Source organism: Pieris napi, chromosome 3, assembly GCF_905475465.1.
Source record: "Pieris napi chromosome 3, ilPieNapi1.2, whole genome shotgun sequence".
NCBI classification, from domain to species: domain Eukaryota; kingdom Metazoa; phylum Arthropoda; class Insecta; order Lepidoptera; family Pieridae; genus Pieris; species Pieris napi.
In genome coordinates this window covers 12013154-12463575 of record NC_062236.1, presented here as the reverse complement: position 1 = coordinate 12463575, position 450422 = coordinate 12013154, and the positions used below count along the sequence as shown (strand labels likewise).

The following is a 450422-nucleotide window of genomic DNA, read 5'->3' as shown; positions in this document are numbered from 1 at the left end:
GAAACAGATTGCCCGCGTCAGATGCTTGGTTGCTGACGAATTTAGACAATTATCTCTAAATAAATTCAAAGCTCTTGTTAAACGTTAATCAATAAAGATTTTAATAAATTTGACGCATATTTAAATGATCATAATCCTTGGGATTGATTTGCTCCAGTTCAAACAATTTGTATACTTAGCGATTACAAAGAGTGGCGGAGAGTTTCTTACTAGTTCTTGCCCGCTTTACGCCCTTGACTTGCCTGGTAGTAAATGTAAAGTAGAATTAATTTAACTTCTTTTCTGACGTTCATGAGTTTTACCGGGACGCTCAGACCGGCCGATTAAAGCGAGAGATTCTTCATTAACAAAGTGTTGCCTATCATTAATTAATTAAAAAAACAATTGATATTGACAATAAACTTTGTTGAAACTGGCCACTTACGCAGCCCAGACGCTGACAGACCTTGATGCGACTAAACTTGATACGAACTGAGCGCTAGCGTAAAACGTAATGGTTGGTGGTCTTTTGTTTTACCTTTAACCCCTTAAGTCTGTTGAATCCTTTTATAAAACACTGGATGAAACGTGTGACAGCGTTTTGTTGACAGTTTTGTACAAGTATTCATATTCTAACTGACTTAAATATCCTGTGCTAACATATTAATTACTATTACGAGCACGTTCTGGAATAAATTAATTATCACGTTTATGGAGAACAAACAGCTACTAATTGAAACACCTACCCTTTGCCTGATAACCAATATTGATGGACTTTCAATTAACTATCAGGAAAATAGGTCTACTATCCAATAGAATATCGTAAGGGGTGGCTTTGTGTTATTTAATATTTAAAATGAATTAAATAGGTTTCATAACACAAGCGAACGTATTTTTTGTATCTAAGCAACGAGTGTTTTATTAGGGTTTATTAAATGCTTAAACAATAATTTGACTTGTGCTTGTGTGCTTAAAGAAGAGAAGAATCCTTACACTGCCTTCTTCTATATTGTAAGGCATAGAAGGCTAATCAGCTAAGATAGACACAGATGTAGAAATCTGCAGCTATAATTAAGACTTACAGATTTCACTCCAGACTTCACTGGCTCACAAGAGTATTTTTTAATATGTTGTTCAGATTTCATTTCACCAACTGCTGACTGCGTGAGCCGTTCGTGGTTGCTCTCTAGTTTAATAGCTGACGCGCGATACATAGAGAGTTGTTTTATTTATTTATTAACACTTCGTTGAATAATTAAATGAATTGGGATGGCAACTGGCGGCATTATTGCTTTCGAGCGAGAAAAAAAATTGATAAGGTAAGCTAAAAGTGCAAAAATACATGAGACATATAGTTATTTAGACAAATGGAACAAAACATATGTAAACAGTGATCAGGACAATATTTAAAAAAAGAAAGAAAGGAGCACATGAATCACGATAATTTTAGACCAGTTTCACATCAGTTAGTACTAAAGTAAGGGATGCGATGTGGACAGGTAATGTTTGTACAGTAGACTTAAAGGAAGATAGAGAAGGAGCTAAGCGAATACAATAGAAAGAATATGTATGTGTATGTAGTATTTAAGGTGTTTGCACTATAAATCAGATTTGAATATTCCTTATTCATTTCTCGCTTCCTCTCAAAGTGGCAAAACTCCAAACCCATAATTATCATGCTGATACCCGACAGCTCTGAGAAAATCCCTCCTCGAACCTTTGACCCTACTTGTAGGGCTCCGTCTGTTATGTTACAGATATGTTATATCCTATTGAAGGTGGTGATGCACTTTAAAGTCAACTGTGTGGAAAGGTCAATGGGGAAGATGGAGAAGAAATAGAAGCGTTAGCAGGAATCGAATGCAGAAACCATGGACGAAGATATTTGGGAAAAGCTGGAGGAGGCCTTTGGAAGGTGACCGGGACCCGTGAAGCGATTCCGATCCACGGTACTGAAGGAAAGCTAGGATATAAGATAACAAGAAAAATGTATATATAATAAATCTAAGCTGTAAATTCTACTTTTGTAATGATTGGAAATGAAACAGGCTTTTATTGTTATTATTAATGTTCAACATTTTGCAGTATTTTCACTTATAATACCACAAGAGCTTCAAAATTATCGGGCATTTCCCTCAAGGTTCCCTGCAAACAAATATAGTCGTCATGACGACTATAAGTCGTCATGACGACTATATTAATTGTTTGCAACGAACCTATCGGGAAATACCCGATAATTTTGAAGCTCGTGTGGTATTCGGGGGATTATTTTTCCGACCCAAATGTCGGCCAATAGAATTGCACCATGACACGAAATGTACAGTTAACAAATAAGAATTTCATAATGAATAAAACAACTACTTAATACTTTTCTTGAAGCAACGACCAGAGAAAATTTTCACAAAAAATTATCAGTATAATACCATGTAGGTTGTACCACGTGACGTCGAATGGTGCAATTCTATTGGCCGATATTTGGGTCGGAAAAATAATCATTCAAATGTAACAATTTAAATCAAATCAATCATAAGCCTGAACCAAAACTCGGTGACGAAAAATCCTTATAAATGGATCTTTTATGATTAATTTGGGTTTAATGGATTTTAAACGACGTATTCCCTTCGTTTTGTAGACAGGAATTTGAAAAGGAATTTTTTATTTAATTGATTGATAAAAATACAAGAGTATCTTTAATTCATTCAGAACTTTCAATTTGATTTAAATACTTGTTTTGCATATCAGCCAATAAATATTTTTTAGTAAATTTTGTCTTGTCACCCTATTTAAAAAAGTCGGTTGCGCTACAAACTTTTCAGGTCTGGGCCTCAGATTTTTGTCTCTGTTTTAGTGATCATTTGTGAATCTAATAGGTAAGTAGGTGATCAGTTTAAATGCGTATATGTCTAGGTCTACACTGCTCATCACCCTATGTTTAACCCTCTTCAACAAAAGTCGGCATTTTTTGAATATGATCATTGATCATTACAAAACTATACCATTGGTCTGAGTATTGATGGAAACACAAAAAAACTTTATAAAATGGATATTTAGTAAAAAGAACGCACTAGGGACAGACTATGGGACAGATTCTACGTTTTCTTAAATTATTCAGTAAACGATTGGCCGTAAAAAAAATTGGCAAATGAAATCCAGGTCATCCGGTATATACGCTTTTCGCTAAATTTTGATTTTGTGACTAAATGTTACAGAAAGTAAAAGCGAAGGGAATAAACTACAGGGAATATAAAAGCTAATTTCATTTCTGCAAATAACGTGTTTTCTTGAGAATTTTCCGTTACGGTAAAATAATATTCACATACATTCCAGTTTTCCTCTTATATGAGAATGTATTCAGTGTTATAAAGGTCATACCAGAGGAATTTAGAAAGATATACTATTATTATTTGATGAATTATTTATTTACAATTAAATAATGTAAAAACCAGGTTACAAAAGGCAACGGCCTTATTTGTAACAAGCAATTTCCGCCAGGCAACCCTAGTATGGAAGAAAAACACACACGTACTGAGGGTAAAATACAAGTGCGTAAATAATTAACATAAAATTGCATGTAATTCTAGAAATCTAACTAAAACTAAACTAAACTGAAATCTAAAAAAAATATTTATTAAAATGCAAAAGCAAATCATAGAATTATATTAAATGAATGAAGATGAAGCAACCTCTCCTTTAGCAATGAATAAGTCACCCATGTAGTCCTGTAAAGAGTGGCTTCCCGACCAGCAGAAATATTTGGAGCGGTGAGGTCGCTCCGTAAAGCCTACGAAGTGCCCAGGAGACTTCTGAGCTTCTGGAACTCTTAAGCTGTCTTTAGCCAGCAATTAAAATTAAATTCGTTGGTGATTAAATTTTTAAAGATAAGGTGCCTTTAAAGCGTGGGCGAGTATTTAGATCATAAGTTTTATAACAATTATAAATAACTTAACTTATTATTAGGGAGAGTTCAAGTATTTAATGACACCCCCCCATGTTACGCGCCGTAACGTTTTTCTGTTCCCAATAGTAAAACGTTTCGTGTCCACCCAGTGATCTTTATATACCTAAAAGTTACCATTATATGCTGTAAAGTACCGGAAAGTCGAAAATAATATTAACTATAACGCGTAATTCAATCCCCACCCCGCATCGTAACGTTTTAGGCGATGTTCAGATGGCAAAAACTTGACGCGCGTTTTCAAATCGCGCGACTAGACATTGTGGTATTTTCATACAGCTGTTCAGAGAAAAAGTCTCTAGACGCAGGTGATCGCGCGTTGACGCGCGCTTTGATATTACTGTAATGTCCGTAACGGACAGTCCGTTTGCTGTTCAGATGAGCGCGCGCTTTCATCGCGATCGCATGTAATTTTGTTAATTTTCGTAATTATATTTTGTTCTCGCATTTAAAATGAGTGAAATTGAAGATATTGACATCGACTTACTAATCGATGAAGTAGAAAAAAGGCCAGCAAGTTGGAATATAGCAAATTTGTATAAAAATATAATATAATTTGTATTTTTTTTCAAAATTGGATGAACCCAATGTGTACGTTTTCTTTTTCTATATTTTTCTTTATAATATAACCACAAAATAATAGCCTCTTCCACGTCCATTTTCTACGTTCTACCGAACTAGACTGACGAGTACTCTCGCAACGCGCGTTAGCGCTCATCATCTGAACGCTCTTCAAATTTGATCGCGCGTTGACGCGCGTTAACGCGCGTTACATGTGAACATAGCCTTACAACGAACCAATTTAGCGTAAGTAGGTATATACAGAAACAGTCCACACAGATCAATAAAAATAGTTTGTCCCATTTTAATTGAAAATTTATAAATTTTTGTAATATGTTAGTACTTTAGTATCATTTTTTTAAAACTCCTTAACAAAATAATTAAACTCTTTATTTCCGCAGAACACACAACAGGTAGGGCCTACCAGCTTCTACACACCCTGGGCATGATTGTATTTAATTAGTGGCAACCACCATACTTCCTGTTTTTCGTACAATCCAGAATTTGAATCCAAGACTTACAGTTGATCAACCTTATACTTCCAATGAGGCAGTAATCGAATGTCATTACTAAGATACCTCTCATATTGTCATTAGGATAAAAAAAAAAAATTCCCATTCTGAAATACAGTTTATAAAACAATGAGACATTTAATTAAAACTACTGCTACTAATGAAAGCCTACTTTAAAACCCCTTTGACCTCACAGTGAGACAAAGGCGTCACTTATTTTCATTGCGCATAATTTCCCCGCCGTAATTCAGCTAAGCGCCAATTAAGCTCATTAGAGGCGACCGCTCATTAGCGCATGTAACGATTTTCACAGGTAGAATTTTGAAATTAGAACGTTGCAATATAAGAGAACTTGTCAAGCATGGTTACTGCTTCTTGGAAATATATCAAGATCTATGGCTAGTAGGCTTGAGCCTAGAACAGTAACGGGGTGTCATATTTGGCTCACATATTGTTTGCCTTGCCAAAGTTAAAAAAAAAAACTTATTACACGAAGACAAGAAGCCTTATTCTTAAGCCTTAGAAATTAACATAATGACAATGTTAAGTTCTATGAAACATACAGAATACTCCAGCATCTGTAAATGAAAAAGTATCTAGTGTTTGTACAGTTTAATTTAGTAATTTTGACAAAAATTACTACTATGATATTTTTTGAATAAATCAAGATCCCAGTGTTTTATATACATTATGTATATGTAATATGCATATAAATATAGCAAAAAACATCGTATTAGAACGAAGGAAATATATATAAACAAATATACAAACCTAGGACTTCAGGCACCTCTCATTCGAATTCTTCGCGAATATAACAGATTAAACAGTACTCGTCCAGCTGGATATATTCTGTAGTGGGATGATCAATTTAAAAAAAGCATTGTTAATTGCCTATCTCATACCTAATCCGCTGTTTTACTCATAAAGATAGCTTGTAACATATACTGTAGAAATAGCATTATGTATGATGTGGCGACCTTAAATAAATATATAAACAATAGATATTCTAAATAATGTTATGTTTTTCGATTCCACTTGTTAACTATGGCATAGTAGGCGGATATCCAAAATTGAATTGTGAAACAATAACGATAAACGCAAAAAACGTACTTATACATTTTTCTCGCTGATAAAGCTGTAATAACAATAATAATAATTAGTTCGCGTTTATATCCGTTAACCTTCAAGCGGGCGCGCGTAGTCGAATCGACCGCGCTTAGTACATTTTCGTTGATATTATTATTATTACCTATCACATTTATTTCTCATTTATAGTAGCCTGTCGCTATATCATTGGGAATGAAATAAAGAATAAACCGTTGCTCGGGGCTCTCCCCCTACTCCATAGATCGCAATTGTTTTCGTCCCAGTGCAGTCGTCGAAAAGACTACACGCGCCTGTCGTCGAAAAGGTTACGCGCGACGCTCAACGACACATACCCTCGTTCACGCTCGTAATAGTTTTTTGTCCATTATTCAATAATATCGAATAAAGCTTGGATTTTTTTATATAAAATGATTCAGACGGTTACCACAAAGTGCAATACTCGAGGAATTACTAAGAGAAGACGAAGAAGAAAGTAAATAAGAGCTCAGCGACCAAGGCTCTGAAACTTCCGACCACATCGTTGCAGAGGAACCTCGATCTGCTGAGGAATCAAACCGCTCGGACTCAGAAGAGGATGATTTGCCAATTACAGAAATAAGTTAAGCTGTTTTACAAGGCGCGATAAAGTAACGAAGTAGAAAAAATCTAACAATAACAGAGTGAGACGTCAAGTTCAAAATATTCTCGCAGAAGATGCGGGCCCTCGAAGGAATGGTGTGAGGGTGACAGAACATACGCAAGCCTGGAGTTTATTCATTTCAGAGAATATTATTGAAAAAGTTGTTGCAAAAAAAACACCATCGTATAACAGAATACGTGACTACAAACTAACAGATGCGGTGAAAATTCGAGCACTTTCTGAATTGTTGTAGTGGGATCCTTGAAGACATCACACGTCAATTTAGAAGATTTTATACTTTGACCTATTTTTCCTACTACTATGTCAGTGCAAAGAATATAATTTCTACTGAAGTCATTGCGGTTTGATGATGCTACTACGCGACAAGTTCGTTGTACTGTCGACAAAGCTGCGCCAATATGAGAAATTTTAGATATGTTTCCACAAAACTGTCTATTGCCATATTCAGTGGCAGAGAACTTTGTAATTTATAAGATGATGGTTGGCTTTCGAGGAAAATGACCTTTCCGATAGGTACTTGAAATATTTGTTTCTTTTTCATACTTTTAATTACTTTTTTTGACAAATTAGAGTTTGAAGACAATGATAATATATCTAAGGACAAATAAATAAATAAATATTGAGTAATTAGTGCTTTCTTTCTCTTATTCATCCCATGGGTCTTTTCGGTTACGCGCGCCCGCTCCCGTTACAAATGACCGCGCGCCCGCTTGAAGGTTAAAAAAGGTTGTATTTATGTTAATTGAAGGTACAAATCATTTATAGACCCTTTAGACTATCTCGTTCTATTTCACACGACGTTATAACTTTTGAAATACTATTGACCTATTTCCTTTGAGGTTTAGTGCCTGTACGCATTTTCCGCGCAATTTACCTCCACGACTGCTGACTTCAATTTTCCACGTAATTCAAACCTATTTTCAAACTTCTATCATAAAATAGTTAATTATAAAAAGTTTTTATGATAGTTTAAAAGTAGGGTCCGGCTAGACGGCTGATAGTTAAGTCTGAAAAGATCTCAACTGATGTATTATATAAAATTTATAGATAGGGCAAATTGGGGAAATTTGGGGAAAAGCTCGTTCAGTTGTTTTTAAAATATAATCTCACGCCTTGTAAGTGTCCAGAAAAGCTTTCTATACCAAACAGTATGGACATTCGCGACGGATGAATATCTTACAGCCATGAGTAAGGTATTAATTCCTTAATACATACTTGACTTGATTTATGTATTAAATTACTTAAATTAGTTATCTAAAAGCTAGTTTACTTCAATTGAACATATATTATTAATGAAGTTAAAAGTAGTATCCTATAATTGCCTCTTTAAATAATTGTCAATTAAATAATTGTCTGAAACACTTTCACGTTTTGTTAACTTTTTTCTAAATTTTTTTATTATAAATTATTTATTGTTCGTTTTTAAAAATTGTATTAGCAATGTCAACTATGTCCAAGAGGGACTTGTAATAACAGGTTTTCCCAACCTTTTTCAAGCACCAGTCTCTCACAATAATAGATAGCATTAAGTTTATTGTCAAAAAAGAAAGATGGTGTATAATAAACTCGTACAATGCAATATTAGATCCAAAAAAAAACCTTATTATTATTAAAACATTTAAAACACTTTAATAACATAATATCTCGCTAAAGTAACCTTGCTCAACTATGTTTAGTTGCGACATACAAAAGCGAAGTCATTTCCCAATCGTAGTTTCCCAATTAACAACATCCATCAAAACTTCAAAAAGACCTCACTGCAAATCAATATCTTTGGAACATCACATGGAATCCGTATCTAGTAACGCAAAGAGCAACTAAAAAATTAATAAGGTTTACTAGAATTCGATGGTGTGTCAATAAATGAACTGTCCCCTTATTTAACTGCAGCCCGGGGGCCTTGCCGTCCTCTGGCGCCTGGACATAAAGATTTTGTTCTGGAATTGGAATCTTGGGCTCAGGCTATTTTAGCGAGGGTGGCCTGCCGGAATGGGCTTCATCCGCTACGAGCGTAAGGGCGTCTTCTGCGAGACTTGGACCTCGGCTTGGGCCGTCGCGGGGTGGTCAATCGCCTGAAGGTCAGGACGGAAGCTCTCTGGAGTGAGTGAAAAAGTCAGGAAGCAGAAAATCATTATATATATATATATATATATTGATTTTCTGATATGTCGCAGCCTTTAGCTTAATTAGCCGTTCAATTAACAGTCTAGCCCTTTAACTAAAAGGCACCGTTTAACTAGCGGCCTGAAAGATGTTCAGCCAGTTGATCAAACACCTAGGCAGATGACTTGGATCGATGACGTTTCATTACTTGCCTACCCTGTTGACTGTTAATTTCAGTTTAATTCCACTTTCTGCCACTCTCAAACTCGAAACGAAACTCTTCAATTGAACGACTAATTAAGCTAGTTGGCTGCGACATACTATATACATAGTTTAACAAGATTGAATTTGAAACCTAACTTACATTATTCACCGATAGAGGCGCTGGTGCAGCTTTTACGCATAATATCGAAACAGAATGGTACACACATCGATTGATCGGTTTGGTTCTTATATTGGCAAAAGGTTTCCGAATTGTAATAATAACATAATATGTATCAGAGCTCATGCAACGAAAACCAATATTAGAAAGTAGCTCTTTGGCTAGGACGCTTTATCGACTCCGTGTGGGTGTACTGTGATCGTATCAAATGCAACTTACGTCTCGATATTACCAATAACGGGGGATAAATCCAGTTTTACTATCAGATATAGGTTTATTGATACTTAAACTTACAAAGTTGGAAATATGCGACTACTTGCGTGTGCTGCAATTCTCCTAGCTAAAGGTATTAAGCGACATTTAAAGGTAATTTAAATGTCGCTAGTAATTAGTAGTGTTGGCCTAGTGGCTTCAGCGTGCGACTCTCATCCTCAGGTCTTCGGTTGTGCACCAATGGACTTTCTTTCTATGTGCGCATTTAACATGAACGGTGAAGGAAAACCAATAAAACGTGCTATTATTATTATAACAAATATTAAATGTAAAATAAACAATGCGACTCGGTTAGCATGAAACTTAATTAGACATAAAATAAGCGAAATGAGTACGCAAAAACAAAGTAGGAGATTAAAAATAAAACTGAAATGCAATAAAGGCACAAAGCCTTTGTTCCTAGATTCAAGAACGTCGTGAACAAGCTGATATAACCAGAGAGCGGAATTACCTGGTATTTTCATCTTCAAACAATATATATATATATATATATATATGGAGTATTTAGACCATATCTTTGACAACAATTACGAGTATAAATAATTTTACTCATTAGTATGACTATATATCCCATTTAAATTATTATTATTATGTATGTTAAAAATATTGTATATACTGTATATGTGTGTTTTCGATATTGTAAATAACCTTAATTTGAGTCTTAAATAATAATTTCTATTATTAATATTGTAAAAATGTATCAGTTAATTAATTTGGCTAATATCAACTTGGAATGTAATTAATACAAACACTACCTTATATTGTACTCGTATATAATTTCTTTGATTATTAATAACACATTTCAGTATAACTACAAATTTTGAATTTTTAAAAACGGGAGATATTCTTATGTAAAGTGTTTATTATAAGTTCCATTCGATTTCGAACTCACTACCTCAATGATAAGAATCATATGCTTATCAACTCAGAGATGTTATAATAAACTTAAAGTTTTTTGGTCCAGGATATTCCATTTAAATAAATACAAGACCTCATTAGAGACAATAGTATCTCTTGTTGCGGATTCATTTAAACATTTTCAGTGCAAATGTGGGTTTTATGAATTTCATTGTTGCGTTAATAATCCGAGAATTTTTATTCACAAAAAGATGAACAAATGAAATTTTTCATGTTTGTAGAACAATGTGAGTAAACAAATGTTTAAGAGAAATATTGTAATTAACGTATTTTCTCGATAAAATCTCAGTTAACTCAAGATCAGTTCAGAGGAGTTCGGGTTATCTGCAGCTGTCAAGGCAGAATCCAAAATTCCACCCGTATCACCTCGACGTTTCTTAAGGCAGTTTTTGCCGCACACCATCAATATGTGGAACCAGCTGCTCACTGAAGTATTTACGAACTAATTCGACTTAGGGTCATTCAAGAAAATCGGCAACGTACTTGCGAACCTTCTGGTAATGTGAGTGTCCATTGGCGGCGGTATCACTTATCATCAGGTGAGCCCGTTTACCCCGTCACATTAAAAAATCTATATTTGTATTACACAAATGAACAACAGGTCTATATGTCTTATAAAGTTTTGCACTTCATGCTTCTATTAGTAGTATCTAGTTTCATTTTTTTCTCTCAGGGGTTGACTGGAAGAGATCGCACGAAAGCGATAAGTCCGCTATTAGCCGTCCTCTATTTGTATTACGCAACGAAGTGTTAGTAAATAAATACATATTTTTTAACTATAGAATAATTTATGAAGAGGCTTGCAATATTTTCTGAGAGTATCATCAGCAATTTGCTAGAATGTAATACAATCAGAATGTTGTTAGATAATTGAATAAAACTGCTGGTAGATAATTGTATTACTTTTATACGTAGGCTATCCCTGTACCTAATTGTAACTTGTTTGTAATATAATTTTCTCGATTTCTACTATTTCCTACGTATGTTTGTAGCATCGGGAATGGGGCAGACTATGAGTTGTGCTTGAGCTAGTATCAAATTGCTATTGCTATCGTCAGCCTCTGAAGCCTACCAAACCGAAATACTCATAGTTTTCGCCCCAGAGTTTCGTAGGTTTCATCACATTGACGCAATAGGGTGTGGTGCGAAACATATTTAGTCCCGGTGTTAACTGTATAATAAAACTGATTTAAATAACTAACTCGTGATCTACAAATTAGGTAAAGATTCTGATTATTTATTAATGTGTTAAGAGAAGATGCAGAGAAGGCCCAGCCCTGCTATTCTGTAACTCACTTCACGAACTCACTCAGCGGTTTTCGCATCGGCGGTCGCTCACAAATCAGTCGTGAAGCAGTCATTTTATGATTTGGCATTCTGAAAAGGTGGGAGCTTGTACTTTATTGTTTATCAGAATGCCAAATCATAAAATGACTGCTTCACGACTGATTTGAGAGAGACCGCCGATGCGAAAACCGCTGTGTGAGTTCGTGAAGTGAGTTACAGAATCGCAGGGCTGGACAGAATTCAGAAGAACAAAGTGCTTATGAAGGTAAAGAAAAGGAAACTTGAGCATTTCGGACACGTTTTACGTAACTGCAAAAAATACGAGCTCAACTAATCATACAAGGCAAAGTGGCAGGTAGGAGGAGACCTGGCCGCAGACGCACGTCCTGGTTGAAAAACTTAAGACAATGGTTTGGTCAAAGCACCAAGAAGCGCGGCATCCAAAAAAAACTAGCCATGATGATCGCCAACCTTCGAGATGACACTATAAGAAGAAGAAGAGAAGGTCCAAAAAGGATTAAAGCGCCAACGGATGTGTTAATAAAAAACGTTTTTAAATTCAGATTTATTAATCACACAGACCAACACGTGTTAAAGAAAAAAGGTTTGTAATCATACATGACGGGATATTCAACTTCTGGGAAATAAATTATGGGTTCCTTGCATTTGCAGGAGTCACATACGCCACAATCGCACTGGCTTTTCTGGACTTCACATTGGCAGATTTGGGTCTTGCAGGATTGGCAAGCTGGTACATTATATTGGATATTTGATGGGCATTCGATCAGGCTTACAGTTTTAGGGTTACATTGTAGAGTACAAGCTTCACGTCGAGGGCAGAACGCATTGATGTTCTGAAAGAAATAGTCTGGGGTTAGTCGGAGTTTGGTGTTGGGCTTCAACTAGTGAAACCATTGCCTCGGATGGACTAGTAAGTCGGTTATCATCAATTATAAAGTTATTTTATCCATGCCTCACACACGCCAAAGATTTAGTTTTAAAGTTTTTTTTTATATAGAACATTTGACGTTAAGTGATACCGCTATTGACACTCAATGACAGCCCAATGAGGGCTCGCGAGTGCATTGCCGGCCTTTTAAGAATTGTTAGACTCTTTTCTTCAAGGACCCTAAGAATCATCGGCAGCTGGTTCCACACATTGGTGTTTAGATTTTATAAGATTAGAATTAGAGACAAAATCACTGGTTTAAGGTTCGAAGGCAGGATCTTTCAGAATTTTATTTTGTTTGAAACAATATTCATGAAAAAGTATTAATCCCACTTATCAAAAAAAAAAACACCGAACAGTTGTTTCTTTTGAATACACGAAACTTTATGTATTCACTCCTTCCTCGTCTAAAATTCGAACTAGAATATTGTAACACAAAAATTTGAAATTCGAAGCCGCAAAAACCGCAAAGGTTTTAAAACAAGAGTGCTTTCAAAGTACTTACGTTGCACAAATATAAAATGAGAACAAACACAGCCTTCTTCATTTTTGCGCAATTATGAAAACAACGCGTTTGACCTATTTTTATTCATTTATATAGTTAATAGGTCTATTATTATCAGCCATTGAGAAATACTGTTTCGAAATGATTTAATTCTATTTGTGTAACAAATTTTAATACAATTAATTTATGCAGTCGTAGAAAATTAAGTATATATATATAATTATAATTATATATATGTTATTACGATAAAGGTCTGTACGACTTCAAGTCTTCGGCAAACGCGCTCTTCGCCGTATTCTTGGCATCTACTGCCCCGAGAAGATCTTAAACGAACAACTTGGGGAGCGCTGCCGAGATACCCCGATTAGCCAGCAGATGGACGCAAGTGGAAATGGATAGGCCATACACTCCGGGGAGAGTCCAATCATATCCCCAAGTAGGCGCTTGATTAGGTTCCAAGGAAAGCGTAAGCGTGGCCGCCCCAAGCAAACCTGGCGTCGTACAGTTGCAGATGAGGCGAAGAGTCAGTAGACACCCTCTGCCCCATCTAGGGGTTTTAGGACATTAAGTCAAGACACAGTATCGTTAAACAACCCGATAGATTACGATACTTCCTAGTCCGTCAATTGTATTAAAAATCATTGTGTTTCAACACAATCAGATATCGACGATAAAGCCAAATTCTACGCGACTACAAAAAATTAAATATGTGACATAAATATCGCTAACGAAGCGCGGAGACAGGGCGAGCCACTTGTTAAAAAATACCGTCGAAATATCACGTACTTTCATTGATAAACGCCTTATAAATTGTTATTGAAATAATTCGTCTTGCGAAACTTCTGCCACAATAGCGAATCGTTTGGAATTTTCGCTATTTGGAACTTTAAGATATTCAATAGATTGTAAGGTAATTGGTCCAGATGCTACCTGAGCCTTTATTGTAAGAATTGAGATATTTTATTATAAATTGTTAAATCGCTTTAGAAATACTTTATAGAGCGGTTTTAGTACGAATTAATGGTCCTACAACTTGCTTTCTAGAATACTGGAATTAACTTTTGACTCTGTACTAATCAGTGGCGCTACTAGCCTTTGTCTTGATTTCCATATTTTTATTTAATAAAATAAAATATGTTTATTGTGGAACATAAGATACAGGTGTGTGTGGTAAATGGTGTTATTTCACGTCATTAAATCATTAATCCCTACAAACCGGCAAAGAAGACCGAGAGTGTAGGCCGAGAGAAAAAGCCAGCGTAAAAAACTCTCGGTACTCTTTTAAAATAGCAAATCATCAAACAACACTTAATTTAAAACAAATATCGCAAATTAATTAGAAGTAGCCTGTCTAGCACTAGTCCCAGGCCCTTTTATAAATTAGATAATCGTTAATTTTATAGTAAGCCTTTTTAAGCTGTGTGTTCTTTAATAAATTTATTAAATTTATATTCTATTTACCCTCATGCGCCAGGTATTCTTATAGCATTATAATTTTGTAGCATATTTGTGGTGGCACCTTATCACGTTATAGAGAAAAATATCAATCAAAATCTCCAAAGAAACTGAAGCAGGTATGTTGCTTTGGGCTACGCAGCCGGTTTCTCGTGATCTTCAATATTAAGCCGTAAATGTTTACGTAGGCGCCATATAAAAATCCATAAAACGTGCGATATGTGAAGAAATATTTACTTTACTCATAAATAAATGTTATGGCACACAGTTTATAAAAACAATTCCACGTAAATATGATACACAGTTTTGAAAGGCGCTTTTAATGAAAAACAAATAATTTTAAATATATTTATTCAGCAATCTACATTTGAACATTTTTAAGCTGCGTGATATTTACAAATTGACTTAAATCGTAAGCTTTTGGTAAGCAATTAACAGTGTACAATTATTAATGAAGTATAAACTGTCCTAATAGTACTGAGATCGAAATTTTCCAATTTCTACAAATATTGGTGCTAATCCTGACTTAATAAAGTATTAATTAACAATCAAAATCAACAAATTAAAATGTTTAATGAATTTCAATCAAATTAGCACCATTCAATTTGTCTAGAAAGAGATAGCTATACTTTACACAATCGCCGTCTCTCTTATACTTAATGTTCGAAGTCCATGTTCAAGAATTTTGATAAAGCAAAATTCGTGAACATGTTTATCGCTAAAGAATTGGTGTTGATAATTTCACAATTTCTTATAAATAAAAGCAATGTTATTTAAATAAGAAATTTTCAACTTTTAGCTATACACAGTTTTTAACACACATATTTACAAGAAAAATAGTTTTTGAACAAAAGTTTTTGCCTTGGCACATTTTATCATTTATTGCTACTTTAGGGATGTAGCTTCGGTTGTTGGTTCAGAATTACTTGGTCGATGTTTAAAATAAAACTCCCTAATTACTTGTAGAGAAGAGGTGAAGATGGAATAGTGAATGATGAATGATATTTATTTACAAAACTGTGTACAATTATACTTAAAAATTATCCTACACTTACAACTAATATTGACATGTGGTGCCAAGATGCGGAGCGTTGATTGGTTGCGCAGGTACCAGAGTAGGCGATAAAAATGCGGCGCGGCAAAAAGTTGGCCTTTTTCTGCACGCAGCCGCCGAAGCGTACGAACGTGTTCATCTCAGAACACTTCGGTATCGTAGCCTTACGATAACGCTAAAAACTGTCCTTTTCAGGACAAATTACGTTTCTCGACTAAACGTCTAACAACTGTCCTTTTCAGGACAAATTATTCTTGTTTCACGACGAAAACGTTTGAAAACTGCCCTTGTCAGGGCATATTACCGTGTCTTACGACACGATGAAACTGTTCTTTTCAGAACACACGACCGTAACTATTCTGATATGTTCTTGTCTGAACACATCACTGTTTCAATACGACACGTTAATCAATCACCTACAGGATTCCCCCTCTAGCGAAGCGTACCGGCAGGCGTATAACGCGGCCTCGGCGAGTTGTCCTTGTAGGTATTGAGTTGTTCCCAATGTCTTGTTGTTTCAGGTCGTTGTCATTTTGATGTTTCAGGTTGTTATCGTTTTGATGTTTCAGGTTGTTGTCGTTTTGATGTTTCAGGCTGTTATCGTTTTGATGTTTCAGGCTATTTGATGGTTTATGTAGTTCGCTCGCACTTGATGTGATTTGCTTGTTGCAGGTACTCGGTATTGTATCAGTGGGCACATCTGGCTCGGCAATTGTGTAGGCGGGTTTGAGTCTGTCAATAGAGATGTTTGTTTCACGGTTAGGTAACTGCAGCGTGAATATCTTGCTGTCTCGTTTTAGCACGCGATAGGGTCCGTCGTAGGGTGCTTGTAATGGCTTCTTTACGGCGTCTATGCGTACGAATACGTATTCACATGTCTGCAGGTCGCGGTGTACGAATATATGTTTTGTGTTGCTGTGTGGTTGGTTAGGCATTGGTTGCAAGTTACGAATTGCGTCGCGCAGCTGATCGATGTAGGCAGAGTCCATAATGACGTTATCGCGGGTCGTTGATAAGAAATCACCGGGTAAGCGTATGTTGCATCCGTAGGTAAGTTGGGCGGCGCTTACGCCGGTGTCACTTCGCATAGCAGCGCGTAATCCGAGTAGGACGGTTGGTAGCTCGTTAATCCAGCTTCTTGCGGTCTGTAATCTTGCCTTCAATGCGGCCTTAAGGACACGGTGCCATCGTTCGATGATACCGTTACATTGTGCGTGGTATGATGTTGTACGCGTTTTTTCAATTCCGAGTAAGCGAGAAAGAGATGCAAATACTCTGCTTTCGAATTGTCGTCCTTGGTCCGTTGTTATTGTAGCAGGGCAACCGAAACGGGAAATCCAACCTTCGTATAATGCTTTGGCGACGTCTTCAGCTGTTATTTCGCATAATGGGTATGCTTCGGGCCATCTCGTCGCTCTGTCGATCATTGTCACTAGGTATCGATGACCGGTGGCCGCTGTAGGTAGCGGACCAACGATATCGATGTGCACGTGTTCGAATCGTTCGGTTGGTGAAAATATTGATAATGGACTTGTTGTATGGCGTTGTATTTTAGCGCGCTGACACTGTAGGCATACTTTTGCCCACTTGCCGACATCTGCGTTCATTGAGGGCCAAAAGTAGCGTTGCGTAATTAATTTCCTCGTGGTCTTTATTCCAGGGTGGCTAACGTTATGTACTGCGTCGAATGCGGTACGTCGGTATTCTTCAGGTAGGTACGGACGTATGTATGAGGTTGAAGTTTCGCAGAGTAATTTAATGTTTGACGCGGGCAGGTTTACTTCTTTGAAAGATAAGTTGTTCTGTAAACCGAGTGCTTTAATGTTATCGCTGTCGCGCTCTTGAGCTTTTGCAAGTAAATTGTAGTCGATCGGCGATGGACATGTGATTGCGTCGATGCGTGATAATGCGTCTGCGGCTGCATTTTGAGACCCACTGACGTGTCGTATATCAGTGGTAAATTCGCTTATATAAAGTAACTGTCGGGTGCGTCTCGGTGATTCGCTGTTTGTATTTGATTTGGTAGGCGCGGTTGAGGTCAAGTGTGGAGAAAATTTTCTTCCCTGCGAGTTGGTAAGTGAAATCACGTATGCGTGGTATGGGATACCGATCGGGCTTGGTTATGGCGTTGAGCCTTCGGTAATCGCCACACACGCGTAACTCTCCACTCTTCTTAGGCACGACGTGAAGAGGTGATGCCCAAGGGCTTTTGCTTGGTCTGCATAACCCTTGATTTATCATGTTCTGAAATTCTTTCCTGACCATTTCGTAGCGATGCGGCGCAATGGGGCGTGGCCTGCAGTGAAGAGGCGGTCCATTTGTTTCAATGAAGTGTTCGACGGAATGTTTAGGACTAAGCTTCATTGAAGTGAGTCTAGTTGTGCCTGGGAAATCTGCTAGTATGCTGTGGTAATTTTGCCTAATGTCTATACTGCGAACTGTAGGTATGCCCGCAGTACTGAGTTGAGCGTTAGTTACCAGCTGTGTCTTCCCGTCGATCAATCGTCGGTTTTTTACGTCGACAATGAGGTGGTGGTACTGTAAGAAATCTGCTCCCAGGATTGGCTTTGACACATCGGCTACGACGAATTTCCATGTGTATGGTCTTCGGAGGTTAAGATCGAGTGTGAGTGACTTCTCTCCGTATGTAGGAATTACAGTGTTGTTGGCGGCGTACAGTTGAAACGGCAGTGGTTTTTCGCGTGAGCCTTTTTTCTTTGGTAGCACGGAGATATTGGCTCCTGTGTCGACCAAAAAGGTAAGTTTCGTTACCCTGTCGGTAACGAAAAGGCGGTGTGATGATTCGGTAACGCCAGTTCCCGCCGCGGCCAGCGTTACTTTTAGTTTTCCGACTGGTTAATAGGCTTGACACTGCATGGTGGTGCGCATTTCTTCGCGTCCATACCGTAGCGTTGATGGTAGTAGCAGTACGGCATCGGAGATTTTTGTCGGCTTCGGTCTTCCATCTGCGACTCTCGTCGGTTTTCCTTGTAATGTGGAGATGCGTTCCGCGAGCGTGATAGGAAACGGTGGCGAGGGCGACGGTTGCGGTAGTTGTCGCAAGGTTGTGCTCGTAGCTCAGCAACTTCCGAAGACAATCTTCTTATTTCACCGATGAGTGTGTCGATGGTAGATTGTTGCGGATGAGGTGGTGGCACGCGGAGCGACAGTGAAATACCGGAGACTTCTTGGCTCGACGGTGTTGATGAAGTTAGACGCTCGGCACCGGAATTTTCTGTTGTCGACATCTTCAATTTTCTTGGTGTTCTTCTCGGGTTTGTTCTTCTCGGGGTTGTTCTTCTCGGGTTGTTCTTCTCGGGTTGTTCTTCTCGGGGTCACCACTTTAGGGATGTAGCTTCGGTTGTTGGTTCAGAATTACTTGGTCGATGTTTAAAATAAAACTCCCTAATTACTTGTAGAGAAGAGGTGAAGATGGAATAGTGAATGATGAATGATATTTATTTACAAAACTGTGTACAATTATACTTAAAAATTATCCTACACTTACAACTAATATTGACATGTGGTGCCAAGATGCGGAGCGTTGATTGGTTGCGCAGGTACCAGAGTAGGCGATAAAAATGCGGCGCGGCAAAAAGTTGGCCTTTTTCTGCACGCAGCCGCCGAAGCGTACGAACGTGTTCATCTCAGAACACTTCGGTATCGTAGCCTTACGATAACGCTAAAAACTGTCCTTTTCAGGACAAATTACGTTTCTCGACTAAACGTCTAACAACTGTCCTTTTCAGGACAAATTATTCTTGTTTCACGACGAAAACGTTTGAAAACTGCCCTTGTCAGGGCATATTACCGTGTCTTACGACACGATGAAACTGTTCTTTTCAGAACACACGACCGTAACTATTCTGATATGTTCTTGTCTGAACACATCACTGTTTCAATACGACACGTTAATCAATCACCTACACTACTATTAAGATTGGTAGCGACACTAGGTGAGCCATAAATACTATGTTTTATTAAAGTTCCTGGTTTTGATTAAGTAAATATTTCAGAAGGCTTCAGAGTGGAGACTTAACTAAGTATGACTTATAAATGTATTGAATTTGACGAACGGAAATCACGACTACATTTTTTTTTGTAAGATGCAATATTTGTATAATTGGCACAAATGAATAATATTTTTAAATAAAATTTTAATCACAGGAAACTGTTCAATTCCATCATTATATAATCAAAATAGCTTAATTTATAATACTATAATTCTCAAATCTAAGTTTATAAATGAAAGTTGTGATGTTTTTATTTTCTCATAATTTTAAATTTTATAAAAAATATAATTTATCGCCAGTACGGCAGTCTTTAGAGAAAAGTTTTTCTTGAAAGATTTATGTACTACGCCTTAGTTAAGTGGCTTCCATTACAAACAAGTAACTTTGACAAATTCAGCAAAGTTGACAGCTCGGATAAATTCGGAAGATTATTTCTAATTAATCAGCTTACACATTTGCGGGTACAACAATAATTTCTCAGTTCTACCGACATATATATTAGACTATGGATATTAATCTGATAAATCTTTGAGGATCGTATAAAATAAAGTTACCAAAATACATTCTTCAAACGTGAATTTAAATAGATCAGTCGTGCGAGAAATGCCCAATCTCAATATTAAGTTATTTTACAGTAGTAATAACATAGAAACTAACAGAGTGTCAAGAATAGCATTTGTAAATATGTATTTATAGTTTAGACAAGCTCATATCCAAATAACTATTAAAAGAATCTATAAGCAATAATCAAATTAGGAGATTTATTCTAACTCAATGTAAATGCGTCTAGGACAAGCGGACAACAGACTTCCTTTTAACATAATCAGCGAATGGGCGTACAACGAGATTCTTCAAGATTCACTATAGTCTGCAATCCGTGCACAATAGCCTTTATACCAAGCCTAATAAGGAACTTTATTCAAGCATAACTTTGAGCATGCTCCAGTGGAATATTCGACAATTTACTCCCCTTGTCCACCCAATTCTTTAACCTCCCCCTCAACTCTTCTAAGCTCTTTGATTTTGCCTTATTTATCCTCTTGTATTTCACATCTTTCGGTTTCGTTACATTCCTATGATTGGACATTACTCTGTTGTACGTAACTACATGCGTTGACTTAGGCTCTGGGTCTTCTTCGTCGGTTTCAGCATTGGAGACTTCTTCATCCGATTCATTTGCAGGCATCATCCTCTTTGGCACATAAGTGTAGGCCCAGGAATCCGAAGGCTTAGGTTTCTCCTTATCACTATCTATACTTTTAACCTCAGCAGTAAGAACTATACTTCTCATGCGGAAATTATCACGTCGTTGTGCAAGAAGACTGCCTTCTTTCGTCTTCTCTTCATCAGTTTTGTTCGCGTCTTTTAAATCTTTTTCTGTGCTGTTTTGAGCACTTAGAGCCTTTGTGGATTCGTTGTCTGCTTCTTCCTCAACACTGTAGACGGTTTCCAGAATTTCTGGCCGACGCAAAAAGCCGTTGGAACGCCTGGCGTTGTATTTTAGGTTTGGATCTATGGCATCTGAGATCGATCGAACGACGGTAACGCTGTCTGGGTTCATGGAACGGAACCTTGGAAGGTTTGAAATATTACAACAATCGGAATCAACGTCTTCCATTATTACAGCGGAATCGGAATCGTTTAGGGAGTCAAAGTCTCCTGTGTTCGAATCAAGAAGCATGTCCCTAAAATCCGGAATGGGTTGCATGGTATCAATACCATTATCAAGAAGTTTAGCTTGAAGGGATTCGATGACTTTCTGCTGTTTCATGATGATGGTTTCACGAACAGCAAGCATATTGGTTATCTCTTTCTGCTTACGAACCAGACGAGATTCGAAGAGAAGAAGTTGGCCGGATAGCATTTTTAACTGCTCGGCTTTCTCTATTTGCAGACGATTGACTAGTTCCTCTTGAGTACGATGCGCTCGACGCCATGTTAATAGCTGATGCGCCTGCGCACGGTATTTCATACGAAGATCTCTGAAAAAAAAAAACATTGGTTTCAGTCTCGCTAAATCAAAATTTAAACTAAATATATATGAAGTATCTTAAGCAATATTAACATTACTTAATTATAAACGCGATACAAAAAATACATAATTCTTCAAGTAATTTATATTTCATTGCAAGTCCTGTTTTCTTTCACCTTTTGTGAGCAAAGTGAGTGAGCTAGTCGATGTTTGAAAAGTACGTATCCATACGTGGGAAAATGGAGGGAAAACATTACGCTACTATTCATGCTACACCTGAATAGAACCTAGGAAGAAAGGGCTTTTATATTAAATACAATCCACTTATATACAACGAATTATAAATACACTATTTTAATACAGTAACAATTTGATTTAAAAAAAAAAAGTTGTTGTTGGAAAATATATTATTAATAGAGACTGTAAGTTTTGGACACTTTCATTTGATTAGACTTAAATTACTTATTAGTAGATATTAATATTAGTATATTAATTAAATAATTGCTACTTTACAATAGAAAGATGGCTTCTGTAGTTGGAATTGAAAAAATAAATAGTAAATTTATAGCACAACAATACACAATTGTTTCAAAAAGGTTTAAAAACCGATGTATTTTAAGGATTGTTTTATTATTGTGGTTTAAAAAATAACGATGATACAACCATACCTGATGGTTCTCCTAGCTTCATCAAGGGTGTGGGCTTCCAACGGATCCGTTATGGAAGCCGCTAACGAAACATCCGGTTCCGTAGGACTGTTCAACGCCGACTCACTTCGGCTGAGGGCAAAAGAAAAATAACTGTTAAAAAAGAAACTAAATTTAAAAGACGTTCTATATTATGAACATTTTCGAATTAGTTTTAATTTATATAATTTGGCTCCACATTGATTTGACATGATAAGTAGCTGTCTCCAAGGCTACAAATTCAAATTCATTTATTCATTTAGGTAAGACAATGTACACTTATAAACGTTACTAAAGAAATTCATATTAAATGCTAAATGCTTCTAATTTTACAATTACTGCCAGTTCTCAACCAGGGCGTAGAACGAGAAGAACTGGCAATAAACTCTCCGCCACTCTTTTTAATCGCCAAGTGGTTTTCACACAATCTTTGTAGTAGACAGGATCACCTACACGTCTTAACATGAAACGCCTAACCACTTGACTTCAAGCGCCTTTTAACGAAAAGCAATGTTTACGTTAATTAGTAGAAACCCGGTTTAGTTAATTAGTACACGGCTGGCAAGTGATGGGGGTGATAAGGGATATCAAGCTCTGTAAAGTAAAGTAATTTACAATCTTAATTAGTGAACTAACTCAGAGTCGTTCTTTAAATTATATCTAATGCTAGATTAAAAATTATAATCGTTAAGGTGATACTCAGCTACGTAAATTAATTCTAAATGAATTTATGCTGAATTTTAATGCCTTCTTCAAAAACAATTTTAACAGATAAGAACCGGTCGTAAATGTTACGAGTCGTACTGTTGACTGCCTGCTATTATTAAGCATATTAATAACAATACTACAAATAATATAATTTGCTAACAAAATACACTTATTTTGAGTTAAAAAATATATATTTTCTTTAACGCAAGGCGTTACAGATTTGGTTTCAATGGAGTGTTTGTCACGCACTACGCCTATTTTATTACTATAAAAAGCCCAAAGCAAAAATTTATATAGAATACTAAAATTTTATAGCTGCGAACTTCGTTTCGCTTTAATATGTTTTTTTTTACTTAGCCCACCTTTTAGTAGCTACATACTAAAATAACAGAACATTTTTCTATGCCCCATAGAGATGGTTGTCACAAAAACCGAAGTACAAAATAAAACTAAATTTTTCATTTTTATTTTCAATTTATATCCTCAGAGTTTAAGTAATAAATAATAAAAAATACTCGCGGTCCAGTCGAGGTGTGCAATTAGTAACATTTTATTTACAAATAAAAAATAAGGGTTGATCGTAAAGGGGTGAAAATGTACGGTTGTATGTCTTTTTTAATGCCATATTATAAAAAAATGTATCAAAAAAATTGTTTTGGGGTGGGCACCTCATCACTTAGGGGGTTGAAAAATAGATAGTCGCCGATCCTCAGACTTACTGAATACGCATAAAAAATTTCATTAGAATCGGTCGAGCCGTTTCGTAGGAGTATGGGAACGAACATTGTGACACGAGAATTTTATATATTAGATATATATAAACATAACTACATAGCATTTTATAATAAATCAAAGCATTTCCATAGAATCGTATACGAAGACTGCTACCAAGAAAGCGCAATTTCTCCCGTCGTCTATTGTTTCTGACATTCAAATGAGGTCTGTCGGAAATTGAACCCACTTCGGAGAGTTATTGTTCATAGCATTCAAACTATTGTCTTATTTTTCATTTGCACGATGCTTTTAATTATTATTGCTTTCTTTTTTATACTTCATTGTTTATTAGTTATCAAAACAATAAAATATACAGTATTTACAAGTTTATTAACCTACATTGTAATAATAAAAATAATTAAAAATTAATAATACGAAAATTAAAACAAATTTACAAGTTTGGTCCCTGTGGCAGTGTACCTTTAAGGCTGGCAGTATGGGGTCACCGGTAGGATCTACCAGGCGCCAACTTAATCTTTAATTAGCGCCTGTGCATTTGAATCCCACGGGCCAAGAGTCCCTACTCAAATGGGAACAAAATCGATGGAGGAAAGACTCTTATATTTGAGCCGTTTATACTTTCCGCCTGCTCTGAGGCCGCCCCAGCTTTTTGCTTGTCTGAGGGAGGTGAGACGTGACGAACGTGTCCACATAAGTAGCATTCCATACCAAAGCCCACCCCATCTTCCAAAGGATCAACCCCATCCCATGTGGAACTCGGAAGAGGTCTTGTTTTGAGGATCATGACAGATACAGAAACGTAAGAAACACAAAGAAAGCTGTCGAGGTGGTTGTTGGTTCTCGTAAACCATTGTAAGACCCTGATTTTGATGAGGATGAATCAGAGATATCGGTGCAATCCAGTGGCGAGAACATAAAGGAATAGGCACTTAAATAATCTGAGAATTGATGCAGTTGCTTTAGAAATCAGGTAATACCAAATAATGCAAAGGAGCTGAGAGCTGCAGGTGAGGGACACAAAGCAGCTAGACGAGTTTCTTTTTCTACAAAATTACATAGAAGAAATTCTTCGCCTACAGTCTAAGTAGGTTCGTATGAAGGCGGGCTTGGAGAAATCTAACAAAGAAATAAAGGATATTATTATTCTGTGCGGAACCTCATTCCCCACGTAAATAAAGGTTAAGAAACAAAGTTTTCCTGAAGGACTGTACAGTAATCCCACTAGAACGCGGTAGACCCAGACCGCGTAGTAGGAGTATTCGCGTAAAACTGTTTTTTTGAACAATTCTAAAACTAGGAACAAATTAATTAAGTCATTTACTTTAATTTTATAACACAATCATTATAATCTTCCTACTACAGAAATATAACTTGAGAAATCTTCGCGGTATGTGAGGGACGGAAAGCACGTTTAATTGGAAGAAACAAAAAAAGACACCTCGAATATACTAAAAACATACAAGTCGTATAAAAGTAAAATTATTGGAGTTAGTCAAAAGCGAAAAGGAATCATATTCGCTCTTCTTAGGGCTATAATCCTTTGTACATGAATGCCTGGATTCTCTATGAACATGAAACACGGAACAATATTGTATGTAATATTCATAAAGGCAACGCTAAGTTGCCAGATATCTACAGCTTTTGATTGATCCAAGTCACGAGAGCAATTTCAATATAAAAGCATTTTTCTTTCACTATTGTAACTAAAACCATTTGTCTCTTTCTTTCAGACGTGTTTTCGTTGTTAAAAAAACCCATGCAGTACAACTTAGAAGAAAAGTTTGTTTCTTGTCTTAGAGAGTCTTAGAGAAACCTTAAAGTTGGATAAAAAAGGTTTTAGGATATTCTAAGGAGGTAAATGGTATCGACAATTCATATACAGTAAAATTGTTACAATTTTCCCTGAACGATAAATTCAAAAGTGTGGGTGACTTGTGTACCTACTTGATATTTTATTGTATATAATTTTTAGGCTTTAATTTTATTTATTAACACTACGCTGCAAGTAATACAGTACAGTTAAAATAATTTAATAAATAAGAGGGCAAGGGCTAGTAGCTGTCGAGCGATCTTTTCCAGGCAACCACTGTGAGAAAAAAAAACTGGAATTAGGTAAGGTGAGCGCAATAAGTGCAAAACTACATAAGACCTAGTTATATCCACAAAACTAATGGAACAAAGCAAAGCAATTTAAACATATGTTGGCATTAAAAGAAGAATATAAAACAGAACACATGAATCACGATAATTTCGTGATGGTTTGTACAGTAGTAGACAGCAGTAGACTTAAAGGAAGATAGAGAAAGAGCTAAGCGGATAGGAACGTGAACTAAATTCCATAGCGTCACTTCTGATACCTTAAAGGATTCGCCAAGTTTTAGGCTCTTAATAATTTGAAAACGTTTTGAGGTGAGAAGAAGTTTTAGGATTGAAAAGGATGGATTATAAGAGATGGAGAACGCGAGCATCACATCGCTGACAAATGGGTAACCAGCCTACAAAACGTAGAGATGTGGTCCAACTTTTTTCGACCGAATATTAAACGGATACAGGAATTTCGGAAACCATCCAGCTTGCTTCTTTTAAGCTTTTGTATTAAAAAAGTTAAGTTATTGTATTTTTCCTAGAGACAGATTCAAATTACCCGCCGATTTCTTATGACTTAAGTTAAAGCCCGTTATTCTGTGGAGCCATAACTCACCAACATCGTGCTCGGTGTGAAATAATAACTGTCTTATGTCTTATATAAATGCTCTTAGAATCTTAAGCCCGTATTACAAAAGGTGACTTAAGTAAATCTAAGTTTAATATTGGTTTCAGAAACTTTGAAGCAGTGTTGGCCTAGTGCCTTCAGCGTGCGACACTCATCCCGTAGGTTCGATCCCCGTGCACCAATGGACTTTCTTTCTATGGGCGTATTTAACATTCGCGCGAACGCTGAAGGGAAACATCGTGAGGAAACCTACATGTCTCAGGCACTGGAGGCTGATCACCTACTTGCCTATTAGATTGAAAAATGATCATTAAACGGATTCAGAAATCTGAGGCCCAAACCTAAGGAGATTGTAGCGCCACTGATTTTATTTATTTTTTCAGAAACGTTTAAAAAGTAAACATAAAAATAAATCAGTGGCGTCATTTTATGCCTAGGCCTGTTCTGTATCTAAGACAAGCCAATTCTCCACGATGTTCTCCTTCCTTCGAATGTTAACACACACAGAAAGACAGTCCATTGGTGCATAGCCGGGGATGGAGCTTACGACCTCAGGGATGAGAGTCGCACGCTGAAGCCACTAGGCCAACATTGCTCTTCAAAACGTAGACATTCTTTATGAAAATAATAATATCGATTCCGCACCGAAACAGACGACGTCGAATTTGTTTATAAGGTACCAACCGCTGTTTTATTTATTGTATAGGCAATATTATTAATTTTCCATCAAGAAAATTGTAGTCCGGCAACACACTTGCGTCTATAAATGAGTTTCCATGTACATTGAACATCAGATGAGCCTCCTGCCCGTTTGCCCCCTGTTCTATACAAAAAGCAAGAAGGTGATAAGCCTGTGGCTGACAAATAATTTTTGTTATCTAAACATGCCGGTTTTCTCACTATGGTTCTGTAGACACCTTTGATTTACGGCTTCAAAATGAACCTGAAACGCGCTAATGTTATTCCGGCTACCAAGGATATCCGATTTAACCACTAATAGGGCCTGGCAGTGGTTATACCTTTAGAAGAAAAGAGCACAACATAATTGCACCACATTTTAAGAAAAATCAGCTGGAGTCACCACGCCATGCTTTCTTCAATGTTGCTCTGAAAGCTGAAGTAATCAATAGGCTAACCCACGGCTATTATTACAGACTGAATAATTAAAAAATCGATCCCTTAACGGTTTGAGAACTGATGCAACTGACTTTAAACATCAGTTTGATTGTTGGATAAATGATTTCCAGCGCGTGTGTGTGTATGTTGATCCACAAATTTTGAGTTCAAAGTTTTGAGAGATGCATGCTCCCAAGAAGAGTGGTTTCTGAAACTAGGAGTGTAGAAGACAAGGTCATCTTGACGTATGCCAAGGCCTAAGCAACCTTCGCACAACTTAGGCCTGTATCGCAGTGACGGAAGGTATCAACCTCAAATCTATGCTAGTATATGCAGATCAAGCAACACAAGTGGAACTGTATAGGCAATACTGTCCGAAGAGATTTCAATCATATTCCGAAGCATCTTCATTGGAACCCGCAAACCTGGCAACGTACAGATGCAGATGCGGCAAAGAGAGCCGGAAAGACTTGGAGCGAGGAGGAGGCTCAATGCAGACGTTCTCTGCCCCATCTAGGGGTCATTGGACATTAAGCTATGCTTAAAGGAGAATTAAGAATATCCATAGCTCTAAATCACCTGCATCATGAGCACAAACCACACACACATTCACGTAAATACCGTCACTTTTACACCATCACACTACACAGCCAAAATAGTTTTTTATATATACTATGTATTCCATCTTCGGCTATAATATGTTTAGTTTAATTGTTTTTTGTTGTATATATAATTTATGTTACGTATTTTATTTGTATTATTTAAGTAGTCATTTATTTAATACATTATAAACGGATCAAACATATATTCTTACCGTTTCTTCCGGTTTTCACTGATAAAAGTCACAAGCGAACCCATCGATACACATATTAAATTAAACTGAAACAAAACCTCTTTCAACAACAATAAACGACTATGTGAGGGGACCCTCTTTTAAATTTTTAAGCCAGGAAGTGTTGTTGTCCTGCTCTAGCACGTACAATTAGATAGGGGCAGTGGTATGGAGGTTTAGTACAGCTAGCTGCAAAACTTACGGGGGCATTTTTAATGACATTAACTTTACCCAGAGACGATTAAAAGGGTTTTATTTCAGTCTTTTAAATACGTAAATTATAATTTAATAATGCCCATTTTTCTTTAAATCAACGCTGAACGTAACGTTATTTACGTCCAAATCCAAAATATTTGAGAAACAAAAAAGCATTTTTAAATATTCTATTTGAGTTTTATAGACATAATATGGAATAACCATACTATAATATGGCGCCGTAGAACAAGGTGGATAGACATAGATAGTTACAGGAAATTTGAAATATTTGCTGACTGTACACGACAGTTCCGGTCGAAGTAACACCGTCGCGACTAAGAACAGGTGGTGATCGAGTTCCGTTAACACATGGTAACAACTGTACGTTTAACCGACGTTAAAAAAAGTGGAATCAGAATTGGCTAAGTTTTCAATTTCAACCGATCGAACTATCCATATGCAGGATTAATGCTTGTACGGTAAAGAAAAAACATCGAGATAAAAGCTGCAAATTTCTCGTCTATAACGAAATATTACCACAAAAAAGAACTTGCAATAGCGACGAACAATAGGGGCGATCGGGCAGGAGGCCTGATGTTAGGATAGAATAGAATATACTCTCAATGGCAGAGGGCTAGCAAGTGCGTAGCCTGTTAAAAATTGGTATTCTATTTTGATGGAACTAAGTCGAATTGGTTCGGAAATACTTCAGTGGACAGCTGGTTTCACATAGTGCTGTGTTGTGTTGGTGCCCAGCAAAAACTGTCAAAAAAAATCTCAGTGGAACGACGGATGTCGAGGTGATATGGAATTTTGAATTCTGCCTCAACGTTCGATGAAACTGTTTTGTGTGTTATGTCATACAGTCCAAAATGTCAACATTAGAATTCGATCACAATCGAATTAGGTCTTCCAGAAAACAGCGTAGCATTGCATAAAAGGTCGGCAACACACCCCCTAGCCTCCAGTATTGCAGGTGTTGTCAGACGGGTGCCACTTAAGGACCTATCAGGTGGCCAAACTCCAAAAAAGTACATTGTTTCTTTCCATTTTTCGTCATCGTTTCTTGAAAAAATATATGGTGGAGTTGAGTAGTTAATGTATCCATTTGGAAAGATCGATACACGATTTAAATAACTTCGTTCGATATGATTTTGAAATTTACACGATATATTTTATCGCAAGCCAAGTAATCCATTTCAGAAAAGAATTGATAAAATTATATTTATGTGATGTTTTACATAACTAATTGTTATCACGGGCCGTCGCGCCTCAGTGCTCCAGCTCTCCACAGCGTACCGCAGTCCATCCCGAGACACTGACACAGCAATTTGTCCTGGGATAGGGCCTTAATTCAAAGTGACCTTGTTTACCTCCTGCCTATCATCGCTATCACTATTTAGAAGTTACGTACATCTTTTATTACATTTACCACTTCCACACTCATCTTCGAACACTTAAATCGGCAATAAGGATATCAAGCAATCTCTTCCAGGCAAACAAATATATAAAAATAAATAACTAAATCAGAAATAAATAAATCAGTGCAGATTTACGAATATGTTTCATGATAAACTGTTATAATATTGTCGACTTTTTGGGTCCAAGGCAAGCCGGTTTTCTCGCGATGTTTTCCTTCACCGTTCGAGCGAATATTAATTGCGCACATAGATAGAAAGTACAGTGGTGCACAGCCAGGGATCGAACCTACGACCACAGGAATGATTCGTGCGACTGCACACTGAAGCCACTAGGCCAACACAGCAAGGAAAAGTTTCTCGGTTAGGAAATGTCAATTAAAAAACGAATTCTAGAAGTATGGAATGTATTTAACTTCCCCCGGAAGCTGGGAAGAGTGTATTAGAAGCCTTAATACTGTATTCCGGTTCTATAATTTAAACCGGAAATTCACCTGCATGAAACTGTTTCAAGTTTAAGCCAGCATTGGTCGCGTTGAAATACGATTAGTTTTTTTTTTTACTTACTTCGTTATACTACAGCTAACATAAAACTATATATAACAAAAAACTATTATAGTAAAGATATAGCTGTTAACGTAAAATTGTAAACACCGTTAGATTGTACTACACTAACTTAGTTATCATTCAAACTTCTTTGGTCAATTACAGATTAATTTTATTTTCCAACAATTTCATATAACTACCGAATAATAATACGTTAAATTGTAAGCAGTTCGTTGAGGTTCACAATCTTTCGACAGTTTATAATCTCGCGAGATAGATTACAATCTAACGGTGTTTACAATTTTACGGTGACATAGCCAAAGATGGAATACATGATAAAAAAAGTTCAAATAAAGGAAAAGGCTGTCTTGTCTGAGGGTGTGAAAGTGAGAGTACGTAAGTGGGGTGAGCTCATGATGCAGGTGTTTTAGCGTTATGGACATTCTTAATACTCCTTTTAAATGCCGCGATAGCTTAAACAAGTCAAGGCTAAAATATTGTATGTCCGGGCTGCGCGATACAAAGCTAAGTATTTCGCAAGTGAATGTGTGCATTACACGAGTACTTCACATTGATATAAAATTTAATGAGTTTTTGTAATTCAATAGCGTTGTTCCATAGTGACCGTAATTTTTTGATGCCAGTTCCATATAGTTCTCTCCGTAATGCTGATGTCGCAACCTTGGAAACGAGTATCAAACTGCACATTATAGTACTGAGATATTGATCAGATTGAAAATTCTTCAGCCGCGCTCCCCACTTTTGAAGGTCGTGATAGTGACGCCGCACAACATCATCCACTCCTCCCTCTCTCGGCAAGCCTCTACGGCTGGGTCTAAGACCTGTTAGAGCCTTTACTTGATTGGTCCAGCAAGTAGGGGATTGGCTTCGAGGTCTGGTGCCCTCCACTCAGCCAAGAAAACTTATATTATTTAGTAAGTAAATTTGAAGGAAATATTTGTTGTATAGGAACACCACTAGCTCTAACTTCACCTGCTCTATATTCACACTTCAATACAACTTTTGGGAAGCTTAAAATTTCATTCCCTCAAGCCTTTTCTGTAGGGTTACCATTATTTAAGATTTTTTTATAGCCTGTTCTATTCTTCTGTTGGGCAAACGGGCAGGAGGCTCACCTGATCTTAAGTAATACCCATGGACACTCTCAATGCTAGAGGGATCGCGAGTGCGTTGCCGGCCTTCGAAGGGTAAACAACGAGCATATTAGCCTTGTTTACTCTATTCTCTGCCAGAATAATACCGGCTATAGTTTTGTTTCTGTGTTAGCACATAGTCGTATGCACGAAAACGGCAAATCCCAACGAAAATTATCTAATTTCAACAAAGATAACATACTAGCCTATAAAAAACAAAAAAAATAGCTTAAAACAAAGGGTTGTAGCGCCCACTATTAAAAGCTTAACATATACTTTTACAAATATCATACGATAATGTTCCTCACATCAAAACCAACTATGCAAAATCTCAGTTTTATATCGCGCAGCCCGGAAATACAACATTTAAGCGTTACTTCTTTAAGCTATCGCGGAATATGCCAACCAATAGGACAACCGAATTAGATATTACGTACTTAATAATTTTTATTTATGTTTATTTTAACCTTGTTGTATATATTATGTATTTCATTTATGGCTATATCTTAATTATAATTGTTATATATAATTTATGTTAGCTGTAGGTTTACAAAATAAACAAATACTAGAATGTTAGTAAATTATGGTCACCCAGCGAAATAAATTATGTAGCGTCTGCAAAGCTGCGGATAAGCGGGGACACCTTTTTGCCGCAAGGACGTTTGTTAAAGCAAAAACTATTTCAGGGCTGACACGAAAAAGCTATTGTCAAGACAGTTTTTGAAACTAGCTGTCTTTCTAGGTAATATAATTTATATTGCAAATCCTTACTACTTCAATAGAAGAGCGTACTCATGCAGGCATGCCTTTCGGTCCCATAGAAAACCCATCTGGGTGATACGCGTAAAAGAAGGTTGGAGACTGATTTTGTAACCCTCCTGGTGTTGAAGGTGTTCCGATAGCCGGCAAAGCAGCAGGCGGGCCTCCTGTCCCATTAAAAACTGATCTGGGTCATTAAGTCAAAAACAAAAGTGCGTGCGTACAAAGTACACATGTCAGAAGTGAAACTTCTTTGTAAATTAATTATTGAGTAATTAAGCTGCCCAAATCCCATTATTTAATTTTGCCAGTCTGTCTTTATTAATTATTGATACTAAGGCTAATTAAAAACCAGAACTGAAATAAGTTTCTATGTATTTCTATGTATATAGAAATACCACCATTAATACGGTTACAATTACCAAATACAAAACAAATTCATTATTTTCATAATTGCTAACTTATGTCCACATTTTCTAAAATAGCCAACTTGATCTTAGCAAAAAAGATCTTGGTTCTGTGCATTACAAAAATACAAAACCAACAAAAAAATGGTAATTTAGTTACTTAATAAAATAATATTGATATGTATTTCGATCTACCTTTTCTTCGACAAAATCGCTGCACATCTTCGTGACGTTCCGTAAAATGTTTACCCCCATGCGCCTAAAGTTTCACTTCAAAATTTGCACACAAAATCTCTCCATCCTAATAGCCCAACCTAATTGACTTGATTGAAGTGCTAGTTCAATAGAGAATATAATCTCCATTACCTAATTGCTTACATAAGGAATGCCGTGTATTATGTATACGTAGCACGAGTCAGTCAGCTCCGAGTTCCGTCACTGGGGGCTTCGAGATTTATGTTACGATCGAATTGCTGAATAAGTAATGCAGTTTATCTAAAATAAAATAAAACGTATGTAATTGCCAATTCTACCTAGCTATTGATGTGGAGCTGCTGGTGGAATAGGATTTAAGAAGCCAGGTATTTTAAATCAGAATTTAAAACATATCTATTATGAACGTTAATATTTAAAACAACAAAGTTCTAAATTTCCATTTAATACTATAAGTACTTGTTCACGTTAACTCGCGGGCGCGGTGGCAGGCGAAATATCAAACATAAGGCGCTACTTAGACCGCACGTGCGTTTCGTATGTGAACACTTGGATATTACGCCATATGTTTGATATTTCGTGACCGCGCTCGCCACCGCGCCCGCGAGTCAACGTGAACAAGCACTAAGAGCTGGAAAGAAGCTCTCTGCCATTCTTCTTAATCGTCAAGTTCTGTATAGATTTGTCAGGTTATCTTTGCCTTACTCTATCCTAACACCATAAAATAAAAATAAATCAATGGCGCTACAATCTTTTTAGGTCTAGGCCTCAGACTTCTGTATCTTTTTCATGATCATTTGATAAGGTGAACAGCCTTCTGTCAGGCGCACACGCCGTCAACTTTTTGTGTCTAAGGCAAGCGGGTTTTTTACCAATGTCTTCCTTCACCGTTCGAGCAAATTTTAAATGCGTACAAAAAATGAAATTCCAATGGAAATCCGGGAATCGAACCTACGTCCTCAAGGATTGTCGCACGCAGAAGCCACTAGGCCAACACTGCTACTACTTCAAAATAAAAATAAACTTACATATAAAAATGGTGGTACTGTGTTTAATTAAAATTTACGCAACCAGCTTGCTTCTCTAGTAGAGTAGTAATCGATATTATGCATAGTTATATAATATTATCTATTGTAACATCAGTTATTAACTGTTCGTTAACGTCATTAATTATCATGACTATTTTGGTCAACCAATATTGCTCCATAGCACAATAGTTAATCAGTGGTACGTGGGATGTAGTTTCAAAATAAGAAAAGTTTCGTTTTTCTTATTCATTGTTTTCAACGTAACGGCTTTTGTGCGTCAGGAACAAGAAGCTAATCACCTATTAGATTGACAAATAATCATGAAACAGACACAGAAATCTGAGGCCCAGTCCTAACAAGATAAAAACAATGTGTGAAATGTAAAAAATCTAAGCTGTATATAATTTTCTTTACCATGACTGCCCTGCGATTCTGTAACTCACACAGCGGTTTTCGCATCGGCGGTCGCTCTCAAATCAGTCGTGAAGCAGTCATTTTATGATTTGGCATTCTGATAAACAAACTACAAGCTCCCACCTTTTCAGAATGCCAAAGTGAGTTACAGAATCGCAGGGCTGGTTACATGAATCGGGGTTTTTTTACTAATTATTATTATTTTATAACAATACACAAATCCCCATTCATATATTCAATAGGTTTTGGAATTCAATTCGTGTATTTTCCACTTAATCGCATTAGGCGCCCGAGCTCTGGTTCACAATACACTTTGAAACTTTTAATTTCAACCTAAAATAACATAAATTTATTATTTAAATAATATAGATGTGGACAAGGTTAATAAAGAATTTAATAAACTAAAACACATTTAAATACAACTGAAAATATAAGAGCCCAAGATGAAATTTAAAAATCTCTGACAAACAGCGGAGGAGCATCACGACGCTAGCAAACGATCAGAAAGAAATGACATTTAGCCCCATAACAAGCCACATAACATATACTATTTTACATATAAACTTACTTACTATGATATGACAATTTAAACAAAAATACCATCAGAAGTAATATATATAACTTCGGTGATCGACATTCGACATTTGCCAAAAATATTATTGAAGTGAACTTTTCGAGTTTAACGAGAATAGTAATAGTAAAAACGATTGCCGTTAAACACTCGATACGTTAATGTAAATAATGTAAAAAATCTGTTTATATCTGTAAAATCTATTAATCTATCACGAACTTAATTAAAATGATTAATTATGACAATTGAAAGTTACAAACGCCACAGTGATATATGTGTTAAGATTGTGGCGCTACAACCCCCGGTGTTGATCTCAGATTTCTGTTCTGTGTCTATAATTCTACCTTTACAAGGCTAATTAATATATAGAATAAACTTGCTCTCTTGAAACGCATAGACACCGGAATGCCGGTAGTCTACGCGCGCGAATGTCAATACAGAGAAAGTGATATCACAGAACTGTTACTGAAGTTACGCAAACAGTAAGATACAACAAACAGATAATTTATTGTTACCGTTTAATTATTCTGGTGCAATACTGTATCAATTAAATAAATTGGTTACATCAAGATAAGAGAAATTATTTCTTTAGGAGTAAATAAGTAACATTTATTCCTAAAGATATGTTGTCAGGACTAAGAGGGCAGCAAGATTCTCATTTCATAGGATAAGACACTTTTTGGGTCGCACAGCCAGCGAAGTGTATAAACAAATGTGCCAACATACGATTCTTTAGATTGAACGCGATGATGGATCACTGTGGACACCATCTTCCCCAATGAGAGGTTATCTTTATATACGTATATAGGTATATCAAAATTAAATCAATCCCGAATAATCCAATACATAACTCGGTTGTTTTTTATTTTATATTTATTAGATAAGGAATTATAAAGACATTGCTTAAAAGCACTCGAAGAAAGAAATACAACATACTTTCTGATACTTTGCTATTCAGAAGGCGTACACTTGATTTGCTTCAGTTTCTACTTTGCATAATGGAAGCGATAGCAGAAAAGTCAAAATTCTATTTTATTATATATGTGACCAGAGAGAAATAAATACAGCGAGGCAACGCTGCCAGCATTAAAGGTTCCACTGCCACAGGGACCACTTTTCAAATTTGTTTTAATTTACTATTTATCAATTTTTTATTATTATTATTATTACTATATAGGCTAAGAATATTGTAAATACTGTACATTTGTGTGTTGGAAATAAATCACTCACTCACCAGAGACCAGATCAGCTAAATACCCAATATAGTTAATAGCAAATATACCTTCTATTTTTATAGAACAGGGGCATATGGGCAAAAGGCTCACCTGATGTTAGGTGATACCGCCGCTCATAGAACCGCACATTGCCAGAGGCCTTTTAAGATTTTTTTATTTGCCCATGGATACTTAAATTGCTAGAGTGCTCGCAAGAGCGTTGCCGGCCTTTATAAGAATTGGTACGCTCTTTTCTTGAAGAAAAGTTTAATTGGTTCGGAAATACATCGGTGGGCAGCTGGTTCCACGTAATGGTGCGCGACTCTTTTCTTGGAGGACCCTAAGTAAGTTACTCTAATTAATATCCTTCTACCTACAAAAAAGTAGTTTTAATTAAAGTTTAATTAAGGTTCGTCTGACGCTACGTATCAAAAGTAAACGATCAAAATCACTTGTTTACCTACTATGCGAAATTACGAATAGAGAGAATTCTAGAAAATTAATTTTGCTTTAAAATGCATTTGAAATGGAATGGAAACTTCATTAGAAGTTGGAAACGTGTGTTCGGAAATTGGGAGTTTCAGTGGTTCCAGTTCTAAACTATGTACTATCAGCAATATCAATCAAAACATCCTAAATTAAAAAAAAATGAGAATAAATACACGCCAATACTTTGTAGTTAATTTAAAACGACTGTTAAACCAGCAGCCTTGCGATTCTGTAACTCACTTTTCGCCGCTGTGAAAACCGCTGTTCGGTCGCGCTCAAATCAGTCGTAAACCAGTCATTTTACGATTTGGCATTCTGATAAACAATAAACTACAAGCTCCCTCCTTATCAGAATGCCCCCGATCCTTGGCTGTGCACCAATGGACTTTCTTTCTATGTGCGCATTTAACATTCGCTCGAACTGTGAAGGAAAACAGTGCGGAAACCGGCTAGCCTTAGACCTAAAAAGTCGATTGACAAATGATCTTGAAACAAAAACAGAAATCTGAGGCCCCGACCTAAAAATGTTGTAGCGCCACTGATTTTTTTTGTTAACGCTTACAGTGGGGACACTTATACGATATTCTCGTGGAAATGTTATTAGGGTTCAGACGAGAGATGTTTTATATGAAAATCTTTTAGATATATAACGCGAATTAAATCGCAGATAAAATCTTAATCTAAACGCAAAATCTATTTAATATAGCTTTATATGGTACTCGAATAAAGGCTATTTATATTTCACAAAGCATTCCTTAAAAAAACAATCGTCAAGAAAGAATCGTCTCCAATAATAAAAACAATATTACTAACGATATTTAATAAATTTCGGGAGAATCTTTGCATTTGGTGTAATCGGCCCTGGTGTACCACAGCGCTGGTCATTCTGCCAGAGACCACAACAGTAAGATTCCACCTCAGATGCAAAAAAGTAATAATAGTAAAAATTAACAGTGTAAGTAAAGTAGTCTTGTAAGATTTGTGTGTAAAAGTATATAGTAATTGAAAAAAATAAGAATAATAATTGTTACTAAAACTATAAGAACTAAATTTTTATACACATCGAATTATAAAACTTCTTCAGTTTTCTTTAAATGTGGTTAAAAATACCATTTTCAGATTAGACAGAATACCAGATCCAGGCTTTTTAAATGATTTTGCTGACCATACATAGGTACTTAGATCCTTTGACTACCGTGGCAAAATAGAATACGTATGTGACCAACTGAAGTACCTTAAAGGGAAGCACACTAAAATGTGTGTATTTCAAAAGTAATAACTAGTAGGTATACACACACAATAATTTTAAATGAATAGATAGTTGATGTGTAATTAATAAATTAAAATCTTTATTATATAGAACAAAGTAAACAAGTCTGAGGTCTGAAATTACCTTATAAACTATTTTTTACCCCTTAATGATAAAGCCCATACAAATATTGCAACTTTTACATTATTTTCTAATCCTTCCTGGCTGTCCCTTTTATTCCGTCTCAATTATCATACTTATATATATACGAATATACTATTAAAATGTAAATTACCCGTTAGTATATGTCACCGTAAAATTGTAAACACCGTTAGATTGTAATCTATCTCGCGAGATTATAAACTGTCGAAAGATTGTGAACCTCAACGAACTGCTTACAATTTAACGTATTATTATTCGGTAGTTATATGAAATTGTTGGAAAGTAAAATTAATCTGTAATTGACCAAAGAAGTTTGAATGATAACTAAGTTAGTGTAGTACAATCTACCGAATAATAATACGTTGAATTGTAAGCAGTAAGCTGAGGTTCACAATCTTTCGACAGTTTATAATCTCGCGAGATAGATTACAATCTAACGGTGTTTACAATTTTACGTTAACATATATAAAGTATATAAAATGTACCTGTATCACAAATTATATTGTTATGTATATAATATACTTAATAATATATTTTTGATTTTTATACAAAGTCCTACAATAGTAGGTCAAGGTGGACCGTACGTCTGAGAATTGTCATTCGACCATGCATTGTTACGTTTCCAATTCAATGAATGGGAATATTAGATTAGTTTTTTGATAAATAGCTTCCTAATTAATAATACATAAATTTTGTAAAGCATATAAAATCTTATTTATTTAATTCACTGCCACAGGGACCAAAATTGTTAAATTTGTTTTATTTTTTTTAATAATTTTTATTATTTTGTAGGTTAAGAAAATTGTCAGCATATAATATAAATCAGTGGCACCTTTTTAGGTCTGGGCCTCAGATTTTTGAAATTGTTTCATGATCATTTTTCAATCTAATAGGCAGGTAGATGATCAGCCCCCAGTAACACACGCCGTCGACTTTTTGGGTCTAAGACATGTCGGTTTCCTCACGATGTTTTCAATCACCGTTCGAGCAAATGTTAAATGCGCACATAGAAAGAAAGCCCATAGGTGCACAGCCGGGGATCGAACCTACGACCTCAGGGATGAGAGTCGCACGCTGAAGCCACTAGGCCAACCCTGCTCCAAGCATATAATATATTACAACATATATGAAAGACTGTTAATGTTTTAAGCGCAATCCCAAGATCTATCTACGTATAGATCAGTGTTAGCCTAGTGGCTTAAGCGTGCGACTCTCTTCCCTGAGGTCGTAGGTTCGATTCCAGGTTGTGAGTCTATGGACTTAATTTCCACATAGAAACACGCACATGCGCATTTAGTATTCGCTCGAACGGTGAAGGAAAACATCGTGAGGAAACCGGCTTGCCTGACAAAAAGTCGACGGCGTGTGTCAGGCACTGGAGGCTGATCACCTACTTGCCTATTAGACTGAAAAATGATCGTGAAACAATTTCAAAAATCTGAGGCCCAGACCTAAAAAGGTGCTAATGATTTATATTATATGCTTACATAACAGTCTACGCAGGAGAATGTAAGTCAGTAAGATGTTTTATTTGACACAACAAAATTTAATGGAACTGAAATCATATTTCGTTTATAATGAAATTTAAAAAAAAATAACACTTAAAAACATACAGACATTTCCGAAACCTTCGGTTACATTAAGATAATCAAGGCTTTTATATAAGCCTTAATTAAAGGCTTTTTATTCTTTAATCTCGCCAATTCCGGACATAATTTGTAGCGTGGGAAAGTAAACAAGGTAAACTTCACGATTTCCTACCTCTCTGAATCCATTTTGTTGAATCCAGCTTTGCGCTCCGTCCTGAAAAAGAAATTTTCTTTAAAATCTCTAAATTAATAATAAATAACCTATGTTCTATAGACTACTAGCTGCCCCCGCGAATATTTCGCCTTAATATGTTTTTTTATACTTAGCCTACCATTTTAGTGGCTACATACATAGACATATCATTTATTACAAACAAAATCACACACACATAAACACACAAAATAACAATAATCGAAGAAAAAATGTATAACAAATATAATGAGAGATACTTAAAGACTTATTTTTTTTCACTGCCAGAGGTTTCGCAGTTGCGTTGCCAGCCTATTAACTTATGAAATTTGTTATTGACAACGCACAAGACAAGTTGATTTTGTATAGGAATTTCTTGCTAATCGTTTAATTTAAACAAACTTAGAACTGGAGATGAGAAAACGTAGAAAGGTCGCGAGTTCTATTAACTGCATAAGCAAGACTGAGGAAGAGCACTAATGCATTTATATTTAATTTTCCAGCTTGTTAAAATAAAGTATACATCATTAAGAAGAATAACTATGGTAGCAGATGTCACATGGTACGAGGAACAGAAAAGTACAAAGTACTTAACTGGCGCCTAAAGTACAATAAGCGCAACAGAGGAAGACAATTTAGATGGTGGATAGACCAGATTAACAGCAGGTACATGCCAGAGAGTTGCAAAAAGCTGACAGAAATGGTGGGATTTGGAGGAAGCCTCTGCCTCTGAAAAAAGGCACTTATGAATGAATACCATAGAAATATAAATGTATTTAAATGTAATGTATCTGACATAAAAGGCTTTTATTATTATTGAATCTATTTTGGCCTTTTACATCCGTTATGGAATTGGCTTCGATCTTGTATTTAACAAATTTTAAACAAAATTATAGGATTACTTATAGAAGCACTGATTGATGAATAAAATATAGCTATATTAAATTATGTATGGTATTAATTATTTAAGTATTAGATTTGATTGGGAGATTGAATTAATTTGAAACTGAAAATGGTTGGGGTGATTTCCTAACGTTTTCTTATTGTGTCCCGAGTGCAGCTAACGAGTTCCCACAAAGCAGAATAAACGTTATTTCCTAAGTAGCAATTCCTGAGAAAATGTGTTTGGAGGACAAATTTATGTTGTGGAAACACAAGTTGTATGCGGTCGCGATTTTTGTTTGATTATATAAATAACTAGCGGACCCGACAGATGTTGGCCTTTACACACATCCTTAATACAAAATTTTAAACTTAAAAAAACATACAAAAATATCTAATTGTAAATAATCTGAACTATTCTTGTATTTTGATATCTCTTTCTATCGAGGTATTACGCTGTGATGTAAAGTAACCTATTTAGGTCTGGGTCACAGACCGAGCAGATCGAACCTATGGCCACTAGGCTAACACTTCTCAAATAGATGAAAATAAATAGAAGAGCGTAAATTTAGAACTAATATGTGTTGAATAAAGTTTCCGACTTAGGGTCCTTCAAGAAAAGAGCGTACCAATTCTTAAAGGCCGGCAACGCACTCGCGAGCCCTCTGGCATTGAGAGGGTCCATGGGTGGATACATGTTCTATCACTTGACATCAGATGAGCCTGCCCGTTTGCCTCCTATTACATAAAAAAAGTTATTTTACGAAATTAACTATATAAAACTGTTCCGCAGCTAGTTGATAGCAAAAATCATATACATATTATATATTATACAAATACATAATGCAATTAAAGATTTCGTTTATAATTTCAATGTCACTTCAACGTTTTATGAAACAATAATAAACTACGATAGTGTAAAGTGGAGCAATTGCAATCAATATTGTTATAAATTATTCACGCATTTATCACCCTTTCTCCATTGTATTAAAGCATAAAATGTAATACAAACACCCATGGGAACCGTAACAGGCTATAAAAGTACGGCGCCAATCGAAGGAAAAACTTCGAATTCGCACAGAGCATTCAATCATGTTCTTGCTCCATAGATAGCGATAAATTTATGGCCTGGTCTTGAGCAGAACAAAACGGTACTATGCTAAGTTGGTAAAGTAAAAGTGCCATTGTGACTTACCGCATTATTTTTGAAGGGAAAACTTTAGCGGCGTTGTACACTTTTTTTGGAATGGGTAAAAAATGTTAAATTCGCGTCAGGACACGTGACCTGATCGAAAATTCGTAAGACGGATGGAGAGTAGACAGCTGGCGCGGCGTATTTAATGTAATATAAATTGTCATGTTTGTGTACGATAGCGCAATAAATAAATATTGTATTCTACCACATAAATGATAGTACTTTTATACTGAAAATTTAAGCAATCCGTGCAAAATGATTCCCTAACCGTTCCAAAATATCAAAAATGCACAACGTTAGCGCCTATTTTATTTTAGCATAGTAGTATTTTTTGTTCTAGGTACCTGGTCTTTACATATAATTATCTTCAACGTATACAAAATATTGTAAAATCTGTTTTGAATAAGTAAGTATGGAGTTTCTTGCCCATTCTTCTCCATAAATATATACGCAACTAAAGTAATTCTTTTAAAGATTTTTAACTTGTAATTATGACTCTAAAAAGTGCCTTTTTCAAATGCCCTAATTTAAATGATTTGACATTTGCATTGTACTTTAATTTATTTCCTAATCCTACAGCTAACTGTAGTAACAGTAACTGTTGTATGTAATTTATTACATACAACAAAAAACAATACACTTAACATATAGCCAAAGATTTAATACGTAATAAATACAAATAGGTTCAATCCTCTACGAAAGGATTACATTACTTCACTTATTTAATTCACTTTAAGCATAATACTGTTTACCCAGGTAATTTCTTTTGCCAGTATAAATATACATTTAAAAGCTCCCGTGGGATAAATCTAGAGGTCCAAGTCATTAGAATATTCCCGGCCGAGAGCAAAGTGCACGGTGCAATGCACCTCATTACTGTCTGTTTATCTCCAACGTTAGCCTTAAAGGAAATGCGGAAATCGAAAATAATATTCCAGTCAATTTCTTTAACGTTTCATACATTGGAAAAGGAAGTTTTATTTTTATTTAATTACTGGTTGCGGTTGTGAATTATTTGTTTAAAATCAAAAGAAAACATTTGTAAGGGTTGGAAATAAACGGGATTTATTATTATTATTACCTCTAAGCTAATGAATATGCTGTTGTGGTGTTATTAAAATAAAATATAACAAAGAGAATATAATAAATATACATAGTATATATTTTATTTTTCATTTCGACATTATAGCATTGAACAATTCCGTGTGGTTACTTAAGAAATGTTAATGACACCTATATTTATTTATACATAGTTAGTACCTTACACAAAAACGTACATAAAAAAAAGTTAAATTAGAAGTAATAAGGCAACGGGTGGCCAAAAAAGATAATTTTTTTGCCAAAAATAACCAAAGAAAGGTTTACAATTCGTGTAATAACATTCCTTTCTGTTTATCATTCTACTTATTTTATAACAACGCCATTTCCGTGGAAGGCTCAGTCAGAAATAGGCTCGGTATGGGCGTGTCTGTTTGTTCTGGTTATTCTTGTATAGCCGACACCAAAATGCACTATAACTATGAAATCAATATTTATTTGTATTGATTGAACTTAAGAATATTAAATGTATGTATTTGTTGTTCCTAATGGTTATCCAGGAAGTTTTATTATTTAAAGAGATGATTATTGATGGTTGGAACGCCACTTATTACTATTATTCTATCGAACCTATATGTTTGTACACTGGCTGAGTTCACAAGAGCTGTTTGTTATGTTATAAGATCCAGGTTTATATATATATTTTTAATTGTAGATATATCGTACTATTGTGTAGTTCTATCGTATTAGTAGTAACTTTTAACATATAATAATTATGTGGAAAATAAATAAATAATAATTTTTATACTAATAAATTTTTAATAGACATAATTCTTGGCAGTTCTGCTTATGTTATACTTGGAGGTTATTATAGACTTCATATCCCTTATATAAATTCTGCAAATCCGAATATGTCACTTCGATCATCAAGGTAGATCCACGGAAGGTAAGAAAAAAATTACGTACCTCTGAAGTTACGAATAAAAGAATTCGACTAATAGACTAGTGCAGATAGCCTTTAAAATAAATAAAAAGTGAAAAAAATTACAGTAGGATAAAACCCATTAGAAAAGCAGAGGAATATGATCAAAATGAAAGGAAAAATAAATTACGGTCGATCTGAGGTCGGGAAGGGGTCGGGGGGGGAGTTTTAAGGGTAAAAAACGGTTTATCTCGATTTCCGGCAAAACTAAAAGTCCTATCGAAGAAAGTTAAATGGCAAAGTTGTAGGTAATAAAAAGATCTAAAACTTTTGTATTCACACATTTTTCACATAACCTCAAAATTTATGTGAAAAATTCAAAAAACCAAGTTTTTGGTTTTTAATTTTTATCTTTTACAAAAATATTTTTTTTTTACGAAATTTGGTGAAAACTTACCTTTCTATGTCCCAAATACGCTGTAATTTATTTGATTAAAAATATTTATTTGTTCACCTTATTTTGAATTAATATCGAAAAAACACCCTAATTTTCAATCGAAAATTCTGACGTCAAAATTTCAGCTTTTTTCAAAAAGTTGCTGTGCTTTCAGTTCGTTGAAATCTCTACTTTCCTATCGTAAAAAAATATATATATATTACCATAGTAAATCTTCTCAGAAAACGCAAAAAATCGTATGCAGTAACGCCCAGACCTGTCATCCCCTTTGAGGTTTTATATTGTTTAAACCATAGATAAATAGAGCAATTGTGGAGAACTGTGGTCTTTTTCAATTGCTCTTGGTTTCACGTTTGTTTCAGAGTCTTTTAAAGATACAAACGTTCGTGGGTTTTATGGTTATATGTTTTAGTTTTTAAATGGGTGTCGTTGGTTAAATAATTTCCAAGTTACCTGCGCTTTTCAGAGAAACTCACTACAATTCGAAACTAAACAAAACATTGACGTCTAACTATGACTCTTTTTTAAAAGAAGTTTCCCCCCTGGCAAACGGGCAGATTGCTCGGCTGCTGTTAAGTGATACGCTCATGGAGACTCAATGCGAGAGGGCTCGCAAGTGCGTTGCCGGCTTTTTAAGAATTGGTACGCTCGTTTATTGAAGGACCTTAATTGGTTCGGAAATACTTGATTTGGCATATACATAAGTATAAATAATACCTTACTCGTGGGATCAAGAATTACAATCTCGCAATAATATATTTAAATAATGTGATGATTTAGTGATAAAATAATAAAAGAATTGACTTTAATGATATGATAATGGTAGATTTAGATCGATTAACTATAAAACTCCGCACAATCAGCCATATAAAAATAGCAATGCAAATGTCATATTAATTATCATAATGTCATATAATAAGAACATTAACATAAGTTAAGTTATTTATAATTGTCATCAAAGTAATTTAAAGAAAAAATATTTATTATAACTGTCCCGAAACATATTTATTAGTTTTAAGATAAGCCTTCGTAGTGGTTAATAAGAGTTATTTGCAGAATTACTTCTATACTTCGGAGTGATTTTGGTAATCTTTCAAAAAGCAAGAGTTTCAAGCGTTGTCTGATAATAATAAAAAAAAATAATGGCTGGACCGATTTCGCTAATTCATTTTTGTTGTGTTTTTTATTGTCTGGAGAAGGTTCTTATGAAAGAAAAAATTAAGGAAATTGAGCGGAAAATTAGAAAATTTAAGAATATTTAACCACCATACAATTCATCCCATTTTTGATGTAACCTCATGGCGTTTGACAGAATGCGTGCTGCAAATATCGTCAAAGAGGATGTAAGAAAAATGAATATATCGTTTAAAACAAATGCTTCGATCAGAGTTATTATATTGATAAAATACATATAAAATAATGATTAAAAAATTTATAACAACTTCATATATATATATATATAATTCTGCTGAATGAATGAATCACACGTGTATGTCACTGAACTCTTCTTAAACGGCTGGACCGATTTGAATGATTTTTTTTGCCCAGCAGATGGCGCTGCAGTCGGTAGGTACTACTATGATAATATGCTAATCGCTTGATATATCATGCAGGGCAACGTCTGTCGTGTACAGTATAAATCTGTTAATGAAGCTAGTAAAGTTTAGTGGCAGTTGATGGAGAGATGTTCAAATAAATGAACCTATTTGAAGCTAAGTGTCAACTGTCTTTAATCGTTTATAACATAAATTAAAGGTAGTGGGGTTGCGACGTTGGACTAACAAAAACTGTACCTTATTTATGGGTTCTTAAAACTAAGTGACACTTATGTTACCTATAAAGAAAATAAGTGTTGTCGACCTAACGGACACAAGAATGTTTTATTACAATTTATGTATGAAAAACTAAAAGGCTCATTTATACTATTTGCTCTTATAATTATTAACTAAAATTACAAAAAAAAATATGTTTAGTATGGAGTATAAGATATATTTATCACTTATTCCACGTCATTAAATTTGAACCGGTAGACTTCTCTTCTCATCGGCAAAGAAGACAGAGGGAGTAGAGGGTGTGGAGGGCCGAGAGAAAACGTTCTGCACCGATCGAGCTGAAATTTTAGTATGATATATAATCCTCATCAAGGATGGTTTTTCTGTCAATTTTTTTTAAGTTTTTTTATTTTTTTCCACAAGTTTTGCAAAACTAAACTTATATGAAATGTACTCTTTGTTTTGTTTCGTATTTCTCAACCATTCAATCACAATGTGCCACAGAGAAATGTGGCTGAGTTCAGCTAGTATTGACATGTTTTAAAGACTATTAATACAGCACTTCCAACTTCAAAAGCGCCATCTAGAATTGCCCGAGGCGGTGTGAAAAGCGTAAAAGTTGGTCACTCGGATGACATTATAACCTTGACTTGCACATTCTCATTTACCGGTTTTTAAAACCGAACAAACTTAAGTATTACACCATCAACACACGCTTGTTCAAAATTGGTTTGTAACATATTTAAAAAAGTTAAACTACATTAATAAACAATTCTTAAAATTGTATTTTTAGTAAAGAAGTTTATTCCCATTATATTAACATAAATGTCACTTAAAAAAAGTGTGCGTGTAGTTATGTACGCGCGTAAGAAGTTATACTTCTTTGGCATTATTAAAAATAGTTTTTGATTGCATGTAAATAATTAATTACAATTAAATAATCAAAGACTGGAAAAGGAGTCATTATAGTCATTAAAGTTCAGTTTACATTTAAAAAATTAAACAAATAAATATTTATTATTATTCTCTTACATTAAGTGTAACATCAATTCTATTATTATTCGAATGTTGTTTTTAAATTATGTCCAATGCCGTACCAATCTTCTGTGGGCAACTTCATTCTGTTAATTTTGTGTCACGGTGCGCGCGCATCGTAAAATTTCACTCATAAATTTTTCATAACGCGCCTATAGAAATATAACTTTGTGGCAGTACAACCTTTTTGGGTCTGGGCCTCAGATTTCTGTATCTGTTTCAAGATCATTTGTCAAACGAGTTTTTGGGTCTAGCAAGCCGGTTTCCTTACGATGTTTTCGAACCTATGACCTCAGGGATGAGAGTCGCACGCTAAAGCCACTAGGCCAACACTGCAAATAAATGTCAGCTACATAAAAATCAACGAAACGTGCTACTACTTCCCGTATCAGGAGGCAAACTGTTATAATGACTCGCCCCGAAATAATTTTAGGTAAATGTATGATTAATGATTATTACTCATATTACACTTTTTTTGGCGTGTTAGGGAAAAATACAAAAGTAAATTTTACTGTCGCCGCACACGGGCCACACGCCACAGCCACAAACGCCGCCACGAGAAGCTAGAAGCGGCTACAAAGGTAGCTGAAGCGCGCGACAGCCACTTGCGGCCGGTGGTCGACACTTGCGGTCGGTGGCTGCTACTTTTTTTAACCCTTGCCTGCAGTATCATAATGGACTCTGACGAAGAAGGTTTAATTGCGCTACTTTTGATATAAAGACGTCGTCGTAGAAGACGAAACCATAGTTATTTGATACACAGAAAGACATTAAATATCCCCTCACCACGACAGGTCGGTAATCGACAACCATTGAACTATACATAATGAAGCATTTGGCCTCAGTGAAAATATGATGAGGCCATATTCTGGAAAATATTTGGACTTAGACAAAAAAGTTTTCAATTAGAGGTTAAGCCGTGCCAGACGTTGCATTGAGTGTACCTTCGGCGTACTAGCAAACAAATGGAGAATATTACATCGCCCATTAAACACTTCTGTTCATTTCTCAGAAGACATTGTGAAATCTTGTTGCATTTTGCATAACTTTATTCGCAAAAGGGATGGTTTCAATTTTCGTCACTTCACGTCACTTTGAAAATAGTGGGACTCGAAAATATACAAAATACAGGCTGGACGAGATTTCTTCCCAGGCCTTCACTTTTTCTCCTCTATTACTAAAACTATCACTTTTTGAATCCCAAATCGCAGGACGGGATTGTATCTCTGATATAAATAATTCTATATCCATATTTATCTACCTATATGAAACACAGACTACGTGCGTGCGTTACCGTCGACTTCAGGTTAACTGAGGTAAGGGAGAGAGGGGCGCGGAATCGCGCGAGTGGCGTGTGGCGGCTTTTTGTGTCGGCGTTTAGTGGCCGGTGCGAGCAACAAGAAGCAAGCTGCGACGATTTGTAGCGTGTGGCCGCCACCGGCGCCAACCGTGTGCGGCGAGTCCATAAAATGTATGAAAATTACAGGAAATATGCCAGTGGCGGCGTTTTGTGGTTGTGGCCGGTGGCCCATGTGCGGGGACCCTACGCGCGCTCACCGTCAAAAAACCGACACCCTGAAGTTAGCTTTAGTCAACACTTTAGTTTCAGAAAGATATTTATTAAAAGATTTTTATCTTTTTACGCCAAAGAAGTATAACTTCTAACGCGTCTACGAGGCGTGCCTTTTAAGTTCTGTCGTTTCGATATTTCCCGGCAATTTTGAATTTGGAACTGTTCTATATTCGAAAGTGTTTAAATTTTGAATCTCAAAACAGTTGAAAGTGTTAGAATTAATGCTATTGTTTAGTCACAGCGTCGATTGGAATCTGTCAGGTTACGTACGAAAATGAACCTTCCTTAGGAAAATGTTCGTGCAATAATTTTCTACAACTTTAGAAGAGGCCTGACACGGCTTCAGTGTTTTGAAGAGCTAATATCTGTGTTCAGTGATGAAGCCCCATGTCTGCGGACTGTCGAACGCTGGTATTTAGAATTCCAGCGTGGACATACTGGTGTTAGTGACAAATCTCGCGAAGGATGCCCAAAATCCGCCTTCACTGAAGAAAACATCATTGCTGTGAGACAACTAATTCTCGAAGATCGTCATGTGACGTATCAAGAGATAGAGGCTCTATTAGGCATCTCAGGGACAACCATTCAGAAGATCTTGCATGAAGCGCTTGGTGTGAGAAAGCTAGTTTGCCGTTGGATACCGCATCTGCTTTCCGACGATCACAAGGCGCCCCGCGTCAAATGGTGTAAGAAAACTCAGCAAAGGTTCAACCGAAGAGAGTCAAATCACGTCTACGACATCATCAGTGGTGATGAATCTTGGATCTATGCCTACGACCCTGTTTCCAAACAACAATCTACAATCTGGGTCTTTCAAGACGAGCCAAAGCCGACTAAAGTCGTTCGTTCTCGAAGCACTTCAAAGAAGATGATGGCCACGTTCGTTGGAAAAACCAGCCATGTTGCGACTATTGCACTTGAAGATCGTAGAACGGTTAACGCAGAGTGGTATACCACAGTTTGTTTACCACAAGTCATCGCCAAACTTCGAAAATCTAACTCAAAGCGACGCATCATCCTGCACCACGACAACGCAAGCTCACACAGCGCTCGTCAAACGATTCAGTATTTGAAGCAGGAAAAAGTAGAAATTCTTGACCATCCTCCATACAGTCCTGACCTAAGCCCTAACGATTTATTTACATTTCCAAAAATTAAGAAAAGTCTTCGTGGTCAAAGGTTCCAGTCCGGTGAAGAAGCAGTCGACGCTTTCAAGTCAGCCATTTTGAACACCTCCACTTTAGAGTGGAATAAATGTTATAAGAACTGGATTTAGCGAATGGAAAAGTGTATTAAGCTACGTGGTGAATACTTTGAAAAACAATAAAATGTACTATAAGGTTCTAGTTGTGTTTTTTTCTGCAAACGACAAAACTTAAAAGGCATGCCTCGTATATAAGTATACACACGTGTTTTTTGCGTGGCGATTGTGTTTTGGATAAACTTGAAAGTAAACAATTATGTTACACGGAAGGATAAATATGCAGGTGTGTATTTGGTTATGTAATTTTTTTTAAACTAAAATGCATGTTGTGTAATTATATAGCTTAATGTTCGTTCATGCGCGCAGAGGCGTTGAGAACCAGGAGCTGATCGTGGTTGGTAACACAGAAGGCAAAAGACTTGGCCGTTCACCAACCAGATGGACCGATCAAGTGAAAGACTCATCAGACATCATCATCAGTCCTCAAAACTTTACACTGTCATAAGAGAAGCTGGACAGAAACCGGTGGAAACAGATAGTCCGCTGCAGATTCCTTGCTTACCGCGACTCAGACATGAGCTGATGATGATAGTCACACAGTTGCTGTGGTCTTAAAACCAAAATTTATTTTAAAATCTTAAAATTGCAAAAACTAAAGGCTCTATAGAAAAGCTCAAACGATACCAGTTGCTTTATAAAATAATTTCGTTTTCTTTACATCAAAGTAGACACAAGAGAACACTTGCGCGCTACACAATAAAAGTAAGTACACTTGAAGCTCAAACGACCAAATAAATTGGATTAACGAAATAATTTATAAACAAGGGTACTCCGAGTTAGAATGATTGAATTGTTTGGGAATTTTATGACACAAAAAAGTTGACTCGTGGTTTGTCTATGACCTAATTTGGTCTGTGATGTGCTATTACTTGTAAATATTAAGTTAATGGCTCGAATTATTTATTTATAAGTAATCTTACAGCTACACATAATATTATAATAGAAAACAATTCGACAATATACAAAGTCAAAACAGATTACATTGATAAACAAAATATACGAAACAGAAACCATAAGTCAAGTAACATTGATAGATTTAAAAACACTTAAATAAAGAGAGAGAGTGTTCAAAGGAGTTGTTCGAATCAATACCTGCAGCTGAGTTTCATCATCGGACTTCAAGGTAGAATACAAAATACCATCCGTATCACCTTGACGTCCGTGGTTCTACAACTGAGCGTTTTTAAGACAGTTTTTGCCGCGCACCACCACTATGTGGTACCAGCTGCCCATTGAAGTATTTCCGAACCAAATCCACTCAAGAAAAGAGCGTACCAATTCTTAAAAGGCCGGCAACTCACTTTAAAGGCAAAGGTAAGGCAAAAGTCACAAAATTATTATAATAGAAAAATATGTAAAAACGCAAACCGAATAGAAATCGGCTTTTCATACAAAATATGCTTCATAAATTCTCTATGGATAGAGTTGCGGCTCATTGCGCGGCATTTGTTCGAATAATTAAATCAGCTCACTCTGTGGACCGTTTCAAGTGACGCAATTACGACTTTTTGAATATTTCACCCGCGTTTTACTCGTACTTGTCAAATATTTATTTTGTCTCGTACTGTTTTATGTTTTTGTATTAAATTGCGTTTATTTAATGGCTTCACAAACACTTAACTAACCCAGTTATATTATTAATTTCAGCGAAAATGCATTATACAGTACAAATTTTAAACTTTTATTTATTTATTTCCCACTGTGAAAGTTAGTACTAATACGCTCTAGCGTATTAGTGCTGCGTGCTTCTAGCACGCACTTACATTCTACAATTAAAATACATTATAAAAATATAAATTATTTAATTGTGTTAATTCAAATCATAAACTAATAAAACAAAATAAAATTAAGAACATTATATTTCCATTAAAAGTCTGTAAGAAATAATGTAATTTTCTCTTATTCCCGTCCATTTTATATGAGTAAATCATAGCCAAAAACACAATTCCATTCACTTTCGTTCGCCACAAACGAGCAAGAAATATACCACGTGACTTATGTGGTCTTTGTAAGAATAACAGCGGTAATGAGCGGTTTCTTTTGGGTATAATAAAATAACGAACTGATGTATGAAAATAACTTTATTAAAGGTAGAACTGTTTTTATGTAGAAGCTAATAATATTTAGATACATATAAACCTATGATTGACTTCCAAAGTAAAGGCATAGTGTACAAAATTATAAACTAAAGGACAAGTAAGAAGTATAGAAATAACACAGAAAACAAAAATTATTGATACACTATCCAATTGCAAAAAAAGAGAGTTTATTGTCGGTGCTGAAGATTGGCAGAATAATGCTCAAGATATAGAGAGATGAAGGCTGAAGATTAGAGGTCTATACTTTTTAGGAGGTCTTTGAAAAACGTCTTTTTGCTTAACATTTGAAGTGTGTGTCTCTTTTTTAAATATTAATTTAGAAAAGAATATTATAACCACGGCACAAACGCATTACACACTTGAAACATACCGAAAGGATGAACAATTAAAAATCTAGGAAACCCAATTTGAAGCAGGTGCAAAGGTACGCAAAACTATGAACTTGACAAATCATGATAAATTTTACACAACAGAAATATAACTTTTAGGGGGAAAATACAGAGTTATATGGGAGGGGGGAAATCGCGGTATAATAATTACTGTACATACAGTTTATTTTCGAAGAAAATATATATATTATCATGCACCTATTACATGTACGTATACAAACAAGGAATTGATAAAAAATTATGAAAGGCTCACTTGAGTTAGTTAAAATTATTGACAACTTCAAAATAACAATTTAAACTCAAGTCAAACAAATTTTTCTTCAAATAAACTATTACAAAACACTATTGAATCGTAATTTTTTGTTGAAACTGGATTCTAGCGAGAGGCGGCTACTCTAAAGAAATAATATCACAAAGAAATGAGATCTGATACTCTAAGTTTAATACACCTGAATTTCTTAAAGCCAGATAGATTTTAATGTTTCATGAAATTCTACCTCAGGGAGTCCTTTCTTACTTCAGTCAGAAGCTATTACAAGGCGGGTTATTGTGGCAAAATTTGGTTTTTATGGTAATGTACGCGGATTTCATTTTCAAGGCATTATTAAGAGGTTAAGGCATTTTTATATCCGAGGAAATGCCTTTTCACATCCCCACTCGAAGAAGTATGGTATGTGGGACCTATCTAACTCCAAAGAATCTGCAACTCGGTTTTCTTTCTGTTTAGATAAGATGGTTGTCTTGAAGAGGTCGTTGGCGATAACGACTGCCATAATTTAATGTTTTCTTGCTGTGGTAATGGAAATAGCCGACACTACAATATTGCTTCTTTCTTTTCTCTTAGATAAAATAAATTAGTGTTATTTCAGTGTTTTGCTCAAAAATAACGAATTCGAGTAGGTACTACCAATCACCACAAGTAGCACCCGTTCACGATTATGTCGCCCGAAATATACCCCATAATATATTATATATGACGAATAATAAATAAATATATGATGAAATATACCCCATATTTTAACAAACCACGATTTTTCTGTGTTACATTGTGCCATATTTCCCTGGGGATTACCTGGACTTCTGATCGGTTTAGAAAATTATAATTCCGTATAAAACTTCCGGAATTTAAAATTTTCTATTCCCCTTCACAATTTTAATTCCTTCATTCTATGAATTTGAATTACACGAGAACGCAATTTCAATTTTAAATTAAAAGTTTTCCGCGTGAAGAAAATTCATTTCCTATTTAAGGGATAGTGGAAATAAAATTTAATTAATGGTCTATTGATAATTGACAAGCTTTAAAGCTAAAATTTATAACATATTTTATTGATCCAACACTGTTAGAATGAGACTTTGTTAGTGTCATTAAGGATTATAAATCGGTTATTAATATATAATATAATATATACTACTAGGCCGACAGTACTGTATATAAGAGCAGTGTTGGCCTAGTTGCTTCAATGTGCGAATCTCATCCCTGAGGTCGTGGGTTTGATCTCCGGCTGTGCACCAATGGACTTTCTTTCAAAAAAAAATTTTTTCGCTGGAATACGAAACCCTACGACATATGCCTCGCTAGCATTATAGCTAGTATTCGTCATAATATATAAAAATGAATTGCTTTTCGTTTGACTCGCTAAAACTCGAGAATGACTGATTTGGCTAATAATGATATCGAAATATTTGAGTAAGTTCAGGGAAGGTTTAAGCGGTGGGAAACATAAATAATAAGCAAACGACTGAATTTTCCAATAAAAACCGTATTTGATATTTTATTTCTTTTTAGAAAAAAAAATGATGTCGATTGTCATATATTTATAGATGCCTTCAGAAACAAAGTTCACAATTTCATATAGTTTTTAATAAATTGTCTTGTTCTTCTCTCACAAAGATCTTAATAATTTGAACGATGACAATTTCATTTGATGTAACTAAATTAAGAACAAAGGTATTAATACCTCTCGAGTGCTCTAGCAAAGAGGGTTAAATTGACCTTTTTAACGAAATTTATAGTTCCGGGGCGACGAAATATGGCGCCATATTGGAAATATATTATTGAGATAGGGACGCAACAATATTTGCGTTTCAATATTTTGTGTGAAACTCTAGTAATTCATTGAGATTGATTGAAATCTCTTTTATTTACATTTTATAATGAACAATCCATCTTAAAAATTGTTTTTGTATTAGGAGATATTAATTGTTAAATGTGTTTTGTGTTTATGTTTGTTTTTATTCCGTTTTAGGCTTTTGTGTATAATGTCATAATTGCAAAATAATTTTTAAAGTCCACGCAAAGTCGCGGGATATAGTAATCGTAGAACGCTCGTCGCTTTATTGAAGCCAGCACAAAGTATTAGATCGTAAATTGCTTGTGCAGTACACAATAGATTGTGGTGAATGGCGACCGAAATGAACGAATGAACTATATGAGAACGAATGAATGGTGACATAATAACTGTCAGTATTTTTTAGTAAATGTACCATTGCTGATTACTAGGAGAATTTGTATTATTAATACACATATATAATACAAAAAACAGTGACGAACCCCTACGGCCTAACGACCTAAGATTTCTGTATTTTCATAAGTTTTTCACGACGTTTCTGCGGTATTGAAGAAAATCCGTTGGTGCACAGCCAAGATTCGAAAGCGCAACCTCAGGGTTAATGTGCTCCGAGTCACTTAATCCACAACTCCAATAACATAATTTAACTTAACTATTAACTAATCCAGTTAGCATTTAATCTTAATTAAACATTTCGTTACTAAACTTTTTTTAGTTTACACCAATTCTTATATATTACTGATTCTGTTATTACAATATTTAAAAATACTCGTAAATATTTTCTTAGGAAAATATGGTTAGTCTTTTGCAAGATTTTTAAGGTTATTAAATTTCTTTAATGTTGTTAGGTGGGGGAGATCCTCAGCCCCATCCAGGGTAGGTATAGGACATTAAGTCAAGTTAGTCACAGGTGACCTACTGATGACTACGTACCTACTTGATTCATAATAAAAATGAGAAAAGGTGATTGGTATGACAAACACTGTCGACTTTGGTTTTTTTTATTAAAACAATACTTTTTGACATGATTTCTAATAAATCGAAGAACGCTGGCTGCACGCACGAAAAAGCAGTCCCGTTACGCTCACTGTCCCGTTACGCTTGTTGTCCCGTGACGCTTATTGTACTCTGCACCGCATCTATCTCTCTTCCACTCGAAGACTTAAGTATGCAATCATTTCATCAATGTTTTGTTATGATGTAGTCACGTTAAAATATCGTCCGTAAACCGACTTTACAGAAAACCTTTTTTATTTATAAATTGTCTCTGACACAATTCATCATTACGATCTAGCCTAACAAAAGACTAATAAGTAATTTTAAACTATCGTACTTTACTATTTAACATAAGAAAGTGTCCAATATCCACTCTGTTCTTGTGCACATTTTTTTAACCATTTACCACTGTTTAGCACTTAAGACTACTAACACTTATTAACGAGTACTTATACTTATTCGCTAATTCGAATGGTTATTTTCTCTTCAATCTTCTCTCTAAGCCCGTGTTGTCAAGAAGTTAAATTGCCAAGACATTCACGTGTTAGAAACAATACATAGGTCGCCTATATAATAATAATAACAAATTAAAAGCTATTTCTTATGTAACTTGAAGAGAAAAGAATTACAATTTTAATTGTATCACATAAGGGCTCCCCCATCTTTTCCCATGCCTTCTTTCACCAACTGTCTACTGTGTTTCAGCTGACTGTTTTAGTGGCCTACGTAACCGAAAGGCAATTTAGCTGAAATATATAGCTGTTTAACTTGGCAGGCTACTGTCATTATGTACCGAAACGCGAAAGGTGCAAAATTAATGCCACTAATAAATTAATCCACGAGAAATAAAGTGGATACTGAAACACGAGAAAATGTAGTTTGTTTCTTTACTTATGTACGATTAAACATTGCTTTTGTTAAGTAAATTTCGGACCAGTTGAACCTTTGGTTCGGATTAATACCTGCAGCTGAGTTTCATCATCGGACGTGGAGGCAGAATACGAGAAATACGAGCGATTTTAAGGCAGTTTTTGCCGCGCACCACCTGTGTGGAACCGCCATCTCAAGTATTTTCGAACCTGATAAATTAACTGTCCAAGATAAGGGATATTGGATAAGCGGTTTATTTCAGTCCGAATTGAGTTTGTTAATTTTAATATCAAGACGAGACCTAACTAATTTGAAAAACTGGTATTCTTTCCTACTTAGATTTCATAAGAATACGTATTTTAATTCAGACAGGAGGCAAAAAAGCTATTTTCTATTCTTTTATAAAGAATTTGTTCCCTTTGGAGTAGACTCTTGGGTCATGGGGTTCAAGTGCACATCTAATTAAAGATTCAAGTTGACGCCTGGTAGATAGTACCGGTGACCCAAGAGCTGGTGCTTTCCTTATTCAACGAATAACTATCGCAATGCTGCGAGGAATTGCTGCCACAAATTAGACAAAATTGTTGCCCAAGTTTCCTCGACATCAAACGATATAAATAACATACAGTAAACGCTAATTAATGCGCAATATAATTCACCCGTATCAATAATTAATAAAGCTTTTAGCTTCGACAGCACGGGCCCAACGCTTAAATATTTGCTTTTACGATATTGGCTCTCATGGCCGTTGGAGGCTTTCACGGATTTTCATTTTATTTCAATTGGACGCGTGAGTGATTCGAACCTCATATTTAAACACTCTAATGTTAATTAAAAAATTACCATACCTTACATATTTATTTTTAAAAAACATAGTTCATATTGAGTTTGAGTATTTACAATTTTCTTAACCTACAGAGTAATAATAAAAATTATTGAAAAGAAAATTAAAAACTAATTTAAAAAGTTGAGTCCCTATATTATTTTTTCTACTAAGTGTTATTATTATTATATTATTTTTCTTTTGCGACTGAGGCGCAAACTAGCTGCTGTGGTCTCTGGCAGAATTACCAGTGTGGAACAGTCTGGTACTCAGCATAATGCTGATCCAGGGCCAATTACAACCACAGCACACACGCATTACACACATAAACGGTACCTTGTTCTTTAAAAGAAAAAAATAAATATCTTACATTATTTTTTATATCTTTTTGTTATTGTTTTTTGTGTGTTTTGTTAGTAATAAATGTTATGTCTATGTAGCAGTGTACCTTTAACTGTGGCATTTCCTCGCTGTATTATACGGTTATAAACTAATAAGACTTTGATGTCGTTAATTAAGAGCATAATCACAATGGCAGCAGATACCAGCGCCATTGTTAAGAAAATTATAAAATAAAATAAATAATATCACCCATCATACTATTAATCTATTTCCTAATTTATATCTATATGCAACAGTATATAAGGTATCTTAATGCGACGTTCGCCAATTGTTATACAGAGTGTATCGATTCGTGGGCTTGCTTTGTTCCAGATAATACCTTGCTTCATGTACCCATGTATACGAATATCTAAATATATAAAACAAAGTCGTGTTAGTTACATCACTTATAACTCAAGATCGGCTGGACCGATGTTAGTTTTCTCTTTTTGGTGGATTCTTCTCCGCTCCGAATAGCGGAATAAATAATAAAATATCGGATAAGTTATCGAATTAATTTAATTAATTAATTTTACGAATGTAAACAGCATGTGGTGCCATGCCATCGGTTGACAAAATTACGCATCATTTTACATCGAATTCGTGTCAGTTCAAGAAATTCCGATCTTGAGGTGAATACCTCATCAAAAAATGTTGTATATATCAGAAAGTGCTTTAACATGCAGTATCGCAATATTGGCCCTAGTGAGAAGAGACCTAATTTGTAAAACTGCCATTCTTCTTTCGCAAGCAATAAAACATTTCTGTATTTGCAAAAAAAAGTTGTTTCATGTTAACCATGAAATCCTAAAATAAGTTTAACTAAAGTTCGATATTATTAGACTGTAAGGTGGAATGAAGTTCGCCGGGTCACCAACTATACATCCCATCCTGTTCAATCCTCAAACTCTTTATCTAAAAACTATTTCAAATGTTTGGGAGTCCCGTCTCATAACTCTTCCTTTCTTGGCGAATCCTTTAAGTTATCTGCAGTGTGGCTATGGAATTAGCTTCCTGTCTCTATCCACTTAGCTTCACCGTCCTCCTTCGAATTTCTAACTTTCGTACTAACTGATCTGAAATTATCGTTAAATATGTGTTCTTTTTTATTATTGTCCCTATTACATATGTTTTAATTGCTTTGCTTTGTTCCATTAGTTATGTCTAATGTAGTTTTCCACTCACCTTATCTTACGTATTTTCCTAACAGTCGATGCCTGGAAGAGATAATATAGCGATATGGCCGCCAATTGCCCACCTTTTGATGTAATTATTTGAATTGTACTACATTTATTTATTACTACAACGAAGTGTAAATACATACATAAAATAAATTTTAAAATTGTTTTTTTTTTAATTTAATTTAATTTTTTGTTGCTTGTAAATAAAATAGGTTTTTTAATAAAAATTGTGTAAATAATAATATAAAGACTTATAAATCAAATATCATGAGTAACGAATGGCAAAACTAAGACGTCTGACCGTGAATTATTTGCTAAGAGATATATCATTCCAGAATTTATGGTTCGTCTTATCTCATAACAAATGTGTGGACTTTGCGACAAATCGTAGTTTTGAAGACATATGAAATAAAAATTCTATTATTTTTTACAAGAGTAGTTCAAATTATTCTATCATTTCAATCATAGTATCTTTGAAAAGGTTGATCATTATTTTGAAAAACATTTTTTTTTATTTTACTTATAAAGATATAAGCTTTTAATAATAATATGCTTTGGAAAATTTTTAGTTTAGTTTAATTTCAGTTAGTAGGTATATTGTGTAATTTTGTTAATTATTTATGCACTTCTTGTACATTACCTTGAATATGTATTTCCTTTTTTTATTTTTCCATACTATCAAAGGAAGAAGTCGCTTGTATAGGACGCCCGTTGCCTAACTTATGTAACCTGTTTTTATAAAAACGTGCGTTATAACGCAACCACTGCCCATGGGCCGCGATAACAGCCTTTTTGGGCGTCCCCTATCCAATAAAAAAAAACGATTCATTATATAATATATTTAAGGTTTTAGATCGCTTTGTTGAGGGTATTGATAACTAGACGAAAACACAATAAGCCCGAAGCCGATTCAAGTTACAAATTGTATTTGTATGTAAAATCGATGATTTCGCTGTCATAAACAGCGCGGTATAACGTAACTACATTGTATTATTGTACAATTCCTGCCAACGTTAATATACAGTAGATATACATAGTATTTTTTGACACATGGAAGTCATACTTAGCGCTAAGTATTGCTATGTGACAACTGTATTTTTTGACATATGGAAGTTATACTTAGCGCTAAGTATTGCTATGTGACATCTGTATTTTTTGACATATGGAAGTTATACTTAGCGCTAAGTATTGCTATGTGACAACTGTATTTTTTGACATATGGAAGTTATACTTAGCGCTAAGTATTGCTATGTGACAACTGTATTTTTTGACATATGGAAGTTATACTTAGCGCTAAGTATTGCTATGTGACATCTGTATTTTTTGACATATGGAAGTTATACTTAGCGCTAAGTATTGCTATGTGACAACTGTATTTTTTGACATATGGAAGTTATACTTAGCGCTAAGTATTGCTATGTGACATCTGTATTTTTTGACATATGGAAGTTATACTTAGCGCTAAGTATTGCTATGTGACAACTGTATTTTTTGACATATGGAAGTTATACTTAGCGCTAAGTATTGCTATGTGACAACTGTATTTTTTGACATATGGAAGTCATATCTTCCTCCTCTTCCTCTTCTAGTTCTTGTTTCATATCCTTTCCTTCACTACTTCTTCTTACACATTCTACGCCTCAGTAAATGATGTCCAATTACTTGCCAATTCTCCAATCATAAATACCTGTAACAATTAACGGAAATATAAATGTTAAAGTTTGAGAACAATACGACATAAACATACATGTTTATATGGACATAATTACGAATTTTATCGTACAAGATAAATATATTCACATTTTAATTTCCCAACTCTGATATTAATACCTGATAGTAGAAACCTTCTCTTGCATGGCTTTGACGATGGATACATTGGATTAAAACGCCAACTCTTTCTGACTTTTTTTTTGTTTTTTATTCTGTTACAGGAGGCAAACGGGCAGGAGGCTCATCTGATGTTAAGTGATAGCTCATGGACATTCTCAATGCCAGAGAATTTAAGAATTGTTACGCTCTTGAAGGACCCTAAGTCGAATTGGTTCGGAATTACTTCATGAGCTGTTTCCACATAGTGGTGCTGCTGGTCTTAAGAAACGCTCAGTTGTGGAACGACGGACGTCGAGGTGACATCGTATTGTACCTCGACGATGGTGAAAATCGCGAATTTTCTACTTCACTTCTATATACCTTAATAAACAGAGGTCATGATGAACTAACAATACAGTAATTAGTTTCGTTTGTTCATTACTGCCCTGCGGCGTACAGTAATTGCGATGTTACATACATAATTAATATACCAATTATCATGAACTTTATTAATGACGCATTGTGTAATTTGTATTTATTATTCAATAAGACATTTTGTACACCATTACGACTTAAACAAATAGTCTTTGCCTCTCACGAGACATCTATACATACCATCGCAAACTTCACTACACTCTTCATCTCTGAGGTCGTAGATTCAATTCCCAGCTGTCGGTGAACATTCTATGTGACCATTTAACATTCACTCGAATGGTGAAGGAAAACATCGTGAGGAAACCGGCTTGTCTTAGACACAGGAGACTAATTACTTATTAAATTGACATATAATGAAACAGATACAGAAATCTGAGGCCCAGACCTAAAAAAGTTGTAGCGCCACCGATTTATTTTAATATGGTTAAGAGTCTTAAACTATTTATACCCTTAATCCAGATCAAGGAAAAATCGACACTTTCAAACCAGTTCGCCACTCGGCTCAATATCATACTGGTTTGTGAACAAAAACTCACTAACGGTTATTGAATTTTTCATAATACATTGGTTTCGCATTGAGTAGCTTTAATACGGCTTTATAGTGGAAAATGTTAAGTTAAAAATAACGCTATATTTTTAACTTTAAAAAAGATCGAATCAATGTATTAGAAATATATATAACTCAAACTCAAAATAACTTTGTTCATATATAAACAAGTACACTTATGAACGTCAACAGAAAAGATGTTAAATCGATTCTAAATTTACATTTACTACCAGTTCGCAAGTCAAGGGCGTAGCGCTCTACGCAAGAAGAACTGTCAAGAAACACTCCGCCACTCTTTTAAATCGCCAAGTTTTGAGTCATACAAATTGTTTGAACTGGACCAAATCAATCCCAAGGATTAGGATCATTTAAATAGAGAATTCCACCTGTATCACCTCGACGTCCGCCAACAACTGAGCGTTTTTTAAGGCAGTTTCTGCCGCGCACCAGCTGCATACTGAAGTATTTTCAAGAAAAAAGCGCACCAATTCTACGAGCGTACTAATCATACCATTTTTAATATTAGAAGTGGAAATGCATTCATCTTGAATATCGTAGCGATTTATTTATATATTTGCTTATCTGAATTCCTACACCTACTTATTAACATTATCTAAACAATTATATTACACCAAAGTCAAAAACGGAATACACAAAACACAATTTACAACTTATGCAAAAAATTCATAAATTATAAGATGCATTGATATAATATGTTAAATGTTAAGCTATGAAGCTTATATTCCAGTGTAAGCAAACAAGCTACATCAGCATCAAAGCTAAATCCTTCAAAGTACATAAACGCTGAAAATGCAACGTTACATGATTTGCTCAAACGGAAACCTTTGAAAGCGGTTGCAAACTCGACTTCGAAACCATATATACGTCACTTTAATTCTAGCTGCGTTTAATTTTCATGAAGGTAATATTTAATTAAAGATATTTAGAGGAAAAGGCGGGACACTTAGACGTGCTAACGTTTCGGATTTTAACTATTTTTGTTGACATTTTCCACCTAGGATTTTTTTTTAAATATTAAGATGTAGTTTCTTTAATGTTAAATTTTTAATATCTATTAATACTTAATCAACGTATGTTTTCTGTTTCGTATATTGTCTAAATATATTCTTTTATAATATGTATATGTTATTACTTATAAATAAATAAATAACCACCGCCCGTAGACACCTGTATTTTAGATTACAAATGCATTTTATAAAGCGTTTCCTACACTATCTATTTTGTAATTATAAAATCGACACTTCAGTACACAGAAAATTCTAAATGTTAGATCCTAATTAGTGCAATACCTGTGCGTCCTATTCTTATTTATTCATACACATACACTATCCTTGTACTACACTTTAATCGGTTGCATTCTCAAAACGGCCAACGTCGCTCAATAATTAGCTTCGTACCTCATCAGGGATTTGTGAAGCGAAACCAGAGTTTACTTATCGTATTCAAACACGCTCATCAAGCTGCGCTGTCAAACATTCGGGTTAATTTGCTTGTGTTATATACTTAATTACTTGATTGCGCTTAGTTATGTAACTACAGATGAATAATTTATCCATCTATCGATACTTAATCGTCTTCAATACTGAATTTCAGGAGGCAAGAGGCTTTTCTTGATGTTACGAACCATCAAGAAAAGCCTCTTGCTTGCCTCATACTTCAGTGGGCAGCTGTTTCCACATACTTAGTGGTGGTTAGTTAATTGAGCGTGTCCAACGCGCCAATAAGAAATCCTACTGGAAAGCTTTTCGTTACTCAACTTCAAAATTGTACAATGAAACAAAACTTTTATGGTTAGACAACTATATAGCAATATGCAGACATTTTTGGAAACAATGATCGACATACATCGATCGAAAACTACATATAAGCGACCCAAAAAAGCTCTTTCTTCAAAATAACTAAGAATCTTACACAACATCTAAACCTGGTCTATTCTGAAACAGAAAATATTCTTATTGTACAAAGATCTAATAGTTTAATTATAAAATGTAAGTGTTATGTAGAAATTATTGTCAAATACCATTAACATATCAAAAGGAAGAGACTAGCTTCCCACGACACCGGGAATCCTAGTGGATGCTATTGCAAATTAAGTCACTAAATTATTTTCTGTTAGGAAGCTGCCCTAAGATTAAATTTAAAAGCACACAGCGCTCCCGTCTGATAGTAGGCTGTTCCTAAAAAGAAATAGGGATGTTGTCGTCAGTCAGACCGTAAGGACTGACTTCGCCAGCAATATTCAGGCAGGCTATACAGCCTATATAGATACCTATAAGATTAAATAGGCTGCTTAATATCTACCCGCTCACCGTCTACAATCTAAAAATACGACTAAAGGACTAGCTTATGAACACACCTTACGCAGTGTTGGAGATGCTCCTGAGACCTAATATGTAGTTAAACATTTCATTCACTTACTCACATGCACCCACACTCACTCATGCTCTCAGGCGTGTTGAAAACAGTTGGTAAAAAATAAATTAAAAAAGATGTCATTAAATTATATCTTTGAAATAAATTTATAATTAAGTTTGTTTAGAAAGAGCTGGGAACCCTGACACAGGTATTTCTTTACTTAAAAGGTTATCAAATCTTAGACATTATAATGAATTGTTGTCAAATGAATAAACATGTTTTTTTAAATATGCTTGTTTGCTTCGTCTTTCTTATTATAATATTAATAAATAAAATAAATCAGTGGCGCTACAACCTCTTTAAGGCTTGGCCTGAGATTCTGAATCTGTTTCATAATCATTTTTTCAAATTAATAGGCAAGTAGGTAGCATCCAGTGCCTGACACACGCCGTCGACTTTTTGGGTCTAAGACATGTCGGTTTCCTCACGATGTTTTCTTCAACGTTCGAGCAAATGTTAAATCTTCTTCTTCTTCTTTTAGTGCCTCTCCATTACTGGAGGTTGGCCGTCAGTATCTTGAAACGTGTCTTGTCCTGTGCCAGATGCAGCAACTCTTCTGCAGTTGCAATACCGGTCCATTCTCTAACGTTGCGGAGCCATGATTTCTTCCTTCTACCAACACGCCGTTTACCCTGGATTTTACCCATTATAATTAATTGAAGGAGGTGGTAGCGGTCATGGCGCAACACGTGGCCCAGGTACGCAACTTTCCGTTGTTTAATGTTCTGCAAAAGTTTTTTCGACATTCCAACTCGTTTCAGAACCTTCTCGTTAGAGACCTTCTGGATCCAGCTTATTCGAAGCATGCGACGATAGCACCACATCTCAAATGCTTCTAAGCGCCGGCGGGTATCTTCTTTAATTGTCCAAGCTTCACAGCCGTACAGAACAATTGGCCATATGTAACAAAGGAGAAGTCGGACTCGGAGTTTAATGGTCATGTGACGGCAGCACAAAACTTTCTTCATTTTGTTGAAAGATCCTCGGGCAATTTCGATTCGAGACCTAATTTCCTGATCAGGATTCCACTCGTTTGTAACCCAAGTTCCCAAATACTTGTATTGCCGCACTTGTTCCAACGTTCTACCAGCTACGGATAAATTAGGAACTAAAGTATCGTTTCGGGAAATGACCATCACCTTCGTCTTTACTGCATTAATAGTCAGACCGTCTCTTTCGCTAGTTTCATGAACTTTATTAACAAGCATTTGTAAATCATCCATTGACGAGGCTATTAAAACAGTGTCGTCTGCATAGCGAATGTTGTTGATTATCTTTCCGTTAACTTTCACACCAACCTCTAACCCCTCAATGGCCTCTGATATAGTTGCTTCGGAATATACATTGAATAGCAACGGAGACAATATACAACCTTGACGAACACCACGGTAAATGCCAATCTCATCCGTTTCCTCGTGATGCACTTTCACGGTTGCTTTTTGGTCTTTGTACAGGTTTCTGATTACTCTTAGATCCTTTTCATCGAGACCGGTGTCAATTAAACGATTTATGAGAACGTCATGCTTTACCTTGTCAAAAGCTTTTTCATAGTCTATAAAGCATAGGAAGACGTCATTCTGCATATCTTGACACTTCTGTACAAGGACATTCAGAGCAAAAAGAGCCTCACGTGTGCCTACACCAGAGCGAAAGCCAAACTGGTTATCTCCCAATTGTTCGTCACACTTGCTTCTTATCCTGTTATGTATGACGGTCAAAAATAACTTTAGCACGTGGCTCATAAGACTAATTGTACGATATTCCTCGCATTTTCTAGCGTTTTTCTTTTTCGGGAGGGTAATAAACGTAGATCTTAGCCACTCGGTTGGGAGGTCACCTGTGTCATAAATGTGATTGAATAATCGTTTGAGCAAGTTTATGTTCTCCTCTTCCAAGAGTTTAACGACCTCTACTGGGATGCCATCTGGACCTGGGGTTCTGCCCAATTTAGCCAATTTTAACGCATATAAAATTTCTGCTTTTATTATGGGTGGGCCAGTATCATTACCAGTTAAGGACATTGCGAGGTGTCTTGTTGGGTCTTCAAACATTTTTGATATGTATTCCAACCATCTATCCTTCTTGGCCTCAATACTAAAAAGTAGCTGCCCGTTTGTATCGGCTAAGCTAGTTAAATTGCTGCACTTAAGTCCCAACATTTCTTTAATATTTTTGTGCACATTGAAGCTATCGTGTTTGTTGTGCAGGTCTTCCATGATTTCACACTTATTTTTGAAATGCGTCTCACGAGCCTTCTTAATTTCTTTTCTGATAATATTATCGAGCTCCTTATAGCGCAGAGGATCAATATTCTTGCACAATCTCCGATCTTCCATTAGCTGTATAATGAAATCACTCATCCATTCCTGCTTCTTCGTTGTTGTCGATGGTCGAAGGAACTTAGTACAGGTATTATGTATAGCTTGCTTGAGGCAGGTCCATATTTCAGGACTTGTTATTGAAGGAGATAATTTACTCAATTGATCATTCAGATCGTTCGAGACTTCGAGTTTGGTGTTCGGATCCGTAAGCTTTTTTAGATTAAATTTCACTTGCTGGCTCTTTGATTTAACTTTTTTGGGTTTGCAATGAATGCGAATAACCACTGGATTGTGGTCAGACCCAATATCTGCCCCCGGATAGGTTTTCGCGCTCTTGACACAATTTCTAAATCTTTTGTTTACCAATACATAATCAATTTGATTTCGCACAATATGTTGAGATGTATGCATTGGAGAAGTCCAAGTATACAGACGGCGTGGTGGCAACTGAAAAAATGTATTGGCAATTATCAGGTCTTTTTCTTGACAGAATTGTATCAAGGTGTCGCCCCTACCATTTCGGTTCCCTAAGCCATAGGCACCAGTTACCTCAGGAACTAACTTTGAGCCAACTTTGGCATTCATATCTCCCATAACGATGTTTATATCATGTTTATTTGTGTGGTTAATAAGCGTTTCTATGTCTGCATATAGATCTTCTATCTCGCTCTCTGGTTTTTGCTCGGTTGGTGCATAAATTTGAATAACATTAATGTTGAAAGGCCAGGCGTTCATCTTTATCATCATAGCTCGATTAGATAATGGTATAAAATCTGTCACCGTCCTCGAAACTTCCTTTGTTACAAGAATTCCAACGCCATATGGTTCCGTAAGTTCTTCGTTTCCCGAATAATAGAGAACCATGTCGTCAGAAGTTGAAAATGTTAAATGCGCACTTAGAAATAAAGTCCATTGGTGCACAGCAGGGTATCGAACCAAGACCTCAGCTATGAGTGTCGCACGCTGAAGCCACTAGGCCAACACTGCTCGTCTATGTCTATATACCGTAAACTACCACACAAACAATTCATGATTCGCCGTACCCAAGACCACCTTGCCTTAAGCACGAAGGCTGTGTTGCGGAATATAAAAAACAGTATGAACACCTTTTTTTAAAACTTAATGAGTTAATAAACAATGAGGTGGTTGTGGTTTCCGCCCGTATGGTATCACTATCAAGGTGAAAGCGACATCTGATAGCCAAGTATTCTTGGACCTTAGCAAATTTAATAATAGATTAAATAAGAATAATAATTGCATATAGTATAAACAATAGTTATGCACTTGATATTTTTTAATATTATTATTACATTCCTTTTCTTTTTCGCCTGAGGTGCAGGCGCAGGTGATGTGGTCTCTGGCAGAAAGACCAGCGCTGTGGAACACGTCTGCTCCACAGCATAATGCTGAGCCAGGGCCAGTTACAACCACAACACACACACACATAAAATGTACCTTATTCCATTTTTTATTATTATTATTGTGTGTTTCTGTGTGTGTTTCGTCTGTAATAAATGTTATGTACTCAATAGTATATCTTTCTTTCGACATGCAATAAACACTTGCTCGTGAAGATAAATATAAGGAAATGCACAGGTCACACAAAAGTGAGAATAGGCATAGCAGAGTACCCTAATGACCTAGCATATAAAAAAATAGCAAGAATACAGAATCATATTAAATAAAAACAAATTGTTAGACTACAATTCTATTTCAGTTAATTTGAACCACGTGCCTATTTCACCATGCTTCCTGCTGATAGAGGACAAATCTTTGTTTTTAATTTATTTTATTATTTTAATTACTTAAGATGTCATGTGAAACATGGTGTAATGGTTGCAGCTCCTTACAAACGTTGTGTAAAACAAAAAAACTTAGCCATTAAAAAGAGTGGCGGATAGATTATTACCAGTTCTTCTCTTCCGTTCTACGCCCTTGATTCGAGAACTGGCAGTAAATGTAAAATTAGAAGCATTTCATATGTATAGTTATATTTTGATGTTCATAAGTGTAAATTTGGTTACCTATATAAATATATTATTATCATTTATTATATATTTTATTAGAACAAGCAAAACAGCCAGAAACTTACCTAATCGATACCTTTTATGAATTGGTACGCTCTTTCCATTTCCCTAGGTCGAATTAGTTCGGAAATACTTCAGTGGAGGTTTTCATATCATAAACAACGAATTTTCCATGCAAAACCAGCTGTCTAAACATTTTAATTGAATCATAATGAGAACGAATATTATAGTAGCTTTATTAATTTTTAATAACGTGAACGTGCAATTAAAGTTAGCAACTTCTAGTCAAACTCGAGCCCTCTGGCATTGAGTGTCCATGGGCGGCGGTATCACTTAACATCAGGTGAGCCTCCTGCCCGTTTGCCCCCCGTTCTATAAAAAAAAAAAAAAAACTCAGCGCAGTGTTCCTCTTATAACTTTGCTAATATCTGCTTTAAGTTAATTTTACTGTATAACACACGGGCTTACACAGATACCGAGAACTAGATAAGACCTAATGGTTTAATAATAAAGAGGAGATTTAAACAATTCTCTCTTCTCTTCTTTTTTAAACATGTTTGTGCGTGTGACATTAAATTGTAACTTTACAAAGCATTTATTCTAGTGAATTAATCTTAAGTGCTTAAAACAGTGTTAAGTGAAAAAATAGAACACAAGAAAAGAGAGTCTTACTTAATAGAGACTGTAAGTAGTGTTAGAGTGAAAAGAGTGGCGGAGAGTTTATTGCCAGTTCTTCTCTTCCGTTGTACGCCCTAGTCTCAATGGCAGTAAATGTAAAATTAGAAGCATATAATGTATATTTATTTTTTGACGTTCATAAGTGCACATTGTGTTACCTGTATGAATAAATGATTTTTGACTTTGACTTTGTTATTGGACATTTTCTTATGTTGAATATCCTTTTTGTTAAATAGGTTTCACTTAAATTACTTATTAGTCTTAAGTTAGGCTAAGTAATGTTAATTTATGTCGTAGTGCAGAGACAATTTATCTAAAAAAAATCATTCATACACCTATACATTTTCACAGGTGACATAGTTAACATATCTATGTATATATATTGACAAATTGCTTTGTTATCTTATATTCAACCTTCACAGAACATTTAAAAAGGTTGCCCAGAGGGAGTTCCCTTATCACTGTCAAGCCACTTGTCACTTCACTTCTAAGAGCATCTTTATTTACATAAATACATATTATATAAAAATAACTAATACATAAGTAATTTAATAGTTGTTCATCAGGACTATATACATAGAAAACAAAGATAAATAAAAATGGTAGTTGGAAAGTGAGAAAACGTCGATCATAGATTTTGTGCTCTGTCGGGGGAACCCGACCATCAAGGAAACTTGATTTACGGCCAATATCCTATGGGCCAATGCAGGATCTGGTGGGGTCCGGAAGAGCAGAGCGCGCAAGGGATCGGTCACCAATTCGTCGTACGTACTTGGTCGTACTTGAATTCGTGTTTGCGGTGATGTGAGTTTATTCCACTATGTATTTGCGTGCTGTTCCCACAAGAATGTGCGTGCTCCTATTTCACCATGCCTCCTTCTGATAGAGGACAAATCTTTGTTTTTAATTTATTTTATTATTATTTATTACTTAAGATGTCATGTGGAAAATGGTGTAATGGTTGCAGCTCCTTAAAACGTTGTGTCAAACAAAAACTTGGAGATAAGAAAAGAGTGGCGGAGAGTTTATTGCCAGTTTTTCTCTTTCGTTCTATGCCCTTGATGATGAGATGAGAACTGGCAGTAAATGTTAAATTAGAAGTATTTCTTTTTTGACGTTCATAAGTGTACATTGTGTTACCTACGAATAAATGATTTTGACTTTTAAAATCTGCCTGGTTACAGATCTGCTTACATACATTAAATTATCTGAGAGAAATTCAAAAGTCCATCACGTAATAACGAAAAAGCTTTGTTCATAAGTAATTTGTGAAAAGCTCAGTTCTCCTTTGTCTATTTGCCGAGTAATAAGCACCGTCAGTATATAGGTTAATAAGATTACTCACAAAGCGAAGCATAAAATGTTGCGTGATATACCTTGACTGTAAAGGTATTTTAGAATTACAATTTATATTTTAACAGAGAAGTTTATATTGCTTCCTGTGCTTCCTAGTGTATTGTCGTTTATTATTAAGAGCGCGCATTAGGCTAGCAATATTTAATAAAATCGCTAGTAACAGCTCTCGGCCATACTAATGTGCTGTAAATCAATTATTTTTGGCTCCATAAAGCGGGCGTTAGACGGACCGCATGTTGCAGCCGATACCGACTGCTCTAAGCGGTCGCCGCACGGCGATCTGCAGTTTCCATACTAAATTCATATTCGCAATACACGGACCGCTCGAGCAGTTCCTGGGCAAACCGTATATTGCAGTCGGTCTTGACTGCAACATGCGGTCCGTCTATGGCCCGCTTAATACTCGCCATGATTGAATAAAAACGAATTTTGGGTTTAGTTTTGTATTGAGGAATTGTATTGTGTTTTAATTAGAGTCAGCAATTGAAATTGTAGTGAAGGATCAATAATTTTTTATTTTTTTTATTCCAAGCATCACATACTTAGATAAAATCAAATCTACGATTAGTGATTTTGGTTATTTCCCTCTCTCAAAGCATTAAAACTTTATGCCATATTTCAACAGCCATTTCGGACAGGGAAGGGAAAACCACTGCTTTGATAGGGAGTCGTTCGGTAAAGGAGTAGTACTAACGTTATTGCTGCAAGATGTTTTTAGTGTAATGTTTTCGGCGGCAGGAGAAGAAAGATCCGAGTGTGGTATAAACCTGCTAAATCGGAAAAACTTTGTGGCTATCTTTTCTCAGTCTACATTGCTGAAGGTCGCGTCACTGTAAGGTGGTCTATAGCTTCCCTTCACGCAGCTGTTATGGGGAGAACTGGGAGAACTGTGGCTCGGTCACATCAGCGGTCTTTTGCCTTCCACCTTTCCAGCTACAACTAGCTTGTCCAGGTTATCTGATTCCCAACGGGGGATAAGATCAAAGTATTTGGCTGCTATACGGCAGACTCAATCACTGATGTTAAATTGTTATCTGTCAATTTGATTCGCTAATTTAATTAATAATTGAAGTGTCAATATCTGTACATTTTACTAAAGGTTTTCATTAGTATTTCAGTTAAAATAATGACACAAAAATTCAACGTTGTCCAAATAAGATTTTACATTATTTACGCTGTCGTTATTGCCTGTCGGCTTACTGTTAATTTAGAAAATGTTTTAAGAAATTTTAACAACCCCGAACTCATATTTTTTACGTTTTTATCGCCACTCGCTTTCAACAAAATAAGCCAGATGAAAGATCTTGGTCCATTACGGAATGAAAATCATAAAAGCTAATAAGAAGTCTGAATTTTTAAGTAAAGTTTACCATCTGGATATTGTATAGTAATGCAATCCTAAATATTGGGTATTGTGTTTACATTTATGAAAATTTCGTTCATGCTTTTCCTTTATTGACAGAATACTTTCCAAGTTCCCTCAGGAGTCGGTGAGAAGAGATAAATTATAAAATTCGATAACTCATGAAACTATTTTCTTTTTTTTTTAAATTGAATCTCACTGTTGGTCTTAAGAGCCTTAACAACTTATCTCGGGCTATTTTGGCGGCCGGAATGGGAGTTCTCCCGCAACTAACGCAATTAAGGGCCATCGTGGGCTGATCAATCGAAAGGCAGGACGGGTACGAAGTGAAGGTCCACGCCATCCCCGGTGAAGGCGATTGAAATGCGATATTTGCCATCTAGTAATCGGCTTGAAAATTAACTATTTTATTAAACGTTCATAGACAAGAAGGTGATCGGGAGCCTTCGATGCAAAACCAGTATTTTTTGTCAAAGTCAAGTCAAAAATCATTTAGGTATTCATATGTACACTACATTGTGTTACCTAATATTTTATAGTTCTCAAATCAAGGGCGTAGAACGGAAGAGGAAGAGAAGAACTTGCAATAAACTCTCCGCCACTCGTTTTAATCGCCATTTTTTTTACACAACGTTTGTAAGGAGCTGCAACCATTACATCATGTTCCACATGACATGTTAAGTATTTAATAATAATAACATAAATTAAAAAGAAAGATTTGTCCCCTATCAGCAGGAGGCATGGTGAAATAGGAGCACACTCTTACATTCTCGTGGGAACAACACGCAAATACATAGACTTCTCGACTTCAAATCCTATACTAAGACATGCCTTCTTCAAGATGTTTCCTTTAGAGAGTCTAGCTATAGGGTGCGACTACATGAACTGTTAGTTAAAAACCACCAACACCTTAACCCACTCTTAACCACTACGCTAATGCGTTCTAGATCATATAATCGTTTATCGTTATTTTTTCTTTTCCCATATTTAAAAAATCAGTGACGCTACAACCTTTTCAGGTCTGGGACTCAGATTTCTGTATCTGTTTCATGATAAATGTAATAGGCAAGTAGATGGTAAGCCTCCTGTGCCTAAGACGCCGTCGACTTTTTGGGTCTAAGGCAAGCCGGTTTCCTCACAATGTTTTCCTTTCCATTCGGGCGATTGTTAAATGCGCATATAGAAAGTTCATCGGTGCACAGCCGGGTTTCCAACCTATGACATCAGGAATGAGCGTCGTACGCTGAAGCCAGACCAAATGCATCCCCATATTTATCACATTAAAAAAAATTATATTTGTAAGTAACGGTGTCAATTTGTATGAAACAGTTTTTTTTATAAATATTTGCAAAATTATGACTGCTTGTTCGTGAAATGTTTAATAAGTGTTGTGAAGGAAGACAGCGTATTATGTAACGAATGTAAATAATTCAGTGCCACGGGCGCGACTCTCTTGGTTATAGTTAAGGAGGTCTGTACAACAGAAGCTGTAATATGCGACACTGATGTTTTTGTTTGGATAACTATTTAGTAGCTATAAATTAATTTCACAATCTCACAAACAGATACCGGCAAACATCTTGAACAAATGTCCTTGCCTGTGCGTTTCAAGTATCACTGGGATGGGGGCGGCGGGCGGTGTTGCGCGGCGGCGGGAGAGTGACGCGTTGATCGCGTGATTGGTAAATCAGTTGACGTTTGTGTCCCGCGCTACGCAAACTTTTCCCCACTCCCTTATTTAATTTTCAAGATGTGTGCCGGTATCTGTACCTGTTCATCACATTTTCAGTCCATAGTAGCTTCAAAACCCCTAAATATTTTGGATCGAGCGTCGACAGCTTTGAAAGAAATATGCTTTATATCCTTTTCGTATGGCTATGTGTTAGACTTTTAGTTCAGTTCATATATTAAGTGTAATTTACTGCATTACACACACATTGACTTTGCAAAGATTACTGTGATCACGTATAGAGCGTACGACCAACCAGGCTCCAGAAGATAAACCACTCCTTATATGGAAATTGTATTCGTTTTACAACAAACTCCCAAGCGAAATTAGAGAATTATTACTAAATAAATTCAAAGCTCTCGTTAAACGTAAATTAATTAATAAAGCTTTTTATAAATTTGACGAATATTTAAATTATCGTAATCAAGGATTGATTTGCTCCAGTTCAAACAATTTGTATGACTCAAAACAAGGCGATTAAAAAGAGTGGCGGAGAGTTTCTTGCCCCTCTTGTTTGAGTTATATATTAATCCATTCATAAATGGAAACAAAAGAAGCGAAAAGGTTTAATTTAATGAACTTTTAATTGCGAAGAACCGTTAATTTTGCATTCAAACTTCGCAAAACAATTTACAAAGTTATTCCAAGCGAAAGGTTACAATACAATAAACCTATTGTTCCTTAACGAGCGAACTTCGTAGGTGTAAAATTATAATTACGCCCAAATTCCCTAACTCCGTTTAATAAATACGACCCCTTTTGTTCCGTTCTATAAAGTAATCTAATCAAAATTCAGAAATTTAAATTTACAATTTGGATACTAAGAAAATGAAATTCATATGAAAAATTAATCTAATTATTTTATTTACGAAAGTTTTATTAATGGAATAGGAGACATACGGCGGCTAATCTGATGTTAAGTGACACCGCCGCCCATGGACACTCACATTTCCAGAAGGCTTGCAAGTGCGTTGCCGGCCTATATTCGAAATATATAATGGAGTATATGCTTTCGTAAGCCAAGTAATTTTTCTATTTAGCACAGTAATTTTCAATTTTTTATTTACATTACCTCATTCACTGGTCAACATAATATCTTAATGAAAGTAAAATTATCGCGTGTGACATGACAGAGACAATGAATTTAACGATTCTTGTAAATAGTTTTAACACGGAACAATATGAAACATGATTTTTTTGATAGAAGTCGACTGCATTCAATAGTGTTTTTAACTTGGCTTTCGGGAGACATAATTTATATAAAAGCTTGCCAAAGCTTGGCACACTGATACATTGGTACAAGAAAAATAAAATACAATATTTAATGTGACGAGCATTTATAGACAAATAAAAAAGAAATTATAAAAATGAATGGAAAATCGATTTCAAAGTGTGAGGGGAGCAACTATGGATATCCAGACCTAGCTCGTTTATCAGAATGCTCAAACTGGATATCGGTGAGTTTTGGCCAAAACGCGTTCTTCTGAAAGGAGGGACAAATGTGATGATGAAAAATAGATATAGATAAGTATAAAAAGACCTGAAACAGCTAGAATAATTCAAACTATAGTAAATTTTGAAGTTATACTTCTTTTGCCGCGTTAGGGAATAATTATGAGTGTAAATTTTTACGATGCGCGCGCACCGTCACAAAACACCGACATCCTGAAGTTAGCTATAGTCAACATTTTAGTTTTTTCTATTTTTTTTTTGTTAAAACTTGATTCTACAAACGTAGAATAAATTTTTTGAAAAGATTTTTATCTTGTTACGCCAAAGAAGTATAACTTCTTATGGCGTGTACATGTAAATTTTAACTTGTTTGTCGTTTATTTTTAGTTTTGGCTTTCAAAAGTGCCTTTTTAATAGGCTTAATTGAAATAAATGATTTTTCCTTTTTTACAATGTGTATGGAAAAAATTGCTTCTACTCTTTTCTTTTTCTTTAAATAATAAAAAAACAGTAGCGTAGCGTAGCATAGCGTAGCGTACTGTAGCTGTCCTGGGCCTTTTTCCTTAAATTTTTTTGCAAAGCAAGACGACATTTTGCTAACTTGAGTTCATAACATTTATAAAGTTTTGAATAATTCAATACTAATGCTTTGTCTAAGGTGAAAGTTCACGAATAGAAGGGCATCTATTATTCCGTTCCAAATATAATTTGAAACTAGGCGATGCTGACATCGTCTTAGGCCATTAATGCAACCAAAATGGCTGTAATGTGCTGGTGAGTTTTCTGATCTATTCAAATTTCATGTATTTTATCTAATTTTTTATTCTCAATTATAAAAAAAATGAAACGAGTAGCGCCACCTTTGTAGGTCTGAGCTTCTTTAGGCAAGTAGATGATCAGCCTCATGTGCCTGACACGCCGTCGATATTTTGGGTCTAAGGCAAGCTGGTTTCCTCACGATGTTTTCCTAAAGGAAAGGTAAACCGTTCGAGCGAATGTTAAAGCCACAGAATTTCAATCGGTGCACAACCGGGGATCGAACCTACGATAAGCTACTCTCAATCATTTACTTTTATTATATTATATTACAAGTATTAAAAATATTTTTTAATTATTTTATTGCTAGAGACGTGTCCGAACACAATGTTCTTATAACTGCTGAGCATCTAGGACAACATTGACAGTTGAATCACGAAGTCACGAACTAATTGAAACGATGGGAGTTCGATACCATCGCTAAATAACAAACTATTCCCGTGACTTCAGTTATATTTAACTAGAAACTATTTCTACTGAATTTTATTTCAATTAGACTACTCTAAAAATAACATGTACAAACCAATTATATCTGCAAAATGGCAGTTTGATTAAGGAATAAATTAAGTTCTGTAGTTCAATTTACACCGTAATAAAAAAACACGAATTTGAGTCAACGCAAGAATGCCTATCGAAATAACCCATTAGACAAAAACCTCACAAAATTCTCTTCTTAAATTGGTAATACAATACAATTTTCCCTTTGCACCTCATGTTTCATTAAAAAAGTTAATTTAGCTTGTAAAAAGCTTCGTTTAAAACAAAAAGTGATAATTAACACTCCACGATGTTGTACTTGTATCAGTTCTCAACGACCGCACTGTGCATTTTTAAAACATATTTACGGTACAGTATTCTGTAAACCGAGTTCACCTAAGAACTCATCTATGCGATAGGCCGAACACGCGATAGACTAACTCAGCTAGCTTATAGCTTCTATATTAATAGCTTCCGTGACAAAGTTTTAAATAAATACATTATTTTATTGTCTGATACAACTCTGGACGTTGTAACACTTTAAATTTCAGTTAAATTGTCCTAGGCGCGACAGACAGTCTCTTGTCTAGAGGCTGTTTCAGCGCAGACGAATCAATCACTAACATAGTCCTGGAATTCGTGGCTGTGGCATCCCAATGAACAGAATTCCTCGGAGCAGTCAGGTCGCCTACAGATGAAGCCTTCGAAGTGTCCAACGTCTGAGCTTCTGGAAGGAGGCTGGCTTAATTAGCCAGGACTTTATGCACACCACACCAAATGAGTGTCGAAGTGCAGAGTCCAGAGTAAATACATATTAACGTTTAAAAACCTTGACTATAGTGGGTTTGAATGCGATTGGTCAAACGTTTTTCCTGATTAGTCCAAAAAGATGACTAATGACAATCAAACGTAACACGCCATCGTTTCAGTCGTTTTACATTAACCGGCCAATCAGAACTAACGATTTTATAAATCTTTCATAAAGATAGATACATATATGTAGACCATGTGAATGATCTATGGAACGATGTATGATAGGAAAGAAAATAATAGAAGATCTAAGGCAGCAGATGTCACTGAGAGAATAAATAAACTTAAGTAGCGTTGGTGGGGCACATGGAAAGAGGAACAGAAAAGTGGAGCAAGAAATATTAAACTGGTGAACAAGATGATTAAGAAAACAGCAGGTGGCAAAGAGTGGCATAGTGCAGAAATAGCGGGATTTGGAGGAGTCTTTTGACAAAATAGGGCAGGACATACCTAGGAATTTATGAGATAAAAGAAATATAAATGTATCTGAAATAAAAGGCTTTTATTATTATTATGTTTCGTAACTTTAGATCAGGATTGAATGAATCAATCCTGCTATCTGTTGCTCATGGGCCTAAGCCAAGTAAACACGGTTTTTTAATAGGTTAATTATCTTATAGAAATTTGCGGGTTATTCTTGCCGTATTTGATATTTGAAGGATGATATAAATGAATTTCGGGAGGTCAAACAATTTGATAGATTCGTGTAACTGTTTTGGGATTATTCCGGTGGGAGACAAAATTATTGGGACTATTGATTCTTTGTTAAGGGTATATATAATGTTATCCAGGTCTTCATTATTATTATTATGTATAAGATTTTATTAAATACCTTAAGTAAATATTAATAACCGGTTTTACATAAAACATTTATACATACAGTAATCCCCCCTATAACGCGTTTTCGTATAACGAACGCACCTTTTAATTTCATTTTTAAGATCTGTATATTTCGAGATTTTATGAGCTACTGTGATGGTGTTATTATTATTATTATATGTACCGCACAGTGTGTAAAGCAAGTTAATATGAAGTTTCGTAATTGCCCATATTGTTTGCTCACACGCAGTATGAAAGCATTTCTTTGTTACGAAACAGTCGAAAGTTAAAACCTCAATCAGGCATGTAATTGCATTGTTTTAGAGAATCTGAAATGCCAAACAGACAATTTAGATCCAAAGGTCAAATGATATAAGTGCAAATGAAAAATGCATGCTAACTTTCTCAACACATTTTTCGATTTCAATGTGGATTATTGTCTAGTCACTAGACTCTAGTGACTTCAACGTGCGACTGTCATCCCTGAGATAGTAGGTTTTCTTCCCGGCTGTGCACCAATGGTATTTCTTTCTATGTATGCATTTTTTAGCTGGAACGGTGAAGGAAAGCATCGTGAGGAAACCGGCTTGCCTTAGACCCAAAATGAGGGCGTGTGTCATGTGTGGACTGATCTACTTGCCTATTAGATTGACAAATCATCAAATAGTCAATTTAGACATTGCAGGTGCATAAAATCCCAACAAGCCGAAAATCAGTAAAATTCTTCAGAACATAATTATAAATAATATTTAAATGTTCCCCATAATTCCCGTGTATGGAATTTTTTTTTATTTAAGGTCAAAGGTAAAAAAATGAGTTTTTCGCGATTTTAAGCAATACGGTAAGTTTTATCATAAAAGTACCTTTGACTAAAAGTACCTTTGACAAAAAGTGTAGATCCTTAACTATAAAAAATGTTTCAATACTTTTTTCCTACGAGTCACCGTTTCTGAGATATAACGATTCAAAAAGTTATAAAAGTTGTTACCGTCATAATATGTATCAATACGCCACGTATATCTCTAAGAGTAGTTATATATCAATCAGATTCATCAAAAAGTTTATTTACTTATGTCATTTTTTGGTCTTAATTGACCGGACTAAAACAGATGCAGAAACTGAGGGCCTCAGAAATACAAGTACATATTTTTTAAATATAAAGCTGAATGATTAAAAGGGTTTCTTAACATAGATATCTTATTGAGTGTATTTATTCCCAAATCCGGTACCAAATTCTATTGAACCACTTTCTAAGGATAAGCCGACGGACAGGTCCGAGGGAGAAAGTAACAAAACAATAGTTCACTTTCACGCGGTAATATTAATTGTTCTATCGATAAGCGGATTAACCATTACTATAATCTGTGCTGCTTTTTAAACTATATTAATGTATATATGTCATTATAAGTAGTTTACAATAGAAAAAACTAAACCTAACCTCGTAAACTAAATTTTGTAGAAAATCGTATGGACGTATACTTTTTTTATATAATAAAAATAGCATTTTAATTCAGATACTTTTACTTAAACACGTATTTCAACCTTCTTTTAGGTATCTGTGTGCCCTTTTTTGGCAAATCCAGCCATTTCTGTCTGCACTGTGCAGTGCCATGTACCTGCTGTTTATTTAATTTGGTCTTTCAACCTTCTAAGTTGTCTTTCTCTTATTCCTACCTTGACCACCAGTTTAGTACTTTTTTGATCCACTTTTCTGTTCCTCTTGCCTTGTGCCCTGGCCATTGCCACTTAGTTTATTTATTTATATTGTACCATCTATTACCTTAGTATTTTTTTTATATAAAGGGGGCAAATGGGCAGGAAGCGCTCCTCATATAAAGTGATACCGTATTGCTATAGGCTACTTGACTTTGGTGAAGTTGGTGCCGAGGTGTTACTGGTTTTACGTGTGCAACAAACTTTAATGTACTGTTAAGTCCAGACCTAAAGACAGAATGTGTAAACAGACTATTAGTTTTTAAAGAACAGGCGGCAGGAGGCTCATCTGTTACTAAGTGATACCGTCCATGGACACTCTTAATGGCAAGGCTTGCAAGTGCCTTTTAAAAATTTGTACGCTCTTTTGAAGGACCCTAAATCGATTTCGGTTAGGTTAGGTCAGTTCAAAAATCGGTGGTATCATATTGTTACGAAGACGGGTCGACTGCAATGTTTTTAGATTTTTCCACTACTTAGAGAACTTTTCAGCAGGCTGAAATGTGATTTCAGACCGTTTCAGGAGAGGGTCGATCACATATTAGAAAATCGTAATTTACATAATGTTACCCTAGTTTTCAGGAGCCTGAAACATTTTTTCAGGCCATTTCAGAACACGTGTAGTCGAATGGTACACTTTTCAGGAAACCCGTTTTCAGGCGTTTTCAGGCCAGGCCCCTTTGATGAAGGAATGTTCTAGAACGAATTTTCTAGGTGTGGGACAAGGACGGAATGATACGCGAGAGAGAGGGAAGATCGGAACCTTCTCGAAACTAGCCCTAGCACTCTAGAACGCCGTACGACAAGGACGGAGCATTGTGAGAAAGAGATAGCTGCTAGTACGCACGTTCTAGAATTGTGCGATCGCTACTCAGTTGCGCTGCCGCCTAGAGAGTTCTCGAACATCGATCCCAGGGATATATAAGCGAGCCGAAACGCGACCAGTTAGTTCAGTTTTGAATGCGATACCAAGCGATAAACACCGGAGTGACAAAGTGCGAATATAGTGAAGAAAAGTGAATACAAGTACTGTGTGAAGTGCGTGTTATTAGAGTAATTAGCGACAGTATTTTGTGTGTGTATTTAGTGAATTTTTGTGCGTAATTTCCAGTTTTTAGTGTTAACAAATTCCTCGTAGATTTAATTGAAAATAAACCCTTGAAGAAATCTACGGCGTTTCTATCCGATCCCCTAGCTCGTAACATTTTGGTGTCAGAAGTGGGATAGAAAAATGCCAATTACTCCAAGGGACAATTGTGAGGAGTTTGTGGCAGAGTCTCCAGCTGCGGAGGGAGTGCAGACAAGGGCGCAATCAGCACGCGACGCCGCCCGACGACAAAGTTTTGATGCCAACCGCGGGATTAGCGAAAGCAACGATGGCAACATCCTCCTTGCTCTGCGCCAAATGATGGAAGAACAGGCACGCCTAATGATGGAAGAACAGGCTCAGACACGTCGTATGATGGAGGAACAGGCACGGCGTCAAGAGGAGCAGGCTCATCAGATGATGGAGGAACAGGCCCGCCGTATCGGAGAAAAACTTGGTGACCTGAAAATACAGGTAGAGAAAAAGATCGAGAACTTGGAATCTGATATGGACTGTAAATTTTCGAAACAGGACAAACGTATTCTCGGATTAGAACAAGAGATGCAGTGCCTGAAGACCAAAGGTGTCGTAACGACTGTAGCACCATCCGGAAATGTGAAAGTACCTCCCTTTGACGGTACATCTTCCTGGGGCGCGTACAAAATACAGTTTGAGACTATGGCAGAGTCAAACGGGTGGAATGACGATCAGGCTGTCACCGCCCTTATTATGGGACTGCGAGATGAAGCCCTCACCATATTAGAAACCAAGACAGGTAAAGTGACGTTGAAGCAACTGCTGGATGCCCTGGAATCACGGTACGGAGACGCACATTTAGAGCACGTCTATAGGGCTCAATTAAAGGATAGAATTCAGCAGACAAATGAAAGTTTGCAAAAATGGGGATTTGAAATAGAGAAGCTGGTTAGGAAAGCCTACGCATCCTCACCAGACGTTGCTGACAAGATGTTGGTTCAAGCCTTCGTTGACGGTATCCGAGACCGTGAAATTCGAATGGCTGTAAACCTAAGTCACCATAAGGACCTCCAGAATGCTCTTGCTCATGCGTTGGAAGTGGAAGCATTTTGCAAGGATTCTCGACCTAACCGCATTAGGGCTGTCTCGGAAAAACGTAGTTCCCAACGTGGACCCACCTGTTACCTCTGCGGGGAAGTAGGGCATATGAGGTTTTCGTGCCCTAAGAGAGATCCCCGAGGCGAAATGAAGACAAGACGTGGGGAGCCCGATGACGTGGATGTGACTGCCGCTGAACAGCGGCAGGGAAACGAATAGAAGCCAGGACCACGGGGCGGGTGCTGGCCGGTTCTGTAAGGAAGGCCCCAAAAGTTATGATCTCTCAAACTCAGGATGGGAATACCATTGTCATCGACGGAGAAGTTAACGGCACTAGGTGTGAGTTAACCCTTGATACTGGAGCTTCCCGGACTACTGTCCGGGAAGATCTGATTACTATCAGATACCAACTTCTGAAGTCATTTTACAAGAGCCTTTCTGGTGGAAATGTACAGCTCCTTACAGCTACTGGTCAGCACATAACCGTTCGAGGAGAAGGTATCGCTACCTTCAAGATTGGTGGAAGAACATACAGACATAAGGTGGTTATTGCTGACATCGTGGATGACTGTATTATCGGTTTAGACTTCATGAAGCATTACAACTGTAAGATTGACCTGAAGAACGGCATATTCAAGTGTAGAGATGAAGTAGTTTCAATAAAAGATAACACATTGAAGAACGGGTACGACGTGTATAGAGCTATCATTGAAGATGGTACAATTAGTAAACAAAGAGATATAGTTCAAGCAATACTGGAGGACTGTAAGGAAACCTTGACGAGGGAAGAAATGTCGAAAGCAAAGGGACTATTAAAAACATTTTCTGACATGTTTGCTACACACGATGGAGATCTAGGAAGGACAGGTGTAGTTAAACATCGAATTGAGACTGGAACCGAAGCACCTATACGTTTAAGACCGCGACGAGTACCTGTCGCATATGAAAAGAATATAGACAAGATGATTGCAGAAATGTCAAACCATAATGTTATTGAAGCATCTTCCAGCCCTTGGTGCTCTCCAGTAGTTTTAGTCAAGAAAAAGGATAACAGTTTAAGGTTCTGCGTCGACTACCGTCGTCTTAACGATATCACGAAGAAGGACAGTTATCCGTTACCTAGAATAGATGACACATTGGATACCTTAAGTGGGGCAAAATGGTTCACAACTTTAGACTTGAAAAGTGGGTACTGGCAAGTGGAAATAGACCCAAGTCATAAAGAGAAAACAGCGTTCTCAACTGGTAAAGGACTATGGCAGTTTAAAGTAATGCCGTTTGGGCTTTGCAATGCACCTGCCACCTTTGAAAGACTAATGGAAAAAGTACTGTCAGGACTGATAGGAGAAGCCTGCTTAGTGTACTTAGATGATGTAGTCATCATTGGGAAGGATTTTGATGATCACATACGAAATCTGCAACAGGTGCTCTCCAGACTGCATAAAGCCAACCTGAAACTAAGTGCAAAGAAATGTTTATTTTTCAAGAGAGCAGTGAGCTACTTGGGGCACATTATATCAGAGGACGGAGTTCGAACAGACCCTGAGAAGATAGTTGCGGTGAAGGATTGGCCAGTACCTAAAGATAAAACAGAAGTCCGCGCTTTCTTAGGCTTATGTTCTTACTACCGAAGATTTGTGAAAAATTTCGCGGATATTGCAAAACCACTTCACAGACTCACCGAACAGAAGAGGAAATTCACATGGGATGGAGAGTGTGAAGATGCGTTTAATGAGCTCAAGAACCGACTGTGTGAGACTCCAATACTAGGCTACCCCGATCAAGATGGTGAATATGTGGTAGATACAGATGCCAGTGGAATTGGCATTGGAGGTGTACTATCACAAGTAAAAGGTGAGCACGAGCAAGTAATAGCCTACTTCAGCAAGTCATTGTCGAAACCAGAACGTAACTACTGTGTCACTCGGAGGGAACTACTGGCTGTTGTGAAGACACTGCAGCACTTCAGTAAATACTTGCTAGGTCGCAAGTTCCGTCTTAGGACAGATCATGCTGCATTAAAATGGCTACTTCAGTTCAGGAATCCGGAAGGACAAGTGGCTCGATGGATCGAACAACTGCAAGAGTATGACTTTGTTACTGAACATCGCAAGGGCAGAGCCCACGGGAACGCAGATGCATTGTCTCGAAGGCCATGTGAGGAGGATTGCAAACATTGTACAAGACACGAAGGTAGAGAGGTAGCCCATGTGAGGATACTAAGGACAGACACCATTAGTCCAGATTGGTGTGGGAAATTAATTCAGGAAGAGCAACAACAAGATTCTGACATTAAACCAATTCTGGACTGGATGAAATCTTCAGCTGTCAAGCCGCGGTGGAATGATGTTGCATCTACTAGCACCACGACCAAGAGTTACTGGGCTCAATGGGATAGCTTAGTTCTTCATAATGGAGTGTTATGTCGCAAATGGGAAAACACTCGAGGGGATGCATCTCATCTACAGTTAGTTGTGCCAAGATCTAAGGTTCGCAACATCTTGGAAATGTTTCATGATGGCTCATCGGGCGGACACTTAGGAGTAAAAAGGACTCTTCTGAAAATTAAAGAGAGATTTTATTGGATACATTGCCGTGAAGATGTGGAAGACTGGATTCGGAAATGTAAGGCTTGTGCAGCAGTCAAAGGCCCACAGACGAGAACTAGAGCTGGTATGAAGCAATACAATGTCGGAGCTCCATGGGAGAGGATAGCCGTTGACATAGCTGGACCATTTCCGTTAACAGAAAAAGGAAATAAGTACATCATGGTTGTTATGGATTACTTTACGAAGTGGCCCGAAGTGTTCGCTATTCCTAATCAAGAGGCAGTTACAGTAGCTGAGATACTTGTAAATGACGTATTCTCTAGATTCGGAGTACCCTTGGAGATTCACAGTGATCAGGGAAGAAATTTTGAGTCTTTATTGTTTCAAGAAGTATGCCGACTAATGGGAATTCATAAGACGCGGACTACTCCATATCACCCACAGTCAGATGGAATGGTGGAACGCTTTAATCAAACCTTGGAAAGGCACTTGGCAAAACTGGTGGACAGCCATCAAAAAGACTGGGACAAGTATATTCCATTATTTTTAATGTCATACCGGTCTGCGGTTCATGAAACCACGAATGTTACACCTGCTTTAGCCATGTTTGGAAGACAACTTAGATTACCAGCAGACATTGTAACGGGACGACCACCTGACACCCCGGAGAGTGTTACAGAATATGCTGCGGATTTGCGTAATAAACTGCATGAAATCCATGAACACGTACGAGCATCACAAAGCAAAATAAGTGAGACTACGAAGATTAGGTATGACAGAAAGACGAATCACATAGAATTTAAAGAAGGCTCGCAAGTATGGCTCCATAACCCAACAAAACGCAAAGGCAAATCACCAAAGCTTCAAGCTGACTGGGATGGTCCATACACGATAATCACGAAGATTAATGACGTTACTTACCGGATAAAGAAAATGAGTGGTTTAAGAAGCAAACCGAAAGTCGTTCACATAAATCGATTGGCTCCCTATAAAGGAAGTAATGATGCTCGGGACGAGCATGTCTAAGGAGGGGGTAGTGTTACGAAGACGGGTCGACTGCAATGTTTTTAGATTTTTCCACTACTTAGAGAACTTTTCAGCAGGCTGAAATGTGATTTCAGACCGTTTCAGGAGAGGGTCGATCACATATTAGAAAATCGTAATTTACATAATGTTACCCTAGTTTTCAGGAGCCTGAAACATTTTTTCAGGCCATTTCAGAACACGTGTAGTCGAATGGTACACTTTTCAGGAAACCCGTTTTCAGGCGTTTTCAGGCCAGGCCCCTTTGATGAAGGAATGTTCTAGAACGAATTTTCTAGGTGTGGGACAAGGACGGAATGATACGCGAGAGAGAGGGAAGATCGGAACCTTCTCGAAACTAGCCCTAGCACTCTAGAACGCCGTACGACAAGGACGGAGCATTGTGAGAAAGAGATAGCTGCTAGTACGCACGTTCTAGAATTGTGCGATCGCTACTCAGTTGCGCTGCCGCCTAGAGAGTTCTCGAACATCGATCCCAGGGATATATAAGCGAGCCGAAACGCGACCAGTTAGTTCAGTTTTGAATGCGATACCAAGCGATAAACACCGGAGTGACAAAGTGCGAATATAGTGAAGAAAAGTGAATACAAGTACTGTGTGAAGTGCGTGTTATTAGAGTAATTAGCGACAGTATTTTGTGTGTGTATTTAGTGAATTTTTGTGCGTAATTTCCAGTTTTTAGTGTTAACAAATTCCTCGTAGATTTAATTGAAAATAAACCCTTGAAGAAATCTACGGCGTTTCTATCCGATCCCCTAGCTCGTAACAATATTATACGTCGACGTCCGATAAAACTCAACAATCTGAAAGAGGTCTTGAAAGAAATGTTAAGAAATAAAAGAAACAAAGGCGTTGGAAAGTAAAAATCTGTGAAAAACCACACCTTGATCTATTTACTAAGCGATCACTCGCTTCTATGTTTGCTCGTATTGTTCCGTTTCAATGGGTTTTTCAATATATAGGCCGCCTTTATCTGACTCGTACAGTCACTTGTTAGCATTTCTGATTGATTGACATATGATAACATATTATAGTAGATATAAAAGAAACAGAAACTGAATACCTTAATAAAATTAGAAATGATGTGGATGTTTCGAGCCACTTGTGTTCTACGCCTTTGGTTTGAGACTACAGTGAATATAAATTTAGGGACATTTGATTAAGTTTTTTCATCAGGTAGGAGACCTGGCTATAAACTCACGTTTTGTTTGGAGAATCTTAGACAGTAGTTTAAAGCACCAAGTAATTGTTCAGAAGCGGGGCGTCCAAAAAGTAGCCATTATGATCGCCAACATTCGAAAGGAGATAATATAAGATTTCAATTTGAGGGGAATTTGTTGGAAATCGAGGAGCTGCTCCATTAGGAGCACTGCAAGCTACTAGACCTAGTAACTTGAACGTGCGCCTCTGAACTCAGATGTCGCGAGTTCGAATAACAGCTATAAACCTTTCTGTGTGTACGATTAACACTCGCTTGAAGGAAAATATCGTGAGGAACTTGTATGACTTAGATTTAAAATTCGACGTAGTGTGTCACAAAAGGCTCACCTACTTGCCTATTACGTAACATTTATAGATGTATTAATTGTTTTTCAATCTCACTCTCCTTTCAACTTTTGTGAGCCAAAGAGTTTATATAAGAAAATTTTCATCCCAGTTAAAAAAAAAAGAAATTGGCCACAAAGCAAAACTGAATTTACAAGTTGTTATTTTAAAGTTTATATTGTAAGCCATTTGTAACTTTACGGAGGCGGGAAGCCTTTGAAAACTTGTTTCTTTCTTTACCTTCAAAAGAACAATTTTCTATGACAAAAGATATCGAACATATATAAGATAACCCACGCCTTACAGCTGAAATGGGCAGATCATATTGCAGGGTATACAGATAAAAGGACCGCAGAAGCTGGAGGAACAGGAAAATAAAACGTGACAAAAAAGCGATAGTCTGACGACGTAGTTAAGGTTTCTGGGAAGAAATGGATAGGAAACTAATAGATCCAAATGGAAAGTTCAGGAGGAGGCCCTTACCCAAAGGGGGTACACTCTGCAGAACATCATAACGGAAATAACAGAAACTAACGCAGAAGAGTATATATGACGAATAATTAAAATTGTTATTTTACTTGAAAACAATCACTTTGATCCTATTTCATTTATAATTCAAAACGGTCACACAAAAACTTGGAATTAAAATTTAAATGACAAGCCAAAACTAGCGTCTTTTTCACAGACTAACAACACAAACTGAAATGTCAGTTAACACATACTAGATAAGTATAATCTAAAGAATCAAGTATAATAACAAAAGTTTCCAAGTATAAAAACATCCTGCAATGTTGCGAACGCTCTGCCATTGAGAGTGATATGGGTGGTAACATCAAATGAGCCTCCTGTATATGGAAAATACTAAAGTACTAGTTAAAACACATTTTTATCCTATATTTTTAATTTACATTTTAACTCAAAAGTTTATTTCTAGCAACAAGTAGGTAACTTCCGTCGCAATGCGGTGTAGTTACACGAGAAGATACAAATATAGACTAAGAGATGCTGGCTAACTTAGTAAAATACTATACGTCGTTATATTTTAAACCGACTTAAAAAACTGAAGGAGGAGGTTATCAGTTGGACGGGTAGTATATTTTATATGAATGTTCGAGCATAACTTTACTAAACTTGATTAAAGTCCTATGTATGTCCCAAGTGGGGCAAGTGGGGCATCCAGCTAGTAGGTTTACTACTAATTACTTAGGTTTAGGTATCACCTCGACGTCCGCCGTTCCACAACTGAGCGTTTTTCAAGGCAGTTTTTGCCGCGCACCACCACTCTGTGGAACCAGCTGCCCATTGAGGTATTTCCGAACCAATTCGACTTAGGGTCCTTCAAGAAAAGAGCGTACCGATTCCTGAAAGGCCGGCAACGCACTCGCGAGCCCTCTGGCATTGAGAGTGTCCATGGGCGGCGGTATCACTTAACATCAGGTGAGCCTCCTGCCCGTTTGCCCCCTGTTTTATAAAAAAAAAAAAAAAGGTTTACTGTAGGCTGGTTAGCGTGATCGGTCCTGGGCTCTCTTAATTTCCCTCCACGTCATTTCAGCTGCCCTCGCCTCTGCAATGATGCTTCGTTGCCAGGTCTATGTAGGGCGGAAACGTTTCCTTGAGGCTCCTGTCGAAGGCTTGCTTGGTAATGTGACTTTGAACCTATGGTGGTATATATATGTAAAATGGTTACTTTCGGTGTTTTATAGACCTGTCAATTGGCACCTAATTGCAAAGCTCCTATTGCTGATGTAAAGTCTCTCTCAGACCAGAATATTTCAAGCATTTGACGAAGGCGTACAGGAACTTTACCAATAGGTTTCCTAAAATTAGGGTTAAAGGATCTTCTCCCGTAGAATTATAATAAATTAAATTCATTGAAGTTAATTTATTTATTATTTAAAACATTTTATTCTTTTGGTAATACAAGATCAATCAATAGCACAACTAACACAATAAGTAATAATAATATTTTTTGTCTTAATTGTAGGATACCAATGAAGGTCTCATATAAGTGAGTGATATTTTTTTGATATTTTCACTGATTATATTTATTAACAATGAAACATAATATGCTCAGCGCTTATATTTTACGTAAAAAATTTCATACAATCCAACTCTTGGACTAGAAATTAGTCTTACTTGTTATTTAGTTCGTCTCTCGAAAGTTGACGCAACTTGCGAACTGAAGTTTGCTTATCGTAAGTTTTTACTTCATATACTGCAGTACATACAGTTATATCAGGAAAATGTTTAATACGTAATACGAGGTAGAGTTTAAAATGTAAAAAAACATATAGAAACATATCGTCACTGTAGAATGATAACCTCGTATGTCAAAAAACCATTCATATTTTATTCTTAGACTCTTATGTCATTTAACTGGTATTATCTAATGAAGAAAGGACTTATTCATGTTATTAATAAATAAGTCCTTTTTACCATCCAAAACTATGCACAAAAGCACATAATAATATTTTATCGAACATTGACGAAATTAAAAAAAAATCGTTTCCTTTAATGTTTGGTTCTCTGGACATACGAGGTTATCATTCTACAGCGACGATATAGAAGAAATATTTATATATGTAACGAATAAACTCAAAAACTACTGGATTAATAAAAATCTTCCACTAGTATATTGTTACATTGACCCTAATTAACATAACTAAATAAATAAATGTCCAGCCAGAGGCTTGAGACAAAATCACCTTCCGACAGGCGTGACCCACTAACGTATTTAAATGGTCACGTGACAAGGCGTAAGCTAATGTCAATTCCACTGACTTCGTCCCAAGCCCCAGGTTAAGGTAGGTCAGTTAGATAGATAATTTTAGATAGATAAATACGGAAATGGTATTCGTTTTTATAACAAACTCCCAAGCGAAATAAGAGAATTATCACTGAATAAATTAAAAACTCTCGTTAAACGTAAATTAAACAATAAAGTTATTATATTAGACGATTATTAAAATGATCCAAATCCTTGGGATTGATTTTCTGCAGTTCAAACAATTTGTATGACTAAAAACTTGGCGATTAAAAAGAGTGGCGGAGAATTTCTTGCCAGTTCTTCTTGTCCGCTCTACGCCCTTGGCTTGCGAACTGGTGGGAAATGTAAATTTAGAATAGATTTAACATCTTTTCTGTTGACGTTCATAAGTGTACTTGGATACATATATGAATAAAGTTATTTTGAATCACAGACAACAATAATAAAAACTATTGTCTCTTTGTCTGTTTACATATTATATGTTTTAATTGCTTTGCTAAAGTAATTTTTTGTCTTATGTAGTTTTGTACTTGCGCTCACCTTATCTTTTTTCTCACAATGGTTGCCTGGAAGAGTTCGCTTGAAAGCAATAGAAAGAAAGAAAGAAAGAACTTTATTATTCACAATATACAAGATATTTAGATAAAGTAAAGTGTACTGGCCCCCACACTAGGATTCCCTGTGTTGTGGGCAGCCAGTCTCTTCCTTTTGACACGTAAACAGTATTTAAAAAATTATATTAATTATTTCTACACATTTATATTAAAACTATTTTTGCACAATAAGAATATTTAATAAATACCTATTAATAAAGCCGCCAGTTGCCCTACTTTTTATTTTATTTTAATTGTACTGTATTTTTGTATAGTTCCGACGTAGTGGTAATTAATAAAAAAAATAAAGCTTGTCGCTTGTAAAAACTACTTAGCGAACTATACTAAAAGTATTAAATCAACTTAAACTTCAGATTGTTCTTTAACTTTTCTTAATTAATGAAGATTGATAGTTACGTCGACTTGACAAAGTTTTTGTTTTACTATACAGATCTACGGACTGTATTAATTAGCTTGTAGCGACAATGACTGCGATGACGTCATATCCTGAAACGCGCTAACGAAGATACTCCGGATAAGGATATATCTTATATATAAAACCTGACCGTAGCTACTAAAGCCTTTGGGCCTGTCAGTGGTGGGACTGGTCGAGGATCCTTCCTCCACAAGCTTTTTAGAAACTGCCGGATGGAGAGAATTGCATATAATTACATCGCAATTTACGTATAAACATATCTTATTAATCATGTTTATTTTACACTGGAAACGGGCAGAATTCTCACCTGATGTTAAGTGATCCCGCCAAGTGGACACTCAATACCAGAGGCTCGCGAGTGCGTTGCCGTCCTAATAAGAATAGGTACGCGATATTGTTGAAGGACAATAAGTCGAATTGGTTCGACGTGGTGCGCTGCAGAAACTGCCTGAAAAACGCTCAGTTTTGCAACCACGGACATCGAGGTGATACGGTTAGAAAATCACATTAAGGAGAAACGAAGTTTGCGGGGGAAGCTAGTATGTATATAAAATATATTTTCTTAGAGCAAATTCCATTGTGGCAACTAGTTGAATCTAACCGTGATTGATCGACGATCTATCGATCAAAAGCACAAAGCTAGTCCATCATAAATTAATTTTCCTTTCAATACACGTCAGGAGGCTAGAATTATAACTATGAATTTGTGTTTTGTTAAATTGTATACTATATACTTTCTATATTCTATATTCATGACTTCTAAATTATAAAAACATCTTAATTTCCATATTCAATAACAAGTTACATTGTTTTAGCAAGTACTAGAGCCCCTGAACTTAGTTTAGGGAGACCAGTATATCAGGGTACTCTGCTCCAATAGTTTAGTGGTTGTAAGTGGTGTAACTACCTATCGTTACTCAAATATTATATAAAGAAAATAGAAAACTGAGACATTTATTACTAAGATACAGGTTTTGCTAGGTAAATAGTGAATGACTGAAATAATAATTGGGAAGGGATGGATGGGATGGTAGGTGGAGAGTGCTAGTGAAAAGGAGAGAAAGTGTATTGTTCAGTTTTTTAATAGTGCACAAAGCCTTATTAATTATAGTTTTAAATTTGTTAAATAATTTAGGGTGAATTTTAACGATCCAATTAATGTATAGCTGACTTGAGAGATAGGGAAATTGTCGGTGCAAGAATTTATTTTTTATTGAAGTATAATAGGTCCTTCCTACGCCTTTCCAGATGTCTTATTACTGTATGTATGTATTTTTATTCATTAACACAAGGTTACAAGTATACTGAAATGAAATAAAATAAACATGATTCAATAAAAAGCATTATCGCATAAGAAATAAATTGACTTAGACAAAGCGAATAGAACAAAGCAAAACAATTAAAACATTTTGTAAACAGTGAAATTACAATAATAAAAAAAGGACTGAAGAAAAAGTGTAAATGACAGTTCCTTAAAGGTCAAGCCACTTAGCTATCCGTGCTAATTGTCAACGGTTAGCACTTAACGCCAGCCAGCTTTGACAGTCTGTCAAAATGTATTGTCATTGAAGTGAAACTTCTTTAGGCGCATGAGGGTAAAAATTTTTACGGATACGTCACGAAGATGTGCAGCGTTTCTATCGAAGAAAAGGGAGAGAGTGATTGATAGATTTTAATTTCGTAAAGAAAATTTATGAAATATTCGTATAGTATTGTCTTTAATCCGGTCAAAAAGTTTTTTCTTTAAATATTCGTATTTTATATTTTATTGAAATCTCAAATGACGAATTATGTTTTTATTATCGAAGAAATAAATTTAAAAAAATTAATTTATTCTTTGTATTAGTTTTCAACGCTTTTAATACTTTAATGACAATTAAATTCATTAAATTCCTAACATATCTTCTTTTTTGTCTCGGAAATCTAGTTTTAGATTTGTAAAAATATGAACAAGACTTCGACCTCTAGACGGGCGGATTGTAAGTAGACTATTTACTATAGTAAAAGTAATATATTACTTTAACATAAATAGACAATTGTTTGACACAATCGCTCCTGAGTTTAATATTAAATTTACATATTTAAATAACTTTTGACATCTACTCTGTTTACGACTTTAATAAAACGATTCGAATTTCAAATTTCCAACCACTTAAAAACATCAGTGGCGCTACAACCTTACAAGCTTTTTTAGGTCTGGGCCTCAGATTTCAGTATCTGTTTCATGAACATTTGTCAATCTAATAGGCAAGTAGACAGCCTTCAGTGCCTAACACATACCATCGACTTTTTGGGTCTAAAGCAAGCCGGTTTCCTCTCGATGTATTCCTTCACCGTTCGAGCGAATGTGAAATGCGCACATAGAAAGTCAATTGGTGCACAGCCGGGGCTCGCACTTATGGACGACTCATTGGTCTAGTGGTTAGTACCCCTGACTGCAAATTCATGGGTCCCGGGTTCGATCCCCGGCTGAGACGAACATCGATGTGATGAGCATTTGGTGTTGTGCTTAGGTCTTGGGTGTTTCAATATGTCTATCTATCTATAATATGTATGTCTATCTATCTATAATATGTATGTATATCCGTTGCCTAGTACCCATAACACAAGCTTCACCAGCTTAGCATGGGACTAGGTCAATTAGTGTGAATTGTCTTTAAAAAAAAAAAAACCTCAAACCGTTGTATATATTTAAAGTGTATGTATACCCCTGATATTGGGTGCTATTTGACCCGAATCGACAGTTTTCCGGGACATTATGGCTTCCCCATACACACCTAATGACGTGTTCGTAACCGGAAGTCGCACCAACTTTGTATCAACCTGTCCCTTGCGTAATGAATATCTATTTGATATACAATGTCGTGTAGAAATGGTCCTTTGATATAAATTATTGTGTCATTGTGTTAAGGCGTCTTAGATCGAGGCAACCTACACTAGAATAATATTCATACCAGAATTGTATATTACAAGGACTATGTCGATTTAGTTATCATAGATATAATATACAAGTATATTATATATCTATATATAATATACTTGTATATATATTATAAATCTGCCTTCATTGTTCGGCAACACATTCGGCAGTGTTGGCCAAGTGGCTTCAACGTGCGACTCTAATCCCGGAGGTCGTAGGTTCGATCCATGGCATGTGCCTGACATTTAATATAAAGTGAAGGAAAACATCGATAGAAAAGCGGCTTTCCTTAGACCTAAATAATTGACAGCGTGTGTCAGACACGGAAGCCTGATCACCTACTTGTCAGGTGATCATCACCTACATTCAAAAATTGTAGACTAAGTGTGACGCAGTTCATAAAACAGGTATATGATTACTTTAGATTCTCTGTGGACTTCAGTGACAAGTACTGGATCCCTCATATGCTATGTAAAATATCTGTGGAGTCTTTGAGATTATGGGCGAATAAAAAAATACCCCATTGTAAGTACCAAACACTAATGATGTATCGAGAACTTTGTAATAGTGAAATAATAATTATTAATAGTGTAATTCGTATTGGCAAAAAGAACTCTATAACACGAACTAAAGAACAATTTGTCTCTTTCTAGCATAACACGCACAAAAATCAATAAATCTATAGACAAAGTAACAATAGAGCACAGCCGTGATTCGCATATTAGATTATTTTAATTACAAAATAGCAACACTGCGTTATTAATATCAGATAACCATAAAAATATTTCTTGTGTAAGCTATATTCGGAAGTCGATGCCAAGTCAATAATAGTCTAAATATTTATTGATTTCATATACAATCAAAACCGTTTCCGACGACATCATTTGACCATCAAAGGTCCCGGCTGAATTCTATTGTATAAGGTTCTTAAATAACAACGTCATCGGCTGTTACGACTATCGGTTTTTACGACCAAATATGAGTAGTCTCTTCGATGTCGTTATAACAGATTTTGACTGTATCTTCTCAAATTTCATCAAAGATTAGAATCACAATTCAGGTTAATCTACGGATGAAGGAACTTTTTTTATAGCACAGCGGTAGAAGATGCAGTGACACTTCACTACGCAACGCCTGGGGATCAAGCCGCTCGAAAAGTGACTGTCGTCGACAACTCTAATTCTAGGTTGAATACGGTCATGTGGTAGGTACTGGTACTAGGGAGCTCCCCAGATGTGAGAACAGTACATGTGGGGACGAATTCGGGCTTTATAAATTTGCAATCCTGCAGTGAAGAAGCGTCTCACCTTCATGAGCATCACGCTTTTTGTAGCTTTTTTGGCTTTTCCAAATGAACGCGAAGCAGAATTTTTTTTTTTTTTTTTGCAGATATTGGAGCCCCTGAACTAAGTCTAGGGAGACCTGCACGTCAGGGTACTCCGCACTTCCAACGGTTTAGTGAAATAAAGTCTTTCGATATGTCAACCAGTACTTCAACCTATTTTAAAACCATCCCACGTCGAATTGATTACCTCCTCCTTCGGTTAGTCGGTTAAAATACGCAAAACACTTGCGCATAAGCAGTAGTCCTTGACAGCTCGACCTTTACACAGTTTAATGTCAAATTCGATAGAATTATGCGACCTTTGAAAGTTATCTGTGCCAACCGGTGCGACAAGGTGGACTTTTTCAGCTTTGAGTTTTTAGTAGATAAAATCGTTCTCTTACTTTGATGGCCATCAACACTTCACCCGTGACATTACCTGAAATTATAAAATATATTTTAAATTTATTTACACTTACAATTAACTAATAGGAGGGCAACGGGCGGCCTTATCACATCTGAGCGATCTCTTATTTATGTATTCAAAAAGTCAAATCATTTATTCCAATTAGACCACCTAAAATGGCACTTTTGAACGTTAAATAAAATATAAAGATGATCCTAGTTGCCCCTAAAAGGTAGTTTCGTGTGGAGAAGATTGGGCAAGAAACTCCACACTTACGCTTTTAAAATAGGTTTATCAATATTTTGTATACATTACTTAATCCTACAATAAAACTACTATACTAAAATAGGCACAAAGTTACTTACAAATTAATTAAAGTTTATCACATCATACACAATACTTAATCTTCGGCATATGTTACAAACTGTTTTATCTAAAATGTATGACAATTTAGGTAAACAAAAATGTTACCAAAAAATCTCGTATCAGGTGCCATTTTCATTAAAATGTATTAATATCATGACAGTCAAATTAGTTCAAAACCGTGATATGGATTATTTTATTTACCAATATTAATAGTTCTACAAATTAACGACTATTAGATAGTCTCTAGTAATTTAATAGTTGTGATGAACTTCAACTTATGTTGAAGCATTGGTGTTAGTGTCAGCTGACATTGTTCCGACCAGAAATTTTTACTAAGCAGAAAAAAAAAAGTTACCAGCAAAAAAGCGGATTATCGAGATAGGCACTTAACAATGCTTTCTTTAAAACCGATCAGCCCACTACCGAATATATCCAGCTCCGCATAAGTACTGTTTAATGCGTTAAAATCGCGAAGAATTCGAAAGAGATCTCACGGTGATCTCAAGGGCACATGAATCACGATAATTTCAGATCAGTTAGTACGAAAGTTAGGGATACGATGTGGATTGGTAATGCTTGTACAGTAGAGATTTAAAGGAAGATAGAGTAGTAGCTAAGCGAATAGGGGCAGGAATTGAAAACCATGGCACTTTTAAAAGCAAAGAAAGGAACTGTGATGGGATTTTGTTTCTTAATAATAACAAAAGACACAAAAAGTATTATCTATGTCAAAATAGTAGTTTATGCAACTGCCATATAATAGAGGGTATTAAAACATTTCTTAAAGAAGTATGTAAATAAACTATGCCAATAAAAGTCTGTGTTTCATTTCATAATTAGAATATTATCGAATGAGAATTATAAATAATTTAAAAGCCTTTTATTAATGTAATATCGTCACGATAAAAAACTATGTAGGTATATCTATGTCAATTTAATAAATGTTAATAGCTTTTATTAGTTCCTTGTTCTCCATATTTGGTTGACAATCTTATTGAAAACAATAGACACTTGGACGCATCTATATTCAAATACTATTGACCAATAGTTCCTGAAATTAGGGCGTTCAAACTTTAGTTTAAAACCTTGGAATTGCGCGGTACATACTCAATATTAAATACAAAATAACTGTGCTGGAGCAAAATTAAAAGAACATTCCGACATCATCAGGTACTATAAATCCTTTTATTTATGAAATAGGTGCAAACGGTTAGGAGGCACATCTTAGAGAGGGCCGATGGCTCGCCATGCGTCATACTCGTGAACTGGTGCTACTTGTAGAATACTGGTGATTGGTAGTAATAGTATGCGGTGATGTTAGTTATTTCGACGATGTATTTGCGTGTTGTTCCCACGAGAATGTAAGGGCGTGCTCCTATTTCACCATGACTCCTGCTGATAGAGGACGAATCTTTGTTTTTAATTGATTTTATTGTTATTTTTTACTTAAGATGTCATGTGGAACAAGGTGTAATGGTTGCAGCTCCTTAAAAATGTTGTGTAAAACAATTTTTTGTTTTGGCGATTAAAAAGAGTGGCGGAGAGTTTATAGCCAGTTCTTCTCTTCCGTTCTAGGCTCTTGATTTGAGAACTGGCAGTAAATGTAAAATTAGAAGCATTTCATATTTATATTTTTTTTGACGTTCATAAGTGTACGTTGTGTTACCTATATGAATAAATGATTTTGACTTTTATGTTAAATGATAGACACTGACATTGCCAAAAGGCCAGCGAGTGCGTTGCCGGCGTTTTAAAAATTGGTACGCTCTTTTTTTGAAGGACCCTAAGTCGAATTGGTTCGGAAATACTTCAGTGGGCAGGTAGTTCCTTAGTTTTCTGAGTATTGTGAGTGTTTCATGCAATTACGACCGCAGTGAAAGTGTTAATGTGCAATTTGTACTATTACACATCATCACCTATGACATAAGCCACGAACTCTAGCACTTGGTTCGGCTTTGTAGGATTATTTTACGACTATCGTGGCTGGGGTGATAAACCCGTATTCAGAATATACTTGAAAAATATTAACAAAAGTGAACGGATATATGTATGTGTGTCACTGTAGCAAGGTCTACTCTCTGTCTACCCTTTTAGGAAATAGGCGCGACATTTATAAATAAATAAAATATTCTTTTGCATGAATATCTGAAAGGCCTATGTGAGTGATTTTTATATTATTGTATTCTTTCAACGGTTGTCTTTATATAGTAATTTCCTTATTATATTTACAATTACGTAAATGAAATCCTTATATATATCAATAACTGTGTATATAGATTAATTAGGGGTTTTTTAACAAAACGTTGCGCTTCCTAGCAACAAAAAATGCATGTTTATACCTAATTAGACCTAGCAATTAATCAAATATGTCTACACTACTATACTATACTATCGTGTAGAAAATCGATTGTTCACTTACAAAATTAATAAACCTAGCTCGCGCAGAGAACTAAAGTTAGCTAAATGGCATTATGCTAGTTTCAAAACAAATGGATTCTATTTCGATACCGCAACAAATTGAACGTTATCTTAATAACCGTAGCAGTTAAAGTTAGAAAATAACGTTTCAGAATAGAATTACAAAAGCTTGAAGCACTAACACAACCAGCAATACGGTCTTACGATATTAATATTGCTTTATTGAATTACTTTTTTTTATATATAGAACAGGGGGCAAACTGGCAGTAGGCTCACCTGATGTTAAGTGATACCGCCGCCCATGGACACAATGCCAGAGGAATCGGGAGTGCGTTGCCGGCCTTTCTAAAATTACCAATAAATTTACAAAAAATTAATAAACAATTATGTAATTTTTCCCTGACATCATGTTCAAAGTAATATTAAAAATGACCGAGATCATTTAAACCTGAAGTAGACAAGATATAAACATATATTATATATACAATCATAACATGAGAATTTACGAAAATAAATATGCTAAATTTGTATACTTGACCGAGATAAGTCTAGACTTTGGCAAACAGATTTTTTAAATAGGTCAAAATATTCAGCAACCGCTTATAAATGAATTATGCAATTCTTGTTTATTAATATGAACGGATTACGATATGTAAGCAATACATAAGTTAATTGGTTACGCCTTCACATTCGAACCACTGAATCGATTGTGATGTAATTTGATTTTTTATTAAATTTTATATATATATATATATAAAAAAATTATATATATAAAAAAAAATTATATATATAACATGGGGAAAATGGGCAGAAGGCTCATCTGATGTCTTAACATCTTGGCTTGTCATCTCGGCGTCTTAACGCCCATGAACACTTTCAATGCCAGAGGGCTCGGGAGTGCGTTGCCGGCCTTTTAATAATTGCTACGCTCTTTTATGAAGGCCCCTAAGTCGAATTAATTACTATTAAGTTTGGTCTCTGCGGCTGTGTACCTTTATGGCAGCATTTCCTCGCAGCATTGCGATAGTTATTCTTTGAATAAGGAAAGCACCAGCTCTGGGGTCACCGGTACCATCTACCAGGCGTCAACTTGAATCTTTAATTAGATGTGCACTTGAACCCCATGACCTACTCCAAAGGGAACAAATTCAAAATAGCTTGTTTGCCTCCTATCTTAATTAAAATACGTATTTTAATGAAACCCAAGTAGGAAAGAATACCAGTTTTTCAAATTAGTTAAGGTCCGGTCTTGATATTCAAATTAACAAACTCAATTCGGACTAAAATGAACCGCTCATCCAATTTCCCTTATCTATGGTTCATTTATCAGCGAAATTATCTATTGTAAATGTTTTTAATTGGCCTTTTAACCAAATTCCAAACGTATTCTAATATCTTATTATCTTAATATCTTTAATAATTAATACATTATGTTAAAGAGACATTTATTTATTGGTTGCTGATTATTAAAATGACTTTTCTGTGCTCATACGTGCCGTGACAATTGTGTCGACCAAACTTTTTAAATTCGTTTTAATTTTCTATTTTTACATAAGTTAAAATACAAACATATACGTATATTTCAGTAAATTTACATAAAATCATAATATTATAACAATAATTATTATTAATAAATAAATAACTAACCTTAACATAAACTAAATATATTATTAAAGTCCCTTTAGGCAAGGTTCCGAAGATACTGGCAGCGTTCTCCCTTTGAATCGCTAGACTAAAGGCGGAAACATACTACTAAAACGCGACGCGACGTGTCGTGTCGACACCCGATGTCCATCGTGCACATTACCAACACGCGACACCACGACACGCTTGCAAATTCAGAAGTCATTTAGCTGATTTATTCCCCGCGCAATGTGCCAGCAAGTTTTTTACCAATTTGAGGTTCAGATTCAAGGAATGTTTGCAGCGCAATGGTGCATACCTGGATGATGTTATTTTTAAGAAATAAATTTCCCAGATGTCTATTTTAATTGAAATAAAAAATTGTATGTGTATTGTATTTAGTTTTTTTATTATATTTTTTTCAAATTCGCAAATCTTTCTTGCCCACCCAGTGTTTTCTAATAAACTGAATTGATTAGCAGGTTATTTGTATTAAACTAATAACATCCTAATTCCCTGTTTTTGGCCTTGTATTGAGGTAATCTTATGTCATATAAAACAGAATATTGTTTCACCAACTCAATTAATTGTTCGTCGTTCATTTCGCCAAATAAATCCAAAAATATCTAAGTATATAAATTGACATTCGTGTCAAAAACTCGAAAGCATTGACGCATGACGTCATCATCACAACATCCACAACACGCCGATCCAAATCGATTGGATGTTACCGCGTGTGATCACATGGCGTGTTGTCTATGTGCATCTGACCATATTAAATATATGGGATTGATAAGTACTGACATGCATCGGATGGCGTGGTGTAGCGTGGCGTTTTGGTAGTATGTTTCCGCCTTAATTCTTTGTCCGAGGTAGCTGCCAGATCTTCGGTCTCCTGTGATGTCGACTAACCTTTTTGAAATTTCTTTAAAAAGCCTTAAAGCGCTGGGACCCCACTGACCAAGGGTCTCGACACCGAATGGGACAAAATCATACAGCCTAGACCCCTGTATTTGCTTGCTTTAGTTTTTTTTTTTCTATTTATTAATTTTTAAATATTATTACTATGCAGGTTAAGAATATTGTAAATAATCTATGTGTGAAATATGAATACATTTTTGATTGACAAGTCTACTTGCACGTAAATAAAAATTATTAACAAACCAGACGTTCTATTGGGATATGGTATTTCGTACAAAATTAAAACCGACATTTATTTTATATAACACAAGTACAAAATCAAGCAAAGTACTCATAAAAACTCGTATAGTAATGGGTCGGTCACGCCGAAAAGAGGAAATTGGCACTGGATTTGTGTTAGCAACAGGTCCAAGATCGGGTGTTTAGATATCTCGTGAATTCACTGAAAATGAAACTGGTTTATACGTGACTTGGATTTATAATGCTCGCATTGTGTTAACAAGATTACATCATTATTACTTTGATATATTTACGAGGGATTGGCCCTCCAGGGAAAAGAAAGAGAGGTCGCTCTCTTGCACGGTGGGCTGACGAGTCAACAGTTGGTGGAGAAAAATTATTTAAATATAAAGTATATGAAATAAAAGGATTTTTTATATGGGAGATACTTGTTCAAAATAAAATTACCCTCACGGGAATCTGAGAGAAGAACTCAAAAGTTTTGGGACAACTTCCGAACTTGATGTTAATTTGATCAAGTAGTTTTTTTACCTCAGAAAAGCTCCCAAGAAGTTTATAATATGTTTGCTCTACTATCTTCAAAGGAAACTTTTTTGTGTATGTTGTTTTATTCCCTTTTCACTTATTAGTAGTGTGAAACATCATATATATACAGCTACGAAATTTCTCCAATTTTATAACTTTGAACTAAAAATAAATTTTGAATATATAAAGATACGTGGCTATCTATGTGCTCAAAGGTAATACAAAACTTCCCATTTAAACTTGTTTAATAAAAGTTAAGTAGACATAACGGGATAGGGAATAACCATGAAATATGTCAAACAAATTTAACTAAAATCTTGTTAATTTGTTCATGTAAGTTAAGTTGAGGATTAATTTTATTATCGGTTTAGTTTAAGTTGCCTGATACAAGTAGTCCTATTAATTGAAGTTTGTTTTAAGTCAATTAAGCTGTCTTTGGGAGTTACGTTATTTAATAAAACATTTTTTTTTTCTTCAACATAGAAAATACTTTTACTATTATATTAACTAAATAACTTTGAGTGATGCATATAAAATAATAACTAAAATATATTATTAAAAGAAGTCCCTTTAGGCAAGGTTCCGAAGATGCTGGCAGCGTTCCCCCTTTGAATAGCTAGACTTATTCTTTGTCCGAGGTAGCTGCCAGCTCTTCGGTCTCCTGTGATGTCGACTAATCTTTTTGCTATTTCCTTAAAAAGCTTTATAGCGGTTAATTAAATTCACATTTTTACGATTTAGTAAATCTATAGCTATCGAAAGTAGATGCTAAGTTCAATGTACGACCTTGGAGGAACTGGTTGCTTGTTTTTGTGCGCTTAATTATTGGTATTGGTACAATTTGGTGCCAAGTTAATTGGGTACAAATACTAGCGAACATTCGCCTTTTAATAGCGCAGATAGCTCACCAGTTGTAAGTCCGCCCATTGACACGTACAAAGTCAAAAGGCACTACATTGAGTTCTCGGCCAGGCCATTAGTACGTTTTCTTATGATATTAAAGGAAAATTTTCCATATTTAAAAATTTATAAGTGACGGTAACATAGTTATTTTATAAAATCGTCATGGGCTTATTCAATAGAATTTAAATAACAAATAACATTACAGACAATCTTCTGTAGTCGAGAAAAGAGGTTTATAAATGACTGAAACGTACACAGAAACATGAGGAATGAAGGATATATATGTATATATATATATATCATGAAAAACATCTTAAAAATCTAGTAAATAATATTAATACCTATATATAATTCTACTGTAAGTCTACAGGTCACTGAACTCCTCTTGCTGGACCAATTTGAATGAATTTTTTTGTATTCACAAATCAGCCCGGCAGATGGCGCTGCAGTTGGTACTTTCATACTTTGTTTAATGTCCTAATTGCTTGAAATATGATGCAGAACGACGTCTGTCGGGTCTGCTGGTACAATATAAATATGCACTTTCAACGTAAGATCCCTATCATCCAAAAAAGACAATTATATCTGAACAATACATTGAGAAAAATCAGAGAAAAAGGCAGATAAATGGAAAAATATGGAGGAGGCTTTTACCCTAAACCCATTCAATACTAATCCATATACATATAGTCTTGATTACCTACTTAAATACATAAATAAGAATATTATTTAATATTTTTGTGTGCTCCTTAGGTAGCCATAATCACTCAAAGGTAAATATTCCATAGGTATATTTTTTTTTGTTAGCACTGCAATAAGCACCGTATCTACCGTGAAATGTCAGGCTAGGCTTTCTTTTAGGTACATATTAGCTATAGTATTTAGGTATTACACATGATATGTAATCTAACATATAAAAGGTCTCGACAACTCACAACAGTAATCGAAAGAGGGTCTACAAGGACCCCCCCCCCCCCCCAATCCTAAAATGGCAACGAAACTTATCCAATTACAGAAATAAAGGGGCCAACTAATCCAAACTTAAATTCACTCGCATTACAAAAGGCGCTTCAAATCTAGTTTCAACAGGTTCTGAGTTGTTCAGTGAGGATCTGGGCAATTATAACATTGCTATTTATTGTTGCGTGAAATCACTGCTATTTTTATACCAGTTAATATGATACAAGACGATTTATCAGATTTTCTGAAAAAAAATTGAATAATTTCCTAAAAACATTAAATACGGCAAGAATAACCCGCAAAATGTCTACAAGATAATGATCCATTAAAAAAACCGTGTTCACTTGGCATAGGCCCGTGAGCGACAGATACCACGATTGATTCATTCAATCCTGCGTTAAAGTAAACAGTCAGAGAACATAATAAAAATAAAATGGGGATAAATAGAAATAAACAAATTTAAAAAATTTCATAAAATTAATTTATACAATTTTTATAGTTAATAAACATAATAGAATACTGCACTAAGTGTTCTATTGCGTCCAGTGGGATAAATTTATTCACTAATTCATTTTTCATTTTACAAAACATGCTAATGATATAGACGTTAGGTCATCCTTGTCTATCAATAAATCGATTATTATAACAGTGATTTCACAGTGGTACAGCCCTAGAATTTTAACGCTGAAACAGCTCCCGTCTGCGGTCTACCCTGTTACCAGTATTGCATAATTACTGCAATTTGGAACCAGAGCAGAATACTTAATTGTACCCACTTTGAAGTCTAGTTCCCAGCTATGTAACAATTATACAAGATATTAATTCAGATAGATCATTTACAAAATAGCTTCTAACTCATTAAAAATTTAAACAGCATTTATTGCATATGTAATTTAATGCTAAAACTATCCTAAGGGTGTGATTCAGAAATTTGTATTGGTTTTTGACGTACGGAAGCCATAGCTAGCGTTTATTCTCTCTGAATCATACTCTTACTATATCTAAACGGCATAATGGTACATCAAGGTAGAATTCAGTGATTCCCAACGTGGGGGCAATTTGATTGTTAAGGGAGGCAATCGAAATCAGCTGGATATAACTGGACTTGAGACTTTATTAAAACTATTTGGAATTTGAATTCCAGTTATTGATTATGTTTTTAAAATTTACATATTGTTTCGTTAACAATTTCCTAGGGATTCCATCTTAAAACCTATCATTTAAACTCTTAAGTGAACAATTATGGGGGGGGGGCATAATAGTTTTAGGTTGGCTGAGGTGGGGCATCGCACAAAAAAGGTTGGAAACCATTGAGGTAGATAGTGCATTTTAAATAAATAATAATTTTTTCGGCGTCTAATCAAGACAAGACGAAAAATTTTTATAACAATCTTACAAAGTATCTTATTATAACAACGTTATGTTTCTAATTGGATTAAGCGATTCAAACTAAGCCGTTAAGTTAATTTCTATGGTTAAATATTGTTCCGTGGCTTCTTTACCATTAAATATTATTATGCAAAAGATTCATCCGCGTTTTTCCATCATTTTTTCTATTACGTGGTCTTGATGATCTTTTTTTAATTGCTAAGTAAGTGATAAGCCTTACGCGTTATGACTTTTTGGGGACTAAGGCCGGATTCAAGATCCATCGCCGTACAAGCGAGTGTTAAATGCGCACATAGACAGAAAGTCCATTGGTCACTGTAGCATTGAACCTACGACTACTCAGGGATGAAAGTCGCTCACTAAAACCACTAGGCCATCACTGCTCTTAAGCAGCTTATTCTATGCTTATTCGATTATAGCGTAATTTAATATTGTTGCATACATTAAATTTACTAATCTGGAACTTTGCTTTAAGCCTATAATTGCACCACCAAGGCTCCAACTTAACCAATAGTTAAGTTTACAGATTTACATACAAACAATTTAGTATTTTGTTCATATATGTGTTACACTTCCTGTTTCTTGTATACGCAAGTACTCTAATCTAGTGTTTCCCAAGCCTTTTTGGGCCATGCCCCACTATAGACTTTCTAAAATCCTTATGAGAATGTACCATATATACATACATATACCATTTTTAATATTAAACAATCGAATTGTTGAATTGACTTAAGAAACCTGAATGATAGGTTTAAGGAAGAAATTCCTAGGAAAATGTTATCGAAACACAGTATGTATATTTTGAAAACAAAAAGAAAACCTGAAATTCAAATTACAAATAAAATTAATACATTTTCGAAAAGCCCCTCCATTTAGCAATAAAATGCCCCCTCTGGGACGTAGGCCCCACGTTGGGAAACACTGCTCTAATCCCTCCATAAAGAACCAAAACTCATAACGTAGTTGTTACTAACTGACTCAGAATATAGACTATCAAAGATGAACAAACGGTCATTTACAACTTTTATACAGATCTCAACGTGGGAAGAAGTTATTTACGGTTTTAAAAAACAGTTAGGAAACTGCACAGGTAACTTTTTAATTTAACTTTGTGTTTATATTTGCGCTTTCAGTCTAATTGTTTAAACCATTCATTCTAAGCTTTAAGAGTTTTGCATGTACACAACGTTGATGTAACTAGCGACCGGTCCCGATTTAATATAGCATGATGTTATATATAGAGATTTAGCATTCTAACGGTGAAATTTGGCCATCAATTTTCAAATGTATTCCTTTCAAATAATCTTCAGGAGAAGTGACATAAATTGGCCTCCACGCGGTCCTGATTTAACCCCTATGGATTTTTTCTAATGGGGTTATCTTAAATCTAAAGTCCTAAAGTCTACGCCAATAAGCCGACTTCTCTGGCGCAATTGAAACAAAATATCCGTCACGAAATAGCAGCCATCATCACTGAGTCCACCTGCCGAGCCGTGATAAGTAATTTAATTATATTTATTATTACTATAAGAAGGTAGGTAAAGTACGTATATTTGATTGTTATGTTTAGGTTTTAATACACATTATAAACTCTAGTTAATATATTTTATTCCAACCCACATAGCACAAATGCAATTATTGTTCTGTGTAGGCGATTTCCCACGGAAATAGATTCGTTTAATAGGATCTCACGGGTTAAGTATATTCATTATGTCTATTGCATTGATTTTAATCTGACGTGATCTATGGAGCTAGGATTTGCAATATGTTGCATACTATATTCACATATACATAAAGACAAAATTATTTCCATTAAATTTTGGACATAAGTAATACATTATATAGGCGCTTAAATAAAACTACACATACTATATATTCTTGTTATGTTTATGTTTTTGATTAAAGTAATAAAGTATAAATAAATAAATACATTTATTGACAAAAAAAAAATATTTTATTGACATAACTTTTACACATTTAAAAGAAACAATACATTACAATATTTTTAGGCCTGGGTCTCAGATTTCTGTGCCTGATTGTTTTTTTTTAATTCAGACATCTGTGCATACGCCGTGAAGTTTTTGGGTCTAGACATGCCGGTTTCCTGATGTTTTCTTTCACTGTACAAGTGAGTGACAGAAAGTCCATTGGTATACAACCAGTGTTCAAATCCACGACCTCAGAGAAGAGTGCCTCACGCTCAAGCCACTAGACCATCTGTGTGTATTTTGTCGATACTAAAACTACAATTATTACTTAAATCCAAAACGTATAAACCAAAAACTCATACACAATAAATTCAACTACTTACGAAAAATATAAACTATAAAACATACAAATATAATATCAGTATATTAAAAAGCTATATCATTTCTAGCTTCGTAAAGCTTAAGATATTATTTGATTCTGTCTACAAAACTTTGTTAATTAGCTCTAATACTGAAACATTGAGAGGTCGACGTTTAATCGCATTAAGTTAAAACGAAATAATAAATCTTAAGTTACTAAATTGTTACACAACTTTTGGGATAAAGACTAATTAAGGTAGCAACAGCGAAGCAGGGCAGTGGACTAGTAGTTTATGATTACCCTGAGGTCATGCATTCAAAGCAAGGGATATGTAATACTCTCACGGTGAAGGTTTTTTTTTATATAGAACGGGGGGCAAACTGGCAGGAGGCTCACCTGATGTTAAGTAATACCGCCGCCCATGGACATCTCAATGCCAGAGGGCTCGCGAGTGCGTTGCCGGCGAGTGGTTGTTGAGGTAAATAGAAGAGTATAGAGAGAGAATAAGAGAAGTAAATATTGACAAAAGTCTTGCACTTACTGCTACGTACTCTAAATTTATCAAAGTGACCTTGAATGTTTGGTCTTAGACTACATAATAGTTGTAACACCGTGAATTATTATTATTATATATATACCTTAGCGAATTTCAGTGGTGCTTAAAAAATCACTTATATATACATAAAGAAATTGCATCCTCTGTAATATAAGTTGGTCTATATATAGACAATGAAAATATATTTTTTTTAATTTTTCTTAAACTTTCAAATGTAACCTATATTTATTATAATAATTAAATATAAAAAACTGTATTCATATTAAACACAATGCCAGTTAAATTAGACCAATTCGACTTGTGGTCCTTCAAGAGTGTACCAATTCTAAAAAGGCCGGCAACGCGCTCGCGAAGCCTCTGGGTGTCCATGGGCGGCGGTATGACTAACGGGTGAGCCTCCTGCCCGTTTGCGAAAAAAACATTAATTAAGCTCTCAAGTAAAGCCACTAATAATAAAGCAAGAAATTTTAAAATTATCTTTTTCCAAATAATAGGTGGTTTTCAGAATTACTTTTATAAACATATAGCCGTGTACTTACATGCATAAATTATTGAATTTGATAATACTTGGCAAAGCGGCAAAAACTTTCACATGTACTTGAATGACAAAACGTGACGCCACACATCCTTATTCGGAAAATCGTTCGACCACATGGCACTGAGTTGAATACAAAAGAATTTCGGTGACATAAACAAGCCTTTGGCCAATACAATATATATATATGTATATATGCAGACAGGCACACAGATTTAGTCAACTACTCTCAGAAATTATAGTTTTAGCTGTTAAATAAAAAATAGTTTTTTTAGATTTTACAGCTTTGGGACCGTTCAAGTATTACGTAACGAATTTTTGGAGGGGGGGGGTTTGCTTTTGTAAAACGTTACGATGCGTGGCGGGGATTAAATTACGCGTTATTGTTAATATTTTTTTCGACTTACACCACATAATAGTAACTAAAGAGTCACTAGGTGGTCACGAAACGTTTTACTATACTTGGGTACTGATAAACGTTACGGCGAGTTACATGGGGGGGGGGGGTCAATAATCTCCAAAAATTGCGTTACGTAATACTTGAACGCTCCTTTGTGGATTTCGGAAAGATTATTAGCGACAATTTTAAGTGGCATCTACATAAATCCCATATGGAATGGGCTATTTGACTGTATGAAAAATTCACTGTCATGAGAGTTATCTGACAGACTTTTAAAGTATTACGGAGAAAAATAACAGGTATATAATAATTAATTTATCAAAATATTTATTGATTCAACCATGACGTACAATGCCAGTGAATAGTGTACTCTGGAGTTTCGTTGGAGACTGATTTTGATCGAAGAATAATGTGTGTATTAGTGTAAATTAAAACTGACAATTAACACGTAAGAAAATTGGCATTTGTGTGCGTTTGTTTGTTTACATGTTTAATGGCATGAAATCTGGCACGATGCCATGTTTAAATTATAAATGTTAAAATTGTAATTCAACATGCCAACAAATTTAATTAAAAATAGCGATTTGTTCGAAACATATCGACATTATACAGCAATAGTAAAAGGCACTTAAAAGCATTCTAAATAATCCATACTCAATCAATAATTATACAAAATTAGAATTTGGTCCTTCGGGCCGAAACGCCATAATCCTGTCGGAGTTTTAAAGGTTAATTAGGCATAGCAATACCCAAAGTAGTGAGATTTAATTAAAAACAGAAAAGACTTAAGTCTAGACAGTACATATTATATAAAAATAAAAATTTAGAAAGACCGGCCTAATTATAATTCTTAACTTGAATAAATTATTAAACTAATTAAATCAAGCGAACTAATTAGTAAACATATATGTATCTATTGAAAAGCAGAGGTCGTGGCATTAGCAAAAGGATATCGATTACAAGAATTTAAATAAAGATATGAGCGACTTGTCAGGTCATAATTAGTTATTTCTACCCGCGATATGGACTTGTGCCTAATTTACGCATATATACGGTAAAGCAATGCCTCAATCGATAAGGCTAATATCTTCTTGTATTAAAAAACTATCAATAAACAGAAACCTAAGGTTAAACCTTTAAAACGCCGCTGTGATAATTATTAAAAATTGTTTTTGGTAACGTAAAAAGCTCGATATTCTGTGAAACTTTTCAGTTGAATTAAATTTTCCAATTAGTAAAAGCACTCTACGAATACAAACTAATTCGTAAACAAAATTCCCAGCTATGGAACAATTTAATTGACGTAAAACGAATTACACTGAATGATCATACATATCTTAATATATATAAATTACGTGTCACGTTGTTTGTCCGCTATGGACTCCTAAACTACTGTATATATATATAATTCTACTGTACGTTTGTATGTCACTGAAGTCCTCTTAAACGGCTGGACCGAGTTGAATGTTTTTTTTGTATGTGTTTGAATTAATGGTTTAGATTCACAAATCAGCCCGGCAGATGGCGCTGCAGTCGGTACTTTCATACTTTGTTTAATATCCTAATCGCTTGAAATCCCTGTGCTGTGGGTAACTAGATAACAATTATTCCGTAGGATTTCCACTCCATCTCTGTTCCCAAGACAATCGAAATCGTGACGGTACTTGGGTACGTCAACAACGAAGAGGTGAAACACCAGTGTTCTTCTAGAAGACTGTAGTTTGGAAGGGAATGACGAAATCAAGTTGTGTACTTCCAAGGAGCATTCTTCGGAGCACAATCTATAGAAGAGAGAAAGACAACTGAACGGCGACGGTCAAACTTTTAGATTCAACAAGTGGAAGATTATCTCATTGAAGCCTTCTCTTCAACAATTAATAATGAGGCAGCAATGGCCTAGTGGCCTCAGAGTGACTGTCATTCTTGAGGTCGATGTCCGGCTGTGCACCAATGGGCTTTCTGTCGATGTTCGCATTTAACATTCGCTCGTACGGTGAAGGAAAACATCGTGGGACCGGCTTGCCTTAGACCCAAAGTCGTCGGCGTGTGTATAAGATTAAAATTATCAGAAATCTGAGGCCCTGACCTAAAAAATATTGTAACGCTAGTTTTTTTGTGAAACATGTTTAGCCTTTTAAGTCTTAACAGAATTGAATTAAATTATAGCTTGTACTTGAACTTAAAGAAAAGGTTAATTCTTAAGCTTTCTAACGGAGTATTCAGTAAATAAAACAGAGCTACCATTATAGGAATCGGCAAAAACTTAAGGGTTTAACAGATAATAATAAAAACTAGAGTTAACGGTAAAACTTCACCCTACAAGGAAACTAAGGCTATTTCTAATAATAGCAAAGCAGGTTCTTTGCAACACATGTATTTTTAGTCTAGCCATGAAACTATTTACCTAGGGCTGCCATTTACTATTACATTTAGTTATTGATGATTACAGCAATATTTGGTAAAATTTTAATTATTTTACATATAGGTATATATTTTTTTAAATATATATTATTAGTAAAATTAGAAGCATTTAATGTACAAATTTCATTTGTCGTTCATAAGCTTACATTGTGTTACCTATCGGACAAAATTAATAATGATATGAATAAATGATTTTGACTTTTTTTACTTTTATTTATAGCAAAGCTTTATACATAGTAAAAATCAGTAAACCCCCACTTTCGTTTTCGCGAAGATTTCTCAAGTTATTATTCTGTATTGTGAAATTTATAATTATTTCCTTTCATAATTATTTATCAATTCCTTGTTTGTAAGTATATGTAATACATAGTTGCATGATATATTATACAGTATATATTTTTTTCGAAAATAAACTGTTTGTACGTAATCCCTATAACGTCCCTATAATTTGATTCTGCAGAAATTGAGAGACCGGGTTTTACGTCATGTATCACCAAGTCACGAAGGTGTATGTATGTATATTTTATTATCACGTAAATTTTAAGGGCTGTCTGAAATGTCGTGAAAATAATTTTAAAACTGATTTAAAGAACCAAATCTGCAACAAACTGAGCTCAGCTGGGCTCGTCTTTAGCGCTTCGATGATGATTAGAAATAGTCATCTCCTTTTCTAGACACTGCAGAAGGAGAACCGCAGTATGGTAACTGGTATTTCTTATTTGGTACGCTTCTTTTATTCAGAAGTACCTAAACAGCGTTGTCAACATAAAAAAAGGTAATTTAGCACTGCCGCGACCTCAAAATCCACAACGGTTCTCTTACCAGACTGAGTCTATTTGTATTTTAATAAGATCCCACAAAAATAAAAAAACCAGTATAACCAACGAATAAAAGGATATACTTGTGGCAACCCTACGTTGTTTAGAAATTACGATTCCGATGCGTATAAACATAAAGATTTCATTCCTTACAAGGAACCTAAAGATTTCTCCACACTTCATCTACTTCTTCGTTGTGGAAACTATTTCAGTGTTACAACTTTCCTTTGCTGTTTAATTTTTGACGTTATACTACTTTTGGCGCGTTAGGGAAAATTGATGAGAATAAATAGATGAGATTTACGATGCGCGCGCACACCGTCACAAAAAACCACCCTGAAGTTAACTATATCAACATTTTAATTTTTTCTATTGTTAGTGTCGTTTTTTCTACAGACGTAGAATAAATTTTTTGAAATGATTTTAATCTTGTTACGCCAAAGAAGTATAACTTCTAACGCGTGTTCATAAGTACACACACGTTTTTTTATTTTATTTTTGCTCTTAAACATCACACATGTTACAAGGAGGACAATACTTATAAAAATATGTTAAAGAAAGGATATATATATTATATACATGTGTGAAAATGACATGAGAACTTAAGATGGCACAGCGCTCACTAGAGCCTTGCAACTTGACAATCGAGTAGCCCACAATATCTCACACAACTCACTAGGGGACTCTTTGTATTGAAGAAGTTGCAAGGGTCCGCTAAGCAAGCGATTATACACTGTAAATACATAATTATGTAAGAATCAAGAAAATAATAATAATAGCAAATAATTAACACAAGCAAGGTTTCTAAAACGACTCGGCAAAAGGTCTACGTGGAGTTGAAATTGTCCACCGAGTCATTTTTTATGACAGTTTTATCGTAAATCCGACGAATTTAAACGATGAGCACTAACGTAAGATGGGCGTATATAATGGATATTTCTTTGCTGTAAAAAAACAATATACATATGTATAAAAATAATCACGACAGAATACGACCAGTTGCAGCACTGGCCACAGTATGTATGTATTATTCTGCCTCCTTTTTAATAATAAAACTTTATTCATGACAAATAGGTTGTGACAAAATTGGGAGTCCCTGTGTTGTGGGTAACATAAAAATTAGTCAGTGGTACATGGTACATCTTTAAAACAGTTGCTACATAAAAGTTTTAGTGTTACTACAAATCAAACACAAGTCTTATAAGACATTAAGTGTGTGCGAATGGGTGTGTGTGTGCATGTAGTTTTTGGCACCTCAAAGTATGCCGTTCCTTTTAGGTGTGTCTGTTTGATATAAAAATGTTAGTTATGTGCCCTCTATATGCTAAAGGATTCAAATTTCTAGCAGACGAAGTCTAATACAATATTCTCGTTATATCGTCCACTTATTGGTACACAAAGTTTCTTTAAAAATAACGGAAAGTTAACGAGGTGACCTAAGCTGTGGTTAGATTACAGTCACGTCACGAGTTGAAGATTTAGCAAGATCTTATAATTAGAACAGTGCTGGAATTAAAAGTGCGACTCTCAAACCTCGTGCAAATGACGGCTATCCACTAATGGATGTTTCTTTGTGCGCATTTAAAACTTGCATAAGGTGTAGGCAAACGTTATGAAACCTTTCCCTCGCAATATATTTATAAAAATATCATATCAGTTTACAAAAATAGTGATAAGTTTACTAGAAAAGAACATACGCACAATATTAATCGGAACAAACGCAGGCTGCAATTTCTCCGTACTAGACTATCTAAAGTTAGTATATTCTTTTTTGGGAAAAGGGATACTTTTCTTTAATAAAATCCCAAAGGCTCTTTTATCACTGCCATTTAATAAATTTAAGAAATGTATTAAAAAAAAGCTGTGTAATAAGGCTTACTATAAAGTTAACGATTATCTTGTTGATAAAAGGGCCTGGGACTAGTGCTAGACAGGCTACTTCTAATTAATTTGCGATATTTGTTTTAAAATAAGTGTTGTTTGATGATTTGCTATTTTAAAAGAGTACCGAGAGTTTTTTTACGCCGGCTTTTGGCTTTTTCTCTCGGCCTACACCCTCTGTCTTCTTTGCCGATGAGTAGGGATGTCTACCGAATACCGATTCAAATTTAATGACGTGGAATAAGTGATACCTGTATCTTATATTCCATAATAAACATATTTTATTTCATGTATCAAAACTAAAAATCGCCGATAATGTGTGCCGGTTGCGCACTCGCGAGCCCGCCGAGAGTTCATGGGCCAATAAAAAAGTCCAAACGACTGTACGAGTCTAATAAAAGCGGCCTATAGATTGTTTTCGTTTTAAGTTTTCATCACCCGTTTTAAGTAACTGTTTCAACCATTTCCAAACACTACATCATTAAAATATTTAATGTTGCACACTTAAAACAAAATGTAGTTAAATTTCTGCTATGCCCCGACGGGACTTCAACATAGAGGGTAGAAAATAATTTAAATATATTATTACTTCGTCTCTTTCTATTAAATCATGATAAAATTTGTCAGTTTGGTACAACATTTAAAATAGTGTAATATTTTATATGAATAAGGAAAATAGTTTAAAATTTCAAGGGCGTTGTCCGAGGCAACGAGAAGTTTTTTGGTTGAGTAACTTTAATATCTGTAAAAATTCTACACTAAGTTGTAGCTTTTGTGATGTTCAGTTCGACCGTGACTGTAATCAGACGAGAACTGTGTAGCGACCTAGATTACATGCGTGTTTAAGGTACTAAAACGCGGAATAAATTTATAATTTTAATCATATCTACATACAAACCGAAATGAACATAATAGTTTTTATATGTAATGTGTGTTATATGCTTTAATCACGACAGGTTGTGACAAAATTGATCTAACACTCGTGTCCACACTCCCCTATCTAGTTTACAAATATTCAGTGCTACATGGTGCATTTTGAAAACATTATTTTTTAAATAAATAATCTTTCTTTTTTTTTTAATAAAAATCTTGCCAACGCTCGGCACACTAATACATTGTTAAAACAAACACAAAATACAATTTTTACAAGCACTTAAAGGCATTAAAAAAAATTAAATATGAAGCAATGTTATCTAAAAGGGGGTTAATCCTTACAAAATATTATTATTGATAAACAGACATTTATACTAAATCATATCAATAAACTAAACATTCCACAGCCAAATATATAACATTCGCAAGACCGCTATATGCCGCTGGGTAATATGAGGCTGGACTTCTCTCTGCTCTGTGTCTCCGCTACCTTTTTTTTATGGCTCTGGCACGATTTGTGCATTAGCCAGCGTCAAGTATAGGATTTTTTATAATTAGTGCTTGTCTTGAGAAATTCGACCGTGTCCTCCATGTACGGTTTAGGCACTCGCCCGGTACCGCACAACCCTCCCAAACGCCGAGAACAAATTTAAATTAAATTAAAACTTGCCCTCAAACCGGGAATCGAACCCGGTACCCCTCACCTAGCTGCTGCCACTTAATAAGACCGCTAGGCTACCGCTACCTATTGGTTCTGATTCTGCGTCCAAACTTAGCGCTATGAATCCCAATGTCAAAAGCGTATTGCATTTGGACATTTCGGGCTCGTAATTTTACCCATAAACCCGGTTGTATAGTCCAAACATTTAAATCATCTCGGTTGTACCACGACCGCATCCCAGACCGCCCCTGAGGTCCGTTTCGTATTCTATCGCAATGATAGTGTATTAAGATACCCCAAGGCAACGGCGATGTACATTTTGTCTCTTTACGCTACAATAACACTACATAATAATATACTGTCACCTTAGAAACTTTGTAGACATCCAACTAGCAATTTGGATAGATAAATATCACAATTTATAACTTTCATTAAATAATGTCTAGGTGACAGAGCTCGGAATTTCTTAGTAGTTTTCTGATTTTATCCAAAAGACGTATATGCAATAAGGACGATGGAAATACCGTTACATTATTTAGCGTATATCGCAGTCTGTGTTAGCATAAAATTCAATCTGATAATAGAAGATCTCAGTTTCTTAGATAAAGGTAATATTGTACTACACACACATACACAGCAGTATGGTTTATAAAATAATAAACAAAATGGATCTCCTAAGATCTGTATAATTAGCAAAATTTATACAAATTGCAAATAGGCCGACTTGCCAAAAAAACGAATACATGCAATTTTGGTTGGAAACGGTAAAACACCATTATCTCTCTGTAGTAACCAAAGCGTTTTCATTTCTTATAAGGATTGATACCTGTTTAATTTTATTGTACAACGGTTTGACTGAAAACGGAAATTATTACGTTAAGAAACTCTTTTTTTTAATTGTTTTTTATTAATTTAAAGAATAATTGCTAAAATATAAATATTTTAATTTAATGCTAAAATCAAGCTATGTATGTAATTATGAATAACTAATCGGTACATGAAGAAGTAAATCTATATTGGAATAACGGAAGTTCGATGGGCCTATTTGCATTTTGCATTTTCATAACCACAACATGGAGACCTGTTGCCTACGCTACCTCAAACCTTAGAAACTAAAATTAAGTAAACCAAATATTTACCTTTTATCTAGCTGCTACCACCCACATATTATCCAATAAAAATCCAAGTAGCAAAATGAACTTAACAAAAGAAAAACAAACTTTTCAAGTCCCGTAACACAATCACTGAAGATACAACTTGCGAACAAAATATAAAAACTAAATGTATGTTTATTATTTTGTTATGGCACAAAAGGTAGCACAATAAAAACAACTTAAATTACAATATTAACAATTGTCACGATCGAAATAACGATTCGCGCCATTAACACGCTCAGTAACCACGACAGTTAAAAACTGACTGAACTGCTTGATCTGTGGAACTCTCAGCTCTCAGCTGAGCCGTGAGCAGCAAGCTATAGCCAATCACAGAGTGCCAATCGCTAGTTCGTACCTTGGAATTAAGAATTCAAAAGCCACGAACATAGTAATCATGTTCTATTTTTATCGGTTTAATTAATAAAATAAATAATAAAGGTACATTTCGTACTCCAATAATGTTAGGAACCTTAAATGGAAAAATATTATCAATATTAGTTATTTAACTTATTTTAACAGTCCATTTGGAGTTATCTTGCAGCTTCCACATTAAATACTCTATCCCCCTCGTTAGATATGTGTGGTCAGTGGATGAATATGCATTGTTAAATCTGTGTGATCATAATTTCTTAACTTGACTCTGGTAAGGTTAGGTTGAAATGGGCATGAAATGTGTAAATGGTACGCTAGGTGGCTCTTAAACATATTAGCTAATATGTGGAAAATCTAATTCAATCAAAAATATTTATTTTTAGTGATACTGTGATATAATTCAATATTAATCACATTAAATTTATCTTCTTATGCTTCATCAAAAAATTTATTTAAAATATTAAGTGTTTACCGCCATCTCTTGAATAATTACTAAGTAACTATTTAAGATCAGTGCCATCTATTGTGCCACAATTGCACTAGAAGCGCATAATCTACAATTTAACAAAATGGAGAAGCTGTATAGTGCTCGAATGAATTTTGTTGCCTATGTTTACAGTTTGTTTCGATTGGCGCGTGTAATTTGAATTTGGTTGTTTTTATAGGGCATGAAGTCTTTAAAATAGAAATCTTAAAAATTATCTAGGCCAAAGCATATCATTTTCTGAACTAACATCGAGCGAATTAAAAATCTGGACTGTTTTGTGATGCCAACTCTACTGTATTGGCTGCCAAACGTCTTTTATCACACACATAGTTTACAAAATAAATATTTTCAAAGGAGAATAACAAGCGTACGAATGAAAGACTAAACACACATTTTAAAAAAAGGTAATTAATGTGATCGATGCTGTTGAATTGGCATGTAGGCCATTTATGTTTTATTTTATAGACATTCTTTTTGTTTTGATTCAATATATACAAACCTTAATTTTCACCCCTCTACGATCAACCTCTATTTTTTATTATAGTAGATATGTAGTTATTTTTATTAAACTAAAAAATGTTTCCTATAAATAATATATATGGCAAAAAACCGTTTGCCGGGTCAGCTAGTATTTCTATAAATCTATTCTATATTTCCACATATGATTATCTTGTAAGTATCTTGTAAGTTGAGGGTCTTGAGTGTCTATTGTAATGTAATGTTTCGTCTATTAATGTCTCTATCAAAGTACAATTTTTGCGTGACTTATCATGACGGTGTCGGTTTGTACTATTGATATCGCCCGCTCCTGTAATATGCTGTGAAGTTTCAGACAAATTGTAGTATTTCTGACATTTGTCCCGCGTTTTTAGTATTTTCATTGTGTCGTATCTATAGTTGCGTGTCTGTATTGTCTGCTTTTGTATCGCGATCATGAGTTCCGTTTCCAGGAACAGTTCGTCTATTCTACGCCACTGATTTAACGTTATTTCTAAAGATCGTGATGATGTACACAACATTATATTGTTTTCCCTATATTACTAAATAATAATAATGTATTTGCAAGAATATGGTACAAAAATGTTATGGTGGTACAATCTAAATCGCATATTCTGCCACACAATGGCGTGCAAATTTGTCTCAAAAAGTAGAATTTTACATGACACTAGCTGCCCCCGCGAACTTCGTTTCTCCTTAATGTGATTATACTTAGCCTACCTTTTTAGTACATACCAACATGGAACATTTTGCTATGCTTTCCCAGAGACTGTTCGGTTTTCCGGAATGAAAACTTTTTAGGTTTTTCTCTAAATAAACCTCAGAGTTCAAGTCATAGGATTTTAATTAACAAATAAAAAATAGAGGTTGATCGTAGAGGGATGAAAATTAAGGGTTGTAATGTATTTTTGTATGTTGTATCATAAAAAAATAAAAACAAAAAATTGTATCTAAAAAATAAAAATAAAAGTTTACGGGTGGACCACCCTTAACATTTAGGGGTTTGAAAGATAAATAGTAGCCGATTCTCAGACTTACTGAATATGCATATAAAATTTGATAAAAATCGGTCAAGCCGTTTCGGAGAAGTACGGGAACGAACATTGTGACACGAGAATTTTATATATTAGATTATCATTACATTATCAATCAACTCTCAAAGATCTATCATCATAGTCAAATTTCATATTATTTTATCACTACATCACATTATTATATATTATGACGTCATCAAATTAAAATTAATTATTATTATGTTTCACGCAAATCATCATTAATAGAAAAAAAGTAAGATTTATTTTATTATTATATTTGTGAAGGCTATCGGCTTCAGTGTTGAGGTTTGTGGAATGAAAAAACACAATTTCATTTAGAAAAGTATTTATTTCTTTTACTTGGAATTACTTAACTTATAAGAACTTAATATAACTTCTAATAAGACTAGTTTATTACAATAATGGACGCACTACATAAATAATACAAATGAAATATACAGCTACAATACAATTTGTGAATTCCTTCTACATACGAATATAATACACATGACAGGTAACTAAAATATTATTTGTAAAGTGCCACATACTTTTCTTGGCCGACTGAAATTGGTACTACCTTCGCCATTTTAAAATGTCAGACTGACATAGATAGCTTTCAAATACAACTATCTACCCACATCTAATAAAAATCCAACTAAAATGTATTACTTTTATTCCTTACATTATTGATTACAATGGCAAAGTTTTAATAATCGAACGGTTCTGATTGTTAAGTATCTTAGAAGATATTTTATTAATAGTACAGGTAACAAAACCTATCATAACAGTTGTTCCTAAGTTTGTGTCACATTTAGCCTAGAACTGTATTTTCTAGATAAAAGTATACATTGTTTTACTAAGACATTTCAATAAATTATTAAGTTAGCCTGCAGGACTTCAAATTATTCCCCTTATAAAAGTAATTTTTATTTACTGGCAATACTAATATCCATGATGGACGCTATTACCGGCCAAGAAAAGTATACAGTGGCACTGTAAGTAATTGTTATTTACTACAAGTTCGAATCTCCCTTAGATTGCGACAACTGTCAAAGGCCGCATTTTAAAATCTATCTTCTATTTGAGTTTTTTAAAAGCTTTATTAGAAATCTTAAAGTTTGTTGCCATGGTTACGAATCAATTCAATAGACAAGCTTTAGGTTCAGTAACGAGACTTGTATGTCAAAATCCAAAACGTTTTTGACATACGTAAGTGACACTTAGCCATAAATCTCGTTTCTGAAATATCCTTATGGTGGTACCAGACGGTATTTTTGAGATGTGAGACTCTTTTAATTTCATACAAAAATTTTATGTATGTACTTTAAAAAAGACGTTAAAAAAACCAGGTCATGATATAATCAGTCGATAGTGTATAACAAGGCACAAATATTTTGATTGGTCCCAAAACGTATATAATATATTACAATATTGTACTTAATATTATGGCTTTTACAAAATGGTCAAAATCTCAAAATTAAAAAGGAGCCGTTTTCTGCCGATAGGTGGCGTTAATTTCAATACCATAATTTAAGTGAAAACGCGTTTTAGCGTGAACAATGGCGTAATATCGCACACTGAAAACGACTCCTTGTCATACAGAAATTCATTACCGAGTACGCCCGTAAAATGTATAATTGGTAAGTTTGTTAATTTTGATTTAATGCTAACCCGTTGACTATCCGGGTATTTTTAATAACTAATTGTCTGGAAGCGAATTAAGATTTTCAAATAATCTAATTTTATTTTATATTTTAGTCTATGAATAGATTATTATAGAACAATTTAGGATTTATCTTCTATGTAAAGTTTACTTATCTGTGGTTAGCCTTGGGCTTGACACAAATCACCTTTCGACCTTACTAACGCTAAACAACATTGTATGCGACTGCTTCCCACGCTGTCACGTGACCATTTTCATACAACGTTTGGCGTTTATGGCGATTGTCTAAAATTGAATCTGTCACAATCTCATCTCGTCAATGTCAAACTTTAGAATGGTTAATCTGGATACTACATGATTTATGTTCTAGAATATGTCCAATCCAAGTTTTGACAAATACATGGTTTAAATGACAGAAAATATTTAAAATTTATTGCATATGTATAAAATAGTCCAAATTAGGATTGTTGATTATGGTCCCATAGACTAAAACTCAAGTCTAAGCGCGAACTAACTCTCCCATCTGTCAAAATCGCAGTTAGGAGACTTAGTTTGCACGTAGACGCGTCTCTTAACAGGCTAAATTCTTAAAACCAGCTGAAAAATCCGAATTCGCGCCCAGATCTAAAATTTGGCGTGTCCTAATCTGGCTCTTGGTGGGAGCAATGGGGTACCGGGGAGGGGGAAGTCTTATAGGCGCGGGGAAAGAGAGAGGAGTAGGAAGGGGGAGGTTCGTACTCTGGGGGTGATGGGAGGGGGTTGGAGAACATTTGGGAAGACGCGGTCATCGCCACTGAAGGGGAGAGATCAACACACGAAGGCGGAATGTTTAGCGGCGTGTCTGAAGGCTTGGAACGCTTGCAGCAGCATTCTGGAAGAGTAATTACACTTAAGTGTGATGCCTTCTAAAAATGGCGCATAGAAATTCTAGAAAATCTTTAATTTAGACGACACAGGCTAGCTCAGAAAAATTATCACAAAGAAACAGAATGAAGGTCTCTCTATCTATGGATCCTTCTTATTTTCTTGGATATATCTTATACGTGCTGACATAATAGTGTACTCTCATTCTAGAGGTCGTGCGTTCGATCTCGGCTATCAAGCATTTTCTAAGCAAAGCAAATAACAGGCATTTCTTAGACCCTAAAATCGATGTCACAGATTACTATCCTAATAATCCGCCATCTTGTTTGTCAATTATCAGACTCTGACTATCTCAATTATGAACTCGATTTGTCTTATTTTCTGACCAGGCTGAGTAAAATATTATTTAATTCCCAATTATATATATACAGTTCAATCTCTATAACTCGAATGTCAAGGGAAATGCAAAAAAACTAGAACTTCGACATACATATGATTTAACTGCTGACGATTGTATATTAACGTATTTTGGGGTTAAGCGGATGAGACTGGCAATTTTTTTCGACTACTGAAGATTTCGACTTAACGACGTTCGAGTTATAGAGATTCCACTATAAGTTTATCTTATATGTTATTTATATCTTATTGTGTGTCCTAATATTTTTATAGAGATCTGTCTATTGCGCTAAGATTATTTATTTACAATGTAACTGATTTTCTAACGTTTTAAAGACTAGGGCGCTTTGTGGTGATGGAGTGATGAGCGCATCTCAAGCGATAGCTTTTCACTTTGTTTCCATACGTTTGTCCCTGTGGAAGTATTTTGTTACTTACCCCAAGCGAGACAGAACATGAGTATCACAGCACATCCGATCATCCCCACGACGATGTAAGACCAGGGTCCATACGGACGGAGGGAATTTGCAAACTCAATAAAAGCGTTTGATTTGGTTTCACTTTCGCTTATTTTCACTGAAAATATTAATTATCACTTATTCGTTTGTATGAAATATAAATTGAGCGGTGTTGGCCTAGTGGATTCAGCGTGGGATCATCCTTGAGGTCGTAGGTTCGAACCCCGGCTGTGCACCATTTGTCTTACTATATCGAACGGCGAAGGAATACATCGCGAGGAAACCGGCTTGGATTAGACCGCAAAAGTCGACGGCGTATCAGGCACAGAAGGCCGTTCACCTACTTGCATATTAGATTGACAAGTGATCATAAAACAGATACAGAAATTTGAGGCCCAGACCTAAAAACAAAGGTTTAGCGATGATGTTCTTTTTATGTTGAACTATGTATAAATGAAATATCTGTTCAAAAATATATTACAATTCGGTTTAAAATTTAACTGTTAAATTAGATCATTTTAATTCTGTTAAAGTTTTACTAAAGTATAGTATATAAATAAGTATGCATTTTTGAACTCGAGAGAAATTCAAAAGTTTAATTTTACTTTTTTAATTAATTTATTTTATGTATTGGATTGGTACGTAATATACAGTCTTCCGAATCCAAAACGCTATCATTCCTTCAGGAATCGAACCCAGATTCATCACCCCGCCACGTCACACATTAACACATAAATTAAATACATACTTATAACCGAGGGCTTCGTCATCCCATCAGGCTGATCCAGGCCCAAAAACTCCTGATTCCTAGCCGCTATCCTCCTCAGTACTTCCAGAAGTGGGGAGTCCCGGCGGTGTGAACAGGCATTCGTGTCCTCATCCTCGCCTCCCGGGCAATGCCTCACGCCATCGCATACAAGGTACGACGATATGCAAAGACTTGTCAAACCGCAAGTGAACTGAGTATCGTTATTGCAAACTGCACCTGGAAATTAGTCGTTTGATTGAAAGGTTTTCATTGAATCTTATTATTAATTATTATTGAGACTCGAACTCGATAGACTGTTATAATTGAAATCTAGAAGTAGTCATAATAAGCACTGGTAAATAGGTTTACTATTATATAATTGGCGATTCAAAAGAGTAGCGGAGAGTTTATTGCCAGTTCTTCTCTACCGTTCTACGCCCCTGATTTAAGAACTGGCAGTAAATGTAAAATTAGAAGCATTTATTATGTATTTCTTTTTTGACGTTCATAAGTGTACATTGTGTTAGCTATAAGAGTAAAAGATTTTAACTTTGACAAGGATAAGTAGCAAAGGAATCTAATTTTGTAGTATTATCTATTAATAATTATAGATAATACTAAACTCTATAACCAAAATCTATTGGGTATATTATAATATTCTTGTCATGATTGGAAATAAAACGGGCTTTATTATTGTTATTGAGCAGTGCTGGCCTGGTGGCCTCATAAAAAAAACAAAAAGTCGAAGGCGTGTGTCAGGCACTGGAGGCTAATCACCTATTTGCCTATGATATTTAAAAATGAAATGAAACAGATTAAGAAATCTGAGGCCAAGACCGAAAAGAAGTTGTAGCGCCACTAATTTATTTATTATTGGGTATATTGTAACATCTTAGGAACCTACCACTGTTAACAGCAGTGACCACCAGCCGTAATTTCTCCGTGTGGTGGTAGGGAGAGGTAGGAGGGTTCCACACTATTCTGAGCTTCGGTGGTAGGAGCTTGGTACCCGCCCGGGATGCTACTGCTGCCGCGTTACCGCCACATAGCGATAACTTCCATATTGGCTTTTGTTCTATGTACTGGAATATTATCAAAAGTTAGAGACAGGAATAAAATAAAAAATAAAATATGTTTATAATTGAACATAAGATACCTACAGGTATCACTTATTCCACGTCATTAATTTTGAATCTGAAGGCATCCCTACTCATCGGCAAAGAAGACAGAGTAGGCCGAGAGAAAAAGCCGGCGTAAAAAACTCTCGGTACTCTTTTAAAATAGCAAATCATCAAACAACACTTATTAACAAATATCGTAAATTAATTAGAAGTAGCCTGTCTAGCACTAGTCCCAGGCCCTTTTATCAATTAGATTATCGTTAACTTTATAGTAAGCCTTTTTACACAGCTTTTCTTTAACACATTTCTTAAATTTATTAAAAGAGCCTCTGGGATTTTATTATAGAAAAGTATACCTTTTTCAAAAAAGAATTACTAACTTTAGATAGTCTAAACAAGAACTACCGAATCGAAGACAGACCTAGGAACGTAACTAGATAACCACTATCAGATATCAGAGTTACATAAAAACCAAGGAGACGTAATGATTCAATATGTTATAATAAATTACATTGTTTACAACCGTCGCGGAAACATCTGGAAGGTTGGTCAATTCCCCGCGTTAACACCAATTAACCTTTGTTCGTGAAACTCAATTAATAAACACTCGCTTTCATAATATAGATAACTGTGCCTATGTGAAAAGAACCATAAATCTACACGTCATCATTAAACAATAATAACACACTAAGATATCATATTTCTCTTGTGGATTACAAGGACCCAATCAAATGGTCAATCCTCTCAATACCGGTCAATATTTCTCAAGGTCAAAGACCTATGTCAGAAATTACAGAAGATGATAACTTAGCAATGGCTACGTCAATCATGACGTGCCTGGCAGGTTGAATGTTAACTAGACATTCAACCAGTCCATTGAAATGTTACATGGGCTGAACATTTTTTAGAGGACGCAATTTTATTTATTGGACATGTAGGGGGGGGGGGGTCAAAACATGCTTAAACCCAAGTGAAAAAATTCCCACTAAAGTAATTTAAAAAATGAGGAACATCGACATAATTGTAGGAAAAGCGATTAGCTACTAAATATGTTACCATAACTTTTTTGTACGATGGATAGCTTAGGAGATATAGCCAAAAATGTGCTTTCACCCCTTTTTCCAAGATGGCGGCCGAGGGATAGGGGCGCCAACCCCACAAACTTGGGTTGTGTAATATATTAGATATTAAAATGTTCAGTTTGGCCCACAAATTGTAACACTTCAATGGACTAAGTGACCTGAGAGCCCTTTGAGATTTTTTTTATACAGAACTAGGCAGACGTTTGGCCACAATCTCACCTGATGATGAGTGAGCACCCCATTGGAGGGCACGCCTGATCTTAACCCTGAGGTCGTGAACTTGGGTATCAATATTTGTTTCCTTCTGCGAAGTTTCTACAAGATAACTGGTAAAAAACTCAAGAATATCAGGCACAGAAAAGCTTCTGGAAGCTCTTGCTTTTAGCTACTTACAATTATAAGTTTGCAAGCGTCAGTGGCATTGGTGGAGCTGATTGTCTGGTCGCTTGAAGTCCGCTGCGCGTGGGCACTTCTCTGGCTCCACTTGCGACCTAACGCCTCTGGTGGCATGTCGAGACCACGCTCCCATTCTGCTAAGGATTCCTGAAAGAAAAAGTCACATTAAGAATCGATTGACATTAACATCCGTGGAAAATCTAGAAGTATGGTTGAGAGTTCAACCATACTTCTAGATTTTCCACTTTTAAGATTTAAGCTTGAACTTAAATTGTACGACAATCATTCATTTTTTATTTATCTATTATTAGGTTGGTACATATACAAACTTTCGTGATTTCTACTATTCAGCCTAAACAACAGTCTGTGGGGGGAGAAAAGTTCTAGTTATCCTTCGACATAAAGGATTGTCGTAACAACTGACTAGTGGCTAGGGGGACGGAGTACTTGTATATATCGTTGGCGGTAGGAATAATTTTGTTATTTATTTATTTATAAGTAAGCTACACATATTATAAAAGAAAACACTATATGCAAACCTAAAACATTGTTGAACAAAATATACAAAATAGAAAACATAAGTCAATTTTCAGTTTCAGTCATCAGTACATTAATAGAAAAAAGAAAACTGAAATTAATAACTTCAACTTAATATTTTAAAGAAAAAATTAAATGTAATGTTATTCTGGGACGTATAATTTGTAGTCGTAAATTGCAGTTGTCACAAGTAGTCTTTGTAAAGAGTTACGATATATTCTCTTTAGGGGATTCTGATAACCTCCATAATTGTTAAAGATATTCTATAAAGGATCAATAGGCCGTATAAAACAGTTATTTATTGTTATTCAATTAATCATATGCGGCTAATACGTTTCCATATAACGCAAAACCACCTCTATCACACACCAAAGAAGGTTAAATACGTCGAGAACGAGTAAATACCATTGAATTCTAGAGATACCAGAGTTTTCTAAAGACTTATTAGTCGCAGGTGCATTTTCAACCCCATAATATTATTTTTTTAATTTAAAACCCCATAAGTTTTGAGTCAGATCAGAAATGGGACTTAGCACTAAGTCCGTCTCCCATACGTCAAGAATGTATTGGATTTTGACATACGGAAGTGATAGGCATAGCACGCCGTCATTGGTGGAAAAGGTACTAGGATACAAGACAAGAGAAGGAGGTTGTAATTTGTATTCAGCTTTATGACAGCCAAAAAAGTATTTAAAAAAATATTAATCCTCTTATATACATTTCTTATAATTTAAACAAATTGACGTTTTATTGATTTATTAAATACTGAACTTTATATTACATACCCTGATAGGGTTTAAAAAGCTCAGTTGCGGAAAAACGGACGTCGAGGTGATTCGGGTGGAATTTCGTATATCGATAATGAAACTCAGCTGCAGTTATTAATCCGAACAACTCCTCTGAACACTCTCCATGGTAAATGCGGTAGAAGATGGAAACTGACTCCACATCTCTACGCAACGCCAAGGCATCAAAGGAGCAAGGAGCTGGGGAGCTCCAGAGGTGAAAAAACAAACTTGTATTTTAGACATACACATAACATTTATTACTTACAAAACACACACAATAACGATAATCAAAAAAATAAAAAAAGAATCAAAGATAACAGTATAGTACAAAGATAGAGTATTCGTATTGTAACAATTGTTTATAAATCTTTGGCGTAATAAATTTTTAGTTAAAGCTTTTTTTTAAATTTGTGCAACTTCTTTCGGAATGTCTGATGTTGCAATCAGTGCATTGTTCTGTTTTTGCAATTATTTAATATTAAATTTCACGTCGCAAATTAATTGTAATAAGCGAAACGTGAGAGTCTATTGCAAAGAGTGTGAGTCTAATATATTACACAAGTAATAATACGCAATTATATATAAGCAATAATTATTATTTTATATTTATGGGGCAGAAGGCAATCGGCTTTGAATATAGTGATAACTGCCACCCATGGACATCTCCTATCTACAAGTGGTACGCTCTTTTCTGGAAGACTCCTAAGTCTTATCAGTTGGGTACTACCTTCTGGCAGCTGGTTCTACAAAGAGGTGGTGCGCGGCAGAAAGTGCCGTACAAAGCGCTGTGTTGCTTTTTTTTCTTATTTATAGAACAGGTCCAAACGGGCAGGAGGCTCACCTGATGGTAAGTGATACCGTCGCCCATTGACACTCTCAATGCCAGAGAATTGCATTGTCAAAAGACAATGCAATTTTGTATTTGTGGCTTGATTAGCATTACCAATATAATCCCAATTTGTGGATTTGAAAGCTAAAGTAATTTAAATAGCGCAAGGACATTTCCATGTCTGTTTCATTTTTGTTTCCACATCCCAAAATATTTTTTGCTGGTAATCAAACTCCGCAATTCGAGAGATATATTTCAGGGTAACTAATCTACGATCGTCTACCACATCTTCAAGCACCAAGGAAACCCTTAGTGCTTTGGTTATTCTTAATTTATTTATAATGCTTTCTCATAACTCATTAAAACCCTTCAATCATTTAAATAAAACTTATAATATATAAACTCGAAATAATTTCATGATTTTTTCTAAATTATACTTCCTTAGGTATTACTATAAATAACACACGACCCCAGAGGCTATTCATATTAAATTAAAATTAAAGGTGTTGTGGCCAACATGCGGAAATGCAGACAATACCCGGCTCGACCGGAAATTAGGAAGTAAATCTAGACAGACAGATCACGACACTCATGTTACAATAGTGTAGGTAAATTATCTACAAAGTAATTAACTATTAAATAAAGTACTTTTAGAACCGGAACACAAACTAAAGCACCTTTCATAATTCCGGTACGTTACAAACTGTTGGATAGAATGAAAATAATCTCTTCAGTCGCTAGCCCATGTCTGAGGGTCGTGGTAAGCAAGAAACAGTTGTCTTTGGACTTGACAGGTCCACTCAATCTGTGTGGTTCTTTCCTCAAAAGACCATTTCAGACAACAATCTACATGGTCTTCACATAATCTTGTTAGTTATGTCTGGACTTTAAAAGAGACTGTGACCTCTGAGTTTGTTTCGGCGTTTCTTCTCATAGTAGTCAGATAGGAAACGTCGATCTCATCTAGTTTAAAAAAAAAAATGTTTGACGTGTAAAAGTGTTTGTAAAAACCTACTTACAGAAATAAATCATTTATCATTTATTTATCATTTAACATTTGGAGCGGATAATCTGTTTTCACCGGTTTCTGTCCAGCGCTTCCCTTATAATAGTTTTGAGAATGATTAATCTTTAAAGACTCCTGCAGCAATCGGATGCTCGCAGCGAGTAGAGCCTATGTCTCCTCGCGCACTGCGGCCCCCACCAAGGGCTATTGGCCTGTATCAGCAGGGTGCGAAACTGAAACACCACCCGAAGGGGGCCTCCGAACGGGCCAAAACATCCCTTTAGAGGGAGTGTGCAACAAATACCACTACTCCTGCAGCATATGCAGTAAAGAAAATCCGACAGTTAGCTGATCAGGACACGGCAAAAATTGTGTATAATAGCTACTTTCACAGCGTTACGTCCTACGGTATTCTACTGTGGTGCTGCTGCAGAGGTTCAATCCATATTTGTGCTGCAAAAAAGTTATTTTGAGTTTGAGGTAACTTGATCGTTCTATCTGGTAGGTTAACGGTCTTTTGCCATCTGTTTTATCAACCACGATTAGTTTCTCCAAGTTCTCATCGCTTCTGTATAGCCGAAATAAGATATAATGATGAAGATATAACGGTGTCAGCATATAATAGCAGGCGAGTATGCGGAGTTGGATCAAAATCGATGTGCTAGAAGATAGTAAAAAGGGCAAAAGAAAATGTTTTTCTTATAGTATATTACATTATCAAAAAAACATGTCAAAGTAAGGAAAGGAATCAATATCCCATTGCCATAGTCTCGTCTTGTCGACTCGTCTTTATAAGGCAACTATAGTTTGAATCATAGTCTTCATGGGTTAAAGCAAAGATTATTGTCTTCATGGGTTGAAGCAAAGATAATAAGTCTACAGAAATTAAGAAGTGGAAGATTGAATAGCTGTTATTATATAACATTTACACACACAAACACAAAGTAAAATTAATTAATTAATTTATTGTTATTCGATAACTTATCCGATATTTTATTAATTATTCTGCTATTCGGAGCGGAGAAGAATCTACCAAGAGATAACTAACATCGGTCCAGCCGATATTGAGTTATAAGTGGTGTAACTAACACGACTTTGTTTTATATATTAATAAGATATAGTCATGTGGATAAAACCTAGACTATTTCAAAATAACATGACACATTTGTATTTTAAAATTTTTACTCAAATTACTAACTTCAACCAGTTTCTCTTTGAAAACATATGTTTTGTATTTACTCAACAATACAACAAAGGGTATGGGTAAAATAAAGTGTACATTCATTGTTTCATTCATAACTCATATTAAATACTATTTCACAAGAGAAAACATTCATGCCACATATAAAGAAATGTAAATATCATGTTTTGTGTATGTTATATATACTAAACTGATGAGAAAGTAGTTGAGTAATTTATTTATTTATTTACACTTTACACCTTATACAAAAACATACATATAAAAAAGCAGGTTACATAAGTTTATAAGGCAACGGGCGGCCTTATCGCAACAAGCGATTTCTTCCAGGTAACCCAAATCAAATCAAAGTATAATACAAATGTTATAAATATGTGTTAATTCATAATAACAATGCATTACAATCTGTAAGATTTGGCAACCCTTTTAAGTAAAAAATACCTGTATCAGAGTTTAACCTTTTATTTAAAAAAAAACGTATAGAAAACACAAATTAGGTGAAATTATTATTTTATTTCTGAAATCTTTAATAGGATATTCAGTAATAAATTTTCTTAGACTATATTGTATGCAATGCTAACAATATGTAATAAATCAATAATTAGTAATTTAAGGCTTTGTGAAACTCAATATTTTCTTTTTGTCGATTCGTTTTCGTCACTGGCTATGTGTGATAACAAATTCATCACGTGGAATTGTGAGATTGTGAAAGCATATCATTTGTAAAGGCGAGAATTTTCTCTCGTTGAATATTAACTCGCCTTTGTCGATGATGAGCAAAGATACCCCTGTGGAGGAAGGGAGGTGCTTTCCGACCTAAAGAGAGGATCCTCGAACAGTCTCACACTGACAGGCCCAAAGGCCCCAGTCCCTAAGGTCGAGAAGTGGGGTCTTCGTTAGCGAGTTTCAGGTGATGATGATAGATATATGGTGGCGCTACAACCCCTTATTCATAAAAAAAATAATAAATCCAATTGTATTTGTCTCTTTCCATCACATCGTGAACACAATTTGACAGAAGAGGAATGAGTACTTTAATTAAAAGAGGGCAATTTGTTTTAGTAAAATAAGAGGGATTATATATCTATGTGTATGATACATACAATAATTAGTTAACAAAATGTTACGTTAGCCCCGTATGCTCCAACAAGCACGGAAGCTGACCCGGCCGCAGAGCAGGCGGAAAATAATAAACAGATGAAATATAAGAGTCTTTCCTCCAACAACGACTTTGTTCTCTAAGGAGTAGAGACTCTTGGGCCGTACCATAGCACCGGTGACCCCCAGAGCTGGTGCTGTCCTCGCTCAACGAATAAGTATCGCAATACAGTGAGGAAATGCTGTCAGCATTAAAAGTACACAGGAACCAATTGTAAAATCTGTTATCGAAATAGCTTTTTATGTAATATCAATAACTCTAAGGTTTCTTGAAGAGAAGCCGTACATTTGGTACAAATCTGCAATTTACATTTAATCGCGTTTAAAATCTGTGAAACCTCACAAATACAAGATATTTTTAAATTAAAATAGTCTATGATAAAATAGAAACAGGCTTAGGGTCAAAGCACACATACTCGCACACTCGCACCTACACTCGCACCTACACAACTCGGAAAGGGATCGGCACCGTATCACCTCGAGTGGTTCAGTATTGTTTGCATGAAACTCCCTACTGCAACGTACACAAATCGAAATCGTAACGTAATCGCCTCGCCTCGGTACAGGCTCCGAACCACGATGCGATCAACTTGAAGTTTCCGCGCTTACGTCTCTCCGTACCCGAACTCACGTCTCTTCGTCCACCCTGTCCCCTCCCGCGACACTCCTTACTTACACTTATTGTGTACCCAATATATTTTTCTTCGATTTTTGCTATTTTCTTTTTCCTCTCCATCAAGTGCTGGTTTACAATACGTTAGATTGCGAATCTAACGTATTGTAAACCGGGACATAACCGTGCGCTAAACTTAATTGATCTGGTGCCAACCAGATCAGCCAGTGGATGGCGAGACATAAGCGCGGTGTTGGCTAGCCGTAGCCGAGTTGACGTACAGGAGCTACTGATGCGTCAGGAGGCTCATCTGATGTTAAGTGATACCGCCGCCCATGGTCGCTCTTTTCTTGAAAGACCCTAAGTCGAATTGGTCCGGAAATACTTTAGTAGGCAGCTGGTGCCACATAGTGGTGGTGCGCGGCAAAAACTGCCTTAGAAACGCTTAGTGGATTAGCAACCAGTTAATTTCGTCTACTTCGATTCTATGGAGCAGCATATTTCCAAGCATTTTTATCTTGAATAATCCTCTAATTTGTTTTAAATTTTCTTTCGTTTAATTTTAATATGAAAAAAGATGAAGAAAGACGGTTGAGCAATGTGATCTTTATTTCTAGTGTTATTTTCGTCATGATATCTTCATTTCATTGTATGTAGAAAAGTCCATAGGTACACAAATTTAGCAAAATTTTTGTTTCGAAATACCTGTTTCACTCCTTTGGGTAATTAACACATTGGACAGTAGACGTCACAAGATGTCGTCCTTGTCTGGGTTAGTCACCTTTGCAAATAGCTCACTCTCATGACAGTTGAGTGATGCATGAATAGTAGAAACTAATAGTAATCATTATAAGAAAAATTAAAGAAATTTCAACGAGAATGTAAGTGAGTGCTCCTATTTCACCACGCCTCCTGCTGATAGAAGACAAATCTTTGTTTTTAATTTATTTTATTATCAATTCTTACTTAGATGTCATGTGGAACATGGTGTAATGGTTGCAGCTCCTTACAAACGTTGTGTAAAAAAAATATGGCGTTTAAAAAGAGTGGCGGAGAGTTTATTGCCAGTTCTTCTCTTCCGTTCTACGCCCTTGATTTGAGGACTGGCACTAAATGTAAAATAAGAAGCATTAATATGTATTTCTTTACTGACAAGTCATAAGTGTACAATGTGTTACCTATATGATTAAATGATTTTTGAATTTTGAATAAGGGGACATAAAGTATCATGTATAAATCAAATACCAGCAGTATTTGTTGCGACATTATCAGATAGCTGAGGTAAGAGGTATTTTGTAAGACAATGCGAATGTTGCTATGTGTGAATTTATATTGGCTAAGTGGAACAAATGCATTACTACTAAAGTTTAAAAGTACGTAAAAATATTAAGGAACTTTCCAAGTCCAAAGTAAATTATATAGGTGAATAGTATAAAGACAGTTATACACCTTTAACCGTTCTTTTAAGAGTCAGTTAAAAGTTCAGTTAAGAGTTTTATATGTTTTTAAACATACCAATGGCGCTACTTGCTATCCGTATCCGTTTCTCATAAAAAATTTAGCCTTCTGCCTGAAACCATGATTTTTCACACACAACCATGATTCGAAGGTACGACCTCATGAATATGAGTCGCTCAAGGCACTAGACCAAAACTGCTCAGTACACTCTTACACAATTGTTTTTGTATGTAACAGGAGGCAATCGGGCAGGAGGCTCATCTGATGCTTAGTGGTAGCCCATGCACACTCACATTGCCAGAAGGCTCGCCAGTGCGTTGCCGGCTTTTTAAAAATTGATGCGCTCTAAAGGACACTAAGAGGAAGCGGTTTGGAAATAACTTAAATTTGTGTCATCATATTAAAACCCAAATAATTTTTCCATTGATATTGTTTAATTATTTGTGTATGTTGTGCAACTATGGACACAGACATAGTAGTGGCATTATTGACACAACTTGAAAATGACGTCACATCCTTCATAATTCGATTTAAGGTAATTTGAAGAGCTATTAAGTTTTTGCATCGCCTCAAACCGGTCAGGTTTCTCCGAGTTAAAAATAACTAGCGGACAGGCCAGCTAACTGACGGATTCAGATCAGAGTTAAAAGAACTATGTATGGTTTATTTTAAAATAACTTTAAGCTATAGTTATTTTACTAAAACATTTTAAGATAAATAAAGGGATCGTTCAAGTATTACGTCACACAATTTTTGGAGATTATTTTGAAACACCCCCCCCCCCCATGTAACGCGCCGTAATGTTTTTCTGTACCCAAGTATAATAAAACGTTTCTTGACCACCTAGTGACTCTTTATACCTTAAAGTTGCGTAACGTTTTACAAAAGGACCCCCCCCCCCCAATTCGCAAGCAGGCCTTTTTTTTATATAACAGGAGGCAAACGGGCAGGAGGCTCGCAAGTGCGTTGCCGGTATTTTAAGAAATTGCTCTTTTCTTGAAGGACCCTAAGGCGAATTGGTTCGGAAATACTTCAGAATTAAGATTATGCAACATTATTACTTTTCCTATTATGCGTGTTAGCATATTATCTCGTGTCTAAACAATGAAAATAGATTTCCTTCTGATAAACATTTCATAACAGTTACCTAATTGTTGCGTTGAGGAAATTCACTTCAAAATCAGCTTAGTCTGCACGTGCACTTAATTAATTGGTCGTTTAATGAGTCATTAACGATCGACTGTTGATAAGTTAAACGAAGGATGTTAACTGTTTAAGGTCGGAGATATAACTTCTATCTCAAAGATGAACAATTGTAGCATATATGACATTTCTTTTTAGACACTAGGAATTAAATTCGTATATTATGTTAATAACTGCGAATCCTCAAACCTATTGTCTCGAGAGAGTATTTGTCTCATATAAAACTGAAGAAAGGGAAATTTTTACTGTAAAATAGTGCCCATAACAGCTCTGTACATTGAGAGCAAATAACGAGAGAACGTTGCGGTATTTGCTACCTAATATACAGTTATTAGATAGCCTAACGTAAGGAACATAAAAGGTTCAAGAACTATTTTTATATGCATTTGTCGCCTCTAACAAGACTGCTATTGTACATACAAACACAGTGGTTTTCAAAGGTAATATACCATGATTTAGGTGATTTAGATATAAAAATAGCCAAACAAATCTATCTTAGACTTCTAGTAGTTCGAATTACAAACTATTCATATAGCAGAAGCTAAAGTTATTAGGGATGTCTTAAATAAATTGCTCTCAGTATTATTATTATTATTTCCATTTAGAAACTTTTTTGTGTTTAACTTATCAGTTTAAATACACTTGGAATATATCTTAATCTGCATTTTCGAACATTGTTCATCTGATAGCGTATGCCTCTGAACCCTGAGATCGTACAAATACCTATTTGAACGATCCTAATATTAGTGTAGATATAACAGTTGATATTAAAATTAAATTTTCATGTACATTAGTGAACACTGGAAGAACTCGAGTCGGCCATTTCTTTACATTTAAATATCGTTATAATCGCTTGAATTTATTTTATAAATATTCGTTTCGACTGCGTTATAGCAGTCAGTGAATCTCTTTTCTACTTAAAGTATTGAATTATTTTATATTTAAACTCGCATAAAATATCAATTATACACGATTTTTGTAAACTAATATTAGTCAAGTTACGTATATATATATTTTAGTTAATAAGAAGCGTAAACAAAATGTAAGCAATCATCGCACATTTGGGGCCAATATGAGCTCTTTAGTTTATACCACACCCATAAATTGTAATTTAACATTCTCGTTTTCGATAATGTCCAATAAGTGTCACTTAGATTTACGAACTCTTCATTAAGTCAAGTTAGTTTTTTGTTAATCCAGCGTCGCAACCCCACTACCCCTAATATTATCTTAGTTATAAGCTCATGTTTTAAACAATTAAATTCATTTATTACCCAGCTTCAAACATAGTGTTCTATAATATAAAAATGAATCGCAAAATGTGTTGGTAAGCGCATAACTCAACAACGCCTGGACCAATTTGGCCAATTCTTTTTTTATAATATTCCTTGAAGCACGAGGATGGTTCTTACGGAGAGAAAAAATAAAAAAAATTTAGTGAATAAGTCTAAAATCAACACTTTTCTATATTCCCATACAAAATATTCGTAATAATATTTAAAGGCAATTTGAACTTTAATACCATATCATAAAGTTCAAGTGTTAGTGGAGGGGTTCCGGGAAGGTAAATTTTTTTTTTTTGACATAATGTATAAATTTGTTGTCTTATCAACTTTCTTTTTTTTATCTTACTAGCTAGACCGGTGTCCCGAATAACAGAATAAGTATTTAAAAAAAATAAAGAATCGACTGTTAGGCGGTACGATGTTCGCCAGGCCAGCTAGTTTAACATATATTTGAACATATCCACACAGCATCCGCCACCGAACATAACTCACGTTGCAATATAAATTTTAAATCGTTGTTTACGTACGGATGCAGTTGTCAAGTACCAATAATAATTACTGTGACAACCTTGAAGGTGGGTGTGTCGTTTGTACGCAATTAACTTAATAGTAAATAACTCGACTTTGTACCTGTCGTGGTCTAGTGGGTGACCATGCTACACGCTGTTAAGAGATGAATAAACAAAAACTTACATTGATGCTATTAACATGTATCCATATGTGGGACTCGACTAACACCAGGCATTCTCACTGCTACTCAGCGCCGGTGGTGCAATAAAACACTCCTAGGCGAACCACCCTACCACATACTAAAGAGTTCCTAGACGCTTTCGCATTCTACCAGAGCATACCAGATAACCTGAAGATTCAATGCCTGGACAATCATCACAATATTGTCCTTACGCAGTACCCTGAATATAAGTTGTGAAGTAATAAACCTGATGAAGAAGTTATACCTACCAAACGAAACAATTCATCAAGAAACTACATCAACTACCATCGAGGTACTTAAAATCATAAAATTACCGACAATTTTCCCTTTTTACGTATACTTTCCACAACTGAGCGTTTTTTGATGCGCAAATTCGGCCCCACGTGGACTGATCTCACCTCTCCTCAGTACCAGCTCCTTCCACTTTAACATATTCAACGAAGAGCGATTTGGATCGTCGACAAACAATCTCTTTCCGAGCGGCTTGATCCCTTGCGTTACGTTGAGATGTGGAGTCAGTCTGCATCTTCTACCGCATTTACCACGGAGAGTGTTTAGAGGAGTTGTTCGGATTAATACCTGCAGCTGAGTTTTATCATCGGACGAGGCAGAATACGAAATCCCGATTCACCTCGACGTCCGCCGTTCCACAATTGTGTAGTTTTTGAGGCAGTTCTTGCCGCGTATTATGTGAAGCCCACTGAAGTATTTCTGAACCATTCGACTTAGGGTCCTTTAAGAAAAGAGCGTACCAATTCTTAGAACGCCGGCAACACACTTGCCAGCCTGGCAATGTGAGTATCTATGCGTGGTGTATCATTTAACATTAGATGAGCCTCCTGCTCTTTTGCCCTCTGTTATATATAATAAGACTTAACTCATAGTAAACCCATAACATAGTCAATTTTGAATCAATAAGGAAAACATAGCTAAGCATTTAACTTTGTTCACGTCGACGGTTGAGTCAACAGCTAGAACAGGTTTAACATGTAAATATCACGTAGGGGTGTAGGGTTGACAGAAATAGAATATAGATACAATTGTCTTTGGTTTACGCGAGTGCTTTTTTTTTTTTTTTTTTTTAATTTTATGGCCTGGTAACGAGACCTTTAAGCCAAGTCTTATTTTCGGTCACTAAATTTCACTTATTTTCCTTCATTTAATTTCACATGTTATTCTTATTCCAACATTCCACTTGTTTTCTTAAATCTTCCCTACAGTATTTTTAACGTATTTATATAATGCACTATAACACTTTTTGTTTTTGAGCAAATCACACAACTGGCGGCGGGAGGGATCACTAACTTCCATTATTTCACTTGCTAATAGTAGTCTATTAAAAATGAAAATTTGGTTTTGGCATTTAAAAAAAATATGATTCATATCTGCGATCTCGTTAGTGCAGAAAGAGCAAACATTGTTATCTATAATATTAAGTTTAGCGAGGTGTGCGGGTGTAGTGTTGTGACCAAAACGCAATCTGTTGATTGTGGTAACGAACTCACGACTAACTGTATCCAACTCATAATCTTCATACCAGGGTCTTCTCAGTAAATTTTCTTGTATACTTCCATACCATTTTCCTTTAAGTTTTTGATCTTCTTTCCATAAATTTGCCCATATATCTTTTATTGAATTATTTATATTATAATAATAATCGGTCATAGGAACATGTACCACATTTCTGACATTAAGAGTGTTAATCCCTTCATATGCAGCTTTGTCTGCTATTTCATTACCAGTAATACCTTTATGTGAGGGTACCCACATAAAGGCAATAGTTACATCTTTCTTATACAACCGCAAGACAGTATCTTTAATTAAATAGAGAATATAATTGGTTTTAAAATTATTAAGAGTAGCATGCTTAAGACTATTTAAAAGACTCAAAGAGTCTGTCAAAATTAGAAAATATTTACAATTGTTTATAGAAGTAATCGATTTTAAAGCTGCAAAAACTGCATATGCCTCTGCTGTAAATATGGAGCAGTTTTTATCTAGAACAAAGCTTTGAGCAACATCTTTTTGGGAATCATATACCGCACTTCTCACAAAATCATTGCCTTTACTGCCGTCAGTATATATAGTATAGTACTTGTTATTTTCTTCTTTGAAAGCCAGTAAGTCTGAATTATTTTCAATTGAATTTGATAGAATCGTAATAGGATGTGTGATACAACTGTATGAATGAGTGTAACACGACCAGTGAGAATGTTTTTTGATGTTTGAATAATGAGATTGTATTTCTGTAAAGATCTGGCACAAAGTTGGAGATGTACCTGTCAGAAGATCATTTGGTGAAGTGAGAGGACCATCTATATTGATTGGGTGAGGTATTATCCTGTTTATAATTTGTAAATTATTTGATGATAATAGTTTCAGACAGTATCTTTCTGTAAGCATAAGACGTCTCAATATCAATGGCATAATATTAGTTTCGACTTCCATGGCCCTTATGGGAGTCGAACACATTGCTCCTGATATGATCCTCAAAGCCCTGTTCTGCAATATATCCAATTTATGTGTATGAGTGCTATTTAAATAAGCCAGAGAACTGTAATCAAAATGACTTCTTACAATAGATTTATATAATATAGAAAGTATTTTGGGATCTGCACCCCATGAAACACCTGCTAGACATCTTAAAATGTTAACACCTCTTAATGCATTTCTAGATACATATTTAATATGTTCTTCAAATGACAGCTTCTGGTCAATGATAATACCCAAAAATTTGTGTGAGGTGACTCTTTGAATGACATCACCATTATATACAACATCCACTATTGGTGTGTCCTTTCCAAATATCATGGCATTACTTTTGGCAGCATTTATTTTCAAATTTAATCTGTGTTGATAATAATTACTTAACTGCTTTAATCCAGTGTTAACATTTTCAATGGCTACTGTTAAATTTACATCAGAACTATACAACACTAAATCATCTGCAAATTGAAGTATATTTACATTTTTAGTATTCACATATTTACATATCTCACAAGTATACAAGTTATATAACAAGGGCGATAATGTTGCACCTTGTATAGTACCCTTTGATGCAGTTCTAGGTCCATACAAGATATTGTTATGCCTAACATATAGTATTCTGTTATTAAGGAAATCATAAATCCATTTAGATAATTGTCCTGGTATACCAGAATTACTGAGTACCTTCACCAGTATGCCAGGATCCACACTGTCAAATGCACCTTGCACATCTAAAAATACACAAACTGTGTGTAATTTATTGTTTTTTGCATTTTTCAGGTCGGATATCAGAGAAATGAAGCTATCGGCACAGCTTCTTCCTTTACGGAAGCCATATTGAATATGTGGTATGACATTATTGGATTCTGCATACCAGTCAAGTCGAGATTTTACCATGTTTTCAAATATTTTTCCAATACATGATGATAACGAGATTGGACGATAGGAACTAATCTGTTCAGGTGACTTATCTGGTTTTAATATAGGTATTACACATTGAGTTTTCCATGAACTTGGTATGAGTTTTTTATGCCAGAGATTATTAAGAATATTCAAAAATATCTTTTTTACGGAGTCAGATAAATGTTTTATTAATAAATATGGAAAATCATCTAAACCAGGACTAGTATTTCTTCTAGATTGTATACTCATTAAAAGTTCAGACCATGAAAAAGAATCCAGTAAAAATGTTGATTGAGGATTCTCATTGTTAATATTAAAATAATTGTCTAATGAATCTGAATCAAGTAAATTGTTATTATCTGATAACTTATCTAAAAGTGGCTGTACAAATTCATCCCTATATGATTTATTACCAGTTCTGATTCCCTTAAAGTTTTTAATGAGATTCCATATTTGACTGATGGGTGTAGTTCTATTGAAACTATTGCAAAAACCAATCCAACTGATTTTTTTTTGCTCCTTTATAGTGCGTTTTTTTAAAGCATCTAATCTTTTATAGTTGATGTAATTATATTCTGTTGAATTGTTTCTATACAATTTCAGGGCTTCATATGATTTTATAACGGCTTGTTCACATATACTGTTCCACCAGGGGGCTGGTGGTCTACTCCTAAAGTTAGTCCTAGTGAATCTAGGAACTACCATTAGTTTGAGTTTATTAAGTCGACTACAAAACTCATCATAGGATTTCATTGGATTCTCTTCACTAACCATCATGTCATGGAAGACCAAACCAGACAATTCGCTATACTTTGTCCAATCTGTTTTATCATATAAAAATCTGTCAACATGTTTATTAATTGTGTATCTTTCAATGCACATTGTAACGTTTGTTATGGTTGGATAATGATAACTACCCATAGCATCATCATGTACATACCATTCACAAAGTGGAGCCACCTGTGGACTAACAAAGCTTACATCTATTGCTGAGGGGTTGCGTGTAGGATAATTTACTGTAGTAAAACTACCATTATTCAAAATATATAAATCACATTCATCAATTATATTATATAAGTTATTGCCTCGACTTTTCGTAGACAGGCATCCAAAAGCAATATGATGTGCATTGAAATCACCACTAACAAAAATAGGTTTTGGTAATCCTCTTATAATATTGTGCAATCTATTCATTCTTATATTCCTACTGGACGGAGGACAGTACACACAAAGAATAGATATACTAGTATTTTCTGTGTATATACTTATGGCTATTGTCTGTATATCTTCATAAAAAGTAGTATTTATGACATTATGTTTCAAATATGGTTTAATTAATATTCCTACACCATTACGAGGATTTTTTGAATTTTTATTGTAGAAATTATAACCAGAAATATAAAAAGAATGGTGTTCTTTTAACCATGTCTCATTTAGTAAGCAAATATCAATATTTTTTTCATTTAAGAATTTTGTAAGAAGTTGTTTTTTATTATTTGCACCTTGAACATTAAATTGCGCAATACGTAGAGAGTGTGTTATATATGGTTGTGTATCCATTATGTTGACAGATTCTTAATAAGTATATCTTTTATATAAGTTGCAGTGACGGGTTCATTATCAATCTTATTACCTATTTGAACCAGTGTTTGTACCAGGGCCATAAGTACATCACTGTTTTCAATTATTTGTAATTTTATATCATTAATACTATTTACAGATTTATTTACATGTTTTACATTAGGTTTATTATTTACATTAATTACTTTTTTATTTATAGGGTTGGAGCGTGGTGGAAGAGGAGGGAACTCATCATTATCTTTTGTAATGGCAACGCTTGCATAAGTTATTTTATTTTTCTTTTCTAATGTTTTGTTCATTTTAATGGGACACAATTTAGAAATAGCTAAATGAGGTCCGTTGCAATTAGCACAGCAAATCTCATTTGGCTTATTGCAGTCTTTATAGGAATGTTCACCTGAACAAATAGAGCAACGCTCTTTGCCATTACATATTTTTGCAAAATGATTGAATTTAAGACATTTATAACATTGTTGCAGAGGAGGAACATATTCAAATATTCTATAAAAAAATAAGTCGTATTGTACACTTTCAGGTAAAGTATTTGCCAGAAATGTGATACTTACAGTTTGTGTTCTGACTAATTCATTACCTATTTTTTTTACAAATCTCCTAACTGCTATTATTTCATTTGTAGAAGTCAATTTAGCAAATAGTTCTCTATTTGTAATATTTGTGGGCACAAATCTGATAATACCAGTTTTCTCAATTTGAGCTGCTGGAATATATGCTCTCATTTCGTGTTTATCAAGAAAGCTGTTATTATTTATCAAATTGTTAGCTGTATTATGTTGTCTGAAGATCACAACAATTTTATTTGCGCCAATACGCCTTATTGCCACCACACCTTTAATATCGGAAAATATCTGATTCAAATATATTGGGCTTTTGTTTCCCAGCTTGTCTTGTATATTTTTGCTCTGAATGAAAACCTTAAATTCTGTGTTAATAGAATTTTCAGGATATAACCTTTTATAATTGGGCTTGCGATATGCCATATAAGAGTCTTTCTCACCACCTCCGCCGCCAGCATCAGAAACATCTTGGAGATCTTCTAACCGCCGTCGTGGTCTCTTTTTTGAGGTGGGCGGGTCAAACCCGCCCCCCTCGTTTCCTTCCATTTTAATTATTTATTCACTATATTTATATTTAATTTGCCAATTTATACTGTTATTTACAAAGAAATAATATTTATTTTAATTAAAATACAATTTTGAAAAAAAATTGAACCGCGCTTTTTCAAATTCCCGCCAAGACCTCACGCGAGTGCTATGTTTCAAAAAAACTTTCTATCATAAACGCGAATGTATTTTCCTTTGCATTTTTGATCATATACTATTGAATGACATGGGTCTTTAAAATAGCTACCAAACTCAAAATCAAAATAACTCTATTCATATAGGTAACTAAGTACACTTATGAACGTCAACAGAAAAGATATTAAATGGATTCTAAATTTACATTTACTACTAGAGCTGGCAAGAAGAACTGGCAAGAAACTCTTCGCCACTATTTTTAATCGTCAAGTTTTGAGTCATACATACTTGATCGGACTATCTGGTTGGTTAACGGCCACGCCTTTTGCTCTTCTAACAAAAACATTAGCTGTGCTTGTGTATTTTTTTTTCGAAATCAACAAATCATTATCATTTTCCACACTGACAACCCTAACGAACACGGTCAATAGACGACTAAGCAACCGATTTCTGTAGACGTCTACGACTTTATTAAATCAATAATTGCACATCCTTTTGAAATCACTGTATTACATCAGTGGAATGTGATCAGGTCATGCTGTATTACCATAGACAATTTATCAGATACTATAGAAGGAAAATTGTTTAATCCATTGATTAGAATTGCGTGTAAACGTGACAGACATACTTGCATCTGTCTCTCTCTCAATTTCAACAATCACGATTTAATTTCAACAATCGCCAGTAATTTGGTTTTTCAAGTATGTAATATAATTAATTAACTATTTAAGTACCTTTACTGTTTTGCTTTGTTAAGTAGATTAAGTATTAACACATAGGAAAGAGCGTTCATCCCTAACATAGGTTCTTGAACCTAAAAGGGATGTACTAAAATATAGATTTAAGACTATTTACTTAATATAGAAATTTATGTTTTTTGTTTGTTTTTTTTTGTCTCTCTATCTTCAGTTATAAACATCACCACAGTGGCTTAGTAGTTAACTTTCATGGGTCTTTGATTTTATGGATCGCTGAGGGTTTTAAGGCCGACTCACGAGCCCTCTGCCATTGAGAGTATCCATGGGCGTATCACTTAACTTCAGGCTCACCTGCCCATTTGTCCCCTGTTAAAAAAAAATCATATGACTCCCCGGTCCTTCCTGTCGTTAGACGACAATATTCCTATCGGTCATCATCAGTCCTTACTTTCTCCCTTCCTATCTCCACGCGTAATCTTGGAATACCTTCCTGCACCATTATTTAGGTGCTGCTCTCGATCTCTCAATCCAAGACCTCTTCAGCTCAGTTATATCCTGAACACCAAAATATGGTGATATTTATCTAGTCACTCCGTCATATAAATACAACTTCTCGTCCTTACGTCTACTCTTCTCTCTCCCTTCGATTACGTTGATACGTTTTGAATTCATGTCAATGAACATGTTTCGCAATCATAAGAGAAAGTTGAAACTTTCCACATTTTTATCTCATGATCCTAACACACGACTCGATATATATAATCAATCTTTATTTAATTCATATTTTAATAAAAATACAAAGCACTCGCTATTTCGCGAATCATTTATTTATGTAACAGGGCAAACGGGCTGGAGACAATCTTAAGTGATACCGCCTCACATTGCCAGGAGGCTCGCAAGTGCGTTGCCGACCTAGTAAGCTCTTTTCTTGAGAAGCCTAAGTCGAATTAGTTCAGAAATATATTAGTGGGCAGCTGATTCCATGTAGTAATAGTGCGCGGCGTCAATGCTCCGAGAATTTCTGTACATCGATGCACAGCCGTGGTGCAAATCCAGGTTGGCCTGCGATTCTTTTTGAGGTCCAGAACCAGTCCAGTCGAACCCCTCAGAGATGAGAATCGCAAAGGTTTGCACTAGGCCAACACTACTTCGACTATATCAGTGGAAAATAAACTCGAGCTGGCTATTCTTAGCTGCAAGACTTTCGGCACCAATAAATAGTACTAAGTCAGCCCAAACCCTTTGGTCCTTAGTTAAAAAAGAACACACCACATATATTTTCTTCTAAACATTACTACTACCCGATGAATTACATTAACATTCAAATAAAGGTGCAGAAGATCGCTGTTTTCGTAAGACCCCACCCACAAGTTTAATTCGAGAACCGGTTTTATAAATTGGACGACCGTGAGCGGAACGAATTTTTTGCCACTTTTTGTATCTTTGTTTATTCCAAATGCCAGCAATGATTCAATAACTACGTTCTAATGTAACAGAACTGACGTAAAAGAAAACTTACATAGACAACAATTTCTAATATTTTCTTTAGCACTTTCTTCTGAACGAATATTAAGTGTGTAACCCGTGGCAAGAGGCAAAGGATGTCTGCATGATGATATTATGTCATAGGCGAGACAGCCAAAAGGCAACATCTAAGTGGCGGTGGGTAGGCCAAGCGTGCTTGGAGAAGAATGATGGACCCTCCTCCTTGAATGGAGACCACGGCAGAGCAAAAGACCACGGGCCGTCCACCGACTAGATGGACTGACGACATCGTCAAGGAGATTGGCTCCCAGTGGATACATAGAGATACAGGACGTACTGTAGGAAAATGGAGTAGACCTACCTAAAGAGGCTGATGATGATGAAGTTTTGAAAACATTTATAAATAATTGTTCCTTTTATTATGACATTGTGATAATTAATATGACATTTACATGCCTGTGTTTGTCTGATTGTGCGAGTTTTTTTAAAATTAATCTGAATGTTTCACTTCCTTTGCAAATACACGATTGATTTATTTTATTTACCTAAACTAGTGGGAAATAACTTTTGAAATGAAATATAGAACACCTACACAATAATTATAAGCTTTGATGTATTACTTGTAAGCATAGGTAAAATGTTTTTGTTTATTGTTCTAATCAATAAGATCGCAAAACAGACGGGAACATTAACTAAAATGAGTTTTGACTCATTTAACTTTGATTAGATTACAAGTAAAGGAAAACCTTAATGACTTGGGACTTTATTTAGGTTAAAACATTAGTGCGTTTAATACGAAATCTTGGAGACGCTAGCAAGAGGCTAAATTGTCTGTGACTCAAAAATTAAAAGAAACGTATAACTGTTTTATAATAGTTAAATTATATACAAGTGAAAGTTGTTGATATTTGGTAGATAACGCAGGCGCACTGAACTGGATAAAACGACGCCCGCACATCTGATAAAAGCTTATAAAAGAGTTTTATTTGGAACTCCTCTAATGTGTGAAAAAAAAAATCAGTGGCGCTACAACCTCTTTAGGTTTAGGCCTCAGATTTCTGAATCTGTTACATGATCATATTTTAATCTAATAGGCAAGTAGGTGATCAGCCTATGCCTGACACACGCTGTCGACTTTTTGGGTCTAAGACCGAACGGACCACCTTTCTAGCGAATGTTAAACGCGCACATAGAAAGAAAGTCTATTGTTGCACAGCCGGGGATCGAACCCACGACCTCAAGGATAAAAGTCGCACGCTGAAACCACTAGGTTGGCCTAGTGCTGTCAGCGTGCGACTGCTCTTTTTAACGCTTTTATTTAAAATTCGATACAAATATGTTATGAAATGTTTTCGGCAAGGAAATCTAGTAGCCCTATATAACTTCTATGCACTAGACTAGCCTATATAATATTGTTTAGACAACCATTGTTCCGAGTTACATGTTTTTTCAGGTGTTCACGCTTGATTAATTCACACGAACACAAGGCGATCAAATTAATCGATTTTACGGAAAATAAATTTCTGACGCATTAAAATAAGCCCCTTGCTTCACAAAAAAACCTAAATAAGGTTATCTAATCTTAATTATATACCTATTAACTATTAGCCCATTTGGGCGTTAACGCTTAGACTCAAATCAGGTATAAAAGGCTGCCTTTTTTATACCTGTTATACAAAATTAAAAAAAAAGGCAAACGGGCAGGACGCTCACTTGAACTGAGACCGCCGCTTATGGACACTCTCATTACCAGGTGTATGCCATGACATGAGTAGACCATTAGGAGGTTTTTTTATAAAACAGCGGGCAAACGGGCAAGAGGCTCACCTGATGTTAAGTGATACCGCCGCCGCCCATGCACACTCAATGCCAGAGGACTCGCCAGTGAGTTGACGGCCAATAAGAATTGGTACGATCTTTTCTTGAAGGACTCTAAGTCGAATTGGTTCGAAAATACTTCAGTGGGCAGCTGGTTCCACATAGTGGTGGTGCAAAAACTGCCTTGAAAAACGCTCAGTTAACTTTCGTGGTTAATCGCCTGAAGGGCAGGACGGAAGCTAACTGGAGTACCACGACCAGTCCCGGTTTCAGGGTATGTCAGGGTACGTCATCGCAGTCGTGTCCGCACCACATTCATGGGAATATAAATAAATAGGAACAAAAATAATTCTCACTAATACAAGATAAGTAAATAGGTTTTCGACTAAATTCAAATTGTTTTTCTCGATGTTTCTTTTGACTATAATTAGTAATGAATTTGCATATGAACAGTAGAGCCTTGAATCTGCACGTAAATTTACATTACATAACATTTAAATCTGTAAATACGTGCGAAAAACCGTACACATTTCATTAAATCTACGTTTCCTATTTAACAAAAGAAAATAATAGTGAATATTAAGTGACAGGGAATACTGAGGTTAAATCCTCGGCGAAACAATAATTCTTTGGTACAGGCATGGGCTGATCTAGGCCTTCAAACCAAATAAACAAACATAGTAATGCAAGGTTTCTGTGATTTACGGTATAAAATAAACATAAAAAACTTTAGAGGTGTCAAGGGACACCCGGATGGAACGAAATTCCTTTCGATTAATTTATATGTTAATTGGTATGATAGATTTTCTCGACACCAATCTTACGACGAAAAAAAAAAGCCAACATCACGAGGTGTTCCCAGGCGGTCACCCATCCAAGTACTGACTTCGCCCGACGTTGCTTAACTTCGGTGATCGGACGAGAACCGGTGTACAATAGCAAATAGCAAAAAAGTGTCGTGACAACTTTTCGTAAGATTTTTTTCCGTCTAGCCCCCTTTCACAACGCGCGATAAGGAACTTCGTTCCAATAAATTATAGAATTTTCATAAATCCCTGAGCACCTCCAATCCCACGACACGCCAGGTCTTGCGTATAGTAAAATGCAGTATTGCGAGGACATAGAATAACTATGCTATTATTTTAATGACACGATAAAATAGCGATCATTATGTCAGTGTATATAATAAGTGAAGGCCTTTGTGGCCAAGTTCCTCTAAGGTTAAAGATTAGATTTTGCGTTAGAAACTCTAATACAGAGTGAATTATACACACAGACACCCATTCACATACATTGACGCATACTTAAGGTCTTGTAAGACTTGTGTTTGATAAGTTGTAGCACTAAGATTACTTTTTCTTTAAAAAAATTGTTTTAAACATACACCATATACCATGGAATAATTGTAGTTACTAATTAAACCCACAAAACTAATAAAAAGGAATATTATGGGTAAAGTGCAAGAAGCGCATAACCTAATCTTATATAAACCAACCTTAATCTAAAATCATTAAAAAAAACTGAAAAGCTAATCTCACGGATTCATGAATTGCGATACAACACAAAAGAATAAGAATTATTAAAGACACGATTGAGCAGGATAGGATTTGGTTAAGAAGTTTTATGTAATATAAAAGTTTAATTAGTTTTTGTTCCATCCAATCCCAAGGTCATCAGCACTTCTGAGAACTACATCGAACTGCATACAAAAACATGACCGCATGACATTCATCATCATTGTCAGGAAGCTTCAGAGTAGAGGTTGCACCACTGGTTTATGGACAAGTGTTTCGTTTGCATTATCACTAGTGAGATTACAATAATAATAAAATGTCTAGCTGGCTCTGAGCCAAGCACATCATCATCATTGTCTGTACAGCCTTATGGGCCGGGCCTTAGCCAAATATATTTCGCCATCGCCATCTCATGCTTCTTGCGTCATACGAACACTTTCGACGTCCTTGACAACTCCTTCGCAGCCTCGGTCTACTGGGTTTTCTCTTGCCACCAATGAGAGTACCTTTGGGTTCTGTCACCCGGCGTTCGTTGCTCATGTCCCAACCACTAGAGTAGTATAAATTGGACGATGTTGCTGTGATAATTGTTTCACTGCGCACTTTATACGCATCTCTTTTACATATTTTGTATTGTTTAATAAGAAGTCTGTCTGAAATGTATCACCCAGGTATGCGTCACATACCGAGAAGAGTCTCGTGATTAAATGAATCAAATTATGAGATTATTTTCACGTCACTCCGGTTTGCGGTCGTGAAATGCAGTTGCTACGTGATATTGAAATGTATATTTTCCTTATGTCGTTTGACCTTGAGTTATGAAAATACTGTATTTTCTATAATTTCTTTATCTATTATAAGAACAATTAACAATTATGTATTAATTATTGATGAGGTCGAACCAATTCTTACAATGCCAACAAATGACGGTACCAATTTAAAACGCCGCTGCGCACTCGCAAACTTTCTATATAGATTGGCGAAGGTATCACGTAAGACCAGGAGACCAGAACCATTTCTTCTACATTAAAAAAATGTAGTTCTAAACGGATAGGACATTTGATTTTTCACTTAAAAAAATTCTAGACAATGACTAAAAAAAAGATTTTAATCCTTTTCTTACATATTTGTATTTTATCTAAGCTAAACTGGACCGTTCAAAAATTCTTTCGCTTTTGACATTACTAGTAACATAAGCTATATTCTTTTTTTTTTAATATTCAAAGAAATAAGTGCCGTGCGACGTCGGGACAGATAGTATCCAAGCGCATTTAGGAGGAATCCTAGTTAGGTTTTTTTTTTGTTTTCGTGGTTGCTTGTTTAATTTTTTCCCTCGGTTATGTTGTAATATAATTGATATTGTGTCTATGTGTGTAAAATTTAGTATGTCATAGTTTCTTGTCTCACGCTGTTTTAGAACTTATAAATAAATTTAAAAAAAACTTAATCTTATTATATTTTTTTTAAATTACACATTTTTTTTAACTTTTTTTATCTTTACTAATCTATTTCCTAATTACTTTGGAAGAACCCCTCCGCAAGTCCTTCCAAGGACCTCTAGGTATCTCTGTCATGGGTGAGCCAGCCGTTTTAATAATGTCATCCGCCCATCATGAGCTATCTTCCTCTGTATCCCAATAGGGCCCTCACTGGGTCGCCCTTATGGTCCATCGCTCATCTCACAGTCTTGTTACATGACCTGCCCATCTCAATTTAAGCTTTAAAGTATAGTTTATGGCATCAGTACTTGTTTTGTTCATACGACGATAATTAATTAGTAGAAGTCATAAATAGACCAATTCGAAAAATCCTTGATGCCTTGCGCAAGCGCACGCCACACATGAATGGTCATCATTGTGCACTATTTAGTGGTTATGCAAACGTTACAAAATACTTAACATTCTGGCTGGTGTTTTATATTCAGTACATGAATGACATAAATTGCGGAAGAGTTTTGACAAAGTTTTTATTATGTGGAGTCAATATCAATTTAAATATCAAGTTCCTAAACAAATGTGTATCCTAGTACTGGGAAGTATTGCCTGAACCCTTACTTTGTTTTATTAAAAAAAATCAGTGGCGCTACAACCTTTTTAGGTCTGAGCCTCAGATATGTGTGGTTCATTATCATTTGTCAATCTAATAGGCAAGTAGGTGATCAGCCGTCTGTGTCTAACTCACGCCGTCGACTGTTTGGGTCTAAGGCAAAGACCATCTTTCAGGCCACTAATTAAACGGCGCCGTTTAGTTCAAAGGCAAGGCTGTTAATTGAACTGCTAATTAAGGTAGTTGGCTGCGACATATATATAGGCGATCACTAAGATGAAGTTCAAGTTAAAGTAAACTGAATGACTAAGCTGTTACCAAACAATCCTTCACACCGATCTTGAGGTCATCCCATTCCCACAACTCATGATTCCTCGAAAATAATTTGCAATGAATTGCACAAGGTTTAAAAAACATTTCAAATTTCATTAGTGACTAACCTATATATAGCTACTAGCTGTCCCGGAAAACGTCGTTTTGCCATGTATATTATTTCTAGGAAACATTTTTTTAGTTGAATATACATATATTATATATACATAATAAAAAAATAGGAGTTCATGGTAGAGGGTTGACAATTAAGAATTGTATGTATTTTTGTATGCTGTATCATAAAAATTAAAACCAAAAGTTTTGTTTAAAAATTAAGAATAGAAATTTATGGACCACCCTTAACATTTAGGGGATGAAAAATAGATGTTGTCCGATTCTCAGACTTACTGCATATGCATATAAAATTTCATAAGAGTCGGTCGAGCCGTTTCGGAGGAGTATGGGAACGAACATTGTGACACGAGAATTTTATATATAGAGATGATACATAACACCCAGTCACTAGGACTAACCACACTGGCAGTAGACAAACGTCAAGTTTTTAGTGCGTCAATTGTCATCCAGAAGTCTAATCTGTGGCCGATGATAGAAAATCCGGATTAAATTAATATATTTTAACAGTCGAGCCAATCCTTACCTTTAGAATTTTATTAACAAAACAAGTCTAACAACAAAATCGATGATTCATTTTAATACACAAAACACAGTTTTTCTTTAAATGTAAGCTACTAATAGGCTTTTCCGGTTAAGACGGGTTTTCGATATTCCGAATGAGTGCATGAAAAAACCCAAGCTGCTTTAAACTGAAAGTTATATTAAATTGAAAAAGAGCCTATTTCATTGATATCTAGAGAATATTAGAATTTTATATTATAGCATTTAAATGTATTTTAAGGTAAATATTAAACGAAAGAGGTTTACAAAGTGTTAATGATAATCAGCCAGAATCCGGCAATCCTGTGCAGGGCACGAGTAGGAAGTTCACTTGTTTTTAAGTGATTCCCTTGTACAGAAGGCTCGCAAGTGCGCTGCCGGATTTTAGGAATTGGGAACTAATTTATATGCAGCTCCACATCATCCATTAATATATAACATTCGATATGGTCCAAGCCTATAAAAATTTATCGCCTAAAACAGTATAGACATTCGTTTTACTTTCAAAGTTATTATTAGCTAAGTCCAATTACATTAATTACTGAAATGGCATTCTCCGAGGACTAGTTTTATTGCAAATTGTGTTTTATTTTCATTTCACTTAAGTGCAAAGTTGCATAAGAGAGAAAAGAGAAATGATTACACCGTTAACAGGCTATTTTTGGACCTTGGAACCAGTGTGGCAACTTCTCTGGCTTCTCGGATCCATTTAAAGTTGTTTTCAACTCTGGAATTTGTTTGGCTTGAACTGATTTTTGTACTCAGAACTCCTTGTACTGATTCGTATTGTGATTATGAACTTATGGAGCTCAAATAAAAATAAATCAGTGGCGGTACCACCTTTTTTAGGTCAGAGCCTCAGATTTCTGAATATGTTTCAGGATCTGATAGGCAAGTAGGTGATCAGCCTTCTGTGCCTGACACGCCGTCGACTTTTTGTGTCTAAGACAAGCCGGTTTCTCACGGTGTTTTCCTTCACCGTTCGAGCGAATGTTAAATGCGCACATAGAAAGAAAGTCCATTGGTGCACTGTCGCGAATCGAAACTACGACCTCAGGAATGACAGTCGCACGAAGCCACTAGGCCAACACTACCCTACAAGTAGGAATATAAGGCCACTTTGAATTCGATTAAAAGTATGACGTGATAAAAAAGATATCATTAGATTTCTAGTAGGTAACAATTATTATTTGAATATTCATAAAAATTGCAGGAAAATTGTGTTACAATCAATCATTTATTGTTATTATATGATATCATAAGAATTTTACGTATTTTTGTAATTAGTGATATATTGCGTGTTAGTATATTGACGTAATTCTGATGAGGTATAAATATACAATATATAACAATAGTACTCTTTGTTCATAAAACTCCCTAACAGGCTATTGGCTTACCTAAAAAAGTCTAATACCTTACTGTAAAAGAAGCACCGCGAGTGCGTTGCCGGCCTTTTAGGAAGCCAAGTCACCCTAAGTCGTATTGGTTCAGAATTTCATCGATGGGCATTTCACACAGCTGGAATTTTATATTTTTAAATTATAAAACAGTTAAAGGCTCACCTGATATTAAGTGATAGTAACTGTGCCAGAAGCCTCGCGAATGCGTTGTTGGCATTTTAGGAATCTAAGTCTTAATATCGGTTCGGAAATTCATCTATGGGCATTTTACACAGCTGAAATATTTTCAAAAATTAATCTTCCCAAGAGATTTATTTCGTTAAGATAAGTAAAGAAAATTATATTTGAAATTAAAAACTTTTTTATCACATTTATTAATTTTTGTCTCATCTCATGTGAGATTTGAAACGTAAGTAAATAAAGTTATTAAACCAAAAATTTTAATATTAATAATTTCGTCATTACGATTATCATATTGAATTTATTTGAAATTCTAAAAAAAAACAGTCGGTGTGTAGTCGGTCATTTAAAATTACCCATCTGATTTCAAACGTTTGTTTGACACCTCATCCAGATGCCCACGAAAGGAAAAGAAACTTCGTCCTTCGAGGTGTTTGAAATCGGTTAAAAATAAAAACTGTTCCGGCCGCGGCGATCCAGAAACGAGAACTAGACCGAATTAAAACTCACGAGAGAAACTTAAGAACATAAGTTACAGAGCGTTATCTCTTATATATAAAATTCCCGTGGCACAATGTTCGTACCCATACTCCTCCGAAACGGCTCGACCGATTCTTATAAAACTATTTATGCATATTCAGTAACTCTGAGAATCGGCTACTATCTATCTTTCAAACCCCTAAGTGATAAGGAGTATTTTTTTCGACAATTTTTTATGGTACAAAAATACAAACAACCCCTAATTTTCAACCCCTATTTTTTATTACAGTAGATAGTTATTTTTATTGAACTAAAAAAAGGTTTCCTAGAAATAGTGAGCTAGTATATTATATATAATCGACTAAATAATATATTAGTGATACGTCGTTACCTTTAAAACAGAGACAAACTGTAAAGATAGAAAGTAAAAGTTGAGGTCATATGTCATCCATTTGTCTCGTGATTTGCGCTGTGTTACTTAATTTCTTTAACAATAAATTCAATCTATTAAAAGAAAAACCATGGAGTAGGATCAGACATAGACAAATCCTGATAGATAATTCTACCCAAAGAGTAGAATTGTAAATAAGTTAATATTATTTCCAGAAATCATTAAATTTATGGATTTTGTTTAATTAATAAAAACACTCCACTGCCGTGAAAAGATTATCGCTGAGCTATTATAAAACGCAGACCAAGGTTGTTGACATAGGTACAATGTATCTTCCATACAAATCTACCAAATAAATTTTAATAACAGCGTGTGTGATGGAAAATGGGTCAAATATACTTGGAATGCCAGTGGGAAGAAAAAAGAGAAATCAAAAAGCTGGGAAGAAGAAATAAGAGATAGCGGGGAAAGAAAAATGTAGCAAAGATGAGAGATAAGTGGAAGAATTTAGAGGTGACATTCTCTCCGTCGAAGGTCATGTACTAATATAAATATAATTTATTTTACAATTCAGCTGTCTTATAAGCAGGAAAATATGTTAATTAGCATAAAATCTAACCAAATAAAGGTAAGTTCAACAAACGCAGTTAAAGTTCAAGGAATAAAATACTTTATCAGGAAGACGTATCAACTGAGGTTATCTGAATATATCGCCCCGTATTGGAATATATAATAAAAGAAATTATACACTTTCATTTGTTTTTATTCACGTAAAATAATCTTATAAAATAACTATGTGTGTATGCGTGTTGTTCCCACGAGGATGTAATTGCGTGCTTCTATTTCACTATTGCTGATAGAGGACAAATCTTTGTTTTTAATTTATTTTATTATTATTTATACTCAAGATGTCATGTGGAACATGATGTAATGGTTGCAGCTCCTTACAAACATTGTGTGATATTGTTGTAAACGTGCGCTGTGTTTTTGTTACTTTTTGGAACCTCAGAGTCCAAGATGCGTAGTAAGGCCTCTGTACAGTGGCGTAACAATAGGGTGGCAGGGCTGGCAAAATGCCACGGGCCCCCGACCCAAGAGGGCCCCTGCCCAAGAGACATTATGTTCTATGGATGAATGTGAAGTCTCCAATACGTATTGGGCTGGCGTGGGGACTATAGACCATTCCCTCTCGCCTAAAAGAGGCGGCCTATGGCCATTAGTGGGACATATACAACGTGTAATTGAGTACGCTGAAAATCTTGAAGTTTATTAAAATTAAACTGAGTACAACGTGTCGATTTTTACTGATAGAGCCCCATCAAAAGAATTTGCCACGGGCCTCAGATGGTATAGTTACACCACTGTCTCTGTAGATTCGAAATCCAATTCGCCAAACTATGTGATTTATGTGTGTATAGTTTGACTATCTCAGAATCCATAGATTGGGAAATTTTATTATATTGAGAGAACTTCAGTGGGCAGCTGGTTCCAGATAGTGGTGGTGCGCGGCAAGAACTGCCTTTAAATGCTCAGTTGTGGAACGACGAACGTCGAGGTGATAAGGGTCAAATTTCGTATACAGCCTCGACGTCCGATGATGAAATTCAGCGGCAGGTATTAACAGAGTCCCACCAGAGAGAAGTGCAAAGTCCGATAAACAAATCGCATTCTTACAAAGAAATAAAGATACAGCTCGTTATGTAAACGAACAAAGCAAGGTCACGTACTATATTCAATTACGTGAGAGGAAAATTATAAACAATGGATCAATTTGTTACGATTAATCTAATTTAACAAGTAATTTAACATACCGATGATAATAAACATATTTCTTTACTTAGCCTACCATTTTAGTAGCAACATACCAACATATGAAACATTGCATTTTACCCCATACAAACTTTTCGTTTTTCCGGAATAAAATCCTTACTAAATTAAAAAAAAAATATATCCATAAAAACCTTTCTGAGTTCAAGGAATAAATAAAATGACTCGAATTCGCAATACAGCGAGGAAATGCTGGCAGCGTTATAGGTACACTGCAACTGGTACGTACAAAAGGACCGAAGTTTTTAAATTTGTTTAAATTATTTTTATTATTACTATGTTAAGAAAATTTGTAAATACTGTATATGATTACAAATAAACGAATTATATTTTATTAGAAAAAAAAATAAAGTCTAGGTACTCATAAAAAGGCAATAGATCGCGTTCACATCACAACATTTTAATACTTAAAGATTCAGATTTAGAGCTAAAGCGTATTGTACGTCAAAAAAGGTATATGTTTTTGACATACAAGAGTCATAGTTGTAAGTCTCGATACTAAATCTTACCCATAGACTAATCATAATATCTACCAACTTCGGATATATTCGGTAGTGGGCTGATCAATGTAAATAAAATTGTAAAGTGCCTATCTGGCCCCTAAGTATTTCTTTTTGAGGTTGAAAGTGTACATTGTGTTACCTAAATGAAAAAATGATTGATTTGACTTGATTTTTAAGCTAAACATTACTAGTAACAAAAATTGGAAGTGTAATACTTTTACTATTTTTTTTTATTTTTTGAAATATTTATGTTCATCATAATTGTCATGTATTTTAGAATAGGTAGCTGTAACATATGCTGTAGAAAATGCATTATTATGATGTGGTGTACTTTACGTAATAAAAATTAATTTGGCAGTCCGTAACTATATATCCCGTTATTTAATTAAAAATTTGTATGTTATATAAACTTCGTTTTCAATTTATATATATCACATTGGATTACATATAAAATCTTAATACCTTTTAAATATCATCTATTTTTGCCTTATATTTAAATAAAGGAATTGGTTTGATATGAAATACTCGCAAAAATGTCAATGTGTCACCTTGTGTTTTGAAAGTTTGAGCATGTTTTTCTTGATTTTAAAACGAGTTGTTTCAATCACTATTGGTATTTCGTTTCGTATTTAAACGTAAAAATATAATCTATAAAAATATTTAAAAGCCTGTTATTTATTTCCAACACACAAAAATACAGTATTTACAATATTCTTAACCTACATAGTAATAAAAATAAAAATTAATAAATAGGTTTTTTAAAAAAAGTTTGCTCTCTTTGGCAGTTATTTTTAAGGCTGACTCCCTTTTTTTGTAGAACGTGGGGCAGACTGGAGGCTCACCTGATGTTAAGTGATACCCACATGGACATTCTCACTGCCAACGGGCCCGCGGATGCGTTGCCAGGCTTTTAAGAATTGATACTCTCTCTTCTTGAAGGAAGGAAGGTCCAATTGGTTCGGAAACACTTCAGTGCATTTCCTCGCTGTATTGCGATACTTATTTAGCGAGGAGAGCTCTGGAGTCACCGGTACCATCTACCAGGCGCCAACTTAAATCTTTAATTAGTGCCAGTGCACTTGAACCCCACGCCCCAAGAGTCTCTACATAATAATAATTGTCTGATAAATGGGTATTAATGTTTGACGTCCCGTTACCCCCTAATTGGCCCCAAGCACTTCATTATTGTATTACCTGCATAAGCAAATCTAATTTACGATACTATTTTGTTGGAAACCGAAACTAGGACCATATTTGATGTCAAATGAACTGCACATATATTTATTATCTTTAAAGACCAATTTTTAAAGGTTTTATTATTTTTAAAGACCAATTTTCTTAATATTTTTTCTCACACACACCAATATTTAAATTAATTGGTTTATAGTTTTTTTATATACTTCCTGACCTTTAGTTAATTTATTTCTACCTTCAATTATCATCTATTCAAATGTATCTCCTTCAAGAAAAGTGCGTACCATTAAGAGGCCGGCAATTCATTTGCGAGCCCTCTGGCAATGTATCTATGGACGGCGTATTAACATCAGATGAGTCTGATACAACTCCTGATCCACCAGCCTAAAATAGGGCATCGGAAACTGGACCTTAACATAGAGCAATAAAGACGGTATTATAATACAAAATAAGTAGATAACACAATAGCTAAGGCACTCCGGTAAAATAAACCAAGCGCTTGACGCGGGCACGACGCGACGCCTTTGTGTAGGTACTTGTATTTCCAGAAATCTATTGGAATTGCTACAAATTATACTGAAGCCGTATAAAGCCTCCATATCTGCGAAGAAGCCTTAACGGTTGGACTATACAGGCTGTTTTAAAAGGAAATTTAGATACTTGTAGACAGGAATAGGACTTCAGTTAGGTTTTCTCCGTTAAATATAGAAAACTTCCATTACCACTATTAATGAAATAAAAATAAATCTGGGCCCCAGATTTCTATATATTTTTCATGATTATTTGTGAATCTAATAGGCAAGTAGGTGATCAGCCTCCTGTGCCTGATACACGCCGACTTTTTGGGTCTAAAGCAAGCCGGTTTCCTTCACCGTTCGAGCGAATATTAAATGCGTACATAGAAAGATTGTCCATTGGTGTACAGCTGGGAATCGAACCTACAACCTCAGGGATCACTCTGAAGCCACTTGGCCAACAATGTGTAAGCTTTAAGAGCTGATAACAAGTGACAATACAGTTTTGTAAAAACTAATAATAATTGAACACGCTGTATAACTAAACAGTCTATAGGTGAATGACCTTTTGTAGTAACAAACCTATATGCCCTTCTGTGCGATTTCGCGGAAAATTTAAATCAATTTCATAATATTGTATATACACATTTCCTTGTGTTACGAAATAAGCGATAAAACCTATTGCATACGAATACTACGTTGTTGGAATGGAATATATTCTTTTTTTCCAAGATTTATTCTAAAAATAGCAAAATTTCACAAATTTTAGTTTAATTGACTTTCCACAACAATCAAAAGGTTTAGCAAAAGCTTTAATACAATCAGAACAAACAAACAGAAGTATCTGTTTAAAATTGGAATAAAAAGGAAAAAGAAAATCAAACTATGCTAAAAATAATACATGACACTAAAAATTTACTTTTCCCAGAATAATTAAACGCACGTAATTCTAGATACACTTTATTGCTATAACGTGATTTTTCAATGACAACCTGCGCTGAAAGTTTTCCATTACTACATTGATATCATCAAACGAGTGGAGCTAATTTTGTACAGTGAAGAAAAATACAGTAATAAAACTTCTTACAGACTTTGAACGAGCTGTGTCATCCAACAACACGCACTTTTCCCGAATGAATTATATCTACGAACTTATTTTAATATCAAGAATTCTGGTATGCAATTCGGAGATATTAAGAAAAATATTTGTAGTACCGAATTTATAACATTACAGATTGATAGTATACAGTGATAGATAGTAACATTATCATACCAAGGTTTAAAATCAGCAGTATTTTCCAAAATCCGTCTGCAAAAAACTCCTAGTTCAGAACCACACAAAATTAAAAAAAAACATTGTTAAGTGATATTTGATACTCAATCCGCATTTTAAGCAAAAAATTAGTACTAAAATTGGAAGTGTAATATTTTATTTTGTTTTTAACATTTATGTTTACGTATTTAATAATAGATAGCTTGTAACATATACTGTAGATACAGATAGATGACGTGTCTGTAATAAATAAATTAGCTTGAATTGTCCTTCGGGTGAATTCCGTTGGGGTAATGTTACGCCCCTATAAGGGTGGTCAATGAACGGAAAGTAGTAGGTATCCGTACAAACTGAATTTTTTTAAACTCCTAATTGCTTGAGACACGATAAGGGCAGTAATTAGATATTGGACGGAATTGAAGAGGGTCCCTTGACAAGACATTTAAGGAAATCTTACTTCTGTAACACTCAATTGTTTTGAGCAAGTACAACACAGTTTTGCCAATGAGATTTTTGGCAGGTAGCGTACAAAAAAAAGCCAAGGCAAAATTTTATAAAATGGCTAGGTCAGAGAACACGTTCTTTACAATTCTTCATGATCGTAGAACAATGTCGGATTTGGAAAAAAACAATAATCAACTTTTTATCATATTTGGATACTATTTTGACTAAATATTACGGCTACATTAAAAAAAATCCATCTGTTTTAAAATTTCAAATATATTATATATTTTGAAAATGGCACTCAAAGATTAACAGTTAAATCTATAAAAGGTTGTTTTTAATATATATACGTATAGGTAATTTCTGGAATTAATACGATTGATTTAAGATAAGACACTTTTTGAGAACATAGTTACGTAGAGGCCCAATTTTTATCATCTCCCAGTGTGTTACGATGAAAAATTTAATTATTTGTCATTATTGTTCTTAATTAGCGTTACAATTAAAGAAATAAAAACATAGTGGTATAGGATTTCACTGTGTAGTCCTTTTCTCATCTCTCTCTTTCTATTTTTTCTTCTTTAGATATTTTATGACTTAATATATTACTAAAATTACCTATACCAGCGACTTTCTGATAATATTTGAACACGAAGAACTACATTTCTACGCTACTTTGACGCCTAGGACGTTCAGTCAAATTATAACACGGTTTTTTTATAACGCATTTTCATATTACGCGATTTCAGTCCTGTTATACTGTATACACGGGTATTCCTATATAACGCGGGGATTAGACACTTTATTTTTCTGTATTGTGACTTTTAAAATGATTTGTACGTACTTATTTCGTTCATAACAAAGTTTTTTCTTAATATTTAAATCCCCTTTAACGAGAAACGTTAAACATGAATCATTTGTACATAACGCGTAATATGGATTCATACAAGCGCGTTATGCTAGGATACTCCTACAACGCATTTCTAATAACGCAGAACCAATCTACCGTGTTGTAGGAGGGATTACTTATTTACTAATGGACACATTAGTAAATTAAGTCTTATAATAGTTATTCCCAAAGGGCGCGAAGCATACAAAACGTTTTCAAATTATAGTTTGACCTTTCAATCACCTAGACAAGTATATTTTAAACCGCTACGTTAAAATTCGTTTAGCGCAGACAAACTTTATGACCTTCAAATGTCCTATTTGTTATGTATTTGAATCTTCTCATTAGTATGCTAACAGAATATGTTATTTATCTGTGATTATTTAAGAATCAATGGAAGCAGCCGAAATAAATTCCTTTAAATAAATGAAATCTTAAACAGTGTGCTACTCTCGTCCCTGAGGTCGTAGGTTCGATCCCCGGCTGTGCACCAATCGACTTTCTTTCTATGTGCGCATTTAACATTTGCTCGAACGGTGAAGGAAAACATCGTGAGGAAACGTCTTAGACCCAAACAGTCGACGGTGTGAGTCAGGCACTGGAGGCTTTCCTACTGCCTATTAGATTTAAAAATGATCATAAAACAGATTCAGAAATCTGAGGCCAAGACCTGAAGAGATTTATTTTTAAATAAATAAATCCTACATTTTGCCTTGTATTATAATTATATACGTATTAAAGGATAATTTATAAATGGAGCGTGAAGATCATGTGAGGCTGTTTTTTGTAGCGATTTCGTAAAACGAAAAGGTCCCATGTGTTCGAAGGTTTCCTAAGCCAGATTATTATCTAAAGGTTTACTTTACGGAATTCGATCATCCACACCGGTTCACGGACGGAGGAGCTATGCCCATTATTAATTAAAAGCCTTTATTTCAGACAAGTTCCTTTTTCCCATTCCATTCCGATAAAAGCCTTCTCCAGATCCTTCCATCCCTCAATCTTGACCAAACCTTTCCTGCACTTTTATTTCATCTTGCCATCTCTTGTATTTGTTTTCCTCCACTTCTCAGATACGAAGAATACTTCGAATTTATAACATCGTTGATTTTTTAAAGCCAAATAATAATTCTATGAAATGGCCGCTGACGTTCAAAAGGCTGTGTTAATGCACGATCCACGAATTATGACATCACAGCGTTATTTGTCGTGATTTTTCTGTAATTCTTATTTATTTATTCCTCATTTCAATTTTTATAGCAACCTAATACAATAGAAAACTATCATATAGTAAACTAAACACAATATAAACAAGTAAAAAAAGTGTGTGTGTCAGCTACGACGCACGATTGGAGTTTACTCCTTACGAACGATAATTATGATATATATCGAATAGAAAAAATAGAAATGGGTCGTAATAATTTAATATAAGTATTATAAAATATTATATAAATATAAAATATATTTAATCAATTAATTAAAAATAATAAAAACACTAAATAAAAGATCTAGCTGTTCGTATTTAAAATGTATATTATTCATAAATGTAAACGATAAGCTTACCAATTAACCGCATCCATGTGTTTTTTGGATCAAAACATTAAAACTTGATGGTTAGGTTGCTGTTTATGTACGTTGTATATAAATGTATACAATAAATGCTACTATATGCATTTATTATACAGCATGCATACCCTGTACTCGGCAGCAGTATACAAGTTGTGGCAGAACTTCGTAATACGTAATACGCACACATTCAACTCTCAGACTGGAGGTAGTGAACTATACAGTGAGACTACGTCCAGTCCAGTATAGCGTAAAGAGGAGACCCCGAGAATGAGATACGCTGTGTAATGTATTCCATCTCATTCTTTTACATGTTATTATAAATAATGCAATTCTTGTGAATTCAGCCAGTGTGCAACTAAATATATCCGATATTTAGGGTGCGCAAGACACGCGTAAATGGTGCTTCTCTTGGTAAATTTGTACGCGCCCGTGGCACTGTAATCAATTCTGCTCAAGCAGGCACCTTTTAACTTTTCCCTTGGCTATTTAGTTCCGGAATTCCTCGCAAACAAGTTTTAAGGGAAAAAAGAAAATGGGACAAGGTTAGTACTTATTAATTATAAACGGAAGTAGCTGACCTTATCTTTATGGCAGCTACTGTTATTAAATGAACGTTAAAATAATTTGACTTGTTTTCCGACAGTTTACACGTAGCAACAAAATGGACGCGCAAAAATTTGTTAATAGATTTGTTGATAGATTGTTTGTTTGTCTAATAGATTTGTTTCTTTTTAGTGCTAAATATGAGGTTGTTGATATTTTCCACCTCACCAAAGAGGATGTGAGGAAATATTTGAAGCGGCGGGAAGAATTTGACTTTGTTTAGCAGTTAGCATTTTTTTTTGTCGTTTGTTTAATGTAATTTTCATTTATTTTTCTGATTCATATATATTGTTAATCTCTGTAATCTGTTTTGGCTTTGTATATTTAAGTGTTTTGTTTTATAATATGTATGTTAGCTGTAAGATTACTAATAAATAAATAAGTAGCGCAATATGAGGGTTTTTGAACTTTTGTTTTGATTTTTTTTTAACATTATTAAGTTTCTAGTAATTTCCTGAAACGCCGTACGCTGGTTCGTTAGTCTCTGAGTCAGCCATTGCTAAACCAGTTAACGTGAGGCCAAATTAGGTAACAGCTGTTCTAACTTAGATTACAACTTATATGGAATGGAATTCTGTTTACTAAAAATAACTTTTACACAAGTTTTTATTATGTAATTTGTTTTAAGACCCTTGGATGTAGTAAGCAAAGAGAATATAAGTTAAATACATACACGTATTTCATCATATTCTTCAACGACTTTTTCCTGTTCTCAGACCTAAGACCAAATACTATCAAATCATTATAAAAAAGGTATCGAAAAATTGTATGACCGCTATAATCGTTGTATCGCTCACGAAGGCTTTTGAATAATCAAATCGAATTCTATAAAAAACCCACATTTTTTTTATGATACAGGAGGCCGACGGGCAGGAGGCTCATCTGATGTTAAGTGATACCGCCGCCCATGGACACTCGCACTGCCAGAAGGCTCACAAGCGCGCTGCCGGCCTCTTAAGAATTTGTACGCTCTTTTCTTGAAGGACCCTAAGTCGAATTGGTTTGGAAATAGTTCAGTGGGCAGCTGGTTCCACATAGTGATGGTGCGTGGCAGAATTTGCCTTAAGAATCGCTCAGTTGTGTAACGAATATATATACAATAAAGAAAAATATATAAATCTCATGTATATTGGCTGGAATCACGTTACATGGAATAATCATGTGAAAAATCTATTCGAATAAATTCATTCGGCGTTTGACAAATGTATTCTAAGTGTAATACCAACAACGATTTTATTATTTTCCATATTAAGTCATTTGTCATAAAATGACAATAGACAATAACTTATATTTAAAAGTATTCACTATTATGTAATCTTACTATTTTATGACCACACATTTACATTCTAATTATATTTTGCAAAACTTCTTCTTTGAAGGACTTCTGCTCCCGTCATATATTGATTTTGACATAGTCATAGTTCTCATTTTCGATATGTAAATGGGCAGGAGACTCACCTGATGTTAAGTGAATTGTCGACAGATGTATGTACATACAAAAAATAGTGATACTAGAACAGAACATACGCACAATGTTGATACTCGGAACAAACACAGGCTGCAATTTCCCCGTACTAGACTATCTAAAGTTAGTAATTCTTTTTTGGGAAAAGGGATACTCTTCTTCAATAAAATCCCAGAGGCTCTTTTATCTCTGCCTTTTAATAAATTTGAGAAATGTATTAAAGAAAAGCTGTGTAAAAAACCTTACTATAAAGTTAACGATTATCTAATTGATAAAAGGGCCTGGGACTAGTGCTAGACAGGCTACTTCTAATTAATTTGCGATATTTGTTTTAAAATAAGTGTTGTTTGATGATTTGCTATTTTAAAAGTACCGAGAGTTTTTTACGCCGGCTTTTTCTCTCGGCCTTCACTGCGGCCACTCTGTCTTCTTTGCCGATGAGTAGGTATTAATCATTTAATGACGTGGAATAAGTGATACCTGTATCTTATGTTCCATAATAAACATTTTTTTTGACGAAATCTCGTTGTAGGCCTGAAGGACCTTTACAGCTCAGGTCGTGCTGTGAGCAGCCGAAATGGGAGCAATTTTCCCGCGACTAGCGCAGAATGCCTCGTTCAGAACACGCAGGGTAGCATGTGCAAGAGGACACCCAGAGGGGGATTCTCCACCGCCATAGCGTCTAGTACCCTGGGGTAGTTATCTAAGAATCTAAGATAAATACTCGTAGTTAAGAGTTATACTCGTAGAATCAACAAAGAATCAAATCGAATAACAAAATATTTGACATTAACATTTTTAAATTTCCGGGTTTCGACCAAATAAAGATGTATGACGTGATAATCTGTGCGATTGGATTTTAATAATCCGTGACTAAAATATATTAATTTAACTATCTGTCTTTGTAATCTTATTTTAAATAATAGATATTTGGCAATTACAAAAGATCTAAATTAAACATAATTAAAATCTTTTTAGTGACGTCTATCGTAATTCCAGGTAATGCATACCTATTTATACAACTATGACATAGCAACTATATTTATACTGTATGTAGTTATGGCAGACCAATTAACTAGTTACCATTTGCGTAGAACTTCTTACTATAATCATAAAATAAATAACTATTAACCATACATAGCAATGCGATAACATACTAATAACTATATATCTACAATAACATATAACATCTTGTGTTACTGGTCGCTTTTGATCGCACTCTTGAATGAACAGCGTTAGGCCTCGTTGCTTGATATCTCTCATCCTTGAAGTCGTAGGTTCGAACTTCGGCAGTGCACCAATGGATTTTCTGTGTGCGCATTTACCAGGCCATAGACACAACAAGTCGACGATTTATATCAGGCACAGCAGGCTGATCACTTACTTGCCTATTAGAAAGAGAAGTCTGCCTACCAGACTCGTAATCGTGCTTTGTTTCTCGTTCCACACATCAACACCAACTATGGGAGCGATCAAGTATTACGTCACGCAAGATTTGGAGATTATTGAACCATTTGGACATTCTCATAAACCAATTAATATGTACTAATTAATGTCACACATGACGTGTCCGATAACATTAAAAATCGATTTAAAAACAATCGCAGATTTATTATGAAAATCAATTATATCCGGTCTAATGATTCATTTCTGAACAATTGCAAACAAATTTATAGAAGAATATTATATTTCAATGAATATATGTACAACGGATCAAAAAGTTTGACAATACACAGTGAAATAATAAACACACAAAACTTGTTTGTCTGCTAGATTCGAGACCCGAGGACAATGTAAAAACGGAATTTCCTTTTTAAGCTACTGCATAGATATTATCGCGGGCTTTGAGCGCGGCGACCGAATCAAGAAAATAAAGACCTAACACAATATGATGACCTAATATAGGTGCGGCCAATACGAGTAAAAGCCGGACAGAACGCATACTGCGTCTCACTTCGGTCTGGCGTGATTGGTGATTTTGCGCACCTGTCAAAGATCGATGACAATGCAATAATCCGAAAAAAAAATAAAAGAAAATTAACTAAAAAATAAAAAATAAATAATAGTTAAAAAAAACTAAAAAACACGCTTTTAAAGCACATCCAACTAGCTGGGTTGCTCGATAGACGAAAAATATGGCACAGAGCGCCCCACGCTTTTTCACAATAATACCAGTATTTTTTGTTCATTACCATTTTCAGCCTAAATTAGGAATTATTTTTCACTTTTTAGTTTGATGTGCTTTAAAAGCGTGTTTTTTAGTTTTTTTTAACTATTATTTATTTTTTATTTTTTCGGATTATTGCATTGTCATCGATCTTTGACAGGTGCGCAAAATTTGAATAAAATCTGTCCGTTTAAAGTGGGTCAAAATCGAGTCCGAAGGATACATACATACAGGTGAAGCTAATATACTCGTAAAGCGTGTAATAATCATAAAATCAATAGTTAAATTGAAAGAAAGAGTTGGCAACGTTATCTTGGTGTTATATGTTATATTTTTGAAAATAAGCTACGTAAGATGTGGTCAAATGCATTATGTATATATATATATATATGTTACATAATTTTATTACAAAACGACCTTGAGGAGTATTACTAGTAAACTGTTTTAGCGGACATTTTCATAAAGAACAAACGTATTATACAATAATACGCCAATTACAGATTTATATAAATTATTATAATCATGCAAAATACAAAATATAAACCGTTCCAAATGTTAGAATTTAATAACAACTATTTATAAGTATTTTTTTACGTATCAAATTAATATGTATATGACGCAGGTAGAAGGTTCTAGACATCCGTTGGTTTTAATTGTTTTTAACATTATACGTCAATTCAGAGTTATATTAAGATTATATCATTTAAATAACTTGAAGAACTTTATTTCTCATTACAAAAAAAATATTATTTACACGAGAAACTTAATCTACTAGGATCATTCTGATATGTATCTTTACTGCCCTTTTGAATTGGTTAAACACAATATTACGAATTTTAGACGGTAATTGATTAAGTAATTGCACACCCTCATAGTTCTTCAAATAATTTGTACTTCGCTTTGGCAAGATAAGCAAACTCGCTCGAGTATTGCGTGTAGTAATGTGTTTGATTTTTTTGAATAAGCTACTATGGAGAGTTTTTTTTTAAATTAAGATACAGGTGCTATAAACATATCGTTTAATCGTCATAATTTTGGTTTCTGTGTAGATTTTATTAGTCTGTGTTAAAAAATTGTTTCTAAATAGTGCTTTTAATAATATATTTTGTAGTGTTTGTATGTTAAAAATTTTGTTTTAGCATGCTGTACTGCCTGTACTCCATATTTCAATTAGATATATGAAATGTGGCTTGACACAACAATTATAAATTAAAGACGTACAGATTGACCAAAATCTGCCTGTAAGTGATTTTAGTTTGGTAATTATGTGTGATATATATGAAAGTTCCACTTTAAATATAATAGAATATAAAACAAAAGACTTGCGATTCGTTGATTCGTAATTGGTCAATAGCATCTCTCGACCAAAACGCGTTGCTATTTTTTTTATAACAGGAGGCAAACGGGCAGGAGGCTCATCTGATGTTAAGTCATAATTGCCCATGGACACATTGCTAGAAGGCTCGCAAGTGCGTTGGCGTTTAAAGGATTGGTATTTTCTTGAAGGACCCTAAGTCGAATTGGTTCGGAAATACTTGAGTGGGCAGCGGAAAGAACTCCCGGTATATTCGGTTTGATCTTTGACAATTGATAGTTTTCTATAATAATACAGATATGTATGTACTTTTCTATATTGACAATTTTACGATCTAGCCTTGTTATTCAACACTTAAGATGATTATAACATATTTAATAGGTAATTCGTAAACATAAGGTTATTAAGGTTCTTATAACGTGTTAAGGAATTCACGTAAATCTTGCACAATGGGTTCGCCATTGTGGCAACTAGGTGAAGGCGGCAGCATAATAGTTGCGCCAGTCACGTACGCTGTCCTTACGATAAATTTAATATTAACAAATCCATAAGCGGAGTTAGTCTAATTAAATAAATAAATAATAGTTTAAAAAAACACGCTTTTAAAGCACATCAAACTAAAAAGTGAAAAATAATTCCTAATTTAGGCTGAAAAGGTAATGAACAAAAAATACTGGTTTAATTGTGAAAAAGCGTGGGTTGCTCGATAGACGAAAAATATGGCACAGAGCGTGTTTTAGTTTTTTAAACTATTATTTATTTTTTAGTTAATTTTTTTTTATTTGTTTCATTTTTTTTTCGGATTATTGCATTGTCATCGATCTTTGACAGGTGCGCAAAGTTTGAATTAAATCTGTCCGTTAAAAGTGGGTCAAAATCGAGTCCGAAGGAGTCGGTTACATACATACAGGTGAAGCTAATATAAAGCGTGTAAAAATAAATCATTGGCGCTACAACCTCTTTCAAGTCTTGGCCTCAGATTTCTCAATCTGTTTCATGATTATATAAATCTAATTGGCAAGTAGGTGATCAGCCTCCAATGCCTGACACACGCCGTCGACGTCGGTTTCCTCATGATGTTTTCCTTCACCGTTCGAGCAAATGTTAAATGCGCACATAGAAAGAAAGTCCATTGGTGCACAGCCGGGGATCGAGCCTACGACCTCAGGTATGAGAGTCGCACGCTGAAGCCACTAGGCCAACAGTGCTCTGTCTAATTAAGTCTATTTAAATGCGACTCTTAATTTGTGTTGTACGTTTGAACGCCTATAGTAAACTGCTTCAAAACTAATAAGTCCTGGTATTAATGACTTGGGGATTCGGAGAAGACGATATAACTCAATGTAACTTTCAACTTTAAATTTCACGTTGTTTTAGATATCTATGTAAACACAGTACATAAGAAAGCGGCAAAAGGTGGTTATATAACAGCAAATTGTAGTTATGTAAAGCCATCCGTATCCCGTATCACCTCGACGTCCGTCGACAACTGAGCGTTTTGAAGGCAGTTTTTGCCGCGCACCAGAGCAGTGTTGACCTAGTGGCTTCAGCATGCCACTCTCATCCCTGTGGTCGTAGGTTCGATCTCCGGCTGTGCACCAATAGACTTTCTTTCTATGTGCGCATTTTATCATTCGCCTAGTCATCACCTACTTGCCTATTAGATTGACAAATGATCATGAAACGGATACAGAAATATGAGGCCCAGTCCAAAACAGATTGTAGCGCCCTTAACTTAATTTGCCGCGCATCACCACCATGTGGAACCAGGTGCACACTGAAGTGTTTCCGAACCAATTCGACAAAGGGTCCTTCAAGAAAAGAGCGTACCAATTCTTAAAAGGCCGGCAACGCACTCGCTAGCATTTTGGCATTGAGTGTCCATGGTGGTTTCATTTAACTTCAGATTAAAAATTGTTTGCTAATACTTTTAAATAGAACTTTAACAGATATATAAGTACTACATTATATCATATACCTACATAAGTGATCGTTGCGTACTTTACAGTAATGGTATGGGCCGGACGACTCTACGTCCATAGGTCCCATTTGGGTACACCACTAAAAGCTTATTAAAGTAATTTTTGACTAAAACTGTCGATGACGTTACAAAGAAACAATCAAACGTTGGCAAATCGCCACCGAGGAAGCGTTCAAACACTTTTATACTGAAGAAGTATTGTACATTTAAATTACCTTCTTTAAAATAAATGTTTCTAAACAATTTGTGTATTGTTAAAGCATTTTCATTTACAATTAAAGAGTTTTGTATTTGTAAAATTTCGGGATTAGATGCAATTGATTTTTTTAAAATAGGCAAATTATGTAAGTAATTAAGTTAAATCGTAAGACTAAACATTCAGCTTCACTAACGAAGTTTAGGTCACGTGCTTGAAGTACTATAATACATAACTCTAACTGATAACCATTATATATATTTATATATTGATATTTAAAATTCCATATCGTATGTTTAATAAAAAATGCACAAACCTTAACATCTATTAGCCGCACAGTAAATGCCGCTGCATCGGGAGCAGTCAGTTGCAACTGACAGGACGCATTTGAAGGGGGAGTGGGCGGGCGGATAAGCGTTAGCGCCAGCGCTGCGCCCGCGCCACTGTTACCACCCAATTCCACCTCTTTTACGCGCCCGCATAGCAGACTTGACGAGTGCACTGTGGAATAAAATGGTCTAATATAGAACACGCTTCTCAATATATAAAAAAAGGTGAGAGTGAGACGAAGATATGTATGTGTTCCTCCTTCCTTTTTACTTCTTTTGTTTTTTGGTTTGCTTGGGTACCTACAGACATACAGGTGTCTGCTAAATATATTTTATGTCAAATATATTAGCAGTAATTAGAGTAATGTCACAGATATTATATATCCATTAAGTAATTTAAATTAATCGCAATATATTAAACGCAAAACTCGAAAACGGCTGGACCAATTCTAGGATTTAGAACTCTGAAGAAGACTTTTATTTCGAGGAAAATTTGCAATAAAACCAGTTTTTATTCCAGTAAAGCGAACAGTCTCTAATGGGTAAGCAAAATATTCCATATGTTGGTTTGTTCCTCCTAAAAAGGAAGCTAGTTATTAACAAACATTTATAATGATATTATCAATACCTATATCGAGCGAGCGAGGGACTATCTTAAATGTGCAGTATTCACGTAAACCGATAACAATTTGTGTAGGTAATAAATAAATGAGTGGTCAATTTTTTAGATCTGGCCTCAGTTTTCTGTATTTGTTTCATTATCATTTGTCAATCTTATAGGCAAGTAGGTGATCACATGTGAATGACAAACGCCGTCGACTTTTTGTATCTACGTGTTTGTATCCTTTACTATTCGAGCGAATGTTAAATGAACATAGAAAGACAGTTAATTGTTGCATGGGGGAACCTACGATCTCAGTGATAATTAAATAACGTATATGATATGTACGATACAAATAATATAAGAACTGACCAATTCATATGACTAATAATGTAAAATGTAAAATTCCTTTAAAGACAATTTTGCGCGCCATTGTGTGTGGCAGAATATGCGAACTTACGATTGTGCCACCTTACACATTTTTGTACCATATTCTTGCAATAAATTATTATTATTAAGAGACGCACAAAGCCTGGGCCAACACTGTTGCTTTTGTAGATAAATTCTGAACTCAATAATGAAACTTTCATTGACTAATCCTTTATAAACATGGGGGCGATTACTCGTATTTATCGAATACCAGTTTGAAATCTACCTCATTATACGGGTTCTATAAATAGCAACGCTAGAACAGAAAGTTGCACGTAACAGCCGGTATAAACCACGGATTATATTAGTTAATCCATAAAAGTATGCAACGCAACAGGTACTTATTTGAATTTGTCTCGTGTTTATAGCAAATTTCTGCATAATAAAATCCCTTAACGAAGGCGACATTTCAGAGTCTGTTTCATGATCATTTTAATTAAGCAAGGCTCTGTGCTTCATGTTGATTTCTGGAGAATCAGACTGGCGAATGCAAAATTCCGTATGTCCGTTTTGGACATAATAATAATAAATCCTTTATTTCGAATCTTAGTATATTTGTTCTTCTTCTTGAAGTGCCTCTCTACTACTGGAGGTTGGCGGTCAGCTCGTCATACTCCTTCTTATTTTTCGACAAGCGCATCAGCTGTTCTACGCTGGCCACTCCCGTCCATTCTCTAATATTGCGGAGCCACGACTTCCTCCTTCTGCCAGTGCGTCTTTTTCCCTCGACCTTGCCCATCATGATTACTTGAAGAAGTCGGTACCGTTCGTGTCGAAACACATGTGCATTTGTTGGTTGTTTCAAATTTCTCTTCCCATGTCTTTCTTTCCCTCCATTAGCTTCCTGCTAACGCTATTTCTTCTTCTTCCCCATGGTCTATCCCATATAGTTTAAGGTCTTAATGGTCTTTAAAGTCCATTTTATCTGTGCATCTTGCTATATGCCCCGCTCTTTACCACTTCTGTTTTAGGGCGTAATGTATATATAACTTATGTTTTTCATCTCATTTTTAGCACGCTTCTTAAACAGTTTTGTGTCATTCAACTAGATAATTCACGACTTTGAATCTTGCCCTAAGTTGGTTACGAAGTTTACACACTCCGACCTAACTTTATTTCTTTATTCTTTCTTTTTTTATCGATAATACGATAATAATCATGACGACTGTCTACGAACGATTACACTATTCAAACATAACTTTGTAAGTTACTATCAAAACACGTCCAAAATATACTAAACCATCAAGTCCCCTTTTCTCTGTTCATTTACGAACTTCTATTTAAATAGTGGAATAACATTATATAACTGTTAAGATATTTAAAAACGAAACCTATTTTAATACAAGAAAATATATTTTTTACTAAATATTGATAGAACATATGTAAGTTACAGCATTTTTAGTTAAACTGTGCTTGATGATAAATTTTATTACTTTAAAGATTTGTATTTTTCAATTACTAAATTAATAACATCTCAAAACACTCGTATATCGAGATACCACTGTACATTTATCTGGCCTTAGAAAAGATTTTGTTACATCATGTTACCAACCAAGAATCAATTTTGCCAATAGTGTCAATCGAGTTGTTTACGAATAAAATCCGTTTGATCATTTGGTGATATCATATCTATTCTTAGGCTTAATTGCTACTGATTTGGAATTGTGCGAGACATGGGCGTCAAAACTGGAATGATTTTCCGTTTGACGCCCACAATAGGTTCGTAATTTGATCATAGTTTTATTTTTCATTGTACTAACATATTGATTGAGCTTGGGCGCCCACTAAAGCGCAGCATACAAACTTAGAGATCTGTCAAAGATCGATGGAAGGATGTCTGATAGTGAAGGAAACAATAGACAAAATAGAAAGAATACATCTTTAAGAAGAACAACAGCTAAGCTAAAATAACCTAAAGTGGAAATGGGCGGAGTACATGGGAAGAGGAACAGAAATGTGGAGCAAAAATTACTAAACTGATGCCCAAGGTAGAATAAACGAAACAGAGGAAGGCAACTTAGAAGGTGGATAGACCTAATTAAGGAAACATCAGGTGGTACATGGCAGAGAGTGGCACAGTGTTGAGAGGAATGGCGGGATTTGGAGGTCTTTGCTAAAAATGGGCAATCACATACCTAAAAGGAGATTGAAATATACATGTGTTTAAATGTAACAGTATCTGAATTAAAAGGCTATTATTAAAATTTAAATAAAATAAATTAAAATTTCTATGTCAACTTATAAAGTATAGGATAACATTAAGAGACTAACTGTAATATTAACCAAGAAAGCGTCTACAACGGTATATCTGATAAAATGCAGCCATTCTGAATTTTATCAGTGTGCCTGGATCTGCTACACTCGCATACAGCACTCGTAAACACAAAGATTAAAAATAACTCTTGTTAAATGGCCTGATTGGACCCTTATTAAAAAGAATCTCATGTTTATTTGTGACACGATAATGATCAAAACATTGAATAACTTTTTTAGCTGAAATACAGATTTTAATATATTCTATAGTTATGGGTTAATAATTATGTTTAGAAATAATAAACGGCTCAAATATAAGAGTCCTTCCTCCAACTTAAATTTTTTCCCTTTGGAGTAGAGACTCTTGGGCCGTGGGGTTCAAGTGCACAGGCGCTAATTAAAGATTTAAGTTGGCGCCTGGTAGATAGAGAGACCTCAGAGCTGGTGCTTTCCTCGCTCAACGAATAAGTATCGCAATACAGCGAGTAAATGCTGCCAGCGTTAAAGGTACACTGCCACGGAACAAAACTTTTAAATTTTTAAATTTAATTGTCTTTATTATTACTATGAAGGTTAAGAAAATTGTAAATACCGTATATTTGATTGTTATGATTACTAATCAACATTTTAAAAAAAATTTAGGAATGCAATTATGTGATATGTGTAGGAGGTATTTGCTAACGCGGCTAATAAATGAACTACCCGGTCAGTTATTAGATAGCCTAACAAGTTGAAGAACTATATTTATACGCATTTTTCGCTTTTGTACAAACCACAGTGGTTTTTAACTGTAATCATGATTAAGATTATATTATTCTGTTATAATTTTTTTATTAATAGATCCATATTGCGTGTTATTGTATAATTACTATTGCAAATGAATCATCGGATCCCCTCACATGGAAACGACGCATCTTAAATATTTATAAAGCTATTTAAAGCAGACAAACGTAGTCACGTGCAGTCGACGGTTGGTCTTTTGTTTGTTTGGGTGAGTATAATGGGCGGATTCACTGAAGGTTCATGTAATTTAGCAGGAGATATAGCGATTTTTTTTATCATCAAGCGGATTCACTGGAGCGCAAACTTAGGGTCTAACTCCAGGTATAAACAGTTGTGGTAAGGTGGGATAGGCCGCCAATCAAAGTTAAGTGGAGTGACGGAGAGTTTCTTGCCCGCTCTCCGCACTTGACTTGCGAACTGGTAGTCAATGTAAATTAAGAATCAATTCAACATCTTTTCTGGTGACGTTCATAAGTGTACTTGTTTACCTATATGAATAAAGTTATTTTGAGTTTGAGTTTAAGTGTAATTTTGAGATACGGGAGTTACATAGCGAATTTATTGGGTATACCAAGTATACACTATAATATATATAAATAGAGACATATATGGCTAAATTTTTAAATATATACTGGATGTTATACTTGTAATAAGGCCATAAAATTCGATTCATATATTGTTTTGTCGTTCAATGATTTACGTTGTCGTAAATTACACACATTATCTCTAACATGTGAACGATCGGTTTTGCCGATTATATATTATATTGACTTCCCGTCTAATTCACAAAGAACGTTTAAAAATTACTGAGTCTGTTAAACACGCCTTTTATATGAAGACCATCCAAGAGATTTTTCTGGGCTCCCTTTATTTCTATTCTCGCTAGGAATCTACTTGGCAAAAGTTTCCATATTAGCAGAGCAGATATTACTTATTTGTGAAAAGTAGAATTCTAATCATTGTTTAAATCGACAGCTCATTGGTCTAGTGGTTAGTACCCCTGACTGCGAATCCATGGGTCCGTTGCCTAGTACCCATAACACAAGCTTCACCAGCTTAGCATGGGACTAGGTCAATTGGTGTGAATTGTCCAATCAAAAAAAAAATCTTTCTATTATTGTTTTCTTTAATATGTAATAGGAGGCAAAGAATAGGTACGGTCTATTTTTTAAGGACCTTAAGTCGAATTGGTTCTGTAATACATCAATTATATTATTGGTTAATTTTTATTATTATTAGCCTATTTGTGGCCAGATACAATGACGATACGAAAACAAAGACTCAAAAGAATAAAGAGGCGAAAGATCCTCCGGTCTCGTGTGATATGATAAAATTGCGGCCGGCGTGCGAAACAAGTCTGGAGACAGAAGGAGATAGAAAATTCTGGATATTTTATTGGAACCTTCGGAGGCTTTTACCCTTGTAGATGTAAATATATATGTAGATTTTTTAAAGCACTAAGCAGTGTACCTATTTAGTTTATTGCAATTATTAATGAGTTTAATAACTGTGATAAAGCTTCATCAAGTTCCTAAAGAGAAGAAGATATAAATCCATACGCGCAATTAATCTTAGTGACGTAGTTAATGTAATTATCTAGTAAGTACAATGTACACACGTATTGCATATAAATTTATAATATAATTAAATAAACGTTGTGTTGTCTGCACGTGAATGTTACTCACCTTATAATCTAGATTTAACAATGTAAAGAATTAAAACGGCCATACAGTTGAATGTTTATATGAAAAATGTTATCAATGACTTATGTGAACTATTTTTTTATTGCATTAATAATATTTGAGACGTCCTTGCAAAAATCGGATTATAATGAAATATTAATCGGCGTTATCGCTTTCGAGCGATCTCTTCCCGGCATTCTTGTAAAGAATTAAATAATGAGTATTTGCTGCCTTTGGAGTAGAGTCTCTTGGGCCGTGGGGTTCAAGTGCATAGGCGCTAATTACAGATTTAGGTTGGCGCCTAGTAGATCTTACCGGTGACCCCAGAGCTGCTGCTTTCCTCGCTAAATAAGTATCACAATACAGTGAGGAAATGCTGCCAGCGTTAAAGGTACACTGCCACAGGGACCAATTAGTTTAAATTTGTTTAAATTTTTAATTATTTATACATATTATACAATTGTAAATACTGTATATTTGATTGTTATGTTTAGGTTTTAATAAACGATTATGTGGATTGAACAAGAACAATATAAATATAAACAACTAAACAATGTTATAAGCACAGACTCGGTAGGTACTATAGTAAGGTTTTATGTCAAGATTTTATCCAAGGATATTAAAAATAAAAGAAATAAAATTATTCATGACAAAACATGGTTGTGACAAAATTGATCTAACATTAGTCTCCACACTAGAGAGCCACTGTATTGTGGGTAACTAACTAGATTACAATTATTCCCTGGAGGATGTTTAAAACATTTTTTTAAGAGATAGTAGTCTTAGTGTTACATCTATCAAACAAGTCGTATAAGACCTTATGTTTGCGTGAATGTATGAGTGTGTGTGCGTATGTATTTCAGAGTGTACCTGAGAATTGTTTTAAGCGTAAATTGTAGCATTGAGAGAACTACATCGAAACAGCGTGTTGTTCCCACGAGAATGTAAATGCGTGCTCCTATTTCACCATGCTTCCCGGTGATAGAGGAAAAATCTTTGTTTTTAATTTATTTTATTATTTTTTATTACTTAAGATGTCATGTGGAACATGGTGTAATGGTTGCAGCTCCTTGCAAACGTTGTGTAAAACAAAAAACTTGGCGATTAAAAAAAGTGGCGGAGAGTTTATTGCCTGTTCTTCTCTTCCGTTCTACGCCATTGATTTTAGAACTGGCAGTAAATGTAAAATTAGAAGCTTTTTATATATATGTATTTTCTTTTTTTTGACGTTCATAAGTGTACATTGTGTTACCTCTATTGATTATGATTTTGACTTTGACTTTGATTGCAAAAACGTCTGGAATCTTCGTTATTTGAAATTAGGGATTCCCATAAAGAACGAAGCGTATCTTTTACCGACTCGGGTGATGCTACTGTCCCTTTATTACAGATTCTGTATAAACGTTTTACGACGGATTGTATTGTCAACACGCAGGTATTTTCTTCAATCAAATTTAATGGCAACGATAAATTACATTAACTATTCGGTAAATTTTATAAAAATCTTCGTGTATGATAATATTCTTTATTAATAACCTTCAGAAATTTTAATGGTACCAAATATATTTTTGATAAAAAAATAGCGAGAAAAGATATTCATTTGACTTATTACAAAAAAATACTAATTAAAATACTTTCTAAGTTGAACTGTTTTGTTGCGTTAAATTTTTTATTAATTAAAATTTGATAGTAGTTTTAGGTAGAATGTAAGGTATTATAATTATTGTTTGGGATATACGCTGTAAATTAATTAATAAATAATAAAACATATTTATATAATTACGAAAAATACTGTATATTTAAGAAATGATAACTAAACAAAAACTGCAGCAAATTGCAAAATATTTCCACTGACATTGACAATGAATGATCGCCGAGTTGTAGAGGTCAAATGAAAACCTTAACGCACGCTGCAATAGGAAATATAAATTGATGCATATATTTTCAAATAATATAAAAACATCCCAATGAACTAGACAAAATCAACTTGCAATAGGCGTGACCCATAAATTTGTATCGACATGGTCACGTGACGAAGCGTAAGGTATTGTAATTGGAAGAGGTCTAGAATTCTTTGTCTTCTTTTGTTTTTGGCTGAAATTCCTAAGTACAAAAGACCTTAGACCTTTAAACCCGTTAATATCCGAGTATAACACTACATTGCTGATACGGGTAAATTCCTAAACCAGTACCTCAATAAGATTTAGCCTTTTGGTGGGATATAGTCCCCGTGTAAAGAGTAAATCACATTTCCAGCTTGAATATAAAAGTGCCTACAAGATTTAATATGTTTGTCAAGTGTCATTAAATTTATAAATAATAGCCACTTACGTAGTTTTTATTATTTATATAGAAACAGAAGGTTCTATACATATTTTAACAATTTAAGTCTGTCTCTGTTGTGTTTTCGTCAATATTTTTATGTACTCTATGATACATAGCATAGCTCTTAGTATACAGCTAATTGGTGTACGAAGTAGGGCATGTCTCTGGGAATTATTGTTTCGCCGGGAACCGATTCCAGGAACTTAAATTAACCAAGCCATTAACTTAAATTGACCATTCAAAGATCTAGAAAGAGGCTGTCGATATAACATTGCTTGTAGTCTTAAATTTACAGTTAGTATTTAATAGGTTCTCTTTGCTTCAACCTACCGTGTGATTTCATGAAAACAGCCTATTTTAACAATAGGTATTTGAAGATAAAAGAACCTGTTATCTACAAAATTAACTTGTTTTTACGTAGAATCTAATTCAAATTAAAAAGTAATTTACGTGGGTAATTTAAATGCGAAGGACATATTAAAAACTTGGTTTAAAACGAAGTTTAAAATAAAATGTGTTATCTAAAGTCAACCAATGAAAAATTCCGACCCGTTATTATAAGAATTGGAGAATAATTTATATTAACCGTCAAATTCTTTATATAATATAAAACGTTTGGTTTTTTTCCACAAATTTACATACTGTGTTGAGGTTCGCTTTTATTGTAAACTGCCCGGTCTTAGGCGTAGGAGAACACCAGTTATGGGGACCACCATGCATTTTTGGTGATTATGCCATTAAATTGCTTACGTGAAACGTTGGTACTTTCAACACAGCGCCGTCTATTAGAATTGCGACTATCAAATAATTTACAATAAAATAATATTGCGGGTAAAAATTGAGATGTAAGCTATCCTATCTTTTAAGTTAGATCAAACCGCACAAGGTGTGATTTCAATATTTGATTGAAATCGGTTCAGTAGTTTAGGAGTCCATAGCGGACAAACAACGTGACACGTAATTTATATATATTAACATATAAGCCGGACTTTGACTTTATTTAGTTTTGTTGTTGTAGTTTGTATAATGTTTAAGACCCTATCCCAGCACGAATTGCTGTGTCAGTGTCTCGGGGTGTCTGCGGGGCGCAGTTGAGAGCTGGAGCATTGGGGCGCGCCGGCCCGTAATAACAATTAGTTATGTAAAACATTAAATTAATGTAATCTTATCAATTTTTTTTTAATGGATTACTTGGCTTGCGATAAATATCGTGTAAATTTCAAAATCATGCTCTATAAACATTTTCGTCATATAATGAATTCAAAGTGTCAAAAATTGGCTGTTTGGATTTTTTTCTTTCAAGCGGATTTATTTAAATCGTGTATCGATCGATAATTTCATATGTACTGTGGTAACTTTTGTTTTCTGTTTATGTTTTCTTATGTAATATATATAATGTATATGTGTAGCCCTAAGATTAAATATAAATAAAAAGCCGACTATATAAATTATTGTAACGGCAGCATGACTGACACTCCTTACCATCAAAATGATATAAAAAACCAATACTTAAACAACAACTGACCCAGTACGTCATCATTATTTCCCTCCACAATGTCAGGCACAAAAGGCTGCTAAGGCTCAAGAGTAAAAAAGAAAAAACCCCATCTGAGACCCTGACCTCGTTCTTGACCCATAAAGGGGTGTAGGGCTACTGGATTACCATCAACACGCGCGAAAGGAACTAAATCGATGCGAAGAGCAAATAAAAGTATGAAAAGTAAATTTCATCATTTCACATGTTTATTGGCCTGTAAAGTTTCAAGTGTGCCAACGAACGGTTTGCAGCTAACTGTCCTTAGTGAGAAGCATCACGTGAGAAGAATTCGTTTCATACATACTTATACAAACTATAATTTAAAAATTTAAAAAAGTAAATCATTACCATGATATTATCAGTGGTATATTTGTGAAATGAAACTTCTTTAGTCGCATGAGGGTAAAATTTTTACACAGATTTTTAGATAATTACTGAATCAATAATCGGTTAATCGTATTCTCTTCCTATCATACAAAATTCTCTTGATTATTGTAATGTATGAAATAGTCTATTTTTACCCTGTTATCTAGGTGCTCAGCTTTCAAGTGCGAATATATCACTGCAAGCACTTTCGTGATTTATAACTAAGTCACGATTAGTTTCAGTTATTAACAGCCAGTAAGTATTGGCTCACGATTTTTTTATAACCGGAAGAAAATATACCAACGACGTGAATACTCAAGTACATAGTAATCAGTGGCGTAACAATAGGGTGGCAGAGCTGGCAAAATACCACGGGCTCCTGACCCAAGAGGGCCTCTACCCAAGAGATATTATGTTCTATGGATGAATGTGAAGTCTTCAATACGCATTGGGCTAGCGGGGACTACAGACCATTCCCTCACGCCTAAGAGAGGAGGCCTATGGCCATTAGTGGGACATATACAACGTGTAATTGAGTACGCTGAAAATCTCGAAGTTTATTCAAACTAAACTGAGTATGGACGATTGTTACTGATAGGGCCCCATCAAAAGAATTGCCACGGGCCCCAGATGGTATAGTTATGCCACTGATAGTAATGTATTTGATTAAATGGAAAACTAAAAATTCTTACAACCATTAAAATCCATACTACGAGGACTACTTCAATTGTTTCTAAATACTATATTGCAAAGCATAGAACATATGATACCTTTAATCTTCATACAGTAAGCACCGTAAAGATAATTTCATAGGAACTCTGCCAAAACTCATTACGCAGGAAAGAATATTAAAATTCGTTATTTAAAGACTTTTGTAAAAAAATATTGTACATTAGCAACTAATATTTTTATTTTATATAGCTTATTTTTAAATATTTTCAAAACGATGTACATTACCCTCTAAAATTTCTCACTAAGTGAATGTAATTCTTTGAGAAATAATTATGGAACTAGCATATGCGGAAAAAGATATCAAACTGATTAAACTGTATTCAATTGAAACTGTGGTGGTTTTTAGGGTGATATGTGTGTCAAGTTTCTTCATTACGTAAATCGTGTCGATTGGAACCTTTGGTGCGTGGCTCCAAGGTCCTTGAGACAGCAAAAATAACAATCGCTCATGAATGTGCGAAAACCTGACGTGCTTTCTGATCGATTCAACGTGAGACTGCAAGATGTTTACAGCATAATGTATAGGGCTAAAATAGCTACTATACAACGCCGCTTTCTATAATAAATCTCGTGTATTTTATATAGGCACCACAGCTTCAGGATTTAAGTTTTATGAAAAAAATTAGTCGATCTGAAAGAACCACATAACTGCATTCATCAAATATTTCTTTATTCCTAAAGGGGATTTATTTCTAAGGCTTTAGAAAATGTGAAATAAGAACAGATAAAGTGTATAACGTATAGTGTTCCTAGAAAATGAATGGTTTAAAAATAGTAGACGTAAACAATACCGAAATACCCAGTTGGCAAGGGAGAGTTGAATTTGAATCAAAAATAAAGACAATGCTCAGACAGTATGTCTACAATATACAAAGACGCTAGGTCACTCTTATTTAATATGACTGGCTTGATACAGCAAGCAGATACAAATTTATTTGAACACCTTGGGATGCCTGAAAATTAGGACAATTAAGGCAAAATTTTCGTATATTTCCGGTATAATATACAAACAAGTACTGGCGATATTGTATCCCTTACAATACGTCTGTAAATAGGCTGAAAGCGTTAAGCAAAAAATAAGTCTGAATTGGATATTAATACTATGTTAATGCAATATTAAGTCGTGGTTTTGTAACATAGTAACTACATGGATGCAATAGCGAGTGTAGTATACGGTGAGCTAAATATAATTTCACCCTCGGATTTGAATTCAAAAATTAGCACTTCGTGTGTCACAAATAATATTTGAATGTTCATTATTAAAACTAATAATAATGCTTTGTTTTAAAAGTCAAAATTACACGGTTGCTAATCGCACGGACGCGAGTCCCTACAAGGTTTAGTTTTAGTTTTAAAAATTAAATAAAGAATTCAATGAGTTTTTGACATATGGGATACTTAGCGAGTGTCAATTCTGAATAATACCCTAAATTGATTGGCTCTGTACTTTTGAAATTTTGGTAATAATAACAACCTACCTACATTCTACAGAATGTAACACAGTTGTATCCCACACTCTTTATTATCAAAGCTTGTATTTGAAGGGAAACAATTAAAATACTTTACTAAAAAAAAATTTAACTCGTCAAGATTGGTATTTAGCAGTCTATATCTTAATCTGTAATGTAAAGAGTATATATAATGTAACTTACCTAAGTTTAATGTCTGTATAACTAATAACAATACCACTAGATATCTTAGCATTTTTCTAAGTATACCATAATATTGTACACTCTCATAGAATTAAAATTCAAGACGGTTTGCATCGTGCAGTCGTATCAAAACGCGAGTAAAAGTAAAAGTAACAAAAGCACAACACTTAGTTATTTCACACAAAATAAAACTTTTGAACTTCGCGTAATATTTTAAAAAGTAACTATTTATCGAAAATGTTTAATTAACAACCCGACTTAGAAGAAAAAGAGTCAACATTTTGGCGCGAATTATTTGCACCTCAACTTATTTAAACGATCGGCCGTACGCCGCGTATTATGCCGTCTACTCTGATTTCTGAAATCCTTATTCGTTGTCTACTGTCTTGTGCTTGTCGTTTAGTTTGACAATGACTGATTTTTGTTAACGACATTTGACTACCTCCACAACTCTATAGTACTGTCACATGTCTTATCGTGACATTTTAGAGCGTAACTAATAGTTAATGATAATTGACATCAAATATTGTTAATGTTCTAAACACATAAAATATATTAGGACGAACAAATCTGGAATATGGCTAAATAAACTAAGACTTAGGCCTATCTTAAAGTAAATGAAGGTCTTTATGAACAGATTTGTCTACGCTTCAGCAATTAGCACTAATTAAAACTCGTATTATCATAATTCATAGTATTAATTTTAAAACACAGCTGAGTTATTAAACTCTTATTAAGCCCACAGATGTCAAACTAAGGCTAACGATCATACTTTAAATCTTATCCAAGGTTGTTTTTCTTAAGTTCAATCAGTTTTTTGTTTGATTCCAACTTGTAAACGTAACATCTCGATCCTATCAGCGATTAGAACGTAAATTTCACCATTGCATGCTTTTAAAATTTCACCATTTCATTTACATTTAAAATTTAAACAATGGTCATAAAATAATATACTATAGTAAAATACCTAAATTAGATTACATTCAAAGTACATTGTCCGATATCTATCTATCGAAATCCGATATTTAAAAGGCTTTATTAATTCGATTCAGATTACAACCCTAATTCTAGTTAATCTGTGCAGTGTGCAGTGTACGTTGCTATTTGTAATTTGTTAACTTAAATCTATGTGGATAAAACGTAATATAAGTTTTTTTTATAGTGTATGGGCACTTAACATTAACAGTAATAAAATGCAGTTTAAGTACAGCAGCCTTTGTTCTCGGTGACATTCATACAATCTTCAGTATCACTGGAGAAAATAAGTTTATTTGACTGAATATTAAATTCCACTAACAACAATCATGGTCAGCCTTAAATCAACATTCAATCTCTTTTTCGGGTGTTGTTTAAGTGCATTTTTAATGGAAATAATGATCTCTAAAAATCCAAATTGCGCAAATTTAGTAACATTCCTCCAATTTCTTTGTATAACTTTACATGGATTGCTGAAGATCAAACACAAAGTGGTAAGCAGTGACATACTTTTTCACCTAAAAATTATTTGTTGTTATGTGTAGAAAAGTATACTTTTTTGTTGTTTAATTAATGTAAGTTAAAATATATATATTTTATTGAAACTTAATAATTATTTTTTACAGTTTACACCTAAAATACCTCTTGGGCAATATTTTGTTCTTATTAGTTTGTTTTTTGTAACTAGTGTGGCAAATAATTTTGTGTACGCTTTGCATGTAGCATCCACACTTCATATGATAATCAGGTAATTAATTTTTCACAAACCCAACCACAAATATGTTATTCATTCCACTATCTAGATTTTTGCTTTTAATGCGATTTTCTGTTGCAAATTTTGTATGTTTTATTTTGTTACATAAGATCACAAGATTGACATTATTTTATTATTCAAGGTCAGCTTCATCACCAGCTAGCATGTTAGTTGCATGGTTCGTAAAAAACAGAGTGCCAAAAGTCAATGCAATAATTGGGTCTGTTATAATTTCAAGCGGTGTTACTATTGCAATGTATGGCGGGGCTAAAATAATTGAAGAAGAAACTAAATTCCTACATTGGTGTATTGGTGTTGTGATACTGTTGACAACTCTTATTACTGGTGCTTTTACTGGCCTACAGCAAGAAAGATTGTATGCCACATATGGCAAATTTCCTGAAGAGGTAAGTTGTGTTAAAAGTTCTAATAGGATATTATGTCCTATTTAAAGATAAGATTTAAAAAGAAGACTTAGCGTGAACTATGACTCCCAAAACATTTTTGACCTATACCTGTCAGTCCTAGCTCAGTTTTGCCTTGACATATTACGAAAAATATAAAATGTTTCCAAATTAAACCATTCCCTATCAGAAAATCAACAACTCTAAGCAAAATCCTGGGTTTGTAGCATTGTTCATTATTTGAGCTGGAATCAAGTTTGCCAGATAGTTACCAATATAAAGGTTTTAGAGTTTTTAGCTAACTGTTATTATTGTTTCAGATGCTGTTTTACACACATGCAATACCTCTACCCTTGTTCCTGATAATAATGCCAGAGTTAGGTGCAATTGCACTTAGTCTTCCATCATACTTGTGGTATATCCTAGTTTTAAACATTATAGCACAATTTTACTGTGCGAATTCCGTCCACATTTTGGGCACTAAGGAATCATCAGTCACAGTAACTTTTATATTGACTGTGAGAAAGTTTGTTTCACTTATAATTTCATCTGTAGTTTTCAAGAATAGTTTGACAATTTATCATGTAGTTGGAACAGTACTTGTAGTAATTGGAACTTATTTTTATTTCTTTGTTAATAAGCAACAACCACTTAGTAGTTCTAAGAAGAAATAGTAATATTTTATACAATATATTTTTTAAAGATCTGATTTTGATAAATGAATACCTTGTATTGAATTTATTTTGTCGAATTTGTTTATTTTGTTTATACTGAATAAAACTATTGTTTTATATTATATAAATTTTTTAATTAAAATTCCTTAACTTAAGTCCCTACTTAAAAAGATTACAGAATGTATAATAATAAAAATATACAATAACACTAATGTACAAAAAGAAATTGAGTTATAGTAGCTATAAACAAGGAAATGATATCTTTAAATAACTCTCACACACATTTTTGCTCTAGTTCAAAACCATGGTCCAGTTCAACAAATCACTTGTCATCTTTTCAGTATCTGAAAGTAAAAAAATATTAATAAATAAAAGTCTGTTGATATTTAGAAGCAATTGTAAATTATATTTACCATAGGTTTGTACTTTACTACTGACTTCATAACATATCTTACTTTAACTAAACTTTTATTAGGAAGTACCAGTTTGAAATACCCAATTGGTTTCCAGTATTCAATCCTTGTATTTATTATCCTAACAAAATATTTTAACTCTTTCTATAATTTGAAGAATCATTGCTCAGATGTTGATGCGCTAACATACCTGTTCCTACTATTTGATCTGCTACGTGGCTCAATGGAGCGCCTTGGTGACGGTGACCGACGGTAGGGGCTATTATACCTGCTCTTGCTATCTGAGCGGCTGCGACGATCACGGGAACGAGACCGGCGAACAGACGGTGACCGACGGCGCACGGAGGGTGACCGACGAGGTGAGCCTGATCTGCCACGCGAGTAAGAACGCCGTCGTGGACTGCGACTGCGGGTTCTGGAGAAATAACATTTTATATACAGGTATATCATTATAAAACCTTGCTGCTCTGTAATATGTGGACTATTATAAATTGTATTTAGTGACATCAAAAATTGTTTTTATGGATTAGATAAGTATTTCATTAATTAAAGCTCATCTTATAACGTTATCAACCATTTCTCTTCACTATCAGTATGATACATTAAGAGATCTATGTTTAGATACTAACATCCTGTAATGACCACTAGGCATACAGGCTAGGCAGTGCTAAGTATAGGTTTCAAAAAGTACCGAGACTGATGAGCCTTGTAGGTCGTCGTGGCTGCTGTGGCCGAAGGGGACATAATCTTCAAATGATGTTTTAACCGCAAGATTCGCGAAAAAATTAGTTGAGCGCTGTTGTATTTCAATTTGGTGCCCCATTTAGTGTGCTGGCAGTGAAGCATCGAGGATCGCAAGGATTGGTTCCTACTATGTGTAAGTCCTTAAGGAGGTCGGGGTTAGGTGATAGCTGTCATGAGGATAATTGGGCCGCTGATCGCGGAGGCTTCGGCGCGTAGGTTGTGTTCGCAGATGGTGGCGACGGTCGCGGAAATAAAGCCGTAGTTGTGAAGAGATGTGGTGTGTTGGTGGTTGGTTGATAAAATGGACCTGTAAACGTTCCAACACCCACCACATTTAGTGCTGCCTTGATACTCATTTCTGATATAGCAATATCTTATGGATTTTAAAAGCAATAGATGAGCAATTCAAATATGGCTAAGATAGTAAAATACATTTTTGAAAATATTTATAATTTTTTTAACAAAATATTATTCTTGTACACAGATAGTTACTACAGCTTTTTTATCTATTTAATAATAATGTAATCTAAATCTATAGGAAAAATTATAACTTTTAAGATAGGATATGAATATTGGTTTTGATGTAACTACAACTTGTAAAGTATTGTATAAAGCTTCATATACAAGTTAATAGGAAACATTTTGATGTTATTTTTATAAAACAACTTACCTGCGGTCCCGTCGTGTTCTGCCATTTGACATTTCCACTCTTATTCTTGTACCGCAGCATCTCCTGTAAGTATTTTAAAGGTCAAATAGACTATTTGTTCAGTTATTCCCTTGCAGTAGGTGTTTTTTTAACTATACAATAGTTAAAAAAACATGAATATTGAAAAATATTGTTCCCCATTTTAAGACTATTGAACTTTTATTAGAAAAGCCCACATTCAGTCTTAAAGTGGAGGTACCATGCTGTTGCACACTTATGACTCAAGCGTTTCACATCGATAATGAAACGGATCTAAGGAGCGTGCAAATTCTGTTTATAAAAAAAAAAAAATGACTATACTTAAAGCATGGCAGTAAGCAACATGTGATTATACTAGGAGGGCCAAATTTACGTAATTCGAAACGATGAACGGCGTCCTATAAATTAGTACGCCATAATAAATAGGCTATATATAAAATTAAGCAGCCGAAGTATTTGCACATTATAATGTACCTACAAAATATTTCTTCAGCACCAAGATAGAAATCAAGATGGCGGCAGTAGGCATTTATGATAAACTGTGATGAAATTGATAGGCTAGAGCAATTGTAATTTATATTCATACTACATTACTCAGTATTTATAAATTTAGATACTTACGTTCCATCTAAGCCTCTGACTGCATCTTCAGCATCACGTGGATCTTCGAACTCGACAAACGCGAAACCGGGCGGATTCCTTGCAACCCATACGTTTCTGATGCTACCATATTTAGAAAATATCTTCTCAATTTCATACTTGGATGCATTGGTGCCTAAGTTTCCCACGTACACTTTGCAAGAAAGATCCCATTCTCGATAACGAGACATCTGAAATAGTGCACATTACAAAATTAATGAACGCCATATTGAATCGAAAATTAATTATAGTGCACCGAGACAGAACGTTAAAAGTGCATTGAGTTCTCGCGATATACCTACTTACTTTTTACCAATAAAAATCACGAGATGAGAATACTTTTAAACACTTAAATGTTGAAATGAAAAAGAAGTAGAACGCAAGAGTTTTTAAATCACGAAAATGCACATGCGATCACTAACCACGTAGTCAATTCCAATCAGTGCTTCCAGATCCCAAAAGTAAAATTACAGTGTTGCCAGCTAAAAATATAGTAGTTTCTTAAAACAATACAGCAGATTCCAAATTCGATTACAGTAAAATTACAGTAAAAGTTTGCTTAAATATTAAAAGAAAAATAAGATGCTGTATTAATTTATTTGTAAATAAGTATAAGTAAGTAAGTTATTCTAAAATAATTTCCTCATGATTTTGATAAATTTTTGCATTCATCTTCTAAATCATTTCATTACTGGGATTAAATTTGACGCAGTTTTCAGAATTTCGACGAATGGCTTGCTGAGCTAACATATTTCCTTTAATAGTGTTTGTGATAAGACAGTTCCTCTGCTTGGTTTTTATATTATTAATTTCACTAAACTTGCGTTCGCACTCAGCGTTTGAGTGAGGCAAAGATAATACTTGCAGCATAAATCGAGGCAGCAAATGGAATTTAATGTCTCCATTGCTATCTTTCATTTGAGATAACTGAAATAAAAAACAAATTTATGAATGTGAACATAAATATGTGCAAAATTATGTAAATAGAGTTCTTATATAATTAAATTTTACCTGATGCCAAAATAAGTCTGCTGGTTGACTTGTATTCCAATGTATATCATTCGCAATAAAAATCAAGTTTCTCCATTCGTCATCTAACGTCTGTTGATCATTTAAAGTTGGGGGTTTCAGCCTTGGTAACACTGGGTACAGTGAAGACAAAGACTGTTCTCTATTATCTGATAAGCAAGAATCAGGATTCAACTTTGCGATTGAGCTCAAAACTGGGTCATTTAAACTGTATCTTTTCCGAATGCCCACGCATGCTTTAACGATAAAGTTGAGGCATTTCTGTTTCATCACTGTAACTTCTTCGGTATGCGCATGTAGCTCTAGGACAGCAACTTGATTAGCAACACCCAATCCTAGGTATATATCTTTCAGATGTATGTAATGTTGACTATTAGTAGGGTCAATTGCGTCGAGTGGGGTGTTTTTAATATAATTTGGAGTTATGAATAACGATAACAGTTCTCTGTATAGCTCAGTCATTTTGTTATGGGCTTCAATAATAACGGGATCTTCACTTTGAAAGAATACGTTAACGCGGGTAAATTTTGGCAGCATCCAACATAAAAAATAAAAATATGCCTTGATGATGGGATCATTCAAAAGATTGTGAATGTCTTGGCAATCCTGTTCTTCTAGCCATTTATCGTCATAATATAATCGCAAGGCATCCCATTGCTCCATGATTCTGTTCACAACACTGGACAGCGACAACCAACGCGTTTGAGCTGGACGTAGAATTTTGTGAATATTAGTGTCCGTAAATACTTGAAATTCTTTTAGCTCTGCTTGACGTTTGTTACTATTTTTGAAATAATTGTAAATCAATCGAGTCAGTTTTTCTGCATCATGAGGCAATTCTTTACAAGCGTCTGAGGCACATAAATGTAAGGAATGGCATAGACATTTTAGCACAATAATACCTGGGCACAATTGTCTAAACCGTGAGGACACTGAATTACGACAGCCCATCATAGTATTACAGCCATCTGATCCAAATCCGATCATATTTTCTAAAGGTATATTTCCGTCTTGAAATGATTTTATTATTGAATTAAATAATTTTTCAGCCGTAGCTGAGTAATCACCAATCCGTCCAGCATTAGTATCATTAAACATTTGAATAAGATCCCAGAATCGACTTACTATACGCCCTGAACTACGATCATAATATTTGACTACAATACACATTGTTTTCACACTGGCAACATCGGTACTTTCATCTACCATTATAGAAAACTTTTCGCGTTTCAAATCTGCTACTAAACATTCTCTTTCAGAAGCTCCGATGACGTTGTTTACTACTGCTTGTAATTTAGTATGCTTAAGATTAATGTTACTTGCAATTTTAGAATCCGGGAAAATTTTTGGAAGTAAATCAACAAGATGGTCCATCACTATGTGGGATATTTTATGTTCTGCCATAAAGGCCGATAATTTAATTTCCGCAATTTTTCGTCGCTCATCATCACTTACACGTTGCTGACTCTTAAAAATATTATCAATGGTACGCACATTCGGTTGCCCAGGAAAACGAAGTTTATGTTTAGCACCTTCACCGTGTCTTTTAATAGCACCTAGATCGGCAGTTAATGAAGAATCGCAGACAGTGCAAAAACATTTATAAGCAGATTTTTTGTCAGGTTTTAGCCACTTACGAAAGTCTTGGATTTTAAGCCATTCCTCTCGAAATTGTTGCCGATATTTCTTTTTTGCACTTGACGGACCAGCAGCGCCACGAACATCACTTTCTTCACTACTTGAGCCCATTTTTACAATTATATAGATTTGGTTTAATTTACGCTATCCACAAGAATTAAAAAGTCTTAATCTGAAATAAATGTATGTGCTCGCTACAGTAGCAAAGCAATAAAACCACACGAAATACGAATCAAAACGTAATGAATGAGATGGAAAATACAATGTTGCTTTGTCAGACAGAGACGGTTAGTTTTTGCTAAGCGTTAGTTCTGATTCATTGGGGAATTCCCCGCACGTAAACTATAATATGTAGGTAACAATCCTACTCTACATTGTCTATAGATAAAGGTCAGGGGTTCTGGGTTCTAGATTAGGTTGCAAATTTATATTTCGTATTTTCTAATACGTAAAACGTATTAAATTTGATAATTTATATGAACGGAAATTAAATACAGTATTTTCATACACTGTATTTTATCATTACAGTATACAGTAGAAAAGTCTAAAATACAGTAAATCTACTGTAATTACAGTGAATCTGGAAGCGCTGATTCCAATTGATTATTGAATGAAAAATTGAACTAGAGAGAGTATGGAGTGGTATAGACTATAGAGTATAAACTAGAGCTGCTACTGTCTACTAATATCACTCAGAGTGATTCACTCTTCATTTCAAATCTGCCGCTGCCCGCTGGCGTTAATGCTTTCATGCTTGTTAATCATTATTTAGAGATGCGGTTTTTGACGTGACATCTTATAATTTGATTAGAGCCGTCTGCACGCATGAAAAAACATGACGCATGCGGCGTTACCTGGCTCTTGACGTATGCGGCGTTACCTCGCTCTGAGGCGTTCCATTTAAGGCTTGAAGTGCAAGCGCGAGAGCGCGGAACGAGCGAAAAAGAGGCACAATCGGCCTCCGCGTTCGGCAGCATTCGTCCGTTAAAAAAATTACATAATTGTATTTATGCGTACAAATAAATGTAACTTGATCAATTTAATTGTGATTTCCATTTACCTCCTTCTCTATATCCATACAAAATATCTATCTATAAAATTGAAATTTTCTTTTGAAAAATGCAATTCCATGAGTATTTTCTTGTTGTCACATTCAAATATCGTCAGTAAACCGACTTTACAGACAACCGATTGTAGTTGTTTGTGTGTCTGATAGGATAGAGGCGCCTACAGGACGCCCAAAAAGATCAGTCATCGCAGTCAATGGACACCCATTTTAGTGAGTACGTTGCCGGCCTTTGAGGGAGTATGCACTTTTCTTAAACAATTGGAGGTCGTATTTCCCAGGACTTTTTCTTCCAGATGATTGCGGGATTGGACTTCGGTTTTGTGAAAGTACGTTGCCTGGTTGGGAATGTATTTTTAGAAGGAAAAAAAGCCTAAAATATATACTCTACTTCAAGTGATAGTCAACGTGTTTTCTGATAAATGTAATCAGTAATCAGTAATCACAGAATTTTTTATATAATTCTAGTCTATAGATAATGTCATAATGTTACTTTTCACCAAAGTGCACCAATACAAAAATCCAGTTTAATGAAAATTCTCAATGGTGTCTAATTGCCTTAAGTGGTTTTATATAGAAATTAAGTGAATATTAAATAAATAGATAACGGAAGGACAATTGACATTGAATTGAGGTCTAGTGACAATTTCGAAAATAATAATTCTGATTATAACTCAAGTTAAAAACTTATCTATTGAGTATAATGCAAACATAATTGTATATATATAATAACCAAAAAAAGTATATAAAAAATATTTATATTAAATTTTATTTGTAAAACCTAAAAATTGTACCGTGTTACATTCCGAATCCATCACAAATCTCTTCACACAGCCCACATTACTTTTGTTGATTGGGTGCATGACTGTTGTTTATGGTTTGACCTTTTAAGTTTTAGAGAGTCTTGGCGGGAATTTGAAAAAGCGCGGTTCAATTTTTTTTCAAAATTGTATTTTAATTAAAATAAATATTATTTCTTTGTAAATAACAGTATAAATTGGCAAATTAAATATAAATATAGTGAATAAATAATTAAAATGGAAGGAAACGAGGGGGGCGGGTTTGACCCGCCCACCTCAAAAAAGAGACCACGACGGCGGTTAGAAGATCTCCAAGATGTTTCTGATGCTGGCGGCGGAGGTGGTGAGAAAGACTCTTATATGGCATATCGCAAGCCCAATTATAAAAGGTTATATCCTGAAAATTCTATTAACACAGAATTTAAGGTTTTCATTCAGAGCAAAAATATACAAGACAAGCTGGGAAATAAAAGCCCAATATATTTGAATCAGATATTTTCCGATATTAAAGGTGTGGTGGCAATAAGGCGTATTGGCGCAAATAAAATTGTTGTGATCTTCAGACAACATAATACAGCTAACAATTTGATAAATAATAACAGCTTTCTTGATAAACACGAAATGAGAGCATATATTCCAGCAGCTCAAATTGAGAAAACTGGTATTATCAGATTTGTGCCCACAAATATTACAAATAGAGAACTATTTGCTAAATTAACTTCTACAAATGAAATAATAGCAGTTAGGAGATTTGTAAAAAAAATAGGTAATGAATTAGTCAGAACACAAACTGTAAGTATCACATTTCTGGCAAATACTTTACCTGAAAGTGTACAATACGACTTATTTTTTTATAGAATATTTGAATATGTTCCTCCTCTGCAACAATGTTTTAAATGTCTTAAATTCAATCATTTTGCAAAAATATGTAATGGCAAAGAGCGTTGCTCTATTTGTTCAGGTGAACATTCCTATAAAGACTGCAATAAGCCAAATGAGATTTGCTGTGCTAATTGCAACGGACCTCATTTAGCTATTTCTAAATTGTGTCCCATTAAAATGAACAAAACATTAGAAAAGAAAAATAAAATAACTTATGCAAGCGTTGCCATTACAAAAGATAATGATGAGTTCCCTCCTCTTCCACCACGCTCCAACCCTATAAATAAAAAAGTTATTAGTGTAAATAATAAACCTAATGTAAAACATGTAAATAAATCTGTAAATAGTATTAATGATATAAAATTACAAATAATTGAAAACAGTGATGTACTTATGGCCCTGGTACAAACACTGGTTCAAATAGGTAATAAGATTGATAATGAACCCGTCACTGCAACTTATATAAAAGATATACTTATTAAGAATCTGTCAACATAATGGATACACAACCATATATAACACACTCTCTACGTATTGCGCAATTTAATGTTCAAGGTGCAAATAATAAAAAACAACTTCTTACAAAATTCTTAAATGAAAAAAATATTGATATTTGCTTACTAAATGAGACATGGTTAAAAGAACACCATTCTTTTTATATTTCTGGTTATAATTTCTACAATAAAAATTCAAAAAATCCTCGTAATGGTGTAGGAATATTAATTAAACCATATTTGAAACATAATGTCATAAATACTACTTTTTATGAAGATATACAGACAATAGCCATAAGTATATACACAGAAAATACTAGTATATCTATTCTTTGTGTGTACTGTCCTCCGTCCAGTAGGAATATAAGAATGAATAGATTGCACAATATTATAAGAGGATTACCAAAACCTATTTTTGTTAGTGGTGATTTCAATGCACATCATATTGCTTTTGGATGCCTGTCTACGAAAAGTCGAGGCAATAACTTATATAATATAATTGATGAATGTGATTTATATATTTTGAATAATGGTAGTTTTACTACAGTAAATTATCCTACACGCAACCCCTCAGCAATAGATGTAAGCTTTGTTAGTCCACAGGTGGCTCCACTTTGTGAATGGTATGTACATGATGATGCTATGGGTAGTTATCATTATCCAACCATAACAAACGTTACAATGTGCATTGAAAGATACACAATTAATAAACATGTTGACAGATTTTTATATGATAAAACAGATTGGACAAAGTATAGCGAATTGTCTGGTTTGGTCTTCCATGACATGATGGTTAGTGAAGAGAATCCAATGAAATCCTATGATGAGTTTTGTAGTCGACTTAATAAACTCAAACTAATGGTAGTTCCTAGATTCACTAGGACTAACTTTAGGAGTAGACCACCAGCCCCCTGGTGGAACAGTATATGTGAACAAGCCGTTATAAAATCATATGAAGCCCTGAAATTGTATAGAAACAATTCAACAGAATATAATTACATCAACTATAAAAGATTAGATGCTTTAAAAAAACGCACTATAAAGGAGCAAAAAAAAATCAGTTGGATTGGTTTTTGCAATAGTTTCAATAGAACTACACCCATCAGTCAAATATGGAATCTCATTAAAAACTTTAAGGGAATCAGAACTGGTAATAAATCATATAGGGATGAATTTGTACAGCCACTTTTAGATAAGTTATCAGATAATAACAATTTACTTGATTCAGATTCATTAGACAATTATTTTAATATTAACAATGAGAATCCTCAATCAACATTTTTACTGGATTCTTTTTCATGGTCTGAACTTTTAATGAGTATACAATCTAGAAGAAATACTAGTCCTGGTTTAGATGATTTTCCATATTTATTAATAAAACATTTATCTGAATCCGTAAAAAAGATATTTTTGAATATTCTTAATAATCTCTGGCATAAAAAACTCATACCAAGTTCATGGAAAACTCAATGTGTAATACCTATATTAAAACCAGATAAGTCACCTGAACAGATTAGTTCCTATCGTCCAATCTCGTTATCATCATGTATTGGAAAAATATTTGAAAACATGGTAAAATCTCGACTTGACTGGTATGCAGAATCCAATAATGTCATACCACATATTCAATATGGCTTCCGTAAAGGAAGAAGCTGTGCCGATAGCTTCATTTCTCTGATATCCGACCTGAAAAATGCAAAAAACAATAAATTACACACAGTTTGTGTATTTTTAGATGTGCAAGGTGCATTTGACAGTGTGGATCCTGGCATACTGGTGAAGGTACTCAGTAATTCTGGTATACCAGGACAATTATCTAAATGGATTTATGATTTCCTTAATAACAGAATACTATATGTTAGGCATAACAATATCTTGTATGGACCTAGAACTGCATCAAAGGGTACTATACAAGGTGCAACATTATCGCCCTTGTTATATAACTTGTATACTTGTGAGATATGTAAATATGTGAATACTAAAAATGTAAATATACTTCAATTTGCAGATGATTTAGTGTTGTATAGTTCTGATGTAAATTTAACAGTAGCCATTGAAAATGTTAACACTGGATTAAAGCAGTTAAGTAATTATTATCAACACAGATTAAATTTGAAAATAAATGCTGCCAAAAGTAATGCCATGATATTTGGAAAGGACACACCAATAGTGGATGTTGTATATAATGGTGATGTCATTCAAAGAGTCACCTCACACAAATTTTTGGGTATTATCATTGACCAGAAGCTGTCATTTGAAGAACATATTAAATATGTATCTAGAAATGCATTAAGAGGTGTTAACATTTTAAGATGTCTAGCAGGTGTTTCATGGGGTGCAGATCCCAAAATACTTTCTATATTATATAAATCTATTGTAAGAAGTCATTTTGATTACAGTTCTCTGGCTTATTTAAATAGCACTCATACACATAAATTGGATATATTGCAGAACAGGGCTTTGAGGATCATATCAGGAGCAATGTGTTCGACTCCCATAAGGGCCATGGAAGTCGAAACTAATATTATGCCATTGATATTGAGACGTCTTATGCTTACAGAAAGATACTGTCTGAAACTATTATCATCAAATAATTTACAAATTATAAACAGGATAATACCTCACCCAATCAATATAGATGGTCCTCTCACTTCACCAAATGATCTTCTGACAGGTACATCTCCAACTTTGTGCCAGATCTTTACAGAAATACAATCTCATTATTCAAACATCAAAAAACATTCTCACTGGTCGTGTTACACTCATTCATACAGTTGTATCACACATCCTATTACGATTCTATCAAATTCAATTGAAAATAATTCAGACTTACTGGCTTTCAAAGAAGAAAATAACAAGTACTATACTATATATACTGACGGCAGTAAAGGCAATGATTTTGTGAGAAGTGCGGTATATGATTCCCAAAAAGATGTTGCTCAAAGCTTTGTTCTAGATAAAAACTGCTCCATATTTACAGCAGAGGCATATGCAGTTTTTGCAGCTTTAAAATCGATTACTTCTATAAACAATTGTAAATATTTTCTAATTTTGACAGACTCTTTGAGTCTTTTAAATAGTCTTAAGCATGCTACTCTTAATAATTTTAAAACCAATTATATTCTCTATTTAATTAAAGATACTGTCTTGCGGTTGTATAAGAAAGATGTAACTATTGCCTTTATGTGGGTACCCTCACATAAAGGTATTACTGGTAATGAAATAGCAGACAAAGCTGCATATGAAGGGATTAACACTCTTAATGTCAGAAATGTGGTACATGTTCCTATGACCGATTATTATTATAATATAAATAATTCAATAAAAGATATATGGGCAAATTTATGGAAAGAAGATCAAAAACTTAAAGGAAAATGGTATGGAAGTATACAAGAAAATTTACTGAGAAGACCCTGGTATGAAGATTATGAGTTGGATACAGTTAGTCGTGAGTTCGTTACCACAATCAACAGATTGCGTTTTGGTCACAACACTACACCCGCACACCTCGCTAAACTTAATATTATAGATAACAATGTTTGCTCTTTCTGCACTAACGAGATCGCAGATATGAATCATATTTTTTTTAAATGCCAAAACCAAATTTTCATTTTTAATAGACTACTATTAGCAAGTGAAATAATGGAAGTTAGTGATCCCTCCCGCCGCCAGTTGTGTGATTTGCTCAAAAACAAAAAGTGTTATAGTGCATTATATAAATACGTTAAAAATACTGTAGGGAAGATTTAAGAAAACAAGTGGAATGTTGGAATAAGAATAACATGTGAAATTAAATGAAGGAAAATAAGTGAAATTTAGTGACCGAAAATAAGACTTGGCTTAAAGGTCTCGTTACCAGGCCATAAAATTAAAAAAAAAAAAAAAAAAAAATTAAGTTTTAGCTCTGTAGGCACTAGGGTCTAGGCACTAGGCTGTCAAATAACAGCTGATCACTCGATCTGTGCAGCTGATGCCCGATGTGGGCTAGGGCTGTTTTGTTTTTTACTTGAATATTTGATTGCATTTTAATATTTATATAAAAATGGATGTAGTTGGGCTACTTAATAATATAAATAAAAAATCAGACATGTTTGCTGTAAAAACTTGGACGTCGGAGTGGTCAAATAGTTTCCAAGAAAATCAAGTAAGTTTGATATTGATTTTTCTCAATAATTTGTATTGTTTACTCTTTGTTCTTTGTCTTAATTACTTTTGTATAAAGTTATCTCATAGCACATTTTTATATATAAGATAAGTGGGGGAGTCGTTAATAATAGCTAGCTACTACCCTTGAAATCATTCGTCAACTGTCAGTAATTCATTCTGCTTGCTATGAAGTTTATGAATTCTGCTTGGCCTTTGTTATGCGATTATTGAACTAACAAACAATTTATGGGCGAGAATTGATAGAAAATTAGTATAAAACAAATCAATGAACATAGTTTGTCTTAGTTTTCCTAGATAAATTGTTTTTAATGCTTTTTGTGATAAATTAAATACGCAGCAATTTTCTAAAATAATTAATATTAATTATTTTATACTAAAATTTTAGCACTTTCTGCACTCTGTTTGTATTTTTGGAATCTAAACATGCCACACTTTTTTTATATTACCTTTTGTAAAGAACTGATAGCCATATATCTTTTTAGAATTTCAAAGATTCTATAATTTGTCATTAGTGTATTTTACAAGTCAAAAGTGACCCATCAAATATAAATTCCACGGGATCTTCCTTCTCTGGCTTTTTGCCCTGCAGGGCCAAACAGTTGGTGGCTTTCTTCTTCCACATATAAGAAGCCTTTATTTAAGTAAAATACATTATTATAAAATTAGTTTTTGTTATGATTTGCATCGTAACTTTCATTATAACTATATGTTTGTTTTAATTATGGTTAAGTTAGACCTTAGGAAATGCAATAATTAGAACACATTTCTTTTTATAATTATTGTATTTTTGCACATTAGTGGGTTCAATTAATAGAGACTAGGTAGTGTATTTGACATTTTGTTATGTTAAATATTCCTTAATAAACTAGGCTAGGCTAAGATTCCGCATAATATATATTTTTCAAAAGGTCACAACTTTGTGAAATATATAGTATTTGTAATTTCCCAGACTACTAGTCCTAGTAGTCCTTTCGCAATACAAAGACGCGCAAGGACACAAGTGTTAGTTTTTCGCGCGACTTCAAAGTGATTGGTTGTTTGGCTTAACAATGTTATATGCGGTATGTGTAGTGCTTGTAAATGAATGTCTCTGTGTTTACGTTGTAGCAAAGGTTATCTTATTATTTATAAAGAATTTTAAATGTGTTATTTTTTATAGCCTTAAAAATGCAACAAAATTAAAAAAAGCTTTATAACTTAGGCACATAAGAGAAGTGCAGAACCAAGTAACCTAAGAGAGTGTCTTATCACTGTGAACAATTTTCGATCAACTAAATGGTTATTGGCGCAGACAGATTTTATATATTCCTTCTTGTGAGATTTTGTTTTTGCTTATCTAAATATTATATTTTACTAGCAAATAATATACCGGCAAACATTTGTTTTGTCATGTATATTATTTCTAGGAAACCATTGTTTCCTAGAAATAATATTTTTTAGTTAAACTAAAAAATATTATTTAGTTTAATAAATTATTATATAAAACAAAAATTATTATATAAAACATTTTTTAGTTTAATAAAAATAACTATCTACAATAATAAAAAATAGGGATTGATCGTAGAGGGGTGAAAATTAGGGGTATGTATTTTTTGTATGGTGTATCATAAAAAAATAAAATCAAAAAGTTTTGTCTACAAAATAAAACTATAAATGTAGGGTTGGGACCACCCTTAACATTTAGGGGGATGAAAAATAGATGTCCGATTTTCAGATTTACTGAATATGCTAAAACAATTTCACAAGAATCGGTCGAGCCGTTTCGGAGGAGTATGGGAACGAACATTTTGACACGAGAATTTTATATATAATACCATATTAATCCTGTTTTTATCAAATGCTTTTTCGGTTTAAGTGTGACTTAGTTTAACCATTTCGTTTTAACACCAGATTGTGATCAAGCTGTTTAGTAATCTCGATATCACATTGCTACTTCTACCTGAAGTTTGAACACTCGAACCATTCTTCAGATATCATTTAATTCGTTGATAATAAACCTAAAAATGTAATCCCGATACTATATTTTTGCATTAAAAAATTCTCATGGTTGAATATTAAGATAGGAATTCAGTCTTTATCAACTACGAAGTTAGTCTTGATGACATTGACCATATTTATCCACTGACCTTGTTCTATAGAATATCGTTAGATAAACATGTTCCGGAAATACGCTAAGAAGAGAAGGCTATTGATTAATTATTAATTGGTATAGAAAATGTGAACCTGGTGTTACCTGTGTAAGCCGTTTTTCTGAAGGTTTCATATTCCAGTAACCCCTTAAAGGAGGCCCCCTTAACGCACCATACAGTAACTAACAATAGAAATAGTTTACGTCATAGTTAAAAAAAAATGACATTTGAAGTAGCAATTAATGGAAAGAATATTTTTTCCTATTATTTTATTGATTTATTACGCCATCAATAACATTTCTAACCAAACTACATATTTATCAATATTCATGATTATCCTCACTTAATTTACTATCAATATGTTAAATTAACTGGTTTTATAACCGTGATCGAATTTGGGTTTGGCAACTCTAAAACTAATAATATTTAAAACGTATTGTTAAACTGATACAGCTTTGTTTAATGAATTACAATTGTTGTTTTATTGGGAATCGAATTAACATCTTCACTAAGCAACAAAAGTTGTGAGACAATATTTTCTATTGATTAAAGAATTTTTGAGCAATTGACGCGCAATATTTCTTTAAAAGAATAATTATAAGTAAACCAGTGATCCGTTTTATCTTAAATAGTGATATTAAAGAACGATTGGAATGAAATAGTAACGACACGAACCTACTAAGATTAATTTGTTAAAATAAAGTTCGTAAAACAGTTCTTATGTGAAAGAAATTTGAATCATCTTGATAAGTTCGCTCATTTGCAGAAAAATGCAAAAAATATTTTATAAGAATTAATTTTCGTCTTCCTTTCTTTTATTGTTGGGAAATTAAAATAACGCCCGCGCGGGGGAACTTATAAAGTGACGCAGGGAGTGTGGGGTTCGTTCCGTGAGGTGCCATGGACCCTAAGTCGAATTGGTTCGGAAATACTTCAGTGGGCAGCTGGTTCCACATAGAGGTGGTGCGCGGTAGAATTGCCTTAACGGAACGCTTTGGAAGTGTTCCACGGGACGTCACTTTCAGCCTCCACTATGACGGAAAGCGACAGATCCAATACCAAGGTGGCGGATAGCTACGTACAGACCTCAACGCCGGACAAATCACAAATCTCAAAAATGTGTTGCGCTCTGTCGTCTACGAAACGAATATTATACAGTTAGCAAAAAAATGTAATAGAATAAAATGCTTGCAATAAAATACTTTTTGGGTTTAACTGTTAGATAATTTTTATTGGAGTTTGATGCATCAAATCATGTTGTCAGCTGATAAATTAATCTTTATTTCATCGCTATAAAGATTAAACTCGTATTGAATAACGGTACGGTAAAAATATTAGTATCCGAAAAATGTTACGCAAAAAATATTACAAAAAGAAAGCGAATGTTTTTTTCACATTGGGAGTGGTTGCTCTGAGTTTTAATTATGTAGACAATTATATGGTAGGTACTTGAAATAAAAAAAGTTAACTTTTTATGTTTGCTTCGACAGAAGTGTTCCAAATTTTCTTAAATAATTTGGAATTAATTGTTTTCAATACCCTACCTTTGTAATAGTAAAATATTTATTAATATTTTAATTTAATTCGTATTTATTTTACTTAAGCGGGCAACAAACTAATGATATTCTCTTTTCAGCTGCTCTGGTCGTTCTGTGGATGTCTTCTAGTCTCACTATTAGTTGTATTCATCTATTATTATAGAAGATGGAGAGCGAAAGGTAAGACTACTTCTAAGTAATATAAATAACCTTTAATTAACTAATTGATGTTTTGTCACATTTATAAGTAAGTCATAGTTCACGCTTAGTATCGTTAGGGAATCTGAGATTATAGTTTAGAACATTAAAAAGTTATTTGTGACTAAGTGTTTTTGTAAGAGGTCTGTTTGTATTTAAATACTGAAATACACACCCTGTGTACATACCCTCACTTTCACAGCATCACACAGCTCAGCCGAATTAAGTGCTACGTATTTAAAAACATTTATTGATTTTTTTCTTTCGTAAATGATTGAACCTTTTTGTATATATTATGTAAATCATCAAAGGCTATATGTTAAGTAAAATTGTTTTTTGTTGTATATTATTTATGTTAATGTTGACGCGTAATTTATTTGATTAAAACAAGCCTAATGGCTTCACCGTGCGGCTCATCCCTGGGGTCGTAGATTCGATCCCCGGCTGCACAGCAATAGACTTTATGTGTATGTGCGTGTTTAATATTTGCACGTACGGTGAAGGTAAACATCGTGAGGAAAAAAGCGGTTGCCTTAGACCCAAAAAGTCGATAGCGTGTGTGAGGCACGAAGATTGATCACTTACCTGCCTATTTGAAATGATGACGGAACATGGCGTGAAAATTAAATTTATAAATGTTATAAATTTTCGACACCTTTAATATTATAATGACAATCAAATTCATTAAATTCCTAACATATCTTCCTTTTTACCTCCCTCCAAATCTCGGAAATCTAAAGTTTTAGATTCTTATAAATATGAACAAAAGTTAAAAATTAGTTTGCCAAAGAAGTTTTCTGACATGGGTACTTTGTACGCAAGCACTTTTTTTTATTGCTACGTTTCTCCATCATGGGTAAGTGATGATTAAGGAGTTGTTCTCTTCAACAGAATTATCCGAGGGCACAGGCGCCACGGCAGCTGGGGAACCGGCGAAAAGGTTTCGGAAACGAGACAAAATGCTCTTCTACGGACGGCGTATGTTGAGGAAGGTCAAGTCCATCTCCAACTCAGGCCAGGGTCGGAAGAGGCGAGCTGTTATGAGGTTCGCCAGGAAGTTACTGCAGCTAAAGAAGGAAAGCGCTCCAGAACAGTTGAAGGTAAAATAAATTTTTAAAACGTAATAAAAAAAATGTTCTATCTTTAGATAGCAATCTATAATTATCTTGTTACGATAACTTTTTAAATTGCGATTATATATAGGAAGAAGATTAGGCATTTTCATTTTATATTGATTTCTATATATGTATACATTATTTAGGTTTCTTATGTGTAAAATATATTTAAACTCATAAAAAATGGACACCTAAGGAAATTAATGTTTTGAGGTCGATTTAAGTTAATTGAAATTTAATTCTCTGACGTCTATATACTTATTATCGTGTAAATTTGGCAATTTTATTTCTGGCAAATTTTGATGAATTCTTTAAAACCGAAGCAATTAAATTTCTTTTAATAAACTGAAATCGATCGAAAAAGAATTTATTTACGATATTATTTAAAAGTATAATACGTTCTATTATTACAGCAATGATTCCCGTTTGCTGGTGATAGACTATTTGTGATAATTTTACCCCAAAAAGTCTCACAAGAATATTGAAATCATAACGCCTCCCATTTTTTTATTTGCGTATTATTTATGTTGTTTAAATATGAACAAATAAACAGTGTTTAATGGTCTTTATTAATCAGAAAAACATTAGATTCAAATGCGTTTTTATTAAAAAGTTTTTGATGTTGCATTTTTATATGTTGTTATAATATTTTTAATAAAGTATATTTAAAAAAGCTAAAAAATATTATAACTCAAAAATGGTTAACTTTTGCATATGGCTGTGAAAATTATCGCAAATAGGCACCCCTCCCCCATCCCTTCCTAGCGAGATACAATGACATCCTCCCCGTTTTACGCGATTAGCTCTATTATGTACAGTGTACACTCCATGTATTGTCGTTCGATTTAACGATGACGAGCTTGTTCTTCATACAAGAATACACTCTACATAGCATTACACCCACATAAAAACGACAATCAAATAATAAAAAGTACTTTTTAAGTAAGTGTATTGTCCTAGCTCGTAATAAACTCGACTATCGGAAGAACCAAACAGAAAAACCAAGAAATCCGTTCTTTTGTTTACAAATTGGGATTGCTTGAGCGTGCTTTATCACGAAGAATAGAAGAATAGAATAGAAGTTTTATGAAATTACTAACACTAGTCTGAAATATATATATATTTTTTAACAATAACTCTTTGTAACGTCAAAATACGCACAGTCCCTTTGAGTGTCGTTATATAGAGTCTACACTGTATAGTATAACGTGAAAGATGAGCTGAATAATTCATTATGGTGTATGTATAAATTGTCTAAAATATATTTACTATATAGGGCGAAAAAATCGATGATTTATAGACATTTTTGACGTTTCGATTGCATAGCTAACGATAGTTTCGTTATATGATGTTGTACAGGTAAACATTTACATTCCTTAAAATTTGTACAATACGAATTTGGCATAGTGGTATCAGCGTGCGACTCTCATCCCTGAGGTCGTAGGTTCGTTGAATGGCTGACTATGTACGTACTTAATAGTTAATACTAAAGATGATAGAAAACATCGGCATGCCTTAGACACGAACGACATGTGTCATAGAAGGCTGATCACCCACTCGCATATTAGAAAAGAAAGTACCACTAAACAGACAGAAATGTTAGGCCCTGACCTCAAAGGGTGTGTAATAGTTATGTCTTGTGCTTCCGTTTAGTTACAAACAGAGACCTGTTCAAATTTTTCATGCGTATTTCTACGTACTGTAGGTGATACTTGATATATGATACTTGTAGGTGCTTGAACCACCAGCGGAATACTTGGAAGAGGATCTGACGAGCGACGACCGGGTCCCACCAGACGCATTATACATGCTTCACAGCATCCGAGTGTTTGGACATTTTGAGAAACCAGTGTTCTTAATGCTGTGCAAACATACGGAGATAATTAATCTGCCAGCCGGCTCGTTTTTGTTCAAAGTTGGTAAGTATAATTATTATAATGAAAGTTTTTGTAAGTTTAAATTTGTTCGTTGAGCAGTGTTGGCCTAGTGGCTTCAGCGTGCGACTCTCATCCCTGAGGTCGTATGTTCGATCCCCGGCTGTGCACCAATGGACTTTCTTCCGCATTTATCATTCGCTCGAACGGTGAAGGACAACATCGTGAGGAAACCGCGTTGCCTTAGACCCAAAAAGTGAACGGCGCGTGCACAGGAGGCTGATCTCCTACTTTCCTATTAGACAAATGATCATAAAATAGATACAGAAATCTGAGGCCCAGACCTAAAAAGGTTGTAGCGTCACTGATTTATTTTATTTTGACCAATTCACATTATGAAATTCCGTTTTTATTTAATTAAATTAATCATTTCAATTAATTCATAATCTTTCAAATCGAATAATTGATCAAAATCAGGTAGAATATCTGAAACAAAATACGAATTAATCCTACTTTAAAATTTTGCGTTAAATATAAATTCGTCAAAATTTTAGTTTTTGTGCCATTATCCTTGTTTTACAAAAACAAATAGTTTTATTACCCTCTAATTTACTTATTTTAATTAATAATTGTGGTTTAATATTTTTCATTTTATTTAAAATTATCGTTAATAATGACGTATTTGTTATGTAATGAAATAAAATCCTATCAATTAGTAATATTGTTATTAATCACACAATAGACATATATAGAATAAAGAGAACCTGATAAATAAAACTAAGGTATCTTTTTTTTAAATTTAGTCGCTCTTAAAGTCATAGAACTATACCGCCATGTCTTAGAAAAGAAAAGTATGTGGCACTGTAACTTACGAATGGCGGCAAACGCACAAAGATGGCGCGGCCACAGATAATATTACGTGTCATAAGCTATAGAAAATGCGCGCCCCTAGCCCTTAAAATATAAATTACGTTTTTCTTCATATATTATTTGCACTAAAAATATATGGTGATACGATTATTTATCATTAATTTTTCAGGTGATACAGACGAAAACGTGTATGTTGTACAAAATGGGCGCGTGAATGTGTATATATCGAACCAGGATGGGAGCAGTCTATCATTGAAAATAGTACGAGCCGGTGAAAGTGTTACTTCGCTTTTGAGTTTCACTGATGTGTTGACGGTATGTGTAATTTTAAAATAAAATTTCAAACGAAATGCTAATGATTTTATGAGATATTTTAAATACGTAAGACACGTGATTGTATTATAAATACGTAGTAGTAGTATGGTAACCATGGTAACAGACACGGTACCAGTATGTTTAGTCTGCGTTTTGTAATAAGGTATGTTTCTTTGCCCACTGTTTTTACAGAAATATATATTGGAAGATATATATAATAAAAAAGCAATATTGAATGATTAGAAAGTTGTATGTAAGAATGTCAAAAACGTATTGAATTTTGACATCTTAGTTATGGTTTGGAAAATTAAGTGCAGGGTAATTTAATATTTATAATATTAGGTCCTTAATAAATTGTCGTATTATCGTATTGGCCACTTTGACCTGATATCTCCTCAGTCGAAACACCTTTCAAAGATTTTATTGATTCTAATGATTTTTTTAGTAAAGGGATCAATATTGTATGGGAGGAACAAAAATCTACTTTTTGTTCCTCCCATACAAAACCCCAATTTCATATATAAGGACCTAATAAGTGATAACGTTTGTATTGTATTTAGAATCCAAAAAACAATTGTCCATTTTCTTTAACAGGGTAATTCTCAACCGTACAAAACGGTAAATGCCAAAGCACTAGAAGACTCTCAAGTAATTAAATTGCCCATGCGCGCTTTTCAAGAGGTTTTCAAGGAGTATCCAGATATATTCGTCAGGGTTATACAGGTATTTATTTAATTAAATAGTTATAGATTATGTTCTAGTATAGATTGTATTAACTTTAGTTCAGCCGTTAGTATCGAAGAAAAAAATATAAATTTATAATTTGTATTAATTTTTGACACTTTTAATATTTTAATGACAGTTAAATTCATTAAATTCCTAACATATCTTCCTTTTTCCCTCCCTCTAAATCTTGGAAATCTAAAGTTTTAGATTTGTATAAGTATGAACAAGAGTTAAAAATTAGTTTGTCAAAGAAGTTTTACTTTTACGTGCGTACAAAGAAGTGTACTTTGTACGCACGCACTTTTTCATTTCTATTCATCGCTTGCTTATTCGTCAGATAATCATGGTGCGCCTGCAACGTGTGACGTTTACAGCTCTTCATCAGTACCTCGGTCTTAGTGCGGAGCTGGTTAATCCTGTAAGTATTTACCATCTACTGGTTTATAAAATTAATTTTGTTCTATTGTCATTTGATTTTTTCCATTTTTAACGTAATAAAAAAATAAGTGACACTAAATTGCAGTGTTGCCATCTCTATCACCGAATACAGTTAACTAAATTGCAGTGTTGATCAGCCGGCGACAATTAAATGGCAGTGTTGCCATCTCAGTCGGCTAATACAATTAAATGGCAGTGTTGCCATCTCAGTCGGCTAATACAATTAAATTGCTGTGTTGCCATCTCAGTCAGCGACAATTAAATAGCAGTGTTGCCATCTCTGTCGGTTAATAAAATACACGTGATAATAATATAAGTCACTTGTGATTAACTCTTCAGGGTCGCGAAAAGCGTCGTCCAAATACCACAACCGCGTCTCCTATGAAGACGGTAAGGCCAGTGGACTGTAGTACAGCGACGCATTCTCCCAGCCACAGCGAAAGACTCGTTACTGAACATACAGTGAGTATATTTCCGAATTACATTATCTTATTGTTTAGGAGAGTGCTTTAGGATAGTACTTTAGTTGAAACATGTAAACGCTACTTGCTTTAGTACGGTTCTTCTTGACTTTCAAGTTGAATCAAAATAGAATCTCTTTTTATTTTTGTTTCAAGTGATACCCCTCCCGCGCCCGCGCACCCCCCGAGTTCTTCCCTTGTTGTGTGTAAACACGTAATTTAGTAAAATCTTTAGGAGAGTGCATAAGTGCCGTGAAACGCGTGCGTGTTTTTTGATTTTTAAAGATGGCTAAATGGTCGGAAGATACAACTATCAAATTTGTGTCTGAATATGTTGTTCACGAATGTTTGTGGAACGTTAAAAACAATTTATAAAAAACAAACAGGCTAGGCATTCGGCATACACTGCCTTAAAAGAAGCTATTTTGTTTATTATTTGTATTTAGTTTATTTATTTCGAATAAAATCTCGTCTTCTATTTGTTCCATAACTACAGTTAGGATTTTGCGTAGAATAGAGCGTATTTGCCGACGTCGTTGCGCGTTCATTGTGGCGCTATAATGATACTCTACTGGAAGAAATGTACACGTTCACTCGCAACGCACTAAAGCACTAAAGAACTTGCCTTTCAAGTTGTACTAAAGCACTCTCCTAAACACTAAGATAATGTAAATCAGCCTTAACACTTAGGGAGCGTTCAAGTATTACGTCACGCAATTTTTGGAGATTAATGACTTGAATGTAACACGCCGTAACGTTGTTCCGTACCCAATGGTAAAACGTTTCGTGACCACCCAGTGACTCTTTATGCCTAAAAGTTAGTATGTGGTGTAAAGTACCTACTGGAAAGTCGAAAATAATACTTACAATTACGCGTAATTCAATCCCCGCCCCACGTCGTAACATTTTAGAAAAAGACCCCCCTACCCCGCAAAATTCGTTACGTAATACTTGAACGCTCCCTTACCTACATAGACAATTTTCCAAATACCCTCTTTTTTGATGAAACATTAGGCTCATCTGATGTTTAGCGATACCGCCGCCTATAGTCACTTACATTCCGAGAAGGCTCGTAAGTGCGTTGCCTGCCTTTTAAGAATTGGTACGCTCTTTTCTTGAAGGACAGCTGGTACCACACAACAACTGCCCTAAGAAACGCTCAGTTGTGGTATCTCGTCTGTAATAAATTAATATTTTAAATTATCTCATACTGGAAATTATTACGAGCATATGTATTACCCATGTGTAGCATTCAAAAACATAACTAATATATAACTAATTCCAGTGTTGTGTTATGTTTGATTTTCTAAAATTTAAAATGTGTGTTTGACATTCGTTAAATTAGTCACTAACCAATCGACGATTCTCAAAGATATTTTGAAATAATGCGTTTTAAAATCCCTGAATGGGGACTATTTATTATTGACACTGTTCGTTTTGCGTATGGATACAGCTAGGGGTATGGTTCCAGCTATTACTCGGTATCAATTTGAAACCCTTACGGGTACATAATGCAGATGTATTAGAGAATATAGGGCTGCGAGTTTAACCGATTAACAGTAGGGAAACTGCAACTGTACTACCAGAGATTTAAGATTTTTAGACAGACTTTTTCAGTTTAACATTGGATGATTTCAAAAAAGTTGCATTGTCCATTATTTTTGAGGTTAGCTGGTTTTTGTCTGTTCCATCGAAATATTTTTTTTTCAGAATAATAGAATAAAATAATTATATGTAACCATAGCAATCTTGTTAAGGAACGCGACAAAATGCATATAAAAGTAGTTTTTCAATTTACTTTTTATGTTGGTTAATGTTATGCTATCTACTAACTGTCTGGGTAGTCTAATTATTAGCCTTATACCTAAACGTTCTCTCGCCATATACGTTCTTGGTTCTTGATGTACAGAGCCGAACTTGCGTTACCGCTCGGGTCTGAACGTCATGCTCCACTCGTTTTTTTATGTCATCTCTAAAAATGTGACTAGAATTAAGACATTTATTTACTTTTTCTGATATGGGCAGTATTTTGCAGTAAAAAAAACCCTTTCTTCATTTTTATATGACTCGAACACATATCTCGAGACGTGTTTGAGGTTCGTATTTGGAGGTTATAGATTAGGTCGTTAGGTCGGATAAGTTCTATATTCTATTAAATGACATTTCTATGCATATTCCCCGATTTTTAAATTGTCAATATTCACACAGAGGTTTTTACCAACTAAAACCAATGCGACAACCGTAAAAAACAGTTTTCAATTTAACGTCAAATAAATGACAGATTATCTGTTATTATTTAAGATATTGTCTATTGAGATTTGAAAAAACTATTTTTAAGCATTTTTCTGATATACTTGAGGATCGTCTATTATCCCATTGTGTTTAATAACAGCAAGAAGGCAGCATGGCGACGTCATCTCCCATACACATCCAGGGCCGAAGACCCAGGTCCGATATGCCCGATGTTACCTCTAACATACCACAGGTAAAGCCATACACAATTGTGATCTAAACTAAAACTGACATGTCAAAACGGTTTTGTCATAGACCGCGCTATAGTCTATAGTCTAACAGATTAACGCAAGTCGAATTATCTATAATTATTTTTACGTTATTAATTTCTACATAATAAATTACAAGTTACCAGAAACAATTAATTTTAGTAATAGCTATACATTTTAGTCATACACATACAATGAACATTATATATTAAATTGATGCTTTAACTGTTATGTCAGAAGACAATTTGACCACAGAACTGGTTGTTTAAAGAAAAAATAGTTTTTTTTGTTTTAATAACGGTCAGTTAATAAACGCTTTATTTCAGTGTTACCATTGCATTAGCGTGTGCAGTACTAACATTCTGTTATGTAGTTCCTTATAACGTAGTTTAACTTTGCTGTTATGCATTTTTACAACCTATTTCAATACATAAATCCAGTAAAAAAAATATTCGTTTCGTTTAAAAGGTTTTAAGGGAATCATTATTTGTTTTTTTATCGTTTAAATTTTCTGGGTTTTAGCAATCACAGCCCGATGTCCAACCCACGTCGTCATTCCAAAGACCTAAAGAGGGATCATCGTTTAAGAAGCATAACACTGATAACCTTGACGAACAGGTAAAATATATTTTTAATTGTAATGATTTAGTTATATTGCAACACTAATTGTGTAATTGAAATGTGACAGTCAAAGTCAAAGGGAGAGAGCGATTGCGTGAGAGTGAGAAGGGTGAAAATGTGTGTGAATTAAAATTTCGTTAAGAGAAATGAAATATTAGTATTTTATATTTTATACAAAATAATTTATTGAAATCTCAAATGACGAATTGTAAATTAAAATGTCACGTGTTGCATGCATTAAAAATTAAATTTATTATTTGTGTTAATTTTCGACACTTAATATTTTAATGACAATTGACCTCTAAGTCTCGGAAATCTAAAGTTTTAGATTTGTACAAGACTTAAAATTTGTTTACCAAAAAAGTTTCACTTTTTAAATGTTCCTAAAGTCTTCTGAAGTCTTCTGAATCCAGGGGGGATTGAATTTAAAAGCACTAGTAAAAACTAAAGGATGGCTTTCGTATTTAGTGCATTTTAGTTGTCTTTACAAAAGTTTATTGGAAATTTATAGTTTTTTTTTGTAAATGGATAAGTTTTTTGTAAATTTATAGTTTTTTTTTTGTCAATTTATAGGCACTAATACAAATAGCAACAGAGGCCTTCATAAAGGAGCTGGGCTTGGAGAACGATCAGTTATTGACCGGGTGCGTACAAGTGAGGGATCTTCCCGCTGGAACGTATATCATGAAGGAAGAGAGTCATAAGGTAAGGTTATACGTCAATGAAATTAATAAATGTGGTTCTCATGGTAACAAATATGATTATTTTTATTTACAAAAAATAAAACTAAAAAAAGCAATAAAGCGTTTTAGTTTTTGTGTGAAGAAATATGCATTTTTTTAGTATTGTCTTTTATTGACATAACTTTCACACATTTATAATAAAACAATTTTTTACCGGATTGAAGTTAAGTACCTATTCCCCGGAGTTGGTATAGTCGATACCTATAGTCTTCAGTCACCGTGACCACGCACGCTGTAAAGCACGCGAAACGTCGGTTAAATTTAAAATTATGAAAAATAATTGTAAATACATAACTTCAATCCGGTAAAAAATTGTTTTATTATGAATGCATTTTTTTTTATAAAATAGGCTGTCACTTTAGGGATGGGTTGTCGGTCTTTAAGGGGGTAGTACCATTTTTTAAACTCTTGGGAGGTTGTATCTCCTTGAGAGCCGATTGCCGATCTTGTAAAAGAAATGTTTAACTTATAAATTAAAAAAAACTTTCTCCCACCTGGTCACATTAGGTCCTGAAAGTGAACAGGTGAAGGTATAAATAATATATGGGATCATCAATATAAAGAAAATATTATAGGTATAAGTTAATTTATTTAAGGTTTTCTAACTTGTATGTAATCTAAAACACTTTGACAATAATTTTAAAACCTAATTGTATTGTGATTTGTAGTTTTAAATAAATAGTTATTAATTAGAATATTTTTCCTTAAGATGTATTATAACATCCCTGGTGAGCCAGATATCATACAGGTAGCTATGGATTATATAAGAATGGGGTGTTTTCTACATTTATATGTGATAATGTCATCGTAGTTACTACATTGTATTTACCAAAATTTTGATTTTCACTAGATTCAGTATTATTCAAATCGCTTGCATGGTCAAACGAATATATTTCGACTCTTTTCCTTACAGCTGTATTCAAACGGCACTTTGGCGTCCTTTTCAATAACCCAAGGATCGAATTCTTTTTCCAGTTCCTAAATTCTCTCATCCCTCATAAATCTATGTACAAACTTTCCACCTTTTCTTGCCTCTTGGCATTTTCTGCTGCGTCTACTGAATATGGCCATAATGCATCACCAACATTTGCTCCAAGTGGGTTTTGCAGAATCTTCTAGTTTGATATGGTCATATTCTCAAAGATTTGTTGATCTATCCAGTGATGTTGATGTTTCATCATCCGTTTATTACTTTAAATTCTAATTTATCTGATTAGAAATAGGAGTACAACTACATGATACTGTGAGGTTCTTTTTAGCTTACAATAGTATAAAGATTAGATTTCTATGGTAATCTTTTAATTCTTATTTCGGTTTAATACACACACATACTCATACATTAACTCATACTAAAGGTCTTATACGACTTGTGTTTGATTAGATGTAACACAAAGAAGATGTTTTACAAGCACCATGTATCACGGCATAATTGTAATCTATGGTAGTCGCATTATAAACTGAGGCTTAAAATGCGTCAACTTTACCCACAACACAGGAGCTCTCTAGTATGTGGACTAGTGACCGACTCTAAGTATAGCTGGGTTTTTCACATTTGTGAACCTCATGTGTGGCATGATTGTGTTTTCTCGTTTTGTTATTCCCTTTTCCAGAACGTAATTAACGGATTTCTTTCTAAAATATTTGCAGGATGTTGCGTTGGTATACCTACTGTCTGGTGCGTTATTGGTATCGCAAAGGGTAGCTGAAGGAGATGGAGAAGTTCATATGTTCACGGCATATCCAGGTTAGTGAAGATTGGGGCATGCGGCTAGTGTAAAGTTTCATACAAATAAATTTTAATTCAGTTCTAATATTACGTTTGAATGGGTCAAAATGAAAACCAATTTTTCATATTTATTATTAGCTAAGCCAGTAATGACAGGTACTATAGGAAATTCCCTCAACACGGATCTTAGGCTGTCAAGATTTCCTAGAAATCAAAATAAATAAATCTCCTACAAATTAATAAACAGGTATAAATGTGAAGCACAAATATAGAACAGAATTTCCAATATAGCAGGCTAAAACAATATTTTTGAAGTTATACTTCTTTAGGCGCGTTATGAAAAATGGATGAGAGTGAAATTTTACGATTGCGCGCGCACCGTGACACAAAATTTACAGAATGAAGTTGCCCACAGAAGATTGGTACGGCTTTGGATATAATTTAAAAACAACATTCGAATAATAATAGAATTTATGTTACACGTAATGTAAGGGAATAATAATAAATATTTATTTAATTTTTCAAATGTACACTGAACTTTATTGACTATAATCACTCCTTTTCCAGTCTTTGATTATTTAATTGTAATTAATTATTTTCATGCAATCAAAAACTATTTTTAATAATGCCAAAGAAGTATAACTTGTTACGCGCGCGTACGTAAGTACACGCACCCTTTTTTTGTTCTGGTATTAAATAAATGAGAAAATTAATTTCCAGGTGAAGTGGAAGGTGGTTTAGCCGTACTGACAGGCGAGCCAAGTTTCTTTTCGATCCGTGCGAAGCATTTTTCTCGTATTGGATTGTTGTCCAAAACCTCAGTGTATAGCATTATGCGCGAGCGACCTTCCGTTGTTCTGCATATTGCCAATACTGTTGTGAAGAGGCTCTCGCCGTTTGTACGACAGGTCGACTTCGCTTTGGATTGGGTATGTACTTAGTTATTATAGAATTGTATTTCTAAGTTTTAATTATTTCAGGTTAAAAAAATTTAAAAAAAAATCAGCGGCCTTATAAAATATTTTTTTGCGTGTTGTTCCCACGAGAATGTAAGTGCGTGCTCCTATTTCACCATGCCTCCTGCGGATATAGGATAAATCTTTGTTTATAATTTATTTTATTATTATTAATTACTTAGATGTCGTGTGTAATGGTTGCAGCTCCTTACAAACGTTGTGTAAAACAAAAAACTTGGCAATTAAAAAGAGTCGGAATTTATTGCCATTCTTCTCTTCCATTCTACGTCCTTGATTTGAGAATTGGCAGCAAATGTAAAATTAGAAGCATTTAAGATATATTTAAATTTTGACGTTCATAAGTGTACATTGTGTTACCTAAATGAATAAATGATTTTGATTTTTTTTTGTGCCTGACATACTTTTGTTATGCCTATTTCCTCCTGTTTTTACACCGTATGAGGTAGTGTTGTCAGGTTTTGAACTTCAGAAATAAAAATCGGAATAGTTTATATTATGTTCACTTACAAGAAATTTATTATAGACTGTCTGTTCCCAGATCTTAAGTCTTATTCTTTATTTCAGGTATTTTTAGAGTCCGGCCGTGCTGTGTATAGGCAAGATGAAGAATCCGGTTCGACGTTTATAGTTTTGAGTGGACGACTCCGGTCGGTCATCACACATCCGAATGGAAAGAAAGAACTGGTTGGGGAATACGGAAAAGGCGATTTAGTTGGAATCGTAAGTACATAATTCCTAGAATTTCAGGATAGTATATCGATCTTTAATACTAATTAAATCGATTCCGGTATCAATTAACAAAAATTAATTTAGCACAAATATCTGTGCAATTTAGGTTCAATTGTATCTAACTATAGTCAAAGTCCATTGTAACGACATCGAACGGACTACTGATATTTGGTCGTAAAAACCGATAGTCGTAACAGCCGATGACGTTGTTATTAGTACCTAATGCCTATGCATTATATAATCCAGCCGGGACCTTTGATTTTGATCAATATAATCGGTGTGTTGTTCTAAACGATGTCTTCGTAAACGGTTTTGACTGTATCTATAGATTTATTAGGAATTGGCCCAAAAACCCGCAAAATTATTATAATTTTTGCGTATTTTCACGTAAATATGTATAACTTGCTCGCGCGGTGAAAAAATCGAAATCTTCGCGCCTTTATTTAAACTAACTTATATTATTACTATGTAAAAGAATTTAGCAATATTTTTAAATGAAATAATCCCTTTTAGGTGGAAATGGTAACTCAAACCCGTCGTAGTACAACAGTTATGGCGGTGAGAGATTCCGAATTGGCAAAATTACCGGAAGGGCTCTTCAATGCGATCAAGTTGCGGTTCCCGGTGGTTGTGACTAGGCTTATTAACCTACTGGGACATAGGATCTTGGGTGAGCTGATAACATTTTATACATATCGTCACTGTAATGTTCAATACATATGTTCAAGTATTACGTAATGAATTTGGGGGGAGGGGGGTGTCCTTCTGTAAAACGTAATGATGTCATTGTTAAAATTATTTTCGACTTACACCACATAATAGTAACTTTTAGGTATAAAGAGTCACTGAGTGGTCACGAAATGTTTTACTATACTTGGGTACAGAAAAACGTTACGGCGCGTTACATGGGGGGGTCAATAATCTCCAAAAATTGCGTGACGTAATACTTGAACGCTCCCTTAATTATGTCACTTTTATAGAACAGAGGGCAAAGGCAGGAAGATCAACTATTTGTCTCAGACAAGGGAATTTTCTTTCAGGCTCGTGGCAGAAACCGACGGCGGGTCTAGGTGGCGCGGCGGCGATCGAATCCCGACCCTCCCAACATAACTTCTCAACTGTGGCCGTAGTTCCAGTTAGCGATGATGTACCCTTAACAGCCTTCACTTATGAGCTTTATCACTCCCTTTGTGCTATAGGTATGTATTAGAAAAAAAATGACATTATTTAAGAACTTTATCAGTCGAATTCATCTAATTAAATTAAATCAAAATCATTTATTCATTTCGTTAACACAATGTACACTTAACAACATCAAAAAGAAATACATATTAAATGTTTCTAATTTTACATGTTCTGCCAGTTCTTAAATCAAGGGCGTAGAACGGAAGAGAAGAACTGGTAATAAACTCTTGACTCTTTTAATCGCCAAGTTTTTTGTTTTACACAATGTTTCTAAGGAGCTGCAACCATTACACCATGTTCCACATGACATCTTAAGTAATTAATAGTTAATTAATAATAATAAAATAAATTAAAAGTGATATATCACTATCCAATACCATGTATTGTTCTAAACATCAAAATATTTAATTAACATTTTATCAGTGGTTATAATTTACAAGAATTTAATAATAATAAACATACATATTCGGGAATGAGTCCAACTACATTTTCAACTTAATATTCTTGTCTCTTTTCAACACAGCGAAGACACAATTCGACAGATAGAGACGAAATAATAATTTTCAATTGGATCAGCTTCAACAGATATTTCTTTGAAAAGTGAGATTAAAATTTCCAGGTCCCACGGTCCGTTTGACCTCGGATGTGATAAGAAAACTCCTGGGCCTGACAATAATGGACCCCAACAACGAATATAGGCTCAGTTCTTGGCTCGCGCAACAAGAGGATAAACATAAGGTAATAGATTTTTATAATTTGTAATTCACAATTTTAATACCTTTATTTATTAGACACGCTGTTACTATTGATTAAAGCATGTGCTACACGGTATGAAACGGCGGTTTGAAACTTTGGATAGTTGTTTTATGCCAAATTTCGTTTAACCTTGATATGACCTTGGCAGCACGGTTTGCGTTGCAAACCGCGACCAAAACCGTTGGTTTGAAACTGTCTAGCCGCTTGTTTAAAACCACGCGTTCGGCAGTCGTGCTGCGGCGGCGAGCGTAGACGCACGCGACGACGACGTTCTTCTGCACAATGGCACAAGAAGCAAGTGAACGTGAAGTTATTACCGAATTGCTCGAATTCTACAGAGAATTGCCATGTCTTTGGGATTTATCATGCGAGTCATATAAAGACTCGACTCAGAAAAAAAATGCGTGGGATATTTTAGCCGAAAAATTAAAAGTTATAGACCCAACTTTTTGTTGTTTACTTAGGCAAAGCGCCATGATGTCGTTGTAATTAATTCTGAAAGTGCGTCAGGTACGGGAGCGCGGAGACGTCTTATCAGCGCAACGTTATTTTGGACACTGTTGGTTTTAAACCGTGTAGCCGAAAAGCGCAACTCGTTTTTCGTTTCAAACCGCCGTTTCATACCGTGTAGCACATGCTTTATTCGTATCACAAGACTTACCAAATTGTCTATAAATTTTGTATACTTTTTTTTTTGTTTACAATTTTTACCTCCAGAATAAATTAGCAGTAAGACAGCCTGTTTATATAATTTATCGTGTTCTATAAATTATATTGTGACGTAAATACAGTGTTCCAACTGCAGGAAAAATCTCAAATTATTATTGTTTTGTGCTTAACAAAAATTTCTGGTATTTTTTTCTAAAGATTTAATTTAACCTAAATTGTTATACATCTTAATATATATATAAATTACGTGTCACGTTGTTTGTCCGCTATGGACTCCTAACCTACCGAACCGATATCATTCAAATTTGCACACCGTGTGCAGTTTGATCCAACTTAAAAGATAGGATAGATTACATCTCAATTTTTACCCGCAATATTATTTTATTGCAAATATTTGTTTATTATTTGATAGTCACAGCTAACAGATGGCGCTGTGTTGAAAGTACCAACGTTTCACATAAGCTACAATTTAATGGCATAACCACCAAAAAAGCCTGGTGGTCCCCATGACTGGTGTTCTCCTACCGTTTCCCTTGAATAGTTTGCTACTATGTAATATAACAAAAACGATTGGCCGGTCTGCTAGTTTTAGATAAAATAGTTTGTAACATATACCGTAGTATTATTATTTAGTATATGATGTGGTAAACATTTATTAATGTTTCAGGTGGCTTTGTACCAATGCGATCCCAGCCTCACCCAGTGGACTCAGAGGTGCATCCGTCAGGCTGACTGCATTCTCATCGTGGCTTTGGGAGACAAGCAACCGAGTATTGGAAAGGTAAGAGTTCAAACTCAAACTCAAAATATCTTTATTCATGTAGGTAAACAGGTACACTTATGAATTGTCAGAAAGAAGTTAAATTAATTAAAAATTTACATTTACTACCAGTTCGCAAGTCAAGGGCGTAGAGCGGGTAAGAAGAACTGGCAAGAAACTTTACGGTATCACTTAACAAAAAATAACCTTTATACCATAGAAATTTTGAGTTCTCTGGTCTTGAGTTCTTACAATGATTGAAGTTAGCAAATTCTAAGCATAGATGGCGCAATTCTAAATTGCATCATAAAATAAGAGAGGATTTTAGTTAGTACACAATTAAGAGGTTAAAAAACCCAACGATCTTGTTTTGTTTTCTACACCTTGTCTATTAATTTCTAACGAATATTATGAGGATGTATATATTTTTCCTTTCACCTAAGAGGATGTGAGGAAATATTTGAAGGCGGGAAGACTTTGACTTTGTTTAGTAACAATTTAATTTTTTTATTAGATATATTAAGTACATATTAATTGTAGTTTTTTCTTTTCTTTTTTTTTTAGTCTATTAGTGTACTTATGTTTTCTATTTCGTATATGTATATATATATGTAATATGTAATATAATATGGGTGTTAGCTGTAATAAATAAATATCTCGTTCAATATATGTAAATTATGTCATCACTTATTATTAAAATAATCTTAAATTCTTTAGTTAAGAATGATTTTATTGATTCCTTAGTAAACAATTTGAAAATCACTTAATTTTTTCTGTATATTGGTACTGTATTAGCTTATCGTTTTCCTGTTTAAAAGGAACGTTTGTTATGTGAGTTCTTTATAGGTTAAATAATTTAAAAAAGCTGTTTTCAATGATAAACCCCATTTTATATATACAATATATAAGTTAGAAAAGGGAATTAAATTAAATTTCAGATAGAAAAGGAAATCGAGCGTCTAGCGATCCGAACCCAGAAGGAGCTCGTCCTGCTGCATCGCGAGGGCGGGGCCAACCCCACGGGGACGGTCCACTGGCTCAACATGAGGACGTGGGTCAGTCAGCATCATCACGTCAGGTGCCCTCACAGGATGTTCACACGCAAGAGCCAGTATAGAATTGTGAGTATATATTAATACAAGACTAGAAAGGGAAATTAAATTGTTTATTAAAAGTAATCAGAATATAGGTATGTTATCTAAAGCTGGCTTCAATACATTTACACTTTGTGCTTGTGTAGTGTCTGTGAATAAGCGCGAGACGTGATGTCAAACTGAAATACAATCACAAATGCATCATGAAAAGACTGTCCGTCTCTCTCGCGCTCGGTCAAGCTTATGAGTATAAAAGAGACGGTTATTGTTTTTCTTTTGCTACTGTTTATGTTGATCTTTACTGTTTTATATTATTATTATTTTGTGCGACTGGGGTTTCTAAGAGGAGTATTGAAAGAATAGTTAGTGAAGTAAAAGTGAAGTGTGTTGAGCTAGATGGAGCTTATGTCGAAAAATGAAAAATTATTTACACAAACTACTCTTTTACGTTCTTGGTCGGGCTTAGAACTTTTTGATCCACCCTCGTATGCACCTAATATTTATATGCATTTGACACATTTTTATTTATTTACAACCCACCCAACCTTACTAAAACTAGAGTAGACTAAAATGTATAGCATGGCAAAAAAAACTTATTTTGAAACATACTGTATGTGAAATTGCCTTAGTGTGAGTACTGTGAACCCGCCAGCTTTCGATAACCGACCTATACTAAAATTACAATACATTTCTTATTTTTCAACCCTACTTCATGTTATTTTATAATAATAATATATATTGCGCAATATTTGTTATTTTTAATTTGACTAATCATTTTTTTAATATTTTTTGCTTTAAGGGGCCGTTTACTGCCAGCAAAAGCAAGCAAAGCTCTCAAAAATAATAGTACATAAACGTATTTTTGTAAGAATCGTCGAAAATGCATTTCGTTTTCAAGCATAGACAATGTGTGGGTTAAATTGGTATACCTACATATAATATCTTTTTTTTCTGTATCAACAGAGTGAACTGTACAGCAAAGTGCTGATGTCAGAAGCGAGCGTCCACTCCGACTTCAGCCGTCTGGCTCGTTGGCTCACGGGCACCTCCGTGGGGCTGGTTCTGGGCGGGGGCGGAGCTCGAGGAGCCGCCCACGTCGGGATGGTGAGGGCCATACAGGTGGGTTCTTTGAATATATTTTAAAGCAGAAACCAGATATATAATTAATTATATTGTTACGCGAAGACATTAAAATAAATAACTTTAAAATAATATTAAGTAAAAAGCCCCTTGATCTTTACAAATGTACAGTTTATGTTTATTATATATATTTTTTTCTTGTTATCCTAATACCCTAAATTCTTTCAGTACCATTGATCAGAACTTTACTGGCTTTCTTTCTCCATTCGCTTCCGCTGACGCGTCAATATCTTCTATCCACCTATTTTTGGAGCGTTCTCTTCTTCCCCTTGGTCCTTGGTTGTATTTAAAGTCCTTTTTTTATCTGTGCATCTTGCTTTATGCCCCCGCCTTTTGCCACATAAATAACTTATTGGTCAATTCTCATTTTTGACAGCAGTATTTTCGGGTTTGAACCCGTTAGTGAAGTTTTCAGTGAAAATATCCTTTCCTATATATAAGATTGCAAGGGCATATTAAAAAAACCTTCCGCCGCTTTTCTTGTTACACCAATATATAGAGGAAAGACTAATCTTGCGTAATCTTACACTGAAATTGTATTTACAGGAAGCCGGTATCCCGATAGACATGGTGGGCGGAGTCAGTATCGGGGCGTTCATGGGCGCCCTCTGGTGTATGGAAAGGAATATCACTACTGTTACGCAGAAAGCGAGGGAGTGGTCGCAGGTAGGCAGTTTAATAATTTTGGAAATTTAAAAAAAAGTGTGTGTGTGTGTGTCAGTCAGCTACGACGCACGATTGGAGTTTACTCCTTACGAACGATAAAATGGCGATAATGTTCTGTGGCTGTCGACCATATTTTCATACTAAAGGTGGTAAGAATATATATTTTTATAATATAAATGTTTGTAGTCAGCTTCATCATCTATGCCCCAATAGGATTTTCTTTCTGTGACCAAAGTTACCTTTATAGTAAGAGAAGAATAAGAATGAACAATCTTTTTAGTTTTAATTTCACTGACCTTTACTATTGACAAAACTCTATGGCACGCTAGACAATCTTTTTTATTTTTTACACCTGTCAACACTGACAATGTTGTAACGTGGCTGTCAAAACGTGAATTAAAAATAGAAAAGTCTGTGTAATGTATTCCATCTCATTCTTTTACACGTTCAATCCTACAGATATATATGTTTGTCTCTTTCTACATACCGCCTCAACTTTTCGTGTTACACTTGATTTTACTCCTCATAAAATTTCCGTACCGGGCCTTATAACTCAAATCGTTTCTTAAGGAGTAAACTCCAATAATGAATCTTGCGTAACTCGGTTTTAACAAGAGATTATTGGAGAGACTTTGATGAGATTTTTGTTTTTCAGAAAATGACCCAATGGGGAAAACAGCTGCTGGACCTCACATACCCAGCCACGTCAATGTTCTCGGGGCGACAGTTCAACACCACGATAAAGGCCACCTTTGGCGAAGTACACATCGAGGATCTGTGGCTGCCCTATTTCACAGTAACGACAGATATCAGTTCCAGTTGTATGAGAGTGCATAGACACGGTAAGATGCCAGAATTTCTGGCAGAATAAGGGTAGAAATTTTTGGGTTTTGAAGACATTTTGTTATTCTTTTGTTTAAGTAAAATATTTTTTTATGTGTAGCGATTAAATGCGCCTCACATAGTAATCTATATATTAGGTACTGTTGGCAAAAAAAATTATATATTTTTTACAAATATTAAGATTTCGTGAAAAAGAATACAACTAACGTGCCATGTTTGTTTTTTAAACTTTAGTTTTGTTTCTGTGAAATCGGAAAAGTGGATCACAACTAACACATTCATGGACAGGAAATTATCGATTAAGTTTTTTTGCACATTTTATGTTTAATGTTTAAAAATCTCAAATGCGTTTACTTATTTAAAGAACTCTGAATTATTAGTGATACTGTAAAAAATATATCGTATAGTTGTCTTTATCACACTGCAAATAAATGAACGAGACAAAACATTTTTCTTAAATAAGAAAACGCGAAATATAATATAAAGAAACAAGTTGGTGTTACTGTATGCATGGTAACGAGCCTATAGGCCAACTGCCGACCAGGCCAGCTTTTTCATAAAATGCCAGCTACTTGCTTTTTGTGTACGTTTATTGCGGATTGTCTATGCCCCATTCGATCAATATCTATGGTGGCAGACAAAACCTTTATGTTATCGCTACAGTGATTTTTATTTTTCCATAACCACACTCACTTGCATTTAAGTATATTTATACAAAATGCTATAATAATGACGTGTATACAATTTGTTGGTGTTCCAAGATTTTTTTGAGAAATTTACAAATCCGACATTCGCTTTGGGTGTTGCCACTACTCAACCGAACGCTTGTGATTGGTTTACCGAATGACTAACAATTAATGGGTGATTTTTTGCTAATTTTGGGAGATTTTGAAATTCGGTGCGTTGCAATGTCGGGTTGGGTGTGAATCTGCCACATTTCTCTATCATTCATTTCATGCATGAGTGTGGTTCTTTTTATCCATTTATTTATATTCATCACTGTAGTTGTAGATAGATTGCATGAGAATATCGATTGACCTCCATCGGAACGTTCGAGCGACGAATCAAAATTAGTTTGTGTATCACTAGTTTACGCTTTGCTGTCATTGTCTCGATGTACGCGCTCGCTGGAGCCCTAGTCTTTTTAAGTCCTGTCTGGCGAAGGATTCTCACTGGTTTCGGTTCTCGCACTGTTTCCTTTCCATGGAGTGTACTTTCCACGCACCGACGGCTTGTTAACTGAGATCGCGCGTCGCAGGTTCTCTCTGGCGTTACATTCGCGCTTCGATGTCCCTCAGCGGCTACATGCCCCCTCTCTGCGACCCCGTAGACGGCCACCTCCTTTTGGACGGCGGCTATGTCAACAACCTCCCAGGTAAACCAATCACGAGGCAGGGCTAGACGTTGATGGACTGAGACGCGCACGCGGACTGATGCCGTCCCTTTCTAACATTACGTGCGAGGAAGGGACGACATTCTTTCAGTTATAATTAGGGAATATGTATTGGTAATTGATTCTGTGGTTATTGTAGGAGAGAAAGGTTACAAGTACACTTCCCAATGCATATTCCCCGTTTCGCTCGCACCGAACTCAGTCCATTATCTGTCTATGAGATAGGCTGAGTGTAAATATTGTTTTTCAGTAGTTTCATTGCTTTGGTATGTCTTAACATTGCACTTTGCCTGAATCCTTCGGCTGTTTGGATATTTACACTCGGTCGGGAAGGTAAGTGGCAACTGGGAAAGATCTTGAGACATTGGCGGATCGACGATTGACGTGACTTTACATGTGTAACAGATACTTTATCTCTTGCGACAAGACAGTTTTTGGTTTATGCTTCAAATAGTTTGAATGAACTTAAAATCTGGCCTATACTCTGATTTTTAATATCGTAGATTTCTGACATTTCATAAATGTTGCTACTAAAGTTGTGCACCAAAAAGGGGACAAATTTGACCGATACAGAGCAATGAAATAAAATTCTACGTATTGTTTATGTTTTACCTACAAAAAGGTAAATCTTAATATTTACTTACGCCATTAAAAACGCATTATATATTATATTTTAAACGTACAAAAGTTATCGCATTAATAATTTTTACATATTGCAATCAAGAACAGATTTTCATACCTGATATGCTGATGTACTGTAGGCTAAATGAATATATAAATAATTTCAGCCGATGTGATGCGATCGTTTGGGGCGAAGCACATATTGGCGATCGATGTGGGCTCTCAGGACGATACTGATTTGACCAATTATGGCGATGACCTGTCTGGCTGGTGGCTGCTTTGGAAAAGGTAGCTTTTGTGTCGTAGCATAAAACATTTTCTGTCTCTTTCTATTTATATCTACTAGAAAAAGAGTAAAGCTACGCTCTCGCTAGTCGTTCTTTTTCGCTAACTTTTTCAGAAGATTTTTAATGTAATAGGAGGCAAACGGGCAGAACGCTCACATTGCCAGTAGGCTCGCAAGTGCATTGCCGGCCTTTCAAGAATTGGTACGCTCTTTTCTTGAAGGACCCTAAGTTGAATTGTTTCGGAAATACTTCAGTGGGCAGCTGGTTTCACATATCACAGTTTTTGCCAGGCAAAAACTGATATACTGGTACAGTGTAAACACTTTATAACGAATAATTCTCTATAACGCAAAAAATAGCTTTGTTTGTTTTAACACAAATCCCATACATTACTCTTTATAACGTATACGTATATCCATTCTCTATTACGAAGAAATATTTTCATATTTAGACATCAACAACATGCTTAAGTGTTATTGTTTTTATAATCAGATTACAAAACTAACTTATTGAGGTGCCAAATTTTCTAAAAAGGTACCTGTGGTCATAAACAGCCGTCTCGCGTTTGTTATTGCTAATTGCATTAACACGTGTGCCATTATTCTTAGATTAAATTGCCTGTAGGAAATTTTGGTCTCAGTTACTAAACGCACCATTGTCACCTATCTATTATATATATATATAAATTATTGTAATTGGTTAAATTTGGTGTTTTTTCTCTTCTTTCCATTTAACGATAAAAATTGTTCGGTCCCTTGAAATTCTTTATAAAGAGTTTACAATTTTGGCTGGACATTCTATTTTTAAATATTTTAGAGTTATAATAGGCAATGTTATCAGCGATAGGGTAGCATTCTAAATGGTCCAGTATTTTTTTTTAAACATTAGTATATGAAATATTTCCAGGTGGAATCCATTCACTAGTCCTGTGAAAGTGCCAAATCTTCCAGACATACAAAGCAGATTGGCTTACGTCTCGTGCAATCGGCAATTGGAAGTAAGTTCAGGGATGGTTTATACGGTGGGAAACATAAATTTTGAAACTAAAAATAAAAACTGTTCCTAGCTGAGAAATTTTGAGGTCTTTTTAGAAATTCAAAACCTACAGAAGTTTGTGTTTCATAGCTACAAAGCCCGATCTCTTTGGTCTGTTTTAATATTTTATTATGTTTTGCCACAAATGTAGATAGAAGTTCATCTAGTATTATTTAAAGTCGAAAGCAAGTGTCTCCTTGTTAAGTCCAGTCAATTAAACTCAGATCGGTCTCAGATTGTTGTATCTGTTTCATGATCATTTGTCAGACTAATAGCAGTAAGTAGGTGATCAGTCTTTTGTGCCTAACACACGCCGGCTATTGGAAACCGGTTTTCTTACGATTTTCTTCACCGTTCAAGCGAATGCTAAAAGTACATTGGTGCACTTTCTTTTTATGTGCGGTATATAGCCGGGGATCGAACCTACGTCACTATAATGCTAAAAAATAGCTGTTTTAATAAGCCATGGAGGAGATATAGTGAAGTAAAATTCTTACCCAAGTTCAAAGCAAATTTGTCGGCGAATTTCAGGAAGTGAAAAAGTCGGACTACTGCGAGTACATCCGACCTCCGATAGACCAATACAAGACGTTACAGTTCGGGTCTTTCGACGAGATCCGCGAAGTCGGCTATCGACACGGGACTGCGTACTTCGAGGGGCAGAGGAGGGGTGGAGGGGGTGGAGTCAGCGGGGCAGCGGCCGAACGACGCAAGCATTTAGCCCAGCCCTCGCTCACTGAGTGAGTTTAAGTGCCATCTTCACTATTACCAAGTGTTTCTATAGTTATTGCAGTTTCTGCCTTCTTCGGTCTCTTCTCCGCTATACAGCGGTAGGACAGACCGCGTTATAGGAAATCGCGTTGTAGGAGTATTCTCGGCAAACCTTTACAACAATTATAAATAACTAAACCTATTAGTATGACATTTGCCTATTTTGATATGGCTGATTGTGCGGTTTTGTCTATCTGAATGTATCATTCTTTGTAAACAAAGATTAATTATTATTATTAATAAAATAATATCCAATATGGTATGGTGCAGTCGATCAGATGTTAGTTGTTACGTGCGTACGTAGGTACATGGCAAACGTTTGTTTTGCCATGTATATTATATGTAGGTATTTTTGTTTAGTTCAATAAAGATAACTATTTACATTAATAAAAAATAGGGGTTGATCGTAGAGGGGTGAAAATTAGGGGTTGTATGTATTTTTGTATGCTGTATCATAAAAAAAGAAATTAAATAAAAAAAATTGGGGTGGGAACCCCTTATCACTTAGAGATGTGAAAGATAGATAGTAGCCGATTCTCAGACTTACTAAATATGCATTAAAAATTTCTTAAGAATCGGTCGTGCCGTTTAGAACGAGTATGGGACCGAACATTGTGACACGAGAATTTTATATAATACATTAAATTTATTCATTATTCTGACGTCAATATTCCAGCTACACATTCACGGACCTTGCTCAAATGGTCTGTTCGGTGAGAACAGCCCGCGACGGTGACAACGACTCCTCTTCTTCGTCAGACTATGAGGAGGACCAGAGGCACTTCGAAGGTTACGCCTCGGAGCCCAGTGGTGGGATATTAGAGGTATGTTTTTTTTTATTTTTTCTATTATAGTTTTTACTAAAAAATTCCATCTAGTAATTAAAATGTTTGAATTGATACAAAAAAGTACTTTTTTTTTTAATTTCGTGTTTGATATCGACTAGTATGAAATCCTTGGTTTAAATGTAAATTTAAAATATATCTTATTTCCTTGATTTGAATGTGACTTAAATTGTGATGGTGTTTGACTAACTTTGTACGGTTTGGAAGTAGTCACTTATATGTTTGCACGGTTATTTAAGTAGTTTAAGTTTATAGTTTGATTTTGTGATATGTAACGTATAGTTTTACTCATAACTAATTTAAAAATAACCTTCAGAATGAGTTACAAGTAGTGTTATTTACTGAACTATTCATTTATCAATTCAAATAAATTATCATTGAAAAAGTTTGTTATTGTAATAAATTCGTCTAGTTTTAATAGTATTTTCTCAACTTCAATGTCTGGCCAGAAAATTTTCTGGTTTACACGAAATCACGACCTATTTCAACAATCCAGCGACGCATTTTACCAAACTAAATTTGTTTTCCAGACGTAGCCCGTTAGTTATAAACTTATAAGTATATAATAGTATGTATGTATGTAGATGTCGTCAAGCGTGGAAGGGGCAGCTTGGATCAGCGACACGGAACTGGTGGGCACATACTGACAGCACAAGAGTAGTTAGATATTTTGTTTTTTTTCCGCTAGGCACAGCTCTCACGGTGGCGGATTTGATTTGCGAAAGAGTTAAACGTTCCGTTTACCAGGAGTCATAAGACGGCTACCGAAAGTGACCGAAAGTATTTTTTTTGGCAAACGGGCAGGAGACTCATCTGATGTTATGTGATACCGTCATAGACACTCACATTGCCAGAGGACTCGCGAGTGCGTAGCCGGCCTTTCTGTTCTTGAAGGACCCTAAGTCGAATTGGGCGGAAATACTTCAGTGGGCAGCTGGTTCCACATAGTGGAGGTGCGAGGCAAAAATTGCCTTAAGAAACCCTTAGTTTTGGAATGACGTACCGTTGTTGATGAATGAATAATGAAACTAGCTGTACTCAAAGTAGCTTACACTAAAAATCTCATATTAAAAAATTTACATAATTTCTAATGAGTTTCTCGTGATCAGTGAAACATCATTTACCAATATTTAGTCTAAATATATTAACGCCGCCTACAGCGATTTGGTATTTGCTATCATCCATGAACATCCAGCATCAAATTTTTATAAATACACATTGTACGTAAACGTGTACGTTTAAAAATTTACTTAAATCTTTAGAGACGTTCAATAAAGTTAGAACGACGAGTATTTTTCGGGAGCCGTCTTCGAGTCAGTATATCGGAACTAAAAGTTCATTATATACAGTGTAAACTGGTGACGTCACTCGTTAATGTCATTTTTTCCATCCGAAGACAAATGCTGAGAAGAGTTCACACTGTGTTAAGTAGACGGCAATAACTCTTTCGCAACTGGGTTATGGGTATCGCTTGAATTTGTTAACCAACTTTTGTTTGTATATAGCACTTATATGTACGCAATCACACGTTATTTTTAAGTATTTTAATTGTTTCTGTTCTCTTTCAGTATCCAGCTTTTATATAGCAAATCATCCAACAGGCTTTTACATAAAAACTAAATACTTTTAACTAAAGAGCTCTTATCGTGATCTAAGCGCAATTGGAGACGATGAGTTCTTTAGTTAAATAATGGTTTTATTCATAAACGTACTAAAACGCAGTTAAATAATTTTTTGTCACTTTAACAAGTTAATAATTAGAGAATATTATTTACTTCGTCATAATCTACAGGTTACTTTCTAATCCACGCCCTTGGGAAAGTGCCATGGAGAAGCACTTGCTGTAACCCTTGACATTTCTAAGACATTTAATAAAGTTTGGCACGCCAACCTCTTAGGCAAGCTCTCATTATTTGGTTTACCCGGTGCTCTCTGCAAATGGATTACATATTTCTTCAAGCAGCGATCACTCAAGGTGGTCGTCAATGGCTGCTCTTCTGATCAAGTAGCTATTAATGCCGGTGTACCACAAGGCTCTGTTCTTTCTCCGATTCTCTTCCTGATATGTATATATCAACGACGAAAATCAAGTCTTCGGCTATGCTGCCAACTATGTCGATTTCGACTACGTCCAACACGTCAAGACCGCCGAGAAATGATTTTCAATCTAAAAGGCCAATCTCAAGTCTTGACCTTCGCCGATCATTTGTTTGCCTTTCAGGCTTCAATAGAAGAATCTATAGATTGCACTCCGAAGCATGCTTCATGGAACTACACCACCTGATTCAGTCTACGCTCCTTTCAAACTACGCTCGTTTAGGAGCATGCAGGAGTTTATTTTGAAAACAGCAAAGGAGTGGAACTCCTGGCTCGAATCTTTCCTATAGAGTATAACATACGTTCATTCAACATCAGGTCATCTCTCATCAGGATTGTGGCAAACATATTGTGTCCAGTTTGTTATTATATTCATATAGGTTACATAAAACACAGCAAAAAAAATGGTTGTTTAAGCAAAAAAGTCGGTTTACGGACGATATTTTAAAATTTATAAAATCATTGCATACTTCATGAATAAAATTGAATCTTTTCTTTTTAATTATCACTATGGATACAAAGAAGGAGTGAATCTTCGGACACATAGGTGTAACGGGATAGTGAATCATGCGTGCCAAATATTTTCGTGCAGCCAACGATCGATTTATTATACATTGTCACGTCAAAAAACGGTTCTAAATTGCCTCAAATCAAGGTCTCAAGATTGAAGACGTCACTGATTTTCCTAGATAACATGTCTTCTCTCTAATTCTAATACTAATATACGAATTTCGTCGGATTCAAAGTGTGGTACGTCATAGGGACTAGTGCGTCGCCATCTTGTCTAGAGAATCGTTTTTGCGCCATCTTGAAATTATTGACTTATATTAAAGCCAAATCTTTACAGATTAACAAATTTGTGTTGGTTCTGTAGTAATTTATGAATAATCTGAAATTGTTTTGTGAAATTTGTCAAATAGGCCTTTTAGTATCTGTATCAGCATTTCTGTGGGATCCATTAGTTATGTGTTAATCATTAAATAGTTATTCGAAGCTTATAGTACGTTTATGAATTATTATGTAAATTTCTTGTCATCACGCTTCGTTACCTAATACGCTATTATGAAGATGATCTTATACTTAATAATCCATTGGCAATTCAACCCTATATTGGCGTTCTCTTCATAGAAGAGTAGATGATCAGCCCTTTATGTCTGACATGAGTAGATTTTTGGGTTTCATAGTTTCCTCACGATGCTTGCCTTCACCGCAAGAGCAGGTTATAGCACACATAGAAAAGATTCACGAACGCACTAACTCGAGGATGTGGTGCACGCCTATGTTCGATACATGAACGAGCTATATGTTTTCTCTCTTTTCCTTACCTTCATTTATTAATAATATATGTAAATTAATATTAATTATTCACTCCGGTCTTACAGGAAGGCCTACGAACGCGGCGTGTGGGAGGCTCGCTGTCTTTGTCTGAAGACGAAATCGATTCCGAGGCCGAAATGTATGATCCTTTGAATAAAAGGGGCGGGGCCAGGTGAGACCCGACTATGCACGATCTGTGCAAGGCCCTTTTTAAGTACGTGAGAGGGAGGGAGGCGTGTGAGTGAAAGGGATGGATATTTTGTGTTGGTGCAGCTTCGAACACTTTTGTAGTGATTATTAGGCAATATAGATAAATTTCACTGTATAAAATGATTTCACGCAAAATTATGACATTAAAAAAATATGACTTCAAGTCTGTAGTTGTATTTTCCTTGCTATAGGTAATTAATTCGTTGGAAAACTGGTTATGTATATAGAATATATATTTTTAATATTTTCAGTTTAAAACACCTGTCATAATATTTCAATACTTTAAAATTATAAAGGAATTTGTAGGCTTTCTTAGAAAAGGGTCACACGTACGCAATGTACTGAGGCAGTTAATATTAGGTATTTATTCATATATACAAAATTAGATGGTACTTATAATAATTAATTCCAAAGTGTACTGTGATTTAAACGCTGTAATTTTGCTTTTTATTATAATTACGTATATGTACGTACGACTCTTGCGAGTTGGTTTAACACATTGATGGCCGGACAAATTTTCAAGCACAAATTGTAAACGTAACGGAAGGTATTTTAAATTCAAAGGTTCGGTGAATAAATATAGGCATTAAAAAGCCTTATTGAACAAAGATTACTGCGTCACCATGGTTACTGTTTTTAACTAAACGTTTAATAAGGCCGAAATTTACGGCAAGTAAATCTATTCGTAGCAAACGACCCGTAATTTAGCCGTATGCTCTTTAAAACAGAACACAAATATTTGTGGTTGCGTGAATTTCTTTTTCGAATGTTTTGTCCCGTTTCTTTACTTGCAAATGATAAAGATAAGACTCATTCATACTTTAACAATATAGCTTGGCGTTTTTTTTAGATATTTTGTATATTAAAATTGCTAATTTTTATTTTGATGATTATCTATATACTTTCCATAGATATTGTATGGATTTTAATTACATTTTTTTTAAATAATGAAAAATGCAAAGGAGTTGAAGAAATGTATTTTCAGTTTGAAAATATATTTTTCTTAATACTTTTTCAGATAAAGCGTATTTCAAACCCTCAGTTTTTGTAGGGTATAATAAAATTACACATATTGTTCTAGAAAATTCACAACTATATACCATAGACAAATACACATGTACAAACTATATACCATAGACAAATACACATGTACACACATACAAAATTAACAACATCATTAAGAGCACAGTGTAAAATATATACCTATTCCGGCTCAAGGATAACTATGATAAAATCTAATTTCGTATTTACAATAGTAAATGCTTGATTTACGATTTCTTATTCTGGTTGTGGCACTTTCTAGGCCACTATGAGTATATGTTTGTGGCTCTAGAATACAAGCTATGCTGTTATGTGTAACTTAAATCGTTGTATATTTGTATATAATGTGTTTTGTAAAAGCTGTATAAGTATATTTTAAATTGTTTTGAATTGTATGTTGATTAATAATTAAAACTAAAGACGGTCCTTCATTGATTGCTGTCAAACTCGAAAGTGTTATGGAAATAACTAAATAAATACGTTGAACAAAAATTAATTTTATTTAAAATTTAGTAAAGTACAAGTATGGGCTCGTACTTGGCAAGATTCTAAAATTACGCGCATATTAAGAGCGGATTTAACTGATCATAAACGGCCACCGTTACCATGGTAACCGTTGTTTTATATGTAAATTACATCGTTACTATTAAAAAGTTCAAGTTTTAAAGTCTAGTCCTGGGAGTAAATTAGTATTAACTATAAAATCTCTTTTTCCTTAGGCATATATAATCCGAATAAATCGTCATATCTTCAATTTTGATGGTGTAAACGATTTATCGTTAGAGTTTTCTAATAGCGAGCGATCTATTTAGTCGTGTTCTGCCGTGGCAGGACATTAAGGAATCCTTTGAGATAATTTAGATGTCGAACCCGCTCATAGAACTAAAATTGTACGTAGTTTATCTGAATTATAATATTCTCTAGCCTAGTGTTTTAGCTCACATATAGAAATGCGCTCGGTAAAATCGTAAAAAATTGATCCATCTAATTCCACCGTTTTATCTGTCTCTTTTAATTACAGCGTCAAAACAATTTGAGAGAAAGAGACGAAAGAGTGCAATTAGAATGATTCGTTTTTAGGATTAGTCTTTAGAATAATTAGTGTTTGACTGATTTTAGATTTAAGGCCACTAAAGGCTCAAAAGGCAACCAAATGTAACGCAGTGTGATTTAAATGTACTCTAATCAATAAACGCTTCAAAAGTTAGTGGTCTTTTATTTAATGATATCTCTTGAGTCTTAATTAAAATGGCAGCTCTGGATTTTCTTTTTGAGAAAAAACATTGTGAGAGGAAACAATGAAGACTAATTCAAGACTTGAGATTTGCCTATAAAGAAAAAAAAGAACAACAATAAAAATAACTGTTTTTGTTTTATACACAAATAAATTAATTATTATCAGCGCTTTTATGACTATTAAGTTACTAAATCATATGTGACTGTGTTGGTTCGATTTCCAGGTGAAACAATAATTGTTGATAGGTAAAAAGAGCTTCACTTTCAAAGTGATAATTAGAGCAGAATGTCTCTGCTCGCTGTGACAACTTCAATGTATTTTTGATGAATTGTTAATAATAAAACGCGTTCTAGCTATGTACATTAGTATATTGTTACAAATATATATTTTGAGTTTCAAATACCTGATTAGTTGATAATTGACGAGCAATACTATAAATTTAATAACAAATTTAAACTATTCGACTCTTCCTTTTAAGATACATTTTGATATAATTTAAGTCTAATCTTTATAAGACTTCCAATTAATAGCGTATAACAATCTATCTTTAATTTCATGAATGCGTCGCAAGTAGCTGTGCACGTTAACAACAGTGGCATTATCGCCATAGTCATTCTTTATGGTTTCCACACCCTCAATACACATTGTCCTATAATTATGACCGGTTTCCAACCCGTAACTGGAAGTCTCGGTCGTACCGTCCCATTCCTCGTGCGTCCTTATACGTATCAGCATCACCTTCCTCTCCCAATGGAATTTCATGTGGTTCCTTATATCTGGGCAGTCACATAGGTTTATCAATACCTGCATGGAGTTCAATTGTAACAAGGGTTTGTTTGGTTTATGACATAAATTTACAAGTGTTTTTGTTAAGTCCTCGCAAATTTCTTTCGCACGCCATTTTGACCGGGTTGTGAGCGTCGTATAACACATTAAACTTACTGCGCTGATTATAATTTCGACGCATGTGTGACTCAGATACGGCCGCAGCACGAATGTTAGGTCGTATTCATCAGCTAACGTCTTGCCGACTTCATGCTTGCATAACTGTGTCATACAGTCCATAGCGCCACAAACGATTTTCGGATCGTCATCTTCAAACAGCTTCAACATAATTTGGAAAGCGTTTGATATCAAAGCTCGCTGTTGATCTCTCTCAGTAAGATTAGCCAACGATTTAAGGTGTAAAACAACAATCCCCTTATGGTCGTTTATGACCATTTTTAATAAGTCCTCTATTATTCTCTTGTTCTTCAAAATAGTTTCAACTGAACATCGGTTATCGGTTAAAGTTTTAAGTGTTACTGCTGCTGCGTATCTGATTTCTTTACGATCTCGCAGTATGAGATGAAGGAGACTTGATATAATAACTGGTCGAGTCATAATTCTTTCTCTCCCTTGATGATATCTTGCAACGATGGTGAGAATCATACAGACCTTTTCTCGAATGACAGGGTCGGGGTTGCGCATTAAATCTATCAAGCGATATACTAAATGTATGCTAATCAAATACATTGCGTCTTCTGTTATTTGTACCTTTAAAAAATGATGAAAGTGCAATTTTTTTGGTATATTTTAAAGAGTCAAGTATTAATAATCAATTACCTACTGGCGCAAGAAGTCTAAGTAAGTTACATATATGTAAGAGGGTTATTCATGCTTATTTATTGATTTCTACCTGATCGAGAACGCTATGTAACGCCTGAAGCTGTTTCAAATGATCCGGTGAGTGCAAATCTCTATTAAGAAGTCTTAGGCCGATTCTACCGAAACCCAGCCTTGCACGCGTTATGTCAACGTGCGGCGCGTACAGTGAGGGTTGCATGGATTCCAGTCTCTGAGCTGGTGGTCGCTCTATTAAAAACATCTAATATAAGGATCTCCACTTAAAGATAATATTTATACTAAACTAATGTACTATACTACGGAATCTAGGCGTAATGATAAATAATAGTACGCACATATTTACATCCAGTGATGGAACAGTCAAATTTGGTCCTTCGATTTCTATTTCATGAACTGTCGACTTTATAGGCAACACTACTTTAGCCGAAATACGAACGCATGACGTCGCCGTTAGATGGTATGTTTAACCACTATGTTAATACCACCTCAAATTAAAGTGTAATACAGAAATATTAATTATATTCGAAATTTACTCCAAACGAGTTCATAGCATACCTGTGTGTGGATCGAAATGTTTCCTCTCCATGGCCTGGTCAACAGCCTTATTCAAAACCCGTGGATTCATAGCACAAACCAGCTGGAGGTAAGAATTTTTGTGCGGACAGAACATTTTTAAATAATATGTATATCCAAACGATTGTAAATAATAAAAATTTATGTAAATGTTTATAAATTGTGTTGCGTCTTCGATTGTCATAACGTTGTCATGGTTACCTATAATGAGCGTGACAACAGATTTAGTTAGACGATAGACTTTACATTTAAATAGACGATAATATTATATTAATATCTGTTGTGAAAGTTGTATATATTATGAAAGCATACAACGTACCGGTACATAAGATTTTTACACCTTGTAAGTCATATATTTATAATAGATCAAGAGCCCAGGACGGCCAGAAATTCGTCATTTAATAAAAGCTGAAAGTTCTTCTGTGCGTGTCCTCTATACAGGTAAAAATAAAAAATATTATACAATTATGAATAATTAAAAAATTATGTACAATAATTTGTCATAATAATAACATACCTGATTGAGTTTTGAGCGAATCACTAACATAACTTGGTAGTTGATTTGCTGAAATAGTACTAAAATAGTACCTGTTACCTGCCGAAGTAACCACTACCCAAACTCTATAGTCCCTGGTCGTTCTTACCTGTATAGGGGACACGCACAGAAGAACTTTCAGCTTCTATTAAATGACGAAGGTCTGGCCGTCGTGGGCTCTTAGGATATAAGATAATTTGTTTTTTTTTTTTTTAAACTCGTGTAAGTTTTTGATATCGTTACGTGACGCTGACACACGCACACACTTAATGCTGTAAACTTTTCATGTTAATACCGCTTTATCCATTATTTCTTTATACAAATTTTGGTGATAATATTGCATAGTATATGTTTAAAATTAGGAAGTAGGGACAGATGAAACAAAGCATTATATTGATTTATTTATGAATAGTATATTGCAATTTGCAAAAAAGTTAATTGATGAAAAATTCAAAACTTTTGAAGTTAATGCAAATATAATAATAACTATATAACATCAGTAACATACATATTTAATTAAACTAAACTGCATAAAAATCGTTTAGCTCCAAAAAGAATGAACATACATCAGGCAAATATTATTATACTTCAATAATATATAATATCATAATATAGTTACGAATTGTAACAATTGTATTATAAAACACAGAGACCGTCATTACCAGACATATGCGAAAAAAACTAATGTAATGAATAATGATGTCGTTAAGTACCTAATTGTATGCTAATAAAGGTGAACTGAACTTCGTTATCCTAGGATGTAAGTGAAGGTATTTGACTATCCAGCTTTTATTTGCGAGGGTAAGGTGGTCGGAAACCCTTCCTCCTGCACTTGGTGTCCACGATGAGTTGAGCCTGACGCTTCAAGTAGCACCTTGATGGGATATCCTCCTCTTCATCAGATACTGAAAAAAAAAGAAAAAGGCTTACAGTAAAATCTGTATTGTTTTAACGATAACTCTTTACTTGGACTGGTCATTTTGAGAGAATGGGAAAGATCGGAGTGTTAAAAAACGCATCTCGATATACCGACCGGCCGCGCCGTACCGTCGGCCATATCGCTGGAAAGACGCCAGCGCAGGAAGTTAAAGCTTTTATTAAAACTACAAGAAGACATTGAAAGAAGTCAAAAGAATTCGGATTATTTTTCTCATTTTTTTTCGAAAAACGGAATTTAATTACAAATCATATATGTATGTAGTCACAACTAACAATAAAAATACCTCAAATTGAGGGTAAACCTGTCGCACATATTCAGTCACTGTGTCTGTGCTTATGAGAAATCTAAAGTACTGAAGACATTTCGTAACACCAACCTAAACTTCGAACGAGTCTTAGGCTATGTTCACATGTAACGCGCGATCAAATTTGAAGAGCGTTCAGATGATGAGCGCTAACGCGCGTTGCGAGAGTACTCGTCAGTCTAGTTCGGTAGAACGTAGAAAATGGACGTGGAAGAGGCTATTATTTTGTGGTTATATTATAAAAAAAAATATAGAAAAAGAAAACGTACACATTGGGTTCATCCAATTTTGAAAAAAAATACAAATTATATTATATTTTTTATACAAATTCTTCATCGATTAGTAAGTCGATGTCAATATCTTCAATTTCACTCATTTTAAAAGCGAGAACAAAATATAATTACGAAAATTAACAAAATTACATGCGATCGCGATGAAAGCGCGCGCTCATCTGAACAGCAAACGGACATTACATTAATATCACCTGCGTCTAGAGACTTTTTCTCTGAGCGCCGCGTTGACGCGCGTTAACGCGCGTACATGTGAACAGTTGTATGAAAATACCATAATCTCTAGTCGCGCGATTTGAAAACGCGCGTCAAGTTTTTGCCATCTGAACATAGTCTTATTTGTGTGAATACGTACCCATCACTTTTCCAGGTTCCTTCTGCACTAACTCCTTATAAGTTGGTACTATCTTGTCTGACTCCTTCTGAGAGCTGTGACTGCGTGCGCTCATATTTGCCACTGACGGGGCACCGCTTGTCGTCTTTAATATAATAAATATACATTACCTACTAGTCGCTCTTTTTAATAAAAGTAGTATGTGATTTGGTGTGTTAGGTTATGTGTGCGTACATATTAGACCAAGGGGGTTTTTTAGATTTTATGTTATTACATACTACTAGCTGGCCGGGCATACGTTGTTTTGGCATGTACAATGTACATAATTTCTAGGATTATTTCTATCTACTATAATAAAAAATAGGGGTTGATCGTAGAGGGGTGAAAATTAGGTGTTGTATGTATGCGGTATCATAAAAAATTGTCTAAAAGAATAAAAATACTTTTTGGGGTGGACACCCCTTATCACTTAGGGGTTTGAAAGATTGTAGTTTAGGAGTCCATAGCGGACAAACAACGTGACGCGTAATTTATATATATTAAGATTTTAAAATGAGAACCTTAGTTATGTTAACCTACACAATATAGGTTATGTACATATTTGCACATCATTAATGTGCAATTCGATGAATTGATAATAATTTAAATAAAACACTGTTTTACCGTGTTACCGTATCCTCGCACACTGTTAAGCACGCGAAACGTCGGAAAAATTTAAAATTATGTAAAATAATTATAAATTTTATAATTATACATAGCTTCAATAAATTAATATCTTCTTTAAATTATAATTAGATGCCTATTTATTACTATTTTAAGATAACTTATATATACCTGAGTGACCTTAAAAAATTTTTTTAGCCTTTAGATGGGCTAAAATTTTCGTATTTCATAGAGAAGTAGGGAAGGGGATGACGGGTCTGGGCGTTACTGCATACGATTTTTTGCATTTTCTGAGAAGATTTACTATGGTAATATATATATATATATATTTTACCATAGGAAAGTAGAGATTTCAACGAACTGAAAGCACACCAACTTTTTGAAAAAAGCTGAAATTTTGACGTCAGAATTTTCGATTGAAAATTAGGGTGTTTTTTCGATATTAATTCAAAATAAGGTGAAAAAATAAATATTTTTAATCAAATAAATTACAGTATATTTGGGACATAATAAGGTAAGTTTTCACCAAATTTCGTTTAAAAAAATAAATTTTTGTAAAAGATAGAAATAAAAAACCAAAAAGTTGGTTTTTTGAATTTTTCACATAAATTTTGAGGTTATGTGAAAAATGTGTGAATGCAAAAGTTGTAGATCTTTTTATGACCTACAACTTTGCCATTTAGTTTTCTTCGATAGGACTTTTAGTTTTGCCGGAAATCGAGATAAACCGTTTTTTACCCTTAAAACTCCCCCCCCCCCCCCCTCCTTATTTTTCCTTTCATTTTGATCATATTCCCCTGCTTTTCTAATGGGTTTCATCCTACTGTAATTTTTTTTGGTTTCAAAAATTATCGGCACTGGTCTACAATCCGGTAAAAAATTGTTTTATTTAAATGTGTAAAAGTTATGTTGATAATAATTGTTCTAAATTTCTTATCGTGATTTGTGAGTCTGATTAGATTCAGCAGGAACAAAAAAAATTGATTGTCTGAAACACTTTAATTACAGTAAAAATCTACATATATATTGATGTGTTATAATCAGGTTTAGTTACAGTGTCTGTCTGTCTCCTTTGTCAAAATAACTCTAACAAAGTTCTTAAAAATTTAATTAATTGTGGTGGTCGTATACCACCATGAGACATCTGTATGTATAATTACATATTTTTCACTTGCACAGATTTGATTTTAGTAGAAGCCTCTTCTCTAACAGGTTTTCTCTTAATAATAAATGCATCGTCTCAAAATCGGGTAAAAGTGGACATATCATCGCTGAACGATCATTATATTTTTTAAAAACTCTATGAATTTCAGGATACCTCCTTAGCATGTTTAAGTCTCTATCTTGGTCCCCAAGGTATCGATTTATAATAGAATCTGCCTTTAATTGTTTTAGTTTATCTTTTTTTAAATCTCCGTCTACATTAACTATATCAAAATCGAAAAAGGCGTCTTTTTGTGAAGTTTCAGATAAGTCTTGTATATTCTCAACAATCTTTTCTTTGAAAAGATCTCTTACTTTTGATTCACATTCTGGTTCTAAACATTTAATCCAATTATCCTTGAATTCGGGATGAGCAAGTGCGGCAATCGCTGAATCCAGAGCGAAACGCGATGGCTCTTTCAAATAATCCAAGAATCGCGTTTCGAAGATTTCTAAATACGTTTCTGCTAACTTTTTGCATAAAACAAATGGTACTTTGTTAAGCTTTATTAACTTATTCCGCAAAGACACTAAACATGGTAGAAACATACCGCGTGTAAAGCTCTCATCCTGTATTTTATTAACGGCCTCTGCAATGGGATTTAAACAAAGCAAATATTCAGCGATAAATTTAAAATCATTGTCATTAAAATCGTTTTTTAATTTTAATTCTTTATACAATTGAGGAATCTTATCTTTTATCGATGCAATTTGTTTTAAATGATGATACAGATTACTCCAACCAAGTGTCGGTTCGCCAATAGTTCTGCCAGTAATTCTTTGTATTATTTTATCGAATTCTGGTTGACCGATGCAATTCCACAAATTGGAGCATTTTTCAACCACTTGCTTAAAGACATCCTTGATTCTTGTTTCGGTATTATGTGATATACTATTAACAGTAGTAAACGTTAGATTCGAAACTAATGTGGAAGGTTGAGGTTCTGATGGTAACTGAGAAATATCCTTATCCATGTGTCTACATATTGTATTTTCAATGTCTAATGCAAACTCCAGAAACATTTTGATTAAATTACAACCACCTTTTTTACTGATTAAAACTTTTTGGTGTTCTATACCAAATTTAGCGTGAACTTCTGTGAGAAATTCCTCAAAATGAACTAAATTCCTCAAAACAACCTCAATTTTGCTTGGATGTGAGAGTACTCGATATGCCAGTGTCTTTCGTTTAAGTTGTAAGTTGGAATCTAACCAGTTTGCAGTGACTTCTAATATGTATATGGTATTTGCTGGCCAAATAGTAAAAGTAGTTCTTACACTTTTTGCATTGCTTAAATCATGTTTAATTGCTCTTATTTCGCGTTCATAGTAATCCTCGATCAAATCTGTCAAAGATCTTTGGGTGATAAGATCCAGGCCTTTTGCGGTTATATTCAAACCTTTAAAGATCTTCTTAAAGAATTTATCGTTTATAACATGCAAAGAGATGTTTGAATTAATGAAACATTTCAAAATATTTTTATTAAATTGGTCCTGTGTAGTCTCACCATTGCTTATTTTTGATGTTTTCGATTTCTTTTTGCGTTTTGTCGTCGATGAACTTTCTCTGTTACTTCGTTTACGCTGATTAACCGAATTTGCTTCCGATGGACTCGCATTGAACATTTTTTGTTGGCATGAACAAAGAACAACTGTTTCAGTGTTTGTAGATCCGGGTGTAGTTTTAAGTAACCTGCCGCCTGAGGTGGATGGTAAATTTAGGTTTTGTTGTTGGTTATATGCAAAAATATCTGACTCACTGTTGGAAGACAAAGGACTTGTCGCCATTACGACTAAGATAATGCTTAAATTATTTCACACAAAACTACATGCCAGCAAAAGCTTCGTTCGAATTCTATAGCTGGGTTCGATGGACTGATGTAAATCGCAAATGACTACGGCTTAAATCGCGATAGTAATTACTAATAATTATTGTCAAGCCGATTGAAGATAATAGGCACTTAAAATTATTTTTTATCTGATAATAAATACTGTTATCAGATGAATTCTTAAAATTTTTTGACTTAGTGATTTGTCTTACTTTCGTATTTTAAAGCTTTGTTGTCAATTGATTGTAATAAACATAATGTATATTATATAGATTACATGTGAAGACACTTACATCCAGGTACGAAATACCCAACACAATATGAGAATCTATGCGAACGGATAGTTCAGTCAGTTCAAATAAGAAAATAAATAGTCTTGCAGCCTGCATTGCATCCCAATACATATAGTCCCGGCAACTTAAAGTGCATACAAGATATAGTCTCTTCCGTGTTAGGAAAATAAAATTTAATATAGAAAAACATACATTGGATGGTATGAAGACATGAGAAATATGTTTATCGCCGATCGTTTCCACTTTAGCTTGTGCCTTCTCAAACCTTGTAGTTAAGACGACAAGTATTTCTTGAATATCGCAGGCTTCGGCTGTCCATTCGGGCATAGCTGGCTCTCCCACTACCTGGCAAGATAGAAGATCATTTCCTGTACACGTTTTTTATTATACGAGCTGAAGTATTACCAAACCAATTCGACTTAGGGTCCTTCATGAAAAGAGCGTACCAGTTCTTGAAAGGCCATCAACGCACTTGCGAGCCTTCTCGCAGTGTGTCTCTATGGACGGCGGTATCACTCACTCTCACATTTAAAAAATTATTATAGTAATAGTCATTTTAATAAAACAATAACCGAAAAAAAAATATAAGCCTTCTAATTTTGATTTAGTTCCCTTTGCAGGGAAACTTTTGGCCGCTAATTAAAGATTTATGTTGGCGCCTGATAGATAGCACCGGTGAGCCAGAGCTGGTGCTTTCCTTGCTCAACGAATAAGTATCGCAATACCGCGAGGAAATGCTGCCAGCATTAAAGGTACACTGCTAATTGCCATAGGAGCCAACTTTTTAAAATTTGTTTTAAGTTCAATTAATCCATTAAATAAAACAATTTTCAAGGAAGTGTACAAGTTTCTTTCTCCACAGACGCTGTGCTAGTTTTGGTTAAAAAAGGGTCTAAATTGTGAAACGATAGTTCTAGAGATTTTATTAATGAATGTGCTATACGGTACTTGGATCTATAGTAAGATTCAGAATCGAGATTATTCGCATGTGCAAAAGATGGTTTTGATGACGTTTTGCTTAGCTCCAAGTTTCAACTGAATATAATCTTTATTATTTGGTATCCATAATCTAAATAACTAACAAAATACACTTCCAACATATTTTTTCATGTATACTTTAAAAGTTAATTCCCAACAAAACATCACTTTGTTCCATTCTGTTGCCATCGCACAAAATTTCTTCTAATATTACACAGGCGCCATTTTAACGCTTTGGTGGACGTAATAAAAAAGTAACACTATCATTCTTGATTCTAATTCCTTGATTTTATAGGCAAGTAGGTGAGCTGCCTTTCGCGTGCTATTAGATATGGTTCCTGTTGTTCGAGCAAATAACAGGAATCAAACGCATGAATATAAACTTAAGGAAAACTATAAAACAAATTCAATTAGAGGCAGAAATGTGTCCACCCCATGCCCCATGTTTAGAAGTGTGCTTACATCGAGCATCTTGCATAGATCGTACAACAATCTTTTCATTTCCAGAAGGAATGATTCCAGCCCTTCCAACTCCTTCTGAATTAAATTGTGAGCTTCCTCCTCTTCTTTTATTTCCGCTTTCAGATTCTGGATTTCGTCTTGACCTCTGTGTGAGAATTAAAAAAGATATATTTTTATACAGCGTTTATGACTTAAAAGTTATTTTTTTTCTAAAATATCCCTCACTCGGTAAGCTTGAAGGTGCGACTGCCAGCTAAAAAAATAAAGCTAAAAATAAAGGTATCGGTTTATAGATGACCCATGACTCAGCTGCATTGTAATTCTAGAACATTCAATAGCGATATCGATGTTATCGTATCTTAGATAGAACTTTAAATAGGTACACACTTTAGTGGCAACCTTGGAATCGCATGATATAATAATTAAATTACATAGTATGTACATACACATACATGTAATGTATGATTCAATTGAAGTGTTCATAGGGCTTAGGGAAGATTTTTTATTATTATTCATTCTCAAAAACACATAACATTTGCTTAGTACTGTTACGATATTTCAGTACAAAGTCAATACGATAATGTCCAAAATAAAAATAAAATACGTCAGGGAATTCTGGGATTTAAAGGATTTGTTTTGATCGATTGACCGTTTATTTTTATTGTTGCTTTGGCTAATGATTGAGATTCCTTCTATTACTTTAAGAATCATATTTTTTCAATTACATTTGTTTTGTTATTATTTATTTGTTTCATAGTTTAGAATCATTACTTCACAAATATTGTTACGACCAATCACAGCAGAGCAAATGCCTCGAGTGGGGTCGCGGCGCCATACTGACTTTTGACAGTTCGTTCAGGGAATGCAAAACAAAGTCTGATAAGGAGGGAGCTTGTAGTTTATTGTTTATCAGAATCCCAAATCGTAAAATGACTGCTTCACGACTGATTTGAGCGCGACCGCCACTGCGAAAACCGCTGTGCGACTTAGAAAAGTGAGTTACAGAATCGCAAGGCAGTTCTGATTGAGTATTCAGCGGAGCATTGTGGTGATGAGACGTTGGAACAAGTTAGGTCTATGTGACTTGTGGTTGGGTAGATTGTGATTGAAAACGAAATCGGTGCCTTGTACGATGATTATTCGTGTCTTTCGTGCTCGCACTTTACCCACACGACGCCCACTAAGCCCGCTAATGACGATGTACATATCGAGGGAATGACGATATTTCTCCGACATATATTTATTTATTGCATAAATAAAACCCAGAAAGACGTACTCATCTTTATCCTTAACGGAAGCGAACTTGTAACCCTCTAGTTCAGCCATGAGAGCAGTTTGAGTTTCCTCCAACCGTAACTTTTCCTGCTCCGTGGTCTGCTGCAGGTAACCAAGACGGGTGCTGGTTTCCCGTTGCCCACGGAACCTGTCGAACACCTGCTCAGGTTCTGTGACTCCTAGAAGAGTAGTTATTAGAGTAAAATTCTTAACAAAGCGCATTATAGAAAATTAGGAACTTCAAAGACCTGGACAGACGTAAGGCCACAATCCCACCTGATGTCAAGTAAGATGCGGCCAATTGGATGGCATGCCTATACAGGAGATGCCTATTTAACCGCCGCTTCAGTGAAGCCATATTAAACTATCAAGGGAAGATGGAGGGGGGAAGGAGTTTCACTTCCTTGCTGTTTTAACAAGAAACGACTGTCTCAATGCGAAATATGGGTAAGTCTCGCGTTGCTTGAAAGTGGATGACGAAATCAGGTTGTGTAGTTCCATAGTGCTTTCGCCGGATTATCTTTATTTACCAGTGAGTTTCATCAACTTTTGGAAAATATCCTCCATCTGCTGTGCAGGTGATATTTCTTCAGCCATTGGTTCTTCCATGGACCCGGTGGATTCTTGACGTACTGGACGTACTGAAAATAATAAAAATTAAAATTGTTACAACTCCAAACTTGATGTAGAAACTTTCCAAACAAAACACCCAAACTTTTCGAATTATTCATGTCCCTTATTACGATTTAGATTTTGCGTATTGTTCTTATGCTCCAGGTGATACGTTATTTTGCTGGAATATGTGCAATTAAATAAATACATTATCTATTTTTTTTATTGGTACAGTATTCTAGTTTTAGCAGATATGTAACAGAGTGATTAAGCAAATGCTGAACCTTTAGGTGTATCTAGAATGATATGATAGAAACGAACACGTGATGAAGATGATGACGTGATGAGAATGATCCTGAGATGGTTAAAGGTTACGCAGTAGAGGACGCTATCCCATAAAAAATAAAATTAACTGCCCCCACAACTGGAGAAGAATAACAAGTGAACAAAATCATTGGAAACAGAAGTAGTAGTGTAACCAGTCTACCAGCTGGTGGAAATATCCGTTTCTCCAATTTTTCCAGTTCTCGCCTCCTCTCCTCAAACCGCTGTGCGTAGTAGGCTCTTTCCGCGGCCCGAGCGTGCTCTGCGTCATGAGCGCGAGCTGCCTCTGCCGCCGTTGCTGCTGTTGCACGTAAACGCATCGCTGCTGCTTCATCACGGACCAACTGATATATATTAAGAGGAAAATACTTTTTAATATATTTATTAACACTTCGTTGCAAGTATACAGAAATATAGAACAATTGACATAATTAAATAAAAAAAAGAGGGTATTTGGCGGCCTTGTCGCTTTCGAGCGACAGGCATCCACAGTGATAAAAAAATTAAAGAAGATACCTTAAGCATGAAGTTCTAAAATACATAAGACATATACGTAGTTATGAGACAAAACGAATGGAACAATGCAGAGCAATTAAAACATATGTAAACAGTAAACTATAACATAAAAGGACACACGAATTACGATTATTCCAGATCAGTTATTACGAACGTTAGGGATACAATTAATAATATGTATAATAATAATATTAAACAGATAGAAAAAACATGTAAATTAACGGCAATTGTACACAATTCGTTCTGAAAATATGAATATTGTAATGAGCAAAACGGTATTATTCTTTTTATTCAGATCTACATTCGTTTGACACAATCCCACCCGATGTTAAGTTATATGCGGCCTATAGGAAGGCACGCCAGTCCAGTAGATGCATATTTAATCGCCGGTTTTTTGTCTAACCTTCTGAATTTTCTAGAATAATTAATTCCATACCTTCAATTTCGTAATTTCTTCATGCTGTTTCTCAAGAAGCTCTTCGATTTTGGCGAGAGAGCTTTCGAACCTCACTGAGTCTTCTATAAGTGCTTGTCTGGAATAGGGTTTTGTCTTTATAAACCATACTATGATTGATCAGTATAAATAATATACTGATCAATCATAGTATGGTTTATAAAGACAAAAATCATACATATTTATGAGACATTGTTTACAACTTATAATATTTTAATTTAACTTGTAATATCATAAAATTTATTAAGAATACAATATATTCTACATTAAATAATAAATGAATTTTACTTTTATACTTACTTAAATAAATTTTTAAGTCTTGTTCATATTTATACACATCTAAAATTACATTAAATATAAAATACTAATATTTAATAAGCTCTCTTTACGAAATTTTAATTTTAAAAATAGAATTTCTATAAGTTAATTCGCCCTTCTTTGTCTCTCTCAATCAGTCAGAAACGCTCTCTACCTTTTCTTCGACAAAAACGCTGCACATCTTCGTGACGCTAATTATTATTAATGCGTTTCATTCGTAAAAAATTTACCCTAATGCTCTTAAAGAAGTTTCACTTCAAAAATCGTGATTCCAAAAGACTTGGCTTCTTAAAATACCGGCATCGCACTCGCGAGTTCTCTGGCATTGAGTGTCCATGAGCGGCGGTATCACTTAACATCAGATGAGCCTCTTGCCCATATGCCCCTTGTTCTATAAAAAAAGACTTGTTTGCAAAATTCTTACCGTATAGAGGCATACTTCTTCTTCACCAACTCAGCTTCAGTCCATTGGATCAAGACTGTGTGGATCTCGTTCTCCAAGTGGGAGATATGCTGAATATGGTATGTAATATAAATTTTTTGGTTTTTAAAAATGCGACAAAAGCCGAGCCGAAATGGGGAGACAGAAATTCGGGCTTTTTCTGATTTTATTTTGTTTTTTATTTTTGTAGCCCCTGGGCTTCGAACAGATATACACACATGCATTTTATGACGTAACTGCCACAATATGTTATATTTATGATATAATCTCCTTCTATTTTCTATGAGTAAGCCATAAACAAGAAATAAGATTTTGAACCATGCACTTGCAATAAAAAAGATACACCTGCAGAGGATAAAGTACAAGAAGTCCATAAATAATTAACAAAAAACGCATAAAATGACTAGTAACACTAACTATAACAAAAATAAAGTAAAATCTAAAAAATAATAAAATATTAGTAAACAAAAATGTATAAGCTTATCCAATGGTTAATGACTAAAAATTAAAACTCGTATATATAAGCTAATTACGAGGCAGAAGATAAATGATCAAAAAGAAGATTTTTAAATAAATAAAAAGACTGAGCTCGTCTGATATCAAGAGGTCAAGTTCCAAAACGGATACTTTGCACAGTAAAGGAGGAGTGATAGAATTCAGTTTTATGGGTAGAGGTAACATTTTACATCACCTTACGTGATCTCGTAGACATTTTTGACTTGACCAAATCACTCTTAGTGCTTTCAATCAACAACTTCTCGTACTCTTTCTCCAACTCTTTTAACTTCTTCTTTTTACTCCCAATCTCGTATTTAAGGAGATCCAAGATTTTTCTCTGTTCTATTACTTTTAAATCGAGGTTGTGTATGACCTTGAAAAACAATTTAAAAATGTTTATGAATATAGCTTTTACGTTTTGCTGTACAGTAAACCTCCCGATAACACGGTAGATTGGTTCCGCGTTATAAGAAACGTGTTGTACGAGTATTCTCGCATAACGCGCTTGTATGACTGCATATAACGCGTTATGTACAAACGATTCACGTTTAACTTTTCTCGTCAAATGGGATTTAAATCGAATACATATTAAGAAACAACTATATTATGAACGAAATAAGTTCGTAGAAATCATAATAAAATTATAAATGTAGTACAGAAATATAATGTGTGAAATCCCCGCGTTATATGGGGGATTGAAACTGCGTAATATCAAAATCGTTGTAAGAGTACCTACCGTGTTGTAAGGAGGATTATTGTACTAATTTTGATGATATTTAATCTGGGTGAATAAACAAGTTAGTAACTTCTAAATCCAAACCCTTCATGTTTTATTTTTTATTATTCCAATTTTACTATAAAGTAAATTTCTAATATATATTTATATATACAATTCTACTGTACGTGTGTCACATGTCACTGAACTCCTCTTAAACGGCTGGACCGATTTGAATGATTTTTTTTGTATGCGTATGAGTGGCGCCCTGAATGGTTTTGATTTACTAATCAGCCCAGCAGATGGCGCTACAGTCAGTTATTATCTATACAGCAAATACAATGCTGGTATATATATGTCAACGTAAAATTGTAAAAACCGTTAGATTGTAATCTATCTCGCGAGATTGTAAACTATCGAAAAATTGTGAACTCAACGTACTGCTTACTATTTAACGTATTATTATTCGGTAGATTATAATACGTTAAATTGTAAGCAGTACCTTGAGTTCACAATCTTTCGACAGTTTATAATCTCGCGAGATAGATTACAATCTAACGGTATTTACAATTTTACGTTAACATATATAAATCTTCTGTGCATATTGTGTTCGTAATTAAACTCCTAAACGGCTGGACAGATTTTGATGAAACTTTGTGTGTTCAAGTGGAGACCAGAATGATTTACATTATTAGATATTATTTTTTGTATGTTCATCTGTCGGATCCGCTAGTTTGCTATATTTTGTATTATGAACAACACTTACGGGTATATATATATATGAACCATGTGTGTATATATATGTAAATGTCTTTATTATCTGAATATTGAACAATCAAATTCAAAATATAAATATTTTTAAATGTCACCTGAATATAAACTGGAAATTAACGTTATTTACACAACCAACAACGCCATTTGTTACCGCATTTACGACAGAACTTTTTAAAACATATCATACAAACAAATATATATATATATATATATATATATATACATACCTACGCCTCCCTAAACTAACATAGGTGGGATCATAAAAAAACAACTTATTTGCGAAAAGGTATAGGCTTATTTCAGTTAATAATAAAAACTATATTGGTGACAAGTGTTGTGACAAAATTCATCTATCGCTAGTCCCCCCAGCTTAGGAAGCCCCTGTGTTGTGGGTAACTAGATAACAAGTATTCCGTGGTACATGGTATATGTTTAAAACAGTTTTTTTTAAGTAATTTTAGTGTTAAGAACATATTATCCTGTAAAAAAACTTAAGTCATGTACTATCCTAAATTGAAAAAAATCACATTTTAAGTGCTTTTCAGCGCTCTTCAACGAGAAACGGCCAAATAAAGTTGACACTGTTTGATATTATTAGTACATATATTAAAATACGTTACCTCATCAGCAGTTTTGTTCCCAATTGGACACACTTCGTTCAAGTATTTCTTCAAGTTTGGATCTTCACCACTCAAAACTTGCTGAGATTCACGTAATTCATTTAATCGTAGTTTTATTTCCTTCTTTAAGGATTCAATCAATTCGCTGTTCCGTTTTTTCTCAGCTTCATATTCTTCGTAATAAGACTTTCTTTGGCCGTCTAAAATAATATCCAATTACGATTTCAAAAGGATTTCATTTTTTAATATTTAATGGAATGAATACATAACAATTTATATTTATTTAAACCGTTTCGTCTTAAATCTTTTTTCGAAACAAATTTTATTATTTTTATTTATTAAGGACATAACTATCACTATATATACACCATTGTAAATATCCATGATACAATCAAAACTATACATGGCGCCAAAAAACATCGCGCAGGCGCCAGTGAAGAGTAAATAAATGTATGTACACCGTCAATTCTACTAAATATATTTTTTGGTAATAGCATTGTGAAAACAAAATGAAGAAGACAATGTTAATAGTTACTATCTAATTTACCTGACAGTTGTATCTTCTTTTTGATTTCAAATATTTGCGTATTTATTGTCGTCAAACGATCCTCCGTTTCGATGTCGAACGGATGTTTTTGATAACACAAGGCCATTTTATACACTGATTATAAAATGATAAACTTTAAAGTTTATTCAAAGCATCTACATTAATAAAAGAAATAACTACTAACAACGGGTATTGATCAAATAAATGATAATCACAGATTGACAACGTCAAATAAAATGAGGTACCCTTGTTTTGTATATACCTACTACCTACAATAATTTATAATTATTAAAAGTATAGTGGCGTAATGATTTAAAAGCATCATTATACATAGCAATTATTATTATTATTCAATCCTTGGTTTCGGACAACAGCGCCATCTCTGTCATTTCGGCTGAACTATGTCAAAAGCTCTACACTGGTTGAGTTCCAAACGATGTTGAATTGCTTGATTTCTCTATCGATTCAACATTCCTTCGCGTACCTCTGCATGTGTGTGTAAGAACGTTCTCACGCCTTAAACTCTGTTTAGAACCAAATTCATGACTTAAATTAAATTCTATTTTATTCATATAGCACAATTATATATTTGAATTAATTAATAAACAAGACTTTACCCTTTAAATTTGAAATTCTTGCAAGCTGCTCGCACGCACACAAGCTTTTCGTCCGCCATTTTGATTAACCGTACGCTATGTATTTACGAACAAAGCCGTCAGATGCGAGCGGGACGCGGGTGCGCGTGATCATACCGGACGTTATATCGACTTAAACGTGTTTTACCGCTAAAATGACCAAAACAAGAGTGTTTTCAACCTAACAACAGTTCAAAAACAAAATGATGTGTCAGTTCTTACTTTTAGTTCCGTGAAGTGTGCATTATTAAGTGTTTAAACGATAGAAAGGAATAAAACAAATGTGTGTGATCCATGTGTGAATGTTGTGCTCCAAGATGTGGAACTTAATACCGGATTATGGGATTAAACTGTCCATGCTTCTCTTGCTGTCTATGCTAGCAGCGAGGATCCAAAGCGCCGAAGGTTAGTAATATTATTTAGTTATAATTTTAAGGCGAGAGCTTTTGAAAGCGCGTAACATAACCCGTCTATGTTCTGTTGATACGCCGTTGCAGCGAGCTTTGCGTGCGTCGAGTACGATTCTACCTGGCCGCCTTATACCTTGGTTCTCACACTAGTACTTGTGTAACTAGTCGTTTTAAAAACGGGAGTGAAGTCTCATCGTGTTTTTATACATTTTAATTACACTGCCTCCGCTAGTGGTTACAATATTAATTACTAAGCTAAGCTGTAAACCAGCTTTCATTTTGCGCGTTGTTAACAATACATATAACATAAATTGTATCGCTATAGGTATTATGATGTTTAAACTAACGTTTAATTTTCTTAAACTTAATAATTATATTTTGTAAATGTACGGTAGGCAAATACTTTTGATATTACATTGATTTTCAACGCTTATAATTAAATTTAGCATTCTAGTATCTGTATAGGGGTCAATTCTGAAGACATAACGTATTATCAAGGACATTAAAAGCATTAGATTTTAAAGATAAGAACAACAGTTCAATTCTAAAACACGCATACGAGCGTCTATGTAAGAACAGAATACAAATCGTAGCATTCTCTGCTTTTGTATTCCAAACACTTACACACGATTTCTGTACCCGAGTCTTAGGCTTGTCTTTTTGAATATTGAACAGGAAAATGGTTATTTTATTTTGTTAAAGATAGCTTATGTATGGGAGAAAGTGGATGTTTTAGGATTCGTGCGGCGTTATAGTAACTTGGCACATAGCTTTCTACGTTATAAATGTTATTAAAGTCGAAGTAAACTTTTTTCCAGATACACTTTAGAACGCTGTTGAATCTTCAATTATTTAGTTACCATTAACTGTAAGTTACACAAGAAACTGTAGATGTATTAGGTTAAAATGTATAAGTGTGTTCGAGTTAAGGTTCTGTCAGAACAACACTTAACAATTCAAATCCAATTCAACATTTTGTTATTAGTTCCACAAGAAAAGCGACACTTCAACTCAATTCCCTTAATTAGTATACTATGGCCTATTTTTAATGAATAGCATTCTATTCCCACTTCGCATTCGGCTAACGGTCCTCACCTCCTACTTACATAATCAACATACTGATAATTGGAAATAAATTGCAACCTGTTTAAAAATCCCGTCGTGTTGGGTTACAACGAAACGTTATGCTTGTTGAACAAACATGGCTGTCCAATTTAAAAACAATCTCAATTATTGTTCAATTGTCCGCTGTCAGCAACTGGGGACACAGTTTATACATTTGCAAAAAGACGTTTGACAATTAACATTTTCTGCGACAACAACAATTACTATAACCAAATACCTGGTTTCGGCGTAGTGAAGTAAATTTTGTCAAAAAATTTAATTTGTTTTTGATTCGTAACAGACGTTACATTTAAGCGCTATAAAAAACGTTATGCATGACAATATGCGCAGAATTGGCCATGTGTGCTTGTCCTTGTGCCCCTATCGAGCAAAAAAAAAATAAAGGGCCGCCATTATAGCCGTATTGTGCTCGGGCGGTATCCTCAATTCAGAGTTGCCAGGGGCGAATATTTGCGCTTTGGTTTTTTTATTAAATAATTGGCTTTATTAAAATAGCAAATCGTTTTAAACTACTTAAAATATGTTTTATTATAACCGAAACTTTAGACCCATATTTGTATTTGAATGTTTTATGATAGAATATTTAAATTGATATGTGAATAGAATAAATATGATATTATTATTTAAATATTTATACCATTTGCATAACTAGCTTAGTTTAGATTTTTTAATAGAATTTGCCTGCTTTTGACTTCAGTTCCAAAGATGGTTGAAAATTTAATTTAAATAAATATTAGTTTCCATAATTACATAGATAACGACAAGTTTCTCATCCACAAGACTTAAAAATCTTTGTCGAAGTTCACATTTACTACGATCTAACCAATTGCAACAACTTATATATAATATATAGATTCTACCTTCATTAAGTTTAATAAAAAATAAACATATATAACGTTTAAACGCTAGTGCTCATAGATTTATATTATGTACAGGGATAACCAAAATGCATAGTGTAACTTAAATGTAATAGTGTAAGGATTCGTTGCCTAATGTATGTTGTGTGTAAAGTACAAAATGTAATTGTTTTTGCGTCAAATAAAGTGTTTTTTGAAGTGAAACTTCTTTTGGTGCATGAGGGTAAACTTTTTACGGATGAAACGCAATAATAATATGTAATATTAGTGTCACGAAAATGTGCAGCGTTTTTGTCAAAGAAAAGGGGGTGAGAAGGGAAAAACCTTATAGAAATTCTATTTTTAAATTAAAATTTCGTAAAGAGAATTTATGAAATATTAGTAGGTATTTTATATTAAAATAATTTATTGCAATCACAAATGACGAATTGTAAATTAAAATGACACGTGTTTTTATTATCGAAGAAATAAATAAAAAAGTTAATATTTTTAATTTGTATTAAATTCCTAACATATCTTCCTTTTTCTCTCCCTCCAAGTCTCGGAATTCTAAATTTTTTTATTAGTATAAATATGAACACGACGTAAAATTTAACTTGCCTTAAAATACGGCAAACAAACATGGCTAACGTTTGACCAGTTTCAACAAGTTCTTGTATATAAGTATAAATGAAATAGACTAACTGTTGAATTCATAAATTTCTTCACGTCATTCTTAACAAGTGTATATTTAACCCTAGTCGCCTAACGCGTATAAATCCTAAGTGAGTCGCCAATTTCTCACTTATTTAGCATTTGAAGACTTTATATCAAACCAATTTGAACCTTATGTCCCTAGCATAAAGCTTTATAAGTTTTCTCCTTTCCGTCAATTGAACATTACTGGAATCTTATTCCTCACTGATCGTGGAAGTGTCGACAACGAAGTTGGTGTAGAATTTCAAAATATAAATTATTATAAATATATTTTATGCGAAAGCTTTTACACACAAATCTTCCCAGACTTTATTATTTTTTCTACTATTATTATTACATTATTTTTCTTTTTTTGTTTCTGAGGCGAAAACTGTTGTTGTCTCTGGCACAATGACCAGCTCTGTGGATGTATGCTCCACAGCATAATGCTGAGTAAAGGCCAGTTACAACCACAACGCACACACATTACACACTTAAAATTTACCTTATTCCTTATTTTCCCATAATTGTTCGTTATTTTTGAAGTTATACTTCTTTAGGCGCGTTATGAAAAATTGATGAGAGTGAAATTTTACGATGCGCGCGCACCGTGACACAAAATTAACAGAATGAAGTTGCCCACGGAAGATGCTACGGCATTGGACATAATTTAAAAACAACATTCGAATAATAATAGAATTTATGTTACACTTAATGTAAGAGAATAATAATAAATATTTATTTATTTAATTTTTCAAATGTAAACTGAACTTTATTGACTATAACGACTCCTTTTCCAGTCTTTGATTATTTAATTGTAATTAATTATTTGCATGCAATCGAAAACTATTTTTAATAATGCCAAAGACGTATAACTTCTTACGCGCGTACATAAGTACACGCACCCTTTTTATTATTATGTATTATTTTGCCTGCCTATATCTATGAAAACAATACACGCTGTTAAAAGAATAATTTAAAGCTATCTAAAACAACGATTTTGAAAAATCTGCCAAGGAAAGATATTCTGTAATTATCACAGCACTTGACGTTATGTGTCAAATGTGACTAATCAGTATTAGAAAAACGGCATTTGAAATACCGGTTGCAATGATCGATTTATGTGCAAAACGATTCAATAAATACCGATTATATTAATGTCCATACTTCCATATAGGGAAGACCACCAGCACTTACTGCTTACGTAATGCCTAATTTAGCCGCTTAATAGTTAAGACGATATAGGCTATATATATCCTGAAAAAACTTATATAAAATTACTAATATATGACTATGTTAGCCCCAGATTTCAATTCTCAATCTATCCATAAGAATAAACAAATAAATCAGCAGCAACGTTTTTAGGTCTGGGCCTCAGATTTCTGAATCTGTCAGTCAATCTATTAGGCAAGTCTCTGCCTGCTGTGCCTGACACACTCCGTGGACTTTTTGGGTCGGTGTTTCACGATGTTTTCCTTCAGTTTCGAGCGAATATTAAATACACACATAGAAAGTCCGGGAATCAAACTTACGACCTCAAGGAACAGAGTCACACGCTGAAGCCACTAGGCCCACACTGCTCATCATAAGCCCAGCCAAATCTGCAAACTATTATATATCTTGGTTATATCTTGATTAAATTGTTGACAAATTGTCTAGCCTTTCAGTGGGATAGAGGAACTGGAATAACAATTCAATCGATTAAAACTGTAGTATATTTAAACAAGTTATATAAAAGTGGAATAAAACCAAAGAGGTCGCATAAAGCTGGAACGTTTCGATAAGTACCAATCAATTGAAATATTAACGATGGCAACCCAAAGATGAAGCGGTAAGGAGTGCACATATAAAAGTTTATTAGATCCTGTATTAACCAATAACGATAAAACTCGAGTTTCATTAATCCTGGCTTATCTTTAACGCTACCTATTCGAGATTTTACTTGTGGATTAAATATATCAGGTTAATTTCTGTACTCAATTTAATAACTGCGGTTCGTAATAAAAACATTTTGCATTGAAATTTTATTGACTATACGGAGAGAAGTTTCGGGTCTTCCGTTTCTTTATACATGACTTCTTACCCATAAAATGAGATGAAATTAATTAGGTTAACTTCGATTTTGTTTCCTTTGGAGTAGAGAATCTTGGGCCGGGGTTCAAGTGCATAGGCGCTTATGAAATATTTAAGTTGGTGCCTAGTAGATAGTACCGGTGACCCCAGAGCTGGTACTTTCCTGGCTCAACGAATAAGTATCGCAATACAGCGAGGAAATGCTGCGTTAAAGGTACACTGCCACAGGGACCAAACTTTTTAAATATGTATTGATTTTCTTTTTTAGTAATTTTTAGTATTACTTTGTAGGTTAATAAAATTTTAATTGATTATAAATATAAAATATATATAAATTTGATAAAAATTAGGTTAACACTTGACAGAAGAGTTAAAACGGACTGATTTAATGAATAATTAACCTTATACAATTTACAATTTTAAATGTTAATATCAAAATTGAGCAGTGGATAGAGGACGTAATGACAAGTATATAAAAGGCAATGCTTAGGTATGGCCATGTAGAACTAATGAATGAGAAGTGGAAAAGACAGTCATACATACGAGGCAACCGTGGGTGGTGAAGGCAGGTTGGGCAGGGTAGGCAAATCCAGGAAGATTAGGGTAGAAGAGAAGTTAGAAGTACCCATAACAAACGAGCATGCATGAATGATGGTGGACTGTAGCAAGAGATCCGTGGTCTCCTACCCCTGGGAAAAAGGCGCGTAGATATAAATAAATAAATAATAAAACATGGATATTATTCAACACAGCAGCTATAAAAAAATATAGGGGCGTCAATAAAACCTTTTGAGGTTATGTTACGACACGAAGATGTTTTTTATTATGTATGGGAAAAATAAGTTTTCTCATGCGAAAGTGCGCTATTGTATTTTAATATATGTTCGTTAGCCATTTTTGTATGTTGTAAATTATGTTTTTCAATAGTTAATTGCGCGGGAATGATTCCGTTGCGGTTATTGATTTCTTGCTTATGATACTATATATATGTATGATACATGTTTCGTTTGATTTTGACAGAAGATTGAAGATTGAGAAATTGTTTTAATTGTTTTTGAAGTCGTTAGAAATGCCGTAATTATCCGCTTGATTATACGTATACATTGTTGTGTATTTAGTTTTATTCATCGTTATACAATCTTTTTCAACGATACCGACATCTAATCGCCATCCATTTTGGTCAAGCCAAACCCGACACCAAACCAGTCCTGCATCCGCGGTCGTGTTTGCGTAAGCGCAGAGCAAACACGCCGAGATAAGGCCAGGTAACATTTGTGGAGGCACTGAAGTTAGAAATATGAATAATCTTTTCATTCTTAAGAAAGTTGTCTAAGACCTAAAAAGTTATGCGTGAGGTACAGGAGGCTGATCACCTACTTGCCTATTAGATTGACAAATGATCATGAATACAATTGTGGCCCAGACCGAAAAAAATAAAGGTTGTAGGTAGCGCTACAGTTTTTTTTTACGCCTTTAATATAACCAAACTATATGCTGTAGCCTGTATGTAGTATTGTAGCATATATAATGCTTACCCTGAAGGCTTAAGTGCGAACACATAGTATAAACATTACGTTTTCGATACGATTATCTGGAAAGACCACAGAGTATAATCTTTCGTTTTAGTACATAATATTATAAATTAAAATTTGTAACACACAAATATACAGTATTTACAATATTCTTATCTTACATAGTAATAATAATTAAATATTGATAAATAGAAAAGAAAACAAATTAAATAAGTTCCATATATTTTTTAATACACTTCCTCTCTAGGAAAGCACCAGCTCTGGGGTCACCGGTACTATCTACCAGGCGCCAACTTAAATCTTTAATTACCTGTGCACTTGAACCCCACGGCCCATGAGCCTCTACTGCGAAGGGAACAAAATCAGTCAGGCCTAGGTGGTGGTGTATTTGGCCAATCATTGCTGTGAAGATGGAGCAATAGCTGAGTCTCCTTCTCAAATGGATAGCTGCATTTTCTGTATGCAACTCTTGTTAACTTCAGTTCCTGTGTGAATAAATATTATTTTTGGTTATCAGGATAAGATCTTAGACTTTTTTATTATATAACATGAGGCTGGCTGAGTTGAGTGATACTGTCGCCTATAGACATATTGCCAGAGGACTCGCATGTGCGTTGCCGGACTTATAAGAATTGATACGTTCTTTTCTTAAAGGACCTTTCCTTTCTTTACATAGTTAATATTACAAGTATACTTCAAGTTACCCCCCACTATGCAATCCTGGGTTCAGTTTAAAAATAAATTGTATCCTTATGTAGTGAATATTACCTGTGGCAACTGTTATTATTAATCTGTGGTATCCCGAGAAACGCTGGGAAGTGTTTACACAGTGTGTGTGAGTTATCGGTCAGTTTGCTTTAACAATAAGCTGCGCTTGCGCCGCTGTCACGAACCACAAACATTTTTGAAATGTTAGAGATAGGGTGACATGTTCTTATCCAAGCTTATAATAATTTAATAATACTTATTCTCTATATTCAGTTTCACGCTCAACAAAAGGTGATGGAAGGTGGTGATAAAAATTATACGTAAGACAATAGAAATATTAATGAAAACATTTTTTTTTTGTTAAGAAATTTAGTTAAGCCCGGCAACGCACTCGCGAGTCAACAGCGTGGCTGTAGATGCGTGCGTCCTGTTTGTCCTATTGAAATCGTTTTAGCGGTTTTTGTGAAAGCGGTATTCCATAAAATTGATAAAAAACGGATTGTACAGTAATGGGATAGGTCAACATTTGAGCTTTTATCATCTCGGAGCGGGTCATCGGTTCGATTCCCACGTATCATGTATCCAAATTGTATTGTATTGATAACTCTGAGAGCTAATATTCAAACTTTCAAATTTCTTTAATTTAGGATTAATTTACCCTGATTTTGAGGGTAAAATTTTGTTCGACTTATTGACTGGATTAGTCCAATATGTTTTTGAAATTCGGCACTCATATTAACATAGTGTTTTGGATTCCAAAGCGTGAAAAATCCATTCCACTATATAGTGCCAGCCATTACGCCAGACCGTACATAGTAAAAAAAATATAATCGCAAAGTGATGGAAAACATCGTGAGGAAAAGGATTTTCATGTTTTCAGATATACAAATATATATTAAAATTAAAAATTAAATTAGGGGCGCTACAAACTTTTTAGGTCTGGGCCTCAGATGTCTGTATCTGTTTCATCATCATTTATCACGACATTTGACACGCCGTCGACTAGTCGTCGATGTTTTTACTGTTGGAGCGAATGTTAAATGCGCACATAGAAAGAAAGTCCATTGGTGCACAGCCGGGGCTCGAACCTACTACCTCAGGGAAGAGAGTTACATGCTTAAGCCTCTAGGCTAAACTGCTCTACATGTATTCTATAAATAAATACAAAATTAACTATGAGTTAAGATAATTAAAAGCACATAAATATATATTTTCTGCATTTTATCGGCCCACGCAGTTAAACCAATAAACTGTATCGTATATTTCAATTTACTGTTCCATGAGTAGGTCAGCTTGCGGTGTCTCGGTCCTTGATGTTATCTAAAATTAATTCAACAAGGCCTTAATTGCATTATATTTTATGTGAAATGCATTGTTGTACGCCGAAAGTGCACTAAGTAGCTGCCGGTGTAGTAAACCGAACATTTCCTGAACATGCCGAACAGTATTTGATATTGAATGATGTTTTGTGTCTTGCTGTTATCATTAAATGATAACGTTAATTAAAAACTACAAGAACAAATGTACGCCACAGGGACCAAATTTCTTTTAATATTCTATTTATTCATTTTTAATTATTAATTGAAACAATTATACAGAAAACGTCAAAATTCTACACATAGTTCGCGCTTAGTCTTGATTTTGAATCTTAGGCTTAACGAGTCGAGACTTAACTATCCCCATATGTTAGTAGGTACTTTGAGATGTCATTGAAGAATCGTAGAAAATTAATTGTGTAATTATATATCGTGTAAAGGTATTTAAGAATCATATCTATATATATAAAAATGAAACCCGTTTTCCGTTGTCACGACATAACATGAAAACGCCTTGACCGATTTGTCTGATTCTTTTTTTATAATATTCCTTGAAGTACGAGGATGGTGCTTACGGAGAGAAAAATAAAAAAAATTGAGTGGAAAAGTCTAAAAACAACACTTTTCTATATTCCCATGCAAAATATTCGTAATAATATTTAAAGGCAATTTGAACTTTAATACCATATCATAAAGTTCAAGTGTTACTGGAGGGGTTCAGGGAAGGTAAAGTTTTATTTTTTGACATAATATATTTGTTGTATTATCAACTTTATTTTTTTTATCTTACTAGCTAGACCGGTGTCCCGTATAGCAGAATAAGTATTAAAAAAAAATAAAGAATCGACTGTTAGGCGGTACGATGTTCGCCAGGCCAGCTAGTATAATATATTATTATTATACATAATATAAAGTACTATTTCGCTTTAGAAAGGTTAAGAATATTTGATTGTTAAGTGTAACGGTATAATCAAGAACACATTACTGATCATGCCATCAATCACGAGGTACAGCGAAACAAAGAAATGTGCTTTTGTCTAGAGCTTTTGTATTGCGATATAGCTTGTTCGCTATTAATCGGTATTGTCTTGGGTTCGATTTCTAGAAACAAAATCGCACGGCACTGTGATTAATCACATATAAACGTTACTTTAAGCAATATTGTGATTGTTTTTCAATTTTGCATATAAACGAAACCTTTTTTGTGCCTATCACCACCTAAGCTTTTCTATAATGGCTAGGCCTAAGTAATATACATAATTTTTAATATAAAAAAACTGAATTGTTTTAACGAAATACAGTAAATTTTAAAACACAGTGAAAATCTGAATACCAAATAAATTGAATTAATTTTCGTATATCCCCCCTTAACAATCAAATTGCCCCCATGTGGGGCTTGGGCCCGTTGGTAAACACTGATTTAGACAGTACATATTACTACATGTTCCAAATTTTATTCATTTAACCGACCACACAAGCGTCGAGACGGTGCGCCCTACTTGGTAATTATTTCATAATCCAATTAGACCTGTGGCCTTTGGAAGTGATATGCAAATTTGAGCTTTAGTATTTGGAAATTAATGTCAAATTTAAGAATTTTCATCTCAGCGTAGATTGCTATTTACACCTGCGTTTAACCTCTGAACGTTGTATTAATGTAATGAGAAAACATAAATTGTTTAAATATATTATCATCACAATATTAGATATTCTGAACGTTAAGGCAAGCTTACTGCTGCAAATGCTGGTAGCATTGTAGAACCCGCTGCCCACTGAGGTATTTCCGAACCAATTCGACTTAAGGTCCTTCAAGAAAAGAGCGAGAGAAGCCCATAGGCTGGAAGCTTCGAGAGCAGTGCTCTGTGCCACACCCGATCGAAGGCTTTCGCTATGTCCAAACTAACCGCTAGCGCCTCCCCCTTGGACTCAATTGCCTCTGCCCATCTATGTGAAAGGTATACAAGAAGGTCACCAGCCGAACGACCACGACGAAAGCCGTATTGATAATCGCTAATCAGCTGGTGGCCCTCTAGATACCTCAAGAGCTGACAATTATTAAAAGGCCGGCAACGCACTCGCGAGCCCTCTGGCATTGAGTGTCCATGGATATCACTTAACATCACGAGAGCCCCCTGCCCCTGTTCTATAAAAAATGCTTTATGTCTGGCAATAGTTCACGGCTACAAATAAGTTAATATTACGCCTACATAATTGTAAATCACCTTTATATATTCCTAATGGTCATAATAACCCTGTCCTCACTTTGGTGAAAGGGTCATATTTCACAGTCTATTACCATAACATCGTCTTAATTATACTGGATTTAAGATGGACTTTCTAAATTTCGATATTTCATATATATTGAAAATAATATCAATTATTGTGTAATAACCTTTATTTCCAACACACAAATATACTGTTTTTACATAGTAAAAATAATTAAAAACTTATAAATAAAAAATTAAGATCAATAAAAGTTAGGTCCCCGTGGCAGTGTAGCTTTAAGACAGCATTTCGGCGCTGTATTGCGATACTTATTTAGCGAGAAAAGCACCAGCTCTGGGGTCACCGGTACTATCTAAATCTTTAAGTTTAATCTTCATCGTTAATATTTAATCAATCTAGTATGGTTTAAAAGCCGGTTACGCAATCGTAAAAGAGTAATAATAATAAATAATAACTATTACGCACAATCTAAACAAAGGACTTGAATAGAGACATTTCCTGTGAAAATCTTATATAGGCAATTTAATTAAATCGCTTTGCCTATATTTGAATGGAAATCTCCATTTACGTTCACAATAACTACTTCACGACTTCTATAATGTAATGACGAGTGCTGTACAGTTATCCATTGTTATTTTATTGCAAATTCTGCTATATAAATATATAAATAATAAATATACTTCAAATTTTCTATGGGCTTATATTAAGAACGTAGTTAATTTATTAATTCAATAGAACATCATCGTGTTAAACATTATTAATAGTAATTAAATTAAATTCCAGCGTTTCATAGCCATAGCGACTAATATTTATTATGGAATGGAAATTAAGGATAAAGAAATAAAAAAAACGTATGTGTACTAATATGTACACGTGTCTTCTTTGGCGTAACAAGATAAAAATCTTTTCAAAAATTGTTTTCTACGTTTGTAGAAAAAACGACACTAACAATAGAAAAAGGTATTTAATACATTGAAAGATTTATTAGAATCTAGTCAAAGTTTATTTAAACATCACAAAAATTAAAATGTTGACTATAGCTAACTTCAGGGTGTCGGTTTTGTGTGACGGTGTGCGCGCGCATCGTAAAAATTTACTCTCATAATTTTTCCCTAACGCGCCAAAAGGAGTATATCTTCAAAAGGCTTTATTTTTATTAATTACATGTTCTTAAGAATAAAAATAATATTCATATTTCTAACTTCAGTGTGGTTATAAGTATACTAACAACATTTGACAAGGAATCATCTGGAGCAGGGACAATCTGTTTCCATCGATTTCAGTCCAGCGCGTCTCTTATTCTCTTGATCACTTGATCGGTCCATCTGGTTGGTGAACGGCCACGTGATTTGCCTTGTGTCCAACCACGATCAGTTTCTCCAAGTTCTCATCGCCTCGGCGCCTCGTCAGCTATTAGTGTTGTAATATTTTTGAGGGAGAGCTTTATAATTGAACAATTGCGTGACTGATCAAGGAGAAAGCTCGAATTGAACGCACGCCACCTCCCGTCTTTTATGGGAAATTAATAATTGATATGAATTAGGTTAGCCTAGCGGTCTTATTAGGTGTCCATTATGTGAGGGGTATCAGGTTTGATTCCCGGTTGGAGTGCAAGTTTATTTAACTTTAAATTTGTTTGCATTTGTTTTGTACGGTACCGGGCGAATGTTTAAACCGTACTTGGCTTCGAATTTTCAAGGTATGCAAAGGGCATCGAACCTAAGACAGGAGACTGAGGATTGGGATGTATGTAACAGTATAGATATATCAACAGGATGGTAGTTGCAAGTGGTTAGAAATTCAACATTCCTTGGTATTAAATTATTAGATTTACTTAAAAGTTATTTATTATAAGCGCATTTAATGTAGGTATAATCAAAAAATATTCCTGTCCCTAGGATAAATTAAATAGGGATTCTATTTAATTTATCTTCATAAATGCAGCTCAGTAATAAATTTGCAACCTTAAAAAACTTAATATTTTAATAACTAAAACTTTTTTGCTTTTTATAAAACAAAAACAATGAAACTTGTTCACATCAGAATCTATTTACATACAAAATTGAAATATTTCGACAGCATATTGAATGCGGAGGGCAATTTATCCAAAAAGCCTAGTCTCGACACGCGATCTGACTCATGGTTTCTCAGAAACCGGATATTATTTTTTTATTTTGAAGTAACTGTTCCCGACATTGATTGTTGGAACGATTTTGTGTCGACTTTTTAAATAAAGCATTGTGATGTTTAATCTTTACTAAACATTAGCAGTGGTACTCAGAGTCATTTATTTATTTATTTATACGTCCTAAAACAATATGTATGCCTAAACACCACAAAATTTAACACACATACAATAAATTATATTAGAACATACGTAGTCTAAAAATAAAAAAATAATAATATGTAAAAAGTTGCTTAAGTAGCGGTTAGTTTAGTTTTACCCTACATATTTTTGAGTAATAAGTTCACTATATCCAAAAGTTTTGATCTTAAGTTAGTTAGAATAACGTTCATAGTTATTTAAAATACGAATAATAAAAAAAAAGTATGAATGTCTCTTTTCATCCAACCGTAAACACAATTTGTAAAAAAGAGACGGAAGCATTGAAGCATTTCATTTACTAATAAAGTTCCATAGGGAATTTAAGCCACCAAATAATATTAAAGTATGCATATTAAACAGCAGTGCAAAGATGGTAACATCAAATGCATAATCTCGTCGCGCGCCGAGCACCTGCGCAGACGCACCCGGTGCAATCTCAGCGGGTAGGGCGCAGGTATACGGGATACTATTATGAAGGACGCCGGTCGTAAAATTTTGAAACTAACGAAATGTTTAGTTCATTTAGTTATTCAACACATTTTAAGTCACAAACAATTATTGAATGTGTTTAATTATTTAGTTATATGAATTTTGTATGTATGTACTTTGAGTGATCATTCGACAATCGTTTCGTATATTTTTGTATTTGTTGAACTGAGTTAATAAAGTAGGTACTGTATTGTCAGCGATGCAGTTCGCGTGTATGTTTTATGATGAATGAAACTCAAATGTGTGTTGAAATATGTATTTTTAGAAACATTATTTAGAGTTTCTTATTTTACTTGAAAACAATCACTTTTATCCTATTTCTTTTATAAACCAAAATGTTCTAAAAAAAACTTCGACTCAAAATATAAATGACAAGCCAAAACTAGCGTCTTTTCCACAGACTAATAAACAAATTAAATGAAACGGTCAACACATAATTAATAATCTAAAGAATCTTATCTCAGAAATAAAATTATTCATATAGGTATGTTATAAGACTTTTCTCTTTGTATAATATTATATAAACTATATTAGGGGGCTTTGCCAAAATAGGGCTCACAGATACCTAGAAGAAGGAGATAGAAATATAAATGTATTTAAGTGTAAAAGAATATGAAATAATAATAATTATTATATAAAATACCACGCATGGTTTATCCAATGATTGCAGACATTTCTAAGTGATGGCCTTCTCTGTCCGTTAACCCGATTTATTTTGTATTAACAACTAAGCCATACTCTTAAATTGTCCGTTTGAAGCCACACATTAATGTCCGCTACTTCAATCGTGACTGCTCGGTAGCGGTGCAATTCCCTCGCACACCAGATGTTAAAGCCCGGTAATTATTGTACGAATGTATCATTATCACTGAATTGTAAAGTATCTATTTTTCTCGTCAACTGTCTTGGGTATATTGCTAAATTCAAGAAGGTTCTCTTGGGTGTTGTAATCTGTTTTTTTTTCTGTATTAGGGAGCGTTCAAGTATTACGTCACGCAATCTTTGGAGATTATTGACCCCCCCCCCCCCATGTAACACGCCTTAACGTTTTTCTGTACCCATTAGTAAAACGTTTCGTGACCATCCAGTGACTCTTTATACCTAAAAGTTACCATTATGTGGTGTAAAGTACTGGAAAGTCGAAAATAATATTAACAATAACGCGTAATTCAAATTCCGCCCCGCATCGTAACGTTTTACAATAGGAACGTTCTCTTAGCTGCCCCGCGCCTTTAGATTTTATTTGGCCTACCTTTTTGGTGGCTATGTCGCAGCCAACTAGCTTAGTTAGCCGTTCAATCAACAGCCTAGCCTCTTAACTAAACAGGACCGTTTAACTAGCGGCCTGAAAGATATTGAGGCTAGCTAAATGCAAAGCAATAAGTACAATGGAAGAGTAGTGACAATTGAACATTTTGCTATGCTACCAAAATTTGGCTTTGGGCCAAATTCTCAATAAAAACCTTCCCCAGTCACATTGGGATAGCCGTCTTCAAGTACTTAGCAAGATATTTTGCGATTCATTTTTTTATATATATACAGATAAACTTAACTCAAACCCGAGTGAATACTAAAAATTCCTGCAGAGAAATGTAAAACACACACAAAGTGTTCCTTAAAACTACTCAACCTAAACGGTTAAAGATTTATAACTCAAAAACAATCGCAAAAAAGGTTATTGAAACTTAAGAGCAGGTAATGAGTTGATTTTATGATGCTCTCCAATCAATGGAAGGATGTCCTTCCGGTACTTGCAAGTGGGTTTGTAAACATCGTCAATTTACTTTGAAAATCGTCGTGAGCTTCACTCGAATATCACTGAGGGGTTAAGTCTTGTAAAAATATTCAAATAGACGTGCGACGCCAGTTTTTATCAATAACTATTGTTTGATTTATGATTGATACCACAAATGTTTGCCAATAAAGATTGTTGAATATTGTAATCGTTAAAACTCGTCACGTGTAATATACAGCTTTGTATATATAATATATGTAAACTAAAACAAATACAACTAAACTACATCTTAACATAGAATGAAAGTGGGCGCGAAGATTTTTGGAATATACAAACTTTTTTAGTTAATGTAAAACTAAACCCCAAATTAATAATAAAAGAAAACTTACCCCTTACAAAAGAATATTGATTTCACAAAATCCGGCAACGCACTTGCAAACCTTCTGGCAATGTCTGTCCATGGGCAGTATCACTTAACACCAGGCGAGCCTCCTGCCCGCTTGCGTCCTGTAACATAAAAAAAACACACGAAAACAATTTATATAAAATAAAAACGGCAAATACACGGCAATTTCCGTCCGTATATTTTGTTCCCCACCCCAACATATTATAGCCCAATATATAACAAATATACAGAGAGAAATATGAATAGAATAAACAAATTAATTTTTGTCAAACATATCAAAACCTTCGATTTTTGATATATTTGCGTACAACACAAAGATAGCCATTCTCCCACGGTCCACTTCCGTATGACATGTCGAGACTTGAACCCACTATCGCTTCCGCCGGACACCGCAACTACTGATACTTGTCATATCGTCTGATCCACTATACATGTCGGTACTTGTAGAATCTTTTTATCAAAACCAAATTTTTAACCTCTTAATATTTTGACGGATTATTTTTACCCCAAGTAATATTAAAGAGGCGTATGGCTTTGGACCCCTTAAAAAATAAAAAATAAAAATTATTACATGCATTATGTAACGTTAAAATCTTAGAGCCAAAACTATTTAGCTTCTTTCATTCATTTCACAAATCGTGATGTTTTAATTTCTGCATTGTTTTAATAATTATTGCATGGTACACCATTGCCTTGTGATCAAATTATGTAGAAAACAATTTGGAGCTGTTATAATTGACTCGTGACTCGACAAATTTGCCTAAGTTTCAAAGTGATTTGATTCTTAAGCGACCATTGTTTTTTGTTGGTACCTACAAAAAAGTTATATTAGGCGGCATTGACATATATCAGGTATTATTTTATTGTACAGGACTGTTAGTTTGACTCTATTACATATATCTATAACATTTTAAGTTTTGATGATCTTTATAAACAACTAGTGGACCCGACAGACGTTGTCCTGCATGATATTTCAAGCAATTAGTAAACCAAAGTATGAAAGTACCGACTGCAGCGCCATCTGGCGGGCTGATTTGTGAATCTAAACCATTCCCAGATCCCCTTGAACACACACCAAAAATTTCATCAAAATCGGTCCAGTCGTTTGAGAGAAGTTCAGTGACATACACACTCACAGAAGAATTATATATATAAAGAAGATATTCAATAATTTATGGTTTTAGATAAACGCTTTAAATATTTCCGAACCAATTTGACTTAGGGTCCTTCAAGAACAGAGCGTACTAATGCGAGCCTTCTGACTATGTGAGTGTCCATGGGCGGCGGTTTTTACTTAACATCACATGAGCCTTCCTGCCCGTTTGCTTCCTGTTATATAAAACAAATGTTCCTGGGTTCCATGGCTTACACACTAGCTAGAATAAAAATGATTGTATGTATGATTTTTATCTTATTCTTGCTTAAAATTTAGTCTAATCTATTTCTAGCTAAAGAATAACTAAACCACAAAGGTTTTTGTTGCATAGGTGAATGTGGTCATAACATCAATCAAGAGGAAATAGAGCTTATGTCTTTAAGATATGATTCAAAATTGAATCTACCCTCCTAATCCGGTTAAATTTGGTTTCGAGATGATTAATTAGTATATTCCGCCCAGATCTGGTTTGATATTTATTGACATCATTAGTAAAATAATGATATTTTAGATTCAAGCGTGACGTATGGTTAGACTAAATGTGAAGTTTAATTTTAATTAAGAGGGTAGTCAACAAAATTGTGTTTATAATAAATATTTTTACTATTAATGAAAAATACCTTTATTTGATAAAGTAACATACAAGAAAATATACCATAATAATAAAAGTCAAAGTCAAAAATCAGAGGAAACACAATGTATACTTATGATCGTCAAAAAAAGAAATGTATATGAAATGCTTCTAACTTTACATTTAGTGCCAGTTCTCAAATCAAGGGCGTAGAACGGAAGAGAAGAACTGGCAATAAACTCTCCGCCACTCTTTTTAATCGCCATGTTTTTTTACACATCGTTTGTAAGGAGCTGCAACCATTACACCATGTTACACATGACATCTTAAGTAATTATATACTAACATAAATTAAAAACAAAGACTTGTCCTCTATCAGCAGGAGGCATGGTAAAATATGGTGGGTAGATACTAAAATAAAACCTATTTTTTTTTATTACATATTTTCAATGACCACACCCATTTTATGTTCCGTAATTTAATAACTATACATACTGTTATAGTTATACTTAGTTATACCGTTAAAATATAGCGATTTGTATTACATCTCTCTATAACTTGACCTTTGTCACACCAATAGTACCGGAACACAAATAACGGTGATGTCGTGTCAAAGGTACCTTATGCTCCATAACACTGACATTTTATTCCACTATTTGTTTATATAACAAGATAACGCTTAGATATTTCCTTGTACTAAGAACTGACAAGCTACACAGGTTTTATACATGCGGTAGAATGGTCTTTGATTATATTAAAAAAATCGGCTATAGCTTTGAAAATAATATTTTGGCTACGAAGATTCTAATTTTTGTTTCGCTTATTGCATGTATTGTGGACTAAATTGCAAGCCTAGGTCCATAGAAACTCACAAGTCTTGGGCTCTTATTTATTTATTATTAATAGTAACACCATAATTAAACAAAACACTTAGACAATTAGACTTAGACACATAAACAAGATATATGAAACAGAAAAAGTACACTAATAGACAAAATGAATACTTAATATTTAAAAAAAAATACTAAATTGTTACTGCTAAACAAAGCCAGTCTTCACGCCTCTTCAAATATTTCCAAACATCCTCTTTGGTGAGGTGGAAAATATCATAGTTAGCTAAAACTTCGCAGGCTTAATGGACCGAATTGTTTGACTTTTACACGAAGATTTCTTAAACTTATTACAACTTCTGGTATAAAAAAATTGCTTTGAAATTTACGTTTCAATATTAACAATATTTTAGTGTCTTTCTTGATAGGCTTAAATGTCAATACAAGTGAATTATTTTGAAATGTGTAAGCAGTGTTTGCTGATAGTAAGAATGGTGTTGTTCGTAAATTTCCACGCAATCCATTGTTCTTAAGCGTAAAGGTCAAATAAGCGTATCAGATGAATATTTAGAGGTAAAAGCTCGAGTATTTTCTCGTTTGATAGATAGGCGATTGGACGAATACAGGCCAATAAGTGCCATGGGAATTGAGAACTTTCTAGTAATAAAATCAACGTCAATAACACCCAAATGTTAAATAAATTATGCCTTGTTTATTATTAAAATTTAATTTAACTAAATAAGTAATTAATTCAATTAGTTTATAATAATAAAAGCCATTTCTTTCAGATACTTTACATTTATGTATTTCTATAATCTATTAATTCCTAAGAATCTGTGTGCTTGTCTTTGGCAAAGCTCTCCTCCAAATCCTCCTATTACTGACTCTGCCACTCTCTGCCTTGTGCTGTTTTCTTAATCTGGTATACCACCTTTTTTTTATTCAAGTTTTTTGGATCTAAGGCAAGTCGGTTTCCTCCACGGTTTTCCTTTACCGTTCGATAGGATGTAAAATGCACATAGAAAGTCCATTGGTGCACAGCCGGGCATCGAACTTTCGACATCAGAAATGAGAGTCGCACGTTGAAGGCACTAGGCCAACACTACTTTTGTTACCTTTAAAACGTTGTCTCTTAATTGTTAAAATCTTTATAGAAATAAATAAACAATGTCCGAGATTAAAAATTATCTTCCTAATTAAATTAGATTTTTCAAAGGAAGTAATTAGCGCATTTATAGGGCTACCTTATCTGTATTGTTCACGAAGTTAGCCCTTATGCCCTTTCTAGTATTGTTTAACTTAACAATAGTAATGTAAGTCTATTCAAAGATTATCTGCAGTCGCAGACAATACAAAGTTTCGCGCCAAAACGTCTTAGGCAAAAACTAAAGACTAAACATTCCTCCTTATTAATAAAAACAAATTGCACTCTTTCGTCTCTTTCTGACGAATTGTGTTTACGCTGTGGTGAAAGGAGACAAATGAAATACTTTAGTAAAAACGGTGCTAGACTATAGACGTAATAACACATAATATATTATGTGCTTTGATTTTTGACTTAAATTATTTTACGTAGTGTGCGACTGTGCGCGACTTATTTTGCAGGATCAACTAACCAGTCCGTTGAGCTTGTATAGACATAGTGATATAAATGCTATTTTAAAATAACCATATTCCAAAGAGGAAGGATTTGTTTGCTACGAATAAACTAAAAACTATAACTAGGTCCATTTCGTAAATTCTTTTACTATTAGAATACTTTATATCTAAGTTACATAGACTTATTTTCAAAATATTAAAATAAATATCCAGCCGTGCAAAAGCGGGACAGTAATCTATATACATATATCTTTGAAAACAACGAATTATTAACAAAAAGAATAATACGAGCCGGGGCATCGTTTCAATAATTTGATGATTAGAAAGGGACAAATGTTATTCTTATGGTTGAAAGCACCCAGACCCTCGTGACGTCAGCGGCAGCTGCGCGTGCGCATCTCGCTCTAGCATCAACAAACGCATTGTCTGTCTCGCTCTTATCGATTTCGTTGAGGTTTTGTATTGGGACAGATGAGTGTATTGTAAACCGTTAAATGTTGATCAATATGATGTCCTATCATTGTATTTAGTCTATGGTAATGTTAATTCATAGACAACTAGATTTAAGCTTAACAACGAACAATCCCGGGCTTTTTACTATAAGCGTTAGTCTTTGATACGTGAAGGAATACTTCGCTGAAGAGACCCAGAATTTGATCAGTGTTTATACCTGGCTAATCACATATTTGACTATTAATAAATACCAGACACAATTCAGATCTGTCTTGAAATCAGACTAGAATAAAAAGCCGCTGTCAATTCGTACTTCGCTCACTCCAGTGAGTTGCCGTCCTCCCCCGAAATCCGAGTCTCCAAACTGTAAAGGCCAATAGAAGGATTTCATTAAAAAAAAAAAATATATATATTCGACTATTTCATTCAGGGCACACCAGTTATAATCTTATAGGTTTTTGTATGTATCATTTTATTTCCACGCAAAAATTACAGTGAGAAATAAAACCGTAACATCTTAATTGTGAGACCTAAAAACTTTCCCAAAAACATTAATTAAGTATTAATCTCGTGGGACCGTTAGCAAACTGGTTGGGGACATGTTGATACCATTTTAATGTTATGTGCATAATTAGATGTCTTTAAGAAAAGCGGATGTGGAAATTATTAGACGCTCGCGAATAGCTTTTGTATTCCAGTTCTGTATCAACGTACATATATTTAAATTATATTTCTGACACATTAATAAAGTGTAATTGTAATTGTAAATGTAATTGCTGTTTTTCGGTGGATGTCGAAGGTTCGATCCCCGGCTGTGCACCAATGGACTTTATTTCTATGTGCGCATTTAACATTCGCTCGAACGGTGAAGGAAAACATCGTGAGGAAACCGGCTTGCCTTAGACCCAAAACAGTCGATGGCGTGTGTCAGGCACAGGAGGCTGATCACCTACTTGCCTATTAGATTGACAAATAATCATGAAACATACAGAAATCTGAGGAAACTATAAAGGTTGTAGCGCCACTGATTTTTTTTAAATTGCTGTTTTTATATGAAAGAAGTTATACTTGGAGCTTGGGCTACAGCAACTATTGATAGATGGAATTACTACTACATATAAGTTCCTGAGATGTCTGAAATGAAAAGCATTTACCTATGAGTATGTGGGTATCGCAAACCCACTGATGGTGTCGCATTCTATATCATGATATTTCACCCTAAATTCTTAAAACATCTAACTTATCCTCCCCTACGTAAACCATGAAAATGAATTGTAAAAAAAACCTAACAAAAACTTAACATGGTCAGCGGCGAATTTAAGAAAAAATCGGATATGCCACACGTGGCTATATGAACTGGTTTGCGACATTAGTCTTTATTACTATGTAAATAAATATCAATTTTCAATGCTCTAAGTCAAAGGTGGTATAAAAAGTTTGAAAACACATCGACTTATAAATCTCTTAAATTGTGAAACATATAAAAACATTTATTTATTACAGCTAAACATATTATAAATGAAAACACCTAAACAATGAACAAAGCCAAAACAAATGTACGAAACAGAAAATTAATTAAACATTAAACAAACGACAACTTAATATTTAAAAAAAAAAAACTAAATTGTTACAACTGCTAAATAAAGTCAGACTTTCCGTTCCCCAAAATTTTTTATCACACCCTCTTTTGTAGGGTGAAAGATACCTTCATAAATTATATTTTAGTTAGCTAAAATCCGATACATTGGCGAATAACGCAGATAATTCGTGTTCGTACAAGCAACTTGGAATTATGAATATCTTGTATTTTTAATTTATTATCAGTTAAAATCTAACGCCAGCAACGCACTCGTGAGCCCGTTTGTTTTATTAAAATAAACATTAAATTTTTTTACAATGTGTAGTGCCATCTAGTGTCACAAACCGCAAAGCTCAGATTGAGTAGTCCTTCAAAACTTAAAGGAGTAAGAATATATTACATTTGCTTTGATACTAAAATATTGGATGTTTTTGAAGTTATATTCTTGGCGCGTTAGGAAAAAATTATGAGAGTATTTTTTACTAAAAATAACCGACACCCTGAATTTAGCTATAGTCAACATTTTAGTTTTTTCTATTGTTAGTGTAGTTTTTTCTACAAACATAGAATACAATTTTTGAGAAGATTTTTATCTTGTTACGCCAAAGAAGTATAACTTCTAACGCGTGTACATAAGTACACACACTTTTTTTTGTAAATCAATAAATTAACTTAAATAAATTAAGATATGTCATACAATAGCGATTTCCCGAGTTTGTACGCAATTTTTATAGTTCCCACTCCGTAGCGCTGGTTTCGTAAAAAACTTAACTATCGGGAGATTCAGCGTCCCGGCGATGGTGTTCTCACATGTGTGAGCTAAAATGTAACGGAAATGCTTAAATGGGTTTATAATTAGGAAGAATGGGGTTGGTTTTTTGTCTAACTATAAACTGTTATTGATCGAGGCTATTCAGAATTCACCTTAAGATTATAGAATTTCAAACATTGTATAATATTTATATATCAAAAACTTAAAAGAGCGTCGTGCGTTTAGTTCCAAATCTTATTTATATTAAACGTATATGTGCATTGTAAGTGCTAAACAGTGGTCAGTGAAAAAAAAAACGTATGTGTACTTATACGTGTGTGTACTTTAGCGTAACAAGATAAAACTACAAAACATACTCTCATCATTTTTCCCTACCGCGCCAAAAGAGGTATAACTTCAAAAGAACTAAAATGTTGACTATATAGCTAACTTCAGGGTGTCGGTTTTTGGCGCGCGCATCGTTAAAATTTACTCTCATTTCTCCCTAACGCGCCAAAAGAAGTATAACTTCAAAATAGAACACAAGAACTGTTCTTTTAATATTATTGGACATTATTATTAAATCAGTAAATTAGACTAAAATTACTAATTACTCTAACAACTAGATCGTAATGTATAGGTATGTTAACTAAAGCTGGCGGCTAGTGTCTGTGAATAAGCGCGAGACGTGATGTCAAACTGAAATACAATCATAAATACATCATGTATAGACTGTCCGTCATGTATGAGTGGACAAAAATGTATAGCATGGCAAAAAAATCATATTTTGAAACATACTGTATGTGAAATTGCATTAGTGTGAGTACTGTGAACCCGCCAGCTTTCGATAACCGACCTATACTTTCAAAACAGGGAATTGTGTGTATCACAGCATCCGCAGACAGAGACACAAATGTTTTTGTCTCACAATATTAATTCCAAATTTAAATCAATTCACTAGAGTCCATAATAATATGCTCATGGCTTCATAAATGTTGGATAACTTCCAGTTAACTTTTTACCTAAATATTAAAGACATCATGCAGTGCGGCGCCGCTCAGGGGCCACCGAGAGCGGTCATTATTAGATTATTTAACATTACTGTATAGTAATTAATTACATTTTATTGTCTAATACTGATTTGATTAAATCTTGTTAACAAATGCTTTTTTACAAAAGGAATCGTTTTTACGGCAGGATTTTGCTATATATTTATATCATCAATATATCTTAAATTCTATTTTAACAAAAAGAATTGGAAAATATCTTCTTTTGTTGCCTCTGTATTACTAGAGGTTCGTGTAAATGTAGCGATTCGTCCCTATCTAAAGACATGATGATTCTTTCCTCCAATACGCCGATTACCCTGAACCCTGGAGAAATAACACAAAACTACAGTAGTAAATAAAAGTACAGTAAACGCGGTATCCGGACCGAAGATATAGAGACAATCGCGTTGTTGGAGTACTCTCGTAAAAACATTGTTTAAAACAAAAACTAGGAACACAAATTTAATAAATTTATTTAGTTTTATTCTACAAAAACACAATTGAAGGTGCAAAGGCACATCCGCGATTACTAATTTTACTAAACTTGACAAATCATAGATCCACAATACAGAAATATAACTTGAGAAATCGCGTTATAGAGGAGGATTACTGATCCGTGAAGGAATAACCTGAAACAGTCATCTTCTATGCTGGCGTGAATTATCTAAAATTATTTATTGTATGCAATATGTGCCCCAAAAATCGACACTGTAAAAACGTAAGGTATTTTTCAAAATGTTTTGCGTGATTTACATGATACACATGTGCGCAGACACATGCGCAACTCGATGCCAGATGGCGCGCACTTGACTGACGGGCTTATGGGAAAATGTTGCGAGCTTACATTATATGGCTACTGGAGTTAAAATAATTAAAACATATAATATACAAAAAATTAGAAGAAACTTATCCAACTGTCAACATGTTTTACGAATAAAAGATTCAAGGCTATTTAAACCAACAGCTAACATAAATTATATATAATAAAAACGATTATACTAAAGACATAGCCAAAGCTTGAATACATATTAAAAACAGGTTCAAACAGATAGAATAAAAGATATTCAATACTTTTTATTTATTTATTTATACATTCTAAAACAATGTGTAGGCCTAAAAAAATACAAATATGACATCACATCACATATCATAACATATCACATTAGAACATAAGAAATCTATCAAAGGAAAGAATTAAACAAACAACCACAAAATAAAAATAAAATAAAACAAATATAATGATAATAACTTAAAATTAAAAATTAATAATAATAACTAAAACTAAATGAATTCAATGGACCATTAAAACTAAGATCACTTTAACTAAGTAATACCTAATTTGGCTGTTGTGTGATGGTGTAAAAATGAGGGTAGGTACGTAAAGGTGTGCATGTGTATGCTCATGATGCTGGTGATTTTGGGCTATGTATATTCTTAATACTCAAACAAGTCAAGGCTTAAATATTGGTCGTTGTATGGCTGGGCTGCGCGATGTTTTTTTGGCATAGTTGGTGTTGATTTGAGGAACGTGAAACACACGATTATAAGTCTTGTAGGCACGAATATGGAAGGGCAATCTTTCTAAAAGCGAGCTGCAATATTTTTTTTGAGATGTCATGCAAAATTCGAATTGCTTTCTTTGAGGTTCTAAAGTAGATATAGCAGTGTGGGCAAAAGCACTTCACAACACTTTATACAGAAATTTAAACAACTTAATCCGTTACATACAAAATATCAATGACCATAACCTGTCGAATTATCCGATAATTTCTGATTACTTTGACATTCGACATCTGTCAAATAAAGCCTACTGACTGCTTAGCTTTAATGAAATTCAAAATGTATTCAATTATTATTTTTATTACAATTTTATCGTTGGGAATGGACATCCCGTGGTTAGGGTGAAAAGAAATTCAATAAATACTTAGGATCGAATATTTGTATAAATGTTTAATTCGGCTTTGCTTGGTATATGAATATGATGTCTGGCTGGATTCTTATATGGTAAATGAAGGTTTATCGAGTAAAAAAATAAAGTATATCTTTTGAAGATTGATCTGTTATCTCTGTAAATAAATATTTTTAAAGTAATTTTTGCTTAACAATTAGGGATGCATCGATACGCCTTTTTGCCGATACGATACCGATACCGATACTCTTATAAAAATATCGCCGATTCCGATACCGATACCGATACTAATGCTTATTGAATTCAAATTAAATTAAGGTAAAATAAATCAAGTTTTTAATTTTTATTATAAAATATAAACAGTCACAAACTTTGAATAAGATTTAAGGTTTAGTAAATAAAATTAAGAATTAAGAGTAATAGTTAAATTATAATAAAATAAATAACTGTTGATAATTAAAATCAACATTGATAAGATTTTTGTAATTCTGTATTTTATTTAATTTGGTATTGAAAAAATACTACGCGCGATAGCAGTTAAAAACCAACTAAAGTGTCTAGCGAAATGGAATACGCGGGGACTAAGTGGGTGTGAGGGGCATAGATAGTTCGTGCCTCGTTTCCCACGCTCCAGATCAAACAAGATGCGCTTTTACATTACTTTTCTTAAAGCGCGAAGTTTGAAAAGTATCGTTGTATCGGCAATTGAAATATCGCCGATACCGATATATCGGCAAACCCAAAGTATCGCCGATATATCGGTATCGGCATCGGTATCGGATGCATCCCTATTAACAATAAACAAAAACAAACAAAAAAAAAACTAGTAAAATATAAAATTGAAAGTGTAATACAATTTTTATTGAAATTATATTATTTTAACTTCATGAGTTTTTGACATGTTCTTGTACTTTGGAAAATGTAGCTTCTGTAAATATAGTATAGATAGATAGATATAGTATATATATAAACGAGCGAAATATCCACGCCAATGCGCTTGTTAATAATGACCTAAAACAAAGAAATATCGTATATGTCGCAATGTTTGACCTCCAAAAATAAACCTACCATTAACACGTAACAATCAAATTTAACTACCTTTTTTTGTCAGTCTGAGAACCACTTACCATTGACAGAAATTAAAACATGAACGTACTTTATTTATTGTTATGTAACATTAAACTTAAGGAGGTAGGGTATTTATTTGGTCTTAAACGCTGTAAAAGTCAAAATTATTTATTGAGATAGGTTACACTAATGAACGTCAAAAAGAATATAATATAAGTACATGAAATACTTCTAATTTTACATTTACTGCCAGTTCTCAAATCAAGGGCGTAGAACGGAAGAGAATAACTGGCAAAATAATAACTAATAATAAATATAAAATAACAAATAAATTACTTAAAAGAGCGGCGGAGAGTTTATCTCCGCCACTCTTTTAATCGCCAAGTTTGTTTTACACAACGTTTGTAAAGGAGCTGCAACCATTACACCATGTTCCACATAACATCTTCTCATCATCTCAATAATAATAATATTAAAAACAAAGATTTGTCCTCTATCAGCAGGAAACATGGTGAAATAAGAGCACGCACTTACATTCTCGTGGGTAAATCGGTGTAAAGATGTGTTTCTATAGAACAAGGGCCCACGGGCAGGAGGCTTACCTGATGTCAAGTAATATAGAAACCCTCAATGCCAGAGGGCGACTGCGTTGTCAGCCTTTTAAGAATTGGTACGCTATTTTCTTGAAAGACATTATTCAATCTACAATTAATATTTTAAAATAATTTTTTACTACTGCTTATTAAAGTCCCGGGCTATGTAAGGTGGAAAATATCATCTTCATAAATTGTATTGTATTTAGTTAAAACCCGAAACATTGGCGAATTACGCAGATATTTCGTGTTCGTACAAGGCAAATGTAACAAGTGCGAATGTCTTGTCGCATACGTTCTTAAAGAATAGCGTACAACGATAAATCTTACTGAATGAAACTTAAAACTTTTATAATTATCTGCTATTACTGTGCAAAATTAAGTAATATTACATACTATTTTTGAATGTTGTTTTGGGATTCCAGCTTATACCTGAATCCAACTGCGCGTAGGTGATCAAACCTAAGACCGACAAATTGAGCATTATTAGACACACTGTACCAATCAATTCCGGTTCCTATACACGACGTATGAATGCAAGTACATGTCAAAGGTAATCCCTATTAGGAGCTATTAGCATAAATCGATTCCAATGGAACGATTAATCTCAAAGAAGCATTATTCTAAGTTACTATGGACACTAATTTGTTGGATAGTTAATGTGGTATGAGGATATTCAAACTAATTAGTTATCAAAGAATTTCTTATCATTGTTAGTCTTGGAAAAAGAGACTTTATGATTCTGTTTCAATGTGTTTGAGTGTAGCTATTTCAAGAGTTGTTCCACAACTTAGACAGCTATTCTTCAGATTTTCTCTAACGCTTGCCATTAATTTGGTTCCTTATACATGTTATGATTTTAGATAAAATTAAAAAAAAATCATAATTTTAGTGTTACAGGTGTAATTGCGTTATTAAAACAAATGTTTAAAGTTTGCTCCCTGTGTACCTTTCACTGTATTGCAATACTTATTTCGGGTACAGCACCAGCTCTGGTGTCTGGTGCTATCTACCAGGCGCCAACTTAAATCTTTAATTTTTAATCAGCACCTGTGCAATAGAACCCCACGCTTTAACAGTCCAAAGGGAACAAACTTGGAGGAAAGACTTATATTTGAGCCGTTTATAATTTTTCCGCCTATTATGCGGCCGCGACAGCTTTTGTGCTTGCCCGAGGCAGGTGAGCCGTGGCAAACGTGTCCACACAAGTAGCATCCCATCTTCAAGGGACCAAAGACATTCCGTCCGCTTGCCATTATTACAATAATATTTTATTTTACGTTTTAGCTGTAACCTATTTTTGCTTAATGTCGTATAATTATTGTTGTAAATTGATCTAAATCATGAGGTCTACCTTGGGACTTAATTCTTGTAATTTGTCAACATTTGATTGGCCAGTAACACATATTTGTCTATTCTACCGTGAAGGCTGTTCATTTAAATATATGATTATACTTGATTACTCTAACAAGTACAACTGTGTATAAATTAATCCAACGGTATAAACGATTTTAAGCAGTCTTAATTATTCTGATTTCTCTGTCTCTCTCTTATCAGTCGGCAGCTCATGGAGTGCCGTGGTCAGTAAGGAAACATCTGGAATGGAGCTGTTTACATTTGTTTCTGTCCAGAGCTTCTCTTATTAGTATACAGTTTTGACAACGATGAGTCTTTCCATCGGTCTGTCTGGTTGGCCATGAGATCTTTGCCTTCTGTGTTACCAACCACGATAGACGCTCCTTCCAGAAGCACAGAAGTCTCCTGGGCACTTCGCAGGCTTCACGGAGCGACCTCACTGCTACGAGGATTTCTATATGTTGGGAAGCCACAGTCCCGCATTCTAGGACTATGTGGGTGACTGATTCCTTTGCGCTGAAACAGGCTCTGCAGGACATCTGCTGTTCTAAAGGATGTTTATTAAAAAGACAGTAGCGCGTAATTATCCCGTTAATAATTTTGAGGTTAATTCTGTTGAGGCTTAGTAGTCGCTATGTCACGGTTAACTGCTGGACGCTGAGACCGTAAACCAATATGTTGGTACCCAAACTGGTTCACTTGGCTCCAATTGGATATGCTCTTTTAAAACACAGGACAACTATTAAATTAGTCCCGTTTCACACGATTTTAGCGAAGAATAGAAGTACAGAGGTTGTGGGTTTATCGTGAAATCGGAACAGTACAATGCTATCTTTGTAATTAGCTGGGCTGTGGGCGGAATTGGTACAATATTATGTTAAGTAATCGTACAATATCTTGCGCTCGGGCATGCATTTCTAATCTATTCTATAATTAATTTATGAAATAAGACACCCGTCCGATTCGACCGGGCCACAGCTACTTAGTAAAATAACTTAAATTTGATGGGACAAAAGTTCTCTTTTAAATATTGTTAAGTAAACAAGTTGTTTATAATATGCCAGTGGATATAGAGAGGCCAGTGCAGAGTGCCCATGGACACTCACATTCCCAGAAGGCTCGCAAGTGCGTAGCCGGCCTTTCAAGAATTGGTACACTCTTTTCTTAAAGGACCCTAAGTCGAATTGGTTCGGAAATACTTGAGTTCAAAATTTTGCACTCTCGTAGCTGGGAGGATATTTTACTTTATTAGTACATTATTGTGTAAATAATGTAGATTTAAAACTATCTCTTCTATAAACTATGTTTCTTGCTAAATATATGTCGACAAATATCCTCCTATGTTATCAGTATATAACTTTCAATAAACAAACGACTCCCCGGGAGCTGTCGACTCTCGGGGTGCGCGGGCGCAGGCCAACGATTTGTCAACGACAGATAGCAAATATGGAAATATAGCATTAACATATCTCGTTTCCATATATTGTAGAATAGCGATTTGAAATACATAATAAATTCGAGTTGAATGAACGAATAATATTGCCAAATATTTTAATAATTTAAAACTTATTTAATTTATACCACACAAAATATATTTAGGTAGATTACTGATTATACAGATATTAACTAAAAAACAAAAAAATATAAAAAAGTAACTATATCTCTTCGCATACGACAATTTTGTCGTCAATTGAGTTAAGTAAAGTTAAATGAAACTCAATGTTTGAAGCCGGGTGTTAATAAAAATAAAAATTAGGGACAGGAGGGTTGCGACGCTAACAAAATCTTCTTGGCTTATTTAAGAGTTCTTAACTCTAAGTAACACTTCTGTAACCTATAAAGAATATAATTGTAGTCGACCTATTGGACATTATAGGAAACGAAAATGTTATATTACGATTTATGAGTGTGGGAAAAACTAGAGGTCTTATAATTGCTATTATATTTGGCTTGCGCTTCTAATTATAGAGAGATGACGCAGAGAGAACTCGGTGTATGAATTAGTAATTTGTATAATAATCTTAGAAAACATATACATATATAAATTAAAGATTAACCCCAGAGCTGGTGCTTTCCTCTCTCAACGCATAAGTATCGCAATACAGCGAGGAAATGCTAGCATTAAAGGCACATTGACACATGGACGAAACTTTTTAACTTTTCCATTTATCAATTTAAAACTATTGTTATTACTATGTAGGTTACATTATAAATATATTTGTGTGTTGGAAATAAATAGTCATGATATATATTTGTATAGAGAATGTATAGTTACGGATCTCTGAACTATACTACTTTGCGAATAGTTAACAATTCTACGGGAAAATAGTTTTATCAGCACGTAAGCAGGTCATATGCTAATAAGCAATGTCGCCGATATATTACACGTTACTCAGATTATAACTGGGCTCGTTAATACTGCCCACGCTTATAAGACCACATTTGCAAGTACGTTATTTCTACTTAAGTTAGAGAAATCGTTTTAATACTTCCTTAGCCCATTACCATCTGTTTATCAAGTACAGTAATCTCCCCTATAACGCGATTTCTGTCCAACATATAACGCGGTATTTCCCCCCTATAACGCGGAGATTTCTCAAGTTATTTTCCATTATTCGATTTTTTATTTTAACCTTTTCCAATTGTGTTGTTATAAAATTTTGTTTAACTTTATTAAATTCGTGTTCCTAGTTTTTTAATTGTTCAAAAACGGAACATTCCTACAACGGCGTAAGTAGCGTGGTCCGGGTCTACCGCGTTATATTGTACTTTCAGCAATTTTGCCCAGAGAGTATAAATGTATATGAATATGCAATGTAAATGTTCTCCTTTAAAGAGAGCTCATTTTCCAATATCTTTATCTCCAAAAAACAATAAAAACACATGTCTTATATCGTAATATTTATTAAGTAACTAATCTCTATCATATTATTGGTTGGTATATCATAATATATGGTCCATGATAGTTTATTTAATTAAATCATTAGTAATTTAGAAGTTGGCTTTAAGATCAATCTCGTAATGATTTTTATTACTTCCGGATTGTCTCGGTTACAAATCAAATTCATTAACAAGTTCTACAAGGTTTGCACGAATACCGTTCTTTTTAACTCGATAATGTTTTAACTGACGTTTTTAATGACAGTAATGTAACCGCCTCGACTCAGTAAACACGTGGAGGGGTGATCACCCCTGTTAAAACGTGTTAAGCGTGACCGTACTAGAATATTCCATAATATACGGCCCCTATTTAATTTTAAGTCTAACATCTTGAAGCAGACGCGAAAATTGTTTATTTATTAGCTGATTTCGCGAAATGAACCAGAACTGGCTCTGAACAATGTTCGTCCCCAAACTCCTCCGAAACGGCTCGACCGATTCTTATGAATTTTTTTATGCATATTCAGTAAGTCTGAGAATCGGCTACTATCTTTCAAATCCCTTAGTGATAAGGGGTGTTCACCCCAAATTTTTAAGTTTTTTTTTGTTTTTATTTTTTATGACACAACATACAAAAATACATACAACTAATTTTCATCCCTCTACGATCAACCGCTATTTTATATTAATGTAGATAGTTATTTTTATTGAACTGAAAAAATCATAGAAATAATATACATGACAAAACAAACGTTTGCCAGGTCGGCTTTATTATATGACCTAATAATCTTCATCAAATGTAATTCGTAATAATCAACTATCGTATTTGGCAAAGGATATGCATAAAGGCATTTGCGTGTTCCCCAAACCCCGTATACGCTTTTCTAGTTCGATATAGTCAAGGTGACTTCGACCCAGTAGCACATAATAGGGACGAATCATTGTAATTGAGGATGCTCTCTGTATTGTCGCATCCGGCGTGTGGCCTGTTAAACGCCTGTTACATTGATTTTGATTCACGTATATCAACTAATCCATTTTGTATTTTGGCATTGCTATCTGTGAAGCATTCTTAATCCCAAAGGCGAGCACCCATTGTTGTAACTATGTGCGCAATTAACACATCAATGTGGAATGTTATTAATAAAACAGGTATAAGTATTGTACCCTGTGGAATCCCTTATAGTAAAAAATCTTATTAATAAATTACGTGGATTCTTTTGGATTAATCTATGAAATACACTAAAAGCTTTGTTAGGGCCTAGTAGGCTGACTGAGAAATAAAAAATACAGTTCCACAAGAGAACGTATTTTCTACCGCGCACCACCACTATGTGGAACCTCAGGGTCCTTCAAGAAAAGAACGTACCTATTCTTAAAGGCCGGCATCGCACTCGCAAGCTCTCTGGCATCGAGAGTGTCCATGGGCGGTATTATCACTGAGCATAAGATGAGACTACTGCTCGTTTGCTTTTTAAAAAAAACATCCATGATACTACAAAGCTTTACAGCAGTCTTTCTCGATTTAGAAGAGTTTTTCTATAGAAGCGGTGACGCCCAGAGCTGACATGAAAGTACTAAAGTACTTAGCACACAAAGCCGAAAGCATATCATTTATTTTTTTCCAATTAGTTTATACGGTAGGTGAAGCAAAAGAAATTGCCAAACATCCGTACATTCTCTAACTCAAATTAATAACGTAACAGGAAATAACTCTTATAAAAAACCACATCTCGTGTGAACAGTTATGAAGATGAATGTCTTAACATAGTGTGACCACGCGCTTTTAACATACAAAGCTAAAAGATTAACAAATAATTCTAGCAGAAATCATATACTGTAGAGAATTAAGAAAATGTCATAGAGAATCTAGAAAATGTTAAAGAATGGACTGCTAACACATAAATAATAAATAGACTAAATTTATTAAGTTTTTTTTTATTTTGTTGCTGCTAGTTTGAAATTTTTATGACCTAATATAATTCACCTGAATGTGTGTAAAATTTGAGATGTCATACTTTCTTGAATATTTTAAGCATACACGTTGTTATTCTTACATGACTTATAAATAAATAAAATAATACTTTAGTTGGAAGAGTTCGTTTTCATGAGTCAAATTTAATTTCTTTAATACTTCTTGATACAATTTTCGCAAACCATTTTTATTATTAGTACGTAGGTTTTTATATTATTATTAACAGCATACATGCCAAACAATAATTGCACTACTAAAAAAAATCTACTTAGAAAATAAAAACAACTTACTTTCATTTCCCAGTCTTCCCAAACCTGTCACAAAAATATCCGGTTCTGGTGCAGAACTAAGAAGCGATATCATAACTGAAATCGATGACTGCTAAAGAAATAGTGTTACTATTTTAAAAGTTTGAATCTTACCTATCGTGTGGTCACCGACGGCCTGAGACTTGCGGTTCTATAATTCCTAATTACCGCTGTCAACAATTGAAGAACAGATAGATCTGACAGACTTAGTTAAAATTTGTGTGTCATCAGACTTAAATTAACAATTTTTTCTGACACATTGTTGTGTAAATTCTTGCTATTTTGTAGAGCAAAAGCACATCTTTCGAACATTTTTGTGTTAAATTACCGACAAAGTAATTATTTATCTAGTTATTAGTATCTAAGTATTTAATAAATTTCAACATTATCGTATTTCTATGTCTGTATTTATGTGAAAACATAAATAAATAGTTTAATTAAAAATCTAAGAGCAGGGTTGTAGCGCCGCTGATTTTAATCTGCAATTTAAGTACCTACTTGCTTATAGTATACCTACCTTTACAATACCAGCCATAACAGCCAATTATAGAAGTATTAATTGATACCTAACATGTTTCTTACACATTCAAAATTTTAATTGAGCGATTGTAACAAAATTATCCAAATTCATTGGATATTATAATATATCATATAAATTATGTAATCATTAAATATTATTCCCATAGAGAAAAAGCGTCATGCGTCCGTTACAATGCATATTCAATATACCGTTAGCCGACCGCAAATATGTAAGTCCTGAATAGCCGCAATTTCATAAGGATTTATTGTTAGGAAATTGTAGTCGAATTATTTCAATCCAAAACGTGAGTTATATTGATTACGCTTCGACCACTAGATTATTTATATATATAAATGATATTAAGAGCAGCGTTGGCCTAGTGGCTTCAGCGTGCGACTCTCATACCCGAGGTCGTAAGTTCGATCCCCGGCTGTACACCAATGGACTTCATTTCATTTGCGCAATTAACATTCGCTCGAACGGTGAAGGAAAACATCGTGAGGAAACCGACATGTCTCCACCAAAAATTCGACGGCATGTGTCAGGCACTGGAGGCTGATCTCCTACTTGCCTGTTACAATAAAAAAATTGATTATGAAATCTGAGGCCAAGACTTAAAGAGGTTGTAGCGCTACTGATAATAAAATGATATTAAATATGTCGACAATATCACTTTGATCGGTATGAATAGGTTGTTAGAGACATCACGTGTTATAATAATTGTAATAATTTAATCGGCAACTCCCGAGAGTAGAGGGCAGTATCACGTAACATCAGATGAGCTTCTTGTGCTCTTCTGTAAGTAAAGTATTGTATTCAAAGGTAGACAGACACCACGATCTCCACTTGCTACAGTCCTGATATATCTCACTTCATCCACGACATTTAACATGTATGCTCGTTGGTTACGGGTTTTAACTTGTCTCTTCTCTAGCACGTGAATTTGGTCCAGATATGACAAGGCGACAATCGACTTCACCATCCATTTCCTATATACTCTAAAAAACCTAAGCATTCCCTTTCTTATATTTCACTACGTCCTCTTTATCTAATAGAAGATCGTTCATAAAATAAATAAATCGTAAAATATAGTTCTCTTTAGGCAGAGTCCAGATTGAACGACTTATTTTGACATACTTTGACACTCAGCCCTTGACCTCTGCACCTGGAAATGTTCCTCTATATTCTTCTCACTGCTTTTTCCGACGAGGGCTATGTCATTGTCAAACTGTGTATATATTTTTATGTAATAGGAGGCAAACGGGCAGGAGGCTCTGCAGAAGATAAGTCCGCCGCTCATGGACACTGTCAGGTGCGTTGCCGGCCTATTATGATACGCTCTTTTGAAGGACCTGTTTAAGACTGTTTCTCAATGATTTCAAACTATGCAGTGTATCATTTTCTTTCGTGGAATCTTTAAAAACCAGTCCAGCCTCAATCATCAATCTTTCAACAGTTAATTACACCGCGGTTCACATGTGACAGTCTCACACGGCATTGTTGTTTGATGAATTGGCTGTTCACAATGGATTTTGAAATTACTATCGATTTCTCTGAGAGACATGTTCATTAGTTCGTTGAACTAACAAAATAAGCGTTGTTCAGATTAAGATTACATTTCTAGGGTTCAGGCTAAATAGGATGGAGGCTTGCCCGCAGTGGTCTCGGCTACGTCATTGTTCTGTGGTGGGTAACCTTGCTTTGCCTTGTGTTGTACAAAAGACGGTCGGCAGTGATGAGGTATGGAATGCAGTGGTATACTGTGAGCATGTTATGCTACAGGAGACAGGACGAGAGAGGGAGCGCGTTAGGACGAATCCTAGGGGTTGAAGACGGGGATTAAATAGGAGAAGATATGCCCATCTCTTACCTCCTATGTAGGAGGAGGAGGTTTTTGAGAGTAACATGCCGTTCATGCCGTGCATACCGGGACCTCGGTAGAATGCGACAGCGACCGGAGTCTCTGTACCTAACGCAGCTTTGTATGAACTACTCGAGGTGGTTTTAGCGGGTATTACTCACCCAGTCTCTGAATAGTAGAGATTTTGGCGTAGATCGAGTCCCACATACCTCTGCAACTTTCTGCAACAACAGGGCAAATGCATTTCCACTTCGGATAAAAAGGTTCAGGCTAAAGTGTCCAGATCTTTCCAGTGGGAATTTGTTGCGGAGAAGTTTTTTGTATTTTCATTCTATACCACGGACTTAGACCGGGTTCCTGAATCAGAAACTATGCTTGCTATAAAAATATTTTTTAAATATAATAACACTATATTTATTTACCAGTTTCATTTAAACGTTATACGTAAGCTTTCGGTTCCAATTATAACACTTATGACTAAAAAGTTTAAACAACTATTTTACTGAGTATTATACCATTTCTTTATATCATACAACAAAGACTAATAACGAATGATCACAGTCCTATAAAGAAATCAATGAATTAATGCAATAACAATACAAGTTTTTATAGGTGAAACCTAGCTTTGTCCGTTTAAGGATAGAACAGGTCTAGGTTTAAGAAAGCACGAACTATCTGCCCTTATGCGTCTACATGCCTTTGAAAATAATAGAAGAAGAAAATTTATTACGCCTAATGCAGTTATTCATATAGGTAACATAACAACGCAACAGTGTTGGCGCTAGTTCGATCCCCGGCTGTACAACAATGGACTTTCTTGCGCATTTAACATATGCTTGAACGTAAAAAAAATATTGTGAGGAAACCGGCTTGCCTTAGACCCAAAAAGTCGACGGCGTGTGTCAGGCACAAAAGATCGCCTATTAGATTGACAAATCAATCATTTATGAATCAATTGGCCTCAGATTTAATTTATTTTATCTTTGGTTTTAACAAATGCCATGTTTTACGTAATGATAATCCTTTTTAACTAAGGAGTCCCTCCCCATAAAGCTGTGTCATACAAAACTTGAATATAGAACTTGGAGATTGGGTTAATTGGAAAACCTTGTATCGAGCAATATTTAACTGTAACAAGTTAATCGGTACGTTCTTAACGTATCAGTTTAAAAGAAAGGGAAGACATTTTTAATCTGTCACGAGTTAAATGATGTCATTAATTTAAATTAAATAATGTATAAACTTCCGTTTTGTTTATCGCTTCTGATGACAATAGTTTTTCTAAAGCGTAGAATATATTTAACATACAATTCGCAAAATATCTACTTTGCCCTAGGTATGAAACTAAATATAATGTACATTTCACGATATTAATTTTTAATTATTATTTTGTATAGGCTATCGGGAATATACAAAACCGATTATTTATTTATTCATTAAAGTTCACCACATGTGTGTGAGTGTGAGTGTATCTACAGTATATGTTACAAGCTATCTATTCAAAAATACATGACAATTCGTACAGAAATCGTCGGAGCAGTGAGGTCGCTCCATGAAGCCTGCGAAGTGCCTTCGTTGCTTCTAGAAGGAGGTGGCTTGGCTAGCTTACTTAGCCAGGACTTCACACGCACAACGGACCTAATGAAAGTCTAAATGTGGAAACTGAGTCCACCAACCATTAACCATTATTAACCATATATGACAATTACAGTGAGCATAAATATTACAAAAAAATAAAAATAAGAATTTTGATTTTAAGATTCAACAAAAGATAGTAATTTTTTGTTTAACGATGCGAGTTCGGTATCAGATAAGCACTTAACAACACTTTTTTTTTATTGATCAGCCCAATACTAATAATAACCGAATATATTAATAATCACGCATTACACACCTGAAACTAACCGAAAGGGAATTCTTCCTTTTTTAAGGATATCTCTATTTTTTTGTTCTTCTCTGATTATTGTTATTATCTGTGTTTATGTGTGTGTTTTTGATATTCATAAATGTTATGTCTATATCAAATTTGTTTACTCTACTGACGTTTTTTAGATGATAAATTCCTTAAAAGTTTAAATATAATATATAAAAAATCTTTAAATCTTAGTTTAATCGAGATGTAGAGTTGCAAGAATGTTGTCAAATTAATTTTGCATCGCGTGATCAATCGACGCCGCGCCCAAAACACAAGATGGGCTTAATTTATTCAATTACAGATTTCACGGTACATGTTTGACGATTTGGGAATTGATAGCTAATCGAAGAGAAAACTGGTGAATCATGTGACCTTAAGAACCGCGTGTAAAGTGCAAATATTTAATTGTCTTAGAGATATTAATTTTCTTTTAATTATATACGCGAGCGAATATTAAAGAATATTTTTTTACTAAATTATTATTTGAGCTGGATTAATCAAAGCTGGTAGATTTAGAAGACTTTCCAAGGATAGCTTATGAATGCAACAGACGTAGTAAAAGTAAAAAAAGCTTCTTCGTCTTTTTTAAAAGTTTTATTTGATTGTTGCATTACTAATAAACACAAGTTAATTGTTAGAGTTAGGTACTTTAAAGATTTATGGGATATAGGTAATAAAAAAATTGATAAATAAATAAAGTTGGCGCCTGATAGATAGTACCGGTGACCCCAGAGCTGGTGCTTTCCTCGCTCAACGAATAAGTATCGCAATACAAAAAAAAAAGCGAGGAAATGCTGCCAGCGTTAAAGGTACACTTCCACAGAGTCCAAACTAAATTTGGTTTAATCTTCTGAATAATGAATAAAATTCATTTATTAAAACATTTAACTAGAAAACTTCAAAAGTCATAGTCATTGCATTAATTTTTGTTGATTGTCCTAAATTAAAAAAAGTAATTTTCTGATTAATGGCGTCAATGATATAACAATTTTTTTTATAATTCTGTATTTTTTACACGTGTAATGTTATCAAACGCAAAATGGCGGAATTGCTTCTCACGATTTGCGGAAGCGTTTTGTGGGCGATATTTTTATGTATTTGCTTATCAATGTCGCTTTCCCACGCTATTTTTATCAATGTTTAATTTTTATTCTAAATATTACTTGCTGTCATTCAGCAAAGGAAATGGTCGTTGGTCAAGTGGTGCTGTAAAAAAAACTGACATTTAAAGGTTTTTTCCTAGGCTATGTAAGTGCTTATGAATAAAATGCCTAGTCTCGTTATACAGACCTAGGCATATAGATTTATAGCCGACACACCCCGATATTAGGGTCCAAGACGTGCCTTCACGTCTTTAAGTAAGATTAGCGCAAAGCCGCAAAATCGGGCTAGGGGCATCCACTAAAATCTCCTCAGAAGACCCATAAGGACTCATACCCTCGAGACTAGAGAGGGTATACGTCCGGTCGTCAGTCTTGTATGGGACACTATAACGCCAACGACACGACGCCGGCGCTAGCCCCGGCTCACCGCGCAACCGGGCAGCCGCGTCTACAGCCGGTGCCATATGGCAGGGTGAAACCGGGTAGTGCACAAACCGTCTTGTGTGCAAGCTCGGACGGTTTCTACCCGGCGCCGGCAAAAAAACCGTGTTAAAACCGTCTCGTGGGCATGAGCCCTAAAGCCTTCAACCTTAAAGCGAACCCAAAGCATCCAACTGCCATCTGCCATCAAATTCCAACAACACGATTCACTTTGACTATATTAGGGCGTTTAAATTATTCATGAAACAAGCCGAGGCATTAATTTCACGATTTCGTTAAAACCGGTAACTGGGATGAAAAAGTATCCCATTTATGGACCTATGCTCGTCCACTTTTTGTCCAGAGGTTAAGGGACCATCAGTTAACATTGCTGCAGTATTCTTTGTTCTAAATTTGAAATTTTGTATATCAAAGACAATGCATAGACAACATATGTACATAAAGACAACACAATGGAAGGGACTCTGGAAAAGAAGAGTAGGCAGGCCAAAAAGGTAGGCTGATGAATTGATATAAATATCGGGAAAAGATTGACAGATTATTGGCAAAGATAGGCCTTCGCCCCAGGGTTTCGTATCCACAGGCGACTAACATATTACTATTTAGCTCTAAATAAATACTAACATTATTTGAATTGATACTTAAGGATGAAAATAAGGGCTTTATTATTATTATGTGATTAAAAAAGCTCTTCATTACTGTAGCACTGATAAAACTTTAAAGTTATCAAACTTATGAACGTCTAATTATAATCATTAAATATTACTCTTTTTGTTAAAAAAGTTCCAAAATCAGTATTTTGGATCTTTTGGTTCAGTAACCAATATGTCAAAATCTATCACAATCGAATTCTTGTTTGCGCGTATCACAATCATTCCGATTGTCTATAGAAGATTAAATCTCTTAAGATTTAAGTGATTCGGAAGTCTAATTGAATAGAATTAAGAATCGATATCCCACAATCGAGACCACCCACTGAAAGGAAACGAACTTTAAACGAATTGAAAAAAGTATTAGCGAAGTAAATATTTATCGAAAAGTTATGTAAATATTTGTGTACTGTGAGAAATCCTATCACATTTGTGCGAGCAGATAAGGTGTATGTTTTTTGTATTTGTATTTCCTATATTTTTCCCAAAAATATTCGGTTAAGAGTAACATTTGCGTTGTCTAGATTCCATAGAAATATTTTTATATTTTTTTTTTATCTTCGTATTATATTTGCCTATAAGTGATTGTCACGGTAAATATTGTATTTTAATTTTCTTTTCCCAATGTATTTGCCGAGCGTTGGCATACTTTTATAATAATTAATGAATAATAATAAGGAAATAACAAATCCCGTTCTCCGTAGTAAAATCTCTGTTAAATGTTTATAGTTTTACTATACTATATGTTGCCTATTGAGTGTGGTCTTAGATCGTATAATGAGATATTCATTCAACCATGAATCGAGTGTTAATTTGAATTAAATTGCATTCATAAACCATCGGTATGGGCAAATAGGTGGTCCGAGTATGTGCGATGCGCATATTTTTATTTTATTTTTGGAAGATGCAAAGACAATAAATAAATCAGTGAAGCTACAACCTCTTTAGGTCTGGGCCTGAGATTGCTGTATCTGTTTCATGATCATTTGTCAATCTAATAGGCGAGTAGGTAATCAGCCTGTGAAGAGACTCGAGACACGCCATAGACTTTTTGGGTCTAAGACATGTTTGTTTCCTCGCGATGTTTTCCTTCACAGTTCGAGTGAATGTTAAATGCGCACATAGAAAGTTCATTGATGCACAGCCGGGGATCGAACCCACGACCTGAGAAATGAGAGTAGGAACAATAAGGACTACGAACAATAAAACCTGATTTACAAACTTTAACAGCCGAGCATGCTTTTTACTTAATAACTATTGCTAACAGAGTTCTTACAAACTATAAATATGTTATCTAAGCGAGAGAAGTGCTAAGTTAAGAAAAAATTTAGGAAAAGTAGCATTATTACGTAGTTATATTTGTATTTTATATAATCCACATGAAACACGACCAATCTGACACAATTTTTTTGAAATATTATTTAGTTCAAATTTATTTTATTGATGGAAAAGTTTTAAGTTTAACGTACGTAACTTATCGAGTTAAGTAAACAAATTGACAGCTTGATCGGCGCGTGTGGGAATCATATACGTAAATATTGGTTTAAATGTTACATTATATAACTGAACAAGTTAATATTTTTAATTGTCCCGTATTCTATAAAAGGTGTGTTGCACAGTCTCTGCCCACTCACAAAAATAATTCGTTAAGATTAATTAATATTAATATTCATATGAAAAACTTGTTACAAAAATGCAGTCAATTTACAAATATATTTATTTCCAACACTATATTTGTATATACAGTATTTGCAATATTCTGAACCTACACAGTATTAATTAAAATTAACGATATTAAAATAGAAAATTGTCCCTGTTGCATTTTAAAACTTTACAGTGAACTTAAAAATATAGAAAGTGGTATACAAAAACCTTAAAACATCTCTATTAGAAAATTTCAACTAGAAGTATCCCAATTTATCTTAAGTATAACAAATGTTGATTTGTATTAACGGTGTCCATTTCGTTCCAGGTTTTGTGTCATGTTCGCCGTCGCCGTGCAAAAATGGCGGAACCTGCTTGTCGACGCCACGCGGAGAGTATTTTTGCAAGTAAGTGATGTTTTACAATTGTTGCAAGTTTTTTAACGATCAATATAATAAAAGACGTAGTTGTACGAGACTACTGTTTTTAGTATACTTTAAACGCAAACGAGTCTACAGGTCGCCCAAAAAGGGTAGTCCATGGACATTGGACACCCATTTTGGTGCATACGTTGCCGGCCTTTCAGGGAGGATTAAACTCTTTCTTTAAACAATTAGAGGTCGTATTTCCCTGGGTAGACCTCCACTAGGAGTCGATTTCACATTTCGCTAGATCGCAAATAGATGTGTATCTAGTTACGAGTACTATAATTGCTTTTGTAATACATATATACAGGCGATATTATTCGTGCTGTCATATATATAGTGATTTCGTTTTGGAATAGCTTTTTTGTAAAAACAATTTTAAGACAGATTTTAAATGCTACATTTAAATTCAAGAAGTTTTTTGTGATTTGAAACAAGATTAGATCTGGAATTGAGAATGGGATTAGAATGTGATAGAAAAAGAAGATAATATGTTTCTTACCAATTTCACTTACCGAATACGGCTACTTGCGATTCTTCTGGCAATGTGAGTGTCCATGGGCGATATCGCTCACCATCAGATGAGCTTTAACACCAAAACCAATACATTTTTGACATATGACATACTTAGCGCTTCTCGACTCTGAATTAGCCCCATAGACCCTTAAAAGGGCCTATACAGAAGTTGTTGTATGGAATCAGTACGGAAAGGTACGACCTATTAATGTTACCTTTCCCGCTCTGAACTTTTATCGTATCGCCTTATACGTCATTCAGGAACAATACAGCAACTATTTGTTCTCGAATTTCATTGTGAAAACAGTGACATTTCGTGAGTTGCGTAACGTGAGATAGCGTTATATATATTTGCATAATAACTTATTTAAACAAAAGAGACAACTGTTAATTATATTTAATTTATTATAATATATTATAATAAATTATTTTTTATTATTTTCATGTGTTCGATTGTAGACCGTTAGTTAAAAATCACGTTGTAGGAGTATTCCCGTCAAACCCTTTTTTTTATTATTCAAAAACTAGGAACATGAATTTAATAAAGTTATTTGGTTTATAACGATTGAAAGCAGCTGCAAAGGTAAGCAAAACTAATTATTGACTTAAGTCGAAAATTTAAAATACCCTGGCATATACTTACTCGATAGTGACTTACTTATACCAGTAGTAATGTTAGCGGCGGTTAGCTTTGTTTCCATCATTGCGGTGCTCATTAAAATGGCTGCCCAGTATGGAGGTGCCAGATACGGAGGTGAGAGGACCCTTGTTATGTGAGGAATGCTCTGATTACCGCATTTATGCATACAAACATTTTATTAAAGGTTTATTCCGCGTTTTGTCTTCGAGTACAAAAGCGCTCAGATCATAAGCTATACCGCAAAAGTATACGATATTTGAAATTGGAATATCATTGGTTCGAAAAAAAAATACTTTTTAAAATACCAGCCAGTTTAGTTCGAACAAAGGCAACAGAGGTTATTACCACAGAGTTTTTATTAAAGGCTGTCATTGTCAAAATTTCACGCAATCAAAATGTTAAATCTCTTCCGTGACAATTTAAAAACCAACATCGATGAGTAATCTTAGTCAAAAGATGAAGTGATAAGATCCGTGTCGGTGAACTACATAATGGCGTCAATTTACCGTTAATTTACTATGTTATATAATTCATTTCAGCTTATATATATATTAAAAGACTGATAATAACTTTTTCTCTTAAATTATCACATTTTTATAGAACAGAGGCAAACGGGCAGGAGGCTCATCTGATGCTAAGTGGACCCTGGACACTCAATGCCAGAGGGCTCGCGAGTGCGTTGCCGGCCTTTTAACTCTCATATTAACTTGTATCTTATACCTCAAAATATATTTCTCAAAGATGGATATTTCGTAATGCGTAGGTGTATTATTATATATCTGTATTATATACTCTTAATATATCGTTTTACGATATAAAAAAGCTTTAAAAGTTTAACGAGGTCGTAAATTAAATACTAACTGTTAAACTAACACTTAACAAAATGTCTACGTTTTCACAATTTTTTTATTGCGTTCTTATGGCTAAACTTGATATGGATGTCTTGGTTTTGGTACTTAACTCTCTTAATTCAATTGTCGCATTTCACAGCGTAAAAATAATGTGACAGAAAGATACGAAACTACCTACTTGTTTCAGTGGCTAAATTACCTTATGCTATAAAGTAATAACAAAAACTATAAATAAAATGAATCAGTTTGGTCATTTCTGTATCTGTTTCACGATCATTTGTCCTATTATTAGACCTACTGTGCCTGACACACGCTGTCGATTTGGGTAAGGCAAGCCGGTTTCCTCATGATATTTTCTTTCACGGTTCGAGCGAATGTTAAATGCGCACATAGAAAGAAAGTTCATTGGTGCACAGCCGGGGATCGAACCTATGACCTCAGGGATGAGAGTCGCACGCTGAAGCTACTAGTTTTTATTAATAAGGGGTTACTCCATACTTACATTGTTTGTTTGTACATGTTTTTGTTCAGTATTAAATTGTATACCAAATGCTTGAGGTAATATCATAAAGTAAATTTAAAGAAAATCGCTAAATTATCTAATTTAAAGTTATGGATACATATATATATTAATGACATAATATGTTGCATAGTCTAGACTAGAGCAGTGTTAATGAGGTGACTCATTTCGTTTCCCGCTAGGATGTTCTAGTTTGCTTTTCACCACTCTAGACCAGAAATTATTTCAGCTAATTAATCGTTCTTTATATAATACATTTAAAGGCTCTATAATATAGAGCCTTCTATATAAAGTATATGCTTTAGGAATAAGATATATACGATATGGCATAAGAGGTTTCACCAAGAATTACTAAATTATTTATTCTACGAACGGAAATCGAATCTGATACCATCGCTATACCATAACTTAAAAAATATTGTTTACGGGGCCATGTCTACGCCACGAATATAAGAGATACCTTAAGGAAAGGAAAACAGGAGGTCTGGAGGCGAGCGACTGTTACCATTCGTACCCTCAACGAGAAGCCTCTAGATATGGGCAAAAATGACAATGTATGGAAATTAATTAAGTTTAACAGACATTTTTAATTGTTGAGTGACAGATCTGCTTCTCAGTTATTATACTGTAAAAAATAGTATTTTGTAAATATTTGATTACTACTTAATGTTGATGCTGAAGGCCAAAGCTAAGAATACTGTGTATATCTATCCTGACCCAACTCGTCTATCAGATACCGATAGCGAAATATATTATATTTCGCCCATACAATGCGCAGAGGTGATGAGAACTAGGAGAAACTGATCGTGGTTGGTAACACAGAAGGCAAAAGACTTGGCCGTTTACCAACCAGATGGACCGATCGAGTGAAAGACTCATCGTCCTTAAAACTATACACTAAGAATCTGTAAAGCTTATAAATGGTACGACTTAATCTAGACATGATTCAGTACATCGTGTCACGACAAAAATGGCCATAAATATTCATTACGTCCCCAGAGCACATCGTTAAGAGTTTAGCTTATTGCGAAATATTATAACACAAGGCGTGTACTGTTACATTATACAATTTATTTCTCAGTTGTTGGCTAGCTTTGGTTTTATTTATTTAATCCTACAGCTAAAATAAATTATATACAACAAAAACAATTATACTAAACATAACCAAAGATGGAATGCATAATATACAAAAAGGTTCAAAAAGGAAAAATTATTAAAAAAAATTTAATACCTAATTCGGCTGTGTTGTGTGATGGTGTGTATTTAATGTATGTATGGATATTCTTAATACTTTTAAGCATATTCCTTGATGGCTTAAACAAGTCAAGTCTTAAATATTGGTTTATATGTCCGGGCTGCGGACAAATACAAGTTTCAAACGGATATATTACAAGCTTCAAAGACTTAATTTGGAGTTAAAAAAATCAAATAACTTGTCTATTTTTGCTTATGTTATTAAAGAAAGTAATAATCTGTAAACAGTCTGTATCTGTCTTTAATATAGCAAATTTAACTAATTAAAAACTAAATAAACATCTCTGTAGATTTTTATAATAGAATTAATAAACTTATACTTAGTAGTGTACTTATATAGGATCGAAAAGTTAATATTCCACAATTGTTTTTAAGCCAGTTTTTGCCGCGCACCACCATTATGTGGAATCAGCTCCACTATCTCCTAACCAATTCGACTTAGGGTCCATCAAAAGCGTACCAATTCTTACAGGGCAACGTACTCGCGAGTACTCATGAGTGTCCATGGGCGGTATCACTTAACATCAGATGAGCCACCTTCCGTTTGCCCCGTAAATAAAAACCATAAGAAGTAAAGTTTGATTTAAAAAAAATTTGCAACGCGATTTTGACTCCCTTATTTTTATAGTTTGAATACAAATTTTATGGAAAATACGTCCGTCAAATTCGGCTTTCAACCCGGACCCAAATCTTAACGAAACTGACGAAAAGTTATGTAGGTTCGTTTGCATACTAGATCTTGTCCTTATCGGGTAATATACGAAACAAATAATAATATTAAAAGAATGTTGGTTACCCCTGCAGTAGTCAGCTTCACACGGCGCTTGCGCAAGTGAAAGCCGATGAGTGGCCAAATGTAGCAAGGACAGTTGAGTAATTTCAGTTTAGATGTAAGTGTCGCACTTTTAACTGAATTACAGTTGACCATTTAGAAGACGTGGTCGGAATGATGAGCGGACGAAAGTTGAATACATAATAATGCATAACTTGCTAGAGCTGCGAACATGAATGAATGAATTAAAAAAAAACATTTATTCTGAGAAATTTAAATTTCCGTTTTTGAACTTTTTTTTTACAATAAAAATAACTATCTATTATAATAAAAAATAGGGGTTGATCGTAAAGAGGTGACAATTAAGGGTTGTATGTATTTTTGTCATCATACAAATCAAAAAAGAAAAAAATTGAAAACAAAAAATTTTGTCGAAAAAATAAAAAAAACAATTATTGGACACCCCTTATCACTTAGGGGTTTGAAATATAGATAGTAGCCGATTCTCAAACTTACTGAATATGCATAATAAAATAAGCATCGGTCGAGCCGTTTCGGAGGAGTATTGAAACGAACACTGTGACACGAGAATTTTATATATTAGATAATAATTAATGTGTTGTTCTGTTCTTAGCTTCATCCATCTATTTGTCCCCAAAAACCTTTACGATGTCGTCAGCCCATCGCTTTTGTGGTCTTCCCACGTTACTTTTTCCTGGAGTACATATAATACAGAAAAGAAATACAAATATTCTCGTTTTTTTTTTTTTTACCTATAAAAAGGATGTGATTTCTATTTTGGGCGGTGATTCTCTCCAATTACACCTTACGTAAGATAATGCACTTATAGCTAATGGGTTTATAATAAAGGAGGCTAACATAGTCATATTCATGGATTGGTTTAACAATTTCTATATATATATATTTATTATTTACGACCTAAAGTGTTTGTTGAAACATACAATAAATTCTTTATTTAAAATAATATATATAACATTTTATACGTAAGATTCACAATATCGCTACTGTAAACTGCGAACATATAATCTTTACATAGACTATATCTACTCACGGAATTACCAACTTAAATTTGTTATCTTTAGGTTCTCACTGACTTCAAAACCAAGTCTTTGATTTCTTCATGATCCATGATCAGCCTCCATACATCGATTTTTTGCCGGTTTAGGTACATAGATATCTTCGAACTCACGACTTCAGTGGTGAGAGTCGCTAGTAGCCACTGTGTAACACATAACATCTAATATATAAAATTCTCGTGTCACATTGTTCGTTCCCATACTCCTCCGGCTATGGCTCGAGCTATTCTAATGAAATTTTTTATGCATATTCAGTAATTCTGAGAATCATCCCCCTAAATGTTAAACTTTTTGTTTTTATTTTTTGCATACTTAATTGTCACCTCTCTACGATCAATTCCTATTTTTTATTATAGTAGATAGTTAATTTTATTGAACTAAAAATGTTTCCTAGAAATAATATACATGGCAAAACGACGTTTGCCGGGTCAGCTACTACATAAGATATAACGATTAGTACCTATTGGGTATATTCATATATAAGTAGCCTTGGAGGCTTTTTATTGAATATCTTTGGTCCTTAAGTTTGTTTTGTATTTTACTATTTCAAAAAGATAATAACATCCACTTCCACAAATTCGTTTTGAGATGACTCGGCATGGAGCGTGAGAAGTGCTTTTTCTGTCTTTCGTCTTATAGATTTTTATCATTTGCTTTTTGTCTCATTTAGTTATGTATCTTACTTTCATCTTTTATAAAGGAAACTTTATATTTTTTACTTTACAACACTTTTTATTATATTCACACTCACTAAATCCGCTGGGTTTGCGACCCGAAAAGTGTCTTGGCCTGTCCTCCCGGCAATTGCTGGCTTTCAGCTGCAGCAGGTCCTCCGCTACTCTGTCGATCCAGCACTACCTAGGCCGACCTACAGGTCTCCGACCGCTATGATGAATTTTTGTAATGACGAGCGACGCATGTTCGCATCACATTGTAATCGAACGAGCATTACTCAGATTTAGTCAGACTTAACGGATACTTAAGTGTAAATAATTAAACCACCGTGGTGTCATTCGGAATATTAAGTCTTGTTCGTTCTTCAAACATATAATTAATCATTGCCTACTGAATGTATTTCCGAACTAATTCGACTAAGAGTCCTTCAAGAAAATAGCGTACTTGCATGCTCTTTGCCATTGAGAATGTCCATGGCAGTATAGCTTAACATCAAGTGAGCCTCCTGCCTATTTGTCCCCTGTTCTACATAAAAATCTTAGTGCTTTAGTTATTTCATATTATTAAAACACATTTCTTCAAAATGATCCAAAGTATATATTTAACAACCATAACTCAAGAATTTCCATCAATGAAATTAAAGGGAAAACGAAAACTCGCCGCCAGAAAAAGCAAAAACTAATAAAAGATAATATACCCATTCAATGTTATGCGATGTCTCGGAATCGGCCGCTTTGATGGACTCGATTTTGTGATTACGCATAAATGACGGTTTACATCTGAGGATCCTAAAAGCTCCTAAAAGCTTTGCTTCGTACGTGACAATGGGGCGATGATTTTTATAATTATTATTCCATAAAGATTATATCAAGAACAAATGCTCTTTGTGTCTATATATTTGTCATTTCAAACAAAAACGTGAATATCATTAGGGCAAAAGTATGAAACATAAATATTAGTATATACGCTTAAGTTAGATGTCTCCCTGGTGAGAGAAATGCACTCAGCTATTGCTCCATCATCACCGGCAATATCATATAAAAAAACCTGATGCTTCTATTGATGCTTAAAGTCCTAGATAAGTCACCAATTATAGTCCTGCATTAAGAAAGATACATGACGAAATATTTTACGTAATAAAAATTGTCGATAAATTTTGAAGTAATTCGTCCATATATCAAAAGTTTTAAAACTCATCTTTGCATACGACAAATGGTCGATCAACCCGAACAAAACGAGTTTTATGAACAAGCGATCATGAGTCTTAAGTGCTCCGGAATCTCATAATAAACTTAAACCGTGTAGTTTTTTTATTAATAATACTTGGTATGATAAAAGGTTTAAAATTATATGCGATATTCGCCAGTTGTCACGATGTATTTAGGTAAAAAGCCTATTTTTAATATACAGTGTAAACTCTTTATAACGAATTTCTAGGGACCGAGCATTTTTCTTCGTTATAGAGAGTAAATATAACGAGAACAAGTTTATATAATAATTTATATATACATAGATAGCTGACAATGGTGCGTTTAGTAACAGAGACCAAAATTTCCTACAGGCAATGTAATCTAATAAGAATAACCGCAATGCAATTAAGAAAAACAAAGGCGAGACGGCTGTTTATGACCTCAGGTACGTTTTTATAAATTTTGGCACCTCAATCGGTTAGTTTTGTAATCTGATTATAAAAACAATTACACTTAAGTATGTTGTTGATGTCTAATTATGAAAATATTTCTTCTTAATAGAGAGTGGCTGTTGCGTTTTAAAGTAATGTATTAGTTTTAAAATAATGAATTAATGTATTAGTTTTGTGTTTAACCAACCAAATCAAATCTTTTTTACGTTATATAGAGCTTTTTGTTATTGCTAATGACGTTACAAAGAGTTTACGCTGTACCCGTACCAATATTAAAAATTAAATGATTTTTTTATCCTTCTCTACGTCAAGAAATAGAGGCAAAATTTCCCGTCTCCTGGGCCTACTGGAAGACTAATATTCCACTGAAGATTAAAACAGTCGACCATTATTTTAAATTGGGAAGGATTCTTTAAAAATACAACCAAAAAATTGGAATTTCTCCTTTGAGTCCGTCGGCAAGTTTTGGGGTTATTATGGACCGGTCTGAGCGAATTAAAACAATAGCTTACCTGAATAGTTTAGAAGACGAGTCATAGTTATGATTCTAAAACGTGAATCAGAGATGTCAATGGGAAGACGTTGTTTTTCTAATGACTTCTTTATAGACAAATAGGCCGACTTCGTCTGCTTCTAACAAGTAGTAAAGCATTTTTCACCTAGTATCTTTAAGTAATTCTATATTAATTATCAACAAGATTAGTATATTTATAGCTGTAAGATTACTTATAAATAAATAAGATATTTGTACCAGCTAAAGCTGTACATTTAGTTCACTCAGGCTTTCTTAGTTTTCTAAGCGTGGCGATTTCCTAAATCGTCGGAGTTACGCCCCGAGCTGGCCTTTTCAACTGTTACATTGCATTCATTACGTTACATAGCAATTAACATTTCATTGTTTAGCTTATTTTTACGAGTGTTTAATATAATAAAAATAAAATCCTCTATTATTTAAAGCATCCCGATGTAACCGTACAATATTAAAACGTATAGATGACTTTCAGAAGTTATATAATTATAGCTGTTCGAAATTGCACTCAAGTAAATCTTTAAGTTCAAATGTTTAAGCTTTATTCACGTAAATAATGGCGTTATCTACTAGTAATGGTACATAAACACAATTTAGACCCAAGTTCAAATCTTAATGTTCGTTGCCCTTTGCCATATACGGTTTGAGAGTTGTCATATGTCCTTTTCGCTCATGCAAATATTATGGGCCTTGGTCCCATAATTTTAAATAGCCATTTACATAAATAGAATGGGTCAGATTCAAGTTTTGCTACTCTGTTACAATGAAGTTTTAGGAACATCATCGAGTATTTGGATTTAACAGTGAAATATTCTAGGTAATTCTTTTTTGGTTTGTAAACTAAAGTCATTGGAGATGGTTATTAAAATTTCAAAATAGGTATTGAACTTTATTAAAATTAATATTTGTAGTATTTACAATATTCTTAACCTACATAGTAATAATAATAATTAAAAAAAGTTTGGTCCCTGTGGCAGTGTGCCTTTAACACTGGAATTTCCTCGCTTTATGGACAAAATACAAGTTATTTACGTATTTTACTTTAAAGATTTTTGAAGTTATACTTCTTTAGGCGCGTTATGAAAAATTGATAAGAGTGAAATTTTACGATGCACGATTTTGCGCGCACCGTGACACAAAATTAACAGAATGAAGGTGCCCACGGAAGATGCTACGGCATTAGACATAATTTAAAAACAACATTCGATTGATAATATAATTTATGTTACACTTAAGTAATGTAAGAGAGTAATTATAAATATTTAATTTTTCAAATGTAAACTGAACTTTATTGACTATAATGAATCCTTTTCCAGTCTTTGATTATTTAATTGTAATTAATTACTTGCATGCAATCAAAAACTATTTTTAATAATGCCAAAGAAGTATAACTTCTTACGCGCGTACATATTAGTACACGCACCCTTTTTGTATTGTTTTGGTTTGCATCTTATAAGTTGTTTTAATAGACAAACAGTGCGTTTAAATATGGCTGACAAGGCCACACACACTGTTTGTGAAAGGACGAGATAAGATTAATTATTGTTTGTAATTAACTAATGTTATTATGATAATTTTGTATCAATGTGTTCTCGGTGTAATGGCTACTCTTTACGATTGGATTCCCTATTTGTTTGGGTAAATGTTAAATAGTTTTTCGTATCTTAATGGACCTGGAGTCATTTGAATCTAAAGAAAGATTCCTTTTTAGTATTCTTATAATTTCGTTTTCGTTCTATTATTGCCATCCAGCGCCATCTCTCGAAGTTCGGCCATTGTATAATACTCTGTGAATGTCCAGGTGCGACTAAAATTTAGGCATATTCGCCAGCCATTGGGGACAGATGGTAATCTTTAACGAATTAACCGTCAACTTTAAAAAAGATTTCAAGTTATGTACAATGCACATGATTTTTGAACATTGGTGCTGTATTTTTCATTACTGTAAAGTTAAAGAGTTTTGCTTCAAGGAGCTAAAATGGATGTCATTGTAAACATCTTTTTGTGTTTTAAGTCAATTATTACACTACGGCCCAGTTATGGAGATACATATACCAATGCTATACAACCTTTAAGCTCTGGACCTCAGATATCTGTATATGTTCCGTAATCATTTATAATAGGCAAGTTGGTGATCAACCGATGTTTTCCTTCACTGTACGAGCGAGTGTTAAATGCACGCATAAAATGTCCATTGGTAGGTACATAGCCAGGGATCGAACCTACTAACCCAGGGATGATAGTCGCACGCTGAAGCCACTAGGCCAAAAGTGCAGTAACGGAGATATTAAATATATAGCCTCAAATTGCGAACATATATAGCATTTCTATATACAAAAACCGCTATACCTTACCTTACCTTATTGAATTATTAATAAAAGCTGTGGAAGAGTTAGCAAACATTTACTATTAAACGGTGTTGGTGAATTGTAAGTGGTTTAGAATTGCATCATCAGACTGGACAATTTATCTCTTGTTTACTTGACTTGTTTGTTAGGATTCCTATTTTAATAACCGTTGGTATAAGCTTTGGGTATCTATTCCAAGATTCCCCCTTTTTTTCTTTTTTGATAGTTCAATTGTTTCTCTATATGCATATTAATTTATTACACGTATAACATACTCATAACGAGGAATATTATACAAAAAATATTTTCGTAGTAAATGAAAGATATCTTGGTTTAGATCGTGCTTTGTTTCACGTTCCCCACATGCTAACCTTTTTGTATATCTTCCATCTTTGGATATATGTTTATTTTTTAAAAATAACGCTAACTACTGAAATCATACATTTGTCATATATGTAGTTTTCCTTAGTAAATATTAGTAAATTGTAATTTTACTATACCCTTTAAAATCAATACATATTTATCTTATTGGCCATCTGTACTCTGATGGCCATATCAAAGTTGAGTCGAGCTTAATGAGAACTGAGCTTTGCCCTATATGGCATTCGTTTGTTGCGAAGTAATCGACGATTTCTGTATCAGATCCTTTTGTTGCTAACGATCAGCATTTACTGATCTCCAACATTCAACAATTCTCAAAGATTGAAAATTACAAAGATTACATAGGTTCCGTTCAGAAAATGTGTAGAATTTCCATTTTTTATACACATACTTGTTACGTTTACACTTATAAATACTCCGTAAAATCCGGCAACGCACCCACTAAAATAGGTATCCATGTGCTACTGACTGATTTTTCCGCAAGCTCGTTTGGCTCCTATAAAATTAAAAAAAAAATCAACGTTGAATCAGTAAAAAAATTCAATGTTTTACTTCGGCGCTTGTTTTTCTTTAAAAATATTACTATCTAAAGAATTAACATGTACTAATCTATAACAAATATTAGTGTCTAGAGTTAGATGTATTCTGCGCCTAGTAACGCGTAACTGAGAAACGTTTTATCTTACAAACATGACTCAATGTTGCTGAACTTACATTTCCCGGTAAAAAAGTTGACCGTGAACCATGCGCCATTACTTTTGTGTTTACACGGGTCACGCTATCATAATCCAAATCTTGATGACAATGTGGGCAATAAACTAAAACCGACACGACCAGATCTGCCAAACCCAAATGCACCTTATCCCAAAGCGATAAGGTCCAAGAATTGGTAGATTATGATGCTTTTCATGTGTGAACACCTGCGACTATCGCGATGCAGTGAAGCACGTCTGGGCCCGACCGTCATACTTTATCTCCGAAGCTTTTAATGGTCTACTATTCTTTGGTCCACTACGATCACGACGGTATTATTGGTTGATTTTTGTGGCGATACAAGGCTATTACGTGCTGTATAACTTAGAAATAACTGATCAAGTTGCCCGGTCGCAAATCCGGATGTTCGCTGGATTTGCGCTACTTTTATTCCTATTAGGGCAATCGAATTGTTTGGAGAAGACCTTGTAGTGTCATCCTTCAACTCAGCACCTTTGAATAGAGTGTCAGCAATGTAAGCATAAAAAGATAGGAATATTTATTCTGCATCGTTTAGTTGTATTCACTTATCACCAGATTTTCTCGTACCTCTTGGTCTATATAATCACAATCATTATTCAAATAACACGAAGCATGAATCAGTTTCATTAGGGAATGATAAATGGGTACATTAACCGTTCATTGAGAATTTAAAGCATAATACAGCCCGTGTTAACCACCCACAAGATGTGTTGCAGCCATTCTCATAGTTTACACGTCTAGCTATCAATCTAACATTACATGTACAATCAATTATTCGGATAATGAAACAACAAAATGCACTTGATTCGGGTTAAAACATCATTTTGGATTTTTAATAAAACTTACCACGAATTTTATAATAGTTTGAGAATTTTATACAATTCGAACCCATTCTTTTGACTTTAATATAGCTTCCAAGTTTAAAGATTTCGGCGTCCTCACTGATAGATTTTCATTTTTGTTTGTTCTGTTTTTACCGTCCATCTACTCTGCATAAAGCTTTGAAGCAATTTATTATCGTAAGTTAGACAAGCCTTTGTGTGCTGTCTTATTGTTAAGCGAAATGAAACCTCATCCGTCTATCATTCTTAATGGTAAATGGTCGTTACTGTCAACGCATTTTTCGCTTTATTTTAATTCACTTGCATTATGAACTATCAAGTCATTAGGTGATGTAAATCGCAATATATGTATTGTTCTGTTGGTTGTGATGATTAAGAAACTTTCTCTATTAGTATACCCATCCGCTTTGACTTTTAGATTGATGATGAATTTTTAAGTTGCCAAACATGATTCTCTAACCTAACCTCTATGCCTTTTATTTTAGGGAGTTATAGTTAATATCTACGTAATACAAAGACATCCTAGACAGTACGGAAAAAACCCATGAAGTCGTTCCTAACAATTCGTATTTATTTAAATTTTAACGATAACTTCACTGAAGCATACATAAAAAGGCCAAAATTCTCGCGTGACGAATTACCGTCGTCGCGACGCTGGCCCGCGACAAAAAACAAACTTATTTAAAATTTGGATTGGACTTCGAAGCGGAACGAAACCCATACTGTTTGATCAAGAAACTTCTTTATTTACGCACGAAACTGGCTCCCCGAACCTGGATTTTTCGAATACAGACCGGCTGAGATATGAAATAGGTAAAGCGTTTAAAATAAAGTAACCATTTGCATTGCAGTAAAGTCCTCTTCCTTCTATTTCGAACTGAAACACTTTGAAACTTGCTTGCTACTATAAAATCATGAGTAATAATTAAATGATCTCATTTATACAAAGATAATATTATGAAAAGAATACAGAAATGATGCAGGTAGCTATAAACTCCCCTTAACCGTCACATCAAATATCTCATATATGTATATGGAATAGTTAACAAAACTGTCCAATGATGATTTTCTATATGACAATCAAGAATTTGAATTAACAACCTCTAAACGAGACGTCAACTAGAAATAATGGCCAATATTTTATTCGTACAGAATCGACTGAGTTAGTGAAGGCATCTTTAATAATAAAAGCGATCTCCTCAACCCAACTATAACTTTCAATTAACTGGCCAGCTCAAGGCTGAACAAGTATACATATCTATAAACAGTGCTGAGCGCAATTTAGAACCAGGATTCAATATTTGAAATGTTGATGCTTTCAGGCTTAGTATTGAAATATTAGAAAAGTTATAGGAAGGAGGAAAGAAAGACATCCTCGACATTTCTATGAAGTGTATGTATTTGGAAAAACAAAACTCGCCACAAGTACGTATGTAGAATGAAAGCTCACCGTATTCAAGCTTGAAAAAATAGACGTTTCTCATTGAGTAATAGCCCCAGTTTGAAAAGTTAACGATGGAGTGAAAATTAAAAACAATTAACGCTGTCTATAGAATAAAGAGCCCAGTCAAGTGAAGTGGGACGAACAAATGTATAGTGTGACACTTATCATACTTAACGTTTAGTTAAGTGCGGGAATGCCACTAATTAGAATGTTTCTACTACAAATGATAAAGTCATGACTCATGTCGATATCGTAGGGTAGTTTGATGCTTTGAAAGTGTTAACATACTTAACCTATGTTCCAGAAACATTTTGATGTGTATTAAATATAATAAAGAAAAGCTTCGAAATTTGTAGACGAATACGCTATCGGATATTCGCGATTAACGCTATTACTAGACAAAATATTGTTTATGGTCTAATCTTTATACCTATTTAATCAAAAAGAATTAGCTACCTGATTAAATTCCCTTGCACCAAATTGGTCTTTCTGCTAACTAAAATATGGTCGTTAAACAACAATGTATGAGCAAAAAACGCTTAAATAAAATATCGATAAGATAAAAGAGCATAACTGACACTTCCTGAGGATTTTTCCCGCTTTTAAAGAGCAATAACTCCACAGACCACAGTTGACACCAACGGATGTTATTGATTACACATTGATTGAGAAAAAGAATGCTTCTCACAAACGTATAAGAGTTATAATTGTGTAGCCTTATTTGTCTTGCCACAATCCGTTGATACACAGTTAAAGCACAATTTATACTAGTATTCTTGAACGTGATTAAATCTAATCTCAAGATCCGTTCAATATTTTCTTAGCAGCGCAGACTGACATCTCCGATGGTGCTTCAGACCATGATAGCTAAAATGTACCGGCCTCGGAAGCCCCTCGAAATCGATTATTCATAGCGCGCTGTTACTAAGTAAACATTCAGAGGTGATCAGTGTCTATAACGTTTATTTAACTTCATGCTTTTTTGGCCAAGTTCATCTAAGTCCATTGATCTGAAGATCGACATTGAGTGTTATGTCAAGATCGTCATTTTGTTGGTTTAATATGTACTTGAATTTCTATGTTAATTTCGCTTTAATCTAATGGTCAAGTGATGTTCTAAATTTTTTATGGAATGTCAAACTAACACCCAACACACCAAATGGTGTGTTATTTTAGATAATCGCGATTGTGAATCAATTCTCCCGTGTTTTTAATCTGAACAAACGAATGATTTGACTTGGAAGGAACTATCACCTATTTGTCTGTTAAGACAACGTGGATTTTAATATTGAATGCATTGATATTATTTAATTCGTTGACCTAAACATTTAAATGTAGATCGTTGAGAATTTTACGATTTGTTTATCGATATATCGTGTTGAGATAATCTTTATTAAGATCTACAACTTTGCCTATCTTGATCTCACAATAATATACCGTACTTCGTGATAAAAGGCGTGTATTACTGTTATTCGCTAACGCCTTAACTAATTATCACATACTTCATTTCCGCAACTTCGTCTAATTGTGACGGGTATAAATGAAGATTCTTTAGGGCCAAATTTACTAAACTTATTACTACTAAACCTGTGATTAGAAGCGCTAAAATGATTTTAAGGATAAATGTCAATCATGTAATAAGTCTATTATTCTGCTATTATAAGTCGAGGTTTTTTAATGTATATCAGTTTAAGAGGGTCATAAAACAAGTTTAGTTGTCAAATCGTGTTGCCTAGCAGGTGCAAAATACCGTTATTTGTCAATAGAATGCTGTTTGTCAACGCTCATTATAATTTTATCTCTATTCATTTGGAATTTGTCAAAAGTCAAATCCATAATGATCCCATTAATGGCTCATGGTAAACTGGTATGGAATTTGATGACAAGATTTTTAGTAGGAATGTTAAAGATTACAACGACAAACGTTTGTGTCCTATATCTCACGTAACAGTTTGGTAAACCACTATTCCTTGTGCTAAACCTTGCATAAGCTATTCAAAAAATGCTAATTTTTGTGACAATTACGACTAGTGGTTGGAATAAAAAACCTGGTTAGACGAAAACTACGATGTACTTCTCTTCAACTTACAATTGTGCTATGTCAGTCGCTTACATTAAAATATATTACAGTAGTATTAAACCCCATTCAAGTAAGGTGTATTAATTAATTAATATACTAATAATTTATTGAAAACCCTAGTATAAATGTGGAAAACTATAGAAAGATATTCAATGCTAAAGATGATCTTAAAGCGGGTACAGAAACCACAGAGTAAAAAATACACCTACAGGTAAATGATAGTTACGCGTTTATTAGAAAGTGATTAGTTGATGTAGATGGTCATAAAACCATATTCCCACGCGTCAAGCTCAACTGGTTTGCAAAGTAACAAACACTCGATTGGCACCTTATCTAGAATATTTATACATATTCAGCAAATGTGCACATAAATTATACTTTTATATATTGTAATGATCGGAGTCTAGCAAGGGAGAGAGTATATATTATGTTTGCTAAATCTTTAGACAAAAACAATGGTGCTGTTCTTATCGTTTTTACTGTTATGTTTCAAATAGATGGATTTATTTAAACCAAGCCTACTGTTATTTGAAATTTTAATAAGTCATTTTAAATAAGTTTTTGATTGTTTAGTGTTATATAACTGCTTAATAAAACTAAATACTAAAATAGCGAGTTCTTTAAACCAATAAATCCATAGTCGTGCCTTCAACTGATATATGTGAAATATCGCAGCTGGTCATTAAGATTTGAATATGTCTGGAGCTTTTGTTCAATGCTTTTATTAATGTCGATCCATTAACGGAGTTTATTGCCTAAAAACTTGTTTGCAGCACAAATCGCCGACGGACAAACGAATGTGTTTTATTGGTGTGCCGCAGGGTACCATTTTATAGCCACAAGATTTCATAATCTTTGATTGTCCCGATCCGTCTAAAGACTGGCTAATTACTGTATCTATTTGATGTTGTAAATAAATAAAACATTAACTTACATATTGTGATAATGTTCTTTGTATTTATACATTGGTGGTGTTAAATACATAAATTTAATAACACTGAAATTGATACCAAAATTTAAGTTTATTAAAACATTTCTTAGCGTCTATTACACTAGAAGTTTTAACCTTGACATTATTTATATACTACCGACATGATACTTCATCTCCTGCCTTGTGTAATATCGCGTGCAGATGAATTAAGAAGCAATAAATAATGTATAATTTGAGAAAATCAGTTCTAAAATATTGCACTTTACTTCTCACATAGTGCATATTTTTATTACATTGTAAGTGTGACTAAACGTTCAGGAGATGAGTCTCGGTAGCAGATCAAAGACGGATCGGCATTGACCTTATCTCAGTGCGAGCACGTTACAAATCGATTCCTTGGCGAACCAATAGGGCCGCGAGACTGATGCCGCGCAAACATGGCGGTCGACGACCCGCCTGCGCCCGCGCACAATTTGCATACCTAGTCGTTACATCACGAGTGACCAACTAGTTTGACGATATGATTTGTTCGCGTCCATGAGGACCTTGTTAGTACACGATACTCGCTTTCTCAGAAACGTCTTCAATTGAGAAGTTTGTTTTGCTGACTGTAGGCTATATTCGTATATCGGATTGCTGTTTTTATGATGATTTTATTTCTCAGACGTTCTCATTGCTATCGTAAATTGTCTGGAACTTGTTTGTGGACATCTATTAATTATCGTGTTTATCTTATTTTCACAATAAGCATTTATTAAATATCATGTTCTTATTAGTTCATGTACGAGCCAAGGCTGTATATTTTGCTCACTCAGGCTTTCTTAGTTTTAATAAGCATGGCGGTTTCCTAAATCGTCGGAGTTACGCCCGAAAGTAGGCACTCTCGTTACATAGCAATTAACATTTCATTATTTCGCTTATATTCTGTTGTCGTACGCGAGTGGTTAATATAGTGTAAAACTAAAATCCTCTATTATTTAAAGCTGACTCAGGAACCGTACAGTTCACTTGTTTTATTTTCCCAGAATAAAGCGTACGTAAGAAAGTGATCAAGGTTCATTACGTTGTCATCTCTGATAATGTATACGTTAATAACCCATTGATTTCCACAACGGTGCGCACGAGTCTTGTCACATTTGACAGATCTTGATTTAGTTTCAAAAATTGTAATATGACTGACCTCAAAGTGCCAACTGGTCGTAATTGAGACCTGTTTAGAATATAATCTTTGAATATACGGATGTAACGTTAACTTGCGAGGGTTATATACGAAAACGATGAAACCTATGTTAATATATTTAGCTATTAAGGCGTTGCCTATCGATAAAAAATCTCACTCGCCCGGTATGCATACAAATCCAAGTTTTATAATCTAGTACAGTTTGTTCTGGTATTTAAATAGCTAGTGGAATATCGAATGACTGTATAACATTAAATTGAATTGTTAAAGTCATAAATGAAGAAGTTGCGTGAATGTACCATTTTCTATCATAAATTACCTAAAAGTATTTTATCAAAATGTAAATGTTTCTTATACTAAACTATTTTTATCTAAACCTTTTCCAATTAGGAGCAAAGTTAGAATTGTAAACGGGAACAGGCGGATTAAATATTTTTGCATCACACTACAACCTATCAGATCAGGAGTTATATTGAAATTAATTACAAAAGCTTTAGAAATAAAAACTTGAAGATTAATTTCGGTTTTGTTAACTGTCGTCTCTTAAAGTTTTACTATGACAATCAAACCTCAGTGACAACTGGGTAAGCGTGAAAGCTCTATCAATGAGAGTGTTTACCGGGTTCCGTCATTTTGACCTCCTAAAACATTATCACTATAAGTGAGAAACATGAACTTTGTATAAGTGACAGTATATTTGCCGTATTTTTAGAACTCATTATTTGAGACAGACCCATTCTGTAACTCTGCAAGGTAGAAACTCGGGTTAGTGAGAAACCTCTATGAAAGCAAATGAGATCGCGGTCCCTTGAGCTCTCACTTATCCAGGTATGACTGTATATAACAATGATACCGCTTTAAAATTGATGCTTTGAAAAATTAAGATTTTTATCTTCCAAGGTAAATTATTGTGATATTATCTTTATTACGTGTTTTTGATTATTTTGCATTCGTTGCATATTCATGAAATGTTTTTCTATTTATCTTAATTGAATACGATAAATTATCCCTAATTGACGCACATTAATATTTTTTGAAAGGTTGATAGGTGTGTAGATATAATGTTCATTTGTTACTATTCAAAGTATCAAAGAGTATATAAACTTTGGATTTCGGCAGGTGCATTGTGAAAGTGACTCATGCAAAAATTTAAATCACCCGTCTTGGGCAAATTTCCTTGACTTAGAGAACCAATGTTTAGACCGGTCGGGCCTGAGGCGTTTAAGAATCGAGACCAACGCAAGAATGCCCTAAGGGCATCCGAGTCTTTCCCACAAACGCAATACCTCTCCTGAACGTTGATTTGAATCGGGAAAATAACGATCGCTTATTGGAAATATGCAAATTGGCAAAGGGTTGGAATGTTGTCTACCTTTCGTTTACCTTGACGACTTTTTGGAAGTTCAATAACTAATAGATGTATTATAGATGAATCGAATGTTTAAACAGACCAATGTAAGAATTGTACGGATACGTTGAATTCATACATTGGAGAACAATAGTTGTTGAATTTCATAACTTGCTTTATAAGCCAAACGAAACAGCTCTGAAATAATAATTTATTCGCTAGTTAAACTTTACATCTGGTGCAAGTGAAGCGCTTTTAACATCCGGCGTTATCTATTCGTGTTGCTCCATAAAGTGTACGTTTATGGTGTGGTGCGTGTCTTCAATAAATCGCTGTTGCTTATGGCTCGCATCTACTTTTATTAGCATATAATGCATGAGCGGTGCGACCACGACTATAGATCTGGAGCAGAGATGAACGTCGTGTGACTGGTTCTTGCATTAACGCTATGTTTCAATTCTGACTGTATTTATTACTGTTGTTTTAGAATTTCAAAATCTTATAACTCCTCATTTGATATTTCAATACCTGTATCAGTATTTGAAACTTTATGTACAAACATTTCTAAGATTAGTGTCTGTCTGGTTCTATTAACAAAACGATTCTCGTCTTTGAGATGAAGAAAGCGTATTGATTTGATACACGAATAAAAGTTGGAAATATCTTTGATATTTACCGTATCCAATCTTGAGAGTATTCTGAGTCATCAAGACAATTGATAACGTTAAGTCATCTCGTCCGGTGTAGACTGGTTATGACTACTCGAGATGTTGCGCTTGGTATTGTGCCCTGACCTCGCTGTATTATTGATTCCATGTGAGATTACCGCTGTCTGAACGTTTCCATTTGCTTTTGCACCCGGATGTCATGATTGCCGTGTCCGATTTTGAGATACTATGAAATTACTTTGACAGTTAAGTGAAGAATTGCTTTTGAGTGTACTTTGACGTGGTCGTTGATTTAGCATTCTCTCTTTCGACTACAAACATTTTTCTTACTAATATGTAAAGTAATCATAATTACCATGTCTTGTAGTTAATGGATATATCACTTGCTACTCGGGACCTTAAATTTCATAAAAATCTCTTTAAAGAAGTCAAAAATACTATAAAATAGTAAGACGTAATAAATCAAAGCAAGTCCCCACATAGAAGTCATTAAAGACCACAATGTAAATAATATCCCCCTGAAAAACTAAGAATTCACGCTAAGCGAACTGTTTAACATAAACGAAGCAGCAAGTGAGATTAATAAGGCCACTTAGCAGCTTGCGAGAATCGCGTCGAAGCTTGAAATGAGCCGAGTCTGATCAAAGATAACAAAAAATCACTGCAACATTCATACGATTCAACTAACAAACCACACGTGGCTAACAAACGTATTCGTGTTGAACATGATTGAATAGTGCTCTTATCTCGTATCTCTATTTTAATCGCGTACATCCTCAATTAAGTAAATCACACGCTATATATAAATTGCATTTTGGATCTTCAAAAACCATTTCTAAATTTGGCATCTAGATACGAGTACGTATCTATATGCCAAATTTAGAATATATATACGAGTCTACCGAATGCCCAAAAAGAGCAGTCATCGCAGCCTATGGACACCCAATGGGCCGGCCTTTGATATACTCTTTCTGTAAACAATAATTGGTAGTCGTATCTCCAAGGGAAGACCCCCACCGGGAGTCGATTCACAGTTCGATAGTTCGCAAAAGAAAGTGTTTTGTGAAGCGGACCGTGGAAGATTTCCAGCTGTGAAGGAGATGCTAATAAAGTTTTGTATTAATACAGCTCGTACGGTGTTCAAACGAGACCAGGATCTACCCAAAACTCTTCAGAATTCACATGAGAGAGAATCAAGTTGATCAGTAATAGTTTTTTAATCATAATCATTTGTATTAATTTCTGACCGTCAACTTTGTACTAGCTGTGGTATTATAATTTGCCCATGGACGCAATTACGGTTTTAAGTTGGATTCGTGTTGTGACAATCGTAAGGGCAATACAAGCTATAAATCTAAAGTCGGCTCGGACGTGCTCAGCCCTTTATTATACCGGCATGATTGCCCCGAGGCGCTTAGTGAACGAACTCGCCCGGTAACCGGGCCTTTTTGAAATACTTTGAAGCTTTAATTTTAGGCTTCATTTTTGATGAGTAATAGTTTTGTATGTATAGTTAAATAGCTTATGACTAGCGCCCCGCCCTAGCTGTACGTATGTATAGACATAACATTTATTACTAACAAAAACACACGATAGATACAAAATAAATAAAAAAATCCTTTTGCCATTCGGTTCGTTTCAAGTGTGTAATGCTTGTGTGCTGTGGCTGTAATTGTATGTAACATATGTATAAGTTATACTTTAGATTGGTGAGAATGATGAATGTAGATCACATAATAAACAGTTTCGTGGTAGATTGTCGTTCACTCCGATCAGTTAATCAGCTTTCTGGGCCTGACAAACTGTTGACTCTTAGTTGTGCTTTCGATGTTACCATACAGGCATTTTGCCGCGCATCACCACTATGTGGAACCAGTTGCCCTATTTCCGAACCCATTCGACTTAGGGTCTTCAAGAAAAGAGCCTACCAATTCTTCAAAGACTGGCATGCACTTGCGAGTCTCTGGCAATCTGAGTGTATGGACGACGGTATCACTTAACATCAGGTAATCGTCCGCTGTTATGTATATATAAAAGGCATGTAGATAGCAAAATCTTGTAATAGGATTCGCTTAGCCAGTAACATGCCTTAACAAAAAAAAATATAATAAGACTTAAAATGAGAAACGATTGCCCATAACACAAGCTTCACCAGCTTAGCATGGGACTCGGTCAATTGCTGTGAATAGTCCAATAAAAAAAAAGATTTTGTAACTGGCGAAAACCAATATTTTCTGTCCATAGTGTTATCCAAGATTCAATCCAATGATTTATCAACTCGTCACCAAATTGTAAACACGAAGAGTGTTGGCGATGATCAGAATACTGATGTGATGGGAAACACGTTGATCCGTCACTTTTTTTGTTTTAGCTTTGGAAATTCCAATTCTCGTGTTAACAGCAAAGTTTGTGTTTTTATTAAGTTCTCGGTTATCTAACGATCTATATTTGTTTTAGTCGGTCTCAGTCGGTTTCCTTAAAAGGTAGTTTTATAAATTCGCATTTTGTGCACCCAAATGCGACTTGAGCCAATATTTGTTTGTCAACTGTTTTATAATTTATTGGCATAGAAAGTGGTACATTAAGATAATTTAGTAGAAAAACAGGTTACTTAGAAACTGATGAATATCGGCCTTATTTATTAAAAGGCCGGCCATGCACTATATAGAGTAATATATATATTATATATTGAGTAATTTTTATTTATTTTTCCTTTCGTTTTTGAACCTTTTTGTATATTATGTATTCCATCTTTGGTTATCTATATATCTGTATAAAGATATCTTTAGTATAATTGTTTTTTTATTAATATTATTTATGTTACCTGTAGAATTGCGAAAAAAATAAATAAACGTTAATCTGAAGGTAAATATGAAAATGTAAACGTTTATTTATATCTTTTTAATATAAGAATACAAGATAACATGCGAGTTCACAGAATTAAGATATAATCGAGTTCACTGCAATAACATAAAAATAACTGTTACGTTAAAACTTGTTAAAAGTTAATCCCACGAGAGTCGGAACAATGAACTTACGTCCTAACTGGCTGTGTCGTTATGAAATGTGAGACGTAAAAAATCTGGTAGGGTCAGTGTATACTATTTATTTCTAGTACATTCATCTAAAATATCTGTGACGTGATGATATAGTAGTGTTGGATAATCTATGTATCGAAGGCATAAGGCTGTATATAATAAATATCAAGGAAATCGCTCAGAACAAAATAATGCATGGACAGTATAATAATTGCAAATAACTTTGTGTTAAAACAATTGAATAAAACTTAAAAGTGTTAATATTTTTTCTTAATAAGTGTCTTCCCTGACATCATGGAACATTACGATCTATCTCACCTTTTTGTACCAAGCCCCACCAGTTCTTATGCACCCTATGTCACATATATGCTGAAAATAAAAAAAATAAATGCTCACTTAAGAAACTTAAATAATATGTTTTTGGAAAATGTGCGCATTTAACATTCGCTCGAACGGTGAAGGAAAACATAGTGAGGAAACCGGCTAGCCTTACACCCAAACAGAAGACAGCATGTGTCAAGCACAGGAGGCTGATCCCCTACTTGCCTATTAGAATGACAAATTATCATGAAACAGATACAGAAATCTGAGGCATATTGTAGTCTTATATTTTCAATTTTATCTCAAAAAAGTCAATAATTCTAATCCAATTAAAATCCGGAAATAATCTAACAAAATTGCCTCTTGTAAAACATATAATTTATTATATTTATTTGGCAAATGTAGTTTAAAAAACGTATCAGGCTTACATTAATATGCAATTACCACATGCTGTGTTCCTATTGTCTACAACAAAGCCTGTATGACATAAAACCCAATGTTGAAATTTCGATTCAATCGGCCTTTGACGCAAGTTCAGAGGCGGATATAATATAGTTATGTCTAAATGTATAGTGTTTATTGTTTAATTTTTTATCATTATTACAAACTAAATCATTTGCACCCGTCTCTTTTCATCTCAGCGTTAACCCAATTTGACAGAAAGAGACGAAAGAGTCATACCTAAACGAGTGCAGTAAATTATTGGAGAATAACATCAGAGATATCATAATATATATAACATCACAATAAGAGAATAACATCAGTTACTGTTCTAGATTAAGTATATCGTAACTGAATATTTGGTTCTTAAATATTTATTTATTGTAAAATCAGAAAGAAAAAAAAGTTTACAAGTGTGGTGGAAACACAAACAGTTTTTCGGTCTACCAGGACGAACAGATTTAAATCTTATATACTAAGACATACATTACATAAAAAAGCATTATACATATTTCGCGTAAAACAAAGATCTGCTATGTATTAATCAGTCATATAACATATACAGCTATATGACAACACTCCAAGTCTAAGCAAAAACCGTCTTACCTCGAGTTATGTAACCTAACATTAGTTAAGAATACATATAATAAATATTTTAGTTAATTAGAAGCGTAAATTATAAGCGTAAACAATATGTAAACAATCATCGCACACTTGAAGCTTATAAATTGTAATACAACATTCTTGTTTCCGATAATGTCAAAAAGGTTGAATACACTTGATAGTTACTTACATATTCGAACTCTTCAATAAGTCAAGTTAGAATTTTTGTTAATCCAGCGTCGCAACCCCACTACCTCTAATGTTATTTTAGTTATAGGCTCATGATTTAAACCATTTCAGTCAGTTGTTACTTGTGGCTTCAAACAATGTGAAATTTAACATATATACATCAACCGCCACCGAACTTAACTCTCGATAACTTAACCTTCTAATATATCATATGCATTAATTACTATGCTGATATCGCCTCGTAATATATCCTATCACTTATAAAACAATTTAGTGTAACTATTTAATACTTAGCAAATCCTAGTTTATTTTCCTATTTAGTTTGTTAGAAATCTAACTGGTATTTTATTAGGGAACACACCACAAAAACCAAAAGCATGTTCCGGCTAAATAATTGGCCGAACATTTCCACATATTTGCTTAACTTAAAATGTCTGACAAAAAGTGAATTCCTGTCGGCCGCGCACACACACTCGGCGCGTGCTTGTGTGCGTGCGTGGGAACTTGAGGTACGCGTGCGCAGATATTTATGCCTTTTGTCCATTATTTGGACTGAATATTTACGTTTAAGTTGAGTTTAATTGAATTAATCATACTTTTTCATACAAATTATTAAAAAACATTTAAACTTATGTCTTTGTGCGTCTGATCAATGTCAAAAATTGGGGTTTTGGAATAGAAAATACTTTTCTATTCAATGCATACACTGTTGCGGTAGAAGCAATCATAAAAAATACAGCCATCACTAAAATGCTTATCTAAACTTCGTTACATTGTAATTAAAACAAATTATAAATTATTATTAGGGTTACAATGGACGGTTGTCGCTAACAAGCGATCTCTTCCAGGCAACCCTAGTGAGGAATAAACTAAATACTAAGGCTAAAGTGCATAACCAAATCAACAAAAATAAACAAGTATGCTATGTGCATATTACTTCTAATTTTATAAAGTACTTATAATAATGTCACTGAGCAGTGTTGGCCTAGTGGCTTCAGCGTGCGATTTTCATCCCGGAGGTCGGAGATTCGATACCTGGCTGTGCTCCAATGGACTTTCTTTCTATGTGCGCATTTAACATTCGCTCGAACGGTGAAGGAAAACATCGTGAGGAAACCGGATAGACCCAAAAATTCGACGGCGTGCGTCAGGCACAGAATGCTGATCACCTACTTGCCTATTAGATTAACAAATGATCATGAATCTGATGCCAAGACTTAAAAAGGTTGTAGCGCCATTCATTTTTTGTTATAATTATGTCAAAGAAATTAAATACTATGTCCATATTTTAAAAAGGCTTCAAATTATTGATTTTTATTCATAATTATTGACCCTTTGTTTGTTAATTCCCTTTCTCCTAAAAGCGCACGATTGGACCTTGAACATTGCTTATCTATTAACTAACCGTTCACCTTTATAAGATAAATTAAGTCTATATTTTATCTTAAGTCTATCCTTGTCTAATATCGAGGTTAAAATATAATCATTTACTAAACACCTTATACTTTCCCATATTTAACACAAATTTATTAAAGGTTCTTAATTTAATTATTAGTTTATATCGAAAATCCGTTAGATAGCTCTCCAACATCACAAGGAGGACAATCGGATACTTATGAAAATATGTTATTGAAAGGATATACATGTGTGAAAATAACAAAAGAAGATTGCGCAGAGCTAACCAGATCCATGCACTTCCTCCCAATCGAGTAGCCCGCAATATCTCACACAACTCCCTAGGGGACTCTTTGTATTGAGTATTGAGAAGTCGTAAATATAGGTCTGCAAAGCATCCGCGAATATACACTGTAAATACATAATTATGTAAATAATAATAATAGCAAGGTTTCTTAAACGACTTGCTGAAAATGTCCACTGATTTTTCATCACAGTTTTATTGAAATATTATCACCAACCTTTTTCTATAGAGATCTTTATCTCACAATGAAAATCATTTAAGGTTGTATTTGTAAACTAAAGTTAATAGTTGAATTAGAGCAAGCAAGATAACCTTAGGTCACCGATCCCCTCTTAACCACGCCCATAGCGTCTCTACCAATCGCGACACGCCTTAATTCAACTGGTCTAGATTCTAGATAGCTGCTCATACAAAGGGAACAACTGATATATATAATATATTAATTGAGGTCCAAATTTAGAAAGCTTTTCTCACCACTACATAATATCATAGCTCCAAAAGTATCTTAACTTCCGAGTATCTTCGGCATCTCTCGTCTTTTTGATATACACATGTGTGCAGTTTAATAATTATTATTGTTTCGTCCAGAATTGAATCCTGGATTGGCACGGACACTACCACCTTTTATTTTGGCCTATATAACCACATCATGGAAACGACAGCTTTTGTCTTTCTCTTTGATGATATGCATCTTCACACCATGTGTGCAGTTTAGTAATTATTGTTTCGTCCAGAATTGAATCCTGGACATTGTGCATTACTATCTTATCGACGGAGGCGATTCCAGCTTGTTTCTAGCCTATTTTGGGATGCCATGCATACAAGAAATTGTGGATATTAGGAAAAGGTGTCTATTCCTGATATCCCCAAAGTTCCTACAGGCCCGTGAGAAAATCATGACACTACTTATGAAGTGGCAATTTGCTCTAAATACAATCTCCATTTACATCGAGCTTGTGAATGACCATCCTCTCTTAATGGTAATGTAATACTTATATACGTTTAGGTACAGTTACACTGTCTATGGATGGACAAGTTGAATGATCTTATATTTTTATTCCTTTTTTAAACGACAACACTTGCCGAAGCGCGACCTTGTTGATTAAATAAACATCTCTATTTAAGGCGAGTTTTATTACTTGTTTCTGTAACATTGATCTATCTTTATCAAAATTCATTATGAAAAAACATTTCAATTACAGTAGTTACGCTAACTCGCGCGCGATATTCTACTTTTAACTTAGCATTATACGTATATGGCATACTAGTTCTCTACTTTGCTTTAAGACTTGACGCTAAAATTCGATATATCATAAGAGAAGTGTTGGCTTAGTGGCTTCAGTGTGCGGCTCTCATTCCTAAGGTCGTAGCTTCGATCCCCGCACGATTTTTTGTGCGCAGTTAAACGGTGAAGGAAAACATCGTGCGAAAACCGGCTTGCCTTAGACCCAAAAAGTTGACGGCGTATGTCAGGAGGCTGATCACCTACTGGTCTATTAGATAAATGATCATGAAACTAATAAATCTAAACCCCAGCCTTTACATACACTAACAATTTATAAACCCATATTATATAGATAAGTTCTCATTGTTCATACAGAAGACAGTAAATATAAAAGCAATGGGATTTGCAAATTGATGAGGCCATAAACACTTACAGTAGCCGGTCGTAATTCAGCTGGCGATTATGGCGCTTGGAAAGTAGCGAAATATAATGTTTGAAGAGTTGAGGCAAATTTATAGAGACTTAAGTCAAAATTAACGTTCTATATTGGCTCCAATAACTGATAAGAGGTGAATGAAAATTTCATAAGAATCTTTAAGTAATCAATATAAAAATCAGTGGCGCTACAACCTTAGTTCTGGACCTCATATTTCTGTGTCTGTTTAATGATGTCAATCTAATAGGTAGATGCTGTGCCTGGCACATGCCGACTTTTTATATGGCTAACCGGTTTCTTCACGACGTTTTCCTTCGAATGTTATATGCGCACATAGAAAGTCCATTGGTGCACAGACGGGGATCGAACTTACGACTTCAGGGATGAGAATCGCACGCTGAAGCCACTAACACTGCTCTAGTAATTACTATATGATGATAAATACATAGATAATTACGGGAAGACCATACTAAGAGACTTGAATACACGGAGACCCAATAGGGTATGGATTGGAGCAGGGAGGGATCATTACGAGGTTTATGGAATGGTACTTAAAAGACATAGAGAAGATACGAGAAATACCGTCTCGAAAATATATTTTTCCGGATGTACTGTGAAGCAACAAAATATATAAACCCTTTAAGATATAAAACTCATCAATTTGTCGACACTTCCTTATACGACGTAACTGTACGCCCATATTCGACTAATGACCACAGGAACTAGTCTAGGGAGAAAAAAAAAATTTTTCTGCATCTTCCTAACGGTCGGTTAGCCGTTTTTGTCTTACCGTTTCCCGGTGGACCGTTTATTTAAACTTTTATTACATTCATGACGGACACATGACAAAAAAGTCAATATACTGAAATGTTTTACAGAAACAAAATGGTGCTGTTCACGCAAAGGAAAGATTATTATAAAAATAGTTCCGATTTGAATTCAATATACCCTATAGTTTACGTCTAGTAAAACCTAGAAAAGACCATTATATTTATAACATTGCTATTAATAGAACCATTTTTTAAATTCTGGTTTAAAGTTGGTTGGTTGGTAAAGGCCTGTCCTTAAATAGGCAAGGAAACAGTATTGTCTACATACCCCAGCACAGCACTTCAAGCAACAAATAATAATAATAATATGGTTATTTATAAAAATAACGGCTATATGAAAATAAGAAGTACCTAAAGAGTCTATTTTCTGGATAAATAATAATTTAAAATGTAACTATTAAATAAAATAGTTATCACTAACATGTTAATTGACCAATAAAGCCGATGGCACGATAATCCACGCGGGCCTGCGCGAGCGCATACTAACATACATGCGCATCAGATAGGCCTTCTAAGAATCCACATATATTTGGCACACCAAGGCCTATATTTTCATTAAAATTTGCAAAAAAATACTGTTTCAATTAATTGGTTACGTAATAATTTTATAAGCTTAATTCCTGTCTATGTGGGACGTGTTTCAATGATTTTAGCTAGTATTTCTGTTACTTCGGGACCTAGCAAATTGAACACATAAGGGCAAAGTTGCAAAAGTTCACGAACAATATCGTATGACCGAACAGTTACACGCAGTATTTATTGTGCTCGCCCGCCACGACAGGATCTCCGACCCATAAATTATTGCAACCTTGAAAGGTACATGCTAAACACGGTATCTTGGACCTAGAAACGTTGTTAGATATCTTTCACAGTACATAACCAAAAAATCTCCAATCGATTTTGGCATGGAGTGATACTTTTTAGGTTTAAAGATGTTTGTCTTTTACGTGTCTATTATCTTCATCACCATTGTTCAGCTCATCTATGTACTGAAAAGAACCTTATGCAGCCGATCTGAATGCGCAACCGTCTTTGAATGGCACTGCTTCCAACCGGTGGGACATGAAGAAGGTCGCCTTCTTTAGATTCTCGATCTTACCATCATAATTCCTACACTTCTCTTTGCTAGCAATCTTCTGTAATCAATTTAGATTTTTTTAAGTTCTTGTTTTAAATCTACCACTAATGTTTTTTCTGACTTCCTCAAAAAAAACAGGATACTAAATTAAAATACATAGTATATTTTACATTGCTATAGCGGCTAAAGGCTTCTATGAAAACATTTTCCTAGTTGAACAAAATAGTTCTAAAAATGAAAGCTTTCAGAGATTATATCAAATTTCATAACTCAGTCTGTTAATCTATTTTCGATCCAATTAGATCATCGATAAAGTAAATTTATATACTTTGCCATAATGAAGATTTAGCGCTCGTTATTTTCTGTAACAAAAGCTGGTCGCCAGATAATCGGCTCTCAGGTAGCCAGTGTCATTTTTTTGCGTCCAGCAATTACATTCTTTTTGTTTGCTATATGATTACTCTTGAAGCGCTTTTGTTTATCGTTATCGGTATCTTTTATATCAAGTTTCGTTCTTATAGTAGTGGGAACAATTAAATTAATGATTGTGTGCGACAGTAGAAATATATGAACTAAAGGGTAAATCAAATTGGAATCTGGTCTGAAAATCTGTCAATTTGTTATTTTTTGCAGAATTTGACATTATACCTTCTTGGTCTACTAACATAAGCTTGGGCATGCTCCGCGACTCTTCACATAATATACTCCACAAGACGGTAGATGATGGTACCTCATTAAGCCAAAATCAAAGTTCTCTTAATTTACATTTACTGTTAGGACTAACAGAACTGGCAAGGATCTTCGCCGTGTTCCTGTTAATGTTCAGTTCTTTAAACACAATATATATCCGACTCTGTTTTTGTTTCGCTGTGTAATACTGACTTATCGATAAAGCTCTTTATCTAGAATAATAGACTATCAAGATTCACACGGGGGTTTATTATAGGCATAACGCACAGTGCAAGCACCCTCAATGCGAGGTCAAAGTGTGGGTGTATTCGTGCGCCGCCCACGCCTCAAAATACAGGTTCGGTTGGAAAGGTTTTGTCTGCATTTCTTGGAACTTGCTACCATTGTATTTGAATTTCGCTGATATCAACGACCATATAGCATCTTTAGTATTCAATTCCTATATAAGAATTTTTTAAGTCTTCGTTCTGAGATAGGCTTATTGATAATTACATTATTGTAAGCGCTTTTCGTCGAGGGCGTAAATGTTTTCAATCAATCCACCAGTACAATCCATTCTTTTACCTGATTTGCTGACGGTATTAAATATAATTGTGATGCAAATGTTTTAAGTAGTTTCAGGAATACGTATTTAGCTATTAAGGGAAATATGACATGAGGAAAATCTAATCAAATTAATCACCACAACGACATTAAGGAAAAATCTTTTTTAAATTAAAAGCACACCGCAGCTTCCATTAGTTTTCATAATGGGAACAATTATGATTAAAATTATTATATTATGATTCACGACTACGGTATACATTAACTTGGTTTAGTGTATCTTTTTGGCATACAATTCTAGTAGTAGTTATTCCTTAATAGGAACATAACAATATTTGAATATAATTGTTTTCATCATCATTTCGCCAGAAATCGTCTAGAGTGATGGTAACAGAGATTAATAATTTGAAAAAGGGCAAAAGGAAATGAGATTGACAACGGTTTCTAAATATCTCGTAGGCGAGAGAATTACATTAAAATCATTAATGATAAAACATTTATGTCTAAGAACATTTACAAGGCAATTAACACCGAACTTGATTGTGGGACATGGTTATTTGATACCCTGTTATTTTAATGCATTTTGGAAATTTCAATATTTATAATTAGTCCAAAGTTGTATACCATTGTAGGTACATTTAATATTGACTTTAGACTTTTCCGCAATATGTGACGTGTTTGAATCTTCTGTGCTACATAAAGATTTTAAATATATGTCAATTAAAGCTAGTAGAATTATGACTCTCTCTTTAATCAAACATACAATGCTGATTAGTATTTTCGTAATGGTCGTAATGGAATCAAACAACGTTGATCAGCTAGTTCGTGGTGGTTGAGTTTCTGAGTATCATGCACCTAATATTTCTTAACGCCAATTAATTCTTAGTACAAAGAAATATGAGGACGTGATACCTAAACAAACGGAACAACACGTCTACTTTCATACATTTCTCTTCTGTCGCATTCATTCTTGTGATGTCAAAAAGAGATGGATGTATGTATGCTCTGTCTGACATATGAATCAGTGATAAATTTGAAGACGTGTACGATTTATACTTCGCTATGAAGTTTGTCGTGTTTCTCCTTTCATTGTTGAACGTTTAAGCATTTTTCTTTGACTAAATATTAAACTTATAATAGGCAATTTGTTTAATAAATACGATTAATTTAAAATTTTCTTCAAACCACATTTTAATCAGCAGTAAAGATAGGTAAGACGGTAACTCAGTAGCGGTAAATCTCAATATAATGGTAATGTTCAACTCCCGGTCTCCCTCATCTTTAATTACCTAACCCATAAATAAGCACGTAAAAATCCCAGTAAAGCAACTATACAAAGGTGCGCGGGCGCATGTCACATGGTCGTGTTGTACGTATCTGCGTTATTTATTGGCGACGTCCGGCCGCGATAGTGTTCGCCTACCTACAGCTAGTACATTGGTAGCGGACTTTAATAAGCCTTTAGATTAAATTGCATTTATTCAATATATGGCTCTCGGCTTTATTGGTATAGGCACTTTTATGGTTAGAAATATGTAAAACAGTTTTTTACATGTTTTATAGGGCACAGCGTATGTACGATCTATCGTACATACCATACATAGCGATATAACGGATGGTGTACTTCAAGGTTCAACATTTAGGCTCTTTTTTTTCCCAAAGTTTATAATCCATCAGATAAAACTCCTTGCATAAATTGACTCTGTGATGTTATTATATAGTCATTAAATATTTTTATTTAATATATATATATGTAAATAACAGCAAATTCTAATCTAATTTAATTTGTTACAGTTGCACATCAAGATACGCGGGTGAATTTTGCCAGCATTTGAACCCTTGTCACAGCGAGTCAAGTCCTCGTTGTCAAAATGGGGGCTCTTGCAGAGTGAGACCTGGGGCTAGCGGGGGTCCTCCATCGTTCGCCTGCGATTGTCCTTTGGGGTTCAGTGCGTCTTTGTGCGAGATTCGCGTACCAGCAGCGTGTGATTCAGCGCCTTGTCTGAATGGAGCAACGTGTCGACTGACTTCACTGCATAGCTATGAGTGTGATTGCCCGCCCGGGTATACAGGTAAGACATCAAATGATTCAAGTATCACGTCACTTGTTAAATTGTTCTTAATGATAACTTATATACAAATAAAATCTAAATCATTTATTCATATAGGTAACACAACGTACACTTATGAACGTCAAAAAAGAAATACATATTAAACGCTTCTAATTTTACATTTACTGCCAGTTCTCAAATTAAGGGCGTAGAACGGAAGAGAAGAACTGGTATACGTTAGTGGTACAAGTATATCTTTCATTGGCAATGTTTATCTTTTGAAAAAGCATTTTCACTAAAAGTCTTCCAATATTTATAATATTATCATTTACCAGTGTTACGTTTATCAAATTTGAATGTTGTTTCAAAAGTTCAACCGGTTTTATGTTTTAAGTTTGTCATATTGCACAAACATGAGATTTTGACTTTAGATACGAATTAGTTAGCTCTTTATTAAACATATTTCTGATAAATTTTATCACCTTCATTTATTTCAAGTGTAGTATTACAATAAATACGTCTTTGTACAATGATTCATTAACTATATCCTGATTCATACCATTGATATTGTTTCATTCATCGTCATTACATTTATTAGTACATAAAGCAATGTTGTAATGCACTAACAATTCAATTATTTATGTAACTTCCGCTAAAGGTTTAAATAGTTTGAGAAATATTATTACTATTTCACACAGCTTAAATTATAAAAAAAAACTTGACTGAAAGTAACTCGTGTTCTACTAGCTTATAGAATCAGGTCCAGAGTTCGATTTCCTTTGAAAAAATATTTTTTTCAGTGGAGCAGTATTGTAAAACTGTAAAAGCGTTAAGAATTCACTAATTATTACTCAATGATATAAATTGGTTTTAAATTATGCTTATCTCATTTTAAAAGTTTCTCACCCTTCCGATTTTATCGATGAAACTGGAGCTGTTGTTTTGGAGCAGTGCCTTATACGGTTATCATTTTGATTAAGCAAGATTGATAAGATTTCGCAAATATACATAAATTTATGAAATTGCGAGCGGCTTCATGTAGGTACTTTTTAAAAATATTGGAAATAAATAGGTAATGCTAATCGGGCTTTAAAAAAACGATGGGCGCTACAACCTTCTAGGTCTAAGCTTCTGTTAGATTCCTAGATTTCTGTTTCCGTACCGTCATCATTTATTTTTCTTAATAGACAATAGACCCACGCCGTCAAACGTTTTGGGTCTAAAGCATGCCTTCCTCGCGATGTTTTCATCTTTGTACGAGCACGTGTTGAATACGCACATAAAAGACCATTGCAACAACCGGGGATCGAATCTACGACCTCAGTTGCACGCTGCATCCACTAACACTGCTCTATTTAGGTTTAATGAAGCATTTAGTGAAAGTTTTTTGATACAGGATTTCTTTAATTTCATACAAAAATTTCTTCATAACAATATAGATGAAAAATATCCGTAAATAAGCTTATAAGTCATAGGCCGAACAATATCTATGAGAATGCTATTATCTTGTCTTATAAAGATTAATTGAAGGCATGGGGGCATCTAACTGGTTTCATATGACCTGGGCAAAATCGAAATAATTTTGAATTACTAGAAGCCGCTTCCGTAGCTATCATAGCCAGAAGCCTGAAAGCCTTCTTTTGTTTAAGTAATCAGTAAAAATGTCTATACTAATTTTAAAGATGTATTATTCATAGTAATAGTAATACTAGTTTCAGGGAATCACATTTAGATTTGATCGTATGTAGAAAAACTACTCGTAAAAATTACGAGTAGTAACCCGAACAGTGTTGGCCTAATGGCTTCATAGTGCGACTCTCATCATGGATGCCGTAGATTCGAACCCCGGCTGTGCACTAATGCACTCTGTCTATGTGCGCAATTAACATTCGCTCGAACGGTGAAGGAAAACGGCTTGGCTTAGATCGACGTAGATTGACAAATGATCATGAAACAGATGGAAATCTGAGGCCCGGTTGTAGCGCCACTGATTTATTTATTTTATTATTTAACAACAGTAATACACTTGAGATTTCTTAATCTGTAGAAAAACTCATAAGTAATACCACTCGTAAAAATTACAGGTGGTATTAGTTTTCTTTTAACGTGGCTAAGACTACATTCGAACTTTAATTAAATTTACGTTTCTATAATCCCGGTTTATAGTGGAATTAATTTAATCTACATACTAATGAAACTTAAGTGTGATTAAAATATTGTAATTAGAATAATTGTGTAAATTTACTTAATGACATTATTTTACGTCCTCAATTCTTGCTTAAATCTTAATAAAAACTTATAATCTCAATAAGACATTAGATTAATTTAAGACAGAATTGTGTTATACAGTAATATTTTTTTCGATATACAACTAAGCTTATTGCTTAACTGTTTTTAAGGACATTTAGTATCAAGATACGATTATTATTCTTACTACATGGACGTGAGTTAATAATTAAAGCGCTTGTGTGCGTTTAGTACGGACTAAGTTCGATTCTAGGCTAAATGGACACAATCAAACAAAACTGTTTTCCCTTTTAATAGGTTTCGTCCGTTCACGCTTAGTATTTGAGAGGCTGTATAGTTCTAAGGTCACATAGCCCTATGCGTTAAGATAGTTTAAAGGCCGACAACGCAACGAGCCTTCTGGAATTGAGAGTATTGTGGTGCATCACAACCTCCTGCCAGTTTTCTCCACGTTCTATAAACGTGTGTGTACTTATGTACACGCGTTAGAAGTTATACTTTGGCGTAACAAGATAACAATCTTTTCAAAAAATTTCTTCTACGTTTGTAGAAAGAAACGACATTAACAATAGAAAAAACTAAAATGTTGATTAATATTTTGTGACGGTGTGCGCGCGTATCATAAAAATTTACTCTCATCATTTTTCCCTAACGCGCCAAAAGAAGTATAACCAAAAATTAATTCACGCAACGCATACGCTCTTAAAATACAAAAGTGATATCTAGAACAACCAGTAACACAATACGCACCATAAACCTGAGTTCAAACAAAATACGTCCAGCAAATGCATACAAAAATTAGGGTTACGCGTTGTACACTTAACACATTCCTCGGCTAATATATTTGCTTATCAATTAATGCGATCAGACATACTTGCACAAACATTGAAGCTGCGTACAACTAATTGAGCACAGTGCGATTGTCACAGTAAGCCAAGAGGAATTACGGGTGCTTAGCTACTTTGGCCATAGGAAGCGCAAGTATTACGTCACGCATTTTTGGTGAATCTTGACACACACCCACACACACCCCCATGTAACGCGCCGTAACGTTTTTCTGTACCCAATAGTAATACGTTTCGTGACCACCCAGTGACTCTATACCTAAAAGTCAGCCTGGTGATGGCAAGAGAGGTCTGGGTCGATCGCCTATCCATCTATAATGCCCTGATGCTAGCTAAGTATAAAGCAGTGTGGAGGCAGCAAATGGACGTCTTGGTTAGGGCTTTTGATCACAGACGTTAAGTTATAAATACGAAGAGTAACAGCTTTTATTTGTAATACTCTTAAATTTAAAAGCTTTTACATTATTAGACTAATTTATAACTTACACAATGTATGTTCTTTATAAATTAGTATATGTATTTATGTTCTAGTAAACATAGCCTATGTCTGTTATCTTGATTGTAAGTAACGGTCTTAGAGTAGACTTTATTTATTAATAAAATATAGTAGCTACTTTTATAATAGCAACTAAAGTAACATCTATTTAATTAAGTGCTTACGTGTTTTATTCATTTACTTTTATTTTTTAAAAATTAATTCAATAAAATATGTACATTATAACAAAAAACCATAACTAACCTTAAAAAATAATTACTAAAATATATTATTAAAAGTAGTCCCTTTAGACAAGGTTTCGATACACATCAATTATATTAGAACATAAGCAAGCTAGCAAGGGAAAAAATTAAACAAGCAACCTCAAAAAAAAAGATTAATTATTAAAAGTAAATAATTTTCTGGTTCGTATGATTTTACTTCTTGCGTTTATTAACCCAACTGAATATAGTCTGTGCCCCATATTTGTCTGGTTACTCATGCCAATTTAATGATGACGAATTCAGTGCTCGCATTGATATCAATCTCAATTTCATTAATTTATTTTGACGTTTTGGTAGAGAAGAGCAAACTTTTCATACATCTTATTTTTGTGCTATTTTAGCCTCTAGAAGTTTTTTCCGATCTACTTCTTTTCCCCTGCCATAGTGTCCAGGGACATGTCTTTTATATTTTCTTACTTACAATAATCATGGGTGAACCGGGGCACAATTGCTTGCGAGACGCGTTCTTGTTTGCCTCTAATTTGTCCCAAAACCGTCCGGTTTGTGCATTATTAACATAGTATCTACAAGTAAATCTGCTTTAATTTTTTTACTTATAATTTTTAGGACGAAATCATAACACCCACTTACACACGTTACAAACTAACAATGATTCTTTATGACAAATCAAGCTTTTAATTCTTTTTCATCATTATCCTCATAAACAGTATCATTAAACGTAGTAATTTACCATTAATTTGACACTAATTTCCGTACTTTCATTTGGTCATTAAGCCAGCCAATGACAGATTCGATTGCCTTTAATGGATATCATTTCTAATCATCCAGTTGACATTTTGTCGATAAACTTTCTTTTATATTATGATTAAGTTGAATGGATATTTATAATCCCTAGTCCAACGATTGTTTTGTCGATTTCGTTCATTCGAATTTTGATTTTCCATTTTTATTTTGTATGGATTCCAGAGAATATTTCCCGTCTTGATTTATAATGGAATTAAATAAAACAAACTTGGATTTTCACCGAAAGCCAACATTTAATACGTTTGTTCCAGCGAGCGATAGAAAAAAATATTTTTAAAGTTAAACTAAGTGGCAAATAGATTAAGTTAAGTTATCCCCGGATAAAAATAGATGCTGTGCAACTCAAATGGAGATGGACAGGGCACGTAGTCCGTCATACAGATAGATGGTCAAAAAGGACAATTAAACAAAGGGCAGGCCAAAAGAGCGATAGGCTTACGAGATTGAAAGGGCAGCTAGCAAAAATTAGATGATGACAGCAAAAGATGAAATAGGATGGAAAAAGTTGTAGGATGCCATCTCCCGGACAGAGGGATCTTAGAATTAAATCTTGGCTCAAACTAAAAGCACTTTTGACGTACTTTTGGCGGGAACAACTCCATTTTGAATTTAAAATCCCTTTTTTAATCGGTTTTGATTACGAACATATAGGACCTTCGTGTAAAATATCAGTATGTATCAGTTAATAATTATTCGAAACAAAATTATAAGGAAATTTTATGCAACAATTTAAAATTGACATGTCTATGTATTTGAATTGTAAATTATGTGAACTGATACGTTATGTGAAACCTATGTGGTCGGCCTTTCATCTTTGAATAAATATCAAATAAAAAACATTTTTTTAACTAAAGTTAATTACCTAAAAGCCTTTTAACCTGTAAAGGTTGGTACAAAGGTATAACCTGAGAAAAGTATTGTAAGTGAAAACGTCAACGCAGGTCTTACTGTATAATAAATAAAACATGACAAATTAATTATTAAAAAAGAAGATTTTTCGAATCTCGACTGTCCGTTAAACAAAGGTTTCTTTTTAAAATAACACTACTGTCTAAAAGACCTACAGGTAAATTATAGAATTTTGTGACTGTCACAATGACCAGTGTTAGGTTCGATCCCTAGCTGTGCACCAATGGAATTTCTATGTGCGCATTTAACATTCGCTCGAGCGGTGAAGGAAAACATCGTGAAGAAACCGGCTTGCCTTAGATCCAAAAAGTCGGCGGCGAGTGTCAGGCACAGGAGGCTGATCACCTACTTTCCTATTAGACAAACGATCATGAAACAGATTCAGAAATCTGAGGCCCAGATCCAATTATGATTATATCGTACAATATAGGTTTATTTTAGCGGCGGTTATAATATAAATAGACATCTTTTGGATCTCCGGCCGATCTCTTTGGTTGATCTCACTTAATTGGATTGTGGCAAAAGCTCTGTCCATATTGGTATAAAAAAATACATTAAATAAAAGTATCTTTATAGGATAATAGAATTAAAAATATATTTCGTACGAGATTAATGTAATAAAAATAACACCAACACTTTATATGACGCGCTCTCAATAACTTATTTATATGAAAATTAATGGTGCAATTAAGATTACAATAAATTAATTATTAAAAAAATCACTCAGTTACCTACGTCAATTAATTTAAATTGCTGATTATGTGAACTGTATAAACAAAAACACATCTTCAATCAATCTGGCCTTTTGTTTGTATCCCATAAACAACCGTGTGAAATAAAAATACTTGAGATTGATTATTTTGACATTGATTTTGTTATATGTGACTTACAAGAAGTGAGGGATGATTAACATATATATGTATTTTTTATGGCAGACATGAAACCATACATGTCTATTAAATAGTTCTTTTTTGAAATAACTTTTTAATTCGTTGACATAGGAACGACTAAGTTATAGCAATGTTAGAAATTATAATATATATTTAAACTGCATCAAATCGATAATTCTAAATGTGAAATCAATATCATAAATACGAAATTTTCAATCCCCTACGTTTTCAGGTGAAGAGTGCTCCCACGAAGACCACTGTGCATCGCAACCCTGTCGAAACGGAGGCCGTTGCGTTGCTGACAATACAACGGCGGCTGGGTACTCTTGCGTCTGTCCTCCTGGCTTCACCGGCTCGCGATGTACTGAAGACGTCGTCGAATGTTCCAGCGGCTCTGGTCCCTGTCACCATGGGCGATGCTTCAATACCCACGGGTCGTATACCTGTGTTTGTGAGCCGGGATATACGGGAAGGGACTGTGATGCTGAATATGTTCCTTGTGAACCGTCACCATGCCTGCACGGAGGGAGATGCACGCCGTTGGATCAACTAAGATATGAGTGCGACTGTCCTTCGGGTGAGTAAAGCTTTATATAATAAATAGAGGAAAAGCTCTCTCTTTGAATACCATCTCATCATATATACTAGCCGTTTCCCGCCCGCTTTGCTGGGCGAATTAAAATAGGTAATAAATAAAATTTTATGTTTCATTATTATTATTTTTTCATATTTTTCTAACTTCCCGCTAAGAAAATTGAAAATTTTCGAAAATCGAGTTTTTAACAGATGTTGAGGTTCTAGGAATGTTTCCGCGGTGAAGTCCGTATGTATAAATTTTCATAAAAGTAAAACAGCAATAAAAAAATGAAGGAACGCTGGAATGTAAAAAATACATAGCCATCTAGGAAAAATTTCGCATCGAATGGCAGTAGTTTCATGTCGATACAATCAGTGGTTTAGGCGTGAAGGAGCCTCAAACGAAGACCATTTTTCTTATATATATATTTATTAAATAGATATCAATAATTTCCATTTCAAATATGAATAGTAATAATAGTAATATGTTAGGCGCCTGTGGATATCTCTTAGGTGAAGCCCTCCTCCAATCCTAGATATCTCTAAAAAGAAAGAAAGATAGAGATCTTTGCCAATAGTCTGCCAGTCTTTTCCTGCTATTTATATCAGCAGCCCATCTTCATTTGGCCTTACCACTCTTCTTTTTCGGGTCCCATTCATTGTGATTTCTTTAATGTCTTTCTGTTGATTACGTATCGTGTTACTTGTATAGTATTAAACTTAATTGTGTCCCTAGTGTCACCAGACGCTTTTTAAGAGTCCTTTAATTCATTAAAAACAATATTCCTTGTAAATTGTATCGGTTGCGAAATGTGTAGTTGTCAATTATTCTTATTTTGTTTACACGAGTAAGTTTTTATTGCTGAATTTGTTGCGTACAAGAAATTGTGTCACCTTGTAATTACATATTTCCATACATAGATCAGAGTAGATTACCTGTCGCCTTATAAGCTTGTTGTTAACAGAGATTAATTTGTTTTACTTATGAAGGTATATTTCCAATAAAAGGACCTTATTATAATAATAAATTAGGTTACACTATTTTGAGACACATGGCCGAACTAAGTTATTCTTGTGATATGTATTGTTAAATATATTTTTATTGCGTATACGATTGTTAAATTTGTAAGCAGTATTGGCCAAGTGGCTTCATCGTGCGTCTCTCATTTCCGAGGTCGTAGGTTCGATTACCGGCTGTGCACCAATAGGTTCTCTTTCTATGTGCGCATTTAAATTTGAACATCGTGGGGCTGGCTGGGCGGCTTGCCTTAGACCCACGTCGACGGCGTGTATCAGGCACAGAAGACACCTACTTGCCTATTAGATTGACAAATGATCATGAAACAGATACAGAAATCTGAGGCCGAACCTAAAAAAGGTTCTAGCGCCACTTTTTTTATACAATTATTAAGAGTTAGTACCCCCCTAAAATTGAGCGTTTGAACCTCGGCTGTGGTCCATTAATTCTACTAAAAACATTGTGAGGTAACGCAAATATTTAAAGAGAGCAGTAATCTGCCTCGATTACCAATACATTTTCGTATATGAGTGCATGAATAGATACCTACTATAAAAGTAATAAAAGAGATAACTAAATTTTAAGTTAGCTAGTCCGAAGAGACAAATTTAAGCAACTCCTAAGATTAATTGTATACAATTTACCAACACCAACTACAGTTTATGTTCTAGTCTACATTATCGAAATCATATTTCTGCCTCTCTAATCTGCATATCTATAAATATGGTTATAAACTGGTCCAAAGCTTTCAAGTCGTGGTCGCCTCGGGGCGTAGGGTCAAAGAATACAGACACGCAATCTTACGTTTTGTTTTACAATTCGTGTTCATAATGGCGTGCCGTGGACGTGCGAATAATGATGTCCTAGATATTAACTTTATATTTATTGTGACACGCGAGGTGGGCTTAGATTTGACATTTACGTGTACAGCTACCGAATTGGAAGAAACACTTAAGTTCTAGCTGCAAATTCGCTGTTAATTCGGTCGTTGCATGTTGAAGTTATACTTCTTTTGGCGCGTTAGGAAAAAAATACGTAATTTTTACGCGCGCACATCGTCACATAAAACCGACACCCTGAAGTTAGCTATAGTCAACATTTTAGTTTTTTCTGTTATTTTCTAATGTTAGATAAGAGGTTCATCTAATGTTAAGTGATATCGCCGCCCATGGACACTCACATTGCCAGAAGGCTCGCAAGTGCATTGCCGGCCTTTAAATAATTTAGACCGCTGTTTTCTTGAAAGACCCTAACTAGAATTGGTTCAGAAATACTTCAGTGGGCAGCTGGTTCCACCTAGTGGTGGTACGGCAAAAACTGCTGTTGTTTGTTGTATTTCTACTATATCTCAAGGCAAAAGTAATGTTAAATAATCTTTGACCTGTTGCAAAATCGGCATTAAAATATGTGAGAGAAATAAACATTACAAATCCCATAATTAGTTAGACTCTGCCCGCGGCGCCACTTACCGATAACTAGGTGTGCTTATTTATTTTCATTGACGTGCCAAGTTTATGACTTGTTTGTAATATATACAATGTTTTAAAATTTTGTTGAGGCGCTTGTGCATTGTTTCGATTTAAGAGTCCTTCCTCCAACTTTGATTTTGTTCCCTTTAGAGTAGACTCTTGGGCCGTGGAGTTCAGTGTACATCTATTTAAAAATTTAAGTTGACGCCTGGTACTAGTACAGGTGATCAGAGCTGGTGCTTTCCTCGCTCAACGAATAAGTATCGCAATACATCGAGAAATTGCTTCCAGCATAAAAAGTACACAGCCTGCAAACTTTTGAAATTTGTTTTCGTTTTATAATCAAATTTTAATTATTATTACTATGTAGATTAAGAATATTGCAAATATACTTATATCATATCATATAATATATCATATCATATAATATCTATACTTGAGGGGTAAAATAAATTACGCCGTTAATTAATTATATGTAAGTGTTGTGAACTATTATAGATATAATATGTACTTTATTACTCAATTATTGTCGTTTTTGAGATTGGGTGTAATGCTATGTATAGTGTATCATTGTAAGGAAGACAAGCTAAACCTTCCGTTCGTCGGTAAATCGAGGAACATTACATGGAGTTTACTACACTGTACCTAAAAAGCAAAGTATTTTATATATGTACTAGTGGACCCCACAGACGTTGTCCTGCATGATATTTAAAGCGATTAGGATATTAAGCAAAGTATGAAAGTACCGACTGCAGTGCCATCTGCCGGGCTGATTTGTGAATCTAAACCATTCCCAGATCCCCTTGAACACACACAAAAAATTTCATCAAAATCGGTCCAGTCGTTTAGGAGGAGTTCAGTCACATACACACGCACACAAGAAATATATATATTAAGATTATCAATCAACCCATTCCCGTTGGTCCTGTGTTCCTTCTACGACTAACAATTGTGGGGATTTTTTCGTTTCATTGAGTTGAGTCAAAACTTTACTTAAGGCTTAGTATTTATTATTAAAATTGTGTGTCAACGGTCTCCGATCCGTACTTTGCCATACCGTACTTAAATCACCAGAACTTAGGCTCGGAATAAAATAAGTGGATACCAATTTTAATTACAAAACAGTTCCAATGTTTTGCGCCATGTTTACGTTCACAATTCTTTTATACGTAATTAAAATAATTTTATGGGGAAGTGTTCAGTTTCATGATTGATTTAGAGCAAGGTTTCTCACATGGGCCACTTAGATACTGAAGTGGTAATTGGTATGAGATGTTAATATGGGAATATTTCTGTTTTAATTTAGTATTGACTCATACTACTTATAACTCAAGCGACCCACTTGACAGTACGTTATTTCTTTATGAAATTGACATTATTTTATTTATTGAACTTTTTAAGGACCGATCTGGTCGCTAAACTCAAAATAAGTACATTGTTTTTTTCCATTTTTCGTTATCGTTTCTTGAAATGGGCGAATTGAAATGATACATGAAATATATGGTGGAGTTGAGTAGTTTATGTATCCATTTTGAAAGATCGATACACGATTTAAATAACTTAACTCGATTTTAGAGAACTTATGACGAAAATGTATATAGATTATAGAACATGATTTTGAAATTTACCCGATATATTTTATCGCAAGCCAATTAAAAAGAATTGATAAAACTAAATTAATTTAATCTTTTACATAACTAATTTAGTTAGTCTAGTTATTACGGGCCGGCGCGCCTCAGTGCTCCAGCTCTCTACTGCGCATCGCAGTCCACCCCGAGACACTGACACAGCAATTCGTGCCGGGATAGGGCCTTATGTTTCATATTCCCAATACTACAACATGCCGAAACCAAGCCAAGCCAGTTTCCTCACGATGTTTTCCTTCACCGTTCGAATGTTAAATGTCCAATTCTTAAAAGCCTTAGATCGCAAGGTTTTATGTAAGTCTAAATTGCGTAAAGTTATTCCAAGATGTCTGGTACATCTTAGCGTATAAGCCATGAATTACAAGAGAGAGCATGACCTTTGACTTGCCAAAATGATCCAAAAAATACAATCAACTTGCGTAAGACTTTATTGTAAGGCACGAGAGTCTAAATTCCTTTGAAGTGTGATTTAATTTGAGACATTATTTCCTTGATGAGACGATTTTCAACAGTTATTATATGTAATGAAATAACACTTAAATTGTGCAATTTTGTAATAACTTAATAGGCAATTTATATTGATTTCAAAATGGTTTAGTGGTTTCGTATAGGAGTTATTATCCAATTCGATTCAAACCGACAAAAATATATTGGTGTATGGGACAGATTGTATGGCACAACACAAAATATTCGTACCTATATTAATTCTATTTACTCGACGTGAGAAATGTGTGGGTTACAACTCTCACAGTATGTTAATCGATTGATACTGTCCAAACGTTTGCATAGATAAATGTTGAGCCATTTTGTATGAAGTTTGTACTGAATCAATGTGGACTTAGAACGTATCTTCATCAATATATGTTCAGCGGGTTACGGTAAATTTATGAACATACAATTATCATCGAACATCATATGCTGTATTCTTAAACGCCTTAAGTTGGTAAGCCTTTATAGAATGCATTTTTGACATATTTGACTCTCCGAGATTGGTTACTCTTAAGAAAGGAAAACCATCTTCTTAAGAATTACATTATTGGGGTGCTGTATTTAAATACGAGTCGCTACGAAAATTCCCAAGTTGTAGATTATATAAAACAGGCTAATACTTAATATATTTTTGTCTCCTTCCATTTCAACATCTAAAAGATTATGCAAATATTTTTTTTGTTCCAAATACAAAAAGCTATTAATTATCATAATGCCATTTACGGCTCTATGCACTTGTCAGCGTAATTAACTAATCAGCTGTCAATTTATGTAAAAATTCGCTAGTCGCGACAAAATTTATTTGCTTCGCTTATTGTACAATGCTCCTAAGCTTTTAAGTATTAGAACGAATTACACATAGAAAGAAGTGTGATGATTAAATACTTAATCTAATTTAATAATCTTTAATAATAATTAAAGATTAATAAATGGAAAATTAAAACAAAAGGGGCCGTTCAATTATAATGTAAGCAGATTTAAAATCCCCCCTTCCTCTTGTCAGCAAAAGTAAGCTCTCAAAAATAATAGTACTTAAAAGTATTAATTTTTGTAGAAATCCTCGAAAATGCATTTCGTTTTCAAGCAATAGACAATGTTTGGGTAATATGTGCAAAAAAGTAAATAATTATTGTTGATGTTATCACCAAATAAGGAAATCAAAGACAATCCCCCAAACCCCCTATAGTGCTTACGTAATACTTGAATGGCCCTAATTGAAATAGTTTGGTCCCAGTCTTGCTGGCATCATTTTCACGCTGTATTGCAATAGGAACTTATTCGTTGAGGGAGAACGCAACAGCTCTGGGGTCTCTCAGGCGCCAACTAAACCCCACGGCCCTAGAGTATCTATTCCGATAGGAAACATTTGGACTTATATTTGAGCCGTTAATTATTTTTTCATTTTTAATTATTTCGTTATGTCCGCGATAGTACAGTCTAGAAAATTACAATAAAGGCAAAGGGCGTGGCTGTTCTGGAAATAATTCAATTATTGTTAAGGTTTTTCGGGACCAAATCCAGGTGACATCAATTATTTGATTAATGAATTAAACTTTTAACAAAATTAATAAATAAATAAATAAAATTGTTTTGCTAACAGAGCATAGCAACTAAAATAGCGCCCCTTCGCAATCTGTTAAAACACATTTTGACAAGTATTTTTACAATAAACGCCACATGACGTCACTCAGGCGCCGATAGATTTAAAGCGTAACACATGTGCTCGTGGGAACTTCTCTGTTAGTTTTGTCAGTTAATTAGTACTTCGTAGGCTAATGAATGGACCAGATTAAGTGAAAGTGTATGTAAGGGGTCATAGGCATATTTTTCTTGACGGTTTTATGTATTACTGATAGACATTAAGTGGTTTGGTTGACATAAAATACTACCAGCTTCCGTAGATTTTAATTATTATTAATTATTACAGAAAGATTCTGTCATAATCTGACAGAATCTTTCAACAAAAATCGCTACGTTTCAGTCAATTTACGGATATCAATAATGAATCATACACATAAATCTTCCTCAAGAACCAGACTAGCTTTTGGTGTGTACCGTTTAGTGGGTTTTCAGTTTCTCATGGTCATACAGACAGACGGAAAACAGAAGGAAGCAATAATATAGTTTAAAAATTCAGCGTGTTGCTGCATGGTCCTTGTAGTATTGTCCTTCGCCTGGAATGCTGAAAAGAGATATTAAAAGATCCTTTTATTTAGTTCTTGACCTTTCTAAAACTAGGGTAAAAGCTGGGTACTTCTACAGGCTCCTACAAAAAGTGGTTTCACAAAATTAATTGCGGATATTATTACAGGTTACCGTGGGCAGAACTGCGAGATTGATATTGACGACTGCCCGGGACATTTGTGCCAAAATGGCGCTACGTGTCTCGATGGACTGAACTCCTACACCTGCGAATGTCCTCCAACGTTTTCGGGAACACTATGCGAGACTGATGTGGACGAGTGTGCTTTGAGGTAAGATAATTTAAATTTCGAATCTTCTTGATCATAGAACAGTGTTTACCGTAGAGAGCTTTTTAGCATTGTTAGCTTGCTCGAAGTTTTCTTAATTGAAGCTAATATGGTCCGTAAATAACCTCGCCTTGTTCCATTAACTTTCAAAATAAATAATAAAAAAATCAATTAACTACGATAATTTAAATTTCGAATATTCTTGACAAAGTACAGTGTTTATCGCAGTATCGGATATACAAGTTACACAGAGTTTTACAGCATTGTTAGCTTGCTGTAACTTTTCTTAACTAAGCTAGTATAGTCCGTAAAAAGCCTTGTTGACTAACTTCTGAAACGCATTTGAAAAAGTCGATTTATAAACTATGGTATAAACGAGAAAATTTTATAACGCTATTCTCATTTACAGCTTTTTGCGTTCCGCCAAATTCAACCCATTCCCAATTTAAATTAAAGTCTTTAAGTCCTAAATGGTTCTTAGAATAATCTTACATCAGACTTGCGTCACAAGTGTTCTCACAATATAAAAGGAATCGAATAGGATAATTACATCCATCTGGTGTTTTTTACATCTATTGGGTGTTAATTACTAAATAAGTCGTCAAGAGGTCGACGCTCGACCGCTGTCTGGCTATTGTCAGGTCGTTGTACTTTTTGAGGGATTACTTCTTAACAGTCATGTACATTTTGTGCCTTAGTGGATTGGAGGTCTTGTGTTGTATTCCCCGATGTTTTTGTACATACAAACCTTACCTTGAAAATTGATTAATGAAACAGTTATTTTATTTATAAAAAACAAAATTCTGTTGGTTCTAAATTGAGAAGAAACACCAATAGAAAAAAATTACACACGAAACCTAAACAAACATAATAAATAATATAAAAAACAACATTACATAATAAAAAATTTACTGACTACTATAAAATAAAATAATAGAAAATTTCCCACTCAACGGAGACTAAAAAAGCTCCGTTAACCAGTAATTCGTTAACTAAAGTCATACAGTGAATCATATGTACTCTTTTCAGAAGGTTAGTCGTAGTTGTAACGCATTCTGACGTGCCCAGGTACATTGAAGCTAAGGCACTGTAATACTTCTGAGATACTGTCCTCCATAAATTTAATAAGTACATCACAAGCGCGAATTCTCGGCGTACTCTAAGCTCGTGGTAGCCCACAGAACCAAGAATAAATAAGGTCGGATACGTGAGTGGGTAAAAAGGGTACACCGTACATTCAACCTCAAAAATTTGTATTGTAGCCTAATGATGGCTTAGAAGTCTTGAGTTGAATTCCCCGATGTTTTTTGTACCTTGAAAATTGGTTAATGCACAGAGGCAATTAATATGTCTGTAGACTGCAATGAAAAGCTTATACCTCTGGTTAATTTACTAATTTCATAGCTCGGAAGACTACTTTTCATAATTTTCCATACTACTTGTATCAGTTTTTCTAATAAATTTCTCATCAAAATAGATGTGCCAATTCCCGCGTGTGAATTCGTTTTTGCGTCGTTAGAAGAAAATTAACGTAACGTTTATCTTTATTACAGTAAAAAGTAAATAACGTATTAATCATGGTACTGTTAGACTGTAGCATTAGTTGTCTGTAATATTTTTTCATCGGGTATCGAACGGATAATAGGGATAAGTGTCATATAGTGTTCGACAGATGCGTAATTAACTACTACTTTAATGTCAAACTAAATTAGTTTAAACAATAAAAAAACTGTTTTAAAAAGTGTATCGAACAGGAGACAGGATAAAGAAACCTATCAGAAGAGGTAATAAAACATATTTCAAGGAAAATAAGGTTTCACTTCCGAAGTAAAGTTCTCAGGCGTATCTACAACTACATCCGAATCGTCTGGGTATTACAAATTATTATTCAACTACGATGGAACTTTCTATAAAAATAATAGTACTACATATTCGTTCTCTGAAAGCATTTCGCTATTCAAATCTATCAAAAGTAAGTTTGTTTTTTTACGCCTAGATCGATACTTAGCGCTACTTCTGATATAAGTAAGCCCATCGATTTTATTTCTTGTGCTTCCGTCTTGTGAAACTCTGTAGAGATTCTACACTAAATCAATATTAAAATTAAAGTCCATAGGATATTGTCACTGCCACCTACCAAGTCCGTGTAAATTCTCTTATTGCTTATTAATATTTCCAAAATTTCCATACAGGACCGCCGGGCTTAAAGATGATTTACATGTTCCATTCAATATCCAACCTTATTTTCAAAGTATTAAAGTTTAAAATGTACATTGTCTAAACTGGAAAGTCTGCATTTTTACATCGTAATAACCTGTCATTGTATTTTGAATTCTATTCTTAAAGCGTACAAAAGCTTTTACAATGAATTTTCGTGAGCGTATAATCAATGAAATTTGAACCAAATCTTGTTTGCATAAGGTATAGTTTTCGTTGAAGATTATCTTATGGGATAGTGTCATCTAATCCCACGAAGAGATAATGCATATCGAGTTACTATAATTTTTATATTTTTTATGTTATGCGACCATTGGTGTGTGAGCGTGAACAGACTGCTTTTGAATACTTGATTATGAAGATATGGTCAAAGATAAAATATGCTTAAAATTGATAACAATTATAATTAATTCGAATACTGAAATTGTATTGAGCAAGAACTCACTTGGTGAGAAATATACAGATGATATTAGGTCCGATCTACACTTTCCGCCATGGCTATTAAATTTTTGCCCTCCCAACTAACTTCTACTATTATGATTTGTACTTCACTTCATCTTTCAGTATGATTGTGAACTAAGGAAGCCTGTGGCAGTTCCTAGGTTATTTTTACAACTCACGTTTTAATTATCTATTAACACTTCGTTGCATACATAAATATAATACAGTTGATATAATTAAATAAAAAGGAAGGCAACTGGCGGCCTTATCGCTTTCGAGCGATCTCTTCCAGACAACCAACGAGAGAAAAAAGCGCAAGAAGTGCAAAAATTCATTAGACATATAGCCAAAACTAATGAAACAAAACAAAAGTAAACAGTGAACAGGATAATATGTAAAAAAGGACACAAGAAAAGGTGCACATGAATCACGAAAATTTTAGATTAGTTTCTATTAGTCTTTCAGTATATTTCTGAGCATAGTATTTTTATGTAAATTATTTTTTATTACGGCAATAATTTTGAGCCAAATTTGCTGCTCCTATACAGCGCTGGTAACTCTGTCACTGGTCTAAGCGTTTGCTAAGTGCTAACATCCATTATTTAAACATAAAGGCCGATTTACATTATCTTAGTGTTTAGGAGAGTATTTTACTACAAGTTGAAAGGCAAGTTCTTTAGTGCTTTAGTGTGTTGCGAGTGAACGTTTACATTTCTTCCAGTAGAGTATCATTACAGCGCCACAATGAACGCGCAACGACGTCGGCAAATACGCTCTATTCTACGCAAAATACTAACTGTAGTTATGGAACAAATAGAAGACGAGATTTTATTCGAAATAAATAAACTAAATATGAATAATAAATAAAATAGCATCTTTTAGCTCAGTGTATGCCGAATGCCTAGCCTGTTTGTTTTTGTATAAATTGTTTTTAACGTTTCACAAACATTCGTGAACAACATAATATTCAGACACAAATCTGATAGTTGTATCTTCCGACCATTTAGCCATCTTTAAAAATCAAAAAACACGCACGCGTTTCACGGCACTTATGCACTCTCCTAAAGATTTTACTAAATTACGTGTTTACACACAACGAGGGAAGATATCGAGGGGTGCGCGGGCGCGGGAGGGGTATCACTCGAAACAAAAATAAAAAGCGATTCTATTTTGATTCAACTTGAAAGTCAAGTAGAACCGTACTAAAGCAAGTAGCGTTTACATGTTTCAACTAAAGTACTATCCTAAAGCACTCTCCTAAACACTAAGATAATGTAAATCGGCCTTAAGGCGTTTACAGTGCCCCTACCAGTGGGCAGTACGTAGTGACGCATACTAACATTTTTCAATACATATAAATTCTTTAAAGTACATTCAAGATAGTCCATGTTTATTCATGAATATATTTTATTAATTAGTATAGATAACCCATCTCAGTAGCTCGTAATGGCGTTTTGATAAATTCAATGCGGTAGCGTTGGTAGCACTATCGTTGACTCTAATTTAAATTTAAAAGCTCGTTAAGTGAGGATCCCTTAATAACCATTAAAATACGATTTAATTGCATCTGAAGAAAGTACGTTTTTGGTTTCTATGTGACGATAAAATGTATAGATGATATAGTATTATGATGATGATTTGATATTTTAAAAGGGTACCGAGAGATTTTTTACGACGGCTTTTTCTCTCGGCCTACACCCTCTGTCCTCTTTGTCCACCGTAACAATTTAATGACGTGGAATAAGTGATACCTGTATCTTATATTCCATAATAAACATATTTCATTTTATTTTTTATGCTTTGTAATAATATATTCTTATTTATGTATGTATATAAGTAAGTGTGTAATGATTTAAATAGTTTTTTTTTGTATGCGTTTGGCGCCCAGGATGGTTTAGATTCACAAATCAGACCTGCAGTCGGTATCTAGGTTATTTATCTATACATTGCTGTACCAACTGTATATATATTGGTATATAAATATTCTGTGAATGCGTTCGTAATTAAACTCCTAAACGGCTGGACAGATTTTGATGATTTGTTTGTGTTCAAGTGGAGTCGAGAATTATTTACATTATTAATTTTTTTTGTATGTAAGACATCCGCTAGTGTTATATATATTTTAAAAAGCATAGTTAGGAACATAAATACATATCCACCGTAATTATCATATATGTATTTTAGAACATTAGATACTTAAACTGTAAATTAAGGCCTCGTAGCTATGTCTAAGTAAAGTGATTGTGAAGCTGTTCGCCATATTACTAAACTAACAAATTACAATTTGCTTCTGGTGAATTGTTAGGAGCCGAATAATCTATAAAATAGTTGTGGAGCCGTTAGAGAGGTTTCTGTAGTCATTAGCGGTTGTCGTGATCTGGTTACATGCGCTGATAAAGATTCAATAAATTTCCATTACGAAATACTTTTCTTAAAATTCATTATTTATTTCTAAGTCCTAAAACAACATGTATGCTGTATAGGTACACAAGAAAATATGACTTCACAAATTTAACTCTTTAATAGAACATAAAAATTTCAAATTAGCAAGGAAAAAATTAAAACTAACTAAATCCCATTAAGAGCGTGATTTAGGAAGATTGTTGTAATATATATCAATATGTATTTCAATTAGCAGATGAGCCTAGATAGTATAGAAGAAGTTCTAGTAACTCTAGGATAACAATAGAAAAGAACATTTTGCAAGAAAATCAGTATGCGTATCGAATTATTGATGTATCTACAAGTAAATTGTGGTCGAGCATTTTAACAAAAAATATTCCTTCGCCGCTATTTTATAAAGAAATTGTAATCACAGTTCAAACACATCTTCATTACACAATCAATCTTATGTCGGCTAGAACCGGTAGCGTATTCAATTTGAACTCATCCCAGACATTAATCAATATCCCATTGACTCGACCGACTTGATTGAATGGCTAAACATTGTCTATACGGAGCTGAGTTTGATAATCTCTCTCAGTCGGTAGCTCATGTCTGAGTGCCGTGGTCAGCAAGGAAACATCTGGTGCGGAAAATCTGTTTCCTCCGGTTTTCCACCAGCGCCTCTCTTATACTTGAGGATGATTAGTCTTTCACTTGCTCGGTCCATCTGGTTGATGAACGGCCAAGTCTTTTCTACCGTTCGGAAGAGTTTTCCAGTTCTCGTTTGTTCTATGCTTCGATTTGAAAATTGGCAATACCCACATTTTCTCTTACTAAGGTTGCCTGGAAGAGATCGCTTGTTAGCGATAAGGCCGCCCGTTGCATCCCTTATAACTTTTATGTATTATGTCATTTGTTTTTGTATGAATGTAACGAAGCGTGAATAAATAAATTAAAATAGTATTGATTTTTTTAATGGTTTATTGTTTGAAAGTAAATATTATTCTCATAACTAAACTCAATAAATACATTTAGGTTAATGAATATACTACATGTTAACTGTAGACCAATACATGCGCAAACGCTGTCAGTAGTCAATAAATTACTTGCGCAGTAATAACTTTTGTTTATTGACTGCAAACCGCTCAACTTTCTACACATTCTATTTGTAATTAGCTTTATTAAACTAAATTTACAAAAGATATTTCTGTCATTTTCATATCGTTTACACTACAATGTAGTCTTAAGGATTCAGAGCAAGTCCAAAAAAATCCTTTTATCCTCAACATTTCGGGTGCATATAAATATTCTTCAATATCCACCATATATATACTATACTATATCCATAAAGTAACGGGTAAAATGGATTATCATCCATAAAGGCTCCTAAAACATCTCAACAAAACTCACCAACGGAGAATTAATTTTTATTCAAGTATAAACCCGTAGCGGTTAAATTCAAAGAAAGCCTTACAAATGATACTTCTTACGTCGCTCAAATGCATGATTAATGATAGACTGATGACCAACTTCCGTATTTCAACGCCCTTTTCAAGTTTTTCCTATGCGATAGTGCATTAGTTCTTAAAGCGGGGAGCAAGTATTTCCTTTATATGGAAGTGTTCGATGTTCTAAATTTGAAATTTAAAAGGCATAAATTAGAATTTTGAATTAAGAACAAAAACCAATCTGTAATTCCAACACTTGTGGATACAATAGATATATGAAATAATTTTTATGAAAATACCTTTTAGCGAAATTATTACAAAACACAGAAAAAAAAATTTGAAAGGTAGGTAAGATTTGAGGTGATGGTAAAAATTTGAATTAAGAATAAAAACCAAACTGTAATTCTAACACTTGTTGATTACAATAGATACTTATATATAATATTTGAAGGAATAGTTATAGAATATCCCTTTTACATAATTTACTGTAAACAGAGAAATTATTACATAATTCAGTATTGACATAGTTGAGCCTATATAATTGAGTTATCTTATTGATCTAATTACAGATATATAAATCAATATATTTTAAAAGTCGACAATTTATAGCTAGTAACGTTGTATTTACGAGCGTTGAACCTATTTAGAATATTAAATTGCATACCATAAGTATATGGCACAAGACATGGCGATAACACATTGTTTTGAAAAACTTTTGTTAGTGTCCCACTCCCAGAATTATCAACCAATAATATTTATTGTGTAAAGTGTACTATAATCTACTGTATATTTGACTGATCATCTTATTATAATCCTTTATCAATACGCACAATTATGGACTGCTAAAATCATTCAATGACAAACTATAAAACGAGGCGGTATTTTTTTTAGAATCCTGTTTAAAACGCTTCAGCTCCTAACTCGTGAATAAAATGTGGCGTATTAAAGCGAATAGTCACGTTTGATTTACAGCTTCTTTGAAGTAACATATTTATTGTCGTTTCTAAGTGTTTGGTGGTAAGTAACGTAAATCATTGCTGGGCTCTTTATTAGGTGAATGTATTAAGTAATGTTTCAAAGTATATAATAATAAAACTTTAGAGGTGTCAAGGGGACACCCGGATGGAACGAAATTCCTTTCGATTAATTTATATGTTAATTGGTATCATAACAGTATGATAGATTTTCTCGACACCAATCTTACGACGAAAAAAAACGAGGTGTTACCGGGCGGTCACCCATCCAAGTACTGACCTCGCCCGACGTTGCTTAACTTCGGTGATCGGACGAGAACCGATGCTTGTAAATTGTAATAACAATAGCAAATAGCAAAAAAGTGTCGTGACAACTTTTCGTAAGAATTTTTTCCGTCTAGCCCCCTTTCACAACGCGCGATAAGGAATTTCGTTCCAATAAAAACTTTATACATGACAAAAGGGTTGTTACAAAATTCATCTATCGCTAGTCCCCACACTAGTCCCTGTGCTGTGGGTAAATAGATAACAATTATTTCGTGGTACATGTTTAAAACAGTTTTTCTAAAAAAGAAATTTTAGTCTTACAACTAAGTCTTATACACACATACTTAAAGTCTAGGCTCCGGATATGATTTTGTTCCATTCAGTGTCGAGACCCTTGGTCCGTGGCGTCCTAGCGCTATAAGGCTTTTTATGGTGATATCACAAAGGTTAGTCGACATCACAGGGGACCGAAGAGCTGGCAGCTACCTCGGACAAAGAATTAGTCTAGCTGTTCAAAGGGGGAACGCTGCCAGTATCTTCGGAACCTTGCCTAAAGGGACTCGATATTATTATAAATTATTGTTTTTAAAGTCTCATAAGACATTAAGTATGTGTGAGTGGGTGTATTTGAGAGTGTAACTGAGAGTTGTTATGATCGTGCACTGTGGCTGTTTGTTTGGAACCTCAAAGTCATGCAGTGGCGAAGGTATATAGTAAATACCTCTACGAATGGGTGAATATCTCTGGCTAATTAAAGATAAAAACAAATGACTGTGCTTTCAGACGGATTATATACAAACTATAGCGTGTGTTGTATGTATATATTATTCGATTTAGTGCTACAAATGAAAATGTAAATTTCGTGAACTGAATAATATCTAAAACAATATTCTGAGAAACATTGGTACATAATTCAAATGAATATTAGTTAAATAGCTTAGATTTGTGTAATGTTCTATGGTTTGATCAGATAGCCCATAGAGCACGCGCCCTGACACACCCAGTTTATAGAGATTCCGATTGTGAAATGCCAGTTATAAATGGGTGTGTCAAATGCTAGTCGTCGATGAAAAAGTTATATTTAATTTCCTGTATGTAAAAATATATGTAAACATTTATGAACCTCTTATTTAGGTACTTACTATTACAAAAATCACATTTGAGTCAGCTTTTTTAAACCTATTAAAAAGGACGAATGTTAAATCTTAAAATTTGTGCCTTTAATTTGTCTATAAAGCACCAAAAGTACTTAACAATACAAACTCTTAAAAAATCATATAAAATTTCCTTCGAATGTATATTATGTAACGGAAGACTATCCTAAAGATTTAATCTTAAAAAGAAAGGAACTAAAGCAAAAGAACAGGAAGAGAAAAGTGGTACAATCGCCTTCATAGGGTATGATAAGCTAAAGGAGTAGTGATCGACAGACTCTAAAAGGAAACGATCACAATCCAAATCACCATCTGATGCAAAAAATAAACAGCAACACAAGGATGACATAACGGCTCCCAAAGAAACAAAACATATAATGTATTCCGCTCCAGCAAACAATGTACATTTACAATAATTATGAAAGTTCGAGTCAGGTTTAAGAATCTCTCAAATTACGCTTACTTAAAAACTAGCAAATATTTCCAGAAATTATGAGCGCCGCTTTTGTCGGCGTTTTATAATTGTATTATTAAAGATATTAACACCGTCTTACACACAAAATATGCTTTTGTCGCCGTAAAAATTTCATTAAATTAAAAACAGCTCTTTTATGACCATATTATAATTATTTGATTACTATTGTTGTACAGCTTAGGCCAAGATCAATCATTAACCTTCAGTTCAAACTTTGTTATTCTCCACAGACCCCTAGTCTGTCAGAACGGAGCCACCTGCACCAACACAGTCGGAGGGTTCTCCTGCATCTGCGTCAACGGGTGGACTGGTCCCGAGTGCTCAGTGAACATAGATGACTGCGCAGGCGCCGCGTGCTTCAACGGCGCAACTTGTATTGACCGGGTTGGCGCGTTCTACTGCAAATGTACGCCTGGAAAAACTGGTAAGTTTTGAAAAAGCTTTTGATGCGAACTATTTATCTATAGGCCGTGAAAGCTAAGACAAATGATTCTAATAAACTGGATTTAGAGCGTGTTAATATGAAATCTATGGCACAATGTGAAAGATAGGCGTAACCCAGAGATCCATGGAAAGAAGCATAGTAAAGAAAAGAAGAATTGACAAAATAAGTAATAAGAATTTCCGAGATAAAACAGGGTTTGCTGACGTTGCAAAAATGGCGGACAATGGGGGAGGCCTTTGCCCGTAGGCACACAGAATCAGTTATAGTAGATTAAGAAAAACAATATTTATAATGTATGTATATATTTTGTATTTCTGATATAAAGGCTATAAATAAATAAATATTATATGAAATCTATATAAAGCACTTCGTTGATATAATTTTTTCAAGTGTATTTTTAAATTATTAAATCGACATTTATTTCCAGGTCTTCTCTGCCACTTGGACGATGCCTGCACATCAAACCCTTGTCACGCTGACGCGATCTGTGACACAAGTCCCATTAATGGCTCATACACTTGCTCTTGCGCATCTGGTTATAAGGGTCTCGATTGTTCAGAGGATATTGATGAATGCGAACAGGGTAAGGGGTTTTCATGTTCATCACATACTAAAAATATACGCTTATTATATTTTTATAAAGACAAAACATGGTTTTAAAGTACATATCTAAGAACATTCATGTATTGTATAATTTGTATTTTTTCGAAACCAATCTTAGCACTTACAACGCCCGGATTTTACACGAATTCTAGAACGTTCCTAAATTCCCTAGGTTCTCCATGCGAGCACGATGGCATCTGTGTCAACACTCCCGGTTCGTTCGCCTGCAACTGTTCTGTAGGTTTCACGGGACCAAGATGTGAAACCAATGTTAACGAATGTGAGAGCCACCCCTGTAGGAACGAGGGGTCCTGTCTGGACGATCCAGGAACTTTCAGATGCGTGTGTATGCCTGGTAAGTAATAGCTTTTTATATGAAGAATCTTCAAGCCGACCATATCTGCTCAACAGCGGAGTCGTATTGGCTCACTGAAGATCGCCTCGAACAATGAGAAAGGCGCTAATTATACCATCTATGTTGCCTAAGAGAGAAAGACCGCTGTCAGCGCTGACACTGCTTATGGCTCAGATGGGGTTATTTATAAATAATCTTACAGCTACACATATTATAAAATAAAACACTTAGACAATACATAGCCAAAACAGATAACATTGATAAACAAAATATACGAAACAGAAAACATTAGTCATTTTGGAACATTAATATTTTAAAGAAACAAACTAAAATACTGCTCAATAAAGTCAGTCTTTCCGCTACTTAAAATATTCTACAATACTTCTGATATTCGTCAGGAACGCAAGATACTCAAAAATCAGATTAGCTATGTAAACGTTGTCAGAAATTCTTGTATAATGTCCTGATAATAGTTAATTTTGGATTAAAGGAACGTCATCCTTAACAAAAACATTATTAGCCGAGTAACGGGACAGACCCCCCTTCGCGAAGTTACAATTTGCCACACAGTTGACAGCGATCGTTTGATGATTATCATTAGGTAGACTGATATAAGGTTGCCAACGTAAAAAAATAGACTTTATTTGAGTACTAAATTAAATTACATTAAATCCAAATGATTGCCTCCTTCAAATTCTTTCACTTGCCTCTTTTCCTTGCCACAATTTTCCAATCCTGCCCGTCTATCCCTTTTCCATCTTCCCAAGTTTCTAGTAGACGTCTTGCCTTTTTATTCCCACTGGACCATTGCTGCCAACATACTTAAAATATAATAAATTTATTATTTAATTTATTTAATTTATTATAAATTCGAAAGTTAATTTTTTGAAGTTATACTTATAGTTCTTTTGGCGCGTTTGGGAAAAATTATGACGGTAAATTTTTACGATGCGCGCGCACACCGTCACAAAAACCGACACCCTGAAGTTAGCTATAGTCAACATTTTAGTTTTTTTCAATTGTTAGGTCGATTTTTTCTACAAACGTAAACTCAAATTTTTATCTTGTTACGCCAAAGAAGTATAACTTCTAACGCGTGGACATAAGTACACACACGTTTTTTTATGCATTTCCTTATTTATGTTCATTATAAAATCTTTATCAAATCAACATATCAAAAATATATCTTATATGTTTAATGTAGCAACCCTGATAAAGCCAGTTCCCATGGCGATGAGAGCACTCGTTTTGTCTTGACGCGGAAATAAATTTTATATTAATAGAACACACTCTATCTGCCTAATAATAAAAGTCATTTTTGCATATCAATATTTGTAATATATACATATATTAGAACGAGTTGCGTATCAATTCAACCGCGAAATTTGCATACTTCCTGTATTTTTACCGTGGAGAAAGCTAGATTTTGAGATAAATCAAGATTTTATTGGAGCAATCTTAATTTGCGATATATTTAATTCGTGTTTTAAATAAGATTAATTTGTATTAAGTAATGTCTTACTGATGCCATACTGTTAAAGGGGAAAGAACATGATTTAGGTTATGTATTTAATTCATTTAATCCTATTTATAATTTATACAAAACACAGTTTGTTCATTCCCAAAGACTCGTTGGGAATATGTGATTAAACCTTTTTTAGGTCTCGGCCTCAGATTTCTGTATCTGTTTCATGATCATTTGTCAATCTAATAGGCAAGGTGATCAACCTCCTGTGCCTGACACACGCCGTAGATTTTTTGGGTCTAAGGCTAGCCGGTTTCCTCACGATGTTTTCCTTCCCGTTCGAATGAATACTAAATTAAATATAAAGAAAGTCCATTGGTGAAAAGCCGGGGATCGAACCTACGACCTCAGGGATGAAGCCACACGGCTAAAACAATATCACACTGAATTTCAATCGTTTCAAACACATGTAATTGTAACCTCTTCGTTTAAAATAAAAAAAAATCTTTATTAATAATGCCACATAGCTCATCTTCAAAAAAGAAAGCATAAAATGAGTGGTAAGTGGTCTGCGCCCGCATCTCGTCAAGTACATGTCAACTCAATGACATGGTAACGATGTTGATGTACTAAAACCGGTTTTTAAATTTGTCCTTACGGATAAAATTTAGAATATGAAAAATATTTTCTACTATTGCTTACTAAAGATCCTTCTTTACCGATACGAAAAAAGCATTGTATTGTATAATACTGATAAATTATGAAGGCTGTTGAGACTCGAAGCTTGTGTGTATTTATTTCGGCCGTGTTGTATCATCTCACGCACGAGTGGACACAGTAGGTTGACCACGTTTAAGGCTTTCGTTTTATATAACAGTGGGCAAACGGGCAGGAGGTAATTCCATGGCCAGTCATGTTTTCACAAAAAATTGGCGTGTGTATTAACAAATCATCATGAATCAGATACAGAAATCTGAGTCCCAGACTTAAAAAGGTAGCGCTACTGATTTTATTTATCTTAATTTGTAACCCTTGTCCTTCCCATCAGCAGCCTGATAGTGTAAAACAAAAACTAGGCGATTAAAAAGAGAGTTTATTGCCAGTTCTTCTCTTCTACGCCCTTGATTTAAGAACTGGCAGTAAATGTAAAATTAGAAGCATTTAATGTATATTTCTTTTTTTTTTTGACGTTCATAAGTTGTAGTAGACGTTCATAAGGGTGTAGGTTGTGTTATACCTACATAAATAAATGATTTTTGATTGAAATTGATTGATTGATACGAGTAAATATATAGTTGAAGTAATGTTTAATATTGACAAAAATAAGCTTTAAATAAAATGTATCGTATTTACGAATTGCATGGTCGTCCCAGTCAGAAGTCAGACCAGTCCAGCGGGTGCACTAATAAGGGCAAAGTTGCCAGCTATGACGACATTTTAATTTTTTTATGGCATAAACATGTCCTATGGGACTTTGCACTCGCTTTTTATGATAACGACCGTTAACCATTTCGAAAGATATCGTTTTAATGTTACTTATTTAGAATAGCTTTACAGGACATATTGACGTTGAACTATATAATCATATATTAACGTATGAACTCGCCATATACAACGAATTATCTCATAATTCGGCCATACAATGCGCAGAGGCGATGAGAACCTGGAGTGAAAGATCGTGGTTGGTTACACAAGGCAAAAGACTTGGCCGTTCACCATCCAGATGGACCGATGTGAAAGACTCATCGTCCTCAAAACTGTACACTGTCATAAGAGAGGCGCTGGTCAGACACCGGTGGGAACAGATAGTCTACTCCAGGTGCTTCCGTGCTGGCCGATTAAAGAGGGAGAAACGTGGATTGGTTCCTTCCATTGTTACCATGGTTCTTAAAACCTTTATTAATTAATCTATATAGTCCTTTTTAGTTCTTAGATTATTTTATATCTTAATATATATATTTCTTGTGTGCGTGTGTATGTGACTGAACTCCTCCTAAACGACTGGACCAATTTTGATGAAATTTTTTGTGTGTCTTCAAGGGGATCTGGGAATGGTTTAGATTCACAAATCAGCCCGCCAGATGTTAAGGGTAGTCCACCCCTAAATTTTTATTTTTATTTTTTAGACAAAATTTTTAATTTCTATTTTTTTATGATACAGAATTAAAAAATACATACAACCCCTAACTTTCACCCCTCTACGATCAACCCCTATTTTTTTATTATAAATGATATACATGGCGAAACGACGTTTGCCGGATCAGCTAGTATTGTATATATTTATAAATCGTCAGTCCATATAAAGCAGACCTTGCCTTGAAATTCACGTTAAAGCCAAAATAAACAATATAGATTCTGATATGCACCGGACATTCCCATTGTTGCGAACTCGTGACAATTGTTTATGGTACAAGGCATAGACTATAGAATTGGTTGTCCAAATATATGCTGGTATTACTTAAATAATTATGCATATGCTAAGGTCTCATTTTTTATATATAACTACGGCTAACGGGCAGGAGGCTCACCTGATGTTAAGTAATACACCCGCCCATGGATACTCAATGCTAGAGGACTCGCGAGTGCGTTGCCGGCCTTTTAATTAAATCCAATTTATTTTATCCAGACCGTGACGTCGTTTTCGTTTATTTGCTTTGAAATTCTATACTCACTTTTACTTCTTTTGTCGCGATTAAAAGCTATCGTATATATATATGCCCTTTGGCCCGTTATTTAATTGTTTTATACATACATTTGTCGGGAATTCAACAGCATGTTAAATTCAATCTTAAAATGCTGTATTTTTAATAGTGCAACCGCCGTAACGACATTTTATTAAGCCGTAAACGGCGAGTCATTTAAATAATTGTAGCCATAACAGGGCGTGGCTATCCCCTCCCCGGAAATACCTATAAATGTACTAGCTTACGTAAGTGGGAATATAATTCGTTCAGCCATTTGAACTAACCTAAAGGTCGTTTTAGATTTGTTTACTGATATCGTTTAGTATCTACTAATTTAAATAAAAACACAATCAGTGGCGCTACAATCTTTTTAGGTCTGGGCCTCAGATATCTAATATCTGTTTCATGATCATTTATCAATCTTATAGGCAATTAGGACTAGTGGCTACAGAGTGCGACTCCCATCCCTGAGGTCGTACGTTCGATCCCCGGCTGTGCACCAATGGACTTTCTGTCTATGTGCATACGCATTTAAAATTCCCTCAAACTGTAAACAAAAACATCGTGTGGAAATCGGCTTGCCTGTCAGACACAGGTCACCTTGCCTATTAAATTGCCTAATGATCATGAAATAGATACAGAAACCTGAAGCCCAGACCGAAAAGAGGTTGTACTTTGACATTAAATACTCGTATGGGTAAATCATATTTTATTAAAAACAATTTCGTACAAATAATATCATTTTTGATGAACTGTAAGTGCTTAGACAATTGACCGTAATACGAACCATGCCATACAAATTCCTTTATAAATTGGGTTTAAATTAACATACAATTGAGTTCAAATCAATTCAAACAGTTGTTACAAGTGTAACACGTTTGTATATTTAAAAATGCAGAATATTTAATATCATCTATATTAAATCATAGAGGCCCTATGTGGCTACGTAAAGCTAGAAACAAAGAAGAGTGGAAGCTCTTAGAGGAGGCCTAGGTATGTCCAAGGACAAGCTGTATAACAGAAATCAACCAGCTTGCCCATTAATTATTAGTGTTTATAGTACTTCATATTTGTATGTACTTACTAGGATAAGTATTTTCAGCATTAAAGGCTATTATTATTATATTAAATCATATTTATAAATACGGTCGGTTAAATGAGTTGTTTAAAATTAAATATAAAGCAAAAAGCTATTGAATTCCTACAATCATGTGCATGATACATAGGATTGACAGTAGGAAGCTGTATGATCATGTATGACAACGGTCCTTTTTTGGTACGGTAGTGATTTCAGAAGAAATATCAATAGAAATTACTGCATACAATATTCGATTCTATTCAAAGGAAATAAAGTCGATAAACGATTGAACGCAATGTGCACTAAATAAGGGTGTAATTCAATACAGGTATGGGCCAGGTGTTCTATGGAAAAAGTCTGTCAAAGAATAATGTTCTCTTTATCACAAGATATTGAGTCGATTTCCGTTTGCAATTTAAAACATACTCCGCTTAAGATGTTTTACAGAGCATTCTCATTCTATTATTTATCTTAAATTCTTCGTTTTAATCAGATTGAAGGCTTCGATCATATATAGTCCTAAGGTATAGTTGATTTATTACGTGCCAGGACTATATCTAGAAAAATAGAAAACATTGAATCCGTAAAATCTGCAAATGACATATTTAACTAGTCAAAGTTATAGTAGAAAGTACAATTGGGCACGGAACAGACATTCCTTGCATATGATTCTACATATCTTATGTGTTTACGGAAAGAGCCAGCAATGAGCAATGGAGCGCAGCATCCTAAAGATTTGCAAAATGTGACCACATCAGGACGAAAACTAAGATCACCGACGCGCCAACCCAAACATTAAAACCGAAATGGTAATGGGCAGGCCATGTTGCAACAGATAAAAGACGGACCGCCGAAGCCATCCGCTTAAGGAACAGGAAAAAGACCCCAAAAGCGATGGGCTGACGACATAGCTTAAAGCTAAGCTCAGATTCAAATTCACCGGAAATAACAATAACTAATGTTGTTAGTGCTAGTGTTGTTTGATGAGTTGCTATTTTAAAAGAGTACCGAGAGTTTTTTACGCCGAATTTTTCTCTCGGCCTACATACTCCTTTCTCTTCTTTGCCGATGACTAGGGATGCGTACAAATTCAAATTTAATGACGTGGAATAAGTGATACCTGTATTTTATGTTCCATAATAAACATATTTTATTTTAACATAGACTTAGAGTATAATTACAAAAATACATACAACAACCATTTGATTTGTTTTTATTATTATATATCTTGAATTAAACAAATTATAATTGTATTAAATAAAATTAAAATTTACGTTCTTAAAATAAGTAAGTAGTTTATTTAAGGATATTTAATCCTTCAGAAGTCACTCAAACCTAATTTAATCTGTGGCAGTTACCGTAACACTAATAAAATGTGATAAGTAATGGCGGTTGTAAATGAAAATGTTCAGAGTGACATTGTAATTACGTTGGCGCATTTAAAAGCTTACTTAACTCCGTGCAAGCCTTTTTATTTGACGAAGGCTACGATTGGCTATTTTTAGTTTGATGATTTTTTATTCAAAAGTCTAAGCTTCGTTTTGTCCATCCACGCATTTTATAAGTGATATTTTTAATAATCTACGGGTAGCAATAGTGGCCAGTAATTTTAATTGTGACTTTTAGTGAAAAGTTTTTGTATGGAAATCCTGTAACCCTACAGGCAAACACACCGTTTTCTTGATCACATTTTGTCGGCCTATATATTTCAGTGAGAATCGAACGCATATAATAAACGTTCTATGTGTTAAAGGGAGGCGATTAAGAAATAAATAGACGTTATTTATTTTGTTAAAAAAATTCATATGATTAAGTTTTCTTTGATTTTGCAAGAAATAAAAGGCATTTTTATTACATCTTATTTATTATCTTATAATATGAGTTACGTAATTCAATTACAGAGTATGACAGACATTCTGAATGTTCACTGTATCATGTCAAATCAATGCATTCATAAATCAAACGATCATAAAATACGACGTGTAATAGATATTTGACTTGTCTGGCAAATTGTACAGTTATACAATCGATAGTTAACATAATAGCTAAGTAATAATGACTTACTTGAGATTAGGTATTGGAAAGTCGTGGTTGTAGCATGAGTATTGTTTTTTTTTTTATTTATAAGCTACACATATTTATAAAAAAAGGGTTCGTGTACTTATGCACGCGCGTAAGAAAAATAGTTTTTGATTGCATGCAAATAATTAATTACAATTAAATAATCAAAGACTGGAAAAGGATTCATTATAGTCAGTAAAGTTCAGTTTACATTTGAAAAATTAAATAAATAAATATTTATTATTATTCTCTTACATTAAGTGTAACATAAATTCTAATATTATTCGAATATTGTTTTTAAATTATCTCCATTCTCCATTGCCGTAGCATCTTCCGTGGGCAACTTCATTCTGTTAATTTTGTGTCACGGTGCGCGCACACCGTAAAATTTCACTCTCATCAACTTTTAATAACGCGCCTAAAGAAGTATAACTTCAAAAACAAACACTTACATAATATACATAGCCCAAACAGATTACATTGATAAACAGAATATATAAGTCAAGTACATTAATAGATTTATAAAAAGTTTCAACATTGAACAAACAACAACTTCATATTTGAAAGAAAATATAAATGATTACTACTGCTAAATAAAGACAAAGTCAACATCTTCATACATTGTAGCTAAAACCCGATACATTGGCGAACTACGCAGATAATTCTTTTGTGAATATCTTTCTAAAGAACAAGTTCTGTTGATGCAGCAATAATTAGTTCTCAAGTAATTAAATTATATTTTTTTTTTGTAATTTCAGGTTTTACGGGTACTCAGTGTGAAGTTGAAATCGACGAGTGCGCAAACAACCCTTGCCTGAATGGTGGAGTATGCCATGACATGATTAATGCATTTAGGTGTACTTGTGTTATTGGGTGAGTTCTTTAGGCATTCTAGAATGACCTTTATAGTGGGTTTTATTTGATTACTCCGAGAGCAATGTTGACCTAGTGGCTACAGCGTGTGACTCACCCTGTCGTAGGTTCGATCCCTGGCTGTGCACCAATGGAATTTATGTCTCTGTGGGTACACACTCGTTCGTACCGCGAAGAAAAACATCGCGAGGAAACCGGCATACCTTAGATCACCTACTTGCCTATTACAAAATCAGAACAGATACATAAACTGAGGCCCAGACCTAAAAGGTTGTAGCGCCATTGGTATGGTACTCCGAGATAATGTAGTATTCTAATGGAAGTTTAGCAATTGGTCTAGTATTCAGAGATATGCTGTTCCTCTTCGGAATATTGGTAAACATTTCTTGTATTTACAGTTTCACGGGCGCGCGTTGTCAAGTCAACATAGATGACTGTGCATCCAGCCCTTGTCGTAATGGAGGCACTTGTCATGACTCCATCGCTGGCTATACTTGCGAATGTCCACCTGGTTATACTGGTAAGTAACGGACCATTTTTTATAACGCTCTATATTCGATAGAATATAAGTAATTTAAAAATCACTGGAATTTTCTAGTTATCAACAAACATACATATATATATTTCTAATATATCCAATAGACTTTAACATTACCGAATAAAACTAGATTTGTTTGTAACATATTTAATAAATAAAACAATTTTAATTATAACACATTTGTATTTAGACATATTTCAATATAGTACATAATACTTTTTGTCACAATTTGAGAACGAAATGAAAATAGTACAAACATACTATATTGAATGAATCATTTGACAAAATTAAAATAATGCTCGTTGGCTGTGGCAAAATTAGTCTCACACTAGGCTTGCCCCTGTGTTGTGGGTAACTGGATTACAATTATTCAGTGGTACATGGTGCATGGTTAAAACAATTTTTTAAGAGAAAGTAGTCAGTAGATCTAATCAAACAAGTCGTATAATACCTAAAGTATGTGTGAATGTATGAGTATGTGAATGGGTGTGTGTGCGTATCTCTGTATAGGAAGAATGCATATACTTTCATAACCCAACCTAAACCGTCGATTGAGAAACATCTCTGATTAAATTCCTCTTTTCAGGCATGTCCTGTGAGACAAACATCAATGACTGCTTATCAGCACCATGCCACCGTGGTGAATGTATTGATGGAGACAACAGCTTCACATGCAACTGCCACCCTGGGTACACGGGCCGGGTATGTCAGACCCAGATCAACGAGTGCGAGTCGAATCCGTGTCAATTTGGAGGTACGTACCATAACGAATTAATAGTTTACAATTTGAAACACTTCTTATAAGTACATATAGTCATAATCAATTATTTCTCTAATATTTTGCATCTTATATTATCTATCGTTAGTTTTTCTATGAGATCGTATTGTTTCCGCAAATGCTGACAAATTTATTCACAATAAAGAATGTCCTTTTATAGTAATCTTAACAAAATCTAATGCAACGTCTAATTTAACTTACTTGAGGTTTCACGTTAGTATATTGATCCAGTTTATAGACAATAAATTAATATTTAGCTAGCAATACAAGTTTTTATTTTATCCAGGTCATTGCGAGGATCTGATAGACGGCTACCAATGCCGATGTAAGCCGGGCACTTCTGGGCGTAACTGCGAGATCAACGTAAACGAATGTTACTCCAACCCTTGCAGAAACGGAGCCACCTGCATCGATGGAATTAATAGGTTTGTATCATATAATACTAAACAATAGGACAAACCAAAACTGAACATTTTCATACATTCCCAATACAAAGGGATTCAAAACATTGTCTCTCCAAAATTCATCAATATTAATCAATACTTGTAATGATTAATATTGACTTATGAATATAAACGCGAATTAAAATTGTTCCCAGTTGATAACCGACAGCCATTTTGTTGATAACAATTTCTAAAAAGCATCGTCGTGATAAATTGAAATAAATTCGCGTTTAAATCTATTAAAATAGTTTAAGTCAACTGATTACACATTTGATAAAAACCTGATCTCAGTGTTGGGTTTGTACAAAGTATCGCACTTTATTCATTGCTAAAACACATTTGGGGGCTTAAAACACATTGCTATGCGGTAATTTATAATATTTATTAATGCTTATTTTTTCTTTCACATGCAGCAACAATTATTTTGAGTAAGTTTCATTTATATTACGCATGGCACGGCTTTACACGGATATTATGCTTTTTATAGAAAAATACTCAATATTATTGAAAAAACGTCTTTCGCTGTCTTTATAAACTTTTTTTTTTAAACATTCGGTAATTTCACGATTTAAGCATCAGTAGGATGAGAATGAAATTAAATAGGAAACTATCTTGTTTCGTTTGTCTCTGATTGGTTAACAGCAAATCTAATCCAATCACAGACACATTACACGGAGATCACAATCAAACAAAACGCGCTGTCTAAAGTTTCCTAAAGACACGAAAGACGGCATGACTTATTGCTACCAAAATTGACCGCCCAATTTAAATTCTATTGTATATTATAATAAAACAATTCCTCAGGTATACATGTGAATGTATCCCGGGTTTCACCGGACAACACTGCGAGACCAACATCAACGAATGTTTGTCCAACCCATGCGCAAACGGCGGCAAATGCATAGATCGCATCAATGGTTTCCGTTGCGAATGTCCAAGAGGATACTATGATGCGAGGTATGTGCCAACATTTTAAAATTATCTAGTTTCAAATGGGGATTTTATACAAAATTCAACAGTAGTTAGGTAGGCTGAAAAGTTCGTAGGCTAACATTAAAAAATCTTTTTTTTTAAATAGAATTTGATTTGACTATCAAGATTGCCTTCGGAGCAATGCAACCATTATAATAGGGGTTATAAAAAAATTGATACGAAAAATAGGCTTCAGTTTCGGCGATTACCTCTTCATCGGCCCAAAATGTATGTCCAGCGAGCATTCTCTTGATGTCTGAGAACAGGAAAAAGTAGCTGGGGTCCGAAATTATGAAATTTTGTCATCGTTTTCATTGAGTTGTTACACCTACCTAAGTTACCAAGTTTCTTTCACCTGTTGTAGTCATAAATTATTATAACATTTATTTTGAGCGTTTAAATACCAATTACAGTAATCGTTTTCTGTATTGTTTTCAGTTAATTGAGTAAATATTATATGTATAGGAAATGTATAAATAAGTTTTTAATATTTCAGATGCCTGTCAGATGTTAACGAATGCGCGTCCAACCCTTGTATCAACGGTGGAACTTGTGAAGATGGAGTTAATCAGTTCATTTGTCATTGTCTACCGGGATATGGAGGTACAATTAATAAAATACGAAATATAAATAACTTAATAAAATACGTGATTTTTTTATACTAAAATTTATCAATTTCGAAATGAGAGTGTCAATTATAACTAATTATATTTTTATTTTAAGTAAATTTCCTAATTTTTTTCTTCCTAAACAGGTCAACGTTGTGAACGAGATATCGACGAATGCAGTTCCAACCCATGCCAACATGGCGGCACTTGTCACGACAGACTTAATGCATACAAATGTGATTGTGTTCTTGGATTTAATGGTATGGCAACATTGCATACACTCCTTATATGACCAATTCTAATTGTGTCATTTTCTAACTTTAATTATTTAACCACGGCACCGCGAGATGCCTCGAAAAATAGTCTTTTTTCATAATTTTAACTCAACAACAATTAGACTAATTTAGGTTTTTTAAAAGGTTTTAACAATTAACTATGTAATTTTCAGTAAATAAAAATGATATTTTCAGGTGTGAATTGCGAAACAAACATCGACGATTGTGCTGGTAATCCATGTCTGCACGGCGGTTCTTGTATAGACCTCGTAAACGGATATCGCTGCGTGTGCGCACCACCACATTCGGGACGAAACTGCGAGAATACACTAGATCCTTGTCAACCAAACCAGTAAGTATTTTTCGTAACAAAAATCAAGGCATATTTGTTTATTTTTAAGAATTAAACCGAGTGTAATTAAAATGATTTTCCCAACATAAAACAGTTGCGTCGTTTGACCAACTATAAAGCGAAACAATGTTTGTTTGATTAGCTTCAATAATCAAAATAGCCATTTAGATTTTTGTATTTGATTTAAGCAAGTACTTGTTTTGTTCTTATCACTCTTATGTAGCAAAGTAAACATTGTAACGTAAAATTCTTTATTTAATTTATTAAAATTAGATTATTAAATCATTAGATCCTTTGCTAGCATCATCTGAGATGGAATACTCACATAATTCTACTTTTTAGATGTCGCCACGGCGGTAGATGTGTAGCAGAGGCGTCGTACGCAGAATTCACGTGCCAATGTCCGGTCGGTTGGACGGGCGCACTCTGCGAACGGGACGTTGATGAGTGTATGGTGACGGCCCCGTGCCATAACGAGGCCACGTGTATCAACACTGAAGGCTCTTATGCCTGTTTATGTGCGAGAGGCTACGAGGGAAAGGATTGCGCTATTAATACGGACGACTGTGCTTCTTGTAAGTATTTATATTTTTCGAACTGATAATGGCGATTAAAAAGAGTGGCTGAGAGTTTATTGCCAGTTCTTCTCTTCCTTTCTACGCCCTTGATTTGAGAACTGGCACTAAATGTAAAGTTTTAAAGTAAGAAGCATTTAATACATTTCTTTTCTTTTTGACGATCATAAGTGTACACTGTACATTGTGTAAATGATAATTGAATTGAATGATTGTTGAAGATATTTTACTTTGATCATGAATCCGAAAAGGACTCTTATCATTAAATAAAAAGTCTCAAGCCTTATTTGCAGTGTAATTACATTTTCATATTTTTTATGTAATTTAATTTTACTAATCATATATTTAAAATTATATTTCCAGTCCCCTGTCAAAACGGTGCGACGTGCCTGGACAGTATTGGCGATTACAACTGCGTATGCGCAAGTGGGTTTGCGGGGAAACACTGCGAGATTGATGTTGATGAGTGTCAGTCACGACCTTGCATGAATGGCGCTACGTGTAACCAAGTAAGCGTTAATCCAAAACTTTATACTTTACGCTTAATTTGAACGCAGGAATTATTGAATATATGAAACAACAAGAATTATTTAACGAAGGTTTCGTTCGAATAAAATTGTTGAAAAAATCTCGTTTCATAGGACAAGATAACTTTATGCTACAGTCGACTCTCGATAATTTGACACTCGTTAATTTGAATCTCTCGATAATTTGAATTTGATTTTCCGGTCCCTTGAAAAATACTCGATAAATTGAATAAAATCTATGATAATTGGTCCCTTGGATAATTTGAAATCCGGTCTTCCCTACTCTCTATAATTTGATCGTTATCATCCACAGACTTGTCAATTGTTTACATAAATGTTAATTGTTATAATAATTGTTAATACATAATAAGAATATAGAAATAATAAGTAACAAATTTTGATCAAATTCTTATTTCCTTCTGTCGCCCCTCCCCCTCGTGGTTATTCAAACACTTGTTATTTTGAACTCTTGATAATTTGAAATTTATCTCTGGTCCCTTGAGTTTCAAATTATCGAGAGTCGACTGTATTTTGATCGCGTTGTAGTTTATTAATAATAAATGATTGTTTTAGTACGTCGCATCCTATACCTGCACCTGTCGACTGGGTTTCTCCGGAATCAACTGTCAAACGAACGACGAGGATTGCACAGACTCAAGTTGCATGAACGGCGGATCTTGTATTGACGGCATTAACTCTTACAATTGCTCTTGTCCACCTGGGTAAGTATTTATTAATTTGATAGCCTATCAGGTGAAAGTATGGATCAATTTTAAATAAATATTTTGGGCCAGTATCCAGTGCTTATGTATCAATAAATCTCAAGTTAGTTTTTAGTCTGTAAAGAGAAATACAATAAAAACGACGGGTTTGCACTCCGGGAGTGCCGGCAGAAGTGAAAACTTGAATATTAACGTTATGCATTTTTGATATTTTGGAATGGTTAGGGAATAATTTTGCACGAATTGCTTAAATTATCAGTATAAAAGTACTATCATTTATTTGGTAGAATACAATATTTATTTATTGCGCTATCGTACACAATGACATGACATGTCTTACGAATTTTTGATCAGGTCACGTGTCCTGACGCGAGTTTAACCATTCCAAATGCCATTTTTTTACCCATTCCAAAAAAAGTGTACAACGCCGCTAAAGAAGTTTCCACTTAAAAAAATAAATGTTTGCAAAGCTTAATTAACTATTATAATTATTAGTTCTTGTATTTTGAAATTAGGCAAGATAATAATTTTCTTATTTTCACAGGTACACCGGATCAAATTGCCAGTTCCGTATAAATATGTGCGATAGCTCTCCTTGCGATAACGGCGCAACCTGTCACGACCACGTCACTTACTACACTTGCCACTGTCCCTATGGATACACTGGGAAACACTGCGAGACTTACGTCGACTGGTTAGTAATTTGAGATTTAATTATATAGGAATACATCTAATTTTTTTTCCTTTTCAAGGTCCTAGCTAGGTTACCTAGGCATAGAATATAGTTTTTAAATCGAACCGTGTTTTAGGTGTGAGAACAATCCCTGTGAAAATGGCGCGACGTGTTCGCAAAAAGGACCGCAATATACGTGCACGTGTGCGCCCGGATGGTCCGGAAAACTTTGTGACGTCGAAATGGTGTCCTGCAAAGACGCTAGCTTACGGAAAGGTATTATATATAGTGATTTATTATCAATTAATTAACCTGGTTTTTGCCATAATTGTATTGTGATACTTACAAAGTTTCTTTTATCGCAGGTGTCAAGCTGAAGCAACTCTGTAATAACGGCTCATGCGAGGACATAGGAAACTCCCATCGCTGTCACTGCTTAGATGGTTACACGGGGTCCTACTGTCAAAAGGAAATTAACGAGTGCGAATCAGCTCCATGTCAGAACGGAGCACAATGTAAGGACTTAGTCGGAACATACCAGTGTCAATGTGCCAAAGGATTCCAAGGACAGAACTGCGAATTAAACGTCAACGACTGCCTTCCGAACCCGTGCCAGAACGGTGGAACTTGCCACGATCTCATCAACAACTTTTCTTGCTCCTGCCCGTTTGGTACTCTCGGAAAAATCTGTGAAATCAACGTCAACGATTGCACTCAGGACGCCTGTCACAACAATGGCACCTGTGTAGACAAAGTAGGCGGCTTCGAATGCAAATGCCCGGCCGGGTTCGTCGGTCCCAGGTGTGAGGGAGACATCAACGAATGCTTGTCGAACCCGTGCTCGAATCCTGGAACACAGGATTGCGTACAACTAATTAACGACTACCACTGCAATTGTAAACCAGGTTATATGGGGAGACACTGTGACGCTAAAGTTAACTTTTGCGCCAACTCTCCTTGTCAGAATGGAGGGATATGTACCGCGATCCAAGGGGGACACGAATGCCTATGCAGCGATGGTTTCTACGGCAAGAACTGCGAATATTCCGGCTACGCTTGCGACTCTAACCCCTGCCAAAATGGCGGCTACTGTCGAACGTCCGAGATTGGGGATTACGTGTGCGACTGTCCATCGGGCCTATCCGGTGTCAATTGTGAAATTGATTCTATGAATGATTGCCTCAGCAACCCTTGTAAACACCCCGAAGCGCGTTGTATTGATAAACCTGGAGATTACTTGTGCTATTGCCCAAGGCAGTGGACCGGAAAAACTTGTGACATTCACGACCCTCACTCGAGAGGCGGTTACGGAAGCCCAGTGACGGGAGTCTACGGTCAAAGTCCTTCTTTGACTCTACAAGAGTTAGATCTAGCTTTCCAAAGAGAACAATGTGTAAAAATGGGCTGCAAAGAGAAACAGAGTGATCATCACTGCGATGAAGAATGCAACACTTTTGCGTGCGAATTTGACGGAAACGATTGCTCTCTTGGAATAAACCCGTGGGCCAATTGCACTGCCCCAATCAAATGTTGGGAAGTTTTCATGAACGGAGAGTGTAACGAGGTCTGTAACACCCAAGCCTGCTTGTTCGATGGAAGAGATTGTGAAAAATCACTTCAGAAGTGTAACCCGATTTACGATGCGTACTGTCAGAAGCACTATGCAAACGGACACTGTGACTACGGATGTAATAACGCTGAATGTAACTGGGATGGATTGGACTGCGAGAATGAACCGCCAGATTTAGCTGAAGGTGTTATTTCCGTGATTCTCCTGATGGATATGAGAACGTTCAAAGAGAACTCTGTTGCCTTCCTCCGGGATTTAGGTCATCAGCTTCGTACAACGATTCTGATTAAGAAAGATCATCTAGGTAACGACATGGTGTATCCCTGGAAGGGCTCGACAGATGTCGGTTTACAAGACACAGAATTTGGAAAGAAACATCACATCGTTTTCACCGAGAGAGGACAGTCTGGAGTGCAAGTGTATCTGGAGATCGATAACAGAAAGTGTACGACACTTTCCAGTTCTGAGTGTTTCTTCTCAGCGCGTGAGGCCGCCGACTTCTTGGCAGCCACAGCGTCTAAACATTCCTTGTCTTCAGACTTCCCAATCTACCAAGTGAAGGGCGTTCCTTCAATAATAAACCCGGATCTCCCTACGAATTCTAAATACGTATTTATCGGCGTAATTTTGGTCCTTTTAGCTGGTTTGTTAATCGGTGTCTTAGTAACCGCCCAAAGAAAGCGTATGCAAGGCGTAACATGGTTCCCGGAAGGATTCATGACGAACAGCTCATCCTCCCGTCGGCGCTCCAGGCGACGAGGTCCCGATGGCCAGGAAATGAGAAACTTAAATAAGAGCTCCATGGGATGTATTGATGTTGACATAAATGGGGGTCACATGGTGCCGCCCCACTGGTCTGATGAGGACGACGATGGAGCTCCGCCGAGGGCTAAACGAGCTCGCGGTCCAGGAGACTCTGCCGCTCCAGGAGGCTATGCATCAGATCACACAGCCATCACCGATTACGAAGAGGCAACTCATGATCCAGGCAGAGTTTGGAGTCAGCAACATTTGGATGCGGCGGATATTAGAGTTCCTCCTAGCATGATGACTCCGCCAGCTATCGTACGTATTTTTCAATATTATTTTTATATGTCCTATTAGGGCGCGTTTAAGTAATATGTAACGAATTTAGGAGGGGGGGGGGGGGGTCCTTTTGTATGACGTTACGATGCGGGGCGGGGATTGAATTACGCGTTATTGTTAATATTATTTTCGACTTTCCAGTACTTTACACCACATGATGGTAACTTATAGGTTTAAAGAGTCACTGGTGTTCACGAAACGTTTTACTATTGGGCACAGAAAAACGTTACGGCGCGTTGCATGGGGGAGGGGGTCAATAATCTCCAAAAATTGCGTGACGTAATACTTGAACGCTCCTTTATTCATCACTTAGAATTTTATATTATTACTATTAAATTAGAATAAAAGACAATTCCAAAAAAATAATTTAAAGGACATTGACAAGTAAACAAATGAACCCTTTTTAAACATTTTTATTTACATTTGTAGCACGACGGACACGTAGACGTAAACGCCCGTGGACCACTCGGCATGACTCCATTGATGGTGGCCGCTATCCGTGGTGGAGGCCTGGATACTGGATCTGATGTCGAAGATGAACAGACGGCTCACATCATTTCCGAGCTTGTGGCCCAGGGAGCCCAACTAAACGCTGCCATGGATAAGACTGGGGAGACCAGCTTGCATCTTGCTGCTAGGTAGGTTTACATTTGAAGATAATTTCGTACATAAAATAACAAATCTTAACCCATATAACAAAGTTTTTACTATTTTTACTTATTATTTTTTGTTTAGATACGCACGCGCAGACGCTGCAAAACGTCTCCTCGACGCAGGCGCAGACGCAAACTCACAGGACAATACCGGAAGGACGCCATTGCACTCAGCTGTCGCAGCCGATGCCATGGGAGTATTCCAGATTCTGCTACGAAACAGGGCTACCAACCTTAATGCCAGAATGCACGATGGAACAACTCCGCTGATTTTGGCTGCAAGGTGAGATTTTTTGCCACTGAATTCAACACTTAACCTTATATTTATTTAAACTGGATAACTCTCTCTGTGTGTGTATTAAAAGTCAATGGCCAAATGTGTTGAAAAAATAATAGACATATTTCCACACACAAAGTCGCAATGTGTTTAAAAAAAAGTGCATGCATAAACACATGTCAGAAGTGAAACTGTTCGTTCTTTGGAAAACTAATTTTTAACTCTTGTTCGTATTTTTACAAATCTAAAACTTTAGATTTCCAAGACTTAGAGGGAGGGGAAAAGGAAGATATGTTAGGAATTTAATTGTCATTACAATATTAAAAGTGTCAAAAATTAATTAAATTTATTGAGTATTTATTTAGTAATTAATTGAAATTAAGAAAATATTTAAAATTAATTAATAAACAATTATTTTTATTAATATTTATACAAACATAGACACAGAATTTCGCGAAATATTCTAAACCATCTTCCCTTTCAGGCTGGCAATTGAAGGCATGGTGGAAGATTTGATAAACGCAGATGCAGACATAAACGCAGCAGACAACAGTGGGAAGACGGCGCTGCACTGGGCAGCCGCGGTCAATAATGTTGATGCTGTCAATGTGCTGCTGGTACATGGAGCCAATAGAGACGCTCAAGATGATAAGGTACGACTTTAATTGTTATCATTCAATCAATTCAGAATAAATAGATCAGTGGAATTTAGAGTAGATAGACTTGTTTCACATGGTTATATGGTAATAAATTAATAAGAAACTTTTATATTATAAACAGCCATTCTGTAAACTAAAGCTTGGAATTATCTTGAAATTAATCATAATCTTACCACAACATTTTTAAAGTATGTTCATTTAAAAAATATTTTTTAAAGCCGTGTAGGTCAATAATTTATTAGATAATTTATAAACATTTATAAGATAATTTATAGACACATTTATGACACGTTTTGGTTTTGTTAGTTGATTTCCTACGATGTTTACCTAGCAAGCAAGTGATCATAGCGCACATAGTGGAAACTCACGTTGGTTTTGCATCCTTAGGGAGCGTTCAAGTATTACGTCACGCATTCTCCAAAAATATTATTAACCCCCGTACGCGCTAACGTAACGCGCCGTAACGTTTTACCTAAAGTTTACCATGATGTGGTGTAAAGTACTGGAAAGACGAACATAATATTATCAATAACGCGTAATTCAATCCCTGGCCTGCATCGTTACGTTTTACAAAATGGATATCTTTCCCCCCCCCCCCCCAAATTCGTTACGTAATACTTGAACGCTCCCTTAAGCCAATAGGACAAATAATGCTCAATAATATAATAATTATAAAAATCGTACCTTTTCAGGATGAGACGCCTCTATTCCTTGGAGCCCGCGAAGGTTCCTACGGCGCCTGCAAAGCCTTACTTGACGCGATGGCGAACAGAGAAATAACGGACCACATGGATCGACTACCAAGAGACGTCGCGCAAGAGAGAATGCACGATGACATTGTCCGGTTATTGGACGAACACTGTCCGAGACCGCAACATCATCATCTCATGTGTAAGTTATTTTTACAGGATTGGCCAAATCAATTTACTTGTTTACAATGATAACTTTATAGCTAGAAAGATTTCTGTGCATTTTGTGCAATAATTTCGCCAGAAAATCTGACCTAATAGACGAGTGTATATAGAGTTTTCATGTTTAATTTTCATTCCAGCATCACCCAACCCTCACCCACAACTGATCAGCCAGCCAACAGTGATCAGCTCTTCAGCGGCAAAGGGCAAGCCGAAGAAGGCCCGAGCAAAAGCGGGGCCCGACAGTCCCCAAGACCAATACGACACAAATCTACAGGCGTCCCAAATTAGACGGTACGTTTCTCTTGTGTCTTATTAAAAGAAAATTGTGAGGAAGTTGCATGGATCTCATGTCGTTTTCACACAAGTAGCATATTTTCATAAGTATCGGATTGTCCTCATTTTAGTAAGGAGATAGTGCTAAAAAAATTAAATATATTTTCTAATATATTTTAATACTCTATCAAAATCGTTTCTGACCGTCAAATAGGCCTTTTTGTTTTGTTATTGTATAGTTTAGAATTCTCAGATACAGATACAAATTATCCCTTAGCCTTAATTGATTCTAAAAACCTAACAACATTGCCCGCGTGAATTTCAAAACTGGCATTCCTTCATAACCCATAACATATACATCTTCAGTAATCTCATTATCCATTGGTGCACCAAAAATCAATTCGGTAAATCTTAAGTTAATAATAATTAAAGCTTTAATAATGAATCCATAAAACAATTGTTAAGTTAAGATTTCTTAATATAGGTATTAGTTGTGTTAGTATAAGTTCTAAAAACTAGTGTTCTTGTATTTGTATTGCCTTTTTTTTAGGGTAAAAGCCTCCTCCATATTTTTCCATTCCAGATTGTCATGGTCATCTGTCCATATTTTCTTTTTCGTCCTATTCATCTCTTTCCTGTAGGTCCAGTCCATTTTGTTGTTTCAATTCGGCTAACTGTGGAGCGTCAATGTTTCAATTGGTTTGTGACGTTTTACGTACAATTCTAATGGTTATAATGTTATAGTGTATATGTCACTGGCCTTAGTATATAAGTTAGTTATTTAAACATCTTCGATGTCCTGGTGGACAGAAAACTGTGTCCAATTTGAATTTCCAGCACACCAACTTAGTTTATATTTAACATCATGTGTATAATAAATAAATAAATAAAATAAGTGTTCTATCTTAAGTCAAGACCAGTCGTCAAATTAATCTATTAATATTATATGTTACAGGAAGCCGAGTGTAAAAAAGAGCAATAAGAAAGTTGCACAAGAGGTCCCACAAAGCGTGGAGTCCCTGCGATTCAGTTTGAGTCCTGTCGAGTCTCCACTACAAAATTTACAGGTTCGTCAAATTCTTACAAAATCACCATTTCACCTTCAACTCATCGCTTGCTTTTTAACCTAAAAACACGAGTAATATAATTTAAATATACAGAAATAATAATAGATTTTTAACAATGTAAAGAGATTTTTATTAATTTAAAACTATTGACTTTAATTTCTTAACTGTAAACAACAATTCATAACATAGACGTCACATTAAAAATAACGTTTTAAAATCTACACGTTCATAAGCGCGAACGCAAGAGTCACTGAATGAATGAAAATATATTGATTCATTCATTCTCGTTCAGGATCTCCCGTCGCCATACGACGCGACATCGCTGTATTCCAACGCGATGGCCCAATACCCCGGAATGGAGCAACTAGTACATCATAAACAGCCGCCGAGCTATGAGGACTGTGTTAAGGTATATATTGTCTGGAAGAAAAACGTTGAGGAAAATAGTATATACTATACATTTTTATGTTATTACACCTAAATTCGCTTGGCCTTTGGCAAAATTATCACGCTTCTCATACTCCATTTTAAGTCATTCACATAATTTAGATGCTACTATATATATGAGCTTTCTAACAATGTGCTAATATATATTATATACACAACGTACAATAAGAGATTTTGGGTTTGACCGCAAATCCAATTAATATTGCTTTAAAAATCAGTAAATCTCAGGATTCTGTCTTTTCTGTGCATCGTTTGTGTTAATGAAATAATTTAATTGTAACTCTTAAATTGTTCACATTATTTTTAATATTTAGATTTAAATCAGGGTTATAATAAGAATTTATTTTACAGTCTGGGGGCGCCCTGCAATTCGGGAGTAGTGCGGGCGCATCTCTTTCGCCGCCATATTCGAACCATTCGCCGGCCCACAGTAACCAGACCACATCGCCACACGCCTATATAGGTAAGTTATAAATCCAAATCTTTAATTTTTGAAGTGGAACTTCTTAAACAATTTTTACGGATAATAATAATAATATTAGCGTCACGAAGATGTGCAGCGTTTTGTCAAAGAAAGGGAGAGAGCGATTAAGACCGATTGAGAGAGAGTGAGAAGGGCGATATACCTTATAGAAATTCTATTTTTTAAATTCAAATTTCGTAAAGAGAATTTATGACATAATAGATTTAAAAAATTAAATGTATTATTTGTATTAGTTTTCGACACTTTTAATATTTTAATGACAATAAAATTCCTAACATATCTTCCTTTTTCCCTCTAAGTCTCGGATATCTAAAGTTTTAGATTGGTATAAATAGGAACAAATTAGTTTGCAAAGAAGTTTCACTTCTGACATGTGTACTGTTGTTTGTATATTTATTACAAGTCGTAATCTTTACCATTTAAAAAGTAAAGTTTTTTTTTTGTTTTCAACTTCTAAGTAAACTATTTGCTTATTTGGAAGATTCGTTATAAATACCTTAATTACCTGTAATCTATCAATTGCCTTCTAGAAAATATTTATAATATATCTCTTTTTAAATATGTTTTATTAGATATAATTATTTTCTCAGGTTCCCCTTCTCCCGGTAAGTCCCGACCGTCCCTCCCGACGTCTCCCGCCCACATGGCGGCCATGAGGCACCATCACCAACATCAGTTAGACGCCGCGGCGTATTCGGCGCTTGCGCATCTCAGTAAGCACTCTCCTCTTGTTGAAATATATTTTCTAAATCCCAATTATAGAATATAACTGCTTATTGTATGAGCGAATTTATAGTGTTTTGTGTTAGTTTTCTTGTATGTAAACAAATATATTTTTCTTTCTCAATACAATTTTGAACTTAAATTAATAATAATCCAATGTAACAAATTACATCGTAATTAATTAACTATAATTAACAGGTGCAAACGGACAACACAACGCACAACTCCAGGCGGTGATGACGCATGCAGCGGCTCTGTCGCACGCGCAGGCCGCTCATCACCCCGCCATCACCAATATTATGTCCGGTGAGTACTAGTGACACGAATTACTGAGTAACCAAATAGAAGAGAACTTCGAAAATAATAATTTACTTATTTTCTTTCAAGTCCATGAAAATATTAAACATTACCAGCTCTAATGTGTTTCTATTGTTTCAGGTCTCTACGGCAGTTGGGGTATGGGGGACACATTCCCGACCCCATCACCCGAGTCTCCCGATCATTGGTCGACTCCTTCCCCCCAAACCCCACTCACGCAGTCCCCTCATTCGGACTGGTCTGATCGAGCAGCGCTCTCGCCTAACGACATGCAACAATCTAACAAGGGCGCGACGGAAGCCATTTATATTTAAAAACGTTTATTTTAAGAAGTCTTTGAAGTGTCAAAATGTATGCGGAATATAAAACCTCCTTTTGCGGAGTATTTTTATTGATGACGTTTTTTATCTTGTTTGTTACTCTCTGGTATGTAAAAAAGGACAGAAAAACGCACGATCTATTGAAGGTTCCACAGATATTGTAAATTTAGTTCAAAATGCACAGAACCTAATATTGCTATGAATTTAAAAATGGAACTAAAAAGGCGCGAATTTCTGTCTTTTTTAAATTAAGAACAGCGTTTTATAGCGCCATAGACTAATGGTGCTTGTGCCGTAGCGTATAGACTGATGTACAGCCATGACGTGTGTACCTAGTTAAGACTAACAATTGTAATTTGGTGTATTTCCCATAGACAAGGCGCATAGCGACTAAGATATTTATTCATCAAAATTTATGAACTTATACGTAATTTAAGAGACAATACATGAATTGTTTAAATACACCAGAATTTAATGTTGTTGTTTTTGTTAAAGGTAGTTTTTTAATTCAGCTTATGAGATTAGGCGAGATTTTCGTATGAAATAATTTATGTGTGATTTAGCACTGTACTTTGTATGTAGATTATATGTAAGTCGTTAAATTATGAAAATGAGATTGAAGTCTAAAATTCGCGGATAGGCGACAATGTTAGTTATTTTAAAACCGCTCATTCCGAATCATTCCATTTTTGCTTCCAATCTATGGTTAATGAGGTGACAACAATTGTGTTATGCAAAAATTCAGCTTGTTTAGAAAACGAACTGTAAATTATAGTCATAAGGGTCATAAGCTTAAAAAAAAAAAACAAATCCCACGTGATCACAACCATAGATGTCACATAATATAATCTGTGGTATTGCCGCCATGACAGCTAGCGGCATTATGATGAAATCATTAATAACATTCCATTTTTTGTTCAATTTAAACAATAAAAATTATCATTACTATCAGTTTAAATGTTTTATAATCAAATAATTTTTAATAGAATTATTTCATAGTGGTATGTTGTCACCTCGGAATCAGTACTTTAGTACAAGATCTCACCATTCCATTACTCGTTGGGACCATGCTCAAAATGAAATTTCAATTGTATCATATTATTATAAGTTACGCCTATGTAAATAGCAATTTTTATATTTAATTTTTAGTTGTATGTTTGTGTGTCATTGTTATGTGCCAACGAGCCGGTACCCTTTATATAATTTAGATGTAAGACGTCATTTCCATGTTTTTAAATTTTAACGCCATCTAGTGTTCATCGATGAACTCACTTAAAATAAATGTACTTGAGATCACGAAATATATATAAATATATGAAGGATCTTCGTCGCCATAAGCTATCATTGGATCTGTTATACTGAAAACTATTTGTAATCGTGATATAGTATATTTTACATTCCAAATACATTCCCTTAAAAACGGAAATGACGTCATAGGGTACAAAGTAAACGCGTGCTTCCTTAATGCATTCTGTAATCGTAAAGCTAACCGCGTTAAGTACAAATTGTAAAAACATTAGGAAATTAAATTTGTAAAACCTTTGTGGTTCTCGCGTCGTATACGGCACTATATTGCTAAATCAAAATGCCGTCTACCTAAGCTTGTAATAAGTAACAGTACTAGACTAGACAGGGTTGCCAGCTGTCAACGTTTATTGTGGTACATTGTGCCAAAATAGAGATAAAATTCAATTTAATGATGTTTAATAACTAGTTTAGATTGCATACATAAGTTCTTTGGATTTTAATTTTATATACAATTAGATAATCTGGCACTTCTTAACTGAAGTCTTTAAATTGTGAAACAGTCCAGACAGTCTAACCTAAATAAAGCATAAAAATTCAGTTAATAGTATTTTGTTGATATGGGCCAAGTTGTACTGGACTGGAACAAATAAAATACCCAAATTAAAGTATTAAAAACTTAAACTTCAGAGAATTGTTAATAGTATTTGTTTGATACGGGCCCAAGTCGTACTGGATTAAATACTGTTATGATTTATATTAAAACATGCGCGTACAGCATTTTGGTAGAACGGCAATTTTATGTTTATCTTAGTTTACATTTTTTTAGCATGATCTTCAAATCTGTGCCTTTTATTGTATCAAAATGAATAGTTAAGGGATAGTTTGTAAGTTGCCTGTAAATAATTTTTTATTATTTCTATGGAATGCATTTGTTTGTAAGATTCTTGTATGTGGAGAATACAGTTTTATATTTTCCCCGTAATGACAATAAAGGAATAAATAAATATTGTTGTTTTTCTGTTACCATAATTTACCTTTAAATAAAATTCTATAACTAAATTTTATTGATACGACGAAATACATTCAAATCTTTAGAAACCTTTACAAAAATAGAATACCGCTTTCCACCAGGAAAAAACGCTAACACATAAAATAGACAAAACATAGTCAAATCCACAGATCATACCGATACTGATGTGCTGTGGATTAGACATAGTTTTTGCCTATGACCGCATGGAACTGCTCAAAACAAGGAATATCTATTTACCAACAAACATTTTATTGAGAAATTTATTTGAGTTCAGTAAAAAAAAACATTTCATGCAGTAAATATCAAGGACAAAAGTGTTTATAAAAATATTAAGCCACGTTGTCAAGAGGTAGGTACCCTCAAAGTTGGTAAAGAAATTTTGTAAAGTATGTCGTATACACAGAGCAGTATACCGATACTGCTCTGTGGATTTGACATTTTTTTTGTCTATGACCGTATAGGACTGGGCAAAAGAAGAAATATCTATTTGCCAACAAACATTAAATTATTAAATTTATTGAGATAACGTTCAGTAAAAAAATATCCAGAAAAAGTATCAAAGACAAAAGAGTTTGTCAAAATGTTAATCTATGTAACAGCTGTCATGCGCTAGGTACCCTCAAAGTTGGTAAATATAAGCAATTTTGTAAAGTGTTTCGTAAAGTTATTTGTTAGTTAAAAATCCGAAAATGTTAAAAGCTAAATTTACTAGGTATTCAGGATAAAAAGTAAGTACACAATTTACAAATATTAATACGATTTACCAACCGCATTCTTAAATCTAACCAATTAGGTGTAGGTGTTTGATATTCACATACAATGTTACGGGACTATCTTATCAATTTAAAAAAAAAACAAACACTATTAATTCCAATGCAGTACTTGAAGATCCGATCTGAATAAGAAATTTTCCCGAAGTGTTCAATTCATAGGTACGTATATCGAAGTCGAACTAGTTGTATTATCGAAAAGGCATGAGCATTGAGCAATATCTCACAACCTATAAGATATATGTAGGAAAGGTACAGGAATAATCTACTTACAATTTTATGTGTATTAGTGCTTTGTATTTCGACGTCAATTAGATGTATATGATAAACGAAGTTTCTTACGTTTACATATCTACTCGTATACCTACAAGTTACAATCAGATTGAGATAAATTTTCGAATACTTTATATTTTTAAGTGCATCAGTTATCATATTTTTATAGCAGCAAGACTGCTTTATAATATAATGCCTAGTGACTTCAGGATGCAAAAAGTTGACGGCGTATATCTGGCACACCTACTTGCCTATTACAAAAAAATAACGTAACAGATACAGATATGTATCTTAGGCCCAGACCCAAAATGGCTGTAGTGGTTTTTTTTTTCAGTGCTTCAACCGCGAGGCGAAACTACCACATCTTGGCTGGCGTCCGGCATCGCTATGGCGGTTATAATAATCGCAACGTTAATCGGCAACCTCTCCATGTTAACAGCTATGATACGTGTGAAAAGGTCTCCCACGCATTATCCACTCATCAGTTTGGTGGTGGCCGACTTCCTTGTTGGTCTAGTGGTGTTGCCTATCGCAGCTGCGAGGGAGTTATTCGTTTTTCACTTGCGTAAGTATTTACGGGTGTATTTAGGTTTATATATATTTGTTTAAAATCTAAAATTATAGATACTGGATAACGATTTCGCATTTATGTTTGCAAGGAATATTGTATTGCTTGAAGTATTTTAACTAGGAAAAGAATTTAGAGTAATATTTACATTTTTGTGTTACTATGTATTTACAAGAACAGTATATATGAGTAAAATAAGTAAAAATTCAAAGAGACAAATTATCAAATATTGTTGTTCTACATATCGCTTACCTGGGGAACAAAGCCGTAAAGCACTATTACGACTGTTTTATGCTATCTCATTTTTTATTTCCTTTTGCGATATTCTATACCTAACTGTTAATTTTTTGGAGAATTCTTGCAAAGCATTTTACAATAAAAAACAAGAGGATGTGTTTATTCTACGGAAAATTTTTGTTAGTAAAAATCGTTTACCTAATTTTACTTTCGTGAAATAGATCGCAATAAGCATAAAGATAGTTTTAGTTTACATTGTCATTCTACCAAATAATCATAAAAAAATATTTCCGCGAAAAGAGTGGTAATAATTTTTTTTTTGTCTTTTTTCCCTTTTTCTTTTCTTTTTTTATTTGATTTAATTTACTTTTTAATTATTACTAACACATTCGACTACTTTCAGCTCACATCGTCTGTGCTTTTTGGGGCACCTTAGACGTGTTATGCTGTACAGCATCCATATTATCGCTTTGTGTCCTGGGATGGGAGCGCTGGTCTGGCATCACCGCGCCCCTGGCCAGAGCAAGACGGGCAGAGAAGGCCAGACTGTTGTCCTGCGTCATCTGGCCGGTGGCCTGTGCTGTGGCCTTGCCTGCTGCTATCATTCCTTCACCACGTCATTTTCACCCTGGAGAGTTGGCTAAAGCTTGTACGGTTAATACTAATATTGGGTAATATCTTATTAATAGCTTTTTTGATAGTTAGATCTGTGTTAAATTGTTATATGTCTGGTGTTGTTTCTAACAAATATAAAGTATTTACACCTAAAATAAATCAGTGGCGCTACAACCTTTTTAGGTCTGGGCCTCAGATTTATGTTTCATGATAATTTGTCAATCTAATAGGGGGGCCTCCATAAATTACGTGAGGTGTTTAAGGGGGAGAGGGGGTCGAATCAAATCTCATTTAATCTTACGTTGGAGAGAGGGGGGGTTTTTTTAGGAAAACGGTTGACCCTAAAGGCCATCTCTGCAACTTCCCGCTAACTCCATACCTAAACGCTCAACATTTCACTTATTTTGTTTTAGTCGTAAATAAAAGCACGAAGCAATTTTTTTTTTCAACGCGTTTACTTTAGAAACCCACATTTTGAAAGATCTCACGTGCGATTGGGGGTTGGGGGAGAGGGTTGAATAAAATCTCACGACATCTCACCAGGGGGGGAGGGAGTCACAGAAAATTTAAAAAAACACCTCACGTAATTTATGGACGCCCCCTAGGCAAGTAGCGTCCTGTGCCTGACACACGCCGTAGTTTTTTTGGATTGAAGGCAAGCCGGTTTTCTCACGATGTTTTCCTTAACCGTTCGAGCGAATGTTAAATGGATACATGAAAGTCCCTTGTACAGCCTAACACTACTCTTATTTACATCTGAGCATAAAAAAGAGATATTTTAAAGAAAACACTTTTTTAACGGTTTGAAGTTATGTATTAACTTATAATTATTTTACATAATTTTAAATTTTTAAACGTTTCGCGTGCTTTACACTGCGTGGTCACGGTGACTGAAGACAAAAGGTGTTGAATGTCAAAAAGTATCACAGCTGTAGAAAAAGTTATATCTGTATTTATTTCCCCGGAGTTGATATCGACTAAAAGATGAAGGGTTTTTGCAGGAATGACTCACAGTGTCCTCTGTTTTCGCGGATATTATTGGATCCCAAGTGTTTGATAATTTTAGGCCGTCTTCTCTATTGAAATTGAGGTGTTTTTTTTTATTTTAATGGCTTCAAGTACCTATCTTGGGAAGAATCTTTTTTTCTTTCGCAAGTACTTTCGGTTGGTCAAAGCGTATGTAATGATTAGGCCTATCTAGTGTGTGTTCACAGACTGCCGACTTTGTATGTCGTCTATGTCTTATGTCCGCAATGTGTTCTTGAGTCTGCTGGACATGTTGCGTTTAGTTTGCCCTATGTAAGACAGGCCACAGTCGCAATCCAGTTTGTATATATACCTGCATCTTGCAACGGGGTGTTACTTTTGATTGGTCTTAGGAATTGCTGAATCTTGTGCGGCTTGAAAATTGTATTAATAGAAGCTCGTTTTAGGATCCGGCTAATTCTATCTGTAACTACCTTTACATACGGCAGGTAGGCTGGCTGGCGAGGAACTGTCAATCTGTTAAAAAAGTGTTTTATTTAAATGTGTAAAAGTTAATAAAAGACAATACTAGATATTTTAAACCTAAATTATTTTATTTTATTTTTTATTAATATATAATTGAATCCTATTGTCTACTGTTAGGCTAGAAATTATTCTGACCGTATTTGTCAATTACTCGTCTTTTCCTCTAGTTAGAAATTGTTTAGTAACATGCTCACAGATGGAACAGTAAAGAATCAATATTTCAGGTACGTCTTTTTCAGCATCTCATTCTCTTTCTACATCCCAGCAACCATAATGCTGGTGATGTATGGATACATTATTAGAGCGCTCGCATCACCACCGCCTATACGTGTTCATAGGGGACGATCACCTTATCCAGAAACTCGGGTAAATACATATTCCAGCTCTTTCTTTATTTCCTCTTTTGTATGTAGCAGGAGGCAAACGGGCAGGCTCAACTGATGGTAGACCCAAGTGGCCCCGTGGGCGGCGCCTCATGGACACTTTCAATGCCAGAGGGCACGCGAGTGCGTTGCCGGCCTTTTAAGAATTGGGACACTCTTTTCTTGAAAGACATAAGTCAAATTGGTTCGGAAATACTTCAGTGGTTCCACATAGTGGCGGCGCGCGGCAAAAACTTGTTATTATCAAGATTTTTGTCAACATAATTGGTACCATAATTATTTATATATTTCAACGTATTTACAGAAATACATACATTATCCTAACAGCCCTGCGATTCTGTAACTCACTTTTCGAGCTCACACAGCGGTTTTCGCATCGGTGGTCGCTCTCAAATCAGTCATTTTATGATTTGGCATTCTGAAAAGGTGGGAGCTTGTAGTTTATTGTTTATCAGAATGCCAAATCATAAAATGAGTGCTTCACGACTGATTTGAGAGCGACCGCCGATGCGAAAACCGCTGTGTGAGTTTGAAAAGTGAGTTACAGAATCGCAGGGCAGTTCTCTTCCAATACGATAATGTCAAGAACAAAAAAAGCATATAATATTAAATACATAAAATATCGCTACTATAAGCACACTCCGCGAACATATAAATATGTCGATAGTGTCGAAGCATTCAGCTGGCGCAACGTCTTTGTTATCCGGGATCTGTGCAACAGACTGGTTCTAGCCCCTGGCCTTCCCCGTCGCACATATCCCATGGGTTCAAAGAATCAGAGTTCAATTAATAATATGTCATTATATTATCGATTCTCTATGAATTTTCTAATTTACATATATATATTTCCTTTTTACAGAATCAAGTTCAAGTAAGATCAGGTGCTGGTGATAGGACACCAGAACCCACAGATCACAATAGAAATATGACTCCTAAGTAAGTAGTATTTAGTAATTTTTATTTGTTTATATCATCACACCTTTTCAAAATTCGATTTCCTATTGTATAGATACAATATATATATTATATGTATTACTATTCCATATTCATAGGCAAGGGAGGGCCCGTCGTCTCGCCTCCGCTACGCTCTTGTTGCAATATATTATGTTAAAATTCTCAAAATAAAGAATTTTACTATACAGTTTTATATATAGTTTTATTTTATAGTTTTTTTATATATAGTTTTCCAGTAAGGTTGTACTATCTAGTAAAATTCTTGTTATCGTAAAAAATCGTTTTAAACAACGAGCCTTGAAAGATATTATTATATTGTAAAGAAAATCTATTCTATTTACAAAAAAAATATTGGTTGTTTGTAAAGTAGGTTTACGATCGAGATGTTTACGTGATAACGTCTTATTGGTGATATAAGTTTTTGGGAAGTAAGGAATTAATGAAGATAACAATTTTTTCAAATTTTAAATAACATCTATCGTTTTATTCACACTTTTGATGATAAATTTCGGGTGTAAAATGACAAGTTTACTTATTCGACTATGATATACATTTTTCTTCATACATTCACGGAATGACTGGCAGCGCTCGAGATAAGACGGGAGATCGGTCCGTCTCTCTCTCGTTATACCTGCGATCGCGCTCGTGAGGTTTTGGTGTGACACAAGTTTCTGAACATGTCACCCGACTAAAACGATTTTAAAGACGTTATCACGTCAAAAACCTAAAACTTTTATTTGTTTCGTTTGTTTTAATTTTTAGATGTTCTACACCAAAAAGAATCCGTGTGACCATTCCAGGAACTTCGAAAACTGTTAAATTACCTTCACCACTGAAGTCGCCACGTACTATGTAAGTAGATTACCATTATACCTAAGTTTCGAAACCTAAAAGTCAAAATTTAGAAATAATTAATGATTAAATATTTTTTTTAAACAACTGTACGAATCCCTTATGGATAATCATATCACGAAAGTCACAAAAGAAAGATTTATCGTAGGTTTTGGCATATGTTTAGTATTATTTTATGTATTTTCAAGGAGCGGTATAATGACCCGTCAACGCCGCGCTACACGAATCATAATAATGTTGATGGCGCTATTCTTCGTGTGCTGGGCACCTTTCTTCATCATGTTGCCTGTAGGTTCGTTCATACATATTAATTTACATATTCTTGGTGTACATAGATTAGTTTTTCACTGGTCATAAATGCTATAGACTGTATAAGCAGTAGTTGAAACAATAGTTTCGGCTTGAAAAATAAGACGCACAGAAACATGACAGTTTTGACAGCTCGAACGAATCGATCCACAGATAGACCATTCGAAAATTTAAATATTTTTGTTCTCTATATAGAACTTTTATAAATAAAAATGTATTTCAATATACTATTAAAATAAATATTCGATTTTCATATTGTTTGGTTATTTGCAGATTCAGTCTGTGACTGCGTGAATGACTCAGCGTGGCAATGGTGCACTTGGCTGGGCTACCTCAACTCGGCCTTAAACCCTCTAGTATATTCCGCCGGCTCTCCGAGTGTAAGGAGAGTTATTAGGGCTTCCTTCACTACGTCCAGTTCAGGCAATACAAGAACAGTACCTACGTGTCTCCCGCGACCGAATGTTATGGAATAATATGGTTAGTTGATTTTTAATAAGAACCTGTCTTGACAGTACGAGTATCGTTATTATTAATATTCTAAAATGGTATCCTTCATAATTCAAAGTATGTACGTACATTTGATTTTTTTACCGACATAGTAATAATAATAATAATAAAAAAATTGTAAATAGAAAATTAAAACAAATTTAAAATGTTTGGTTTCTGTGTCACTGTAATTTCCTAAATGATGCCATCGTTAAACTTACAATGACACAGGGACGAAACTTTTTAAATTTGAGGCAAATGGCGATCTTACTAATAAAAAAAATAATGTGTAAACTAGGAAAGTAAGTTATGTCCAGATTGAGCATTCTGATAAACGAGCTAGGTCTGGATGTCCATAGTTGCTCAACTCACACTTTAAAGTCGATTTTCGTTTTGTTATTATAATTTAATTGTTTTATTTATTTTATTTTTATTATCTCTTCGTATATGTTATGTTTGCCTATAAGTGCTTGTAACCAATGTATCAGTGTGCCGAGCGTTGGCAAGCTTTTATAAATAAATATATAAATGAATAAGACAGGGTTAAATCCAATTAAATTAAAATATGGATTAAAATAAATATTTTATTTACACACTCGATTATTTTGTGTACATTTCTTTGGTATAAAACTACCCAGGATTACTCTGTTTTAAACGAAATTGCACTCGAAAAATACTGCCTCAATAGAAGAACTGTTTAGATCTACACTTACATTAATTAACAATCAACGATATTATTTACAACTTACAATAAACTTTGAAACTACCAACATTTATTTAACAATTCTAACTAACTTGTGCAACAATCCAATAACATATTGCACAAAATAACAATAAAAATTATAATTTTAATCTCCACACTAGATGTGTTTGGTAACCCCAAAGGTTATTCGAAATGTTCGTGTAAATTTCATATTTCGACAGTGACAGCTGACAGCTAGTGTCTCAAGATGGCGGCGAGGGACAAGATGGCCGCTACGTAAATGGGCGGGGCCGAGAGATTGCTCGCACCACCAAAGTCCCTTGCGTCTGGAGTACAGGTCTTGCAGGTGCATCGGCCTGCGAGGCAATATCCTGGCTCATCTTCTTCAGAAACACATTCCTGGGAACAAGTTTAATAATGGATCGCATTTGATACTTTATGAATTTATTTAGCAAAATAGTTTAAATTTAACATGTAATTTAGGGAAGATATTATATATTTTGATAAGAATACAATAAAACTTTTTAATATTTAAAAACTTGATTCATTGAATTGACACATTACTTACATTATTTAAAAAAAAAAATATTTCAAAATTTTCGCTAGTTACATAATATGTGCTAAGCCTTTCGAAGATTAAAGAGGCGCAGCAATTAGAGCAGTGTTGGCCTAGTGGCTTCAGCGTGCGACTCTCAACCCTGAGGTCGTAGGTTCGATCTCCGGCTCACCAATGGACTTTCTATGTGCGCATTTTCGCTCGGACGGTGAAGGAAAACATCGTAAATAAACCGGCTTGCTTTGTACCCAAAAAGTCGACGGCATAGAAGGCTGATCACTAACTTCCTTATTATATTGAAGAATAATCATGAAACAGATACAGAAATCTGAGGCCCAGACCTAAAAATATTGTAGCGCCACTGATTTATTTGAACAATTAACCCATAATCAAAACTAAAATCTTAAGTCAATTAATGTGACAGCGTTATATTAATATACCAGAAAATAATATAGGTATATAGAGTAGTAGAGAAAAGCATATAATTATTTAGTAGAAATAAATAAATTTGTACCTCATCCCGGATACATTCCTGACCGGGGCGTCTTCTGTGCCAGCAGTGGGCAGGGTTGCCAACAGGTCGTGCGTTGTATCCACAAGAGCAGACACCGCCCAGACACAAAGCCGCCCCCACAGACTTGGCTTCCGCCACCCCTGATAGGGCTTCGCATTGCACGTCGTATTGGCAAGAATCGTTTAGCATTTTCGCAGCTGGGAAAAATAATATCTTTAAATATATACTTTATTTCTTTCTAAAAAGATAAAAATATACATGTCAAACGAAACAGATGATGAAATATTGTGGTATTAACAATAATTTAGTTTAAGTGAAGAATTAGCTCCAAAAGTAACCTGCCTTATTACTAAACGAATTTTGATACGAAACGATAATATCAGTTTGTTATTGTATTATAATAGTAAGTCAAATCTAGATTATGTTAGGCTTCATAGATTATAAATACTGGAATACAAAAACAGAATACATTGTAGATTTAAACCGTAATTTTTTTTATGGCTCTGACACGATTTGTGCATTAGATGATTTTTTATAATTCGTGCTTGTCTTTAGAAATTCGACCGTGTCCTCCATGTACGGAACAAACTTAAATTAAAACTTGCCCTCGAACCGGGAATCGAACCCGGTACCCCTCACCTAGCTGCCACTTAATAAGACCGCTAGGCTATGAGGCCCCCAAACCGTATTATCTGCAAAAGTCTTCGACTCGTTGTAGAGAAATATATCCTAAAGAGGTTTTACGAAGGTGAACCGGATTAATAAGGTTTTAATTATAATTATTCTTTCTCTATACAAACGGACCATATATCTTTCATTTACACTAGCAGTTCTGCAGAATTGGCTATTTTTGTGACAGTTTTAGGAAGACAGAGAATGTAAGTATTATAAAATTGGTTAGTAGCTTAAGGTAGTATGTAAGTTAGTTTACATATTATAATTATTCTTTGGCATAAGCTGTAAATGAATAAATAAATGTTTTGGACTTAAAAATCAACGGGTATATTGGGGACGGATAGAAAGTATAGATGCAGAAATATGTCGGTGCATTTACTAGTGTGATTACATTTCCATATTTAAAAGAGTTTCAAGTATTGACAGCAGTGTTGGCCAAGTGGCTCCAGCGTGCTACTCTCATCCCAGAGGTCGTAGGTTTGATCCCCGGCTGAGCACTGACTTTCTGTCTATGTGCGCATTTCACATTCGCTTGAACAACAAAGAAAACGAAAACATGAGGAAACCGGCTTGCCTTCGATCCAATAAGTCGAAGGCGTGTATCAGGCACAGGAGGCTGATCACCTACTTGCCTATTACAATGACAAATGATCATGAATTCAGGCCCAGAATTAAAAAGTAGCGCCACTGATTTATTTATTTTATTTTATAAAGTATTGACTCACATTCAACACACGCGTTGATTTCTGTATGGGCCACCCAGTTATCTCTACAACGACAAGTTCCGCGACACTCCAATCCGGGGCCTGCGCATTGTAAATTGTCTTCGCATGTCTCCCCCAATAGGGCATCTCGAACGCATCTGAAATATTTAAAGTTAGTTAATTCGATTAATTAGCGACACATTTTAGATCGTCAATTGAATCGAAACAAGACGTCCAGCTTTTAGTACTGCCCACAAATAGTACAATGAATGTTATTTTATTTCCGAACCACCAACTTAGGGTCCATCAAGAAAAGTGCGTACCAATTTTTAAAATGCCAGCAACGCACTTGCGAGCCTTCTGGAAATGTGTCCATGCGCGGTATCACTTAACATCAGATGAGCCTCGTGTTTGCCGCCTATTATACAGGATGGCCAAAAAGTCGTGGATCAAACGCAAATAGGGGATAGATGAGGTCATCAGCGGCAAAAAATTGTTCTACGGGAGTTCTCTAAGGTTAACCCCTGCAGAGTTATGATTTATTTTGGTTTTTATATGAAAATTGATTTTATATCCGAAAATGTCTATATCCTGTATCTTTCTCATAATATCCACTAGATTGGTACTGATGAGTTCTTGCGTTAGACATACTATTTATAGTTGTTTATTGAGTGTATTAAAGATAATATTAAGTGATACGATATAACATTTTTTCAAATCATAAATTTTTCTTAACTTTGGACCCCACTGTGAAAAAAAATTACTCCACCGAAAAGTGACCCTGTACTACAATTTTTGGCGCATTTAATAGGGATTCTGAAAAGGTATTACACGTGGCCATGAGTCGCTCTGTTTTAAATGTTTTCTTATGACCTTATCACGTAAAATTATCGTCCGTAAACCGAATTAAACTAATTAACTATTAATTAATAAAACAAATGTCACAGGCTATGCAAACAGTGGATTAAAAGCACAGCAAAATAAAAATGTTAAATTAGCAGGCACACTTCTGCTTTCGTATTAAAAATTTTCAATTGAACAGACAGGTACCCCATTTTAACAAGATTCTGTCAGTCTTACCTGGTTCCATTATCCCTAGGGCTGAATTGCAGCTGACAGGTGCAATACCCGCGGACACAGAAGGCCTGGCGGTCCAGTACTTGCTCGCCCAAAAAGCAGTTCTGGTCTACGACACAACGCTCACCAATCACTGCAATGTTATAGGAAATATATATTGATATGCATCTAAGACCTTGCCTATTTCAATATATTGTCTCAAGAAATAATAAATTCATATCACAGACATATGGAACCTTCATTACACTTTTCATAATAGCTCAATCAAATTGAATACAAATTTAAAATAAGAAATTAGCTACGTGTATTAATCTTCATTATAAATACGCAAGCTATAGTCTCCCAATAATAACGAAAAATATACTTTTTGTACTATAATATTATCAATATATGTTATATATCATAAAATCTGCAACTTTAGTTTACAAAAATGTCCATACCATATCTTTTGTAGAAAAGTTAAATAATATTAAACTTTATTCATGACAGAAATATGGTTGTGACAAAATTCATCTATTAAAACTATTATTCAAAATTCGCTAGTCCCTACTTTATAGTAGGGGAGCCCATGCGGGGATTTCGGGATTTACTAAAGCGTTGTAGATTAATATACCCGGTTAAGTACCTCCACCAAATATGATACCCATAAATGGCCCCGCGTCAACGATTTTTTAGAAATTCTCAAGCGCGTCAGATTAAGGTACGGTGTATTAATTACATGCTAAGAAGTGTATATTTCACTAATCTGACAATTTGCAAGTGACGTAAAGAAAGGGGAGGAAAGTTGTAAAAATAATATGTCATCTCTTGATTCTCGAGCATGGCTGATTTTATTTTATTCCCCATACTTACTAAGAAGCTCCTGTGTTGTGGGTTTACAATTATTCCGGGGTACAATATACATGGTTTAAAACAGTTTTTTGAGAAAAGTTAGTTTTACTGTTACTACTAACACAACCCAAGTGTGTGAATGAGGTGTGTGTGTATTTGAGAGTGTAGCTAAGATTTGTAATATGAGTGCGCTGTGTCTGTGTTAGTTTTTGGAACCTCAGAGTTATGCCAAGATACGTAGTAAGCCCTCTGTAGATTCCTTACTAAGTATATAGGTTTTGTGAGTTTATATCTGGATGATTTGACTATCTCAGAATCCAAGAGAATTTATTATATCATTGTGTTATATACGTATAATCTCAGTAAACAGGTAGAGTAGTACTACAAAACTCACCGGCGGTTTCATAGCAGCGGTCTGTCTCGAGATGCGAGTTCGTTGCGCACGAGCAGATACCGTTGCTACATTCAGAATGTACTCCCATAGTGGAGTGACACTGAATGTGCTGGACGCATTCTTCTCCGTTACGAGCCTCTGAAACAATATTTTACATTAGAGGAAGAAAGCCAAATCCATTTCTAACTTGAATTGAGAAGTTTACTTTGTTATATAAAGTCCCTAATCAGATCAGTGTTGGCCTAGTGTCTTCAGGGTGCGACTCACCTCCCCGGACGTAGGTTCGAATTCCTTATAATTCGATGGAGCTGGCTGCACGCACGAAAAAACATGACTCATGCAGCGTTACCTCGCTCTGAGGCGTTCCGTTTAAGGCAAAGTGCAAGCGAGAGCGCGGAACGAGCGACAGAGAGGCACAATCGGCCTCCGTTAGCGTTATATAATCGACTACTATATAATTAATAGGTTTACTGATATGATAATATAAACATTTCTTGCGGCTTAATTACGGATACAGGGTTTTATCTTAAATAGTACATTTACTAACCCATTAAAAACAACTTTTAAAGCTAATGCGTACAAATAAATGTAATTTGATCAATTCAATTGGGATTTCCATTTACCTCCTTCTCTATATCCATACAAAATATCTATCAAACAAATAAATGAAAATTTTCTTGTGAAAAATGCAACCATTCCTTCAGTATTTTCTTATCACGTTGTCACGTTCAACTATCGTCAGTTAACCGACTTTACAGACAACCGATTTTTTTTAAATCGAACACATATTCTCACCCTTCAAGCACCCCTTGTGCGTGCTATTCACCGCTGCGTAAACGAAGCCATCTTTACACACACAGTAGCTGCTCTGTTTACAGAAAGCATTGTCTGGACACTCGACATCCGAGTTACACACGTTTCCGGTCCTTCCTGAAATCAACAAAAAGATTTATTACATATATATATAAACTAGCTGACCCGGCAAACGTCGTTTTGCCATGTATACTCGTATTATTTCTAGGAAACATTTTTTTAGTTCAATAAAACTAACTATCTTCAATAATAAAAAATAGGGGTTGATAGTGGGGCGGAAAATTAAGGGAAGTATGTATTTTTGTATGATGTATCATAAAAAAATAACCCGTTATCAGTTAGGGGTTTGAAAGATAGATAGTAGCCGATTCTCAGACTTACTGTATATGCATACAAAATTTCATAAGAATCGGTCGAGCCGTTTCGGAGGAGTATGGGAACGAACATTGTGACACGAGAATTTTATATATTAGATTATATACAGTCCACTGGTAAGCTGTACAGATGAAAAATAATTATATAGTTAACAGTAAAACCATTTGAATATCAAGATAAGCAGTGTCTGCCTTATTCATAAAATTCACGGAATAGTTAAAGAATGCTGTGTCATGTTTATTTGCCTTTCAATGACTTGCGAGTGATAGCGACAAAAGTCTATTTAAGGCTTCAAACGTGAATATGACCGTAATTTTTTAAATCATTTATACACCTTAAGACTTCTGTGATATACGGCTCTGCTACATTTCTTTGTTAACAAGAGTATGGTACAAAAATGTTATGGTGATACAATCTAAAGTTTTTTACATAGAAGTTATAATTACATTATGATAATATTATTATTTATTTTAGTAAATTCTTACATGATAAAACATATTATTAAACATACCTTAACAAATTAATTATAATATTTCGCACAATCATTAATAGAATTACTCATGTTGTTCTTAGCAATAATTTGGTAGAAAGAGTAACAAAGAAGAAACGAGCAATAAATTATTGCTGGAAAAACGATGGAATAATAGAAACCACGAGAGTTGGTATAGACTTTCTAAAGACAGAAGTCAGAAGAAGGGGATGGAAGACTGGGCTGGCAAAATGCCACGGGCCCCCGACCCAAGAGGGCCCCTGCCATATTATGTTCTATGGATGAATGTGAAGTCTCCAATACGCATTCGGCTACTACTATTCGTGGGGACTACAGACCATTCCCTTTCGCCTAAGAGAGGAGGCCTATGGCCATTAGTGGGACATATACAACGTCTAATTGCACTGAAACTCTCGAAGTTTATTAAAATTAAACTGAGTAGGGACGATTTTTACTAATAGGGCCCCATCAAAAGGATTGCCACGGGCCCCAGATGATATAGTTACGCCACTGAAGAAACTTATCAGTTTCAGGATATAATATTGACTATTTATAATTTTTGTTATATATTTTGCATTATCACAGTAACATTGATCCATCCACATTCACGTTTAACCCCCAAACACTAGCTATTTTGGTTTTAAATAAACTTACGAGTTTAATAATCAGGTGAATAAAAAAATATTCACCATCGCTATAAGTCTGCGTAAACGAATGATTGACGTAGTAATAACTAAGTCTAAGGTACCCACGATTTGGTATGTCAGGTTAAAAAACTCAAATTAAGTTCACGTTCAAGGCTACATGTAGAATTATGCCACTTTATAAAATTATCGGTAAGATGGTTCATAGTTTATTTACATAATGCGTTTGTAGTTGAAGCTGGTATTTGTATATATCTTTTTGTAATTTTATATTTGTAATTTGTATATTTTTATCACAAGTAGTATATAATTATCTCCTTTTTTTGAGTAAAATAAAAATGGAGCAAAATAATGACGGAATGGTACTCTAGAGACGGAAAACGAAGAAGAGATGGAAGGACGAACTGAAACTAACAGCAGGCTACAGTTGGAGAAGAGTCGCAAAAGATAGAGAACAGTGGAAAGAGTTAGAGGAGGCCTTTGCTAAGAGGCACACCGAACTCCGAGATAATACTGGAGTGAAAATATATTAAAGTTCATATATATATAAAATCACAGAGTTTCGGAATTTAAAGGCTATATTATTATTATTGTATGATTATATACCTATACGAATCTAAAAAGTCAAAATTACAATTTAAGGGTCAAAAAAACACGTGCAATATTTCCAGCCTTCATGTCAAATACGGGACTTTCATGAATTCAGAATTGAGGCTTAGTACCTTTGCGGTTCCTGGCTTTTCGGGATGCTTTAAAGAATAGAGGATTTTACTTTTACTCTATACTAAACACTCGCGTACAGCAATAGAATATAAGCGAAACAATGAAATGTTAATTGCTATGAAACGAATGAATGCAATGTAAAGTCGAAGAGAGTACTTTGTGTAATGCAATCACAGCGATTCGGTTCTCTTTATCACCACACTCCATTTTAATATTGCAAAATAATGTACAATGTGTTGGCGCCAAAATGAGACAACTCAATGAACAATTATATAAAAATGACTGATTCCAAATTCAAATGTAATATTTGTTTATTTTTAATTGTAACAGTATTTATGGCCAGACGTAATATAGTTTAGACTAGTTTAATGTAAAATAAATTAAATTAGCACATTGACGAAAATTGCGACAAGCCCCGGTAGAAACTTTGTTATCATAATGTAATGATAACGTTGTTTACACACAATCTATATCAGGAGACGTACGCAAACTTTATTGTTTGACTATTTTATTATACCTTTTGTCACTATAACGCCAACATAGTAGGTACATACCCTTCGAATACAACTTCAAGGTTATATTAGGCTGACAAGTGTTTTAGAAGGGATTTAACTGTCATCGAAATGTTCACTTTCCCGAAATAACCTAAGTACTAAAAAAACTTAGAGCAGTGTTGGGCTAGTGGCTTCAGAGTGCAACTCTCATTCCTGAGGTCGTAGGTTCAATCCCTGGCTGTGCACCAATAGACTTTCTTTCTATGTGCGTATTTAATATTTCCTCGAAGTCGACGGCGTAAGTCAGGCACAGGAGGCTGATAACCTATTTGCCTATTAGAATGACAAATGATCAGACCCAATTAGGGTTGTAGCGCCACTGATTAAATTTTTTTATTTTATTCACTAAATAAAACTAAATTTTATTTATATTTTTCAAAGAGTTTAAGGATTAATTTAAAAAAACTACTCCAATTGGTCTATTTTGTTTGTTTTTTATTATTTACTTCTATTAATATAGAATATTTAGACTTAATACAAATTAATTGATAATACCATGATAACCTTCACAATAAATATTATTAAAAATTCATTAGAACTCTTAAGTAACTTTAAAAAGTTTGGTCCCTGTGACGTCATCTGCTGTATTTCCTCACTGTATTGTGATACTAATTCGTTGAGAAAGGAAATATATAGAAACGATATAGTTACAAAGTTTGTATGGAACCTGTAGAACTCGGTTCCAGAAGTCCCCTTACTTGTTGAAGCCACACCTTTAGAATCGCTTTTAAATTTGGAACAATTTGTCAAACGCCTGACGAACACATTGAGAATATCTACTCATTGTTTGTGTTAATTCGAACCATAAAGCACAGTCTTAAAAGTAAAGCGTCTGTAAAAAATCGCATTACGGTACAAAATAACTGTGAAAATCTCAATCCGGCGCAATCAAGCGACGCGAAATATCAGCCATCTCTACACTTTCTACAAATAAATCTTTGGGAACCGCTATGTACTATCGCATTTAATGACTTAGTTCATTTCACGTTTTTTAATTTACTGTTTTTTGTACAGTTTGGCCACAACCCCACCTGGTGTTCAGCGAGATGTGGCCTATTGGAGGGCAAGCCTGTTCAGTAGGTGCCTGTTTAACTGCCTCTTAAATAAACTCATATTATACTGTCTAGAGAAGATGGACGGGGCAAGGAGTTCCACTTCTTTGATGTTTTCATAAGACAATTGTGCAGTGTGGCACCTGGGGATGTCAACAACGAAGGGCTGTTTTATATAAATATAGTAAAACAACTGTATTTGTGCTATGTAAACAATATAAATTCGTTCATTTCCAACTTTTCAGCCTCTTGGCTTTTATCAGCATTTATGATTAGATGATTTTTTTCAAAATTTTAAGAATGTCATTAAGATATGCTAATAGCAGCCATAGGTTTGTTGTTGAGTAAGCCCACAACGACAGTCATAATAAATCATTAACCGAAAATTTTCTCGCGTCAGGTTTATATTCACGGGTAACAAGAGTTTTAGATTTGCCGCCAATTCACAAAAACAAATGACAAATGAATGCAATATACTACATTAGGTTACCAAAGAGTTCTAAAATTGAAATTCAAAAAGTTTTCATTAGCAATGTTTCTAACTGGCCAATTCTAAACATTTTCAGTGTTACCCACGTAACACGAGCATGTTTTTATTCTACGGAAATTATTTTGTGCACAATGTTAGGAATACTTGTTTACCTAATTTGACTTTCCTGAAAAAGATCGCAACAACCATAAAGATAGTTTTAGTTTAGTTTGTAATTCTTCTAAATAATCATAAAAGTTAATGCGACAGTTTAAAAACAATTTAAAAGTGGTAATAATATATCTCCGTTCACCAAGGTCATAAGATTTCCGTGAAAAGAGGTAATTAATTATTACATTCTAGACATTCGTCAAAATTACCGTCGTAATATGCGGTATGTCGTCCGTAATTATGTTTAAACAGGGAAACAATCGTAAAACTCTTTTGCTCTTCAGTCTAATTAGGTGAATTACTGTAATGTACATTTAGTTATTTGTTTAACTATTTACATACACATAACAACAATGTTTAAACCGACGAATATGAAATAAATTAGCTTTAATTTGATATGTAATGTATTTAGTATCCTAGTAATAATAGATATCCTTCTTTTATTTTTATCAATAAGACTGGATTTTGCTTTTACGCCTCTGTTCCCTGGGGCAAGCAATATGTAAAATGCTATATGAGCAGCATCACCACCGACTGATGTAGGAACACATAAAAGAAACGATAGATAGAACATAGATAAACGATATGCAGTGTGACAGCTTTGAACGAAGCAAAAGAAGCAAAGCGAAAGCATTCAAACATTCGTTTGAATAGAATTCGTTTTAGGCCTTTTTAGGTCTGGGCCTCAGATCATGTCAATCTAACAGGCAAATACGTGATCGGTCTCCTGTGCCTGACATAGCCGTCGATTTTTTGGGTCTCAGGAAGTCCGGTTTCCTTCACCGTTCGAGCGAATGTAAAATACGCATATAGAAGGAAAGTCCATTGATGCAAAGCCAGGGATCGAACCTACGATCTCACGAGATCCCGAGATCACGACGAAGTATAGTAATGTAACTACTGCGTACGGATTTAGTATACATATCTACACGCCCTTTATATATCTATAGTTGTAAACCTAGATTGTGTATGATTTTTAACTAAATTATAGCGATAAGGCGAGGTACATGTTAAGTATGTGACCCAGTTGTACCATTCTTGGCCAATGTTGGCAAACACTGTATTTGGCGCAATGTATACATATATTGACATATAGTACTTATATGTTAATTGCGTAAATAGTCAAAGTTCTTTTTACGAATGAAAAAAAAATTGACACACAGTTGATATTTTGTATAGGTAATTCAAAAAATTATGTATAAATATATTTTAAGGAATTTATAATTAAGTTTGTTATGGAAGAGCTGGGAACCCTGACACAGGTATTTTTTACTTAAAAGCGTTCCCAAATTTTATATATTGTAATGCATAATATGTACTTAAAATGAATAAACTCAATTTTATTTGTTTATATTTATAATGTACCCTACATACAGAAGTGTGTGTGTCTGTTGGGTATCAATATTGTTTGTGTTACTTAATTTATAAAGTTAGTAATTAGAAGTTACCTGCACATAGGTACTTATTAAACTGTCAATAAAAAATTAAAGTATAATATATTGTTTCGCAGGGATTCGAATCATTTAATAAAAAATATATAAAATCAGTTTTTTATAATAAAATGTTTTAATAGAAAGTTTTGAGATAAGAAACTGCCGTTAATTTAAAAAAGTAATTTTAAAAATTCGCTTCGATACTAAAACTTATTTCCGTACTTTCATAGCGAATCAATCAAATGAAACATTATCTTAACAAGAAAGCGTGATCGTTATATAACGATAGTATTACGTGTCACATCGTTATAATATAACATTTTAATTAATATTATTGTGAAGACAATTTAAACTACTACAACTTTAGATAAGATTCAGTGGATACAGCGTTACGTAGTCAAAAGTCAAAACAGCTTCACACAAAAGTCGACTAATGAAACAGTTAGTAGTAAAAAGATTGGCATAGTTTTTATAAATAAAGAATGGCAAAATTTAAAGCATGTCGATGCTAGTGAAACTCAAAAGTATCAAGCCTTTTAAGTTTGTTATCAAAAAATAAACCTAATTACAACGTTCTAACTAAAGTAGTATTTGTCTCTTGTTATCTGTGTAAACACTATTTGACAGAAAGAGATGGAAGAGTGCTTTAGTTAGCTATTTATGAAAAATAAAAAAGCTTGAGCGTAGGTTAGCTAGGCACGCTAATGCGACAGTGAATTGATTTTAAATTCAGCAAAAGAAATTAGTATTTTATATTTTTTACGCTTGGCTTGGCAATCAGAGTTACATATAGTAATGGGCGGCTGTCGCTTAGAAAATAACCTCTTTTAGGTAACCATTATGCCTTTGCCATTATGTTTATAGCAATCGTATAGAACTGGTATGAGTATAGAAGAAATTATCAGACATCTCCAGTATAAAGCTAAGTACCTATCTGACTACTAAGATCATGCAAGCATTTCTACATTGTTAATGAATTTAGCTACAGGTAAAGTTGACTGTCCATTTACTAAGGTGAGTCTCCGTATGTATAAAAGGCTAGAAAATATGCACCTATTGTATACACCTAAAGTCAACACCAATTACAGAGGGAACAGCTTTATGGTTAGGGCGGCGAGTAAGTTTAACAATTTAACTGTAATATCGACATGTCTCAAGTGTGGTGTCGGCGAGGAGAGCTCTGACATCTAAGTTCCTCAGTGGAATAAAAAGAGTATCATACATTTTATATATTCAATTTAAAGAATTCTTTATTTCGTTACACAACAATTTATAGTGGTATCCAATGTTCATTATTTCCTAGTATGTAACAAACTTATCAAACTAAACATATTTTTAAAGCTGAATTGTTTTTTAAAAACAGATAAAACTAAAGTTGTAATGTTTCGAAAGGCTAACTAAATTTAACAATGAGGTAAACTACCTGGGAACTATGCAATCTTTAGATTAGATTTGCATTTTTGATACGTAGATTGAATTAGAAATAGAAAAATTGAATAAGTTTATATAAGTGTATAAGTTATGCTACACTAAGTGTTCCTCAACTAATTTTTTGTAAGTTTATTGCTTTCTTTGATAGATATTGATAGTTAGATTAAAATGATTTTATTATTACCAATCCAATTATTTATTTAGTACTTCTATGTAAAGATTTGTTTAATCTCGTAAAAAGAATGAAATGCTGTAAATCTTTCACAATAATACAGTGCAGTAACATTTTTTACGGAACATTTTTTGTTATTAAAAATTAATGTTTTTCTTTATTAAACTGAAGGAAAACGTTCCAAAAGTTCTGCAAATTTGACAGATATATCGAAAATAAAATAAATAACGAAAAATGTTCCGTACACTTAGGTTGGTTGCAAATTTTATACGTGATATGAAATATTATATCGAAAACTTCCCCAAGTTTGCAGAACTTTTGGAATTTTTTTCACGACCATACAGCAAAAATTAATTTAATTGCAATTTTAACAATGTTCCGGACTGCGGACAAGGTTGCAAAATGAGATTTATTGTCGTCCCAATGTACCATTCACTTGACCGAAGTTTAAAAACTTTTGCAATTATTATCAAATTTTCGATTTCGAATGTCTATAATGACTGGCCTAATATACTAGTGAACAATGTAGTGCGGAGCCTAAGATACTACTTCTATAAATAATAATATAAATATTATAGTATAACTTTTAATTACCCTAATTAGAGTAAGATTAAAGTAAAATTAATGTAAACATTTTAGTAGGTATTTATAATATACACAATATTTAAATCAGAGATTTTTTAATAATTTCAAGAAAACTTCAGTTATGATATGACATGAAGACCAGAAACAAGTTTCTATTCCTTTTGTCTATGGCCCTTGAATTTTCTTTTAAAATAAGTTTGTCATACTTTATGAACATGATATCAAGAAAAAAAAATGTATGTAACAAATCTTAGCTGTATTCTACTTTTGTAATGAGTATAAAATAAAATATTTCTTTAGGGTAAGTTTTGTTAATCAAACAATACCACAATCGATTCTTTTGTTTTTGGTTGAGTAAATAAATATTTAATTTTATTCTGCAATTTGTGTAACATTCTAAAATTTCTGGGTTACCTTACCTTATCATAATTGCCTTTTAACTTTCACTTAAATATCAGTTAATTAGGACTCCAAAGCTATCGATTTAAATTTGTATATAACATTTTAACTTTCAAATTATATAACCATAAACAAAATGTTTACCCCAAATTAAAATAACAAACAAAAAATTTAAAATTATTTTTTTAACTGGAAATTAAAATCATAAAAAAATATTTATCAAAAAAAAACTTACGTTTTTCGGGACCCTGAGCGGCAATGACATCCAGAAGGCAAACAGCCAGGAATAGGTACCAACCCCGCATCGTGACGTCACTGGCGCGCGCACCTCACGTCTACGCAAAAAGTAATTTAATTAGCGGCCGCTGCGTACGCAGATAAGATATCTTTGATTAATTGTGATAGGAAAAACACTACAGTCACGAGACAAAGGGCCTGGTGGGGATGTATCTCATACGTTTTAAAGAAGTCACTGCTGAAACTGTTCTGAAAACATTCGAGGGGCGAGGTCGCGGCACTATGTCAAGAAGTGATGGAAACGTGTTGATTTAATTTTCAAAACACATTTGATATTGTAACAGATCGTAAAGAATTTGTAATTTTGATAGAGTATATAAGCTTCAGCGTGCTACTGTCGACCTGAGGTCGTAGGTTCGACCCCCCGTGCATTAATAGACTTTCTGTATATGCGCAATTAACATTCTTTTTTTACTTGGGGAAATGCATTGCGTTGCATGCGGTGCTACTGCTTAGTGCGGGAGGGTTATGTGGGACTGGCGATTGTGCATATCCACTAAAACCCCAAGCTCGCCACCAACAATCGCCTTAGGCGGGATGCGGTAACAGCAGAGCACGCAATTAATATTCGCTCGAACTGTGAAGGATACATCGTGAGGAAACTGACTTATCTTAGATCCAAAAAGTCGACGGCGTGTGTCAGGCACAGGAAGCCTGCATACTTGCCTAATATATTTACAAATGATCATGATACAGATACAAAAATCTGAGAATCAGACCTAAAAAGGTTGTAGCACCACTGGTAATTTTTATTTCCTTTCTTTCACTACCATTAAAAAACAGAGATAAATAATTATTTAAACTTTTAAATAGTCATCAAAATATATTATTAATGTGTTTTCTAGTTCTCAAGAAATTCTTACTACGTAACGTAACAATTCAATCTATTTCTATCGCAATCAAAAACAAAGGAAGCTGTAATAACTCGATTTGAGAACAATGTCTCGGTCCAATGCGGTTGTATTTTCACACGCAAATCGTTCCTGTGTAAAGCTTTCTACACTTAATACTTGGGACGTATTCGAAATTTGAATATTTTAAAATTCCACTTGTTATAATCTTACGTTTTACACTACGTTGGCCGAAGTTAATAAATATTATAGTAGTGTTGGTCTAATGGTTCAAGCGACTCAACCTTCAGTTCGTACGTTTGATGCCCGGCTGTGCATTAAATTATGTGTGACTGACTTTCGACTTGACTCAAAATTTGATAAGTTATACGTTAATAAATTAATATACATTAAATAATTGAATAATAATAATAATGGAATAGTAATTTGAATAAGCGAGTTCTGTTACTTCATTCATGAGAACTATTCACACACTGAAATTGAAAGGAAAGTTTTCACAGGTCTCTGAGTACAGAAATTTGGGTTAAGCCATGCATGAACGCTTAATGACTGAGGATCATTATTTCTTAAGCACACCATTCTGTACATATAATAGAACAGGAAGATGTAAGTACGGATTTATAATTTTTTACATATGCAGACGTTTCGAGAGCTTTTTAGCAAGCGAGAGGTTATCGCATCAAGTTAAACATATAATAAACTAGCAGACCGGCCAAGCGTTGCTGTGGCTAATTCTATTATATTACATACGTAGTAGTAAACTATTCAAGGGAAACGGTAGGAGAACATCACTCATAGCGACCACCATGCTTTTTTGGTGGTTATGACATTAAATTGTAGCTTATGTGAAACGTTGATCCTTTCAACACAGCGCCATCTGTTAGCTGTGACTATCAAATAATAAACAAACATTTTGAAATGAAATAATATTGTGGGTGTAAATTGAGATGTAAGCTATCCTATCTTTTAATTTAGATCAAACTGCACACGGTGTGCAAATTTACATGAAATCGGTTCCGTGGTTTAGGAGTCCATAGCGGACAAACAACGTGTCGCGTAATTTATATATATTAATATTATATGTGTAGTACTCTCGTAAGCAGTATTAGGCTTGGCAGTGCAACTCTTAACCCTGAAATCTGACCACCAATTGATTTTTATGAGCGCATTTAACAGCGCTCCAATAAAAAATGTTGAGGAAGCCGGCATGGTGTAGATGTATACTATGTATGTATGTATATGTATGGCTACTTGGGAACTGATACAAATGAGGCCAAGACTAAATAGCGCCACTGAATCTCTTTCGTAGTATTTGGGTAAATCAAAGATAGTATTGGACCGAAGTCTACCTACAAAATTGTATCTATGTGACATATGTTTAGGTATGTCATCATTAGAACATATTGAAAACATTTAAGCTTCTTAAAACATTAGATAATTTTAAAAAAATTATTCTCAATCGCTTTCCCTAAGTTTCTGTTTCTTTCAAAGAACATTTTTATTTATCAGATGATACACATATTAATTAGAATCAAACCGAGATTCACAGGTACGACTGAGTCACTATATGATTATTGTTATTGTAATTATGTATGTACATATAGGCGTGTGGCCTTGCGTTGACCATGACTCTACAACTAACATAGTTATATAATAAAATGCGTCACTGATGTTTCTTAATACAAACATCAAATAAAGAATCTTATGTACTTTTTTTTAACAATTAAGTAAATTTAGAAAACATATGATGAATAACGGAAATTCTGCGCAGAGATTTTATATTAGATTCCGTCTTTTCCCCCCTTAACCATCCAATTGCCCCCAGTGAGCACCACGTTGTGAAACACGTGTTTAATAATCTTTCGATAATAGGAATCTGGGATGTTAAAAATTTCACGAATTATATAAACTAAAAAGTATTGAATAATCTCAATTTAATAAAATTACAATTTGTTATGGGCAAACCAGCGTATTGAATAGTAAAGTGATAACGGCCATACATGTACAATGTACATCAGCAATGCCAGTTCAGAATATGATACGCTCTTTTCTTGAGGCCGCGAAGTCGTATCGGTTTGCAAATCTACTAACAGCAAGTCAAACCACAGCGTGGAAGTGCAAAGGAAGTTTTTAAATTTCCTACTTCCTTATTTAAACCGTAAAACTATAACTATTACGAAATATTTGACGTATTCTCTGTTTAGTAGTTAGTGTAAAGTGTGACACCTACGTGAGCAACTGTATCTGTTCAATAAGAAATAGAATGCGCAACCAATCATCGCGGAAGACATTTCGTTTCGCATTCTAAGATCTCAAATGTTTTTCCTGTTCAAGAACAAAATAAAATATGTCGTTTATATAAGAGCTGTGAAAACGAAGTGATATTATCGTTTCCTATAATATTGTGTTGCCTATAGGTGTCTCTTTTGGTTACAGCATGACAGAAAGAAACAAATTCATTTATAACGTTCAAAAGATATTGTATTTATTCCCATCAATAGGTTTTGGTTGAGAGGAGGAACCTTGTACCGTAAGATTCTTTTGTCAATCAAGTTTCTAATAAGTTATTAAATGAAACATTTTATAAACTCATAATGAACCAAAAGCTACTAATCTAATTCCTAATATATCCGAATTAATTAATGTCTGGCAAATTCATTTTTAGTTTTTCTTATATTTAAATAACATAATATTAAAATTACAGACATTCTAATATACTTTGAAATTTTTATAAAAAAAACATAAAATCGCGTCTGGCACATAGTTAGCAATGTGAAAAAATGTCTGGCAATAAAAAAAGTATGTCAGGTAGACTTATTTAAAAAGGAAAAATCAAAAATTACGCTTCTTAAAATCCAGGATTATTACCTGGACAGATAGGATGTGCACTAATGAACGCAACCGCTACCGCCAGCCAGATTGCCCAGACTCTAACCGAAAGTGCAAGAAGGAAGACATATCACAAAATCAGCTGACCTAAAATTCTTTCTTTTCAAACGTTGCTACCTCCCGTACTTATATGTATAACTTGAATGTACTATTATTATTTTGATCTAAAAAAAGCTTGCCAAACTTCGTGTATACGAAGTCCATGCCGGAAGAGCTGCGGTCGGAGTTTGATATCAGATAATCTCTTTTAAAATACTCATTGAAGTCATTGACATTAATGCGTCAGAGATTTCCAAATTAAATAAACAAGTGAATTAATTAAATCCCATAAGCCACGTATCGTCACGGTCGGTAAATATTAACAATGATGTATTGTTTAATATAAATCCAGTTCTCAGTGGAGACCAGGGTCATCATGAGCCATCAGAAGTACAACTCAACACCGTATTGGTGCAAATTTTTGGACAGTAAATTATTAACAAATTATTATTTTTTTTAAAATCAGTGGCGCTACAACCTTTTTAGTTCTGGGCCTCCTAGTTCTGTATCTGTTTCACGTTTATCATTTGTCAATCTTATAGGCAAGTAGGTGATCAGCCTCCTGTGCCTGAAACACGCCGTCGACTTTTTGGGTCTAAGGCAAGCCGGTTTTCTCACGATGTCTTCCTTCACGGTTCGAGCGAATGTTAAATGCGCACATAGAAAGAAAGTCCATTGGTGCACAGCTGGGGATCGAACCTACGACCTTAGGGATGAGAGTCGCACGCTTAAGCCACTAGGCCAACACTATGAAATTAAACAATAATTATATAATTTTACAAAATCCGTACCGAAATATTTTTATAACGGAATTCGAGTCCTGGTAGAAACGCTTTAGTTTAAGTGATAAAGGTTATTCTATCGGTAAATCGGCTAGTCTTTATAAGGAATTTTACTAGTAGACTTACGGATTTTCGTCCACCACACAATATTTTTATTTTTAAGTCTCGAGGACTTGTGTGTGCTTATACAATTATAATTAATTAGTGAAGTTACTCTTTATTAAATTAAATCTCTGGTAAGCAGTTCAAATGAGTGTTAATTACTTATTAGTATTAGGTTTGATCATTTTAATTATTTATCTCAATCAAATAAATTATTCGGTGCCATGAATGATGCAACAAAAAATCTTCCTTGGCTTCCGACAACCGTTTTCATTATAAAGTTTCTTTCCAGATATTTATGAGATACACAGCAGAATCTTTGGAAAATCCAAAGAAGAGTAGATTTCTTTAGTTTTATCGAGACCTGATTACCCTTTTCTTTTTCATGTATCCTTTTTTTTATTGTCCCTTACACTGTTTACATATTATGTTTTAATTGCTTTGCTTTGTTCAATTAGTTTTGACACAGAGTGTCAACCTTTTAATAGATACTGTTTTAGTATTTTTTCACTCACTGTTTAGCATTTAAAAGACAAAACTAATTGAAAAAAGTAAGTAGTGTATGATACTTTCTTATGTTTAATAAATTAGGCTATACTTAAAGTACTAATTAGTCTTAAATTAGCTAGATCGTAATATTACATAATGTCTTAGTAAAGTAAGTACTATGTACATATATGATAAAAAAATAGTTTTGTCTAATTTATTTTTTTTCTCTCACAGTGGTTGGTAGTATTTAATTATTATAATTGTACTGTATTACTGCAACGAAGTGTAAATAAATAAAAATATTTTTTGTGTACTAACAATGTCTTAAACATTAACTAGTCGTTAAGCGTGTTCAACGTGGAGGTCGTGCACACTTCAAACCCTGACTATGTACCTACCAGTTGTTCTTTCTATATGCGTAATCACTATTGTGAGGAAGGATAAAGTCGTGAAGAAACCGGCCCGTCTGAGACGCAAAACTACGTGTAAGCAAAGGTATGTGTACTTCATAAAGAGAAGTGATCGAAAAACAATTTCTATATTACCAAAACTTAAAAAGTTAAGAGAAACGTGGAAGCTTTGTGATGTGATTTTGTTTAATGTTAACAATCATACATAATATGTCATAAATAAACTATAAGCCTCAATTGAATCATGTTCTTTCATGATTTTTACTGACAACTAGACAAAACATTCAAACTAATAATTGAATTAAAATTTTATGAAGACTATTATAGTATTCAACTTACTACCTACACAACAACAAGAAAAATCCGCACAATCAGCCATATATAAATAGGCATGCAAATGTCATATAAATTCTACTACCCACACCTACCAAGGCATTGCTATTAGATACTACCTTCATATCTTCAATGTATCAACCATCTCACATGGTGTGATGCCTAGATATATTCCCAAAACATATTTCTATAGAAACATTAATTTACCTACTTAATATCAAATACAGAACTGTACGTTAGTGGTGGCCCTATTTAAGATAACCAGTGTTTGTGACATGTTCATTGTACTTAAACTATTGTTTACTGTGTGAACCTTATTTCCGTACATCAATTTACATGGATACATTTCACTCAATGGCAGGTCATTGCGCTGGGTTCAGGGTTGTCAATTTCTCTTAAGGTTTTCTATTAATATTTTCTGAGTTATAAGGCATAAGGCTCAGTGTTTGTTCTAGGATTTCTACAGTGTAATGACGCTGATTTAGTTATTGTTCAATGTAAGCACAGATATTCTTAAAATAAATCAAAATACATATCTGTAATCAAAATATTTTTACATTTACTGTCAGTTCTCAAATCAAGTACATATTAGAAGTGGCAATAAACTCACCACTCGTGTTAACATTAACACTACGAAATAAACCTAAAACATAAAGACTGGCAGCTATTATAGAAAAACAATTGCGTTACAACTCCTGGTAACATCCTGGTAACTGGTTTTATGTTTGTATGCAAACAGATGACCAGCCTTCTCTGCAACGTCTACAGGTGAACCGGTCGGTTTCCTTCACCATCACCATATAAAGAAGAAAGAGAGAAGAGATTGTAAATCTTGACCTAGGCAAAGCGCTGCTTTTTTACATATATTGTTATGTACTTAACATCTACTACGTTTGTACGGATAAATCTAATTATAACATTGAAAGGAACGTGGGCAAGTCACGATGAATCGTGATAGTTTTTGTTGTAATTTCTTTTGTATGGAGCTTTGAAAGATTGATTTATATTGTGTAACGTTGGGTACCTAAATATTTCCTAATGCGAGAAATGACTTAGCTTAGCTTAACTCTTAAAGATCTTTTATTATAGAGTGATCTTTTATATGAGTTAGCTCAATAGCAGGAACAAATCTTTCTAATATAATTGGTATATTTAAATCAATGAAATTGAAACTTGTTTATAATTTGATTATTAAAATTAGTTTTTGGAAGTTGCTGATAGTGTTAAAATTCACCTGGTATGTCATGTTTTAAATACCGGAGTATTATTAAAAAAATTATGTGCAATAATACGCGTGTAATTAAATTACAAATGGTCACGTACCGCTTGTGCACACAAAACACAGTTTTAAAATTTTAGTTACAAATTATTCCAGTTTAATTTCGTTTAAATGTTCTTTTGAGTTATGTACAAGTGTAATTGCAATGGAAACCGCGTACTGCGTCGCAACAGGTTTTTCCAAAACTTTTCCTTAAACAGCCAGCAACTTCAAGTTTCACAAGCGACATAACATACGAAAAAGTTGTGAGTTTACTTTTGAAATCGTCGATCTGGTTTTAATAAATGATTTCGCATTTTATTGATATTGCTGTCTTACCCAGCGCATACGCAATCGACAATTATCTGAACACCAGCATTTGACATTTGTGTCAGGTTTAGCAATGCTAGTAGAAGAGAAGAAGAATATAAGTTAGATAGTAGTTGATAGTCGATACCTAAGTTTTATTTATAGAAGGCACCCGGGCAGGAGACTCACCTGATGTTAAGTGATAAGCTCATGGACACTCTCAATGCCAGTGAAGTGAACTCGCGGACTTCTTAAAAACTGTTAAGCTCTTTTCTTGAAGAACCCTAAGTCAAATTGGGTCGGAATTATTTCAGTTTGCAGCTGGTTCACATAGTGGCGGGGCGCGGCAGAAACTGCCTTAAAAAACGTTCAGTTAGGGAATGGCGGAAGACGAGGTGATACAGGTGAAACTTCCTATTCTGCCTCGTCATCCAATGATGAAGCTGAGTTTCATAGCAGATCCGAACAACTCCTCTAAAAACATCTTCTTGAACTTATTTCCACGTGCAGGTTGCTTTTCTATTTCACAAAAAGTGGACTCTATTACCGGATTAACACCTAACACATTTTTATAAATAATTTTATTTTACCCTACTCATCTTGACATTTGTAAGCATGGTCATATCTTTGTAGTTAATGCGTTTTTGCAATTATGAAAATCGAGAATATAGTAAAAACAATTGTATACATTTGAAAACACTTACCTGAAATCTAACGCAAATAATATATCTAATTTTGATCCTACTTTAATATTGTATGGAAATTCGTCTATTCAATAAAGGTTTCAAAGGACTAATAATATTCATTTAACTCGACAAGGTGTTTAGTTAATATACAATAGTTTAAATATAAATTTATATACGTACACAGTTTTCTCCTAATTTCAAATTTACATAAGTTGGAACTAATTCTTCGGTCACACGGTATAAGAACCAATATTTAATGTCACAAGCAATGATGGGCGTAAACAAATGGAACAAAAACACTTGCGTTCGTCTAATGACATAGATTAGAACTGGTTATCGAGTGACCAATCGATAAGAAATGCGAATTTATCAAGTACATTTCTGAGGTGCAGGTGCATTCTTCAAGACTATAATAGTTTTGATATGTCAAAGGAGCAAGAGCGTACCAATTCTTAAAAGACCGGCAACCCGCTTGCGAGCCTTCTAGCAATGAGAGTCCATGAGCAATTGACATGAGGGGAGCCTCCTGCCCTTTTGTCTCCTGTTATTTAAAGTACAATTAAAAATAAAACAACTGGCGGATTATCGCTTTCGAGCGATCTCTTTCAGGCAACCTCTGTGAGTGTTTATTTTTTTTTATACAGAACTGGACAGACGTTTGGCCACAATCCAACTGATGTTAAGCGAGATGTGGTCTATTTAAGGGCAGGAGGTGCCTATTTAACCGCCTAGGGAAGATGAAAGGGGCAAGGAGTTCAACTCCGGTGAGCGCAAGAAGTGCAAAACTATATAAGATATACAATTACTTGGACAAAACTAATGGAACAATTAAAACACATGTAAACAGTGGAAGGGACAATAAAAATTAAGATACATAAAAAAAGTGCGTGCGTACAAAGTAGATGTCAGAAGTGAACTCTTGTCCATATTTACACAAATCTAAAACTTTAGATTTCCGAGACTTAGAGGGATGGAAAAAGGAAGATATTATGTTAGGAATTTAATGAATTTAATTGTCATTAAAATATTAAAAGTGTCGAAAATGAAAACAAATAATAAATTTAATTTTTTAAATTCTTCGATACTAAAAACACGTGGCATTTTAATTTACAATTCGTCATTTGAGATTTCAATAAATTATTTTTCATAAAATACTAATATTTCATAAATTCTCTTTATGAAATTTTTATTTTAAAAATAGAATTTCTATAAGGTCGTTTCGACATTCTCACTCTCTCTCAATCGGTCTCAATTGCTCTCTCCCTTTTCTTCGACAAAAACGTTGCACATCTTCGTAACGTTTTTAAAAATTTTAACCTCATGCGCTCAAAGAAGTTTCACTTCAAAAAGGGCACATGAATCACGATAATTTCAGATCAGTTAGTACGAAGGTTTCAGCTTATCCATTCAATATTTGGATAGTTTTATCTACCTCCATCCCAACTATCGTGGGATTTGGTTTCTTCCTCCATTATGAGATTTCAAGATGAGTGTTCTATAGGTACAGGTATGTAACTTTAAAAAAAAATTAAATAATAAATTACAATTATATAATATATTTTCTCCTATTGTGTACATAGTGTGGAAATAGAATTAAGGTATAAATTAATATTCCTTTCGTGTTCTAGTTTAGCAAACAGGATGCGTCCGCGCATAACATAACTGGCTGATGACCTTGTACGGTGCTCTAGTATTCACTTGTCACATATAGGCTGTATTATATTACTCATATAACAGAGAATTTAATATGTCTAAAATGTTATATGATATAACATTCCTTTAAAAAATTCTGTATTTTTAAATAAGTTATTTACTTGGTAATTCATTCATAGCACTTGGCCTAGTGGCTTCAGCGTGCGACTCTCATTTCTCGTCGTAGGTTCGATCCCCTTCCGATGAACTTTCTGTCTATTTGCTTATTTATCATTCGCACGAACGGTGAATGAAAGTTTCGTGAGGAAACTGGCTTAGACCCAAAAAGTCGACGTTATTTCACGCACATAAGTTTGATCATCTTGACTATTAGAAGTGATCACAGTGAAATCTGAGGCCCAGACTTAAAAAGTTTGCACACTACCTTAACTGTTTAAGTTTTCCTTATACCTGTTTTAATGCAATTAAAATGTCAAATAAAGAATGCCTGCGTGCCCCGTACACACATTCAGTACTACGTAGATTACAAAATAATAAACAATTGTAAATCGTATACCAATTTTGTAATCGAGGTGACGTCGGTAGGAATAGTCCCCACGACTTGAGGTCGTTTCAATGTCCTTACTTCTCGTGACCTTCAATACAATACGAACACTTACTTTTGTATAGTCTAGACTATTGAGACGCTTTTACGACGCAATTATAAACAAAACTATACAATTGAACTTTTCGTAAGGAGATAATGTTGGCTTTGTGTTTTATAGTCAAGAACTAGAATTATATCTTAAAAGAGCTCTGTATCTTTACAACTTTTGTAATAAACTATACAGATTATACCGCAGTGTTGGCAAGGTGGCATCAGCATGCGACTCTCATCCCTGAGGTCGTAGGTTCGATCCCCGGCTGTGCATCAATGGACTTTCTTTCTATGTGCGCATTTAACATTCGCTCGAACGGTGAAGGTAAACGTCGTGAGGATCCAGCTTGCCTTAGACCCAAAAAGTCGATAGTCAAAAGGTTTTGATTAATTTTTAATTAATTGTTATGCGACAGAATTGCCATCTAAAGTTCTAATATGTAACCACTAAACGAATACATCAACCAATAGCGTATTTTTTCTCGATCTCCCTTACTCTCTCTCTCTCTCAATCTTTCTCACTATAGCTCTTTCCCACCTCTCGCTCCATGGCACTGTGCGTGATGCGACGTTCGCTCTATCTCACTCTCTCTCTCGATCTTTCTCACTTGCTTGCTTCCCTACTCTCGCTCCATGGCTATTTGCTTCATGCTACATTCGCCCTTTCTCACTCTTCCCTTTACTTCGACAAAAACGCTGCACATCTTCGTGACGCTAACATTATTATTATTGAATAGAGAATTTTCACTTCAAAAATACTCGAATTATGTATTATATTTCAGTATGTATTACGAACAGTACCTTTTAATTATTTACTTTATCACTAGAACAGGAAACACCATGATATTAATGGTTATAAGTTTACCTTGAGTTTATTTCCGATCGAAAAAACGTGTGTGACAACATGAATAGTTTAAAAATGAATTATTTACCAGAAGTCCAAGTCGCATTACAAAGGAAAACAATTTGAAATCATGGTTTTATATTGCACATTTAAAGATTTCTTTGAGATTGTAAATTTATTCAAATGTACATATTTTGTTGGTGCGCGTTTCAATTAAATTAAGTACTTTCCGTGTAAAATAATTGAAAGAGCAGTCAGTATTCTAGTTAAAAGTGGAATTAGATAGTATGACTTATATGAATAATAATACTTAAAAGTAAAATTCTCTAAAAAATAAAAACTTACCTATATTTAATTATTACTCACTGTACATACGTAAATAGCTAAAGTATTATGTCAGTATATGTAGGTTTGTTTAAATAAACAGTCAATGATACTTTTATATGCTGACCGATTGACCTAGTAACGGAAAAAGCACGTAAGCATTCCAGTTGTAAATTGGATAAAGTACTTTGTGCGTCGACAAAGTGATGCGAAACAGTTTTAATATAATGTCAGTAAATATTTTTTTTATAAAATATTCACATTAATTTAAAATGTACAAAAATAACATTTATACATTTGTTAAAAAATCAGCATGATAGAAAAAAGAAAAAAGAATGAAGCATCCCTGGTGGGGATCGAACCCACGACCTTTGGATTAGAAGTCCAACGCGCTATCCTCTGCGCCACAGGGACTACATTTGGCTTGTTGAAATTATGTATCATATTCCACTAACATTTGCAAAATTTGAAACTACGTATTATTTTAAATATTATTTAATTAAAGGGTATAAACTTTTAAATATTTTTTTTTATATGTATCACGATAAATAAATTAACACGGAAATATTTGTGTAGCAAATTTACTACATACATAGCATCAAACAAGTTCTATCCAATACGTCTTGACCTCAGATCTATTTGATAAGAAATGGAATTTTAATAGCTATTAACCGTAACACATTGTTTATGATATTTTTTTAATATTGTAATCATTTAAAGCGTACAAACAAGTTTATTGAAATTAAGCAATTTGATTTACATTTAAAATATGCTGATTATTTTGTGAATATTTTTTTATACTTAGTGAGTAATAAAGTTTTTTTACTAAAATATTTTTAAAACAGATAAGAACACACGTGCAACAAAACGTTTCACACGTTCGATTCCCGGCAAATAACAATTATTTCGAGCGGCTAATACCTTAATCTATTTACGCAATAGTAAAGCAGTTGATTAAAATAGCTATATCTTATAAGATATTTCTTTATCTGTATTTTATCATATCAACCAAAATATCGTTTAGAATCGAAGATACGACATTCAGTGATTTACGTTGCGTCTCGACAGTCGTAAAATGCCAGTTATACAAAATTTCAATATAGAGGGTGTTGATAGAGAAAGAGATAGAGATCTCGTGTCACCAGTGCATGTCACCCTTCTTAATGTAGTCATTTCGATCACAAACTTGTGTCTCGGTGGCGTAACTTTGAGTGCGTTCTTTTTGATACACATATTTGTAACGTCTACATCTTTCAAGCAACATGTGTATTTGTGTGTTATCGGTGTAAGTATATAAGTGAAAAAAAGTATCTCTCTTTCTTTTTATCATGTAGCTTCTGTAGCTTCTGTATCACTGTAGCCCTCGCAGTGGCGTAACAATAGGGTGGCAGGGCTGGCAAAATGCCACGGGCATCCGACCCAAGAGGGTCGGTCTGCCAAAGAGATATTATGTTCTATGGATGAATGTGAAGTCTCCAATAAGCATTGGGCTAGCGTGGGGACTACAGACCATTGCCTCTTGCCTAAGAGAGGAGGCCATTAACTTATAAATGTCTTCCATTTCAAAATAATCAGATCATCTAGTGAACATACAATTAATAGTAGTGAGTGAAGTTAAGTTATAAGTTAGTAAAATCAGTCCTTTGAGTTACTTTTCTGGGAGATGATCAGTAGTTTGGGATATGGGACGGACGACCTTAACCACCATACATTTAAATAAGCAATGGCACTAGAAACTACAACCCTTGGTCTCAGATTTCTGTATTAATTTCGTGATCCATTTCTCTTTCTACTGTACTTACTAGTAGGGCGAAATATTATTTGCACGTCTAATATAAAACAATATATTCCAGTACGTTATAATAATGACACAAGCAGTTCATTCGCTGAACCCTCACGCTGGTTGGGCCCGGATGGTGAAATATGAGAACCGAAGAATGGTACACTGGACTCTACAAATTGTTGGCACAATTCTTGTATCAATTGGCAGTATTATCCGGATGGCGAATGTCAACACCAATTTTGATTCTACTCATGGTATTCTTGGTGAGTATTGTTGTAGCAGAGAGGGAAAACCTCTGGCAACTTAAAGACAGCGTTCAAGTATAACGTCACGCAATATTTGGAGATTATTGGCGCCCCCCCCCATGTAACGCGACGTAACGTTTTTCAGTACTCAATAGTAAAACGTTTCGTGACCACCCAGTGACTCTTTATACCTAAAAGTTACTATTATGTGGTGTAAAGTACTGGAAAGTCAAAAATAATATTCACAATAACGTGTAATTCAATTCCCGCCCCGCATCGTAACGTTTCACAAAAGGATCTCCCAAAATTCGTTACGTAATACTTGTACGCCCCCAAATGCTGTGCGCCTGCCTGGTTGAGGGTGCCCATGGACATGGTTTCTACTGCTAGGAGGCTTGCGAGTGCATCGCACCTGGTTTCACTTAGTGGTGGTATTCGGGAAAAAGTGAGATAATACATATTCAGTGGAAGGATACATAACATATGATATGATATATGATGATATGCGTTTATTAATAAAATGCGTCATAAATTCTTATTCTGTTGGTGTCCAATGATGAAACTTAACCACAGATAAACCAAAAAGCTTCTTGTATTTCTTAATGAAAATAATCTTTTTTTATATCACATCTCTTACATATTCGATAGTATCGTGAAATGATTATTTATTTATTACAGAAATACATATATTATCCTTACAGACTATGCCAATACGATAATGTCGAGAAACATTAAATAAAATATTATAAAGTACTGATATGATTATGCTTCTCTTACAATATTCAACATTTTTAATACAAATAGATTTAATACTTGAAGTGCCAACGTACGATTTTGGAAGTTGATCCTCGATTTCGGGTGAAAGTTTTCATGGGAACCTCATACAAAATATAATATATATGTAGTTAATGGTTCTATATACGTGTATAATTTGGAGTTCCTGACTCCAGTTTGACTGTTTTGTGTTGCAATAGCAGTCTTGACTATAAAGAAGGAATCAATGAAATTGCATACGAATTTAACAGGCTTTTTGTTACAGGTATCGTCGCATTTCTCTGCACAATACTCACCATGATAGGTGGAATTCTCAACGCCAACTCAAGTAGGCTAAACATCAATAAGACCTTCTTGACTCTAGCTCATTCCTGTCTTGGATCCTTGACTTTATGTTCTGCATTTCTTTCCTTATGTTTTGCATTTAATTCAATGAGGTATAGAGTCGTTTTGGGCGATAAAAGTGCTGATTTCGCAATAGCTTTGTCTGTTGTTGCGTTAGTTGGTACTTTAGTGTCACCCAGTTTAGATTTCGTCAAACGAATATTTCATAGATAGATGAATATTGGCAACTAGATATAACTCTACTTTATTATTTATTTCGTTATATAATTTAATTAAAAAAGTGCGTGCGTACAAAGTACACATGTCAGTAGTGAAACTTCTTTGGCAAACTAATTTTAAGTCTTGTTCATATTTATACAAATCTAAAACTTTAGATTTCCGACACTTGGAGGGATAATTATAATTAAAATATTAAAAGTGTCGAAAACAAATTTTAATTTACAATTCGTCATTTGATATTTCAATTAATAATTTTGCATAAATTCTCTTTACGAAATTTTAATTTATAATAGAATTTCTATAAGTTAATTCGCCCTTCTCAGTCTCTCTCAATCGGTCTCAATCGCTCTCTCCCTTTTCTTCGACAAAAACGCTGCACATCTTCGTGACGTTTCATCAGTAAAATATTTACCCTCATGCGCCTAAAGAAGTTTCACTACAAATAGATATGTAATAGAAAAGCTCATAACAAAGCAGCAATTAAAGTTAAAGCTTCTTAATAACACAATTGTCATCAGTTTAAAGCTCTCTTAAAGTAATCTGTGAATACCATTTCTAAACGATGGTAGTCAAGAGATTCACCACAAAAATGACATTTTGTTCCCCAATGAATATTACATTTTTTTAGTCTTTATCGAATGATTTGATTACAAATCTTTATTTTTAAAGACGATAAACGATGACACATTAAAACTAATCGGAAAATAATTTCTATTAACTAAGATCTTTATCACAGACTTTTCTGTGTTTTTGAAATAGGTATACATTTTCAAAAAATCGATATCAAAGAAGCTGTAGAAGTACGTTATTATATTTAATATTACTACTTCCTCCGAAATCTTTGATTTGTCTCTCATCTTCGCTTCTATTTTCTTATAGTTTATATGATTATAATAATTAAGACAATATAATTAGTGTTAAATAACTTAGAATTATCATTATTGTTACGCATAATAAAATCAAGTATTTTCTGTTATATAGTATGCCATTATTTTAGTACTTGTGACAGAGAATAAAATGAATTTACAGTGGAAAAATATACAAAATAATTGTTCTTTAAAACGAATGATGTATGTGATTTACATTGAAACTTATATTATTCAAGGCTGTATATTTATGACGCATTTTCCAAGATTTAAGCAGGTATATGTCGCTAGGGCTTCATATTTTTATTAAAGGTGCTCTATAGCAAAATAAATGTCAGCATATTATTAGTCATTTAATGTAGTTAACAATAACTAGCCGTGTTATAACTATATGTTGGAAGAACTCAGCTTAACAATAAATATATTATATTTAATACTGTGAATTATTTTTAAATAATTTCTGAGGTTTGGAAACTTCATAATGGCTTCTAATAATTAGTATTTTTTGTAAAGTACTCGACACGTTTTTTTAAATTATAGAACAGGGGGCAAACGGGCAAGAGGCTCATCTGATGTTAAGTGTTAGCACTGCCCATGGACACTCACTGCCAGAGTGCTCGCGAGTGCGTTGCCGGTCTTTTAACAATTAGTACGCTCTTTTCTTAATGGACCCTAAGTCGAATTGGTTCGGTAATACTTCAGTGGTCTGCTGGTTCCACATAGTGGTTGTGCGGGTACAAAATGTTATAATTTTGTTTATTATTAATTTAATGATGTACTTACTTAAAAACCCAACACAATAATAAATAAAATAAATATTCCAGGTGTTATTTTTTAATTTTATATAATTTTTGTTGAGATTTTAATATTTTTTTCGGTACCACACAATTGTATAATATAATAGTAGTAATAATTTAAATTAAACGTTTTTAAATCATATATATTATGTTAGTATAACATAGTAAGTAGTTACAGTTCTAATTTTATCGTTAAGTTCAAGGTTAAGTAAGCCATGTAAGTGAAATTATTTAAACGAACGTTTGTATGTAAGATTATAATGATACTCAAATAAATAGTACTCGGTTTTTATTTTATTTGTGGCGATTGTGCTTATTGTTTATTTCTTGAAATGCATTAAAATAATCTATAGCCTAAATTTGCATAAGAACATACGAGTTATGAGTTCAATATTAGAAATTAATACTCTCTGTTACTGATAGGAGAAATATTAAGCAAAAATAACGAAAAGTGGTTCGTCTTCTTGCCTTTAAAGTAAAATAATATATAATAAATAAATAAAATAAATAAATTTATATAGGTATATAATAGGTCTACAGGTAGTAGTACACCTCCCCATTCTTCCAATTATATGTAAGTAAGCAGATTATTCCAGCGCATGTATATGTTAAACATAATATCGCGTCTTATTTAAAACTCTATACAGGGAAAGTGATACCTTTGATGTACGCTCTACGTGGTTTAATTAAAGAGTGAAACTCAGCAAATAAAACAATAGGTCTTAGTCATAACTCCGCATTAAAATTACTCACCATAATAAAATAAAACTATGCGAAAATAACACTGCACAGTGCACAGTCACTTGTTTTTTGTCACTGAAATGTTGATTCGGTTACCATGGAAACGCAATATGGCGGCCGGCGGACATGCGCGCTTCAAGTCGAACGCGGACAGACTGCCGGTTTCGCGCCAACTGAGTACCAATATTATGGTCAGTCAATTTCTTCGATCGTAAATAAACGATTCATACAATAACTCCAAGTGTAGCATTGTAATGGTGATCACCACACAGGTTTATAGTTTGTGGGAGTGTGTTAAAAGAGTTTATGTACTTCACGAAAAGGGTTGCATGTTCCTCGATGTATGTTTAATACAAATAGATATATTTTGCCCAAGTCATTAAATGAGAACGATAAATACAAGGAACGTAAAGTAAATATATACATTATACGTATACGTTCCGGCACCAATAGAGTCTATGTGCCTAGTAAAGAAAATATCGCAAAGAAGCTGACATATATAAAATGTGTCATTAACAATCTCGCACTTGAACAGAGTGGTTACTTTTGACCTTACATCCGTAAAGAACATTATAATGACATTAGATATTAAAATTACTTTTAGATACGATTTAAAAAGTATACAATAATTATTCAAAACAAGCAGCATTGTTTGAAGAAATTATGTTATTTGTTACACTAACGCATAATATCGTCCCCCAAGTCGTTAGTCTTCTTCCGTGTGGTCCTACGAAAAGGAGTCATGGATTTCACCGTGGCCTTGTGCCGTATTATTTGATTCAATAATATGTTACCGACTCATGTTTTACACATTGATATCGTCTATAATTTTTTAATACCCATATTTCAATGACCTAAAACTTTTTGGCCCCAATTCAGTACCCGAGTGCAGTACATAATAATTATAACGAAGGGCGTGATGTGCCCTAATTTCCCTGCTAATTTAATTATTAAACTCGTGCTTAGAAAGGCAATGAAACAACTAATGTTTGGTGTTGCAAAAGAGCAAGCTGTAAATGTTTCGCGTCTTGCACTTACAAAAACAAATCTAATCAAGCCTTTTTTAAAGTGAAACTAATTTTTTTACGGTTGAAACACAATAATAATAATATTTGCGTCACGAATATGTGCAGCGTTTTTCTCGTAAGGGAGAGAGCGATTTAGCCTGATATAGAGAGTGAGAAGAGCTATTTTTTAAATTAAAATTTCGTAAAGAGAATTTATGAAATACATATTATTAGTATTTTATATTTTATTCTGCTAATTAAAAAAAATAACTGTATGTCTTTATATACCTACTAGCTGATCCGGCAAACGTCGTTTCGCCATGTATATCATTTATAATAAAAAAATAGGGGTTGATCGTAGAGGGGTGAAAGTTAGGGGTTGTATGTATTTTTTAATGCTGTATCATAAAAAATAGAAATTAAAAATTTTGTCTAAAAAATAAAAATAAAAATTTAGGGGTGGACTACCCTTAACTTCTGGCGGGCTGATTTATGAATCTAAACCATTCCCAGACACAAAAAATGTCATCAAAATCGGTCCAGTCGTTTGAGAGAAGTTCAGTGACATACACACTCGCAGAAGAATTATATCTTAATATATATATTTCTTGTGTGCGTGTGTATGTGACTGAACTCCTCCTAAATATATATATTAAGATATAATTCTTCTGCGAGTGTGTATGTCACTGAACTTCTCTCAAACGACTGGACCAATTTTGATGACATTTTTTGTGTGTGTTCAAGGGGATCTGGGAATGGTTTAGATTCATAAATCAGCCCGGCAGATGGCGCTGCAGTCGGTACTTCATACTTTGTTAAATATCCTAATCGCTTGAAATAGGTATAATGCAAGACAAAGTCTTTGGGGTCCGCTAGTAATCTTTATATATATCTACCGTACGTGTGTATGTCAGTGAACTCTTCTTAAACGGCTGGAGCGATTCGAATGAATTTTTTTGTATGTGTTTGGGTGGCGTCCGGGATGGTTTAGATTCACAAATCAGCCCGGCAGATCACGCTGCAGTCGGTATCTAGTGTAATTATATATAAATAGAAGGTGAATAAACTTTAACATAAAGAATCATTGACCACATATGATGCATAATATTGTATAACATATTATGTATAGTGTATGTAATGTAATCGTGAAGGAATTTAATATTGCCCGCTGTAATTAAGTATTGAGCATACGTAAGAAAACTGGATTATAAAATTTGTGTTTCCCGTTAAGGGAGCGTTTACGTATTACGTAACGAATTTTGGGAGGGGGGGTTCCTCTTGTAAAACGTTACGATGCGGGGCAGGGATTAAATTACGCATTATTGTTAATATTATTTTCGACTTTCGAGTACTTTACACTACATAATGGTAACTTTTAATTAAAGAGTCATTAGGTGGTCACGAAACGTTTTACTATACTTGGGTACAGAAAAACGTTACGGCGCGTTACATGGGGGGGGGGAAGGTCAATAATCTCCAAAAATTGCGTGACGTAATACTTGAACGCTCCCTAATAGAGTGTAGCGATATCTACTATCACTTGCTATGACGTCATACACTGAACCATTCTCCACTAAGCACTTCACTAACTTCGCGAGATTAGCTGACTGGTCCTCATTTAAGGTTGGGAGGGTTAAACGAAAAACAATCATCGCCTACTTGAAGCCTTTAGTTTTTACCACACTCATAAATTGTATTTTAACATTCTCGTTGCCGATAATGACATAAGTGTCATTTAGATTTGTGAACCCTTAGTAAGCCTAGTTACATTTTGTTAGCTCATGTTTTAAACCATTAAAGTCAGTTGTTACCCAGCTTCAAACAAGAGTTTTATTTAAACATCTCCATACATCAAGTATGAACCGCCATCGAACATAATCCGCGATTAATTAAAATATCCCACCATTAATTAATTACAAGCGAATTACGTGTTACGTAACTTTTACTAACATTTAAATCAGTTTTTTTTATATTTATAGACCACTTTAATAGATTTTATTCATAACTTCGTAAGTAACAGCTTGTTTCTTAAAGTTTGTCCCATTCATTCAATGTAGTAGTATTGAATTTCATATATATTTTTAAGTTTCCCGTCGTGATTGTAAATCTTATATATCCGACCCAAGATTTTGTCTCTAAATTCCATTCATGCTTCAATAAATGATTCATGTGGTCATTCATTTAGGGTCCTTCAAGAAAAGAGCGTACGAATTCTTAAAAGGCCGGCAACGCACTTGCGAGCTAATGAGAATAGTTTTAGACTCATGTAAATTCGCTTTTAAAATCGTTTAATAAATTTTATAGATTAATTTCATAGTTCATACAATAATTTATTTGCATTATCAATGGGTGGTAGTAATTGAGGCCGTTTCGATTTTATTGGAGTCGAACAAATCGCTTATCGCCCACTTTCCTATGATACGGTTAATTCGCTTCCGATACACCTATCTGCCTTGCGATTCTGTAACTCTGTGAAACCGAAGTGTGAGTTCGAAAAGTGAGTTACAGAATCGCAAGGCTGATGACCTTTATTAGGGACTATACTATCCTGGCATCGCACAGGAAACCTTTAAAATATTTTGGAAATAATTTATTATGTTGCTCAGGGATAATGTGGCATTATAATGGTTAAGTTTTTTTTAATTTGTCCAAGCGTTTTGAGTATTCGTTACAAACTTACAAATTTGGAAGAAACAAGTAGTTTTAATATAAATACCTTTTTTATCTACGGACTTAATTTATGTCTATAAATTTATTCTTTCACTTTGTTTAATTATTAAAAATTAATTGTGTAATATTTGTATACTGTAACTACAATGGCAACCACGCGATGGAAAAAGGAAAAGAGGAAGCAAGAGATGGGCAGACGATATAAAGAGAATAGGAGGCACAACTTGGACAAGAAGAGCTAACATCAGAAAATAATGGAAGCAGCTGGAAGAGGCCTATGTGTCACAGGACACGCTGATTACCAAAAACGGGACATTTGATGTATTAGATTAAGGGCCTGTTTCACAATGTATGGATAAAGTACTAAATAGCTATGCAACATATAAATTATTTTTAAGATAAATTGTGCTATTTGACATTCATCGGACTCACAACTTATGATGGACTTTATGTGACGAATAGCGCTATCTGACAGCCGTGAAACGCAACAATAGGGTTTATCCTACCAATAAGTAATAAATACCTAATTTGGAACTTATGTAGAACTTACCCATACATTGTGAAACAGACCCTAAGTTTAATTATGTAACTTAAGTAAGTGTTAATATATTATACTGGGTGTCGGCAATATAGCCTTAATAATAATAATTTGTAAACTATGTAACTCATCTTTTAAAAGATGTTTGAATTACCTCTGGATATCTTCAATAGTAAACAATAAATTTCAAATGTTTTATTATAAGATTTCGTGCACAGATTGAGTAACTCATCAGTAAATTAACATAATAGCCATAGAAATTGTATTGTGATCGTTCCAATATAATCTATGCATACAAATTACAGGACCATAGATTAAGCAGCACAGTCTAGGTTTTGTTCGCGGTATACTCTGATAAAATCTGCAAGCTTTCAAATAAAAACCATTCTTTAGCGGAAATTGCCGTGGGAATATTTATGTTATTGTATTAAATAAGCGATCATATTCGTAAATAAAGATTTATTTAAATGTCTACTAGGAAAACCAGAGACCAGTCTGCCACTTGGAGCTCGCGTAGATCATCATCATCGGCCGGTCGGTATACCTAGATATGCTTTTTTAACACTCCAATCTTCTCCCAATCTCTCAAGATGACCAGTCCAATAGAGAGGTTAGAAATGTATTGAATTTACTGTTTTATTACAATGTTATATGTTTTTATGTAATAATTACTTTTCTCTTGTCCTTACTAATTCCATAGTCCAAACCTAGGTAAGAAAGTTCAGTGACTGCAATCACTGATGCCATTTACGAAGATCTAGTTGCGCGTCGTGCTAAACAGTTTTTTGTTACGTTGACAACGCTTACATTGTAGTTACCATTATAGTTTGCCAGCAATTGGTCTTAATATAAAAAAAACTGTCGTTTCTGTAATTACTATAATGAGCAGTGTTGGCCTAGTGTCTTCAGCATGCGTCTCTCATCCCTGAGGTCGTAGATTCAATCCCCGGCTGTGAACCAATGGAGTTTCATTCTATGCGCGCATTTAACATTCGCTCGAACGGTGAAGGAAAACATCGCGAGGAAATGAAAAGTCGATGGTGTCAAGCACAGGATGCTGATCACCTTACCTATTAGATTGTCAAATTATCATGAAACAGATACAGAAATCTGAGGCCCAGACCTAAGAAGGTTGTAGTGCTAATGATTTATTTTATATAAGAATATTAGTTCGTATAACCGCCACGCCAGTTTTCAACAGGATACTACGAAATATTTTTCAAAAGCATTTATTCGTTACTTGTGCTGATAAAGCTTTGATATTTGAAACTATTTTCTAAATGTGGTATATCTGTGTTATTTTAATCTGTGGCATACTTAAGAACCGACTCGACAGTAATTACTTTTCCCACAATCAAAATTGGTGCGTTTCAAATCCGATTATAAATGCTAATATAAACACTGTTAATAGTTTTTATAGACCTTTATTAGTAATTAAATTAAAATTATATTAACTGAAAAACCAGTGGCACAACAAAACGCTTATGCTTAGTCCGTTTTTTTAAACTCGGGGCAAACCTAGGCTGACCTGATGTTAAGTGATACATGGACACTCTCAATGCCAGAGGGTTCCCTAATGCGTTGCCGGCCTTTTAAGAATTGGTACGCTCTTCTTGAAGGACCTTAAGTCGAATCGGTTTGGAAATAACTGTATAAGTTCAGTGGGCAGCTCCATATAGTGGTGGTCCTACTTCACATCAGGTTACGGTTTAGGTAAGCACAAGGGTTTTATAAAAATAACACTTTAAACCATGCAGTTTTGCAGTTAAACAATGCAGTTTTTTTTATAACTTTGTTTGACTAAATTTATCTACGTTACTTTCTGTTCTCAAGACCCCATATTTATTTATATGTAACGAAGTGTTATCGTTGCAAAAACCATAATACAATTGACACAATTAAATGAAAATTATCGCTTCCGAGCGATCTCTTCCAGGCAGCTACTGTGAAAAAAAAATTTGATAAGGTAAGCAAGAAGTGCATACATAATAGTTATTTAGCCAAAACTATAACAGGAATAAAAAAAACGTGTCTGTACTTATGTACACGCGTTATACTTCTTTGGCGTAATAATTTTGTTCGAGCACTTTAGAGGGACGTTTTCCCTCTTTGAATTGCATTCTTCTTGTCCATTTTAATGGTCACTTCCAATCGAAACGATATAATATGTACTGATCAAGATATTTTACAATAAATACTATGTTTTTTTACATTGGAACGGGTTTTGTCGTATAGAAATCATTATTTTGGTTTAAATTAACACGACTCTGAAAAACTCTACGCCGTGACAGTCAATGCAATTTGTCGATAAAACAGAGCAAGCGCCAACTAACCCAAACTGTTTTACCGTCGTTTGAACAGATATTTACGGTGTCTGTTTTTTGTGACGGTGTGTACTTACTCTCATCATGTTTCCCTACGCGAAGTATAACCAAAAACATGAAAAAGAAAAAGTCCTAAATCAGATTCACATATTCTGTGATCTCTTAATTCACTAGCGGTCACCGGCCATTGCTTGGTAAACTTTTTACGACGAGTCGAGTGGAAATCTGTTCGGTAATCTGCAAAACAAAAGCGCCTTAACAAAGGAAGATTAGCGAATATAAATAATGCCCCTACACCAGTCACGAATATAACTTGTACGTTATAAAAGCCATCCGCCGGCGCATCACACGTCTTAAACGTTCCCACGGTCTGTGCTCTATGTCCGTGACTTGGTGGCCATGAGTTCGTGTTATTATTAATATAAATATTAATAACATAATAACTTGATTTTATTTTACAGCCATTAGAAGAGGAAAAGTGATCAATAAAACAGACAAATCTATTAATTTTGTGTCAGTTCTACACTGAGTTGTTGAGATAAGTAATTATATATAGGCCAATGCAGATGAATAAAATTCTAGTATGTATTGTGTATATATACACAAATATTTAATCGATACATATACGATAAAGTCTTTGTGTTAAGAAATTATAGTTGAGAATTGTTTGTGGAATTTGAATAAAAAGATGTGCGAACTGTATGACACTTTTAATTTAACTAAAGTGTAGTGGACACATTTGGACGTTCCGCCCACAAAAGGACTTTAAAAGAAATAACATGAAAATAAACACTACTTACACGTGCGCGTTACATCTTAGATGTAGTATTAAAATTTAAAAATATCCGTTCCCGCTGGACTCTTTGGACTTTAGACAAAAACATTTTTATACTTTTTTAGTTAAATAATGTTACAAATTATATAACAAGTGTAACTGCCAAAATCACAGCTTTATTCCTTCTGGGCAATGGGCATGGCTTTAATGGGCATGGCTGGAATGCTTTCCACCTTGATTTGAATAAAGTATTGAGGAATACGTTCCCACTGCTATGTTTCTTTTTAGCTTCCTGATGATGTGAAGCATACAGACTATGTTAGCCAATTAGATTTCATTTAATTAATTAATTTTATCTTAGATCGTGAATTTCCTTTGATGCCCGTTTTTTTGCAAATACGTATATATAAAATCTAAATATTAAACGTTACGTTTGAACTGGTCTAGGATCGAAACGAATACTTTATTAATAAATTGAGAATCCGATTATTAACCGACTTTATGGTTACATTACGACACCTACACAATACGTATTAATGGGGAATGTAGTTTAAATTATATAGATAATTTAAGATATTTTTTAAGATGTATTAGAATTATTATCACTTGCCTGCGGCAAACGTGTTATTTTGATTTTGAGACGGGCTATTCTTTAAATCTGATTTTCAATTGTTGGCTGACATCGGTTATGTACCGATAAGAATGATGTCTTCACCCAATTGAGATACGTGGTACCAAAACTCGGGTCAGAATCGTTATTAAAGTTATAGGGTCAGTGTGCACTCTCTGTCAGCACGAATGCGTGTATATTTTTAGTATACAGGGGGCCTACCATGAACTTCCTTAAAAATAAGGTGACCAAAATTTTTTGTAAAAAGAGTAGCGTAGAATACTAGAGTCTAGAATATGTACTAACTTTGCAAGTATTTCATAGGTGAAAAAAAAGAGGAAAAAACGATAAAAACTTCGTTTTCTTTTAAAAACATATTTTTCTTCGGAGTCGATTTTTTAGAAAAAGGGATCTGTAGTATCTATCTATCTCTGCAGGTACATAATGAAAAAAAACATCCAGTTGAGATGCTGATGAGTGTAGGTTCCTAAATTCAATCGCATTTTTTCGTACCATGACCTATAAACTGAAACGTATTGGTCTGATATAAACATGTTATGGTTAAAAACATGGGAAATAGTGACATCTATCGCGTTGATAAAGAAGCTCAATCGTGCTAGTTGAAAGCGTGCTATCGTTAAATCGTTCGGCGTTATAATTATGTCAAATCCCAGTAGATGGCGCTATATTAAACAATTGTCAACCATTCGTCTGTGAAACAAAAACCGCGCGCCAGTTAGGACGTATGATAACTAATTTTATCATATTATGTAATATCAAGATGGATTCATTGCCTTTTATTTGGAGAATCCATAAGTGGGGATTTGGAACTTTCCTTTAATTCATATAATGTATGTATCTAACCTAACCTAACACTACGCCGTCTCAAGAGTCCGCCCAGCGCAACCCGCAACTTCGACATAAGAATTAAGATAAGAAGGAAAAGAGCAGTTGATAAGTATTGCCATTCCCTTCTGCATTTAGGGATTCTAATATTTTCCTCTAATCCATAGGTAATATCACCTCTGCTAAACACCGCCATCTCGCGGGCTGACTGCGGTCCAACGCACCGTGCGGCAGCTGGTTTATGTAATAAAGGGAATTAGTGGAAGTAGTCAGTAATGCTTAATAACATTAATAAATGTTATTATTCATATTTTTGTCATTTTAAAAATAGAAATCAATATTTTGTAAACATTTTTACAAATGAGTAGAAAAAGAAGTTCACCACAATTATTAAACTAAATTATTGATTTTATATTTTGAGTTGCGTATTAAATATTCAATAAAACACCTTTTATATTAATTTCTGACTCATTCCTCTCCAGTCCATCCATATTGGCCTATATTAAACCGAAAAAGAAACAATTTTATGAATTTAAAATCTTTGAATCAAAATTGTACTAGTTTCACTAACTGCAACTAATTCTTGATTAAACCTTCCAAAACGACAGTTCAGTACATACAATTACCAAGTACTGTTTACCATTTGAGATTATTTCTAATCCTAACATATCTATATCGGCCCCTGTGATCGGCCCCAACTATTAACAAACAAGGGTCTATAATCTTTGTTTATTGACGCAACAAAAACGGTAAACAATGTTAGCATTAAAAAAGATCATAGAGTATTATCATAGACAACACAGATCTATTATACTCTATGCTAAGCTCTGGATAATGACCAAGTTTATGGTTCAAACGTGACTGTGCATAGGGGGCTGATTATGTTGTCTGAGTCGGAAAAATCAAACTTTGATTGATTGATATGATGATGCGGATTTTAAGCGTGAATAATTTTTAAATAAACATTCTCATCTTTGTATAAAATAGTCAATAAATGGCGCTACAACTTTTTTAGCGCTACAGTATCCGAGTTTTTTTCATGATAGTTTGAATTGAGCGAATCTTAAATGCGCGTATAGAAAGAAAGTTCATTGGTGCACAGTCGAGAATCGAACCTACGACCTCAGGGATGAGAGTCGCTCGTTGGACACTGATTTTCATCTTTGTATTCAGATTGAGATGACTTTTGGGGATATTGGAATGTATTCGTAGTGCCTATACATTACCACTTGCGTCGCTTGATCTGCTAATCGAGGTTTCTCGGCATCGCTCCCAAACAGAACTCTTTGGAGATCTTGAAAACTGTATTAAGGTATAAGTAAATAACACAAAGTACTCTACTGTACTTCGTGTGTGTGTGTGTTCTCAAGACCCCATATTATATAACTCGTTTATCTAATTTACTAGCGAACACATTGGGCGAATCGGTGAGTGGAAAACTGTAAGGTATCTTCATTTGTTCAGTGGATAAAGTTTAAATAAAATTCTCATCTTTGTATTTATGCCTTTATTTTGTCAAAAGTGTGCTGGAGTATGCAACTTTCATCGGGTCAATATATGAAAGCTGTCGAAAATATACAAACAAAGTTTGTGAAATTCCGTAGTTTTAAAACACTATCTATGTTTCGATAGTTATGCAGATTCTTGCAAATATTTTAATGTAGACTCATTAGAACGTCGATGGAGTCAGCAAGACTTATTATTTTTGCACGATATTCTTTATGGATAGCCCCTATTTCTTTAAGAATCCCTCCACCGTATGCGACAAGATACAATTGTTCCATGTGCCTCGTACGAACACCAATTACGTGCATAATTTGCCAAAGTTTCGGGTTTTATAACTATGACACTAATTATGTTTTCCCCGTACTAGACTATCTAAAGTTAGTAATTCTTTTTTGGGGAAAGGGATACTCTTCTTTAATAAAATCCCAGAGGCTCTTTTATCACTGCCTTTCAATAAATTTAAGAAATGTATTAAAGAAAAGCAAGTGTAAAAAGGCTTACTATAAAGTCAACGATTATCTAGTTGATAAAAGGGCCTGGGACTAGTGCTAGACAGGCTACTTCTAATTAATTTGCGATATTTGTTTTAAATAAGTGTTGTTTGATGATTTGCTGTTTTAAAAGAGTACCTAGAGTTTTTTACGCCGGCTTTTTCTCTCGGCCTACACCCTCTGTCTTCTTTGCCGATGAGTAGGGATGCCTTCAAATTTTATGACGTGGAATAAGTGATACATGTATCTTATGTTCCATAATAAACATATTTTATTTTTATTTTTTATTTTATTTTATGAGGATGTTGATATTTTTGCCACCTTACCAAAGAGGATATGAGAAAATATTTGAAGGCCAGTAGACTGACTTTGTTTAGCAGCAACAATTAAGTATTAATTGTCGTTTGTTTAATGTTAAATTTCGGTTTTCTTTTTGTCTATTAATGTACCTACTTACTTATTCTGTTTCATATATATTGTTTATCTGTGTAATGATCTGTTTTGACTTTGTATATTGTCTAAGTGTGTTATATAATATGAATGTTAGCTGTAAGATTACTAATAAATAAATAATAAATATAACTCCTACGCTTAATTAAATTATGTTACTAAACAATTGGTAGTAATTCACGTAATTATACTAATATTTGTGTAGTTTAGTTAATAAAGCAATATATTTTAAACACATTTAGCCGCCGCCTTTACCCTTATGAGAGCATTAATCGACTCATATTTAATTCAATATTTATAAGTATAGGCCCATGGGCCCATTAAGGAATATTATATTACTTTATGAAACCAAGAAACTATATTATGGTCTATTACCCATCTTTATTAGGGGGCGTCTTAAGGGTGTCATGTCATAAGGGTGGGTGCGCATTACACAGTGGTCGGCTTGTGTAATTGGAACTAGACAGTGTGACTTAAGATTGGCAATTAAAATCAAATTTTACTATTGTTATGGAAACTGAACATACACTTGAATATTCGCTTTTACATAAAGTGTGGTTTACATAAACTGTGTTAAAATTATTTTAGACTAATCACTCACTTATATTGTGATTAAGTACGCTTTACAGACACCGAAGACCAAAAGCAGTGCCGACCAATAATAAATAATAGAAAATTCTGAAACGCTAAAAACTATGTTAACTATTATAAAATTTGTAATAGATTGCCCATCATTGCGGTTTCTGTTGGTTCTTATATTGGTTTCTCATGCGCTTACGCATTATTGTTTATCTATATACTACTTCAACCCATTCTTTATATGACCACATGGAATACTATAAGTTAAAATTGCTATCGGTGAATACCGGTCGGTATTCCTAGTCGGTATCCCTATACAAGTAACAAATTAATTTACACCGTATCTATACTTTCGCTGAGGAAAAATGGGTTTTAAGTTATTTATATTAGCGGCTCTCATCCCTGAGTTAGTAGGTTCGATCCTCGGCTGTGCACCAATGAGCTCTTTCTTTATGCGCATTTAACATTAGCTCTAACGGTGAAGGAAAACATCATGAGAAAACCGGCTTGCCTTAGACACAAAAAGTCGCCGGCGTGTCGACGTGTAAATCACAGGAGGCGGATCACCTATTTTATTGACAAATGATCATGAAACAGATACAAATATCTGAGGCCCAGACCTGAAAAATTGTTGTAGCTGATTTATTTATTATATTTACAAGTACTCTAAGAGATCCACAGCGTCATTGCCTTTCGCCATATTTCAGGCGCAGGTGAACGAACGTGTAATATGACCACAAATCCACTAAAGCTGCACTTAACAATAAATGTTATTGAACATGCATTATTTATCAATAAGTCCAACTCCAACGTAAGTTCACGCCCCATTGGATGCGCCCACGCATCTGTTGTTACGCCTGACTACATCGCCGCTATGTTGTAACGTTTTGTGTGACAAATGAATTACTTGGGTCCAATAATATTTATAAAGAGTTATATTAATTGTCATATACGTCTTGGATTCGATTCCACTTAAATAATGTTTCAGTGAAAGGCACTTATTTTATGTCCATCCCATATTGGCGGGTTTCGTTAAGAAAAACCAAATTATAATGAAATGAAAGTGCATATTTAACAAAAAAGAACCTTCTTGTGTCTTTGACATCAGACTTGCGATTCTGTAACTCACTTTTCGAAATCTCACAGCGGTTTTCGCAGGGGCGGTCGCGCTCAAATCAGTCGTAAAGCAGTCATTTTACTATTTGGCAACAATAAACTACAATTCCTTATCAGAATTCCAAATCATAATCAATCATAAAACCGCTGTGAGAGTTCGAAAAGTGAGTTCTGTCTGATTTCTTTCTTAGAAGGCCTCACCGCACGATGGTTTCCTTCACCACCAGACCAACACCACTCGTATATCTTGCATATTTTAATTATCAATATACTTGATAAGTCGTACTCCCTTTTATCCTATTTAAATGAGGCGCAGTAAGAAACTATTGGCTAAATTCGACCACAACAAAATATGCAAATTTATCGTATTGTTTATGTGCCAGCGACACATGTACGATTTAACCCTAACTGTATTTAAATTAGCTCGATATTTGGCATATGGCACTGTTCTATATTGTACTATTGTATGGAAAAGTGTTTTAAATTTAATTTGAAAAACATTGTATAAAAGAATTTGATAGCAAATCTATTAAGCTTTTCGATTCAGCCACCAAATGTTTCGTCTCTCTCTCTCTGCAGTCGATCGCTCATATCTGACCTTCGTGGTCAGCAAGGAAACATCTGGAGCGGACAATGTTTACACCGATTTCTGTCCAGAGCCTCTCTTACACTACAGCCCTGCGATTCTGTAACTCACTTTTCGAACTCACACAGCGGTTTTCGCATCGGCGGTCGCTCTCAAATCAGTCGTGGAGCAGTCATTTTATGATTTGGCATTCTGAAAAGGTGGGAGCTTGTATTTTATTGTTTATGCAAAAACCGCTGTGTGAGTTCGAAAAGTGAGTTACAGAATCGCAAGGCAGTACAGTTTTAAGGACGATGAGTCTTTCACTCGATCGGTCTAATTGGTGAAAGGCCACGTGATCTTTTGCCTTACCAATAACGATCAGTTTCTCCAAGTTCTCTGCGCATTGTATGGGTCACTATGATATAATTCGGCATATGGTAGACAAGGGAGTCCGTGAAATATATAGAATTGATCATAAAAATAATAAACTATTAACTGAATTCACTGTTCTACCTAACTGTACATAACCATAAAACGCGCCCGGTGGCATTTTGATCCCACTTAAGATATCCCATATTTGCATACAAAATTATTGTCCATGTCGATTCGATTGCGTAACGTACAGTAATGTACTTGTGGCTTGGGTTCAATAAAAATGCACCTACCATCGATTTAAATGTGGAGGTTCTACCAGACGCGTAATCGTGCTTTGTTTCATGTTCTTTTCAACACCAACTATGCAAAAACTCAGATTAGTCATCAGCCCGACCACTATTTAAGCCTCGACTTGTTTAAGCTATTGCGGAATATGCTTGGAGTATTAAGAATATCCATAGCGCTAAAACCTCCATCATGAGCACAGCCCACTTACAGACCCACACTTTCACATCATCACACAACACAGCGGAATTAGTAGACCTAGTAAAAGATTGATTCAAGATTTAAGTGGGCGCCTGGTAGTTAGTACCGGTGACCCCAGAGCTGGTGCTTTCCTCGCTCAACGAATAAGTATAGCAATACAGCATGGAATTGCAGCCTTTAAGGTACACTGCCACAGGGACCAAACTTTTTAAAATTGTTTTATTTTTCTTCTTATACATTTTTAGTTATTTTTATTATTACTACGTATTTGTAAACTGTACTGTTTATTTGATTGATATATTTAATTCTTCATTTATGTTTCCAAGTTTAATTACAAGTTTTAGATTATTGATATGCTTTGGAGACATGGCTGACTTACTTGATACAATTTTCCCCAAGCAATAACATATTTTACTTCCATATTTGTCCACGCCGGTCCAAAATACTAATAAAAAAGAGAAAAATTATTGATTATACATATATACTTATTCTAACCCTGTGTTTTTTTTTAAATAATGTTTTTGTAGTGTCATAACAAAAGGAGGAGGTACATATATTAATTGAAAATAGCATAAAACCTTAGAACGATAACTACTCTCGACTGTCAAAAACGTTTTGAATGTTGACACACTAGTCTATGGATAAATTACATTTTGTTTCGTACTTTCAGATATGCAGCAAGCTTTGTGTATAAAATTTTCATTGATAAAACAGTAAATCAATAAGCAAATTAACATAATATATACAAAATACATACACCCAACATAAACCCACAATGAAACCGCAACTCCCCAAAATTAAATCATGCGCACGATTCTGATTATTTTAATGTAATAATTAGTATGAGAGAAATGGTCAAGCGATTATCTAACAATCGGTCATTGTTGTCGTAATAAATAGTTGAAATTTATAACAAAGGGCGCGTGACCGGTAAATATACGATTGGGATAAAATGGACCGCGGTAAGTGAAGGGGTAACATCTGCTACATGGCGGCTACTTTACGAGTTTGCATATAATTCTATAGGCATTTAATAAGATGATATTTACGACCTGATTAAGGAGAAAATTTATGACCTTAATCACAATTAAACGTAGTAGCAGTTTTAAAATTAATGCTGCGACTTTTAACATTCTCTGTAATATGTGGCAGCCTCTCTTTCTCTTTCTTAAAAGCACAGTGTGGAATATATACATTGTAATTAATTTATTTGTTGTTAGAAACTCGAAATAATTTTATTCATATAGGTAACCAAGTACACTTATGAACGTCAATAGAAAAGATGTTAAATTCTCAATTTACATTCACTACCAGTTCGCAAATCAAGTGCGAAGAGCGGGCAAGAAGAACTGGCAAGAAACTTTCCGCCACTCTATTTAATCGCTAAGTATTGAGTCATACAAATTGTTTGAACTGGAGCAATTCAATCCCAAGATAAGAGAGATACGATATGTATAAATGTTATTTTGAGTTTAAGTTTATCAAAAACCTAGTGACTACGTTATAAATGGGATCTTGACGCTATACCTATCGGGTTCGATTTCTGTTAGAAATAATTATATATGTGATTCTCAGCCTCTATTGAGTTGTGCTCGTGAATTTTTTTGGTATTTCTAACGAAATCGAGCGGTATCTTCAAAGATTGTTTACTCAAACGTAAAGTATTTTCCCGTTTTAATTTACTAAATTGTTTTCACACGGCACTTTGTCCTTGTGGTTTCGAAGGAACCGTTTTAAAATGTTTAAAAAAAATAATAACAGTTCTATTAACGATCTATTTATAGTTAGTGTAGGGCTGGTTCTAATATCAAATAATACATTTTAAGTACTCATTAAGTCATCTAGGTAAAGTTGAGTTAATAATTTTAAATATAAATCTATCATTAAAATATTTCATTATAAATAACCACAACGAAATCACATATATTTCAGGTTTGAAATAGAGCAGTGTTGAGTGGCTTTAGCGACTCCCATCCTTGAGGTCGTAGCTTCAATCCCTGGCTGTGCATCAATGGACTCTTTCTATGTGCGCATTCAACATTCGATCGAACAGTGAAGGATAACATCGTGAAGAAACCGGCTTGCCTTATACCCAAAAAGTCGACGGCGTGTGTCAGCCACAGGAGGCTGATCACCTGCTTGCCTATTAGATTGACAAATGATCGTGAAAAAGATACAGAAATCCAGAAGCCCAGACCTAAACAGGTTGTAGTGCCACTGATTTGTTTACTTATTTTAGTTATTTCGACTATGTAATTGCGTGTTGTTCCCACGAGAATGTAAGTGTGTGCTCCTATAACCTATTTCACCATGCCTCTAACTGATAGAAGACAAGTTAGATGAATAAATGATTTTGACTTTGACTTTAAATAGAAACTAATCAAAACTAGACACCCCTGACGCCGCAAAACATACCCCAAAACTTTCAAGTTTCTTCAATTATAGGGCTCGCGCCAGTTCCCATGAGGTTTATACGAAACTATTAATTAACTTCTTCAATAGAATCCTCAAAAGACAGTAATTTCTTATTTGAAAATTGTATATGATATTTGAGATTATTGCTTGTTTATTTTTTTAACAAAATCAGCTACCGTTACAGATATATCACATACAAAAAAATAACACAACATTAAACAGTAATAGATTAAAAATATTGACAAAAAGACTATTTATAAGAGTATAAGAACTGACATAAAGCAGATCATATGGGGAATAATTTGAAGTGATGCAGGCTATGCATGACTTCAAATTATTACTATGAAGGGTATGCATAAACAATAAACTACAAGCTCCCTCCTTATCAGAATGCCAAATCGTAAAATGACTGCTTCTCGACTGATTTGAGCGCGACCGCCGCTGCGAAAACCGCTGTGAGAGTTCGAAAAGTGTGTTACAGAATCACTAAAAGTTAAAACATTTGTTTGAATTAATTCAAACAAATGTTTTAACTTTTAGTGGTCGCCTGGAAGAGATCGCTCAAGAGCGATAAGGCCGCCTTTCATTTAATTATGTCAATTATATTATTGCATAAGCATAAATGTGTGTCAGTAAATAAAATAAATGAATATTTTCCGTTGCTCACACAGCTTGTATTTGCATAAAACCAGTTCGTTTTTGACTGACATTTCGTGCATTCAAAAGTTTAGTAAACATGTTTGGTTTGAATGACGCATTTTAAGCTTTATAGCCTCAGGCATATTGATGGAACAAATTAGTATTGTATTAATTTCTAAAATATACGTTTAGGTTTTTAATTGTACTGCCCGAGTCATAAGCCTCTGGTAACTCAACTAGATTCATTCGTAGAAATTACGACTGCTATTTTCATATTTGATATATGAGCAGGGCCTAGTGACATCAGCGTACGACTCTCATTGCTGAGGTCGTAGGATCGATGCCCGGCTGTGCACTACTGAACTTTCGTTATATGTGCGCATTTAACATTCGCGAACGGTGAAGGAAAACATCGTGTAGAAACCTGCCTTAGACCCAAAAAGTCGACCGCGTGTGTCAGGCACATGAGGCTGAACACCTACATGCCTATTAGACTGACAAATGAGGCAGATATAGACATTGTAGTGAGACTAAATTGTAGTCAATTTCAAAATCAATTTAATTCGAATATTCGTTACAAAATGTTTGACGCACACGCGACATCATTTGATGTAATTGTTTAATGATTTTGTTCTAGTGCAATGATGAGTTTTTAAACGCAGCCACATGTCATAATTGTCTCTCAATTTGTTACGTGGCATATGGCTGTATCAATTATGTCACAAAGGGTCGATATAACTAAATTGTAACAGGCAAAATTATCAATTTAATTTCTATGTTTGCAACTTAAGGCCGGACTGAAATGTTGGCGTCGGTTCGATTTATTTTAAAGTAACTGTGCGCTGTTCAACCCGTATTAATTTGGTTGTAACACGGTGTTCTATAGCCCAAAGCTTTTCTTTGTTGATTGATAGACTTTTAAATGCTAAAATAATATATTATGTTAGACATACAGTAAATATAAAATAAAACAGTGACCTTTCTAAGTCTAGGTATTTGTTTCATGATCATTTGTCAATCTAATAGGCAATTAATGTAACTTAATTTTGAAAAAGAGTTTTTTAAATAATAGCTCTTCCTAATATATATCCCTGCAGAGGTCCTTCCAATTCCTTTGATATACCAATGATCATAAAACTAAACTCGCCATCTTTCCGGCTTTTGTTTTATACCCTTACTTGACTACACGATCGTGAATATTGTATACAAACAATAATAACTTTATCTGTGAAAATAACGTAAATATAATTAATAACAATACAGATTATAATTGCACAGTGCGCGTGCCAGATCATAGATAACAGAGCAATTTGTCATTTTGACACAAAAGGTGTGAATTTTATCTAACGCGATCTTGTCAGAAATTAATTTTTATAGCATAAGTATGAATTTTTAACGTATAGAATATTTTTTAACTTAATTTTTTTAAAATATTATTCGAACTATTGTGTTTACACTTCGACGCTTACTGCTTTTTATTTATTATTTTTTGGCTTCCCGTCTAGGTTACCGCCTTATGTTTTTTTTAATAGAACAGGGGGCAAACAGACAAAATGCTCACCTGATGGGAAGTGATACCTCCCATGGACATCAATGCCAAAGGGCTCGCGAGTGCGTTGCGCGCCTATTAAAAATTGGTACGGTTTCGTGAATTTTCTTTCTTTAAACTTGCACAATCTCGTGGGATAAAAATTTAGCAAAATGCTCAAGAGACTGGTTGCCAATTAAGTTTATGATTTTAAGCTGCTTTAACAATGTATGCTATTATAACGAAGGTATATATGGAAGTCAACTGGCATCATGTCTTTGGAGTTTCTTGCCCTTTTCTTATCCATATGAAACTACCTAGTGTCGTTTTTTTTTATATATATTTAACTGTAATTTTATATCTAATTTTGACTTTAAAAGGTGCCTTTATAATATTTATTTTTGTTCTTGATTTATTCGCGTATATCTTTAAATAATGGTTGTTAAACACTAATACTGGTATTAGGAAACTATAAATAAATATTTTCGTCACGATTGTCGTGTCGGATAGGGGCGACAGATGTACGGAGGAACGTTTGACCCCAAATGGAGTGTACTTAGGGGTCATCAAATGTCATATTTTTATGTTGGATTAATTGAATAATTCAGAAATATTTTCAGAATACAAATCATCAAGAAGGTAAGCAAGGTATACTGCCACAGGGATCAAACTTTTTAAATTTGTGTTCATTTTATTTTGAATAATTATTGGAACGAAGTTCCTTATCGCGCGTTGTGAAAGGGGGCTAGACGGAAAACATTCTTACAAAAGTTGTCACGACACTTTTTTGCTATTTGCTATTGTAATACACCGGTTCTCGTCCGATCACCGAAGTTAAGCAACATCGAACGAGGTCAGTACTTGGATGGGTGACCGCCTGAGAACACCTCGTGATGTTGGCTTTTTTTTGTAGGGATAAGAAATGAAAATTATTTTTGGAATCACTTAAATTAAGACCAAAAGTTGTAACGACACTTTTTGCTATAGTTGTTATATTTTACATTTTCGATTTAACTATCGCCAACGTCCATACCACGTTGAATACACCGGTTCTCGTCCGATCACCGAAGTTAAGCAACGTCGGGCGAGGTCAGTACTTGGATGGGTGACCGCCTGGGAACACCTCGTGATGTTGGCTTTTTTTTTCGTCGTAAGATTGGTGTCGAGAAAACCTATCATACTGTTATGATACCAATTAACATATAAATTAATCGAAAGGAATTTCGTTCCATCCGGGTGTCCTTTGACACCTCTAAAGTTTTTATTTTTATTATGTAGGTAAATACAATTATAAATACTGTATATTTAATTGTTATGTTTATTAATATTCATTTATCAAGAAAGAAATTTTCTAAATTTGTGCAAAACCTTATCGGGTGTTATCAATTCGAGGTATTTTTGATATTTATTGTGTGTTTAGGTGCCTGATTTAGCTGTAAAAAGGAAGATTTCGGAAGTTCATAAATGATTGAAACGCAATAATAAAAACACTTTATTTACATCCTAATAACACAAATCTGAAGAAAGATAAAACAAATGAAGGCAAAAGAATGCAAAAAAGACCGCCCGTATTAAAGCAGTTTCGTCCAGTCAACCCAACATTAAATATAAACTACTCAATATATAAATACATACAGGTAAAGAAACTAAGATTTGGTACAATATTGTTGTTTCGTAAAAATATTTTTTGTCTCCGAGGTGATGGAGGGATTAAAACACTTTGTAGTTAAAGTTGAAGAAGGTACCAGGAGTTACCGGTAAGAAGAGGAACGAAGGGATAGAAGATAGTCGGGGCCAAGAAAAAGTTATTCTTTAAAGAATAACTTTATAACTGTATATTTAAATTTACAGTTTGGGGATCTAAAACTATGGTTATTAGCATACAAAGGACACAAAAGTGTAACATTTTAAGGCAGTTAGATGTTTTATACAATCCAAATCGAAATTTAAACAAGAAATCAATTGAAACTGACAAGGAAGGTAGCTATTAATAATATAAAGAAACTAACAATGCGTTTCTTAAGATATGTAACAGCTGTGCCACGTGCCTTGCAGTGATCCAGTTTCCTTTGTACAAAATGCCGCCCCCATATTTTTAAGAGCTTGTAACTTCGAATTTCGATAAAATAGTAAATTATACTATTGTACGCATTCTATAGACGGTTCAATACGAGTTCTGAAAATCGGCACAGAAAATGCATTGCTTTAAATACAATTTGTACAAATTGCAGTAAATCTGCTTACGTAACACTTGAACGGCCCCAAACCTTAAAAACCTTGTGTGTATGTAAGTATTTTTTATTTGTTTTAATGTGTTTTTTTTCACTAAATTTTTTCCATTGTAAATGAGTTCTAGCGATACGTGATTTATTACCCGTCTTTAAAACAGACAGACAGATAGACGCTGCGGAGGACTTTTTTGTATAATATAAAAGTTACACATTCTCTGACTTTTTTGAAGCTTTATAGCTTTGCTTCACTCACTCATATATCTCGGGGCAACGTTCGTAAGAAACGTTTTCGTTTGACCGTTGTCTCCAACTACTAGGAAAGAGTCTGTTCATTTTAATTTTAATTTATACCTACTCCAAATAATATGGCTTTCTATTGATTAACTTACAAAATCAGTTCAGTAGATCCAGAGATTACCTCCTACAACCACAGATAACGTTACCTCTTTATAATTAGTATAATATTACTACCTGAAGAATATATTATAGTAATTCAAGTATTGAATAGAAGGCAAATGAATGTTTAATTTATTTATTGAAATGGTCTTAGGTTTAAAATTGATATCTTCGCAAATTCACCGTTTATTTGTAATTGTATCGGGGGGGAAAGGGTGTCAAGTACACGGTGGTGTGCATTGATGCTGGATGCATGCTTAAAAAATGCTGTGTTTGCTAGCGTATGCCTTGCGAGTGTGTGGCTTGGCTATATTGCGCGCACCCAAAAGTCCGATCCACAGGCGTCCCAGTCGCCTCCCCTGGATACTGTACAGATCTGTTAACGGGTTACACACAATAACATCCTCCTCGGGGTCTGTACTGCCGACTGTGACGGGCGAAGGCGAGTCATCGGCGCCTCAAAACCGATTAAGCAACAAGTGTGACTCGAAAGAGCCACCTCAAACCGTAAACCTGTGGTCATGTCTCACGGGAACCGGGGGTCTGGACTTTATCATCTGGGCCGCGAGGAAGAAAACCTCTATAATAAATTACCCCTATCCTACGGTGGGAAACGCGCCAAGGGATGTGTATGCCCCTACATGAGGTGTATATGGCTGATGGGATAATTCAGTCTCTAGCGTCCAACTTCAACGAAACTGGCAAACGTTGTCGTACTGTGCCTTCTTCTGGGGAAAAGGGCGTCACCCTGGAAGCGACCTGTTTATTCGACCCTACTCGTGGGAACATAATGCAAAGAACACCACCTAAATCTTCGTCAATCGACGACGTCACTAAGCAATACCCAGGCTGCCCCTCGTATTCTGGAGGGGGGGAAATTTTGCCACACCAAGCGGAATCAACCACAGTAAAGAAGCAAAAAATTCTGACTCAGCAACTATTTCACCCTGCACTATTTAATAGAACTCGTTCATCTTCACTCAGTGATGTCTCCCAAGTCCAACAAGAACATATGATACCTGTTAAACAGGCACCTACACAGGAACAAAATTTATACAAACCTAGTGTGCCCTGGCAACGAGTACCAAATCAAAAAAGAAATCGGTCTCCCGAAGAAAAAGACTCAAGGAGTCATCACGCCAAAAAGACACAGCGACGAGAGGCAATTATTAACAAACGCCGAGGAATAAATACTCCGGAACAAAATACCTCATCGAATATAGAGACAAACAACAGCTTTGCTTTGTTAGACGTGGAACTAGGAGAAGCTACAGTCAAGAGAACACCTAAACCACCACCAATAATTTTGTATGGTGTTGATGACCTTGCAAAACTCACCCAACTCATCGAAGAAGTTATTGAAAAGAATGATTACACCTATAAAATAGTATCCAAAAACCAGCTTATAATCTCGTCTAACACGGTTGACAAATATAAGATTCTGATCGAGCACATAAGAAGTAAAGGGCTTATAGGTCACACATTTACACGTAAAGACCAAAAATGCATGAGAATTGTTATTAAACATCTTCACTTCAGCACACCTAAAGATGCCATTATAGAAGCAGTAGAAAAAACTGGAAACAAAGTACAAGGAGAAATAGTTACTGCCCGGAAACAAGGAACCAAAGAGCCCCTAAATACATTTTTTGTCAATGTGGCTCCACATGAAAATAATAAATTTGTCAAAGAAATTAAAGTCATATACAACCAGAAAGTCACGATAGAAGACCCAATAAGAAAAATGACAGTGGTACAATGCAAAAGGTGCCAGCAATATGGGCACAGCAAAAATAACTGTATGAGGCCTTACAGATGCGTAAAGTGTGCTGGGGCACATAAAACTACTACGTGCACAATAAATGATAACACTCCAGCAGTATGCGCACTATGCTCAGGAAGCCACCCTGCTAGCTACAAAGGATGCCAGGTGTATAGGGAAGTCCTAGCAAGAAAGAAAATTGGAAACAAGTTTCAGCCATATCCAAAATCAAGAACCACTCTAGAAGTGCGTACTAAGAACTCTGAAAATAATGAGCCCCCAAATGACACGGATGTGATAGTCATTGAGCCTGATAATCACTCCAAGACTACCCAACCGAAACATCGGCTACCAAGCGTAAAAGAATCCCTGGGACCCTATAGTGAAGCTCCCAAAAATTCAACCAAAACTGTAGCATACCACACAGAGACACAAAAATCATACACGAGAGATAACAATGACCAAACGAAACAACAGATACACAGGAAAGACAAAGCTGACCATATAGATTCACAGAGAACAAATACGGAAAACCACGTTGACCATGAGTCACAAAGAACATACCTGAGAAAAATAGAACTCGGGCAAGAAAATAGATTCAGTCTAGAAGCACTTATAGTGAAACAGACTGAAAGAATCGACCAACTCATTTCACAACTCAGCACAATGATGAACCTCATCATGACAATCATCAGTAGGCTTCCACGATGATGTCGTTACGTATCGCCACCTGGAATATCAATGGCCTAACGCCAAATAAAAAAGAATTAGAAATAATGTTAAAACATAACAAAATCGATATTGGTCTAATATCTGAAACCCACCTAAATGACCGTAAGAATATCAAGATAGACAACTATGACGTATATTATACTAATCATCCCGATACCACATCACACGGAGGATCGGCAGTCATTGTAAAGAGTAACATCGGACACCACCTCCATAGCGAGTTTCGGGAAGACTGGATGCAAGCCACTACCATTACTATAAATGCAAGCATGGGCCCCATCAATGTAAGCGCTGTATATTGTCCACCAAAGCATAAACCGAAACAACACATGTTTGACCGCTATTTTCAAAGCTTGGGAAACAGATACATAAGTGGTGGGGACTGGAACTGTAAACACACTCATTGGGGATCAAGATTGACAAACAGCAAAGGACGTGAGTTGAAAAAATGTGTCGATAAACACAAACTTATTACACTGGGAACAGGAAAACCAACTTATTGGCCAACAGATGTCAACAGAATACCCGACCTTGTGGACTTTTTTGTGGTGAAGGGACTGTCTGATGTGTATTTTGACGTGGCATCATCGTCTGATGGTGGGTCTGACCACACCCCTATCATAGCAACATTTAGCGTTTCCGCTATACACAGAGCACAGAGACTGGCGCTATATAATCATAAAACAGACTGGGACGCATTTGCTGAATACTTAGAAGATGAAGTTGAACTAAAGGTTAAGCTCAAGACAGAAGAAGATATAGATGAGGCAACATTCTACATCACGAATCTCATACAAGTAGCTGCGTGGCGTGCCACCCCTACACTGAGCTCTTCCAATCAATTAGGTAACATACCACTGGAAATACGCAACAAGTTGGAAGAAAAACGGAGACAAAGAAGGCGATTACACACTAGCAGATCAGATGTAGACAGGTCGGAATTCAATAGAATATCTAGAGAACTAAAAGAGTTAATTAAAGAAAATCAAAACACAACCTTCCAAGAAAAACTCTGTACACTCTCGCCTCATAAGAAGGATAATTACTCACTCTGGAAAATAACTAAGAACTTTAAAAGACCACATAACCATATACCACCTATAAGGATATCTACAAACGATCCGTGGGCTAGGAGCGGCAGTGAAAAAGCTGAACTTTTCGCTAGACACCTAAGCGAAGTCTTCAAACCAAACTTATCATCCATGACTGAGTTTGAAGAGGAAGTGGATAGAATGATCAATAGTGACCAGCAGTTATCACTACCGCTAAAACTTGTCACTCCACAAGAATTAATGCGCACAATAAGCTATCTAGAAAACAAAAAGGCTCCTGGTTTCGACCTAATAACGGGTGAAATCCTTAAAAAACTACCTAGAAAAGCAATAGTATTCTTAACAATGTTGTTTAATGGCATTTTCAGAATACAGTACTACCCAAAGCTATGGAAGATATCACAAATAATTATGATTGTAAAGCCAGGGAAACCTCCAACAGAACCTAGCTCATACAGGCCTATAAGTCTTCTCCCAACAATATCTAAGGTTTTTGAAAAAACTTTTCTTCGGAGACTAAAACCAGTCCTGGACCAAAACAGAATTATACCCGATCACCAATTTGGTTTCCGGGAAAAACATGCTACTGTAGAACAAGTACACCGAGTGGTTCACAAAATAAGACAATCGCTAGAGAAAAAAGAATATTGTTCAGCAGTATTCATAGATATCCAGCAGGCATTCGATAGAGTTTGGCACAAAGGATTGTTGTACAAGCTGAAAACCCTCCTACCAAACTCATACTATATGATCCTAAAATCTTATCTAGATCAAAGAAGATTCCAAGTAAAGTACGAGGAAGAACTTTCAAGGCTCTATTACATCACTGCCTCAGTTCCACAAGGATCAGTGCTTGGCCCAGTCCTTTATTCAATATATACGGCAGACTTGCCTGAAACAGAAAATGTCGTAACAGCAACATACGCAGATGACACTGCTTGCCTTGCAAGCGATGTGAACGCGAATAACGCTTCACTGAAACTACAGGAACAGCTCAACAAGGTGAACGTTTGGCTGCAGAGGTGGAGAATCAAGCCTAGCATAGCTAAATCAATACAAGTAACATTTACACTGCGAAAGGGCGATTGTCCACCTGTGCATATAGAAGACAAACCGTTACCAAGCAAAAACAGCGTGAAATATCTCGGACTGCATCTGGACAGAAGACTGACCTGGGCTAATCATATAAAAGCCAAGAAAACAGAAGCCACCTTGAAATTCAAAGAGCTATCATGGCTTCTAGGCCAGCAATCTAGGTTGACCCTGAGTAACAAATTGCTTGTTTACAAGGCTATCATACAACCAGTGTGGACATATGGAATAGAACTCTGGGGCTGTGCAAGCAATTCTAACATCGAAATCCTCCAAAGATTTCAAAACATTGCACTGAGAACTATTTCAAGTGCACACTGGTTTGTGAGAAACAAGGAAATACATGAATATCTGGAGATGCCAACCATTAAGGAAGTAATCCGCAAGAACAGTACTAGATACAGGGAAAGGTTAACCAAACACACCAATGAACTGGCTAGGAGTCTGTTGGCCCCGGGAGATGATGTGGCTCGCCTAAGGAGATGGCAAGTGCTGGACCTGGACCGGAGAAGCTGACCTAGAGTAAAGAGTCCGGTTTCTGCCAACACGTACGGTGCCATTCAATGGAATCGCACCCAACCAAATTTAACCTCGGAAAATATCTGATCATGGCTGATAGCCGATTGCAGATGAACAGGAACACAAAAAAAAAAAAAAAAAAAATTTGTAATATATTTTTAATCTCAAATGTGTCTGGCGATCCGTGTTCTGTTTGTTGTAAAGAAGAAAAAAACAGATAATTCTGTCTCGACAATTTTTTGCATCATTCTTGAGAAGCAAACAGCACGCGCTGCACCTGGACGATAAGGATGGGAGAATTATCGATAAAATATTTGACGAGCATACATCGTAGCAGTGTAGTGTATCAATAATAACCATAATAATAATAATAATAATTAAGCTTCAATCTTTGAAACAATCACCCATATTTACAAAAGATACACACACATTTTATATAGATTTTTTCCCTCTTATAAAATATAGGCCTTCTCTAACTGGCTCCATTTCTCTTTATCTTAAGCATTTTTTTTGCTCAATCTTCCCCACGAACTTCTTTAAGACCGTCAGACGTGAAGAGGTACTGTGTATGTATTATTTACATAAAGAAACTCGTTATACAATCCGTTTGATTACTTGAACACCTAGAAGAATCCTTAAAAGAGAATAAGAAGAGATCGTCATCTACAAAATCGGGAAATAATAATGAACGAAGCGTATAAGTGTTTTTCGTTTTAAAGTAAATTTCTTATTTGAAATAAACTTAAACACAAAAACATAACATCAAACGAATGAACACGACACGTTACTAAAATATTACAACAAAATATTTAAGCTTTTTAGTTTAATTTATTTATAAGTCCTAAAACAACATTTATGCTTCAAAATATACAAGAAAATATGAATTCACAAATTTTAAACATCAATTATTTTAATATTTTTTTAAAATTATTTTGGAATATCAAAGTTTGTAACTGGCTAGGAAAAAGTGAAAAACAAAAAATTAAAAGCGTGTTACATAAAATTACAGTAAAGAGGTAAAATATATCAATATTTTCATTGCATGCATGAAAACTAGCAGACTTTATCGATAAATCTATCGCCAACACTATGAAACAATTATTCAACCGCATTCGCCTCGCAAAATCCTTTACAAGGCTTCTTTAAGAAATATTTCAATAAAGCAGCTGACTATTTTTTACATATACAATATAGCCTTATTACAATGAGAATAGAGTTCAATTTCGACAATTGCTTTCGCACGCTTACAATAATTAGTACTCATGTTACTTGACTTCATTCTATGGATATCGCATTACATTTTGTTTAGTGCAATTAAAATGGCGTTAATGTCAAAGGATTTTTGAACAAAGCCAAGTGCGATTCGTTTAATTTCCTCTTTGATTCGTGGTGTCCATATCACTGTAAATAGGCGAACCTATAATTATTTTATACGCACGTAAATTATCACGTGCTCAGTTAAAGTTACGAAGGAAGTATTATGATTGATATATACTTAACTTATTTATTTATTTATTAATACTTTGTTGCAGTACATATTCATATTTAAATTTTTATTATTGGTAAAGTACAGAAAACACCATAGTACAAATATTAAATTCTTTATAAACTTAAAATTAAAAAAAAATAACATCAATTAAGGAGGTAACGGGCGACCTTATCACAAACTAAGCTAGCGATGCCAGGCCACCCTAGTAAGGAAAAATAAGTAAATACTAATTGTAAAAAGCAAAACTAAATTAAAAAAAAACACAATTACAGATGTAGACCAACTATTACAAAACCAAAATAAAAAAAAACTAAACGCTAACCTTTAGAGAAATTTGCGTGAATCGCGACGATTGGTATTAAATTACTTAAAAATAAAATATTTAGTATTCCCCAAAAAATATTTTTTTTTATATACAAAAGTTACTAGGAGTCGTTAGAGTGATAAACCTATCTCCTACGAGTCCTATAGTTTTGTTAAAGCTGGAATTCCGACGTTACTTCAGAAGTAACATCGAAATTATCCTAGCCCATTTCATGTATAATCCACCCGATTATATAGGATGAAAAATAAAATATAAAAATATGTTGCTAAGGGCACAACACGGCTTAACCAATTCGAGTTTTTTTAAATTCCTTGAACTCTAAAGGCCGATTTACATTATCTTAGTGTTTAGGAGAGTGCTTTAGTACAACTTGAAAGGCAAGTTCTTTAGCGTAGCGTTTACTAAAGCAAGTAGCGTTTACATGTTTCAACTAAAGTACTATCCTAAAGCACTCTCCTAAACACTAAGATAATGTAAATCGGCCTTAAAGATAAGTAGAACAATGGACGGATACACCAAACACACAAAAGAACAGTTTAGGTATATAATTTGGAAGGTTTACGGGTTACTGTTTTCAATAATACAATTAGTAATAGTACAGTCTAGGGTCTGGTAGGTAAATTGTATTAAAACTCCCCCTATGAGCTATTTGAATCCTGAATAAATAATGCAGCAACGGTCCTACTTCAAAAGAGGTAAAAAAGCACAAAACATCTCTATTCCACAATCTAATGAAATGCAGTCATGTGAAATCAGATGTAAACTCATGCGCAAAACTGTTGATAGCCGTCAGTCTGACAAACCATTGACAATTTTGAATGACATTTTCACGCCTTTGTCATGTCAAATTTAGAAATGGTGGCGGTATTCGTATGATTTTTTTAGATTAGAGTTATCTGTCCTAAATTTGTTTAATATGATATTTAAAAACGTGATTTCATTCACATTTTTGTGTGTATTTCTTTTTTAAGTGTACTTTCAGAAAATACACGTCTAATACACTGCAAGTATATAATAGACGACGAATTATAATAGACGATTACTTAAAATTTACGAAACATGCCGGTTGGGGATGATGGATAGTTTCTTTATCCCTTGGCGTTACGTAGAGATGTAGACCCCACATCTCTACCTCTGCATCTTCCACCGGATTTAACACGGGGAGTGTTCAGAGAAGTTGATCGTTGTTGTTTCATTATCGGACGTCGAGACATAATACGAATTCCACCCGTATCACCTCGACGTCCGTCGTTCCACAACTGAGCGTTTTTTTTTGCCATGCACCACCACTATGTATTTCCAAACCAATTAGACTTAGAGTCAAGAAAAGAGTGTACCAATTCTTAAAAGGCCGGCAATGCACTAGCGAGCCCTCTGGCACTGTGAGTGTCTATGGGCAGCGGTATCACTTAATATCAGGAGAGCCTCCTATCCGATTTTTACATATAAAAAAAATTATATCGATGTTTAGTATATAAAATAATTTTTAGTAGTAAAAACTAATCCGGCTTCAAAACCAAACATCATCGTACTGTTACTAACCAGTCGACGCTTGATTTATTCCTGGTCGGCCATTGTCATTCGAAACGAGTTTTTGGTTATAGGACTGCAATTAGTTTCTCAAGTGTACGCACGTTTAATGGTCTATAACTGTCATTTAAAAGTGACTGAATAAAATTTAACAATTGAACATGACTATAAATTTTCATTTAGTTCGTTGGGCTTTGAGAAACAGTTTATATAGTTCTGTCCAATGTGGATGTGTTTGTTTCTTTAACATTTTTCTCTTTCTTTAACCTTCGGCAATTTCTTTTGCCAGAATCGATTTTAAGATAATACATTTGTATGAAAAGAAAACAGGTAGCCTCTTCGTCATCACTGTACACTGTACTAAGAACTAAGAGAGGTGCTGGACAAAAACCGCTGGAAAACATGGATGTTTCCTTCCTAACCACGACGTTCACGCATAACCAAAGAGGTAGAGACAAAATTCAGACGGGATTTAGAAGTTTAGCCTGAAAACTTCTGCTAATCAGTAAATTTTCAGTGTTATTTTATTCCAACATTGCTGTTCTATGAGTCTTTCTACTAGATCTGGCCTGGCTTACACTGGTATTTTTCTTGGTCACTATCGCGTATATCTTTACTTACTAGTAAACGTATACAAGCGCGAGTTAATTTATTAGAATTAAGTTTAAGAATATGAACGTTAGTTCAAAAATACATTATAACAATATATTTTTGCACTAGTTGATTTTATCTGTACTGGCAAAAATCGATTACATACGTTACACCACCCCACGCAGGTGCCGTATTGTTTGTCAGAATTCGTCATAATTGGACAGAAATTATAATGCAAATGCTTTGATTGACACAAATTAACATTTGGCCCCTCTGGTTATTGCTAATAATGGGTAATAATATGCCTGCAATATTTGGTTTAACCGTCACGCTTCCGAAATATGGTAATAGCATGTTTAATGTTCAAAATATTTATTAGGTAAATTACCCAAGTGGAAAGCTTATAAAAAATATATGCTACATATAGGCAATTGAATATAGACAGTGGATAGTTGAATATAAGGAAAAGAGACTCTCTGCACGTTCAACCGTATTTACTATGGAGAGTGTTCAGAGGTGGTGTTCAGATTAATAGCGAGTTCTAAAGAGAGCGTTTCTTAAGATAGTTTGTTGCACCGCACCACCACTATGTCGATTCACGGAAGAGCTGCGAATGTAAAATTAAAAAATAGTACATTAAATTATGTGAGAAGTGTTGGCCTAGTGACTTCAGCGTGCGACTCTCATCCCTGAGGTCGTAGGTTCGATCCTCGACTATGCACCAATGGACTTTCTTTCTATGTGCGCATATAACATTCGCTCGAGCGGTGAAGGATAACATCGTGAGACAACCGGCTTAAAATTCAAAGTCAAAGTCAAAATCATTTATTTATATAAGGTAACGAAATGCACACTTATGAACGTCAAAAAAAAATATATATATATGAAATGCTTCTACTTTTAAACTTTCTGCTAGTTCTCAAATCAAGGGTGTAGAACAGAAGAGAAGAACTGACAATAAATTCTCCACCACTCTTTCAATCGCCAAGTTTTTTGTTTTACACAACTTTTCTAAGTAGCTGCAATTACACCATGATTGCTTGCCTTAGACCCCCAAGCATAGGAGGCTGACCATCTACTTTCCTATTAGATTAACAAATGATCATGAATCAGATACAGAAATCTGAGGCCCAGACCTAAAAAAGTTGTGGCGCCATTGATTTTTTTTACGTTAAATTGTGTGGAGACTTACAATATCACGAGATCATATGAAAATCCGAAGCTAAGAGCAAAAAGGACAGGTTTTAACAATTACATTATTTATTACATGCATAGTAGAAAACGCTAAATAAAATTCAAGTAGGGAAAGCTCCCAAGACGCAAAAGTTCAGTATTTAATAACCGAACCACAACTAATCCCACCATAAAGGTCAAGCAAAGACAAGACAGCTGTCCATAAATCCTACAAAATTGGTATTGGCCATCGAATAATAATTTAATCTTCAAGATCAGCTGCGTTCTGACAAAATCAGACCAGTCCTTTGTTATGTGAGTATTGTTGCTTGCATAACGCTTCCGCGCAAACGAAGACACTGGAATAACAATGCTTTTGCAAACGGAACTAGTTTTTGGGGTTCCATACTGGAAACTTAGGTTGTTTCACATTGTTTTGGATTAAATTTGGCTTTGTTTAGTTTTTGTTGGTTGTACTAGTGGCATAATATGCCAAAACACATCCTTAACTGTTGCTTTATGATTTAATATAAGTTGCATGCTTGATATTACAGCTTTAGGCCAAAACGTGTGTATGAAATATCAGTCAAATTCAGGAAATTCTTCTTAAAACACATTCTAAAATGTGAGCATCTTGAAACGTATTAGTGGACCAATGTTAGAAGTGTAGCAAGTGTCACTGCTATCCAGATAATGCATACATAAGCGTTTATAGCTTATATGATATACAATCCATGCATTGATAAATTTGATAAATCAATCTTACAGTAATTGAATCGATTAGTTTTCTAATATATTTCCACTAGTAAAATAATACCACAAAAACATACTTTGATAGTAAAATTAAAATAATCATATTTCTACGGACTCCACCGTTAGTATATTTCTAATCGCGCTTGACAGCTTTTTTTACTTGTAAATCTTGATTTATTCACGTCAACAATAGGTATGGGAATCAGGGGCTGCCTGGGGCTGTCTTATATTTCGTTACAGTTAAATAATAGCCATGAAGTGGGAAATTTCGAAATTTGCAAGGCTCAAAGGGTCGCCTGTCATTTTACAAGAAGTTATTTCGTTTGGGACTCGATATATAAAATCATATATTTAAAATACAAATTATAATCTTTTAACTAGTCGATAACATACTAAGGTGTTATTTTGATAACTTTTTTGAACAGTGCTTATCCGTATATATTCAGTTTTAGAGAAAGCATTGCCCGCCTCGAATCTCGAACCTATTTCTCGGTTTTGCTGATAATTTTTTTTTCTGCTTTACCAAAAATTTCTGGTAATTTTATTGTATGCTTATTTTATCTTGAATATATTTTAATTGTGTTTTTTTTGTTTACTTTAATTGCCATACATCTTAGAGGAAAGGTTATGTAAAATATGCCGTAGATTTAGTACTATGTATGACGTGTAAATAAATAAAAAAATAACTAACTTTAACAATCGTTAGGGTTAGCGCGTCTGGTTTAATGGGAATCATAAAAACGTAATATGTAATTGTACTTTTATTGATATATATTTAGACAATAACTAAACGTTTTTATATTAATTTTTGCTCATAAACTACCTCAATACATTAAATATTTCTATTGTCTTTGGTATGAGCGAAAAATTGAAATTTGGTACGTAAATTATTTAAAGCTTATTAATTTCAACTCTCATTCTTTACTGATCAGCGAAAGACTGGCAATATTTCATAAATTAATAGTTTAAATACAATGCAAAAATTATAAACGAAAGTCCGAAGTTATACTCTGTAGAATGCGCAAGACAATTTACAAGTTTGACACCTGTCTAACGCCATAATTATGCGGGCTAAAACCTTTTTAGTTTTTAGAAGTCTAGTAATTGCTAACCGTTGGCAGATGTTTTTCTTTGGCACGCGTTTAACCTTTAAGCTGTTTTAAATGTCAAAGTAAACTTTAGAATTATGTAATTTTAATCGTAAAATAAAGAAACTTAGGTGGAAATGGGCGCGTTACATGGTAAGAGGAACAGAGGAAGACAATTTAGAAGATGGATAGACCAGGTTAAGTTATTATCGCTGTAATATTGTAACAATAAGTGGTCCTACTTTTATTCCTATATTTCTACTTATTCTTACGTTACTACATTATATGCGTGGTTCATAGTTGGGTTTTAGATGTGTTTTCTTGAAAATATTTTCCTTCAGCATCTGGGTAGAGACGCGCATAGCAACTAAGCATATACGTACTTCATTATTCAAAGTATCTAATAAAATATATTTCTTTAAATA

The 450422-nt window shown here is 34.5% G+C and overlaps 12 protein-coding genes, 1 long non-coding RNA gene and 3 other non-coding genes across 31 annotated transcripts; 6 read left to right on the top strand and 10 right to left on the bottom strand.

Annotated features, from left to right (window-relative positions):
* Positions 1–12431: 12431 nt before the first annotated feature.
* Positions 12432–13295, bottom strand: LOC125063766. Its single transcript, XR_007119563.1, has 2 exons — positions 13172–13295; positions 12432–12571 (listed from the first exon to the last, which is right to left on the bottom strand). It is a non-coding gene; the product is annotated as an uncharacterized LOC125063766 (long non-coding RNA).
* Positions 13296–19614: 6319 nt separating this feature from the next.
* Positions 19615–116744, bottom strand: LOC125063396. 2 transcript variants are annotated; one of them, XM_047669815.1, is made up of 4 exons: positions 116454–116744; positions 40036–40077; positions 22334–22444; positions 19615–21675 (listed from the first exon to the last, which is right to left on the bottom strand). In XM_047669815.1, exons 2-4 carry the CDS (start codon positions 40047–40049, stop codon positions 20613–20615), a joined length of 1188 nt encoding a protein of 395 aa, XP_047525771.1. In that variant the 5' UTR covers positions 40050–40077; positions 116454–116744; the 3' UTR covers positions 19615–20612. The 2 variants fall into 2 exon arrangements, with proteins under 2 accessions (XP_047525771.1, XP_047525770.1); XM_047669814.1 differs by lacking the exons at positions 40036–40077; positions 116454–116744 and adding an exon at positions 28438–28525.
* A 2447-nt stretch (positions 116745–119191) lies between these two features.
* LOC125063522 lies at positions 119192–182624 on the bottom strand. Its single transcript, XM_047670007.1, has 7 exons — positions 182235–182624; positions 169862–170046; positions 125588–125737; positions 123896–124073; positions 122992–123228; positions 122224–122361; positions 119192–121396 (listed from the first exon to the last, which is right to left on the bottom strand). The coding sequence occupies exons 1-7, from the start codon at positions 182284–182286 to the stop codon at positions 121167–121169; spliced, it is 1170 nt and encodes a 389-aa protein (XP_047525963.1). The 5' UTR covers positions 182287–182624; the 3' UTR covers positions 119192–121166.
* A 728-nt stretch (positions 182625–183352) lies between these two features.
* Positions 183353–186126, top strand: LOC125063523 (UDP-xylose and UDP-N-acetylglucosamine transporter-like). Its single transcript, XM_047670008.1, has 4 exons — positions 183353–183703; positions 183836–183957; positions 184106–184370; positions 184688–186126. Exons 1-4 carry the CDS (start codon positions 183539–183541, stop codon positions 185039–185041), a joined length of 906 nt encoding a protein of 301 aa, XP_047525964.1. The 5' UTR covers positions 183353–183538; the 3' UTR covers positions 185042–186126.
* Positions 185154–187956, bottom strand: LOC125063524 (RNA-binding protein 1). 4 transcript variants are annotated; one of them, XM_047670010.1, is made up of 5 exons: positions 187828–187956; positions 187508–187716; positions 186869–186931; positions 185645–185869; positions 185154–185385 (listed from the first exon to the last, which is right to left on the bottom strand). In XM_047670010.1, the coding sequence occupies exons 2-5, from the start codon at positions 187714–187716 to the stop codon at positions 185379–185381; spliced, it is 504 nt and encodes a 167-aa protein (XP_047525966.1). In that variant the 5' UTR covers positions 187828–187956; the 3' UTR covers positions 185154–185378. The 4 variants fall into 4 exon arrangements, with proteins under 4 accessions (XP_047525966.1, XP_047525965.1, XP_047525967.1 ...); XM_047670009.1 differs by having other exon boundaries at positions 187832–187956; XM_047670011.1 differs by having other exon boundaries at positions 185723–185869; positions 187832–187956.
* On the bottom strand, positions 187038–187173 carry LOC125048512. Its single transcript, XR_007116834.1, has one exon. It is a non-coding gene; the product is annotated as a small nucleolar RNA SNORA53 (small nucleolar RNA).
* A 244-nt stretch (positions 187957–188200) lies between the features above and the next one.
* Positions 188201–190799, bottom strand: LOC125063432. Its single transcript, XM_047669860.1, has 2 exons — positions 188537–190799; positions 188201–188452 (listed from the first exon to the last, which is right to left on the bottom strand). The coding sequence occupies exons 1-2, from the start codon at positions 190301–190303 to the stop codon at positions 188201–188203; spliced, it is 2019 nt and encodes a 672-aa protein (XP_047525816.1). The 5' UTR covers positions 190304–190799.
* A 6567-nt stretch (positions 190800–197366) lies between these two features.
* On the top strand, positions 197367–230626 carry LOC125063780 (neuropathy target esterase sws). Of its 5 annotated transcripts, none has more exons than XM_047670399.1 (29): positions 197367–197578; positions 201367–201448; positions 202358–202566; positions 204314–204500; positions 205495–205640; positions 206235–206363; positions 206704–206784; positions 207144–207266; positions 209658–209750; positions 210289–210384; positions 210961–211092; positions 212778–212874; positions 213577–213785; positions 214398–214553; positions 215076–215232; positions 215603–215761; positions 216367–216485; positions 217840–217953; positions 218871–219053; positions 219990–220145; positions 220713–220832; positions 221488–221674; positions 222934–223050; positions 223857–223977; positions 224883–224973; positions 225543–225751; positions 226459–226606; positions 227212–227259; positions 230107–230626. In XM_047670399.1, exons 1-29 carry the CDS (start codon positions 197477–197479, stop codon positions 230215–230217), a joined length of 3882 nt encoding a protein of 1293 aa, XP_047526355.1. In that variant the 5' UTR covers positions 197367–197476; the 3' UTR covers positions 230218–230626. The 5 variants fall into 5 exon arrangements, with proteins under 5 accessions (XP_047526355.1, XP_047526358.1, XP_047526359.1 ...); XM_047670402.1 differs by having other exon boundaries at positions 227212–227287; XM_047670403.1 differs by having other exon boundaries at positions 227212–227284; positions 230107–230226.
* A 2261-nt stretch (positions 230627–232887) lies between these two features.
* On the bottom strand, positions 232888–234933 carry LOC125063631. 2 transcript variants are annotated; one of them, XM_047670166.1, is made up of 3 exons: positions 234711–234932; positions 234208–234383; positions 232888–234065 (listed from the first exon to the last, which is right to left on the bottom strand). In XM_047670166.1, the coding sequence occupies exons 1-3, from the start codon at positions 234910–234912 to the stop codon at positions 233031–233033; spliced, it is 1413 nt and encodes a 470-aa protein (XP_047526122.1). In that variant the 5' UTR covers positions 234913–234932; the 3' UTR covers positions 232888–233030. The 2 variants fall into 2 exon arrangements, with proteins under 2 accessions (XP_047526122.1, XP_047526123.1); XM_047670167.1 differs by lacking the exon at positions 234208–234383 and having other exon boundaries at positions 234711–234933.
* Positions 234934–235914: 981 nt separating this feature from the next.
* On the bottom strand, positions 235915–250174 carry LOC125063142 (putative golgin subfamily A member 6-like protein 3). Of its 2 annotated transcripts, XM_047669390.1 has the most exons (12): positions 249655–250173; positions 249108–249307; positions 247192–247371; positions 246483–246571; positions 245723–245819; positions 244934–245114; positions 244365–244475; positions 243836–244013; positions 242560–242704; positions 241312–241464; positions 237153–237276; positions 235915–236168 (listed from the first exon to the last, which is right to left on the bottom strand). In XM_047669390.1, the coding sequence occupies exons 1-12, from the start codon at positions 249758–249760 to the stop codon at positions 236053–236055; spliced, it is 1680 nt and encodes a 559-aa protein (XP_047525346.1). In that variant the 5' UTR covers positions 249761–250173; the 3' UTR covers positions 235915–236052. The 2 variants fall into 2 exon arrangements, with proteins under 2 accessions (XP_047525346.1, XP_047525347.1); XM_047669391.1 differs by lacking the exon at positions 247192–247371 and having other exon boundaries at positions 249655–250174.
* A 185-nt stretch (positions 250175–250359) lies between these two features.
* LOC125063141 (neurogenic locus Notch protein) lies at positions 250360–376917 on the top strand. Of its 3 annotated transcripts, XM_047669387.1 has the most exons (34): positions 250360–250694; positions 292707–292785; positions 326144–326421; positions 333048–333392; positions 340325–340487; positions 350076–350269; positions 350718–350873; positions 351066–351248; positions 359295–359409; positions 359808–359929; positions 360534–360701; positions 361012–361150; positions 361582–361596; positions 361973–362125; positions 362637–362743; positions 362895–363008; positions 363219–363375; positions 363718–363950; positions 364314–364459; positions 365051–365199; positions 365744–365893; positions 366009–366148; positions 366238–368507; positions 368958–369166; positions 369264–369464; positions 369943–370111; positions 370810–371008; positions 371169–371322; positions 372260–372371; positions 372664–372780; positions 373170–373281; positions 373893–374015; positions 374224–374331; positions 374464–376917. In XM_047669387.1, exons 1-34 carry the CDS (start codon positions 250592–250594, stop codon positions 374655–374657), a joined length of 7377 nt encoding a protein of 2458 aa, XP_047525343.1. In that variant the 5' UTR covers positions 250360–250591; the 3' UTR covers positions 374658–376917. The 3 variants fall into 3 exon arrangements, with proteins under 3 accessions (XP_047525343.1, XP_047525344.1, XP_047525345.1); XM_047669388.1 differs by lacking the exon at positions 361582–361596; XM_047669389.1 differs by lacking the exon at positions 372664–372780.
* A 642-nt stretch (positions 376918–377559) lies between these two features.
* On the top strand, positions 377560–384965 carry LOC125063698 (tyramine/octopamine receptor-like). 3 transcript variants are annotated; one of them, XM_047670274.1, is made up of 9 exons: positions 377560–377669; positions 378319–378549; positions 379193–379460; positions 381156–381282; positions 382159–382235; positions 383016–383105; positions 383294–383397; positions 383688–383894; positions 384828–384965. In XM_047670274.1, coding segments are annotated over exons 1-8 (1101 nt in total). In that variant the 5' UTR covers positions 377560–377668; the 3' UTR covers positions 383891–383894; positions 384828–384965. The 3 variants fall into 3 exon arrangements, with proteins under 3 accessions (XP_047526230.1, XP_047526229.1, XP_047526231.1); XM_047670273.1 differs by having other exon boundaries at positions 381141–381282; XM_047670275.1 differs by lacking the exon at positions 384828–384965 and having other exon boundaries at positions 381141–381282; positions 383294–383393; positions 383688–383856.
* On the bottom strand, positions 384474–416511 carry LOC125063699 (prion-like-(Q/N-rich) domain-bearing protein 25). Of its 2 annotated transcripts, none has more exons than XM_047670276.1 (8): positions 416354–416511; positions 398904–399003; positions 390153–390287; positions 389358–389495; positions 388136–388265; positions 387077–387213; positions 385677–385873; positions 384474–385005 (listed from the first exon to the last, which is right to left on the bottom strand). In XM_047670276.1, exons 2-8 carry the CDS (start codon positions 398971–398973, stop codon positions 384841–384843), a joined length of 972 nt encoding a protein of 323 aa, XP_047526232.1. In that variant the 5' UTR covers positions 398974–399003; positions 416354–416511; the 3' UTR covers positions 384474–384840. The 2 variants fall into 2 exon arrangements, with proteins under 2 accessions (XP_047526232.1, XP_047526233.1); XM_047670277.1 differs by lacking the exon at positions 416354–416511 and adding an exon at positions 407294–407427.
* Trnar-ucu lies at positions 410913–410985 on the bottom strand. The gene has a single exon. It is a non-coding gene; the product is annotated as a tRNA-Arg (tRNA).
* LOC125063700 lies at positions 411629–413998 on the top strand. The gene is made up of 3 exons (XM_047670278.1): positions 411629–411856; positions 412425–412617; positions 413639–413998. Exons 1-3 carry the CDS (start codon positions 411647–411649, stop codon positions 413929–413931), a joined length of 696 nt encoding a protein of 231 aa, XP_047526234.1. The 5' UTR covers positions 411629–411646; the 3' UTR covers positions 413932–413998.
* Positions 416512–436283: 19772 nt separating the features above from the next.
* On the top strand, positions 436284–436402 carry LOC125048504. Its single transcript, XR_007116827.1, has one exon. It is a non-coding gene; the product is annotated as a 5S ribosomal RNA (ribosomal RNA).
* The last annotated feature ends 14020 nt before the right edge of the window (positions 436403–450422 follow it).

Bases quoted from the DNA above. Each gene is read 5' to 3' on its own strand.
- LOC125063396 (XM_047669814.1), bottom strand. From the start codon at position 28,481: ATGGGTTCGCTTGTGACTTTTATCAGTGAAAACCGGAAGAAACG. The intron at 22,445-28,437 runs GTAAGAATATAT...TTTTGCCCTCAG, and splicing joins AGTGAAAACCGGAAGAAACG to CCGAAGTGAGTCGGCGTTGA. The intron at 21,676-22,333 runs GTATGGTTGTAT...TTTTTTTTTCAG, and splicing joins GAAGCTAGGAGAACCATCAG to AGATCTTCGTATGAAATACC.
- LOC125063522 (XM_047670007.1), bottom strand. From the start codon at position 182,286: ATGCTAAGATATCTAGTGGTATTGTTATTAGTTATACAGACATTAAAC. The intron at 170,047-182,234 runs GTAAGTTACATT...TTTATTCCACAG, and splicing joins TATACAGACATTAAACTTAG to TGCACTCGTCAAGTCTGCTA. The intron at 123,229-123,895 runs GTAGGTTCCTAA...ACTAATTTCCAG, and splicing joins GGTCACTGCTGTTAACAGTG to GTGCAGTTTGCAATAACGAT.
- LOC125063523 (XM_047670008.1), top strand. From the start codon at position 183,539: ATGGTCAGCCTTAAATCAACATTCAATCTCTTTTTCGGGTGTTGTTTA. The intron at 183,704-183,835 runs GTAAGCAGTGAC...TATTTTTTACAG, and splicing joins TGAAGATCAAACACAAAGTG to TTTACACCTAAAATACCTCT. The intron at 183,958-184,105 runs GTAATTAATTTT...TTATTATTCAAG, and splicing joins ACACTTCATATGATAATCAG to GTCAGCTTCATCACCAGCTA.
- LOC125063524 (XM_047670010.1), bottom strand. From the start codon at position 187,716: ATGTCTCGTTATCGAGAATGGGATCTTTCTTGCAAAGTGTACGTGGGA. The intron at 186,932-187,507 runs GTAAGTATCTAA...AAATACTTACAG, and splicing joins GTCAGAGGCTTAGATGGAAC to GAGATGCTGCGGTACAAGAA. The intron at 185,870-186,868 runs GTAAGTTGTTTT...TTATTTCTCCAG, and splicing joins AGAACACGACGGGACCGCAG to AACCCGCAGTCGCAGTCCAC.
- LOC125063432 (XM_047669860.1), bottom strand. From the start codon at position 190,303: ATGGGCTCAAGTAGTGAAGAAAGTGATGTTCGTGGCGCTGCTGGTCCG. The intron at 188,453-188,536 runs GTAAAATTTAAT...TTTTTATTTCAG, and splicing joins CAGACTTATTTTGGCATCAG to TTATCTCAAATGAAAGATAG.
- LOC125063780 (XM_047670399.1), top strand. From the start codon at position 197,477: ATGGATGTAGTTGGGCTACTTAATAATATAAATAAAAAATCAGACATG. The intron at 225,752-226,458 runs GTGAGTTTAAGT...TCAATATTCCAG, and splicing joins GCCCAGCCCTCGCTCACTGA to CTACACATTCACGGACCTTG. The intron at 226,607-227,211 runs GTATGTTTTTTT...GTATGTATGTAG, and splicing joins CCAGTGGTGGGATATTAGAG to ATGTCGTCAAGCGTGGAAGG.
- LOC125063631 (XM_047670166.1), bottom strand. From the start codon at position 234,912: ATGACAATCGAAGACGCAACACAATTTATAAACATTTACATAAATTTT. The intron at 234,384-234,710 runs GTATGCTATGAA...TGTTTTTAATAG, and splicing joins ACATTTCGATCCACACACAG to AGCGACCACCAGCTCAGAGA. The intron at 234,066-234,207 runs GTAGAAATCAAT...CATTTTTTAAAG, and splicing joins TACATAGCGTTCTCGATCAG to GTACAAATAACAGAAGACGC.
- LOC125063142 (XM_047669390.1), bottom strand. From the start codon at position 249,760: ATGGCCTTGTGTTATCAAAAACATCCGTTCGACATCGAAACGGAGGAT. The intron at 247,372-249,107 runs GTAACGTATTTT...TTGTTTTTCAAG, and splicing joins GGAACAAAACTGCTGATGAG to GTCATACACAACCTCGATTT. The intron at 241,465-242,559 runs GTAAGCACACTT...CTATCTTGCCAG, and splicing joins ATCTATGCAAGATGCTCGAT to GTAGTGGGAGAGCCAGCTAT.
- LOC125063141 (XM_047669387.1), top strand. From the start codon at position 250,592: ATGTTGTGCTCCAAGATGTGGAACTTAATACCGGATTATGGGATTAAA. The intron at 362,126-362,636 runs GTATGTGCCAAC...TTAATATTTCAG, and splicing joins AGAGGATACTATGATGCGAG to ATGCCTGTCAGATGTTAACG. The intron at 372,781-373,169 runs GTATATATTGTC...TTTATTTTACAG, and splicing joins GCTATGAGGACTGTGTTAAG to TCTGGGGGCGCCCTGCAATT.
- LOC125063698 (XM_047670273.1), top strand. The intron at 383,106-383,293 runs GTAAGTAGATTA...TGTATTTTCAAG, and splicing joins CTGAAGTCGCCACGTACTAT to GAGCGGTATAATGACCCGTC. The intron at 383,398-383,687 runs GTTCGTTCATAC...GGTTATTTGCAG, and splicing joins CTTCATCATGTTGCCTGTAG to ATTCAGTCTGTGACTGCGTG.
- LOC125063699 (XM_047670276.1), bottom strand. From the start codon at position 398,973: ATGCGGGGTTGGTACCTATTCCTGGCTGTTTGCCTTCTGGATGTCATT. The intron at 390,288-398,903 runs GTAAGTTTTTTT...TGTTGATTTCAG, and splicing joins CGCTCAGGGTCCCGAAAAAC to GAAGGACCGGAAACGTGTGT. The intron at 389,496-390,152 runs GTGAGAATATGT...ATATTGTTTCAG, and splicing joins GCACAAGGGGTGCTTGAAGG to AGGCTCGTAACGGAGAAGAA.
- LOC125063700 (XM_047670278.1), top strand. From the start codon at position 411,647: ATGCCAGTTATACAAAATTTCAATATAGAGGGTGTTGATAGAGAAAGA. The intron at 411,857-412,424 runs GTAAGTATATAA...AATATATTCCAG, and splicing joins TGTATTTGTGTGTTATCGGT to TACGTTATAATAATGACACA. The intron at 412,618-413,638 runs GTGAGTATTGTT...TTTTTGTTACAG, and splicing joins TTCTACTCATGGTATTCTTG to GTATCGTCGCATTTCTCTGC.